At 40.0% G+C, this 576716-nt stretch overlaps 1 pseudogene; it reads left to right on the top strand.

The window, feature by feature from the left end:
• The first annotated feature begins 68826 nt into the window (after positions 1–68826).
• On the top strand, positions 68827–69267 carry LOC149232757 (CLP protease regulatory subunit CLPX1, mitochondrial pseudogene; annotated as a pseudogene).
• The last annotated feature ends 507449 nt before the right edge of the window (positions 69268–576716 follow it).

Raw genomic sequence — 576716 nt, 5'->3', positions numbered from 1 at the left:
AAGACATGGATTTATATTCATAAATAGCTTAGGATCAGATTTAAGCTAAACATACAAATGTAACAAACATCAATGATACACAAGCATGTAGGAGAAACTCAAATAGTTTTATTGATATAACAAGAAGATCCAGGAGGAGTTACAACCGATGTCCTGATCCAGCATCAACCTCCCAGCACAGAAGCCCCTCTTCACCTCCAACAAAGCATAAATCACCCAATACTCTGATATCTATCTCAAAACCAACAACAATTCTCTGCAATGTACAAAATTCCAGCCTCTGGATCTCTGGGATGAGGGATCCATATATAGATGTATGCAAAGAGGATGAGTCAGCTTATGATTTGACTAGTGTCTTCTCTCTGTCAGTTCTTTGTTCCACTTGGAGACTGAGAGCCTCTTACTCATCCTTGGTCGAACTCAGTGAGGCAAGTGTCATTGGGGAAGATTCTGGAAGCTTCCATTGTCTTTCCACCTCGCGGAATGATACTGCCATTTGTCATTTCCCGCTCAACGCACCCTGGTAGTGCATTTAGGTGCGTTGCAACGCACCTAGCTAGTGTATTTGGGTGCTATGCAACGCAGCTAGCCAGTGGAGCAGCTGAAATGATCCTGATTTGACTGATTCTGAGTAGTTTCTGGTGGAGAACTTCTGGGAGAAGCTGTAATTTGTTGACGTTGTTCCTTTAGGGGTCGAAACAATACTTTTAGGGACTTAGGATCCCTTGGTTTATGGACATTTCATGCTTAGAGCTGTAAGGCACAAAAATGTCTATAACAGGCAGCATGTGGGGATTATGACAGAGGTGGTTGATGTTCATGGATTGAGGAGACATTCTGATTCATGGAGACATGAGCCTTTATGGTTTGGGCGATGACGGAGCAGAGGTGGGTAGCATGGAAATTTTGGATGTTAGAGCTAGTGACACTTTGCGATGTCCTATGATGGTGTTGTCGAGGACAACAACAGTTTAGAGTGGGGGAGTATGTCAAGCCCACGAGTTGGTGGTTGGTGTGCGATGAGTTGGGTGGGCGAGCTCTCGGTTATGTGCGACAAGCTGGGTGTGTGACAAGTCAGTGGTGCGACGATTCAGTGAGCAGGCAAGTCGATTGTGACGAAAAGTTGCAATGATGGGACGAGTTGGTGAAGTGCGATGAGTTGGGGCAGTTAGTTAAAGGTGCCTGGGGCATGAGCACGACGAGCCAATAGAGGTCAAAAAACCAAAATTCGGCTAAGTGTGCGAACTTGGCGAAGGTGAACTTATATCGCACATGTGGACCTGGCGGGGCGGTGACATGGGTGAGCCAACATAAGTTGGGGGCACGTTTGGCTGAACTAGGAGGTTGACCTGGGCAGGCGGACCCATGAACTATCCACGACGGGGCATATATATAGGCGGATGTTTGGATGGACAAAACAACAAGTTCTCAAGTTCATAAGTGCGAGCTCAAGAGGAGGGCGAGCCAAGGGTGGACGTAGAGAAGGTGCAGGCAGCTCTTGACCACAGCACCGAATGGAGGAAACAAAGTGTAGAAACGGGAGGCCAAATGGTCAGGCGAATGACCGGTCAAACAATTTTTTTGAACAAAGTTTTCTGAATGGAATTCCTAAATGAATTTCTGAACGAAATTCCTGAATGACTCTCTGAACGACTCCCTGAACGAGTTTTAGAACGACACTTTGAACGAGTTTTCTGAACGACGCTATGAATGAGTTGTCGAACGATGTTTTGAACGGGCGTGGCTAAACAAGCTTCTGAAAAAAGTTCTAAATGGGTGCGGCTAAATGAGCTTTCGAATGATGTTCTGAATGGGTGTGGATGAACGAGCTTCTAGACGATGTTCTGAATGACTGTGTTGAACGACAATCCTGAACGAAGTTATGAACGACTATGTTGAATGATAGTCTCGAACATAGTTATGAATGACTGTACTAAACGATAGTCCTAAACAAAGTTCTGAATGACTGTGTTGAATGAAAATCCTAAACGAAGTTCTGAATGACTGTGTTGAATGACAGTCCTGAACGAAGTTCTAAATGACTGTGTTGAATGACAGTCCTGATTGATGGGTTCTAAATGACTGTGTTGAACGACAGTCCTGAACGAGTTCACGAACAATGGATTTTTGAACGAGTTCGTGAATGGGTTTGTTGAACATGTGACGGGTGGTAGGACCGGTGGGCGTTCTGAATGGTGGTTCGGGCAAGGCTACACAGTGCAGGCCAAGTTGCACATTTTGACAGAAATTGCTGAAGAGAAGTTGGGATTCTCTCACAAATACTATAATTGTATTTTATGAAAGAAAGTTATTATCATACAAGTAAACTCATATTCAGGGAGTTTCCCCTCCCGTTAATTATCCATTGTGCATATGTGTAAATGGTAATAATGATGAAGATGACTAATTGAATGTCTCCGCTGTGTATGTGGATGTTATACTTAGAAAAGCGAAAAATAAAATAAGTATAGAAAGTTAGGTGTAGTCCACACTTGTGAGTATTGCTAAAAGGAAAATGGTTGGTGGTGTCGCACGCCCCTTCGTGTTGCAAAGCCTCTACCTACGCTACAACCCAAAACATAGACTTCTTACTTTAGAGCTATCACTCTCTTACATTTTCTATCTCTAAAACTACTTAGAGCTTAGCTCTTTTTATACAATCCCATGGTCTGTGGACCATGGGTAGATCTCTTATAGCCAACTTTACTTTAAAAAACTAAGGGTAGACAACCCTTTATGACTTATAACACCTATGCACTCCGCGAACACAAAATGCAGAGTCTTTATCATTTTATTACAAAATTTGACTCAAACATGGGCTTTCAGCCCCAAAACTACCCTTTGGGGGATCCCGTTCTAAACAAGCCCCCAACAGAGACATCGTGACTTGCCCTCGAGTCACTCAGTAGGTGCGAAGATCTTTGTGCTAAGTCCTTCCAAATCAACCCATATGACTACAACTCTGGCCGTGTACTGAGCTGCCGTCTGCTTCATGTCTTCCACTATCTTCTTGGTCACTGCTCCTGTGTTGTCAGCCTAAAGCTTTTGTTGCATTGCCTATAGAGTTGAAAGCTTTCCTTCGATATTCCCTGTTACTACATAAGCTCGTGCCAGCCAAGGCTTTAGTCTTTCCTTGAGTGCTACTTCCTTGCGCAGTGTTGTGTCCACCTGTTCCTTCAGCTGCTTGACCGCCTGTAGCTTGGCTAGTCTCTTTGTCAGTGTGACAGTTCGCATTGTGCCCTTAACCTCATCGTAGTGTTGTTGTAGCTCGTGCACTTCCATCTCTAGCCTCCGTACATTGGGGTCCTCCTGCAAGCTAGTCAGGATGTTAAATGACTGTTCTAAAAATTATGTGCAGTCTACTACTACATTGTCCACCGTTGCTACTAGTTCTGTGACAGCGATCACCCATTGTTCCTTCACTTCTGACAAAGTTGAAGGCTGGGCCCTCAACTGTAACTCTATAATCTATAGGTTCAACTCTAACTAAACCCATGCCATCTCAGTCTGAGTGTTGTACATCCCTGTGGCCAACTTGCAGATGCGTACCTCGACTGGATCTTCCTCTAGAATGGCCAACTCTGAGACCATTCTGCATGCATCCTCAACGACCTGCAAAATGTGATTTTTTTGATTGGTCGCCTAGGTCTCAGCAGTGATGGTAGCATTTCTTTGTAGGGCCATCTGCTTGTTATTGATCCGTTGTTTGCTGACCACCTGGAGGACGTGGTGCTCTCAGGCCCTCAGTTCTGCAATTACTCCATCCTACAAAAGGTGGAGTGCTTCATGTGGGAGCACTTCCAGGTTCAACCCTACTCCCTTTAGGGCGCTGACAGTGGGCTTGTCAGCCTCCTTCTCTGTGGTCAGTGCTCCATCTGATAGCACTATTGCACTGGAATTCTTCATGCACAGCATATCGGCAGCCTCTGAAGTGTTGATAGCCAGGCTAGTAGACACCGTACTAGCCTGCGATGCGCATGTCTGCAACTCCTGCAACCCTATCTAGATGGCCCCTAAGATGATCTGTTGTTGTTGTTCAAACTGCTGCAGGGCCTCTGCGGTGACATCCCTCATTGTGTCACTGATATCATGTAAATCACCCTCTATTAATGTAATGGGGTCCAACGAGGTCTTGGTCGCCTTTGATTTCTTCCTGGGCCCTCCTTTCTCCAGCTCTCTTGGGCACTTGATGCGGTCGGATGTCTCCTGAGGGTTTGCACCATGCTATTCATCTATTTCCTCCTCAGTCTCAGGTGAAGGCGACCTCGCACCTTTGTCATAGCCCCACTCTATCTCACCTATTTGCTTTGCGGCCTCACACTCTGCCTGAGCCTTATCAGTGACCTCCTTTTTCCTCTTCTTAGCCAGCTGTGTCATCTTAAGCTTGGCCTCCTCCTTTTTCTTCTGTGCGGTGGACTTGCTTCCGCCCACCGCCAAATCTATTGTAGAGCACCACTTTACTAGCCATTGATTAAGCACTGCATCAATGACATCATCCATTGCCAAATATGGCAAGTCGTGCCATGTCTGTGCAGGGTCCTTTCATGCCCTGATGGATACTTGATGGAAGTTAGCCTTAAATTTGTCTTAGCCCTACAGCTTGGCGTACACCATAGGCAACAATCACAGCTTGTGATTAATCGCCATCTGAATATTCATTTCCATCAAGATCAAAAAGATCTTGTTGTCCCTGACTCGCTGCGCATCCTTGGTCACCCATAGTGAAGTGTACTTCACTTCTTCAGGGAGGTCTGGCACAACTGAAGGGAACTAGCTGTCCTATGGTAGCTCCCATGCTATCAGCACAATTGACAGCAAGATCCACGTGTAGTGGAACATCTTGCTGAGCTCTTGTGCTTTGCAGCAGTTCACAAGGAACTCTCAGTGAAGGTAGTCCAACCAGTTGAACTAGACTCCTTCAGCGCACTATGTTGTAAGCATGACAACAGGCGTTGGCACCTCATCGGTATGACACTTCCTCATTACCTTCCACACTAAGATCTGCATTGCTACCTTCATAGTAGGGTCATAGATACTAGATATAGTGTATTTGCGTAGCTTCTTCACTAGTTTAAATTTCTCCTTCACTGACTCCGTGAGAGCCTTCTCACCACATTTTCTGCCAAAGATCATGGCCGGATTCTCTCCCGTATATGGAAATCATGTGTTCCAGTGAATCAACCTATCTTTGATGTGTATCGGCTCCTCTAGCCATAGACACCCATCATGCACCAAGCATAGTAGTTGCTTGATGCCCAAAACTATTACCGGGGTGCAGTTGTAGTGTGGCACCCAGAGCAGGTTGAGCAACCTTGCTTTCTATACTCCCTTGAGCCACCTCTGTGGCTCCAAAGTGGTCATTCTTGAATTTATGTCAATGATGCAGTGCATCAACTACTCAGTCACCAGATGTGGGAACTTTTCATGGTCTGCCAAGTCCCAGTCTTCAAGTTTCATCAGCGGCACTCGTGCCAAGCGCGGACCATCGAAAAAAATGTCGTTCAGCAATAGAGGGGTTTGCAGGGGAGTCTTACTCTCATCAATGTCCTCGGCACCTTGGATTTAGACTTGCACGAAGGTACATACTCCGACAACCGAGTAATAGGCTCCACGCCCTGGGTCTCAACTTCCTCTACTTAAACTCCCACATCCTCATCATCCATCGGGATGTCTTCAACATCTTCATCCTTTGGTTCTAAGTTTATGGCTTTTCCCTTTTCCTGCGCAGTAGGCTTTGGTGGGTTTCTTCTTGGCGATGCACACACCGGTATGGCAAGCTGCTTGCCCTTCTTATCCTTCACGGTTTTTGTGGTTGGGGTCAGCTTCGGTCTCAGTGTCCTTGGTGATTTAGGGACCTCCGCCAATACTTCGACCACTTCCAAAGCAGCTACTTCTGCTTCTATTTCCATTTCCTGTGCCACCTCCTCTACTACTTGTTCGGTATTTATAATCTCTATGGGTGCTGATATAATGTTGTCTAACAGTGCTCGCATCGTCTTTGGTAAGTTTGCAAATTTGGGAGTTTCTTTGAAAGTCTCGAAGCATTCTTGGTTCATGGGTGCGTGAGAGCTCAACAACTCAATTCTCAAAGTTCCAAGTGTTTTTTGTTGGACAACCACTTGTAATTTATAGGGCATTTTGTATTCAAATCCAACCGCCCCCCTCAAATTTGGTTCATTAATGCCGGATTGGCGATAAATTTTCAAGGATCTAGGCTAGAAGTTTTGTCTTAAATGTCGGCTGCCCACTCCATTTAGCCACATTTAAACTGTCAAATCATGAACAGTGACTTTAACGGTCACTTTCCGATCGACCTACGCGATTTCTCCCTAGGTAGTGCAGCTCCCTCTGCATTGCCGCAGACCCTGTGACACTTCCTTGCTTCGCACCATCCTCCAATCGCGTAGCTCCCCAACCCGAGCAGTGTAGTTTATAGTCACACGCCTCCTTTCAGCTGCTTGGAGTGCTAAGACTATGCTGCCTTCATTTAGTCACATGGTCGGGCCGTCGGTGTATGGCTTCAATCGATTGGCATTCACCTTTCCTAGGAAGGGATCTCCATTCAATTTGACCAGTTGTACCGCTCCTCCATCGGTAATATCCTTAATGATATAAGGCCCTAACCAATGCATCCTAAACTTTCTTGAAAATTTATCAAATTTACTATCATATAACAAAACCAGGTCATTTACCTTAAAGGTGCATAGCTTAATATGTCAAGCATGCCATGCCTTTTCGCGCTGCTTCTAGACCTGTTGGTGAAATCCAGCTAGAAATCTCTCTTCCTCAAGCTCATCTAGCTATGCAAGCCTCTCCTCTAGTGCTCCATGATCTATCATACCTATGAGCACTGCTATGTGTAGACTAGGCACAATATATTCCATAGGCAAGCCTAAAAGGGGTTTGTCTAGTCAACTTCTTGCATGTCATTTGATAAGCCCATAGTACTGCAGGTATGTGTAGGTCCCAATCACTTTGCTGAGCATTGAAAACCTTGGTCAGTGCATTCTCTAACACTTTATTGAATGCTTCCACCTTCCCGTTAGCTTGCGGATGATAAGGCGTGCTCTTCTGGGGATATACATGAAATTCATTTGTTAGCGCGCTGATCGCCTCATTCAGAAAGTGCGTACTGCACTCACTCATCAAGATCTTTGGACAACCAAATAGTGTCAGTACATGATCCTTCGCAGGCTGTGTCTCTACCCAATGAGTCAAATACTCCGTCGCGTTGATAATGTATCATGCTCCTGTCTTTCCTTGGGGCTGAATGGGGCCCACAAAATCTATTTCCCATTTCTCAAAGGCTTGCAATGTCATCTGAGGATTCAAATGCATCTCATCCCTTCGTGTTGGCCTTCCATTACTTTGACATACATCACACACCTTGCAATATGCTTTTGAGTCCTAATGGAGGGTTGGCCACCACAACCCTGCGTGTAGAATCTTGTGTGCAGTCACTATCCCTACATAATGTCCTCCCGTAGTGCCCACATGAGCATCAGCGAGGATGATACTTCTTTCAAACTCAGATACATAACGTTGCAATATCTCATCAGACCCCATTTTGCATAAATGCCCAGCTATGACAAAGAAATCTGCCACGCACACCACTAGTTCCTTCTTCTGCTAGACAGTGTATCCTTCCAGGGAAATTCTTGTCATTAGGAAGTGTATTATATCTTGAAAATGACCATTTGCGATGCACACTACAAATAGTTACACGTCAGGTAATCCTTCCTCCAAATTAGTGGGTTCTTCTCCTGTTTTGATGCGTGACAGATGGTCTGGTCATGCGTTTAGTCATCCAGGCTTCACAATAACTTTGAAATCATACTCCTGGAACAATAACAACCATCTGCAAATCCTCCCCCCCAACACAAGCTTATTGACCACATACTTCAGCACAGAATGATTTGTGTACATCTTAAAATGGCCTCCCAGTAAGTAATGCCTAAAATTCTGGAGCGCATAGACCATAGCTAACCCTTCGCGCTCAGTAGTGGAATAGTTCTTCTCTACTTTAGATAACCTTCTGCTTGCAAACATGATAGGGTGGTCCAGGTCTTCTCCACCAGCCTATACCAGTACTGCTCCCAACGTTATACATGATGCATTGACATGTACGTGAAACTCATTCTTCCAATCCAGGAAGATTAGAATCGACGCAGTGACCATATTTTCTTTCAATACATCCAGGCTCCTCTTACACTCTTCATTCCAACAGAATGTAACATCCTTCTTTAACAATTTCTCCATAGGTGCAGTGATCTAGGCATAGGCTTTGATAAACTTTTTGTAATATCCTGTATGTCCCAAGGTAGTGCGTAGTTGTTTCACAATCCTCGGCGCTTCCAAGTTTAGTATCACCATGATCTTCGCGGGATCTACCATCATTCCCTGTCTGCAATCCACATGACCTAGCAAGGTCCTAAAGGGAACACAAAATAGACACTTCTTCAGATTGAGCACAATCTAGTATCTTCGATAGGTATCTAGCATCAGGCGCAGACTTGCTACATGGTGTTTCACCAGCCCAAATATAGTCCAATCATCAAAGTATACTTCCAGGAACTTATGAATAAACTCTTTAAATGCAGCAATGACTACATGTGAGAAAATTGTAGGCACATTCTTCAATCCAAACGGCATTACAGTGTAATGAAAACAACCCCACTCAGTCACGAAGGTTGTTTTTCTCCTACCTTCCGGCACGATATTGATCTCGTGGTACCTCGAGAACCTGTTAATAAAGGAATATGCTTCCTGGCTACCTACATTGTCCAACACTTCATTAGTGAATGAAGTCGGGAAAGGATCATGTACACAAGCGTCATTCAGCTTTCTGAGATCCAGGCATATCCTTATTTCATCCTTCTGCTTCTTCTCTTGTACCACCATAGGGCTTACCCAATCAAATTCTTCCACAGGCTCAATAATGCCTGCCGCGAGCATCTTATCTAGCTCCAAGCAGACCTTTTCCTTGTACTTTGGAAATAGACGATAAGGCTTATACTTAGCCAGTTTCACGTCGAGCTTCAACGTGATCTTCATCATGCCTAAGTCTCCGATTATCCCCTTCAGATCCGTGAACTTGGTAGGGAATAAATCCTGGTATTCATGGAGAAATTCAATGACCTTATCCACCGTTGTGTCGTCCCAATAATCTCCAATCTTCAAGAATTTGGGCTTTGCCTCCGTACCAATGTTCACTTGTTTCATTTTCAGCGGCGTGGTTATATACAGATTCTCAACCTGTGGCCCTCCAACCTTGTAGTGCCCTTCCATTTCAGGGAGGTTAATTTTTCACGGATCCTTGTCCTCTTATTCAACAGTTATGTTATAACATTCTAGCACGTGACTCAGCTGAGTAGCCCATTCGGGCTTAATCAAGTCTAAAAGATCCTGCGACATCCTAAAGATTGATGCTTTTACCTCTTGTAGCGCTTCATCAATACTGGAAAACCCATATTCGAAACTAAATGTCATCATGAATCCTTTGTGCAGGATATCCCATTCACCTATCCCATGGTGAAGCTCTGTTTCTACATACCATTTCATCAAGACAATATCCAGTGTGTGACAGAACAAGTGCACTCATTCAGGTTGGGGCTTCTCTCCATAAGTTTGGGCGTGGGTCATCTTTCCCATCATAGTTTTTTGTCATTTTCATCTTCAGCTTCCCAAAGCGGGTTCTCATCATTCTCCTACATTCACGCCAATCATCAAAGCTTCCCTTGTGCGTACCCCACCACCTTGTGAGCGTAGTGTGCATTGCCCAGTCCAACGCCTGGAAGCACTTCCTTTCTAGTACCTCCCTCTCAAATGCATCCAAAAAAATATCTATATCATTCAGGCCATCATAAGTAGGCAGATTTCTTACCTTTGACAACACACAATGCAGCGACTAGGTCATCATATTATAGCTCAGTGTAGTTACTTCGTGTAACCAATTCTTCTAGCGCTCTAGTTCTTTGTCAAAGTCCGAAGTGCATGAACTCTTGTGATCCCATGTAATTCGTCCATCTGTTGTCGGATTCACCCAATCTTGGTCTTGCATTGTTATCTTATGGATAGAGTCCATATCGTTGTCACTTTCATAATCACAAACTTGTTCAGTATAACGTGAACCTTCAATAGGATCTAGGGGTACCATTAAATCAAAATCACACTAGAAGATAGGAGAAAAATGACCTTCGAGACTGAGTGGGGTTGTTTTCAGTACACTGTAATGCCATTTGGATTGAAGAATGTGCCTACGATTTTCTCGTGCGTAGTCATTGTTGTGTTTAAGGAGTTTATTCATAAGTTTTTGGAAGTATACTTTGATGATTGGACTGTATTTGGTCTAGTGAAACGCCATGTAGCAAGTCTGCGCCTAATGCTGGATACCTATCAAAGATACCAGATTACGCTCAATCTAAAGAAGTGTCTGCTTTGCGTTCCCTTTGGGAACTTGGTAGGTCATGTGGTTTGCAGACAGGGACTGATGGTAGATCCCATGAAGATTGTGGTGATACTAAACTTGGAAGCAATGAGGAGTGTGAAACAGTTGCGTGCTACCCTGGGACATACAAGATATTACATAAATCTTATCAAATGCTATGCCCAGATCACTGCGCCTATGGAGAAATTTTTAAAGAAGGATGTCACATTCTGCTAGAACGAAGAGTGTAAGAAGAGCCTGGATGTATTAAAAGAAAAGATGGTCACTACGTTGATCCTAGTCTTCCCAGATTGGAAGAAGGAGTTTCACGTACATGTCAATGCATCATGTATAGCGCTGGGAGCAATACTGACACAGGTTGGTGGAGAAGACCTGGACCACCCTATCGAGTTTGCAAACAGAAGGTTATCTAAAGCATAGAAGAATTATTCCACTACCAAGCGTGAAGGGTTAGCTATGGTCTATGCACTCCAGAAGTTTAGGCATTAGTTGTTGGGAGGCCATTTTAATATGTACACATATAATTCCGTGTTGAAGTACCTGGTCAATAAGCTTGTGTTGGGGGGAAGAATTTGCACATGGTTGTTATTGTTCTAGGAGTATGATTTTAAAGTTATTGTGAAGCCTAGACGACTGAATGCAGGACAGGACCATCTGTCGCGCATTGAAATAGGGGAAGTGTTGGGCACAGGATCCCCCAAGGGTAGTTTTGAGGCTTAGAGCCCAGATTTTGGTCCAATTTTTTAATTCCAATGTAAAGACTTCGCATTTTGTGGGTGCGGAGCATGTAATTGTTAGGGAGTCATAAGGTTGTCTGCCTTTATTTTGATAATATAATTTCGGCTGTAAAATATCTACCCATGGTCCGCGGACCATGGGATTGTATAAATAGCATGAAGCTTTAAGTAGTTAAGGCATTAATCGATCAATGAAATCAATGACGAAGAATTGAGTCATATCCTTGGAGTAGAAGTCTAAGTTTTGGGTCGTAGTGTAGGTAGAGGCTCTGCAGCTGAGTGCACAGAGGCCTAATAGTCTGCAACTGAGTGCGTGGACCCTTGCAGCTGAGTGCACATGGCGAGTCAAGTCCATAATCATCTGGAAGTATTAATAAAGAGAATTTTTCTATCATTTCTGCAAATTTTTTTCATATTTATGCATCTGTTATATCGAATATGAATTTCACTTCTAATGCTTATATGATGTGCGAATGAGTATAATTGTGTTGGTTAAGTGAATGCAAGTAAGAAGATCTGTTATGTGAGGCTAACTAAGATCCATTAATAGTATAAGTAAGATACTTACTGTAGTTTGGGGGAATATCACAATTTCACTACCCTAGCGGTGTGAAAGCATCTCAGCCCCTGGTTAGGGTTGCACGAAGGCCAATTGTAACACTTCACGAAGGTACTGAAGGGTGGAACGGAGTGTGAAGAAACTTGTGCGAAGGAAGCTATAGTTGGAATAAACCAACATCACAACCATCTTAAGGGTGCAGAAACTTGGTTCCAGCATTCCCCCATACTGCTTTGGGTGAGACTTCAGTCCGCACTCTGCAGGCTGATACCAAAAGGGCTAGTAGTGTAGGGATTTGTTTGGCTAACTAATTCTGAACCTGGGTTAGGCCCCCATAATCCAACAAATGGTTCTGTTGTCGGGACTGGATTCTGCAAAAGGGATGTGTAAAGAAATTGAAGGGTGGTTGGACAAAATAATTCACAAGTTCGTGGTGCAGGAGAACAAAAACCCGCAACTATCAAAAGAATAGTGGCTAGACAGCTACCTGTATATGGAGATCCACGAAATATTTTTTGCATCCTTCCCTACTGAGCTATATGAGTGGATCGTGAAGCTAGCAGATAGCCAAGGAAGGTGGAAACTTAACGGTCCTATTGTGTGGACTCGAGAGCTAGTGCGAAGGTTGCAAGCATCGGAGGATAAGATCATGCGTGCTATCAATCATTGGCTCGATCATATTATAGGAGGATTTGTTACTGAGTTTGCGGTCGACACCTCAGTTAGCTATAGCGAGGCAGAGCAACACTTTCTCAAAGGAACACAAGGTAAGTACGTAAAATCTTTGAATACTTGGATTAAAATGTTGTTGTCTGAAAAGTGAGTTATGCAATTACCTTGATGTTCAGGGCTATGCAAAGCCGAAAGGTTTACAGGAACGAAGGAAATAAGGGTCCAGAAAATAGCCCCTTGATTTCACCTCCATAAGGGGACGAGGAAGAGCTTGTGAAGGTCTCTTCACGAAGTGTTATTCATCTAATAAGACAAAGAATTCCATGAATCCCACCTCTGCCCACACCACCACCAGCTTCACCTCCATCATCTCCATCTTCACCTGTACCAACTCCACCACCACCGTGATTCAGTATGGCAAACACAGTGAATTTTCTTGTGTTCAAAGGTTTGGGAAATGAGGATCCGGACCAATTCTGGTTCATTGTAAGGACTGTATGGGAAGTTCAAGGTGTTACAGATGACCATATAAAGATAGTGACACTGGTTAGCACTCTGCAGGATCATGCGCTGACTTGGTATATTAAGTACTCCAATGATAACCGGAATGCGAGAGTTGTAGATATCCAAATAGCCCTAAATAGGGAATTTAGCAGGCCTAAATCCAAAGCATAGTCTATTGTGGGATTCAAAGAAATCATGATGCTACCAGGCGAGATGCCTTGGGAACTAGATCAGAGGCTAAAATGTATGATCCGTGAAGCCAATATGAATCTGATAGATGGACAGCATCGCGAGTGGTTTGTAGCCTCGCTACTACCACACTTAAGGAGTGTGTTGTCGCAGTAGAAGATAACAACTCAGGCAGAGGGTTTAGAGATTATGATGAGGCTTCATAAGACCCCGATGTAGGATCTTAACCTAGGAGTTTAGCATATTCATAGGCAATTGAAGAATCTATGCCTTGAGATGCAGAGTATGAAACAGGACAGGACAGTTCAACCAGGAGTGTGCGAAGAAGTATGGTGCATTAAATGCAAGAGTCAGGTTCATGACAAAGACCACTACCCAGTCTTTAAAAATTACCTTGTAGGAGGAGGACTGGTCCCTTTAAGGCCGGAAGCTTAAGCAGGACCTAGTGTGGTGCCTGCTTTGTGGTACGCTATCTGTCAAATGGCCGGAAAATAGGCCATAGATAACTGCCACTTGTTACAGAAGTATATGCAAAATTCGCAACATTTCTTCTGTAACTTTTGTAGGTCGGTGGGACATGAGGAGAGTACTTGCAGAAGCTATGAATTGATGATGGATATAACTCTCACCTACAGGATTTAGGCTGAAAGACGGCCCCTTGACCAAAATGCAGGGATGGTGGGAACAGGATTTCAGGGGGTGGACGAGGCCGAGGCAGAGGAGGACCTGGTAGAGGTCGTAGACAGTTGATTTGCTATAATTGCAGAGGGCCAGGACACTATTCCCTCGATTCACTAATCCAATGTACCCGTCATGCAAGTATTGCACATTGTTTGATCATGAGATGGAAGATTGTCCTACACTGATAGCTAGGACATGTGACAAAGGAGTGCTACCACCTCCCCTAACTTAGAACCTACTGATGATGAGGTCTGAGCCGCAAGAGGAATATCCAAACATAAACATAGTGCTCCGAAGTGGAATCACGGCAGGAGACGATAAAGGAAAACATATGGATGACAATACATGGGTTCGCAGAGCCTCGACAAAAGAAGTTGAGTTTGATTTGGAGCACGCTCGAGAAAATTCATGGAATCTAAGAAGAGATTTGTTGAGGTCTCCACTTCAGGAAGCAAAGATAAGCCTGAGCTGGAGATGGACCCCTCTATGCTCACGACTTTCCTCCAAACCTGTATGAAGCTACTACGCAACAATAATGCTATTAAAGGATTACAAGAACTTATCAATAGATCTTCTAGGACTGTGCCAAGTGAACCATGCGTAGTACGCAAGATTGGAAAGCATAAGACAAGGATAGGATGAGAAATGAGACTCGCCATGCAAATCAGAGAATACAAAATCGATCAAGTCATTCTAGAATTGGGATCGGATGCAAATGTTCTACCGAAGCAGACATGGGAACGAATGGGGAGACCTGCGTTGCAATGGTCCCTAATTCGGTTGAGGATGGCGAATTAGTACAAAATCATACCCATGGGGTGATTGTAGGGAATAACTGTGGATATTGAAGGAGAAAGCGCGCTAGCAAATTTTGAAGTAATCGAGATTGTTGATGACAACAATCCCTACCCTACGCTCTTGGGAATTGACTGGGCTACTGATATGAACGGGGTAATCAATCTGAAGAAGCGAAAAATGATCTTTGAGAAGAATTCATTGCATGTAATAATACCCCTAGATCCTGCTGTAGGATTGCGCTATACGGAGCCGGTATGCGACTATGAGAGTGATGATGATTTGGATTGCATCTACAAGATAACAACGTGAGACCAAGACTGGGTAAATCCCACCGCAGATGGGCAGATTACATGGGAGCACGAGAGCTCCTGAACTTCGGATTCCAAGGAAGAAATAGAACAATGGCAGAATCCGTTACATGAAGTAACTACACTAAATTGCAATATGATGACCAAGTCGTTGTGCTGAGTATCATCAAAGGTAAGAAATATTCCTATTTATGATGGTCTAAATGAGGTAGATGTCTTTTTGGATGCATTTTAAAGGGAGGTGCCGGAAAAGAAAAGCTTCCAAGCCTTGGACTGGGTACTACGCGCTATGCCCGCGAGATGGTGGGGTACACACAAAGGGAGTTTTGATGATTGGAGCGAATGTAGGAGAATGATGGGAATACAATTTGGGAAGCCTAAGATGCGACTAACAGACAAGTATGATGGATAGGATGACGCACATGCACATCTGGCCAAGTGGACATAGGATTATGGAGAAAAGCCACAACCTAAGTGGGTTCACCTATTCTATCATACCCTGGATTTTATTCCAATGAATTGGTATGTAGAAACAGAGCTTCACCATGGGACAAGAGAATGGGATATCCTACGCAAAGGGTTCATGATGACATTTAGTTTTGAGGACAGGTTTGACAATGTTGAGGAAGTGCTACAATAAGTGAAAGCAGCGATCTTTAGGATCACATAGGATCCTTTAGACCTAATGCAGCCTGAATGGGCTACTCAGCTGAGTTGCACGCTGGAATGTTATAATGTAACTACCGAAGAAGAGGATGAAGATCCACAGAGGATTAACATTCCAAAGACAGAAAGCCACTGCAAGGTTCAAGGACCATAGATAGAGAACCCTGATATAACCGCGCCAGTGAAAACTAGATAGGTGAACATTGGTACAGAGGCAAAGCCCAAATTCGCGAAAATTGGAGACTACTAGGATGACACGATAGTGGATAAGGTCGTTGAATTACTCCACGAATATCAGGACTTATTCCCAACCAAGTTTATGGATTTGAAGGGAATAATCAGAGATTTATGAGTAATGAAGATCACATTAAAACTTGACGCGAAGCCAGTTAAGTAGAGGTTGTACCACTTAAATCTGAAACACAAGGAGAAGGTCTGCGTAGAACTAGACAAAATGCTTGCAGCAAGCATCATTGAGCTTGTGGAAGAATTTGGTTGGGTAATCCCAATGGTGGTGCAAGAGAAGAAGCAGAAGGACAAGATAAGGAGATGCGTAGATCTCAAAAATTGAATGACGCTTGTGTGCATGATCCATTCCAACTTCATTCACGAACGAAGTGTTGGACAATGTAGGTGGTTAGGAAGCATATTCTTTCACTGATGGGTTCTCGGGGTACCACCAGATCAAAATCGCACTGGAGGATAGGAGCAAGACAACCTTCATGACTAAGTGGGGTTGCTTTCAATATATTGTCATGCCATTTGGATTGAAGAATGTGTCGACCATCTTTTCATGCGTGGTTGTTGTGGCATTTAAGGAATATATTCATAAGTTCTTGGAGGTCTATTTTGATGATTGGACTGTATTTGGGTTGGTTAAGCACCATGTAGTGAGCTTGTGCTTGATGCTGGATACCTGTCGAAGATACCAAATCACGCTCAACCTCAAGAAGTGTTTGTTTCTCATTCCTTTTGGGAACCTATTGGGGCATGTGGTTTGCAGACAAGGGCTGATGGTAGACCCTGTGAAGATCGTGGTGATTCTAAACTTGGAAGTGCCAAGAAGTGTGAAACAGTTGTGCGCTACTCTGGGACATATGGGGTATTACAGAAATTTTATCAAAGGCTATGCCCAGATCACCACATCGATGGAAATTTTTTTGAAGAAGGATGTCATGTTCTGTTGGAACAATGACTATAAGAAATGCCTGGATATATTGAAAAAAAAGATGGTTACTGCGCTGATTCTTGTCTTCTCGAACTGGAAGAAAGAGTTTCATGTCCATGTTAATGCGTCATGTACAGTGTTGGGGGTAGTACTAACACAGGATGGCGGAGAAGGCTTGGACCATCCTATCGCGTTCACAAGTCACAAATTATCCAAAGCAGAGAAGAACTAGTGCGAGGGGCTAGCTATGGTATATGCACTCCAGAAGTATCAACACTACTTGCTAGGAGACCACTTTAAGATGTATACAGATCACTCTGCACTAAAGTACCTAGTTAATAAGCCTATGTTGGGGGGGAACATTTGTAGATGGCTTTTATTGTTCCAAGAATATGATTTTGAAGTTGTTGTGAAGCTTGGATGATTCAATGCAAGACCAGATCACCTATCGCGCATTGAGACTAGGGAGGACCCTACTAGTTTGGAGGAAGGATTACCTGACATGTAGCTCTTTGTTGTGTGCATAGTGGATGGACATTTTGAAGATATAATACACTTTCCAACAACTAGAACTATGCCAGAAGGATACACTGTCCAGCAAAAGAAGGAATTAGTGGTGCACACAAAATATTTTTCTGTCATTGTTGGGCATCTATACAAGATGGGGAATGATGAAATACTACAAAGATATGTATCTGAATTTGAACGAAGCAGCATCCTCGCAGATGCTCATGGGGGTGCTGTGGGAGGACATTATGTAGGAAGAGAAACTACACAAAAGATTCTACGCACAGGGTTATGGTGGCCAACCCTTCATCAAGATTCAAAAGCATATTGCAAAGCATGTGACGTATGTCAGAGAACAAGTAGGCCATCGCGGAGGGATGAGATACCTTTGAATCCACAAATGGCATTGCAACCTTTCAAAAAATGGGCAATAGATTTTGTAGGACCCATCAAAACTCAAGGGAAGATAGGCGCAAGGTATATTATCACTGTGATGAACTATTTGACTCATTGGGCAGAAGCATAGCCTATGAAGGATTGCATGGGCACGACTGTCGTGAAGTTTCTCTTTGAGCATGTACTAACACGATTTGGATGCGTGAAGATCTTGATGATTGATTGTGGTACGCACTTTCTGAATGAAACGATCATTGTGCTGACGGAAGAGTTTCAGGTGTACCATCAAAAGAGCACACCTTATCACCCACAGGCTAACAAGATAGTAGAGGCATTAAAAAAAGTACTGGAAACTGCATTGACCAAGGTATGCAATGCGTAACAAAGTGACTATGATCTACGCATACCTGCAGTGTTATGGGCTTATCAAACGACATGAAAGAAGCTAACAGGATAAACATCTTTTAGACTTGTCTATGGAGTGGAAGCCATAATACCTATGGAATACATCATGCCTAGTCTACGCATAGCAGCGCTAATAGGTATGACGGATCATGGAGCCTTGGAGGAAAGGCTTGCGCAGTTGGATGAGCTCAAAGAAGAGAGATTTTTGGCTAGATTTCACCACCAAATTCAAAAGCAACGCGAAAAAGTATGGCATGACCGACATATTAAGATGCGCACATTCAAGGTAAACGATCTGGTTTTGTTGTATGATAGTAAGTGTGATAAATTCCTCAAAAAATTCAAGATGCACTGGTTAGGACCATATATTATTAAGGAGAATACCAATGGAGGCAAGGTACAGTTGGTAAAGTTAAATGGAGAACCCTTCCCAGGAAAGGTGAATAGCAGTCACTTGAAGCCATACACTGACGATCCAACGATGTGACTATATGAAATTGGCATAGTCCTAGTGCACCAAGTAGCTGAAAGGAGGCACGGGACTATAAACTACACTGCCCAGGAGTTGCACGCAGTAGTGAAGTGTCACAGGATCAATGACAGCACGAAGATAGCTGTGCTGGCGCGCAGGTCTACCAGAAAGTGACAGTTAAAGTCACTATTCATGATTTGATGGTTGGTTTCAGGCCAAATAGAGCGGGTGGCAGGCATTTAAGGTGAACTTTATGCACTAGATTCTTGAAAATCTGCTGCCAATATAGCATTAATGGACAGAATGTGGGGGGAACAGTCAAATTGAAATTCAATAGGCACTATAAATTACAAGTGGTTGTCCAGCAAACAACACTTGGCAACTTGAGAACTGAGTTGTTGCGTGCTCAAGTATTCACGAACCAAGACTTATTTAAGACTTTGAAAGCGAACTCATTGTTTGAGCAGCTACTAGAGACACTGAAAGAACTATGGAATAGCACTATGTTAGCACCTGAAGAAGCCATGGACATAGGAATAGTGACAGCTGAGGAAGCCGTGTAGGAAATTGCGGAAGTGGAAGCCCCAGAGAGTGTCAGAATAATTATTGAGGTCCCTAAATCACCGGGAACACCGAGACCTAAGAAGGCTAAGTAGGCCATGATATCGGTGCGTGTCTCACCCCGAAACCCATTGAGGACCAAGCTCACATTACAAGGAAAGGAGAAGCTCATTAATCTGGAGGCCGATGAGGAGGAAGAGTTTGAAGAAATCCTGGTGGAGGAGGAGGATGTAGAGATGGACGTTGAAACCCAGGGTGCAGACCCTATTACACGATTACCTGAATATGTTCCTCTATGAAAGGGTAAAGCCAAGGTTCCAAAGGATATAGATGAGAGCAAGAGCTCTCTACAAACCCCACTACTCCCTGACAATATTGTTTTTGAGTGACCGCACTTGGGATGGGTTCCCATGTTGAAATTTGAATATTAGGACCTCGCAGACCATGAGAAATTCCCGCATTTAGTGACTGCGAAGCTAATGCGGCAGAAGATAGATGTGCTAGATGGAATGATTTAATTAGAGCCATACAAATGGCTCAGAAGTGTCGAGAATGCAGGGTTGCTAAACTTGTTGTAGGTGTAGCATTACCATCACACCCCAGTGATTGTTTTCGTCATCAAGCAGCTGCTCTGCTTGGTGCATGATGGGTACTTATGGTTGGAGGAGCCCATCCCCATCACAAACCATCTAATTCACTGGATTACATAGCTACCTTGCTCAAGAGAGGATTCAGGGTAGCAGTTCAACAGCAGCGTCACTAAACAACACGTGGAGGAAGTCCAGCAGGCAGTCGCTCAGTGCGTTACCGAACTTGTAGCGATCCAAACAGAGTTTGGGGGTCTTCACGCTAAGATCTCCGCACCTACAGAGTGACTCGAGGGAAAGTCACGATGTTTTTGTTGGGGGCCTGTTGGGCATGGGATCCCTGACGGGTAGTTTTGGGGCTTAGAGCCCAGATTTTCATCCAATTTTGTAATTCCAATGTAAAGACTCCAGATTTTGTGGGAATGGAGCACGTAGTTATTAAAGAGTCATAGAGTTGTCCGCCCTTATTTTGATAATATAATTTCGGCTGTAAAATATCTACCCATGGTCCATAGACCATGGGATTGTATAAATAGAGAGAAGCTCTAAGTAGTTAAGGCATCAATCGATCAATGAAATTAATGACGAAGAATTGAGTCATATCCTTGGAGTAGAAGTCTAAGTTTTGGGTTGTATCGTAGGTAGAGGCTCTGCAGCTAAGTGCGAAGAGGCCTAGTAGTCTGCAGCTGAGTGCGCGAACCCCTACAGTTGTGTGTGCAGGGCAAGTCAAGTCTGTAATCATTTGGAAGTATTAATAAAGAGAATTTTTCTATCATTTCTACGTATTTATTTCCTATTTATGCATCTGTTATATCGGGCATGAATTTCACTTCTAATGCTTATATGATGCGCGAATGAGTATAATTGTATTGGTTAAGTGAATGCAAGTAAGAACATCTGTTTACATGAAGCTAACTAAGATCCGTTAATAGGATAAGTAAGATACTCAATGTAGTTTTGTGAAATATCACAGTTCACTGCCCTAGTGGCACGAAAGCATCTCAACCCCTAGTTAGGGCTGCGCAAAGGCACTAAAGGGTAGAACAGAGCACGAAGCAACCTACACGAAGGTAGGTATAGTTGGAATAAACCGACATTACAACCATCTCAAGGGTGCGGAAACTTGGTTCCAACATCCCCCCATACTGCTTCGGGTGAGACTTCAGTCCGCACTCCACGGGCTAATGCTGAAAGGGCCAGTAGTGTAGGGATTTTCTTGGATAACTAATTTTGAACCTGGGTCAGGCCTCCATAAGCCAACAGGAAGAACCCACTAATTTGGAGGAAGGATTGCCTGACATGCAGCTATTTGCAGTGCGCGTCGTGGATGGTCATTTTGAAGATATAATACACTTCCTATGGGAAAATAGGGGCACAAAAATAACAATAAGGGATATAATGGCAATAGTAATGGGGGGATCACTAGTATTATATGGACCTAACATGCCCCTCTCCTTCAAAAAAGTGTTGTCCTCAGTGCTTGAGTAGTTCTGGATGCTTCTGTATAAAATTCTCATCCTCCCATGTGGAATCTTCAATGGGTAAGTTCTTCCACTTGATGAGATACTCTGAAATTGATTGATTTCATAGCTGTCGAGTTCTTATTTCTTTGACTACTTTGAGTTCCAATATGATTTTTCCTTCCTCATCAAGTTCTGACAATTTTGTTTGAACTGGGAGCTTGTCACCTATAACCTTCTTTAAGCATGACACATGGAAAACTGGGTGGACTCAGGAAGCTGTGGGAAGCTCCAATTTGTATGCCATAGTACCTATCTTTTACAACACCTTGTATGGACCATAATACTTTGGTGATAATTTATTATCCTTCTTAGCTTGCTTGAGGGACATTTGTTTATATGGTTGTAGCCGTAGGAATACCCAATCACCTACATCAAAACTTATTTTGCTGTGATGTTGATATGCTTGTTGTTTCATTCTATTCTATGCCAAGGTGAGGTTATCCTTTAAGAGTTGGAGAACTTGTTGTTGATGCTTGATGTGATCTTCCACTGCTTGAACCTTAGAATTTTCTCTTAAATATGATGTGATGGATGGTGGATGATATCCATAAAGTGCCTTAAATGGGGTCATTTTTATTGCAGTATGGGAGGAAGTGTTATACCACCATTCAGCCAGAGGCAACCATTTAACCCATTGTGTCTGTTTATCAGATACAAAGCAATGAATATATCCTTCCAAACATTTTTTTACTATCTTCGTTTTCCCATCAGATTAAGGATGATAAGATGAGCTATGAGCTAACTGAGTACCAAGATAAGAAAATAATTTTGTCCAAAAATTTCCAGTGAAAATGGGATCTTTGTCGCTTACAATAATCTTTGGGTTTCCATGTAGCTTTTGAATTGTTTCCATAAATGCAGTAGAAATTGTACTCACTTTAAATGGATGAGATAATGCACAAAAGTGTGCATACTTGGTAAGTTTGTCAACTACCACCATGATAACACTCTTTCCTTCAGAATTGGGTAAACCTGTGATAAAATCCATTGAAACCTCCTCCCAATGTTGGCTTGGAATGGATAAAGATTGTAATATACCTAGGGTCTTAATTGTTTCAACTTTCTTTTTCTGCCAAACCAAACATTCCGCCACAAACTTTTGAATATCCGATTTAAGGCCATCCCAAAAAAATTCCTTCTTAACCCTATGGTAAGTTTTTAGAAATCCTGAATGCCCTCCTAAGGGAGAGGTGTGCAATTCCCTAAGAATCTTTGTTTGATTTGGGAATTCTTACATAGGCATAATCGATATTTGTACCATAACGAATCATTTTTCCAGCTAAATGTATCAGATGTACTAGGATCTTGTTGTATCTTTTGAATGAGTGCCCACACTTCTTCATCATTCTTACATTCATCCCTTGCTTCATTTATCCAATCTGGTTGGATAATAGAAATGGCACAAAGAAATGCTTCCACATCCTCATCCTTTCTTCAGAGTGCATCTGCCACAACATTTTGCTTCCCTTTTTTGTAGATGATTTCAAAGTCATAACCCAACATCTTTGTGACCCATTTTTGTTCCTCTTCTAAAGATAATCTTTGTTCTAAAAATTATTTAAGACTATCATGATTTGTTTTTACCTTGAAGTGTCTTCCCATTAGGTAGGGTCACATTTCTTAAGTGCATGTAGTATTGCCAACATTTCCTTGTCATAAATAGCTTTGTGTAAATACTTTCCTTTGATTGGACAACTTTCAAAAGCAATGGGTCTTTCTTCTTTCATTAAAGCAGCACAAATTTCATTTCTTGAGGCATCACATTCCACAATAAAGGTTTTTGTGAAGTCTGGTGTAGCTAAGACCGGTGCTTGGCACATTGCCTCTTTAAGATGTTCAAAGGCCTTCGTTGCTTTTGGAGTCCATGAAAATGAATCTTTCTTAAATAATGTTGTTAGAGGTGCTACTATTCTCCCATAATTCTTAACAAACTTGTGATAATACCTTGTCAACCCGAAAATTCCTTGTAGGTTCTTTAAGGATGTGGGGATTTTCCATTCCTTAATGGTTTTAATTTTGCTAGGGTCTACCTTAACACCTTCATGAGATACAATATGACCCAAATATTCCACCTCTTGTATTCCAAAGAAACATTTGGAGCTTTTTTCATATAATTGTTTCTCCTCCAATACTTTGAGCACCCTGTCAACATGTTGAACATGATCCTTCCAAGACTTGTTGCAGATTAGTATATCATCAAAAAATACTAACACAAATTTTCTAAGGAACGGTTTGAAAATGGAATTCATCAAACCTTGAAATGCATAAGGTGCATTGGTAATGCCAAAAGGCATGACCAAAAATTCATAATGACCCTCATGAGTTTTAAATGTTGTTTTTGGAATGTCTTTAGTCTTCATTATGATCTGATGATATCCTGAACAGGTCCAACTTGGTGAAGTAAATTGATCCATGCAATTCATCCAATAATTCATCAATGACAAGAATGGGAAATTTATCTTTAATAGTGAGCTTGTTGAGCTCCCTATAATCTTGACACGTGTGCGATGATCCATCCTTCTTGTGAACCAATACTACTAGAGTAGAGAAAGAACTTTAACTGGGTTGAATTATACCAACCTCTAGCATTTCTGCAACCATGCGTTCAATTTCAATCTTTTGGGCTTAGGGATATCTATAAGGCTTGATGTTTGGAGGAACACTTCTAGGAATCAAATGAATAGCATGATCATGATCACGGATAGGTGGGAGGACTTTGGGAGTCTCAAATACCTTAGAATGATTGGCCAAGGCTTTTTGGATATCTAGAGAAATAGATGATTTCGATGTGGGAACCTCTAGTGAACATAATTGTGCAATTATGCCTCATTGTTCTTTCTTTAGAAGTTTTGTCATTCCGTTAGAGATGATTATCCTTCCCGGTTTCCATTAGAGTTGATTATCCTTCCCGATTTCCGTTAAAGCTGATTATCCTTACCATGGGTAGGCGAACATTACATTCAAACCTAGGGTGGATAGCCCTATGACTCTAACATACATTTCGCGCCTGCAATTCGTGGAGATTTACAAAAATATCAACTCAAAACTTGGGCTTTGAGCCCCAAAACATACCATGGGGGGATTCCATGCCCAATAGGCCCCCAACACAAACATCGTGACTCGCCCTCAAGTCACTCTGTCGGCATGGTGATCTTGGTGTGGAGTCCCGCCAACTACTCTCGAATGATACTAATGTCCACAGTGCACTGAACTGCTACTTGCTGAACTTGCTGCATCTGTTCTTCTGAGATCTCTGTGTCCAGTGTGCTTTCCTGTATCTACACATGCATGCGATGTATGTGCGTGAGATTTCCTTTGATATTTTTCATGATTATGAAGGCCTCATCAATCCATGGCTAAATGCGTGCTTTGAGAACTGCTTCCTTATGGCACGTCGCATCCACCTACTCCTTTAATGCCTTGGTTTTCTCCATCCTCGTAAGCTGCTAAGTGAGGACTACTGTCTGCGCAATTCCTCTGACACTATCATACTACTGCTGGAGTTTGCGTACCTCTGTCTCCAGGTGGTGGATGTTGGGGTCCTCCTGCAAAGTCATGAGGACCTCAAGTGAATGTTCCAACATGCCGGTATAGTCAGGCGCTACACCTCCAATTTCTTCCAGCCTTGCTGCAATAGTGCTAGCACGTTTTTCTTTGATTTCTGGGGGAATGGAAGGTTGCACCTTCAACCACAGCTAGGCGATCTAGAGATTTAGCTCCAGCTATACCTTTGTCATCTCTTCCCTAGCCTCACGGACTCCTGTTGCCAAATTTTGGATCTGCACTTCTACCGGTAAATCTGCTGTGATGGCCAGTTCTGGGACGTGTTAGCAAGCGTTATCTATCATCTGCACCAAATGTTGATTTTGCGACACCAATTCATCACACTGCAAGCTGAGTTGTTCTATGTTTATCTTATGCTCGCTAAGAACTTGGATTGCACAACTCCCCCTGGACCTTAGCTCTGTCGTTATCCCAACCTGTAGCAGATACAACATTTCCTGGGGAAGGGCAGCCAGATTAAGGCCAAGGCCTTTCATCATGCTAATCGACAATTGATCCATTGCATTTGGTGACACTAGAGCTCCCTCCAACAACACTATTGTGTTTTCCATCCTTGCGCACAACATCTGCTCTGTTGTTGAAGTTCTTGCTGTGACGTGGGTTGACAGGGTACCTTCCTGAGGGAGGCGCACCTGTAACTCCTACAGCTGCGCTCTGAGGGCTCCCAACACAGTCTTATTCTCCTGCATAAATTCCTAAGTGCTTCATTGGTGACATCGCGGACCGTTTCACTGATTTCATGGAGATCACCTTCAGTTAAGGTGATCGGGTCAATGGCCAACTTCAAGGCCTTGACCTTTTTCCTTGGTCCTGCTCTTTCTGCGATGCGTGGGCACTTTAACTGTGTGGATGTAGCCCCTAGGTCCATGCTCCCTTCTGCTGTTTCTATTTCCTCTGCCTCCTGCCCTTGTGAGGATGTTGGTTGGCCCTCATCTTCCTATGTTATTGCTACCTCTGCTTCCTGTGTTACTGCTGCTGCTTCTGGGGCCTTCTTCTATTCTATGGCTTTCTGTGCCACTTCTTGCGTTGCCCCTACCTCAGCTACTGCTTTTTCCTTTCGCCTTTTCTCTGATAAATGAGTGACGCGCAGCTTAGCATCGTCCTTTTCCTTCTGTGCTACTGCCTTCTCCATTTCTGCTAGATCTAGGGTGCACCATTCGGGAAGCCATGTTTCCAAGATAGTAAAAATTGCATCGTCAGTGGCTACAAATGGTAGTTTCATCCACTGTTTCACTGGATCCTTTCGTGCCTTGATATAAATATTGTGCATATCAGCTTTGAAGTCTACAAAACTCTGTAGACTATTGTACACTATGGGTGATAGGCACGGCTTCTGGTTGATCCACATCCAGATGTTCATGTCCATGAGCACCCAAAATATTTTGGTGTCACAGATCCATTTCACATCCTTGGTCACCCATAGCGAAGCATACTTCGCGACCTCCAGTAATTCTCTGTCAATGTTGGGGAATTGACTATCCTTCGACAGTTCTCCCGCTACGAGAAATATGGATAATAGCAACCACGAATAGTGGAAGGTCTTACCCTGATCCTAGGCTTCACGATAGTTCGTCAAAAATTCTTTGCAGAGGAATTTAGACCAGTTGAACTGGACCCCCTCCGCACACTGCTCGACCAATGTGATCACCGGCGCTAGTACCTCATCAGCGCGGCACTTCCTCATGACTTTGTCGGCCAGGATTTGGGTTGCTATGCAGACCCCTTTGTCCTTGATGTTGGAGATAACGTAGCCCCTTTTCTTCTTCTCCAGCTTATATTTTTTCTTCATGGCTTCTGCAAGGGCCAAATCGCTACCTTTTCCCTCCGCTATGGTCGCGGGGTCCTTTCCTTTGCAGGGGAGCCGAGAGATGCGGTGAATTAGATCAACTGTGATGGGGATAGGCTCATCCAACCATAGGTACCCATCATGCACCAAGAAGAGTAGCTACCTAATGATGAAAATGGTGATTTTTGCATGGTGGAAATGTGGTACCCAAAGTAAGTTCAGTAATCCGGACTTTTCCACGCTGCGTATCCCCTTCTGCGGCTTGAGCATTGTCACCACCCCCGTAGTGTTCTGCTTCATCAGATTCACGGTCTCCAGATGAGGGAACTTCTCGTAGTCAACAAGGTCCCAGTCTTTGAACTTCATGGTTGGCACGTGGCCCAGGTGTGTGCCTTCAAACACGATGCCTTCTAGGAGGAGCGGGTCTGGAGCGGACTCTTGGTTTCATCCAGATCCTTTAGCACTTTAGTCTTCCCTTTTCGCGGAGGAACATACGCGGGTAGTTTTTTTGCAGAGCGTAACGGTTGGATATCCTCCTCCATGTCTTCTTCTTCTTCTTCTACGGTAATCAGGGCCTACAAGTCTTCTTCTTCCTCATCCGTTTTTATTGTGACTACTTTCCCCTTCTCTACCATGGATAGTTTGTTGTGCCACAGATTCCTCGAGAACATGCATACTAGACCCATTGCCTGTTTATCCTTCTTGGGCCTCAGTTTTCGTGTTGATTTGGGGATTTCTGTCACAACCCCGACGCCTTTTGGAACATCCTCCATCATTTGGGTCTGCGCGGCCTCGCTGGCAGTTACCTCTTCAATCCTTAAACCATCCTTAGTGGTTGTCATCATAGCTAGGTTGTATTCTATCACTTGCAAACTTAGGGGCTCAATTATCACTTGACTCTCAATCCTCAGTGATTTGCTCAAGCACTCAATTCTTTAAGGACCAAGTGTTGTTCGCTGGCCAGACCTTTGTGTTTTATAGCACCTTTTGAATTCGAATTCGACCGTTCCCCCCAATTTCAGGCCATTAATGCTTTTTTGGCAGAAAATTTTCCCAAATCTTTCCCATAACTCTCATCTTAAATTCCCGCGACCCACTCCATTTGGCCTCAAATCATACATCCCATCGTGAATAGTGACCAAAATGGTCACTTCCCAGCCAACCCGCACAGTAGCGCAAGCCTCCATGTGCGGTTGCAAGCCTTGTGACACTCTGCTTCTGTGCGCATCCCCAATATCGCGGAGCTTCTGGGTAGAATAGTTTATAGTCCCGCGCTTCCTTTCAACTGCCTAGAGCACTAAGACCGTCCTTCCTACGGCTAGTCAGGTAGTCGCACCACCATGTGGGGCTTCATCCCATCCTCTACCATGGTTCGTGGATAATCCCCACCATCCATAGTTGTCGTCGGCCTCATGCACTCTACTATTTGCAATGTGCTACCTAGTCACTACGTTTGGTGAGACACGGTCTAAGCCAAGGTAACAGACTAAGGAGTTCACGGTGATAGTTCTCCCATTTGTTAGTATGATCGTACGCACCCTGTTTTACCATTCCTGGTTTTTTGATGAGAAATGCTTCCTTTATTTCATCTTCCAGCTTCTTGACCTCTGCATCCATCAAAGCACTTTTCTCTCATATCCATACCTAGTCTTTTTCAAGCTCATGAAGTCTAAGGTTTCCCTGTTAGATTTCTTCCTCAAGTCTTATGTGTTCTGTTTCTCGTAGCTATGTGATTCCTTCGTTCCAGGCATCGCGAACCATCATATCTACGAATGCTACTATGCGCAGACTAGGCTTCACATGCTCCATGGGGATCACAGCCCGTGCTTCATACTTCAGCTTCGGAAGTGCTTGCGCAGTCAGGGTTTTGCACATGGTCCTATAAGCCCATAAAACCATTGGTACGCAGAGGTCCCAGTCAGTGCATCTCACATGGTGGATCGTGTTCAACACTTTGCACACCTTGTCAAAGGCTTCTACCTGGATCATTGTTGGCATGCTTGGTCTTGCCAAACTTCATTGTTCGCGCCCTTGTCTTGCCCGCTCCTACTTGTTGTTCCTGTTTTCTATCGTGAGGACGATGTGCATTCGTGCATGTTGCATACCATACACTTGTACCCATCTAGAGAGGTGGGTGTGCAGGCTGTTTCATCCATCATACCCACCTTCCATCCATAGCTAAGTCTTTCCAAACTATATAAACATCACCGTTTTGCACTCGCGCCAGTTCTCAAAACTTCTCTGATGCGTACCCCACCATCTTGCAGGAATAACGCACAGTGCCCATTTCAAGGAGTCAAAACGCTGTTGTTCTAGCACTTCTCTTTCAAATTTGTTAAGTGATTCATCCACCACTGTCAACCCATCATACATAGGCAGATCCCTTACCTCTATTATCACACAACGTAGTGATCTTATCATCATGTTGCAATTGAGCGTGGTTACCTCGTGTAACCGATTCTGCCATCATTCTATTTCCTCATATGAATCCTATGTGCAATAGCTTTTGTGCTCCCACGAAATCCTGCCATCCACTGTAGGATTTACCTAATCTTGTTTCTGAGCAGTTATCTTGTAGATATAGTCTAGCTTGTCGTCACTCTCATCATCGCGCACTAGCTCTATGTAGCGTGATCCTTCCACAGGGTCTAAAGGTACCACTACATGCAGTGACTTTTTCTCAAAAATTATTTTTCGCTTCTTCAGATTTATCACTCCATTTGTGTTAGTGGCCCCATCTATTCCCAGTAGCACAGGATAGGGATCGCTATCATCGACAATCTCTATCACTTCAAAATCTGCAAGCGCGCTCGCACCCTCGATTTCTACCGTTATTCCCTGCAATCTTCCCATTAGTAGGATCTTCTAGTGGTTCTCCATTTGCAATTGAATAGGAGACCATTGCAACGCAGCCCTACCCATGCACTCCCATGTCTACTTTGGAAGTACGTTCGCGTCTGATCCTAAATCCAAAATCACTTGATCCATTTCATAATCCCCGATTTGCGCAGTCAATCTCATCTCCCTTCATGTTCACGTTGTGTGCTTCTCGAGCCTCTGGACTATGCGTGGTTCTCTTGACCCAGTGCATCTAGTGATGAGTTCTTGTAGTCGCTTCACAACCTTACTATCATGCAACAGCTTCATGCATGTCTCCAGAAAGGTAGTGAGCATTGAAGGATCCATCTTTGGTTCTATTTGATCCTTACTACCTAGAGTGGAGGCCTCTGTGAAGCTCTTCTTAGCTTCCATGAATGTCTCCTTTGCACGCTCCAAATCGAACTCTGGTTCCTTTGTAGGAGCCTTGCGAACCCGAGCACTTTCTTTGGGTTTCTTTCCCTTGTTATCTCCTATATTAATACCACTTCGGAGCATGATGTTTTCATTCGGGTCCTCTTCGCACGGCTCAGATCTCATCATTTATAAGTTCTGAGTCGGGGGAGGCTAGAGTATTCCTTTATCACGCAACCTCGCTATTAGTGTAAGGCAGTCCTCTATCTCATGATCAAATTGGGTAAAATACAAATATGATGCTCTCGTCAGATTTGTACAATCGCGGGCATAATGCCCTGGCCATCCACAATTCTAACAAATTATCTGCTCGCGACCCCTTCTTGGTCCCATTCCACCTCGACCTCATCCGCGCCTCTGAAATCCAATATGCGCCATCCTTGCATTTTGATTTAGGGCTCACGTTTCGGTCTACACCCTGTAGGTAGGGGTCTATCCATCATTAGTTCATAACTTATGCAGATGCACTCATCATGGCCTACTGATCTGTAGAAATTATAGAACAACTGCTAGGACATTTGTGTATACTTCTGCAAGAGATGACAATTATTTGTAGCATGTTTTCCTCCTATCTGACAAATTACGCACCATAATGTAGGCGCCATGCTCGGTCCTTCTTGTGCCTCTGGTCTTAATGGCATTGTCCCTCCTCCCACCAAGTAGTTTGCATAGACTAGACAATGGTCATTTTCATGCCCCTGGCCTTTGCATTTTATTCACCATACCTCCTCGTGTGCCTCTAGCTGAGTTGTCTTGTCCTGTTTCAAACTCTACATTTCTAGACACAAATATTTCAATTGCGTGTGGATTTGTTGGACTCTTAGGCCAAGATATTGTATTTGGGTCTCGTGCAGTCTGATTGCAATCTACAAAGCTTCAGCCTGAATGGATAACTTCTACTGTGACAACGCCATCCTTAAATGCGGCATTAGTGATGCTATAAACCATGTGCGGTGTTGTCCATCCATCAAGGTCATGTTGGCTTCGTGAATCATACTCTTCATTCTCTGATTCAGATCCCATGGGGTCTCACCTAGAAGCATCATGATTTAATTAAACCCGATAATCGATTGTGTCTCCGGTTTTGGCCTGCTAAATTCCCTGTTCAGTGTAGCCTAGATATCTGTGATGCCCGCGTTTGTATGGTCATTAGAATGATTAATGTACCATGTTAGTGCGCGACCCTACAATGTGCTTACCAACATTGCCTTCTTTATATTGTCATCCATGACTCCTTGCGCTTCCCATACAGCTTTTACCACGAACCAAAATTGGTCCGGATCTTCATTCCCTACTCCTCTGAATACCGAAAATTTTATCGCGCTCGCCATATTGAACTGTCGTGGTGGCGGAGGTGGTGTGGGCAGAGAAGGAGGTGAATATGGTGAGACTGGTGGTGGTGTAGGTGGAGGTGGCATGCGTGGAATTCACTGCCTTATCAGATTGATCGCACTTCTTGGTGAAACTTTCACGAGCTCTTCCTCACTTTCTCGCTGAGGCGAAATCAAGGGGCTAGTTTTTGTTTCTGCACTACCTTCGTTTCTATAGAACCTCCCACTTCGCGTAGCCCCGAACATCAATTTATTCACATAACCCACTTTTCACACAATATCGTTTTAATCCAAGTGTTCAAAGATTTAATGTACTTACCTTGTGGTCCTTTAACGAAGCATTTATCCACCTTGATGTAGCTGACAGAAGTATCTACCATGAACTTGGTGATAAACCTTCCTATAATTCGATCGAGCCAATGGTCGATAGTGCACGTGATCTTATCTTCCAATGCTTATAGTCTGCGCACCAATTCTGGAGTCCACACAATCGGTTTGTCGAGCCTATAACTTCCCTCACTGCCTGTTAGCTTCGCGATCCACTCATACAACTCAGAGGGGAAGGATGTAAAGAAAATTTCATGGATTTCCGTATATAAGTATTTCTCTAACCACTGTTCCTTTGATACTCATGAATTCCTGTTTTCCTGCACCGTGAACTCATGAATCTTTCTGTCCAACCACCCTTCAATTTCTTTCTTCGTTGGATTCCAATGACACAACATCAGACATCCCTTATGCAGATCCCAGTCCCGACAACGGAGCCATTTGTTGGCTTGTTGGGGCCTGACCCAGGTTTGAAGGTGATTCATCCAAACAAATCCTGGTACTAATGGCCCTTTCGGCAATAGTCCACGGAGCGCGGACAGAGGTCTCACCCAAAGTAATATGGGAGGGTGCTAGAACTAGGTTTCTGCACCCTAGAGATGTCTGATGGGTTCAAGTGGTTCACGGTACAATCCTAAATGCACGTCACTACGCACACTTACCCATTCCTCACAGCCTAGGGTGTTGCCTTCGTGCAACCCTACTCGGGGGTCGAATAGTGTTACTACCCAAGTCCTTACTTGTATTTCACCATTAGTTGATTAAATTAGCTTACTTGCATGTGTATATTATACTTAGCAATATAAATCATTCATACAAGGGCACACAGTAAATAAATAGTGTAATTGCAATTCATAACAACATAAAATAACTCAAGAACAAATACGTAGAATTGGTAACAAAACCTTTCTTTATTAATCTCTTCTCTGATTACAAACTCGACTCCACCTTGTACACTCAGCTGCAGGGGTCCATGCACTCAGCTGCGGACTCTACTAGGCCTCTGCACACTCAGCTGCAGAGCCTTCTTCCTACTCTACGACTCTAGACACACTTCACACTTAGACTTAATCTCTAAGACCTTTCATGACCATCCTCTATTCGATCCGATCTCTCTTTACAACTTAGAGCCTCGCTAAATTTATACAATTCCATGGTCCGTAGACCATGTGTAGGCCGACATTACATTCAAACCTAGGGCAGACAACCCTATGACTCTAACATACATTTCATGCCCACAATTCACGGAGCTTTACAACAATATCAAATCGAAACTTGGGCTTTGAGCCCCAAAACATGCCGTGGGGGGATTCCATGCCCAAAAATTGGGCTATTCAATACATATTCTCCCATGGATAGCTTGATATTATGGTACTTTCTTGAGAAAGTTATGGTTCCTTCGCTTGCAATGATCACTTGACACTCTAGTGCTAGATATAGGAAGCAATTCAATTCCTTGGCTATCTTACAATGAATAAAATTATGGGTACTGCCCAAACCAATCAACACTATTACCTTTTTATTCCTGATATGCCCCTCTATCTTGGTAGTTTGAGGAGTGGTAATTCAAGCCAATGCATTACAAGATATGGTTGGATTCATTTCTTCTTTCTCTAGGATTTGTTCCTAGTGTATATCCTCTTCTTTTAATGTTTTTTTTCTTGTTCCTTTTCTTCCTCCTCTTCACAATCTATGTAAAATATTTTTTTCTCAGCACACTTATGACCTTTAGTGTATTTTCTATCACAACTATAACAAAGCCCTTTTTGTCTTTTTTCTTCCAATTGTTGTGGCTTCAACCTTGTAGGTTGTGGATGGCTAGGGGTAACAACACTTCCATCTTTATTATTGTGAGTGGTAGGCTTCATTGTTGCTATAATTTTTCTTTCCATTTTTCTTGCCAACCTGAACACCTTCTCCAATGTATCAAGTTCCCAAAGTTGAACCTCATGTTGAATGTTATCCTTTAAAGTCCCTATGAACATGTCAATTCTATGCTCCTCTTGAATATATTTTACCTTATATTCAATTTTTGGAAGTCCTCAATGTGCTCCATCATTGAACCCTTTTGTTTGAGATCTATCAATAGGCTAAAAAAAGTGTTGCTTTTTGTATCCTCATAATGTGCTATCCTTTCATCCATAAAAATATCCCAAGTGACAATTTGTTTACGAAGCAAAGCCATCGATACCATACAAATGGATTTGGTTCCAAATATAAAGTTGCAATGCATACCTTTTGTGTGTTTTGGAAATTATGGAGATCGAAAAATTGCTCCATCTGTAGTATCCATGTTGCAGGATCCTTGCCATCAAATTTCCTCATATCGATCTTTGGAACATGTGGTTCTTCGATCCAATGTTAGAGTCTATGAAATCATGGTTAACATTTATTTTGTTCTCATCATGAGTTTCATTTACTACCCTTTCGCAATTAGTAAGAATTTCTTGTAGAAATTTTGTTAAATATTCCATCTTAGCTTCCACGACTTTCTTTAAGTCATCCATCTTAGATTCCACACCATCCATATTAGCTTCTATGCCTTTCTTTAAACCATCCATCTTAGCTTCCACGCCATACATATTAGCTTCTACAGCTTTCTTTAAACCATCCATCTTAGCTTATGTTACTTTTTGTGCGATTGAAACTTGTTGCACTTGGCCTCATAATTTTGATATATCATGTTGCATTTCTTCCTTTTCTTCATGAATCATGCTAGAGCTTCCAGGTTGCTTACTAGGTGTTTCCATTTTCTTTCTTTGGGGCATAAATTACTGATAATAATGCTTCACTATGCCCTTTGAATTCCTTCAAACTAATTTTTCAAACCAAACTTATGCAAAAATTAAAAAAAAACTACACACCTTTTTTCACTTTATAAGAGCTCAAAATGAAACGACTGTAACTTTGTAATTTTAGATCTCCAAGGTCTAAAATTGTGACCTGAAGTATCCCTCTGTGTCCTCTTTCCAATTCCACTAGTCGAATAGAAATTGGATTCCCCAAGAAAGCATTATGCCCCACCTCCCAAGATGACCTGCTTATATACGTTTTCGGTAAGAGAACTTGTATGAAGTGCCACATGTTAGTGTTTTGACCTGTGGACCTAAAAACAATAAACAGTAAAGTACCTTCCATCTTCTTTCTATAGCTTCTTACGAAATTTAAATCTGATGCTTAGAGAGAAAGTTATGATGAGTTTACCAAGGTCACTTGTTTAGAATGTAATTTGGGAGTTTGCAAAAACCCTAACTTTATCAAATTATATCTCCGAAAATATAGCTCAACAAGATCTGAAATTCGGACCCGAGCTTCACCAAGATTTCTATTCAAATGGGTTTTAATTTTAGAGTATGAACCTTCGTAGAAAAAAAATTATAGCGAAACTTCCATGATGACCTATTTGAGATTAAATTCTAGAGCTTGCAAAAACCCTAACCTCCTCGGATCATAGCTCCGAAAATATAGCAAGATAAGATATTAAATTCGGACCCGAGGTTCAGACCGATTTCTTCTCAAATGGTTCTCTTTTTCAGCTTCTGAAATTTCATAGTGAAAAAATTATAGCGAAAATTCCACGATGACCGGTTTGGAGCAGTGAAACCCTAGAATCCAAAGCTTTGATCCCAAATGTTATGAAACCAACTCACAAAAAGATAGAAAAGATAGATCAATGACTTAGAAATCAGCCTCTTCGAGGGGGGAAACCTCCTTTACATTACATAAATGAACAATGCTTTGATGATACAAATGACAAAACCTCATCTCTATATATAGGAGTTTAAGGGATCACAATATAACCAAAGCCGACCTAACAATAATAATATAAGGGCACAAAAATAACAATAGTGGGCTTCTATGGGGCACAATAATAACACTATGGGGACAATAGGGGCACAAAAATAACAATAAGGGATACAATGGCAATAGTAATGGGGGAATCACTAGTATTATAGGGACCTAACATTGTAACTGTGGAATTCAAACTTCCCTCTTGACAAATCCTTTGTCAAGATGTATCATCTTGTTCCTCTGTCAAAATGTATTGTCACAACATTATCCACCTCTACACTTAGTCCTATAAATAATGATACCAAATGTCTATATGCATTAATTTATCATGAAATATCAGATTCACAAAGATCTTAATGCAACTCTAATTATCAAAATAAATCACAATTGGGTCCATCGTCTAACCAAACAGTCCCACAAGTATCTTTCTCATCCAGATCACCTCACGTGTTGCTTGACTTGCAGCCATGTATTCAGCTTATGTCTAGATGAGTGCCATAAACCTCTGCTTCCTATTGTATGAAGAAACTACTACGGACCCAGCACTGAAAATTCCACCTAAAGGTTATTGTACCAATCCTGATAGTAGTGTACCTTCTATTGTCCCCAAACTCATTATGCATATGCATATATTTCTCCTCTAGGTCACTGAAAAGCTCTCTACACCTTGCCATGTGGAACGAGGCACCTGAGTCCAAGTACCACACACTCCCCATCATAGAGTTGGCCATGCATGCAATAAGGGTGAAGTCTAGCTCAAACTGTGAATCCAATGTTGCACCTGTTGCTCCTCCTGAGTTCTTCTTGCTAGAATTATTGTGTGGACACTTTGTATCATAGTGGCTGAATTCATGACAATATAAGAATTTTATTTTAGACAAGTCTTTCTTCTTACCCCCCTTGGTTGGATTTTGGTTTGGTTTGATATTTCTTCCCTTTTCCCTCCTTTCCCTTTCCAACCAATGTAAAATTTTCTTCATCCTCTCCCTTGGATGAGGTTTTCCATCTCTATTATTCCACTCGAGCTCTCCTTATACCAAATCGGGACATAAGAGTTTCCAATTTGGTAATTTCTCCCTCCTGTTCACTATGTCCTGATATATTTTCCAGCTTTTGGGGAGGCCTAGAAGAGCTAGGGTCACCAGGTCATCTTTTGTAACATTTACACCAACCCATCCAAGATCATCCTAAACTTGTGTAAATATGGTTAGATATTGCATAATAGTATCATTCTTTTGTATCTTAATATTTCGAAGTTTGTCTTTGAGGGCCAGTTTTCTATGGTCATTTTTGTTTTGGAATAGCTCTATCAATTCCTACCATGTTGTGAAAGGAGTTTCGTTCCCATGGATATTTGAGACAATGTGATATTTCTCTCCCTCCAATATTTTTCTCCTCACCTTGGCTACATCTTTCTTCCATTAGGCTAGGTTATGGGCATCAGTTGATCCTATTTTTGGAATGTTTGTCGTAACATAATCCAACAATCCATTGTCATCAAACACTTCCTCCATATGATCCTTCCATGCAATGAAATTTGAATTGCCTTCCAATGCATACTCTAATATCGGTCCACTGAAAGTCATTTTCCCGATCATGAAGAAATCCTACTACATTGAACTACAAATTCGAACCTCCTGAGGGACAACTTCAAAATTCTTGTTCTAATGTGAGTCATACTCCAATACCAAGTATAAATATGGTGATAGAATTGCTATTTCTCAAGAAATTTAATCTGAGATCAAGAGAGTTAATTCTACTCTATCGATCTATGGAATTCAATTCACAATTTAGAAAAACATTCATAAACATGCAATAATAAAAACCACACATGCATAGTATTTTTCCAGGGGAACCCAATTGGGAAAACCCCCTCAAGCCTATTTGCATTAATCAGATGAATAGAGAATGTATTACAATTTCTTACTCACTCTGAGCTCAACCCAAAAGTGAATAACCTATCTCTTTTCTTAATAAGAATATTTGACCCAGACTTAGTCAATTTCTGCCTCTGCTTGATCCCCTATTTCCTTGTGTAAATCTTGAGGAATTAGCCCCTATGTTTTAGGAATTTTCCTCCAATTCATTGTTCAATTCCCAAGGATCAATCATTTGACTGCATGTAGCACTTGTACACTCAAACTAGTTTACAAATACTTGTTACACTACCTTGGAATCTCCACCACAGCTAAGGAACTAGAATTTGTTGCATGAACTAGCTATTTTGAGTTGATTGATAATTTAATTGGATGATCACTGAGTTAACTTGTTGTCCCGCTTCATAGCTGACCTTCCACTAGTTCTATTAGTAGTTGAAACTAGTTTAACTAATACAACTGTAAATAACTTAACTAAATTACTAAAATTTATAAATCACACATGCTTAACTGAACTTGAAGCCCTCTAACTCAAATTTACTGAGCTATTGAGTGACAAGAGCCATGTCACACAAGTTAGCTTCCTCCAAGTTGTCTGCTAATGTGGAAATTTCAGTTTTTCTCAATTTGACGAAGGCAAAGTCAAATTCAGCCTTTCTTGCTACACTTCTTAACAATCATTATAACCACATATCTTGCATTGTTATCTACTTAAACATTTGCAACAAACAAATCAATCAAGCATATGTTTCAACATATCTTTAGATCCTTTAGATTTGAGTCTTCTCCTTGCTCCCTAGTGCACACCTGTTCTAGATCAAATCACATAGGAATAAACCATTTACTTGCACACTTAACTCCTTAATCTCCATCTCCTTATATAGTTTTTGTCTTTGTTAATACCACAAGAAAATACCTTGGTAATGTTGTTAGTATTTTTTGACAGGAACAAATAGATGTTGTTGACACGATACTATGGGAAATTACCATGGTAATGACCCTTGGTATCCAGTTTTACATGGTTCGGATTATGTATGCAACCTTTTTTCACATAACTTGTGTATATACACGACTCCTCCCCACAAGAACCACGCATGCTTCTCAAACTTCATAATTCCCATATTTTCACAATCGAAACCTATACCAAGGCTGCTAACATACTTTCTCATTTTGTAAATACATGTACCAACATTCATGTTATATACAACAATTATATAGTCATCAATTCGACATTAATAAGATATTTATCAAGTAGGTTTCCATTAAGAACAACACATTATCCATGATTCCAACAAAATCTAGGGATACTAATACATCCTCTAATATACCCTTTGGTTTAATAATGGACATGTCTGCTAATTGCAATATAGTAGGAGTATATTGACGATTAGTTAATTTTAATTCATCCATAGTCCTCTTTGTCACGAGATTTATAGTTGCACCTAACTCAATCAAAGTATTCAGGATTTCAACATTATTGATGTGAATCGTTATAATGGGACTTCCTGGATCTAAGTATTTTTCAGATTTCGACTTTCCCATCATAATTTTTGCAATTTTTCCTATGAGTTGCACTTTTTGCATTTCTTTTCTTTTTCTTCCAGGTTTCTTAATACAAAACCCCTTTATTTCTTTTGCAAAAATAGGAATTTCCTTTATTGCAAGAAGGAAAGAGATTTTAATGCAAACATTCTTCAACTCATCTAACATATTATAATCTAGTAAAAAAATTTCTTCTCTACACCTTTATCAATTTCTAATCTCTCCAGGAAAGGAGGATCCATAAGGATATAGAGGTTTTCTCAACTAGAGGAGTGTAAGGAGTTGTTTTTGTTTCTTTTTCATATATTTGTTTAGTAATTTCTTTCTTTTGAGGAGTATCCTCCTTTTCAGGAGTTGTATCCTCTTTATATTCTTGATTGACAACATGAGGTGTTTTCGTTTGTAAAAATATCCCAAACCTAAGATGAACATCATTTAAATATAGAGAAACTATCATGTAAGTTTGAAAATTTTGGACTTCAACATTGTAAATGGCTTGTTGAGGTGCTTTATTATTGGGATTTGTGAGTGGTTGTGCAGGTAACTGGATTGGTATTTTAGGAAATGTAGTAGATGGTAATTGAAGGGGTTGACTTGCAGTCAATTGAGGATGGAATTGAGATTGATGAGGATGTGGAGGTTGAGGTGGAAAATAATATTGAGGTTGATATTGAGGATATTGTTGGAAATATTAATGTTATTGTGGATTTATACCATAGGAATATTTCCATCCTTGTGACCAAGATGAATTCTGAGATTGGAGTGGCCAATTTTTCCAAGATAATGATATCTTCCAATTATTCTGAGGTTGTGCATAAGATTGAAATCGTGCATTAGGATCTTGTGCCACACCTGATTGAAGAGACTAAAAAGGCCTTCTAGGAGCAACATAACAAAGTTGTTATGTAGTTTAACTTATTCCTGCTTCCTCTTAGTAAGTAGCCTTTAAACCTAGTATTGAAGGGAAATCCTTTGTAGCATGAGTGTCTACATAAAAAAACAAATTTCAATATTGTTAAGAGGACATTCTCTTGATGCATGTTTCTTTCTACATCTAGGACAAAATATAGACAAAGCAACGTTTTTAGCTTTTTCCTTGTTTTGCATTCTCAGCATATCAATTTTCTCGCTAATATTACCAAGAATATCATTTTTAAAGCTCTAAAGAAAATTACCAAGTTTTGCTCAGCTTATTATTCCCAATGTAGATTTATTCACCCTTGAGATAAATGGATTTCTATTATTCCTGTCATATTTTTTCTTTCCTCTTGAGATATATTTGCATAGTTCTAAAATTTGTTCAAATGATAGTTGAGATGCATCTCATTTACCCATCAAGTTAAGAAGATCAATCCATCCATCCCTTATTTCTCTAAGAGAGTTTTTAATGTATCAAGCCCTAAATTATGCAATTTGGATATTTTAACATTATATGAAAAACTCTCTACTAAATCCTTAAGGCTTTCATCTTCTTATTTAGTCATTTTAAAAACTTCTTCTCTAAGATCACAACATATATAATAATCCTTATATTTCTAAAAGAATAATCTTTCATGTCATCCCATGACCTTATAGAGTTAGTTCCTAAACCCATGAACTATTTGAGAGCCCCATATTTAAATTTGGTTGGAAATAATTTCAACTTTTGAGCATCAAGAAAATAATCATAAGATCTACATCATACCTCAAACTTAAAGAGAATTGTTTTTAGATCCTTTGTCCTTAGACCATGAAAGTTAGGAAGAACATATGGAGAAATGTTTTTTATAGTACCAGTAGTATTAGTATCTTGAAGAGGAAATCCAAAAGGATCTTCTTCTTCATTGTTGTCTCCATCACCTTTTCCTCCTCTTCCACCTCTTCCACCTCTACCACCATCAAGAGGAGATCTTCTACCTCTTATACCACCATAAAAAGGTATTTTTTCTTCTCCTCCTCCTATGTGTTCATCATGTAACTCTCCTCATTTTTCCGTTGTTGATTCTTCAGAGCTTATATAAGGTTCCTCACTCAATTCTCTTCCTGTGGTTCCTCTACCAATGGTTCTTCAGAAAATTTTTCTTCTTCCTCCTCTTCTTCTCCTTCTTTAGTAGGTACTTCTAACTATTTTCCAATAAGTTGTTCACCTATTGAAGAAAGGAAGATGACTCTGATTGTAGATATATGTTCTTCTACCATTGCTTTTGTAGATGAAGTTGGTTCTTCTCTAGGTATAATTTCTTATCTTTGTACCTCGGGAAGTTATATTCTACCTACAAAAGATGGAATGTGTGATTTGGAAGGTGATGTGGCTCTTACAACACCACTTGATCTATTGGGGGCGGTTGGTGATGACGGAATTGAACTACGTCCTCTAAAAAATATACCCCTAGAATATCATTCCCTATACATGCATCATAAATTATTTATATCATTAATTTTAACTATGCATCTAAAAATGAATGCAACTAAATGAGATAAACAACTTTGGTTAGGAAGAACCCTACAATCGTGATGTGCAGGTTCTTACCTCTCGTCTCACTATGCCTCCTAAACAAAGTTGTGTAAAATAAAAGACATACTAAATTGAAATTAAATAGCTATATATACTTCCCTGACAATGACAACAAAGATGTTGGTTAATTTAATTGTTGGTTAAATTACTTATCATTAAATTATCAATCCATGTGCATATACTTGTGAAGCACACTTGCAAAATATATGTGAGGAAATTAAATTTCAATTTAAAAGGAAAGTTTAATCTATTGAAATAGTATTGGAATACTGAAAGAAAATCACAATCATGAAAATCTAAAATGAGCACGTGCAGTTTTTAGGAAATCAAGAAATAAACTTCGACAATATTTGATCTATAGAAAACAATAAATTCTAAATTAGTAAGAAATAAAATTTTAATGTATTTAAATTGAGAATGTGATTCTATTCTATGAAAAAAAAATGTGATTCTATTCTATGAAGAATGAATGTAATTATATTCTATGAACATGATTTTAGACTATGAAAGCAGTAAAATTCCTATGCTATATTATGATGTTATGAAAGATTTTAAAGTTCCTATCTTAAACTTATATTATGAAAGATTTTATAATATATCTCTTTTTAATTATGTTTTATGAAATCTCTTTAAACACTATTCTAATAAGGATAAATTTATTCTTTGATAGCCCTAAATTCTATTCTATGAAAGTTCAAATTAAAACTCTATTCTAGAAAGCATTGAAATTTTGTTTCTAAAGAAGTAAATGAAGTCTAGGCTAAGAGAAAACAAAGACAACTTATTCTATGAAAACAAATTGATGTTTATTGAATCGAATTCACATCAAACTATGAAACCAAATCAAATATTTGATCCCTCTCTGAGATTCTGGACACTTTGCCAAAAGTTGTCCAAAAGCAAAGATTTGATCCCTCTCAATGCTTAGTAGATCCTTGGTTAAGATGGATATATACTGGTTTCTAAAAATAAATTCAGTGATATGGGTTTGATGTTATTTTTTTTTATTGAACCAAATTCACATCCAACTATGAAACCAAATCAAATATTTGATCCCTCTCGATGCTTAGTAGATACGTGGTTAAGATGGATCTATACTAGTTTCTAATAATAAATTCAATGATCTAGGTTTGATGTGATTTTGTAGCACTTTTAATGTTAAATTTTCATGCATTTAACTTATATATTTGACTAAACAATCATTCTCGTATTATTCTCCTTGCTTTTATATTTCCAGTGAGCCCTCCTATGCCTAATTTGGTGCCCTGGAATTCGAGATATGGCCTCCAGAAGTCGTGACTCAACAATTGTTCATCAAATTCGTGGATGCATCAGGGCAATTGATTTAAATCCTAAAATTGTTATACCACATGCATGAGAGGGAGTTAAACTTGAAGTGCTTATATTATATGTTGACATTATAATTTTTTTGTGTGAGAAAGAGGAAGGTACAGACAAAGGCATGTGTGTTAAATTTTTGAACTTGACCCTGCACGAAATAAGATATAAATAAATAGATTCAAACATAGAATATTGTGAGTGAAATAACACATTTTTGAGGTAAAAATATCGTCCACATCATCGCATCCCCGTCCGTGGAGAGCTAATATAAATTAAAAAAAAAACAAAAAACAATGTATCTCCCTGTTTAAGGATCTACGATCCCCTAATTAAAGGCTTCTGGCCCCCAGCAGCTCCCTTGGCTCAAGATTTTGCAGCCCGAGCCAATGTTAAGAATTTGAAATAAAAATCAAAGAGAACTATGATGATGAGGTATACCCACTGAAGTGGCAATAGTGCTAACGTGTCATCTATGTGGAGGTTCCACGTGGTAGGTAGAAATGGAATTTTAGGGGTGTTTATATGACCAAGACGAAGTGACAAATGGTGGTGGTGTGAAAGTACCATGTAAAAGCCCAGTCATCACGCCATGTAGGCTACCATCTCATCATGCCACCTCAACAAAACAGGAAAAAATGAAAAACTTTGTAGGGCCATAACTTTTGATCTGAGAGTCAAAACGAGACAAATTTTATATCACCAAAAAGGTCTCGACGAGAGGAAGATGATGGGAATATTGAAAATGGAAAATTATGAAACCTAATAATCACTAAAATTAGGAAACCAAATTCAAACCAAGGTGATATTTTCAAAATTTATATGGGGGTCCTTTTATTTTTGAGAAAAAATAAGGGGATTTGTTGAGGCCTCGACATGTCCCAAACATGTGTTGATGTATTTAACCAGAGCATTAATTTGCTTCTTTTCAAAGAAGATGAGATTCTTGATTTCTTGTGCTATTCTTGTTAATTGGTCATATTTATATGGAAGCATTATGGAACTTCCATAATTCATCATGTTAGTGCCTAAATCTACCTCAGGTTGAGAAAGGTAGGATCCAAGGCCAACATCAAACCACGCTTAACCTGGTAGCTAGCCCTACCAGGTCGGGAGAGGGCTCTCTCCTGATAAATCTCAGCAAAATATGATCACTAAAGGCCTCAGATGACTAATATAACTACTGATCTTAGGCTAGGTATATGTGCAAAGAGTTTGATTGAATAAAATGATAATTTGTTGGTTCTAATGGAAAGACAGATCTTGGGTGCAGGGAATGAAGCTCAGTCTTGCAGATATCTCAATGGGGCAAGGTAGGAAACTAATTTTGGCACTTCAAATCAAATGAGATGGAGGGATTAGATAGGTGAGGAGTTGAAGAGGGCAAGAGAAGCCATGGATCCTCTCCAAACAGCTGAAAACATCAAGAAACTAAAGCAAACCTCAAGTAGAGCACTGCAATTTCAATGGATTCTACTTTCACTCTTGTTTGATTTAGTTAGGAAGAAACAAGATAGATAATGTCATACATAACACATAAACAAATACAGAAGAAATCACTATACCACAACAAAATTCCACAAGGATCCCAAAGAGTGCTGCAAACCCTACTCTCAATTCCTTAGTCAAAATGCTGATATGAGTGTACAATGAATCTCCTTGCTTTCTCAAAAGTCCAACCATGCTAATGACTGAAAAAACATAAGATATAGGCAAACAACAACTCCTCCTAGCATCTAGGGGTCGAGTTCACATGTTTAGGAGTTGTTCCAACTAATTCTAAATTGAGAACTAGAAATTAGGCAGTGGAACAACATGCCTCTAGAAACAAGGGAACTGATTCATTCAGTTTCAAACAAATTTTTAATAGATGAATCTACCTCCATAAGTGAAAGTTAGACATAATTACGTTAATATCCATCAATTTACAAAAAATTACATCACAATTTTGACATTGAGAAGTAGAAAAAGTCAAATTGTCAAAATCTAGGCAAAAAACAGAGTATTCTTGGTCAAACTGAGAAAAATTTACCCAATGCGCCGTGCCAAATTCTCTATGCATAGTGCATGTTTGAAGCCACTTTTGGAGGCCTTCCTGGTGTCCAAATTCACTCCAAGTGTGCTTGTTGGAAAGGTCTACCTATCTAGTTTCTAACTGATGAGCCCCAAATTTGGTAACATTTTGGGCTCATTTGGCCTAACTACCCTTGCTCAACCCTTCATTTTCATGACTTATGCATCATTTTTTAGTATATTTATGTCATTTGTGCGAATGAGGGCAGTCACTATTCCTAGGTGGCTAACACGTGCTTATTTCAGGTTTTTTGACATTTAATGGAGCAAAACCACGAAGATGAGGGCTAGGAGACAGCCAAGATGGGATTGAGATTTTGTAGGAAGGTTGTCCACAGCATTGAATGGCCTTCCTCGTGATATTCACCCCCAAATCCGAGCTCCAACAGCCACCACCACCGAGTTAGAAGGCAGCCAAATGGATTTTGAGGAAGCAGCAGATCACTCTTAGTTTGGTCAGCCAAATCCCACTAATTTAGGAGTCCAGCTTGGCCCTCGTAATATATAAATGATGGGGCTATAGCCTTCGAAGAGGACTTTTGAAACCTTGTTGCATATTCTGGATTATGAGCTGTTAGCTCTGTTTTGCTCTTTTGTAAGCCATTTTTGGCATGTTATTGGACTTATGATTATTATTTTTTAATGGAAAGCAGGCAGATTTGAGTTCAGTTTTGAGTTCTTAAAGGAGCCATAGCTCTCGGGGTTGGGCCCAACCTGAGAGCCTAAGGTCTCCTTCCTTTGTATCGTTACCTTTCTTTCAGCATTGTATTTCTTTTCCTTTACATGCATTTGGAAACGCAGTTAGCTGAGTTGAATTTCTTGGTGTGGTTAAGTAGGTTAGTTTTATGAACAGAGTTGCTTCAGTAGTTTAGAATAGAGTAAGGAGATTGGAGTTAATAAGAGTTCCAAAAAGGGTTGACTGCACACTCCTTTTCACCTCTGTTTAGGGGCTGGAATTGCAGATAGTGCCACCCACCAAAAACAGTGTTTTACATGTTCATGCAATCTTTGATACAATGTTTTCGCTGTAATAGTTGTCCATGCGTTCAGATCTTGTGGAATGATTCTTTGCTTCAGTACCATTTTCCTTAGCACTAACGTTGTTGTTCTTTGGTTTTGTGAAACAGTTAGAATAGGATCATGATATTTCGCTTATGTGTAGGACGTGGATGATTTGTTTCATTTACACTGTGCAGTACTACTCCCTCACTCTCTTATCCTTCTAAGCCGTGCCCAGACCAACTACTCATCTCCCAATTAGAACCCTATCTCCCAACCATTCTATCACCCTCGTTATTCTACCTTTTTCGGCCTTCCATTCCCTATACCCTCCTTTAGACCAACCAGCCTTGCACACCCCCTCTTCATCTCCTCTCTCTATCACTGAGTCACTACAAACTCCTTCCCTACCTCCCTATCCACCCATGCAGCCTCTCCCACTCATCCATTACCCAAAAATCCGATTATAGGACATCCTGTAGGAATTACTGAACTTCCTGTAGAAATTCTGAACATCCTGTAGAACCCCTGCAGACTTCTTGTAGAAGCTCACAAACACGGTTGCTTGGCATCCAAACTTTGTGAAACTCTCTGAAAGGATGTTAGGGACTCCTTAGACCCTCTCTGAGCCTTCCTGACCTCTTCCAAACATTTCTCCCCTTGACCTACCCCTGCACAGTAAAGACCCAGTTAGAAGCACATGCATAATAATTTCAACAACTTGAGCAAAAATACAAAAATATGTTCTCTTCAGATGAAAGTAGTCTAGACACATGCATCTCACCTTAATAGAAGTAATGGCATCACTTTCAGTAGTTTTCATTCTCACCGTTGCATCAGTAGGACTAGCTGGTAGAATTAGGGTTTGCTAGGGTTTTCATTTTTTGTTGGCTTTCAGTTCATTTTTGCAAAGTAGGTTAATTTCCTTCGAGTTAGCTTTCGTTCATCGGTTATTCTTCTGAGAGCTCATTGAAGTTGGCTTGAGCCCTAGCGGACTTGTGCCAGCTGACCAAGTGACAGCTGCGACAAGAGCTAGTACTTGTGCATACAGCACTGTCGCTTCCAAGTTTGTTACGAACTACTGGGTTGATAAAATTAGAGAAGGAAGCTCCAGGAGTTGTAGCATTATTGCTACAATACTAGATCCCACCATCTTTTTTGGCACCGTTGCCAGGGAAGCGTTAGAGTATTAGTAATTCTTGCTTTTCTTCTACTTTTCCTACTCTCGCCTTATGCTAAGTAGTTTATTTCATTTCCATTCTGCAAAAGTAGCATAGACATTTCCTGTTTTCATAGATTAACATTTCAATTCCGCAATTTCATTTTTGCAAGCGTAGATTAGCATTTCAATTCTGCAAGCGTAGACTAGCAATTCAATTCCTGCAATTTCATTTGAGCAAAGTAGATTAGTTCTTTCCTGCTTTTATTTCAATTCTGCATTTTCATTTCAGCAAGATAGTTAGTTGTAGATCAATTTGTTTTAGTTTTTGCAGGTACCAGAGGAAAAAACAAAAGCAATCAAAAGTCTTTCCATTTCATGCCTCGTAGGAAACGACATAAAATAGGCAAATTCTTACCCAACACCCCCACCACATCACTGAGTCACCCTTCTCTCTTCTGTGGCGACAGTGATCCAGAAGAACCTATAGGCGAACCTCCCGAGATATACGAAGATCCTATAGCAGAAGAAGAGTTAGAGACCACTCCATCTGAAGCTATGGCTGACCATAGGGGAGAAGATGAGAGAATAAAAGGTGCCTTCCCCATCTGAGAGACCAATGGAGACATGAAAATGAAGAACATTAGCCCCTCCGCTTTACCTCACTTCCATGGGCTAACTACTAAAGATCCTGATACCTTCCTGTTTGAGTTTGCTGTCCTTTGTCGAACCTATGACTATACTGAAGATGAGCAGAAGCTGAAACTCTTCCCCTCAACCCTTAAGGATGCAGCATTACGCTGGTTCATGGGCTTACCTGGGAACAACATCACCACTTGGGCTTAGATGCAGCAAGCTTTCAATACCAAATACCGGGACTACTGTAGGTCCAAGGATACAAAGGGAGAAATCTTTCGGATGACCATGGGAAATGATGAGTCCTTAGAGGATTACGAGGAAAGGTTCCAACTTAGCTATAAACGGGCCAGGTGCACACTTGACCCTGAATCCCTCAAGTTGGTTCTGCTCCGAGGAGTCCCGGAAGACATCTTAGATACCCTTCACATGCTAGCTGGAGGAGATATTTACCAACTACCTTATGAGGACATAAAGACTGTGTTTAGAAACCACTCTAGGGCAGCCCGGAAATGAGGTAGAGGAACCCTCCTCTCAGCTGGTATTCCTTTCTCCAAACATGAGTTTGCAAATCAATTAGAGGATCTCAAGAGTGAGGTGAGACAGACCATTTCCATGCAACTTGATACATTCCGAATCCAACAGAAGAAATAAGAAGCTGAGAGGGCCTTGGCTATCTTCTGCCCTAGGTGTACGAGGAAACATCCCAAGAACGAATGCCCATTACATTCGGTTGAAGTATGTTTTGTTTGTTAGGAGGACCACCCCACAAACCAATGTCCAACCTTACCTGGGCTTAAAGCCATGTACTAAGGGACAGAAGCACCCACTGAACCTCTCTATTTCCTCAACCAAAGGAGGCTACAAGGACCTAGACCTTACTAGCAGGGGATGCATGGGACACCCCAAGCTTATTACAGCCCCAACCAATCTATTCTTATGCCTTCCTGGGTTCCCCCTGCTCATCCTTCCTGGTCTATGCCTCCTCCATGGTCTTACCCACCTCAGTACCATACTCAACCCACTACTCAGTCGTATCACTCACATGCCCAGCCACAGCCTCAGTGGAATGCACCTCAATCGGGGTGGAGGCCCCAGCACAATACTCCTCCCGCCATTTTGCCTCCACCACCAGTTCAACCACAACCATTACCTCCTGCTCCTCCAAGGCAACCTCAAATTCCTACTCAACCGCACCCGAACCCCAACAACGGACAGGCCCAGCAGGTATATACTGGGGAAACATCATGCCCTACCTATGCTGTGGAGATCCAGGAGATCAATCTGCGATCGGGAAAGACTCTTCCGGATCGCCAACCTCCACCCCCAGAGGACGAGGAAGATAAACAGGAAAGTGAACCAAAGGCCATTCCACCCTTTCTTGAGAGACTAACAGCCACCACACAACCCAACCCAGAGGAGGATGAGCTTCTAGGAGAACTCAAACAGTTGTGTGTGAAAATACCACTTCTCCAAGCCATTAAAGATGTACCGATATACAACAAACTGGTTAAGGAAAAGTGTTTCAGACAGCCAGGCAGGCGAAAGAGAGATGCTTCAACCATCAATGTCATAGGAAAACTGTCTGATCTTATGTTGGGACAAGTCATCTGCCCAAAGTATCTAGATCCTGGGAGTCCTGTAGTAGATGTCCACATCAATGGCACCATCATACCTCACACCTTGATTGATCTGGGGGCTGCCATTAATGTGATGACCAGAGATACCATGCTCAAACTCAATCTTCAGGGTTCCTTGAGAAAGACCTCGACAGTCCTACAACTAGCAAATCACTCCACCGTGACTCCCGAAGGGATTGTAGAGGATGTCTTGGTCTCTGTTGACTCTTGGGAATACCCTGCAGATTTCCTGGTTCTGCAACCAAAGGAAAAGCTTACTAGATACCCTCTTATTTTGGGAAGGCCTTGGTTAGCCACTGCAGATGCTTACATAAGCTGCCGTGCAGGAAACATGACCATCAAAAATGGTCCTATGTCCAAGCAGCTAGTCCTATACCCTCCTGCCCAACCCTCATTAGAGCATGACTTACCACTCTGGTTGGAGGAAGGAGAAGAAGACGAGGTGTACTCAGCACCTTTCTGCACCCTAGACACCACTAGGGGAGATCCCCCAGCCGAGGATGATTTGATTGAGACCTTGATCCAGAATCCACCTCCCAGTGCACTGTCCTTAGAGGAATTGGTGGAGGATGCCCAAGACAGCACCTTAGTGGACCTTTGTGCGACCAACCCTGTCACTCCCAGAGTCAAAACTGTGGAGTTCGGCCCTGAGAGAACGTTAAAGATCAGCTCCTCCCTATCTCCTTCCCAGGAAAAGGAGTTGTGTAGTCTGTTGGCCAGTCATCTAGATGCTTTTGCTTGGAGCTATAAGGAGATGAAAGGAGTCCATCCTTCGGTCTGTACCCATCACATCTACATCAAGGAGGACTGTAAACCAGTTAGGCAACCCCAGAGGAGAATGAATCCAGCCCTTAAGGACATCGTCAAGGAAGAATTGCAGAAACTATTGGATGCCGGATTCATTTACCCCATCTCAGATAGTGAATGGGTGTCCCCCCTGGTGTTGGTTCCCAAGAAAAATGGGAAGTGGAGAATCTGTGTGGACTACCGAAAATTGAACAAAGCTACCAAGAAAGACCATTTTCCTCTACCTTTCATAGATCAAGTGTTGGATGGACTGGCAGGAAAGAAGTTTTTCTCTTTCCTGGATGGGTTTAGCGGGTACAACCAGATCCAGATCAGCCCAGAAGACCAAGATAAGACCACCTTCACTTGTCCTTGGGGTACCTTTGCTTACCGAGTTCTTCCCTTTGGACTATGCAATGCTCCTACCACCTTCCAGAGAGCCGTCTTGAGCATCTTTTCTGAGCTGGTCCATGATGCGGTGGAAATCTATATGGATGACTTCATTCCGTATGGGTCCAACTTCCAGGAAGCATTGTCCAATCTGGGAAAAGTCCTAACCAAATGCATTGAGATGAACCTGTCCCTTAGCCCTGAAAAGTGTGAATTCTTGATGACTGAAGGGACCGTGCTAGGCCATACCATTTCTTGCCAAGGGTTACAAGTGGATCCTAACAAAATTTCTCTTATCAAGAAGGTTCCACCTCCTCAAAAGGTAAGAGATGTTCGAAGTTTCTTAGGATTAGCAGGGTATTATCGGAGATTCATTAAAGACTTCAGCAAGCTAGCCTCACCATTGTTTGGCCTCTTGGCAAAAGATGTGGAGTTTAAATGGACTGACGATTGTCAGAGGGCTCTGAATGAATTAAAGGACAAGTTGGTGTCTGCCCCAATCTTGAGAGGCCCAAACTGGTCCCTACCTTTCCACATCCACACTGATGCCTCGAACAAAGCCATAGGGGCAGCCTTAGGACAAGTTGAACAAAAACTTCCATATGCCATTTACTTTGTTAGCAAAAGCTTATCCAAGGCAGAACTGAATTACACTGTGACCGAGAAAGAATTCTTGGCCGTGGTCCATGCACTGAACAAGTTCCGACATTATATCACTGGCTATCAAACATTTGTACATACTGATCATGCTGCAATTAGATATTTAATGAATAAACCAGATGTGAATGCTCGTATTATTAGATGGTTACTTTTGTTGCAGCAGTTTGATTTGACTATCGTTGACAAACCAAGTAAAGAAAATGTTGTTGCTGACTTTTTGTCTAGATTGGATTTATCTACAGATGAGGATGGAACAGTGGATGACCAGATGCCCGATGAACATCTGTTTGCTATTTCAGTACTCTCTCCATGGTTTGCTGATATAGCAAACTACCTTGTTTCAGCACAGTTCCCTCCGCACCTATCCTCAAGAGAGAAGAGCAGAATCGTCAGAAAAAGTGCCTCATTCACTTGGATCGGGGGCAACCTGTTCAAGCTTGGCCCTGATCAGATCTTAAGGCGTTGTGTAAGGGAGGAGGAAGTCTTTGATATCCTCCTCACCTGTCATGATGGGCCTTGTGGAGGAAATTTTGCAGCGAAGAGGACTGCCTTCAAAATCCTGCAGGCAGGCTACTATTGGCCCATGCTTCATCAAGATGTCAGAAGGTATATCAGCCAATGTGACCGATGCCAAAGGATGGGGAAACCGACTCAAAGGGATGAAATTCCTCTCCAACCTCAAGTGACTCTTGAGCCATTTGAGAAGTGGGGTATGGACTTTGTGGGTCCAATCAGTCCTCCTTCGAGGCAAAGATCTTACATCATTGTGTGCACAGACTACCTGACAAAGTGGGCAGAAACCAAGGCAATCAAAGCAGCAACAGAAGAAAAGGTGGCTAAGTTCTTAAGAGAAAACATCTTCCACAAATTTGGCTACCCAAGAGAGCTAGTCACTGATCAAGGAAGCCAGTTCACGTCCAACTTAATTGAAGATCTACTAGCTCATCACAAAATCAAGCATAGGACTTTCACCCCCTATCATCCTCAAGCAAATGGGCAGGTGGAAGTCACCAATAGGGCATTAGAAGGGATCTTGACTAAGGTGGTGAGCAGCAGCAGGAAAGATTGGGCAGATCGCCTGGTTGAGGCCACATGGGCTTACAACACCACTTGGAAGACCACAACCGGCTTCACACCTTATGAGCTGGTCTATGGGAAGAGAGCTTTGCAGTCAATTGAATTCGAGTACAACACTTTGAGGATGGCAGCTCAGCTGGACCTAGATCTCAGCCATGCCCAACGAGAAAGGTTATTGCAGCTGAATGGATTGGACGAGCACCGAATGCAGGCCCTTCTTCACTCAGAAGTGGTTCAACTTCAGAGGAAGGTGTGGCATGACCAACACCTCAATGACAAGCAATTTCAGCCGGGATATTGGGCGCTGTTGTATGATTCCAGGCATAAAGATTTCAAGGGAAAGCTGAGAACCAGATGGCTAGGACCATATGCAGTGGAAAAATGTAATGATAATGGATTTGTACTTATTCGGACCATTGATGAGGAGGCCATCCCTATGCTTGTCAATGGGCATCGGTTGAGGATCTATAGAAAGCCTCTGTCAAGGCAAGAATTCATCAAAACTGTGGAAAAATCAGTGCTGGTCACAGAGAAGGGTACTGCCTCTATTTTGGGCACACCCTAAAGATCTTAATAAAAAAAAAAAAAAAAAAAAAAAAAAAAAAAAAAAGAGAGAGAAAAAGAAAAAAAGAGAAAAAAAAAATAAATAAAAATAAAGATCCTTGGGTGAAAACCTTTCTGAGGCGCCCAAGGCAGATGGTAGGGGTGAAAACCTCATTGAGGCGCCCTTGCTGTCTTTCAAAAAGAAAAAAGGTTTGAAAAAGACCCTTGAGTGAAAACCTCTATAAGGTGCTCAAGGAAGATAGTAAGGGTGAAAACCTCATCGAGGCGCCCCTGCTGTCTTTCAAAAAAAAAAAAAAGAGAAAAAAACAATAAACAAAAAAAACAGGGACAACAAGTTCACAATGTGGCAATGCATGCAGGTTGCAGGTATTCTATGAAGGAAGAGAGGTCCCTCAACTCAAAGACAAGGGTCCTTATTATGCTACCAGGTGACCTCACCAGCACCCCCTCCGAAAACACTCATCTTCTCCAAGGTATGGGCACGATTTGATCACAGTTTAGTCTTCTACAGGAAGCTACAGAATTTCTACAGGAAGTTCTGTATTTCTATAGGAAACTTCCTGTAGGAATTTTGGACGGCCCAGAACTGATTATGTGGGGAAATCTAACGACCGAGGTCCGACATGGAGGCATGCAAGCTACTATTTTCTCCATCACACACTGCTGTCACCTCCTTCTACCACGCCAGTCGCCATGCAATGGAAATACCTGCACAATCAAAACAGATCGTTGAATTATCAGAGGAAGCGCTTCTCAAATGAAAAATACGCAGGGATACCATGCAATACTTATCCAAGGGCCCTGCGAGCGTGATCATGGTGCCACTGCCTTCACTGTTCAGCATGCACCCGAGGACGAAAAACTGCTACAGGACCTCCTACAGGAATCCCGTAGCAGTTCATCCAGCTAGAAGTGTACACCATTAAATCGCCTACAACATGCAATGATAGAGTGGGCACATGCACCACCCGCAGCCAGGTAATAAGCATCGTGACCATCAGCAGCCTGCGAAAAGGAAGGACCTCCGGGCCAGTGCAAATAGCAGCATCAAGCAAATCGAGTCATCATCGTCCTGAAGCCTGGAAAATCATGTCGCGGCCGCACAGGTAAGTGCCTCGCCCTTTCTTTCGTCGAATTACATGAATAATACTTTGAAATGTTTGCAAGTATGAACTGAATGGGTTGAGCAGTTGTATGGCCATTCGACTGGCCACGTCGACCAGTCAGATGGTCTAGTCGGATGTGTAAAATGGTGGTCGTTGCAAGAGGAACGGGTAGTGGACACGTGAGAACCATCCAGTCGGGGAGAAGCGCATTTTAACAGAAATGACGACGGTGGAACTGCGGAGAATGATGCGGCAGTCAGGGAACTTGCAGTAGAATGATTAAGTGACGTCATCCAACGGTCTGGCAGGGACAACTCACCCCCCGCGCCACGAATTCTGCCTGATTCAAATCTATCGGCTAGATCGCCACCCCACGCATTTATCATCAGCCATTTAGAAGTCGAGTGAGAGTCCGAATTTATCTAAAGCTCGTCACTCCAAGTCTTTGGCTTGTTCGAGCGTTTGGTAGCGGCACAGAAGGAGCAGAACCACTGCAGTGCTCTTCAGAACCCGTGCGTTGTTTCTACAGGAAAGCTACGCTACAGGAAGCTCACTGCCACGAGGAAAATTGGGCTCTTCACGTCAAAGGTGGTGAATTGAAAGGTAAGCCTGACCTGTGCCTCCCATGCAATTGGTTTCGAGGGTGGTGGAGTCGACATGCTACAATCTGATCATAAAAATTGCAAATATTGTCGTCCGCTTGCATGAATTGTCGTCGAAGTGTATGTAAGGTTTTCTACAGGAGGTGATTTTTAAGGCTCATCTATAGATAGTCTTCGCGAATTGTGTGCGTGGCTCTGTCCCAAAAGGCTAAGTTTTTGAATACGCACCCGCCACCTCCAGCTAATAGAGCAGGGTTTCACCATGCCGGGTGGCTTCATCAGAAAAGAACCGACCGACTCAAAGAAACTAAGGGAGAATCCTGAAGTGGTAGAGTTGTTCACTCGCGCGCAATGGATGTCGTTCTGCGACAAATTGCAAGGATATGATGATGAGGTGGCAGAGGAGTTCTTGCGAGCTCTGAAGCCAAAATCCAAAACACTGGCCACTGTCAATTTCAGGGGTTTGAGTCTCAGACTCACCCCACTATTCATCAACCGAGTCACTGAGCTCCCAATGGGGGTACCATGGGACAAGGAGGAGAGAAAATTAGGCCAGAAGGCTAAAAAGGAATTCTTTCCACCAGAGGAGCAATTCTCAGAGGATAAGAACGGGGTTCGTAGAACTAGCTTACTGCCACTTTGGAGCGAGGTCAGCCTCCAAATTATGAGATACATCACATGCGAAGGTCGGTTCAACATTGTGTATGGGTACCATTTCCGGCTACTCACTGAATTGAGACATCAGATGGACCTACCTGCAGAAAACAAACTAAGTATTCCCTACTTTCTACTGCAGTCTATGATAGAATGTGCCACCAAGTTGAGAGAAGGCACACCAGACTAGGTAGCCCACCATGGGCTATTTAAGCTCCTCGTGGAGGATGCACTTCACACATACAAATTCCCTCTCTAGTGGGAAGCCTTCCGGAATCTGACGAAGGATGGCGATATAAAAATGTTGACCGAAGAGCTTGGTTCCTCCAGCAGCGAGGAGATGGAGTTAGTACCCACAGAGAAGAAAGAAAAAGGCCAAAGACACACGGCCAAAGTACTGAAGAAAGAGCAAAAGGAGAAACAAGAGAAAAAGGTTGCCAAAGAGAAAGATGACACACCCATATTAACGCCCAGAGAGAAAAAATTACAAAGTAGGGTGGACAGGACTGAGCCAATCCATAAAGGCACCTCGACAGCAGCCTCGGCCAAGTCAAAAAGCAAAACACACTGAGCAAAACAAACTAAAATGGTGCCACCTGTTTCTACAGGAAAACCAAAACCGGCTTCTACAGGAAGACAAAAATCAGCTGATAAAGGGCCTTCTACAGGAAGCCCTGAGAAAGGAAAACCCAAGGAAAAGAAAGCCGAAATTCTTGCAAGGGAGGCAGCAGCCGTGCTGGCCGCCCTCAGTACACCTCCTAAGCTGAAGGAAAAGAGAAAGAGGGAGATCCCTCTGTATTTTAAAGCTCGGAGAAGTGTAAGAATAAAAACAGGTAGGCCACAACCTCCGTCCAGCAGCCCAATTACTATTGAGGATACCCCTACTTCACCCAGGGAGAGGTCCCCCTCAAAGATATCAGTCACCTATGAGAGGGGGAGCCCGAAAACAACTACTTGGAAAGAAAGGTTAGACCAATTGGCTTCAAAAGCCCGGCTACAGGATGCTGAGGCTGCTCTACAGGAAACCTTAACCCAGCTTAAGGAAACAGAGAGGATGGAAGGAGAAGCACCCTCATCACCACCGAGGGAAGATGAAGTAGAGCCACCAAGAGAAGAAGAGAAAGAGCATATTCCGGAGCCGAGTCCTCAGCCAAGTCTGAGCTCATATTATAATTTCTTAGAAGCTGGAAAAATTATACCACAAAAATTCACTGTGCCACTTTTCTTTGCATTGGAGGAAGAGAGAGTACGAACGCACACGTGGATGAAAATAGCTAAGTCAAAAGGCGTGGCAGATATAGGCCCCTTGGAGGAACAACTCAAGGAGGCACGAAAGGAGTTAGATATGGCCAAACACGTGGCAAATTGCTAGCGGGTGTTCCTACAGGAAGAGAACGAAAAACTTAGACTGCAGCTACAGGAGCTGAGGAAAGGAACGGGCACATCCTCAGGGGACACCACAGCAGAACAACAAGGCAGAGAAAGATTGCAAGTCGGTCTTGGGGAGCCAACCACGCATCTACAGGAAGGGGAGCTGCAAGCACAAATTGAGATACAGGCGCTCAAACAGCAGTTACAGCAAAAAGAGGCACAATTGGCCTGCATGGCCAGTTGGGCCATGGATGCTATACAATGCAGACAGCCGGCCAAATCCTATGGGCTGTACCTGAGAGACCAATGGCTACAATTTCAGATTAATACATTAGCACAAAGAGGTATCTCTCAGCTCCAAGACCCGCAGCAGTTCACTGAATTATGCAATACCAGTTCATCGGAGGATAAGGCCAAACTATCGGAGTTCTATCTCCATAATTTGGCCCTTCCTAATGTATCTTCATGGGATCCCAACACGGTCTTAGGGGATATGCAGTTAATGGCATTTGCCTCATGGTTAAACCATGAAGACAAAAGAGCAGTAGAAGTCAAAGCGGTCATGAACCGAGAGCTGAACGAGCCATTACTAATTAGAGCAGAGCCAGGGGATCCAACTGCATTAATATCGGCACACCAACACTTATCCACCGACCCTCAAGCTTCACTGAAATATATGGATCAGCAGGCCCAGGCCATAGCGCATCTCGAGGATATGGAGAGACTGTTAGGGGACAACTGTGTTCAAGCTTGCACTTGCCGATGGAACACATTGGCCCACAGTCTAAAAATCAGAGAATATCACACTCCAACTCGAATGAGGGAAGCTCTAGTATGGGTCCCCCTCTATAAGAAATCCATGCAAAACCTCCAGGCCAGCTGGATTGGCCTCAAGCTAAGCCCACCTCTGCTGTTAGGATTGATGGAAGGCAGCACAGAGAAAGATGAGCATGAATAGTGGGAAGAGGTGGAAAGAAAGGCTGGGTTCCATGTCAGGAAGGAGGACCCTACTGCAGAAGCTTGGGATGTGAGGGTGGCAGTAAAGCCAATGAAGGACGAGGAGCTGAATTAGTTGCTCAAGGATGAGCAATCATTTTAGCTGGGGGGTGATGATGAGCCCCAAATTTGGTAACATTTTGGGCTCATTTGGCCTAACTACCCTTGCTCAACCCTTCATTTTTCATGACTTATGCATCATTTTTTAGTATATTTATGTCATTTGTACGAATGAGGGCAGTCACTATTCCTAGGTGGCTAACACGTGCTTATTTTAGGTTTTTTGACATTTAATGGAGCAAAACCACGAAGATGAGGGCTAGGAGACAGCCAAGATAGGATTGAGATTTTGTAGGAAGGTTGTCCACACCATTGAATGGCCTTCCTCGTGATCTTCACCCCCAACTCCGAGCTCCAACAGCCACCACCACCGAGTTAGAAGGCAGCCAAATGGATTTTGAGGAAGCAGCAGATCACTATTAGTTTGGTCAGCCAAATCCCACTAATTTAGGAGGCCAGCTTGGCCCTCGTAATGTATAAATGATGGGGCTGTAGCCTTCGAAGAGGACTTTTGAAACCTTGTTGCATATTCTGGATTATGAGCTGTTAGCTCTGTTTTGCTCTTTTGTAAGCCATTTTTGGCATGTTATTGGACTTATGATTATTATTTTTTAATGGAAAGCAGGCAGATTTGAGTTCAGTTCTGAGTTCTGAAAGGAGCCATAGCTCTCGGGGTTGGGCCCAACCTGAGAGCCTAAGGTCTCCTGCCTTTGTATCGTTACCTTTCTTTCAGCATTGTATTTCTTTTCCTTTACATGCATTTGGAAACGCAGTTAGCTGAGTTGAATTTCTTGGTGTGGTTAAGTAGGTTAGTTTTATGAACAGAGTTGCTTCAGTAGTTTAGAATAGAGTAAGGAGATTGGAGTTAATAAGAGTTCCAAAAAGGGTTGACTGCACACTCCTTTTCACCTCTGTTTAGGGGCTGGAATTGCAGATAGTGCCACCCACCAAAAAAAGTGTTTTACATGTTCATGCAATCTTTGATACAATGTTTTCGCTGTAATAGTTGTCCATGCATTCAGATCTTGTGGAATGATTCTTTGCTTCAGTACCATTTTCCTTAGCACTAACGTTGTTGTTCTTTGGTTTTGTGAAACAGTTAGAATAGGATCATGATATTTCGGTTATGTGCAGGACGTGGATGATTTGTTTCATTTACACTGTGCAGTACTACTCCCTCACTCTCTTATCCTTCTAAGCCATGCCCAGACCAACTACTCATCTCCCAATTAGACCCCTATCTCCCAACCATTCTATCACCCTCGTTACTCTACCTTTTTCGGCCTTCCATTCCCTATACCTTCCTTTAGACCAACCAGCCTTGCACACCCCCTCTTCATCTCCTCTCTCTGTCACTGAGTCACTACAAACTCCTTCCCTACCTCCCTATCCACCCATGCAGCCTCTCCCACTCATCCATCACCCAAAAATCCGATTATAGGACATCCTGTAGGAATTACTGAACTTCCTGTAGAAATTCTGAACATCCTGTAGAACCCCTGCAGACTTCCTGTAGAAGCTCACAAACATGGTTGCTTGGCATCCAGACTTTGTGAAACTCTCTGAAAGGATGTTAGGGACTCCTTAGACCCTCTCTGAGCCTTCCTGACCTCTTCCAAACATTTCTCCCCTTGACCTACCCCTGCACAGTAAAGACCCAGTTAGAAGCACATGCATAATAATTTCAACAACTTGAGCAAAAATACAAAAATATGTTTTCTTCAGATGAAAGTAGTCTAGACACATGCATCTCACCTTAATAGAAGTAATGGCATCACTTTCAGTAGTTTGCATTCTCACCGTTGCATCAGTAGGACTAGCTGGTAGAATTAGGGTTTGCTAGGGTTTTCATTTTTTGTTGGCTTTCAGTTCATTTTTGCAAAGTAGGTTAATTTCCTTCGAGTTAGCTTTCGTTCATCAGTTAAAATGCTTCTTCTGAGAGCTCATAGAAGTTGGCTTGAGCCCTAGCAGACTTGTGCCAGCTGACCAAGTGACAGCTACGACAAGAGCTAGTACTTGTGCATACAGCATCGTCGCTTCCAAGTTTGTTACAAACTACCGGGTTGATAAAATTAGAGAAGGAAGCTCCAGGAGTTGTAGCATTATTGCTACAATACTGGAGCCCACCATCTTTTTTGGCGCCGTTGCCGGGGAAGCGTCAGAGTATTAGTAATTGTTGCTTTTCTTCTACTTTTCCTACTCTCGCCTTCTGCTAAGTAGTTTATTTCATTTCCATTCTGCAAAAGTAGCATAGACATTTCCTGTTTTCATAGATTAACATTTCAATTCTGCAATTTCATTTTTGCAAGCGTAGATTAGCATTTCAATTCTGCAAGCGTAGACTAGCAATTCAATTCCTGCAATTTCATTTGAGCAAAGTATATTAGTTCTTTCCTGCTTTTATTTCAATTCTACATTTTCATTTCAGTAAGATAGTTAGTTGTAGATCAATATGTTTCAATTTTTGCAGGTACCAGAGGAAAAAAAAAAAAGCAATCAAAAGTCTTTCCATTTCATGCCTCGTAGGAATCGAGATAAAATAGGAAAATTCTTACCCAGCACCCCCACCACATCACTGAGTCACCCTTCTCTCTTCTGTGGCGACAGTGATCCAGAAGAACCTATAGGCGAACCTCCCGAGATATACGAAGATCCTATAGCAGAAGAAGAGTTAGAGACCACTCCATCTGAAGCTATGGCTGACCATAGGGGAGAAGATGAGAGAATAGAAGGTGCCTTCCCCATCCGAGAGACCAATGGAGACATGAAAATGAAGAACATTAGCCCTTCCGCTTTACCTCACTTCCATGGGCTGACTACCGAAGATCCTGATACCTTCCTGTTTGAGTTTACTGTCCTTTGTCGAACCTATGACTATACTGAAGATGAGCAGAAGCTGAAACTCTTCCCCTCAACCCTTAAGGATGCAGCATTACGCTGGTTCATGGGCTTACCTGGGAACAACATCACCACTTAGGCTCAGATGCAGCAAGCTTTCAATACCAAATTCCGGGACTACTGTAGGTCCAAGGAGACCAAGGGAGAAATCTTTCGGATGACCATGGGAAATGATGAGTCCTTAGAGGATTATGAGGAAAGGTTCCAACTTAGCTATAAACGGGCCAGGTGCACACTTGACCCTGAATCCCTCAAGTTGGTTCTGCTCCGAGGAGTCCCAGAAGACATCTTAGATACCCTTCACATGCTAGCTGGAGGAGATATTTACCAACTACCTTATGAGGACATAAAGACTATGTTTAGAAACTACTCTAGGGCAGCCCAGAAACGAGATAGAGGAACCCTCCTCTCAGCTGGTATTCCTTTCTCCAAACATGAGTTTGCAAATCAATTAGAGGATCTCAAGAGTGAGGTGAGACAGACCATTGCCATGCAACTTGATACATTCCGAATCCAGCAGAAGAAAGAAGAAGCTGAGAGGGCCTTGGCTATCTTCTGCCCTAGGTGTACGAGGAAACATCCCAAGAACGAATGCCCATTACATTCGGTTGAAGTATGTTTTGTTTGTGAGGAGGACCACCCCACAAACCAATGTCCAACCTTACCTGGGCTTAAAGCCATGTACCAAGGGACAGAAGCACCCACTGAACCTCTCTATTTCCTCAACCAAAGGAGGCCACAAGGACCTAGACCTTACCAGCAGGGGATACAAGGGACACCCCAAGCTTATTACAGCCCCAACCAATCTACTCCTATGCCTTCCTGGGGTCCCCCTGCTCATCCTTCCTGGTCTATGCCTCCTCCATGATCTTACCCACCTCAGTACCATACTCAACCCACTACTCAGTCGTATCACTCACATGCCCAACCACAGCCTCAGTGGAATGCACCTCAATCGGGGTGGAGGCCCCAGTACAATACTCCTCCCACCATTTTGCCTCCACCACCAGTTCAACCACAACCATATTCTCCTGCTCCTCCAAGGCAACCTCAAATGCCTGCTCAACCTCACCCGAACCCCAACAACAGACAGGCCCAGCAGGTATATACTGGGGAAACATCATGCCCTACCTATGCTGTGGAGATCCAGGAGATCAATCTGCGATCGGGAAAGACTCTTTCGGATCGCCAACCTCCTCCCCCAGAGGACAAGGAAGATAAACAGGAAAGTGAACCAAAGGCCATTCCACCCTTTCTTGAGAGACTAACAGCCACCACACAACCCAACCCAGAGGAGGATGAGCTTCTGGGAGAACTCAAACAGTTGTGTGTGAAAATAACACTTCTCCAAGCCATCAAAGATGTACCGATATACAACAAACTGGTTAAGGAAAAGTGTTTTAGACACCCAGGCAGGCGAAAGAGAGATGCTTCAACCATCAATGTCATAGGACAACTGTCTGATCTTATGTTGGGACAAGTCATCTGCCCATAGTATCTAGATCCTGGGAGTCCTGTAGTAGATGTCCACATCAATGGCACCAACATACCTCACACCTTGATTGATCTGGGGGCTGCCATTAATGTGATGACCAGAGATACCATGCTCAAACTCAATCTTTAGGGTTCCTTGAGAAAGACCTCGACAGTCCTACAACTAGCAGATCGCTCCACCGTGACTCCCGAAGGGATTGTAGAGGATGTCTTGGTCTCTGTTGACTCTTGGGAATACCCTACAGATTTCTTGGTTCTACAGCCAAAGGCAAAGCTTACTAGATACCCTCTTATTTTGGGAAGGCCTTGGTTAGCCACTGCAGATGCTTACATAAGCTGTCGTTCAGGAAACATGACCATCAAAAATGGTCCTATGTCCAAGCAGCTAGTCCTATACCCTCCTGCCCAACCCTCATTAGAGCATGACTTACCACTCTGGTTGGAGGAAGGAGAAGAAGACGAGGTGTACTCAGCACCTTTGTGCACCCTAGACACCACTAGGGGAGATCCCCCAACCGAGGATGATTTGATTGAGACCTTGATCCAGAATCCACCTCCCAGTGCACTGTCCTTAGAGGAAATGGTGGAGGATGCCCAAGCCAGCACCTTAGTGGACCTTTGAGCGACCAACCCTGTCACTCCCAGAGTCAAAACTATGGAGTTCGGCCCTGAGAGAACGTTAAAGATCAGCTCCTCCCTATCTCCTTCCTAGGAAAAGGAGTTGTGTAGTCTGTTGGCCAGTCATGTAGATGCTTTTGCTTGGAGCTATAAGGAGATGAAAGGTGTCCATCCTTCGGTCTGTACCCATCACATCTACATCAAGGAGGACTGTAAACCAGTTAGGCAACCCCAGAGGAGAATGAACCCAACCCTTAAGGACATTGTCAAGGAAGAATTGCAGAAACTATTGGATGCCAGATTCATTTACCCCATCTCAGATAGTGAATGGGTGTCCCCCCTGGTGTTGGTTCCCAAGAAAAATGGGAAGTGGATAATCTGTGTGGACTACCGACAACTGAACAAAGCTACCAAGAAAGACCATTTTCCTCTACCTTTCATAGATCAAGTGTTGGATGAACTGGCAGGAAAGAAGTTTTTCTCTTTCCTGGATGGGTTTAGCGGGTACAACCAGATCCAGATCAGCCCGGAAGACGAAGATAAGACCACCTTCACTTGTCCTTGGGGTACCTTTGCTTACCGAGTTCTTCCCTTTGGACTATGCAATGCTCCTGCCACCTTCCAGAGAGCCGTCTTGAGCATCTTTTCTGAGCTGGTCCATGATGCAGTGGAAATCTATATGGATGACTTCACTCCTTATGGGTCCAACTTCCAGGAAGCATTGTCCAATCTGGGAAAAGTCCTAACCAAATGCATTGAGATGAACCTGTCCCTTAGCCCTGGAAAGTGTGAATTCTTGATGACTGTGTTATCACTCAAGAAAAAATAGTTTAAATTCTGAACATCAATTTTTTAAACTTGTCAAAGGGTTGGTGTCAGTTTTGGGCCTAGTCTTTTCATCTTGTTTTAGAGTCTTGTTAAGAGTCTTGCTAGTGTGTCAAATGGGGTCAATTCTTTTTTTTAGTCCATCAATGGTCTCACAACACACCTAAGCTCCATATGTCAATCCTATTTCAAAGTTCACAGCGCAGAAACCTCCGTCTAGGTGATTTCGTAGCGCAAAACACCGATTTTGCACTAACTGCGCTATGAAATCGGGAATTCGTGCTGATCCATAGCAAATCTCACCCCAGCTGTCATATTTTCTGCAAGAAGTTTACGGGGATAGCATGTGCAAGGTCTTACATGTTAGTCTTGACGCGTGTTCTGTAACCTTCAAATTTGATTCTTGCCTGTACCATTCAAATCAGGACTTCCATCCAAAACCAAATCTGAAAATTCTCTATTAAGACTGAAACTTCTGATTCTGGTTTCGATTTGTGATCAATTTGGCAGTATCACTTTTGAGAAGAATGGGCTCTTGCCACCTTCCTTTGTTTCTAATTTACAAAATGTCTTGAAAAACAAAAAGATAGAAAAACCCCCAGAAGAAGATAATTCCAAATCCGAAGGAAGTAAATGCGGTAAAGGTGCTTCAGCTTGAAATGGGTGCAGGTGTTGCTATAAGTTTTTGATCGTGCAATTGGTGTCAATGTTCCAAGATCATGCTTTCTCCCAGTAAAGGAAACTTCAGATTTACTACTTGTGCAGTCTATTTTGTATAAACTACTCATGGTCGTTGATTTAATGTTAAAGTTGTTCAACAGGCATTACTTAAATTGCTAGAAGGAACAGTTGTACATGTTCCAGAAAAGGGATCTCGCAAACATCCTCATGGTGATCATATTCAGATCGATACAAAGGATATTCCCTTTATATGTGGCAGGGTTTTCGTGGATCTAGAGAAAACGATTTCTGAGAGACGGCAAGATTCTTCTATTTGCTTTGGAACGCCTATACGAGCTAATATGAGGACTGGTGGCCTGACAAATGCTGCGGTGACATCATCCTTGCTAGAGTCGGTTGAGAGTAGTGATCTTATTGTATATGGTTTAATACCAGAGTCCACTGGACGATTTCCTGTTCTTGTTAGCCTCTCAACGTTGACTGAAGACCAACTTGTTCAGGTGCTCATGGAGCCTAAAACTGCACTTAAAACTCTCAGAATGTGAACCGCACGGATCCCTTCTTGGTCGTCTGCAGATGCTTCAGCGTCGTTACCATCCTCAGCGCGCTCCTCTGCGTTGTTATAAACGTGCTCTCAGCCATTCATTCAAAAATGGTGAAGATGTCTTTGATGGCATCCTCCGGGGTTATACAGTGCTTATTGCGTTATTTGTGGTGGTCGCAGAGACTGAATGGAAGTGGATTCAGAAGTTTTGGCGAATTCTGGAGTATTGGGTGGAAAGAGGAATGCTTCAAATATTTGTTGCTGTCAAGACGAGCTCTGTCTGAAGGAACAGTGAGTAAAAAATATATCATTCTTTTGCGTAAGATTGCAAGCTACATGTTGCTTGCATGTGGTGTCATATATGTCATTGCGGGATTACTCTGCTGCGGCTGGCTAAAGCGCTCTCGTTTTAGCAAATGTTTGGCAATGATGTGAAACAAAGATCAGGCCACCATGGCTCTACTGGTTCAGATGTAAAGGGAGAAGCATCAGGTGGTGACACACTTTTGGTAGATACAATGTTGTCTACAGAAAGAAAATCATTGGAACCCTCGACTGCAGCTTATTCATCTCAGCCTTCCACTGGCATTGATTTGAGAAATCTAAATGAGGTGAGGCCTGCACAAAATTGCAATGAAAGTTTTCCTGGTGATCAAACTCCAATACAAGAGGGTGAAAAGGATTGTTCTAAAAATGGAGGGCACAGCATGTTATTAAACACATGTTTTTCACCTGTTAGGTCTCCAGCAAAAGACGGAAAGAGAGCAAAGGGGCAGAGTGAAGACCAGAAGTGTGAACGTAAGGCCAATGTGGATAATTTAGTGCTTCGTTCAGGTGTCAAGACAGTAAAGCGGCGTGTTAAGAGGGTAAAGTGGGGATTGAAAGATGAAATTTGTATTGCTTCTGCTGTACAAGATGGTATAAATCGTGGTGCACATGGTGTGACATCTTTAAAAGATGCAATGTCTTTTTCCAAGCATCAAGCGTTTTGGACTGAAGTGATTAGAAAATTTAAAGAGCAGATTGGGCACTATCTATCAACAGATAAGCTGTTTCAAAAGTTTAGGAGCATGAAGTACAGGTACTTGAGTATTAAGCAGAGTGATATCCAAGAATTCAACAAGCATGATAAGGACCTTTTCAATCTACTTGAATAGGTTTTTGGCAATGGTAGCTGTGTCACTTCTGATTCAGATATTAAAAGACAAGACAAATCTGGTGCTCCTTTTTCAGGCAATGAAATTGAAGATAAGGTATACAAACAGAGTAGAGTCTAAGATTGTGTTTTTGAAATTACACAGCAGTTTCGTAGCGCGCTATGAAACTGCTGTAGCTGCATGTTACAATTGAGTTGATCAATTATGATTGACAAAGCAGCAAATTTTTTTGAAACGTTTTGTCATCACACAGGTACATGGGAAAGGCTTAAAGCACATCAAGGACGTGGCAGTCTGCTCCATTTTGGGGCATTGGAAAACATGCGATATTGAAGAGCAACATGAAGCATTAAAGGTCCATCACAGCCACCGCCAGAAGGGAACCAGATGTCAGAAACGAAAATGATTGTAGACCAGGGTTGTTATGGAATTAGAGTCCCATTTGATTTAGATGTCTAGAAGATATAGTAGAATTAGAATCCTAATTGTTTTAGGATTCCAGAGCTGTCAATTAGTAGTCAGTTGTATTTATTAGTTAGTTAAAGGGTTAATAGGTGTCATTAGAAGTAGTTTTCGAGTTCCCTTAATGTTTAAGGAGGAATAAGAGCTCTATATATAGCTGAAACAACAATGTAATCAGGGTTGGAAATTTTATGAAAAGCTTGTATTCGGCCTATGTAAAGACTCATTTTCAGTAATACATGCTTGACTTTACTTCTCAGGATTCATGAAGGATTTGTTATGTTCAGAATATGTGATGTTGTCCTTTTCTTAATTCTTACAGTGGTATGGATGTATAATCACTCAGAATTCACTGAATGTGCTCTGACTTCCTGTATACATTTATAAACTGTGTGGTCCCATATGAGTTTATATTCTGAATGTTTAAATGCTGAATGCCCTGACTTCCATGTAAGGTTGAGTTCATTGTTATTTTGAGGTGTTGTTGACTCCATAAGCCCAATGGATAGTTTTGTTTAATGTGTTTCCACCATTCATATTTTTCATAGTTGTTCTATAAGAGTTAGCCATCTTATCTTTAATCAAAATCATTAATCCATCAAGAGAGAGCCCTCTCAGGTTGAGGAGGCTAAGCCTCAGCCTAAAGTAGGTTGAAATAGTTACTTAGAGTCAACCTGACCAGCAGCCTATCAGGATCTGATTTTGAGATAACATTTTGGTGCGTCTGCCGGGAGTCTGAAGATTATTCATTCCCGAAATCAAGAGACTGAACTTCTGAAGGTAGCAGGAGCTCAGAAGAATTTTCGAGGCTGCAATCTACCTTGGCGACTCCATTGTTGAAGAATTCGAAATTCATAGATTCATGGTGATTCCACTAGAGTTATGAAGGACCCAGATGCTACCATTCTTATTTCAAGGTATGCATGCATAAATGTTTCAAGAATTCATGGTTTCCCAAATCATTTTCCCAAGGATGCATATTTTCTAAGGAATGGTCCAAAATTCAATGGAGAAGATTTGAGTTTAACTTTGAAGCATATATCAGATTTTTGTGATTTTACAGAACTTCTTAGAGTTAAACATGAGGATGTTTGCATTATGTTGTTCTATGATTCATTTCAAGGGAAATGTAAACAGTGGATTGAAAGCTTTCTAGCCAAATCCATTAAGTCATTTGAAGACTTTTGGCTTATGTTTTTGGAGGAATGGATAGATAGATCAGATGTGGTGGCAAACTCTCCTTCAATTCAAGGTTTCAAACAATGGAATAATGATCATAGTAATGGAGAAACAAATGAAAATTTTTCTTTGTCCTTGTCCTCGTATCTAAAATCATTTGAGTGTAAGGCAGAGGATAAGATGAAATTTTTGGATGAAGTTGCTAAAGACATTGAGAAAGACATTGAAGGTTTAGAAGGTCAAATTCAGGCATATAGTTTTCATAATCATGATCATTATTTTCAGAAGCTTTCTATGGCAGAACACAAGGAGAGAGTGTTGCTTCCTTTCTCTTTCACGATTGAGGAATTGTACACTGTTGTTGAAGATCAGTTTGCACAACCAGAAAGTTACGAGAATCATCAAGCTAATCATGTATTCTGGGATCCTATAGCTAAATACATGGAAGAGTTTTACTCTCCAGTGTTTCAGTTTTTCTATGAAGATCAGAAGAAATTTCAGTGGCAGTGGTCATCACAATATCATTGTGGCTCTGAACTCCGATGCAGTCAAAAAACTCAAATATCAGATAAGACAAATGATTGGCTACATTGGAAATTTCACATTGATTGAGCTGAAAGAAGTTTGAATTGTTAGGGTAGGTAGGTAGGAAAATGCAAATAAGCTCAAGGTTGACTGAGCATTTTTTCAGTAGATGTAGATTTCTTTCTCCTACAGTGATCATCAAGCTTAAGCCCGAGGTGAAGGCCCAAGAAGCTTGAAGGGGACACTTGACAAGCAAATCTATATTTGTTATAAAGAATACAAAGCACTGGACCTGCATGTTCTTAGTGTACCACAGGGGCACACTATCCCAAGTGGAGCCACCTGTTATCACTCAAGAAAAAATAGTTTAAATTCTAAACATCAATTTTTTAAACTTGTCAAAGGGTTGGTGTCAGTTTTGGGCCTAGTCTTTTCATCTTGTTTTAGAGTCTTGTTAAGAGTCTTGCTAGTGTGTCAAATGGGGTCAATTCTCTGTTTTAGTCCATCAATGGTCGCACAACACACCTAATCTCCATATGTCAATCCTATTTCAAAGTTCACAGCGTAGAAACCTCCGTCTAGGTGATTTCGTAGCGCAAAACACCAATTTTGCACTAACTGCGCTATGAAATCGGGAATTCGTGCTGATCCATAGCAAATCTCACCCCAGCTGTCATATTTTCTGCAAGAAGTTTACGGGGATAGCATGTGCAAGGTCTTACATGTTATTCTTGACGCGTGTTATGTAACCTTCAAATTTGATTCTTGCCTGTACCATTCAAATCAGGACTTCCATCCAAAACCAAATCTGAAAATTCTCTATTCAGACCGAAACTTCTGATTCTGGTTTCGATTTGTGATCAATCTGGCAGTATCACTTTTGAGAAGAACGTGCTCTTGCCACCTTCCTTTGTTTCTAATTTACAAAATGTCTTGAAAAACAAAAAGATAGAAAAACCCCCAGAAGAAGATAATTCCAAATCCGAAGGAAGTAAATGCGGTAAAGGTGCTTCAGCTTGAAATGGATGCAGGTGTTGCTATAAGTTTTTGATCATGCAATTGGTGTCAATGTTCCAAGATCATGCTTTCTCCTAGTAAAGGAAACTTCAGATTTACTACTTGTGCAGTCTATTTTGTATAAACTACTCATGGTCACTGATTTCAATGTTAAAGTTGTTCAACAAGCATTACTTAAATTGCTAGAAGGAACAGTTGTACATGTTCCAGAAAAGGGAGCTCGCAAACATCCTCGTGGCGATCATATTCAGATCGATACAAAGGATATTCCCTTTATATGTGGCAGGGTTTTCGTGGATCTAGAGAAAACGATTTCTGAGAGATGGCAAGATTCTTCTATTTGCTTTGGAACGCCTATACGAGCTAATATGAGGACTGGTGGCTTGAAAAATGCTGCGGTGACATCATCCTTGCTAGAGTCTTTTGAGAGTAGTGATCTTATTGTATATGGTTTAATACCAGAGTCCACTGGACGATTTCCTGTTCTTGTTAGCCTCTCAACGTTGACTGAAGACCAACTTGTTCAGGTGCTCATGGAGCCTAAAACTACACTTGAAACTCTCAGAATGTGAACCGCACGGATCCCTTCTTGGTCGTCTGCAGATGCTTCAGCGTCGTTACCATCCTTAGCGTGCTCCTCTGCGTTGTTATAAACGTGCTCTCAGCCATTCATTCAAAAATGGTGAAGATGTCTTTGATGGCATCCTCCGGGGTTATATAGTGCTTATTGCATTATTTGTGGTGGTCGCAGAGACTGAATGGAAGTGGATTCAGAAGTTTTGGTGAATTCTGGAGTATTGGGTGGAAAGAGGAATGCTTCAAACATTTGTTGCTATCAAGACAAGAGCTCTGTCTGAAGGAACAGTGAGTAGAAAATATATCATTCTTTTGCGTGAGATTGCAAGCTACATGTTGCTTGCATGTGGTGTCATATATGTCATTGCGGGATTACTCTGCTGCGGCTGGCTAAAGCGCTCTCGTTTGAGCAAATGTTTGGCAATGATGTGAAACAAAGATCAGGCCACCATGGCTCTACTGGTTCAGATGTAAAGGGAGAAGCATCAGGTGGTGACACACTTTTGGTAGATACAATGTTGTCTACAGAAAGAAAATCATTGGAACCCTCGACTGCAGCTTATTCATCTCAGCCTTCCACTGGCACTGATTTGAGAAATCTAAATGAGGTGAGGCCTACACAAAATTGCAATGAAAGGTTTCCTGGTGATCAAACTCCAATACAAGAGGGTGAAAAGGATTGTTCTAAAAATGGAGGGCACAACATGTTATTGAACACATGTTCTTCACCTGTTAGGTCTCCAGCAAAAGACGGAAAGAGAGCAAAGGGGCAGAGTGAAGACCAGAAGTGTGAGCGTAAGGCCAATGTGGATAATTTAGTGCTTCGTTCAGGTGTCAAGACAGTAAAGCGGCGTGTTAAGAGGGTAAAGTGGGGATTGAAAGATGAAATTTGTATTGCTTCTGCTGTACAAGATGGTATAAATCGTGGTGCACATGGTGTGACATCTTTAAAAGATGCAATGTCTTTTTCCAAGCATCAAGCGTTTTGGACTGAAGTGATTAGAAAATTTAAAGAGCAGATTGGGCACTATCTATCAACAGATAAGCTGTTTCAAAAGTTTAGGAGCATGAAGTACAGGTACTTGAGTATTAAGCAGAGTGATATCCAAGAATTCAACAAGCATGATAAGGACCTTTTCAATCTACTTGAACAGGTTTTTGGCAATGGTAGTTGTGTCACTTCTGATTCAGATATTAAAAGACAAGACAAATCTGGTGCTCCTTTTTCAGGCAATGAAATTGAAGATAAGGTATACAAACAGAGTAGAGTCTAAGACTGTGTTTTTGAAATTACACAGCAGTTTCGTAGCGCGCTACGAAACTGCTGTAGCTGCATGTTACAATTGAGTTAATCAATTATGATTGACAAAGCAACAAATCTTTTTGAAAGGTTTTGTCATCACACAGGTACATGGGAAAGGCTTAAAGCACATCAAGGACGTGGCAGTCTGCTCCATTTTGGGGCATTGGAAAACATGCGATATTGAAGAGCAACATGAAGCATTAAAGGTCCATCATAGCCACCGCCAGAAGGGAACCAGATGTCAGAAACAAAAATGATTGTAGACCAGGGTTGTTATGGAATTAGAGTCCCATTTGATTTAGATGTCTAGAAGATATAGTAGAATTAGAATCCTAATTGTTTTAGGATTCCAGAGCTGTCAATTAGTAGTCAGTTGTATTTATTAGTTAGTTAAAGGGTTAATAGGTGTCATTAGAAGTAGTTTTCGAGTTCCCTTAATGTTTAAGGAGGAATAAGAGCTCTATATATAGCTGAAACAACAATGTAATCAGGGTTGGAAATTTTATGAAAAGCTGTATTCGGCCTATGTAAAGACTCATTTTCAGTAATACATGCTTGACTTTACTTCTCAGGATTCATGAAGGATTTGTTATGTTCAGAATATGTGATGTTGTCCTTTTCTTAATTCTTACAGTGGTATGGATGTATAATCACTCAGAATTCACTGAATGTGCTCTGACTTCATGTATACATTTATAAACTGTGTGGTCCCATATGAGTTTATATTCTGAATGTTTAAATGCTGAATGCCCTGACTTCCATGTAAGGTTGAGTTCATTGTTATTTTGAGGTGTTGTTGACTCCATAAGCCCAATGGATAGTTTTGTTTAATGTGCTTCCACCATTCATATTTTTCATAGTTGTTCTATAAGAGTTAGCCATTTTATCTTTAATCAAAATCATTAATCCATCAAGAGAGAGCCCTCTCAGGTTGAGGAGGCTAAGCCTCAGCCTAAAGTAGGTTGAAATAGTTACTTAGAGTCAACCTGACCAGCAGCCTATCAGGATCTGATTTTGAGATAACAGACTGAAGGGACCGTGCTAGGCCATACCATTTCTTGCCAAGGGTTACAAGTGGATCCTAACAAAATTTCTCTTATCAAGAAGGTTCCACCTCCTCAGAAGGTAAGAGATGTTCGAAGTTTCTTAGGATTAGCAGGGTATTATCGGAGATTCATTAAATACTTCAGCAAGCTAGCCTCACCATTGTTTGGCCTCTTGGCAAAAGATGTGGAGTTTAAATGGACTGACGATTGTCAGAGGGCTCTGAATGAATTAAAGGACAAGTTGGTGTCTGCCCCAATCTTGAGAGGCCCAAACTGGGCCCTACCTTTCCACATCCACACTGATGCCTCAAACAAAGCCATAGGGGTAGCCTTAGGACAAGTTGAACAAAAACTTCCATATGCCATTTACTTTGTTAGCAAAAACTTATCCAAGGCAGAACTGAATTACACTGTGACCGAGAAAGAATTCTTGGCCGTGGTCCATGCACTGAACAAGTTCTGACATTATATCATTGGCTATCAAACATTTGTACATACTGGTCATGCTGCAATTAGATATTTAATGAATAAACTAGATGTGAATGCTCGTATTATTAGATGGTTACTTTTGTTGCAGCAGTTTGATTTGACTATCGTTGACAAACAAGGTAAAGAAAATGTTGTTGCTGACTTTTTGTCTAGATTGGATTTATCTGCAGATGAGGATGGAACAGTGGATGACCAGATGCCCGATGAACATCTGTTTGCTATTTCAGTACTCTCTCCATGGTTTGCTGATATAGCAAACTACCTTGTTTCAACACAGTTCCCTCCGCACCTATCCTCAAGAGAGAAGAGCAGAATCGTCAGAAAAAGTGCCTCATTCACTTGGATCGGGGGCAACCTGTTCAAGCTTGGCCCTGATCAGATCTTAAGGCATTGTGTAAGGGAGGAGGAAGTCTTTGATATCCTCCTCACCTGTCATGATGGGCCTTGTGGAGGACATTTTGCAGTGAAGAGGACTGCCTTCAAAATCCTGCAGGCAGGCTACTATTGGCCCACGCTTCATCAAGATGTCAGAAGGTATATCAGCCAATGTGACCGATGCCAAAGGATGGGGAAACCGACTCAAAGGGATGAAATGCCTCTCCAAACTCAAGTGACTCTTGAGCCATTTGAGAAGTGGGGTATGGACTTTGTGGGTCCAATCAATCCTCCTTCGAGGCAAAGATCTTACATCATTGTGTGCACAGACTACCTGACAAAGTGGGCAGAAACCAAGGCAATCAAAGCAACAACAGAAGAAAAGTGGCTGAGTTCTTAAGAGAAAACATCTTCTACAAATTTGGCTACCCAAGAGAGCTAGTCACTGATCAAGGAAGCCAGTTCACCTCCAACTTAATTGAAGATCTACTAGCTCATCACAAAATCAAGCATAGGACTTCCATCCCCTATCATCCTCAAGCAAATGGGCAGGTGGAAGTCACCAATAGGGCATTGGAAGGGATCTTGACTAAGGTGGTGAGCAGCAGCAGGAAAGATTGGGAAGATCGCCTGGTTGAGGCCACATGGGTTTACAACACCACTTGGAAGACCACAACCAACTTCACACCTTATGAGCTGGTCTATGGGAAGAGAGCTTTGCTGTCAATTGAATTCGAGTACAACACTTTGAGGATGGTAGCTCAGCTGGACCTAGATCTCAGCCATGCCCAACGAGAAAGGTTATTGCAGCTGAATGGATTGGACGAGCACCGAATGCAGGCCCTTCTTCACTCAGAAGTGGTTCAACTTCAGAGGAAGGTGTGGCATGACCAACACCTCAATGACAAGCAATTTCAGCCGGGAGATTGGGCGCTGTTGTATGATTCCAGGCATAAAGATTTCAAGGGAAAGCTGAGAACCAGATGGCTAGGACCATATGCAGTGGAAAAATGTAATGACAATGGATCTGTACTTATTCAGACCATTGATGAGGAGGCCATCCCTATGCTTGTCAATGGGCATCGGTTGAAGATCTACATAAAGCCTCTGTCAAGGCAAGAATTCATCAAAACTGTGGAAAAATCAGTGCTGGTCATAGAGAAGGGTACTGCCTCTGTTTTGGGCACACCCTAAAGATCTTAAAAAAAAAAAAAAAAAAAAAGAGAGAAAAAGAAAAAAAGAGAAAAAATAAATAAATAAAAATAAAGATCCTTGGGTGAAAACCTTTCTGAGGCACCCAAGGCAGATGGTAGGGGTGAAAACCTCATTGAGGCGCCCCTGCTGTCTTTCAAAAAAAAAAGAAGGTTTGAAAAAGACCCTTGAGTGAAAACCTCTCTGAGGCGCTCAAGGCAGATAGTAAGGGTGAAAACCTCATCGAGGCGCCCCTGCTGTCTTTCAAAAAAAAAAAAGAGAAAAAAACAATAAACAAAAAAAACAGGGACAGCAAGTTCACAATGTGGCAATGCATGCAGGTTGCAGGTATTCTATGAAGGAAGAGAGGTCCCTCAACTCAAAGACAAGGGTCCTTATTATGCTACCAGGTGACCTCACTAGCACCCCCTCCGAAAACACTCATCTTCTCCAAGGTATGGGCACGATTTGATCACAGTTTAGTCTTCTACAGGAAGCTACAGAATTTCTACAGGAAGTTCTGTATTTCTACAGGAAACTTCCTGTAGGAGTTTTGGACGGCCCAGAACTGATTATGTGGGGAAATCTAACGACCGAGGTCCGGCATGGAGGCATGCAAGCTACTATTTTCTCCATCACACACTGCTGTCACCTCCTTCTACCACCCCAGTCGCCATGCAATGGAAATACCTGCACAATCAAAACAGATCGTTGAATTATCAGAGGAAGCACTTCTCAAATGAAAAAGACGCAGGGATACCATGCAATACTTATCCAAGGGCCCTGCGAGCGTGATCGTGGTGCCACTGCCTTCACTGTTCAGCATGCACCCGAGGAGGAAAAACTGCTACAGGACCTCCTACAGGAATCCCGTAGCAGTTCATCCAGCTAGAAGTGTACACCATTAAATCGCCTACAACATGAAATGATAGAGCGGGCACATGCACCACCCGCAGCCAGGTAATAAGCATCGTGACCATCAACAGCCTGCAAAAAGGAAGGACCTCCGGGCCTATGCAAATAGCAGTAGCAAGCAAATCGAGTCATCATCGTCCTGAAGCCTGGAAAATCATGTCGCGGCCGCACAGGTAAGTGCCTCACCCTTTCTTTCGTCGAATTACATGAATAATACTTTGAAATGTTTGCAAGTATGAAATGAATGGGTTGAGCAGTCGTATGGCCATTCGATTGACCACGTCGACCAGTCAAATGGTCTAGTCGGATGTGTAAAATGGTGGGGGTGGCAAGAGGAACGGGTAGTGGACACGTGAGAACCATCCAGTCGGGGAGAAGCGCATTTTAACAGAAATGACGGCGGCGGAACTATGGAGAATGATGTGGCAGTCAGGGAACTTGCAGTAGAATGATTAAGTTACGCTATCCAACGGTCCGGCAGGGACAGCTCACCCCCCACGCCACGAATTCCGCCGGATTCAAATCTATCGGCTAGATCGCCACCCAACGCATTTATCATCAGCCGTTTAGAAGTCGTGTGAGAGTCCGAATTTATCTGAAGCTCGTCACTCCAAGTCTTTGGCTTGTTCGAGCATCTGGTAGCGGCACAGAAGGAGCAGAACCACTGCAGTTCTCTTCAGAACCTGTGCAATGTTTCTACAGGAAAGCTACGCTACAGGAAGCTCACTGCCACGAGGAAAATTGGGCTCTTCACGTCAAAGGTGGCGAATTGAAAGGTAAGCCTGACTTGTGCCTCCCATGCAATTGGTTTCGAGGGTGGTGGAGTCGACGTGCTACAGTCTGATCATAAAAATTGCAAATATTGTCGTCCGCTTGCATGAATTGTCGTCGAAGTGTATGTAAGGTTTTCTACAGGAGGTGATTTTTAAGGCTCATCTATAGATAGTCTTCGCGAATTGTGTGCGTGGCTCTGTCCCAAAAGGCTAAGTTTTTGAATACGCACCCGCCACCTCCAGCTAATAGAGCAGGGTTTCACCATGCCGGGTGGCTTCATCAGAAAAGAACTGACCGACTCAAAGAAACTAAGGGAGAATCCTGAAGTGGTAGAGTTGTTCACTCGCGCGCAATGGATGTCGTTCTGCGACAAATTGCAAGGATATGATGATGAGGTGGCAGAGGAGTTCTTGCGAGCTCTGAAGCCAAAATCCAAAACACTGGCCACTGTCAATTTTAGTGGTTTGAGTCTTAGACTCACCCCACTATTCATCAGCCGAGTCACTGAGCTCCCAATGGGGGTATCGTGGGACAAGGAGGAGAGGAAATTAGGCCAGAAGGCTAAAAATGAATTATTTCCACCAGAGGAGCAATTTTTAGAGGATAAGAACGGGGTTCGCAGAACTAGCTTACTGCCACTTTGGAGTGAGGTCAACCTCCAAATTATGAAATACATCACATGCGAAGGTCGGTTCAGCATTGTGTATGGGTACCATTTCCGGCTACTCACTGAATTGAGACATCAGATGGACCTACCTGTAGAAAGCAAACTAAGTATTCCCTACTTTCTACTGCAGTCTATGACAGAATGTGCCACCAAGTTGAGAGAAGGCACACCAGACCAGGTAGCCCACCATGGGCTCATTAAGCTTCTCGTGGAGGATGCACTTCACACATACAAAGTCCCTCTCTCGTGGGAAGCCTTCCGGAATCTGACGAAGGATGGCAATATAAAAATGTTGACCGAAGAGCTTGGTTCCTCCAGTAGCAAGGAGATGGAGTCAGTACCCACAGAGAAGAAAGAAAAAGGCCAAAGACCCACGGCCAAAGTACCGAAGAAAGAGCAAAAGGAGAAACAAGAGAAAAAGGTTGCCAAAGAGAAGGATGACACACCCATATTAACGCCCAGAGAGAAAAGATTACAAAGTAGGGTGGATAGGACTGAACCAGTCCATAAAGGCACCTCGACAGCAGCCTCGGCCAAGTCAAAAAGCAAAACACACTCAGCAAAACAAACTAAAACAGTGCCACCTGTTTCTACAGGAAAACCAAAACCGGCTTCTACAGGAAGCCAGAAATCAGCTGATAAAGGGCCTTCTACAGGAAGCCCTGAGAAAGGAAAACCCAAGGAAAAGAAAGCCGACATTCTTGCAAGGGAGGCAGCAGCTGTGCTGGCCGCCCTCAGTACACCTCCTAAGCCGAAGGAAAAGAGAAAGAGGGAGATCCCTCTGTATTTTAAAGCCCGGAGAAGTGTAAGAATAAAAACAGGTAGGCCACAACCTACGTCCAGCAGCCCAATTACTATTGAGGATACCCCTACTTCACCCAGGGAGAGGTCCCCCTCAAAGATATCAGTCACCTATGAGAGGGGGAGCCTGAAAACAACTACTTGGAAAGAAAGGTTAGACCAATTGGCTTCAAAAGCCCGGCTACAGGATGCTGAGGCTGCTCTACAGGAAACCTTAGCCCGGCTTAAGGAAACAGAGAGGATGGAAGGAGAAGCACCCTCATCACCACCGAGGGAAGATGAAGTAGAGCCACCAAGAGAAGAAGAGAAGGAGCATATTCCGGAGCCGAGTCCTCAGCCAAGTCTGAGCTCATATTATAATTTCTAAGAAGCTGGAAAAATTATACCACAAAAATTCACTGTGCCACTTTTCTTTGCATTGGAGGAAGAGAGAGTACGAATGCACATGTGGATGAAAATAGCTAAGTCAAAAGGCGTGGCAGATATAGGCCCCTTGGAGGAAAAACTCAAGGAGGCACGAAAGGAGTTAGCTATGGCCAAACACGTGGCAAATTGCCAGCGGGTGTTCCTACAGGAAGAGAACGAAAAACTTAGACTGCAGCTACAGGAGCTGAGGAAAGGAACGGGCACATCCTCAGGGGACACCACAACAGAACAACAAGGCAGAGAAACATTGCAAGTCGGTCTTGGGGAGCCAACCACGCATCTACAGGAAGGGGAGCTGCAAGCACAAATTGAGATACAGGCGCTCAAACAGCAATTACAGCAAAAAGAGGCACAATTGGCTTGCATGGCTAGTTGGGCCATGGATGCTATACAATGCAGACAGCCGACCAAATCTTATGGGCTGTACCTGAGAGACCAATGGCTACAATTTTAGATTAATACATTAGCGCAAAGAGGTATCTCTCAGCTCTAAGACCCGCAGCAGTTCACTGAATTATGCAATACCAGTTCATCAGAGGATAAGGCCAAACTATCGGAGTTCTATCTCCATAATTTGGCCCTTCCTAATGTATCTTCATGGGATCCCAACACGGTCTTAGGGGATATGCAGTTAATGGCATTTGCCTCATGGTTGAACCATGAAGACAAAAGAGCAGCAGAAGTCAAAGCGGTCATGAACCGAGAGCTGAACGAGCCATTACTAATTAGAGCAGAGCCAGGGGATCCAACTGCATTAATATCGGCACACCAACACTTATCCACCGACCCTCAAGCTTCACTGAAATATATGGATCAGTAGGCCCAGGCCATAGCGCATTTCGAGGATATGGAGAGACTGTTAGGGGACAACTGTGTTCAAGCTTGCACCCGCCGATGGAACACATTGGCCCACAGTCTAAAAATCAGAGAATATCACACTCCAACTCGAATGAGGGAAGCTCTAGTACGGGTGCCCCTCTATAAGAAATCCATGCAAAACCTCCAGGCCAGCTGGATTGGCCTCAAGCTAAGCCCACCTCTGCTGTTAGGATTGATGGAAGGTAGCACAGAGAAAGATGAGCATGAACAATGGGAAGAGGTGGAAAGAAAGGCTGGGTTCCATGTCAGGAAGGAGGACATTACTGCAGAAGCTTGGGATGTGAGGGTGGCAGTAAAGGCAATGAAGGACGAGGAGCTGGATTAGTTGCTCAAGGATGAGCAATCATTTTAGCTGGGGGGTGATGATGAGCCCCAAATTTGGTAACATTTTGGGCTCATTTGGCCTAACTACCCTTGCTCAACCCTTCATTTTTCATGACTTATGCATCATTTTTTAGTATATTTATGTCATTTGTACGAATGAGGGCAGTCACTATTCCTAGGTGGCTAACACGTGCTTATTTCAGGTTTTTTAACATTTAATGGAGCAAAACCACGAAGATGAGGGCTAGGAGACAACCAAGATGGGATTGAGATTTTGTAGGAAGGTTGTCCACAGCATTAAATGGCCTTCCTCGTGATCTTCACCCCCAACTCCGAGCTCCAACAGCCACCACCACCGAGTTAGAAGATAGCCAAACGGATTTTGAGGAAGCAGCAGATCACTCTTAGTTTGGTCAGCCAAATCCCACTAATTTAGGAGGCCAGCTTGGCCCTTGTAATGTATAAATGATGGGGCTGTAGCCTTCGAAGAGGCTTTTTGAAACCTTGTTGCATATTCTGGATTATGAGTTGTTAGCTCTGTTTTTCTCTTTTGTAAGCCATTTTTGGCATGTTATTGGACTTATGATTATTATTTTTTAATGGAAAGAAGGCAGATTTGAGTTCAGTTCTGAGTTCTTAAAGGAGCCATAGCTCTCGGGGTTGGGCCCAACTTGAGAGCCTAAGGTCTCCTTCCTTTGTATCGTTACCTTTCTTTCAACATTGTATTTCTTTTCCTTTACATGCATTTGGAAACGCAGTTAGCTGAGTTGAATTTCTTGGTGTGGTTAAGTAGGTTAGTTTTGTGAACAGAGTTTCTTTAGTAGTTTATAGTAGAGTAAGGAGATTTGAGTTAATAAGAGTTCCAAAAAGGGTTGACTGCACACTCCTTTTCACCTCTGTTTAGGGGCTGGAATTGCAGATAGTGCCACCCACCAAAAACAGTGTTTTACATGTTCATGCAATCTTTGATACAATGTTTTCGCTGTAATAGTTGTCCATGTGTTCAAATCTTGTGGAATGATTCTTTGCTTCAGTACCATTTTCCTTAGCACTAACGTTGCTGTTCTTTGGTTTTGTGAAACAGTTAGAATAGGATCATGATATTTCGGTTATGTGTAGGACGTGGATGATTTGTTTCATTTACACTGTGTAGTACTACTCCCTCACTCTCTTATCCTTCTAAGCCGTGCCCAGACCAACTACTCATCTCCCAATTAGACCCCTATCTCCCAACCATTCTATCACCCTCGTTATTCTACCTTTTTCGGCCTTCCATTCCCTATACCCTCCTTTAGACCAACCAGCCTTGCACACCCCCTCTTCATCTCATCTCTCTATCACTGAGTCACTACAAACTCCTTCCCTACCTCCCTATCCATCCATGCAGCCTCTCCCACTCATCCATCACCCAAAAATCCGATTATAGGACATCCTGTAGGAATTACTGAACTTCCTGTAGAAATTCTGAACATCCTGTAGAACCCCTGCAGACTTCTTGTAGAAACTCACAAACACGGTTGCTTGGCATCAAGACTTTGTGAAACTCTCTGAAAGGATGTTAGGGACTCCTTAGACCCTCTCTGAGCCTTCCTGACCTCTTCCAAACATTTCTCCCCTTAACCTACCCCTGCACAGTAAAGACCCAGTTAGAAGCACATGCATAATAATTTCAACAACTTGAGAAAAAATACAAAAATATGTTCTCTTCATATGAAAGTAGTCTAGACACATGCATCTCACCTTAATAGAAGTAATGGCATCACTTTCAGTAGTTTGCATTCTCACCGTTGCATCAGTAGGACTAGCTGGTAGAATTAGGGTTTGCTAGGGTTTTCATTTCTTGTTGGCTTTCAGTTCATTTTTGCAAAGTAGGTTAATTTCCTTCGAGTTAGCTTTCGTTCATCGGTTAAAAAGCTTCTTCTGAGAGCTCATAGAAGTTGGCTTGAGCCCTAGCGGACTTGTGCCAGCTGACCAAGTGACAGCTGCGACAAGAGCTAGTACTTGTGCATACAGCACCATCGCTTCCAAGTTTGTTACGAACTACCAGGTTGATAAAATTAGAGAAGGAAGCTCCAGGAGTTGTAGCATTATTGCTACAATCCTGGAGCCCGCCACTAACCCAAGTGGAATTTTTCAATTTGGCCTCCATTTTCCCCTCCAAAATTTAGTTCTTCCAACACAGCTTCCTGTGTGTCAAAATAGGGGCAGTGAGGTCATTTTTTGAGTGTTTTTGACCTTTTTGAGGGCTCAAAACCTGTCCAAATTTCTTGGCAATTGGTAGGCAGGCATATTTTTTCATGCCAAATCCAAAAATGCTAAGTTTTTTTCATTTGGAGGCTCCCATCAAAAGCGAGCACCAAGTGGCGCAGTGCATAGAGCAGAAATTCCTGTTTTTTGAGCAAAAAATTCCAAAAATGCAAAAATTGCCCCAAATTTTTTGGAATTTGGGCGGAGTCTTCTCCATCAAGCATTGTGTTGGGCCAAGGAAGCTTCAGCCAATATCTGAATTCTATCATTCTCCTTTCACCTCTTTGATGCCCTTTTCAATTTTTCCTTTAGGCTCCTGATTCTTGCCTTGAAGACTTTGTTTCTCGCCATGTAATGATATGCCATACGCCTCAACAATGTCTTCTCCCTGTTGGCCTTCTCTGGAATCCTTTTCCAAGTGCAAGTTTGTCCTCTCAAGCCAAGATTCACACTCAGCTTGAATTTCCCTTTCAAGTGTTGTCAACTTGGTTTTCCTTCTCTTAGTAGCTTGCCGGTTGCTTGCATGTTTTTGAGCTCCATGGATGAGTGGGATTGATAAGGGGAGGATTTGATGCTAGCTGTAGGGTTTTGGGGAATGAAATGGTTTAGGAAATAGTATTTAGGCTTTGGGATAGCAATTAGGGTTTGGGGATATTTGACTAGGGTTTGGGAATAGTGGGATTAGGTATTAGGGTTTTTAGTTTTAGGGATATGGGGGATAGTGAAATGGGTTAACGAAACTAGAAAAGAAGTGAGGGAATAAAAGGTGAGGGATTGATGGCAACAAAAACAAATTTACAAACCCTAAGCAATCATGTTTTGAACAAAAGTTGCAAGGAGGTAGGGTTTTGAAATTTTTTCACTAAATCATCATAAACATCTTAAGACACACTTTCATTGGAATTTGGAGAGTTGTTGACTTACTTTGGACCAGAGGAAACCAAGAAAATTGAGAATATGGATGAATTTGTGGTGAAAATGGCTTGCAGCTCTATGCGCTGCGCCACAAACCCAATGCGCCACGCCCCAAACCCAATGCGCCGCACCACCAAACCCAATGCGTAACACTTTTTTCAAGAGACTTTTGGAGGCCTTCCCAGTGTCCAAATTGGGCATGGGATAGCTCGTTGGAAATATTATTGAGTCTAATTTCCAACCCAATTGGAATTTTCCAATTTGGAATTCATTTTCCCTATCAAAAATCACATCTCCCAAGACTGGTCAAAATGTGCCAAATGAGGCTGCCTAAAGGCAGAGTGCTGTTGCAGTCAACTTTTGAAAGACTTACTCAACTCCAAATTGAGCTCATGATAGCTCATTGGGAATATACTTGTGTCTAGTTATCATTTTACTGATCAATAAGCCAACCAAGCTAGGAGAAAACTTGATTTTCCCAAGGTCACGTCAGAGGTGCATCAATTCTCCTGAGGCAACTATATTTTTTACATTTCTCTAAAACTGTGACACCCGTGTAAAATGTGAAGGATTTTTTATTACTTGGCCTATTTTGGACAAAAAACTCTCTCATTTTTTCCAAATTCATCTTTCCTTGCTCAGAAACATCATTTGAGTAAGACCTACCCCGATGTGTGGAACAGGGGATTTGTCGAAATGAAGTGAAATGAAGGGGATAAAGGGCTTCTAAATTATTGAGAAAATTTTGGGAAGTAGGGAGGGATGTTAAAAAGTAGGGGAAAGTATGATTTCAAAAATTGAGTGAGGGGAAGGGGTCCAAAAGGGCAAAGCAAATGCCTAGTATAGAAAATTGTCAAATTGTAGCAAGAAACTAGGGTTTGTGCAAAAATGAGGAATTTGAGTGATTTCAGTGATGGGAAGTGTTTAATAAGGTACATTAAGGATAGGGGAAGGTGTATGAATGTTAAGATACAAGTTTTACTGATGATTTTACCATCTAAGAGAAATTACCTTCAAAACCCTAGGAGAGGGAAATGAACCTTACCTGGGTGCAACTGAAGCATGAACAAGGTATAAAATGACCTAGTGGAACTTGACATGATGATGAAAACCATCTAAATGATGGTAAACTCATCTGAATGGTGACATGGACCGACATTTGGACAAATTTGAAAGGAGTGAAAGCAAACCCTAGACCTAATACCTAATGACCAAATTTTGCTTGAAGACTCACTGGAATGACAAAATTTGACCTTGACACCTTAAAATCACTTTGTAAGAGCATGTTTGATCACTGGAGGAAGGCTACAAAGATTGACACTAACATTGGCTCCAATGGGGATGGTAGCTTCTTAGAGGTGCCAAGAACTACAGATCTTTGGAAAGTAGACAATGCCTTCATCCATTGGGCAATGGAGTCAAAAACTCAAGCTGAAATGCATGACTGAAAACTGACGACTTGACGACAAAAACTGACTCTCACTCAACTAAAAACTGACTCGATACTTAAAAACAACCGAAAAACTAGAAATGATGCTCAAAGTAGAGCTTATTCATCAAAACCTACTGTAACAGTTTCATTCATCACCTGATCAAGTGAAATGAAACAACCAATGCAACCATGTAAGCATTCTAGCTATTGTTTGAATTCTCCGCAAGTGCTTGCTTATGAACAACAAGAGAGAACTACTGAAAGGCAACTCCCATGAAATCTTGTGAATAGATCCGTTGAATACTATGGATTCTCTATCTGCCTCCAAAAACACTACATAAGGATCTTGAAGTTCATGCACATTGGGACTTAGCTCATCCAATGGATTACTTCTCTTCTCCTCATACCATGAATACAAACTTTGTTTTGAGCTTTGTGATGAGACTCCTGCTAAAAATGACAAAGAAACCAGCTGCCGGATCAAATTTATATCAGCACACGTTTCAAGCTCACATGTAGTCAATGGAGAAGGACTTGGACTGTAGACATCATCCAACACATCAGCTATTGGATCATGAAAAACTTGAAAATACTGCTGCAACCCATTTTCTATTGGTTCCGATGAGATTCCATGATTTCCTACAGGCTGCTTATTTGAAGATATACTATGCAATTTACCCTTCAAAAACTGAAATCATTCAAAACAGAAAGGTATGGAATCATCTTGCACCATCTGATCATATGTGCCATCTTCCAAGTCTTCATCTGCAACTTGACAATCAATGGCATCCAGGGGCTACAAATCTGGATGTGAGAAGTCTTGAACAAGGTTTTCATTGTCCTCAAGATGATCTAGATCAAAACTTGTCGACAATTTATTTCTGATTGCATGAAAGTTGTCTTTGATGAAATGAAATGAAGCAAAACAAAAAGGCAAAGATCCTTCACTTACTTCAAAATTTGCTACACTTTCCTCATCACTATCATAGCTGATATGTGATGGCTGAACATTGTATTCAAGCTGCTGAAAGTGAACTTCCTCCTCCCACAAACTAGCTGTTGATTTGTCTGCAAGATTAGCTTATGTTTGGAGAACATAATCATCATCATACTGATCAAACTGAGGCAAATCATCAGTGTAAAAGACATCATCAAGCATACATGTCATATCAACAGATCTCTCTTCTCCAAGATGATCTACAAAACAATCATAATCAGATCTATGACAATTGGGATAAGAAACAAAATGTTTTGGATCAACAACTTGCTCATTTTCAATCAACGAGCCATGATCTTGAACATCATAATGATTCCGTGTGGTGATCTTTTGCATCATCTCTTCCACTGCGCTTACCAAAATGTCAAGCTTTACCTCTAGAGATTTTGATTCCTCGGGATCTATGTTCTTCACCTCTTCTTCCTTCAAATTTACCCCTTTGATCAGCAAATGAGCCTCTACATCTACTACACTATTTTGCATCTCTTCAAGTGTTGCAAGATTCCTTTCTCTTAGCTGAAACTCCATTTCTGGATCAAAGGCACCCAGGTAGTGCAAGAGAGTAGATCCAAGAGGAGGCCTTATATTAACCAGCATCGAAAAGTAGACTTGATTAAATCTGGCAGAAAAATGTTGTACTGTCTCCTCTGATAGTCTTTTCATCTGGTTATACTCTTCTATAATCAAGAAAGGGTTCTGTCTGACCACCCACCTGTGGAGGAAAACTTTGATGAACTGCTGGAAATTTGAAATGCTCACATCAGTCAGGGTTTTGAACCAACTCTTGACTTTGCCTTGCAAAGAAAGAGCAAAAAGCCTTATACTGACATCTTCTTCATCAACTTCAAAAAGATCAAGAAAAGACTCAAAGTTCAATACATGTCTCTCAGCAGTGATGTTGTCGCATTCACCATCAAATCTTGGTAGATATAGGCCATGATTTTTAGGGAAAGCATGGGATATAGGAGGTAAAATCAGAGGCTTATATCAATCTGGAATTTTACAAGGTATAGGGGTATGTATAGAAGGTATAGAATCAGTCTTGGTCTCTTGGGGCTCATCAATTTGAAGACGGTCATCACAAGATTCAGAAGAAAGGTCTTGATCAAGCTCAAAGGCATGCAAATATTTAGTATTCACAATCTTCAAAGGGAAAGAATCAATTGCAGGCCTGAGATCTTTTCTCAAGCATAGTATACTTTGCAAAGCCTTCTTAACATTCTCGGGAAAAGAGAAGAAATAATTTAGAACAAAGAACAAAATGTCTTGGATGAAATTCCAACTTGAATACCTGATCTTTCCATATTGTCCTTTCATGTTTTTGCTGGTCGGGTTCATCCTCCAGCTAGAGTCTTTGGATCTGATCTCGAAAATGATTTGGAATCGCCAGGGAATGATTTCAGCCTTTCTGGTGTCTGATCATTGTCCACCATCAACAATCAGATATGAACTTGATACATGTTACTGGGGTAATTTGCAAGTCATATGTTCAACTTATAAGACTAGATCAGAGATTGACTGAAGCAGCTTTTATCTACTTATGCACTCGCAAAGAAATGTGCAGTTCGAAGGCTTCCTGGCATAACTTCAGGCTCCATCTATAGTTTATAAAGCAAGAACACTAACAAACAAATAAGATTTCTTCCCCAGTATGGTCGCCACTATGTTAGTGCCTAAATCTACCTCAGGCTGAGAAAGGTAGGATCCAGGGCCAACATCAAACCACACTTAACCTGGTAACTAGCCGTACCAAGTCAAGAGAGGGCTCTCTCCTGATCAATCTCAGAAAAATATGATCAACAAAGGCCTGAGATGACTGATATAACTACTGATCTTAGGCTAGGTATATGTGCAAAGAGTTTGATTGAATAAAATGATGATTTGTTGGTTCTAATGGAAAGACAGATCTTGGGTGCAGGGAATGAGGCTCAGTCTTGCAGAGATCTCAATGGGGCAAGGTAGGCAACTAATTTTGGCACTTCAAATCGAATGAGATGGAGGGATTAGATAGGTGAGGAGTTGAAGAGGGCAAGAGAAGCCATGGATCTTCTCCAAACAACTAAAAACATCAAGAAACTAAAGCAAACCTCAAGTAGAGCACTGCAATTTCAATGGATTCTACTTTCACTCTTGTTTGATTTAGTTAGGAAGAAACAAGATAGATAATGTCATACATAACACATAAAAAAATACAAAAGAAAGCACTGTACCAAAACAAAATGCCACTGGGATCCCAAAGAGTGCTGCAAACCCTGGTCTCAATTCCTTAGTCAAAATGCTGATATGAGTGTACAATGAAGCTCCTTGCTTTCTCAAAAGTCCAACCATGCTAATGACTGAAAAAACGTAATATATAGGCAAAAAACAACTCATCCTAGCCTTTAGGAGTCGAGCTCACATGTTTAGGAGCTATTCCAACTAATTCTAAACTGAGAACTAGAAATTAGGCAGTGGAACAACATGCCTCTAGAAACAAGGGAACTGATTCATTCAGTTTCAAACAACTTTTTAACAGATGAATCTACCTCCATAAGTGAAAATTAGACATAATTACATCAAGATCCATCAATTTACATTAAATTACATCACAAATTTGACATTTAGAAGGAGAAAAGGTCAAACTGTCAAAATCTAGGTGAAAAACAGAGTATTCTTGGTCAAACTGAACAAAATTTACCCAATGCACCACGCCAAATTCTCGATGCATAGCGCCTATTTGAAGCCACTTTTGGAGGCCTTCCTGGTGTCAAAATTCACTCCAAGTGTGCTTTTTGGAAAGGTTTGCTTGTCTACGTTCCAACCCAAGTGGAAATTTTCAATTTGGCCTCCATTGGCCCCTCCAAAATTTAGTTCTCCCAACACTGCTTCCTGTGTGTCAAAATAGGGGCAGTGAGGTCATTTTTTGAGTGTTTTTGACCTTTTTGAGGGCTCAAAACCTGTCCAAATTTCTTGTCCATTGGTAGGAAAGCATATTTTTTCATGCCAAATCCAAAAATGCTAAGTTTTTTTCATTTGGAAGCTCCCATCAAAAGTGAGCGTCAGGTGGCCCGGCACATAGAGTAGAAATTCCTATTTTTTGAGCAAAAAATTCCAAAAATGAAAAAAGTGCCCCAAATTTTTTGGAATTTGAGCTGAGTCTTCTCCATCAAGCATTGTGTTGGGCCAAGGAAGTCTTAGCCAATATCTAAAGTCTATCATGCTCCTTTTGCCTCTTTGATGCCCTTTTCAATTTTGTCTTTAGGCTCCTGATTCTCGCCTTGCAGACTTTGTTTCTCGCCATGTAATGATATTCCATATGCCTCAACAATGTCTTCTCCCTATTAGCCTTCTCTGGCATCCTTGTCCAAGTGCAATTTTGTCCTCTCAAGCCAAGATTCACGCTCAACTTGAATTTCCCTTTCAAGTGTTATCAACTTGGTCTTCCTTCTCTTAGCAGCTTGCCGGTTGCTTGCATGTTTTTGAGCTCCATGGATGAGTGGGACTAATAAGGGCAGGATTTGATGCTAGCTGTAGGTTTTTGGGGAATGAAAGGGTTTAGGAAATAGTATTTAAGCTTTGGGATATCAATTAGGGTTTGGGGATATTTGACTAGGATTTGGGAATAATGGGATTAGGTATTAGGGTTTTTAGTTTTAGGGATATGGGGGATAGTGAAATGGGTTAACGAAACTAGAAAAGAAGTGAGGGAATAAAAGGTGAGGGAGTGATGGCAACAAAAACAAATTTACAAACCCTAAGCAATCATGTTTTGAACAAAAGTTGCAAGGAGGTAGGGTTTTGAAATTTTTTCACTAAATCATCATAAACATCTTAAGACACACTTTCATTGGAATTTGGAGAGTTTTTGACTTACTTTGGACCGGAGGAAACCAAGAAAATTGAGAATATGGATGAATTTGTGGTGAAAATGGCTTGCAGCTCTATGCACCGCGCCACCAAACCCAATGCGTAGCGCTTTTTGCAGGAGACTTTTGGAGGCCTTACCAGTGTCCAAATTGGATACGAGATAGCTCGTTGGAAATATTATTGAGTCTATCTTCCAACCCAATTGGAATTGTTCGATTTGGAATTCATTTTCCTTGTCAAAAATGAAATCTCCCAGGACTGGTCAAAATGTGCCAAATGAGGCTGCCTAAAGGCAGAGTGCTGTTGCAATCAACTTTTGAAAGACTTCCTCAACCCCAAATTGAGCTCATGATAGCTCATTGGAAATTTATTTGTGTCTAGTTATCGTTTGACTCATCCAAAAAGTCATTTTTCCAACCAAGCTAGGAGAAAACTTGATTTTCCCAAGGTCACTTCAGAGGTGCATCAATTCTCCTGAGGCAACTATATATTTGACATTTCTCTAAAACCATGAAACCTGTGTAAAAAGTGAAGGAGGTTTTTCTTCCTTGGCCTATTGTGGATAAAAATGTCTCTCAGGTTTTCCAAATTCAGCTTTCCTTTCTTAGAAACATCATTTGAGTAAAACCTACCCCGATGTGTGGAACAAGGGATTTGTCGAAATGAAGTGAAATGAAGGGGATAAAGGGCTTCTAAAGTCTTGAGAAAATTTTGGGAAGTAGGGAGGGATGTTATAAAGTATGGGAAATTATAATTTCAAATATTGAGTGAGGGGAAGGGGTCCAAAAGGGAAAAACACAGGCCTAGTCTAGAAAATTGTCAAGTTGTAGCAAGAAACTAGGGTTTGTGCAAAAATGAGGAATTTGAGGGATTTCAGTTATGGGAAGTGTTTAATAAGGTACGTTAAGGATAGGGGAAGGTGTATGAACATTAGGATACAAGCTTTGTTGATGATTTTACCATCCAAGAGAAATTACCTTCAAAACCCTAGGAGAGGGAAATGAACCTTACCTAGGCGTAACTGAAGCATGAACAAGGTATAAAATGACCCAGTGGAACTTGACATGGTGATGAAAACCCTCTGAATGATGGTAAAATAAGCTGAATGGTGACATGGACTGACATTTGGACAAATTTGAAAGGAGTGAAAGCAAACCCTAGACCTAATACCTAGTGACCAAATTTTGCTTGAAGACTCACTGGAATGACAAAATTTGACATTAATACCTTAAAATCACTTTGTAAGAGCATGTTTGATCACTGGAGGAAGGCTGCAAAGATTAACACTAACACATCAAATATCCCCCAAGAGGTAAGCTCCATTGCCTCCTTAGAACCAATCCATATGCGACTAGTAGATCAACCACCACTATTGTGAAAACAATTGTGATATGAAGGGATGAATGTATTTTTGCACATAATAAGGTAGCTTCCTCGAGTCAATTGCACATATGCTTTCTCCTATTTCATAATGCTTCACGCAATCCAATCCTATTGCATTCATGATATGAAGTGGCATAATGTTATTAGTAGCACCACTATCAACCATACAATTATACAGCAAAAATTCTGGAGTCTCAAGTGATATCTAAAAAGGAGGAAGATTTCCATCTACCTTGGTTTGGACTAGAGGATTTTCTTGTGGACAATTAGTAACAACAACTTCTATTCTTGTATTAGAGGATTCTTAATTTTTGAGAACTTTAGATGAGAATTATAATTGTTGAGGAATATTAAAAACTTCTGAAAAGGGCACAATAGTCTTAAGTTTATGCATGTCATCCATTATATTGTAATTCATCCTTACAACACCCTAATTTTCTCTGAGATGATTGGGTCTTGTCTTGAGGCACATTCCTTTGAACTATTGTTTCCCTTTTATCTTTAGGAGGGTGGCCCATCGGAGCTTTACCTTTTGCTTTATTTAATTGTGCTCTGGTTTGAACTATGTTCTCTTGTTGCACAAACTCATCATCTTCTTGTGGTAATTCTTCTTCTTCGAAAGAAAATATTGGATTATCTCCCATTTCCATTGATTTGAGAACAAGGGTACTTTCTTGAGAAAGATCTTCAAGTGCCTAAGGAGGATCTACCTCTTCAAATTCTTGATCATCTATGGTTAGGGTGCTTGGATTTTGATATCTTGGGGGTCTAGGTCCCCTTGGTGGCATATTTCTGGCATTTTGATTTATGATACCATAACTAGATGATCTGACATTTTGTTTTTGTTGAGGCTTTTGTTCATCACCTTTACTTAGTCTAAGAATATTTTTCTACCTATGCTTCATCTTTCCTTTCAATTGGGAAATCTCAACACTGACCTTTGAAGTAGACGTTTCTTTAAGAATTGGAACATTTCTTACATTCAGAGAAATGCCATGAAAACTACCTCTTCCAACTGTGGTTTCTTGGGGGTCGTGAGGAGGAAGTGGCCTCATTTATTTTAAAATATTGAGGGAAGACATTTCCCTATGAGCCTTTCGAAAATAATTTCAAGGTCTATATTGCTCTACAACATATCTTCTTCCATTTCTTGGGATTTTCTCATAGCTCCTTCTAGAGTTTCTATATGGGCATATTTTACATCATATTTGACATTTGAAGGCATGGCATTCATATAACTTCCAAAGATCATAGATGGCATTCATATAACTTCCAAAGATCATAGATGGCATTGGGATGAGATTTTTTGGCATTAGCTATAGGGTGTCAAAAAACTTGAGGTTAAAGTCCCTAATATTCTCATCTCTTTGGAGTTGGATTTGTGTGAATTGAGTAAGCAATGTATGAGCTCCTATAGGTCGAGCATATCATCCTATGAAAGAATTTTCTATATGTTAAAATTTGCAACTAGGGACAAATTCAACTTTGGATAGTTCATTTTATGTATATGATGATTTCATTTAATTCCTCTTTTCGTGAGGGCTAAAATCAGCCTAAATATCATCTAATTTGGACAAGGGAAAGTATATTTTTGATTTATGAACCTACATGTGCATATTTGATCAATTCAGCCCTAAAGAAAATTGGACACCCTTGGAAGGCTATAAATACAAGTGACCTCTACCTCATTTGGATATCATCTTGGATCATTCTTCTATTCTCTTTCTTATTTTTGGCTCGCATAATTCTAAGGTAGGTTCGCGAGAAATGGGTTCACTCGAACGTGAAATTGCAGGGTCCGAAGCTCGCACATATTTTTTTAGGGTTTTGTTTCTTAGTCGCGAGCTTATGAAAGGACATATTTGATTGGTCTTTGGCTCAGAAGCTCAAGGGAGTGATTGAAAGCTCCCAGTCACTCAAATGCCCACTTCCTCCCTATGACTAGGACCTAAATTTGCATTTTTCTGTTGACTGAAGTCTTTTCTCATTGATTGTAGTGTTCAACAGTTGACCGCAGATAGTGACAATTCATTATAGGCTTCTGAATCAAGGTTTTGAGTATGAGCATGGTTGGTTTCATCTCATGGTTTTAGTTTATTTTTTATATATATTTGTATGGATGAAGATATGGATCATTGTACTCTCTTTTGTTGAATCATTCAATGACAATATAATAAGAATTCGAAAGAGCTTTCCCCATAGTGGGTTTTTCCCTAGTCTTCGACCAATACCATTTTCTCTATGTGTGAATGATTTTCTTCTATCGTTCCTTTATGTTCAGCTACATTGATGATGATGATATTTTTCTTTCTACATAGTTGCATATGTTGTTGAATAATTATGTAAATCTAAATAATTTTATGATGTTATGGGGTGAATTTAATGTTTTAATGAAGAGATGCAATTATCAAAGCAAATAACATTATGGCCATAAGAAAAATTAACACTATATCATCAAAAGAGGTAATATATCTAATAGGTAAAGATAAGTACCAACCATAAGCGAGTCCAACGAAGTTCTAAAGAAACATTGTTACCATCACGTCTATATATACAATCCCATGGATATCACAAATCACCAAAAATTGGTCCATGTGTTTATCAGGGTCCATGATACCATCTCCACTAAAAATAGTTAACACACTACCTATCAATGTGGTAAGAGGGTTTCATTCCCCTTACAAGGCATGTGGAATTACAATGAGACTTCTCTTATTATTTCTTCCTTTTGGTTTCTCACTTCTTTCTTCTCTTATTTCTTCTATATTTTCTTCAATTACATCGTTGCTAGGGGGAGAGAAAAGAAAAACTCTTTTATATGAGGAAGTATGGGCCTCTTATATAACTTTCTTACTTTGACTTCTTGTTATTAGGCCTTAAGAGGTCCCGGATTGGTCTGGTTTAGCTTTTCTTTATTGGATTTTCCCATCTAGAATTCATGGTACAGGTTCTTCTTGTTAAGCTAGAACATTATAAGATATTTCCAACCCTTATATTGTTCTTGTTTTTTGTAAGATGAGATCATACACCTAATTTAAGATACTTCTTTGGTCATTCAATCTAATGAAAATATGTGGATGAACTAGGTTTGGATGAGTCATGTTAAGGGAAATGAATATTGGATTATTCAAATCCCCAACAAAGTCGCCAAAAATATTGATATTTCCCTTGTCAAGAAAAAATTCAACCTCCTAGGGCTTGGATACATGTCCCTCTTCATTTTAAATAGGTGGTACTCCTATTTCAACACACTCATATTTTCATTATATACCAAGAAATAATATATATTCAAATCTATATATTCAAATCATGCTCCTATGAGTGGACCAAGTGAAGTAACAAGAATAAATAACATAAAATAAATATACAAAATATTAATTAATCATGTCCATTCAATTCATCATTCATGATATAAGCATAATTAAAGCAATATTATAGATAAAGAAAAAAGAATAATGGTCTAGATATTCTAAGAGTTATAGAATAATTTCGTTCATCGGAACCTGTTGCTGCCTCGAAAATTGCTCCATCAACATCGGGGATAACCACCCGGTCCAGACCTTAAAGGCAGCTCCTTTTTCGTTTGGTGTGGTGGCTCCGACTGGATATAATGGGACCAGTTTCCCAATGATTGGTAAATAGGATGGATAAATGATTGATTTTCTGATATCTAATGATAATGGATGAATGATCTAATCTAAAAGTAAAATTATAAACAACTATCCTATCCCGGGAAATTGCTGCTTTTAGTGTAACTTTGGATGGTATTCATTCAGAAACAGGCATATAGATGACTCTTGTTGGTAAGCAAAGATGTTTATTCATATGATAATTACTAAGCCCAAATAGTTGAACAAAGCAATCAAGCAAACATTATTACACTATTCTTCATATATATCATAGACATAGATATGATTGAAAGAATAACAGTCCTCAGACATTCAATAGTGAAAAGTACAAGGATTTTTGTTAAAATACATACATATATTCAATGATAGCAAAATTTAAACGAATGCCGATTCACATAAAAATGACACAAGAGCATAGATAATAGTACCATATGTTATTTGAGTCACTCCTGATATCAATCGCATTCAAATTCCTTTTTCCAACTTAGAAACACTTCCACAAAAGGCAATAGTGCACATATCATTAAAGCTTTCTTCGTCAAAATTCAAAATACTGGCCCAGTCTTTATAAAAAATAGATCAGAAGCACAATAGTGTGACTTCCTGATTTGAGTTTATACAAAAACTGAGGACCCTTTCCAAATGCATGAAAGGGCCTATAAATACTAATTAAGCTAACTAATTACAAAATAAAAGTGCTATTTAATTGGTACAACTATGCTATGAATATCTCCTCAAAATCGGCTTGTCCTCAGTCAGCAGCATGATTCATTGTTTCGAATGATCTCCCTTCGGCTTGAGCTGGCAGATATCTAGCATCGGTTGCAACTCTGGAGGGCGGCTTAGGCGAGAATTCAGTTGAGCTGAATATGTGGCATCTTGGATCTCGGGGATCATGCAACTGATAGCATCAGTTAAACATTTGAGTGCAGCCCTCTGACTGTATGGCTTGATTAAGAAAAACCAAAAGGTATCCCAAGTCAAAATTTGGATGCCAACGATTAGTCTTCCTTTCTTTTCTAATTCCTGATTGCATCTTTGTTCCAAGGCTTTGGCCGATGTCAATTTTCTTGGATTACACCGTGGAATCATATTAGACAGATAAAGGGTGTCATTGACAAATTAAATTAAATTGCTAGTAGATAACCGACATCTTGAGGTTTCTCTTTCTGCCTTCATTAGTTGCGTCTGCCATTCTAGGAACAGGATGTCTTTGTGTGACTCTAGAATTTTGGGCAGATCCGAAGCCTATCCTTCAAGGGAGTCTTGCCAAGCAAGAAAACTAGTTAAGGTCTCATCGGCCCGTTCTAAATCCTGTCTAGCTTCAACTGATTTACAAACTATTGATGTAGTAATCTCACAAAGAGGTTCAGCCAGAGAAATGTTATGACATAACAGTTTTAGCTGTGTAATCAATGCCTTATTGATTTGTAGAGATTCTGTTCTGAACTCTACTACTTGAGGAAGGCTCCTGAACTTTTCTACTTCTTGTGACAGTTGAGCGATTTGCTCATCCTTAGTCTTGCTCATTTGTTCATTCATCACCTTTAATCTGGCCAATGCTTCGGACAATTCCTTATGTTTCTGCACTGCACTCAAATCTATCGTCTGTTTTTCTTTGAGCAATTGCTCATTTAATTGGTTGTTTATTTGTTGCTATGTTGATAGTTGTTGTTCCAATTATTCTATTTTCCACTGTGCTTCAGACACCTGCGGCTGCAATGAATCAATCATTTGATCTTTTTCCTTAAGGAGACTGCTCACTTCCGATGCTTTATCCATGGTGGCTGCCAAATATGCTCCAACATACTGGGAGAGTTTCGTAAGGTCATCAGAAGGGTTCAATCCCTCCTTCCACACAACATTAGCCATCTCTGTTTGATCTAGAAAAAGGGAAGATTGATCAAGTCTCCTCCTTTTCCTCTGTATTTTCACCACAGCCCTGTGTTTAGGACTGTAAAAGACATCTAATGGTGGTATGTCTTCTATCTGTAAAACATTCTGGTCAGATGGATCTTTGGGAATTATTTCCGCATCTCTGCTACTGGGTAGGCCGCTGGTCCCTTCACTTGGAATCGTAGTTGTGGTTGTTTCTTGACTAACTGTCACTTGGGGTGTGCCAAATCCTTGAGAAGTATTGGGATTGTTTATAATAGAGTCAAATTGTTGCCACTCTTGGAGGAGTTTGGGATAAATTTGAGTCTCTAAATCAATAACTTCATTGTCCTGCTTCTTTTCTTTCTCCTGCTCTGTTTCCTTCTCTTTACCTTTTTCTGACTCTTTTCCCTTTTCAGGAATTTTCTCTGTAGCAGGAGGCTCGTCAATACTCTTCTACCAGGCTCGCTTGACTTAGTTGTTGGTGTAGTAGCCAAAAAGTCCAGAGGAAGAGTTTGCAACCTCTATTCTCTGAGCCTATTGAATTCTACTAGCCCTTCATCATTATATTTCATCCTGGCCAATGTTTTAACCTGAGACAATGATTTTGCTGAAGAAAATAAATCATCAAATTCATCTTTTTCATGGTCAAACTTAGTAAGTTTGGCCTGTTCAAGCACATTATAAGCAACCTTCCGAGGATCGAATTGCCTGTTAGGGATGGTCGCAAGATTGAGCATATTTATTTTTCCTGCCTCCTTCTCAGCATGTTTCCAATCAAGTATGGTATAAACACCGCATCTCAAAGGGAATATGGGCCATAGCTGCTTTTTGGAAGTCCTAAGAGTTTTGGATGTTCTAGCGGTTGTGATTTGGTAAGCTAATTCTCGTGCCAACAGTTTATCAGGTACATACAATGGGAGGACATGGGGTCTTGTGGCACTACCAAACACCCGTATATATGTGAATTTATCTTCCTCGAACCAATTTCCCACAGCAGTCAAGTCAACTTCTGCCTCCTCGGAAATCCTTGGGGCAGGCTTATCAAAAGTGGCATAATAGATAGGCAACATGAAACCATTACATATTTGATACAAGTGGTCTTTATAATGTGCCTTCCATGACATTTGATGGTAGATGTGGATTGGCTTAGGGTCCTGTGGCGTCCACCTCCACCCAAGTATCGTGTATTCGGAATTAAAGCAAAGCATATCCATAACATAAGCACTGTAATAGAAGGCGGGAATAGTCCTGGTGGTTTTGCGTGAATTGAATCTAAAATCAAGAATTGCAAAGGCTAATTTTTCAGACAATATATTGGCCCAATCCATGACATAACTACTAGTTGCCGCTTCCATTAAAGGAACCATTTCGATATCAAATTTTGTTGAATCATGCATTCCCCATATCCTACACATCATTGCCCCAATGTAACAGTAAGGAGATGCTAAGGAATCCATGGAGTACTTACCCGATGATTCATGTTTATGCTTTGAGGGATTCTGTCTCCACTGTCTAATCGGGGCTGATTTTGTCTCATTCTCCTCTGCGAATTTCTTCAGAAAAGCTTTGTTGTATTTCTTTTCAGGTTCGGGAAAATGGTACATTTTCCTCAAGTTGTCAGGCAGAAATGAACCAAAACTCTTCCATCAACTGCGCAAAAGGTCTTATTAGAAACAGGAATTTTTTCGACCACCCATCTGACCACATCAATGTAAGGGAGAATTTTCTCCCGAGCTGCTATCCTGTGTAAAAATAAGTCGGCCAAATCTTTCAGCGAGGCTTCTGATTTATTAGTTGAGCCTGCAGTAGCTTCTTCCGACACTTCCTCCTGTTCTTCTGCCTCAATCAAATTATAGATGCTTTTCCAACTTGTATTTCCAAGGTCGAGACATGTAGTGTCCGAAATTAGGCCCTTTTTGCTTGGTCCTGGGTCACTGGTGGGCTGCACTGTTACTGCACGGGCCGCCGCCGCAACGGATCTCTTAGATTTTTTTCCCATTTGCTTAAAACTTGATACTTCGACAGAATTTTTCACAAGGAAGGAAACCAGCGTGATACAAAGAAATAGATAACATGAGCCAATATGAAAGAGTTATATCTATTAGTGAGTAAACAAAGATCGTGGTGAAATTGCTGCAGATAGAATCTAAGTGGAAAATCTTGGCATAACTACTTCATTAATTGACTGCTTCACCTGTCAATCATGATAAGGAATCTTTTAGATATCCATCATAACGTCTATATGGTGAATAATTGATTCAAGCGTGGCTTAGATTTTTGGTGGCTATTCGCATTTGATGATTGGCGATGTGAAAGAGAGGGTTTAAATAATAGTCCAAAATATCGTTCAATCACCAAAGGTGATATAATGCATGCCAATCTTTAATATGCTTAGAAACACGCGCCTTGATTTAATGCATCAAAATCGGGACAGGGCTCGGGTCACTTTATTTACACTATTGCAAAATCGCCGATCGCCGATGGCGATATGCCTTATCGCATCAGGGGAGTTGAAGGTGTCACAGTTGATGCATTGATTACCATAGCCGATTGCCGATAGCGATACCTTTTATCGCATCAGAGGAATGGGGGATACCTTATAAATGATGCGGTTTGCCTTTCCCCGATATTTGATAGCGATTTTCCTTTTCGGATCGGAGTAATTCAATGGGCCTTTATTTATGTTTCTCTTATTATTGTGATATGCAATCGCTTTATCGTAATAATAAAAAGCTTTATGATTTGTTTAAAAGACCTATTTTATCATTATTTAAAATGGATATCATATTTCAGTCGGACCTTTTGATGAGGGTTTTTTCTAATAATAAGTTAATACCAATTTATTCACACATCTATGTTTAAAAGGGACCCATTTCATATTATGATTTTAAAAGAAAAATTTTAAGAAATGGGGGGTTGTTGTATAGCACAATAGAACCATAAAGGGCACAGGAAAAAAATCATGGGATTCATATTGCTTTAAATTAAGTCTAATAATCACAAATGAATTGCTTTCTTGGAAGGAAGCTCTCTACGAGAGTCAAAAATAATTTTTACAAATTCAATGTTTTGGAAAAGTCAGGTGCCTAGATAACTCTTCAAAATCCTAATAATTAAAGTTGTAAAAGTAAATTCATTCGACCCATAAGGGGACTAGGACTGGGCTCTCATGGACTAGTAAATATTAAGATCCAAAAACTATGTGGAATGACCTCTTTTTTTGTTGAAGAATATGCTCCATTATATGTTTTGAAAGATGACATTAGCCTAACTATTTGACAATTATTAAAGATTAATGATATCTTGTAGTGATTTCTTCAGTTGTTCTTCGATATATTCTTTCATCGTAGGAATAGCTAAGTCATATTTGACACAAATGTCAAATATTTCCTCCTCGACATTTTGAGCATCTGATTGCATCTAGGAAGTTGTATCTAAATTGTATTCATTACAATTAACAAATGTAACTAACCATTTTTTAATATTAGCTTCTAAGAAATCAGTTAAGTTGTCTAATTTGGAACCCATTGAAGTCTTAATAATCTCTATCTCTTCTTGTACTACAAATTTAGAAATGAGCATAGAGTCATTAATCAGGTGGGGTCCCTTGAGGTCGTTGAGATCATAAATGGCCTTAAGAAAGGCATTTCTCCTTTTATTATCAATATTTGAACAATTGGAAATAGTCTCCTCTAATAGAAAACCAACCAACTTTGATTTGCTTAGGTATTTTAGGCCTTGGTAGATTTTGTTGTGTCCTCTGAAATTTTCTAAGTAGTTTATTTTGTGCACAAATATTGACAATTCATTATCAATAAATCACTGATAATTTTCAATATCCTTCTTAAGATACTTTGTAAATTTCTTTATGCCAAATTTCTTAAGTACGGAGATATTTCCCATAGTTCCTCAACAATTTCAATTCTCTTATTTATATTAGTTATAGTTTAATACATGATTCCTATTAGTAGGTATGTTACTTTTCTTATTCAATGGGATCTGTTGGGTATATTTTTCATATACTTTAATGGCCAAGGGGATCATGAATAGAGGCATGGGATTGAGAGCTTCTTCAACTTCATTTATTCTCCTTTTCAGTTGCAAATTTTTAGCTTCCTATTCCATAATAGAGTGGGATAGAGTTTCACCAGTAGTTTGGTGTAGCTTTAGGAGTCTAGTTGCTCTTATTTCATAGATGTCCATTTATGTTCTTGAATGATTAATGACCCTTTTATTTTGAACTTTTACTCTTTCTACCCTTAACTTCTTGTTAGTTTGATCATAATGTGCATCTTGCATGGAATATGGAGGATCATCAAATATGATTGGTTCCTCTACTACCTCTTCAATAATTCTCAAGTTTTCAGCCTTGTGGGCTGCAATCTAAATAAGTAGTGTAACACTATCAACTTCCGTATTAGCTAGCTCTTCCACGAGTTGATCCTCTTTATAATTTTTACTCTTGGATTATTCAACAATGTGTGATCATTTTAAAATCACATTGCGAGGTGGCTCCTCTCCATCTCCTCCACTAGAAGACCTATTATTATTTGTTCTTCCAGCCACATTGGAGTCCCTCCTTCCATTACTTTATGAAAAACTCAGGAAACCCTGAGGTGTCGAAACTGGAGGGGTGTTTGTAGGCTTTCTAAATATTTATTTGTTTTTTCCTATTGAAGTAATATTCTTTTCTTCAATAATTTTTTCAATATGGGTAGGTGTTTCTCTTTCCTTTAATGGTTCGATGTGACTTTATCCAATTTCTTCAATAATTCTTGTAAACAAATTGCCATATTTGACTATTGTGAGGTGTCTTAAAAAAATACCCTTTGGGTCAAACCCTTGAATTGCCTCTGCTTCAATTAAATTTGAAGTTTTAATGATTTAGAAAATTATGTTAGGTGAGTCACGTTTTTTATAGTTACTTCTCCCATAGTAAAAGACAAAGAATTAGACTGCTTCTTTGTCTTTCATACAAAAGAATTTAGAAACAAATGATATTTTATGGATACGTTAGTAACAAAGTACATGTACAATAGAAACTTTGGGAGCAACAAGGACTTGTTCTAGAATCCACAAATGTGAACCAGGGTGTTTTCCTTTCTTTTTTCATGTATGCCTTCACATGAGTGGAAATCATGTGCTTCATTTGGAATTCTAGTAGGTTCTTTCCTAGCCAATAGCTAACTAACTTCTTTAACAAAAAAATATCGTACTTGACAAACATTAAATGGGGCCTTACGCTTCCATAACATTGAGTACTAGAATTGTATAAGTTCTATGTTTAGATTCAAATTGTTCTTATTGGGTAGACCATGGAAGGTATGACATGAGACTAGGGCTATGACCAAAAATTCCATCATGAAAAATTTGTGAGTTTTAGATATATTGGTGAGATGGAAGAACAATTCACTATAAATGAGGCATGCCCAGATGAAAAGAACATCTCTTTTTTTTCTTTTTTTTCAACTATGGTCCATGGTCATTGAGTGGCAGCTACATCCATGGGTAATAATCTAGTAAGATCCACCCAAATGGATCTACCTGTCATCTTATCTGGTCAGGCCTAACCCTAAGGGCATCAAGGAGATTTCACCCCGTGGCCTCCCAATTGGCAAGGTACTTAGCAACGGGAACTCGACCAATTAAGTTATCACTTGGGGATAAAATAGCATCTCTTTTAAAAGAATAATATAATGAATAAAGAAAATACTTAGGTACATTTGCAGTAATTTTTCTTCCCATTACTTGGGAAAAAATCCATGACAAATCTCTAAACGTCTCAACAAATTTTGAGATATCTAGAAAAGAAATTTCTGAAGGAACCTGTACAAAAGGTAGTATGAGCTCATGAATAATGTTCATTACGCTAACCTGAGAGTCCAAGAAAGTATCGATTTATGATAACTTGAGAAACTTTGTAGCTTCTTGTAGCTTAAGGATATTTTTGAATGTGTTTGGAGTCAGAGGAACCAAATTCTTCTTGACACCAACCTTGATAGTTCTGGTTTTTTGATTGAAATTCCATGCACACAAGTAAAATGTTTCTTTGAAATAAAAGACTTCAGGAATACATGTATCATTTTCTAGTCTAGTGGTCCAAATCTTGTTATTTCTCTTATTTTCTTGTGACAAGTTCAAATACCATTGATATGCAGTTGACCAATGAAATTTTTTATCTATTTGAGCAAGTGAATTGAACGTGTCAATGAAAATTGGCTTTCTCTTCTTTTTGGTAGTCATGTGTTTGTTGTACTTGGGGAAATATGCCTTGATCAACACAACCCTTTAGTGAGTCTCAGTCGTTAACTCATTATTCTTCAATGAAGTTGGTAATATATCAACTTCTCTCATGCCATTTTGTTGGTCAAGGAAAAATAATAAGTATAAGTTATTGACTCATGATCATTATTTATGAGGGGAAATTAGGAGTATATCCCGAAGTATGATTTCCATCACATCACCTTTACCTGGAGATAAATTTCCTTTATTGATGCTTTAAGTGACCTCAAAACGAGAAAAAAGAGGAATGGGAGAGGTAAGGTGGAGAAGTGATGTTTTGACACATGATATCTGCAATTAATGTTAAGTAATGACATGGAGTGTGGATGAGTGGATTGTGTGGAATATCATGTTGTGTCCGAGATGAATATGTGCAAAGGTATGGTTTTTCTAGGGTAAATGCATGGAATAAAGTGTGCAGAGTGGCAAAGTTTGGAGAAAGAATCTTTAGAGAGAGATATGTGCACAATTTATCCACACATTGGAAAATCAACTAGTTGTTGTATATAGAGGAAACAGTGCAGCAAAAATTTTGTAGAACTTTTTCAACAAAATTTCTCTCCACGTAGGCCTAGATAATTTTTTGGGTCAAAAAAATTTTGTGATGTTATTGTAGGCCAACCATACTTTTGGAAGCATCATGATGTATATGAGTCTAAACCTTCTAGTGTTATTATTACTTTGGGTATACAACTATACAACATACCAGAGGTAGCTCTTCCTACTTCCATTTCTTTGATCTCCACTAAGCAATGTAGGAAGGTCATCTCCCAAACCAAGAAATTTTTATTTTTCGTGATTCATTCTCAAAGTGAGAAATTGGTCATAGCTATATAAATGGCCTCCACACAAGGCATCTCCATGTAGTAGAAGCAAGTGGAATAGGTCATGGAAGAATACAAAGACATCTTCTCCTCGCCCAATGGAGTACCTCTACATTGTTAGGTCAAGCATTCAATCAATCTAACCCTTAGTGCACCTCTACCCAATGGGACAATCTATCACCACTCTCTTTTGTAAAATGAGGAAATAAAGTGTGATATCCAAGAGCTACTCCAAAAATAATGAATTTGATCGAAGACCTCGCCCTGCAGAAGCATAATTGTACTCATGCAGAAGAAAGGTGGGACCTATCAACTTTGCATTGATTACAGGGACCTGAACATAATCAAACTTGGGAATCAATATCTAATTCCATGATTTGAAAACCTTCTTGAATAGGTCAATGGGCCTAAGTACTTCAGTAAGGTTGAGCTGAATTTTAGCTACCACTATTTCCCAATAGGAAAAACTAATGTATGGAAGATTTCTTTCAAGTCCAAAGAATATTTTCTTGAATGGATGGCCATGCCCTTTGGTTTGAGAATGTCCCAAAAACATTATGATTTCGATGGATGATATCTTATAGCCTTTCACCAATTCTTTTATGGTGGTATATACGGACGATATCCTCATCTTCAGCAAGAGTTGGGCAGAACACTTGTAGCATATTCAACATTCACACTCTACAGTAGCACAAGCTATATGCTAACTTAGAAAAATGTTCCTTCAACATGAACAGGGTCCAATACCTATGTTACATTGTTGATGAGAATGGTGTGCATGTGGATTCAACCAAGATTCAGGTCATTCTTACTAGGTAGCCCTGACCACACTAATTGAGCTTTGGAGTTTCTTATCCCTTTCCAACTTCTATTACAATTTCTTGTTGAGATTCTCCCATATTGCATGGACCCTCATCCAAGTGACCAAGGGTAGTGGAAAATAAAAACAATTGTGGGGGAAATCGCAACAAAAAGCTTTCAATGATTTAAAATGCTACCTATGCTCAGCCCCATTTCTCTCCTTACATGATCTGCAATAACCTTTTGAGATTGAAACAGGTGCTTTCGGCTATGATGCGGGCACATTTCTCACTCATCATGGTCATCTAATGGCCTACCATAGTGAGGAATTATTATATGCCATTCATGAGTAGCCCACCAATGACAAATATATGTATTCCATTGTACAAGCTTGTTGTTAATGGAAGTATTACATTCTCAAGAAGGAGACAAACATCCACACTAATTAAAATCCTTTGTAGTTCATGAAGACACAAGGAAAAATTTCATAATGTTCACTATAAAAATTGGTCCACATACTTGTAGTAGTTTCATCTCAATATCAAATATAAGATAGGGATCACCAATCACATAGTTGATTTTTTTAGTCAATCTCTGGTTGTAGCATTAACCATGGTGCTCCACTCCTATGGACATGTTGACAAGTGTTGGAAATTCGTCATCTAAGGGGGTCTCCCCAATGTGAAGTCCCAATTAGACCTCGCACCATTTGGAATAGGATCCCCATCCGGAGTATCGTCCTGGCTCCCATATAGTCTTACAGATGTTCCTTGGCTTTAGCTATCAGCAAGAGCGAGAAGCATGTATATGCCTTTAAAAAAGCAAGTGAGTGTGCCTGGTGAATGTTCGGTTGTAGGTGTACTAAGGTTCTCCTACTGTAGGGGGGAAGAAACGTGAGCCTCTAAAAGAGATGTAATAGTACCAACCTAGTAGATACATACAAAAATAAGAAAGGCTCGTCTAACATCAAGAAGAATATTCCACACAGATGCGACAATTGTTATAACCATTACAGCACATTCTCAATGTGATAAGAACTAAAATAACCAAAATAGTTTGACTACTTTAGTTCAGGTGAAAGAAAACATGAATCATAAACATTTACATAACAGTCTTAAAAATATCCATAATCCATGCATGAAAACTTGATGGCCATTAGGCTTCAAGTATTATGTAAAAGTCCCAAGATACATGAATACAATGAACATCACTAGCTCCGATAGTGGAGCATTAGAGCCACTACTTGGTCTCCAAAAGTACTAACTCTTTCTCATTGATGCCTTAGGTCAAAAGCCAAGGTGAAAATTCCCTTGCTTGTACAATGAGGGTGTATATATAACAAATGGGGTGATCCTTCACCTTCCTTGTGACTCTTTGACTACCCTCGTGATTGTTTGACTTCTTGTAACCTTTCGACTTCCTACATGACTTTTCTTATTCAATACATGTGTCTTGGACTTACACTTTACATTAAATTTCTCCATTATATAGTTTTCATAATCCACAAAATGATGGGGCATATGATGACTCATGACATGACATGACATTGATGACATGGACTACATGATGACATGGCAATATCAAGCTTATTTTTGTTGTTTCTTTCATTGTGCCTTCACAAGAGGTGGAACATGGTCTTATTATTCATAAGAGATATGATATGTTATTTATATCCACCCTCCAAAGAGCTATGAATCAGTATGGAGTCTTCATGTGGTCTTGATCTTTCGTCTTTTTTTGTAATCTAGTGCTCCTTTGTCTTGTTTCCTGATGATCACCTTATCTCCTCAGCTCCTTAGGTTTCTTCTAGCATGGTCTCCTTATCCATCTCCTTCATCATCATCATTTCATGACATAATAGAATACCTGCAACTGCAATCCACTCATGACAAGACAACATCAGTCTAATAAACCCCTAGCCTAAGATGCTTCATGAAATCACTTATTAGGGCTGGAACTAGTGACTAGTTGAGTGACTGACTCGGGGATTGTGTAGTTCCAGAAGAAAAGGGCTAGGACTGAGCCTTGATACTACGAAATGTGCAATTCAAGATTGACAGGGTCAAAGTATTTCACAGTTGAGAGACTCAAGGACTCAAGCTGGAAGCTTGATCCTTGAGACTGTGCAATGCACATTTATATAGGCTTGGGCAGAGGGACTGCATAGTTGAGGGACTCAAGGGATCAATCTGGAGGCTTGAGGCTTGGGACTGCACAATGCACAGTTCTGAAGGCCTAGGATGAGTGATTGTGCAGTTGAGGAACTCAAGAGGTCAATATTGAGGCTTGAATTTGCCCAATGCACAGTTCATATAGAAGAACATGTTAGGAGGTTGTGCAATTGAGGAATTCAAGGACTCAAGCTTGAGGTTTGAGGCTTGAAGTTTCTCAATGCACATTTTTGGAGGGAGAGAGGCCAATTGATTGCATAGTTGCATAGTTCAAGAGATGAAGGTTGAGGTTTGATGCTTGAGATTGCATAGTGCACAGAGAAGGCTGGCTGGAAGCAATGATTACATAGTTATGGAGCTCAAGGACTAGGACTAAGCACTGAGACTACGTAGTGCACAATTTCAAGAGGAAATATCATTGCTTGATAGTTGAGACTATACAGTGTGCAATTTAGGAAGGTTGAGTGAATTCAAGTTGCCCAGGAATGAAATTTTTCGGATAAGGCTAAGTGTGGGATCAGTGAGGCTCAAGTGAGCAGAGACAGAACAAGATCATGATAACACACTCAAAACAGTGAAAAATGCAACATTTATCACTAAAAAACTAAGAACAACATGATTCTCTCAATGTGACAGCAATGCAACATACCTCTCCTAGTGCGACACAAAAGATACACTTTGTGACGAAAGTGATGACACATGTGTGACAGTGCATGAAAGTCTGGGAATGAGTGTAAAACATGTCTACAAGATTAGTAGGACTCTTCAACACCAAATTTAATTCAAAACTCCACTTTACATCATAAGCGAAATTTCCAATGTTAAAATACGGGATTTTCTCTATAAAGAGAAAATTGAAAACGACAGTTGTGATATACGAACGACGGTGAAGGTGACACGCATCAGAGAAAATATAACATGAAAATGACACTCATTAAGGTGAAAGAAAGAAAAAGAGATAGTCGTAAACATGAAAATGACACTTGCAAAGGTTAAAGTGCGCAAAAAGTTACAATTGGAGAAACTCACCAAAGTAGAAGTACGATCACAAACAAAATTGAGAGATATCAATTGATATTGCACATTGATTGTCAACATAGGTTGAAAATTACACAGGCACTATCTTGATGGACTGTTCTTGGTCTATTCAAGCTTGCGTAAAAGGATGTTGTGGAGCGATAAAAAGGTGTCTTGTGAACTCCTAATTACCTCACATTAATTATCAACCCAGGGACGACTTTTTATTTCAAGAGTGTACTCTGTCTGAGGCGGCTATTTACTTAAGAGTAATGTTTTGCAGTACAGTGCTTAAAACCCACAAGTAAATGAATGCTTGAAAAAGAAATCTAATTGAAACAGCAAGAAACTAAAATGTTCTAAACTAAATCATTCATTCAAACAACCATCAATCGAGGATATGGTAGCAATAACTCAGTCCTCTAGAAATTGATGCAAAAGGAATTAGAGTATGGATCATGGTTCTGGGAGCATAATAGCGTCTGCTGTGTCTCACGACAGCCTTGATCCTCCTCTCACACCAAAGCAATAAATGCAAGAAAAAGGAAATGGCAAAAAGCAGCATGAAATGAAATGGTCAGCAGTAAAATGAAACATCAAGAAAGAAACTAAATCTCGCGAGTTCAACACTCTCAATTCTTGGCATCAACTTACATACAAAGAAAGAGCAATCTTTTGTAAATGGAACAGCAAATCATCATCCGTATGTACATGTTCTATACTACTATAGCAATCTGAGAATAACGAATGATATGATTACGTTTCTGAACAAAGTAATATTGTCTTCAAGCCTCGCAAATACTTATTTTATATGAATCCAATGATGATAACATTTATACAAATATCTTGCTATGGAAATAGATGCAATTCAAATAGATTCACTTTGCGTAATACAGAGACATGAGTTAAAGAACTTATTCAGATTCAGATATTAAGTATAAAGCATAGTCTATCATATGAAAGATATATCAGATTGCTGAAACAATAGAAATAAGCAAACCAAACACAATTTACCGTATAACAATACAACGGCAAGTGTCCGTTGGAGCCGGGCCCGTAGCTTCCAATGGCACCGCCGTAACTTACTTCAGATGCAGGGACAAATTGAACATCAAATCCTTTATATTAATTGCATTAACAAAAGTATACAAAATCAGATCTCAACAAGACTCCATGATCAAAGTTGTTCTGAAACTTATAATTACAACAACAGTCGTCCTCTTTCGTCCCCCCTCTCTGATCTTTAGTTTCATTTAAATAGAGAGATCAGAGAGCATAGATAATTACAACATGATTTGTTTTACAAAATTGGATTGATTCTAACCATTTGATCAACAAGAACAAGGCGTATTTGGTTTTGCAGCTAAGATTTGGAGGACGGCCGCAACAGCAAATCTCAGAAAATCGTGCTCAAAGAACCCTGCGTTTCTCCCTGTACAAGCCGAATTTGGGCAAACTGTTTTGAATGAAGATAATTGGGCCCGTTCTGGACAAAACCCATGTTCCGGATTTTCCAAATTCGTCTTCATTTGCTCAAAATCTCAACCGCAAAACTGTCACTCCTTAAACCAGCGAATTTCTGAGTTGGCAGATTTAAAAAATCAAATCTTCAATCTGGAAGTTACCTTGGAGGCTAAAAATGGTGAATAATGTTATAACCAACTTATTAGCACTATCATTGGTAAAATAATGCATAATAATCAATTTATTAGAAATAAAGAAGAATAAATAATATTTATTCATGAGAGCATAAATAATTAATAAAATGGATTTAAATGATAAATTATAATAAATGACATGATGAAGAATGGTAGAAATGGGTGGAATAAGTGTTCAAAAGTGACAATAACAATGGCATATTAACGACTCTACACACCCCCACACTCAATATGTTGCATGTCCTCATGCAACGAAAACTGAATATATTGCATGTCCTCATGCAACCCAAAGACAAAAACCATGTGTTAATCAAGCAATAAAAATTTGAGAATAAATGAATGCTTCCTTAATTAATGAATATTCAAGTTTAGCAATCTCGATGAAGGCATAACAATTTTTACATTGACATTCAACTATATGTATGAAGTTGCAGCAAAATATGACATAGATAACAACAAACTTCATTAACCATTTTCCCAAAAACTACAAACCAGATTTTGTTGAAATGTTGCAAGTAGATTTGTAATATATGAAGGCTTCTATGATCCAAAAATCAGATCGTTTTGATGCATGGATCATGAGATATAAACAAAATGGCTGCAGGTGAGAGTGCATGATTTCCGAAATTTTATGAACCAATATTTCTTGAAATTGTGTGGATTTGTATTAATGATACGTATGTGTTTTCCAAAAATTACAAGGATTGAGTTCATAGTTTTTTTTAAAAAAATATTAGGGAAATCAATTTCTACACTGAAATTGTATGCCTTAAAGGAGAGAAAATAGAAAACATCCATCATGCGTAGCAATTCCTCCCCCTCTTTGAAAAATTAGCATGCCCTCATGCAATGCTAGAAAACAAATAGAGGTGGTAGCTACCGACTGTTGAATTCTATGTTTGGTGTAAAACAACATGGAATAAGGGAGGTGGTGAGAGTGAATAAGAATAGCAATGGAGGATAAAGAATATGAATGGCGTGGTGATAAGAAAGAAATGAATGAAAGGAACACTCCCCCATACTCGAAAATGATATGCTGCTGAAAAAGGGAAAGTGGTAAAGATGTGGAATGAAAGATGACAAATAATGCTCAAAATGGATTTTCATTAGATTCTCCTAAATTTATAATAAATTAGAAAACTATGCAATTTTACCTCAAGTTTTACCTCCAAAAATGTGGAATGACATATAAATACTGGCAGTTGTTGAAGCTGATGTAGGCAGAGTTGGTGCTAAAAGTGATGCAAAAGGTGGAATCCAGGTAAGCACATAATGTCTGAAGAGTTGTTCATGTTCGCAAGTTGCTCGAGCCGCGTCTATTAGTTGCAATAGTGCGGTCATGCTGTGAATAGAATTTTGCCCATACCTGTTGTGCTCCTGTAAACAAAGCACTATTTTGCATACAATGTGCTTGAATCCATAGTGTTAGCTTTGAATATCAACAGATAAGATGCATGCAAAATTGCAATTAGAAAAACTCAAATCAACAAGGTATGGAAAAGTGCAGTAATCATATCGCATGCAATCCCATAATGCATACATTCCCCCCTCCAATTGGAAAATGGGTTCCAGAACCATAAAGCATATGAAAGGGGTGGTGCTGACGGCAAGGCAATGGAATGAACAATATATCAGTAAGGGAGGCAGAGTACACTTATCAATGATAGGACGGTGAAAGTTATGGTTATTTTGAGAGCAAAGTGTGTAAAGATAGTTATGAATAAGAGATAGGACGCTTTGGAGTGATGATAGTTTATGCAAAACGAAAAAGGACAACAATATGCTAAAAAGATGCTTTGCTGACGGTATCTGAAAATGATGTGATTAATCATAAAACAATTTCTCATGCATAAAGGTTCAAACAGGGAAAAAGTTAAGGAAATAACTTCTCTGATAAAAAGAAAATAAGAAAAGGGTATTATAATAATAATTGACGAAAAGATATAACTTCAATACCATAAGCAGAGCCGCTGCTGCCAGCAGGCGTTCATAGTCTCGGCAGGGTTGCTTTTTAACCCATATGAGCCAGGATCTTCAATTTATAAATGGAGAGTTTTAGTGTTGTTCTACAGAAGAGATCAGTGTGCTGGCGTGGTAACCAGATAACCACACTGCCATTCACTAGGAGGTAGCAAAAGTGATCAGGCCGGCTCGTGATGAGACCTCCTGTTCCAAGGATAATTTGGCTATCCAATGGATCATAACCCTGGTGTGGTGGCCATAATGGGAATGTCACTTTGTTACAGCCTTATGAACATGGTAGGCTGGCTCGTAATGAGACCCCCTATCCTCCATCTGCGAACAAAATTTTGTTGTTATTACACATTTTTATGATAAAAAGAGGGAGACTCAGTACTCCTTAAGAGCAGGGATGGCGGAAGAAGTTGAAGATGTCAATAGAAAAAAAATATACCCATAATCTCATTTATTACAGACAAAGAAGATTATAACCAGGGATGATGGAACCAGCATGGTATTAAGATGATCAATCAATATCATGTTCAACAGAAAACAATGCAGTAAAGTAGTATATAAATAATTGTCTCTTTTGAAAAAAAATTTGTCATCAAGGAGCTGTCCTGTTAAAGATCATAACATAAATGATAATACTTGCTTCAAAAGAATCCATAATTCTTGTCCTCATAAAAATAGTGTACTTCATGCCATAAAAGAGAATCAGGAGAATGTGGTTGAGCTGACTATGAATAATCCCACAAGAGAAAGGAAAGGGTTGCCCTCAAAAATATTCCCAAAGTGTTGCTCTTTTGAATGAACAGCAAAAATACTCACAAAGTGGTGTTTCGTGTAAGGAACATCAAAGAAAATGCACACCAAAAAAGCAAAAATACATACAAAAAACGTGAAAATGCAAATGTCGTTCGAAAAATCACAAACGCTGTTTCTTCTGAGAAAGGAACAGCAGAGACACTCAAATGTTGTTCCTTTTCGCAAAGGATGAGCAAAAACACACAAACGCTGTTCCTTTTCGCAAAGGAACAGCAAAAACATGCACGTGTTGTTCCTTTTCGCAAAGGAACAGCAAAAAACACGCAAGTGCTGTTCCTTTTTGGAAAGGAACAACAAAGTCACACAAGTGCTGTTCCGTTTCGAAAAGGAACAGCAAAATCACACAAATGTTGTTCCATTTCGAAAAGGAACAGCAAAAACACACGAATGCTGTTCCATTTCAAAAACACACAAGTGTTGTTCCTTTTTCGCAAAGGAACAGCAAAAACACGCAAGTGCTGTTCCTTTTGAAAAGGAACAGCAAAATCACACAAATGCTGTTCCATTTCGAAAAGGAACAGCAAAAACACACAAATGCTGTTCCATTTCGAAAAGGAACAGCAAAAACACGCAAGTGCTGTTCCATTTCGAAAAGGAACAGCAAAATCACACAAATGCTGTTCCATTTCGAAAAGGAACGGCAAAAACACACAAGTGTTGTTCCTTTTTGAAAAGGAACAGCAAAGTCACACAAGTGCTGTTCCATTTCGAAAAGGAACAGCAAAATCACACAAATGCTGTTCCATTTCGAAAAGGAACAGCAAAAACACACGAATGCTGTTCCATTTCGAAAAGGAACAGCAAAAACACGCAAGTGCTGTTCCTTTTTGAAAAGGAACAGCAAAGTCACACAAGTGCTGTTCCATTTCGAAAAGGAATAGCAAAATCACACAAATGCTGTTCCATTTCGAAAAGGAACAGCAAAAACACACAAATGCTGTTCCATTTCGAAAAGGAACAGCAAAAACACGCAAGTGCTGTTCCTTTTTGAAAAGGAACAACAAAGTCACACAAGTGCTGTTCCATTTCGAAAAGGAACAGCAAAATCACACGAATGTTGTTCCATTTCGAAAAGGAACAACAAAAACAAACGAATGTTGTTCCATTTCGAAAAGGAACAACAAAAACACACAAGTGCTGTTCCTTTTTCGTAAAGGAACAGCAAAAACACGCAAGTGCTGTTCCTTTTTTAAAATGAACAGCAAAGTCACACAAGTGCTGTTCCATTTCGAAAAGGAACAGCAAAATCACACAAATGCTGTTCCATTTCGAAAAGGAACAGCAAAAACACACGAATGCTGTTCCATTTCGAAAAAGAACAGCAAAAACACACAAGTGCTGTTCCTTTTTCGTAAAGGAACAGCGAAAACACGCAAGTGCTGTTCCTTTTCAAAATCACACAAATGTTGTTCCATTTCGAAAAGGAACAACAAAAATAGCAAAAACACGCAAAGAATGAATTAGCTGTTCACTGCATTGATGCTGAGGATGAGTTGCACTTTGAATGAAGCAACACCTGAAACACAAAATATAAAAGAAATTAGAAAAAAACAACATTTTATTTAAAAACAATATGTAAATTAAGTTACAACAGCTATGATATTATGTAAAAAAAATGATCTTTTTGAAAAATGTTTTGGCAGTAGTAACAAGACATGAATCTTGAAATTGAAATCAATTCTTCATTTTTTCTATTATGAATCCGTTGGGTAATGATTTGGATAAAATTCATTTGTTTTATAAAAATTTCTTTGAAAAATCACTCGTCCATAAGTTGACCTTCTTTATTTTCCCAGGACCTGCAAAAAAACGAGTGTCTACCTGCAATAAAACATTCAATCGTGGAGAAAGAGAGGTGTGCGGGCTCCCCTAATCCAAGAATTATGCAAAAAACAACAAGTAGTTACTCTGTATAACAAATCCATTGAGAAAATAACAAAGTAAAATTTATATGTCACTTGCAGGAGAGCAGTGGCCAATCATGCTAGCCCGCAGTGTTTTAATTACAACTTCTTTGTTTTTCGTCAAAATCGAGTGATTCCAAAGCCAAATGAGAAATAATTCAAAGGTTTATCTCCATTAGAAATAGGTTTTAAAGATTCAATGATATGATATGTCAATTTTAGCTAGAACAACCTGCATAACATAGTCATTTTCGATTACCCGGCTTAGACCAACAGTTGATATTTCAAGCGTAACTTTTTCGTTTGATGTCAGATTCGAATGATTCAAATTGGAAATGAAAATAGATTCATTTATTGATCTCCAATAGAAACAGGTTTTGAATACAAGAAGAATTGATAGGTCAAATACTTTAAGGAACAGCTGGAAATACATAGTTTTAAGAGTGCTGATTTACAATAGGCAGTTAGTATTTTGATCATAACTTCCCCATACGATATCGAAAATGAGTGATTCCAATTGCATTGTAAACTAGATTCATAGGGGAATCTACCATAGAAACAGGTTTTAAAAATTCATTCATTTAGGCCTCCAAAAACTGACTGTCCCAACTATGTTCCTGAGCTGCCCGCTAGACATCCGGTCAATGTTTTGGCTCTAACTTTTTCGTTTCAAATCCAAATTGAGTGATTCAAATTGGATTGGAAAGTAGACATCAAGGGCTACTTATTATAGAAATAGGTTTTAAAAATATTTACTTTTGGTCCCTCAAAACATGACTGTCCCGACTGTTTTTCCAGAAAGTTCATCAAGCCCGCAAGCCAAAAAAATGATATTCAAGCATTTTTTCAAATTGGTGATAAAAAATGAAAATGAGTGTTTGTAGAACTTATTATTTCCATTTTAAATCATCTACATACACAAATTATAAAAAAAATTATCACCGATGTTGATTTGCATAGCATGTTGCAAAAAAAAACCCTAGTTTTACATGGAAAAACAAAATGCATTTATTTATTCCCTTATTTATTTTATTTTCTTTTCTCCACTATCCTACTCTTCTTTGAGAATCGAATATGTTTATGTATAAGAGTATTTCCAGTGGAACCATTTTAGAAATAAGGCCTCTAGTATGCACATACCCAAATTTGAAAAATACATGTTGATAAAAATTAGGGTATGAGAAGCCAACTTCCCTTGAAAATATGGAGTCAAAAATTGTTGAAGTGTGGAGCAATGTTGCAAACAAGTGATGGAGTGAAACCAATATTCAATGTATGCGTTACTTCGTTGATTTCTCATATCCATCAGATCATGAAGTCCTTGGTCTTTTAAAATAACTTGTTGATGCATCCTACAAGAAACCTCATTTCCTTCCATAGCTTCTACAATTTTTGCATTTGAAACATTCTGAATCTCATTGTAGGTTTTCTCTAATAACACATGTGAGATAGAATGGGTGGGAAGGGTAGGTAAATTTGCCAGCTCAACATTGTAAGCATGTTGTACTGGTTTATTATGGTGAGGGTGTGGAATTAGTTGAGCAGGAAAATGTGTAAAGAATGGAGCATTGTGATGATGTGGTTGGTTGGGTTGAGTGAATGAATTTGGTATGCAAGCAGGATGTTGTGGAAGAGCTGGTGAAAAATATGGAGAATATGTTTGTGCTACAAGATGAGGGAGAGTAGTCATGCCATCATAATATGAACCATGCCCAACTTGTGAACAAGATAGGTGGTTATATTGAAATTGACATGGCTGCCCTAACACATTAGCATTCCATAATGGATTATGCAAGTATGATAATGGAGAAAAAGTGTTTTGAACCATACTTGTAGGCCATGATTTCTGTGGTTTTGACCTTGTTGCAGCTTCCTTACCTCTTTGATATGCCACTTCCATCGTAGATAAGGAAGAGTGAGTATCTATGAGATGCTCCTTTCGGTCATGAGAACAAAACACTTCATCAAATTCTTCATTTTTATGAACCTGCAAAACATCCAATTTTTCATTTAGAGAGCTAATAAAATCAACTTTAAAATTTTCAAATAACACATTGATTTCAGCTCTTATGTCTCCTGTTCTTGTAGCAGATTTGGAAAACAAAGAAAAAACATCTCTAGGATTCTTACCAGCCTTGGAGATTCCTCTTGAATACCTTATGCACAACTCACAAACATCATCATATGATAACTGAAAAACATCACCTTTTCCTATCAGATTTAAGATTTCTAAACATTCATCTTTGATTCCTTTAAGAAGGAGTGTTTTTAAGATCTCTTTTTCCAAATGCTTATATTTTGATTTTTGAAGGTTGTATTGAAATCGATCTACATAATCCTCCAAGCTTTTATCTTCCCCTTGTATCATACTGAAAATATCTTCATTGGCTTTGCATAGTCTTGGTACTTCTTCAAGAATATGTTCTTCATGTCCTCCCATGATTGGATGCAATTCCCACCTAGGCTCATGAACCATCGGAGAGTTGCTCCTTGTAGAGTAAGAGGAAACACTTTCAATCTTTGATCGTCAGTACAATAATCATATCCTCTACAAAGTATTTCAAACTCAAACATAAATGTATGTGGATCTTCATTTGCTAAACCATGAAAATTTGGTAAAGATGGGGGAATTATGTGCATTTGTGTCACTCCTAGATCTTTGATAGGAAATTCAAAAGTAGAAACGTGAGCCATTTCTTACCATAATAGAAGATGTTCTTCATGTGTTTCTTCAAGGCTCCTTCTTCAAATGTTCCTGTCAATTAGTTAGTGAAATGGGTGGTGCTTACATCACCACTTAAGTGAAATCAAGTGATTCATTTTTTAAAAAAAATTTCTATTTTTCCTAATAATTCACACAAAAATTCAAACATCTATTTCTACTCTAGGTTCTTTAACAGTCCTGCTGGAAAGCGGACGGGGGAGCAGGGCTTTTACATGCTCCGTACGCAGGTTCTTACCTTCCGTTTTTAAGATCCAACTCTTCCCTAGCAGGCAGTCATCAAATTCACACTACTCTTTAGAAATGGCTACACTCTCCCCGGCAACGGCGCCAAAATGTGGAGCGATAAAAAGGTGTCTTGTGAACTCCTAATTACCTCACATTAATTATCAACCCAGGGACGACTTTTTATTTCAAGAGTGTACTCTGTCTGAGGCGGCTATTTACTTAAGAGTAATGTTTTGCAGTACAGTGCTTAAAACCCACAAGTAAATGAATGCTTGAAAAAGAAATCTAATTGAAACAGCAAGAAACTAAAATGTTCTAAACTAAATCATTCATTCAAACAACCATCAATCGAGGATATGGTAGCAATAACTCAGTCCTCTAGAAATTGATGCAAAAGGAATTAGAGTATGGATCATGGTTCTGGGAGCATAATAGCGTCTGTTGTGTCTCACGACAGCCTTGATCCTCCTCTCACACCAAAGCAATAAATGCAAGAAAAAGGAAATGGCAAAAAGCAGCATGAAATGAAATGGTCAGCAGTAAAATGAAACAGCAAGAAAGAAACTAAATCTCGCGAGTTCAACACTCTCAATTCTTGGCATCAACTTACATACAAAGAAAGAGCAATCTTTTGTAAATGGAACAGCAAATCATCATCCGTATGTACATGTTCTATACTACTATAGCAATCTGAGAATAACGAATGATATGATTACGTTTCTGAACAAAGTAATATTGTCTTCAAGCCTCGCAAATACTTATTTTATATGAATCCAATGATGATAACATTTATACAAATATCTTGCTATGGAAATAGATGCAATTCAAATAGATTCACTTTGCGTAATACAGAGACATGAGTTAAAGAACTTATTCAGATTCAGATATTAAGTATAAAGCATAGTCTATCATATGAAAGATATATCAGATTGCTGAAACAATAGAAATAAGCAAACCAAACACAATTTACCGTATAACAATACAACGGCAAGTGTCCGTTGGAGCCGGGCCCGTAGCTTCCAATGGCACCGCCGTAACTTACTTCAGATGCAGGGACAAATTGAACATCAAATCCTTTATATTAATTGCATTAACAAAAGTATACAAAATCAGATCTCAACAAGACTCCATGATCAAAGTTGTTCTGAAACTTATAATTACAACAACAGTCGTCCTCTTCCGTCCCCCCTCTCTGATCTTTAGTTTCATTTAAATAGAGAGATCAGAGAGCATAGATAATTAAAACATGGTTTGTTTTACAAAATTGGATTGATTCTAACCATTTGATCAACAAGAACAAGGCGTATTTGGTTTTGCAGCTAAGATTTGGAGGACGGCCGCAACAACAAATCTCAGAAAATCGTACTCAAAGAACCCTGCGTTTCTCCCTGTACAAGCCGAATTTGGGCAAACTGTTCTATATGAAGATAATTGGGCCTGTTCTGGACAAAACCCATGTTCCGGATTTTCCAAATTCATCTTCATTTGCTCAAAATCTCAACCGCAAAACTGTCACTCCTTAAACCAGCGAATTTCTGAGTTGGCAGATTTAAAAAATCAAATCTTCAATCTGGAAGTTACCTTGGAGGCTAAAAATGGTGAATAATGTTATAACCAGCTTATTAGCACTATCATTGGTAAAATAATGCATAATAATCAATTTATTAGAAATAAAGGAGAATAAATAATATTTATTCATGAGAGCATAAATAATTAATAAAATGGATTTAAATGATAAATTATAATAAATGACATGATGAAGAATGGTAGAAATGGGTGGAATAAGTGTTCAAAAGTGACAATAACAATGGCATATTAACGACTCTACAGATGTGCTCATGAATTTGTTATGGACTAAGCATGTGTGAACAGATAACTTCGACACTTACAATCCAAGAAGGGAGCTTGAATATTTAATAAAGCATCAACCAGCCATGAAGTGACTGTGGAACGACCAATCACAAGATCCACAGGAGGCTCCAATATTCAAGTGTGGAAAAAAAATTGGAGGGTGTTTGTCGCAATGACAACACTTGGTGAGACACTAGTAGAACTCCAGCTTCTCTGCCTTGGTAAATTCTTTATGCAGGGTCTAGTTCTTCAGGGAGTATTGATTCATCATTCAGATCACTCTAGCTTCCCCACTTACTCCATATGTAAACATAGTTCCCTTCAATTCTTCTTGTTTGAATACAAAAATATGACCAACGATATTGCAATGTTTTAAGACAGGAAAAGGGTAATGTAGCACACAAGCTTTGAATTTTCAGAGTATAGGTTTTCATCTCTAGTGTTGCTCTACTACTAGCAAGCCTAGATAGTACCCCAGTGGAGTCACTTTAGGAACACAAACATTGCTCTACTACCAGTGATTCTGGATAGTACCCTAGTGGAGTTTCTTGCTTCACCTCCCTACGCATGAATCCTTTATCTACTTTTACCCTTTATTTATTTATTTTATATAGGAATATGCATCGACGCTTATTTGTTTCCTGAGAAGAAGAGGGATCCCAACTTATTGAGAGAAGAAGAGTTTTTTTCCTTCAGAGAATAATATGTAAGAACTCTGATATTGGTTTTCTCATTTATATTTTCCCATTATCTTCTCTACTTGATTGGATCAACATGGAAAACACTGAAACGTATAGAACTGATCGTAGGGATGAGGTTTATAGAAAGACAAATATAGCATGGTTCAAAACAGAGCTTTCCTCATGCAAGGATCATATTTTCTGTCAAAACATCATCGACCAAAGGATAACCAAGACAGAGAAGAGGGAATGAAGGTTAGCCAAAAGTTGCATTGCCACAAATTCCTTTTCTATTTTTTCACATTGTCTTTCGAGCCCAAATGGGAACATCTTCCATGCGAAGTCTTATTTAAAAAACATGAAAGAAAGGACGAGATATAAAAAGAAAACAAAACCAAAAGGACATATCAAAAGGAGGCTACACTAAAAATAGAGTGTGAGACAAATGTCAGAAAACACAAAGCATACTACAGAAAAAGAGTGCAGGATGAATGTGCAGGTAAACTAATATGTAGCTAGACCTACTCCTAAACTAACTAGCTAGAAGGTCAGGATTACATATAATGAAATTTCCAGTATAACCACCATATCTTGTCCCGACCTACATCCACAAATATACAATAAAATGAATCAAATATAAAACAATGTGCAAAGGAAAAGGTAAGATCTTGAATAACTTGCACAGAAAATTGAAGGTCTTTCCTGTCAGCAAAAAAAATGTGCTATAGTCACTACTTCTACCCAATTCGCATTGTTACATTTTCTATGAAAACCATAATTAAAAGAAACCTTGAATACTTCTTGTGAATGCTTCTTCATGTGCACTGTACTTCTTAGCAAGCATGAGGAAATATGGAAACTTGTTATTTGTGAAGAATATTTTCAAGTAGGATTGGTCTAACCATTAAGTGATTAGATCATAAAATTTGTAACATTCCTCTTGAGAACCCTAAAATTTTTGAAAAGATGAATTTTCAATTAAAGGCACAAATTCGGGATTAGAATCTTATGAGGGAAAATGGATGTGATCATATTCAACAGGCATGCCAGGATAGTGAGGACCTGACATAAGCATCAGAGAAGGCTAAAGTGGCTCAACCGCTTGACAAGTACCTGAAAAGCAAGATGTTAAACCATAAAGATCAAATGATGTAAAACAACTATCATCTAATGTGTTTATGATAAAATGGTAACCTAAGTGATAGTGATCATAGCCATAATCATGATCAGATGGGTTGATTAAAGCATCAGGTTCCTTATTTGTAGTTAACAAGGATATATCAAATTGAACAACTTTGTAAATGCTATGAACAATAGAATCAACTTCCTCACATATTGAATGTGACAAAAAAAAATCATGTAACTGGTGACAAATTTTACAAGCATCACAATCATCGAAATACTTGAAAAGGAATGCTAGTATAACAAACATACAAAAACACTCAGGATGTAATGGATGAAAAAGAGAAACCTAATTCAACAAATAACTCAATAACTTTCTAACACTCAAGAGGACTTTTTGTGTCATCAAGACATTCCCAAGAGAGACCAGGAGATGATTATCCACCATAGCACTTAACAGATATGATTTCTTCAGTCAAAGGTAATATTCAAATTTATTTGCATGGAAATTATGTGCATTCACGAATGGTATACACTTCAAGCCTAAATTCGATATAAGAGATTTTTATGAGGATGAATTCACTATAGTGGTATGATCAGAAAATGGATCTCAATAAATAGGATAATTGTGATGAGAAATCCCAAAGTTCATTAAGAACAAGTTTTCATCCAATGAAACAATACAAATAAAATAATTCTATGAGAAAAACCAGATCTGACACTGTTCAAGAATTTTACTAGGATTGGGAGAACCTAACATAACCATCAACAAGAGTTAAAGTGCCTCAATTTCTTGAAGAGTTCTAGAACTTTGAAAAAACGGATAAGAACATTTTAGAAACTTAGTCACATTGAAAACTTCATGTGGACGGTTGATATTGATTAAGTTAACATGATCACCATTATCTAGGTGGAAGCTATCTACATTACTAGTTTGATCAGATTTTTCAACTTGAACAAAAAAATTACTCAAGTCATAATATTCTTTTGATTACAAGTTTGAGAATGTATGAATCGACAAAATATCATGATCACAATCATTCGAAAAGTTTCCTTCATACAAAACAAGAGATGGTAAGGGATGGAATGGATGCTCTATAATTTCATCGCTTCCTTCTTCATCATGGATATTCTCACTATCCTGTGACATTTCAAGATTCAACTCAATAGATAAAATTCTTGAAGAGAATAGAGAGTCTTCATCGCAAGTTGATGCAATGCAAAAAATAGAGCACAAAGTATGTGGAGGTGAAGAGGAAGAAGTGCACAAGTGTATCTTCTTTGACCGAAACAGATTTAAGATCTAAATCTTTCAAAACATAATCTTTATGAGAAACTGAGAGATTAAATGGTGAAATTGGGAATTCATCATCATATATATCAATGGAGTCATCCTCATTAGAACAATTATTTCCCAAGACTTTAGGTTGATTAAGAGAATTGGTTACATTTGATTTATGACCGATATTACTAGATTCATTATTAGCCAAGAGTGAGGCAACACCATCTTCACACGGAGGGTCACTCTGAAAAAGAGAAGAAAGATCGAAATAATATTAATGTTCTTTCTCCTCTACCTACGAAATGTGAATACCTTGCACCTATTCACTGGTTGGGTTTGGAAGAGACTGATTAGGAGGAGTGGGGAATAAGGTATCATGAGAAGGTGATGGTAGAGGATGACAAGTATCCAAATCAGATTCAAGATTTAAATTATGAGTAACAATATCATCTTAAGGAATGGATAAATTAGTCTTCACCATAGGCTTCATGAACCATTTTTTGGATTTCCTTCATGGAATCTAAATCATGAAAAGAAGAAGGAGGATGAGAAGATGGATTAGGAATTTGATTTGCAGATTTCCCAACTTTATTATCATTGCAAGGGGGCACCTGCATGGGAACTGAAAAAGGAGGAGGACAAGGAATAAAAGGAATAGCAAGTTCCTCCTTTGAAATTAGGGGTGTCTCATGGCTTACAAGAGTTGGGGAAGTAGAAACATCAAGTGGTTTGGGTTCACTATGCAAAGAGATATGAACCAAACACTCAAACTTTTGTTTAAAGAAATCCCAATCTGTGTCTTCTTCAGGAAATTCATAATAGAGGTGAAGGAATTGATTAGATAAATCCTCAATTGATTCATTAGGCTTCATTATTAGTTGATTAATCATTTTATAAACATCTCGGTAATCATACCTATCAAATTCTAAATGAAGCTCCTTGATGAGGTGTTCAAGAGAATGAATGGAAGCATGTGGTAGAGTGTGACACCATTGGCTAACTCGACCTTCAAGGGTGAGGTAGAAGATAATACAAGCCACATATTCACAATCAATTTCATAGTATTCATAGAACTTAAGGAAAATATATGCATGTTCGGTAGCGGATGTATCACCCTCACCATCAAACTTGAATTGAGACAATTCATGGAGAGACTCATCGGGGATTGAAAGCTCACCAAGGGATAGGTTAGAAAAACAACTCAGGAGTATGATTTGAGGATGAGCCATTTCATATAAGAAGTTCAAAACAGACTCAATTGGCACATCTTGTTAGTTGGCCCTCCTTCTAGCACCATTTATTGATGGGCATTGGAAATCCATCAACCAAGGGGGTATCCCTGATGTGAAGTCCCAATTAGACCTCACACCGTTTGGAATAGGAGCCCCATCCAGAGTATCGGCCCAGCTGCCATATATTCTTAAATATTTTCCTTGGCTTTAGTTGGTAACAATAGGGACAGCACATATTTCCTTTGATAAAGCAAGTGAGTGTGCCTAGTGAATGTTCAGTTGCAGGTGTACCAAGGTTCTCCTACTGTAGGGGGGAAGAAAATTGAGCCTCTAAAAGAGAGGTAATAGTACCAACCTAGTAGATGTTAGAAAATTATATATTATGGAGCAATGGAACACATAAAATATTGCAGAAATATAAACACAGAAAGCACATAAAACAAGAGAGACACAAATATACGTGGTTCACCCAGTTTGGGCTACGTCCACCCCGAACAGCCAGTCCTTCCTTTCTATTATCTAGCAAAATGAAGAGACACAACCTACAGCAGATCCGCTGTAATATCCTTTGTTTTCTCTCACAACCTCACCTCTCTATTTCCCGCTCACAGAATACACATCTATCACACAGCCTCAAATACAATGCCCTCATACAAAGAGAGGGGTTGCCTTCTAGGGCAAAAAAACCTAAACTAAACATAAGTTCTACCGTCAGATCATCCGCCTAATGAATGGCCCAGATTGACTAGAAATTGCTAGACTTTTACAAGGCAATTTTACAGCTGTTTTTAGCTTCGGGGGTGCTGCCCCCGAAACCCCCCGCCAGGGGGGGCCTCCCAAAGGTCACAGCCGCCCCCCCTGGACCCCCCCTGCAGCGAATATTTTACGGGCGGCGTTGCTGCCCCCATTTCGAACTGGGGTCCAATGTGGCGATACCTTTGAATATAGAAGATAATCAGGCTCCACACCCAAAAATCTCCCACTTGGAGACTGATTGTAGCAACTCCACCGCTGCTCCATTTGCTGGACAATGACTCCTCTTTGGACATGGCTATTTCTCATCTTCATCCTCATCCTTGAAGACCAATTGAAACTGAGCATATTCTTAGTTTCTCCCTGGTTACAACTTTTGTTAGCATATTTGCAGGATTTTGGCTAGTGTGTATCTTTTCCAGCTTCAAGTCTCCATCTTCCAACACTGATCGTATGAAATGGTACTTGAGTTGTATGTGTTTAGTCCTGGAATGAAATGCTGAGTTCTTTGCAAGATGAATGGAACTTTGGCTATCACTGTATAACGTGCCCATATCATGCTCCTTACCCAATTCACCCATAAACCTTTGTAACCAATTCATTTCTTTACTAGCCTCTGTAGCAGCAACATACTCTGCTTCTGTTGTTGAAAGTGCAAAAACACTTTGGATTTTTGAAACCCAACTGACAGCTGTTCCTCCAATAGTAAATACATATCCTGTAGTGCTCCTCTTGTTATCTCTGTCACCTGCCATATCTGCATCAACATATCCTTGTAGGGAGATGTTTGAACCACCAAAGCATAATGCTTGATTTGTGGTACCTTTCAAATATCTGAGAATCCATTTCACTGCCATCCAATGTTCCTTTCCTGGATTGTTCATGTACCTGCTTACAACTCCCACTGCATGCGCAATATTGGGCCTTGTGCAGACCATTGCATACATTAAGCTTCCAACTGCTGATGAATATGGAACTTTAGACATATAATCCATGTCTTCTTGGGTCTTTGGGCACATTTCCTTGCTAAGTTTGAAATGGCTAGAAAAAGGTGTACTAACTGGTTTTGCATTGTGCATGTTAAATATTTTCAACACCTTTTGTATGTACTCATTCTGAGACAATGTTAATTTACAATTTTTCCTATCTCTAGTTATTCTCATACCAAGGATTTGTTTTGCAGCTCCCAAATCCTTCATTGCAAATGAATTTGCCAATTTTCTTTTGAGCACATTTATTTCCTGCATGTTAGATCCTGCAACAAGCATGTCATCTACATACAATAACAATATAATATAGCTGCCATCATTTTGCTTTTTTAAATAAACACAATGATCAGAGTGACATCTAGTATAACCTTGTTCAGACATAAACTTGTCAAATTTTAGATACCACTGCCTTGGAGCCTGTTTTAAGCCATAGAAGCTCTTCTTCAACCTGCACACTAGTTTCTCCTTCCCTTTCACCTCATATCCTTGTGGCTGCTGCATATATATCTCTTCCTCCAAATCCCCATGGAGAAAGGTTGTCTTTACATCTAACAGTGCAAGATGCAAATCTTCAGCTGCTACAAGACTTAAAATAGTTCTGATTGAAGTCATTTTAACAACAGGAGAAAATATTTCATCAAAATCAATACCTTTCTTCTGTGCAAACCCCTTCACCACAAGTCTAGCTTTATACCTCTGTTTTCCTCCATCTTCTTCCTTCAGCCTGTAAACCCATTTATTCTTCAATGTAGTTTTTCCTACAGGCAACCTGACTAAATCCCAAGTCTGGTTATGCATTAAGGAGTCCATCTCTTCTTCCATGGCTACCTCCCACTTCTTCTTGCTTTCAACCTGCATTGCTTCTTCATAACATTCGGGTTCACCAGAATCAGTCAACAATAAATAATATAATGAAGGAGAGTATCGTTCAGGGGGTCTACTTATCCTGGTAGATCTTCTAAAACCACTTTCAAGTGTTTGGGGTGCCTGTTGTTGTTGTGGTGGTTGCTGTTGTTGTGGTTGTTGATTATTATTATTTTCTGGCACCTTTACTTTTTCAGTGATTTCATCAAGAACTGCATATTCCTTGTTTTCCTTTTCCTGTTTCTTTTCTTGCAACTGATTCTTATACAAGACCTTTTCATTGAATATTACATCTCTGCTCCTAATGATTTTGTGATTTTCGTAATCATATAAGTGATAACCAAAATCATTAACACCATATCCAATAAAGGTACATTTCTTTGACTTTGCCTCAAGCTTTGTTCTATTTTCTTTATCAATATGGACAAAGGCCTCACAACCAAAAGGCTTTAAAATAGAGTAGTTTACCTTTTTAGCTGTCCATGCTTCCTCTGGAACACCACCATCTAAGGAACTTGAAGGCCCTCTGTTTATTAGATAAACAGCAGTATCTACAGCATCTGCCCAAAACTGTAAAGGCAATCCTGCATGCAATATCATGCACCTTGCACGCTCCATGATTGTTCTGTTCATCCTTTTTGACACACCATTTTCTTGTGGTGTTCTTGGAACTGTCTTCTCTCTACGATTTCCATGCTCTGAACAGTACCTATCAAACTCTTTGCTGTAATATTCACCTCCATTGTCTGATCTAAGACACTTCAATTTCTTTCCTGTCTCAATCTCAACCAAAGCTTTCCATTTCTTGAAAGTATCAAATACATCAGATTTATTCTTAATACAATAAATCCAAGTTTTTCTAGTTGCATCATCAATAAAAGTAACATAATAACGAGAGCCACCGAGAGATGATACCTGAGTAGGTCCCCATACATCTGTATGCACAAGCTCTAATTTTTCGTTCTTCTTTTCTTTCGCAACTCTGAGAAATCTAACTCTCTTCTGTTTTCCATAAATGAAATTCTCACAGAAGTCCAAATCAACATTCTTCAAACCCGGCAACAAATTCCTTGAGTGAAGAATCTTCATTCCTTTTTCACTCATGTGTCCGAGCCTATGATGCCATAATGCTACATCTGCTCCTTTGGAAGTTAAAGCATTAACAGAGTTAGAAATACCATTGCATAAATACAATGTACCAACCTTTTCACCTTTTGCTATTACCAAGGCTCCTTTGGTGACCTTCCAAGCTTTATCTGTGAAAGTTGTCACACAACCTTCACCGCCTAACTGCCTTGTTGAAATCAGATTTTTCTTTAGATCTGGAACATGCCTTACCTCCTTTAATAGTCATTGGTTTCCATTCCGCTATTTTACAAGAACCTTCCCCATTCCAACGATTTTACAGGGTTTATCATCACCCAGACGAACTTGTCCAAAATCTCCTTAAACATAGTCATGAAAGTATTTCTTATCAGGTGTGGCATGGAATGAAGCCCCTGAATCTACCACCCAGGAATCAGTAATATTTTCGAAAGAAAGAATCAAAGCATCTTGTAACACCTCACCTGTCACATTTGCTTCATGATTGTTTTCTTGCTGTGCATCTCCTTCTTTTCCCTTCTGAGATCTACAGTCTTTCTTTAGGTGTCCTTTATTTCCACATTTCCAACACACTATCCCTGATCTAGACTTGGATCTGCCTTTCCTTGATTTACTGCGATATCCTGAGCTCTTTCCTCTTTCCATTTTTCTTCCTTGAGACTCTGCACTCAAAGCATTTCCCGATGTCTCACTGGAGCTTTTCCGTCGCATTCCCTCACTAAGGATAGCACCGACAACATCATCAAACTTTAAAGTACTAGATCTAGAAACGGAGTTACTAATGGCCATTACCAAACCATTCCAACTTTCTGGTAATGAGCACAAGAATAACAGAGCTCTAACTTCATCATCAAAGTTTACCCCTACAGAGCTTAATTGACTTGTAACTGTATTAAAATCATTTAAATGGTCTACAACAGATCCACCTTCCGACATCTTCATATTAAATAACCGTTTCATAAGAAATAACTTGTTTGAGGCCGAGGGTTTTTCATATAGTTTCGACAATGTCTGAATCAAACCCTCTGTCATGGTTTCCTTCGAAATGTTGAAGGTGACTGACGTAGCAAGGCACAACCGTATTGTTCTGAGTGCCTTTCTATCGAGAAGGTTCCATTCTTAGTCTGTCATACCCGTTGGCATCTTTGATTTTCCGCCCAATGGTAGGTATAGATCTTTCTGATACAGATAATCTTCCATCTGCATCTTCCACAGCGAGAAGTTTTGGCCGTTAAATTTCTCGACCCTAAACTTACCATCTTCCACCATTGCTCCCACTCGAACCAGGAACCCTTCTTTCCTGCGAGTTTATCAGCCAAATAGACCTTCGGCTCTGATACCAGTTGTTAGAAAATTATATATTATGGAGCAATGGAACACATAAAATATTGCAGAAATATAAACACAAAAAGTGCATAAAACAAGAGAGACACAGATATACATGGTTCACCCAGTTTGGGCTACGTCCACCCCGAACAGCCATTCCTTCCTTTTTATTATCCAGCAAAATGAAGAGACACAACCTACAACAGATCCACTGTAATATCCTTTGTTTTCTCTCACAGTCTCACCTCTCCATTTCCCGCTCACAGAATACACATCTATCACACAGCCTCAAATACAATGCCCTCATACAAAGAGAGGGGTTGCCTTCTAGGGCAAAAAACCCTAAACTAAACATAAGTTCTACCGTCAGATCATCCGCCTAATGAACGACCCAGATTGACTAGAAATTACTATACTTTTACAAGGCAATTTTACAGTTGTTTTTAGCTTCGGGGGCACTGCCTCTGAAACCCCCCGCCAGGGGGGGGCTCCCAAAGGTCACAGCTGCCCCCCCCTGGACCCCCCCTGCAACGAATATTTTATGGGCAGCGTTGCCGCCCCCATTTGAAACTGGGGTCCAATGTGGCGATACCTTTGAATATAGAAGATAATCAGGCTCCACACACAACAGTAGAGACACACATAAACAAGAAATACTCATCTAACATCGAGTGGAATAGTCCACATAGATGTGATGATCATTATAACCATTACAACATATTCTCAATGTGGTAAGTACTAAAATAACTAAAATAGTTCAACTACTTTAGTATAGGTGAAAGAAAACATGAATCATAAACATTTATAGAACAATATTACAAATATCCACAATCCATGCATGAAAACGTGTTGGCCATCAGGCTTCAAATATTAAGTAAAAGTCCCAAGATACATGAATACAACGAACATCACTAGCTCCAATAGTGGAGCATTGGAGCCACTACATTCTCCCCAAAAGCACTAACTATGTCTCTATGATTCCTTAGGGGAGAAGCCAAGGTGAAAAGTCCCCTTCTTGTATAATGAGGGTGTATATATAAAAAATGGAGTGATCCTTCACCTTCCTTATGAATCTTTGACTACCCTCATGATTGTTTGACTTCTTGTGACCTTTCAACTTCCTAAATGACTTTTCACATTCCATACATGTGTCCTGGACTTCCACTTTACATTACATTTCTCCATTATAGAATTTACATAATCCACAAAATGATGTGGCACATGATGACTTGTGACATGACATGACATGAAAGTGATGACATGGAAATGTCAAGCCACTTTTTGTTGCTGCTTTCTTTGTGTCTTCACAAGAGATGGAACATGGTCTTCTTCTTTAAAAGAGATATGCTTTTTTATTTATATACACCTTCCAAAGAGTTGTGAATCCGTATGGAGTCTTCATGCGGTCCTAGTCTTTGGTATTTTGTTGTAATCTAGTGTTCCTTCATCTTCTTTCCTGTTGATCATCTTATATCTTCAGCTCCTTAGGTGTCTTCTATCATGGTCTCCTTCTCCATCTCCTTCATCGTCATTCTGTCATGATATAATATAATACATGTGACTACAATCTACTCATGACAAGATGACATCAGTCTGATAAACCCCTAACCTTAGATGCTTCATGAAATCACTTATTTGGGATGGAATTGGTGATTGGTTGAGTGTCTAACTTAGAGATTGTTCAGCTCCAGAGGTCAAGGTTTGGGATTGAGGCTTCATATTGCACAATGCATAGTTCAAGATGGTCAAGGTCAAAGGATTGTGTAATTGAGGGACTCAAGGACTCGGGCTAGAGGCTTGATCCTTAAGACTACATAATGCACAGTTTTGGAGGCTTTGGAAGAGGGACCATGCAATTGAGGGACTCATGGGCTCAAGCAAGAGGCTTGAGGCTTGAGACTATGCAGTGCATAGTTCTGAAGGCCTGGGCTGAGTGACTATGCAGTTAAGGAACTCAAGAGGTCAAACTGTAGGCTTGAAGTTGCCCAATGCACAGTTCAAACAAGAGAACAGGCTAGGAGATTGGGCAATTGAAGGGTTCAAGGCATCAAGCTTGAGGCTTGAGGCTTAACGTTTCCCAATGTGTAGTTTTTTAGGGAGAGAGACCAAGTGATTGCACGGTTGTGTAGTTCAAGAGCTCAAGGCTGAGGCTTGATGCTTAAGACTGCACCATGCGCGGAGAAGGTTGGAGGCAAGGATTGTGTAGTCCTGAAGCTCAAGGACTGGGACTAGGCACTGATACTACATAGTGTGTAGTTCCAAGAGGCAAGATCAGGACTTGAGGTTTGAGACTATGTAGTGCACAATGAAAGAAGGCTGAGTGAAGTCAAGTTTTCCCGGGAACGAAATTTTTTGGATAAGGCTAAGTGTGGGATCAGTGAGGCTCAAGTGAATAGAGACAAAACTAGATCATGATAACACGCTCGAATTAGTCTATGACACAACGTTGACCGCTCATAAAATAAGAACAACCTGATTCCCTCAATGTGACAACAATGCAACATACCTCTCTAAGTGCGAAACAACAGATACACTTTGCGACGAAAGTGACGAAACTTGTGCGACAATGCATGAAACCCTGGGAATGAATGTAAAATATGTCTATATAAATATTAGGACTTATAAAAACCAAATTTACCCCTTAAAATAAGCCAAAACTCCACTTTACATGATAAGCGACACTTCCCATGCCAAAAGACGACATTTGCTATATGAAGAGAAAAGTGTGAATGACACTTGTGATATTTGAACGATAGTGAAGGAAAAACATGTCAAAGCAAACATAACATGGAAAAGACACTCATTAATGTGAAAGCAAGAAAAGGTGATGATCATAAACATGAAAATGACACTTGCGAAGGTGAAAGTGCGCAAAAAGCGGCAGTTGGAGAAGCTCACTGAAATAGAAGTATGATTGCAAACAAAAGTGATAATGTGTGCATGATCATCCCCATATCATCAATGTACGCATGATGATATTAGTTGTGTGAATGATTATCCATGTCACATTGTTTTAGTGTTTTTGTAGCAATGGGGTACGAAAAGACACCTTCTTAGTAGTTGATTGTTCCCTGAAAAGAAAAACTAGTTTGGTTGTTGTCAGCGGACAAGCATGAAGAAACAAAGAATTTCAAATGGTGAAAGCAATGCATATACAAACATAAACTAAAATGAAGAGATAAACACACAAATAATTCTTAATGAAGCAAACAATTCAACACAATTACGGAAAATGGCTCCCTTTATTAACTACTGGTGGTAGAAGATGAATACAAATAATAGAATACTAAATACTTGAAGAGAATTCTTTGAGATATGGTGCTCAAAAATCCTCAGCAAGGAGGTTCCTTTCTTCACTCTCTTTGCAAGCTTCTCCTCTCTATCCAAGAAGTATCAAGGCTCTCTCAATGGTGAAATCCTCTCCACACTAGAGTGATGGATTGCTAAGAAGCAATTCTGCCAACACAATAGTGCTCTACTTCTTCTACTTCAACAATGAAATGAAGGGTTTCTTTGATAGAAATTTGGCTAGCATAACATTGTCTTCTCTTTGGTTCTCCCATGGCCTATTTATATAGAATTTTTTGAATCTCTCTTCCCTCTCTTGATTCATGAATGAAAATGACTTATGAGTAGGACAAGAGGATTCCTTTAAGGGTTGCCTATCTTCAGGGCGACTCGAATTTGGTTGTCCTTGATGAAATCATGTCAAGGAATAATGATCTGAAAATCACCCTTGAGTGATTTCAGTTAAAGATTTATTAAATGAAGGTATTAGAGACTTATGTGCTGGTGTGCGTCTATGTTATTTTAGGCAATGGATCGATCAGATTGCAAAATACATAGACACTGGACAAAGAAAACAGCAGAGAAACACAGTAAGCAAACACAAGAACACAACAAATTAATAAGGAGTTCACCCTATCATCCAGGGCGTCCGATCCAACTTTTAGTGGTGGCCTTCTTTTATTGTGTCTTTAAAGTAGAGAATTACAATGAGGAGCTCAATCTGAGTCTCCTGAAACAGAATTGCTTGGCAGGGTGGTTCTTGGATTTCCCAAGCCACTGGAGTAAAAAAACTCTCTGCCTTACCAACTTTTGACCTCTCTGGTCTTTAATGGGAGAAGCCCAATGTGGTGTTCAGTTCCCTAACAGAGCCTCTCAGGGATGGCTCGATGCTGCCTTATGTTGCAGGTCAGCTCAACTCTCTATCTCTTCTATTTTTTGCTTCGCTATCTCTTCTTTTCTCTATCTTCATCTTCTTCTTTCTCTGATTCTCCCTCTCAATGTCCTCTCCTCGTGTCCTATTTTCTATGTGTTCATGGCTTAAAGCCACTCTAGCTCATGACTGCTTGTTTCCTCTTACATCCCCTATCGGGTCGCGTGCTGCTGCTCGCTTGGAGTTCCCTGTCTCTGTGTTTGCATCAATCACTCACAAGGAGTGGCCACTTGTTCTCCTATGAACTGCGCCAGCTTTGCCTCGTCAGTTCGGTTCTTCGGTTACGTCGGGAAATGACTTTTCCGCCACCTCAGCGGTCAAATTGGACCTCAAATCCTTATACATCACAGCTCATTCCCCTGTCAAATCCAGTTCTTACATCAGGAGCGATCTCAGCCATTAGATCTGGATTCCCCAGATCCGATGCCATTTTCTCATTTCACGTTGTTGACTTACTCGACCATTAGCACATGATGAGCAGTGGTTTTCTCTCTCCTCTGCTTTCCATGCATTGGGCGCTGAGTGGAATCGTTCATTTTTCTCTAATTCCACTCACCACCCAAGGGTGCCCCCGATAGATACTACAGGTTTTGGAGTGTAGGTCCCGCCTTTAGCCTTTAGCACTTTTCCCCACGGTTTTCCTGGCTCTCATGCAACTGAGTGCTCGGGGCCTCTCCTTCTCGAGGGGTTTTTGCCCAGCGATGTGGGCTTCCCAAATGATAGTTTCTCCTCCTGCGAGGTCTCCATGGGCCTCGGTCAATGCAATTTGACCGAGGTCCTCGTCGTTCCTCACTGGATGCCAATTGCCACTATTTAGAGGGTTTCCTGATCGCTCTGTGCTCATAATTCTTTGAAGTCTGTCATGTTTTGGTACAATCATTATGCTTTGGTTATTCTTCATGGATCCAATTCGGATCACGGCCCTCCCACTGAAAAAGCTTTTGGACCACCAAAAGTTGGTTTTCAAGCATCGACTAAGTGAGGGTACAATTGTCTCACTTGTCCAATCTCAATCCACTTTGCACTGCTTGGCTTTGAACCTTTGATCCCAATTCTGAGGTACTCAACATCTCCTTTGTGTGTTGTCCTCACCTTCCTGTCCAGAATTGTGTCCTCCTACAATTCATTAATATATTCAGGTAGCAAGTCATCAATAGAAGGCAATTGACTCTGCTCTTCAAGATCTTCAATAAGAGAAGCTTCAAACAATCTCAAGCAATTTGCATTTACAACTGAGTAGATGTGCATGTAAGCTGGTAGATCAAGGTGAAAATAATTTTCACCAATCTTCTCAAGTATCCTAAAAGGTCCATACTTGATAGGCTTTATCTTCTTACCTTCACCTTGCATTCTGTCTTTGCTGATATACAGCCAGACTTGGTCACCAACCTGAAAACTATGTTCCATCTGATGCTTGTCATGCCTAGCCTTGTATTTGGTTGGTTCTTTTCCATCTGTTCCTGTACTACCTGGTGGACTCCTGGATTTTTTCAATGAACCGAGTTGCCTTGTCCACATCACTGTGTCCATCAACTATGGTCTCTTTACCAAAGACAAAATCCAAAGAAAACCTTGGTGTGAAACCAAAACAGGTCTCAAAAGGAAATCTCTGGGTAGAAGAATGTTTTGCCCTATTGTAAGAATGTTGCACATAACACAAATGTTCATCCCAAAGCTTAGGATGTTTGCTACAATATCCTCTGAGTAACTGGATCACTGTCCTGTTAACTACTTTTGTCTAGCCATTAATTTGTGGATGAAAAGTTGTGCTTTTCTTTAGTTTTGTGTCCATCAGTTCCCACAGACTTGACCAAAATTTCCCCACAAATCGGGTGTCTCGATCAGATACAATGGAAGTGGGTAATCCAAAATGAACCCATACATGTTCAAAGAACAGTTTTGCAGTTTGTTCAGCTATAAATCTGCTTATTACAAGGTACCAAAATACACATTTTCCTAAACCTATCCACAACAACATATAGATAATCATTACCTTTCCTAGATTTAGGCAGTCCTCCTACAAAATCCATGGAAACACTTTCCCAAGGGTGAGAAGCAACTGGTAATGGAGTGTGCAAGCCTAGTTTTCTATTGCTAGGCTTGCTTTTAGCACACATAGTACACCGTCTTACATATCTAGAAACTGTCTCATTAATTTTTGGCCAATAACAAAATCTTTGCAGCTGTGCAACTATTTTACTTACCCCAAAGTGACCTAATATCAGAGAAGTGTGTGCTTCTCTAATTATCTTTACTCTCTCAGTTTGTGGAATGTAGAGTTTCCCACAATGGTATAGGATTCAGTCCTTTATATGATAATCCAATTCTTCTACTCATATGCCTTGACTCAAAGTTGCATATACATCTTCAAATTCTATATCTTGAGAATATTGTTCAATGTAGCTTTCATGTAGCACATAATTATGCTTAAGTATAATAGATGCATTTATAATGGGTCTAGATAACATGTCTGCAACTTTATTATGTATTTCCTTTTTATATTTGATGACTAAATGAAACTGTTGTAGAAAACCCATCCATCTGTAGTGTCTTGATTGCTACAACTTAGTTTGGGAGTGTAGATATTGAAGTGGTTGATGATCAGTATGTATTATTGTCTCTTTGCCCATTAAGTAAAGTTTCCACTTTTTCACACTCTGAACTAACGCATACAATTCTTTATCATATGTATGATAGTTATCTACTGCAGGATTAAAAGTCTTAGAATGATAACATATGGGTTTACTGTGCTGTGTCAACACTGCTCCCATGGCATAGTCACTAGCATCCGTTTGGATCTCGAATGTTCTTTGCAAATCAGGCAGTGCTAATATAGGTGTTGTACTAATCTTTTCTTTCAAGGTGTTGAAGGCTTTCTGATGTTTGCCTCACCATTGAAACACCTTGTTCAATCCTGTCAAAGCATGTAAGGGAGCTGCAATTGAGGAAAAATAGAAATGAACGTCCTCCAATATTGTGCTGCCCCTAAGAAGCTTATCACTTCTGTAGCAGACTTGGGTTTAGGCCAGTTTACAATCACTGCCACTTTAGAAGGATCTATTTTCAATTCATCACCCCCTACTATATGACCCAAATAATTTAGAGATGTTTTTCCAAATTCACATTTTGAGAGTTTAACATGAAGTTTTTCTCTTTTCAAAACATCTAATGTCTGCTTAACATGCTTTAAGTGTTCTTCCCATGTTTTTCTAAAAATTATAATGTCATCCAGATACACAATAACAAAATCATCAAGAAAAGGCCTAAGTACATCATTCATTAATCTCATGAAAGTACAGGAGCATTAGTTAAGCCAAAAGGCATAACCAGTCATTCATACAATCCCTACTTTGTCTTAAAAGTAGTCTTCCATGCATCTTTTTCTGTAACTCTGACCTAATGGTATCCACTGTGCAAGTCTAGCTTGGAAAAATAAATAGCTTCTTTCAATTGATCCAAAAGATCATCTATGCAAGGAAGGGGATAACGATTTTTTATTGTTATCTTATTCAATGCTCAGTAATCAATGCACATTCTCCATGAGCCATCTTTCTTTCTCACCAAAATGATTGGTCACCCACATGGTGATGTGCTAGGTCTGATGAACCCTTTCTCGAGCAACTCCTGCACCTGCTTCTTGATTTTAGCATTCTCTAAAGCAAACAACCTTTTATACCTGTGGCTGCAATAGTTGTTTCATCTCCTAAGTGTTGTGGGGAAAAATGCCTATGCAGGACGATCCTATCCACCTAAGGTGTGACAGTGCCTTAGCAACAAACAAGGACAGCTATTCTAGTATTCTTCCTTTATGAAATAAGAATGAAGAGAGATGGATAGACTAACCGGTGTCTTCCGTTTGTCCCTCGATCTGGCTTCTCTTCTCCTTGAGAGCTCCCAGCGACTTGCCTTCTCGCTCGCCCAACTTCAACAGGTTCCTGCAAGATCACAAGAAGGGAACACTACACAAAGACATAGATTCATATTCATAACTAGTTCAGGATTAGAAATAAACCAAATACACTAATGCAATCATACATCAAAGACACATCAGCATATAGGAGAAACCAAGATAGCTTTACTGATGAATAACAAGGTTCAGGAGGAGATACAACCAAGAGAGTTCCAATCCAGCATCTCCTTCCCAGCAAATGAAATTCCTATCGTCACCTCCCTTCAAAGCATTAAGCACCCAATGATTCCAATCTCAAACCAACAGCAATTCTTTGCAATAACAAAATTCCAGCCTCTCGATCTCATGGAGAAGAGATCCATATATAGATGTTTGGAGTGAGGATGAGTCAGCTTGTGATCTGAATAGTGTCCTCTCTCTCTGTCAGTTCTTACTTCCACTTGGAGACTAAGAGCCTCTTACTCATCACTTAGTCGAACTCAGCAAGGCAAGTGTCATGGAGGAAGATTCTGGAAGCTTCCACAGTCTTGACACCTCTCACAAGAGAACCTGACATTTGTCATTTCCCGCTCAGCGCACCCTGGTAGTGCTTCCACCTGCGTTGCAATGCAACTAGCCAATGTAGCCTCTGCATTTCAACGCAGGCAGCTAGTGGAGCTTCTGAATTGATCCCGAATTGACTTGTTTTTGAGCAGTTTCTGGTGGAGAACTTCTGTGAATTGCTGTGGTTTGTTAGCCTTGTTCCTCTAGGGGTAGGAACAACATGTTTAGGGACTTTGGATCCCTTGGATTATGGACATTTCATGCTTATAGCTGTAAGGCACAAAAATGTCTATAACAGTTGCCCCCTAAAGTATGAGGCCGTTTATCGGGTGAAATGCTTTATTAGGAGGATCCGAAGTTCTTTCATTGTTGGGAGGAGACCTGTAACACAATACAATACAATACATTATTTTCATACTTTTTTCATGATCTAGCCGAGGCGGGCATTCCCATGCTCAGCTTTATATATTCATTTTCATGTACATATAACAGACAATCGTCTGATGATAGACTGATGATTCTGAAAGAGCCATCATCCTTTTGGTAGGATGATTATCTGTGCTGCAAAGCTGTACATTTCCATGTCTTTATTTTCTGAATATATATCGCAGCCTGGATGGATGAAACTAGATCCGGGGTCTTCAATCTCGTCCGATCTTCACTCTAAGTACAAGTCGATCCATGTGAGAATTGCTCTGAAGTCAAACATGGAAAGACATCGCTTGATTACCAGTCAATGATGTAAACTGTTAACAAGCGCGAGAGGAATCACCGATAATGATGATGACCCTCAAGGTACTGCAGTACAATTCACGTGGTGTGAATAGAGGACTTGGCATCGAACACCACGCAAAATCTTTCGGTCGAAGGTCATTGATGTATACCTGTCGCCGGAAGTGAGAAACTTGCCATTGAGGCATGCAAGCTTCAAAGTACTGAAGGGGGTGTTCCTAGATCAACTTCTTGGATAATGAGCTGATGTCGACAAGAAGCGATCCATCAAAGGAGGGCCTTAATGAATCCCACATCAATGACACGGAACGGAGCTAATGATTTTGATGGAGTTGAAAACGATCTGATGACATATGATTCAGGGTGGCGGTCATGAAAGAGTATAATGTATGGTAGTGGATGGGACACAGGTGACTTCTCTGAACGACTTCTCTTGAACATATGGTGACACTGATGCGATGGATTGGTAGCATTACCCCAAGTATGGATGGTATGGCGAGACCATGGTGATGTGACCAGTGAATGAAACAACCCAACCCGATTGTGGTATGGAGGAAAAGTGTCATGTTCAAGAGCGACTTGCTACCATCAAAGTTTTCTTGAGTTTCTCCCAATTTTTCCCCAGTCATTGCTGACCAGTACCTCTCTATTTTTGTCAAGCTTGAGGAGGATAACATATGCTTGTTCTATAACTTGCCCTTCGGGCAAGCCCATCGCTATGTTTTAATGAGCCTAGTGATAGGGAAACTCGTTCTCGTCTAAAGACAAGTTTGTCGCTATTTAATGCATTTAACGAGTCTAACGACAAGGATAACTCGGTCCTTTTCATTTTTAGAGAGTCTAAAAAGGTACATAAAGTTAACTCCAAAAGTCCTTTTTCGTCATCTAATCCCTTAAGTCCGAAAAATTATAAAACAATACAGAAGGGATGAATTTTCGATAGTTTTGACGAGCCGAATAAAACAAGCACTCGATCTTTTTGTGCAATAATCCCTCGGGTCCAAAAATATTAAAATCTAGAGGAGGGATAGCTCTTCCGGTCACTTTAATGAGCTGGAAGGCCAAAACTCGGCAATCTTTTCATATTTTATGAGTCAGATGAAAAGAGCTTAAAGAAGACTCGTCTTTTGAGGAACGAGTGATAAAAAGGGGTAGCAGCTAATTCCAGGGAAGGATTGGAATTTCCAAATCACGGCAGTGTCACAAGGATGGCTAGTGAAATCACTCTTCGCAGCTGTTCCTCAAAATGGGTAAACAATCATATGGAGGTGAATGATCGGCCAATGGAAAAGTGGAGGTGGTGGGCAAACACGACCAAGGCTTTAATGGCTGATGTCGCTACATTCATGGTGGTTATTTACCGGAATAGTTCATTTTTTAACGAGCTTAAACGCGGGTGGAAACATTTTCTCGATCTTATGTTTATTTTTTAACGAGCATGAACTATGTGCTAAAACTGCTCGGATCTTGCGTTTATTTTTTAACGAGCATGAACTGTGTGCTAAAACTGCTCGATTAATCCAGTCATATGATAAGAATGTCTCATTGAAGATGCTATTTTTTATGGAGCTTAGATCTTACAAAGCTTTGCTCCGGATCCTTTCGTTATGCAAGTTCGGAAACGACTAATCCTACGAGTTTAAAGGGTTAGACCTACAGGTTTAAAGGGAGGACCTAAAAATTTAAAAAATAAATAGCCGCCCTTGCTTGCACTCCAAAAGGTTTGCATGCCCCCAGATATAAAACAGAGTTTCAAGGTTACCTCTACTTCACTTCCGCCAAAACAATTGTTTTACCGAGAGAGGCCTACCTCTTTCAGGCTACCCAAAGATTGTTCCGTTAATCTTTCAAACAAAATACTTCTTCGGCGGTGTCTACCGAGATAGACAAAGGTGAATGACCTCAGTGCCAAACACGTAGCTTAGACAAGAGAATCTTATTCTAGAATAACCCCTCTTCCTAGACGGACGGGGTACAAACTAGTCATATTCTCCCGCGGAAACCTACCCTATACCCAAGGTTTTCCTGCCGAAGCAGACCAGGACGCATGCCCCCTGGGTTCCAGTCATATCCTCCTGGATTACTCGCGCTCATCAGGAGGACGGACCGTGGGTTGAGACATTTCTTGAGTGAAGAGACCATTTAGGGATGGTATATGACTATTTACGATGCGTGATCCGGGGAATGAAAGTTGGTCCACGAGCTTGACCATTCTTCCTTCATGCGGAAAACACATTACTCTAAAGAGTGAGGAGACGATGGCTCCCATGCAATATATATAGTCTCGTCCAAGGAGTAGGTTATAATCCAAGGGTCCTTGAATGACCATCACGTTCATTTGAACGGTCTTCCCTTTCAATGTGATTGGCACATTGGGAAGAATCCCTAAAGGTCGACTAGTTCCTTTATCGAAGCCTGTCAGATTTCTCATTTCAGGCAAAAGCGCTGGCGAACCAAGCGCTTTCCAAGCAATAGAGGAAAGGATACTCACAGATGCCCCCTCATCAATGATGGTGCCAACCATTACCATTCTGTATATTTGAACGATAATTCTGAATGGTATGCTTGCTGGCAACCGGGGTCTACCTAGTTGGTTCCAGTCGAAGGATACAACTAGGTTGCTTGGTGGTGGGACCGAATAGACGGCTGGGTATGACTCTGACGAAGTTCCTTCCTGCGATAAAGGAATGGGCAAATTGCCCCCTTGTTCGTCGGAGTCTGTGTTGATGAAGAGAATTTGGACGGTGTCGTCTTTATTCTCCTCTGTGATGGTATCATTCGAAGATAGAGCCTCTGAAGGCAAAACCGGGTTAACTGCCGCCTCAACCTTTTGACTTTCATCAGGTATGGATTCAGATGGTTCATCCTCAATGATAGGTGCTTCGGCTGACCACCTGAGTGGGCCGGCCGGGTTCTCAACTGGTGAAGGACTTGGCAGGAGTTTTTGATATCCAGGAGGAAGTTGCACTGGTAAAACCGGGTGATCTTCCAAAACTCTTTTAGCCTCATCTAAGAAGGGACAACGGTGGATGGCATGGTTGCCTTCACACAGTTTGCAGGGAAATCTAGCTTTCCCTCTCTGTCCTGTGGCTTCACTTTCACTAGTTGACGGTGTGCTGTCAACATGGCTATCAGAGGTTGACGCCACCGAATTGTGCAAGCGGGGAGACCAGTCCCTTAGTATCTGAGGGATGCAAGGACAATCTCTGTGAAAGTGGTCTCCCTTGCATATGACACATGGTGATTTAGGCCTGGTCAGTGCAGTGTGTGGATTTTCTTTAGACGCCATTCGCTTGCCCCCAGTCGCTTTTGGCTCCTTCTTCTTCTTTTCTTTCTTCTTCTTCTCCTTCTTCTCCTTAGGAGCTTGGCTTTTGGCTTGGCCAGCTCCATCATGCGAAGAGGAAGGAGGAGAGGAAGAATTATAGGAAGTGGAAGGTTGGTGGGCAGCTCTGGACTGGTCTAACTGCTGATTCGATTGTTCAGGAGTAGTGGTGTTTTGAACAACATTAGTTGAGAAGAGCCAGACAGGCAAGCCTATTGTCAGTCTTGGAAGCGACAATGTGGCCATATGGGGTGCTCCAACATCTCCCCAAGAGGAGAAGGGACTAGGATTTCCACCCAGGGGAATTCCTTGGTTGGAGGGCTCCATTTTCTCAACTGAAAGATCAACGCGGGAATAAGGGTGATTTATTATTCCGTTTAAAATAAGTTTTAATGACGCTTTAGACACAACTTGTTTTTTCAATTTTAAAGAGTCGAGAAAAAACAAAAGATGACTCTAGTCGCCTTCGATGTTTTAACGAGCCCGAAGTGACAAATGCTCGGATGGACTTTTTCTGTTATAGAGTCTGAAAAAGGCCAAAAGGGATTGCTCTGGAGATCTAGGTAGAGGGTGTGCCAAACCAATCACAAAACTGCAGAATACGTTTTACGGTATGGCAGTCAATCTTCCCGAATGCTGTGTTCGGTGCATTGCGATCAGTAGGGCGGTCGACACAGCTTCCTAAGGATAAAGGTTTTAAGCCTATAGGGGTCTCCCAATATATACGCGACGGTACGTGGGAGCACAATCCGTACTGTCACTTTTGGTCCCTCAGGAGGAATCACCCAACCATCAGCGAGGCCAACAGATACCAGGTTTTACGACGCCGGAACACGTCTCTAGCCTAGACCTCTATGTTGTGCGTTATGTTACAAAGCGTTATTAAGTTCATTCAGTTTATTTTATGTTGATCTTTCTTAGAAGTTTGCCTTTTGAGGTTCACCACGAGATGTATAGACAACTTCCTAAATGCAATCTAAAAGATGATAAGCAAATTTTATCTCTTTTTCAACAATGAAAATCCTAGCTACAAAGGGAAAAGAAAGACACCATCTTTTCTCAGAGAGCAATCAACACACTCTAAATGCACTTTCCCTAAATCAATCATGCAAACTATCAAGATGCAAATGCACAATGCAAGTGTTTGTTTTCCGCTTTCTTAATATTGATGCCTAAAAAGAAAGCTTTTTGCACAACTTTGAATTTGCTTTTAAATGACAAATACAAACAAGTTTACTTTTTCGAAATCAGAAAGGGTAGAAGAGATTACAACACTTAATGATTTTCGAAATGAATACTTGTTTTGACACTCAAAAGAGACAAACTCAAACCAAAAGAAAAAATGAATGTATAACCAACTGTAAACAGCCAATGAACTCTCTCCTAAGATCACAATCAACAGATCTAAATCAAGGGCTACAGGATGACTATTTCACTCTTGCAAAGGGAAACTGTAAATGATGCCACAAACACATAAAAACACTCACAGTCTTTTGTACAAAAGGAGGTGGAATTTTAAGCAGAGAAAAGGGGCTATCAGACAGGCACCTATGCTGGTTACAGGCTGCAAAAATCAGAGATCAAAACAAGGCAAAACAGAGCAGAGAACCCCAGCTGCACAAGGCCTAACTGGATCAGCGCACCTGTCTAACAGGGAAACTGAATTTCAACGCAGGTAGCCTTCACGGGAACTGCGTTGAAATGCAGAGTCTCTTCACAGAGCCTGCACTGAAGGAGAAACGAGAGTTCCTCACTGGGTTCTGGGTCACGATTTGCTATTTAATCTACAGTTTCAGGCCAAATCAAAGCAACAAGCAAGGTACAATCAAAGGGATGCTTTGAAGGAGGACTAAGATCTATCACAAAGGATCATCAAATCATTTGTGAGTCCATTGTTTAGATCATAGACAAATCCAGTGATTGGATCAAAGCAGCAGCTGTCTACTTTGCATCTGAGAATAGCAGATGCAGTTCGATTGTTGTTGTTGAGTCTATGAAACAAACAATGATAGAAACACAAATAAAATGACTAAACAGATCTCCCCAGCAGAGTCGCCAATTTGTTGTGGGGAAAAATGCCTATGCAGGATGATCCTATCCACCTAAGGTGTGACAGTGCCTTAGCAACAAACAAGGACAGCTATTCTAGTATTCTTTCTTTATGAAATAAGAATGAAGAGAGATGGATAGACTAATCGGTGTCTTCCGTTTGTCCCTCGATCCGGCTTCTCTTCTCTTTGAGAGCTCCCAGCTACTTGCCTTCTCGCTCGCCCAGCTTCAACAGGTTCCTGCAAGATCACAAGAAGGGAACACTACACAAATACATAGATTCATATTCATAACTAGTTCAGGATTAGAAATAAACCAAATACACCAATGCAATCATACATCAAAGACACATCAGCATATAGGAGAAACCAAGATAGCTTTATTGATGAATAACAAGGTTCAGGAGGAGATACAACCAAGAGAGTTCCAATCCAGCATCTCCTTCCCAGCAAATGAAATTCCTATCTTCACCTCCCTTCAAATCATTAAGCACCCAATGATTCCAATCTCAAACCAACAGCAATTCTTTGCAATAACAAAATTCCAGCCTCTCGATCTCATGGAGAAGAGATCCATATATAGATGTTTGGAGTGAGGATGAGTCAGCTTGTGATCTGACTAGTGTCCTCTCTCTCTGCCAGTTCTTACTTCCACTTGGAGACTAAGAGCCTCTTACTCATCACTTAGTCAAACTCAGCAAGGCAAGTGTCATGGAGGAAGATTCTGGAAGCTTCCACAGTCTTGGCACCTCTCACAAGAGACCCTGACATTTGTCATTTCCCACTCAGCGCACCCTAGTAGTGCTTCCACCTGCGTTGCAATGCAACTAGCCAGTGTAGCCTCTGCATTTCAATGCAGGCAGCTAGTGGAGCTTCTGAATTGATCCCGAATTGACTTGTTTTTGAGCAGTTTCTGGTGGAGAACTTCTGTGAATCGCTGTGGTTTGTTAGCCTTGTTCCTCTAGGGGTAGTAAAAACATGTTTAGGGACTTTGGATCCCTTGGATTATGGACATTTCATGCTTATAGTTGTAAGGCACAAAAATGTCTATAACACTAAGTCTAAACCCAAGTCTTTCTTAATGGCTGCAACAGTCTTCTTCTTCTTCCCCTCGAACTTTTTAGGTCTTAGCTCTAGATGTAGAATCCAACAATGCTCATCATCATGCCCATCCTTTTTACAGTGAGTGCATGAAGCTTTGCTCTTTTGTGCAGTGTTAGCCTTCCTTTCTTTCCACTTCTACTTTCTTTTCTCCTTGCTCTTGCTTGTAGTGGGTTACGATGGTCCCTCAACTTCTGGATTTCCATTCTTTGCTCTAGCTTCTAGATGAGTAGCTTGTACAGATACCTCATCTATACTAGTAGGATTAAACATGAGGATGGTATGCCTCATGTAGCTGTGTAGACCACCAATGTACTTCAAAAGAGTTTCTGGTGAGTCTAGTGAGATCCCTAGAATCAATTCTCTCTTTCTGAATTCTTGAGTGTACCCTTACACACTTTGCCCTTTCAACTGTCGAAGAGTTTGCCAGCTCATCATGGCTTGTTGCATGTAGGCCAATGGATAGAACTGCTTTTTGATTGCAAAAACAAATTCACTCTAGACAGAGATGGTCTTACCATGTCTCTTCAGGTCAGCTTGGGTACTGCCTTCCCACCAAACCAAGGCAGTGCCTCTAAGGTGTAAGCTTGCCAACTGAATCTTACTCTTTTTTGAGTTGACGTTCTGTACTCTGCAATAAACATCAATTTGTATGATCCAATTGTCCAAATTTTTTGCATTTAGCTCTCCATCATATATAGGTAGGTCAAACTTAACATCTAGTTCGATCAAAGATTCTTTCTTGTTATGCACAGGGATATTAGGAGGTGTGAGGAAGCTTTCCTCTTTCCCTTTTGCTTTGGAGTGGTCATGGAAGTGAGACTCATCTTCTTCTTTGTCTTGTTTAGAGCCTGATGAGTCTTCATCCTTATGTTTTCTAAAGTCCCTATACATTTCTTCTACCATGGACTTTATGACTAGGAAACCATCTATGAATTGAGGGTCTGGTCCCATAGAACCTTCCTCTAACATTGTCTTCCGAGGATAGACTCTCCCAATTTCAGGATTAGTTTCGACCAACTCTCCTTCTCCTAATTTGAGCTTTGATCTGGTGAGCATTCAACAACTAAACCAACACAAGCTTGTCTAACCTTTACAGCCTAGAGCTCTAGTACCACTTGATCTGAAAATCACCCTTGAGTGGTCTCAGTTAAAGATTTATTAAATGAAGGTATTACAGACTCATGTGCTAGTGTGTGTCTATGTTATTTTAGGCAATGGATCGATCAGATTGCAAAATACACAGACACTGGACATAGAAAATAGCAAAGAAACATAGTAAGCAAACACAAGAGCACAAAAAATTAATAAGGAGTTCACCCTATCCTCCAGGGCTATGTCTCTGGTCCAACTTTCAATGGTGGCCTTCTTTTATTGTGTCTTTAAAGCAGAGAATTACAATGAGGAGCTCAATCTGAGTCTCCTAAAATAGAATTGCTTGGCAGGGTGGTTCTTGGATTTCCCAAGCCACTGGAGTACACATACTCTTTGCCTTACTAGGTCTTGACCTCTCTGGTCTTTAATGGGAGGAGCCCAATGTGGTGCTTAGTTCCCTGACAGATCCTCTCAGGGATGGATTGATGCTGCCTTATGATGCAGGTCATCTCAGCTCTCTGTCTCTTCTGCTTTTTGCTTCACTATCTCTTATTTTCTCTGTCTTCGTCTTCTTCTTTCTCTGATTTTCCCTCTCGATGTCCTCTCCTCGTGTCCTGTTTTCTGTGTGTTCATGGCTTAAAGCCACTCTGGCTCATGGCCGATTGTTTCCTCTTCCGTCCCCCGTCGAGCCGCTTGCTGCTACTCGCATAGAGTTCCCTGTCTCTGCATCTGCATCAGCGGCTCACAAGGAGTGGCCACTTGTCCTCCTATGAACTGCACCAGCTTTGCCTCGTTAGTTTGGTTCTTCAGTTACATCAGGAAATGACTCATCCACCACCTCAGCGATCAAATCGGACCTCAAATCCTTATACATTGCAGCTCATTCCCCTATAAAATTCGGTTCTTGCATCGGGCATGATCTTAGCTGTTAGATCTGGAGCCATCAGATCCGATGCCATTCGCTCATTTCGTGCGGTTGACTTGCTTGACTGTTAGCACACAATGAGTGGCGGTTTTCTCTCTCCTCCACTTGCCATGCATCAGGCGCAGAGTGGAATCAATCATTTTTCTCCAATTTTGCTTACTGCCCAAGGGTGCCCCCAATAGATACTGCTAGTTTTGGATCGCGGGTCCCACTTTTATCCTTTAGCGCTTTTTCCCCACAGTTTTCCCAACCGTCATGCGACTGAGCGCTCGAGGCCTCTCCTTCTCGAGGGGTTTTTGCCCAGTGATGCGGGCTTCCCAGGTGCTAGTTTCACCTCTTGCACATTATCCATGGGCCTCGGTCAGTGTGCTTTGACCGAGGTCCTCATCGTTCCTCGCTGACTGCCAACTGCCACTATTCAAAGGTTTTCCTGATCGCTCTGTGATCATAATTCTTTGAAGTCTGTCTTGTTTTGGTACAATCTTTATGCTTTGGTTATTCTTCATGGATCCAATTCGGATCAAATCATCTTCCAGGTGTGGGAATTGGTCCTGAATTTGCTGAGTTGGTCATTTCTTCGATCGCACATCTCTCGAAGGAAATGTCACGCATTGTGAAAATATCGAAGGGAAAGTCACACAACCATTAATTTTTAATTCAATATACATTGGAAATTAGGAGAAATTAAATTTTTTTAACTTCATAATGTCTTCAGCTGGAAAATATTCACTTGTGCATTATGCTGGACGACTTTGGGCATTTTTTGGATTGTACAAATATGTGTACAATTTTCTGGTGTTAACACATGTGATAGACAAATGTGGGAGGGAGGGGGCCATGCTTTCCCACCTCTATTGAGTGGGGTGATGACGGTGACACCAACCCCTTCCACCATTCATCTTTGTTTCCACCCCATACAGGGGATTATGTTTCAAACCTTCGATGAACAAGACATTCTGTATTTTAATATTTTCATTATCAAGAGTAGGAGTACCTTTTCCATCTATCCTTGTGGTAGTACTATCTCCAAATTTTCCACTAACTCCATTTACTTCCTTCAAAGTAAGAATATTGGTCGTTTCCCCTGTTATGTGACTTGGACATCCATTATCAATGTACCATTGATTCCCCTTATTTTGAGCATGAAGTGCAATTTATACAAGTATAGATTTTTCCTTATTTAGTTCTTCTTTCTCCTACTTTTTTCAAACTTTTGTGAATTCTTTCTTTTGTTTTGGCAAGGTATCCTCTTTCATATTTTGTCTAGCATTTTCTACAATTCCAATTCTACAAAAACATGTTATGTGCCCATGGTTTTTGCACTGATAACATAAAACATTCTAATCAAATAAAGGGGCAAATGAATTATAGTTTCTATTTGAAAACCCATAAAAAAATATTTTTGTTCCACCCATAATCCTTTCTTGCATGTGCTCCGATATCTATTGATTTATGACCAAATAAATTACAAGAAAAACAATAACCAAAGAAGGAGTTTTGGTATGAAGTTGTACGAGGCAACCTTGATGGAAAATATATTTCGAATTCATCCTTGTTGTCCTTGTGAGGAAGGCCAGGGTTATGCAAGACATCATTTTCTTTCATCCTAATGCATTCATTTTTTTTGGAGATTTTAAGAACATCAACATAGATTTTAGGTTTTTCTTCATTCACCTTCTCTAGTGGCTTGGTAGCCTTAGAGGTTTGATTTTATTTTGGATTCTTCTTTTTCTCATCATAGCCAAGACCAATCTTAATGAATGGTGACTTTTGGAAATTGATGATATCATCTAAGATTCCAATCCTCTTTTCAAAATTCAAGCTTCTATTCAACTAATAATTTGACTTCTCTGTTGAAATTATGGATAATGTGTTGTCCTTGATGGAAACCTACTTGATAAAGATGTCAAAATTGTGATAAGAGGATGATTATGCATATTGATACAGATGTTATAGGTTATATCGACAAAAGAATATCAGTTCAGAGACAGATGGATGGTAAAGGTAAAGTTTGAGAAGGTATACACAAGTCTTGTGAAGAAAGCTCTCATACATACATTGGTCCTACAAGGGAAATTCACATACAGAATCTTAACCATGGTTTGTTGGATACTAGGGGTCATTACCATGGTATTGGCCCATAGTAATGGGTGCTGCAATAGTTATTTGATCTTGTCAAAGAATAAAACGACATTACTAAGGGATTGAACTAAGTTATTGGCTAAGGCTAAAGCTATATAAGGAGATGGAGATCAAGGTGTTATGGGTGCAAGTAATGGGTTATACATGTGTGATCTGATTTTGAACAGGTGTGCACCAGGAAGCAAGGAGAAGACTCGGATCTGAAAGATATGAAGTATATTGAAATATATGCTTGTTTGATTTACTTATTGAAAATTTATAAGTAATTAACAATGATAGATATATGGTTATAATGATGTTGTAATATGAATGAAGTATTCAGAGTTCTGTAATTTTGAGAGTGAAATTATGTTTGCAGCAAAAGTTTTCAGATCTATATGCAGGGATGTTTGGGAATAGTCGTGTTCATAAGTGGAGGAGGGTCGCATATATATTTTTTGAAATTTTTTCAGTATGAATTGTAAACGCATACATACGGGGATATGCCTTGTGGAAGTGGTGTATACAACTAGGGTTTGAATTGATGCTTGATGTTTACAGTTTATGATGTCTGGTTTATTTTTTGTTGGCTATCAATGATGTATATATCATTATGATCTGTGTTTAACAGTGTTGATTGGGTTGAATTTATTTTGGAATGGAAAATTGATTGGTAATGATACTACAGTATGATTTGTGATTGGTTCAGTAATTGATTCAGTAATTTGTGATTGATACAGTACATGATTTAGTGGTTGATTCATTGTTACAGTGATTTAGATTCATTATTCATTAAATTGAGATATGTATGCAGGTTTTGTACAGAGGAAATACGTACATATGCAGGAATGCTTCAGAACATGGGTATACATTTTAAAGTATATATGCTAAGGGTTTACATTGACAGCACTTTGTTTCTGTGATGATGAACAATGTATGGTTTGGTATAATGGTTGTGCATTGGTATGATCTAATGGTTTATATCTATTATGGATTGGTTTGATCTTGTTGCAATGGTTGATTGAGATTTAGTGATTGGTTTGATGGTAATACAGTGATTCAGTTGGTTCAGTGTTTGGTTTTAGAATTGTTACTTGGTATTGGGCTTAATGTTGGAAGTGGGTCCAATTTGAAAATATGATGAAAGGTGGCCTATAGGTTTGATGTTTTGATTCAGGTGTATCTAGTATGAAATATTAAGAATGGTGGTCCACAAGAGGTGTTGAGGGTTAGAGCCTTCAGTAAGGGAGTCAAGGCTTCCTTCCAGTGGTAGTTGGTAAATTTTTGCAAGGAGTAGGTTCTCCCTTCCGGTAGGAGCTGGTAAATGAGATCAGGAGGTTGGAGCTCCCTTCCAGTCGGTTTTGGAGAACGAGAGAATGTTGTAGCCTTCTACAGGTGGGTTCCTACGTGCTAGTAACAGTTTGTGCCAATACAAGATTGTAAGATGTTTTCCTTCATAATAAAAGAAGAAGACAGAGACGAAGATAGCGATGGTTTTCTACCACATTGGGTTTCCACCTAAAAGATTTGGTATTCTCATGTGTTGTTGTGTTTCTTATCTGTGATAGTTTATTCTAGTATTATTTCTCATGGTTAATATTTAATTAATGAATAATGAAGTAATGATGCACTGGTTAAAGTTAAACAGATCATGAAATATATTAAAAGTTAGTTATCTAGATATACACTATTTTTCTTTACTTAAGTTGCGTGCATATGTTGGTTGCATGAATGACAACAGCATATGGAAATCAGAATATGAAATGAAAATTTTAAGGTGAGTTTAAAATATTGATTCACCCCCCACCCCTCTCAGTATTTTTCCCAACAATTGGTTTCAGAGCAGGTCACTCCATTTGAAGCTTAACCGCTTAAGAGTGGATCAGAGATGATGGGAAAGAAGCAAAAGAAAAAGGAAACTCAAAGGAAGAAGTCAATCCTAGAGAACAATGATAGTGATCCATATGATTCTATAAAAATATCTGCATTTATGAGTCAAGGACAATCTGTAGCAGAATAACAAGGCAAGTCAAAAATAGTGGACAATAAAGGTATGTTTATGCTAAGTGGTGATAACTATTAGGAATGTAAAGAAAATATGAAGTCTAAGTTAATGAACCTGGGATATGATGTTTTTAATCTAGTATGTAATGGTTGCACTAAAGCTCCTGCATCAAGTGAATAATTACAAAAGAATAATGTAGCATTAAATGAAATTATTGGTAACATACATGATTCAGCATTAGGAAAGGTTATGCTCTATGAAACTGCAAAGGAAGTGTGGGATAATTTGCAGGTCATTCAGGAAGGAAGAACAATGGAAGATTTTTCATCGAGAGAACCATCAAGTAATATTGTTTCTAAAGATGTGTTATAATATGAGTATGATGATAAAATAACCTTTGTTATGTCAGATGGAGTTACTAATTCAGAAGAAGATAGGTTAGAAGAAAATCTTAATCTTAGAAGAAAACTTGATTTTTCCTTAAAAGGGATTAACAATCTTAAGGATAAGTTGTAGGCATATGATAATAGGGATCATGTTAAATCAATAAATGTTATAGTAGAATCTAAACAATATTGTGAAGGACTTGAAGTTGATATCATCTCTCTAAGAGCATATCTTGAAAAGTCAAACAAGTGAAATGAAGAGCTACTTCAAGTATTTGAAGAACAAGAGAATGGGTTGAAGGAAGAGATTATCGAATTAAAGGAGCAATTGGAAGAAGGAAGAAATGTTGAAGAAGGAATGAGGAAGTAGTATCTAGAAAAGGAAGAATAGTACCAAAGAATGGAGGTTGAGGTAAACATTCTAAAAGGTAAATTAGAAGAAAAGGATAAACACTTGAGATTTCAAGATAGTACTAAGATTTTGGATAAAATTCTTAGTAGTCAAAGGTCTCCTTCCATTAAATCTGGTCTTGGTTTTCATGAAACTGTAAAAGGAGAATCTAGTTCATAGGCTTGTGCAAGGATATTGAAGGATAACAATACAAAATCTGAAATTCCTGTTAAAGAGATAAGAAGTCAACCAGATCAACATCCAAGGAAGATGAATTTTCAAAAGAAATCATTTGCTCCTAATAATAGAAACATTAATCGATTCTCTCCTCTGATCAATAATGTTGAATGCTTTATATGTCATAATTATGGACATGTTGCAGCCAATTGCAAAAGTAGATTGTTTTGATCTCAAGCAAATAGCCACTTCACAGGAAGGTCATCAGCTCCCAAGTACTTAGGTTTCTTTAAGGGGTATTTTTTTTTCTTGCAACTTATCCTGTAAGAAAGCTATTGATTGTAATAAAAATAATATGAAACAGACATATCCTGATTCCTTGGCTCCATTTTATGGTCATATAAGATGTTATTCTTGTAACAAGTTTGGGCATGTAGAAAAAGAATGCAGTAACAAATCAATGGATCTTCACAGACAATATTGCAAGCAACCAGATAGGAACATTGTTACCAAAAGACCTAATAAATATCGATCCACCAACACTTCTCATATTAAGCAAAAGGAGGAATAACAAATAAGGTGTGGTCTTTCTCTTTGCTCATTTGAAGATGAATATGAATGGTACATAAACAGTGAATTCTCCCATCACATAACTGGAGATAAAAACAAGTTTGAATCTCTAAAAAAATAAAGATGGTAAATTTATTCTTGGAAATAGTTCTCCAACAAAAGTTCTAGGAAAAGGTGGAGCCAAGATTAATAAGTATAGAAGAGAAACTGATACATTATTAGTTCAAGGGCTAAAGAAAAATATTCTACGTGTAGGTCAAATGGTTGATAAAGGAAATATAATTATGTTTACATCAACCAAATGCAAAGTTGTAGTAGAAGAAACTAGAAAGGTCATAGCAAGAGGATACAGAAATCCAGAAAAATTATATGTGTTTGTAGAGAATAATTCTAATAGAAATAAGAGGAATAATTCCTCTTCTTCATATTCAGAATAAAAGAAGATATTTCCAACTATAGCCTATTTTGTTTAAAGCATACTTCTAACAGTGACTGCAGAAGCAATGTGAGGTACACGACCTCATGAAGAGCATGAGATGATTATCAGGTCCATAGGATCATAGAGGTATGGTCTTAGGGGGAGGTGTTGGCCTGAGGGGACTTGGACCCAAGTTCAGAGTTAGTTGCGCTAACCAACAAAAACCCACACAACTGGCCCTTTCGGAAACAACCTACATAGCGCAGGCTGCAGTCTCACTTAAGGTAGTATTGGGGGATGCTAGAACCAGGTTTCTGCATCCAAAGGACTATGTGATGTGTTTTTGTTAGACTTAGGGCTTTATCCTGACCTTCATGAATCCTAGCCCTTAAAACCCATAAATTACAGTAACTAACAGTTAGCATATCTAAACCCTTTGCCGACTGCACTAAACATTCATAACATCATATAATTAAGCAAATCTACTTCTTCACACATCTAGTAAGTATTTTGCATAATAATTGCATTCAGGCAGATCATAAATACAGTAAATTCATAGATAGACAATAATACACAGATATGTGAATAAATCTTCAAAACAACCTTTATTATGCTTAAATCTTCAATTACATACTCTTCCAACCCTACGCACATAGCTGCAGGGGACTGCGCACTCAACTGTAGGAGCCTTCCCTTTTGCTTAAGTACAGAAAACAGACTTGTATCTCTTACTTAGATCATCTTTCGATTGACTTCTATAACTCTTCTATGATTCCTTTTTATACCTTTCTTCATTACAATACCATGGTCTGCGAACCATGGGTGGGTCACAAAACAACTTGACTCTTAACAAACTAAGGGGCTTTGACCTTCCTAAAGCCCCTTTGACTCCTATCGACCTGTGCTACTTGCACTCTGCTCCTAAAAATGGGGAGACTTTACAATATTAACAATTTTTTTACAAAATTTTACCCCAGTGGACCTTGTCCCAACAGGCTCCCAACACAAAGTTGTGACCCATCCCAAGTCACTCTGTTGTTGTTACCTTGATCTTTGCCTACAGACCGCTGAACTCTATCTTCAAGGCTTGAAGATATGTTGCTCCCTGCACAATGGCCTCATGAAATTCAACCATTTTCTCTGTGGTTGGACCTTCGACTGCAAGGCCCATGATTCTTTGTGACTTCTGCATAGCCTTCAACTTGCTTTACACTGTCTGGGTCAACTGGCTTGCCTCATTAGCCCAGGGTTGCATTCTTGAGGATATGATGGATGCCTTTCGATGCAGCTCATCAATTTGGTTATGGATGAACTTTCCTTTTTGCAGTCTACTCAACCTTTGAACTAGTGCTAAGGTCCATGTTGTAGCCCTGATCTCGTCGAACTGCACCTGTTTTTCTTGGATATTTTCCTCAATTTTTTGCAAGTGTGGATCCTCCTGCAACGAGGTCCACATATCCATGGCCTTCTCTAACAATTGGCTACAATCCTTGATTGCATCCTCTAGAGTATTCATGTCCTCTTTAATAGCAACCTTGTGCTGCTCTTTGACTTCCAAAGGAGTGGTTGACTGCAACTTAAGTTGAATCTCAGATATCTGTAGCGGTAGCTCAAAGTAGACCTTACCAATTTCCTCCTTTGACTCCTTCATTGTAATAGATAACTTCTTCATTTTCTCTGCAGAGGTCACTTCTGCTAGAATTTGTAGCTCAGACAGCTCAATGTAGACATGCATTATCATTGCTTCCAGATGTTGACTACTTACAATGACCTCTTTTCATTCTTTGAGCACCTGTGCCTTTTCCTCGAACATTTTTGGTTTTTAGTTTTAACTTCACTGATAACTAGTAATGATCATTGTTCCCAAACCCTGAGCTCATGTAATACTCATTGACGCATCTCATGCAATGTTTGAATTGGTAGCTCTACAAGGTTAAGGCTCAAAATCATTAGATGCAATAGGCGCTCCATGTCCTTTGAAGTCTCAATGCACAAGGATCCCTCTGGTAACTATACTACGTGGAGGTCTTGCTTGCATCAGGCTCGCTTTCTTCAGGCTCACTTGTCCTACGCTCGCTTGAATTACCCCTATCTGGACCTGCAATTCTCTCAAACCCTTTTGTACCTTGTGCAATGCCTGATGGTACTGGTCCTCAATGTGTCCCCAAATAGTTTCCGTGGAATTGCAGACCAAATCATCGATCTTGTCTAGGTCCCCCTCCATGAGGACCAATGCGGTCATGCTCATAGAATTGTCGAAATTCTGCTTCTTACGAGGTCTCATGGAAATTTTCTTCTGCCTACTTTTAAGTATGAAGAGGGACTCCAAGTTTGCGTCGCCTTCCTCTTCATCCCGAGTCTTGACCTCTACATCAGTGCACTCTATTTATAGCTCATCGAGGTCAATAGTGGCCTATGATATGGTTGCAACTTTCTCCTTTGGTGCTTTCGTCTCTTTTGCAGAGATATTTTCTTTCGGTGCTTATTTCTCCTTTGTAGAGGCCTCTTTCTGTTGCGCAGCATTTTCTTTCTGCATGGCCTTTTTTTTGAAAAAGGCCTTCTGTGCTTCTTTCTTCTTTTCTTTCTCTGTTGTTGTTGTAGTTGCACCTTCTGCAGCCGTACTTGTTCTTGCGCCTACGTTAGATGGGGTGAGTCATTCTCTCAGCCATTTGCTGATGACCCCCATAATGTCATCTTCTGTGACTAAGTATGGAAACTTATGCCATGTGCCCATGGCATCCTTCTTTGTGCGGATAGACAAATTGTGAAAATATGCCTTGAAGTCTATAATGTTAGCATATTGTGCATGTAAACTTGGTGATAATCGCGGTCGTTCGTTGATCACCATCCTTAACTCAGAATTGAACAGGACCCAAAATTTCATTGTTTCCATGACATGTTCAGGATCCTTCATCGCCCACAACGACGTGAATTTCGCATCCTTGCATAAGCTTGGATCACATTGTGGGAACTGGCTCTCCTTAGGCATCCTCCATGCCACTAGCACGATCAAAAAAAGTAGCCATGCGCAGTGGAATTCTTTGTCGTCATTCTGGGCTTCACGGAAATCTTTCAAGAACTCGTGACAAAGATACTTGGCCCAGTTGTATTGGACCCCTTTGCTGCATTGCGCAACCAAAAATACTACTATTTCTCGCACTTCATTGGCATGACACTTTTGCATGATCTTTCCAGCCAAAATTTGTGCAGCAAATTGCACAACACCATCCGATATGGAACTAATCGCATAGTTGCGCAACTTCTTCACCAACCCGAAGTCGATCTTCATCTGATCTATCAACTTCTTCTCCTGCGATTTCCCCACAAAAGAATTGACTTGGTCTACTCCTTGATAAGTAAATAATGTTATTTGGTGGATCAACATGTCAGTAATTGGAATGGACCCTCCCAACCAAAGGCACCCATCGTGAACCAACATCAATAATTGACGCACACAGATAGTGTTAATGGTATTGCAGCTAAAATGTGTCACCCATAACATGTTGAACAATCCCATGTGCTCAAATCGGTTGCCCACTTCATTGGCTCAAGTCATGTAACATATGACTCCCCATAGTAGAATTTCTTCAGATATTTGCTCATTCCAACTACGGGAACTTCATGTGATCATCGAGGTCCCAGTCCTCCATCTTTAAAAACGGTATTCAGGCCAACAAATTTTGCTCAAAAGGTACATTCTCTGGCATCAATTGTGTGGAGACCTATAATTTTTCCAAATCTGGGTCCTTAGTCACCTTGGCTGTGGATTTCCTACGGGGTACATAAGGGGGTAGCCAAGTAATCAACAATGCTTCATCAGAATCAATCTCTTCAAACCCCATATTTAACTCCTCTTCATCTAAGTCCAAGGGTTCTGTTGGCTACTTGCTCTTATCCATCTGACCCTTCTGCCTTATCTCCGTTGGATTCTTGCATGGTGATTTCCGCACCGACGCTTACTGGGGCTTCTTTTGCTTCTTCTCTCTTGTCGTAGAGGTAGTGGGTTTAGGCCTTGGAATTGTTGTAGGTACGGGTTGTGTTGTAGTCATTCTCTACCAGAATATTTCCCTCTACCACCCAGGTAAATTTTCCTCCCACCCAAATCCTTGCTGCGAAAACTTCTCTTGAATCTCTTTCCAATCCCCTCTAGACATGCATCAATTGTCTTGGCACAAACTAAGGCGCAAAAGCTCAAAGCAATTTCTCTGGAAGAAAAGTGTTCGAATGTGGAGCGGGATGTTGTATTTATAGCTCATTTTGAATTCAAATCCATTCATTCCCTCTAGATCTCCGTTGTTAATGCTCTTTTGGCGATAGATTTCCAAAGATATGCTCCTTAAATTCTCTCCCCCCACTCACTTTAACGGAAAAATCTCCATCCAATCATCTACAATGCTTCCAACAGTCACTTTTTGACCAGGCTGTGTGAGATCCACTGTACTAGCGTAGCTCCTTCATCACAGCTCCCCTCTGCGCCTTTCCTCTATTTGTCACGCAACCAGTTCACTTCACCAAACTGTCCTTCTGGCAGCGTAGTTTATAGTCTCGTACTTCCTTGGAACTTATTGAAGTACTAAGATTGTCCTGCATTCATATAGTCATTGCGTAGGGGTGAGATCACCCCTGTACAACTTCAACTAGCTCCCATTGATTTTTCCTGGAAACAATTCCTAGTTCAGCTTCGCGAGCTGAACTGTGCCTCCATCCATAATTTCCTTGATGATATATGGTCCCAGCCAATGCATCTGAAATTTTCCTTGAAACTTCGTAAACTTGTTATCATATAGCAATACTAAATCTCCACTTTTAAAGGTGCACTGCTTAATGTGGAAACCATGCAACACCTTTTCTTGAGCCCTTTGTACCTATTTCTAGAAACCTGCCAACAAGCAATCTTCTTCTAACTCAACTATCTGCATGAGGTGTTCTTCCATGGTATCCCCGTCTGCCATCTCTGTGACTATAACAATCCTCAAACTGGACATGATGTACTCCATCAACATTACTATCTTTTCCATAAACCAACCTAAACGATGTCTGTCCAGTTAATTTCTTATAGGTAGTTTTGTATGCCCAAAGAACAGTTGGTATGCGCACATCCCAATAATTCCTATTTGCATTACAAATCTTCATCAAAGAAATTTCCAGGATTTTATTAAAGGATTCCACTATACCATTCTCTTAAGGATGATATGGCATGCTTTTCTAATGATACATCTGGAATTCTTCAAGTAGAGCAACAATTGTTTCATTCAGGAAGTGCGAACCCCTATCACTCATCAAAATCTTAGGACAACCAAACTGAGACAAAATGTATTCAAATATGAACTTCACAGTTGTATCCACACTACAATCCTTCATAAGTTGTGCCTCATCCCACCTAGTCAAGTATTCGGTTGTTGTGATGATGTATCGTGCTCTTGTCTTCTTTCCTAGTGGCTAAATCAGTCCCACAAAGTCTATTGCCCATTTTTCGAATGCCTGTAATGATACTTATAGGTTCAGAGACAATTCATCCCTTCGCGATGACCTCCCCGTCCTTTGATAGACTTCACATGCCCTATAGTATTCCTTGGAATCATTGTGCATAGTTGGCCACCATAGCCCCACTCATAGGATTTTTTGTGCAATTTCTCTTCACGCATAATGTCCTCCAACCACTCCTCCATGTGCTTCAGCAAGGATACTTTGTCTTTCATAATCTAGTGCATACCTGTGCATAACTCCATCCAATACCATTTTATACAAATGCCTTGCAATGACAGAAAAATTTGCAGCCATGACCACCAATTCTTTCTTCTATTGTGTCGTATACCCTTCAGGAGCTTACCTGTAGACAAGAATTGGATTATATCTACAAAGTTTTCATCTGCAACACACACAGCAAAGAGTTGTGCATCAGGAAATCCTTCATCAATACTTATAGGTTCTTCGCCATTCTCAATTCGTGAAAGGTGATCTATCCAGCATTTCTTGAAACATCAGTAACCATCTACAAATCCCCCCCCCCCCACCCAACACAGGATTGTGACCAGGTACTTCAAAGCGAAATTATCTGTGTACATTTTAAAGTGTGCACCCAACAAATAATTCCTAAACTTCTGGAGCACATGCACCATTTACATCCCTTCACACTCCGTGTTTGAATAATTCTTCTCTGCTTTAGACAACTTTCTGCTAGCAAATGCAATCGAATGGTCGATATCACCTGTGCCTGGTTGAGTTAACACTACTCCTAGCACTATGCAGGATGCATCTACATGTACGTGGAATTCTTTCTTCCAATCGGGGAACACTAGAATAGGTGTTGTAACAATCTTCTCCTTCAGTACATCTAATCTTTTCTGGTAATCATCATCCCCAAAAAAGGTCGCATCCTTCTTCAATAATTTTTCCATGGGTGCAGTGATTTGCACATATGCCTTGATGGATTTCCTGTAGTATCCCATATGGCCCAATGTTGCACGTAGCTATTTTACATTCCTTGGAGGCTCCAAATTGATAATTACTGCAATTTTTGTAGGGCCCACCATCAACCTCTGCTTCAAAACAACGTGGCCCAAGAGTATCCCATATGGTACGCAAAAGATGCACTTTTCAGATTAAGGGATATCTAATACTTCCTAAAGGTAGCCAACATCAAACAAAGACTGGAAAAATTCTTCTTCACTAACCCAAACACCCTCCAATCATCAAATTAAACCTCCAAAAAATTACGAATAAATTCTTTAAAGGTTGTGAATACCACCCTAGAAAATCTCATAGGGGAATTCTTAAGTCCAAAGGGCATAATTGTATATTGAAAACAGCCCCATTCTATGGCAAAGGTAGTCTTACTTTGATCTTTCGGTGGAATATTGATCTGGTGATACCCTGAGAACCCATCTGTAAACGAGTAGTCTCCTTGACCACCAATGTTCTCCAATACATCATTTGTGAATGGTGTAGGGAATGGATAGTGTACACAAGCATCGTTCAATTTCCTGAGATCTATGCAAATTCAAATTTTTCCATTCATCTTCTCCTCTTGAAACACCATAGGACTAACCAAGTTTGATTCTTCTATAGGCTCAATAATTCCTTCTGCAAGCATCTTATCTAGTTCTTCGTACACTTTTTCCTTCTACTTAGGATTCAATCGGTACTGGCGTTGCTTTAACAACTTCGCATCTTGCTTCAAATTAATCTTCATAACACCTAGATCACCTACTATCCCCTTCAAATCAGAAAATTTTGTTGGAAACAATTCCTAATATTCTCGTAATAGCTCTGCAACTTTGTCAACTCTGTCCTCATCCCTGTAATCACCTATATTTGCAAACTTCGGTTGTGCTTTCAACCCAATGTTCACTTGCTTGGTTTTCAATGGTCTTGGGATGTCAGGAACTTCTTCCTTAGGTCCAGAAACTTTGCATTGTCCCTCTTAGTCAGGGATACTGATATTCCTGGTTCTTCCTCACCTTCTTCTATGGTCACATTGTAGAATTCCAACACATGGCGCAACTGCGTACTCCAGTCTGGTTGTACCCATGTGACAGGTTCTTCCAACATCCTGAATATTGCAGCCTTAATTTCCTATAATGCTTCATCAATACATTTGAATCCATCCTCAAAATTGAAAGTTAACAAAAATCTTTCCTTCAAAACATCCCACTCTATGGTTCCATGTCACAGCTCTATTTCTAGATACCAGTTCATCGGAATAGTATCCAAAGTGTGGCAGAATATGTGCACCCATTCAAGTTGTGGTTCCTCTCCCCATGATTTCATCCAGTGAGCCAGATTCTCACGCGGATCATCCTTCCCTATATATTTTTCAGTCATGCGAGTATTGGCATATCCAAATCATAGCTTCATCATCCTACGGTATTCCTTCCAGTCTGCAAAGTTTTTCTTATGTGTACCCCACCATCTAGTAGGTGTAGCTCTCAACGCGATGTCTAGCACATGAAACTGATGTCCCTCTGATACATACCTTTCAAATTTATTTAGAAACAAATTTACATATTAAAAGCCATCATAATACGGTAAATTGCGTACCTTAGTAGATATACACCAGAGTGACTTAGTAATCCTATTTCATCACAGCATTGATACTTCATGCAATCTATTCTTCCAATGATCGAGCTCCTCATCTGAATCTAAGTTGCAGGAGTTTTCTTTTCCCAAGTAATTCACTCATTAGTCATAGGGTTGATCCAATCCTAATCTACACAGTAAGCTTATAGATTTGTTCAATATCATCCTTCTCATAGTAATCTCGGACTGGTTCAGTATATCGTGCACCCTCAGCTAGATCCAATGGAAAAATAACCCTCAGCTCCTTATTCTCAAATGTCATGTTGTGCTTCTTCAGGTTGATGATCTCAATCATGTCAAATGCCCAATAAATTCCAAGCAGCACCAGGTAGGGATTATTGTCATCCACTATTTCAATTACTTCAAAATCAACTATAGCGTGCTCTTCTTCAATATCTACGGTTACTCCATGGAAGAGCCGCATAGGAAGAGTATTCTGTCGGTTCACCATTTGCAGCTGAATTGGGGACCAATGTAGCGTCGACTTTCCCATTCTTTCCCAGGTTTGTTTAGGAAAAACATTCACATCAGATCCTAAATCTAGGATCACCTGGTCCATTTCGAATTCTCTGATCTGTGCAGTCAATCTCATCTCTTGACTAGTCCTTTTCTTAACCTTATCCACTTTGTGCACTATGCATTGTTCAGGAAGTGGCTTACCCTTGCCAGTGCAATTGTCTATCAATTCTTGTATTCCCTCTACTACTTTTTTGTCCCACGGAAGCTTCATGCGAGTTTGTAAGAAATATGCTAACAATGACGAATTTGTTTCCTATGTAGCACGATCTTTGACAGGCTTCTCCATTCATGCACCTTATATTTTTGATGTGGAAGCTCCTAAATCTGCAAACTCTTTTTCACCTCCATAAAAGTTTCCTTTGCCTTATGCAAATAAAATCCAACATCTTTGTCAGCATCCTTACATACCCATATACTTTCTTCTAGTTTTTTTCCTTTAGCCTCTCTGGTAGTTATACCGCTTCATGTAACTATATTAACACTGGGCCCATCTTCGCACTGTTCTGATGTCATCATCTAGATGTTGTAAGTATGTTGTTCGTTCTTCTTCTCTTGCATATTTGAGATGAGCACGGGACAATCTTTTATAGCATGGTCAAATTGTCACCAATATTGACAAGAGGGGTGTGTTGGGATCTAACAATCTCACGCAAAGTGGCTTGGTTCCCCACAATTGTAACAAATGATCTGTCTGCAACCTCTTCCAGCTCCTCCCCCTTGTCCATGGAATCCTCCACACACTACAGGTGTGCCTTGATCTTGCTGAGGACGTGTCTCATCCTGTACTCTATATATCATATTTATGTCCATCATTAACTTGTAGCTTCGGTAATTGCGCTCAGCATGGCCTACAGACTTACAAAAATTGCAGAAAAATTGTTGGGGAGTCTGCACAAACTTATGTAACAAGTGGAAATTATTTTTTGTATGTTTTCCTGTGATTTGGCATATAGCACACCATGGTACCACACCGACACTTGATCCAACAATAATTTCTGGCTTCAAGGGGATAGGACCTCCCCAAATTAAGTAGCTCTGATACACTGGGAAATGATCCTTGTTGTGACCATGGCCTTTTCACTTTAAGCACCATACTTCCACACAAGTCTCATTCTTGACCCCTTTCCCCTTTTTGATATCCCACAACTCCATATGCAGGCTAGCCAACTACGACTGAACCTGTTGTACTCCCAGATTTGTATCCTGAATAGGTGATGCCTCCAACTTCATAGCAATCTCTAGTGCTTCTGCTTGTGTTCCAAGCTTCTATTGTGACAATGGCAATCTCAAGTGAGGTAATAGTGAAGCAATATACCAATCCTTATGCTGCTCATCTGAGATCTATAGATTAGCCTATTGTAGTAGACATTTCAACATTTGATCAAAATCCCATGCAAACCCATTTACCCTTTGCTTGATTTCTTTTACCTCAGTTACAGATTGGGCTTGCGACTTAGGCTTCTTGAATTCATTACTCAGTGCATGTTTTGTGTCTTTCAACGTTGTTAATAAGCCTCATCATTGGGTAATTACATGGGCCTTAATTCACCTCCTAGGTGAATTAAGGCCCATGTAATTACCCAATGATGAGGCTTATTAACAACGTTGAAAGACACAAAACATGCACTGAGTAATGAATTCAAGAAGCCTAAGTCGCAAGCCCAATCTGTAACTGAGGTAAAAGAAATCAAGCAAAGGGTAAATGGGTTTGCATGGGATTTTGATCAAATGTTGAAATGTCTACTACAATAGGCTAATCTATAGATCTCAGATGAGCAGCATAAGGATTGGTATATTGCTTCACTATTACCTCACTTGAGATTGCCATTGTCACAATAGAAGCTTGGAACACAAGCAGAAGCACTAGAGATTGCTATGAAGTTGGAGGCATCACCTATTCAGGATACAAATCTGGGAGTACAACAGGTTCAGTCGTAGTTGGCTAGCCTGCATATGGAGTTGTGGGATATCAAAAAGGGGAAAGGGGTCAAGAATGAGACTTGTGCGGAAGTATGGTGCTTAAAGTGAAAAGGCCATGGTCACAACAAGGATCATTACCCAGTGTATCAGCGCTACTTAATTGGGGGAGGTCCTATCCCCTTGAAGCTAGAAATTATTGTTGGATCAAGTATCGGTGTGGTACCATGGTGTGCTATATGCCAAATCACAGGAAAACATACGAAAAATAATTTCCACTTGTTACATAAGTTTGTGCAGACTCCCCAACTAAGCTAGGAGGTGAATTAAGGCCAGGTGGTTTAATTTCCACTTGTTACATAAGTTTGTGCAGACTCCCGCACAAGTCTCATTCTTGACCCCTTTCCCCTTTTTGATATCCCACAACTCCATATGCAGGCTAGCCAACTACGACTAAACCTGTTGTACTCCCAGATTTGTATCCTGAATAGGTGATGCCTCCAACTTCATAGCAATCTCTAGTGCTTCTGCTTGTGTTCCAAGCTTCTATTGTGACAATGGCAATCTCAAGTGAGGTAATAGTGAAGCAATATACCAATCCTTATGCTGCTCATCTGAGATCTACAAATTAGCCTATTGTAGTAGACATTTCAACCTTTGATCAAAATCCTATGCAAACCCATTTACCCTTTGCTTGATTTCTTTTACCTCAGTTACAGATTGGGCTTGCGACTTAGGCTTCTTGAATTCATTATTCAGTGCATGTTTTGTGTCTTTCAACGTTGTTAATAAGCCTCATCATTGGGTAATTATATGGGCCTTAATTCACCTCCTAGCTTAGTCAAATCAACTCTTCTCACAACTTATTACATGTTTTGATTATATTTTGTTTAATGAGATGAGTTAAAGTGAGATATTATGCATGGTGGACTAATATGCATTAAATGCAGGTTTGGAAGAGAAAATCAAGGAATTTTGGCAAGACTAAGGTTTGAAACTCGAATCGGACAAGGTAGAGAGATTGTAGGAGGTAAATCCTCCTCATTTAGTCCTCCCCCATTCAAATATTCCTCCATTAATCGAATCAGTTCGGAGTGCAATCAACCAAGTCATGAAGATCAAAAGGCAGATGAGAAGGTGATAGACAAAGAGTTAGTTCAAATCGAGTTTAGGAGCCGAGCCTCACTAGATTTAAGAAATTTGTTGGGGACTTCAGTTGTATAAGTAGAGAGGCCTAGAGCCTCATTAGGATTTGAATTTTTGTGGTAAAAACACTAGTTATTTTCAAGCTCCAGACTTGTGGAAGACATTGATGTAATTTTCTGTTTTGATAATGAAAATGAGCTTTTTCTTGATCCAACACTGAGTTAACTCAGAGGGTTGAAGCTCTTGGGTTAGGGCCCAACCCTAGCAGCAAAGGCTCCTCTTCCTGTATCTATATTCTTGGCTTAGTTTCATAGGTTCATGGTTAAATTGTCTCTAGAAGTATTTCATTGCAAGTACTGTGGATTTGATTAGTTGTTTATTAGTTTGATTCCATTTTTTATTTACTTCAGTAGCAGGTTAGAAGGGATAAAAGGAGCACCACAAAGCTATCAATAGGTGTCTTGGCCTCACCTCTTCCATCAGGGATCATGATTTGAGGAAAATACCCTTGTGCAGCCCCAAAAAGACAGATTTACATTTTCTCATAAGATTTAGAGTCTACTGTACTTGAACCAGCATTTGAACAATTTTGCAAGTGTAGGATTTAAATACCATCTCATCCCTCTTCAATATTATAGTAGATGTCATCCATGATTCCATTTTATTCAACAATTTTCCTCATGCATGAAGTAGACAGCTAGTTCATTAAATTACGCTTTTCTAGCTTGTTAGAATTCTTCTTGTTTATGTTGGAAATAATACTGAGAGGGGGGGTGAATCAGTATTATCTAGTCAATTATTTCCTTTTTCAAATCCAGATCATATATGCTACTTCAGTTAGTGAAAACCGTGTATATACGCAACTACGTATAAGGAAACCCATGTATACCATGCAAACTTATAATTTACTTTATCTTACAGATGTTGATTATTAATCTATGTATCAGAATCAAATAAACAGTAACCAGAAACAGTGAAACAGAGCAAAAGACAATCACACAAAAGAACACAAGATATAAGGTGGAAACCCAATGTGGGTGAAAACCACCTGCTGCAATTCATTACTATCTTCTTTTAATTAGAAACTCCTTTTTACAATGATTCTATACTGGTGCAGTCCTTTACCAGTACGTAAGCTGCAACCTGCTGAGAGCTACAACCCTCTCTCGTTCTCCAGCTTCTCCTGGAAGGGAGCTACAACCCCCTTAGCTCTTGCACTAGCCAAGATACTAGTACGTAGGTGCTGACCTACAGAAGGCTACAACCTTCTCTTTCTTCCAGGGACCACGTTTCATAAATTTTCAGACTGGATCCATGAACATCAATCAATCATCAAGAATTTCTACATCAAACAATCTCCTTTTCACCAATTAGAACTGAATCAAGTAGACACTTCTCTGACAGTTGTACCCAAAACACAGTAACAGTAACCACACACCAAATTTTGAACCCATAACACTGCAACAATAAATAGAAGCTGATAGAACATAACTCAAGAGATATACACTACTTCAATAACCAGAAACCTGCATGCATACGCTTCTGTGTGTGGACCAACCTGCATATACGCTGTTTTTACTCACAGAACCAGCGTGTATACGCGCCTTCACTTTACTGAACCTGCGTTCATATCTATAAAGGATAAGTCACTCTTTCAAATATTCAGACATTAATTAACCCATATTACCAGATTTATAGATCAAACATGCGCCACATATAACTATAAAAAGATACTATTATTCAAGCCTTAAGATTATGACCCATCAATAGAACTTATCCTTCTCTTTGTGCTCAGGTTCCTCCTTCATTTAGATACAGATCTGCACCATAACCCAATCACCAATATACCAGATCTAGCACTTTATCAGATATTCAATAATTTAGATGATCCTTTGCCAAATGATTTCCTTCCTCTTTTATAATCTTAGGCCTTTCACAATACCACGGTCCAAAACCATAACAAAACAATACCATGGACCCAATACTTGGGATCAACACTTCTGACAAGATACTATGGCCCAAAACCATAGGTTCAATTACCAAGGACTAAATACCACGGACCAAAAGTAAGTTCTCCAACATATACGCGCTTTTCCTTGCATGAAAGTGCGTGTATACGTATACGTGCTTTTGTAATGTATAACCTGCGTGTATACGTGTCTTCGTCTAGGTGAACCCGTTTATATATCTTTTCCTTCATTCTGAAAGCCTGACCTGAGATCTGTCACCAGAGTGAGTTTCCATCAAGGACAACACTTGTGCCATAGCTCCAAACCTGTGCCATAATGCCAACAATCTCCCCCTTTGAGCTTGATGGCAACCCCAAGATCCTCAAAGTCATTCTCCCCCTTTGTCATCAAGGGCAAAGGGTTGTGCTCCCCCTGAGTACATGCTGAAATCTCTACTCTGCTGTGCTAACCATGCTCCCCTTGACTGTAGGCAATATCTGCAAAAAGATGTTCTTCAAGAACCATGACTTATACATCATAAAATACCTTCCTATCACCAAAAGACTCTATGCATACATCCATCACCCAACCAAGTGGGGGTACATCAGAAATTTACATATGACAACCAAGTACATTACATCATTCATCCCAGGCATAGTGGGGAAACCAAAATAGGCCGTTACATGACCTTGACACGGTAAAAAAAAGATACATGTCATAGAGATGAAATATTTAGAGAAATACTTATGAAAGTCACCAATAACTGATATCAGCAGCATCTGTTAATCACTATTAAGATCAGCAACTATGTTTTCCTTCTGTTCTCCCTCTGCATTTGTTCCACCTAAGATCAACAGTTGTGAACCTGAATCAAGAGCTTCTAATGTAATGCCAACAATGCATTATCAGAAGTTTATCTGCTCCCCCTGAACCTGTGCCAGATGGTCTCTGTCAGACCCATATCAGACTTTCTCCAACCAGAGTTTGTCCCCACTGATTTCTTTCAAACTGCCATATATGTGACTGTCTCTACATAAACTGGCGTATGTACGCGGATCCTCCTCAGGCAACTCGCATACACCCATTTTTCTCTGAAACAGATAAGTTTCAACAGCAAGATGATGCATCAACTACTCCCAGCTTCTGTCTGAGGTATTCAAAATTTTCCCTAGGCAGTGGTTTGGTGAGAATATCAACAACTTGTTCCTTAGAGGGAACATATTCCAATTTGACTTTTTGTTCCAATACTTGTTCCCGGAGAAAATGATACTTGATCGGTATGTGCTTAGTCTTTGAATGCATGACAGGATTCTTTGATAGCACTTGTATTATCACATAAGATGGAGATAGGTGGAGTACAAGTGATTTGAAAATCCTGCAAAGTTTACATCATCCAAAGGAGTTGAGTGCAACAAGATGCGGCAGCCACATATTCTGCTTCAGCTGTAGATAAGGCAATCGAACTCTGTTTCTTGCTGAACCAAGATACTAATATGGAACCCATAAAGAATTCACCGCCACTTGTGCTTTTTCTGTCATCCATGCTTCCAGCCCAATCTACATCTGTATAAGCATGAAGAGTGAGATATGTAGCTCTCGGATACCACATGCCATAGTTTTGAGTTCCTTGAAGATACTTGAAGATTCTCTTTACTGCCTAAAGATGAGTTTCCTTAGGATTTTCCTGAAATCTTCCAACCATTCCCACTGCATGCATGATGTCTGGTCGGGTACCTATTAAATAGAGAAGACTTCCAATCATGGATCTATAAGTTGGTTGATGCACTGCTGCTGATTCATCATTTGCACTGAGGCTACATCCTGTAACCATAGGGGTACATACTGGTTTTGAATCTTTCATGCCATACTTCTTCAAAATCTGCTTGAGGTACTTGGTTTGAGATAAAAAGATACCGTCTTCATTTTGTTGGATTTGTAATCCAAGAAAATATGTCAGTTCTCCAAGCAAGGACATTTCGAATTCTCTTTGCATCACCAAGGCAATGTTTTGACTCATAGCTTCTTCATTGCTGCCAAAGATGATATCATCAACATACACAACAAGTATTAGCAATTTGTTATTTTCAATTTTTATATAGAGATTGCTATCTGCTGATCCTTTTGAGAAACCTTGTTGATGAAGATATTTGTCCAGATGATAATACAAAGCCCTTGGAGGTTGTTTAAGGCCATAGAGGGCCTTCTTAAGTCTGCATACAAGTTTTGGATCATTTCCAAGGATAAATCCATCTGGTTGCTCAATATACACTTCTTCTTCTAAGTCTCCATTCAGAAAAGCAGATTTCATGTCCATTTGAAATACTTTTTACTTCTGAAAGCTTGAGAGAGCAAGGAACATTCGGATGGCCTCAAGTCTAGCAACGGGAGCAAAAGTTTCTTCAAAGTCTATTCCTTCTCGTTGAACATACCCTTTACAAACAAGTCTGGCCTTGTTTCTAATCACTTCCCCATTTTCATTCAACTTATTTTTGAATATCCATTTTGTCCCTATGACATTCTTATCTTTTGGTCTAGGAACCAACTCCCAAGTGTTATTCTTTTCAATCTGCTCAAGTTCTTCATCCATTGCCTTGACCCAGCATTCATCTTTGCATGCCTCTTTTACATTTTGTGGTTCAGTGGAGGAGAGAAATGCCAAATAGCTTGAGGCTTCTACAATTGTTCTTCTTGTTTGTATACCTGCCTCTTTCTGCCCCAAAATTTGAGATTCTGGATGGTTCTTCTGAACGTACCTGGATGGAGTCTTATCTTCTATCCTTATTTGCTCTTCTGGTGCCTCTTGAGCTTCTTCTTCATCATAAGTCTGATTTGATGTTGAAGGATAGTCCTCATCATCTTCGAAATCTTCAGATCTTACCTGCCTAGGAGTGTTTACTTCTTCATCAACTACTACATCAATACTTTCAACAATTTTTCCAAGCCTTTTATTGTAACACTTGTAAGCTTTGTTGTGGGGAGAGTACCCAAGGAGAATGCCTTCATCTACTCTAGGTTCAAACTTGCCAAGATTTTCATCAGTATTTTTGATATAGCATTTGCTTCCAAAAATTTTGAAATATTTTACCGAAAGATTCCCACCATACCAGAGCTCATGAGGAGTTTGAGTGTTGTTCAACCAGACATTTGTCTTCTTGAGAATAGCAATTGTAGCAAATGCGGCTTCACCCCAGAAGGTTGCAGGAGTTCCAGACTCATCAAGCATAGCACGAGCCATTTGTTGAACCATTCTGTTGATCCTTTCCACTACTCCATTTTGCTGAGGAGTCCTCGCTATAGAGAATTCCCTTCTTATTCCATGTTCTTCACAAAAATTGAAAAATTCATTCGAGGTAAATTCTCCCCCTCGATCAGACCTAAGGCATTTGATTCTGTGATCTGATTCGTTCTCCACCAAGGCTTTGAATGATTTGAATTTTTCAAAGGCTTCGTCTTTGTGCTTCATAAGTCCTATCCAACACATCCTGGAAAAATCATCAATGAATAATATAAAGTATTCTTCTCCTCGGGGTGACCTTTTCCTAGATGGACCACATACATCAGTATGGACAAGTTCAAGTGGCCTGCTAGCTGATCCTTCCTTCTCAGGGAAGTTAGCTCTGGTTCAAACTGACACGATTTGCATATTGTATTGTCTGGAATTCTGATGTCTGGAAGACCACAAACTGCCTGGTATTTGCATGCTTTCCTTATCTGTGAGAAGCTAAGATGCCCCAATCTTCCATGCCATAGCCAATGTTCATCATTCTTGCTTAGGTAGCATTGATGTTGTCCTTCTTTGAATATGTATAAATTATTTGGAGTTCTTATGCCTTTGATCACTGTTTTTCTTGTATCAAGGTCATGAACACTACATCCATTTGATCGAAATACTACCTCAGTTCCTTGATCACACATCTGATTTAAACTTAATAGATTATGCTTTAATCCATCAACATACATGACATTTCCAGCTTTGACCCTTTCTTTCAACTAAACAAAACCTTTACCTTTTATGAGAGCAGGGGTGTCATTTCCAAAAGAGACCTTCTTCTCCTTCTCGAAGGCACTATATGACTGAAGTTTTTCTTTATCACTTGTCATATGTTTCGAACATCCACTGTCGATGTACCATTGATTTTCCTTCCCTTACACATATAAGGCTATGCCACATATTTCTGGTTGTGGTTCTTTTATTCTCCATGATTTGGCACTTGAGGCTTGCTCCTTCTGAGTTGTCTGCCAAAACCTGCTCCTGCATTCAGAATCTTCATGACCGAAATTGTTACAAATAGAACATTCTATTTCATTTTCAAGAGCAGAGAAGTTATTGTAGGTCCTTTTCGTGATTCCAGTCATACTCCTCTATTTATGAGCTTCTCTAGTCATGATTGTCTTATAGGCGACACATTGAGCTGCTTTGTGACCAAAGTTATGACAAGAAAAACATTGGCCATTGAAGAAACTCCTGTGATTATCAAATCTAACAGCCAATTGATTGTAGTTCCTATTGACATCCATTCTTGAGGTAGATTGAGAAGGTTTTACCTGTGGCTGGTTGTATCTTCTATTCATTCTAAAAGTAGATTGCCCCTAATTTATCTGATAGTATTTGTTCATTCTTGAGGTGAATTGTCCCTGATTTACCTGGTGATTTCAATTTGGCCTTTGTTCACTTTTCCTTGCAGCATCAAGATAACTTTTTGAGGTAGATGGTTCCTGCGCTTGAGTTGTTTCTTCATTATATCCCAGGCCTGATTAGTGGAGAACGCTGCACTCTGATAATCTCATCTAAAGTGTTAGATCCTTTAACAAATCTTAGATTAAGAGCTTTTGTTTTCTCAATCTCTTTTCTAAGTCCCACAATTTCACATTCTAAGTTTTCATGATGTTTTTCCTTTTCAGCAAGTTGGAATTGTAGAGAATCTATGATCACATTCTTCTCTTCTAAACAAATTTTGATTCTAGAAATCTCTTCATAAATACCTTCTTCATGTATAGCATCCACAAAATCATCATCTTCAAAAGCCATTAAAAGTTTATAATTCTAACCTCGTTCATCTTCATCACTATTTGAAAGTCCATCACTATCTTCATGAGTGTAATAGCTTTTCTTATTTACATTCTGTTTCTTGTTCCATCTAACAGGTTCCTTACTTTTGTCAAGCTTATCTTTATGAGTACACTTGGCAACATAGTGACTGACTCTTCCACAAGCAAAGCATTTGAAAGGTAACTTACCTCTGAATCTTCCAGCACCCCGTTGAAGATTCTTGACAAAATTTAATTCTTCCTCTTCTTCTGACATATGTCCTGACTCATAGTAATCTCCTTTGCCTGAAGCCTTGAATGCAGCTTCTCCCCTGTCTGATGGTCCTCCTTTCCTCATTTCGTAAGCAATAGAAGTCCGTGTAGTTGTGACATGGTAAGGTTCCGTAGATTCTCATTTTCTTCTATTGCAGAAACTTTTGATTCAAACTTAGGAAACAAAGATCTTAGAAGTTTTTCAACCACAACAGCCTCTTTTATTTCTTCACCCAAGTTTTTCATACAATTAACAATCTCATCTACACGAAGGAAATAGTTAGCCAAACTTTCATCATTGTGCATTTTGAGATTTTCATACTAAATTCTAAGGGTTTGAAGTTTTGCTCATTTTACCTGTTCATCTCCTTCATAGCTCAGAACAATCTTGTCCCATATTTCTTTCGCGGATTTATACTGCATAACCTTGACGAATTCTGATTGAGATAGACATCCTAATAGAGTATTGACAACCTTTGCATTTGTTTCATATTGCTTCTTACCAGCCGAATCAGTAGGAGTTGTGGATGGAAAAGTATACCTTGTATCTATGATATCCCAGACTTCTATACCAAGAGATTGAAGATAGGCTGTGACTATTACCTTCTAATAGACGAAGTTGGTCCCATTAAAAATTGGTGACCTGATAGATGCTTCTCTCTCATAGTTGCTCATGATGATGGATCTTCCTTCAAGCAATCAAGCTTCCTCAGAAGGACCTGCTCTGATACCAATTGTTGGAAATAATACTGAGAGGGGGGGTGAATCAGTATTATCTAGTCAATTATTTCCTTTTTCAAATCCAGATCATATACGCTACTTTAGTTAGTGAAAACCGAGTATATACACAACTACATATAAGGGAACCCACGTATACCATGCAAACTTATAATTTACTTTATCTTACAGATGTTGTTTATTAATCTGTGTATCAGAATCAAATAAACAGTAACCAGAAACAGTGAAACAGAGCAAAAGACAATCACACACAAGAACACAAGATATAAGGTGGAAACCCAATGTGGGTGAAAACCAGCTGCTGCAATTCGTCTCTATCTTCTTTTAATTAGAAACTCCTTTTTACAATGATTCTGTACTGTTGCAGTCCTTTACCATTATGCAGGCTGCAACCTGCTGAGAGCTACAACCCTCTCTTGTTCTCCAACTTCTTCTGGAAGGGAGTTACAACCCCTTTAGCTCTTGCACTAGCCAAGATACTAGTACGTAGGTGTTGACCTATAGAAGGCTACAACCTTCTCTTTCTTCCAGGGACCACGTTTCATAAATTTTCAGACTGGATCCATGAACATCAATCAATCATCAAGAATTTCTGCATCAAACAATCTCCTTTTCACCAATTAGAACTGAATCAAGTAGACACTTCTCTGACAGTTGTACCCAAAACACAGTAACAGTAACCACACACCAAATTCTGAACCCAGAACACTGCAACAATAAACAGAAGCTTCTAGAACATAACTCAAGAGATATACGCTACTTCAATAACCAGAAACCTGCGTGCATACGCTTCTGTGTGTGGACCAACCTGCGTATATGTTGTTTTTACTCACAGAACCAGCGTGTATACGCGCCTTCACTTTACTGAACCTGTGTACAGATCTATAAAGGATAATTCACTCTTTCAAATATTTAGACATTAATTAACCCAGATTACCAGATTTATAGATCAAACATGCGCCACATATAACTATACAAAGATACTATTATTCAAGCCTTAAGATTATGACCCATCAATAGAACTTATCCTTCTCTTTGCGCTCAGGTTCCTCCTTCATTCAGATCCAGATCTGCACCATAACCCAATCACCAATATACCAGATCTAGCACTTTATCAGATATTCAATAATTCAGATGATCCTTTGCCAAATGATCTCCTTCCTCTTTTATAGTCTTAAGCCTTTCACAATACCATGGTCCAAAACCATAACAAAACAATACCATGGACCCAATACTTGGGATCAACACTTCTGATGAGATACTATGGCCCAAAACCATAGGTTCAATTACCAAGGACTAAATACCACGGACCAAAAGTAAGTTCTCCAACATATACGCGCTTTTCCTTGCATGAAAGTGCGTGTATACGCATATGCGCTTTTGTAACGTATAACCCGCGTGTATACGCGTCTTCGTCTAAGTGAACCTGCGTATATATCTTTTCCTTCACTCTGAAATCCTGAACTGAGATCTGTCACCAGAGTGAGTTTCCATCGAGGACAACACCTGTGCCATAATGCCAACAATCACCCCCTTTGGGCTTGATGGCAACCCCAAGATCCTCAAAGTCATTCTCCTCCTTTGTCATCAAGGGCAAAGGGTTTTGTTCCCCCGAGTACATGCTGAAATCTCTACTCTCCTGTGCTAACCATGCTCCCCCTGACTGTAGGCAAGATCTGTAAAAAGATGTTCTTCAAGAACCATGACTTATACATCATAAAAGACCTTCCTATGACCAAAAGACTCTATGCATACATCCATCACCCAACCAAGTGGGGATACATCAGAAATTTACATATGACAACCAAGTATATTACATCATTCATCCCAGGCATGGTGGGGAAACCAAAATAGGCCGTTACATGACCTTGACACCATAAAAAAAAGATACATGACATAGAGATGAAATATTTAGAGCAAGACTTATGAAAGTCACTAATAACTGATAACAGCAGCATCTGTTAATCACTATTCAGATCAGCAACTATGTTTTCCTTCTGTTCTCCCTCTGCATTTGTTCCACCTAAGATCAACAGTTGTGAACCTGAATCAAGAGCTTCTAATGTAATGCCAACAATGCATTAATAGAAGTTTATCTGCTCCCCCTGAACCTGTGCCAGATGGTCTTTGTCAGACCCATATCAGACTTTCTTCAACCAGAGTTTGTCCCCACTGATTTCTTTCAAACTGCCATATATGCGACTATCTCTACATAAACTGGCGTATGTACGCGGGTCCTCCTCAGGCAACTCGCATAAACCCATTTTTCCCTGAAATAGACAAGTTTCAATAGCAAGATGATGCATCAACTACTCCCAGCTTCTGTCTGAGGTATTCAAAATTTTCCCTAGGCAGTGGTTTGGTGAGAATATCAGCAACTTTTTCCTTAGAGGGAAAATACTCGCAATTTGACTTTTTGTTCCAATACTTGTTCCCGGAGAAAATGATACTTGATCGGTATGTGCTTAGTCTTTGAATGCATGACAGGATTCTTTGATAGTACTTGTATTATCACATAAAATGGAGATAGGTGGAGTACAAGTGATTCGAAAATCTTGCAAAGTTTGCATCATCCAAAGGAGTTGAGTGGAACAAGATGTGGTAGCCACATATTTTGCTTCAGCTGTAGATAAGGCAATCGAACTCTGTTTCTTGTTGAACCTAGATACTAATCTGGAACCCATAAAGAATGCACCGCCACTTGTTCTTTTTCTGTCATCCACGCTTCCAGCCCAATCCGCATCTGTATAAGCATGAAGAGTGAGATCTGTATCTCTCGGATACCACAGGCCATAGTTTTGAGTTCCTTGAAGATACTTAAAGATTCGCTTTACTGCCTGAAGATGAGTTTCCTTAGGATTTTCCTGAAATCTTCCAACCATTCCCACTGCATGCATGATGTCTGGTCAGGTACCTATTAAATAGAGAAGACTTCCAATCATGGATCTATAAGTTGGTTGATGCACTACTGCTGATTCATCATTTGCACTGAGGCTGCATCCTGTAACCATAGGGGTACATACTGGTTTTGAATCTTCCATGCCATACTTCTTCAAAATCTGTTTGAGGTACTTGGTTTGAGATAAAAAGATACCGCCTTCATTTTGTTGGATTTGTAATCCAAGAAAATATGTCAGTTCTCCAAGCAAGGACATTTCAAATTCCTTTTGCATCACCAAGGCAAAGTTTTGACTCATAGCTTCTTCATTGCTGCCAAAGATGATATCATCAACATACACAACAAGTATTAGCAATTTGTTATTTTCATTTTTTATATAAATATTGCTATCTGCTGATCCTTTTGAGAAACCTTGTTGATGAAGATATTTGTCCAGACGATAATACCAAGCCCTTGGAGCTTGTTTAGGACCATAGAGGGCCTTCTTAATTCTGCATACAAGTTTTGGATCATTTCCAAGGATAAATCCATCTGGTTTCTCAATATACACTTCTTCTAAGTCTCCATTCAGAAAAGCTGATTTCATGTCCATTTGAAATACTTTGAACTTCTGAAAGCTTGAGAGAGCAAGGAACATTCGGATGGCCTCAAGTCTAGAAACGGGAGCAAAAGTTTCTTCAAAGTCTATTCCTTCTTGTTGAGCATACCCTTTACAAACAAGTCTGGCCTTGTTTCTAATCACTTCCCCATTTTCATTCAACTTGTTTTTGAATATCCATTTTGTCCCTGTGACATTCTTATCTTTTGGTCTAGGAACCAACTCCCAAGTGTTGTTCTTTTCAATCTTCTCAAGTTATTCATCCATTGCCTTGACCCAGCATTCATCTTTGCATGCCTCTTTTACATTTTGTGGTTTAGTGGAGGAGAGCAATTCCAAATAGCTTGAGGCTTCTGCAATTGTTCTTCTTGTTTGTATACCTGCCTCTTTCTACCCCAAAATTTGAGATTCTGGATGGTTCTTCTGAACGTACATGGATGGAGTCTTGTCATCTATCCTTATCTGTTCTTCTGGTGCCTCTTGAGCTTCTTCTTCATCATAAGCCTGATTTGATGTTGAAGGATAGTCCTCATCATCTTCAAAATCTTTAGATCTTACCTGCCTAGGAGTGTTTACTTCTTCATCAACTACTACATCAATACTTTCAACAATTTTTCCAAGCCTTTTATTGTAACACTTGTAAGCTTTGTTGTGGGGAGAGTACCCAAGGAGAATGCCTTCATCTGCTCTAGGTTCAAACTTGCCAAGATTTTCATCAGTATTTTTGATATAGCATTTGCTTCCAAAAATTTTGAAATATTTTACTGAAGGAGTCTCACCATACCAGAGCTCATGAGGAGTTTGAGTGTTGTTCACCCGGACATTTGTCTTGTTGAGAATAACAACTGCAGAAAATGCAGCTTCACCCCAGAAGGTTGCGGGAGTTCCAGACTCATCAAGCATAGCACGAGCCATTTGTTGAACCGTTCTGTTGATCCTTTCCACTACTCCATTTTCCTGAGGAGTCCTAGTTGTAGAGAATTCCCTTATTATTCCATGTTCTTCACAAAAATTGAAAAATTCATTCAAGGTAAATTCTCCTCCTCGATCAGACCTGAGGCATTTGATTCTGTGATCTGATTCATTCTCCACCAAGGATTTGAATGATTTGAATTTTTCAAAGGCTTCGTCTTTGTGCTTCATAAGTCCTATCCAACACATCCTGGAAAAATCATCAATGAATAATATAAAGTATTCTTCTCCTCATGGTGACCTTTTCCTAGATGGACCACATACATCAGTATGGACAAGTTCAAGTGGACTGGTAGCTGATCCTTCCTTCTCAGGGAAGTTAGTACTAGTTTTCTTACCAAACTGACACAATTTGCATATTGTATTGTCTGGAATTCTGATGTCTGGAAGACCACGAACTGCCTGGTATTTGCATGCTTTCCTTATCTATGAGAAGCTAAGATGCCCCAATCTTCTGTTCCATAGCCAGTGTTCATCATTCTTGCTTAGAGAGCATTGATGTTGTCCTTCTTTGAATATGTATAAATTATTTGGAGTTCTTACGCCTTTGATCACTATTTTTCATGTATCAAGGTCACGAACACTACATCCATTTGATCGAAATACTACCTCAATTCCTTGATCACACATCTGAATGAAACTTAACAGATTACACTTTAAGCCATCAACATACATGACATTTCCAACTTTGACCCTTTCTTTCAACTGAACAGAACCTTTACCTTTTATGAGAGCAGGGGTGTCATTTCCAAAAGAGACCTTCTTCTCATTCTCTAAAGCACTATATGGCTGAAGTTTTTCTTTATCACCTGTCATATGTTTCAAACATCCACTGTCGATGTACCATTGATTTTCCTGCCCTTCTACATATAAGGCTATACCACATCTTTCTGGTTGTGGTTCTTTTATTCTCCATGATTTGGCACTTGAGGCTTGCTCCTTCTGAGTTGTCTGCCGAAACCTGCTCCTGCATTCAGAATCTCCATGACTGAAATTGTTACAAATAGAACATTCTATTTCATTTTCAAGAGCAGAGAAGTTATTGTGGGTCCTTTTCATGATTCCAGTCATACTCCTCTGTTTATGAGCTTCTCTAGTCATGATTGTCTTATAGGCAACACATTGAGCTGCTTTGTGACCAAAGTTATGACAAGAAAAACATTGGCCATTGAAGAAACTCCTGTGATTATCAAATCTACCAGCCAAATGATTGTAGTTCCTATTAACATCCATTCTTGAGGCAGATTGAGAAGGTTTTACCTGTGGCTGGTTGTATCTTCTATTCATTCTAAAAGTAGATTGCCCCTAATTTATCTGATAGTCTTTGTTCATTCTTGAGGTGAATTGTCCCTGATTTACCTGGTGATTTCCATTTGGCCTTTGTTCACTTTTCCTTGTAGAATCAAGATAACTTTTGGAGCTAGATGGTTCCTACGCTTGAGTTGTTTCTTCATTATATCCCAGGCCTGTCTTGATTAGTGGAGAACGTTGCACTTTGATAATCTCATCAAAGTGTTAGAGCCTTTAAAAAATCTTAGATTAAGAGATTTTGTTTTCTCAATCTCTTTTCTAAGTCCCACAATTTCACATTCTAACTTTTCATAATGTTTTTCCTTTTCAGCAAGTTGGAATTGTAGAGAATCTATGATCACATTCTTCTCTTCTAAACAAATTTTGAGTCTAGAAATCTCTTCATAAATACCTTCTTCATGTATAGCATCCACAAAATCATCATCTTCAAAAGCCATTAAAATTTTATAATTATAACCTCGTTCATCTTCATCACTATTTGAAAGTCCATCACTATCTTCATGAGTGTAATAGCTTTTCTTATTTACATTCTGTTTCTTGTTCCATCTAACAGGTTCCTTACCTTTGTCAAGCTTATCTTTATGAGGACACTTGGCAGCATAGTGACCGACTCTTCCACAAGCAAAGTATTTGAAAGATAACTTACCTCTGAATCTTCCAGCACCCCGTTGAAGATTCTTGACAAAATTTGATTCTTCCTCTTCTTTTGACATATGTCCTGACTCATAGTAACCTCCTTTGCCTGGAGCCTTGAATGCAGCTTCTCTCCTGTCTGATGGTCCTCCTTTCCTTATTTCGTAAGCAGTTAGAATTCCATGTAGTTGTGACATGGTAAGGTTCCGTAGATTCTCCTTTTCTTCTATTGCAGAAACTTTTGATTCAAACTTAGGAGACAAAGATCTTAGAACTTTTTAAACCACAATAGCCTCTTTTATTTCTTCACCCAAGTTTTTCATACAATTAACAATCACATCTACACGAAGGAAATAGTTAGCCACACTTTCATCATTGTGCATTTTGAGATGTTCATACTGAATTCTGAGGGTTTGAAGTTTTTCTCGTTTTACCTGCTCATCTCCTTCATAGCTCAGAACAATCTTGTCCCATATTTCTTTCGCGGATTTATACTGCATAACCTTGACGAATTTTGATTGAGATAGACATCCTAATAGAGTATTGACAGCCTTTGCATTTGTTTCATGTTGCTTCTTACCAGCCGAATCAGTAGGAGTTGTGGATGGAAAAGTATACCCTGTATCTATGATATCCTAGACTTCTGTACCAAGAGATTGAAGATAGGTTGTGACTCTTACCTTCCAATAGACGAAGTTGGTCCCATCAAAAATTGGTGGCCTAATAGATGCTTCTCTCTTGTAGTTGCTCATGATGATGGATCTTCCTTCAAGCGATCAAGCTTCTTCAGAAGGACCTACTTTGATACCAATTGATGGAAATAATACTGAGAGGGGGGGTGAATCAGTATTATCTAGTCAATTATTTCCTTTTTTCAAATCCAGATCATATACGCTACTTCAGTTAGTGAAAACCGCGTATATACGCAACTACGTATAAGGAAACCTGCGTATACCATGCAAACTTATAATTTACTTTATCTTACATATGTTGATTATTAATCTGTGTATCAGAATCAAATAAACAGTAACTAGAAATAGTGAAACAGAGCAGAAGACAATCACACACAAGAACACAAGATATAAGGTGTAAACCCAATGTGGGTGAAAACCAGCTGCTGCAATTCGTCTCTATCTTCTTTTAATTAGAAACTCCTTTTTACAATGATTATGTACTGGTGCAGTCCTTTACCAGTATGCAGGCTGCAACCTACTGAGAGCTACAACCCTCTCTCGTTCTCCAGCTTCTCCTGGAAGGGACCTACAACCCCCTTAGCTCTTGCACTAGCCAAGATACTATTATGTAGGTGTTGACCTACAGAAGGCTACAACCTTCTCTTTCTTCCAGGGACCACGTTTCATAAATTTTCAGACTAGATCCATGAACATCAATCAATCATCAAGAATTTCTGCATCAAACAATCTCCTTTTCACCAATTAGAACTGAATCAAGTAGACACTTCTCTGACAGTTGTACCCAAAACACAGTAATAGTAACCACACACCAAATTCTGAACCCAGAAAACTGCAACAATAAACAGAAGCTTCTAGAACATAACTCAAGAGATATACGCTACTTCAATAACCAGAAACCTGCGTGCATACGCTTCTGTGTGTGGACCAACCTGTGTATATGTTGTTTTTACTCACAGAACCAACGTGTATACGTGCCTTCACTTTACTGAACTTGCGTACAGATCTATAAAGGATAATTCACTCTTTCAAATATTCAGACATTAATTAACCCAGATTACCAGAATTATAGATCAAACATGCGCCACATATAACTATACAAAGATACTATTATTCAAGCCTTAAGATTATGACCCATCAATAGAACTTATCCTTCTCTTTGCGCTCAGGTTCCTCCTTCATTCAGATCGAGATCTGCACCATAACCCAATCACCAATATACCAGATCTAACACTTTATCAGATATTCAATAATGCAGATGATCCTTTGCCAAATGATCTCCTTCCTCTTTTATAGTCTTAGGCCTTTCACAATACGACGGTCCAAGACCATAACAAAACAATACCATGGACCCAATACTTGGGATCAACACTTGGTACGAGATACTATGGCCCAAAACCATAGGTTTAATTACCAAGGACTAAATACCACGGACCAAAAATAAGTTCTCCAACATATACACGCTTTTCCTTGCATGAAAGTGCATGTATATGCATACGCGCTTTTGTAACGTATAACTCGTGTGTATACGTGTCTTTGTCTAGGTGAACTTGCGTATATATATTTTCCTTCATTCTGAAAGCCTGAACTGAGATCTGTCACTAGAGTGAGTTGCCATCAAGGACAACACTTGTGCCATAGCTCCAAACCTGTGCCATAATGCCAACAGTTTACATGACTTTTTGGCAGTTATAAATTCTTGATGCAGAGTAGGTGCTTTAGAAATATAAAGAGATCTCATAGCAGGAAACCACCTTCCGACTTTATCCATCCATAGTCATTCCTTGCTTTCACCAAGATCTTCACCAACCTCATCATTTTGCATAGAAATTCCTCCAAGCATGTTGAGCGAATCCAACCATCTCCTAACCTTGGTTTTGAGTTCTGAGTGATCCTAGGAATTTTCTCACTCCATTCCACCCATCCACCACCTTCCCGAAGCCTTCCATCACCTCCAACAACCATCATTTTTCTCTCGACTATACCTTGTAGAAATACAGGGAATCCTGTAGGTTTCTAGTACATCCTGTAGGTTTTCCTGTAGTGACCTGTTTTGAGGCTTAATTGAGGGAAAACCTCTAAGAAGCCACACCAGGTCACCCAAGGGTCTCCCAAACCTTCCAACCATCTCCTAAACCTCCCAACCATCCACCAGCATCACTAAGCCACCTGCAACATCACCAAAAGAATAAAAAGAACAAAATAGATTTATTTCAGTCATTTACATGCACAATAGTGATGTTTGATGTCTTGAATTTCCATGCTTTAGATAGTAGCATTTCATACATGTTGGCTTCACATTCTTGTAAAGCATATTTTCTTAGCAGTTAGTTAGAGAATGGTGTGTTTTTAGCATGGATTTTAGTCATTTTCCTTATTTGCAGTAGACAATCTTTCTCCTAGAGTATATTTCTCTTTCTTTCATTGACAATCAAGCTTCTTCTGAATCCATAGAATTCTGGCTTGAAAACCCTAGTGGTCTCTTGCCAGCTGAACAATAACAAAAGGCAAAACCATCACTTTTACTTGTGTATACAACACTGTCACCTCCAATTTTGTACGAACCCAGGGTTGATAAAGTAAAGCTGGTAGCTTGAGGAGTTGCATCATTCTTGTTGCAATACTAGTGCTCATCACTTTTTGGCTCTGTTTTCAGGGAGGTGTCTAAGTAATGTGTGATTACTACTTTCTTTATTCTATTTCTTGTTTCTAATATTCTTCCATTAGTTTCATTTGTGTAAAATTAATTTAGTTTTTTTCCTTTTTCATTCTACATTCTTTGATTTCCTTTCGATTTTGCAAGTAAGATTTCAATCTAGCAATTATTTTTCCATTCAGTTCATAGTTTTCATTCAATCTGCAATTTCAATTCTTCAAAGTACTTTCTAAGTTTGAAAAAAATGCAAAACCAAGCAAAAACATTTATTTTCATGTAATCCAGGTGGATATTGGTGGCCACCTGCCAATTCCACCTGGACCCCCACCATTGTCTTTCTCAGCATTTTCAGTTTCCTTAATTGTAGCACAACTTACTATTTTTAGCAGTTTTTCAGGTCCTGAACTTCCGGAGCCGTTTTGAGGCCCTAAACGACGTTTTTTGGGGAATCCAGGGGCAACATGGGTCCATGGAATGGACTGATGTTGCTCGTTCCAACAATGATAGTGCTCAGATAGATCTTTCTAATGAGCTATTGTACGCGTCAAACGGAGATCATATGCCAAAGTTACGACCCCGGGAAGTTGATGTACCAATTTACCCCCAAACGGGGCCCACAGTTTGGCGTTTCATCTCCTAGGGTTAGGTTTTGGAATGTTAAGGGTTTTCCATTCTTTCTCAACAATAAATAGGCCTTCGAGCCTCATTGTAAGACAGTTCAAAGGCATGTAGCCATCACATCTCTTCTCAGAGATAAGCTACCATCGCCCTAGCTGGTTTATTTCCATTTCTGGTTGTAAGCATATTTCAGTATTTTCCATTAATGAAATGAAGTATTATTTCCACTGCATCTTTGTGTATATGGTTATCTCTGTAATTTGTTGCGTTCCTGTTTAAATCCGGATCAGTGGTATCAGAGTGGTCTGCTTTTTCTCTGTTTTTCTTTGCATGTCCCCAACAAGGTCAGGATATAAGGAGTTAGGGCTTGAACTAGGTTGAACCTTTGCAAGACCAGCCTCGCAAATCCCGACGGCCTCCCATGGCGGACGAGAAGAAAGACGAGGGGGCAGGAGATCCCATCAAAATCTTGCTCGAAGAAGCCCTCGAGCGACAACGGAACGCGATGATGGACAACTTTGCCCAGATCCTTCAGCGGCTACCCAGAAGCAATGCATCGGCTTCCAGCAGCTACTCTGGAAACGCCACACCCTTTAAGGTACAAGTTAATTTTGAAATCCCCATATTCGAGGGTCAGATAGACGCAGATGCCGTAGATAAATGGTTAAATCTGCTAGAGGGTTATTTTTCTATTCATGAATTTTCGAGTCGGGAAAAGATTGTTTTTGCTCTTCTCAAAGCAGCCCCCCACGTCAAGGACTGGTGGGAAACCTACTGCGAGCAGAAGGATGAAAGTACTGGCTCACTATTTTCAGCCGCACCCACCTCGGATTCATTCCGGGATGCCATCAAGGAGCAGTAATACCCTGTCGGAAGCTATGAGGATGAATACATAAAGTGGACCACGTTGCGGCAGGGAAGGGACCAAGACGTGCCGGAGTTTGCCAATCTTTTCCATACCCTTCGCACAAAGTTGGGTATCAAGGATTCGGAGCAACATTTGATACTCAAATATCGTGGCTGCCTGCACAAGTACATCCAGGAAGAAATACAATTCCTAAACATCCCCTCGCTCGGCGCAGCATACCGATATGCCGTCAAGGTTGAGCAGAAGTTTAAACAAAAGAAGCGAGACTTTGGATCTGCGAATCCAAAGCAGGGGAAAGGTGCCCCTAAACCATAGAACAAAGGACAAAGCCGCAAGCAAAGAACAGCGCCGCGAAGCCGAGAAAGGACACTGGAAAATGGTGCGAGTTCCATAAGAGCTCCACTCACAACACAAGTGAGTGTCGGGCCAAGCAGTCACTGGTGGCTGAGCTAAAGGTTTCAGAATCAGATGCATGTTCCGACTCTGAGTCAGAACCCGATAAGGGGTATGAAAAAGGGAAGCAGATCATTGATGCGGATCCCAGCGCCACTGTTGCTACCGCAAAGATCCAGAAAAATGAACCCGAAGATCCAGAGGAGGAGGAGCGTCTCTTCCACTCCCAGATGTGGGTAAAGGGCTCCCCGATACAGTTCATTGTTGATAGTGGGAGTCAAAAGAACCTCATTTCAGCAAAGGTCGTGAAGCGGTTGGGCTTACCGACCACAGCACATCCACAACCATACACCATTGGGTGGCTTCACCAAGGACGAGATCTTCGCGTGAGCCAGCAGTGTCGCCTTCCATACAACATCAAGCCCTTCACAGATGAGGTATTGTGTGACATTGCTCCCCTTGAAGTTTGTGATGTATTACTAGGACAACCATACTTGTGGAAGCGACATGCTGTGTATGAATCAAGGCCCCATGCTGTTATTATTACATTGGGAAATAAGTTGTTCAGGATACCAAAGGTAGCACCACCTGCCGCCATCTCTTTGATTACTGCAAAACAATGCAGTAAGATCATTTCCAAAACCAGGAAATTTGTTTTCCTGATGATACTCCCTCAAGGAAAGAAGAAGACAGTGGTCGTAGCCTCCAAACGGGGTCCCTCTGCACGACAACTACAGATGGACAAGGTTGTGGAGGAGTACGAGGACATCTTCACCTCCCCGGCAGGGGTTCCTCTGCACTGTCAAGTCAAGCACTCCATCGATCTGACCCCAGGTGCGCCGCTACCCAATGGACCAATTTATCGGCGCTCCGTTCTGGAGAACAATGAAATCAAGAGGCAGATTCAGGAGCTCCTGCAGAAAGGTCACATCCGTCCAAGTTCGTCACCCTGTGGGAGCCCGATCGTGTTGGTACAGAAGAAGGATGGGACGTGGAGACTCTGTATTGACTATCGGGCGCTGAACAAGATCACTGTCTGTAATAGGTACCCGATCCCGCGGATTGATGACCTCCTAGACCAACTAAAGGGGGCGAAATATTTCAGCAAGATCGATCTGAAGTCAGGATATCACCAGGTACCAATCGAACCCTCCGATGTGTGGAAGACTGCCTTCAAATCCAAGGAGGGCCTCTTCGAATGGTTGGTCATGCCTTTCGGATTGACGAATGCTCCTGCAACCTTTATGAGGCTAATGGATGACATCTTGCGGCCATTCACCAACTCCTTTGTAGTAGTATACTTGGATGACATTCTGATCTTCAGCCAGAGTTGGGAAGAGCACCTCCACCACATCCGACAGGTTCTCCAAACACTGCGGCAACACAAGCTATGTGCCAATTTGGAGAAATGCACTTTTGGCATGACCCAGGTTCAGTATCTGGGATACATCATTGATGAACAGGGGGTGCATGTCGATCTAGCCAAGATCCAAGTCATTCGGGATTGGCCCTCTCCAACCACTCTAACAGAGCTCCGCAGCTTTCTAGGTCTTGCCAACTTCTACCGCAGGTTTGTGTTGGGGTTTTCTCATATTTCTTGGCCCTTGAGTCAAGTCACCAAGGGCGGGGCGAAAGCAAAATTCTTTTGGTCTGAATCTCAACAGAAGGCATTCAGGGAATTGAAGGATCGCCTCTGCACGGCACCAGTGCTCGCGTTACCAGATTTACAACAACCATTTGAGGTCGAGACAGATGCCTCTGACTATGCTATTGGGGCAGTCCTTACTCAACATGGACATCCAGTGGCATATCACAGTGAAACACTTTCAGACACAGTCCGGAAGTACCCCACTTATGATAAAGAGATGTATTCCATTGTACAGGCCTGCCGACAATGGAAGCATTACATTTTGGGGAAGGAAACGGTCATCCACACAGACCACCGACCTCTGCAGTTCATACAACCCAAGGGAAATTGCAGAATGATCGCCATCAGAAGTGGTCTACATACCTGCAACAGTTTCACTTGAATATCAAGTATAAAAAGGGCAGCACCAATAATGTTGCAGATTGCCTCAGTCGGCCACCGATCATGGCGCTAACCACCGTGCTCAACTCTTGTGGGCACGAGACTTCTGATTGGCCACTTCTCTACAAAAGCGACCCAGAATTCGGCCACACATACCAAACACTCTTGGAGGGTCGGCATGTTGCAGATTTTCACCTCTAAGACACCCTATTATGCCACCTCGGTCACCTTGTGTTCCTTCAAGCGAGCGTGCCAAGATGATTTGGGAAGCACACTACAGTCGGGCTGCTGGGCATTTCGGGGTCGAGAAAACAGTGGCAGTACTGCAAAATTATTTCTATTGGCCGAATCTTCGACAGGATGTTGGGAAGTACATCCGATCATGTACTGCCTGTGCCATTGCCAAACCGACCATTAAGAAGCACGGCCTCTATACCCCGTTGCCTACCCCTAGTCGACCTTGGAAATCCATCTCCATGGATTACATGTCAGGCCTTCCTTCCACTAAGCATGGAAATGACTGTGTTTTTGTGGTCGTCGACAGGTTCTCGAAGATGGCCATTATGATGGCCTGCAAGAAGAATATCACAGCAGAAGCCACTGCTAAACTCTTCTTTGAACGAGTGTGGGTGCACTTTGGGATCCCACAGTCTATCATCTCAGATCGGGACAGTCGGTTTCTCAGCACATTTTGGTCCAGTCTCTGGTCAATGCTAGACACCAAACTCACGAAGTCCACAGCCTTCCATCCTCAAACTGATGGCCAGACAGAGGTTGTCAACAGGATGATTGTGCACATTCTGCGCATGTATAACTCAAAGCATCCACGCACATGGGACGAGAGCCTCCCCTATGTTCAGCACAGCTACAACCGAGCTCTTCACAGCTCCACTGGCCATAGCCCTTTTCAGGTGGGTTTGGGATTCCAGCCACTATGCCCCATTGATGTGGCCATGCCCTTGCAGCTACTCACATGAATTCAGCTCATGTCCAGTCCGAAACAGATAAGGACACCAGCTTCATTGAGCGCATCCAACATATTCACCAGCAGGTCCATGACATTCTTGAGAAATCAAATGCCAAGTACAAGCAGCGACATGATCAACACCGAGTGCCACACAAGTTTCAGGTGGGCGACAAAGTCTGGTTGCATTTGCAAAAGGAACGCCTTACTGGAGCCTATCGGAAATTGACCACTCTGATATGGTCCTTACACCATTACTAAGGCTATGGGAGACAATGCATTTGAGCTCAGCATTCCCCCATTCCTTGGCCTGCACGCAGTGTTCAATGTGGACCGCCTTCGGCCATACTTTCCACCATTGCTAGACACGTCGGACATTGCAGAACAACTCAAACCCACAGAATCAAATCCAGATTGCATGGAACAAGCTGCAACTGATCGGATCATGGAAACACAGATCAAGAACACTCGCCAATAGAATATCCAACTGTATCGAGTTGTCAAAGCAGGCCAACTCCTTCAGCAGGGCAAGTGGCTCACCAGGGAACAAGTTCAGCAGAAGTTTCCTCATCTCATGGAGGAGCTCAACGCAATGGGGACCATTGCTTCCTAAGGGGGGAGGAATGATCCAGGTGGATATTGGTGGCCACCTGCCAAGTCCACCTGGACCCCCACCATTGTCTTTCTCAGCATTTTCAGTTTCCTTAATTGTAGCACAACTTACTATTTTTAGCAGTTTTTCGGGTCCTGAACTTCCGAGCCGTTTTGAGGCCCTAAACGACGTTTTTTGGGGAATCTAGGGGCAACATGGGTCCATGGAATGGACTGATGTTGCCCGTTCCAACAATGATAGTGCTCGGATAGATCTTTCTAATGAGCTATTGTACGCATTAAGCGGAGATCATATGCCAAAGTTATGACCCTGGGAAGTTAATGTACCAATTTACCCCCAAACGGGGCCCACAGTTTGGCGTTTCATCTCCTAGGGTTAGGTTTTGGAATGTTAAGGGTTTTCCATTGTTTCTCAACAATAAATAGGCCTTCGCGCCTCATTGTAAGATAGTTCAGAGGCATGTAGCCATCACATCTCTTCTCAGAGATAAGCTACCATCGCCCTAGCTAGTTTATTTCCATTTCTGGTTGTAAGCATATTTCAGTATTTTCCATTAATGAAATGAAGTATTATTTCCGCTGCATCTTTGTGTATATGGTTATCTCTGTAATTTGTTGCGTTCCTGTTTAAATCCGGATCATCATGCCTTGTAGGAATAGAGATAACTTAGGGAAATTTTTGTCAAATACCCCCACTGCTTCAAACAACCAACCTTCCCTCTTCTTCAGTGGTTGTGAATTGGAGGAACCCTTAGGTGAGAAACCAGACATATTTGAAGAACCTACAGGGGAAGAAGAAGAAGGAGAACCCATTCCTATTGAACCTATGGCTGAAAACAGAAATGGCAGAGGAAATAGAGAAAGAGTTGAGGGTGCCTTCCCCATCAGGGAAACCAATGGGGATACTAAGATGAAAAATATAAGCCCTTTTTCCCTTCCTCATTTCCATGGCCTAACCACAGAATACCTAGACACTTTCTTATTTGAGTTTTTTGTCATATGCCGAACCTATGACTATACAAATGATGAGCAGAAGTTGAAACTATTTCCATCCACTCTCAAGGATGTAGCTTTGCACTGGTTCATGGGTTTACCTGGAGATAGCATCACAACTTGGGCTCAGATGCAGCAAGCCTTCAACAACAAGTATCAGGACTACTGTAGGTCTAAAGACACTAAAGAGGAAATTTTTAGGATGACCTTAGGCAATGATGAATCCCTAGAGGATTATGAAGAAAGATTCCAACTTAGCTACAAAAGGGCCAGGTGCACACTTGACCCTGAGTCATTGAAGCTAGTCCTGCTTAGAGGAGTAAGGGAAGACCTTCTGGATACCCTACACCTATTAGCAGGAGGGGATATCTACCAGTTACCCTATGAGGATATCAAGGTTGTCTTTAGAAACCATTCTAGGGCAGCTATGGAAAATGGTACAGGTAGTCAACCTATGGTCGGTCCATCCTCTTCCAATTCATCCATCAAGGGTGAAATTGGAAATATGTTGGAAGATTTCAAAAGTGAGATGCTGCAAACCCTTTCCCTACAAATGGACACTATGCACATTAAAAGAAAGCGGGAGGAAGCAGAGAGAGCCTTAGCCATTTTCTGTCCTAGATGCGCCGGGGGGCACCCTAGGAACGAATTTCCATTCAATTCTATTGAAATTTTCTCAGCCTGTGAAGAAAACCACTCCCAAGAAAAGTGTCCCTCTTTACCTGGACTCAAAGTTGTATATCAAGGAGATGAAGGGGTCACTGAGCAGCTCTGCTACATAAACCAAAGGAGACCTCATGGGCCTAGGCCATACTAGCAGGGCATGCAAGGGTCATCCCATGCATATTACAACCCCAACCAGACCACATCCATACCTTCTTGGGGACCCCTGCTCATCTTCCTGTTTTACACCTCCTCCTTGGTCCTTTGCACCTCTGTATCATTCCCAACTAGCCAACCAGTCATTTCAACTATATGCTCTGCCACAACCTCAGTGGAATGCACCGCCCTAGGGGTGGAGGCCCTAATACAACAATGTTCTAGCTTTATTGCCTTCACCACCTGCCCAACCACATCTTTTACACTCTACTCCACCTAAACAATCCCAGATGCCTGCCCAACCAAATTAGAACTTAAACAATAGACAAGCACAACAAGTATACAATGGAGACCCATCATATCCATCTTATGCTATGGAGATTCAGGAAATCAACCTGAGATTTGGGAGAGTACTCCCAGACAACCAACATATACCTCCACCTAGGCAGGTTGAGGAAGAAAGAGAGGAAAGTGTGCTTAAAGTAAATCCACCACTCTTTCCTAAGAGATTAACCCAACCACTCCAACCTACCCCATAAGAGATTAGACTTCTGGGAGAATTGATAAACCTATGTGTGAAAATTCCACTTCTCCAAGCTATTAAGGATGTACCTATTTACAACAAGTTGATTAAGGAGAAGTGCTTCAATCATCCAGGGAGGCGAAGAAGATATGTCCCCTACCATTAATTTCATTGGACAACTATCCGACTTAATGTTGGGGTAGGTAATCTGTCCAAATTATTTGGACCCTGGAAGCCCTGTAGTAGATGTGCACATCAATGGCACCATTGTCCCACACACTTTGATCATTCTTGGGGCTACCATTAATGTGATGACCAAGGACACCATGCTCAAGATCAACCTCCAAGGTTCATTGAGGAAGACCACAACAGTTTTACAACTTGCAAACCACTCCACTGTGACCCCTGAAGGGATTGTGGATGATGTGAGGATCTCCATTGATTATTGGGAATACCCTGCAGATTCCCTAGTTCTCCAGCAGAAGGCTAAGCTTACTGGTTACCCTCTCATCCTTAGGAGGCCCTGGTTAGCCACTGCCAATGCTTACATTAGCTGCAGAGCTGGAAATATGACCATCAAGAATGGGCATATGTCCAAGCAGTTAGTCCTATACCCTCCTTCTCAGCCATCTCTAGAACATGACTTACCTTTGTGGCTAGAAGAGGAGGAGGAAGATGAAGTTTATTCCACCCAACTCTATACTTTAGAAACAACCATGGGAGGGGGACAATAGGATGAAGATGATTTGATCGAACACATACTCCAAAGTCCAACTCCCAGTACATTGTCCTTAGAAGAAGTAGTAAAGGAAACCCAAAACAACCATCAAATTGATCTATGCTTAGCCAATTCCAACCCTATCCATGTCAAAACCATAGAATTCGGCCCGAGAGAACTTTGAAAATCAATCCATCTCTTTATGTTCTCCAAGAAGAAAAGTTGTGCAACATGCTAAAGGAACATCTGGATGCCTTTGCTTGGAGTTACCAAGAAATGAAGGGAGTGCACCCCTCAGTGTGTACTCACCATATTTATATCAAGGAAGGTTGCAAGCCAGTCCGACAACCCCAAAGGAGGATGAATCCATATCTTAAAGATATAGTCAAAGAAGAACTACAAAAATTGTTAGATGCAGGATTCATTTACCCTATCTCAGATAGTGAGTGGGTCTCTCCTTTGGTGTTGGTTCCAAAGAAAAATGGTAAGTGGAGGATTTGTGCCAATTACAAGGAGTTAAACAAAGTCACAAAGAAGGATCATTTCCCTCTACCTTTCATTGACCAAGTGCTAGATGGCCTGGCAGGGAAAAAGTTTTTCTCTTTCCTAGATGGATTCAGCGGGTACAATCAAATCCATATCAGCTTGGAAGACTAGGATAAAACCACCTTCACTTGTCCTTCGGGTACTTTCACCTATAGGTTCCTTCCATTTGGCCTATGCAATGCGCTTACCACTTTTCAGAGAGCAGTCCTGAGTATCTTTGCCGAGTTAGTCCATGATGCAGTAGAAATATATATGGATGATTTCACACCTTATGGAGGTGATTTCAAGGAGGCTCTAACCAACTTAGGTAAGGTTATGCACTAATGCATTAAAATGAACCTGTCTCTCAGTCTTGAGAAATGTGAATTCTTGATTACTGCAAGGAACGTGCTAGGTCATTCAATATCTCAGCAAGGACTGTAGGTGGACCCAAACAAAATAGCTATCATCCAAAGGGTCCCACCTCCACAAAAGTAGAGAGATGTTAGAATTTCCCTAGGGTTAGCTAGATACTACCAAAGGTTTATAAAAGACTTCATCAAGTTGACTTCTCCTTTATTTGGGTTATTGGCCAAACACTCTAAGTTTGTATGGTCAAAAAGATGTCAAGAGGCCCTAGACACCCTGAAGGCCAAGTTAACCACTACAGCGATTCTCTGAGGCCCAAATTGGGCCCTTCCTTTTCATATTCATGTTGATGCCTCACATAAAGCCATAGGAGTAGCCCTAGGCTAGATAGATGAGAAATTTCCTTATGCCATTCACTTTATCAGTAGGAATCTGGCAAAGGCCGAATTGAACTACACAGTGACTGAAAAGGAGCTCCTGGTTGTTGTGCATTCATTGAACAAATTTAGGCTTTATATTATAGTCTATCAAACATTTGTACATATTGACCATGCTACAATAAAATATTTAATGAATAAACCTGACGTGAATGCCCGATTATTAGATGGTTACTTTTATTACAACAGTTTGATCTAACTATTGCTGATAAGCCTGGCAAAGAAAATGTTGTTGCAGATTTTTTGTCCAGATTAACTTTGCCTGTAGGTGAGGAGGGAATGGTTGATGATTAGTTACTGGATGAGCACTTATTTGCCATTTCAGTTCTCTCTCCATGGTTTGCTGACAGAGCAAACTATTTGGTATCTACACAGTTCCCACCGAATTTGTCCTCCAAAGAGAAGAGCAAGATTGTGAGGAAAATCACCCCCTTCACTTAAATTGGGGGCAACCTCTTCAAACTTGGCCTAGATCAAATTCTGAGAAGGTGTGTTAGGGAGGAGGAAGTATTTGACATCCTTCTGACCTGTCATGATGGGCCTTGTGGAGGTCACTTTGCAGCAAAGAGGACAACATTTAAAGTGCTACAAGCTGGTTATTGTTGGCCCACTCTTCATCAAGATGTGAAAAGGTATTCTATTCAGTGTGATCAGTGCCAAAGGATGGGAAGGCCTACACCAAGAGATGAAATGCCTCTGTAGCCTCAAGTGACTTTTGAGCCATTTTACAAGTGGGGCATGGACTTCATTGGACCTATTGACCCTCCTTCCAAGCAAAAGTTGTACATCATTTTGTGCACTAACTATCTAACTAAGTGGGCTAAAACCAGGGTAATTAAGGCAGCAGAAAAGGAGAAGGTGGCTGAGTTCTTAAGGGAGAATGTATTTTACAAATTTGGGTACCTTAGACAACTGGTCAATGATAAAGGCATCCAGTTTACTTCCAACATGATGGAAGCCTTGCTCATCCAGCACAGGATCAAGCATAGGACCTCCACTGCCTATCACTCACAAGATAAAGGGAAAGTGGAAGTAACCAATAGAGTGTTGGAGGACATCTCGACCAAAGTAGTTAGTAGCAGCTGGAAATATTGGGCGGATAGACCAGTTGAGGCCACCTAAGCCTATAATACCACCTGGAAAACCACCAATGGATTCACACCCTATGGGCTGGTCTATGGGAAAAAGGCCCTGTTGTCTAGTGAATTTGAGTATAACACATTGAGGATAGCAGCCCAACTAGATCTAGATCTCCGTAGTGCATAGAAAGAGAGGTTGCTCCAGTTGAATTGTTTAGATGAGTTCAGAATGTAGGCCCTCCTACACACAGAGGTAACTCAACTTCAGAGGAAGGTCTGGCATGATAAGAACGTCAAGGATAAGAAATTTCAAGAAGGTGATTGGGCTTTGTTATATGATTCCGGATATAAAGACTTTAAGGGCAAGTTAAGGACACGATGTTTAGGGTATTATGTTATAGTCAGATGTCATGATAATGGTTCAGTGTACAACAAAACCCTAGATGCAGAGATCATTCCTTTACTTGTTAATGGACACAGATTGAAAGTTTACAAAATACCATTATCAAAGCAAGATTTCATTGATGGTATCAATAAAACAATGATGGTAGAGGAGCAAGTCTCAGCTCCTACCTCATCAAATCACTAAGAAAAGAAAAGAAGAAAAAAAATAAGGCAAATAAGGAGACTCGGGTGAAAACCTCCATGAGGCACTTGAGTCCCACTATTGTATTGAAAATCTCTTGGGGCGGCCCAATGGTGTCAAAAAAAGGAAAAAACAAGAAAAGAAAAAAAAATGAAATAAAAAGATCTCTGGGTGAAAACCGCTCTTGAGGCGCCCAAGGCAAACAACTAGGATGAAACCTCTTAGAGGCAGACTAGTTGTTTTCAAAAATAAAAAAATTAATAATAAATAACTAAAAATCATGAAAAAAATCTGGTTGCAAGTCAGCAAGAGGACGATTAGAGAACAAAGGAGAATAAGAAAGGGACCTATTTCACTCACATTTTTATTTTTCCACCCATCATCATTCATCACTCCACCATTAATTTCATTTTTTTTCGCTCAATTGCTTCAGTTTTCAAGTGGACTGTGTTTTCTACAGGATCCCTTGTAAACCTACAGGATCCCCTGAAAACCTACAGGATGATCCTGTAGGAATTACAGTGGCTCGGGAATCCTATAGGAAGTAACCCTAAGGCAAGAAAATGACCTACCATGTCAAAAAAATAACATCCCTACTTCACAACTTCATTACCATACCTCTCTACACCTTGATCACCCCTGCATTGATCATTAAAAAAATTAGTTTTCAAAAAACAATTCACAGTCTTCAAGAGGAAGCACAAAGGAAAATGAACCAGGGAGCAGAAGGGAACAACACCTAAGTGTACTTCTTATTATTCACAATCCTAGACCTCCTCTCTATCCATGTCATCATCCTCAAAGTCCTAGCAGAAGAAATGATTAAAAATTATTAGGGAGAAGTAGCTACAAGACATCCTGTAGGAAATCCTATAGCAGCCTATCCCACAGAATAAAAATCATGAGTAGCAACAAGCTTCCAGCATGAATATCCAAGGGCAGAAGAAGCTCTAGAGTAGCAGCAGCACCATCATCTTCAACACCAGGTACCTACACATCAAGGGAATCATCAGAGGGCAATAAAAAAATGAAGGAAAAATAACATGCAGCCAACACACAGCAAGCACCTCATGTCTTCAACAAACTGCAGCAAGGTATTAGCACCACATGTAAGTATCTTGCTTCACTCTCTCATTTGCATTATGTAGTCAAAATATGTAAAGGTTGTGAGTGAGTTGGTTTATAAGCGAAAGTTGGCTAGTTAACTTCGCCACCTTCATTCTGTCAACAAAGACAAAACAGTTGGTCCTCCCACACGTGGCAACAGTCAAGTCAAAAAAAAAGAGAGGAGAAGGAAAAAAGAAGTTAAGGCTACGAATGCATGAAGTGGGAGTTGATTACGAGGAGAGGGGAATGATGAGGTGGTACTGGGGATCAATTGTCCAAAAATAGAAAACGTACCTCAGCTACTAGCACACCACCTCACTCATTTTAAGATATTCCAACACATAGGAAATAGTTAAGTATAACTTGGTCTAGTGTAGAGTTAGGTAAAGTGTGTTTCTTTACTATGTACTTTTGTAACTTATAATCTGACAATCACGATATGTAGTGATCCAACTGTTGGCTTGTTGGGGCCTGTCCCAAGTTCGGAGGTGATTTAGCCAAATAAATCCTGGTACTACTGGCCCTTTTGGAAATAGTCCATAGAGCACAAACTGAAGTCTCACCCGAAGTAGTATGGGAGGGTGCTAGAACCAAGTTTCTGCACCCTGGGGATGTTTGATGGGTTCAAGTAGTCCGTGGTTTCACGCTACACGCATGTCGCTATGCGCACTTATCAGTACCTCGCAGTCTGTGATGTTGTCTTAACACAACCCTACTCGGGGACTGAACAGTGTTATTACCCAAGTCCTTACTAATAGCCCGATATTAGTTGATTAATTTAGCTCATTTGTATGCTTCTAGTTATACTTAACAATATTCATAATTCATACAAGTGTGTGCAGTGAATAAACAATATAATTGCAAATGAGATCAAACATGTAATAACTCAATACAGATGCACAGAATTGGTAAAAAAACCTTTCTTTATTAATCTTTTCTTCGGTTACAGACTCGACTCCGCCCTGTGCACTCAATTGCAGGGGTCCGTGCACTCATCTGTGGACTCTACTAGGCCTCTACACACTTAGCTGCAGAGCCTCTTCCTACTACTATGACCCAAGATACACTTAGACCCTTGCTTTATACTTCTATTTCATACTTCGCTCTAACTTCCTCACTTCTTGACTATCTTTTACACTTGATCTTCACTCTATTTATACAGTCCCATGGTCTGCAGACCATGGGTAAGCCGACATTACATTCCAACTTAGGGCGGAAAACCCTATGACTCTAACATACATTTCGCGCTCGCAATTCATGGATTTTTACAATAATATCACTCAAAACTTGTGCTTTGAGCCCCAAAACATGTTGTGGGGGGGATTCCTACCCAGCAGGCCCCCAACACAAACATCGTGACTTGCCCTTGAGTCATTCTATTGGCACAGAAATCTTGGCATAGAGGCCATCCAAATGTTCTCAAATGGTGCTGATGTTTGCAGCACACTAAGCTGCTACTTGTTGAACCTGCTATATCCTTTGTTCTGAGACCTCTATGTTTGAATTATGTCCTTACATCTGTACCAGCATCTGTTGCGTATGTTTATAGTCCCACGACCTTGTCCAGCTCCTTGGGTCACGAAGACTGTGCTTCGGTCGGTTAGTCAGATAGTCAGCCCACCCATGTAGTGCTTCAAGCAGCGACCATTTACTTTGCCTGGGAAGGGTTCTCCATTTAGTTTGACCAGCTGGATTGTGCCTCCGTCTGTGACCTCCTTAACCACGTATGGTCCCAGCCAGTGCATTTTGAATTTTCTTGGAAATTTTTCAAACTTACTGTCATACAACAGCACTGATTCGTTGACCTTGAAGGTGCGCAACTTGATATGGTGGTCGTGCCAGGATTTTTCATGCTGCTTTTGTACATGCTGATGAAATCTAGCCAAAAACTGTTCTTCCTCAAGTTCTTCTAATTGCGTGAGCCTTTCCTCTAGAGCTTCGTGGTCCGTCATCCCTGTGAGTGTTTCGAGGAAAACTAGTGTTGATTCGAACTGCTAGTCCCACTAAGATGGGTAGCTATCTTAGAAACAAACAATCAAAGCAATTCAAGATTTCCTTTAGGTGTAATAGATAAGAGGGAAGAAAAGAGGACCAACTTGGATCTTCCACTTTGATCTTTGCTTGATTTCTCTTTCCCTTGATAGAGTTTGCCACTCCACTCCTACCTGTCCCGCTTTAAAGAGTACCTATAGAGTCAAAGTAACAGAAAACCATCAAAGCAGCTCTATCTAAAACATCATAAACAATGTAGAATCAGAAACGCATTGATCATACAATTGCATTCATAAACAATAAGATTCACAAATACATGATTATATGGAGGAAAACTCAAAGAAATTTATTAATAGTAGAAGAGAGGATTACAACCCAGCTGTCTGATCCAGCATCATCCTCCCAGCATAGAAGCCCTCTTCACCTCATGAAAAGCAAGATCACCCAACAATACAATGTCTTTTCTCACAGATAAACCAACAACACTTCCTTACAAATTACAAAATTCCAACCTCTAGATCTCTCAGATGGGGGATCCATTTATAGATGTCTTGCAAGGGTGTGAGTCAGCTCTGGGTTTTTTATTAGTGTCATTCCACTGATAGTTCTTGGTTCCACTTGGATATTTCATTGATCTCTTACTCATCCCTTGGCGAATTCAAAGAGGCAAGTGTCATGGGAGAAGTTTCTGGAAGTTTCCATGAGATTCCACTTAGAAAATTGTCTCTGCCATTTGTCTATTCTCACTCATTGCACCCTATAGAAAGCCATTTCAGTATGCATCGCACCTGGCTAGTGTGGAAGCTAGTATGCATCACACCTTGACCATCGAGCAGTCAGTATGGTCCAGTTTTGGCCAGTTCAGAGTGGTTTTTCAGGTGGAACTTCTGGGAAATGATGTAATCAGTTGACCATGATCCTTTAGGGTATGAAACAACACTTTTAGGGACTAAAGAACCCTTGGTTTATGGACATATGAGTTTGCGGTTGCAGTGCCCAAATATGTCTATAACAATTTTCCCCTAAAGAATGAGGTCGTAAATCTTCTAATGTCGGGTGAAATGCTTTATCATCATCATATTATTTTCATGATCTAGCTGAGGCAGGCATTCCCATGCTCAGCTTCATAAATTCATTTTCATGTACATAGGACAGAGTGATTCTTCATATGAAGAGTCATCTTCTTTTGCTTAGATGACTATCTGTGTAGATTCTATGTACATTTGATGTCTTTATGTTTCCTGAATATATCACAGCCCGGATGGATGAAACTAGATCCAAGGTCTTCAAGCTCGTTCAATCTTCACCCAATTATACATGTCGATCCATGTGAAAAGATGTTCTGAAGTCGAACATGGAAAGACATCACCTGATTACCAGCCAATAATGTAAGTTGTTAACAGGCGCGAGAGGAATCATCGATAATGATAATGAACCTCAAGGTACTATAGTACAATTCACGTGGTGTGAATATATGAGCCGATGTCGAAAACCACATAAAATATTTCGATTGAAGGTCATTGATGTAAACCTGTCGCTGGAAGTGAGAAACTTGCCATTAAGGCATGCAAGCTTTAAAGTACTGAAAGGGTTGTTTCTAAGTCAACTTCTTGGATAATGAGCTGATGTCGACAAGAAGTGACCTGTCGTAGGAGGGCCTTAATGTATCCCACCTCTACGACTTGAAACAAAGCAAATGATTTTTCTAAAGGTGAAAACGATCTGATGGTATAAGGTTCAGGAATGGCAGTCATGAAAAAATAAGGGTGAAGCTATTGCATCGGATGAGGCATTTGCTGGATGGTGAATTCTCTAAATGAATTCTCTTGAACATATCAGTGACACTAATATGGATTGGTAGTGTTAACACCAAGGGTGGTATGGAGGACCAATGGTGATATGGTGAATGGAATAACCCAACCTGACTCAATCATGGTGAAGTGTCATGTTCAAGAGCGACCTGCTCCCAATAAAATTCTTCAAGTTTTATTCCCTTTTTCCCCACTCATTGTTGACCAGTACCTCTTTATTTTTGTAAAGTTTGAGGAGGATAACATATGCTTGGTCTATAATTTTCCCTTCAGGAAAACCTGTCGCTATGTTTTAGCGAGCTTAGCATTCTTGTCTTGGTGGGCAAGTTTGTCGCTATTGTTTTAACGAGTTTAACAACAAAGATAACTCGGTCCTTTTCATGTTTAGAGAGTTTGAAAAGGGATGAAAAGGAAAATCTAACAGTCCTTTTTTGTAGCATAATCCCTTTAAGTCCGAAAAAGTATAAAATAATACGAAAGGGATGACTTTTCAATTGCTTTAACGAGCCAAAAAAGATAAGCGCTTGATCTTTTTGTTTGATAATCCCTCAGGTCCAAAAATATTAAAATGTATAGGAGGGATGGAATTTCCTTTTACTTTAACGAGCTAGAAAGGCCAATGGATCAATAATCTTTTTATATTTAACGAGTCTAAAAAGAGTTTAAAAGTGACTCGTTTTTTGAGGAAGGAGTGGTATTTTCAGGTAGCAACTTGTTCTAGGTAAGTTTGGAACTTCCCAAAACATGGCAGTGTGAAGAGGGTGGCTAACAGAATCACTCATCGCAGTTGTTCCTCAAAATGGTAAACAATCAAGTGGAAGCGTATGATCGGCCAAAATAATGGAGGTGATGGTAGGAACACAACCAAGGTTCAAAAAGGCTGATAGCAGGGCAATCACAAAGGTTATTACCAAAGGTGGATTCATTTTTTAATGAGCTTGAATCGGAAGAAACTATGCTCAGTGGCAGGTTTATTTTTTAACGAGCTTGAACCTTGCAGGAACATTTCTCTATGGTAGGTTTATTTTTTAACGAGCTTGAACCTTGTGGAAACATTGCTCTTACCAGTCGTTTGAAGATGTCTCGTATTGGTAGGTTTATTTTTTAATGAGTTTGAACTCTCTTATAACATGTGCTCATTTCCTTTTTATGTAGGCTAGAAATGACCAAGCTACAAAGCTAGGAAAACTAAAAAGCTAAAGGGTTGAGAATGCTAAAAAGCTAAAAAAATCAAAGGTCATTTTTCACTTGCATACAAAGGTTTGCATGCCCCCAGGTCTTTCAGAAAAGGAGAGTTTCCAGGTTACCATATGGAAGTTCCTACGGTTAGGCAAGATTTTTTCTGTCAGTAGACAAAAACTCTTCCTTGGCTTTGTCCATCGAAATAGACGAAGGTGAATGGTGAGCTTCCAATCACATAACATACAAGGAAATACCTATTTCAGATTGATCACATATCCAACAAGGAAATTATTTTTCAATCCAATCATATAACCTTTCAAGGAAATATTTGTTTCAGACTGATCACATAACCTACAAGGGAATGTTTTTTTAGTCCAATCATATGATCTTCAAGAAAATCTCTCTTTTCCTCTGGGTTTGCCTACTGAAGTAGACCAGGGTGCATGCCCCCTAAACTCCATTACATTCACTGAACTACTCCTGGTAATTAAGTGGATGGAATGAAGGTTGAAGAGACATTGTTGACGCAAAGAGACCATTTAGGGATGATGGTTGATTCATAGTTGTGTTTGAACCAGGAAATGAAAGTTGGTCGACTAATTGCACTAGTTTTCCTTCATGCAAAAAACACATCACTCGAAAGAGTGTGGAAACAATCGCTTCCATGCTATATATATAGTCACGTCCAAGGAGTAGATTGTAATCTAAAGGCCCTTGAACTACCATCACGTTCAAATGAATGGTTTTCTTTCTCAAATTTATCGGTAACTTTGGAAGGATCCCTAATGGTCGACTGGTTCCTTTGTTGAAGCCTGAAAAATTTTATTTTTCAAGCAAAAGCGATGGCGAACCAAGCACTTTCCAAGCAGTTGAGGAAAGGATACTCACTGAAGCCCCTTCATCTATGATAGTGCTAGACATGATCATTTTGTAAACTTATACTATGATCTAGAATGGTACATTAGATGGAAGGCAGGGTTATGCTAGTTGATTCCAATCAAAGACAATGACTAGACTGCTCAGAGGAGGTACTGGATAAAAAGCCGGATAAATCTCATGAATTGGGGGGGTTTCTTACTGTTGTAAAGGAATGGGTGGATTGCCCCCAAGTTCATTAGACTCTCTATCGACAAAAAGAATTTCAACGGTGTCATTCTCATTCTCTTTGGTAATAGTATCATCTGAAGGTGGACCTTTTGAAGGCAAGACTAGGTCGACTGCCATCTCAACCTGTTGACTTTGGTCCGGTATGGAATCAGAAGGTTTACTTTAAATGATAGGCTATTCAATCGCTAATTGAGTTATGTCAATTAGGTTTTCAACTAGTGAAGGACTTGGCAAGAGTTTCTTGTATCCAGGGGGAAGTCACTGCGGTGAAGAAGGACGGTTATCCAAGATACTTTTGGCTTCATCCAGGAAAGGAAAATGGGGAAGAGTATGATTACCTTCACATAACCCACAGGGAAATTTGACATTTCTATTCTGTCCATTAACTTCGTTTTCACTAGTCGATGGTGTGCTATCAACCTGACTGCTAGAGGTTGATGACACCGAATGGTGCAAACGGGGAGACCATTCTCTCAAGATCTGCGGAATGCAAGGACAATCTCGATGAAAGTGGTCTCCTTTGCAAATTATGCATGGAGATTTTGGTTTAGAAAGTTTAGTGTGTGGATTTTCCCTGGATGATGCATGGTTGTCCCCTTGTTTAGCTAGCTTCTTCTTCTTCTTCTTCTCCTCTACTTGGTTTCTAGTGTCACTAGTTTCACCAAGCGAAGAGGAAGAAGGGGAGGGAGAAACAAGTGAAGTAGAAGGTGAAGGGAAAACTTCAGTATCATCTGGTTGCTGATTAGATTGTTGAGGAATTACAGTGTTTTGAACAACAAAGGTCAAGAAAAGCCATATTGGCAGGCCGATTGTGACAATGTAGCCATCTATGGAGCACCATTATCCCCTCAAGAGGAGAAAGGACTAGGATTTCCCCCAAGAGGGATTCCTTGATTGGTAGACTCCATTAACTTGACCTAAGATCAATGAAGGAATGGGGATGTTATTCTAATTTAAATAAATTTTAAGACACTTTGATGCAACTTTGCTTTTTCAATTTTTAAGAGTCGAGAAAAAGCTAAAGGTGACTCTAGTCGCCTTCGATTATTAATGAGCCTAAAGTGACAAGTGCTCAGATGGACCTTTTCTTTTAAGGAGTCGAAAAGGAACGAAAGTGACTACTCTGGAAATCTAGATAGAGGGATTACCAAAGCAATCGCAAAACTACAAAATACACCTTGGTGATAAATGATAGAGAAATTACCAAGGACTTATGTAGGACAATCAATCTTCCCAAATGCTATGTTCAGTGCATTGTGATCGATAGGGCGGCAGACACAGCTTCCTAAGGATAAAGTATATCAACCTATTGTGGTCTCCCAATATATACTCGACGATACGGGGAGCACAACTCCATACTGGCACTTGTCGTATCAAAGAGGAGGAATCACCCAACCTTCGATGAAAATGATAGTTACCAGGTTTTACAATGCCGGAACACGTCTCTAGCCTAGACTTATAGATGTGTTGCGTTAGGTTCCAACACATTTTTATGTTCATTGAGATTTATTTTAGAGTTGATCTTGCTTAGAAGTTTGTCTTTCAAGGTTCACCGCGTGATGTAGATGGAAAAATTCCTAAATATGCAATCTAAAATGATAAATAATTGTTTATTTTGTTTTAGCAATGAAAATCCTAGCTACTAAGGAAAGAAGAGTACAATTCTTTCAACATAGAGCAAAGAGCACACACTAAATGAACTTTTCCTAAATCATCTTTCGCACACAGTCTAAATGCAAATGCAAATGCATGTATTGTTTTTCGTTTCCTTAATGCGGGAATGCTCAAAAGGAAAACTAAGTACAGATCTGAACTATTTTCTTCAAAGCGACATTTCGACAATTTCTTTTCAAAATGAAAGGAAGACTAAAATAACACTTTCAATTTCGAATGGAAAACTGCTTTCGGCACTTCAAGTATTAACAATTCAAATCAAATACAATCACGAAAGTACAATCGACTATCTAGAGGAGGAAGACTTTATGACACTCTTCTTTTTTACTCAAAATGACAGTTACGACACTTTTTGCATCAAAAAATGACAGTTTGATTAAGCTACTTTTGACAAAGGAGGACTGTAAATGATTGACAAATACATAAAAACATTTACGAATCCTAATCAATGGAGGTTGAATAATGTAAAGGAAGGAGGCTTCAGTAATGAGATACTGATCATGAGCAGCAAAACTACTGAATAGAGCTGAAAACAAGGAGGAAAAACCAAATTTCAAAGAGAGAAATAGTATCACTCAATCATCACACCTATCCTTAAGGGAAACAGGGATGCATCTCACCTGCAACACATGGGAGGTGCGATGCATATAGGCTGCCAGTTACAGACAGTGCGATGGACAAGGGAGTGAAACTAAGCTTGGTTTTTGCTCAAAATTTGCAGCTAAGTTCAGTGATTTAGGCTGAGTTATGATGGACAGTAAAAACAAAGTATAGGGGTATGATCTTATGAGGTTATGAGCTACCACAAGGGCGCTTAGAATGCTTGTAAGTTAGATGTTCATTACATAAACCAACCTGGAGATTGACTAAAGCAACATTCATCTACTTCGCAATTGCATAGCAAAGGCGTTTCGAAGGCTAGATGGCTAACTTCAGGCTCCGTCTATAGTTTATAAAGCAAACAATAAAAAAACAAAACAACTATTCGATCCCCAGTGGAGTCGCCATTTTGTTTCCGGGAAAACTAGTGTTGATTCGAACTGCTAGTCCCACTAAGATGGGTAGCTATCTTAGAAACAAACAATCAAAGCAATTCGAGATTTCCTTTAGGTGTAATAGATAAGAGGGAAGAAAAGAGGACCAACCTGGATCTTCCGCTTTGATCCTTGCTTGATTTCTCTTTCCCTTGATAGAGCTTTCCACTCCTCTCCTACTTGTCCCGCTTTAAAGAGTACGTGTAGAGTCAAAGTAACAGAAAACCACCAAAGCATCTCTATCTAAAACATCATAAACAATGCAAAATTAGAAACACATTAACCATACAATTGCATTCATAAACAATAAGATTCACAAATACATGATTATATGGAGGAAAACTCAAAGAACTTTATTAAAAGTAAAAGAGAGGATTACAACCCAGCTATCTCATCTAGCATCATCCTCCCAGCATAGAAGCCATCTTCACCTCATGAAAAGCAAGATCACCCAACAATACAATGTCTTTTCTCACAGATAAACCAATAGCACTTCCTTACAAATTACAAAATTCCAGCCTCTAGATCTATCAGATGGGGGATCCATTTATAGATGTCTTGCAAGGGTGTGAGTCAGCTCTGGGTTTTTGATTAGTGTCATTTCTCTAATAGTTCTTGGTTCCACTTGGAGATTTCATTGATCTCTTACTCATCCTTGGGCGAACTCAGAGAGGCAAGTGTCTTGGGATAAGTTTCTGGAAGATTCCATGAGCTTCCACTTAGCAAACTATCTCTGCCATTTGTCTATTCTCGCTCATCACACCCTACAGAAAGCCATTTCAGTATGCATCGCACCTGGCTAGTGTGGCAGCTAGTATGCATCGCACCTTGACCATGGAGCAGTCAGTATGGTCCAGTTTTGGCTAGTTCTGAGTGGTTTTTCAAGTGGAACTTCTGGGAGATGATGTAATCAGGTGACCATGATCCTTTAGGGTATTAAACAACACTTTTAGGGACTAAAGAGACCTTGGCTTATGGACATATAAGTTTGGGATTGCAGTGCCCAAATATGTCATAACAGTGAGCGCCGCTATTCACAGACTAGGTATGATATATTCCATTGGCATGATAGCTTCCATGCCATAAACTAATGGGAAAGGTGTCTGTCCCATCAATTTCTTGCGCGTTGTCTTGTAAGCCCATAGCATGGCAGGTACACGTAGGTCCCAATCATTTCGTTGTGCGTTGCACACTTTGGTCAGCGCAGTCTCCAGTATTTTGTTGAAAGCTTCTATAGTCCCATTGGCTTATGGGTGGTACAGTGTACTTTTCTGATGATACACCTCGAATTCTTTTGTGAGAACACTGATAGTTTCATTCAGGAAATGTGTTCTGTGATCACTTACTAAGATTTTCAGACAGCCAAATTGGGTCAACACATTTTCAAACAAAAACTTCGCAGTCGTAGCGACCATGCAGTCTTTGAACGGTTACGCTTCCACCCATCGTGTTAGATATTTCGTCGCGGTGATGATGTAGAGTGCACCCGTCTTTCCCTGAGGTTTGATCGGTCCCACAAAGTCGATAGCCCATTTTTTGAATGACTGCAATTTCATTTGTGGATTTAATGGCATCTCATCGCTCCGCGATGGCTTTCCAGTCCTTTGACATATATCTTAGGCCTTATTGTGCATTTTCGAATCCTAGTGTAGGGTTGGCCACCACAACCCTATGTAGAGAATTTTTTGTGCAGTTGCTCGTCCTGCATAGTGTCCTCCTGTAGCGCCCCCATTGTTGGGCCATACAATGGGTATAAGTTTACTCTTGATTACACTGTCTTTTTCCTTCTTTCTTTATGCATTTGTGCCCTAATATAGTAAGATGTTGATAAAACTTCGATGAGAAATGAATAAAATCACTTTTGATATGGTTTGACTAAGCAAAGCTAACTTTTGTTGTTTTTATGCAGAAATTGGCAAAGGGAACAGTTGTTGTTCAGAAGGTTGAACAACAAATGCTAAATAGAGGAAAAGGAGTGCGTCTTATGTAGAGGAATCAAGGAATAGATCAAGAGGATCAATGCAAGTTGAAATGTTTTCTGATAATAGCATTTAGTTGTGAATCCTTTAGGATCTCCTGATCCTGAGGGACCGCGTTTATATCTTTTACTTGTTGATTATAAAAGGGAACTTCTCGCCCTCTCGAGGGAGAGTAATTTCATATATACGAAGTGTAATTTTGAAGAAGATAGCGCGTTGTAATGACATTTGAATTCGATGATTAATACATGAATTGAGTTGTTGTTCCCTCGTGATATTCTGAAGTAGTTAAGCAGTATTTGCTAGCGGCTTGGGCCCGGTCACTGGTGGATTCCACTGTTGTTCCCTGTGTTTTTACTTTTCCTTTACTGCAAGTTTAATTACTCTGCTTTACAGTTTTATAGACGATTTACTTTCATTGGTGTGGAATTCATGTATGTGTTTCATTGCTTCTTAATTTTGCCAATCAATTTCATTTACTTATGTTGTGGATTGAATTAATAATTAGGAGAGAGTTATTTCTAGTTCATTAACATTTAGAAGCGTTATTTATTGAATTGAATGCTTTATTCCTCCGCAGTAGTTTAGAATTAGCTAGAAGAGCTCTGTTATTGCTACAGGCACTCAGTTGATGCGATTGCAATTAGAATCTCTTGATTAAGATTGAGTCTTGTTTCTGATTAAGGTTGAGTTTTGATGCTTAGATAGATTATTTTTCCTGAAGTTACAAGCTTGAGATTTATGATTTAATCTGTTTACTCTTGTATTGAATTTAATAAATTATCTCAATTCATTACTCTCCATAGATATAACATTTATACATATTGTGTACACTCTTGGAACAGAAATATGTGCCCAGGTTGATCATTAATGTGAGGAAATTAGGAGTTTTTAAAGACACCTTATAGCACCCAACATTTTGGCGCTGTTGTCGGGGAGAGTGTTTTCATTTCACAGAAGAGTGATGTATGTTTGATAGTTGCTGCTGGGAAATAATTGGGTATTAAAAATGGAAGGTAAGAACCTGCGTACGGGTAAGTAAAGTGCTTGCTCCCTTGCCTGCTTTTCAGCAAAATTAGGTAGGAATTGAGAGTAGAAATATAAATTTGATGTTTATTGTTGTGAAAGAATTGGGTATTAAACACGGAAGGTAAGAACCTGTACGAGTAAGTAAAGTTCTTGCTCCCTTGCTCTCTTTTCAACAAAAATTGCTTAGGAATTCAAGTAGAAATGAATGTTTTTATTTTTGTATGAATGACTAAGAAGAAAAGAACAAAAAAAGTTATAATTCCTCCATCCAAATCAGAAAAATCCAAGGGACCGGTGACCCTTGGATGATCAGCCTTCGTTGACGAAATCATAAGAAAAGTTGAGTCTCAGTCATCAATAGGACCCCGAATCGTTTCCACAAGAAATCCTACTATAACCCTTCAGGCCACAGAATCACCATCTGTAGCTAATGCTAAGATTCACAGCAGAACTAAAGGGTCTGAATAGAGTTTTCAGAATACTGAAAATTTGCAGTTTAGCCCTTTACAAGAAGGGAATTCTTGCAACCTCCATGAAGGAGGAGGAGAAACAGGTAGTACTGAATTATCAAAACTCAAATCTCCTCAAACATTGGTTGAACAGAGGACCCCTAGTATTCTAGACCAAGGAAGTGCTGTTAAAATCATTTTACAAGTCTCTTCTAGCCCTCCCAGGAACAAATCTCTAGCTCCAGAAATCCCTGAAGAGTATTGGCATATTTTTGACCAAATGGCCAATAATCAATAACAACCTCAAACCTCTACATTACAATATCCTATTGTTGACACAGCTGTCAATTCTCCCATGAAAGCCATCCTGTTACAGAATATTCCTACCTTTCATGGGCTAACTTCAGAGGATCTCGATGTATTTCTTTTTGAATTCAATGTTTTATGTAGGGGTTATGATTACACTACTGATCCCCAGAAACTGAAGTTGTTTCCTTCTACTCTGAAGGGAGTAGATCTACGTTGGTTTATGGGGCTTGGTGGAGGTACTAGTTGTTGGAAATAATACTGAGAGGGGGGGGGGTGAATCAGTATTATCAAGTTCTTTTAACAAATCTTCCTTATTTATACTTTGAATTATTTTTGCATATCAGTACCATAAAATAATGAGCATGAACAAGAAAAACAGATAGCCACACCAAAGAACACCAGATATAAGGTGGAAACCCAATGTGGGTGAAAACCACCTGCTGCAATATGTCTCTATCTTCTTTCAAATTAGAAGCTCTTTTTACAATGGTTTTGTACTGGTGCAGTCCTTTACCAGTACGCAGGCTGCAACCTGTAGAGAGCTACAACTCTCTCTCGTTTTCCAGTCTCTCCTGGAAGGGAGCTACAACCCCCTACTTCTTTTTCTTACAAGGACCACTTTTCAAACTGGATCCATAAACATCAAATGATCATCAAGTATAAGAAAATCACCCAGTCAACTGTAGTAACCAGATCAACAATAATAGAACTAAACCCAGAACACCTTATCAATAGAAAAATATAGCCAAACAAAATGTCTTAAGACAGATACGCAGTTTTTCTTTCTCTAGTCTGCGTGCGTACGCACTTCACCTTCTGCTCCCCTGCGTATACCCGCAGAGACCCTTCTGCCGCACTATGTGTCCACGCACTGTTTCTTCAACCGCGCTGCGTACTGTTACTGCAGGTACGCATCCAGAGACACTATCGCGCCGCGTATTGTTACTGTAGGTATGCACCCAGAGACACTATCGCACCGCGTACTGTTACTGCAGGTACGCACCCAGAGACACTATCGCGCCGCGTACTGCCACTGTAGCCACGCACTCATAGATACTATCGCGCCGCGTACTTTTACTGTGCGTACGCACCTGAACCTTTGTCGCGCTGCATACCCACGCAGTTCTCCTTCTTCTGCTCTGCGTACCCATGCAGATCTCCTGTTTCTGCTCTGCGTACCCATGCACCTGTACCGTTAAACACCTGCGTACTTCTGATTGGGGCCGAATTGGCAGTCCACCAGTGTGGCACAGTTAGTCAGATGCTCAGATCTGATCATGCGCTCGAGAGATCACCCTTCACAGATTCGCTTTCAACTTCTTTTACATATAGATCAAGCTTTTAAGACCATAACCCAATATTTTAGATCTTAAGATATTCAATTGCAAAAGATGCTTAGCCAAGTGATCTCCTTTGCTTTATATAGGCAAGCCCCTCCTAAAATCATGGATCAATACCACAAGCCAAAACCATAATAACACAAATACCGTCGGCTAAATACCAAGAGTTAAACATAAGAAACCCCACGTGTGCTTGTCTCTGCCTTGAAGTGAGTGGACTAGGGGTACGCACCTCTTGAACGGCTGACCTGCGTGTCTGGCCGCGGTCCCTTCACGGTGTACCTGCGGGTACGCATCTTCTGAACTGTTCTCCTGCGTACTTCTTAATTTTCAACATATTGAGAGCCTTGCCACGGGTGTTGCCATCAAGTACAACTTCTGTAACATATAGCCATACTAGAAACATAATGCCAACAATCTCCCCCTTTGGACTTGATGGCAACCTCAAAAACTTCAGCTTCATTCTCCCCCTTTGACATCAAGGGCAAAGGGTTATGCTCCCCCTGAATATGAACCAGATCTTTAAAGAAGAACCATAATCCACCAGAAAGAGATAGAGACATATTGCAGCTATATTCAGACCAGCTTCCATGATCTCCTTCTATACATCCTCCATAATGCCAACAATGCATTATATGCTCCCCCTGAACCTGTGCCACAACCCAGCACATGTACGCATATACCCCAGATGAACCATGCGTATAACCATCAATCAGAAGAGTTTCATCAATAAGATGATGCATCAACAACCCCCAGCTTTTGCCTGTATCTATGATATCCCAAACTTCTGTACCAAGAGATTGAAGATAGGCAGTAACTCTTACCTTCCAATAATTGAAGTTTGTCCCATCAAAAATTGGTGGCCTGATTGATGCTTCCCTCTCATAGTTGCTCATGATGAATGATCTTCCTTCAAGCGATCAAGCTTCTCCGAAGGACCTACTTTGATACCAATTGTTGGAAATAATACTGAGAGGGGGGGGGGGGGGGGGGGGGGGGGGTGAATCAGTATTATCAAGTTCTTTTAACAAATCTTCCTTATTTATACTTTGAATTATTTTTGCATATCAGTACCATAAAATAATGAGCATGAACAAGAAAAACAGATAGCCACACCAAAGAACACCAGATATAAGGTGGAAACCCAATGTGGGTGAAAACCACCTGCTGCAATATGTCTCTATCTTCTTTCAAATTAGAAGCTCCTTTTACAATGGTTTTGTGCTGGTGCAGTCCTTTACCAGTACGCAGGCTGCAACCTGCAGAGAGCTACAACTCTCTCTCGTTTTCCAGTCTCTCCTGGAAGGGAGCTACAACCCCCTACTTCTTTTTCTTACAAGGACCACTTTTCAAACTGGATCCATAAACATCAAATGATCATCAAGTATAAGAAAATCACCCAGTCAACTATAGTAACCAGATCAACAATAATAGAACTAAACCCAGAACACCTTATCAACAGAAAAATACAGCCAAACAAAATGTCTTAAGACAGATACGCAGTTTTTCTTTCTCTGGTCTGCATGCGTACGCACTTCACCTTCTGCTCCCCTGCATATACCCGCAGAGACCCTTCTGCCGCACTGCGTGTCCACGCACTGTTTCTTCAACCGCGCTGCGTACTGTTACTGCAGGTACGCACCCAGAGACACTATCGCGCCGCGTACTGTTACTGTAGGTACGCACCCAGAGACACTATCGCGCCGCGTACTGTTACTGCAGGTACGCACCCAGAGACACTATCGCGCCGCGTACTGCCACTGTAGCCACGCACTCATAGATACTATCGCGCCGCGTACTTTTACTGTGCGTACGCACCTGAACCTTTGTCGCGCTGCGTACCCACGCAGTTCTCCTTCTTCTGCTCTGCGTACCCACGGAGATCTCCTGTTTCTGCTCTGCATACCCACGCACCTGTACCGTTAAACACCTGCGTACTTCTGATTAGGGCCGAATTGGCAGTCCACCAGTGTGGCACAGTTAGTCAGATGCTCAGATCTGATCATGCGCTCGAGAGATCACCCTTCACATATTCGCTTTCAACTTCTTTTACATATAGATCAAGCTTTTAAGACCATAACCAAATATTTCAAATCTTAAGATATTCAATTGCAAAAGATGCTTAGCCAAGTGATTTCCTTTGCTTTATATAGGAAAGCCCCTCCTAAAATCATGGATCAATACCACGAGCCAAAACCATAATAACACAAATACCGTCGTCTAAATACCAAGAGTTAAACATAAGAAACCCCACGTGTGCTTGTCTCTACCTTGAAGTGAGTGCACTGGGGGTACGCACCTCCTAAACGGCTGACCTGCGTGTCTGGCCGCGGTCCCTTCACGGTGTACCTGCGGGTACGCATCTTCTGAACTGTTCTCCTGCGTACTTCTTAATTTTCAACATATTGAGAGCCTTGCCACGGGTGTTGCCATCAAGTACAACTTTTGTAACATATAGCCATACTAGAAACATAATGCCAACAATCTCCCCCTTTGGACTTGATGGCAACCTCAAAAACTTCAGCTTCATTCTCCCCCTTTGACATCAAGGGCAAAGGGTTATGCTCCCCCTTAGAACATGCTCCCCTTGAATATGAACCAGATCTGTAAAGAAGAACCATAATCCACCAGAAAGAGATAGAGACATATTGCAGCTATATTCAGACCAGCTTCCATGATCTCCTTCTGTACATCCTCCATAATGCCAACAATGCATTATATGCTCCCCCTGAACCTGTGCCGCAACCCAGCACATGTACGCATATACCCCAGATGAACCATGCGTATAACCATCAATCAGAAGAGTTTCATCAATAATATGATGCATCAACAACCCCCAGCTTTTGCCTGTATCTATGATATCCCAAACTTCTGTACCAAGAGATTGAAGATAGGCAGTAACTCTTACCTTCCAATAATTGAAGTTTGTCCCATCAAAAATTGGTGGCCTGATTGATGCTTCCCTCTCGTAGTTGCTCATGATGAATGATCTTCCTTCAAGCGATCAAGCTTCTCCGAAGGACCTGCTCTGATACCAATTGTTGGAAATAATACTGAGAGGGGGGGGGGGTGAATCAGTATTATCAAGTTCTTTTAACAAATCTTCCTTATTTATACTTTGAATTATTTTTGCATATCAGTACCATAAAATAATGAGCATGAACAAGAAAAACAGATAGCCACACCAAAGAACACCAGATATAAGGTGGAAACCCAATGTGGGTGAAAACCACTTGCTGCAATATGTCTCTATCTTCTTTCAAATTAGAAGCTCCTTTTACAATGGTTTTGTACTGGTGCAGTCCTTTACCAGTACGCAGGCTGCAACCTACAGAGAGCTACAACTCTCTCTCGTTTTCCAGTCTCTCCTGGAAGGGAGCTACAACCCCCTACTTCTTTTTCTTACAAGGACCACTTTTCAAACTGGATCCATAAAAATCAAATGATCATCAAGTATAAGAAAATCACCCAGTCAACTGTAGTAACCAGATCAACAATAATAGAACTAAACCCAGAACACCTTATCAACAGAAAAATACAGCCAAACAAAATGTCTTAAGACAGATACACAGTTTTTCTTTTCTCTGGTCTGCGTGCGTATGCACTTCACCTTCTGCTCCCCTGCATATACCCGCAGAGACCCTTCTGCCGCACTGCGTGTCCACGCACTGTTTCTTCAACCGCACTGCGTACTGTTACTGCAGGTACGCATCCAGAGACACTATCGCGCCGTGTACTGTTACTGCAGGTACGCACCCAGAGACACTATCGCGCCGCGTACTGTTACTGTAGGTACGCACCCAGAGACACTATCGCACTGCGTACTGCCACTGTAGCCACGCACTCATAGATACTATCGCGCCGCGTACTTTTACTGTGCGTACGCACCTGAACCTTTGTCGCGCTGCGTACCCACGCAGTTCTCCTTCTTCTGCTCTGCGTACCCACGCAGATCTCCTGTTTCTGCTCTGCGTACCCACGCACCTGTACCGTTAAACACCTGCGTACTTCTGATTAGGGCCGAATTGGTAGTCCACCAGTGTGGCACAGTTAGTCAGATGCTCAGATCTGATCATGCGCTCGAGAGATCACCCTTCACAGATTCGCTTTCAACTTCTCTTACATATAGATCAAGCTTTTAAGACCATAACCCAATATTTCAGATCTTAAGATATTCAATTGCAAAAGATGCTTAGCCAAGTGATCTCCTTTGCTTTATATAGGCAAGCCCCTCCTAAAATCATGGATCAATACCACGAGCGAAAACCATAATAACACAAATACCGTCGGCTAAATACCAAGAGTTAAACATAAGAAACCCCACGTGTGCTTGTCTCTGCCTTGAAGTGAGTGCACTGGGGGTACGCACCTCCTGAACGGCTGACCTGCGTGTCTGGCCGCGGTCCCTTCACGGTGTACCTGCAGGTACGCATCTTCTGAACTGTTCTCCTGCGTACTTCATAATTTTCAACATATTGAGAGCCTTGCCACGTGTGTTGCCATCAAGTACAACTTCTGTAACATATAGCCATACCAGAAACATAATGCCAACAATCTCCTCCTTTGGACTTGATGGCAACCTCAAAAACTTCAGCTTCATTCTCCCCCTTTGACATCAAGGGCAAAGGGTTATGCTCCCCCTTAGAACATGCTCCCCCTGAATATGAACCAGATCTATAAAGAAGAACCATAATCCACCAGAAAGAGATAAAGACATATTGGAGCTATATTCAGACCAGCTTCCATGATCTCCTTCTGTACATCCTCCATAATGCCAACAATGCATCATATGCTCCCCCTGAACCTGTGCCGCAACCCAGCACATGTACGCATATACCCCAGATGAACCATGCGTATAACCATCAATCAGAAGAGTTTCATCAATAATATGATGCATCAACAACCCCCAGCTTTTGCCTGTATCTATGATATCGCAAACTTCTGTACCAAGAGATTGAAGATAGGCAGTAACTCTTACCTTCCAATAATTGAAGTTTGTCCCATCAAAAATTGGTGGCCTGATTGATGCTTCCCTCTCGTAGTTGCTCATGATGAATGATCTTCCTTCAAGCGATCAAGCTTCTCCGAAGGACCTGCTCTGATACCAATTGTTGGAAATAATACTGAGAGGGGGGGGGGGGGTGAATCAGTATTATCAAGTTCTTTTAACAAATCTTCCTTATTTATACTTTGAATTATTTTTGCATATCAGTACCATAAAATAATGAGCATGAACAAGAAAAACAGATAGCCACACCAAAGAACACCAGATATAAGGTGGAAACCCAATGTGGGTGAAAACCACCTGCTGCAATATGTCTCTATCTTCTTTCAAATTAGAAGCTCCTTTTACAATGGTTTTGTACTGGTGCAGTCCTTTACCAGTACGCAGGCTGCAACCTACAGAGAGCTACAACTCTCTCTCGTTTTCCAGTCTCTCCTGGAAGGGAGCTACAACCCCCTACTTCTTTTTCTTACAAGGACCACTTTTCAAACTGGATCCATAAACATCAAATGATCATCAAGTATAAGAAAATCACCCAGTCAACTGTAGTAACCAGATCAACAATAATAGAACTAAACCCAGAACACCTTATCAACAGAAAAATACAGCCAAACAAAATGTCTTAAGACAGATACACAGTTTTTCTTTCTCTGGTCTGCGTGCGTATGCACTTCACCTTCTGCTCCCCTGCATATACCCGCAGAGACCCTTCTGCCGCACTGCGTGTCCACGCACTGTTTCTTCAACCGCACTGCGTACTGTTACTGCAGGTACGCATCCAGAGACACTATCGCGCCGTGTACTGTTACTGCAGGTACGCACCCAGAGACACTATCGCGCCGCGTACTGTTACTGTAGGTACGCACCCAGAGACACTATCGCACTGCGTACTGCCACTGTAGCCACGCACTCATAGATACTATCGCGCCGCGTACTTTTACTGTGCGTACACACCTGAACCTTTGTCACGCTGCGTACCCACGCAGTTCTCCTTCTTCTGCTCTGCGTACCCACGCAGATCTCCTGTTTCTGCTCTGCGTACCCACGCACCTATACCGTTAAACACCTGCGTACTTCTGATTAGGGCCGAATTGGCAGTCCACCAGTGTGGCACAGTTAGTCAGATGCTCAGATCTGATCATGCACTCGAGAGATCACCCTTCACAGATTCGCTTTCAACTTCTTTTACATATAGATCAAGCTTTTAAGACCATAACCCAATATTTCAGATCTTAAGATATTCAATTGCAAAAGATGCTTAGCCAAGTGATCTCCTTTGCTTTATATAGGCAAGCCCCTCCTAAAATCATGGATCAATACCACGAGCCAAAACGATAATAACACAAATACCATCAGCTAAATACCAAGAGTTAAACATAAGAAACCCCACGTGTGCTTGTCTCTGCCTTGAAGTGAGTGCACTGGGGGTACGCACCTCCTGAACGGCTAACCTGCTTGTCTGGCCGCGGTCCCTTCATGGTGTACCTGCGGGTACGCATCTTCTGAACTGTTCTCCTGCGTACTTCTTAATTTTCAACATATTGAGAGCCTTGCCACGGGTGTTGCCATCAAGTACAACTTTTGTAACATATAGCCATACCAGAAGCATAATGCCAACACTAGTAATGACTAGGAACAAATGAAAACAACCTTTCTAAAAAAATATGAAGATTTTTGCTGAAGTATAGAACTGAAGGATGAAATCTTTCAAATAGTAGCTAAGACTACCAAGACTCTTGAAGAATATGTAGAATGTTTTTAATATAATCTGAAAAGATGTCCTTATGAAAATATAACCCCTAAAGTTCTTAAAACCACAACGATTAAAGGTATGAAAGACCAATGGGTAGAAACATTAAACTTAATGGGGAAAGGGGATATTTATCAAGAGGATTTTGACAATATTGTACAATTGTGTCAGGTGTTCCAGAGGTAGTACAAGGCTGGGAACCAACCAGGTGCGATGCGATCACTAGAGATAATAGAACCTCAAAAGGGAGCATTACACGAGTTGAAATTGGTAATTTGCTCGAAGATTTCAAGACTAATATCTTGGGGACCTTGACAACACAATTGGATATCATGCAAGCCAAATAGAAACAGGCCAAAGCAGAATAGAACCTGGCTATTTTTTGTCCACGATGTAGGAAGAAACACCATCATAGAGAATGTCCACTAGATATGATATAGACATGTGCCATTTGCACTAAGGATCATACTATGGAAAGTTGTCCATCGCTTCCTGGGTTAAAAGTGGTCTTCAAGGAAGCTGAGGAGGAAGTGGAACCAGTATATCTAATGAACCAGTGCCATCAATGGCAAGCACGACCGATAGGTATACCTACTGCTAGGGCCTAAATCTACCTCAAGCTGAAGAAAGGCAGGTCTAGGGTAACATCAAACCACGCTTAACCTGGTAGCTAGTCCTACCAGGTCGGGAGAGGGGTCTCTCCTTGTCAATCTCAATTAAGATATGTGCAACTAGGGCTTGAGATGACTAAAACGAAATGTTGATTTTAGGCTAGGTATATTAGGTCAGAGGATTTTGTTTGATTTTTATGGTTGTTTGCTGGATCAGATGAGGAAGACAGTTTTGGGTCCGGGGAATGAACACAGATTTGCAGAGGTTTCTGTGGGGCGAGGTAGGCAATTATTTTAGTACTTTAAACTAGGTGTAATGGTGAGTCTAAAGACTAGTGAGGAGTTGGAGAGGGCATGAAAATATCATGAGTCCTCTTCAAACAGTAGAAAACATGTAAAACTAAATAAACCCTAAGGCAGAGCACTGAAACATCAATGAATTCCACCTTTACACTTGATTCATTTAGTTATGCAGAAAAAGAGAGAGATAATGGCACACATAAACATATGATAAACTAAATCATAGAGGAGAAAACAATACTAATTCACCTTTCCACAAGAATCCCACAAAATGCTGCAAAACCCTGGTCTATTTCCTTGCCAAACTGCAGAAGTGATGTACAATAGTGCTCAAAGCATCCACAAGAGTCCAACCTTGACAAATGACTAAGAAAGTACAAGATATAGGCATCAAACCACCTATGCTAGCCATCAGGGGTCGAATCCATGAGTCAAGGAGCTGTTTCAACAAGATCTAAACTAGGAACTGAAAAATAGGCAGTGGAACAGCTTGCCTCTAAAATTATGGAAACTGATTCATTCATCCTTAAACCAACTCTAACTGATGTATCTACCTCCTCAAATAACTTTTCATCATATTTACATCATAGTACATCATATTACATCTCTAATTTACCAAAGAGAGAAGAAAAAGTCAACTGACAGCTAAATTGGATGAAATTCTGAACAAACAGGCAAAACTGGCAAAATTTCTCCTATGTGTAGTGCCACTGATCCTATGCGTAGTGCTTTTTCAAGGCCACTTTTGGAAGGCTTCCTGAAGTCCAAATCAGGCGCAGGATAGCTCGTTGGAAAGCTTGGTGAGTCTACTCTATGGAAAAGCTTGAATTTTTGGATTTGGAGTTCATTTTCCCCTCCAAAAAAGGAATCTCCCACTTTATATGCATAGCACCTGAACAAAACTCAGTGCAAAACCTGCACCAGGTGCGTAGTGCCAATTCTATGTGTAGCGCTAGCTGATAGGTGCATAGCTCTTTTTGCAGGACACTTTTGGAGGCCTTCTTGGTGTCCAAATTGGGTGTGTGATAGCTCGTTGGAATGATTATTGAGTCTATTTTCCAACACAACTTGAATTTTTAAATTTGGAGTTCATTTTCCCTGTCAAAAGTCAAATTTTCCAAGACTGTTCAAAATGTGTAAAATGAGGCTGCCTAAATGCAGAGTGCTGTTGCAGTCAACTTTTGAAGGTCTTCCTCAACTCCAAATTGAGCCCATGATGGCTCATTGGAAATCTCTCTCTATCTAGATATCATTTGATTCATCAAGAAAGTCATTTGGCCAACCAAGCTGGGAGAAATCTTGATTTTCCCAAGGTTACTCCAGAAGTGCATCAATCCTCCTGAGGCCAATGATGTTTTTGACATTTCTCTAAAACCATGAAAGATGTATAAAAAGTGAAGGAATTTTTTCTTCCTTGGCCTGTTATGGAAAAAAACCTCTCACTTTTTCCAAATTCATTTTTTCGTGCTTTTAAACATCATTTGAGTAAAACTTATCCTGATGTGTGGAACAGGGGATTTGTCTAAATGAAGTGAAATGAAGGGGATAAGGGGCTTCTAAATTCTTGAGAAAATTTTGGGAAGTAGGGAGGGCTGTTAGGAAATAGGGGTAAGTGTAATTTCAAATATTTAGTGAGGGCAAGGGGTTTGAAAGGGGAAAACACAAGCCTAGCCTAGAAAATTGTCAAATTGTAGCAAGAAACTAGGGTTTGTGGGAAAATGAGGAATTTGAGGGATATCAGTGATGGGAAGTGTTTAATAAGGTACATTAAGGATAGGGGAAGGTGTATGAACATAAGGACACTAGTTTTGTTGATGATTTGACCATCTAAGATAAATTACCTTCAAAACCCTAGGAGAGGGAAATGTGCCTTACCCAAGTACAACTGAATCACGAACAAGGTGTAAAATGATACATGGGAACCTGAAATGATGATGAAAACTTTTTGAATGATGGTACACTTAGATGAATGGTGACATGGACCGACATTTGGAGAACTTTGAAAGGAGTGAAAACAAACCCTAGACCTAATACCTAATGACCAAATTTTACTTGAAGACTCACTAAAATAACAAAATTTGACTTTGACATCCTAAAACCACTTTGTAGAGCATGTTCGATCGCTGGTGGAAGGCTTTCAAGGATTGAAACTAACATTGGCTCTAATGGGGATGGTAGCTCCTTGGAGGTGCCAAGAACACCAGATCTTTGGGAGAGCAGACCAGTGCCTTATCCATTGGGCTTGGAGTCAAAAAATCAAGCTGAAATTACATGACTAAATACTGATGACTCAAAGACACAAACTGACTTGAAACTGACTCAATACTAAAACACAACTGACAAGCTGGAAAAGATGCTCAAAATGGAGCTTATTCAATAAAACCTAGTCTAACTATTCCATTCATCACCTGATCAAGTGAAATGAAACAACCAATGCAACCAAGTAAGTATTCCGACTGCTATTTGAATTCTCCACAAGTGCTTTCTTATGAACAACAAGAGAGAACTACTAAAAGGAAACTCCCATGAAAACTTATAAACAGATCCGTTGAATAATATGGATTCTCTATCCGACTCCAAAAACACTGCATAAGGATCTTGAAATTCATGCACACTGGGACTTAGCTCATCCATTGGATTACTTTTCTTCTCCTCATACCATGAATACAAACTTTGATCTGAGCTTTTTGACTAGACTCCTGCTGATAATGACAAAGAAACCGACTACCAGATCAAGTTTGTATCAATACACGTTTCAAGCTCACAGCTAGCTAATGGATAAGGACTTTGACTGCAGACATCATCCAACATGTCAGCTATTGGATCTTGAAAAACTTGAAAAGACTGCTGCAACCCATTTTCTATTGTTTCCAATGAGATTGCATGATTTTCTACAGTCTACCCATTTGAAGATATACTACGCAATTTTCCCTTCAAAAACTGAAATGATTCAAAACAAAATGGTATGGAATCATCTGGCATCATTTGATCATATGGTCCAGCTTCTAAGTCTTCATTTGCAACTTGAAAATCAATGGCATTCAGAGGCTTCAACTCTGGATATGAAGAGTCTTGAACAAGGTTTTCATTGCCCTCAAGATGGTCTAGATCAAGACTTGTCAATAGTGGATTTCTGATTGCATGAAAGTTGTCTCTGATGAAATGAAATGAAGCAAATAAAAAAGGCAAAGATACTTCACTTACTTCAAAATCTGTTGCACTTTCCTCCTCACTGTCATAGCTGATATGCATCGGTTGATCACTATATTCAAGCTGCTAAAAGTGAACTTCTTCCTCCCACAAACCAGCTGCTGATTTGTCTGCAAGACTAGCTTCTATTTGGAGAACATAATCATCATCATCATGATATTGATTAAACTTAGGCAAATCATCGGTGTAAAACAAATCATCAAGCATACATGTCATATAAACAGATCTCTCTTCTCCAGGATGATCTATAACACAATCATTATCAAATCTATGACAACTGTGATAAGAAACAAAATGTTGTGGATCGGCAACTTGTTCCTCTTCAATCAGCGAGCCATGGTCTTGAACATCATACTCATTCCTTGCAGTGATATTCTGCATCATCTCTTCCACTGCACTTACCAAAATGTCAAGCTTTACCTCTAAAGATGTCGATTCCTCTGGATCTGTGTTCTTCACCTCTTCTTCCTTCAACTTTGCCCTTCTGATCAGCAAATTAGCCTCTACATCTACTGCACTATTCTGCATTTCTTCAAGTGTTGCAAGATTTCTTTCTCTCAGTTGAAACTCCATTTCTGGATCAAAGGCTTCCGAGTAGTGCAAGAGATCAGATCCAGGAAGAGGTCTTATATTAACTGGCATCGAATAATAAACTTGGTTAAATCTGGCAGAAAATTGTTGTACTGTCTTGCCTGGTAGTCTTTTCAGCTGGTTATACTCTTCTATAATCAAGAAAGGGTTTTGTCTAACCATCCACTTGTCAAGGAAAACTTTGACGAACTGCTATAAATCTGAGATGCTTGCATCAGGCAGGGTTTTGAACCAACTCTTGAATTTGCCTTGCAAAGAAAGAGAAAAAAGCCTAATACTGACATCTTCTTCTTCAACTTCAAAAAGGTCAAGGAAAGACTCAAAATTAAATACATGTCTCTGAGCAGTGATGTTGTCGTTTTCACCATCAAATCTTGGTAGATATAGGTCATGATTTTTAGGGAAAGGATGAGATATAGGAGGTAAAATCAGAGATTTTTATGGATCTGGAATTTTACAAGGTATAGGGGTATGTACAGAAGGTATAGAATCAGTCTTGGTCTGTTGAGGCTCATCAGTTTGAAGACAATCATCACAAGATTCAGAAGAAGTGTCTTGATCAAGATCAAAGGCGTGCGAATATTTGGTATTTGCAATCTTCAAAGGGAAAGAATCAAATGCAGGTCGAGAATCTTTTCTCAAATACAATATACTTTGCAAAGCCTTCTTGACATTCTCGGGAAAAGAGAAGAAATAATTTATAACAAAGAACATAATGTCTTGGATGAAATTCCAACTTGAATACCTGGTCTTTCCATATTGTCCTTTCATGTTTCTACTGGTCGGGTTCATCCTTTAGTGGAGTCCTTGGATCTGATCTTAAAACTGATTTGGAGTCAACAAGTGAATGATTTCAGCATTGTTGTGTTTGATCATTGTCCAACATCAACAATTAGATCTGAACTTGATTACATTTTTCTGAGGAACATAAAACTACATTCCCCAGTACGGTCGCCACTATGTTAGGGCCTAAATCTACCTCAGGCTGATGAAAGGCAGGTCTAGGGTAACATCAAACCACACTTAACTTGGTAGCTAGCCCTACCAGGTCGAGAGAGGGCTCTCTCCTTGTCAATCTCAATTAAGATATGTGCAACTAGGGCTTGAGATAACTGAAATGAAATGTTGATTTTAGGCTAGGTATATTAGGTCAGAGGATTTTGTTTGATTTTTATGGTTGTTTGCTGGATCAGATGAGGAAGGCAGTTTTGGGTCCGGGGAATGAACTCAGATTTGCAGAGGTTTCTATGGGGCGAGGTAGGCAAGTGTTTTAGTACTTTAAATTAGGTGTAATGGTGAGTCTAAAGACTGGTGAGGAGTTGGAGAGGGCATGCAAATATCATGAGTCCTCTTCAAACAGTAGAAAACATGTAAAACTAAATAAACCCTAAGGCAGAGCACTGAAACAACAACGAATTCCACCTTTACACTTGATTCATTTAGTTATGCAGAAAAAGAGAGAGATAATGGCACACATAAACATATGATAAACTGAATCACAGAGGATAAAACAATACTAATTCACCTTTCCACAAGAATCCCACAAAATGCTACAAAACCCTGGTCTATTTCCTTGCCAAATTGTAGTAGTGATGTACAATAGTGCTCAAAGCATCCACAAGAGTCCAACCTTGACAAATGACTAAGAAAGTACAAGATATATGCATCAAACCACCTATGCTAGCCATCAGGGGTCAAATCCATGAGTCAAGGAGCTGTTTCAACAAGATCTAAACTAGGAACTGAAAAATAGGCAGTGGAACAACTTACCTCTAAAACTATGGAAACTGATTCATTCATCCTTAAGCCAACTCTAATTGATGTATCTACCTCCTCAAGTCACTTTTCATCATATTTACATCATAGTACATCATATTACATCATATTACATCATTAATTTACCAAAGAGAGAAGAAAAAGTCAACTGACAGCTAAACTGGGCGAAATTCGGAACAAACAGGCAAAACTCACAAAATTTCTCCTATGCATAGCGTCACTAATCCTATGTATAGTACTTTTTCAAGGACACTTTTGGAAGGCTTCCTGAAGTCCAAATTAGGTGTAGGATAGCTCGTTGGAAATCTTGGTGAGTCTTATTTCTAGAAAAACTTGAATTTTTGGATTTTGAGTTCATTTGCCCCTCCAAAAATGGAATCTCCCAAGACTGCTTCCTGTGTGGCAAAAAAGTGGCAGAGAGGGCACTTTTTGAGTGTTTTTTGCCCTTTTAGAGGTCTAGAACTTGTCAAAATTTCTCAGCCATTTCTAAGCATGCATAACTTTTCTTGCTGATTCCAAAAATTTAAACTTTTTTGCAAATGGAGGTTTCCATCAAAAGCATAGTGCCGGTGGTGCTAAGCACCTGCTAAAAAAACCTGTTTTTTGCATTAAAAATTTCAAAAATGACAAAAAATGCTCCAAATTTATTGAAATTTGTCATGAGTGATCCTTGTTAGGTGCATTTCTGGGCCAATGATTCTTCAACCAAGATCTTGGGCTTATCTTGCTCTTTTTTTCTCCTCAATTCTCTTTTTAGCTTGGCTTTTAGCCTCTTTGTCCTTGCATTACAAATCTTGTTCTGGGTTAGGTAGTGATAGGCTAAGTGACAAAGCATTTTATTCTCTTTGTTTTCCTTCTCAAGCAACCTCCAGATGAATGTTTTCCCTCTCTAACCAGGATTTGTGGTTAGCCTCAATTTCTTGTTCAAGAGATGTCATCTTGGTTTTTCTTCTTTTTTCCACTTCCCTGTTTTCTCTAATTGTTTGCAGCTCCATAATAGTTTTTTTTTCCTCCAGTGGGTCTCCTAGACTTGCATATAGTGTGTGCTCTCTGCTCTATGTTGAAAGAAAATCATCTCTCTTTCCTTAGTAGCTATAATTTTCATTGCAAAAAGAAGATTAAACAATTATTTATCATCTTAGATTGCATTTTAGGAATTGTACATCTACATCACGCGGTGAACCTGAAAGGCAAATTTATTAAACAAGATCAACTATAAAATAAATTTAATGAATCTAAAAATGCTTTGGAACCTAACGCACAACATTTAGAAGTCTAGGCTAGAGACATATTCCGGGTCGTAAAGCCTGGTAACTGTTGTTTTCACTGTTGGTTGGGTGATTCCTCCACTTTGAGACGATAAGTGCCAGTACGGACTTGTGCTCCCACGTACCATCGAGTATATATTGGGAGAACACAATAGGCTTTATCCTTTATCCATAGGAAGCCGTGTCTGCCACCCTATCAATCGCAATGCACTGAACACAGCATTCAGAAAGATTGACTGCCGTACCATAAAAAGTATTCTGCAGTTTTGTGATTGGTTTGGTAATCCCTTTGTCTAGATTTCCAGAGTAGTCCCTTTAATTCCTTTCAGACTCCTTAAAGGAAAAGGTCCATCTAAGCACTTGTCACTTCAGGCTCATTAAAAATCGAAGGTGACTAGATTCATCTTTTGTTTTTTCTCGACTCTTAAAAATTGAAAAAACAAGTTGTGTCGAAGCATCTAAAATTTATTTTAATCAGAATAACGTCACTGTTCCCTCGTTGGTCTTAGAAGTTAGTCTCCATTCATCGCAAGTTCTTGTAGAATCGCTAGGAAATCTTTTGGATAGACTAGATATGTCTGAACAACCGTCAACATCCAGGACTGTGTCATCTGACGTAGCAGCGGCAGAGCCTCCTGCTGCTACTCCAACGATGTTCGCCGGTATACCATCTGTCTCGGCAAGTTATCAACAACAAGCCGGAGTCCAATCAGGGACTGTTTCGACGACATGGTCAGTTCCTATTTCTTCATTCGAATTATCATCTGGTATTTCTTATGTTGAAACTCAACAAATTGATCCAATGTGTCTTCAAAGGACATTCTACCCTTTAACTTCTCCTAGACTTCTCTACTACCTTTTCATCATTGATCTTCATCAACAAGTCTCCACCATCAAAGGATCCAAAGGATCTCCCTCTCTGTGGGATCAAGGATCATTATTGAAGAAAATTATCTTCATCAAAGAGAAGTTTTCTATTCTCTATATCATCATAAACATCAAGGAAGCAACAAGGAGAAGTAGAATCCTATCAAGTAGGTATGTTTATTTCCACATATGAATCTATCAAAATGTCTTTTTGCAAGGAAAGCAACAAATTGGTTGGGGCTTCAAACTATCTTGCATGGAAGAAAAGGACAGATCTGAATCTCATTGAAAATGAGGTTATGGAACAAGTCAAAGGATCTATCACTAAACCAAGAAGGGAATATTCTCAATCTCTTGCCAATTATATAAAAGGGGAATTTATGGTGCAAAGGATTCTCATAGAATCTATCAAGGATCTCCTCATCCCATATGTATTCAAACTCGAAACTTCAAAATAAATCTATGACAAACTAGTAGAGTTGTATTCCGTAAGAACTGTTGGAGAAGTCAACTCATTAAGGAAATAACTCTACAAGTTAAAGATGTCAAGTAAATATGGAATATCCTCATACTTTATGAGGATATCTGAAATCTAGGATCAACTACAAGATTTGGGAGAAGTCATGTCTGATATGGAAATGACTACAGTTGTATTAAATGCACTACCAGAGGAGTGAGGTAACTGTACTTCAAGTATTTATGGGAAGAAAGAATTTACTTCATTCCAAGATCTATGGTCATTGTGCAAAATTTAAGAATCCAGGCTAAAGGCCAAATCTGATGTGGGAGCAGGTGAGCCAAATCAAGCTTATGCCACAATGACAAGGAGAAAGGGTGGAAAGTATAGTTCTTGGAAAAATAAAAGGAACATGGATAAGGTTCAATGTTATGGGTGTCAAGAATATGGACACTACAAAAGAGATTGTCATAAGATCAAAAGGGACAATAACAAAAGAGGAAGAGAAGAATACCATATCACCAAAGAAGTGGAGGAAGTTGAAAAGAATAAGTCCAAGAAAGAGGAAGTAAGAGATCTCTACTATCACTGAGATACTCTTCCTCACTTAAGTTCTTTTCATAGTTTCTAATTCTTCTATTGTAATATATGGCTATCATAATTCACTAAGAAAAATGATGGGATGCTTCAAAGCATCATAGAAGCATTGAAAGAAAGAGCTTGTGGCATCATAATAGAGAAGCATGAAAGATGGTTGAGATTAAATGACATGTCAACTATGAAGGATATAGCTCTTGGGAACCTCATTGAAAACATAAGTGACGCTTACAAAGAAAAAAAAAGGTCATCCAGGTCAAATCTCATCATACAACAGTAAAAAAGGAAACTTTTGCTAGATGGGGATACTCTAGAACCTCAAAATTATTTGATGGAATACTCATCAAAAGGTTCACCGATCAAGAGAGGAAGCAAGTGTTTCATCAGTAATTCCAAAATTGTGAAATTCATGGGATGATGGTATGATTACATAAAAGAAGCAGAGCAAGGGATTGAAGTTTTTTCAATCAAGGGAGATGCTGCAGGAAGTCTAGATGACCTAAAGGAAATATGAGGTATGTATACTTACATTGTAGAGTCATGTCATATGGTTGTAGGTAACATGGATCAATGCTCTATCTTGAGATCATAATCAAAAGGAAGGATCTCTTCCCTCGAAGGAATGCAGGAATGCATGGATCACGCATTCACTAGATGAAATCAACACAATATGTCATCATATGAAGTATGAGGTCGTTGATATTAATTGGAGGAACTCTGATTGGAAGTTCTTGAGAAGGAAATGTGTGAAGAATGGCAGGAAGATATCTTGGGATATGCAACCATGGAAAAAGGAAATCAACATCCATATACCAAGAATATTTGACTAGGATATCTCCATGAACGATAACAAGATTCTAATGGAATCTGGAAAAAGAAAGAGACCCTTGAAAATATATATATATATATATAGATATATAGATATATATATATATATATATATATATATATATATGGGATATGTGTCGATATGTATGCAGGATGCTAATGCAAACTAGAATATTCCATGATGAAAGACCATCACAAAGGTAATTTAGATTTATATGTTCAGGTCTTACTTTTGAACAAATATTTGGATATATATATATATATATATATATATATATATATATATATATATATATATATATATAGATATAGATATAGATATATATATATATTTGGGATATGTGTCGATATGTATGCAGGATGCTAATGCAAACTAGAATATGCCATGATGAAAGACCATCATAATGGTAATTTAGATTTATATGTTCAGGTCTTATTTTTGAACAAATATTTGGATGGGATTATGCAGGGATGCCAAGGGAATACATATGGATATATTCCACCATCAATGCCCATGTAGTAGGATGAAATATCCTTATGGAACAATGGCATGAAGAAGGAAGCATGGCATGATGGAAGGTCAGATATGAACAAATGGATCACTTTCTGATGATGACATGACTGTCTCATGGATGAAAGTGATGGATGGTCTATTCCCCATGAAGAAGTCCCAAACATGAATACTTCTAGATAACAAAAAGAAGTTCATGACATCATGAGGAGGAGTTCTTCAAATAGCTAGTTGTCCCATCATCTCCACCTAAAGAGCTAATGTAGGTCCCTTATTAAGAGGGAGCCTAGAAACAAGTTTCTTACTTGGTAGAAACTTGGAAGAAAAATTCCTAAGCCAAGAGGGAGCTTAGGTACATTCCTTTCGTAGGAATGAGTACATTACTTTATTGGAATAGATATGTCCTCCCTAATTAAGAAGGGGAGATAGAAACATCATTCTTGTCTTCACTTAGGAAGACAAAATGGAGGATTGGGTAAACACTTAGCATCTGATGCTCTTTGAGGATGTGTTAGGGCATCCAAGATAAGAGTAGTTGTAGAGGACTGATATTCTTTGAGGACTAGGAATCCAAGATAAGAATAGTCCTGGTGGAACACACCCTAAGAACCCAGGTGGGGTATGTTTTGAGAGAGACAATGATGAGGGTGTCTATACATCATTGGTATCGCCAACATTGAGCTTAGATCTCGTGGAGAGATAGTTAATCAAGGCCTTGCTATGTTACAATGTTGGTTGATATGATGTTATGCAGATAGGGTTACCAATCCAACTCTTCTTATGAGAAATTCTTTCGATTTAGAATGACAAAGTACCATTATAAATACCTCCCTAGTTAAGTGGGAGTGTTGAAAAGTGTAACTAGGTTCGGTCTTCCTAATGACATGTGTAATTGTGTTTTTATGTAATTAATGAAATATATATATATATATATATCTATATATATATATATATATATATATATAGATATAGATATAGATATAGATATAGATATAGATATATGTATATATATATATAGATATATATATATATATATATATATATATATATATATATATATATATATATATATATATATATATATATATATATATATATATATATATATATATATATATATGATTATTATTATTATTTTAATGCTTGCCTTATGGGTTTCATGAGCAAGAATTTTTTTTAGTGATGGCTCCCATTGTGAGCCTTTAGGATTTGTCAACTAGTCATAAAAGTCAATTTGATTCTATGTCATGTATGAAGGACCCTTCTTGGGCATGTTACATGTGTATAAGAGTCAATAAAAGTGTCAAATAGCCATCCAAGACAAGCACAAGAATATCGCTTCAAGTTGGTTTCAAGAAGAATAACAATACCTCTCCAAATGACACATTGACCCAACTTGTTGTCAAGTCAGATTATTTTTATGTGGAAACAACTATTGATAGGACAGTTGGACATCATTTTAGGTAGAGAATTTTGGTGGTAATTAAGTCTAAAGTAAGAGATGTGAAGTGCAATGAGGAAGCTCATTATCAAGTGAAGGAAGGAATAGTATAATCCGAGCTCTTTTCTGGTCTATTTTTGGGATGATATCCTCCACACGTGTGAGCTAGAAAGATAACAGTTGCAGCAGAAGGAGATGAAAATAATAGCAGTCCCCATTGGGTAGCCAAGTTGGAAGAAGGTCAAGACAAGACGAAAGTCGAGTCAAGCTAGAAGAAGACCCTATCCAAAGCAAAGAAAGTGAAAGCATAAGATAAGGTCTTGGGCATAAGATAGGGTTTCTGAATTAGAATTGTAGACCTAATTCAAGGAGGCCGAAGTTTTGAAGTAGAAGGAGGTTGAAGTGGAAGAGGAGCCGAGAAAAAGGGAAGTAGCAGAAAGTTGGCTATCATTGTCTAAGGATCTCATCAAGGGAACTTGTGTCTTTGTCTTGGTGTGGCAAATAGGTCAAGGGTCTTGGTCTTGGTATTCGTCAATTGGAATCTCTATAAGAAGAAGAATTTGTTGAATTTTTCCTCTCAAGTAGAGCTTTTGGACCTAGCTGATAGCCTATATTCTGTATCTCTTGTCTCTTTATGGTTTATGCATTGGTACTTGTTTGATGAAGAAGAAAACTAATAACCTCAGTAAAAGAAGATCCTAATCTAAAGAAGTAAAAAGAACTCACAAACAGTTACTAATAGAAGAGAAATCACTTAATTTCTATGCCCTAGATTTCTCAACTCATGTAATATTCTAAAATTTGTAAGGTATTGCAAATTATTTCCACTATGGTGGGGTCCCCTAGAGAAAAAAATCAACTAAATTTCATTTATGTTTTGTGGTGTTCTTTACATATCATTTATGTGTCTATGTTCATAATGGAGTTTTGTGGAGTGAATGGTTCAATATGATTACACTTCTTCATACTATTTTCTTGTATCATATTGATGTTACGTTGAACAATTATATGTTGATATAGGTCAATTTTAATGTATTTGATAGATTACAATCTATTTATTGTTTTCAATATGATACTTCCTATTATTGACATTTTGGTTTGGATTCTACATGATCTTTTTCACCAAGAATAACAGAGGAAACTAAGGGGTAAGGGGGAGAAGGCCCAAAGTATTTTGGAAAAAAGGTTAGAATAAACAAATTCAATTTTCCATACACTTTGACACAAATTATATTGAATTAAATTAGGCTTTATAGATTTATTAGATTAGCCTCGGTGGTCAAGCTGCACTATCTCCTCCAAAATTTAACATATTGACTTCCTACAACCTCATCCTAGCATTTTTTACATTCGCAAGTCTCTTAAATGACCTACCAATGATGGATGGAACACTAAACCTATACAAAATCCCTCTGGAATTGCACGTTGGCCTGCCATGCATGTGCATGTTTTAGTTGCACCTACTCTTAACCATGTGATTCCTTCTACCCCAATTTTTCTAGATCTCTTCACGAGCAACCAATTACAGTAATCTAGGAAGATAAAGGAAACAAATCCTTAGAAAAGCCTGATTCAATTCCATTGATTCTAATTATAATCATAAACCATGTATATTCAAGTTCAAGGAGGAAGGAAAAGGAGAAATGTATATTCCTGATTTGCATCTAGAGATTTGGTGAACTTTGTTTACTGCTCTTTTCTTTGACATTTGGAACATTATATTTGGGACATATTTGACATATTTTATTGATGTCATGGCTATTACACATTGTGGTTTTTTTGGGAGGCACAAGGTATATATGATGATATGATCGTGATTTCATGACTTCATATATGATAATATTATATTGTTGTTTTAAGATCACTTGTTGATTTTAAATAGAAATTACAAGGGAAAATATGAATATTCGATAAGTATTAAAGCAATCTAACAACACCCCATCTACTTATAGTTTTTTTTAGTTAAATAAATCCATAACTTATTCCTCCCCTTAAAGATATTTACCTATTATTTTGAAATCAATAAATAAGTATTAGCTAAGAGGTAGTTTAACTATCATACTAATTCCCTTTGGAATAAAAAGGAAGGGAAAGTATGAATTGAAAAAGAGAGAATTACGTGTGAAACTACAATAAAGCTTGAAAGTTTATTAACATTATATTGTTTTCTCCTTTTTTAGTCTTCTAGGATTAAGATTGTCTTTCTGATAGTGACAAATTGAAAGGTAGAAAATAAATAAACTTTGGCTTTCTTTGAATTATTCTTCAAGGTTGATTTGTCTTATTTAAATTTTTATTCATTCTATTCAGTAGTTTTGAGTAGTTCAGTGTTGATTAGTTTGATTTTTGCATAATTTAATGACTTGAAATGGTCTTGATTTGTTTTATTTAAATTTTTATTCATTCTATAGAGTAGTTTTGAGTAGTTTGGTGCTTATTAGTTTGATCTTTTCATAATTTAATGACTAGAAGTGATCTAGTGAAGACTTCTATTTATTGTTTTCTACGGTCACCCAATTTCCATTGTATGATTCTTTTACATCTTGACACCTAAATATATCCTTTGAATTTGACTCTCATAGGGGTCTTAAGTATTGCATTTAAATTTGCAAGGAATTTTTGCTCTATGATCTCATGTCCAAATTAGATCACCAAACAAAGAAAAACAAGACCAATAGAACAATAGAGAAGCCATGATCCCAAATTTTCAGCCATGCAACAAATAGTTGAATCTATGCCATAGAGAAAGGAGATCACACCTGGTATCCTCGCAGATCAGAGAAGGGTTTTGAGTTCGATGTAGATATCGCGCTCCACTCGAGCGATCCAACACATTTGCGCCATATCCTTATTCCTATGCACAATCACAACCAAATAAAGACAACAGGTGATCTTCCTCGGAAGATCTTAGATCCAAAGCAATAGAAACAACCATACAAAATGTTGAACATAAATTTATGTAAGGAAAGGAACATATGTTTTCATTAATCGTGAAAAACCAATACAATGTTATAACTTCACCTCCAAGCCTCCTCTCCGCGATCTGGTAGAGTTCCCCCACTATATCCAAGAAATGATTATGAAGAGTAGCATACAAATAGCAAAAGGACCTCACAAGCTCACTCTAATAGTAGAATGATAGCATAGGCTCAAGATCATGCTCTCAAAAATAACTCTTTGAAAACTGACTCTCCTAAAACTCCTCTGACCCTCTTGAATGATCCAGTATAATTAGGAAGAAGAGAGGTCCCAGGATGATGTATCTGGATGCTCAGAACAAAGAGAAGTCATAGAAATTTCTAACTGATAAGCCCTGGCTAGCTCAAATAGGTGACAAATCGAATTGATCTCCTAGGGACTAAGGCACTCTAGAAGTCATCCCTGGACGCTGGCACCGAAAGAGGGAAAAAGTCCCTAGACGCTCTCATAAAGCAGGGTTGAGAGCGTATGGGAGGCTCTGGATGCTCCCATAGGCTGCTATGCCAGTGTTTAGGGGCCAGACTAGATAAAAATGAGTCTTTGGTATGGAAAAATTCAATCATACTCAAGGACTAAGGATCACTGATCCATAGGGGTAAAATAGGATGATAATAGATGCCCCTAATGTATGAGGTCGGGAGAGAATTTGATGGCTAAAATACATTATGATAAAACTCAAAGGTCAAAATGGGAGTGGGGAAACAAAGCCAAGGATGTGGATCGGAAAAATATGGAGATGAAATTTCATATGTGTTGATAACATCCTAGAGGCAGGCATACCCATGTTCGGTCATAAGAAGATACTGAACATGGCCACCAAAACATACACTATGGATCCATGACATTAAATGCTAGAATATGGCCACAAAGACATATAAAGTGGATCCATGTGACTCAATAGATAGATCATAGCCACTAACAAATACACTTGTGGATATATGTCACAGTATACATCAGTAGGACTATGGACACATGATAGATAGAGAAGTGTCCCAGATAGCCCTCAAAGTACATAAAAGATACATAACTTCAATGCAACCTATTGTTATTGGGAAAACTAGTGTCTATGCAAAGCTGCTAGTCCCACTAAGGCTGGTAGCTACCTTAGAAACAAACAAACTAAAAACTACTTTTGTTTTCCTTTATGAGAAATAGATAAGAGAGGAATAAGGAGACCAACCTCTGTCTTGCGCTTGGTTCCTCTCCCTTTTGATAGGTCTTCACCACTCGCTTCCTTATCTACGCAGCTTCGAAGAGCACCTGTAGAATCAAAGCAGCATAACACTATCCAAGAACATAGATCTATTATCATAAACAATATAGGACCAGATATATATTGACCACACAAATGCGTATAACATCAATCATACAATAATGTGGAGGAAAACTTGAATAGCTTTATTGATAATCAAGAAAGAGCAAAGAGGATTACAACCAATTGTTCTGACCCAGCATCATCCTCTCAGCAAGAAAGCCCTTCTTCACCTCATGACAAGCTTAGATCACCCAACACTATGATATTACACCAAGAAACCAACAGCACTTCCTTACAAGATAAAAAATTCCAGCCTCTGGATCTCTGGCATGAGGGATCCATATATAGATGTTTGCAAGGGAGGTGAGTCAGCTTCTGAGATTTGATTAGTGTCCTCTCTCTAATAGTTCTTGATTCCACTTGGAGATTGATGATCTCTTACTCATCCCTGGGCGAATGCAGAGAGGCAAGTGTCACAGGAGATGTTTCTGGAAGATTCCATGCTCTTCCACCTTGCGGATTGACCTTGCTATTTGTCCACTCTCGCCCATCGCACCCCATAGAAGGTATTTTCAACATGCATCGCACCTACTGTGTGTATTTAGGTGGGATGCAATGCACTTTGACCATGGAGCAAGTGAAATGGTCCAGTTTTGACCAGTTCTGAGTAGTTTTTCATGGAGAACTTCTGGGAGATGTCGTAATCAGTTGACCTTGTTCTTTTAGGGGTTGGAACAACACCTTTAGGGACTTAGGAGACCTTGGTTTACAGACATTTATGATTGGGGTTGCAGTGCCCAAAAATGTCTATAACAGTTGCCCCCTAAAGCATGAGGTCGCTAATCTTTTGATGTCGGGTGAAATGCTTTATCATGAGGATCCGAAGTTTTCTCAAGCTGGAAGGTGACCTGTAATAAGATACAATAAAATACATTATCTTCATAATATTTTCATGATCTAGCTGAGGCGGGAATTTCCCATGCTCAGCTTTATAAATTCATTTTCATGTACATAGGACAGACAATCGTCTCAGTGTAGACTGATGATTCTGGTAGATCCATCATCCCTTAAATTTGATGATTATCTGTGCAGAAATGATGTACATTAGATGTCTTTATTTTCCTGAATATATATCGCAGCCCAAATGGATGAAACTAGATCCAGGGTCTTCAATCTCGTTCGATATTCACTAAAAGTACAAGTCAATCCATGTGAAAGATGTTCTGGAGTCGAACATGGAAAGACATCGCTTGATTACTAGCCAATGATGTAAGTTGTTAACAGGCACGAGAGGAATCACCGATAATGATGATGACCCTCAAGGTACTACAGTACAATTCACGTGGTGTGAATAAGGGACTTGGCGTCGAACACCACGCAAAATCTTTCGGTCGAAGGCCATTGATGTAAACCTGTCGCCGGAAGTGAGAAACTTGCCATTGAGGCATGCAAGCTTCAAAGTACTGAAAGGGTTGTTCCTAGATCGACTTCTTGGATAATGAGCTAATGTCGACAAGAAGCGATCCATCATAGGAGGGCCTTAGTGAATCCCACATCAATGACATGGAATGGAGCAAATGATTTTAATGGAGGTGAAAATGATCTGGTGATATAAGGTTCAGGGTGGTGGTCATGAAAGAATGGAGCGTAAATGTATTGTAGTGGGTGAGACACAGGTGAATTCTCTGAGTGACTTCTCTTGAACATATCGGCGACACTGACATGATGGATTGGTAGCATTAACCCCAAATATGGATGGTGTGACAGAACCATGGTGATGTGACCAGTGAATGGAACAACCCAACCTGACTCGGATGCGGAGTGAAAGTGTCATGTTCAAGAGCGACTTGCTACCAACAAAGTTTCTTCAAGTTTTTCTTCCCAATTTTTCCCCAGTCATTGTTGATCAGTACCTCTTTATTTTTGTCAAGCTTGAGGAGGATAACATATGCTTGTTCTATAATTTTCCCTTCGGGCAAACCCATCGCTATGTTTTAATGAGCCTAGCGATAGTGAAACTCGTTCTTGTCTGTTATGGACAAGTTTGTCACTATTTGGTTTTAACGAGTTTAACGACAAAGATAACTTGGTCCTTTTCAATTTTAGAGAGTTTTAAAAGGGACGTAAAGGAAACTCCAAAATCCTTTTTCGTCATCTAATCCCTTAAGTCCGAAAAAGTATAAAATAATACAAAAGGGATGAATTTTTGGTAATTTTAACGAGCCGAACAAAACAAGCGCTCGATCTTTTTGTGTAATAATCCCTCAGGTCCAAAAAGATTAAAATCTAAAGGAGGGATAGCACTTCCGGTCACTTTAACGAGTTGGAGAGGCCAATGGCTCAGCAATATTTTCATATTTTTCGAGTCAGTTGAAAAGAGCTTAAAGGAGACTCGTTTTTGAGGAACGAGTGATAGATTCGGGTAGCAGCTGATTCCAGGTAAGGTTTGGAATTTTCCAATCACGGCAGTGTCACAAGGATGGCTAACAGGATCACTCTTCGCAGTTGTTCCTCAAAAGAGTAAACAATCAAATGGAGGTGAATGATCGGCCAATACAGAGTGGAGGTGATGATGAGAACATGACCAAGGCTTCAAAGTCTGATGATAATGCATTCACGATGGTTATTTACCAGAAATTGGTTCATTTTTTAATGAATGAGCTTAAACTTTGGGGGAAACATTTGCTCATTGCTTATGTTTATTTTTTAAAGAGCTTGAACTCCACATAAAAACTGCTCGATGCGGGTTTATTTTTTAATGAGCTTGAACCCTGCGGTAACACTACTCATGGCAGGTTTATTTTTTAATGAGCTTGAACCTTGCGGTAACACTGCTCATGATAAGTTTGCATGCCCCCAGCATAATAATGTAAATCGAGGTGCATGCCCCCCAAGCTTTATTGCATTCATCTCGGTGGTTGGAATGAAGGTTTACCTTCGAGATCTTCAAAAGATTCGACTTTGATTTTACGAGATCGTAATCAAAGACTCGATTTGGAAAGGGAGTTGTTTCATTTTTTAATGAGGTTGAAACAGTAAAAGAACTATCCTCATGACTCCTTGTTTCATTTTTTAACGAGGTCAACACAAGATAAGAACCATCCTCGAAAATCCACCGTATTTACAGTATTTGATAGCAAATCAAATACTAAAGGATGATTAAGGTTGCTGGAATAATCTTCGTGATAATCCGGAAGATGGGAGTGATGCTGGTAATCTTCCCATGGTGCCTCTCCTATCATCATTGATTGAATGATTCCTTCGTCTGTAGAATGTATAGGCGACCAAGGATCTGAAGAGGTGCCATATTCCTTATACCTATCTATCCAAACACTCGATGAGCGTTGATTTGGGTTTGCCCTCTAGGCCAAGAAAATTGATTGCTACAATATTTCTAAAATGGTGATGATCCATGCTAACAAAATGTTTAGGAATCTTTCGAATCCATTAGATATAGAAGATTTCATATTGCAGGTTTCCACTGTGGCCACTTCCGCCAGATTACTCGGAGGCAGTAGGGAAAAAGTACCCATTAAGGTAGGGTCTTTTAGGAGGCCTACTCCAATATTTTGAAGTGAATGATTGCTTCCATGGATCATTGGAATGCTTCCCGTAACTTGTGAACTGTTGGGGAGAAATGTTTGTTGGTCGACGATTGTAATTCCTCCTTGGAAGGGAAATGCAATCTTCCTGAAGTAGGTTGACACAACTATGGCCATGTCATATATCCAGGGCCTTCCCAGTAGGATATTGTAATCAAGGCTTCCGTCGATTACTTCAACATCAATTTCTACTGTTTTGCCCCCCAGTTCAACTTGCAAGTTACTTAAAATCCCATATGGAGTGTATGATCATCCATCAAATGCTTTTAACATCATTGACGATCATGACAAGGGTGGTGAGCCTAAATTTTTCCAGCAACTCATCGACATAATACATGTAAATGCCCCCTCATCAATAATCGTTCGATGAACAGTTTTGTTGAGGGCTTTCACTTGAATAAGGAAAGCTAGTTGAGCTGGTAACTGAGGGTCATATCCTTTGTGATTAAAGGATACAAGATTGGAATCCATTGGGTCAATCCCACCTATTACTGATAATAGATCCTGCTTTTGAGAGGGGCAATTTTGCGGCACCTCAAGTGTCGACATAGCGGACGGCGATTGGGCTAGGTCCTCTACTATATTATAATTCTGTGCTACTTTGGCATGAGGATTAAATGTCGATTTGTGTACTACTCCCTTTGGCGGCTTTATCATTGGCTCAGGAATGATGGGTGGCACAACTTCAATCAAAGTTGTTGTCGAACTACTAGGTTGTTCATTAGCCTTGTTATTCGACAGCTGTGGATTCCCATAATCTTTATTCCTTGTCAAAGCATCATTTTGCTGCCTTGAGATAGACAACATAAGCACTTAGGATCGGGAAGAATTTTGATTAGCAACCAGCTTGGTTCCCAGGTTTGGAAATGGATCAGTCAATAATGTTGAGGTTTTTGAACTCTTAAAGAGTTTCTTAACTTCAGCTTTATGTGGACAATCTCTCGTCCGATGATCCTCATCGCATATCTGACACCCCACAGGGGGTTTCCTTTGCCCAGAAGGGTTTGCAGAAGGTTTTTCAGGAGATGACTCATCCTGCTTCTTTTTTCTCCCTTTCTTTTTCTTCTTGCCCCCTAGTTGCTTCAGTTGTTTGCCCTTTTTGGTCGACATGACATTTACCTCTGAGGTGAGAAGTTCTTCATTTGAATTTTGATCAGAAATATTACGGGCTTTCTTAGATGTAGCCTTTGTCAATTTCGTGCTTGTCGTACTTATCACGCCATTGCCGGCATGAGAGTCTTTGTTTGATTTAGGAGGGGGAGGAACGGAAAATTCCGGTCTAGGAGCATCAGGTATTTTATCGTAGAGCATGCCAGACTGAGTATGGATCAAGTCTATATATTGTGCACGAGCGATAACTTGCTCTTCAGTGACGACTCCTCCCTTTGCCACATCTTCTGTGATAGAAGGTAATAATGAATTAATAAACCATTCAGCTAAAAGCTGATCAAGAACGTACGTTTTTACCATTCTACGATGACGTCGCCACTCATGAATATGATCAGATATGTGAGTGGCCGTTGTCTGTTTGAAATTGGTAAGAAGCTCTGTTCCCGTTTCGTACCTTTTTTTTAAGCTGTGGTTCACGGTCACTGAGTGGCCGCTACATCCACGAGAAAATATCGGGGCAGATCCACCCAAAGGGATCTGCCCGTCGGCCAATCTTAACAGGCCTAACCCCAAGGGCGTCGAGGAGATTTGACCCCGTGACCTCCCAAACTGGAAAAGTGCTTTAGCAACGAGAAATCGACCATTTGAGCTATCCCTTGGGGCTATTCCCGTTTCATACCTTATGAGTAACTGAAAATGGGTTAAAAAGGTTGTGGCTAGGGCACTGAAGTTATCAAATGAAGCTCTAGGTAATTCGATATACCATTTTACTGTCGGACCAGTTAACGTTCGCTGAAAAAGGCGAAGCCTAATCGAATCATCATTTAGAGTGTTAAATGAACACCATATATGAAAGATCATCACATGATTCGATGGGTCTTCACCCGGATTTCCATTAAATATAGGAATATCTGACGGAAGTTTATGCGGAATCGCCGGCCACCAAGGGGCATAAGCAATTGCATCATTCGTCAGCCGGTTTAGATCTGATAATTCTATAGTTGCTACAAAGGGCAACTGTTGATTCAGGTTAGGCGAAGCATACCTAGGATAAGATGGAATCGCCTGAGCAGTGGGTCTTTGCATACCAGCATAATGTATTTGATGCTGGTAACTTTGATAAGGTTGATGGGCATAACCATTATAATATGGTTGTTGATAACCGCTTTGGAAATGCGGTTGCCCATTACTTACAAAGACTTGTTGCTCAGGTCCTCGATATGATTGATGGAATGGCGGTTGTTGAGATTGAACCAGCCATGGTTGTTGGACCATTTGTTGTTGCCCAATACTGGATGATTGACCAGGATGAGGAGTCATAGTACTTGTTTGAGCCTGAGTCGCTCCAGATAAGGAGGCACTAACCTGAGGTTTTGATTGAGTCGTTGAGACAAGAGGCTATTGTATTGAAACCTGAGAAACTTGGGGTTGACATACAACAGGTAGCACTTGTACTTGCGACGCAGTCACCATAGCAGGTATAGTGGGAATATTCGACACAAGGTGGACTGGTTGCATTGAATATACAACCCTTCGTTGCTGAGGCAGTATTGGTACCCAACCGCTGGATGTAATTCCAGTTTGACCTGAACTTTGTTGTAAACTCTCATATGGTTGTTCTCTGGGAGGGAACAATGAAAAGGCATACTGCCCTCCATGTGGTGGCAATCCAGTACTTAAAGGGTAGATTGGCCTTTGAAGACACATTGGATCAATTTGTTGAGTTTCAACATAAGAAATACCAGATGATAATCCAGATGAAGAAATAGGAACTGACCATGTCGTCAAAACAGTCCCTGATTGGACTCCGGCTTGTTGTTGATAACTTTCCGGGACAGATGGTATACCGGCGAACATCGTTGGAGTAGCAGCAGGAGGCTCTGTTGCTGCTACGTCAAATGACACAGTCCTGGATGTCGATGATTGTTCAAACATATCTAGTCTATCCAAAAGATTTCCTAGCGATTCTACAAGAACTTACGATGAAGGGAGACTAACTTCTAAGACCAACGAGGGAACAGTGACATTATTCTGATTAAAATAAATTTTAGACGCTTTGACACAACTTGTTTTTTCAATTTTTAAGAGTCGAGAAAAAATAAAAGATGACTCTAGTCGCCTTCGATTTTTAATGAGCCTGAAGTGACAAGTTCTTAGATGGACCTTTTCCTTTAAGGAGTCTGAAAAGGAATGAGAGGGACTGCTCTGGAAATCTAGATAGAGGGATTACCAAACCAATCCCAAAACTGCAGAATAATTTTTACGGTACGGCAGTCAATCTTCCTAAATGTTGTGTTCAGTGCATTGCGATCGATAGAGCGGCAGACACGACTTCCTATGGATAAAGGATAAATCCTATTGTGGTCTCCCAATATACTTGACGGTACCTGGGAGCACAAGTCCGTACTGGAACTTATCGTCTCAAAGTGGAGGAATCACCCAACCAACAGTGAAAACAACAGTTACCAGGCTTTACGACCCAGAATACGTCTCTAGCCTAGACTTCTAAATGTTGTGCGTTAGGTTCCAAAGCATTTTTAGATTCATTAAATTTATTTTATAGTTGATCTTGCTTAAGAAATCTTCCTTTCAGGTTCACCACGTGATGTAGATGTACAATTCCTAAAATGCAATCTAAGATGATAAACAATCATTTAATCTTCTTTTTGCAATGAAAATCCTAGCTACTAAGGAAAGAGAGATGATTTTCTTTCAACATAGAGCAGAGAGCACACACTATATGCACTTTCCTAAATCAAACCAACAAACAGTCTAAATGAAAATGCACATGCATGTATTTGTTTTCAGCCTTCTTAATGTGTGAATGATAAAAAGAAAGCTAAGCGCAAATCTGAATTATTTTTCAAAGCGACAATTACTAAAAAGTTTCTTTTCAAAACAAAAATGAAGACAATGACGACACTTTGTTATTTGGAATTGGAAACTTGCTTTCGACACCTGAAAAACTACTAATTCAAATCAAATACAAGAGTAACAGTGTAATCAACTATCAAGAACAATCGGATTCTCTTCTATGACTGAAAATGACACTTGCGACACTTTCAAATCAAGAAACGATAGTTCAATTACGCTACTTCTTTGTAAAGGAGAACTGAAAATGACTCAAAAATACATAAAAACATTTACAGTTCTTTGCACAATGGAGGCAAAATAACAGCAAGGAAAGGGGTTTCAAACAGAGGTGTACTGACTACAGACAGTAAAACTCCTGAAAAGAGCTAAAAAGAGTGAACACAGAAGCCAAAATCTAAGATCAGAAGAGGTCTGATCAGTGCACCTGTAGCACAGAGAAATTGAAATGCAACGCACCTACTACACTCGGGAAGTGCGATGCATTCAGGTTTCAAAGAAGACACAGTGCAATGGACCAGGGACGAGACTTTAGCTGGGTTCTAGGTCACAGTTTGCAGCTCAGTTCAGGGATTTAGGCCGAGTGAGTGGTAATCAGTAAGTCAATTATAGGGGTAGATCTAAAGAGGTTACTAGAGCCACCACAAGGGCAATTAGAGAGCATGTAACTCAATCATTTAATTCATAAACAAAACCCGGAGATAGACTGAAGTAGCATTGATCTACTTTGCACTTACATAGCAAATGCAGTTCGAAGGCTAGCTGGCTTGACTTCAGGCTCCATCTTTAAGTTTATAAAGTAAACAAATGTAGATAAACAAACAATCTATTTTCTCCCCAGCGGAGTCGCCATTTTGTTATCGGGAAAACTAGTGTCTATGCAGAGCTGCTAGTCCCACTAAGGCTGGTAGCTACCTTAGAAACAAACAAACTAAAAACTACTTTCGTTTTCCTTTATGAGAAATAGATAAGAGAGGAATAAGGAGACCAACCTCTGTCTTGCACTTGGTTCCTCTCCCTTCTGATAGGTCTTTGCCACTCGCTTCCTTGTCTACTTAGCTTCGAAGAGCACCTGTAGAATCAAAGCAGCATAACACTATCCAAGAACATAGATCTATTATCATAAACAATATAGGACCAGATATATATTGACCACACAAATGCGTATAACATCAATCATACAATAATGTGGAGGAAAACTTGAATAGATTTATTGATAATCAAGAAAGAGCAAAGAGGATTACAACCAATTGTTCTGACCCAGCATCATCCTCTCAGTAAGAAAGCCCTTCTTCACCTCATGAAAAGCTTAGATCACCCAACACTATGATATTAGACCAAGAAACCAACATCACTTCCTTACAAGATACAAAATTCCAGCCTCTGGATCTCTGGGATGAGGGATCCATATATAGATGTTTGCAAGGGAGGTGAGTCAGCTTCTGAGATTTGATTAGTGTCCTCTCTCTAATAGTTCTTGATTCCACTTGGAGATTGATGATCTCTTACTCATCCCTAGGCGAATGTAGAGAGGCAAGTGTCACAGGAGAAGTTTCTGGAAGATTCCACGCTTCTCCACCTTGCGGATTGACCCTGCCATTTTTCCACTCTCACCCATCGCACCCCATAGAAGGGCTTTTCAACATGCATCACACCTACTGTGTGTATTCAGGTGGGATGCAACGCACTTTGACCATGGAGCAGGTGAAATGGTCCAGTTTTGACCAGTTCTTGAGTAGTTTTTCATGGAGAACTTTTGGGAGATGCTGCAATCCGTTGACCTTGTTCTTTTAGGGGTTGGAACAACACCTTTAGGGACTTAGGAGCCCTTGGTTTACGGACATTTATGATTGGGGTTGTAGTGCCAAAAAATGTCTATAACACCTATGAAGGATGCCATATAAGAGTGAGATGTCCCTAACCCAAGGTCATCGACATAACCCTAATGGTATGAATCTACATCATGAAAATATATGAGTTGATGTCGAGCATGGTAGAAACCACCAGATTACCAGCCAATGAGGTAAACCTGTAACAGATGCGAGGGAATACACCAGTGAGGAAAATGTACCCCAAGGTACATATTATAGTCCATTAAGTGCGAACATATGAGCTTATTTCGAACACCAATGAACTCGATCAATCAGGATCCAATGATGTAAACCTATTGTCAATCATGAGGAAGCCTACCACTAAGGTATGCAAGCTCCAAGGTACTACTGGTTCCTAGATCAAGCTCCTGGATAATGAGTTGAAGTCAACAGGAGAAGATCCGTCGAAGGAGGTCCTTAATGTATCCCCCATCAATCGACACGGAACAAACCAGGATGATGTGATGAATGGATGAAGTCATGAAGTGATGAAGTACAACTGACACAAGGATGGTCGACTCAAAAATGTCAACTGGCTATTGCAAATGGCCGACACAGGCTAAGACTTCCCTTGAACACATAGCGGCATGACACAAGAGTGACTTGACAACATGACTAATGAGCACCATGTGATATCATGCAACGACGCAGGAGGCATCGAAGCATGCTCCATATGACTGGAAGAGTAACCAGCCAGAGGAGTAAAGAGACTCATATGGATGGTACGACTCCTAGGCAAGCTAAAACCCAACTGTGAGATAATGAAACAAACAGGTGCCATGTTCAAGGGTGACACAAAGGATGCTTCCATTTCATGACTAATGGAAATAAATGTTCCCTCCCTTCTCTTTTTATAAGTTCATTTTTCGTAAAGTTTTCCCCCAAGCTCGAAAAATAGATAAAAGTATACAAGGGGAACCTCCTAGCCACAATAGACTAGGGTATTCCTTTTTCGTAACTAGTCTATCCCAGTCCGGAAAAGGGTTAAACTTATACTGGGTAGACGAAACTTCAGGTACTTTAATGAGCATGAAGTAGACAAGTTCACTCAACAATATTTTCTAAATTAAGGAGTCTGAAAAGAGCTTAAATAAAACTCCTCTTGGAGGAACGAGTGGTATAGAGGGTAGCAATTGGTTCTGGTAATGTTGGAATTGCTCATGACATAAAGAGGACAAGAGGTTGGCTAATAGGACCACTCATCATAGCGGTTCCTCCAAGAAAGGGTAAAACACCAAGTGAAAGTGGATGGTAGGCCAAGCAGATGATGACGATGGAAGAGAGAAACCAAGGCTCATCATGCAAAAGTAGGCTGATAAAAGTGGCAATCACAAGGGATAAAGTGGTGGAATCCTAGGGCGAATTTTATACCAAGGGCGAAATTTAAGGGGTTTTTCATTTTAGAAGGGCGAAATTTTTATAACACACTCATTTCATATATTTATCCCAACTTTTGTTTAAAAAATAATTATTTTTTTCATTTTAGCCCAAAAAAGGGGCGGATAAACTATGAAAAGACTCATTTGACCTTCGCCTAGTTTGGGAGGTTATATTCCATTACACTTGCCTGATTTTCTGCTTTGCAGTGTTAAATTCGTTTGCAAATGCCCATTTTCTAGTTTGGGAGGTGGTTTGGGAGGTTGTATTTGGTCCCAATAAATAAAAATATAAATAAAGTGGAGGTATGGTAAATAAATAAAACTTATTTTTATACTTACTCCAAAAGTATGGTAAATAAATAAAAATATAAATAAACTAGAGGTATGGTAAATAAATAAAACCTCTTTTTATATTTAGTCCATAACCCTCATTCTATTTAAGAAGGCTCAAAAAAGAGGTTTTATTTAAGTGAATCCTATGGGCCAAATACCATATTTATAAAAGGGGCATGGTAAATTAATAAAAATATAATTAAACAAGAGGTATGGTAAATAAATAAAACATTTTTTTTATATTTACTCCATAAGTCACCTTCACACAATGGTGTAAATAAATAAAAATATAAAGAAATTGGAGGTATGGTAAATAAATAAAACCTATTTTTATACTTACTCCAAAGGTATGGTAAATAAATAAAATAGATGTATGGTAAATAAATAAAACCTATTTTTATATTTAGTCCATAGCCCTCTTTCTATTTAAGAAGGCTCAAAACAGAGGTTTTATTTAAGTGAATCCTATGGGCCAAATACCATATTTATAAAAGAGTTATGGTAAATTAATAAAAATATAAATAAATCAGAGATATGGTAAATAATAAAACATTTTTTATATTTTCTCCATAAGTCACCTTATATTTACGAACACTCAAAAAATGCGTTATATTTAGGTGAAGCCTATGGGCCAAATACTATGGGCCAAATTATTAATACCATGCAAAAAAACATTATTAACCCTAATATTATTATTAATAAAAATAAAGATGGCACATGGTATAGACCCATGGTATTCACGTGGAATGTGGCCTTTTAAAGGGGAATTAAACCAACATAGATCCATCTTTACTCTGGATCTACTAAGCATCGTGATATGCAAACTAGCAGAGAGTGAAAAAATATTTGATCCCTCTCGGGGCTTGGTAGATCAAGAGTAAAAATGGATCTTGTAATTTAATGTCACTTAAACATTTTAACTTGGTTAAAATAAAAATCAATTATTAATTTTATTAATTTTTATAAATTACTAATAGTAGTTTTCAAGCTCCAGGTTTATGATAACCCATGGTATTGACCCATGGTAATACCATGGTATTCATGTGAACATAGACTATTTAAAGGGGAAATTCTATCAGCTTAGATCCATCTTAATTTCGGGTCTACCAAGTGCTGAGAGGGATAAATAGATTGCATCCCTCTATGAGTGGTAGATGTGGAGTTAATATGGCTATAGGTTGGTTTTTATAATAATGAAGATATTAAATAGACTTAGGAAATTATATTGTAGAAAAAAAATCTTAAGGTGAATGGTTAAAGCTACATTTAGTCACTTCACAAAATTTAGTAAAAAATATCAATATCTCCATTAATATTTGTTTTTCCAATTTAACAACAACAACAAAATTCAAAAGAGTGAAATATTATCACTCTTTCCTCATCACCCTCGCACTAGAGAGAGAGTCGCTGCCAATATTTCCCACCATTTTTCAAACGTTTTCAATATGATATCTTCATGAAAAAGAGGATTAGCTGTTTGAGAAATATGTCGGTTTGTACAACCATTCATCTTCTCTGTTATTCTTAGTTTGTCATAATGATCTGTAGGGGTTGGACCACTGCACCATATTGTCATAAAAGGTGGAGATTGTGCACCAAAAAGGAAATTAATCCACATGTTACAACGTTGTTAAAAATGCAAGACGTACGAAGGTAGTGAATTATGCTAATAAGAAATTTAGATTGGGAGAGACGTAATTAAATTTTATTATTTAATTGAAGATTTCCAATTAAAATAATAATAAATATACATTTATATATTTATATATTGATTGGAAGGCTTCTGACAACAGTCACTTCTTTCCATGATATCCCCTTTAGGGCTTTGGGATACCTACTACTTTCTTATATTAGATAGTTGGGGCTTGCTACTTATTGGTGTGTTGGGGTAAACAAACTTGATGTGTTTTTTTTATCTCGCAGTTGGAGTCTATGGAATAAGAAAGAAATTTGATATCTTGACAAAAGTGGTAGAGAAAAGATTAATCTCTCCTACCTTGATAGAACTGGTGGTCAAGATCAACACCTACAAGAACTTTGTTGCGGAATATTATCAAAACTAATAGATGGATATGAAAGAGTGTACAGTAAGAACCTTGAGTAACACGGCCACTAAAACTTGCAACATTGTTTGTAGGAAGAGAAAATTATGTTTCTTTTTTCCAAACATGTATGTTAGTATATTACAGTTTAATGAATATGTTTTCCTATTATCATATATGGTTTCATACTTAACAAAACATTCGCCAAGACTTCACAATGTTTTATTATTCAGTGAAAGATTTTCCAAGATCTTACAATATTTTATAATTCAGTGAAAGATTCGCCATGACTTTACAAGATAATATAATCTGGTGAGAGATTCACCAAAAAAATTATATATACATATTATATTATTGATAAAATTGCCTCCCATTTTTCCTATGTATCATGGGGATTCATCCATTTATTATATATATAAATTTAGGGTGGTTCTTAAATTTTTCACTACCCCCGAGTATAGCCAGAAAAGAGACAAAGAAGAAGACATTAGGCTCAGATTCTAAGTCATGGCGAGTCAAAAGGAAGGATTCCGAAAAGGAGTAAAAAATGATTGCATGGACACCAACTCAGAAAAAAGGTTCTAACTAGGGTTTCCATGAGCGGGTAAGCTCTATTGCCAAGCTATGACATGCATAAAGGAAGTGGTGAAAGTCACAACTTGACGGGGTCGGACCTAAGGCATAAATATGGCACTAATAATAAAAAATGCATTGGTCATAGTGATAGATGACCTAACCCTATATGCCAAATTCAAGGGAAACGTACTTAAGGTCCATTGGATTTCGCAATAAAAACGACACCCTATCCTATAAAACCATCCAGAAATACTAGACCCATGGTTAAATCGCATAATGAAAGAAATAAACACGGATGAGGTAAAAAAAGGACCATATCTTTTATTTTTGGATTTTATAATATTTTTTATTTTTTTTTCCATAAATAAGGCATGACAAAAACTCGCATCACACACCAAACCAAAAAGGGAAAAAACATCACACTCCTATGTACAATATGTAAAAGCGCAACTTAGTCTAGTAGGTCATGTTAATGTTTTCCCACAATCGAGCATAAGCCAAGGGTTTCTATACGTGAACTCATGGAGGATAAGGGAACCATATGGCTCGCCAATGTGGGGCCATGCCAAAGGAAGTCAAATTTCCCAATATGGAAGGGTTGACCATGCCAAGGACATTCTAACATAGTCACATTTTCAATACTAACCTGAGGACATAAGGGAGGAACTGGACATAAAGGAGGTACAAGGCACTCATCGACAGGTGGTGAGGGAAATTCGTTGGTAAGTTCAGTTGTAGAAACCCAAGACTTTACTCAATCCATGGGTGGAACTTCCAAGGAAGGTCGAGGAGATTCCCCTTGGGTCAATTCAATATTTTGGATGCCAAGCTCTACCATTTCCCATTCAGGAAGAATAGAGGCATGAAGAAGAATAATCTTCATAGTATTATCGGTGGATATATCCATGCCCTCCAAGTTGACTAGCCGGGGAGGCTTTTCATCAAGGGAGTTGTTAGTGCCTAAATCTACCTCAGGCTGAGAAAGGTAGGATCTAGGGTAACATCAAACCAAGCTTAACCTGGTAGCTAGCCCTACCAATTCGGGAGAGGGCTCTCTCCTTGTCAATCTCAGCAAAATATGATAAATGAGGGCTTGAGATGACTGATATGAATACTAATATTAGGCTAGGTATGTGTGCAAAAGAGTTTGATTGAATTTAAAGATGTTTTATTGGCTCATGGAAAGGCAGTTTTTGGGTCTTGGGAATGAGGCTCAGTTTTGCAGAGGTCTCAATGGGGCAAGGTAGGCAAGTGATTTGATACTTCAAATTGACTAAAATGGAGAGATTTAGACAAGTGAGAAGTTGAAGAGGGCAAGAAAACCTCAAGAATCCTCTTCAAACAGCTGAAAACATCAATAAGTAAGCAAACCCTAGGTAGAGCACTGCAATTTCTTTGGATTCTACCTTTATCCTTGTTTGTTTTAGTTAAGAAGAAGCAAGAGAGATAATGGCATACATAAAACACATATAAACTTACATTTATAGAAGGAAACACAATATTAAAGCAACATGCCACATGAATGCCATAGAGTGTTGCAATCCCTAGTCTATTCCTTAGCCAAAACTGCAGAGAAAATGTATACAGTGAAGATCCAAGCTTTCTCAAAAGTCCAACCATGCTAATGACTGAAAAACATAATATATAGGTAAACAAAAACTCATCCTAGCCTCTAGGGGTCGATCTAATGAGTTTAGGAGCTTTTCCAACTAATTATAAACTGAGAACTACAAATTAGGCAGTGGAACAACTTGCCTCTAGAAACTAGGGAACTGATTCATTCAGTTGCAAACTATGTTTTGATAGATGAATCTACCTCCATGGGTGAAAATTTGACATAATTACATCAAGATCCATCAATTTACATTAAATTACATCATAAGTTTGGCATTAAGAAAGACAAAAGTCAAACTGTTAAGGAACTAGGCGAAAAACAAAGTATACTTGGTCAAACTGAGCAAAATTTCCCCTATGTGCCGCGCTGATTTCTCTATGCATAGCGCCTGTTTGCAGTAAATTTTGGAGGCCTTCCCAATGTCCAAATTTTCTCCAAGTATGCTTGTTGGAAAGTTCTGCCTGTCTCGTTTCTAGATCAAGTTTAATTTTTGAATTTGGCCTCCATTTTCCCCTCCAAAACGGAGTTCTCCCAACACTGCTTCCGGTGTGTCAAAATAGGGGCCATAAGGTCATTTTTTGGGTGTTTTTGACCTTTTTGGGGCCTCAAAACCTGTCAAAATTTCTTGGCCATTGGTAGGCATGCATATTTTTCCAAGAAAAATCCAAAAATGCTGAGTTTTTGTCATTTGGAGGCCTCTATCAAAAGCAAGCGTCAGGTGGCGCGACGCATTGGGCAAAAAATTCTGTGTTTTAGCCCAAAAATTTCAAAAATGCAAAAAGTGTCCCAAATTTTTTGAAATTTGGGCTGAGTTTTCTCCATCAAGTGCTGTGTTGGGCCAAGGAAGCCTCAGCCAAGATCTAAAGTTTATCTTGCACTTGTTTCCTCCTCGATCTCTTCTTCAACTTGGCCTTCAAGCTCTTGATTCTAGCTTGGCACACCATATTCCTTGACAAATAACGATATGCCATGTTTCTCAACATATTCTTCTCATTGATGGCTTTCTCCAACATCCTCTCCAAGTTGATATTGGTCCTCTCCAACCAAGACTCACGATCAGCATTGATTTCTTGCTCAAGTGTTGCGAACTTGACTCTCCTCCATTTAGCAGCTTGTCGGTTTTCTCATATGTTTCTAAGCTCCATTACGGTTTGTTGATCCTCTAGTTGCTTGTTTCTTTGCTCTAGGTACTTTATTATCCACTCGGCTCTTTCCAAGTTGAGGGACAAAGCATTTATGTCCGCCTGTTACTCTTGGGTGACTTCCTTGAGCTTTGAGCTTTGTGGGCCCAAATCCGTGTCATCATCCTGAATGAGAATGAAATCAGTCTCCTGCTCACCTGAAGGCCCCTCATCATGTAATGGCCTCTTTCCCTTGTCTTGAACCTGTTGTGCTGATGAAGGAAGTGAGACCCCTTCCACCCCGGGTGGAGATAATACTCGCTTTGCTGCTACAAACAACCATCTAGTGCCCTTTTGATATGTGACAAATACTGGCACACTAGCGGTCTATGTCTCATGACCCTCCTGCTGATGAGAAGGTCCACCTGTCTCATGAAAAGTCTCTGGAGGTACCTGAGGAGCTGTGAAGAACTCATGAGAAATGAAATCCTCCCATGAGATGCCCTGCAAACCAAGCTAATGCATGACCACAATTTTGATGAGTGCAAAATGGTATATACTGTTAAACTGCTGCTAAGGAGTCTTCTGTTGTACTAGTGTGGTCATCTTCTCAATATTTCGGCACATGAAGTAGGGGAGATTCATCATTCTCACCCTGGTAAAGTGCATCAACAATCTGATATGATAAGCATATAGGCGAGAAAATTGGCCCTCACAGCTGAAATATTTCATTATGAGTTTCATCAAGGGAGCATATGAGTCTACTGAGTTGTCTCAAATAACCGAGCTTGATGTATGGTTCATAGTGTTCCCTGTCAATCTGCTACCTTTTATTCCACTGCTCTCCGACATTAGGAATGCCGGTTGCTAGAGAAATAGACTCCGGTGTCAAGGTGAATGTCACACCAGCTAGAGTGGTTTGGCCATTATGTAGATGAAGCACAAACAACCGGCTAACTCATGATGATACTGGACTCTAGCAACCATCTCACAGAACTGATAACAGGATTGGTGTTGGAAGCATGTGATAGCAAGAGGGCAGGCCTGTAGCTCAGCAAGTGAAGTAGGCTCCTCTCTTATATGTTTGCCACCCTTGTGAGGTCTCCTTGGTGCATGCACTTCTATAGGAGAGTCACTGTGTGTCTCTTCTTCTCAGTCATATGAAGGATCAGATTCCATGCTTGCTAATGTGTGAGTTTTCTTGATGAGTATGAAGAGATTTATGGTGATTTTGATGTTTTCTGCCACCAAGGGTAAGAATATGTGAGGGACTGTGGAGGGAGAGGATATGAGGGGTTTTGGGACTATTATGATAGGGTTTTGTGGGAAATAGGGGATTAGGGAATAATATGGAAGCTTTAGGGACAACAATTAGGGTTTGGGGATTTGTAATTAAGATTTGGGAAAATGGGATTTGGGGATAGGGGTAAATGATTTTTAGGAATATGGGAGTTTAGGGAATGGGTAGATAAGCTGGGAAAATAAATGGAGGAATGAAAAAGTGAGGGAGTGGTAGAATGAACTTGGCAGCAAAATGACAAATGCAAACCCTAGGCAATGATTTTTGAGAAATTGCAAGGAAATAGGGTTTGAGTTTCTTCACACAACCACCATAAATTTTTAAGAAAAACTCCTTCACTAGCAAGGAAAAGATCTTGACTTACTTGCACACTAGAAGACTTGAGTGATTTTGGCAATGTGAGAAAGTTTTTGAGGAAATCGGGCTTGGCAGCTCTATGTGCTGCGCCTCCTGTGTGCGTCGTGCCAGTACAAATTTTACACTGAGGAGGACTACCCTATGCGCCGCGCCTCTCACCCAGTGTGCCACGCCTCCAAAACTGAGTGCTTTTGCTGCGATTTTCTTCCCTTTTCCAACACGGCTTTTACCTTGGTCAATTTTTCTTCTTGGAATGCTAATGAGATTTTGAATTGTAAAAAATGATTTATACACAAGAGATTTTTAATTTTTGATTCATAAAACCCATTTTTATAATGTTTGCCATGTGAATTTGCTTTTCACCTCTGTCTTTTGTGCAGTTTACTTTATTTGAGCCTTTTGATGAACTGAATGACTTGATTTTTGTTTGCCTTGCAGGGGATGGAGCTACCGAGGCTTGGCAAGGTGACCAGGGTTGCCACTGAAGTGATTTACATACAAGAGAACTGAAAATACATGAATTTATACAATAAAAAGCCTAAAATACTCTGTTTTTCCTCAAAATAGAGTTTTGAGGAAAAATACGTTTCAGAGCAATTGATTAAGAAATTTCTTGGTACTGGAACTTTATTCAACCTCCTCAAGTGCCTACTAACTATTATTGGACATTTTGAAGACCTCTTTGATGAAACCCTAGACCTAATGAAACTGAAACCTTAGAAATGACTTTTGAAAATATAAAGACAAAAAGTGACTGCAGATGATTTTGATGAATGGAAATGGGCCAGCAGGTAAAGGACATGAGGGAAAATGTATAATAAACCACTACTGTCAGATGATCCATGATCCTAATGGAATGCAGCTGACCGAGCGAGACACCTAAAATGAAATGCAACAAGAGAATTTGATCATTGACGGAGGGATGAAGATACCGATACTAACATTGGCTCCAATGGGGATGGTAGCTCCTTGGATGTGCCAAGAACTATAGATCTCTAGGAAAGCAGATAGTGCCTCTTCCATTGGGCTATGGATTCAATAACTTCGACAAACCAAAAACCAATTACTATGAAACTTTGACTCAAGACTCATAGTTGAACTGACTAATTCAAAACTAAAACAAGACTCTCAAAAGCTAAAACTAGACACTCAGCTGAAACTATCTTTAAACTGAACTGACTAAAACAAAAAATGACTGAAGACTGACTTAACTGAAACAAGTACTTACAAAGATTTCAAAGGGTAGCAGTCCATTGAGATTTGAGGGCTTTAAATCATGACGACAACTACCTGCTTACAGATGAAATATGTACAATCATGTGAAGTGGGCCTTCCAATGTAACCAATCCAAAAAATGGCTACTCAATGAAATTTGCTCTCTCTTTCCTCGATCAGGTAGAATGATGTACATGTAGGCAACTCACAATAACAATTGAAACCAAGGCTTATGCTAACAAACCAGCCAACATTCTTCTTCTCTGGTGCTTGCAAAAGAATGCCGAAAGGATCTTGAAAATCCTGAAGCACTAGCTTGTCTTTAGATCCAGTAGCAAAAATATAATTACTCCCTTCATTCTGATCTAAAAGAACAACTAGTTGCTAAGTGATAGGAAGGCACAGATAGGTATAAGCTTCTGCCATCTAAGTGTTAGCTGTAAATTCCTTGACCATGAGAAATTTTGGCATATTGTCTCTCTCAAGCTCATATCCCTCAACTTCATGATCTAGGTCATTCTTAAACAAAAAACAATCTTCAAGATTATCAAACATGACAGTCTTATCATTTTCATGAAGGAAAACATTATCTTTTCACTGATCAATAAAGCTAATTTCAAGACTATCATTATTTTCAAAAGTGGAAGAAGTTTCACCAACACTTTCTTGACCATGTACACACCGCAGGCCTACATTAGTTTGGGCTGTAACCTGACCTTTCAGGAGTTGATCTATCTCATCTTCAAATAGAGGAGATACTACTTTTTGTTTTCTTTTGCTCAAGTGATTATTTTCTTCGTGAAATAACATTTCAAAACATGAAAAACCTGAATGACAATCCTCATTTCCCTAATATTCTGAAATTTGAAAACATTGTTGATCATCTTCATATGACATGGAAATCAAATTATCATTTACCACTGAGTTATCGAAAGAGGATTTTTCACTTACTTGAACAAAGATCTCATCTTGTTTTTCATAAAATGACTGGATTACCTCCTCATGAAGGCTTGGTTCTAATGAAATGAGAACACTTGGGTCAGTAACTCTATCTTCTTCATTCTATATGATCTCAACAGCAGAGCTCTCCTTCATGTGATTCAGACCAAGGTACTCTTGATCATCATGATCTGAATCTAGATCTGAAATAGTCGACTTGACTTTATCACATTCTGAAATTGAAACTTGACTTTCCTACATACTATCTTCTTCTATGGACAGATCTGAAATAAAACCTTCTCTTTCATAATTTTCCACGGTAGTAAGATCTTGATCCAACTGTAAATTTTCCTGCACATCTTGATAAATATCCTCTTTATGCTGCTGAAATGGATTTTCATGCAGGGCTTCCATGATCTCATCATCCATGAAGTCATCATCTTCATAAACTTTTTCAAGATTTTCAATAAAAATATAAACATGTTTACAACAGTCCTAAACTAAGGTTAAGGATGGATAAGATTCTTTATACCTCTCAAAGAACATGGTATGAAAATCCTTCAAACAGTAAATACAAGCAGGCGGCAAACTTTCATACCAAGATTGGGCTTCACCTTCCAGAGTGGCCATGAATATCTTTATCAAACAATCTTCAGGAAAATCAACCTTCAACTTGTGAATATGTATGTGAAATCTAACCAGATGTAAAGCAACATCCTTCCTATCATCATCTTTAAACATAGGAAAATTCCTTTGCCAATCTACCTTAGGAATTTTATTTGGGAAACCTGGAATGTGATCTCGGCTCATGGGAGCATACCTTTGATCCAGCGAAACCATTTTGATAACAATGAATTCACCAAGAGATTCTTCAGGCTACTGGTTCTTGAAGAGTAGAGTCGCCATAAAAAGTCTAAACCTTGGGATTTTCGACACTAGAGCTGCCAGGTGAATGATTTCAGCCTTTCGGTGTCTGATCATTTTCCACCATCAATAATCAGATCTAACTTGATACATGTACTGGGGCAATTTGCAAGTCAGATGTTCAGTTTATAAGACTAGACCGGAGATTGACTGAATCAGCTTTTATCTACTTATGCACTCGCAAACCAATGTGCAGTTCGAAGGCTACCTGGCTAACTTCAGGCTCCGTCTGTAGTTTATAAAATGAAGAACACTAACAAACAAACAATTTCTTCCCCGATATGGTCGCCACTATGTTAGTGCCTAAATCTACCTCAGGCTGAGAAAGGTAGGATCTAGGGTAACATAAAACCAAGCTTAACCTGGTAGCTATCCCTACTAGGTCGGGAGAGGGCTCTCTCCTTGTTAATATCAGCAAAATATGATAAATGAGGGCTTGAGATGATTGATATGAATACTGATCTTAGGCTAGGTATGTGTGCAAAAGAGTTTGATTGAATTTAAAGATGTTTTGTTGGCTCAAGTGGAAAGGCAGTTTTTGGGTCTCGGGAAAGAGGCTCAGTTTTGCAAAGGTCTCAATGGGGCAAGGTAAGCAAGTGATTTGATACTTAAAATTGAATGAAATGGAGAGATTTAGACAGGTGATAAGTTGAAGAGGGCAAGAAAACCTCAAGTATCCTCTTCAAACAGCTGAAAACATCAATAACTAAGCAAACCCTAGGTAGAGCACTACAATTTCAATGGATTCTACCGTTATCCTTGTTTGTTTTAGTTAAGAAGAAGCAAGAGAGATAATGGCATACATAAAATACATATAAACTTACATTTACAAAAGGAAACACAATATCAAAGCAACATGCCACATGAATCCCATAGAGTGCTGCAATCCCTGGTCTACTCCTTAGCCAAAACTGCTGAGAAAATGTATACAATGAAGCTCCAAGCTTTCTCAAAATTCCAACCATGCTAATAACTGAAAAAACATAAGATATAGGCAAAAAAAAACTCATCCTAGCCTCTAGGGGTCGAGCTCATGAGTTTAGGAGTTGTTCCAACTAATTCTAAACTAAGAACTACAAATTAGGCAATGGAACAGCTTGCCTCTAGAAACTAGGGAACTGATTCATTCAGTTGCAAACTACTTTTTGGTAGATGAATCTACCTCCATGGGTGAAAATTTGACATAATTATATCAAGATCCATCAATTTACATTAAATTACATCATAATTTTGGCATTAAGAAAGAGAAAAGTCAAACTATCAAGGAACTAGGCGAAAAACAGAGTATACTTGGTCAAACTGAGCAAAATTTCCCCTATGCACCCCGTTGATTTCTCTATGTGTAGCGCCTGTTTGCAGCCACGTTTGGAGGTCTTCCTGTTGTCCAAATTTTCTCCAAATGTGCATGTTGGAAAGGTATACCTATCTACTTTCCAGATCAAGTGGAATTTTTGAATTTGGCCTCGACCTTCATCTCCAAAACTGATTTCTCCCAACATTGCTTCCTGTGTGTCAAAATAGGGGCAGTAAGGTCATGTTTTGGGTGTTTTTGACCTTTTTGGGCCTCAAAACCTATAAAAATTTCTTGGCCATTGGTAGGCATGCATATTTCTCCAAAACAAATCCAAAAATGCTGAGTTTTTGTCATTTGGAGGCCTCTATCAAAAGCGAGCACCAGGTGGCACAGTGCATTGGGCAGAAAATTCTGTGTTTTAGCCCAAAAATGAAAAAAGTGTCCCAAATTTTTTGAAATTTGGGCTGAGTGTTCTCCATCAAGTGTTGTGTTGGGCCAAGGAAGCCTTAGCCAAGATCTGAAGTTTATCTTGCACTTTTTTCCTCCTCGATCTCTTCTTCAACTTGGCCTTCAAGCTCCTGATTCTAGCTTGGCACACCATATTCCTTGACAAATAATGATATGCCATGTTTCTCAACATATTCTTCTCATTGATGGCTTTCTCCAACATCCTCTCCAAGTGGATATTAGTCCTCTCCAACCAAGACTCACGATCAGCATTGATTTCTTGCTCAAGTGTTGTGAACTTGACTCTCCTCCGTTTGGCAGCTTGCCGGTTTTCTTGTATGTTTCTAAGCTCCATTATGGTTTGTTGATCCTCTAGTTGCTTGTTTCTTTGCTCCAGGTACTTTATTATCCACTTGGCTCTTTCCAACTTTGGAGACAAAGCATTTATGTCCGCCTATTGCTCTTAGATGACTTCCTTGAGCTTTGAGCTTTGTGGGCCCAAATCTGTGTCATCATCCTGAATGAGAATGAAATCGGTCTCCTACTCACCTGAAGGCCCCTCATCATGTAATGACCTCTTTCCCTTGTATTGAACCTACTGTGCTGATGAAGGAAGCGAGACCCCTTCCACCCTGGGCAGAAATAATACTCTCTTTGTTGCTGCAAACAACCGTCTAGTGCCCTTTTGATATGTGACAAATACTGGCACACTAGCAGTCTGTGTCTCATGATCCTCCTACTGATGAGAAGGTCCACCGATCTCATGAAAAGTCTCTGGAGGTACCTGAGGATCTATGAAGAACTCATGAGAAATGAAATCCTCCCATGAGATGCCCTACAAACCAAGCTGATGCATGACCACACTTTTGATGTGTGAAAAATGGTATATACTGTTATGCTACTGCTGAGGAGTCTTTTGTTGTACTAGTGTGGTCATCTTCTCAATATTTTGGCACATGAAGTAGGGGAGATTCATCATTCTCACCTTGGTAAAGTGCATCAACAATCTGATATGATAAGCATATAGGCGAGAAAACCGGCCCTCACAGCTGAAATATTTCATTATGAGTTTCATCAAGGGAGCATATGAGTCTTTCAGGTACCGAAAGGGAAAAACTCTGCTGAGTTGTCTCAAATAACCGAGCTTGATGTATGGTTCATAGTGTTCCCTGTCAATCTGTTGCCTTTTATTCCACTACTCTCCGACATTAGGAATGCCGGTTTCTAGAGAAATAGACTCCGGTGTCAAGGTGAATGTCACACCAGCTAGAGTGGTTTGGCCTTTATGTAGATGAAGCACAAACAACCGGGCTAACTCATGACGATACTGGACTCTAGCAACCTTCTCACAGAACTGATAACAAGATTGGTGTTGGAAGCATGTGATAGCAAGAGGGCAGGACTGCAGCTCAGCAAGTGAAGTAGGCTCCTCTCTTATATGTTTTCCACCCTTGTGAGGTCTCCTTGGTACATGCACTTCTATAGGAGAGTCACTGTGTGTCTCTTCTTCTCAGTCATATGAAGGGTCAGATTCCATGCTTGCTAATGTGTGCGTTTTCTTGATGAGTATGAAGAGATTTATGGTGATTTTGATGTTTTCTGCCGCCAAGGGTAAGAATTTGTGATGGACTGTGGAGGGAGAGGATATGAGGGGTTTTGGGACTATTATGACAGGGTTTTGTGGGAAATAGGAGATTACGGAATAATATGGAGGCTTTAGGGACAACAATTATGATTTGGAGATTTGTAATTAGGATTTTGGAAAATGAGATTTGGGGATAAGGGTAAATGATTTTTAGGAATATAGGAGTTTACGAAATGGGTAGATAAGCTGGGAAAATAAATGGAGGAATGAAAAAGTGAGGGAGTGGTAGAATGAACTTGGCAGCAAAATGACAAATGCAAACCCTAAGCAATGGTTTTTGACAAATTGCAAGTAAATAGGGTTTGAGTTTCTTCACACAACCACCATAAATTTTTAAGAAAAACTCCTTCACTAGCAAGGAAAAGATCTTGACTTACTTGCACACTAGAAGACTTGAGTGATTTTGGCAATGTGAGAAAGTTTTTGAGGAAATCGGGCTTGGCAACTCTATGCATCACGCCTCAAACCCAACGCGCCATGCCTCCTTTGTGTGCCATGCCAGTACAAATTTTACACTGAGGAGGACTACCCTATGCGTCACGCCTCTTATATGCGCCGCGCCTCCAAAACTGAGTGCTTTTGCTGCGATTTGCTTCCCTTTTCCAACACGGCTTTCACCTTGGTCAATTTTTCTTCTTGGAATGCCAATGAGCTTTTGAATTGTAAAAAATGATTTATACACAAGAGCTTTTTAATTTTTGATTCATAAAACCCATTTTTATAATGTTTGCCATGTGACTTTACTTTTCACCTCTGTTTTTTGAGCAGTTTACTTTATTTGAGCCTTTTGATGAACTGAATGACTTGATTTTTGTTTGCCTTGCAGGGGATGGAGCTACTGAGGCTTGGCAAGGTGATCATGGTTGCCACTAAACTGATTTACATACAAGAGAACTGAAAATACATGAATTTATACAATAAAAAGCCTAAAATACTCTGTTTTTCCTCAAAACAGAATTTTGAGGAAAAATACATCTCTAAGCAATTGATTATGAAATTTCTTGGTACTGGAACTTTATTCAACCTCCTCAAGTGCTTGCTGGATGTTATTGGACATTTTAAAGACCTCTTTGATGAAATCCTAGACCTAATGAAATTGAAACCCTAGAAATGACTTTTGTAAATTTAAAGACAAAAAGTGACTGCAGATGAACTTGATGAATGGAAATGGGCCAACAGGTAAAGGACATGAGGGAAAATGTATAATGAGCCACTACCATCAAATGATCCATGATCATAATGGAATGCAGCTGACTGAGTGAGACACCTAAAATGCAATGCAACAAGAGAATTTGATCACTGACGGAGGGATGAAGATACCGACACTAACAGAAGTCATGTGGAAAAGACGGAGGGGTGGCCCATGTGGGCAAAGGAACCTGGTCATATTCCATAGTGGGATGGAGTTTCTGACCGACACCGGGAGGGACTGATGAGACTGTCAGAAAGAAAATCTCTTCCATAATAGGTGGCAAAGGATTCTCACTATCTTGATCCACTTCCATAGGTTGAGGTGACACCACACAAGTATTAGGAGGTATACGGGGTCCACAAGTATCGAAAGAGATCATATGCATAGGAGCTTTGGAAGAAGATGAAGGAATGTTGGGTTGTAGGAGTTGAGGAAAGACCCAAATAAGAGATGAGTTTTTGAACAAGCTCATTCCAACACTTTGGAATTGACCAGGGTGATTTCCGACCCAAATAAGAGATGAGTTTTTGAACAAGCCCATGCCAAAACTCTAGAATTGACCAGGGTGATTTCCGACAAGTGGGACTGAGGTCCCCATAGTGGAAATTTGGGTCGATAGCACGCAATAGTCAAGATGGTCAATAGTGACAATCTTTCCTTCATGAGGAAAGCAAAGTCATGGAACACAGATGAGACAACTACGGTCATGGCATGGAACTAGCTACATCCAAGGAGAAGGTTATAGTCCAAATGGGCATCGGTGACTTCAACATTGACATAAATAGTTTTTCCCCCTAACACAATGGAAAATTTTGGAAGAACCCCTTTAGGTACAAAGTTGTGACCTTCAAAGACTTGGAGAGCAGTGTTGGACATGGCGATCACTAGAGAGCAAAGAGCCTTCCAGCATGATACTAACACAACACACGTGGAAGAGCCTTTATCCACCAAAGTGCGATGAATATTCTTGTGGAAAATCTGCACAATGATTTGAAAATCAATCTGATGGGAAAGGCGAGGAGAGGATTCCGCAACATTAGAGGCGATGAGATTAGAGTCAGACAAATCAACTCCACAAATGGAAAAAAACAAGGCATTTCACTGCTGAGGACATCTTTGCAAGACCTCCAAGGCAGACATGGCACAAGGAGCTTGGGTAAGATCTTCAATAATACTGTAATGTTGAGCAGCCCTAGCAGAAGGATTATGTGTCGTTTTACGAAGTGATGGCATTACGATAAATGTGTTGTCCTTGATGGAAACTCACTCACAGGTCAGTTCAGATTTAATAAAGGGAAACTCTCATTGTAACAGGTCAATTCAGAGGTAACAGGGCATTGGTATAGAAGAACAGGAAGTTGGAACAAAGGTCTACTGATCATAATCAAGAAGTTGAAGGAAAATGATGTTGTAAGGTAGCTTAAGTTGTATACGTAGGTTCACCTCGCCAAAGGAGCATATATATGCTGGTTCACAAAACAAAAAAATAGCATATACATATGCACGCACTTTCACAAGAGGAAAAGTGCGTATGGGTTGGGAAAACAAGAAAATTCAAGATTAAAGAATACCAAAGGTCAATACCATGGTATTATCCCACAATATTGAGCGAAGTAACAACTATTTGATCCCATCCAAGAATACCACTGGTTCTAAGTGTTGTTTTGATCTAAGGTATTGAGAAAGGCCAAAAACTATATAAGGAGGAGAAGATCAAAGGGCTTGGTGTGCAAGTGAAAGGGTTTCTCAGGAATACTTCTATCTGAATTATATTTTATGTTGCGGGGGCTATGATTATGATATAATCTGAAATATTGTGTGCACCTTGAATTCAATGTTGGATCAGGATCATGAGACCTGAAATGAATTATCATTCAATGATCTAATATTGGTTGGGCTAGATCTGATTGCTTACACATGTTTCATTCTTTAAATGTCATGATCTAGGTATGTCTGAAATATGGAATAGCAACGAAGTTGTGAGTTAATATTTGTAGATATATACATTGGTTCGCTTTGGTGAAGGTGCATATACACACTGGTTCGAAGCTTCCAAGTAGCTTATACAAAATAAAATCTTGTTATTCTGAAATGACTGATCTATCTTATCAGTGTTGTTGGTTTACTGTTGTCTGTCAATGATGTCTTCTTAGATCTGAAAGTAGAAATGAATACATAAGGATATTGTGTTTGATTGATCGATTGATTGATTAAGTGAGAAGCGTGATCTTTTTTGTTGACTGTCTAGATCTCTATAATTTGGTAGTAGATGTTTAGAATATTACTGGTTGGTACATATTTGATTCAGAAGTCTTTATGTTTCAGTAGTTTTGGAGGTATATGTGAATTTGGTTAAAGAAAGTAGCGTAGACACGCAGGTTGGGTTCATTAAAGTAGCGTATGCATTCTGATGTATGATTCTTGATGTTGCAACTAGTTTTGAATGATGATGCAGGTTTCTGGGTTCAGCATAGTGTTCTGGTGATAGTGATCTAACTGTTCAGATTGACTGATTATTGGTTGATGCAATTATTAGTATAGAGTTTGAGCTTCAAAATTTATAATAGGTCCAGTGTGAAAATTTGATGAAACGAGACCTTCATATTGTGTTGTTGTGTACTAGGAACATCCAGTCTGAAAATTTATGAAGCGTGGTCCCTGGAGGAAGAGAGAAGGTCGTAGCCTTCTATAGGTCGACGCCTATGTACTAGTAAACATATCGGGCAGTACGAGAGATAGAGATTTGTAGCTCCCTTCCAGTAGAATCTGGAGAACGAGAGAAGGTTGTAGCCTTCTGCAGGTGGGTGCCTACGTACTGGTATGAGTTTGCACCAGTACAAGATTGTAAACATATTTTCTTTATATTGAAAGGAAGACAGAGACGACAGTAGCAGGTGGTTTTTCTCCCGCATTGGGTTTCCACCTTAAATCTTGGTGTTCATGTGTGTTGCAAAAGTGTGATGGTTTATTATGTTATTACTGCACATAGTTACTGTATAATAAAGTATTGATGCACTGATTAAAGATCAACACATGATGAATTAACTAAATCATAAGTTCTTTGGGTATACGTTGGTTTCTTTAATCATAGTTGTGTGCACACGCAAGTTCACTTCACTGAAGTAGCATATATAAATATGATTGGGAAATGAAAATTTATTGAATTGTAAATATTGATTCACCCCCCCCCCCCCCCCCCTCAGTATTATTTCCAACAATTGGTTTCAGAGCAGGTCCTTCATAAGAAGCTTGATTGTTTGAAGGGATATCTTTCAAGATGAACAAACATGAAGGCATGGGATCTATCAGACCACCAATCTTCAATGGAAACAACTTGGTATATTGGAAAATATGAACCAGAGCCTATCTTCAGTCGCTTGGAGCTGGTGTTTGGGAAATTGTGGAAGGAGGATACCAATTTCCAACAGCGATACCTACAGATACAACAAGTAAGAAGTTATACAAAACCAATGCCAAAGCAGTCAATACTTTATTGAAAAATCTGTCAAAATCAGAATTTGTCAAATTCATGCAGCTCAAGACATCCAAAGAGATATGGGACAAAATCATTCAAGGCTATGAAGGAGACTCCCAGGTAAAACGTGGGTTGTGGAAAAACACAACCCCCCCATTTTTTTTTGTTCACTTCAAATAATGGGGACCCTTTCTATAAAATTTTTGGCTAAAACACCTTCTACGATTTCTATTAAGTTAATTATCTTGCAATTTTGTTATTTTTTCATTTTTGTCAGATTTCCATTTTGATTGTTTCATTAAATCCGATTTTTCACAAGCTTTCCAACGATACTTGTTTCGCCTCATTTGGTCAACCGGGTTGTAAATGGCACTCCTTTGAAGTTTGATCGTTTTCTCGCCTGAACTAAAAATGTAAATAACTGTAAAAAATTTCAACTTTCATAGCTAACTAGTCATTCATTGTAAATATTGACTTTTAGTTAAATTTTATTGATTTTCCATTTTTCACTAACAGTCCTACAAAATGACCCATCTAAATCATACAACAGATGGAATCATGTTTCGAGATCTTCATAATTTATTCCAATTCATTATTTTAAGACAAATTACTAAGAACGGGTTCTCAAAAATGAAAAATAGCTATAGTTCAATTTGTGAGATTAATAAATCATGTGGGCCCCACTCATCTTCATTAATTTAATAGCCCCCGAGACCCAGAACACAAAAAACTTATAAAAAAACATTTCTCGCAGAAAATAAATTTCTCGCAAAGTCTTATTGCAAATTTTTAAAAGCCTTAAAATTTTTATAAATCAAAATGCGATACGCGATGAGGCCAAATGCAATGGGTACAAAAATTTAGTATAAAGATTTTTTTGTTTTACTCCTTATGCCTCTCGTACCTCCACCTCACTCACCCTCACGTCACACTCACCTCACACTCCACTCACCATATCCCTCCATAAACTCACGTGGATGAATAAATAAGGAATGATTGATTCTAATGGTTTATTTATATAATAGATTGATTCTAATGGTTTGTTAAAATATTATATTTACATTATAATATTATTATATCATAATTATAATTTATATTATAATACTAATATAATTTAAATTATAATATAAATATAATATGAGAATATTTTAATTAATTTTAAAATTTTATTTAATTCTATTAATAATTATTTTGTAAATAATTTAGATTAATATCGAATTAGCATTAACTAAACTTAATTGTAACTTAATTAATTTTTAATTAAATGAGCATTAATTAAAACTAATTATTAGTTAGTTAATAATTAATTTAGAATTAATTACTAAATAATCAAAATCTAATTTAGGACTAGAATTTAATTAACAAATCCTCATTTTTGGCCTAGGCAACAGAATTTCTAGAATTCTAGCAGTTTTGACTCATCAACTTTGGAAATTCATAGATTAAGTTTTACTTGGCCAAATGAGCCCCAGGATGGCTCATTGGAAAGATAAAATCATGGAGAACATTTTTGAAGAGATTTCATTAATAGATTTGATTATTAATTAAGTCTAAAATCCAGCAGAAAATCAAGCTCCGAATTTTGAATAAAACTAATTTTCTTGGGCTTTATTTTCTGCATTTTCATTTGCCCAAGCCTCTTCTGAATGCAAATCCATTCGTCAATGATATCCTTGGCCAATTAAATCATCACAAGAATCAATAGAAAGCTTGGATTTCCTTTCAATTATTTATTTAATTAAATTTGATTAGATTTGTTTTAATTCCAGATTTGGCATTTTGATTTTATTTTTACATTTTAATTTTGTTTTGATTTGTTTTTGCAGGAAAACAGTTGAAAAGATGAGGAGAACAAGATCTCAATCAATGAGAATGCTCCAGCAATTAAAGAATAGAATTTTCAGCAGATGAAAATTGATTGAGAAAATCTCTTCTTCAACAAACTTTCTTGTAAAGAATTCCTTTGCAAATATTATAAATAGCATATTGCAAAATGTAATAAGGGCTTCTCTCCTCTGCAATTTTGGAATTCTAAAAGCACTTCTGTAATAGGGATTTAGAGTTGTAGGTGGGAGAGGAATCTCAGATCTGGAGCTTATTGAGGTTTTTCTTTTACATTCCGAGTTATGTATAATGAACAGAGTTTTCACTATTGTAGCTTTGTTTTTGAAAGCAGAAGCTCGGGCATCATAAAGGACTATTAGAGATCGGAGCTAGAGAAATGGATTCAATAAATTGGTATTTCGAATACTATTATTTTAATGTTGGTTTCATTTTATGATGACAGGAATGTCTCAATTTACTTTCATATTTGTACACTTTTGTCGATATGGGTAATTTGTCTCAATTTTATGTTATTATTTATCTCTACTCTTATGGATTAAATTCTAATTTTTGAGTAACTATTTACTCAAAAATCTGTCTTATAAAATTGATTTGTTGAATAGTGATATGTTGAGAACTTATTCCACATATTATTGTTTAACAATTCAAGTTATTGATTAAATGATCAAAATCTTTCTGCGAACTTTTTCGTGAGTGTTGTTGATTGATTATCTTAGTTAAGAGGTCTCAATAGGATGTGTTTTGGTATCCATAATGTCAGTTAATTGAACTATTTCATTAACTGGATATTCATTATAAAGAAGACATATTTAAATCCCAATACTTTAAATATCTTGCTCTTGGTGGGGTTAGATCTATATCTGCCTAATTGAGATAGGATTAAGATAGTTCCTTTTGCTTGCATTTTAGAATAAATTCACATTTATATTAATTTCTACATTCTTTTAAGTCCTCTTCCTAAATAGAAAAACTTTAGTAGTGGATTGGCTGAGCCCCAAATCAGCTTAAGGATCACTTTCTTGCCTGATCAGCAAGAGGGTTGATCTGATGTCTCTTCTCCATTGGTGAATGAAAGTCATATTTTAAAGCCATTGAAGATTGAGAGAAGGTAACTGGGCCTAATTGAACTAGTTGGAACCACCATTCCAAACGGAAAAGAAGCTTCTTTAAAGTCTGGACCAGGTGGTCATCCCCCATGTTGTTGCAGCGATTTTCAAGGCTTCAACATTTCGGCGCTAAAAGGAGGGCCTGAAACTTGTTGTCTGTTAGAGTCTTTTTAATTTTAACATTTTATTTAATCACGATGGCTCCTCTTAAACTTCCAATTTGGAGTTGTATCCATGGACGTGCATCTTCCAATACTCCACCCGAAGTGGTAAGACTCTTGTCTCAGGTAAAGTTTAATGGTAAGAGAAATTCTTCTGCTTTTAATCATGTCTTTCAATTTATTCAAAAAGTTTCAAATTATGATTTTCAAGGAATTGATGAAGGCATTTTATGTAGAATTTTTACTCTCACATTCACAGAAAAAGCCAAAAACTGGTGTAGAACTCTTCCAGTTGCCTCAATTCATAACTGGGATCAATTTGTTACAATTTTCATTTACAAATTTGACGGCTATGATTATGAACAAGTATGTGATGAAATTGAATATCTACGAAGGTTTCAAAATGAGTTTGTTATTGATTTTAATATTCGATTTCATTTGAATTGTTTAAAATTTAAAGTCGAAGATAAACCTACGGAAGAAGAATCACTAGATTGGTTTGAATATATTTGTTCTCTTCCTCCCATTCCCAATCCATATGAAATTAGTTCAAGCTTTGTTCCATCCCCTTCCAACATAAATGAGAATTCCAATATGGATGTGCAAATAAATTATGATGAAGTGGTCTCACAAAGCTTGGAAAATATTTCTATCCAAATGCAAGAAGACAACAACAGCAATTTTGGAGAAAGAGCTGCCTTGAAATCTGAAAATTACTCTGCATTAAATTCAGAAAATCAGATTGCAAATCATCAAGTACAAGCAACAATCAAAGTAAATAATAACATGCAAACTGCTGTACAAATTTCTGAATTTTTCCATGATGAGAAAATGCTGAAATCAGAGCAGCAAAGCAACCTTCTTCAAGAAAGCATGAGTACACAAAGGAATGATCTAGAATCTGAAATTTATAGTGAACAAAACGCACAAGAGTTCTCAAACAGAGACATTTTTAAATGCATTATTTCAGATTCACATTTTTCCCTTTATCCTGATATTTTTAATGATGGTAATTTTTTCCCTCTTGGTATAAATGATATTTCAGAAAATAAAGAGGATGATCTAAATGAATTACCAATAAGTTTTTATCAAGATAGAGAAATAATTATTGATCATTCTTTTGCCATTAATGAACATGAAATTTTTATTCCTCGTTTTGATATATTAGATGAGATCGAAGAGAATTCTAGAGAATATTGTGAAGTCGTTTATGATAATTACTCTGACATTGAGGATGTTGATCTCTATTCTTTTCAAGAGAATCCTCATGTTAAAATTCAAATAACATCTGAGAATGAGGAACGTTTCAATTTAGAAATTATTCCAACCAATCCTCATTCTAAAGCAACAAATTATCTTCATAATTTCACCATTCGAGAAAACATTCCAATTTATGATTCATATCATGATCAAGCTCTCATTCCTACTCATAATCATAATTCTCTTTCTAATTCACAAGTTGGAATTGGCAATTATTCAAATTCCATTATTCTGGTCAATCCTTGTGAAAAAAAGAAATTATTTCAAAACAATCCCAATTATGTTGTAACATTAGTTGTACCATTAGTGATTTTATTTTATTTTTGTTTCCTCACTTATTTTGTTTAAAATTAGATTTTATTTCTGATTTTATTTTCAAATTTTTCACACTTTATGCTGGCATATTGAACACTTTAATAGTGAACACTCAATTGATGCATTGCCCTATTGGGAAATTAAAGTTTCATATTATAACCATGAACATCAAAAGCTATTAATATTTCAATTTCAATCGATGTTCATCTCTTATCAATTGCATCTTCCTTCTCCAAGGCAGTGTTAACAAGAGAGTGCATTCTCACAACCTAACTAGCAATCTAATCCAATTAATGATTTTCCATTTTATTTGACAGATTTCCATCCATTTTTCATTAGCCTATTTGAAAATTGTTTGGAAATTTTTCCTTCAAGGAAGATTGTTAATAGCTTAACATTTGTACATAACACTAACAATTTTTTCCAGGCCTTTGAATTTAAAAGCTCATATCCCCAATCTGGCCTATCATCTCCTCTTTTGAACATTTCCCAATCCTTAATGGAAACCCATCCAGATTTTTATGATCCAATTGGAATTCAGTTGGAAAAGACATTTCAAAAGAAGGTGATTGTAAATAAGTTGCTAAAAATAACTGTACATTTTAATTACAAATTTAATTTTCTTAGTTTAATTAGATTTGTATTTCTATTACTAATGTTTGAATTGTACATACATGCAAGAATTAAAATGAGAGAATGGTTACATTGGAAATATGATTATACCTAGCCATTTTCCTGCATATGGTTAGAATAGGAGTAGAATTAATGTAGTTAATTTATTTTCAATAGTTCTGAAAATATAAATAAAGCAAACAATCAGTGCTTCTCATATCATATACATGTTTAGGGAAATATTTTCCTCTCATCGGAAAATTTTTAATTCTTGCTTCCCATTTTTAAATCACAAAATTTCTTGCAGCAATACCTCTACTCATGAATACATCTCTACCTATTTCGAATAATGTCTTGATAGAATTTAATTGAGTATGCACTTGGCACACATCACTTCAAAGCCACTTTTCTCTGTTTCGACATTTCTTTCTAAAAATTTTCTTCTTAGATTGTTATGTTGAAAATTTCGATGATGCAAAAACTTCATAATATCATTGTCTAAGATCGCAAGCTTCATGCCAACTTGATTATTATGAATCAGTCTTACTTTTTGCTATAATCACATGAAGTTCATGTTATCTTCCTCGGAATTTGTTAAAATGACCTTAAAGGTGTCTATGCTGCTATATGCACACATTTAAATCTGTGTTGATATTCTTTCATAATGAGTGGCTTTATCATATTCTAATCTTTAGTTTATTATCTGATGCTGCAATATGCATCATATTTATTTACTAAAGGCATTATTGAATAGTCACTATAACAATACAGATTTTTCTCAAGTTAATTCAGAATGAGTAGAGGTAATAAATTGTTGTTGCAATTCAAAAGGGAGCATATTCTCATTTTCGTTTCTGATGGATTCTATGAATTTCAAATTTTCTGAACATGAATAATTGATTTCCTTCAGCTTGATTGCCCACTCTAATTTAGAATAAATAATGAGATGATTTTGAACAAAGTCAGAATTTTGATAAATCGAAGGAAGAATTTGAAGATTCATGAGGTAAAATCTATAGAGAATTTCCTTCCAAGTACGCATTTACAAGTTCATTTTCATCTATTATTAGTTTCTCTTTTCCTTAGTTTTTTTTTATTCTTGTTCTATTTTATTTGCAGATTTTCATTTGTTTTCAAAAACTTGAATTAAGCAGCAAACTAATTTCAAATTTGCAACAGGTACAAGGAAATTTTATTTGTGATTCATTAGAATTTGAGCATTTTTTAATTTTGCTTTCATTCATTAAAAACTCAGTAGGCCTTTAAAACAATGTCGGAAGATTCATATTGGAACATTTCATATCGCTGATACTACAAATTCCATACATCTTTGCTGTTCCTTTTCACTTATTCTTTGATAAAATGACTTTACCAATATTGTGATGTTCACACAATTCTCGACCCGATATGAAATTTAAATCAAGTTTATAAAAATATCGCGTCCATTCAATCAAAATAATGGTAGGGGCATAATTTTAAAAGTCTCGATGTTCCAGATCCAATACGATATTAAAATTCACATAATAAATTTATCGGGTCCATTCTTCGTCGCACATAGGCATATCAACAATGTTACATCATGTACTTAAATTTTCCGGTCGTCGATTTCTTTTGAGATCCAAATCCAGTCCCACCTAAGAGCCTCGTCATCCATCGCGTTCTCGCTATCGCAAGAATCATATTGGCATTTCCGACATAACTATTTTCTAATATTCCGATATGCTGATATCGCAATCGCTTCATCGTATTTTTATTGATGCTCATATCACAATTCCGAATTTGCAATGTGTGATGTGCAATGTACGATGTGTGATATGCGAAGTACAAAGCACGACATGAATATCCCCCAATCCTCGATATAACATTTCTTTAATATTGTGATCGCTCCATCTCATCGCATGTTCTCATATCGCAAATTTGCCATTGCAACTTACGATGTGATAGACTCCAATGCATGCCTCCATGTCATTAACATTTAATCGATATATGGCATATCAGCAAAGGTGAAATTTTGCATATTGAACTTTAAGCATAGTGAAGAAACATGTAATGCGAATCATCCAATAAGGCGTTGCGCTGTATGAAATATTTTAAAGCAATATTGGGTAACCACTATGGTACTAAAGCAATTGATAACATATTTGCAGCATATTTAAATCATTTCGATTTCTCATATATTTCAGTTTTAAATATATAATTCCATAATTAAATATGAAATTCAAGACCTCTCTATCTTCACATTTAAATTTCATCATTTTGGATTTGGTCTTAATTCTGGACAATTTATAAAATTCATGGAGTTTATATGAAACTTATAACATTTTGAGAACATTCATCGCTACATATTCTCATTCTTATTTTTGATGCATTTGTTTTAATTTCTATTCCCTTGAACACAAAGCATTCCATCTTTTACATTTTATTGCTTGCTTTACTTAAATAAAATAAAAAATGATTTTGAGTTATACGATTTTGGCTGGTTTGAATTCTTCATGTTTTTAATGTTAACTAAAAAAAGAAGTCAGCTAGTATTGGAGAAATTGATACCTCTCAAGTAAGATTAAATGCAATTCTCCAATGGTAAGTTTCATATACCCACTTTCATTTATTTTCATTACTTTAATTTAATTTCCTTTTGTTTTTTTCTACTAATATAAAATATGTTTTGCAACTCTTCATAAAAGCTTTCAATCCTCCACCATATCAGATTTTGAAGCCCTATACTCTTGTCCTGGTTTTCTTTCAAGAAGCAGCAATAATCTTTGTTGAAACAGCTACACTAAGAAGTTTCTCAACCTTTAGTTTCTTTTTTTAAGCATTCCTTTTATTCGAAAATGATTAAGATGATGCTTTGAAACAAGAAGATTGAAACCAGATAGAAACTTTTCATTATGGCTGAATTTTATCATCACTGCTATCTAAAGCCTAAAACACTTACAACCCTGCAAGGAAAAATTTATCTAAATCTCGACATAAGAAGGAATGGCTACATGATTATTTTCTTTTGCTTCATTTTGTTGAGACATTGGTATAAACATTCTTGTTGGAGTTTATCTTTCAAAACTTGGATTTTCCTTTTTGCTCTTACTTTTTTATTTTTAGTTTTGTTTATTGATTTCTTTTCTCACTTTAGCTTAAGAATTATTTTCCTTTTGTTTTCAGTTTTAATTTTGGTGACTTTGACATGATTTATATGGAAGGCCTTCTTGTTACCTAACAATGGTCGACATACATAGGGAAAAATTGTTAATAGTCTACTATTAGCTTTTTCTTAAAATATCTTAATAAAGTTTGTTTTTCTTATTATGAAGGTAGACATACTTAGGGAAGAGATTACAAAACAAGAGAAGTTGATAAAGTATCATAACATCTGAGAAATTTCTTTGTCATCAAAATTGTAATTATTTTGAGATTTCAATATTTTATTAAGATTTTTCAAAATTCTATTATCAGTCAAGAAAAGTTATTTTTAACCAAGTAAAAACACTTTACAGCAAAGTACCTTTAACTCTGAAATTGTCATTCTTAACTCTTAAGGAGTCAATGATTCTCCATGTCCAAAAAAGTCTTATTTTTCTAGAGTGTAATTCAAAAATATATTTAAACTTAAAAGATAAGAGGTCTCATCATGAGCCTACTTACCATGATCATAGGGGGGAAATAAGCTGACATTACCAACACTTTTAAACAAATTAGGGTAATGGCTTATGATTGCAAACAATTATAAGACAAGGGGTCTCATCATGATCGAGCTTGTTCAGTCCAATTTTAACCAGTGAATAGCATTGTCAACTATCTGGCTACCAAACTAAGACAATGGCTTTTAAGAACTAAAAAAATAAAAACAAATTCAAAGTTAATAAACATATATAAATGGATCTATCTCTAGGTCGATACTTCTTAATAGATGGGATTCTAAATCATTGGTGATTAAAAGGTAACCCTGTCAAGACTATAAATGTTTGCTGGCTGCAGTGGCTCTACCTGTGACAAATGAGTATATTTTAAAAGCTAAGCTGTAAAGTGCCCCTGCTTTATCTCTAAAACTAATTAAATACTAATATGGAGTCATGAGATATTTTGATTTATGAGGAATTTTAAGAAAAATTACAATTAGATGATTCTTGTTTTTATTCAGACTAATGAAACTAGTCAAACATTTCAAAAATATTTTTCTCTTTTTTAATTATTTTTACTTTAATTTTAGGAAAATCTCATTCATATCAAACAGAGATAACTGGTTCTTCTCCCATGTATTGCCATTGTTGTGGTAAAACACAACCCCCCCATTTTTGTCTTGTTCACTTCAAATAATGGGGACCCTTTCTATAAAATTTTTGGCTAAAACACCTTCTACGATTTCTATTAAGTTAATTATCTTGCAATTTTGTTATTTTTTTTTATTTTTGTTAGATTTCCATTTTGATTATTTCATTAAATCCTATTTTTCACAATCTTTCCAACGATACTTGTTTCACCTCATTTGGTCAACTGGGTTGTAAATGGCACTCCTTTGAAGTTTGATCGTTTTCTCGCCTGGACTAAAAATGTAAATAACTGTAAAAAAATTCAACTTTCATAGCTAAATAGTCATTCATTGTAAATATTGACTTTTAGTTAACTTTTATTAATTTTTCATTTTTCACTAACGGTCCTACAAAATGACCCATCTAAATCATACAATGGATGAAATCATGTTTCGGGATCTTCGTAATTTATTCCAATTTATTATTTTAAGACAAATTGCTAAGACCGGGTTCTCAAAAATGCAAAATAGCTATAGTTCAATTTGTGAGATTAATAAATCATGCGGGCCCCACTCATCTTCATTAATTTAATAGCCTCCGAGACCTAGAACACAAAAAACTTATAAAAAAACATTTCTCACAGAAAATAAATTTCTCACAATGTATTATCGCAAATTTTTAAAATCCTTAACATTTTTACAAATCAAAATGCGATGGGTGAAAAAATTTAGTATAAAGTTTTTTTTTTGTTTCTCCTTATGCCTCCCTTACCTCCACCTAACTCACCCTCACGTCACACTCACCTCACACTCCACTCACCATATCCCTCCATAAACTCACATGGATGAATAAATAAGGAATGATTGATTCTAATGGTTTGTTAAAATATTATATTTACATTAAAATATTATTATATCATAATTATAATTTATATTATAATACTGATATAATTTAAATTATATTATAAATATAATATGAGAATATTTTAATTAATTTTTAAATTTTATTTAATTCTTTTAATAATTACTCTCTAAATAATTTAGATTAATATCAGATTAGCATTAACTAAACTTAATTGTAACTTAATTAATTTTTAATTAAATGAACATTAATTAAAATTAAATATTAGTTAGTTAAGAATTAATTTAAAATTAATTATGAAATAATTAAAATATAATTTACGACTAGAATTTAATTAATAAATCTTGATTTTTGGCCTAGGCAACAAAATTTCCAGAATTTTGACAGTTTTGACTCATCAACTTTGGAGACTCATAGATTAAGTTTTACTTGGCCAAATGAGCCCCAGGAAGGCTCATTGGAAAGATAAAATCATGGAGAACATTTCTGAGGAGGTTTTATTAATAGATTTGATTATTAATTAGGTCTAAAATCCAGCAGAAGATCAAACTTCGAATTTTGAATAAAACTAATTTTTCTTAGCTTTATTTTCTGCATTTTCATTTGCCTAAGCCTCTTCTGAATGCAAATCTATTCATCAATGATATCCTTGACCAATTAAATCATCACAGGTATCAATAGAAATCTTGGATTTCCTTTCAAGTATTTATTTAATTAAATTTGATTAGATTTGTTTTAATTCCAGATTTGGCATTTTGATTTTATTTTTACATTTTAATTTTGTTTTGATTTGTTTTTGCAGGAAAATAGTTGAAAAGATGAAGAGAACAAGATCTCAATCAATGAGAATGCTCCAACAATTAAAGAATGGAATTTTCAGCAGATGAAAATTGATTGAGAAAATCTCTTCTTCAACAAACTTTCTTGTAAAGAATTCCTTTGCAAATATTATAAATAGCAGATTGCAAAATGTAATAAGGGCTTCTCTCCTTTGCAATTTTGGAATTCTAAAAGCACTTCTGTAATAGGGATTTAGAGTTGTAGGTGGGAGGAGAGGAATCTCAGATCTGGAGATTATTGAGGTTTTTCTTTTACATTCTGAGTTATGTATAATGAACAGAGTTTGCACTATTTGAAAGCAGAAGCTCAGGCATTGTAAAGGACTATTAAAGACCAGAGCTGGAGAAATGGACTCAATAAATTAGTATTTTGAATACTATTATTTTAATGTTGATTTCATTTTATGATGACAGGAATGTCTCAATTTACTTTCATATTTGTGCACTTTTGTCGATATGGGTAATTTGTCTCAATTTTATGTTATTATTTATCTCTACTCTTATAGATTAAATTCTTATTTCTGAGTAACTATTTACTTAGAAATCTGTCTTATAAAACTGATTTGTTGAATAGTGATATGTTGAGAACTTCTTCTGCATATCATTGTTTAATAATTCAAATTACTGATTAAATAATCAAAATCATCTGCGAACTTTTTCCTGAGTGTTGTTGATTGATTATTTCAGTTAAGAGGTCTCAATAGGATTTGTTTTGGTATCCATAATATCAATTAATTGAACTACTTCATTAAATTGATATTTATTATAAACAAGACATATTTAAATCCCAATACTTTAAATATCTTGCTCCTGGTTGGGTTATATCTATATCTGCCTAATTGAGATAAGATTGCGATAGTTCCTTTTGCTTGCATCTTAGAATAAGTTCGCATTTAGATTAATTTCTACATTATTTTAAGTCCTCTTCCCAAAGAGGCAAACTTTAGTAGTGGATTGGTTGAGCCCCAAATAAGCTTAAGGATCACTTTCTTGCCTGATCAGCAAGAGAGTCGATCTGATGTCTCTTCTCCATTGGTGAATGAAAGTCATATTTTAAAGCCATTGGAGATTGAGAGAAGTAACTGGATCTAGTTGAACCAGTCAGAACCACCATTCCAAACGGAAAAGGAATTGCTTTAAGATCCAGACCGGGTGGTCATCCCTGTTATAGACATTTTTGGGCACTACAACCCCAAGCATGAAATGTCCATAAACCAAGGGCTCCTAAGTCCCTAAAAGTGTTGTTCTAACCCCTAAAGGAACAAGGTCAACTGATTACAGCTTCTCCCAGAAGTTCTCCATGAAAAACTGCTCAGAATTGGTCAAAACAGGATCATTTCAGCTGCTCCACAGGCCAAGTGTGTTGCATCTCACCTAAATACACTATGTGGGTGCGTTGCATTAAAAAAATCCCTTCTATGGGGTGCGATGGGCGAGAAATGACAAATGGTAGTGTCATTCCGCGAGGTGGAGAGGCAATGGAAGCTTCTAGAAACTTCTCCTGTGACACTTGCCTCTCTGAATTCGACCAAGGATGAGTAGGAGATCATCAATCTCCAAGTGGAAGCAAGAACTATCAGAGGGAAGACACTAATAAAATCACAAGCTGACTCATCTCCCTTACAGATATCTATATATGGATCCCTCATCCCAGAGATCCAGAGGTTGGAATTTTGCATATTGTAAGGAATTGCTGTTGGTTTCTTGAGATAAAACATCAGATTGTTGGGTGATCTAAGCTTTGTATGAGGTGAAGAGGGGCTTCCTTGCTGAGAGGATGATGCTGGGTCAGAACAACTGGTTGTAACTCCCCTTGGCTCTTTCTTGTTTATCAATAAAAGCTATTCAAGTTTTCCTCCATACTCTTGTGTAATTTATGTTTGTTGCATTTGTATGGTCAATTTACATCTGATCCTAGATTGTTTATGATTATAGATCCATGTTCTTGTATAGTGCTATGCTACTATGATCTTACAGGTACTTTGTGAAGCTGGGCGTGCAAGGGAACAAGTAGCGAAGGACTATCAAGAAAGAGAGGAATCGAACCAAGAGATTAGTGCAAGACAGAGGTTGGTCTTTTTTGTTCTTCTCTATCTATAATTCATAAAGGAAAAACGAAAGTAGCTTTACTTTGTTTGTTTGTAAGGCAGTTATCACACCTTAGTGGGATAAGCAGTTCTGAGTAGACACTTTTCCCTGTAACAAAATGGTGACTCCACTGGGGACGAATTAGTTTGTTTGTTTATCTTCCTTGTTGTCTATTTCATAAACTTATAGGCGGAGTTTGAAGTCGTGTCAGGTAGCTTTCGAACTGCATTTGCTATCCAAATGCAAAGTAGATAAATGATCCTTCAGTCAATCTCCGGGATCTGTTTATGATTTAAACAACTGATTCACAAACTCTCTGATTGCCCCTTGTGGTAGCTCTTAGATCCTCCTTAGATCTACCCCTGATTGTTGCATTACTGATTACAATTTGCTCGGCCAAAACCCATGAACTGAACTGCAAACTGTGACCCAGAACCCAAGCAAAGTCTCGTCTCTGGCCCAACGCAGGTACTATTCTGAGAATCTGAAATTCAACGCACTTCCCGAGTGTAGTAGGTGCGCTGCATTTCAAATTCCCTGTGTTATAGGTGTGCTGATCAGACTAGGCATTGTGTAGTTTTGGTTTCTGTGATTCATTCTTTCCAGTTCTATTCATGAATTTTGCTGCCTGTGATCAGTATATCTCTGTTTGAAACCCCTTTTCCTTGCTGTTATTCCGCCTCCTTTGTACAAAAGAACTGTAAATGTTTTTGTGTGTTTGTTGAATCATTTTCAGTTCTCCTTTGCGAAAATTAACATAATCGCACTGTCATCCTTTGATTTGAAAGTGTCGCAAGTGTCGTTTTCAATCATAGGAAAGAGTTTGATTGTTGTAGATAGTCGATTATCCTGTTACTATTGTTTTTGGTCTGAATTTGTAATTTTTCTAGTGTCGAAAACAAGTATTCATTTCCAAATCGTAAGGTGTTGCGATTGTCTCCATTTTTTTATTTCGAAAAGAAACTTGTTGATAACTGTCGCTTGAAAAGTAATTCAGATTTGTGCATCAACTTTCTTTTTATCATTTACATACTAAGAAAGTTGAAAACAAATACATGCATGTGCATTTGCATTTAGACAGTCTGATTGGTTTGATTTAGGAAAGTGCATTTAGAGTGTGCTCTTTGCTCTTTGTGAAAGAATTCTGTCTTTATTTCCTTAGTAGCTAGGATTTTCATTGCACAAAGAAGATAAAAAGATTGTTTATCATCTTAGATTGCATTTTAGGAATTATACTACATCTCGTGGTGAACCTGAAAGGCAAACTTCATAAACAAGATCGACTATAAAATAAATTCAATGAATCTAACAACGCTTTGGAACCTAACGCACAACATTTAGAAGTCTAGGCTGGAGACATATTCCGGCATCGTAAAGCTTGGTAACTGTTGTTCTCACTGATGGTTGGGTGATTCCTCCACTTTGAGACGATAAGTGCCAGTATGGACTTGTGCTCCCACGTACCGTCGAGTATATTTTGGGAGACCACAATAGGCTTAATCCTTTATCCATAGGAAGCCGTGTCTGCTGCCCTATCGATCGCAATGCACTGAACACAACATTCGGGAAGATTGACTGTTGTACCATAAAAAGTACTCTGCAGTTTTGCGATTGGTTTGGTAATCCCTCTACCTAGATTTCCAGAGCAATCCCTTTTATTCCTTTTCAGACTCTTTAACAGAAAAGGTCCATTTGAGCACTTGTCACTTCAGGCTCATTAAAAATCGAAGGCGACTAGAGTCATCTTTTGTTTTTTCTCAACTCTTAAAAATTGAAAAAACAAGTTGTGTCAAAGCGTCTAAAATTAATTTTAAACGGAATAATCATCACCCCTTCCTACGTTGATCTTAGGTTGAAGAAAATGGAGTCCACCAACCAAGGAGTTCCCCTTGGAGGAAATCCTAGTCCCTTCTCCTCTTGGGGAGATGTTGGTGCACCCCATATGGCCACATTGTCGCTTCCAGGATTGACAATCGGCTTGCCCGTATGGCTCTTCTCAACCTCTGTCGTTCAGAACACCGCAATTCCTGAACAATCGAGTCAGAAACTAGACGAGTCCAGAGTTACCCACCAACCTTCTACTTCCTCCAATTCTTCCTCTCCTCCTTCCTCTTCGCTTGATGGGGCTGGTAAAGCCAAAAATCAAGTACCTGAGAAGAAGAAGGAAAAGAAGAAGAAAGAGAAGAAGAAGAAGGAGCCAAAAGCGAAAGGGGGCAACCAAGCATCGTCTAGCGAAAATCCACACACTGCACCGACCAAGCCTAAATCGCCATGTGTCATTTGCAAAGGAGACCACTATCATAGAGATTTTCCTTGCATCCCTCGGATCTTAAGGGACTGGTCTCCTCGTTTGCACAACCCGGTGTCGTCAACCTCTGATGATCATGTTGAAAACACACCGTCGACTAGTGAAAGTGAAGCCCCAGGACAAAAAGGAAAATATAGATTTCCTTGTAAACTGTGCGAAGGCGACCATGCCGTCCACCGTTGTCCCTTCTTAGACGACGTGAAAAGAGTTTTGGACGATCGTCCGGTTTCACCGTTACGATTTCCTCCTGGATATAAAAAACTCTTGCTGAATCTGTCACTAGTTGAAAAATCGGTTGACCCGCCCAGATGGTCGGCTAAAGCATCTATCATTGAAGACAAACCATCTGAACCCATACCAGACGAAATTCAAAAGGTCGAGGCGGCAGTTGACCCGGTCTTGCCTTCAGAGGTTCCGTCTTCAAATGATACAATCACAGAAGAGAATAAGGATGACACCGTCCAAATTCTTTTCGTAAGCACAGACTCCGATGAATATAGGGGCAATTTACCCGTTCCTTTACCGCAGGAAGGAAATTCATCAGATTCATACCCAGCCGTCTATTCGGTCCCACCTCTAAGCAACCTAGTTGTCTCCTTCGATTGGAACCAACTAGGCAGACCCCGTTTACCGGCTAGTGTACCATTCCGCATCATTGTTCAAATATATAGGATGGTTATGGCCAGTACCATCATAGATGAAGGGGCTTCTATGAGTATCCTTTCCTCGACTGCTTGGAAAGCGCTTGGTTCACCATCGCTTTTGCTTGAGATGAGAAATCTAACAGGCTTTGACAAAGGAACCAGTCGACCGTTAGGGATCCTTCCCAATGTGCCCATAACATTGAGAGGGAAAACCGTTCAAATGAACGTAATGGTAGTTCAAGGACCCCTAGATTATAATCTACTCCTTGGACGAGACTATATTTATTGCATGGGAGCGATTGTCTCCTCACTCTTTAGAGTAATGTGTTTTCCGCACGAAGGAAGAGTGGTCAAGCTCGTGGACCAGCTTTCATTTCTCGGATCACACTGAGCAAATAGTCATATACCATCCCTGAATGGTCTTTTCACACAAGGAATGTCTCAGCAATCTCCAATCCGTCCGCCAGATGAGCGCGAGTGATTTGGGAGACATGACTGAAACCCAGGGGGCATGCACCCTGGTCTACTTCGGCAAGAAAAACTTCGGGTATAGGGTAGGTTTCCGCGAGAGAATATGACTAGTCTGTACTCCCATCCATGATTGGAAGAGGGGGTTATTCTGGAATAAGATTCTCTTGTCAAAGTTATGTGGGTTGGCAGGCATCACCACTCACCTTTGTTTATTTCAATAAACATCGCCGAAGAAGTGTTTTTTTTTACGCCGTGAATAGAGCAATCTTTGGTAACCTGTAAGAGGTAGACCTCTCTCGGTAAAACAAATGTTTTAATGGAAAGAAGAAGGGGTAACCTTGAAATTCTGTTTTATACCTGGGGGCATGCAAACCTTTTGGCGTGCAAGCGAAGAGCAACTATTTATTTTTTTAAATTTGTAGGTCCTCTAACCCTTTAAACTTGTAGGATTGGTCGTTTCCTAACTTGCATAAAGGAAGGAGGTGGGGAAAAACTCTAAAAATTTCCGTTTTTTATATATGAGACATTCTTATTATACGACTGGATTAATCGAGCAGTTTTAGGACATAGTTCAAGCTCGTTAAAAAATAAACATAAGTCATGAGCAAATGTTTCCCCCCAGTGTTTAAGCTCAATAAAAAAAAAATGAACCGATTTCCCGGTAAATAACCATCGTGAATGTAGTATTTCAGCCTTTAAAAGCCTTGGTCGTGTTCTCATCATCACCTCCACTCTGTATTGGCTGATCATTCACCTCCATTTGATTGTTTACCCCTTTTTGAGGAACAACTGCGAAGAGTGATCTCACTAGCCATCCTTGTAACACTGCCGTGATTGGAAAATTCCAAACCTTACCTGGAATCAGCTGCTACCCTTTTTTATCACTCGTTCCTCAAAAGACGAGTCTCCTTTAAGCTCTTTTCAAATTGACTCGTAAAATATGAAAAGATTGCCGAGCCATTCGCCTCTCTAGCTCATTAAAGAGACCGGAAGTGCTATCCCTCCTCTAAATTTTAACCTTTTTGGAACTGAGGGATTACTACACAAAAATATCGAGCGCTTGTTTTGTTCAGCTCGTTAAAAGTATCGAAAATTCATCCTTTCTGTATTGTTTTATACTTTTTCGGACTTAAGGGATTAGATGACGAAAAAGGAATTTTGGAGTTTTCTTTACGTTCCTTTTCAGACTCTCTAAAATTGAAAAGGACCGAGTTATCTTTGTCATTAAACTCATTAAAATTTTAATAGCAACAAACTTGTCTATAGACGAGAACGAGTTTCACTATCGCTAGGCTCGTTAAAACATAGCGATGGGTTTGCCCGAAGGGCAAATTATAGAACAAGAATATGTTATCCTCCTCAAGCTTGACAAAAATAAAGAGGTACTGGTCAGCAATGACTGGGGAAAATTGGGAAGAAAACTTGAAGAAACTTTGTTGGTAGCAAGTCACTCTTGAACATGACACTTTCACTCCGCATCCAAGTCGGGTTGGGTTGTTTCATTCACCAGTCACATCACCATGGTCCCATCACACCATCCACATTTGGGGTTAATGCTACCAATCCATAATGTCAGTGTCGCCAATATGTTCAAGAGAAGTCATTCAGAGATTTCACCTGTGTCTCACCCGCTACAATACATTCATACTCCATTCTTTCATGACCGCCACCCTGAACCTTATATCACCAGATCGTTTTCACCTCCATTAAAATCATTTGCTCCGTTCTGTGTCATTGATGTGGGATTCATTAAGGCCCTCCTATGATAGATCGCTTCTTGTCGACATCAGCTCATTATCCAAGAAGTTGATCTAGGAACACCCCATTCAGTACTTTGAAGCTTGCATGCCTCAATGGCAAGTTTCTCACTTCCGGCGACGGGTTTACATCAATGACCTTCGACCGAAAGATTTTGCGTGGTGTTCGACGCCAAGTCCTTTATTCACACCACGTGAATTGTACTGCAGTACCTTGAGGGTCATTATCATTATCGGTGATTCCTCTCGCGCTTGTTAATAGCTTACATCATTGGCTGGTAATCAAGCGATGTCTTTCCATGTTCGACTCCAGAACATCTTTCACATGTTTAGACTTGTACTTCGAGTGAAGATCGAACGAGATTGAAGACCCCGGATCTAGTTTCATCCATCCGGGCTGCGATATATATTCAGGGAAATAAAGACATCAAATGTACATCATTGCTGCACAGATAATCATCCAATCAAAGGGATGATGGCTCTACCAGAATCATCAGTCTACACTCAGATGATTGTCTGTCCTATGTACATGAAAATGAATTTATAAATCTGACCAAGGGAATGCCCGCCTCAGCTGGATCATGAAAATATTATGAAGATAATGTATTGTATTGTATCTTATTACAGGTCTCCTCCCAGCTTGAAAGAACTTCGGATCCTCATAATAAAGCATTTCACCTGACATCAAAAGATTAACGACCTCATGCTTTAGGGGGCAACTATTATAGGCATTTTTGGGCACTACAACCCCAAGCATGAAATGTCGATAAACCAAGGGCTCCTAAGTCCCTAAAAGTGTTGTTCTAACCCCTAAAGGAACAAGGTCAACTGATGACAACTTCTCCCAGAAGTTCTCCATGAAAAACTACTCAGAATTGGTCAAAACAGGATCATTTCAGCTGCTCCACAGGCCAAGTGCGTTGCATCTCACCTAAATACACTGTGTGGGTGCGTTGCATTTCAAAAAGCCCTTCTATGGAGTGCAATGGGCGAGAAATGACAAATGGCAGTGTCATTCCGCAAGGTGGAGAGGCAATGGAAGCTTCTAGAAACTTCTCCTGTGACACTTGCCTCTATGAATTCGACCAAGGATGAGTAAGAGATCATCAATCTCCAAGTGGAAGCAAGAACTATAAGAGGGAAGACACTAATCAAATCACAAGCTGACTCATCCCCCTTACAGATATCTATATATGGATCCCTCATCCCAGAGATCCAGAGGCTGGAATTTTGCATATTGTAAGGAATTGTTGTTGGTTTCTTGAGATAAAACATCAGATTGTTGGGTGATCTAAGCTTTGTATGAGGTGAAGAGGGGCTTCCTTGCTGAGAGGATGATGCTGGGTCAGAACAACTGGTTGTAACTCCCCTTGGCTCTTTCTTGTTTATCAATAAAATCTATTCAAGTTTTCCTCCATACTCTTGTTTAATTTATGTTTGTTGCATTTGTATGGTCAATTTACATCTGATCCTAGATTATTTATGATTATATATCCATGTTCTTGTATAGTGCTATGCTACTGTGATCTTACAGGTACTTTGTGAAGCTGGGCGTGCAAGGGAACAAGTAGCGCAGGACTATCAAGTAAGAGAGGAATCGAACCAGGAGATTAGTGCAAGACAGAGGTTGGTCTTCTTTGTTCTTCTCTATCTATACTTCCTAAAGGAAAAACGAAAGTAGCTTTACTTTGTTTGTTTCTAAGGCAGCTATCACACCTTAGTGGGATAAGCAGTTCTGAGTAGACACTTTTCCCTGTAACAATCCCCCATGTTGTTGCAACGATTTTCGAGGCTTCAACAACTTGTTAAGCTCCAAACTCTCAAAATTCAGTATGAAACTCTTAAGATGCATAGTGATGAAAGTATTGCTAGTTACTTTTACGTGTAGATGAGATTGTTAATTGTATGAAGAATCTGGGTGAAGAGAGAAAGGAGTCTACTTTAGTAGAGAAAATTTTGAGATCTTTGTCTTCTAAATTTGAGTCAAAAGTATCTACCACGGAATAAAAGTAGGATCTTCAATCTATTATTGTTGTTCAACTTCAAGGAATTCTAACTGCCTTTGAAATGAGGAAAAGAGGTCCATCAGATATGAGAGAAGCCGCTTTCAAAGCTTCAATAAAGGGAAAGAAAAAGAAGAGCATAATGAATCAAGATATATTTCAGAAGAAGAAGATGACATAAACTTTGTCAAGAAGCTTCAACGGGGTTCCGGAAGATTCAAAGGTAATCTACCATTCAAATGCTTTGCTTGTGGTAGATTTGGCCATTATGCTCCAAAATTTCATCATAAAGATAATCATGAAAAGGAAAGGAGTCTGCAAAATGCAATAGGAAACAAGTTGTTAATAGAAGAAGTTATTATACTCATGAAGATAGTGATGGATTATCTAATAGTGATGAAGATGAAACTGAAAAAGATTATAAACTACTCATGGCTTATGACAATGATGACTTTTTGGATGCCTTAGAAGAGGAAGACTTTCTTGAAAAAATCACTAAACTCAAAATCTGTGTGGAGGAAAAGAATATGATCATAGACACTTTAACACATCAACTCACTGAAAGAGAAAAGCAAAATGAAAAACTAGAATGTGAAGTTGTGGGTCTAAGAAAAGAACTTGGGAAGACAAAATCTCTTAATCTTAAATTTGCTAAAGGATCAGAAAATTTAAATGAAATCATTAAGGTTCAATGCTCTCCTCTTATAAAGATCGGTCTTGGATATACTGAAGAATCATCCCAATCACAAAAGCTGCCAGCCTCCACCAGAAGCTATCTTGATGCAACAAAGACCAATGAATAGTATGTCAATCATCAGCGAAATCCTAAAAGTACTCATCAGGTAAATCATGCTCAATTTACTCCAAGGATGAACATCAATAGAAGCATCAACCAAAAGGTAAACAATACCAAAAGATTCTATGATCACAAAAACTTCTTTAATGGACAATGTTTTTCATGCCATAAATTTGGGCATAAGGTTGCTCAATGTGTTGCTTACAAAACTATCATGACTAGAGAAGCACGAAATCAAAGGAGCGTAACAGGAATCAAGAAAAGTTCTTATAATAACTTTTCTCCTCTTGAATATGAAATTGAATGTTCGTTTTGTAATAACTTTGGTCATGAAGAATCTGAATGTAGGAGAAAATTTCGGCCAACACTTCAAAAGGAGCAAACATCATCAAATTCCAAGGTATGGAGAAAGAAGGAATTTCAATCAGAAAGATGTGGCATAGCTCTGTTTGCAGAAGGACAAGAAAATTAGTGGTACATTGACAGCGAATGCTCTAAACACATGATAGGTGATAAAGAGAAACTTCATTCATATAATGATTTAGAAAAGGAAAAGAATGTCTCCTTTGGAAATGACACACCAACTGTCATTAAAGGTAAAGGTTATGTTTATTTGATAAAAAAAGTTAAAGCTAGAAATGTCATGTATGTTGATGATTTAAACCATAACCTATTGAGTGTCAGTCAAACGTGTGATCAAGGAAATGAATTTGTGTTTCGATAAAATGAATGTGTGGTTCATGAGCTTGATACAGGAAAGACTGTAATCAAAGTTAAAAGAACTCCAAGTAATCTATACATACTGAAAGGAGGACAAAAACAATGCTATATAATCAAAATAGATGAAAACTAGTTATGGCACAGAAGATTGGGGCATCTAAGTTTTTCTCAAATAAGAAAAGCATGCAAACTCAAGGCAGTTCATGATCTTCCAGATATTAGCATCCCAGAAAATATCATTTGCAAACCATGTCAAGTCAGTAAGTGGTGAGCTCCAGTATTGCAGCAATAATTCTACAACTCCTGGGGCTTCCTTCTTTACTTTTATCAACCTGGTAGTTCGTAACAAACTTGGAAGCGATGGTGTTGTATGCACAAGTACTAGCTCTTACTGCAGGCTGTCACTTGATCAGTTGGCACAAGTTTGCTAGGAGCTTAAGACAACTTCTATGAATTCTCAAAAGAAGCTTTTAACTGTGATGAAAGAAAGCTAACTTGAAAGAGGCTATTCTACTTGCAGAAAAAGAATGAAAACTGAAATGAAACGCAAACCCTAGCAAACCCTACTTTTGCAAGAAAAGAGATGGAAACTACCAAAATGGGTGCCATTAACTATTGAAAAGGTAAATTGCATTTATTCAATATAATTCTGAAGAGAAATGAGAATAAATCATCTTTTTGTACTTTTGTGTATTTTTATGTGGAATTATTATGCTTGTGTTTTGACTAGTTGTGGTTGTGCAGAGGTTTGGTGGCAAAGGAAGATGGAGTTGGCTTTTGAAGAAGGTGAGGAAGGTGTAGATGGGTCCTAAGAATCCCCTAGTACCCTTCTGAAGACTTCCATTGCGATCATACTTTGAAAAATCACTCACAAGAAATTCTACAGGAGGTTGCAAGGGATCTACAGGAGGTTCTATAGGAGGAGGCCAAAAGTGGTTTTTGGAGGTTTGAAGGTGGAAAAATAATGGGAGAGGGGAAAAAATGCTGGATGAAGGTGTTGTGAGGTCTAGAACTTGTCAAGGAAGAGCAAGAATGAAAGATATGGTTGGATTTGTTCAAAGGGCAAAGAAGCAATTATGTGAAAAACTGCAGAAATTAGGGCAAATTGGCGAAATGTGGTGAATGAGTGGGGAAATCTTGGAGAAGTGAGTTGGCGTTGGCTATTTTATGGAGGGATAGTGGGTTTAAATGTTCTACAAGACAGCTACATGCTTACTTCTCAAAACTGACCAAAGCAAGAACCGAAAAACAGAGTTTTGCCTATTTTAACCTAATTTCTGACCTAAAACCAGAAAAATGTTGAACAGTATTTTATGAATAGAAATCATGCGATAAAACCATGGTAAATGAACATAAAATGATATAATCATGTGAATTCAAACTAATATCAGCTTCTCCAACTCGAAATATCACACTAGCAATAGCATTGGAAAAGCAAAAACAGTGTTTTTGGTGGCAGCAGTAGTGCCTTGATCTTAAATCATGGTTCCAAGGAGGGAGAAAGGAGATCAAGACCTGCTTTTGACCTTTTTGGATATTTTTCTGTCACTGCAGCAAACTATTTAAGCAACTTGAAGTAAAAACAACTATTCTAATCATCAAAAGCAACCTAATTTAACAAAGTAAGATTAACCTAAACAACAAAAATTAGCTCATGAATGAAAGAAAAAGCATATAGATACACAAAGGAGGTGTTGCGAAACTTGGGTTGGGCCCTAACCTAAGAGCTTCAGCCCTCTTAGAAAAGATCAATGCTGGTTCAAAGCTTGGTTCATCTTCATCTATCAAAAAATAGCAGTTACATCACAAAATTGTCTTCAAAAATGAGCTAAGTACAAAGCTACACAAAAGTGTGAAAATATACTATGAAATGGCTAACCTACTAAGGCTTGAAGCCTTCTTATTTATACAAGTGGGGACTCCCAACAGTCCTCCTAAACTTAAGGAACTCGGCTGTCTAGAACTGAAGATAACAGCAGCCCTACTTGACTTGCTCAGCTGCCCCTTGGAATAATCAATGTGGGCCTGTGTACTCCGAGCTGCTGATGGAGAATTCAAGGAAGGGGTCATTAATGAAGGATTCACCCCTCCTACAAGTCCTCATCCCTATTTCCTCAAGTTTGGCTGCCTTCTTGCTCATAAATTCCTGGTCCTTGTCCAAAATTGTCCAAAAAATCTGCAATAAATACGCATTATACTACATGGCAAAGTGACTATCCCCATTCACTCTATTGACATATGTTGGCATTATGAGACAAGTGTTGTCCTTGATGGCAAATCATACAGATGACAGATCATAGTGCAGCATGTCAGCAGCAAGGATTTGATGATCAGACTACAAGAATGGAGAGAAAATATATATACGCAGGTTCAGTGAAGCAAAGCCGCGTATACACGCGGGTTATACGTTACAAAGGCGCGTATGCGTATGCACGCACTTTCATGCAAGAAAAAGCGCGTATATGTTGGAGAACTTACTCTTGGTCCGTGGTAGTTAGTCCTTGGAATTTGAACCTATGGTTTTGGACCATAGTATCTCGTCAGATGTGTTGATCCCAAGTATTGGGTCCATGGTATTGGTTTGTTATGGTTTTGGAACATGGTATTGAGCAAGGCCTAAGACTATAAAAGGAGAAGAAGATCATTAGGCAAGGGTATCCGAAAAGTCTTAAATATCTGAGGAAGTATGAAATCCAATATGCAGGTTATGGGTTGATGATGCATTGCTTGATCTGAGCTAAGGAGGGATATCACCAGTGGATGGAGAACAAGATCTAAGGATAGATCGGGATCAAATGGTTTGAAATGAACTATCTCTATATGATTGATTATGTTTATTCTAGATCTGTATACTGACACATGTAATGATATGAACTGGGTATAACTTAAGTTTGAAATCACTGCAAGTCATGATTGAATATTTATAGATTTGTACGCGGGTTGGCTTTTGTGTAAGTGCGTATGTACGCAGGTTGAGTTCATTGTAGTAGCGTATACCTTTTGAGCTATGATATTTGAAGTTATAGGTGGTTCTAGTTGTTGAAGGGTTTTGATGACAGTTTAAAGGTGTCAGTATTCTTCATATCTTGTTTGGTTGATTGATAAGAACTAATATTGGATCAGGATCATAATGACTCATATTTATGAGATCTGATGGACTAGATCTAGGTGCTAACACATATATTATCCTTGTATATGTAATGATCTGGTTATGTCTGAAGTCAGGAAGTGCAGCGAAGTTATGAAGAAGTAATTAATGACATATACGATGGTTCACCTTGATGAAGTTGCATATACACGCAGGTTCGGCACTTCCAAGTAGTGTATGCACTTTGATGCATAATTTTGATGGTACAGTTGGTTCTGATTGTTGTTGCAGAGTTCTGTTGTCTGCTCTGTGTTCTGGTGACTGTGTTGTTGATAGGGTTTCAGTGTTTCAGAGATTCAGAGATTGATGATGCTAGTATTGATTGTTTTGTGCTTCAATGATATTTATGGGTCCAGTATGAAAATTTGATGAAACGTGGCCTTCAGATTATAGTGTTGTTCTTCAAGAGTATCCAGTCTGAAAATGTATGAAACGTGGTCCCTGAAAGAAAGAGAAGGTTGTAGCCTTCTGTAGGCTAGCACCTACGTGCTAGTATCTTGGCTAGTGCAAGAGCTAAGGGGGTTGTAGCTCCCATCCAGGAGAGTCTGGAAAACGAGAGAGGGTTGTAGCCCTCTACAGGTAGAAGCCTGCGTACTGGTAAAGGACTGCACCAGTACAAAATATTGTAAAATGAAGTATCTTATTGAAATAAGATAGAGATGACTTGCAGCAGGTGGTTCTCACCCACATTGGGTTTCCACCTTATATCATGGTGTTCATGTGTGCTTCTTGTGTGTGATGATCTTTTCTGTTTTATTGCACCTGCTTACAGTTCATATGGTTAATGAAGTTCTGATGCACTAACTAAAGATAAACATTTAATGGATTAACTGAATCATAAGTATTTTGGATATACACTAGTTGCTTTAGACACAGTTGCGTATACGCACGGGTTACTTTGAATGAAGTAGCTATACATATGTAAGTATGGAAATGAAAAAGTTTTATTGATCTGATAATACTGATTCACCCCCCCCCCCCCCCCCTCTCAGTATTATTCCCAACAATTGGTATCAGAGGAGGTCCTTTGATAGAAGCTTGATCGCTTGAAGGAGATCCATGGAACAATGGGAAAGAAGCTTAAGAAGAAAGCACCTAAGTAGAAGAAGACATCTCAGAAGAACTATGACAGTGGGAGAATCAATTGGGGATTAGGTGTAAGAAGCAATTCAGATTCGGAATCAGATTCAGAATCATTTCAGAATGAAGATGAACTATCAGGTATGAATTTGTTATCCTCTGATGTTCCAGCCATCTATCCATTTGGAAAAGATGAAAGTGATAATGAAACAACTGAATTTTCTTTTATGGGTGAGCAAGAAAGATATCAAATAGAGGCAGAGTTTAAAAGGCTTACAGACAAAATTAGAGATCAACAAGATCTATTGAAAAAAAGGGAATGTGTCTTCAAAGAAGAAGCTGCCAAACTAAAAGCTCAACTAGTGGAAGGAAACAAGGTAAGGAAGTTATTCAAGGACAAATATCAAAAGTTGCAGGATGAAGTAACATCACTAAGAGATGAAATCTGTTAGTGTCAGTCTTTACAGCCTTCCTCCAGTGATCAAATATGCTCTTACAAAGTGGTCTCAGAGTGTCAAGGTCAAAATTTTGTCATTTCAGTGAGTCTTCAAGCAAAATTTGGTCACTAGGCATTAGGTCTAGGGTTTGCTTTCACTCCTTCAAAAGTTGTCCAAATGTCGGTCCATGTCATCATTCAGCTGAGTCTATCATCATTCAGATGGTTTTCATCATCATGTCAGGTTCCATTGGGTCATTTTACACCTTGTTCATGCTTCAGTTGCGCCTAGGCAAGGTTCATTTCCCTCTCCTAGGGTTTGGAAGGCAATATCTCTTGAATGGTAAAATCATTAGCAAAACTTGTATCCAGATGTTCATACACCTTCCCCTATCCTTAAAGTACCTTATCAAACACTTCCCATCACTGAGATCCCCCAAATTCCTCATTTTCACACAAACCCTAGTTTCTTGCTACAACCTGGAAATTTTCTAGGTTGCGCCAAACTCTCATTCTCCATCTCATTGAAAGCCAAACAGACTTTGAAAAACCGTGAAGGCAGACAGGCAGTAACTTTACAACTGAAACTGCATGCATCAGGAGGACACTGGAACGGCGTAAAAGGCAAGATCGGCTCCGAATCTTGGCTGAAGCTTATTTGGTTGAGCATGGCACTTGATGAGGCATCTTCAGCCCAAATTTCAAGGAATTTGGAGAAAATTTTGTCAATTTTGAATTTTTGCATTTAAAAAACAGGTTTTTTGGCTCAACGCGTAGCGCGCTGCACGCGACCCATAAGATTGGGAGGTCCAAATCACAAATGGCTTGTAGTGTTGGATTTGTCATGACGAAATATACATGCTAAGCTATGGCCAAAGCATTTCATCAAGTTTTGGGTGACCAAAAGGCTCAAAAACACCATGAAAATCACCTTTCTGCCACCTTTTGCACCAGCAGGAAGTACTTCCGGGAGAATGCACTTTTAGAGGGGCAAATGGACACCAAATTGGAACATTCCACTTGGGTTGGAAACTACACATCCAAGGCTTTCCAACAAGCCAACCTGAGCTCAATTTGGATGCCAGGAAGTGCCCCAAAAATAGGTGGAAAGGCGCGCAGCGCATAGGGCTCAGGCGCGCGGCGCACAGGGTTTTTTGGCACAATTTTCATCTTCAGCTCAGGAAACGAAGCCAGTTTGACCAGTTTTGACTTGTGATGTGATTTTTTCACTCCTCTTGATGTAATTAATGAAACATGATGTAATTTTGGCACTTTATTACTTGTTCTAGAAGATTCATTCACTAAAAAGTGAAAATTAAATGAATGAATCAGTTTCCTACCTTATAGAGGCAAGTTGTTTTGACTGCCTAGATTGTAGTGCTTTGTTTAGAATTGGTTGAAACAGCTCTTAGGATGATGAGCTCGACCCCTAGAGGCAAGGGAATGGGTTGGCTTGCCTATATTATGTATTTTCTTAGTCATTTTCATGGTTGGACTCTTGGGGAAAAGGTTTTGAGACTCTATTGTACATTTTACTTCAGCGTTTTGGCAAAGGAAAGACCAGGGTTTTGCAGCACTGTTTGGAATTCATGTGGCTTTATGTCTTGACGGTGTGCTTCTTTCAGTACTTGTAAGTTGTTATGTGTATCATTTTCCTTCTCTCATCTTCTGCAATTGAACAAATGAAGTGTTAAGGTAGAATTCATAATCTGTAATGCTCTGCCTTTAAGTTTGTTTGATCTCCTATGTTTTCATTTGTTTAAGGAGAATTCTTGAGGTTTCCTTGCTCTCCTTAGCTCCCTATCTGATCTACTCACCTCATTAGCTTTTAAGGCATCAAACAATTGCCTATCTTGCTCCAATCAGACCTCTGCAGAAACTGTGTCTCATCCCCGCAACCAAAATTGCCTTTCCCTTTGATTCAACAAAAACCCCAAAAAATCACCTTTAAACCTCTGCACTTAATACCTAGCCTAAGATTAGTTACAATTTCAGTCATCTCGAGCCTCATTGATTATATTTTTCCGAGATTGACCCGGAGAGTGCCCTCTCCTGTCCTCGTAGGGCTAGCTACGAGGCTGAGCATGGTTTGATGTTGCCTTGAGTTTTGCCTTCCTCAGCCTGGGGAAAATTCGAGCGTTAACAAAGTCAATGAAAGAAGCACAACCATCAAGAAACTCAAAGATAGATCCAGTTACTATGAAAGTCTTGAAGCCACGATCCGCTCGCTAAAGGAAGATCTTGAAGAATCAAAGAAGCAGAATAAAGATCTACTCCAAGCTATTGAGAAATAGGAAAATGAAGTCATCAGCTTAAAATCTCAGCTGGAATGTGCCTTCAGAATTTGTCAAATGCAGCAGGATCTGAATGAAGAACAAGAAAAGGAGATTCTCAAACTAAGGCAACAAATGGAAGAAGGAAGAAAGTCTGAAGAAATTTTGAAGAAGCAATGTCTGGAAAAGGAAGAACAACTTCAGGTTGAGGTAAATATCTTGAAAGGTAAATTAGAAGAAAAGGATAAGCTTTTACGATTTCAAGATAGTACTAAAGTCTTGGATGATATTCTTAATAGTCAAAGGTCTCCTGCTATCAAAACTGGTCTTGGTTTTCATAAATCTGTTGAAGGTGAATCTAGTTCACAAGGTGAGGCAAGGAACTCTAAAGAGAAATCTAAAATGATCAACAAGGAGATGAGAGGTCAACCCCATCAACAATCAAGGAAAGAGATTCTTCAAAGAAAATCTTTTACTCCTAACTATGGAAGTAATAGTCGTCCATTTACTCAGATGAATAATATTGAATGTTATGAATGTCATAATCTTGGACATGTTGTAGCTAGATGCAGAAGAAGAATGGTTCAAGATCATCACACCGAAAGATCATCTCATTCCAGGTACTTTAATGGATATTGCTTTGCTTGCAATATGTTTGGTCACAAAGCTGCTGATTGCTACAGAAGGAATATGAAACATGTAAGATGTTATGCATGTAACAAGCTTGGACATATAGCAAAGGAATGCAGGAACAAAGTATGGACATCACACCAAAAGGAGAAAACATCATCACACTTGAAGATATGGAAGAAGAAGGAAGTACAGTCAGAAAGATCTGGCACAACACAATGTACTTAGATACAGCACAGCACAGACATAACAGAATCAGAGGGAGCTGAAAGTATAAAACTTCAGTGTCCTGAATTTCATACACAAGTTTCATAAAGGGAAGTCACGTATATACATGAGTTAGACACTGCAAAGTCACGTATATGTCAGTCTGAGGAAAGCAGTGGGGACAGGCTCAGAAAAAGGATCTGATATGATTCAGTCCATTATTTTCTCTATTGGTTAATAGTTACAGTCTGTTGAGGATGTGTGGAAATGTTTTGATACTTGTAAGATGTTTAGAAGTGTTTTGATCCTAACTTGATGATGATGATGTCTTGATGATTATTGATGATTTATGCATGATCAGATCTAACAGTAAATAGATGGCACAGGTTGAGGGGGAGCATATGCCTTTAATAATGCATTGTTGGCATTATGGTTAATAGTCCTTGGTGATGATGATTATATGGCTAAATGATATATCTTGCTATGAGGTGGTTATGAGTTGTCCATAATAAAATCTCATATGATTCTTGGGGTTACATAGTATATGTTTAGATATGGTGCATAAGGATAAGGAGAAGTACAAAGCTTGAATACACAACTTCATTACTTGATGATGAGTCTCTCATATGCTATTGTTGTCATATGCATAAAGATAATGATGCAGGATTCCTATAGTTCTTGGTGCTCATGTGGATGAGGATTGTTGAAGTTGATGATATAAAGAAGCCTTGACAAAAGATCTTGAAACTCAAGATACATAGTGCTGGATACATGAATGATTTCTCAAGGTGGCATTGTTGGAGACATGATGATGATGAGTTCTTACCTATATGTTGATAGGTTGATACTTACATATGTTGATTGATGCAAATGTTCCCATGTGATGATACTTGGATCATGCAGATCTTGATGAGATGGCTATGGTGTTTTTCACATATGATATAATGTGAATGATTATGAGTTGATATCTATATGCAGACATACCTTGTTACAGGACATTTACAGGTTGCTGATCTGGAAGTGGTTGTACGCGAGTTTCATGAGGAGGATCCACGTATATACGCTTGTTTCTGTGGATACAATCGCGTATATGTCAATGTGAAGGAAATCAGTAGGCCAAAGACCATCTGGCATAGATGGAACAGGTACAGAGGGAGAACGTGATTGCTAGTCTAGATGTTGTTGACAGATGCTTATGGAATAGATCATACATTGTGTATGACTATCATGGTCTTATTTAGATGTTTGGTCTCATGTAAAGGTCATATTAAGACTCAAGATGTAATAGTGTGTCTCTATCTATTGTAGTCATCTCTTCTGGTCACATGATGTAATTTGTAACCCCTCTATGCATAAGAAGGATGATGAAATATTTCAGTCATGGTCATGTAACGGCCTATGTTGATTTCCCCACTATGCCTGGGATGAATGATGTTATGTTATCATATGTAAACTTTTGATGTATCCCCACTTGGTTGGGAAATGGATGTATGTATGAGTCCTTGGTGATAGGAAGGTCACTTATGATGTATAGAGTCATGTTCATTCTTGTAGAACATCTTTTTGCAGACCTTGCTTACAGTCAGGGGAGCAAGAATGGCACACTTCAGCAAGAGCAGAGCCTTCAGCATGTACTCAGAGGGAGCATGGTCAGATAGGTACACCCTGGCATATACAAAGGGAGAGCTCATTCAGAGATTTCAAAAGGTACTCAGGGGGAGTATGGTCCATAGAATATTTATCAAAAGAAAGATAATATCTTGGTCCGCCCTTTGCCCTTGATGTCAAAGGGGGAGAGTGATTTGGTGTTGTTGCCATCAAGTCCAAAGGGGGAGATTGTTGGCATTATGATGCATGTGTTGTACTTGATGGCAACCCACTCATAGAAGAACATCTCACTCAGTTATAACTAGATGAATCTTCAGAAGAGATATCAGATGTGACTGAATGCATGGGATGCAGGACACCTCAAAGGAATCAGATGATAGTTCTAAGTGTGACAAGTTAGCTTTGCCATCAAGTCCAAAGGGGGAGATTGTTGGCATTATGAGACAAGTGTTGTCCTTGATGGCAAATCATGTAGATGACAGATCATAGTGCAGACGGTTAGCAGCAAGGATTTGATGATCAGACTACAAGAATGGAGAGAAAATATATATATACGCAGGTTCAGTGAAGCGAAGCGGCGTATACACGCGGGTTATACGTTGCAAAGGTGCGTATGCATATACATGCACTTTCATGCAAGAAAAAACGCATATATGTTGGAGAACTTACTCTTGGTCCGTGGTAGTTAGTCCTTGGAATTTGAACCTATGGTTTTGGACCATAGTATCTCATCAGATGTGTTGATCCCAAGTATTGGGTCCATGGTATTGGTTTGTTATGGTTTTGGACCATGGTATTGAGCAAGGCCTAAGGCTATAAAAGGAGAAGAAGATCATTAGGCAAGGGTATCCGAAAATTCTTGAATATCTGAGGAAGTATGAAATCCATTATGCAGGTTATGGGTTGATGATGCATTGCTTGATCTGAGCTAAGGAGAGATCTCGTCGGTGGATGGAGAACAAGATCTAAGGATAGATCGGGATCAAATGGTTTGAAATGAACTATCTCTATATGATTGATTATGTTTATTCTAGATCTGTATACTGACGCATGTAATGATCTGAACTGGGTATAACTTAAGTTTGAAATCGCTGCAAGTCATGATTGAATATTTATAGATCTGTACGCGGGTTAGCTTTTGTGTAAGCATGTATGTATGCAGGTTGAGTTCATTGTAGTAGCGTATACCTTTTGAGCTATGATATTTGAAGTTACAGGTGGTTCTGGTTGTTGAAGGGTACTGATGATAGTTTAAAGGTGTCAATATTCTGCATATCTTGTTTGGTTGATTGATAAGAACTAATATTGGATCAGGATCATAATGACTACTATTTATGAGATCTGATGGACTAGATCTGGATTCTAACACATATATTATCCTTGTATATGTAATGATCTGGTTATGTCTGAAGTCAGGAAGTGCAGCGAAGTTATGAAGAAGTAATTAATGACATATACGCTGGTTCACCTTGATGAAGTTGCGTATACACGCAGGTTCGGCACTTCCAAGTAGCGTATGCACTCTGATGCATAATTTTGATGGTATAGTTGGTTCTGATTGTTGTTGCAGAGTTCTGTTGTCTGCTCTGTGTTCTGGTGACTGTGTTGTTGACAGGGTTTCAGTGTTTCAGAGATTCAAAGATTGATGATGCTAGTATTGATTGTTTTGTGCTTCAATGATATTTATGGGTCCAGTATGAAAATTTGATGAAACATGGCCTTCAGATTATAGTGTTGTGCTTCAGGAGTATCCAGTCTGAAAATGTATGAAACGTGGTCCCTGAAAGAGAAAGAAGGTTGTAGCCTTCTGTAGGCCAGCACCTATGTACTAGTATCTTGGCTAGTGCAAGAGCTAAGGGGGTTGTAGCTCCCATCCAGGAGAGTCTGGAAAACGAGAGAGGGTTGTAGCCCTCTGCAGGTAGAAGCCTGCGTACTGGTAAAGGACTGCAGCAGTACAAAATATTGTAAAATGAAGTATCTTATTGAAAGAAGATAGAGATGACTCGCAGCAGGTGGTTTTCACCCACATTGGGTTTCCACCTTATATCATGGTGTTCATGTGTGCTTCTTGTGTGTGATGATCTGTTCTGTTTTACTGCACCTTCTTACTGTTCATATGGTTAATGAAGTTTTGATGCACTAACTAAAGATAAACATTTAATGGATTAACTTAATCATAAGTATTTTGGATATATGCTAGTTGCTTTAGACACAGTTGCATATACACGCGAGTTACTTTGAATGAAGTAGCATATACATATCTAAGTATGGAAATGAAAAAGTTTTATTGATCTGATAATACTGATTCACCCCCCCCCTCTCAGTATTATTCCCAACAACATAAATATATTCAAAAACATGCACAAAACTATTGAGAATGGTGGATTAAATTAAAATAATAGGTAGAATGAGCCCATATAGTTAGCCATTTCTGGGGCTCATCATCACCCCCTTGCTAAATGGGTTGCTCATCCTCTAAGCAACTAATCTATTTCTTCATTTTTAATAGCTCTAATAGATTCCCTGACATCCAAAGCCTCTGATGTGATGTCTTCCTCTCTATCATGGAAACCTGCTTTCCAGCCCACTTCCTCCCATTGTTTCTATTCTTCCTCCTCCTTAACTCCTTCCAAAAGTCTTAGCAGCAATGGAGGAATAAATTTAAGACCAATCCAGTTGAATTTCAAGTTTTTCATTGATTGTTCATAGCTTCCCTCATTCTAATTGGGGAGTGATACTCCCTGATCTTTAAGCCATGTGATAATGTATTCCACCTTCTCATGCAGGCATGAAGGCAGTCATCACCAAACAATCTATCCATATCTTCAAAGTGAGCAATAGCCTGTGCTTGCTTGTCAACATAGTCAGGGGCAACTTGAGGATTGGATACAAGGCACTGGTGGGCATAGATGAGATCCAATGGCTCTGCTGGTTCCGCCCTTATCATCAGGGGCTCACTTAGCTCCTTTGCCATGATTTTCTGAATTTCCACTACCCTCTTTTCTTCATGGTTCAACCAAGAAGCCATAGCCATGAGTTGTAGGTCTCCTAATGTAGCATTTGGATCCCATAAATTCATGTCAGGAAGTGCCATGTTTTGAAGATAAAATTCTGCTAGCTTGGCTTTATCCTCGGCTGAACTATTATCACATAAATTCATAAACTAGCCATAATCTTGAAATGGTGTTATGCCCCTATGGGCCAATGTGTTAATCTGGAATTGGAGCCATTGATCTTTGAGATACAGTGCATATGATCTAGCTGGTTGTCTGCACTATAAAGCCTCCATTGCCTAGCTGGCCATGCAGGCCATTTGGGCTTCCTTCTCCTGCAGCTGCCTTTTCAAAACCAGCACTTCAGTTGCTGCCTGATATTCTTTTTCTTGCTGCAGTTTCTCTACTGCTTCACTATCTGTCTGTAGTTCTTCTTGTTGTTGTTGTTTCTCTGCTACTTCACTATCTGCCTGGGGTCCCTCTTTTTGTTGATTTCCTTCCAAAATTGGTAGCTTATCTCCTCCTTGAGGTCCCCTTTTCTGTAACTACTTTTTCAAAAGTTCATTTTCTTCCTGTAGTTTAGCTCTTCTAATGCTCTCTGTGTGCCTTACCATGCCCAATTCTCTGTTCATCTCTCTCAACTTGTTTTCCATGTGCCCTATATCTTCGACCCCTTTAGATTTGGCAATATGCATCCAGGTGTGGGTACTAACTCGTTCCTTTTCTAGTTCAAAGAAGAGAGGAACTGCGAATTTTTGTGGGATGATCTTCCCACCCTCTAGAAGATTATAATAGGAGCCTAAATTAGGTTGAAGGCTTGGCTCAGGTATTTCTTTGGCCTTACTTCCTCTTGGGACTGTTCTTCTACCTTCTTTTCCAATTTTTCAGTTTCCTTGAGCTTGGCCAGTGTCTCCTGTAGAGAGATTTGTGCCTCCTGTAGGATTACTTTAGAGTCCATAAATTTTATCCTTTCCTTCCAGGTGGAGGTCTTAGAACTCCCTCTCTCATAGGTGATAGAGATTTTGGAGGGAGATTCCTCTCTTGTCATAGTAGGTGCATCCTCAATGATAATGGGTTCTTTTGATGGTGGCTGTGGCTTGCCTACCTTAATTCTGGTGCTCCTCCGGGCTTTGAAATACATAGATGTCTGTCTTTTTCTTTTCCCCTTTTGCTTAGCTGGAGTGCTCAATGCAGCAAGGATAGCTGCTGCTTCCCTTGCTAGTGTCTCAGGAGACACTTCTTCTTGCTATTCTTTCCCTTCATCCTCTGCAGTTTTTCCTGTGTCTATTTTTTTTGTTTCTGTTGTCTCTGGTGGTGTCTTCTCGTTTTCTTGTTGAGTCTCTGCCTTCCCTGTGGCAGTATTTTTCTGAGCCTTCTTGTGCTTTTTCTTCTTAGCTTTTGTCCTCTTCCTCTTCTTTGTTTTTGATGTTGTTTTATTTTCTACCTTAGGTTCAATTGTGGTTTGGTCCAATTTCTCTTCTTCTTTTTGTTTTTCCTCTTTCTCTTCTTCTATTGAATATTTTGTGCTTCCTCATGAATTTCCTTTCCAAGTTCCTTTGTCTGCTCCTCCTCTTCACTGTTATATGGGCTAAGATCATCAATAAGAGTTTTGATGTCATCTTCTCTGGACATGTTCCTGAAAATTTCTTAGGCTATAGGGATGGTGTATGTGTGTAGGGCATACTCTACCAACAATTTGATAAGCCCATGATGGGCCAGTTGGTATAGAACCCCTGTATTCAACTTGGTGCCACACTCTATCAAAGACTAGAGGAGAAAATATGGCAGACTGAATCTAGCTGCAGGTAAGTCCATTCCATATCTTAATTCATGAAATAATCTGAAGTGATAACCATAAACTATATTGAATCTACCTTCACAAGAGATATACTTCATGATCTGGTAGCTGACCTCACCCCATGGATGAGGTAAACTTGTCCTTCTAACCCCATCCTTATCTTCTACAGGTTGTTCATCAGGCTGAAAAAATGTCTTTTTAGCAACCTGTCCTAGTGGTTTTTCCTCTTTGCTCCAAGGGAGCCCAAGTGGAAGATCTGTGACTCTGCTGATAAATTCAGGTGTAATATCTATGGTCAAACCCCTAAAACTGATTGTAGCATGGGCTTTTGAATTCAGCCTTAAGGACATTAAAAATTCTTTTGTCACCTCCTCATCATATCCATGAATTCTCTCGAAGAAAGATATCCAGTTTGCCATGGTGAAAAGGGCCACCACTTCTGGGTGCTCATGCAATTTGTTGGAGTTCAAAGGCTCCTTTCTCATAAAACCTCTTGGCATGGTGTTTAGTGACCTCTGAAAATGCTCAGGTGAGGAAGAAGGCAACAACTTTCAAAACTGGAAACAGAGGAGTAGCTGATGTTTGTCTTTCTGAAACTAGAGAGGGAATTTCTCATGTTCTTCTTTTTTCACAACATCAATTTGCAATTTTTTTCTCCCTTCAAACTGTTTTCACCCTGAATTTACTTCTCAGCTTTTGGAGGAACTCAATATTTTGACAAAGAATATATAAAACAATGTTTTTTTTCTCACAAAGTAAACGAACTTGCAAATTCGTTTTTTTCACGGGCTTGGTTTCTATGGTTGCATCCCTTTTTTACAGGAGAATATGGGAAAGGGAAAAAAATAGAATTTTGAGTGCGGAGAAGAAAAGTGAGAGACTGTATGGAATTCAGGAAAACACAGGCAGACTTTCCTTTCTTTTTTCAACCCAATACTTTGCTTCTAGTCCACCACCTTGTATAAATATATCACATGCGGAGTGGGTTTCTGAGCCTACCTCTTTTCAAGCTCGAATTTGGCAAAAATTCTGAATTTTTCCTCTGTAGAGCTGCTCTATGGCCTTCCTATAGAAAGCCTCATGTAGACGGTGTTTTCCGCTCCTGTAGACTGTGTTTTTCGTTCCTGTAGAACCTGATAAGCAGGAGGGTTTTGAAAAACGGGTAGAAAACAATTGGTTCGTTGTTCTGAAGGTGGTATGTGAGTGCTGCAGTCGAGAACTCATCAATGAAAATGAAACAAAAGGTTGTGAAGGCTTTGACCGCACTGTACTTAAGCTGATGGTGTGATATGCGGTGATGAGGTGAGGTGGCCAGATGGGTACATTATCCCCACCCGGACCGTTGGTCCTACGCCAGTGTCATTATGGTTTTTCATGTCACTTGATTGCCATCACCTCCATTATTCCCGTTATATGCTGCCACCACTACCGGTTCTGAGTTTTTCCTTCCCGAGTTGATGGGCCACACATGCTGACTGTGTATCTGAACTGCGGTTTGAATGGGACGAAGCTTGTTTGAACTCAACGAGGGTGATTTGAACTGAACGAGGGTGGCCAGTTAGCTAGCCACTGATTTCATTTAATCGTGACCATCCCAATAGTGCATGCAATTCCTAAATAATATTCATTCAACAGAGGAATAGGTTTAGCCACTTACCTGTTAGTCGCTGCTGTGCTCTGCAAGCTCGGGCTCTGACACTTCATTTTCTCATCGCTGCTGCTGCTGCTAGTGCTTTGCATGCTCAGACTGTGGCACTTCATTTTCTCATTGTTGTTGTTGTTGGTGCTTTGCATGCTCTGAACAGGTGGCTTACGCTGGTGATTTTCTGATCAGGCTCTGCACCTTACATGTTGCATACATCTTGGCCGCACCGACCCTGTCTCTGGAGCTTGTTTTTAAAGGGATTGGCTGCTACAAAAATCCTGCAGGATTTCCTGTAGCTGCTTCTCCCTCTAAAATTTCAGGCTGATACCTGAGTAGGGGCTGAAGAGACAGCTGAAGAAGGTTCTGAATGAAAGGAATAATAGCTGGAAGGCATTAGGTAAGAACAAGTGAAGAATGTTGTTATTTTATTCATTATTTTTTTCAAAAAAAACAAAAGAAACAGAATTCTGTGTTTTTTTTTTGTGTGTAGGGAAGAAAAAGCAAGTGGAAATGTGGGTGTGCAGGGATGGAATGGAGAATCAGGAGGGTGAATGGTGGCAGGGAGGTCCATAGGCCTTTTGAACAAATTTCTAGCCCTCGGATTCTTTTCTAAACTTGATTTTGAGCTCTCTGTGATTTCTATAGGAGCCTCTTGTAGAATGCACAAAGTTTCCTGTAGGATGCGAAATCTTCAGGACAAGTGAGACCAAGGCCTGGGAAAAGATGATGGTGATGGAGGAATGGATTATGAAGGTTGTATGTATCCTGGCCATGTCCTTTTCTTCTTGTGTGACCATCCTGTAGTCTACAATGCATTCAAAAGAAGTTAGGTTGTTTTCTGTTTTTTTCTTTTTTTATTTTCTAGTTTCTTTTTCTTTTTTTCCTTTTTTTTGAGACAGCTGGGATGCCTCCAGGAGGTTTTCACCCTCATTGCCTACCCTGGGTGCCTCCAAAAGGTTTTCACACAGGGATCTTCTATCCTTTTTCTTCTTCTTCTTCCCTTTTTTCCCTTTTTTTTTTTTAACTTAAAGTGTGGGTGGAGTGGAGGCAGAGACTTGCTCCACTACCAACACTGTTTTCCTCAGATTCTCAATGAATTCATGCTTGGAAAGAGACTTCCTGTAGATCTTTAACCGATGCCCATTGATGGGCATGGGGATGGTTTCTTCATCGATGGTCTGGATTAGGACTGAACCATTGTCATTGCATTTTTCCACTGTGTATGGTCCCAGCCATCTTGTCCTCAATTTTCCCTTGAAATCTTTATATCTTGAATCATACAGCAGCGCCCAATCTCCTTGCTGGAATTGGTTTTCTTTGAGGTGTCTGTCATGCCATATTTTTCTTTGAAGTTGGACTACCTCTGAGTGGAGAAGGGCCTGTAATCTTTATTCATCCAATCCATTTAGCTGAAGCAATATTTCCTTTTGTGCATGGCTGAGATCTAGGTCCAGCTGAGCTGCCATCCTTAAGGTGTTATATTCAAATTCTATGGACAGCAGAGCCTTCTCCCTATAGACCAGCTCATAGGGTGAACCCTGTGGTGGTTTTCCATGTGCTGTGATAGGCCCAGGTGGCCTTAACTGTTGGGTCCCTATAATACTAGTGTTTACCCCATTACTATTGTAGTTGCATCCCTTATTAATATTGTTGTGCCCCTATTATCCCCATATTGTTATTACTGTGCCCCATAGAATCCCTCTATTGTTATTTTTGTGTCTTTATATTATTATTGTTAGGTCGGCTGGGTTATATTATGACTCCTTAGACTCCTATATATAGAAAGAAGGTTTTATCATTTGTATCATCCAAGAATTGTTCATTTATGTAATGTAAAGTAGGTTTCCCCCTCGAAGAGGCTGAATTCTAAGGCGTTGATCTATATTTTCTCTCTTTTCTTGAGCTGGTTTCATAACATTTGGTATCAGGGCTTTTGGATTCTAGGGTTTTGTTGCTCCAAATAGGTCATCGTGGCATTTTCTCTATAACTTTTTTTCTGCAACGTTTCAGAAGCTAAAAAAAAACCCATTTGAGAAGACATTGCGTTGAACCTCGGGTCTGAATTTCATAGCTTTTCGCGCTATATTTGCGGAGATATGATCTGAGGAAGTTGATCTTTTTGTAGACTCCTGAATTACATTCCAAACAGGTGACCTGGGGAAAATCGTCATAACTTTCTCTCTGAGCATCAGATTGAAATTTCGTAAGAAGTTACAGAAAGAGGACGGACTGTAGTTTCTTGTAGATATTTTTCAGAGCCAAAGGTCAAAACAATGACTCGTGGCACATCGTACAAGTTCGCTCTACTGAACTAGTCTATAATCAAGTCACTGTGGGAGATTTCGCATAACTCTTCCTTGGAGAATCCAATTTGGGTCAGACTGGTGGCATTGGAAAGAGGACATAGAGGGCTACTACAGATCGCAATTTTAGAATTGGATAAGCAAAAATTACAGAGATACATCAAAGGCAATATCGAGCTCCTACAAAGTGAAAAAAGGTGTGTAGATTTTTTTAATTTTTGCTTAAGCTTGGTTTGAAAATTTATTTTGAAGGAATTCAAAGGGCATAGTAGAGAATTATTATCAGTAACTGATGCCCCAAGGAAAGAAAATGCAAAAACCTAGTAAACAACCTAAAAGCTCTAGCATGACTCATGAAGAAGAGGAAGAAATGCTACATGATATATCAAAATTACAAGAACAAGTGCAACAAATGTCACTCTCACAAAAGCTAACAGAAGCTAAGATAAAGGGTGTGGAAGCTAAGATGGATGATTTGAAGATAGATTTGAAAACAGGTTTGAAGAGAGACATGGCAGATTTGATGACAGATTTGAAGACAGACATGATATATTTGAAGACGGATTTGACAAATTTTCTACAAGAAATCCTTGCTAATGGTGAAAAGGTAGTAAAGGAAACTCATGATGCGAACAAAAGAAATGTTAATCATGATTTCTTAGACTCTAATGTGGGATCGAAGACCCACCATATTTCAAAAATCGATATGAGGAAGTTTGATGGAAAGGATCCCGCAACATGGATATTACAGATGGAGCAATTTTTCGATCTCAATAATGTGCAAAACACACAAAAGGTACGTATTGCAACTTTATATTTGGAACCAAATCAGTTTGTATGGTATCAATGACTTTGCTCTTGTAAAAAAATTATCACTTGGGCAATTTTTACAGAATAATTGACAGCACATTATGAGGATACAAAAAGCAACACTTTTTTTAGCCAATTGATAAGTCTCAAACAAAAAGGTTCAATAATGGAGCACATTGAGGAGTTCCAAAAATTGAACATAAGGGTAAAAAATATTCCATCGGAGCATAGGATTGATGTGTTCATAGGGACTTTAAAGAATAATATCCAACATGATGTTCACCTTTGGGAACTGAATTCATTAGAGAAGGCATTCAGGTTAGCAAGAAAAATGGAAAGCAAAATTATGGAAACTAGGAAGCATACCACTCACAACTATAAAGATGGAAGTGTTGTTGCCCCTAGTCTTCCACAACCTATAAGGTTGACACCACAACAACTGGAAGAAAAAAGAGCAAAAGGTCTTTGTTACAGTTGTGATAGCAAATACACTAAAGATCATAAGTGTGCTGAGAAGAAATTATTCTACATAGATTGTGAAGAGGAAGAAGAAAAGGAGCAAGAGAGGTCAAAAGAAGAGGATATACTCCAGGAACAAAGCCTAGATAAAGAAGAAATGAATCCGACCATATCTTGTAATGCATTGGCGGGAATTACCACTCCTCAAACCATCAAGATAGAAGGACCAATCAAGAAGAAAAAGGTAATAGTGTTGATTGATTCAGGAAGTACCCACAATTTTATTCATTGTAAGATAGCAAAAGAATTGAATTGCTTCTTATATCCAACACCAGAGTGTCAAGTGATGGTTACAAATGGAGGAACAATAAATTGCTCTGGAAAGTGCCATAATATCAAGTTATCGATGGGAGAATATGTATTGACTAGCCCAATGCTTTCCATTCCAATGGGAGGTGTTGATGTTGTACTAGGAGTCCAATGGCTACAATCCTTGGGTACAATAGCTTTTAATTTTCAAGAACTTTTCATGAAATTTTCTGTGGAAGGAAAGGAAGTTGAATTAAGGGGTATTGCAGGGAAACTAGGAAAGATAATCAGCTCTAACGGTATGACAAAGCTTCTAAAAAAGGAACAAAGGGGTGTAATTGCACAATTATGTTCACTAGATGTTTCCTCATTGCAATCATCTATTTCTCCAAATCTCCAAAAAGTCTTGGACAATCATTCCGAGGTATTTGAGACTCCCAAAGGTCTCCCACCTATTCGTGATCATGATCATGCTATTCATATGATTCCAGGAAGTGTTCCTCCAAACATCAGGCCGTATAGATATCCCTATGCCCAAAAGAGTGAAATTGAACGTATGGTTGTAGAAATGTTAGAGGCTGGTATAATTCAACCAAGTCAAAGTTCTTTCTCTGCTCCAGTAGTATTAGTGCACAAGAAGGATGGATCATGGCTCATGTGTCCAGATTATAGGGAGCTCAACAAGCTCACTATTAAAGATAAGTTTCCCATTCCCGTCATTGATGAATTACTGAATGAATTGCATGGATCAATTTACTTCACCAAGTTGGATCTTGGTTCAAGATATCATCAAATCAGAATGAAGACTGAAGGCATTCCGAAAACAACATTTAGAAATCATGAAGGTCGTTATGAATTTTTGTTCATGCCTTTTGGCTTTACCAATGCACCTTCAACATTTCAAAGTTTGATGAATTCCATTTTCAAACCATTCCTTAGAAAATTTGTGTTAGTATTTTTTGATGATATACTAATCTACAGCAAGTCTTGGAAGGATCATGTTGAACATGTTGACAGGGTGCTACAACTATTGGAGGAGAAACAATTATATGCAAAAAGATCCAAATGTTTCTTTGGAGTACAAGAGGTGGAATATTTGGGTCATATTGTATCTCATGAAGGAGTTAAGGTAGACCCTAGCAAAATTAAAGCCATTAAGGAATGGAAAATCCCCACATCCATAAAGCATCTGCGAGGATTTCTTGGGTTGACAGGGTATTATTGCAAGTTTGTTAAGAATTATGGGAGAATAGCAGCACCTCTAACAACATTATTGAAGAAAGATACATTTTCATGGACTCCAGAAGCAACAAAGGCCTTCGAACATCTTAAAGAGGTAATGTTCCAAGCATCAATCTTAGCTACACCGGACTTCACAAAAACCTTTATCATGGAATGTGATGCTTCAGGAAATCGAATTGGTGATGTTTTAATGCAAGATGAAAGACCCATTACTTTTGAAAGTCATCCAATCAAGGGAAAGTTTTTACACAAAGCTATTTATGAGAAGGAAATGTTGGCAATACTCCATGCACTTAAGAAATGGTGACCCTACCTAATGGGAAGACACTTCAAGGAAAAAATGGATCATGATAGCCTTAAATACTTTTTAGAACAAAGATTATCCTCTGAAGAGAAACAAAAGTGGGTCACAAAGATGTTGGTTTATGACTTTGAAATCATCTACAAAAAAGGGAAGCAAAATGTGGTGGCAGATGCACTCTCAAGAAAGGATGAGCATGTGGAAGCATTGTTGTGCGCCATTTCTATTATCCAACCAGATTGGATAAACGAAGTAAGGGAGGAATGGAAGAATGACGAAGAAGTTTGGGCACTTATTCGAAAGTTACAACAAGATTCCAATACGTCTGATACATTTAGCTGGCAAAATGATTCTTTATGGTACAAAGATCACTTATACCTCTGTAAGAATTCCCAACTAAAACAAAATATTCTTATGGAATTGCACACTTCTCCCTTAGGAGGGCACTCAGGATTTTTAAAAACTTACCACAGGGTTAAGAAGGAATTTTTTTGGGATGGCCTTAAATCGGATATCCAAAAATTTGTGGTGGAATGTTTGGTTTTCCAACAAAATAAAGATGAAACAATTAAGACACCGGGTCTATTACAACCTTTATCCATTCCAAGCCAACGTTGGGAGGAGGTTTCAATGGATTTTATCACAAGGTTACCCAAGTCTGAGGGAAAGAGTGTCATCATGGTGGTAGTTGACAGACTTACCAAGTATGCACACTTTTGTGCATTATCACATCCATTTAAAGCCAGTATAATTTCTACTGCATTTATGGAAACAATTCAAAAGCTACATGGAAACCCAAAGATTATTGTAAGTGACAGAGATCCCATTTTCACTGGAAATTTTTGGACAGAATTATTTTCTTGTCTTGGTACTCAGTTAGCTCATAGTTCATCTTATCATCCTCAATCTGATGGGCAAACTAAGATAGTAAACAAATGTTTGGAAGGATATCTTTGTTGCTTTGTATCTGATAAACAGACACAAGGGGTCAAATGGTTGCCTCTGGCTAAATGGTGGTATAACACTTCCTTCCATACAGCAACAAAAATGACCCCATTTATGGCACTTTATGGATATCAGCCACCATCCATCACATCATATTTAAGAGAAAATTATAAGGTTCAAGCAGTGGAACATCACATCGAACATCAACAACAAGTCCTCCAACTCTTAAAGGATAACCTCGTGTTGGCACAAAATAGAATGAAACAACAGGCAGATCAACATCGCAGCGAAAGAAGTTTTGATGTAGCTGATTGGGTATTCCTATGGCTACAACCATATAAGCAAATGTCCATCAAGCAAGCTAAGAAGGATAATAAATTATCACCAAAGTATTACGGTCCGTACAAGGTGTTACAAAAGATTGGTACTATGGCATACAAATTGGAGCTTCCTGCAGCTTCTCGATTGCACCCAGTTTTCCATGTTTCATGTTTAAAGAAGGTTATAGGTGACAAGCTCCCAGTTCAAACAATATTTCTAGATCTTGATGAGGAAGGAAAAATTATATTGGAACCGGAAGCAGTCACAGAAACAAGAACTCAACAGCTACGAAATCGATCAATTTCGGAGTATCTTATCAAGTGGAAGAACTTATCCACTGAAGATTCCACATGGGAGGATGAGAATTTTATACAGAAGCATCCAAAACTACTCAAGCGTTGAGGACAACACTTTTTTGAAGAACAGGGGCATATTAAATCCTTATAATACTAGTGATTACCCCATTACTATTGTAGTTGCATCCCTTATTAATATTTTTGTGCCCCTATTATCCCCATATTGTTATTACTGTGCCCCATAGAATCCCTCTATTGTTATTTTTGTGGCTTTATATTATTATTGTTAGGTTGGCTGGGTTATATTGTGACTCCTTAGACTCCTATATACAGAAAGGAGGTTTTGTCATTTTTATCATCCAAGAATTGTTCATTTATGTAATGTAAAGGAGGTTTCCCCCTCGAAGAGGTTGAATTCTAAGGCGTTGATCTATTACAAACCCATCCTTGTTAGGCCCCTATACTACTAAAATCCTTAATGAATCTTCGATAATACCCTGTTAAGCCTAGAAAACTCCGAACATCTCTTACCTTTTGAGGAGGTTGGACCCTTTGGATGATAGAAATCTTGTTGGGATCCAATTATAATCCTTGCTGAGAAATTGTATGACCTAGCACGGTCCTTTCAGTCATCAGGAATTCGCATTTTTCAAGACTGAGGGACAGGTTCATTTCAATACACTTGGCTAAAACTTTTCCCAGGTTAGTCAAAGCTTCCTGGAAGTTAGAACCATAAGGGATAAAGTCATCCATATAGATTTCCACTGAGTCATGAACCAGTTTAGCAAATATGCTCAGTACTGCTCTCTGGAAAGTGGCGGGAGCATTGCACAACCCAAAAGGAAGGACCCGATATGCAAAATTACCCCAAGGACAAGTGAAAGTAGTCTTATCTTGGTCTTCTGGGCTGATTTGGATTTGGTTGTACCCACTAAACCCATCTAGGAAGGAGAAGAACTTCTTCCCTGCCAGGCCATCTAACACTTAATCTATGAAAGGCAAAGGGAAATGGTCCTTCTTGGTGGCCTTGTTTAGTTCCCGATAATCTACACAGATTCTCCACTTCTTGTTTTTTTTGGCACTAGCACCAAAGGAGAAACCCATTCGCTGTCAGAGATGGGGTAGATGAATCCTGCATCCAGCAACTTTTGCAGTTCTTCTCTGGCAATGTCCTTAAGGGTTGGATTCATCCTCCTTTGAGGCTGCCTGACTGGTTTACAATCTTCTTTAATGTAAATGTGATGAGTACAGACTGAAGGATGGACTCCCTTCATCTTCTTATAGCTCCAAGCAAAAGCATCCAAGTGATTTTTCAATAAGCTACATAGTTCTTTCTCCTGAGAAGTGGATAGGGATGAGTTGATCTTCAAGGTTCTTTCTGGGCCGAATTCCACATTCTTAACTCGGAGAGGGGTTGAATTAGCTACACAGAGATCAACTGAAGGATGGGCTTAGGTTTCTTCCACTAGCTCTTCTAATGGAAACACACTGGGGGTGGATTCTGAATCAAGTTCTCAATAAGATCATCCTCCGTTTGTGGACCTCCCATGGTAGCTTCCACTGTGCACAATGGTGTGGAATAGACTTCATCATCATCTTCCTCCTCCAACCAGAGAGGTAAATCATGTTCTAGTAGAGGTTGGGCAAGAGGATATAGGACTAGCTCTTTTGGAGGTAAAAGAGCAGGAGGAGAGTTGCACTGGGGCCTCCACCCCTGATGAGGTGCATTCCACTGAGACTGTGGCTAAGCATAAGAGTGAAACGAATGAGCAACTGGCAGAGCCTGATATTGAGGAGGATACAACCAAGGAGCGGGTGTGGACCAGGAAGGATGAGCAAGTGGGCCCCAAGAAGGCATGGAAGTGGCTTGATTGGGGTTGTAATAAGTTTGAGATGTCCCTTGCATTCCCTGCTGGTAAGGTCTGGGTCCATGAGGCCTCCTTTGGTTCATGAAAGAGAGTGGTTCAATGGGTCCTTCAGCTCCCTGATATGCAGCTTTAATTCCGGGCAAGGAAGGGCACTAATTCGTAGGATGGTCTTCTTCACAGACTAAACACACTTCTATAGAGTGCAATAGACATTCATTCCTGGGATGCTTTCTAGTGCACCTGGGACAAAATATGGCCAAAGCCCTCTCAGCTTCCTCTTGTTTCCTTTTGATACGTAAGGTATCCATTTGCATGGCAAGAGTCTGCCTCACCTCACTCTTGAAATCTTCCAGCTGATTCTCAAGTTCATTTATAAGGGATGAACTAGATGAGGATGTACTGGCTAAAGGTCTACTTCCCCTACTTCTCTTTCTAGCTAACCTGGAATGGTTTCTAAACATAGTCTTTATGTCATCATATGGCAGTTGGTAGATGTCTCCCCCAGCCAGAAAATGGAGGGTATCTAGAAGGTCTTCAGGGACTCCTCTGAGCAGGACCAACTTCAAAGATTCAGGGTCAAGTGTGCACCTGGCCCTTTTATAACTGAGTTGAAACCTCTCTTCATAGTCTTCTAAAGATTCATCACTTCCCATGGTCATTCGGAAGATTTCTTCCTTAGTATCCTTTAACCTACAATAATCTTGGTATTTGTTGTTAAAGGCTTGCTGCATCTGAGCCCAAGTTGTGATATTGTTTCCAGGTAACCCCATGAACCAGCACAAGGCTGCATCCTTGAGGGTAGAAGGAAACAGTTTCAACTTCTGCTCGTCTTCTGCATAGTCATAGGTTCGACAGAGAACAGAAAATTCAAACAAGAAGGTATCAGGATCTTTGGTAGTCAATCCATGGAAGTGAGGTAAGGCTGAAGGGCTTATGTTTTTCATTTTTGTGTCCCCATTGGTCTCTCGGATAGGAAAGGCACCTTCTATTCTTTCCCCATTTCCTCTAACATTTCTGTTTTCAGCCATGGTCTCAGGAGGAATGGTTTCTTGCTCTTCTTCTGTTATAGGATCTTCGTATATCTCTGGAGGTTCACCTATAGGTTCTTCTGGATCACTACCACCAAAGAAGAGAGAAGGGTGACTTAGTGATGTGGTGGGGGTGTTGGGTAGGAATTTTCCTGAATTGTCTCTGTTCCTACGAGGCATGAAAGGAAATCTCTTTTGGGTGATTTTTGTTTTTTTCTACTTATACCTACAAAACTAAAATGGATTGAACAACAAATTGCAACTAACTAAAATGAATCTTGCTGAAATGGAAATTTCAGAATTGAAACAAAAGCGGGAAATGACAAATCTACTTTGCTGGAATGGAAATTGCAGAATTGAAATGAAAGCAGGAAATGCCTAATCTACGCTTGCTGAAATGAAATTACAGAATTGAAATGAAAGTAGGAAGTGCCTAATCTACGCTTGTTGAAATGAAATTGTAGAATTGAAATGAAAGCAGGAAATGCCTAATCTAATTTTGCAGAATTGAAATGAAACAACTACTCTACTTTTGTTGAAATAAACTACTTAGCAGAATGTTGCAGTAGAAAATAGAAGAAAAGTAGTAATCACAAAATACTCTGGCGCTTCCCGGCAATGGCGCCAAAAATAGTGGTGAGCTACAGTATTGCAGCGATAATGTTGCAACTCCTGGGGCTTCCTCCTTTACTTTTATCAACCCGGTAGTTCGTAACAAACTTGGAAGCGACGGTGTTGTATGCACCAGTACTAGCTCTTACTGTAGGCTGACACTTGATCAGTTGGCACAAGTTCGCTAGGAGCTTAAGCCAACTTCTATGAATTATTAGAATAAGCTTTTAATTATGATTAAATAAAGCTAACTCGAAAGAGGCTATTCTACTTGCAGAAAGAGAATGAAAACTGAAATGAAACGCAAACCCTAGCAAACCCTAGTTTACCCACTAACCCTACTTTTGCAAGAAAAGAGATGGAAACTACTGAAATGGGTGTCATTGACTACTGAAATGGTAAATTGCATTTATTCAAGCTACTTCTGAAGAGAAATGAGAATAGAACATCTTTTTGTACTTTGTGTATTTTTATGTGGAATTATTATGCTTGTGTTTTGACTAGTTGTGGCTGTGCAGAGGTTCGGTGGAAAAGAAAGGTGGATTTGGCTTTTGCAGAAGGTGAGGAAGGTGTGGAGGGGTCCTAAGAAGCCCCTAGTACCCTTCTGAAGGCTTCCATTGCGATCAGACTTCAAAAAATCACTCACAGGAAATTCTACGGGAAGCTGCAGGGGATCTACAGGAGGTTCTACAAGAGGATATACAAGAGGAGGCCGAAAGTGCTTTTTGGAGGTTTGAGGGTGGAAAAATGATGGGAGAGGGGAGACAAAGGCTGGATGAAGGTATTCTGAGGTCTAGAACTTGTTAAGAAAGATCAGGAATGAAAGAGATGGTTGGATTTGTTCAAAGGGAAAGGAAGCAATTATGTGAAAAACCACAGAAATTAGGGCAGATTGGCGAAATGTGGTGAATGAGTGAGGAAATCTTGGAGAAGTGAGTTGGTGTTGGCTGTTTGATGGAGGGATATTGGGTTGAAATTTTCTACAAGAAATCTGCATGCTTACTTCTCAAAACTAACGAAAGCAAGAACCGAAAAACAGAGTTTTGCCTACTTTAACCTAATTTCCTACCTAAAACAAGAAAAATGTTGAATAGTAATTTATGAATAGAAATCATGCGATAAAACCATGGTAAATGAACATAAAATGATCTAAGCATGTGAATCCAAACTAATATCAGCTTCTCCAACTCGAAATATCACACTAGCAATTGCATTTGAAAAGAAAAAACAATGTTTTTGGTGGCAACAGTAGTGCCTTGATCTTAAATCATGGTCCCAAGGAGGGAGAAAGGAGATCAAGACCTGTTATTGACCTTTTTAGATATTTTTCTGTCACTACAGCAAACTACTTAAGCAACTTGAACCAAAAACAACTATTCTAATCATCAAAAGCAACTTAATTTAACAAAGCAAGATTAACCTAAACAACAAAAATTAGCTCATTAATGAAAGAAAAATTATATAAATACACAAAGGAGGTGATGGGAAACTTGGTTTGGGCCCTAAACCAAGGGCTTCAGCCCTCTTAGAAAATATCAGTGCTGGTTCAAAGCTTGGTTCATCTTCATCTATCAAAAAATAGCAGTTACATCACAAAATTGTCTTAAAAAATGAGCTCGAAAATGAGCTGAGTACAAAGCTGCACAAAGGTGCGAAAATATAATATGAAATGGCTAACCTACTGAGGCTTGAATCCTTCTTATTTATACAAGTGGGGACTCCCAACAGTCCTCCTAAACTTAAGGAAATCGGCTGTCTAGAACTGAAGATAACAGCAACCCCACTTGACTTGCTTGACTGCACCTTGGAATCATCAATGTGGGCCTGTGTACTCCGAGCTGCTACTGGAGAATTTGAGGAAGGGTTAATTAATGAAGGAGAGACCCCTCCTACAGGTCCTCATCCCTGTTTCCTCGAGTTTGGCTGCCATCTTGCTCATAAATTCCTGGTCCTTGTCCAAAATTGTCCAAAAAATTTGTAATAAATACTCATTAGACTACATGGCAAAGTGACTATCCCCATTCACTCTATTGACATAAATATATTCAAAAACATGCTCAAAACTATTGATAATGGTGGATTAAATGAAAAAAAAAGGCAGAATGAGCCCATATAGTTACCCATTTCTAGGGCTCATCGTAAGCAAACTAGAGTTCATTTCAATGAAAAAGAAGGATCAGCAAGTAAGCCTCTTGAACTCATCCATACTGATTTGTGTGGACCAATAAGGAAAATGTCACCTTGTGGAGAAGAATATTTTATTTTATTAAAGTGATGATTTTTCTAGAATGTGTTGGATAGGTTTACTAAATCATAAAGATGAAGCATTTGAAAAGTTTAAAGCCTTCAAATCTTTAGTTGAAAATGAATCAGATCGAAAAATCAAATGTCTAAGATCTGATCGAGGAGGAGAATTCATATCAAATGAATTCTTTGATTTTTGTGAACAACATGGAACAAAAAGGTAGTTCTTTGTTTCCAGAACTCCTTAACAAAATGGTGTAGTGGAAAGAATGAACAGAACAGTTCAACAAATGGCTCGAGCTATGCTTGATGAATCTGGAACTCTTGCCACCTTCTGGGTGAAGCTGTGTTTACTGTCATGACTGTTCTCAACAAAGCTAATGTTTGGATAAATAGTGATCAAACTCCATATGAACTTTGGTATGGTAAGCCTCCTACTATAAAACACTTTAGAGTTTTTGGAAGCAAATGTTTCATCAAAAAGACTGATGAAAAACTTGGTAAGTTTGAACCCAGAGTAGACAAAGGAATTCTTCTTGGTTATTCATCTAGAAGTAAAGGATACAAATGTTATAACAAGAGACTTTGGAAAATTGTTGAATGCATTGATGTAGTAATTGATGAAGCATGTAGAAATCCAGAATAGAAAGTCAACAAAGGATGATGACAATGAGGAAGATGGTGAATGATTTCCCGTATCAAATCAAAATGATATAGAGGAAGAAACCAATGAAGCATCAGAAGAAGATACAACTGACAGGGAAAAGACTCCATCCAGGTATGTTCAAAAGAATCATCCAGAATCTCAAATTCTAGGAGAAAAAGGGTCTGGAGTATAGACAAGAAGAACTCTTGCAGGAACTTCCAGTTATCTAGCATCATCCATAGAACCACAGAATGTTAATGAAGCCAGCAAAGATGAATGTTGGGTTAAGGCAATGAATGAAGAACTTGACCAAATTGAAAATAATGATACTTGGGGACTAGTTCCTAGACCTCTTGATAAAAATCTTATAGGAACAAAATGGATATTCAAGAATGAATTCAATGAAAATGGAGAGGTTATTAGAAACAAAGCAAGACTTTTCTGTAAAGGTATGCTCAACAAGAAGGTATAGACTTTGAAGAAACATTTGCACATGTTGCCAGACTTGAAGCCATAAGAATGATTCTTGCTCTTTCAAGTTTTCAGAAATTCAAGGTGTATCAAATGGATGTAAAATCTACATTTCTTAATGGAGAGTTAGAAAAAGAAGTTTATATTGAACAACCAGAAGGATTCATTCTAGGAAATGATGAAAAGCTTGTATGCAAGCTCAAAAAAGATCTTTATGGACTGAAACAAGCTCCAAGGGGTTGGTATATCACCTTGACAAATATCTACAACAAGGGTTCACAAAAGGATTTGCTAACAACAACTTATACACAAATATAGAGAATGATAAACTACTAATTATTGTTGTTTATGTTAATGATATCATCTTCGTTATGCAGCAAGAATTCGAAATGTCCTTACTTATTGAACTAACTTATTTTCTTAGTCTACAAGTACAGCAAACAAAAGATGGTATTTTTCTTTCACAAACCAAATATCTTAAATAGACTATGAAGAAATACAGAATGGAAGATTCTAAACCAGTATGTACTCCAATGGTAACAGGATATAGTCTCAGCTCTAACAATGAATCACCTACACTAAATCAACCAGCATACAAATCTATGATTGGAAGTTGTCTTTATCTAACAGGTACCAAACCTGATATCGTGCATGCAATAAGAATTGTTTGGAGGTTCCAAGCAAATCCAAAAGAATCACATCTTCAGAATGTACAAAATAAAATTCAAATATCTTCAAGGAACTCAAGACTTTGGTCTATGGTATCCTAAAGATACAGATCTCACTCTTCATGCATATACAAATGTGGATTGGGAAGGAAATGTTGATGATCGAAAAAGATCTAGTGGAGGTGCATTCTATATGGGATCATGGTTAGTTTCTTGGTTTGGCAAGAAACAAATTTCGATTGCCTTATCTACAGCTGAAGCAGGATATGTGTCTGTTGCATCTTGCTCCACACAACTACTCTAGATGATGCAAACATTTCAAGATATTCAAATCACATGTTCTCCACCCATCTCCATTCTATGTGATAATACAAGTGCCATCCGTATTTCAAAACATCTAGTCATGCACTCCAAGACCAAGCACATACCCATTAAGTACCATTTTCTATGAGAACAAATTCTTGAACAATAGGTTAAATTGGAGTATGTTCCCTCCAAAGAACAGGTTGTTGATATATTCACCAAACCACTTCCCAAAGAACCATTTGAATATATCAGACAAAAGTTGGGAGTAGTTTCTGCATCATCCTGCTATTAAATCTAGTTTTCAATACGCAGGTTTCATGAAAGATAGTCGCGTATATATGCGAGTTTCTGTGGTTGCAGGAGCGTATATGTTTTTCTAATAGAAAAATAGTGGGTCAGACTCTGACATGGGTGCTCAGTATGATATTGATGATTACAGTCTTCTAATATGTTTTTTTCATTTATTTTTATTTGAATGATGAAGATGCCTTGATGAATGATTTGTTGACAATGCATAGGTAGCACAGGTTCAGGGGGAGCATTAGCCTTCACAAACATTGTTGGCATTATGATTGTTGATTTCAGTGATGATTTCATATATTCACATCACCTATTGCATAGGTCATGTAAAGATCCAGGGTGTAATATGTCTCCTCCTGTCATAGTCTATTTATGAATGAGTCCTATTGGACATATGATGTAATTTATATCCCCACTATGCATGGGAAGGATGATGTAATAACTGCTATATTTCTGTCATGTATAAACAATTGGTATATCCCCACTTGGTTGGGTGGATAAGTCAAATTTGGTGTATCCCCACTTGGTTGGGTGATTGATGTATTTATGAGTCATTAGTGATAGGAAGGTTATACTCACATAGTTTAGTTATAGATTCATGTTATTCTTTTGAAAAATATCTCCACAGACTTTGCATGTACTCACGGGGAGCATGGATAACATAGTGTATCTCAAAGGGGGAGAATATCTTGGTTTGCCCTTTGCCCTTGATTTCAAAGGGGGAGAGTATTTTGGTGTTGCTTGATATCTCTAACAGGTTCAACAGCTTGAAGTAATCAACACCAATATGGTTGCCATCAAGTCCAAAGGGGGAGATTGTTGGCATTATGATACAGGTGTTGTCCTTGATGGCAACTCACTCACAGGTCAGTTCAGATTTGATAAAGGGAAATTCACATTATAACAGGTCAATTTAGAGGTAACAGTGCACTGGTACAGGAGAACAGGAAGTTGGAACAAAGGTCTACTGATCAGAATTAAGAAGTTAAAGGAAAAGGATGTTCTAAGGGAGCTTAAGTTGTATACATAGGTTCACCTTGTCAAAGGAGCATATACACAGTGGTTCACAGAACAAAAAGACTGTATACATATGCATGCACTTTCACAAGAGGAAAAGCGTGTATGGGTTGGAAAAAAAATAAAATTCAAGATTAAAGAATACCAAGGGTCAATACCATGGTATTAGCCCACAATATTGAGCAGAGTAACGACTATTTGATCTTGTCCAAGAATACCACATGTTCTAAGTGTTGTTTTGATCTGAGGTATTGAGAAAGGCCAAAAACTATATAAGGAGGAGAAGATCAAAGGGCCTGGTGTGAAAGTGAAAGGGTTTCTCAAAAATACTTCTATATGAAGTATATTTTATGTTGCAGGAGCTATGGTTATGATATAATTTGAAATATTATGTGCACCTTGAATTCAATGTTGGATCAGGATCATGAGACCTGAAATGACTTGTTGGCTTATTGAGGCCTGACCCAGGTTCAGAGTTAAGTTAGCCAAATAAATCCCGATACTATTGGCCCTTTCGGCAACAATCCGCGGAGCGCAGACTGAGGTCTCACCCGAAGTAGTATGGGAGGGTGCTAGAACCATGTTTTCTCACCGTGGAGATGTCTGATGAGTTCAAATGGTCCATGGTTCGACCCTGTACGCAAGTTGCTTCGCTCACTTTTTGGTGCCCCGCAGCCTGAGATACTGCTTTCACGCAGCCCTACTCAAGGGCTGAACGCTATGCTTTTGTGTTATTACCCAAGACATCAGTGATATTCCACTGTTAGTTGATTAACTTAGCCTACTTGCATGCTTTAAGTTATACTCAACAATATAAACCATTCATACAAGTGTGCGGAGTAAATAAATAGTATATTTGCAATTTATATCAAACATGCATTAACCCAAGAACAGATACACAAATTGTTAACAAAACTTCTCTTTATTAATTTCTTCCTCGATTACAAACTCATCTCCACCTTGTGCACTCAGCGACAGGGGTCCGCGCACTCAGCTGCAAACTACTAGGCCTCTGCGCACTCAGCTGCAGAGCCTTCTCCTACTCTATGACCCAAAGACACACTTAGTCACTCAGACTCTTTCTCTTCTCACTCTACTAATTTTTCCTCTCTCTTACACTTAAAGCCTCGCTCTATTTATACAACCCTATGACTCTATCATACATTTCATGCTCCACATTCGCAATTCGCGGAGTCTTTACAACAATATCGAGTCAAAACTTGGGCTTTGAGTCCCAAAACATGCCTTGGGGATTCCATGTCCAACAGGCCCCCAACACAAACATCGTGAATCACCCTCAAGTCACTTTGTCGATGTGGCGATCTTTGCATGGAGTCCCTCCAACTGTTCACGAACTATGCTGAGGTTAGCAGCGCACTGAGCTACTGCTTGTTGGATCTGTTGCATCCATTGTTCCAATACCTCTATGTCTGAACTGTTTCCATACATCTGTATCATTATTTTCTACATATGTTTATATTCTTGCGCCTTTGTCCATTTCCTTGGAGCGCGAATACTGTGCTTCTGCCAGCTAGTCAAATAGTCAGCCCACCCGTGTAGGGCTTCAAGCAGCTGCCATTCACCTTGCCTGGGAAAGGTTCTCCATTTAGTTTGACCAGCTGTACTACACCTCCGTCTATGACCTCCTTAACCACATATGGTCCCAGCCAATGCATTCTGAATTTTCCCAGGAATTTTTCAAACTTACTGTCATACAGTAGCACTAAATCATTTACCTTGAAGGTGCGCAACTTAATATGGTGATCGTGCCAGGCCTTTTCACGCTGCTTTTGTACCTGCTGATGAAAACCAACCAAGAACTGTTCCTCCTCAAGTTCTTCCAATTGCGTGAGCCTTTCTTCCAGAGCTTCGTGGTCCATCATACCTGTGAGTGTGGCTATTCATAGACTAGGTACAATATACTCCATTGGCATGACAGCTTCCACGTTGTAAACTAACCGGAAAAGGTGTTTGTCCCGTCAGTTTCTTGCACGTTGTCCTATAAGCCCATAGTACTGCAGGTATGCGCAGGTCCCAATCATGTCGCTACGTGTTACACATTTTGGTTAGTGCAATCTCCAGTATTTTGTTGAATGCTTCTATTGTCCCATTAGCTTTTGGGTGATACGGTGTGCTTTTCTAATGATACACCTAGAACTCTTCTGTGAGCATGCTGATGGTTTCATTCAGGAAATGTGTACCGCGGTCACTCATTAAGATCTTCGGACATCCAAATCGGGTCAACACGTGTTCAAACAAAAACTTCGTAGCCATAATGGTTGTGTAGTCTTTGATCGGCTGAGCTTCCGCCCATCGTGTCAGGTGCTCCGTCGTAGTGATGATCTAGTGCGCACTCGTTTTTCCCTAAGGTTTGATAGGTCCCACAAAGTCGATTGCCCATTTCTCGAACAGCTGCAATTTCATTTTTGGATTCAACGGTATCTCATCCCTCTGCGATGGTTTTCCGATCCTTTGACATATACCGCAGGCCTTACAGTGTGCTTTCGAATCTTGGTGAAGGGTTGGCCACCACAACCCTGCACAAAGAATCCTTTGTGCGATCGCTCTTCCTGCATAGTTTCCTTCTGCAACGCCCCCATGTGCTTCCACGAGGATTTGACTTTGTTCAAATTTAGGTACGTACCTTCGCAATATCTCATCATTTCCCATTTTATATAGGTGCCCCGCAATGACAGAAAAATCCGCCACGCGCACCACCAATTCCTTCTTCTGTTGGATGGAGTATTCCTTTGGTGTGGTCCCTATTGTCAGAAAGTGGATTATATCTTTGAATTTCCTGCCTGTGACGCGCACATCAAATAGTTGTGCGTCAAGTAATCCTTCCTCCAAACTAGTAGGTTCCTCACCTGTCTCAATATGTGACAAGTGATCTGGTCCTGCGTTCAGGCATCTAGGTTTTACCAAGACCTCAAAATCATATTCTTGGAACCATAAGAGCCACCTAAATATGTGCCCCCCCAACACAGGCTTATTGACCAAGTACTTTAGTGCAGAATGGTCTATATACATCTTGAAATGTCCTCCCAGCAAATAGTGCCAGTATTTTTGGAGCGTGTACACCATCGCCAACCCCTCACACTCAGTTGTGGAATAGTTCTTCTCAACTTTGGACAATCTACGACTTGCAAACATGATAGGGTGATCCAAGCCTTCTCTGCCCTATTATGTGAGCACTGCTCGCAGTGTGATACACGATGCATCAACATGGACATGAAACTCCACATCCCATTTTGGGAAGACCAAGATTGGAGCGGAGGCCAATTTCCCCTTTAGGACATCCAGGCTCTTCATGCAATCATCATTCCAGCAAAATGTGACATCCTTTTTCAATAGTTTCTCCATCGGCATGGTGATTTGGCATAGCTTTTAATGAAATTCCTGTAGTACCATATGTGTCCTAAGGTAGTGCACAGTTATTTAACACTTCGCGGTGCTTCCAAATTTAGAATCACTGCAATATTCATGGGTCCACCATCAATCCCTGTTTTCAGACCACATGTCCCAACAGGTTCCCAAAGGGAATGAGGAATGTGCACTTCTTAATGTTTAGCGCAATTTGGTGTCATCGGCAAGTATTTAGCATCAAGCGTAAGCTTGCTATGTGGTGCTTAACCAATCCAATCATCCAGATAGACCTCAGGAACTTGTGGATGTATTCTTTGAATGCGGCAACAACGATGCGCAGAAATATGGCTGCCGCATTTTTCAACCCAAATGGCATAATGATGTATTGAAAGCAACCCCATTCCATTGCGAAGGTTGTCTTACTCTAGTCTTCTGGCGCGATTTCGATCTAGTGGTACCCTGAGAACCCGTCAGTGAAAGAGTATGCTTCTTGTCGGCCAATATTTTCCAATACTTCATCTATGAACGATGTCAGGAATGGGTCGTGTACACAGGCTTCATTCAAATTCCTGAGGTCCACGCATATTCTTATCTCACCCTTCTACTTTTTCTCCTACACTACCATAGGGCTCACCTAGTCGGATTCTTCCACCGACTCAATAATTTTGGCTACAATCATTTTGTCTAGTTCTATGTGGACCTTTTCCTTATACTTCAGATTCAAGTGGTAAGGTCTCCGCTTAACCAACTTCACGCTGGGTTTTAAGGTGATCTTCATCATCCGTAAGTCCCCAACGATCCCTTTTAAGTTCGTAATCTTGGTCGAGAATAAGTCTTAGTACTTGTGGAGTAACTCAGCGACCTTATCCACCATGGCATCATCCCAATAATCACCGAGCGTTGCATATTTTGGTTCAGCCTCCATCCAATGTTTACCTTCTTTGTTTTTAGTGGTGTGGTGATGTCAAGATCTTCAATCAATGGTCCTCGAACCTCGCGACAGCCTTCAATTTCTAGAATGTTAATTTTCCATGGATCCTCATTATCCTCCTCAATATTTACATTGTAACACTCCAGTGCGCAGCTCAGCTGGGTCGCCCATTCCGGCTGAAGCACTTCCATTGGCTCCTAGGGTATTTTGAAGATAGCTGCTTTTACTGCTTGTAGCACATCATCAATAGTATCCCACCAACGATCCTCAAATGTGAAGGTTAACAAGAATCCTTCATGCAAGATATCACATTTGCTCGCGCCATGGTGGAGCTCCATCTTAGTATACCAATTCATGGGTATGATATCTAGGGTATGACAGAACAGATGCACCCACTTAGGTTGTGGCTATTCCCCGTAGACCTTGGTCCATTTCGCGAGGTGTGCATGGGGATCATCCCATCTGTCATACTCGTCTATTAGCCGCATTTGAGGTTTCCCAAATTGTAGGCGTATCATCCTTCTACATTCCCGCCAGTCCTCAAAATTCTACTAGTGCGTACCCCACCACCTTGCAAGCGTAGCGCGTAGTGCCCATTTCAGAGTGTCGAAACATTGTTGTTCCAGTACTTCTTTTTCAAATTTGTTCAAGAAATCATCCACCTCGTTCAACCCGTCATACATAGGCAGATCTCTTGCCTCTATTGCTACACAGTGCAACGATCTTGTCATCATGTTACAGTTGAGGGTGGTTACCTCCTGTAACCGGTTCTGCCATTGTTCTATTTCCTCATCTGAATATGAGGTGCAGGAGCTTTCACGCTCCCATGAAATCCTACCATCTATTGTTGGATTCACCTAGTCCTGCTCCTACGTAGTTATCTTGTAGATACAATCTAGGTTGTCGTCGTTGTCGCAGTCACGCACTAGCTCTGTGTAGCGCGATCCTTCCGCAGGGTCTAAAGGTACCACTACGCGTAGTGACTTTTTCTCAAAAATCATCTTGCACTTCTTTAGATTTATTACTCCATTCATGTCAGTGGCCCAATCTATTCCTAGTAGCATGGGATAGGGATTGTTGTCATCAACAATCTCTATCACTTCGAAATCTACAAGCACGCTTGCACCTTCGATATCCACCATTATTCCTTGTAGTCTCCCCATAGGTAAGATCTTTTGTTGGTTTGCCATTTGCAATTGAATAGGAGACCATTGCAACACGAGCCTACCCATGTGCTCCCACGTCTATTTTGGCAGGATGTTCGCGTTCGATCCTAGATTCAAAATCACTTGATCCATTTCATATTCCCTGATTTGCGTAGCCAATCGCATCTCCCTTCCTGTTCGCATTGTGTGCTTTCCAAGCTTCTGGACTACACGCAGTTTTCCTCGGCCAGCACATCTAGTGATGAGTTCTTGCAGTCCCTTCACCGCTTTACTGTTGCATAACAGCTTCATGCATGTCTCCAAAAAGGTAGTGAGCATTGATGTGTCCATCTCTGGTTATAGTTTTTCTTTACTACCTAAAGTGGAGGCCTCCATGAAGCTCTTCTTAGGTTCCATGAATGTCTCCTTCACACACTCCAAATCAAATTTTGGTTCCTTTGTTGGAGCCTTACGAACCTAGGCACTCTCTTCAGGATGCTTATCTTTGTCATCTCCTATCGTAATACCACTACGAAGCACGATGTTTACATTCGGGTCCTCCTTGTGCGGCTTAGACCTCATCATTTGCGGGTTCTGAGTCGGGAGAGGATGGAGTGTTCCTTTATCGCGCAACCTCGCTATCAGGGTGGGGCAGTCCTCCATCTCATGATCAAACTGAATACAATATAAACATGATGCTCTCGTCGAATTTGCACAATCACGGGCATAATGCCTTGGCCCTCTACAATTGTAACATATTAGATGTCCGTGACCCCTTCCTGGCCCCATTCCACCTCGACCTCATCCGCGCCCCTAAAATCCATTGCACGCCATCCCTACATTTTTATCGAGGGATCGCGTTTCGGTCTGAACTCTATAGGTAGGAGTCTGATCCATCATTAGTTCATAACTTCTACAAGTGTGCTCATCATGGCCTATTGACCTGCAGAAATTACAGAACAACTGTTGGGACATCTACGTATACTTCTGTAATAGATGGCAGTTATCTATAGCATGCTTCCCTCCTATCTGACAAATCATGCACCATAATGTAGGTGCCACGCTCGGTCCTACTTGTGCCTCTGGTCTCAATGGCATTGGCCCTCCTCTTGCCAGGTAGTTCGCGAAGACTGGACAATGGTCCTTGTCATGTCCCTGGCCTTTGCACTTTATGCACCATACCTCCTCGCACGCTTTTGGGCAAGTTGTCCTGTCTTGTTTCAAACTCTGCATCTCAAGACACAATTTTTTCAACTGTGCATGGATCTGTTGGACTCCCAGGTTAGGATCTTGTATCGAGGTCTCGTGCAGTCTCATTGCGATCTCCAAGGCCTCGACCTAAGTGGATAACTTCTATTGTGACAGCGCGATCCTTAGATGCAGCATTAGCAATGCTACAAACCATGCGCAGTGTTGCCCATCCGTCAAGGTCATGTTGGATTCATGAATCATACACTTTAGTCTTTGATCCAGCTCCCAGGGGGTCTCACCTGGAAGCATCGCGATTTCCTTAAATCCAATAATCGACTGTGTCTCTGATTTTGGCCTACTAAATTCCCTGTTTAGCGCAGCTTGGATATCTATGATCCTTGTGTTTGGATTGTCATTGGAATTCTTAATGTACCATGTCAGTGCACGATCCTGCAAGGCGTTGACCAGCGTTGCCTTCTTTATATTGTCATCCATGACTCCTTGTGCTTCCCATACAGCCTTTACCACGAACCAAAATTGGTTCGGATCTTCATTCCCTACTCCTTTGAACACCGGCAATTTTATTGCGCTTGCCATATTGAATTGTGGTGGTGGCGGAGGTGGTGTGGGCGAAGATGGGGGTGAAGATGATTTAACTAGTGGTGGTGTAGGTGGGGGTGGTATGTGTAGAATTTGTTGTCTTATCAAACTAATCGCACTTCTTCGTAAAACTTTCGCGAGCTCCTCCTCACTCTCCCGCGGAGGTGAAATCAAGGGACTAGTCTCTAATTCTTCGCTACCTTCATTTCTGTAGATCCTCCCACTTCGCGTAGCCCCAAACATCAATTTATTCGCATAACCCGCTTTTCACACAGTAGCATTTTAATCCAAGTGTTCAAAGATTTAACGTACTTACCTCACGGTCCTTTGAGGAAGCATCGTTTCGCCTCACTATAGCTGACTGAAGTATCTACCGTGAACTCAATGATAAACCCTCCTATAATTCGATCGAGCCAATGGTCCATAGCGCGCGCGATCTTATCTTCTGATGCTTCTAGTCTACGCACCAACTCTAGAGTCCACACAATAGGTTTTTTGAGCCTACACCTTCCCTAACTATCTACTAGCTTCGTGATCCACTCATACAACTCATAGGGAAAGGATGCAAAGAAAATTTCATGGATTTCCGTATATAAGTAGCGCTCTAACCACTCTTCCTTCGATACTCATGGATTCATGTTTTCTTGCCCCACGAACTCGTGAATCTTTCTATCCAACCACTCTTCAATTTCTTTCTTTTCGGATTCCAGTGACACGACATCAAACATCTCTTATGCAGATCCCGGTCTCGACAACAAAACCATTTGTTGGCTTATTGGGACCTGACCTAGGTTCAAAGTTAAGTTAGCCAAATAAATCCCGGTACTACTGGCCCTTTTGGCAACAATCCACAGAGCACGGACTGAGGTCTCACCCAAAGTAGTATAGGAGGGTGCTAGAACTAGGTTTCTACACCGTAGAGATGTCTGATGAGTTCAAGTGGTCTGCGGTTCGACCCTGTGCACAAGTCACTTCGCGCACTTTCCGGTGCCTTGCATCCTGAGATACTTCTTTCGCATAGCCCTACTCAAGAGTTGAACGTTGTGCTTCTATGATATTATCCAAGACTTCACTGATATTCCACTGTTAATTGATTAACTTAGCCTATTTGAATGCTTTAAGTTATACTTAACAATATAAACCATTCATACAGATGTGCGGAGTAAATAAATAGTATATTTGCAATTTATATCAAACATGCATTAACCCAAGAACAGATACACAAATTGGTAACAAAACTTATCTTTATTAATTTCTTCCTCGGTTACAGACTCGACTCCGCCCTGCGCATTTAGCTGCAGGGGTTCGCGGCCTCAGCTGCGGACTACTAGGCCTCTGTGCACTCAACTGTAGAGTCTTCTCCTACTCTATGACCCAAAGACACACTTAGTCACTCAGACTCTTTCTCTTATCTCTACTACTTTTTCCTCTCCCTTACACTTAGAGCCTCACTCTATTTATACAATCCCATGGTCCGTGGACCATGGGTAGGCCAACATTACATTAAAAAACTAGGGCGAAGAACCATGTGACTCTATCATACATTTCACACTCAGTATCTGCAATTCATGAAGTCTTTACAACAATATCGAGTCTAAACTTGGGCTTTGAGCCCCAAAACATGCCTTGGAGGGGATTCCATGCCCAACATAACTTATCATTGAATGATCTAATATTGGTTGAGCTAGATTTTATTACTTACACATGTTTTATTATTTAAATGTCATGATCTAGGTATGTCTGAAATCTGGAATAGCAATGAAGTTGTAAGTTAGTATTTGCGGATATATACACCGGTTCACCTTGGTGAAGGCGCGTATACACGTTGGTTCGAAGCTTCCAAGTAGCGTATACAAAAGAAAAGCTCGTTATTCTAAAATTAATTTTCTATCTGATTAGTGTTGCTTGTTTACTTCTGTCTGTAAATGATGTCTTCTTAGATCTAAAAGTAGAATTGAATGCATAAGGAGATTGACTATGATTGATTGATTGATTAAGTGAGAAGTGTGATATTTGTTGCCGACTGTCTAGATCTCTGTAATTTGACAGTAGATGTTCAGAATATTATTGGTTGGTATAGATTTGATTCATAAGTCTTTATGTTTCAGTAGTTTTGGAGGTATACGCAGGTTTAGTTAAAGGAAGTAGTGTATACACGTAGGGTGGGTTCATTAAAGTAGCGTATGCATTCTAATGTATGATTCTTGAGGTTGCCACTGGTTCTGAATGATGATGCAGGTTTCTGGGTTCAGCACAATGTTTTGGTGACAGTGATCTCACTGTTTAGATTGACTGATTATTGGTTGATGCAGTTATTGGTATAGAGTTTGAGCTTCAAAAACTTTTATGGGTCCAGTGTGAAAATTTGATGAAACGAGGCCTTCACATCATTTTTTTGTGTACCAGGAGCATCTAGTCTGAAAATTTGTGAAACGTGGTCCCTTGAGGAAGAGAGAAGGTCGTAGCCTTCTGTAGCCTAGCACCTACGTACTAGTAAACATATTGGCTAGTACAAGAGTTATGGGGTTGTAGCTCCCTTCCAGTAGAAGCTGGAGAAGAGAGAAGGTTGTAGCCTTATGTAGGTGGGTTCCTGCGTACTAGTATGAGTGTTCACCAGTACAATATTGTAAACATATTTTCTTTATATTAAAAGGAAGATAGAGACGACATCAGCGGTGGTTTTTCTCTTGCATTGGCTTCCACCTTAAATCTTGGTGTTCATGTGTGTTTCCTATGTGTGATGGTTTATTATGTTATTACTGCACATAGTTATTGTATAATAAAGTACTGATGCACTAATTAAATATCAACACATGATGAATTAACTAAATCATAATTTCTTTGGGTATACACTAGTTTCTGTAATCACAGTTGCGTGCACACACAAGTTCTCTTCACTAAAGTAGTGTATATAAATCTGATTGAGAAATGAAAATTTATCGAATTGTAAATACTGATTCACCCCTCCCCCACTTAGTATTATTTCCAAAATGATGAACACCCTTAGGGGGGGCGATAAATAGGTTCCATAGGCTTATCCAAAGGGAGAGGTCTAGTGGAGGTAGGTGGAGTTGGTGAGTCCTTAGAGAGAGAACTCAACTCGGGAACGTCATAGGATTTGGCTCGCGTAGTCACATTTATATCTTCCTTGCACATAAAGATGGATGAACTATGGGGGGGGATGAGAAGATGACCCCTCATTTCCCCCTTGTAGAGGTAAAGGAGGTTGAGTGACCATATGTTGCTAGGGTTTTGTAGGGAACGGATGAGTCAAAACAATAGGTTTTGAGTAGATGGTGGTGAATGAAGCCTATGGACTTCATCCATTCGATGGCATTCATGAGTAAGGTGGTCAAATTGACAAATTTTACAACGGAACTTCACTTTATGGTCACGTTCACTAGTGCCCCCTCACTGACTCTAAGGGTTGGGTTGGGACTCCTGAGCATTTTTATTGTTTTGTTTATTTCTCTTAGTATTATTTTTATCACCTGATTGTTGGTTGTTCCTTGGGTGAGTGGACTTCACCGTGAGAACATCAATGGACTTCTCAGGAGGAGGTGCTTTAGCAGAGCCATACGCACTTGTTGGGGCTTGAGATATAACTATCAGTTGCCCAAGTTGGGCAGAAAGTTGGATCATGGAATCGAAAATAGACTTAACCGCGTCATCGGCATGTGGGCCAGGAATAGGCTTTGGAGGATCAGTTGAAGGCCTAGGGGCATTAGGTAATACTTCATAAATTGTAACCAACTGTGAATAGATAATATCTAACTATTGGGCTGCTAAAATGGCTTGCTCCTCGGTAACATCCCTAAACATGGACACATCCTTAGCAATTTGAGGTCAGAGAGATCGGATGAACCATTTACATAATATATCATAAGGTAACTGGGTTCTCACCAACCTCTTGTGACGGCGCCACTCATGAATATGCTCAGAAATTAATGCGGCATCGTCTTGTTTAAAATTTGACAAGAGTTCAGAGTCGATGTCATACCGAGTAGGTAACTAGAAGTATCTCAAAAAAAATAGAGCTAGGGAGGAAAAGTCACCGTAGGATGCAGTATCTAACTCAATGTACCACTTTGCAGCATCCCCAGTCAATGTACATTGGAATAAGTGAAGTTTAACATAACCATCCACCAAAGAGCACCACAAATGATAAGTAGTAATGTGAGTGGATGCATTATCCCCAAGGTTTCCTTCAAACTTGGGAATATCTTATGGTAATTTGGCGGGCATGGGTGGCAACCAGGGATCATGATGAATGGGGTCATTAGCCAATTTCGCAAAATCTGGTAAATCGAGAAAAGATAAAAATGGATTGTGAAGTTTACTAAATGGGTCTTAAGTAAGAGAAGCCACTGACCAACTGTGTGGTCCCCCCATATAAGGAGAAGAATGATGCACCTGCTGTTGAGGAAAAGGGTTCGCCCCAACATAAGACTGTTGTGGGATAGCATGACTGGAAAATGGAAGTTTCCCCCCAAGGTAAGTGCCACCGTAGAGAAAAGGACCCCCAAAACCATGGTTGTTTATGGGGTTCTACCCATGGATAGAAGAAGTACCACTCTATGCAGTAGGGCTGACATAAGGGGGGTAACCAATGTGAGAAACGGTACTAGCAGTGCGGTTTCCCCTAGGTAAACTAGCCCCTCTAGAAAAAGTACTGGTAGGTGGCACCCCTCTAAAGATCGAATAGTACCAGGCTTGTGACATATTAGAAGCAGTGCTGCCCCCAGGATGACCAGGAACAACTGGTGATCCCCCCCCACATATTACTATAAGTAACCATGCCTAAGTTAGGAACAGGAATAGTTGGTTAGGCAAAGTGCAGTGTAAAGATTCCTGAACCATTACCGGCTGACTAGGCTGAGGCACCATGGTCAACATAGGAGATAGTGTGTGCATGGAAACATTTGAGAAATTTGTGGGAGTTATTGAAGAAATGGATGGAATGCCCCAAGAATAAGAGGTGTGGAAGGAGGAGTAGGTATAGCCATGTTGAACAGTGGTAATGATGACATGGAAGCTGATCCTATTGATGCAAAAGGTAAGGAAGTCTCAGACTCCTCCATAGGGTAAATCACAGAAAAAGGCACGTCAGTATAGACTGGTGTAGAACTGTCAGGGTTTTGCCGCAATAACTCAGGTTCTAATGGATCGATCAAAGGTGGATTGGCAGGAGCTGTTATAGACATTTTTGTGCCTTACAGCTCTAAGCATGAAATGTCCATAATACAAGGGATCCAAAGTCCCTAAAAGTGTTGTTCCTACCCCTAGAGGAACAAGGTCAACCAATTACAGCTTCTCCCAGAAGTTCTCCACCAGAAACTGCTCAGAATCAGTCAAATCAGGATCATTTCAGCTGCTCCACTAGCTACCTGCATTGCATAGCACCCGAGTACACTAGCTAGGTGCGTTGCAACGCACCTAAATGCACTACCAGGGTGCGCTGAGCGGGAAATGACAAATGGCAGTGTCATTCCGCGATGTGGACAGACAATGGAAGCTTCCAGAATCTTCCCCAATGACACTTGCCTCACTGAGTTCAACCAAGGATGAGTAAGAGGCTCTCAGTCTCCAAGTGGAAACAAGAACTGACAGAGAGAAGCCACAAGTCAAATCATAAGCTAACTCATCCTCTTTGCATACATCTATATATGGATCCCTCATCCCAGAGATCCAGAGGCTGGAATTTTGTACATTGCAGAGAATTGTTGTTGGTTTTGAGATTGAGATTAGTGCATTGGGTGATTTATGCATTGTTGGAGGTGAAGAAGGGATTCCTTTGCTGGGAGGTTGATGCTAGATCGGGACTCACTTGGTTGTATCTCCTCCTGGATCTTCTTGTTATATCAATAAAACTATTTGAGTTTCTCCTACATGCTTGTGTATCAATGATGTTTTTGTTATATTTGCATGTTTAGCTTAAATCTGATCCTAAGCTATTTATGAATATAAATCTATGTCTTTGTGTAGTTTTCCTCTTCTATGATCTTGCAGGAACTTGGTGAAGCTGGGAAAGTAAGGGAGCAGGTAGCTGGAAGCTGTCAAAGAGGAGAGAGATTGGATCAAAGGACTAGCGAAAGACACAGGTTGGTTCATCCTATTCCTCTTCGTTTACAATTCATAAAGAAGAATATGAAAGTAGTTTTCCTTGTTTGTTGCTAAGGCACTATCACACCTTAGTGGGATAGGGGCGTTATGAGTAGACACTTTTCCCAACAACAAAATGGCGACTCCACTGGGGAGCGTGTCTAGTTAGTTTATTTGTGTTTCTCTTGTTGTTTGTTTCATAAACACAGAAGTAGCAATCGAACTGCATTTGCCATTATCAAATGCAAAGTAGCTGCTACTTCAATCCTTTCACTGGATTTGTTTATGATTTGAACAGCTGATTCACAAATGATCTGATTACCCTTTGTGATAGCTCTTAGTCCTCCTTTAAATCATCCCTCTAATTGTACCTTACTGATTGCTTTTACTCGGCCAAAAACCATAGATTAAACTGCAAACCGTGACCCAGAACCCGGATAGAAGTCTCATTTCTGCCCCAGTGCAGGCTCTGTGAAGAGGTTCTACATTTCAACGCAGGTCCCGAGAGGGCTACCTGCGCTGCAATTCAGTTTCTCTGTGCAACAGGTGCGCTGATCAGCCTTTGCCCTGTGCAGCTGAGGTTCTTTGCTTCATTTTGTCCAGTTTTGTCTCTGATTTTTGCAGCCTGTGATCAGTGTGTGTACCTGTCTGAAAACCCCTTTTCTTTGCCTTAATTCCGCCTCCTTTGTACAAAAAGACTGTAGATGTTCTTTGTGTGTTTGTTACATCATTTACAGTTTTCCATTGAAAAAGTAGAATAGTCATACTGTCGTCCTTGGATTTAGATCTGTCGTAAGTGTCGATTTTGATCTTAGGAGAAAGTTTGTTTGTTGTTGACAGTTGATTATACTTTTACTTTTGCCTTTGGTTTGAATTTGTCTCTTTCTAGTGTCGAAACGAGTGTTTATTTCAAAATCATAAAGTGTCGTAATCTTCTCTACCTTTTGATTTCGAAAAGAAGCTTGTTTGTGTTTTTCACTTGAAAGAAAATTCAGATTTGTACATCAACTTTCTTTTTAGGCATCAATATTAAGAAAGTGAAAACAAATACATGCATATGTGCATTTGCATATTGATAGTCTGTTTGGCTTGATTTAGGAAAAGTGCATTTACAGTGTGCTCTTTGCTCTTTGAGAAAAGATTGTGTCTTTCTTTTCCCCTTGTAGCTAGGATTTTCATTGCTGAAAAGAGATAAAAGCTTGCTTATCATCTTTAGATTGCATTTAGGAATTACATCTACATCTCGTGGTGATCCCAAAAGGCAAACTTCTAAGAAAGATCAACTTAAAATAAATTGAATGAATCTAACAACGCATTGGAACTTAACGCACAACATAGAGGTCTAGGCTAGAGACGTGTTCCGGTGTCGTAAAGCCTGGTAACTGTTGTCCTCACTGATGGTTGGGTGATTCCTCCACTGTGAGACGATAAGTGCTAGTACGGACTTGTGCTCCCACGTACCGTCGAGTATATATTGGGAGACCTCTATAGGCTTAAAACCTTTTTTCCATAGGAAGCCATGTCGGCCGCCCTACTAATCGCAATGCACCGAACACAGCATTCGGGAAGATTGACTGCCATACCGTAAAACGTATTCTGCAGTTTTGTGATTGGTTTGGCACACCCTCTACCTAGATCTCCAGAGCATTCCCTTTCATTCCTTTTCAGACTCCTTAACGGAAAAGGTCCATATGAGCACTTGTCACTTCAGGCTCATTAAAAATCGAAGGAGACTAGAGTCATCTTTTGTTTTTTCTCGACTCTTTAAAATTGAAAAAACAAGTTGTGTCCAAGCGTCGTAAAATTTATTTTAAACGGAATATTCATACCATTTTCCTACGTTGATCTTAGGTTGAGAAAATGGAGTCTACCAACCAAGGAATTCCCCTTGGTGGAAATCCTAGTCCCTTCTCCTCTTGGGGAGATGTTGGTGCACCCCATATGGCCACATTGTCACTTCCAGGGCTAACAATTGGCTTGCCAGTCTGGCTCTTCTCAACCAATGTCATTCAGAACACCACTATTCCTGAACAATCGAATCAGCAGTTAGACCAGTCCAGAGTTACCCACCAACCTTCTACTTCCTCTAATTCTTCCTCTCCTCCTTCCTCTTCGTTTGATGGGGCTGGCAAAGCCAAAAGTCAAGTTCCTAAGGAGAAGAAGGAGAAGAAGAAGAAAGAGCCAAAAGCTACTGGGGGAAAACGAGTGTTGTCTAACGAAAATCCACACACTGCACCAACCAGGCCTAAATCACCATGTGTCATTTGCAAGGGAGACCACTTTCACAGAGATTGTCCTTGCATCCCTTGGATACTAAGGGACTGGTCTCCCCGTTTGCACAATCTGGTGTCGTCAACCTCTGATTGCCATGTTGAAAGCACACCATCAACTAGCGAAAGTGAAGCACCAGGACAAAAAGGGAAAGCTAGATCTCCCTGTAAACTGTGCGAAGGCGATCACGCCATCCACCATTGTCCCTTCTTAGACGAAGCTAAAAGAGTTTTGGATGATCGTCCGGTTTCACCGTTACGACTTCCTCCTGGATATAAAAAACTCTTGCCAAGTCCTTCGTTAGTTGAGAATCCAGCTAGCCCGCTCAAGTGGTCAGCTGAAGCGCCTGTCATTGAAGATGAACCAGCTGAATCCATACCCGACGAAAGTCAAAAGGTCGAGGCGGCAGTTGACCCGGTCTTGCCTTCAGAGGTTTTATCTTCGAATGACACAGTCACTGGAGAGAACAAGGATGACACCGTCCAAATTCTCTTCATCAACACAGACTCCGACGAACACGGGGGCAACCTACCCATTCCTTTACCGCAGGAAGGAAGTTCGTCAGAGCCGTACCCGGCCGTCTACTCAGTCCCACCTCCAAGCAACCTAGTTGTCTCCTTCGACTGGAATCAACTAGGCAGACCTCGTTTACCAGCAAGCATACCATTCAGAATTATCATCCAAATATATAGAATGGTCATGGCTGGTACCATCATAGATGAGGGGGCTTCTGTGAGTATCCTTTCCTCTACTGCTTGGAAAGCGCTTGGTTCGCCATCGCTATTGCCTGAGATGAGAAATCTGACAGGCTTTGATAAAGGAACCAGTCGACCTTTAGGGATCCTTCCCAATGTGCCCATAACATTGAGAGGGAAGACAGTTCAAATGAACGTAAGGGTAGTCCAAGGGCCCTTAGATTACAATCTACTCCTTGGGCGAGACTATATTTATTGCATGGGAGCCATCGTCTCCTCACTCTTTAGAGTAATGTGTTTTCCGCACGAAGGAAGAGTGGTCAAGCTCGTAGACCAGCTTTCATTTCCAGAATCACGCATAGCAAATAGTCATATACCATCCCTAAATGGTCTCTTCACACAAGAAATGTCTCAACCCCCAGTCCGTCCTCCCGATGAGCGCGAGTAATTCGGAGGGATATGACTGAAACCCAGGGGGCATGCGTCGTGGTCTGCTTCGGCAAGAAAACTTCGGATATAGGGTAGGTTTCCGCGGGAGAATATGACTAGTCTGTACCCCGTCCGTCAGTGGAAGAGGGGTTATTCTAGAAAAAGATTCTCTTGTCAAAGTTATGTGAGTGGCGCGCGTCTCTGCTCACCTTTGTTTATTTCGGTAGACATCGCCGAGGAAGTGTTTCATTTGTAATGCGAATGAGACAATCTTTGGTAACCTGTAAGAGGTAGGCCTTTCCTGATAGAACAAATGTTTTGTCTGCAAATTGAGGGGTAACCTTGAAACCATATTTTATACCTGGGGGCATGCAAACCTTTTGGAGTGCAAGCAAAGAGCGGTTATTTATCTGTTTTTTGGATTAGTCGTTTCCTAACTTGCATAAAGAAAGGATGTGGGGCAAAAATCTAAATGTTGCCGTTTTATATGAGACATTCTTATCATATGACTGGATTATCGAGCAGTTTTAGCACATAGTTCAAGCTCGTTAAAAAATAAACATAAGACCGAGCAAGTGTTTCAATCCGCGTTTAAGCTCGTTAAAAAATGAACTATCCTCCGGTAAATAACCACCGTGAATGTAGCATTATCAGCCATTAAAGCCTTGGTCGTGTTTGCACCATCACCTCCACTTTTCATTGGCCGATCATTCACCTCCATTTGATTGTTTACCCATTTTGAGGAATAGCTGCGAAGAGTGATTTCACCAGCCATCCTTGTGACACTGTCGTGATTGGAAAATTCCAACCCTTACCTGGAATCAGCTTCTACCCATTTTATCACTCGTTCCTCAAAAGACGAGTATTCTTTAAGCTCTTTTCATCTGACTCGTAAAATATGAAAAGATTGCCGAGTTTTGGCCTTCCAGCTCGTTAAAGTGACCGGAAGTGGTATCCCTCCTCTAGATTTTAATCTTTTTGGACCTGAGGGATTATTGCACAAAAAGATCGAGCGCTTGTGTTGTTCGGCTCGTTAAAACTATCGAAAATTCATCCCTTCTGTATTGTTTTATACTTTTTCGGACTTAAGGGATTAGATGACGAAAAAGGAATTTCGGAGTTAACTTTACGTACCTTTTCAGACTCTCTAAAAATGAAAAGGACTGAGTTATCTTTGTCGTTAAACTCGTTAAAAACATTAATAGCGACAAACTTGTCTTTAGACAAGAACGAGTTTCACTATCGCTAGGCTCGTTAAAACATAGCGATGGGTTTGCCCGAAGGGCAAATTATAGAACAAGAATATGTTATCCTCCTCAAGCTTGACAAAAATAAAGAGGTATTGGTCAGCAGTGACTGGGGAAAAATTGGGAAGAAACTCAAAGAATCTTTATTGGTAGCAAGTCGCTCTTGAACATGACACTTCCACTCCGTGCCTGAGTCGGGTTGGGTTGTTTCATTCACCGGTCACATCACCATGGTCTCGCCATACCATCCACATTTGGGGTAAATGCTACCGATCCATCACATAAGTGTCGCCAACATGTTCAAGAGAAGTCATCCAGAGAAGTCACCCGTGTTCCATCCACTACCATACATTATACTTCATTCCTTCATGACCGCCATCCTGAACCATATATCATCAGATCGTTTTCACCTCTATCAAAATCATTTGCTCCGTTCCGTGTCATTGATGTGGGATTCATCAAGGCCCTCCTTTGACAGATCGCTTCTTGTCGACATCAGCTCATAATCCAAGAAGTTGATCTAGGAACACCCCATTCAGTACTTTGAAGCTTGCATGCCTCAATGGCAAGTTTCTCACTTCCGGCGACAGGTATACATCAATGACCTTCGACCGAAAGATTTTGCATGGTGTTCGACGCCAAGTCCTTTATTCACACCACGTGAATTGTACTGCAGTACCTTGAGGGTCATCATCCTTATCGGTGATTCCTCTCGCGCTTGTTAACAGTTTACATCATTGACTGGTAATCAAGCGATGTCTTTCCATGTTCGACTTCAAAACATTTCTCACATGGATCGACTTGTACTTCGAGTGAAGATTGGATGAGATTGAAGACCCCGGATCTAGTTTCATCCATCCGGGCTGCGATATATATTCAGGAAAAATAAAGACATTGACATGTACAACATTGTAGCACAGATAATCATCCTACCAAAAGGATGATGACTTCATCAAAATCATCAGTCTACCATCAGACGATTGTATGTCCTGTGTACATAAAAATGAATTTATAAAGATGAGCATGGGAATGCCCGCCTCAGCTAGATCATGAAAACAATATGAAGATAATGTATTGTATTGTATCTTATTACAGGTCTCCTCCCAGCATTGAAAGAACTTCGGATCCTCCTAATAAAGCATTTCACCCGATAAACGACCTCATACTTTAGGGGGCAACTGTTATAGACATTTTTGTGCCTTACAGCTCTAAGCGTGAAATGTCCATAATCCAAGGGATCCAAAGTCCCTAAAAGTGTTGTTCCTACCCCTAGAGGAACAAGGTCAACCAATTACAGCTTCTCCCAGAAGTTCTCCACCAGAAACTGCTCAGAATCAGTCAAATCAGGATCATTTCAACTGCTCCACTAGCTACCTGCGTTGCATAGCACCCCAGTACACTAGCTAGATGCGTTGCAACGCACCTAAATGCACTACCAGGGTGCGCTGAGCGGGAAATGACAAATGGCAGTGTCATTCCGCGAGGTGGACAGACAATGGAAGCTTCCAGAATCTTCCCCAATGACACTTGCCTCACTGAGTTCGACCAAGGATGAGTAAGAGGCTCTCAGTCTCCAAGTGGAAGCAAGAACTGACAGAGAGAAGCCACAAGTCAAATCATAAGCTGACTCATCCTCTTTGCATACATCTATATATGGATCCCTCATCCCAGAGATCCAGAGGCTGGAATTTTGTACATTGCAGAGAATTGCTGTTGGTTTTGAGATTGAGATCAGTGCATTGGGTGATTTATGCTTTGTTAGAGGTGAAGAAGGGATTCCTTTGCTGGGAGGTTGATGCTGGATCGGGACTCACTTGGTTGTATCTCCTCCTGGATCTTCTTGTTATATCAATAAAACTATTTGAGTTTCTCCTACATGCTTGTGTATCAATGATGTTTTTGTTATATTTGCATGTTTAGCTTAAATCTGATCCTAAGCTATTTATGAATGTAAATCTATGTCTTTGTGTAGTTTTCCTCTTCTGTGATCTTGCAGGAACTTGGTGAAGTTGGGCAAGTAAGGGAGCAGGTAGCTGGAAGCTGTCAAAGAGGAGAGAGATTGGATCAAAGGACTAGCGAAAGACATAGGTTGGTTCATCCTATTCCTCTTCGTTTACAATTCATAAAGAAGAATACGAAAGTAGTTTTCCTTGTTTGTTGCTAAGGCACTATCACACCTTAGTGGGATAGGGGCGATCTGAGTAGACACTTTTCCCAACAACAGGAGCGTCAGATTCATTTGCCAAAGTCTCGACAGAAATTAGATCACTACCAGAAGGACCAGGTATAGACTCCAAGGAAATGTGTTGGTCTAAGTCTTGAGCACTAATAGGCACTCTTCGTGCAGGAGTAACAAGTCCACCTCGTTCAAGAGGAAAACTGTGAAGATGACATGATCATCGACGAACAAATTTAGCCAGGGTGATAATTTATAATTTAAACATAATTATGTTAGTGCAAACACCCTAAGGCCAAAACTGTTGGCTCAGACCAAACAGCACACAATATAAATGTCTAGAAGATAGCACATGCAAACCAAAATACAAAGAAGCTGGCAGTGGAACAATTATACTAGTGACCTGCTTCCCAACCCTTTTAGCTGCGAACTCGGCACAAGTGCCCTCATAAGATGTGGAAAACCCCTGAGAGGACTAAGAGAGTATGACTAATATTTGTCCCAAGTATAGAGAAGACGACCTTGTTGGTGTCCCAAATTGCCCTATTTTTACCCCATTTCTATAAACATTAACCTCTGTTTTATCTCAACTTAAACCTCTCTTTCCTGCACTAGTCCAAGATAACTACCTATTCCTGCATATGCTTCATATTTTACATTAAGATTTATTAAAGTGCTTTATTAATCATTTTTACATAGATTTCATGCCTATTAAGTACCTCTTGTAACTCATGATAATTTCCTAGAAGTAATTGAGGAACTTAGTGTTAATTATGAGTTAGTATGATCAATGCAGGCACATTCCTGCACTGCCATAATGATTGGTCTGAGATTTCCATGAGCTGAATCTTTCCATGCAGCTGTTTTGATCCATAACTCCGAGTTCAGTTGCTGATCAACTGAGGATGGATATCGGTGACGCACAATCAGGGATGTTTTCCAAGGATGGTCCATGGCCAATGAAGTACATGTTCCATTATAACTGTTAGCCGATTTTGTAACGTTCGGTTATTAGTCTGTTCAGTCAAAAGGCCTAAATAATAAAATGACTGTAATTAGTGGAAGACGGCTAAGGCCTAAGGATGTATAAAATACAGATTGTAGGTAGAAATAGTTAGCAATCCTTAGACTGTAATTTCATTTTTTTTATGTAATCTGGTATCGCCCTCAGCTCTAGGGATGGACTTGCATTACTATGTACATTTGCTGATCAAGTAATATAAGGAATCTGCCATGTTATTCAGGCACTGGGTTTAATTTATCTTTGATGCGTACTTGAGTGTTGAATCTAGTCATTTCTTAAAAGGGAAACGAGCTGGTTGGCTAGGGCCCAGCCAACCCAGCTTGTTTACCCTTATGCTTTCGTCATTCAAAAAGACTATGTGGATATTTCCCTTTGCAGTTGTGTGGTGTGAATAGCTTTATGTTTATTTCAAAAGTTCTGATTTAAATCTATTTTGGAGTTAAGTGTGAAAATGGATCCATGGCTTAGGAGTTAATTGAGTTATTTATTTTCTGTAATTCCTTTCTCGCATTTCTTTACTTGCAGTTCTTATCTCAATTTGCTTCCGCTTGGATTGTGCAGGAAGCCCTTTTCCTATACCAATGCATGTGATTTCCTGCACTCCGATTCAGTCATTTACTTTATAGCAAACATTACATTTCTTTCGAGGATTATAATTTCAATTTTTCTCGCAAACAAATGGGTTGTTAATTACAGTGATTGTCTTCAACATTAAAAGTATATTTCTAAAGGATCTGAGAGAAATTGCATGAATTTATCATAGACACGTTATACTAGCATTTCATGCTTTATGACCAAGGAACAGAAATACTTTAAGTGGATTGCCAAAGTTATATGATACATGCAATATCACTTAGACTACTGCTTTGATTACTTCGAGTTGTTTTCATTTCATGAAGTTTACTTCCTTTGCAAGATTTAATTAATTAAAGCATTTCCTTTCCATAGATAATTTATCTCAGAGTTTCATTTGCAATTGCAATTCTTTTTCAGCACGTCTTTCAATCTTTTCGAAAGTAAATTAGAAACTTGGTGAAGGAAACTCTACCTCAGTGCAAGAGTTGGTCTCTTGTTAGAGAAACAGAGTGCTCCAACCCCTAAGGCTTAGAGCACCTCCACAAAGACATAAATCTTCAGTATGGGAGGTAAAATATACTTTTACACAGAGGCACCCTACCTACACTAGTACAAGCACATTGCAATAGTACAAGAACAGGTTGTTTGTGTAGAAGGAAGATCAAGAGGAAAACAGATCTTTGCAAGGGCCCACTTTTCATACTTTTAGCCATCTATCTGAAGATAAACATAGCATTTCCTTCCAGCATTTAAGATTGCTTCAATTGTGTGGAATCTCCTTTACTTGATTTACTAGCAAATTGTTCTTTTATATTCCAACACTAGAGTTTCTTTGGTGTCAATTGCCTTTAAAGATTGTTTTCTGTCTGATTCTACAAACATTTCCTTTAAGAAGTAGGATTAAGAATAGAAAATTTTCATACCACTTCTAGCATTTCCTGTGCCTCGTCTCTAAGTTTATGAAACCCCCGGTTGCAATTAAGTGTTGAGGAGTTTGATTAAGTGAAATTCTTGCACCCAACATTTTGGCATCGTCGCCAAGGAGGCGATTTGAATTGGTAAGAATTTTCTGCTTTTGCAATAGGGGTAAGTTTGCTATTATTTTTTCCTATAGTGTGCTTCTATTGTTTGAAGGAATTTATAGGTGCTAAGTTATTTTTTGAAGGTTGTAGTTTTTATTTGAACTTCATTTTGTTAATTTTTTTAAATGAATGCCTAAAAGAGGTAGGGGTCCGAAGCCCACTAGGGGCCAACGAAATAATGACAAATCTAAAACCAAATCACATATTGGGCCTTCTTTTGTGGGAAAAAAGTCCAAACAAACTCAGACTCGTCACACAGGAACAATCCATTTGGGCTCTGGTAACAGTAGTCCGGGTGTGACACAACCCACAAAGGGGAAGAAGGAGGCTATTAGAACCCATAGTCAGCCTTCTCAGCCTATTGAGAGTGGTTCGTGTGGAAAAACAACAATGGAAGATTAGGAAGACCATGCAGAAGGAACTAGTGAAAATTAGGTAAATGAGGAACAATCCACTTTTGGATTCCCAATTGTGGATCCTGATACACAAGTACAAATGAAAAATATTCCACCATAAACTCTTCCACATTTTTATGGTAAGGTACATGAAGACCCAGACTCTTTCTTATTCGAGTTTGATATTTTTTGTAGAAGTTATGATTATTCATCTAATGCCCAAAAGTTAAAGTTGTTTCCTGCAACTCTCAAGGATGCAGCACTCCACTGGTTCATGGGACTAGGAGGAAACACTATATCTTCTTGGGAGAAAATGAAGAGAGTGTTCTTGTCAAAATATCAGGAATATTGTAAAACTAGAGATATTCAAGATGAAATCTTTACTATTGTGCAAAATGATGATGAGACTCTAGAGGACTACTTGGAGAGATTCATGTATATCCTTCAAAGGTCAAAGCACAAATTTGATCCATGTACCATTATAACCTTGTTCTTACGTGGGCTTATTGATGATGTTAGGAACAATTTAAATCTGTTAGGACAAGGCGATATTGCTCAAAAATATTTTGATCAAGTCTATGACTTGTGCAGGAAATTCTCAAGGAAACAATATAGATCCGGTAAAGGAATTCAGAATAGAAACAAGAAATCCAAGTATACTGATGCTATGATTATTGGATTAGAAAACAAATTGGACAATATGAAAATTGAAATAATGAATATTGTTAGTAAACAAATAGACTCTTTGAAGTTTCAGCGAAAACTTTTAGAAGAGCAAGAGTCATTGGCTATTTTCTGTCCAAGATGTATAAGAAAGAATCCTTTAAGAGAATGTCCTCTAGACATTAAAGAAACTAAAAAGTGTGCAATTTGTGTAGAGAACCATGCTACAGAAAAATGTCCCTCCATACCTGGGCTGAAAGCTGTACTTGAAGGAGGAAAACCTGAAGTCGAATCACTACATGCTATGGGATCATGAAGAAATGGCCTCAGGTAAGTGCAGGTATGGTTCCTGAACCTCCGCCACATTTTTTTGGTTATAATGCACAGTCGTATTCCTATCCTAACACTGGTCACTCTCAACATTGGTAGCATGGGAACCAATATCAGTATGGACAACCCTCCCAATCTTGGAAACAAGGATGGAGAGGGCCAAGCCATTCACATCATTCACATTATTCCTATCATGCACCTATGCAGTCATACCCTCCTACATATGCACCTTACCCAATGCCACAACCATCATTACCTTAGCTTAGTTAACCTATGCCACCATTACCTTTACCTCCACAGTTTAGACCTTCTCAGCTGCTTACTCAACCTTTACCCAACCCCAATAATAAAGCAGTACAAATGATGCATTGTATGAACCCACTTTCTTCATTCAGATATCAAAATATGCCATTTGGAGTCAATGATCTCCAATTGAGATCAGGGAAGGTAGTAACCTCAGAAAATAAAAAGTAGCCTATGGTAATTATCGATGAGAAAGGAGAGGAGGCAACTCCTAATCATTCTCAAAACCATGACACCATTCAACCTATCCCTGTACATTCTAAGCCCTTGTCATCTTCTTCCAACCCACCTCCCTATCCAGAGAGGTTAGTTGTGGAGAAGAAAGACCCCATTCCTGAGTCTAGCTTGGCTTCTGAGCTTGGGAACCTTTTTATAAAGGTACGTTTGCTCCAAGCTATTAAAGAAATGCCCATTTGTACAAAAATAATTAGGGAACTTTGTCTCAAGAAGCCAGGAAGGAGAAGAATGGAACCTCAAACTATTCAATTTGTTGGTAGAGCGGTGGAGTTAATGACGGGGTGTATGCACATGGAAAAATACACCGACCCCAACAATCATGTTGTCTCTATTCAGATAGGTGATGTCCTTGTCTCCAACGTACTTATAGACCTAGGGGAAACCATTAATGTTATGACCAAGCAAACCATGGGTTAACTTGGATTGGTCCATATTCATCCTACTCCCACTGTGCTTGAACTAGCAGATAGATCTAAAATCAAACCAAAAGGGGCATTGGATGATGTGGTCATTTCCCTAGACTCTTGGGAATATCCGACAGATTTCATTGTGCTTCAGCCAAAGAATCCCGTGGGAGGGCATCCCTTGATCTTGGGATGACCATGGCTTTCTACAGCCGATGCGTATATCGGATGTCATTCTGGTGATATGTATATTTCCCATGGAGATTCCTAAAAAAGGTCACCTTATATCCACCTGCTAGATCCATTCTGGAGCTCCGAGACACTTTATGGTTAGACTATAGTAGTGATGAAGAGACTCACGCTGTTTCCTTGATACATCAGAAGGTTGAGTCCTCGCAAGAGGGTGATATTCAAGACTTCTTGAACAATCTAGACACAATGCCTAATTTGGTGTCATTGAGTCAGATTTTTAGTCCAGATTTTCAGGAAAGATATGACTCTCTACCTCCATCACCACCATCTCTAGCGACACCTTTGTGTATTCTTGAGCCTGATACTACTCTTGTTGATATTAGTCCATGAAAATCCTTATATATCAGTTCAGACTTGGATCCTTCTTAGCAAGAGCAGCTTGTGAATTTGTTGCAAAACCATCTCGATGCCTTTGCATGGGATTATGAAGATATGAAAGGCATCCCTCCTGAAACTTGTACACACCATATCTATATTCAGGATGGAGCCCAACCTGTCCGAAAACCCCAAAGGCAAATGAACCCAGCTCTAAGAGATGTTGTAAAGGAAGAATTGCAAAAAATCTTAGATGTTGATTTTATCTATCCCATTTCTGACAGCCAGTGGGTCTCTCCATTAGTATTAGTCCCAAAGAAAGATGGGAGATGGTACATTTGTATTGACTACAGAGAATTTAATAAATCCACTCTCAAAGATTACTTCCCCCTTCCTTTCATTGATCAGGTACTCGATACCCTTGCTGGTAAGAAGTACTTTTCTTTTCTAGACGGCTTTAGTGGATATAACCAGATACAGATAGCACCCGAGGATCAAGACAAAACCACTTTTACTTCTCCATGGGGTACATTCGCTTACAGAGTGCTGCCTTTTGGGCTATGTAATGCCCCGGCTACCTTTCAGAGGGCAGTCTTTGCTATTTTTGCTGACTTTGAGTGTGTAGAAATATATATGGATGACTTCTCTATGTTTGGTGATTCGTTTCAGGAAGCCCTCAAGAATCTAGAAAAAGTGCTTCTTCGCTACCAAGAAGCTAATCTCGCCTTTAGTGATAAGAAATGCATATTAATGTTCAAGGCAGGAGTGGTTCTTGGCCATCTTATTTCCGACAAAGGTATCCAGGTTGACCCTGCAAAAATAGAAGTCATTTTAAGTCTCCCTATACCCAAAACTCAAAGGGAAGTAAGAGGTTTTCTAGGAAATGTGGGCTACTATAGGAGATTCATTGAGAATTTCTCAAGGATAAATACCCCCTTTTCTGACTTTTGGCTAAATATAGTGATTTTTCTTGGTCCACAACTTGCCAACAGTCCTTTGAGACATTGAAGGAAAAATTAGTCCAGGCACCAGTTTTGAGAGGACCAAACTGGTCCCTGCCATTTCATATTTCCTCTGATGCCTCGGATACTGCTATTGGCGCAGCTTTAGGACAAGAAGAAGACAAACAATCTTATGCTATTTATTTCATTAGTAAAAAAATTTCACTCGCCGAACTCAATTATACGGTTACTGAGAAAGAGTTTTTAGCTGTAATTTTTTCTATTAATAAATTCAGACATTATATTATAGGATATGAAGTCTTTGTACATATTGACCATTCCGCAATAAGATATCTGATGAATAAACCATTAACTAGCGGTAGAGTGACTAGGTGGTTACTATTGTTACAAGAATTTAATATTACTATTGTTGATAGACCAAGAAAATCAAATGTAGTAGTAGATTATCTTTCAAGGTTAAATAATATTGGTGAAGAAATTCCTATTGATGATGATTTTCCTGACGAACATATTTTGCTGTGTCAAAAAAATCCCCATGGTTTGCTGACATAGCTAACTATTTAGTCACTAGAAAATTACCACCTCACTTATCCGCTCGTGAAAAGCGGAATATCATTCAGAAAAGTGTTGCATATTCCTGGATCCAAGGAGACCTCTTTTACACTGGAGCAAATCTCATCATCCGTAGATGTGTAAGAGAGGAAGAAGTGTTTGATATTTTAAAATCTTCCCATGATGAACCTTGTGGGGGTCACTTCGTTGATAAGCAGACTGCATACAAAGTGTTATGAGCTGGATATTTTTGGCCTTCCTTATTTAAGGATGCCAAACAATATGTCAAGCGATGTGATAGCTGTCAAAAAATCAGCCAGCCTAATCAAACCAATGAAATGCCTTTATTTCCTTAGGTTATGATTGAGCTTTTTGAAAAATGGGTCGTTGATTTCGTAGGACCAATAAATCCAACATCATCAAATAAAAAGCATATTTTGGTTTGTATAGATTTTTTTATGAAATGGGTAGAGGCTAAAGCTGTTTCTTTTGCTACTGAAAGAGTTGTTGTTGATTTTATTTTTACTGAAATATTTACTAGATTTTATAATCTGGTACAGGGTGTGATGGAGAAGTATAAGATACAGCACAGGAAAACTACACCATATGACCTGCAAGAAAATGGTCAAGTGGAGTCCACGAATAAGGTGATTGAGTCCATCCTCACAAAGATAGTAAATATGCACATAAGGAAGCATTGTGGGCATATAAAACCACTTGGAGAAATAGCACAGGACACACACCATATGAGCTGGTGTACGGAAAAGAAGTCCTCTTACCGATAGAATTCTAGATCAAAACTTTCAGAACTGCAGTCCAATTGGGGTTAGGTCTCTCTGAAGCACAGCAACAGTGTCTTCTACAGTTAAATGAGTTAGATGAATTCCAAAGGGATGTTTTTCAGCAGAACATCTTGGCTCAACAGCAGCGCAAGAAGTGGCATGACAAGTCTATTCAGAAGAAGCAGTTTCAAGCAGGTGATTGGGTACTCCTTTACGATTCGAGATTCAAATATTTTAAAGGAAAATTCCATACACGTTGGATGGGACCCTATGAGGTGGTCAAAGTATTCGAAAATGGAGTGGTAGAAATCAAAACTATTGATGGATGGAATTCTGTGTTCCTAGTAAACGGCATAGATTGAAGGTATATTTTCAACCACTTACTAAAGGAGAATTTATGCAGCAAATCCAATAGCCATTTGAAAAGGAGTTGGCAGATGGTAACACCAACCTGTTGAAGATTTGATTCCTTCTTGTCCTTATTGAAAAAATAATAAAAGGAAAAAAATGACAAAAATAAAATTATAAAGAGAAAAAAATTCCTGTAATTATGAAAATCAGTTGACTGACATGATTGCAGAAGGACCAAACTGAAAACCAACATGCTGGTAGGAAGATAAAAATTTTAAATAAAAAGGGAATGTTACTTGATCTTTAGATATGTTGGCTGCCACCAAGAAGAAGCAGGTTCACGAAACTGAGCACTTAACCAAGTTTGGGGTAACTAGCATGGACATTTTTATGCAAATAAACGCTTACTTCCCACTGTAGTTATTTTTTTCCTGCACCAGTGCAAGCAAAATTCAAGGTAAAAACTTTTCCTTTCTTCTATTTCCCATTTCAAAAATTTCCACTAGTTTCTTTTCTAAAATCCCCAATGAATTACCTTCCTCTTTCTTCTAAGAAACTACCCTTGCTTGATTTCGTAAAATCCCTCTTTTCCTTTGATTTTTTTTCCACATCCCATTTCATCTATCCCTCTTGGTGATATTGTTTCAGGAATCCCTACTGTATTGTCCTTCCCATTCTAAAAAATTTTACCCCCTTTCCCACTTCTTTATTCCCTCATAAATTGATTGCAGAATTTGATGCAGTTAATCCACAAGGCATGCTCGTGAAGCACCAAAGGATGGCAAATAATTTTTTCTTGTATAATGAGAAAAAAAATTAAGTCTAGCTACAGAATTATGTTCTATCAGATTGTCTTCTTTGGTAAAAGTCCCTACTGCAAGATGCCAAGTGCAAGATGCGTAGGGCAAGCACAGCACAGTGCAAGCAGGTTTAGTGCAGGAACGCAGCTAATTGTGAAAGCAAGTAAAATTCACACAGTCCAAGAGTGTTTTATCAAGGATATTTATGGATCTTTACTTTCCTGCACATGAGTACTGATATATCATAGCATTGCATGTTTCAATTAATACTATGTTTCATCATTTATTGACTTAGGAAAAATATTTAAAGTGCAAGGTGTATAGGGTTTTGAAATCTAATTTTTAATAAGTGTTGAAGTATGTCTTGATTAAATTACGAGGCGGACTGTGGGATAGTACTGTTTTCCGATAGCCTGTATTCACCTTCCTTGAAATAATTTCACATTTCTTGTCCATTATTACCTTACCCCGTAACCCGATCATTGTAACCATTGTGCCACCACCGCATAAACCTCCACTCCACCCAATCATTATGACTTACCTGCAGTGGGTTGATATGAATCTATGCCTAGTATGAAGAGTTGTTTTCATTATGACCAAGTGAGTGGGACTGAAAAGACGGAGGGTGACGAACCTTCGGCATAAAGCTCTCAGCAAAGTGTTGGTGTCACTCGTTGGAATTCCTCCGAGAGTGTGATCCAAAAGAACGAAGTGCAGTTTGAAATGGCACCCATAAGAAATGAGTCGTTGTCTCTGTAGGAGATGGAGAAAACCGCAGAGTACCGAAATAGTCTTGCACTATTGCAAGAATCCGGTTTCCTGCCATTTTTATAGAAGTTTTATGGGTTCGACATGGTTGTGGTACTAGAGTTTGCACAAACATTTAAGGAAGGCTTAGCCAGGGTCAGATTGTTGAAGTTCAAAGTTACAGAGGAGTCTATCTCGCAAGCTACAGGCTTGCCACTTACAGGAGAGCATTAGTTTAAAAAGGAGCGGCTCAGGAAGAAACAATGGCACCAGTTCATGGCCGATAAAAAGCTTAAGGTTGACTAGAGGAAGGGACTTCCATAGAGCGCCATGATCGAGAAGTGGCAAGACCTCCTGTTCATGCTGTTATCACTCAGGTTGTTCCCAAAAGTTATAAGAAAGGGAATACGGTCGAGGTAACCGCAGACCAATCTTTTAGATACATAATCTAGCCAATCTGTATCCAGAGAGGGCTCTCTCTTTTTTATTTAGCTTTGTTTTTTAAATGTGTTAGGCTAGTTATGAAGTTCAAGGGTTTTTTTTTGAGTTTGGGTGGTGAGATTCAATAGAATAGTGAGGTAAAATAGAACAGTTCAGTCCATTGGGCATGATGGAGTCAAAGAAGGATGGCTTTCTGGATTTGGTTTCTAACAGAGGATGGCACCACAGAGAAAGGTAGTCAAACAGGGAACAAATGAAGACTTGAAGCAAATGGAATGGGCTCAAATGGGTGAAGGGTAGTTAAGAATCCTTCAACATATTGAAAGAGGGAAAATGAATGATTACTGATAAGGAGCAGTTAAGAATTCTTTACCAAATAATCAACATGAGAGAATCAGGAAACAGGAGCAATTAAGAATTCATTGTTTATACTAATTCTGAAGAAAATACAGAGAATAATAAAGATTGAAAACACAGTGCAGTTAAGAAAATTCTGAATTAATCTTTCTCTTTATCATTCAGATCATGAAACACAGATGACATAATAAAGATTGAAAACAGAGTGCAGTCAAGCAAATTCTGAATAACCATTTTCTTTATCATTCAGATTATGAAACACAGATGATATAGTAAACAAGAAAACTGTAAAACATTAGATATAGGGGACTTATTGATCCAGAGTTTGATTCAAGAATTCTGTGACAAGTTGTCTGCTTCATTTCTTCATCCAGTAGGCTAGACAAGAGTTTAATTCCAACATCTTTTTATTCCAAAGTTCAATATTACAACAGAGTCTAAGAAATCCGCACACACCCAACCTCTTCAAAACTCTAATGAAGAGGGTATTTATACAACAAAATATGTACAACAGATATCTAATAAAATCTATGAGATAATATATAGATCTTAACCTAAAGTAATTTACAAGTAACATAGAAGCGGCTCGAGAAAGATAACTGATGTTGAGCTGGAGGCATGCCTTTAGGGTTTGGCCTGTAGCTATCTTGTAGTAGCTCTACGCCGATTGTCTGTCTTAAATGGGCTTTTTAATTCTAACTGCTACTCCTCAACTCTTATCTGCTGCTTTTAAGTCTGCTCTGACACTCTTCAATGCTCGTCTGATACACTTTAATGCTTGAACTGATACTCTTTGACTTGTTTTGATGCTCTTCAATGTTGAGATGACCCTTGTTCACCATTTTTCCTTTGGCCATTCATGTTTCTGAAGGTCCGCTGGCTAGGGTAACAAAATATCCCTGTATATCTCTATTTCTTTCTTTCTGTGAGCTCGGAAGTCCCTCGGTTTGATTTCAACTGTGTTTGAAGGAAGGAAATTGTAACTGGCAGCTTGGCTGAGGCCGCGAGCTCATTGATGGAGCCTTTGTGGTCCGGAGGTAGTCTAAAACTAGAACTATGAACTTCAACCGATCTTATGCCTAGAGCGCGTGTGGCGCTATATGTAGAAAAACATAACAAAATGACCCCTTTTTCCTTTTTATTGGACAAAAATGAAGCTTGGCGGGATTTTTTGGATTTAATGGGTGAATGATGTCAGCAGGGGTACGGATGATGTCAGCAAAGGGTGACGTGGAGGTGACATCAGCAGAGGGCGGGCGATAAGCGGTTTTGCCTGCACCGCTTTTGGAGCTGGGCGGTATCAGGCAGGGAGGGAGCGAGCACAACAATTGAGTGATGCGTGGCAATGGTATGGGGGTAATACCGCCGGTTCCCCAAGAGTTAAAGTTCGGCAGTGGAGGGGGGTGCGATACAGTCGTAGACCGTTGTATGTGGAGTTGTTTATCGGATGGTGGGTGCTCAGTGGAGATGGCGGGGAGTTAATTATGCGAGCCCGGCTTATAAACCAATATTTTTAATGGTTTCGAGGATCATTTCATTGGTTCGCAGGGTTAGGTTATTAATTAACGTGGGATTAATTAATCCCTGCTTTATACAGTGTTATGGTCGTACTTTGACCAGGGGCAGGAATATTAATTATTTGGGATTTTTTATTGTATTTACATAATACGGGATCAGGTTATATTTACATGGGATTTATATATAATAATAAAAGTTAAAAATTAATATGATTCATGAAATGGGAAGCGCTAAGTGATAAACTTAGGCTTAGGGTAAAAGAGAGGGTTTTTACAGGGAGTTTTTTCCCATTTCCTAAGTAAAAAGGGTTTTACTTAGGTGATGTTTATGAAATGAGATGAGATGGAGTGGGTTTTTAGGGATATTAAGAACAGATCCTTAATATTGGAGGGGGGGATTAGTAAGTGATTGGGGAAGAAGATGAAGGGAAGTTAGTTATGAATCTGCCTCGCTTGAACTGTATCAGGTGTAATGCCTTTCTTAGTACAATGTTTGCTTTTGCACCAATGATAGAGATGAAAGTTAACACTTTTTGAGACATAGTCGATCAATGGTATCATTCTGCAACATCAATCTACCTACCTAGCCTACTTTGCCTAGCATTTTTTCCTTCTTTTCTTTGGGTGCACTTAGACTGGCAAACCCTTTCCAATTTTTCTTTTTCTTTGCATTGTAAGCCTACCTAAGTCTACCCTTATTACATCCAAGGGCTCAGATTAAACTGTTGAGCTCCTTTGTTTCTCTACCTATCTACTTATCTGCCAAGATTAAACAGTTTGGACATATTTTATTCTCTATCTATAAAACATGAAATTGAAACATGAACTGGCCAAGATTAAGTTGTTTGGCCATTCATCAATTGTGGCATGAATTGAACAAGTTGCACACAATGCTTTATTTACAGAAAATGAAATAGTAGTGGCATTTGGACTTGCACACTTTCCTGGTATTTGTTTATTTGGGGTTCATTTCTTTCACTTTTTATTTTTGACCAAATTATTCTTTTTACCCTTTGATTTTTATTTTAGGGTATACCCTCTTTACATTTTTTGAATTTTTTGATTTTTTTGATAATATGGAAACCTTTACAGCAAGGAATGGATGAACATATTACAGAGCTCAACCAGTCAATCATGAAATATGACACCTATTACTATAGGAGTATAATGCATACTGCAAAAATGCGTGACTGGAGAGGGACATTATACATTGGCGTTCGTGTATCACCTTCGGTTGTTGCTTCACTTTGAGTCGAGAAATTGATTAACTTCCCTTACTACCTACTCAGGAGTCTTGAGAAAATGGCAAAGGGTGTGCAGAGTGGAAACGCAAGCCAAGTTGCAAACAATCTCTACCATCATGGGCTTATCACGATTCTGGTTAAGAAGAGGCTGGAAGAAAAAGGAGTAACTTGGGAACTATTCTTGAAGGAGTTTCGAGAAAGGAGTGCAGAGAAGTTTTCCGGCACAAGTACAAGTAATAAAATGAAAGTAGAGACATTGTCTCCTACCGAGCAGAAAGATGAAGGCACACCAGTGCAAGCAGGGAAGAAGACTGTTGAAAATACTTCACCCTCGACTAAGAAGAGAAAGACCAGAACCTCGATGAGGAGGAAGATTGTCTCCCAAGGGACGAACCAGTCGAGCTCTCCAATTATAATCGACGAATCACCCCAAGTTTCCCCTAAAGTCCATAATCTCTCTGTTCTTGCAGATGTAGCAGCACACACTGTGGAAAATGAAGAGAATGCAGAAGACAACATATTGTTGTCAACTTTTGCTTGCAAATTAAGGAAGAAGAATATGACACCGAGCAATGGTGAAGTCCAAAAAGATGGTCATGATTACGAAGAAGAACAGCATATAGAAACCGTCAATAATTTCAGTGAACCGGACATTGAAACCCTCGGTACTTTCGAGGAACGGGGCACTGAAACCCCCGTTGTTTTAGAGGAACAGGGTACTGAAGCCCCTACTGTTTTAGAAGGACAGGGTATTTAGACCCTTGCTGGTCTAGATGGGTAGGGTACTGAGTTCCCTGAGAAACTAGAAGAACAGGGCGTCAAAAACCCTTAGGAGTTGAGTGCACAAGGTATTGAAACCCTTGGCACGAAGATTGTGGAGGGCATCTAAACCCTCGGTGATAAGGAAACCCTGAGTGTAGAAACCCTCCGAGACGTCATAATGCAAACATTTGACGACCTTGACCTTGATGATGATGGGACTTGTTTCGAGTCCATTACAGAGAAGACATTTACACCTGAAGATCTTAGCACAACACCCTCTACTCTCTACCTTAATAGTCGAATAGTAGAATTGGAGCAGCAAGTTCATGACCTGGAGGCTTTGAACCAGGTCATGAAGGAAGAGAAGAAAGTTAATGAAATGGATGGAAATATGTTGAAAAAGGTGGATTTTTCAGGTTTTCAAGAAAAAATTAAAAGAGAAAGGAAAAGAACATGAAAAGACATAAGGAAGGAATAAAAACAAATATGGATTAAAATATGGAAGGAATAGAAAAGAATATAGAAGGAATAGAAAAGAATATGAATGATAATAAGGAATAAATACAAAAAACCATTATTTCCATGGGAAATCTTCTCTTGGAGAGGCTTCCTAAAATGGATATGGAGATACAAGGAAATAATGAACATGAGGAGAATTTTGTTGTTGAGAGTCAATCTCATATGGGGAGTATGCTATCACAATTGGAGAGCAAAAATTTTGAATTGAATAACCATAATTATGAACTCTCAATCCAAGATCTACATCATCAAGGCTTCAAGTCAGCACAAAAGAGCTACTACATTCTGAAGATTGATATGAGAAAATTTGATGATAATGATCCTATTACATGGATATTCCAAATGGAGAAATACTTTGATCTACACCAAGTGGCATCATTACAAAAGGTAAATATTGCATCTATGTTTTGAGAACAAAATCAACATGCATGGTATCAATGGATTTGTAAAAGAAAAATGGATTATGGTATATCTTGGTCCATTTTATAGAGGAAATGACAGGACATTATGTGGATTTTAAGAGTAATGCATTCTTTAGTTAATTGGTAAATCTTCTACAAAAAGTTCCAGTTACAAAGCACATTCAACTTTTCCAAAAGTTTACTCTTAGAGTAAAACAAATTCAAAGGATAACTTATGAAACCTATTTATAGGAACTTTAAAGGAAATCATCCAACATGAGGTGTGTCTCTTTGAACCTAAATCTCTAGAGCATGCTTTCATTTTGGTAAGAAAATTTGAAAGTAAAAATATGGCCACTAAAAAAATTGGTCACTAATAACTATAGAGAAAATCATGCTCCTTTTCCTGAACTGACAAGGTTGACTCCTCAGCAAATGGATGAAAGAAGAACAAAGGGACTATGTTTCAACTATGACATCAAGTATAGTAAAGGGCATAAATGCAGTGAGAAGAAATTATTCTACATAGACTATGACGATGAAGAATACCAAGAAGTGGAAACTTCACAAAATCTCATGTTAGAAGAGACTACTCCAACAATCTCTTTCCATGCATTGGTTGGCATTAGTACTCCATAAACCCTCAAGATAGAAGGATATATAAAAATTAAAATGGTAATAGTATCAATCGATTTAGGTAGTAACCATAATCTGATCAACTATAAATTGGAAAATCTTCTTAATTTATTTTTATATCTAGTACCATAATTTCAAGTGATGATTGTAGATGGAGGTACCATAAATTATTCAAGGAAGTGTCATAAGATTAAGTTGAATATGGGGGAGTATTTAATGGTTAGTTCCATGATTGCAATCCAAATGGGTGGAATTGATGTTGTATTAGGGGTCCAATGGTTACAATCATTGTGAACAATGGCCCTAAATTTCCAAGATTTTTTCACAAGATTTTTCTCAAAGGGAAGGGAAATTGATCTTAGAGGTATACAATGGAAACCCAGTAAAGTGATAAGCTCTAATAGCATGACAAAATAAGTGATAAGGAACACCAAGGTGTAGTTGAAAAATTATTTTCATGATATGTATAAACAACTATATCCTCTTCTCCAATGGATCTTCAAAAAGTTATCAAAAATCATGCTAAGGCACTTAGAGAAATGCCTAAAGGTCTTCCATCTGTTTGAGATCATGACAATGTTATTAATTTACAGCCTATAAGTGTACCACCTAACATTAGGCCTTACAAATATCCACATGAAAAGAGTGAGATTGAGCATATGGTTCAAGAAATGTTAGAAGCGAGCATCATTCAGCCTAGGCGAACACTTTATCTTCATCGGTGGTGATGGTTATTAAAAAGGATGGTTCATGGTGTATGTTTCTAGACTATATACAACTCAACAAAATGAAAATCAAAGATAAGTTTCCTATTCCTGTCATTGATGAATTTTCAAATGAATTGCATGGAGAATTTTTTGTTACTAAGTTGGATCTTCATTTTGGATATCATCAAATCAAAATGAGGCAAGAAGAAATTCCAAAAATAGCCTTTAACACACATGAAGGTCATTATTATTTTTTGATTATGCCATTTGGAGTTACAAATGTGCCTTCAACATTTCAAAGTTTGATGAATTCTATTTTCAAACCCTTGCTTAGAAAATGCGTGCTAGTTACAGCAAATCTTAGGAAAAGCATGCACAACATGTTGATAGTGTCTTAACGCAAGTGTAAGAGAAACAACTAAATGTAAATCCTTTCAATTGTACCTTTGGGGTGCAAGGAGTGCAATATTTGGGTCATAGTATATCACATGATGGTGTCAGGGTGGATCCTAATAAAATCAAAGCTATGAGGGAATGTCCAATCCCAAATACCTTGAAGATAATCAAAGGATTCTTAGGATTGACAGGATTTTACCACATGTTTGTTAATAATATTGGTCAAATAGTAGCACATTTAATGAAATTATTGAAAAATGAAGCATTTTCTTGGACTAAAGAAACAACCAAAGCATTTAAAAACTTAAAGTGGTTTTATGTGCAACTCCTGTCTTAGTGACACCTGAATTCACAAAAATATTCATTATGGAGTGTGATGCCTCAGACCATGGCATTGTTGTAGTTTTAATTCAAGAAGGAAGGCCCCTTTCCTTTGAAAGTAGCAAACTTAAAGGAAATAACTTACTACAACCCATCTATGAAAAAAGATGTTGGCCATACTACATGCAGTTAATAAATGACATCCATACCTAATAGGAAGTAACTTCAAATTAAAAATGGATCATTGTAGTCTTAAGTACTCTTGGAGAAAAGACTATCTTCAGAAGAGCAACAAAAATGTGTCATAAAAATGTTGGGTTATGCAATTGAAATTATCAACAAAAATGGAAAACAAAATATTGTAGTAAATGCACTCTCAAGGAAAGAGGAAGACATAAATGGTTTACTATGTGTTATTTCCATTCCATTATCTGACTGTGTGGAAGAAGCAAGGATAGAATGGAAACAAGATGAGAATATATATAATATCATTCAACAACTACAGAAGAACCCCAATGTAGTAGAAAAATTTACATGGAAAAGAAATTTGCTATGGTATGAAGATTGCTTATACTTATGTAAGAATTATCAACTCAAAAAGAAGGTCTTATTAGAATTACACACTTCTCCTATAGGAGGACATTTAAGGTTCTTGAAGACATGCCATAGGATCAAGAAATATTTTTTTGGGAAGGTATGAAAGCAAATGTACAAAAAATTGTGGCAAAATGTGTGGTATGCCAACAAAATAAAGGAGAGACTACCAAGACCCCGGGGAAACTTTATCCATTGGCCATACCAAGCCAATGTCTGGAAGAAGTTTCAATTTATATTAATATAATTTTACCCCAATATAAAGGAAATAATAGCATTATGGTAATGGTAGATCAAATGAAAAATCATACCCACTTTTGTTCTCTATCTCATCCTTTTAAAGCAAGTACTATGGTAGAAGCATGCATCGAAACAGTCCAAAATATACATGGAATACCAAAGATTATTGTAAGTGACAGAGATCCAATTTTCACTGGAAACTTTTGGACTAAATTATTTTCTTTTTGGGTACTCAATTAGTTCACAGTTCATCTTACCATCTTGAATCTCATGGGAAAATTGAGACTGTAAATAAATGTTTAGAATAATATCTACTTTGTTTTACATATAATAGACAAACACAATGGGTCAAATGGTTTCCCTCATTAGAATGGTGGTATAACACATGCTTCATACTTCATCAAAAATGTCACCATTTATGAAACATTATGGATATCATACTATATCCATCATATCACCATTGAAAAGGACTACAAAGTATCAAGTAGTAGAGGACCACATACAACACCAATAATAGGTTCTCAAACTATTGAAGGGTGACTTGGTTATAGCACAAAATAGGATGTAACAACAAGAATATCAACATCATGATGAAAGGGAATTTGAAGGGGGAGATTGGGTATCTGTGAGACTACAACCATATAAACAAATGTCCCTTAAGCAACAAAATAAGGAAAATAAATTAGCTCTAAGGTAAGGTGTTGCAGAGAATTGGAAGTATGGCTTACAAATTGGAGTTTCCTCCATCTTCACATGTACATCCATTCATTCATGTTTCTTGCTTAAACATGGAAATAAATGATATGATCCCAGTCCAAACTATTCTACAAGTAATTAATGAAGAAAGGAAAATAATACTAGAACCATAAACAATTTTGGAAACAATGACTAAGAAGTTGAGAAATCAAGCAATTATTGAGTATCTTATCAAATGGAAGAAACGACTAGTCGAAGAAGCAAAATGGGAAGATGATTTTTTCAGGTAGAAACACCCATAGATATTCAAGTGTTGAGGAAAACGCTTCTTACAAGGGAAGGGGCATCTTAAGCCCTATATAAGCCCCATGCTAACCCAAAAACCCCTTATTAAGCCCTAGATATTGAGTGATTATATTTCTATTATTATATTCTTATGTAGGATAGAACCCATCATGGTACCATTTTATTATAATTGTATCTTTTGTCTCCTATATATATCTATATACTAAGGAGACCTCATCTTAGGATCATCAATGATTGTCTTGTTCATTGTATTTATTATAAAAGGATGTTTCCCCCTCAAGGATGACATTAATTATTAGTTTCTTGTCATTTTTAGGCATAAGGACCATAACACTTCCTTTAGGAGTTATAGTACTATTGCTACTTCTAAAACCTTTTCTTATACCTTAATTGTAAGAATGTACAATATTTTTAATCATGTTTAGTCAATGACAAATTGGGAAAGGTAATAAAAGAATATAGCTTATTCAAATTTGAGGAAGATGTGAATGCCACCCCATGGCACATACGTTATCCTATTAATTTATCCCCAACAACAAACCCTCTCCCTAAATTTAAGGATCATTTGCCAAAAAATTTTAACAATGGAACTATTTCAGTAAATGAACATTTGATAGCCTTTTCAAATGTTTATCATAATATTAAAGCAGATGATAACAATACTTGCGTGAAACTCTCTATTAGTTCATTGGAAGGGAAATTTGTTGTTGATTTTTTTGAGTTGTCGTCTAAAGTCTTCTTGACTCAGGCTGAATTATGTTATTGATTCAAATAAAATTATGGGAAAGCTCAAAACTCGACCAATTTGTAATGTGATTATAACAATATGGTTTATAATAAAAGTGAGACAATCAAATCTTTCAAATCACGTTTCACCAAATCATATAGTCAAATTCTTGAGATAATCAGACCTTATAATTAAGTTGCCCTAATGCATTACTATAATAAATTACCCTCTTCCTATCATCATAGGTTAGAAGAAAAGAACACTAACAATCCTAGTCTAGCCTTGAAAACTTGTTTGGAATTTGAAGACTAGTTGAATAGAACTAGCCTTCCTATTGATGATGTAAATAAAAAAACAAGCATGCCTATGGTATTATAGCTTGTTAAAGATATACTCAATTCTATGATTTCTTTCGAAGGAAAAGGTATTGATTCCACTTTTATCGATACATCCACACAAGCACCTTAAAGAAATCAGATTTCAAAATTCCAACCTAAAACTATATTGTCAAGATCATGGGGTAATTTATGTGAAGATAACCATGACGAGAATTCTTGTGACGTAAGAAGTTCTAGAGAAAGGATCTTCGGGAAAATATATTATTCAACGAATGTCGCATTATGTTGGGATAATGGATATGACATCTTATTAGTAGATGTGAGAAATAAGTCTTATTAGAATAGGCATAAGGGTGGTCCTCAAAAAACTACTTTTTCCCAAAGCACATATTCACAGTGATTTGATTCTCGTAATGTTTTGAATGATTAAGGCTCCAAAGTCTCATAAAAACTTTAAATAAATCCCACTCCCCCTTCTTGTTCCTTTTCAATATATTAAATAGAATGGCTAATATTATGTTGACGCTTCATTGCTTGATAATGGCCATTGTTCACAAGCAACAAAAATATATTAACAAATTTATGAAAGGTAAAGCCTATATTGCTGCTATCCTAAGTGAAATACAAGAAGAAGAAGAAATGTATATAAATAAGTTAGGTGTACATAATCCTGACAATATAGTTAAGAATCCTCCATTTTATATATCAATGAAAATTATGGATAAAATTGCACATTGTTGTTTAATCGATGGTGGTTATGGCCCAAATGTCATTGTTCTAACCAATTTTGGTTCATCAGTTTGAGATGTTAATTTCTAGTTATATCTCTTTATTGATGCCTAACTGCAAAGAATAAAAAAAATTATACGTTTAAGGCACGTGTTGTCGCTTTTAACAACACCTGCAGCACGAGTGCTTTAGGGGACATAGAAAGCTTCCTAGAGACAACCTCTGGGTTGATTGTAGACTAGTGCATAGGACATCTTAAATAGAGGAGTGCATGGAAGATTATGAGTGGGATTTATGTTGCACTCCAATTGTCACGTAGTTAAAAAGATTATAAAGGGGGATTTTGGTTCAATAGTCTGTCATGCAGGTAAACTCAAGCCGATACATGGACCCAAATGCTCAAGGGGTAAATCGGACCAACCTCAAAGAGAAATGTCTGGTTCTAGTGACCGACACACAACAACAGGTAGCTTTATATTGAAGTTGTAGTAAAGTGAAGAGGGGGGAAGGAAGGATGGAATTCGATGCAGAGGGCTGTAAACATGACAGAATCCTAAGCAGCAATGTTCCTGCCGAAGGGTGGAATTCGATACATAGGGTTGTAAACAACACAGAATCCTAAGCAATGATGTTCGAGCAGAAAATGGAAGAGAGAGAATGTGGAAAGGTATAAATAGCGAAGTTCTTATTGATGTTTCATACTAGGTATAACATGGGTACCTCTATCACCAAACAGTGTGAGTAAATCTGTGCTCATACAGGTACTGCGGGTTAATCTAATAACATAAGTAAATATGTAATTACTACAGGTACTGTAGGCTATTGAATAACACAAGTAAATCTGTAATATACACAGGTATTTTTCTCTATTTAGTAGCCCGGATAAATCCATGAATCGGGGAGAAACCGATAGTCTCATTACATTATTTCAGAGAAGGAAAAACATATATGAAATGAGATTACAGAAGGGAAAACATACTGCGCATTGATCTTCTTGGAATCACCATAATAGTTTCATTAATACTTGAAGGGTCCCAATAACCAGTTACATTCAGCAATCTACCACTTGAATCCCTCATGAACAAGCCTTTAGAACCAAAGTGGAATCATAGAATTTGGATGCCTCGGGTGCAGAATTCTTGAACCCCCGTTAAGTCTTTCTTCCCCCTATTTATAAGGAGAGGGGAGCTGGAATTAATAGTTACAAAAATATCTTCGCCAGAGTATCCAGTTGTATACTAGACTAGATGTCTTGGCGTGCAAAGCTCTGCTGCCCAAAATGATTATAGTCGATATTTGATCCCTTTCTTGAAAAGGGACAGAAATTAAAAAATAATGAAAAGAAAAATAAAATGGAATATGATGGAGGAAATCTACCTCTGTTGTTCTTGTGAAGGCCCCCTGATCGCACCTCATCACTGTTGCAATGTGTCCTTCTAGTTGTTTGGCTGGTTTCTATCACTTTCGCCTTAATTGCCCGACTTCTCCACTCTCTGTAACTTATAGCAATCAACTGTGTTTGTGTGTCACTAAGCATAAATAGAGTTAGTTCAAATAGTGCTTCATTTCGTATCTAAGTGGAGCTCTATGCTGAGCCATTAATCCTCCTGAGCCACCCATACTGATTTAATGTTGCACCATACTTCATTCAACGCTTCAATTTCCGACCCATCCACCTTCAAAACCATGTACCATACTATCGGGACTTTACGACAGCAGGACTTTTACTCTTAAAGGCACTGCAAAACGGCGGGTTTCAATGCTCCTTAGCCCCCTATGGTTTAGCCCCTTCCTATATTTTTTCTCATATAATTGAGGGCCTGTGACCAGGTGCTTAGTTCTCAAGTGCTAGGGCCTTTGGCAAGAGAGAGTGCGAGGATAAGTGGTTTTCAGAGAAATGATATGAGAGGGACATGTAGTGGGGAGGCCTGGTAGGGAAACCTCTTTTTCGGACCCCCGCCCCCCCTCGTCAATAAAGGGAAGCATGGCGGGGGGGCCAAAAAGGCATGGGAGCCATTGATCTGGGCAGATTCAATCTGAGCCATCTAAAGATGGGGGTTGTTTAATAGATATGCGGCCTTTGAAAAGGGATGGACCTGACAGCCCTTTAAATCTATTGTATAAAGTACCACATATGGACTGGGGTTACCACATATTGTAATTGCAAGCTGGGAGGGACTACGGTGGAGGAGTAAATTTGACTTGTGTGATCCCCGATCTAAGGGATTTATGACATCATCAATTCCATGTGGCACTTCCTGAGTGGTGACATGTGTCACCCGAATATTCCCCCAAAGGACCCCTAAAAATGCCAAATCAGCATGCCACGTCTCCTTTCATACTGCCATGTCATGTTGACATCAGCTGCCATGTGTCTTTATCAAGACCAATCCTGTGCTGCCATGCATCCTATTGGAAGAGAGATAAAAGGCCCGCCCTTCTTTGGTTTTGCAATTGATTTCCTTTGTAAAATGCTTTTCGGCCCTCCCAGCACTTTAACGTTGAAGGCACAAATCTTGGCGGCTTTAGCATTATCAGCCTTTCGCAGTTTCACGACGCCATATTTTGTTGTTCCCTTTGGTCTATGATACACTTTGGGCTAAGGACCCCCGATCGTCGATTGTGATTTACGATATAGGTGATCGCATGATTGCTGATTTCACTAACCCTTTGTACTGTGCTTTGAAATCCCATTGATATGTCGCGCCTTAGACCTTTGACTTTTGCAATCGCTGATGTCGGAAATTGTTGATCACATGTTTGATTGCCTCTCCCATGTTGTTGCTTTTCCAAGACTCCGATTGCAATTGTGATGAGCCTCCCTTGGCCTTTTCTCGTTGTTTTCTAGATTTCAAAGGAGCAACTTCAATCTGCTTTAATTTCTGATCCAAGAGTCCATTTTTGGACTTCCGCCTATCGTTGGAAAGCTTGTTCTAAGCACTATCCAATGGAGAGGGTCCAATTAGTCTTTGAGAGATTCTGTGGCTTGGGAAATGGATTCAAACTTCACTTCTCTTTTTCACTCTGGGAAACTGATAACTCATAACGCAGTGAGTGATAACATTGGCTCTAACTGGGGACAGTGCCTTGCTGGCAAGGTGTTGAGAACCTACAGACCACTAACCTTCACCATTAGGCATGGAGTCAAAAATATAATGAATCAATACAAACAGAAAATCTCCATGGGACTTTATTTGTTGGGGGTACTTTCTTCATCAAACTAAAATGCAGAAAAATAAATTCTATCAACTGGAAAGTAAACACTTAGCTAGTGATCATATTTAAATACATTCCTACTTATGCAAAGGGCTAAATTCACCTAAGTGAGCTCAACCATCCAATGGAGCTAAGCCATCATTTGGGTGCTGGACTTAGTGCCCTCATGCTGTTGAAAAATAAAAATTAAAACAAGCATGCACCATGAAAAGTCTTGAAAGAAAGAACCTGAGACATGCTCTTGAAATAACCTCTATTGTTGGCTTAATAATGTCATCATGTACAGGGTCATATAACTGACAAGGAAAGTTTTCAATTGCCTCTTTTTCACAAACAGTCTGCTGACCAATATCTTCTTGGTTAGGGTAGCCACAAACACTATTTAGCTCCTCAGCCATAGATTTTTCAAGAAAAACTTGTCGTTGATCTTTTGCTACCCATTTGTTAGTGGGCCAACCCTCTTGGGAATATGCAATGGAATCTTCAACTTCTAAACTGTAAGAGTAATAGACTAGAGGTCCTATTGAGAATTCTCAGGAAGGACCTTTCTACAATAGGTAATCACAGACGCCACTTGGTCCTTCAGCTTTAGGCTCTTCTTGAAAAATTTGTTGCTAGAAGCCTGCTCCCTACTTGTCGATAAAAAACTCTATTTGAACCTCTACAACTGTCTCATCCTCCTCTGAATAATATGAATTATAAATTGGAGGAGGTTCTCGATCAGGTTCTCTAGGTTAAGGATGTGCATCGCGAACTAGAGCCTCTTTGTTGACCTCCTGGTGGGCTTCCTAGGGCCATAACGGGGAGCATTGTGGCTCTATATCAATTGACTCTCCACCAGAGTCATATTCATCATAGGAAGGAAAAACATCAAATTCGATTGAATCAGACCTCTGAGGGTTTATTTGCAACTTGATGATGTTTCCTTCATCTCTTTCTTGCTCATTGGGTGATGCTTCTTGATGCGAATAAATATTTTCGTGGAGCAAAGCTCCATCAACATCTTCAGTGGCTTCGTCAACCTCAAGAATGTATTCATCATTAAAATGTGCACAACAATCTTCAAATAGAGAATTCAGTGGACATAGTCCTTTGCAATAGTGATTGAATGCTATATGAAAATGTTTTATGGAATATATGTTGCCACAAGGTATTGTTCTGTACCAAACTCTGGCATCCTCGTTTAAAGAATACATGAACAATTTCATTTGTACATCTTCAGGAAAAATACCCCGTTGTTCCATGCATTCATGAAAATCTATGAGGTGTTGGTCAAACCTTCTCTTTGCGTTCCCACTAAATCTAGGAAAATAGGTAATCCATTCATGAAACGAAGGGACCTTATTTGGATAACCAGTAGTAGAAGAAAAATCCAGTGGGGCAAATTTGTTGGCTAGGAATTCAGGAATGGCCATTTCGAAAACCTTCCTAGATGAGTGATTTTAGGTTCAAAGGTAGGTGATCATATGCTCAAAATTATGCTCAAAAATAAGTGTCAAAATCTTGTCCAACTTAGCTTCATATTAAATATCTCATCATTTTGGATCCAACGGTGTGAACAACACTCAAATATGAGTTCATATGCAGATTATAGAGCAAGTCAAAGTTCAAGTTTGACTTGCTCTATGTGGCAGGATTAGATGACATGGCAAGGGTCCCAGCGAATGGGGAAGCACTTGAAGGTTGCCACTAGGTCCCGCTGATGAGCCTCATCATTAGGTAATTATATGGGCCTTAATTCACCTCCTGGCTTAGTCAAACCAACTTTTCTCACAACTTATTGCATGTTTTTTATTATATTTTGTTTATGAGATAAGTAGAGTTGGATATTATGCCTAGTGGACTAATATGCATTAAATGCAGGATTGAAGGAGAAAATCAAGGAATTTTGGCAAATACTAAGGTTAAAACTCGAAGGGGACAAAGGAGAGGGATTGTAGGAGGTAAATCCTCCTCATTTATTTCTCCCCTATTTGAATATTCCTCCATCCATCACACCAGCTCTGAGTGCAAGTAAGCCAATCCATGAGGATTAGAAGGTTGTCGAGCAAGTTAGAGACAAAGAACTAGTTTATCTCGAGTTCAAGATCCAAGCCTCCCTAATTTTAAGGAAGTCGTTGGGGACTTCAATTGTATAACTAGAGATGCCTAGAGCCTTATTGGGATTCGATTTTTTGTTGCAAAACTCTAAGCTATTTTCGATATTGATGTAATTTTATGTTTTGTAATAAGAATGAGTTTTGTTTTGAGCCAGCACTGAGTTAACTCAGAGGGTTGAAGCTCTTAGGTTAGGGCCCAACCCTAGCAACCAAGGCTCCTCTTTCTTGTATCTGTATGTTTAGATTAGTCTCATAGCTTCATTGTTAATTTTCTTTTAGATGTATTTTCATTACAAGTAGTGTTGATTGGATTGGTTGTTTATTAGTTTGCTTCCATTTGTGCCTTACTTCAGAAGCCGGTTAGTAGGGTTAAAGGGAGTACCACAAGGCTATCAGTGGGTGTCTTGGCCTCATTTCCTCTCTTTGGGATCATGATTTGAGGAAGGGACCCTTATGCAGCCCCAAAAACACAGATTTATATTTCTTGCATAAGCTTTAGACATTACTATATTTAAGTTAGCATTTGATCAGTTTTGAAAAGTAGGATTTCCTTGCCATCTCTTCTATCTTAATTCTTGTAGTAGATCTCATCCATGCTTTCATTCCTTTCAGCAACTTTCCTCATGCATAATGTAGGCAGTTAGTTCATTAATTCTGCTTTTCTAGCTTATGAGAATGCTTCTTGTTTACATAGATTTTTGGGAATTATACATGTTTTATGCAGAGTAGGTGCTTCAAGAGGAGACAAATACTTCATAGCCAGCAACCACCTTCCACTCCATCCACCATAGTCATTCCTTGTTTTCACCATCACCTTCACTAGTTTTCATCATTTTTCATAGAAATTCTTCCAAGCACATTGAGCGAATCCAACCATCCTCTATCTTTGTTGTTGACTTTTGAGTGATCCTAGACCTTTCCTCACTTCATTCCACCCATATACCACCTTCTCTAAGCCTTCCATCACCTCCAACGCTTTCCATTTGGCTCTCGGCTGTATCTTGTAGGTTTACAGGGAATCCTGTAGGTTTCTAGTACATCCTGTAGGTTTTCCTGAAATGGCCTGTTTTGAGGCCGAATTGAGGGAAAACCTCTAGGAAGTCACCAAAAGCCTCCCAAGGGTCTCCCACACCATCCAACCATCTCTTAACCTTTCCATCCATCCTCCAAGATCCTTAATTCACCTACCACATCACCAAAAGAAATTAGTTTGCATACTTGATTTTGCATGAAAAGACAAAATGACAAAAACAGATTTATTTAAGTCCCTTTACTTGCACATTAGTGATGTTTGATGCTTCTTACTTCCATGCTTATATAGTAGCATTTGGTTCATGATAATTTAGCATTATTGCAAAGCATAGTTTCTTGGCAGTTAATTAGGAAATGAAGTGATTTAGCATTGAATTTTGGTCTTTTCCATTATTGCAGTAGAGTAGCTCTCCCTTAGAACAGATTTCCCTTTCTTCCATCAAGAAACCAAGCTTCTTCTGACTCCACAGAATTCTGGCTTGAAAACCCTAGTGGTCTCTCACCAGTTGAACCGTGACAAAAGGAAAAACCACCATTGTTACTTGTGTACACAACACTATCACCTCCAAGTTTGTACGAACCCTGGGTTCACAGAGTAAAGCTGGTAGCCTAGGAGTTGCAACATTCTTGCTGCAATACTGGCACTCATCAATTTTTGGCACCATTGTCGGGAAGGTGTCTGAGTAATATGTGAATAATGCTTCTTTCTTCTATTTTCTTGTCTCTAATATTCTGCCATTAGTTTATTTCTGCAATAGTAATCTATTTGCTTCCTTTTTCATTCTACATTTTCTTCTTTCCTTTCCATTTTGCAAGCAAGATTTCAATTCAGCAAGTATTTTTTCACTCAGATAGTAGTTTTCATTTAATCAGCAATTTCAATTCTGCAAAGTACTTTCCAATTTTGAAAAAAACACAAAACCAACCCAAAAGCATTTCCTTTCATGCCTCGTAGGAATAGGTATAACTTAGGGAAATTTTTGCCAAATACCCCCACTGCATCAAACACCCAACCTTCCCTCTTCTTCGGTGACTATGAACTGAAGGAACCCTCAGGTGAGCAACCTGACATATTTGAAGAACCTACAGGGGAAGAAGAAGAATAAGAAACCTTTCCTACTAAACTAATGGCTGAAAAGAGAAATGACAGAGGGAATAGAGAGAGAGTTGAGGGTGTCTTCCCCATTAGGGAAACCAATGGGGACACTAAGATGAAAAATATAAGCCCCTCTGCCCTACCTCATTTCCATGGCTTGACCACAGAAGACCCCGACACTTTCCTATTTGAGTTTGTTGTTATATGCCGAACCTATGACTATACAGATGATGAGCAAAAGTTAAAACTATTTCCATCTACCCTTAAGGATGCAGCATTGCACTGGTTCATTGGTTTACCTAAGGATACCATCACAACGTAGGCTTAGATGCATTAAGCCTTTAACAACAAGTATTGAGACTATTGTCGGTCAAAGGATACTAAAGAGGAAATTTTTAGGATGACCATAGGCAATGATGAATCCCTAGAGGATTACGAAGAAAGATTCCAGCTTAGTTACAAAAGGGCCAGGTGCACACTTGACCCTGAGTCACTAAAGTTGGTCTTGTTAGGGTAGTAAGGGAATATCTTCTAGATACCCTACCCTTGTTAGCACGAGGAGATATCTACCAATTACCCTATGAGGATATCAAGACTATCTTTAAAAACCATTCTAGGGCAGCTAGGAAAAAGGGTAGGGGTATTCAACCTATGGTCAGTACATCCTCTTCCAACTCATCCATCAAGGGTGAAATTGGAAACATGCTAGAAGATTTCAAAATTGAGATGTTGCAAACCCTTGCCTTGCAAATGGACATTGTGCACATTAAGAGAAAGCAGGAGGAAGGAGAGAGGGCCTTGGCCATTTTTTGTCCTAGATGCACTAGGAGGCATCCTAGGAATGAATGTCCATTGAATTCTATTGAAATTTGCTCAGTCTGTGAAGAAAACCACTCCACAGATAAGTGCCCTTCTTTTCCTGGACTCAAAGTTGTATATCAAGGAGCTGAAGGGGTCTCTGAGCAGCTCTGCTACATAAACCAAATAATACCTCATCGACCTAGACCATACCAGTAGGGCATGCAAGGGTCATCCCATGCATATTACAACCCCAACCTGACCAAAGCCATACCTTCTTGGGGACCCCTTGCTCATCCTTCCTGGTCTACACCTCCTCCTTGCTCCTTTACATCTAAGTATCACTCCCAGCCTGCCAGCTAGTCATTTCAACCATATGCTCTGCCACAACCTCAGTGGAATGCACCGCCCCATGGGTGGAAGCCCCAATACTACAATTGTTGGCTTGTTGGGGCCTGACCCAAGTTCAGAGATGATTTAGCCAAACAAATCCCAGTACTACTGGCCCTTTCGGCAACAATCCATGGAGCGCAGACTGAGGTCTCACCCGAAGTTGTATGGGAGGGTGCTAGAACCAGGTTTCCACACCCTGGGGATGTATGATGGGTTCCAAGTGGTCCGCAGTTCGACCCTATGTGCACGTCGCTACGCGCACTTATCAGTACCTTGCAGCCAGTGATGCTACCTTCGCACAACCCTACTCGAGGGCCGAATAGTGTTATTATCCCAATCCTTACTAGGAACCTGATATTAGTTGATTAACTTAACTTATTTGTATGCTTTCATTTATACATAACAACATTCACCATTCATTCAAAAGCGTACAATAAATAAATGGTATAATTGTGAATAATATCAAACAGGAAATAACACAAGAACAGAGACACAAAATTCAGATAAAACTTCTCTTTATTATTCTTCTTCCTTGGTTACAGACTCGACTCTGCCTACGCACTTAGCTGCAAGGGTCCACTGTTATAGACATATTTGGGCACTGCAACCCCAATCACATATGTCCATAAACCAAGGGCTTCTAAGTCCCTAAAATTGTTGTTTCATATCCTAAAGGAGCAAGGTCAGCTGATTACATCACCTCCCAGAAGTTTTCCATGAAAATCTACTCAGAATTGGTCAAAGCAAGACCATATAGACTGCCCAGTGCTAAAGGTGCGATGCATCTCACCTGCCACATGCAAAAAGTGCGATGCATATTGGAAATCCCTTTCATAGGGTGCGATGAGCGAGAGCATACAAATGGCACAAGCAGTTTGCTAGGTGGAAACCCAGAGAATCTTCTAGAAACTTCTCATTTGACACTTGCCTCTCTGAGTTCGCCCAGGGATGAGTAAGAGATCTAAAATCTCCATGTGGAACCAGGAACTATCAGAGAGATGACACTAATCAAAATCCTAGAAGCTGACTCACCCCCCTGCAAATATCTATAAATGGATCCCTCATCCAAGAGATCCAAAGGTTGGAATTGGGTAATTTGCAAAGAGGTGCTGTTGGTTTCTCTTTGAAGACATTGTTGGGTGATCTTGCTTTGTGTGAGGTGAAAATGGCTTTCAAGCTGGGAGGATGACACTGGGTCAGACCAAGTGGTTGTAATCCTCTCTTCTATGATTTTTTACTAATAAAGCTATTTGAGTTTTCCTCCATATTCTTGTGTATCTCTGAATATTGTGTTTGTTATATGCATTTGTATGGTCAATATATATCTGATCCTATATTGTTTACAGTGAAAGATCTCTATGCTTTGATGGTATTATGCTGCCGTGAATCTACAGGTGCTCTGTGAAGCTGGACAAGTAAGGAAGCAGTGGCGAGATTCTGTCAAAGGGGAAAGGAAACAAGCAAGGAGCCAAGCGAAAGATTGAGGTTGGTACTCTCTGATTATTTCCCATCTCTCTCTCGTAAAGGAAAAACAAGTGACTTTAATCTATTTGTTTCTAAGATAGCTACCCGTCTTAGTGGGACTAGCAGCTCTGAATAGACACTATATTTCCCGATAGAAAAATGGCGACTCCACTGGGGAGCGATTAGTTTCATTGCTTGTCTCTATTTGTTTGATTCATAAACCGCAGATGGAGCCTGAAGTTAAGCCAGCTAGCCTTCGAACTGCATTTGCTATGCAAGTGCAAAGTAGATCAACACTGCTTCAGTCAATCTCCGGGTTTGTTTATGAACTAAACAATTGACTTGCAAACATCCTAAGTACCCTAGAGGTAGCTTTAGTAACCTCATTAGATCAACCCTATACTTTGTAGTTATTGACTATCATTTGCTCGGCCTAAATCCCTAAACTAAACTACAAACTGTGACCAAAAACCAAGTTAAAGTCTCGTTCCTTGACCATTGCACCCTCTCCTTTAGGAAATCTGGATACATCGCACCTCCTGTGTGCAGTAGGTGGGATGCATCCCTGTTTCCCTGTGTTACAAGTGCGATGATCAGACAAGACTAGATCTACCTTTAGATTTTGGTTTTCTCTTCACTCTCTTCAGTTTTATTCAGGAGTTTTGTTGTCTGTGATCTATAGACCATTGTTGAAACCCCCTTCTTTGCATCATCCAACCTCTATTATACAAAGAATTGTGAATGTTTTTATGTATTGTGCGACATTTACAGTTCTCTTTTACAAAGAAGTAGCTTAATCGAACTGTCGTCTTTTGATTTGGAAGTGTCAAAAGTGTCATTTTCAGTCAAAGAAAAGAATCCCATTGTTCTTGATAGTAGATTATACTGTTACTCTTGTATTTGATCTGAATTAGTAGTATTTCAAGTGTCGAAAGTAGTTTTCAATTCAAAATCGTAAGTGTCGTCTTGTCTCCTTTTCATTTTTTGAAAAGAAAATCGTTAGTACTTTCATTTGTGCTTAGCATTCCTTTTGTCATTCATACATTAAGAAAGCGGAAAACAAATACATGCACATGCATTTGCATTAAGACTGCTTGTTGATTTTGATTTAGGACAGTGCATCTAGTGTGTGCTCCCTACTCTATGTTGAAAGGATTTCATTTCTCTTTCCTTAGTAGCTAGGATTTTCATTGCAAAAAGAAGATTAAACGACTGTTTATCATCTTAGATTGCATTTTAGGAATTGTATATCTACATCACGCGGTGAACCTGAAAGGCAAATTTCTTAAGAAAGATCAACTTTAAAATAAATTTAATGAACATAAAAACGCTTTGGAACCTAACGCACAACATCTAGAAGTCTAGGCTAGAGACGTATTTCTGTGTCATAAAGCCTGGTAGTTGTTGTTTTCATCATAGGTTGGGTGATTCCTCCTCTTTGACACGATAAGTGCCAGTACGAACGTGTGCTCCCATGTACCATCAAGTATATATTGGGAGACCATAATAGGCTATATCATTTATCCTTAGGAAGCCGTGTCTGCCGCCCTATCGATCGCAACACACTGAACACAACATTCGGGAAGATTGACTGCCGTACCATAAAAAGTATTATGCAGTTTTGCGATTGGTTTGGTAATCCCTCTGTCTAGATTTCCAGAGCAGTCTCTTCCATTCCTTTTCAGACTCCTTAAAGGAAAAGGTCCATCTAAGGACTTGTCACTTCAGGCTCATTAAAAATCGAAGGCGACTAGAGTCATCTTTAGCTTTTTCTCGACTCTTAAAAATTGAAAAAGAAAGTTGTGTCAAAGCGTCTAAAATTCATTTAATACGGAATAAAATTTCCCCTCTTATTTTGAGTTGATTGAATAAATCCGCAATCGTGGAAGAAAGTCAATCAAAACCCCATCATTCGCGGAGACTGACGAGTCAACCGTCTTTGACTCCAGAAACCAAACCATTCCGGGTCAAGCAAACTCGTTTAACTGGGTCAAAGTCTCCTGGTTTGCTTGAAGCTTGTGTTTCAACATCCTCTGAAACTCTAGTTACTCCGACCATTTCTAGTATCCCTGCCTCTATAGAAGTTCTGTAGTTACAAGAGGACATTAGAACTGATCCTAGTGTAACAGTAAACACTTCTATTCCTTAAACAGTTCCATCCAGGGTTGATTCAGAAGGTGTTACCCCTCCAACATCTGTCGCTGCAGAATCTATACCTTCTTCGGCACCAGAAATATTTTACGGACCTAACGGTCTGACTCTTCCACCTGGATTGATTGCTATATAAGAGATTACGAAGGATCTTCCATCCAGTACTCCATCGCATTTTGGGACTGAGATCCACCTATATCCTTCTACTTCAGAAGTTAATACCCCTTCATCGCAAGTTCCTTTAGAAGCACTCGGAAGTCTTTTGGATAGACTCGATATGTCTGGACAACCATCAACATCTAGGACTGTCTCATCCGACACAGCGATAGTAGAACCTCCTGCCACCACTCCGACGATGTTCGCTGGTATACCATCTGTCCCAACTAGCTCTCAACCGCTAGAAGGAGTCCACCCAGGGACTATTTCGACAGTATGGTCTGTTCCCATTTGTTCATCCGGAATAGTATCTGGAATCTCTTATGTTGAATCTCAACAAATTGATCCTTCACAACATCAATTTGGGCAGTCTAGTCTCCAAAGGATAATCATTCCCTTGAGCACTGGATTGTCACCATATGAGAGTTCACAACCGAGTTTAGGTCAAATTGGAATCACATCCAGCGGTTGGGTGCCAATACTACCTCAACAACCAAGAGTTGTATACTCAATGCAACCGAGTCTCCCTGTGTCGAACATCCCCACTACGCCAACTATTGTGATGGTGTCGCAAGTACAAGCATTGCCTATTATATGCCGACCTCAAGTTTCTCAAGTCGTTGTACAACAACCTCTTGTCTTCGTGACACAACCACAATCGCCAGTTAGTGGCTCCTTAACTAGAGTGACTCAGGCTCGAATGGGTACTATTACCCCTCATCTTGGTCAAATGTCTAGTATTGGGCAACAGCTAATGGTTTCACAACCATGGCTGGTGCAATATCAACAACCACAATTCCAAAAAGCTTACCAAGGACCTGAGCAGCAAAACTTTGCAGGTAATGGGCAGCCGTATATTCAAAATGGTTATAAACAATGGTCTCAAATTGGTTATGCCCAACCACCTTATCAAAGTTATCAGCATCAAATGCATTATGCTGGTATGTAAAGACCCACTTCTCAGGCGATCCCATCTTATCCTGGGTACGCTTTATCGAACCTGAATCAACAGTTGCCCTTCATGGTGACTCTAGAGTTACCAGATCTAAATCGGCTAATGAACGATCCAATCGCTTATGCCCCTTGGTGGCCAGTGATTCCTCATAAACTTCCGTCAGATATTCCTAAATTTAATGGAAATTCAGGTGAAGACCCGTCGAATCATGTGATGACCTTTCATCTATGGTGTTCATCCAACACTCTCAATGATGATTCAATTCAGCTTCGCCTTTTTCAGCGAACGTTAACTGGTCCGGCAGCAAAATGGTATATCAAGTTGCCTAAAGCTTCATTCGATAACTTCAGCGCCCTCGCCACAACCTTTTTAACCCATTTTCAATTACCAATAAGGTATGAAACAGGAAAAAAGCTTCTTACCAATTTCAAGAAAACGACGGCCACTCACATATCCGATCATATTCATGAATGGCGACGTCGTTGTAGAATGGTGAAAACATATGTTCCTGATTAGCTGCTAGCTGAATGGTTTATTAAGTCATTGTTACCTTCTATTACAGAAGATGTGGCAAAGGGAGGGGTCGTCACTAAAGAGCAGGTTATTGCTCGTGCGCAATATCTAGACTTGATCTATACTTAGTCTGGAACGCTCTATGACAAAATCCCCGATGCTCCCAGACCAGAGTTTTCTATTCCTCCTCCTCCTAAATCAAACAAAGACTCTCACGCCGGTGATGGCGTGATAGGTACGACGAGCACGAAATCGAAAAAGGCTACATCTAAGAAAGCCCGTAAGATTTCTGATCAAAATGCAAATGAAGAAATTCTAGCCTTGGAGGTTAATGTCGTGTCGACTGACAAAGGCAAAGAACCAAAGCAACCAGGGGGCAAGAAGAAAGGGAAGAGAAAAAAGAAGAAACAGGATGATTCGTCTCCTGAAAAATCTTCTGCAAACCCTTCTGGGCAAAAGAAACCTACTCAGCCATGCCTCATATGCGATGAGGATCATTGGATGAGAGATTGTCCATATAAAGCCGAAGTTAAGAAATTATTTAAGAATTCAAAAACCTCAGCAGTATTGACTGATCCGTTTCCAAACCCAGGAACCAATCTGGTTGCTAGTGACAATGCTTCCCCATCCCAAGTCCTTATGCTGTCCATTTCAAAACAGCAAAATGATGCTTTGATATCGACAAGGAATAAAGATTACGGGAATCCACAGCTATCGAACAACAAGGCTACTGATCAACCTAGTAGTTCGACAACAACTTCAACCGAAGTTGTGCCACCCATCATTCCTGAGCTAACGATAAAGCCGCCAAAGGGAGTAGTACACAAATCAACATTTAATCCTCATTCCAGAGTGGCACAAAATTATAATATAGTAGAGGACCTAGCCCAATCGCCATCAACTATGTCGACAATTGAAGTACTGCAAAATTGCCCCTCCCAAAAGCAGGCTCTATTATCAGCAATAGGTGGGATTGACCCAGTAGATTCCAATCTTGTGGCCTTTAATCATAAAGGATATGAACCTCAGTTACTATCTCAACTCGCTTTCCTCATTCAAGTGAAAGCCCTCAACAAAACTGTTCATCGAACAATTATTGATGAGGGGGCATCTACATGTATAATGTCAATCAGTTGCTGGAAAACTTTAGGCTCACCACCCTTGTTGCGATTGTCAACGAAGTTAAAAGCATTCGATGGATGAACATACACTCCATACCGGATTTTGAGTAACTTACAAGTTGAACTGGGGGGCAAAACAGTAGAAATTGATGTTGAAGTTATCAATGGAAATCTCGATTATAACATCCTACTGGGAAGGCCTTGGATTTACGTTATGGCTGCTGTTGTGTCAACATACTTCAGAAAGATTGCATTTCCTTTTCAAGGAGGAATTACAATCATTGATTAGCAAACATTTTTCCCCAATAGTTCACAAGTTACAGGAAGCATCCCGATGATCCATGGAAGCTCTCATTCGCTTCAAAATATCGGATTAGGCCTGCTAAAAGACCCTACATTGATGGGTACTTTTGCCCTACCGCCTCAGAGTAATCTGGCGGAAGTGGCCACGGTGAAAACCTGCAATATGATATCTTCTATATCTAAAAGATTCAAAAGATTTCCGAACATTTTGTTAGCATGGATCATCGCCATTTTAGAAAAATTGTAGCAATCAATTTTCTTGTCCTGGGGGGAAAACCCAAATCAACTCTCATCGAGTGTTTGGATAGATAGGTCTAAGGAATATGGCACCTCTTCAGATCCTTTGTCGCATGTACATTCTATGGACGAAGGAATCATTCAGTCAATGATGATAGGAAAGGCACCATGGGAAGATTACCACCATCGTTCCCATCTTCCGAATTACCGTGAAGATTATTCCAGCAACCTTAATCATCCTTCAGTTTTTGATTTTATATCAAATATTGTAAATACGGTGGATTATGAGGATAGTTCTTTTACTGTGTCAACCTCATTAAAAAATGAAACAACTCCCTTTCCAAATCGAGTCCTTGATTACGATCTCGTAAAATCCAAGTCGAGTCTTTCAAAGATTTCGAAGGTAAACCTTCATTCCAACCACTGCGATGAATGCAATGAAGCTTGGGGGGCATGCACCTCGATTTGCGTCATTATGTTGGGGGCATGCGAACTTATAACAAGCATAGTTTCTCGTTTCAAGCTTGTGTAAACATGAAACCGAATCTGAGCATATGTTGTCACATGGTTCAAGCTCATTAAAAAATGAACCAGGCCATGAGCAGTTTTACGCGAAGTTCAAGCTTGTTAAAAAATAAACCTAGCAATGAGCAGTTTTACGCGAAGTTCAAGCTCATTAAAAAATAAACCTAGCAACGAGCAGTTTTATGCGAAGTTCAAGCTCGCTAAAAATTAAACCTAGCAATGAGCATATGTTCTACCAGAGTTTAAGCTCATTAAAAATGAACCCACCTCTGGTAAATAACCATTGTGAATGATTGTCATTAGCTTTTAAGCCTTGGTTGTGTTCTTACCATCACCTCCACTCTGTTTTAGTCGATCATTTGCCTCCATTTGATTGTTTACCCCTTTTGAGGAACAACTGCGACGAGTGATCCTATTAGCCACCTTCTTTACACTGCCGTGATTGAAAAGTTCCAAACATTACCTAGAACCAGCTGCGTTCCTCCTCCTCCTAAATCAAACAAAGACTCTCACGCTGGCAACGGCATGATAGGTACGACGAGCACAAAATCTACAAAGGCTACATCTAAGAAAGCTCGTAAGATTTCTGATCAAAATACAAATGAAGAAATTCTAACCTTCGAGGTTAATGCCATGTCGATTGACAAAGGCAAAGAACCGAAGCAACCAGGGGGCAAGAAGAAAGGGAAGAGCAAAAAGAAGAAACAGGATGATTCGTCTCCTGAAAAATCTTCTGCAAACCCTTCTGGGCAAAAGAAACCTACTCAGCCATGCCTCATATGCGATGAGGATCATTGGACGAGAGATTTTCCATATAAAGCCGAAGTTAAGAAATTCTTTAAGAATTCAAAAACCTCAGCAGTATTGACTGATCCGTTTCCAAACCCAGGAACCAATCTGGTTGCTAGTGACAATGCTTCCCCATCCCAAGTCCTTATGTTGTCCATTTCAAAACAGCAAAATGATGCTTTGATATCGACAAGGAATAAAGATTACGGGAATCCACAGCTGTCGAACAACAAGGCTACTGATCAACCTAGTAGTTCAACAACAACTTCGACCGAAGTTGTGCCACCCATCATTCCTGAGCTAACGATAAAGCTTCCAAAGGGAGTAGTACACAAATCGACATTTAATCCTCATGCCAAAGCAGCACAGAATTATAATATAGTAGAGGACCTGGCCCAATCGTCGTCCGCTATGTCGACACTTGAAGTACTGAAAAATTGCCCCTCCAAAAAGTAGGCTCTATTATCAGCAATAGGTGGGATTGACCCAGCGGATTCCAATCTTGTGGCCTTTAATCATAAAGGATATGAACCTCAGTTACCAGCTCAACTCTCTTTCCTCATTCAAGTGAAAGCTCTCAACAAAACTGTTCATCGAACAATTATTGATGAGGGGGCATCTACATGTATTATGTCAATGAGTTGCTGGAAAACTTTAGGCTCACCACCCTTGTCGCGATCGTCAATGATGTTAAAAGCATTCGATGGATGAACATACACTCCATACGGGATTTTGAGTAACTTACAAGTTGAACTGGGGGGAAAAACAGTAGAAATTGATGTTGAAGTTATCAATGGAAATCTCGATTATAACATCCTACTAGGAAGGCCTTGGATTTATGCTATGGCCGTTGTTGTGTCAACATACTTCAGAAAGATTTCATTTCCTTTTCAAGGAGGAATTACAATCGTTGACCAGCAAACCTTTCTCCCCAACAGTTCACAAGTTACGGGAAGCATCCCGATGATCCATGGAAGCTCTCATTCACTTCAAAATATCGGAGTAGGCTTACTAAAAGACCCTACATTGATGGGCACTTTTTCCCTACCACCTCGGAGTAATCTGGCGAAAGTGGCCACGATGGAAACTTGCAATATGATATCTTCTATATCTAAGAGATTCAGAAGATTTCCAAACATTTTATCAGCATGGATCATCAAAATTTTAGAAACATTGTAGCAATAAATTTTCATGGCCTAGGGGGCAAACCCAAATCAAAGCTCATCAAGTGTTTGGATAGATAGGTCTAAGGAATATGGCACCTCTTCAGATCCTTGGTCACATTTACATTCTACAGACGAAGGAATCATTCAGTCAATGATGATAGGAGAGGCACCATGGGAAGATTACCACCATCGTTCCCATCTTCTGGATTACCGCGAAGATTATTCCAGCAACCTTAATCATCCTTCAGTTTTTGATTTTCTATCAAATACTTTAAATAAGTTCTTTTACTGTGTCAACCTCATTAAAAAATGAAACAACTCCCTTTCCAAATCGAGTCTTTGATTACGATCTCATAAAATCCAAGTCGAGTCTTTCAAAGATTTCGAAGGTAAACCTTCATTCCAACCACCGCGATGAATGCAATGAAGCTTGGGGGACATGCACCTCGATTTGCATCATTATGTTAGGGGCATGCGAACTTATAACAAGCATAGTTTCTCGTTTCAAGATTGTGTAAACATGAAACCGAATCTGAGCATATGTTGTCACATGGTTCAAGCTCATTAAAAAATGAACCAGGCCATGATGAGTTTTACATGAAATCCAAGCTTGTTAAAAATTAAACCTAGCAATGAGTAGTTTTACGCGAAGTTCAAGCTCGTTAAAAAATAAACCTAGCAACGAGCAGTTTTACGCAAAGTTCAAGCTCGTTAAAAATTAAACCTAGCAATTTGCATATGTTCTACCAGAGTTTAAGCTCATTAAAAAATGAGCCCACCTCTGGTAAATAACCATTTTGAATGATTATCATTAGCTTTTGAGCCTTGGTCGTGTTCTTACCATCACCTCCACTCTGTTTTATCCGATCATTCGCCTCCGTTTGATTGTTTACCCCTTTTGAGGAACAACTGCGACGAGTGATCCTATTAGCCACCTTCTTTACACTGCCATGATTGAAAAGTTCCAAACATTACCTAGAACCAGCTGCTATCTGAAAACATCACTCGTTCCTCAAAAAACGAGTCTCCTTTAAGCTCTTTTCATCTAACTCGTAAAATATGAAAAGATTGTCGAGCGATTGGCCTCTCCAGCTCATTAAATTGATTGGGAGTGCCATCCCTCCTCTAGATTTTAATCTTTTTGGACCTGAGGGATTATTAAACAAAAAGATCGAGTGTTTGTCTTGTTCAGCTCATTAAAACTATCGAAAAGTCATCCCTTTCGCATTGTTTTATACTTTTTCGGACTTGAGGGATTATATTACGAAAAAGCAATATTGGAGTCTTCCTTTCCGTCTCTTTTCAGACTCTATAAAATTGAAAAGGACCGAGTTATCCTTGTCATTAAACTCGTTAAAATATTAGCGACAAACTTGTCCATTCAAACAAGAACGAGTTTCACTATCGCTAAGCTCGTTAAAACATAGCGACGGGTTTTCCCGAAGGGAAAATTATAGAACAAGCATATGTTATCCTCCTCAAGCTTGACAAAAATAAAGAGGTACTGGTCAGAAATGACTGGGGAAAATTGGGAAGAAAACTTAAAGAAGCTTTATTGGTAGCAGGTCGCTCTTGAACATGACACTTTCACTCCATCGCCATGATTGAGTCGAGTTGGTTTATTCCGTTCACCGGTCGTATCACCATTGGTCCACCGTACCATCCACTTTTGGGGTTAACGCTACCAATCCATTTTAGTGTCGCCGATATGTTCAAGAGAAGTCGCTCAGAGAATTCACCTAACCAGCTTGTGTCTCATCCGTTGCAATACCTTCATGCTTCATTCTTTCATGACCGCCACCCTGAACCTTGTATCATCAGATCATTTTCACCTCTACAAAATCATTTGCTCCGTTCCATGTCGTAGATGTGGGATCCATTAATGCCCTCCTATGATGGGTCACTTCTTGTTGACATCATCTCATTATCCAAGAAGCTGACCTGGGAACAACCCTTTCAGTACTTTGAAGCTTACATGCCTCAATGGCAAGTTTCTCACTTCTGATGACAGGTTTACATTAATGGCCTTCAACCGAGAGATTTTGTGTGGTGTTCGACATCGACTCATGTATTCACACCACGTGAAATGTACTGCAGTACCTTGAGGATCATCATCATCATCGGTGATTCCTCTCACGCCTGTTAACAGCTTACATCATTGGCTGGTAATTAGGCGATGTCTTTCCATGTTCGACATTAGAACATCTTTTCACATGGACTGACTTGTACTTTCGAGTGAATATTGAACGAATTTTGAAGACCCCGGATCTAGTTTCATCCATCTGGGCTGCAATATATTCAAGAAAATAAAGACATCAAATGTACATCATTGCTGCACAGATAATCATCCAAACTAAGGGATGATGGCCCTACCGGAATCATCAGACTACACATAGACAGTTGTCTGTCCTATGTACATGAAAATGGATTTATCAAGATGATCATGGGAATTCCCGCCTTAGCTAGATCATGAAAATATTATGAATATAATGTATTGTATTGTATCTTATTACAAGTCACCTTCCAGTTCAAAAAACCTCGGATCCTCATTATAAAGCTTTTCACCCGACATCAAAGGATTTACGACCTCATGCTTTAGGGGGCAATTGTTATAGACATATTTGGGCACTGCAACCCCAATCACATATGTCCATAAACCAAGGGATTCTAAGTCCCTAAAAGTGTTGTTTCACACCCTAAAGGAGCAAGGTCAGCTGATTACATCACCTCCCAGAAGCTTTCCATGAAAATCTACTCAGAATTGGTCAAAGTAGGACCATACAGACTGCCCAGTGCTAAAGTTGTGATGCATCTCACCTGCCACATGCAAAAAGTGCGATGCATACTAGAAATCCCTTTCATAGGGTGCGATGAGCGAGAGCAGACAAATGGCACAAGCAGTTTGCTAGGTGGAAACCCAGAGAATCTTCTAAAAACTGCTCATTTGACACTTGCCTCTCTGATTTCGCCCAGGGATGAGTAAGAGATCTAAAATCTCCATGTGGAACCAGGAACTATCAGATAGATGACACTAATTAAAATCCCAGAAGCTGACTCACACCCCTGCAAATATCTATAAATGGATCCCTCATCCAAGAGATCCAAAGGTTGGAAATGGGTAATTTTCAAAGATGTGCTGTTAGTTTCTCTTTGAATACATTGTTGGGTGATCTTGCATTGTGTGAGGTGAAAAGGGCTTTCAAGCTGGGAGGATGACACTGGGTTAGACCAAGTGGTTGTAATCCTCTCTTCTATGATTTTTTACTAATAAAAGCTATTTGAGTTTTCCTCCATATTCTTGTGTATCTCTGAATACTGTGTTTTTTATATGCATTTGTATGGTCAATATATGTCTGATCCTATATTGTTTACAGTGAAATATCTCTATGCTTTGATGGTATTATGCTGTTGTGAATCTACAGGCGCTCTGTGAAGCTGGACAAATAAGGAAGCAGTGGCGAGATTCTGTCAAAGGGGAAAGGAAACAAGCAAGGATCTCTGCTTCTTTCCCATATTTCTCTCGTAAAGGAAAAACAAGTGACTTTAATCTGTTTTTTATTGGGAAATCTAGTGTCTATTCAGAGCTTCTAGTCCCACTAAGATGAGTAGCTATCTTAGAAACAAACATATGGACTCTACTAGGCCTTTGGGCACTCAGTTGCAGAGCCTCTTCCTACTACTACAACCCAAGATACTAGAATCTTGCTCTATGCTCGCTATCTTTCAAACTCCATCCGTTGGTCCTCTAACTTAGTTGACTACTTTACAACTTAGAGCCTCGCTCTATTTATACAATCCCATGGTCTACGGACCATGGGTAGGCCGACACTACATTCAAAACTTAGGGCGGATAGCCCTATGACTCTAACATACAATTCACTCTTCGTGCGTGCAATTTGTGGAGTTTTTACAACAATATTACTCAAAACTTGGGCTTTGAACCCCAAACCATGATGTGGGGGGATTCCATGCCCAACAGGCCCCCAAAACAAACATCATGACTCGCCCTCGAGTCACTCTATCACCACAATGATCTTGGTGTGGAGTCCCTCCAACTGTTCCCGTACGGCACTGATGTCTGCCACGCACTAAGTTGTTGCTTGTTGAACCTGCTGCATTCATTCCTCCGTGTTTGAATTGTGTCCTTACATCTGTACCAGCATCCGCTGAGTATGTTTATATTCCCGCACCCTTTCCTGGCTCCTCAAGTCACGAAGATAGTGCTTCAGCCAGTTAGTCAAGTATCCAGCCCACTTGTGTAGGGCTTCAAGCGACTGTCATTTACTTTGCCTAGGAAGGGTTCTCCATTTAGTTTGACTAGCTAGACCGCACCGCCGTCTGTGACCTCCTTAACCATGTATGGTCTCAGCTAGTGCATTCTGAATTTTCCCGTAAATTTTTCAAACTTACTGTCATACTGCAACACTAAGTCATTTACCTTGAAGGTGCGTAGCTTGATATGGTGGTCGTGCCAGGCTTTTTCATGCTGCTTTTGTACCTGCTGGTGAAATCCAACCAAACGATCTTCAAACGTGAAAGTTAATAGAAATCCCTCACGCAATATATCCCATTCATTCGTACCATGGCAGAGCTCTGTCTCAGTATACCAATTCATGGGTATGGCATCCAGGGTATGATAGATCAAATGTACCCATTCAGGTTGTGACTCTTCCCCGTAGACCTTGGTCCATTTCGCGAGATGTGTATGTGGATCATCCCATCTGTCATACTTGTCTTATAGCCACATTTATGGTTTCCCAAATCGTAGGTGCATCATCCTTCTACATCTGCGCCAGTCCTCAAAGCTTCTCTAATGCGTACCCCACCACCTTGTGGGTGTCACGTGCAGTGCCCATTTCAGAGCATCAAACCGCTGTTGTTCCGGCACTGCGCTTTCAAATTTATTCAGGAATTCATCCACCGCTGTCAACCTGTCATACATAGGCAGATCCCTTACCTCTGTTGTCACACAACGCAGTGATCTAACCATCATGACATTACAATTGAGCGTGGTTACCTCGTGTAATCGATTCTGCCATCGTTCTGATTCCTCATCCAAATCTGAGGTGCAGGAGCTTTCACGGTCCCACAAAATCTGGCCATCCGTTGTATGATTCACCCAATCCTATTCCTAAGATATTATCTTGTAGATACAGTCTAGCTCATCGTCGCGCACTGGCTCTATGTAGCGCATTCCTTCCGTAGGGTCTAAAGGAACCACTACGCGTAGACTTTTTCTCAAAAATCATTTTGCGCTTCTTTAGATTTATTACACCATTCATATCAATGGCCCAGTCTATTCCCAAGTGCGGGATAGGGATTACTTCCATCAATAATCTCTATCACTTTGAAATCGGCCAGCGCACTCGCACCTTCAATATCCACCGTTACTCCTTGCAATCTTCCCATGGGTAAGATCTTCTATTGGTTCGCCATTCGCAATTGAATAGGAGACCATTGTAGCGCGGGTCTGCCCATGTGTTCCCATGTTTGTTTTGGCAGTACATTCACGTCCGATCCTAGATCCAGAATTACTTGATCCATTTCATACTCCCTGATTTGCGCAGTCAATCTCATTTCCCTTCCTGTGCACAATGTGTGCTTTCTGAGTTTCCGGACTACGCGTGGTTCTCCTGACCCAGCGCACCTAGTGATAAGTTCCTGCAGCCCTTTCACAACCTTGTTGTCGTGCAGTAGTTTCATACATGTCTCCAGAAAGGTAGTGATCATTGAAGGATCCATCTCTAGCTTTATTTGATCCTTACTACCTGAAGTGGAGGCCTCTTTGAAGCTCTTATTAGCTTCCATGAATGTCTCCTTTGTGCACTCTAAAGCAAATTCATGTTTCTTTGTAGGAGCCTTACGAACCCACACACTTTCTTCAGGCTTCTTACTTTGTCATCTCCTATCATGATACCGCTTCTAAGCACTATTTTTACATTCGGGTCCTCTTCGCATGGCTTAAACCTCATCATTTGAAATTTCTGAGTTGGGGGAGGCTGGAGTACCCCTTTCTCGCGCAACCTCGCTATCAGTGTAGGGCAGTCCTCTGCCTCATGATCAAACTGAGTACAGTATAAACATGATGTTCTCGTCGGATTCGTACAATTGTGGGCATAGTGCCCTGGCCCTCCGCAATTGTAACAAATTAGTTGTCTGCGACCCCTTCTTGGTCCCATTCCACCTCGACCTCATCTGCGCCCCTAGAATCTACCGCGCACCATTCCCGTATTTGGGTCGAGGGCTCGTGTTTCAGCCTGCACCCTGTAGGTAGGAGTCTGATCCATCATTAGTTCATAGCTTCTGCAAGTATGCTCATCATGGCCTACCAACCTGCAGAAATTATAGAATAATTGTTGGGACGTCTGCGTATACTTCTGCAATAGATGACAATTATCTGTAGTGTGTTTTCCTCCTATCTGATAGATCGTGCACCATAATGTGGGCACCGCACTCAGTCCTACTTATTTCTCTGGTCTTAACGACATCAACCCTCCTCCCACCAAGTAATTCGTGAAAACTGGACAATGGTCCTTGTCATGCCCCTGGCCCTTGCATTTTATGCACCATACCTCCTCGCGCGCTTTTGGGCGAGTTGTCTTGTCTTATTTCAAACTTTGCATTTCCAGACACAAATTTTGCAATTTCACGTGGATTTGTTGGACTCCCATGTCAAGATCTTATATTGGGGTCTCGTGCAGCCTCATTTCAATCTCCAAAGCTTCGACCTAGGTGTATAACTTCTGCTGTGACAGCGCTATTCTTAGATGCTGTGTTAGTGACGCTACAAACCATGCAAGGTGTTGCCCATATGTCAAGGTCATGTTGGCTTCATGAATCATACTCTTCAGTCTCTGGTCCAAATCCCATGGGGTCTTGCCTGGAAGCATTTTGATCTCCTTAAACCCAATAATCGATTGTGTCTCTGACATTGGCCTGCTAAATTCCCTGTTCAACGCAGCCTAGATATCTACGATCGTCGCGTTCGGATGGTCATTATAATGCTTAATGTACCATGTCAATGTGGGATCCTACAACGCGCTCACCAACATTTCCTTCTTTATATTGTCATCCACGACTCCTTGTGATTCACATACGGCCCTTACCACGAACCAAAATTGGTTCAGATCTTCATTCACTACTCCCCTTAATACCGATAATTTTATCGCACTCACCATATTGAACTGTGGTGGTGGCGGAGGTGGTGTGGGTGGAGATGGAGGTGAAGATGGTGAGACTGGTGGTGGTGTAGGTGGAGGTGGTAGGTGCGGAATCCTCTGCCTTATCAAACTAACTGCGCTTCTTAGAGAAACTTTCGTGAGCTCTTCCTTGCTTTCCCGCCAAGGCGAAATCAAGGGGCTATTCTCTATCTATGTGCTACCTTCGTTTCTATACATCCTCCCACTTCGCGTAGCCCCAAACATCAATTTATTCACATAACCCGCTTTTCACACAATATCATCTTAATCCAAGTGTTCAGAGATTTAATGTACTTACCTCGTAGTCCTTTGAGGAAGCGTCGTTTCACCTCATTGTAGCTGACTGTTGTTTCTACTGTGAACTCGGTGATAAACCCTCCTATAATTCGATCGAGCCAATGGTCCACAGCGCGCGCGATCTTACCTTCCGATGCTTCTAGTCTCCACATTAATTCTGGAGTCCACACAATTGGTTTGTTGAGCCTACACCTTCCCTGTCTGTCTACTAGCTTTGCGACCCACTCATGCAACTCAGGGGGAAAGGATGCAAAGAAAATTTCGTGGATTTCCATATATAAGTAGCGCTCCAACCATTGTTCCTTTGATACTCACGGATTCCTATTTTCCAGCATCGCGAACTCATGAATATTTCTGTCTAACCACCCTTTAATTTCTTTCTTCGTTGGATTCCAGTGACACAACATCAGACATCCCTTATGCAGATCCCAATCCCGGCAATGGAACCATTTGTTGGCTTGTTGGGGCCTAACCTAGGTTCAAAGATGATTTAGCCAAACAAATCCCGATACTATTGGCCCTTTCGGCAACAGTCCACGGTGCGCGGACTGAGGTCTCACCCAAAGTAGTATGGGAGGGTGCTAGAACCAGGTTTCCACACCCTAGGGATGTCTGATGGGTTCCAAGTGGTTCGTGGTTTGACCCTATGCGCACGTCACTATGCACACTTATCAGTACTTTGCAGCCAATGATGCTGCCTTTGCACAGCCCTACTCGGGGGCCAAAAAGTGTTATTATCCCAATCCTTACTAGGAACCCAATTTTAGTAGATTAACTTAGCTTATCTGTATGCTTTCATTTATAAATAACAACATTCATCATTCATTCAAAAGTGCATGGCAAATAAATGGTATAATTGTGAATGATATCAAACAGGAAATAACACAAGAACAGATACACATAATTCAAATAAAACTTCTGTTTATTATTCTTCTTCCTTGGTTACAGACTCGAATCCGCCCTGTGCACTCAACTGCAGGGATCTGCGCACTCTACTAGGCCTCTATGCACTCAGTTGCAGAGTCTCTTCCTACTACTACGACCCAAGATACTAGACTCTTACTCTATGCTCACTATCTTTCAAACTCCATCCGTTGGTCCTCTAACTTACTTGACTACTGTACAACTTAGAGCCTTGCTCTATTTATACAATCCCATGGTCCACGAACCATGGGTAGGCTGACACTACATTCAAAACTTAGGGCATACAGCCCTATGACTCTAACTTACAATTCGTGCTCCGCACCGCAATTCGCAGAGTTTTTACAACAATATTACTCAAAACTTGAGCTTTGAACCCCAAACCATGTTGTGGGGGGATTCCATGCCCAACAACAATGCTCCAACTTTATTGCCTCCACCACCTGCCCAACCACAGATGCTACACTTTGCTCCACCCAAGAAACCCCATATGCCTACCCAACCAAATCCGAACCCGAACAATAGATAGGCTCAAAAGGTATACAGTGGAGAGACATCATATCCAGCTTATGATGTGGAAATCCAAGAGATTAACCTAAGATCTAGGAGATTTCTCCCAAATAACCAACCCCCACCTCCACCTATGGAGGTTGAGAAAGAAAGAGAGGAAAGCATTCTTAAAGTGAATCCACCCTTTCCTGAGACATTAACCCAACCACTGCAGCCTACCCCAGAAGAGACTGAACTTCTGGGAGAATTGAAAAACCTATGTGTAAAGATTCCACTTTTCTAAGCAATAAAAGATGTTCCTATTTACAATAAGTTGATTAAGGAGAAGTGCTTCAAGCATCCAAGGATGCAAAGAAAGGATGCCCCTACCATTAATGTCATTGGACAGATGTCCAAATTAATCATGGGGCAGGTAATTTGTCTTAAGTACTTGGACCCTGAAAGCCCTATAGTAGATGTGCACATCAATGGCACCATTGTCCCACACACTTTGATCAATCTTGGGGCTGCCAATAATGTTATGACCAAGGGCACATTGCTCAAGCTCAACCTCCAAGGTTCATTGAGGAAGACCACAACATTTTTGCAACTTGCAAATCGCTCCACAGTGACCCCTAAGGGGATTGTGGAGGATTTAATAATCTCCATTGACTTGAGTACCCTGCAGATTTCCTAGTTCTCTAGCCTAAGGCTAAGCTTACTGGTTACCCTTTCATCCTTGGGAGACCCTGGTTGGCCACTACAGATTCTTACATTAGCTGCAGAGCTGGGAATATGACCATCAAGAATGGGCATATTTCCATGCAGTTAGTCCTATACCCTCCTTCTCAACCATCTCTAGAGCATGATTTACCTTTATGGTTGGAGGAGGAAGAAGATGAATTTTATTCCACCAAACTTTGTACTTTAAAAACAACCATGGGAGGAGGACAGTAGGATGAAGATGATTTGATTGAACACCTACTCCAAAGTCTAACTCCAAGTACATTGCCCTTAGAAGATGTAGTAAATGAAACCTAGAAAAATCATCTAATTTACCTATGCCTGGTCGATTCCAACCCCCTCCGTGTCAAAACCATAGAATTCGGCCTTGAGAGAACCTTGAAAATCAATCCATCTCTTTCTGCTCTCCAAGAAGAGAAGTTATGCAACATGCTAAAGGAACATCTAGATACCTTTGCTTGGAGTTACAAAGAAATGAAGGGAGTACACCCCTCAGTGTGTACTCACCACCTATACATCAAAGAGGGTTGCAAGCCAGTCCAACAGCCCCAAAGGAGGATGAATCCAACTCTCAAAGATATAGTCAAAGAAGAACTACAAAAACTGCTACCCTATCTACGACAGTGAGTGGGTCTCTCCTTTGGTTTTAGTTCCAAAGAAAAATGGTAAGTGGAGGATTTGCGTCGATTATAGGGAGTTGAACAAAGCCACAAAGAATGACCATTTCCCTCTACCCTTCATTGACCAAGCGCTAGATGGCCTGGCAAGGAAAAAAAATTTCTCTTTCCTAGATGGATTTAGCGGGTACAACCAAATCCAGATCAGCCCGGAAGACCAAGATAAAACCACCTGCACTTGTCCTTGGGGTACTTTTGCCTATAGGGTCCTTCCTTTTGGCCTATGCAATGCTCCTGCCACTTTCCAGAGAGCAGTGCTGAGTATTTTCGCCGAGTTATTCCATGATGCGGTGGAAATTTATATGGATAATTTTACACCTTATGGCTGTGATTTTCAGGAGGCTCTATCCAACCTAGGAGGTGCATGCATTGAAATGAACCTATATCTCAGTCCTGAAAAATGTGAATTCTTGATGACTTCAGGGACCATACTAGGTCATTCAATATCTCAGCAAGGACTGCAAGTGGATCCAAACAAAATAGCTATTATCCAAAGGGTCCCACCTCCTCAAAAGTAGAGAGATGTCATAGGTTTCCTAGTGTTAGTTGGATACTACCGAAGGTTCATAAAGGACTTCAGCAAGTTGGCCTCTCCTTTATTTGGTTTGTTGGCCAAGGACTCTGAGTTTATATGGTCAAAAAGTTGTCAAGAGGCCTTAGACACCCTAAAGAGAAAGTTAACCACTGCACCGATTCTCTGAGGCCCAAATTGTGCCCTTCCTTTTCAAATTCATGCTAATGCCTCAGACAAAGCCATAGGAGTAGCCCTAGGTCAGATAGATGAAAAGTTGCCTTATGTTATCCACTTTATCAGTAAGAATTTTTCAAAGGCTAAACTAAATTACACAGTGACCGAAAAGGAACTCCTGGATGTTGTGCATTCATTGAACAAATTTAGGCATTATATTATAGGCTATCAAAGATTTGTGCATACTGACCATGCTGCAATCAAATATTTAATGAATAAACCATGTGTGAATTCTTGGATTATAAGATGTTTAATTTTATTACAATAGTTTGATCTAACTATTGTTGATAAGCCTCATAAGGAAAATGTTGTTGCATACTTTTTATCCAGATTAAATTTTCCTGTAGGTGAAGAAACAATGGTTGATGACCAATTACCGGATGAGCACTTATTTGCTGTTTCAGTTCTCTCTCCATGGTTTGTTGATATAGCAAACTATTTGGTATCTACACAGTTCACATCGAACTTGTCCTCCAAAGAGAAAAGAAAGATAGTAAGGGAGAGCACCCCCTTCACTTGGATTGGGGGCAATCTCTTCAAACTTGGCCCAGATCAAATCTTGAGAAGGTGTGTCAGGAAGGAGGAAGTCTTTTACATCCTTCTGACCTGTCATGATGGGCCTTGTGGAGGTCGCTTTGTAGCAAAGAGGACAGCATTCAAAGTGTTACAAGCAGGTTATTATTGGCCCACTCTTCATCAGGATGTGAAAATATACACTAGTCACTGTGATCGATACCAAAGGATGGGAAGGCCTACTCCAAGAGATGAAATTCCTCTGCATGCCTTAGGTGACTTTCGAGCCATTTGACAAGTGGGGCATGGACTTCATTGGACCTATTGACCCTCCTTCCAAACAAAAGTAGTACATCATTGTGTGAACTGATTATCTGACTAAGTGGGCTAAAACAAAGGCAATTAAGGCAGCTGTTAGGTTCCTATACCAATAGGTTTCATATTTCATGATTGACTGGTGAAGTGCCAAATATGATCATCCTTTCCATGTTGCAAAGGTTCCATATTTTCAAAAAATCAAAAAATTAAAAAATGAAAAGAGGGTATGCCCTAAAAGAAAAATCAAAGGGCAAAAAGAATGAATTGGTCAAAAAGAAAGAAAATGAACCCCAAAGAAAAGACCAGGAAAGTGTGCTAGTCCAAAATGCCACTACTATCCTATTTTTGCAAAGAAGTTCAATATGTGCAATCAGTGACTTCTGTCACACTTGATGGATGGCCCAACAGCTCAATCTTAGCCAGTCCATGTTTAAATTTCTTGTTTTAGAAATAGTGAATGAAATCTATCCAAATAGTTTAAACTTGGCATATCAGTAGTTAGGTAGAGAAGCAAGGGAGCTCAACAGCTAAATCTAAGCCCCTGGAAGAGATAAGGGCAGACTTAGATAGGAGGGCAGTTAAAAGAAAACAAGAGAGAAAGGGTTTGCTAGTTCAACTGCACCCAAGCAAAAAGGAAGAAAAAATGTTAGGTTAAATAGGCTGGGTAGGCAGTTTTGATGTTGCTGAAGCAGGTTGTGAGCAATTTTGTCCTTTCAAAATGATTTATCTCATGGATATCATAAAGTTCTATGGCAAGGTGGTTACAAAAAAAATGGAGCATGACTAATTTCCCTTCCCATTTTTCCAAGAACACTTACTAAAATACCCTCAAGGACATTGAGATCTGCTCAATACTCCTAGTTCACTTCATTTCATGAAAAAGACTAAGTGAAATTCTAGTTTTTCTTAAGAGAACTAAGCCACATTTCTTGTGTAAAAAGGTTGTTCTTTTATTATGCTAAGTTTTCCAGGTTCATGACTTGGATCCCTTTTATTCCCTAAGCCTAAGTTTTACTCTTTTAACTTAGTGTCTTGATCAAACCTACCATTTCATATTAACATCCTAACTCTATTATACAACTCCTATATAAAGTTTTCCCTGCCCATACTATGTAAAATACATAAAAAAAACCCCAAAGTTTTTAATATCCTGCCCCGAGCTTATGTATAGCCATATGTTAACATTTTAAGGGGGTCCAAGGTTTATCCGAAACCTTGTGAACAACCCTCCCCGTGTGCCCATATAAATATTGGGTTTCATTTAACATTCGATTAAATGAGTAACCAACCCGCCCAAACCCAAAGTTGAAATACATTGCAAAATCCCACAAAAACATTACAAAACGTTAAATATTATCGCGCGGGTCCCATACTCTAACCCTCCACCTATTCTGTTTGTCGCCATCCGTTGGATCATAACATGTAGATCCAACGACCCATATCAATATCAGAAACCCTCCGAAGACCGAACGTTAGCCTCCGGGAAAACGGCGGTTTTACCATCGTACAGGATCCATGTGTCGCCACTTGTTTTTATCGCGTTCCCTCCAACCAAAACAGCCTTTGTCGAAAAGCGGTGCGATAATACCATATACCGTCACCCAGCTAATTCAGTCCACAACTCAGCCCCTCAGTTCTGTCTGCCACCTACATTTTGCACAGGGCGCCCATTGAAGCAGGTATTTACCCGAACTTTGCTCCTAAACCCCGTTTTTCTAGTTTTCTCTATAAATTCGCCAAAAAATGCCCAAATTTGAGTCAGAAACGTTGTGATGCCTTCAAACCCGCACACTATAACCTTTGTTTTACCCATCTTTTCCAAGAAATCCCGTGAACTCTGTCTTCCTCTGCAAGTTCGCCCACCAAGCTAAATTCAAACCGGTCTTGGCCTGTAAAATTCTCTGAGAGACCTCCCAAAACTATTATTTTACCTGCTGTTGCTGCATCAAGCCCAAATTTCAAATTGAAAAATCATAGAAGATTGAATAATGGAGGCTCCAGTGGCCCTCAATGTTGCCCCCCTTAATGCACCACACAAAGAATTGGAATGGTTGCCCCTTGCTGACAGAGATTTCCAAATTAATGATATGATTGGTGACAAGCCTCACCTCCAAGCAGTTTGTGAAATTAGAAATAGCTATCACAGAAATACTGATGTCTATGGAATTTGGGAGTCCAACAAGCCCATCTACTACCTCCCTTAAGTAAATGTGCTCCCTGATATCATCCACTTATGCTGTGCCAATTATGACCCCACTCAAAGAGCAGTTTTGGCTCCATCTGGGACTGTCTTATTTCACATTACCCCTCAATCCATAAATGAGATGCTGCACTTTAAGCCAACACAGCCTTTGGCTCCTCTCTCCATGGGATTCTTGCTTGACCAAGGTGCCAAACTGCCCAGTTCAGAGATAACCAGAATAGCTCAATTATTCATGAAACCAAATTGCCAGCCCCAGCAACCTCCTCCTTATCTGCATTCTTGGTTCACTGAAGCAGGGAGATTCATTGTAGACATGATATCCTACATCTTAGGATTTAAAACCAGTGAGTATATTGATGAGACTACCTTAGTTTTGATGTCCATATTTACTCCAGGATAGCCCCCTGCTATCAAATATGATTTTGCCACCTTCATAGCTAATAAAATCCATGAGCAATTCATGAGCCTAGACAGAGAAAGAGTGTTCAAATACACATCATACATATATCATTTGCTACTGTACAATCAACCAGATAGTTTTCAAATTCCCCTCAGAAAATTGGATCTCAAGGGAGAGAGAAGGTCTGTAATTTTCTGGACCTCAGTATTCCATGAAGTCCATAACTCCCCTTATACATATTGTGAGTTCATTGACCTGTTCATACATCCAGCCTCTTCTTTATTGATGACAACTCCTCCTGCCAGACTCTAGTGGAATGCAAAAAATTTTACATCTCTTAAAGGGCTATAGCATAGGTGACTGGAACTTGATCAGAATTTATGGCTGTGAGTTGTGCCCCTATAAGCTGCCAAAATATGTACCTATGAGACTGTTTGCCCTGGAATACTTCAAGCAATTTATTAGTTCAGATTTGACTCATTTCTATGGTGCTAGGAAAAAGGCACAGCTCAAAATAAGAAATCAATTGGGCCCTCTTATCTTCAATAAAAGGGAAGCCTGGGAGGAGGCTGATAAGATTTTAGGGGAGAAACTTAAGCTGAAACAAAGTTTTTATTGGGCACCCTATGACCCTGAGCACTTCATAAGTTATAGAAAAGTGAAAAATAAGCTAACAGCATATGTTCGCCACAAAATCCATAAAATTCAACAATATGCTAACCAACAAGAATGGGTAGAAGGCACATTAGTTGAAGAAATTACTGAAGAAGAAAAATTGGAAAAATCCATGAAAGGGCTTGAAAAAACGCTTGACCTGGACTCTTTTGGACAGGTATCCTTCAAATTGCCCCAGCACACAGGAGGTGATACATCTTTTGCCTGGACTTCTCAGCAGCCCACACAAAAAGCCAGCACAGGATCAGCAAAGGGCAAAGAGGTAATAGGTTAAGAACGGGACATAATGACAGACCAGCCAACTACATCAAAGGAACAAGGCCAAGGGCAGGTTCCTCCAGCACAAACAAAAGCACCAGAAATCCCTATACTACAAAATCCTCTAAATGAGGAGAGAGGCAAGAAAAGGGACAGGCAAGAAGACACACCAATCAGTGGTCCTGAAGAGCAACCAGGGGAGAAAAGGCAGAGATTGAACTCCCTATCAGAGGAGGAATTTATTTAGGAGACCATAGACAGTTTAAGGGAAGAAAGAGCAGTCAGTCAGGATACATCTCTGGTCACAGAAACATCGGCCAGTTCACACAGGCAGGAGATTGGAAGACAACATAGAGTGGAATTCTCTTCTGCCAGGCAGCAAAGCAAGCAAGGCTCTGACATTAAGAGGAAATTTACTGAAATAAAGGCAAAGAATGAGCCAATAAGAATTCAACTCTATGATCACTTACTGAAGATGGCCCCCACAAATCAACAAAAGTTAATGTCAGCATATGACATTCAAGAAGGAAAGATGATCCTGAGTCACTTCAAGCCCAAAATGCAGCAACCACAGTCAACTGCTGACTACATCAGGACCAATCTGGAAGTATTAGCCAAAGACATCCAGCCGATAGACCAGATTGAATTACATAAGCAAACCAAAGAAATGGTATACTCCACATTGGAAAATAAGGCATTGTTGGCCCACAAATTTGCAGAATTCTTTAAATAATACCTCTACCCAATTGGAATTGGAAAAGGCTTCCTCTTTAGCTAAGGATAATAGAATTAAGTCCTTAGAAGAGATTATCATAGAGCTGGGACATGATCCCAAGGATCCCAAAGGAATCCAAGCATTAATAAAAAAGAAGGAAGAAGACATTGCAGCTCTCAGGAAGTAGCTCAAGCTGCCCATTACCATGCATCCCAAAACTACAGAGATTGTTGAACAAAAATCCCAGGAAGATACAATGGACCTGCTGATGAAAATGAATGAGAGATTGGCAGAAACAGGAAGGCATTGGAGGAAGCACTACAAGGAAAACAGGGAGAGTTGGCCTCTCAACCATCATAAACAGCTCCAATAATTACAACTGAACTGCTCCTTCTACAGTCACAACAGTAGTCCCTCCTACTGTCCCGGCATCAACAGCACCAAGCACTTCAACGACAACAGCAGCAAGCAGCAGCACTACCATGACTACTGAGGAACTAATAAAGGCTATGGAGGATCTAAGACTACAAGTATCAGAATTAAAAGATGCCAAAGAGCAATTGGCAAAATTGGAAGTGAGTTATGATAAATCCAAGATGACTGTAGCAGAAAAAACAATGGAGGTAAAAGCATTGGAAAATAAAGTAAAGGCATTAGAAAAGGACCTCTTATTAGACAAGCCTCTGAGAGAAATCAGGAGCATTCTGTGGGCAAACATTGGCCAATCCATCACTAATATGTGGACATCAATACAGATCATTCATGAGCAGATTGATTTGGTGACAGTAGATTTACAGTTTTGCAGGAAAAGGGTCTGCCCAGTCTATTAACTAATGACTATAGATTGATGACAAATGAAGACTATATTCACAGGTTGAATACATATGTTGATAGCCAAGCAACATCATCATCAAGTTCTGTAGGAGAAAAGGCACTCCCATCTGGACAGAGCCTATATGACAATTTGGAAAATTTGTTTTTTATTGAACATGAAGTGAGGCATCTTTTCACAGTCCAACCCACTTTTTTCAGGTACACGGATGCAGATGAAACTCTGATAAAAATGCGCAGGCACCAATTACCAAATGATCAGTGGTGGCATAGTATGCTTGAAATTTTGTAGGCAAATTTCAAAGTTTTGTTTATTTTTCCAGAACATAACAGATGCCATAAAGTGCAGAAAAGAGCAGATGAAAAATCGCGCTGGGCAGCAGTCAATTAAAGTGCAGGGAAAAGCAGCCGAAAAAGCAACGCCAGCAGCGTGGAATTTCACTAAAGTATCTATCATCCGACTTGCTGAGCAAGTAATCAATGCATCTTACCAACAAAACGGCCAGCACAGCATTTCTTACTTCTACATTCATTTCTCTCTGTTCCCAAGAGCATTTACTCCTTCTATAGAGTAGATGAAAGAAGTTATTGCAAGATATTATCTTCTTTGAGAAATTTTCTAAGAAATTTTGTACAAATACCTCCCCAAGCAAAGTATTAGGGGTTGGTGATATCATTCTAGAACTGCACTATAAATTTGAGAACTCTTCTGAATAAAAGGTTGTTGGAATGCTTTGCTGATGAACTCTCTGGTTATGGAATTGATGGCAGAAGCCCATGTTGTAGAATTCTTGAATTATTTCATGGATCAATAAGTCTTTTCTAACTCATGGTTTACTGTTTCTGTGCTTTATATACCATTTACATATCATACTCTAAATTGCAAGGAAAAAGAATAGCTCAGAACTTACTTAACTGTACTCTGTGTTCAATTCCTGTTATTTTTATGTTTTCTTCAGGATTAGCATAAGCAGGAAATTTTAACTGCTCCTGTTTCCCTGGTTCTTACACCCTGAATATAATTAAGGAATTCTTAACTGCTCCTTGGTAATATTTACCCACTTTCCCTCTGTTAGCATGATGAAGGATTCTTAGTTGCCCTTCACCCCCTGACTCCATTTCACCTGATTCCAGCTTGAAAATTGTTCCATGGTTAATTACCTTGCTCTGTAGTACCCCCTTCTGTCAAAGAAACCATACCCAGAAGTTTATTTTCATTGACTCCATTAACCCAATGGTCTGAACTTCTCATACTTTGCACCCCTGTTCTATTGAAATGTCACCATCCAAAAATCAAACAAATACTTGTACTTCATAACTAGCCTAACATATAGCAAAACAAAGCTAAATCATAAAGAGAGAGCCCTCTCTGGCTGCAGATTGGCTAGAATCTGCATCTAAAAGATTGGTTAGTGGTTACCTCGGCCGTATTCCCTTTTCTCACAGCTTTTGGGGAACAACCTGAGTGATAACATCATTGGCGACTCCACTGGGGATTGAATGACTGTGTTTGTTACTGTTGTCTATTTTCTAAAGCTACAGATGGAGCCTGAAGTTAGCCAGGTAGCCTTTGAAACTATTTTTGCTATGCAATTACAAGAGTAAATAAACGCTACTTCAGTCTATCTCCAGTCTAGTTTTTAGGCTTTAAACAGCTGTCTCAAAAAATTTGATCAGTTTCCTTTGATTTCAAAGAATCTTCAGGAAAATTCAAAACTCTCACAACTCATAATTTCCTAGAAAGATATCTTCAAAACTTGTATTCTTCAAAAACTTCTAGAAAAAACCCAAAAACAGATTTAGAAGCTGGCTCCAAAGAAGAAAACCCGTTACACCAGATCAAATCCAGATCTGAATCCTCCACCTATCTTTCAAAATCCTAACTTGATCTCTAAGAACCTTAGAAGACAAGAAAGTCTAGAAGATTCTGCTGATTTAAACCTTGATACACTTCAACAAAACCTTACCCAATCTGAGCTTGCCCCCGGAAAAGCAGTAGTCCTTTCTACTGTTGTTGCAGCTTCTTCTAGTTCACCATCATCACTTCAAAGTAGTTTTTCCACTCCCCCATCCACAGCACTTATCTCAGTTGTTATCCCTGTGCTTCCAGCTGTCCCATTTATCCCTGTTAATATGGCAAACTGATATGCTCCCCTACAGTTGCCTGCAAATCCAGGGGCTATGCCTCAAGATTATCAAAGCAAAATCACCTATTTTGATGGTACTGGCACCTACACAGCACAACAACATACTAAGAAAATGATGGATTATTTTGAGAACTATGAAATTGATGATAATGATGTCAGAATGAAAATTTTTGTCCAAAGCCTAACAGGTGATGTAAGGACCTGGTTTAGGGCACTTGCTGTAAACACAATTGCTGATCCAGATGCCCTTTATCAAACCTTTTTGAACAGATGGGAAAAGAAGAAGGACCCATTACATATCCTATCAGAATATGAAAGCTTGAAAAGAGGCCCACAAGAAACTGTCCAAGACTACTGTGCTAGATTCAATAATGTGTACAATGCTATTCCTCAGAACCTTAGACCTCCACCTGACTTAGCCTTGATCAAATTCCCTGATGGATTTGATTCTGACATGGCATATCAGCTAAGGGAAAGAGCTCCTCCAAGCTTAGAAGACATGCAGAGCATAGTTGTTAGTGTAGAGGCCAATATGATCTCTAAAATAGCTCGAGCTAGAGCTGAAAGTAGAACTCCCTTCAAAGAAGGGCCTTCTGCATTTGAGCAGAAACTAGATGCAATCATCAAAGGAATGGATAGATTGGGTGACAGAGTAGAAACTATTGAAAGGAAATCTTCTTGGGAAACTCAACCAAGTAACACCGCAAGAAATCCAAACTTCAGAAAAAATCAAAATCCTAATGCTGGAAAGGTTGGTCCTGACCAGAACATCAGACCTCCATTCCAAGAAAACTATGCTGAAGCTTCAACCTCTAGTGAGCCAACAGAGGATACTCAGATTAATTTGATGGGTCTGAATAGTGAACAACAAATCTTTTTAACTCAGGATGACCAAGAAGCTCATACTTTCAATCAATTTCAAACCAAATCCGGAGAATCATTTGATTTCAGAGAAGGATATGATGCAGTTGTCTATGAGGTTCATAAACAATACAAATTGAGAAGTAGAACAATAGATGTCCTTGAACCCAACAAGCAGAAAGATACCAAGCAGCCTAAAAAAGCAAAGGATAAAACTTCCCCTATAGAACTCCCTACTAAAAATGACCTCGACCCAAAAGAGCCCATAGTTGAGGACATATCAGACTTACGGCCATCAAACAATCAGCCATCTACCTCCTTTCCTCCCAAAGAAAATGCAAAGGGATCCCCTGAAATTAATTTTAAAGCAGATTTAGTTCATAACAGCACTTCTGATAGAGAAAAAACCATTGAAAACACAACAGAAAAAGAAAATCTTGCTGCCCAGAATGCAAAAATTCAAGTGGAAAAACCTTTCAACCTAGAAACCGAAATAGGCAAGTTAAAAATAGCCATCCCATTGTCCGAATTGGATAAACATGAGGTTTATAGAGAACAAATCAGCATATCACTTCAAATACTAGACAATAGAGATGCAGTGAATGTCCTAGATGACCAACCAGAATTGATTTTTGGCCCTGAAGTAAATGGTAAAACAATAGATGGAGGAGTTCCTCCCTTTTATGTAAGCTTAAACATTCGTGACAAAGTACTCCACTATGCAATGTTTGATTCGGGAGCTTCCCATAATCTTATGGCTAAGTCTGTGATGGAAAAATTGGACCTAGATATCACCAGGCCATTAGTGAGCCCCAGTATTGCAGCAATAACGCTGCAACTCCTGGAACTCCCTTCTTTAATTTTATCAACCCGGTAGTTCGTAACAAACTTGGAAGCGACGGTGCTGTATGCACAAGTACTAGCTCTTGTCGTGGCTGTCACTTGGTCAGCTGTCACAATCCGCTAGGAGCTTAAGCCAACTTCTATGAACTCCTAGAAGAAGCTTTTTAACTGATGGATGAAAGCTAACTCAAAGGGGGCTAATCTACTTGCAGAAAGAAACTGAAAGCAGAAAGGAAATGCAAACCCTAGCAGACCCTAATTTACCAGCTAGCCCTACTGATGCAAGAAAGAGGATACAAGCTACTAAAAGAGATGCCATTGACTTCTAGGAAAGTGAAATGCATGTGTCTAAACTACTACAGTAACATATGAAAAAAAAAAAAAACATCTTTTTGTATTTTTGAATAAGTTGTCAGAATTATCATGCATGCGATTTAACTATTTTTTACTATGCAGAGGTGGATTGGCGAGAGGAAATTATTTGAGGAGGTCGGGAAGGTTCAGAGAGGGCCTAATGGGTCCCTAACACCATTCCAAAGAGTTTCACAGAGTTTGGCTATCACAAAACCTCATTCGTGAGCTTCTACAGGAAGTCTGTAGGGGTTCTACAGGATGTTCTGGGATTTCTATAGGATGTCTGTAATTTTCTACAGGATGTTCATAAATGGGATTTTGGAGGATGGATGGAGGAAGAACGATGAAGGAGTGGGTATGGAGGTGAGATAGGGGTATGAGGAGGTCCAGGACTTGGGGAATGGAGCTGAGGAGCGGCAAGGATGGTTGGATTTGTTCAAGGAGGAGTGGAGCAATGTTGCACAAAAATATGGGAATTAGGGCAAAGTGAGCAAATGGAAAACGTGAGGCAAGAATCCAAGTTGGAGGGTGGAGCAGATGGGATTGATGGAGTACAGGTAGATGGAGAGGTATTACAGGCGCTCTGCAAGTTATCCTTCGAATTAGATAAATGAAGACTTGGAAAATCAAGAAGCTAATTACTTTGACCTAATCTGACCTAGATAACAGCAAAGAAATGGAACAGAAGTCTATTTGCAATGAAACCATGTGAAATAACTATGCAACGAAGCAATCAAGAATCTGAACATGTAACCAACTTCTGCAAATAAAAATCGAACACTAATGATTGCATGGCGAAGCAAAGACTGTGTTTTTGTTGGCAGCAAGGTCACCTTGATCCCAGCTCTTGATCCCACTGAGGGAGAGGTGAAATCAGAGGTGCTTGATGGCCTTTTTCTGAAGCTCTTCCCTGTTAATAACCTATCAACTCAATCTGAACATAAAAATCCTTTTTAATCATCAAAAGCAATCTAAATAACAAAGCAAGATTTAAATCTAAATAGAAGATTTTATTCTAAGAATGCAGCAAAAACACATAAAGATAAACAAAGGAGGTACTGGGCACTTGAGATGGGCCCAACCCCAAGAGCTACAGCCTCCTAAGATAGATTTAGAGCTGGTGTAAAGCTGGATTCATCTTTATTGATCAAAAGAATAGTTACATTCCAAAAACTGTCCACAAGGAAAACTTGAAAATGTGCTGAAATGCAGAGCTAACCTACTGCCTAAAAAATGACTAAAAGAATGACTAAAATCGAACTACAAACTAGCTAACTTCTGCCTACAAAGTGAATAACTGAAATGAAGCCCTAAGCCCTCTTATTTATACAAATTGAGGACCCCAACAGCCCTCCTAAATTTTAGGAACTCGGCTGCCAAAACTTGTAGTTAATAGCACTTTTACTAACACTTGCTCAGCTGCCCTTGTGATGATCGATTTGGTGGCCCTTGAACTCCGAGCTGATGGTGGAGAATTCGAGGTAAAGGCCCATAAATGAAGGGGACACCTTCCTACAAATCCTCTCCCTTGTTCTCCCACGAATTTGGCTGTCAAGTGCTCATTAAAACCTTTGATTTTGTCTCAAAATGGACCAAAAACTGCACAAAGCACCCATTAGACTTGTTGGCATAATGACTAACCCAATTCACTCTATTAGCATAAATATAATCAGAAACATGCAATAAACTAATGAGAATGGTGGATTAAGTCGAATTAGGATGTTGAATTAGCCCATATAATTATCCATTTTTGGGGCTCAGCATCACCCCCCTACTGAAAGTGTTGCTCATCCTCTGAGCAACTAATTTATCTCTTCATCTTTGATGGCCCTGGTGGCCTCCCTGTCATGCCAAGCTTCTGAAGTGATGTCCTCTTCTCGGTCATGAAACCATGCTTTTCTCTCTGCTTCTTCCCACTGCCTATGCTCCTTTTCTTGTAGCAGTTTTGTTAGCGCCTGAACCTCAGCCTGCAGTTTGTCCTCTCTTTGTTGTTCATCAGATGTTTCCTTTTCTTTCCTTCTTCCTGTGATTTTTTGGATGCCTTTTCCTCGAATTTCTCGGTCTCTCTTAGCTTAGCCAGTGTTTCTTATAGAACAGTCTCAGCATCCTGTAGAGAGGCTGTTGTGTCCAACATTTTCATTCTTTCTCTCCAGGTGGATGTCTTCGGGCTTCCCCGTTCATAGGCGATGGATGCCTTTGAGGGAGACTTTCCCTTTTATGTAGTTGGGGTGTCTACAATTGTAATTGGCTCTTTTGACTGTGGTTGGGGTCTGCCAGTCTTTATCCTCATGCTCCTTCTTGCCTTAAAATACATGGGAGGCTCCCTCTTTCGCTTCCCTTTCTGCTTTGGAGATGTGCTTAGGGTGGCCAGCACAGCTGCTGCCTCCCTGGCTAAAATCTCAGGTGATTTTTCCTTCTGTTGCCCTGTTTCTAGACTTCCTGTAGAAAGTCCTGTGCTCACTGTTTTCTGGCTTCCTATAGAAACAGTTTTCTGGCTTCCTGTAGAAACGATCTTCTGGCTTCTTGTAGAAACGGTTTTCACTGTTTTGGCCTGCTTGGCTGGGGGTGCCTTCTCTTTTAATTTTGTTGTGGTTGCCTTGGGTGTGCCCTCACTTGCTTGGACTTTTCCAGTCCTCTCTGCCCTGATTTGCAACCGTTTCTTCCTTGGCGTTTGTGCCTTTATTCCACCCACAATTTTGGGCTCAGCGACTTGGCCTTTCTCTTGTTTCTCTTCTTGCACTTTCTGTGGTGGTCTGTCCTGGGTTTCCTTACCCTTGGCTTTCTCTTCTGCCTCAATGTGCTCCCTTTCCTCACTATTGGATGAAGTGAGTTCCTCAGCCAAAATTCGGATATCATCATCCTTGGACATATTGCAGAAAATCTCCCAGGAGAGAGGGATAGTATAGGTATGGAGGGCATCTTCTACTAATAATTTGATGAGCCCATGATGGGCCAACTGGTCTGGAATCCCTTCATTCATTTTTGTGGCACATTCACTTAATGACTGCAGAAGAAAATAGGGAATGCTTAACTTCTTTTCTGGAGGTGAATCAATTCCATGTCTAAGTTCACACAGCAACCTAAAATGATAACCATGGATAATGCTGAATTATGAATTCCCCTGGCATGGTGATAGTGCTTTCTTTTTCTTATGCTTTGGTTAGAATAGGAAATGTTGTTTATGGTTTCCCCCTGGACTCAAGGAAGAATTCCTCGGCTGTTTGATATCAATGAACAACAATTCCCTGGTTTCAAGACTTTTGCTGCCCAAATACTCAGCTGTCCGTGTATAAAAGGAAGACTTAGGTTTCCATAGACAGGGCACAGAGCTCAATTTTCATCCCCAGCACACATACAACCATGTAAATTTGAATTCTTCATGCACAGGTTAGCCCTCACAGTGCTTTAACTTTTCTATAGGAGAAATTTTTTTACCGGGAACCGTGGAGGATGACACAAAACCGACTGAGAAATTTCGTGCTATACACAGGCAACTGCGGTTTTCGACTCACAGGCAGACTTGTCTCTATTCAAAATAGTTTAATTCACCACCTTTCAAATGTATTATGCATGGGAGAGTGTGTTTCGAGCCTACCTTTCTCAGAACTCCAATCTTGATGAAGAAAAGTTCAGGCTCCCTGCTTCAGATGGATATGTCGTACTTCCTGTAGAAGACCCCCCCGTTTCCTGTAGAGCGCCACTGTGCCTTCGAACGAGCCCGGTACGCAGGAGAATTTTGAACCAGGCCGAAAAGCTCGTGGAGGACGACGGGTTAACAGATTGTGGAAGCGGAGGATGCATACTTCAGTTGAGGACGTTGCAAGTGCCAATTAACAGCAAGTGGTGTTTCAGCCGAGAATTTTTAATTGCGGCATGATTTGCAGTGAGGGAGTGAAGTGGCCAGGTGTACGTGGCCACATGCAGACGACAGTGTTGTTGATGAACTGTATGTTTTCTACCTGTAATCACTGCCATCAATTGCACTGAGGTTTAAACGGTCACCACTGTCTGTTTTTTTTTTAATTTCCTGTGAATGACTACACACGTGCACTGGTGATCCCTGGATGAGTGCAATCGAACTGGCTAGCTTTCTGGCTGAATCCCACCATCTCATTCGTTCATGCAGTTCTTAAATTAGATTCATGAAACAGAGGAACGAGGTTAGTCACATACCTGGAAGTCGAGAGTGGTTGCTATGAGGTGCTGTGGCCTTTCATTTGTTGCATGCATTGGTTTCTGTGGTTGCATGATGGCTTGGTTGCTGATTCATGGTTTTTTTCCTTGTGCAGGTGTCCTCTAGCTGGATCTCAGTTGTAGGAATTTGTTTCCACGTTCAGATCTGCACCCTCAAGCTGCTGATGTTGAATTTCCACAGAACAGAAACTTGTTTTCGCCATTGCTCCCGAACGATAGACCAAATCGATCTGAAACTTTTTGAGTATGTATCTATCATCATTATGCATCTCCCATAGCAAAATTGTGATCAATGGATGCACATATTTCGAGAAAAATGGAGAATGGCTGAAGATTACACAGATCAATTTCTCAGAATCCGTGCATCGGAATTGGCTGAAACTGCTTGGGTAGGTTACTATCACCCATATGCATCTCCCCATGAAACAGGTTTTGAAACGAATGCACGGATATGGAGAAAATGCAAAAATGGCTGAAGGTGATGGAGGCCAATTTCTTGGAAACCGTGCACCGAAATTGGCTGAGATTTCTCGGGCATGTTTCCATCGTCCTTATACAACTCCCCCTATAACAATTTTTCAAATGGATGCATGGTTTTCAAGCTAGGGAAAAAACAAATTATGTTCTATGTATTCTTTCTTCAAAGCATTCTGCAAGTTTTTGCATGGTAAAAAAATGAGCTTGGGCTGTGATGCAAGCATGGAGATGATGGAGGAGGAGTTTGAAGATTGCAGGAGGACTTCTAAACCCTTGAGGAAGCTATCATGTTCGCCAAACTACCTTTTTGAAATCCATTTCTAACTTCTTGTAGAAATCTTGTAATTTCTACAGGAGCTTCCTATAGAATACGCAGTTTTGAGGAAAGAAGCACAATGAGATGGAAAAAATGATGGAGAAGGGTGAGGGATGGAAACATGGATGCTTGCAGGCCTCATGGACATATTCCTAGCCTTCTGGTCCTCTTCGGAGATCGATTTTGGCTTGTTTGTAGGCTTCCTGTAGAGGACACAAAACTTCCTGTAGAAAACACAGAACTTCCTGTAGAAGGCACAGAACTTCCTCTGTCTTTGTTTTGAGCGATCCTCCTGACCTGCAATGTCCTTGCTACAACTTGCAATTATTCAATGGAAATTAGGTTTATTTTTCTTTTTCTTTTTCTCTTTTTTTGAAAAACAACTAGGGCGCCTCATAGAGGTCTTCACCCGAATTGCCTGCCCTGGGCGCCTCCAAGGGAGGTTTTCACCCAGGGATCTTATTCCCTTTTTATTTTCTCTTCTTTCCAACCCATTGACCGCCTCATGGAGGTTTTCAATCAATGAGCCAATCTAAGGCACCTCCGAGGAGGTTTTCCCCTTAGATTTTTATTTTCTTCTTATTTTCATTTTTTTCTCTTTTTTCTCTTTTTTTCTACCCTACCCTACTTGAAAAACAAAATCATTTTCAAGTGTAAGAATACTTCCAATGGAGCCATGTTCACATTGAGATTAGAGACAAAATGATGTGGAGGCTTGAAATGCATGCTTTGATAGCTATCCGGATTTTAGAGACCAAATGATCTGACTTTGAAGGGATCAAACATAGCTGAGGAAGAGAGTACCGCTGCAACTTAGTGACTGTCTGAAACCATATCTCAATATAGCTATGATATCCTTGGTCCTTTTACTGATCTGGATCATGTTTCATGTCACCTTCTACCATGACTTTCTCATCTTCCTCTTTTTGTTGATCTTTCTCTTGAATACATGGAAGATTTGATGGTAACCATGAGGGAACTCTCTCGATCTCTGATTTTGATGCCTTCTCTTCATCAAGTGCAGCCCATGGTTCTTTGATATTTTCTTTTGAATCTTCTTTTGCCTTTGGTCCTTCAATGTTGTCAATATAATCTCTGTTTTGCAATACTCTTCCTGAGCTATGGTGAAGATCATCGAGCTCAAGAGGAGTCATTTGGACATGTTGTGCCTTAGCTTTGCAATTGGGTTGAGCTAGTCTAATGTGCGGGTTTGGAAATAGTGGTATGGGTAGTTGAGTGGGGGTGTATATTTGAGATGGATGTGGATGGGGTTGTGGTTGGGTAGGTGGTGGAGGCAAATGAGCGAGATGAGAGTTGTACTGGGGCCTCCACCCCTGATGAGGTGCATTCCACTAAGGTTGTGGCTGAGCATAAGAGTGAAACGAATGAGCAGCTGGTTGGGCATAATATGGAGATGGATATAACCAAGGAGGAGGTGTGGACTAGGAAGAATGAGCAGGGGGACCCCAAGAAGGCATGGAAGTGGCTTGATAGGGGTCGTAATAGGTTTGGGATGTCTCTTACATTCCCTCCTGGTAAGTTCTAGGTCCATGTGGCCTCCTTTGATTCATGAAATAGGGTGGTTGAGTGGCTCCTTTGGCTCTCTGATATGTAGCTTTAAGTCCAGGCAAGGAAGGGCACTGATTCGTGGGATGGTATTCTTCACAGACAAAACACACTTCTAGGGAGTGCATTGGACATTCGTTCCTAGGATTCTTTCTAGTGCACCTAAGACAAAAGATGACCAAAGCCCTCTTGGCTTCCTCTTGCTTCCTTTGGATCTGTAAGGTATCCAGTTGCATGGCAAGAAACTGCCTCATATCACTCTTGAAATCTTCCATATGATTTGCAAATTTGTTTTTGGATAAGGTACTGCTCCCAACATTTCTGCTTGTAGCCATTTTCTCCAGAGGAATTTTTTATTCTTCTTCTCCCCTAGAGGTTCTTCAAATATGTCTTGCTGTCCACCTAAGGGTTCTTTAATCACAGCCATCGAAGAAGAGAGAAGGATGGCTATGTGAAGCAGTGGGGGCGTTGTGCAATCATTTTTCTGAATTATCTTTACTCCTATAAGGCATGAAAGGAAATATTTTTGGTTGATTTTTGTTTTTTCTGCTTGTACCTGCAAAACTAAAATAGATTGAATTGCAACTAACTATCTTGCTGAAATGAAAATGCGGAATTGAAATGAAAGCAGGAAAGGACTAATCTATTTTGCTCAAATGAAATTGCAGGAATGAAATGCTAGTCTACGCTTGCAGAATTGAAATGCAAATCTACGCTTGCAAAATTGAAATTGCGGAATTGAAATGCTAATCTATGAAAGCAGGAAATATCTACTCTACCTTTGCGAAAATGAAATGAAATAAAATACTCAGCAGAAGGTTATAGTGGAAAATAGAAGAAAAGCAGCAATCACCAATACTCTGACACTTCCCCAGCAACGGCGCCAAAAAGAGTGGTGAGCCCCAGTATTGCAGCAATAATGCTGCAACTCCTGGAACTCCCTTCTCTAATTTTATCAACCCGGTAGTTCGTAACAAACTTGGAAGCGACGGTGCTGTATGCACAAGTACTAGCTCTTGCCGCGACTGTCACTTGGTCAGCTGGCACAAGTCGCTAGGAGCTTAATCCAACTTCTATGAGCTCTTAGAAGAAGCTTTTTAACTGATGGATGAAAGCTAACTCAAAGGGGGCTAATCTACTTGCAGAAAGAAACTAAAAGCGGAAAGGAAATGCAAACCCTAGCAGACCCTAATTTACAAGCTAGCCCTACTGATGCAAGAAAGAGGATGCAAGCTACTGAAAGAGATGCCATTGACTTCTAGGAAGGTGAAATGCATGTGTCTAAACTACTTCTACAGTAACATCTGAAAAAACATCTTTTTGTATTTTTGAATAAGTTGTCAGAATTATCATGCATGCGATTTAATTGTTTTTGACTGTGCAGAGGTGGATCGGCGAGAGGAAATGCTTGGAGGAGGTCGGGAAGGTTCGGAGAGGGCCTAAGGGGTCCCTAACACCCTTCCAGAGAGTCTCACAGATTTTGGCTATCACGAACCTCATTCATGAGCTTCTACAGCATGTTCTGGGATTTCTACAGGATGTCTGTAATTTTCTACAGGATGGAGGGAGGAGGAACGATTAAGGAGTGGGTATGGAGGTGAGATAGGGGTGTGAGGAGGTCCAAGACTTGGGGAATGGAGCTGAGGAGTGGCAAGGATGGTTGGATTTGTTCAAGGAGGAGTGGAGCAATGTTGCACAAAAATATGGGAATTAGGGAAAAGTGAGCAAATGGCAAACGTGAGGCAAGAATCCAAGTTGGAGGGTGGAGCAGATGGGATTGATGGAGTACAGGTAGATGGAGAGGTATTACAGGCACTCTGCAAGTTATCCTTCAAATTAGATAAATGAAGACTCAGAAAATCAAGAAGCTAATTACTTTGATCTAATCTGACCTAGATAACAGCAAAGAAATGGAACAAAAGTCTATTTGCAATGAAACCATGTGAAATAAATATGCAACGAAGCAATCAAGAATCTGAACATGTAACCAACTTCTGCAAATAAAAATCGAACACTAATGATTGCATGGCGAAGCAAAGACTGTGTTTTTGTTGGCAGCAAGGTCACCTTGATCCCAGCTCCTGATCCCACTGAGGGAGAGGTGAAATCAGAGGTGCTTGATGGCCTTTTTCTGAAGCTCTTCCCTGTTAATAACCTATCAACTCAATCTAAACATAAAAATCCTTTTTAATCATCAAAAGCAATCTAAATAACAAAGCAAGATTTAAATCTAAATAGCAGATTTTATTCTAAGAATGCAGCCAAAACACATAAAGATAAACAAAGGAGGTACTGGGCACTTGAGATGGGCCCAAACCCAAGAGCTATAGCCTCCTAAGAGAGATTTAGAGTTGGTGCAAAGCTGGATTCATCTTTATTGATCAAAAGAATAGTTACATTCCAAAAACTGTCCACAAGGAAAACTTGAAAATGTGCTGAAACGCAGAGCTAACCTACTGCCTAAAAAATGACTAAAAGAATGACTAAAATCGAACTACAAACTAGCTAACTTCTGCCTACAAAGTGACTAACTAAAATGAAGCCCTAAGCCCTCTTATTTATACAAATTGAGGACCCCAATATCCCTCCTAAATTTTAGGAACTCGGCTGCCAAAACTTGTAGTTAACAGCACTTTTACTAACACTTGCCCGGCTGCCCTTGTGATGATCGATTTGGTGGCCCTTGAACTCCGAGCTGATGGTGGAGAATTTGAGGTAAAGGCCCATAAATGAAGGGGACACCTTCCTACAAATCCTCTCCCTTGTTCTCCCACGAATTTAGCTGCCAAGTGCTCAATAAAACCTTTGATTTTGTCTCAAAATTGACCAAAAACTAAAGCACCCATTAGACTTGTTGGCATAATGACTAACCCAATTCACTCTATTAGCATAAATATAATCAAAAACATGCAATAAACTAATGAGAATGGTGGATTAAGTCGAATTAGGATGTTGAATGAGCCCATATAATTATCCATTTTTGGGGCTCATCAGCCATATAACGACATGTTTTCATTTGATTCTAGCCAAGTCAGGTGTCTAGGCTTAATCAAAGATTTATGTGTATCTCTAGTACAATACCCTGCCAAGACAATTTTAATAGATGTGGTGGTAGCTGATATTCCACCTAAATATGGAATGCTTTTGTCCAGATCTTGGGGGGCAAAGCTCCAGGGATCTTTACAATTAGATATGTCATATGCCACCATTTCAGTCTTTGGCCGGCCAAAGAGACTGTATCAGGAAACTTTGATGAAATATGTGGTCGTCAGTCAAGAGAAACCCCAAAATTTCCCCATTTATTCCATGAATTCTGATATGGATTCTTTCATCTTATACAATGCTGAAATGTGTCCCAAAACTGATGACAAGCTTCTAGAATCAGCACAAGGAAGAAGCATAAATGAAGAATCCACTGCTCAAGATCTAGAAATTGTTGAAGTGATTGATGTAACAGACACACAAGGAAAACCATATGGGTTACAAAATCCAAATATCCCACTAAGACAGTTTCCAAAACTCCTGCTGCTGGTGGTAGTCAAGAAATCCTATGGTATTTAGAATTTGATGGATCAGTGAATAAACTAGGAGCAGGGGCAGGGATTTGGATACATAACATGCAAAATGATCATGCTGAAGGACATGCATATAGGCTGAATTTTAGATGTACAAACAACATGGCTGAATATGAAGCCCTCTTGCTAGGTCTCAAATTGATTAAGAGCCTAGGGGCAGCTAGGATATCAATCTTGGGAGACTCTGATTTGATTATCCAACAGATGAAAGGAAACTTTGTCACAAACAATCCCAGGCTAAGAGCTTATAGAGGGGCAACAATTGAAATACTCAATACCTTTCTGGAATCACAGCTCACCAAAATCTCAAGGAACCACAATTCACATGCTCACAGTTTGGCAACATTTGCCAGCACTTGTAAGCTGCCATTTGAACCTAAATATCATTTTTCTGCTGAAATTAAACACGAACCTGTTGTTCCAAACAATGTTAAAAATTGGCAAGTATTTGAAAATGACACTCAAATCAATAATTTCCTGACTTTAAAAGAAGAATTCTCAAGCACAAATATAGACACAAGCACCATTTATGAAGAACAACAAACAGACAGAATTGAAACTAATATATCAGGTGAAACAACAGATCAAATTTTACACCCAACAATCTTTACTAGCAAAAATATACAAGAGCTAAAACAAATAAACTTTGATGAAACTGCTGAAGGAGAGTCGGAAGTAATTGAGTTAAAGGATAATTTTTTACCCACAGGCTTGACCCCTCTGGAAGATATTTTTGATTCAAATGATATTCCAAGAAAGAAAAAAATGCAGCCATTAAACGCAAAAATTGAGGACTGTAATATGGGAACTCCAGAAGATCCTAAGATGGTAAACCTGTCCAAAGCCTTGCCTCCCGACCAAAAACTCAAATACATTGAACTGTTTAAAGAATTTCAAGATGTTTTTGCATGGAGCTATGAAGACCTTAAGTCCTATGATACTTCTGTGATCCAGCATACAATACCCTTAAAAGAAAATCAAAAGCCTTTTAAACAAAAACTCAGAAGGGTTAATCCTGTCCTCCTTCCTCTCATTGAAAAGGAAGTCAAAAGAATGTATGAAGCTGGAATAATTGCACCCATTAGATTTTCAGAATGGATCTCAAATTTAGTGCCCACAAGGAAGAAAACAGGAGAAATAAGACTATGTGTTGACTTAAGAAATCTGAATAAAGTTTCTCTCAAAGACCACTACCCCTTAACCAAGATGGATCAAATTTTACAAAGGGTAGTGAGAGCTTCTATAATTTCACTGTTGGATGGATTCTCAGGCTTTAATCAGATCCTAGTTCACCCTGATGATCAAAATAAAACTGCTTTTACAACACCTTGGGGAACCTTCAAGTATGTAAAAATGCCTTTTGGACTTAAAAATGCAGGGGCAACATTTCAATGAGCAATGGACATAGCCTTTGCAAAAGAGATTCATGATTTTCTAGTCATATATCTTGATGATCTCACTGCTTTTTCCAAATCAGACCAAGAACATTTAGAGCATTTAAGACAAGTGTTTTTAATTTGCAGAAAATATGGCATATCATTCAACCCAAAGAAATCATTGTTTGGCCTAGAAGAGGGCAAACTGTTAGGTCACATAATCTCAAATATGGCATCAGAATTGACCCGAACATAATACAAGCTATTCTCCAAGTTCCTCACCCAAGAAATATCAAAGAACTACAAGCTTTCCTAGGAAAGATCAATTTTCTAAGAAGATTCATACCCAACTTGGCTGAACTAATAAGATTGTTGAATAACATGCTGAAGAAAGATTCCAAAGTAAAGTGGACAGTAGAAGCCAAGCAAGCCTTTCAGGAAATCAAAATAGCTTTAACCAAAACACCGGTCCTCACAAGCCCGAAATTTGATAGAGACTTCATAATCTTTTCCTTTGCATCTGAACATACTATTGCTGTTGTCCTATTGCAAAAGGATGATCAAGGATGTGAGAAGCCCATTGCTTTTTTCAGCAAAGCACTTAGAGATGCACCTTTAAAATATCAGATCATGGAAAAACAAGCTTATGCCCTTGTAAAAGCTATTAAGGATTTCAGAATTTACATTTTATACTCTCATGTAATAGCTTATGTGCCAAATACTGTGGTCAAGGATATTCTAACTCAAGAAGAAATTGAAGGTAAAAGAGGCAAATGGATAGCTAACATTTTGGAATATGAAATTGAAATTAAACCAACAAAGCTGATAAAAGGTCAAGGATTAGCTGAATTGATGACTGAAACCAACTTTCAAGCCCTTGACATCAATGAACTGGATAACGAGTAGGAGATGGCGACTCCATAGATCAATCAAGCCTTTTTACAATCACCTTGGTATGCTGATATAGCCTATGTATTATTAAACCTGCAGGCTCCTCCAGGGTTATCCAAAACTAAAAAGAGATTCCTGAAAATGAAAGCTTCAAGGTTTTGTATTATAGATAATGTTTTATTTTGGAAAAATCATGAAGGCATTTTGTTGAATTGCTTAACAAAGGATGAAACTGACAAAGTGCTCAAAGAATTTCATGCAGGGGACTGTGGTGGACATTTGTATTGGAAGTCAACTACCGATAAGATCCTAAGGGCAAGATTTTATTGGCCTACCCTGTTTGCTGATGTAAAGAAAATTGTAGTTTCTTGCCATAAATGTCAAATCTTTGAACGAAAGAGAAAGTTGTTGCCTTTACCCCTAAAGCCAATTTCCACTGAAAGACCTTTTCAACAATGGGGTTTAGATTTCATTGGGGAGATTCACCCTCCCTCTTCTGGCTAGCATAAGTGGATTTTAACTGCCACAAACTACTTCACCAAGTGGATAGAGGCCATCCCTTGGAGGCAAGCCAATGACTCAGCCATCATGCAATTCCTAGAAACCAATATCCTGGCTAGATTTGGCTGTCCGGAAAGGATAATAATTGACAATGTTGCTTCCTTTAAATCCAAAAGAATGATCAATTTTTGCCACAAATACCACATTACCTTAGGCCATTCCACAGCCTATTACCCTCAGGGTAATGGTCTAGTTGAATCATCCAACAAAAGCTTGATCAACATCATAAAGAAAGTATTGGAGGAAAACAAGAAGAATTGGCACAAAAAACTTGTCAATGCACTTTGGGCAGATAGGTTGACTACGAAGAGATCTATTGGAACAAGTCCCTATGAATTTGTTTATGTCATGGAGGTAGTATTCCCTTCATATTTAGGAATCCCTGTGATAAAATTGCTACAAGAAACATAGGCAAAACCTAATGACATTCAGAGGAGAATCAATCAAACCATTCATTTACAGCAGACTAGAGAAGAAGTGTATCAAAGGTCTCAAATTCTACAAGAGAAACTTAAGAATATTTTTGACAAAAGGACAAAGGCAGAATATTTTTTCATAGGAGACAAAGTGTTGAAATGGGATTCCAGAAGGGAAGATAAAGGAAAACATGGGAAGTTTGACTTCCTATGGAGAGGACCTTTTGCTATACAGGCTATACAAGGAAACAACACCTACTTTTTGAGAAGCCTGGATGGTACAGAAGCAGAAGATGGGCCAGCCAATGGTCGGATGCTCAAGCATTATTTTGATCCACTTTGTTGAGATGACAGGACTGTAATTTGTACATAATAGTGTCTATTTTCTGCATTTTATTACAGCAATAAAATAGCAGGGATATGTAGCAAATCTTAAGGAAAAGGCAGGGAATTGTGCCACCTTTTGGTATTACATTTTGAATTTATTAGAAGAATTGAAGAAGAATACTTGGGAGCCATAAAAATTATGGCAAATATTTAGACAAACTATCAAAACATAGAGCTGTAATTGTTCAAACCAGCTTATGAGAAATGTATATATGTTACAGTGATGCAGTTTGGTTATTTACAGCAAAGGGAAAAATTTCAAGTTGGAGCAAGAGTTGAGCATAAGGCTATCTGACCTGTTGTTCTTGGCTTTTCACCTAGAAAAGCCATCCCCCAGTGGAGCCAGTGTTAGGTTCCTATACCAATAGGTGTCATATTTCATGATTGACTGGTGAAGTGCCAAATATGATCATCCTTTCCATGCTGCAAAGGTTCCATATTTTCAAAAAATCAAAAGATTAAAAAATGAAAAGAGGGTATGCCCTAAAAGAAAAATCAAAGGGAAAAAAGAATGAATTGGTCAAAAAGAAAGAAAAGACCAGGAAAGTGTGCTAGTCCAAAATGCCACTGCTATCCTATTTTTGCAAAGAAGTTCAATATGTGCAATCAGTGACTTCTGTCACACTTGATGGATGGCCCAACAGCTCAATCTTGGCCAGTCCATGTTTAAATTTCTTGTTTTAGAAATAGTGAATGAAATCTATCCAAATAGTTTAAACTTGGCAGATCAGTAGTTAGGTAGAGAAGCAAGGGAGCTCAACAGCTAAATATGAGCCCCTAGAAGAGATAAGGGCAGACTTAGATAGGAGGGCAGTTAAAAGAAAACAAGAGAGAAAGGGTTTGCTAGTTCAAATGCACCCAAGCAAAAAGGAAGAAAAAATGTTAGGTTAAATAGGCTGGGTAGGCAGTTTTGATGTTGTTGAAGCAGGTTGTGAGCAATTTTGTCCTTTCAAAATGATTTATCTCATGGATATCATAAAGTGCTATGGCAAGGTGGTTACAAAACAAATGGAGCATGACTAATTTCCCTTCCCATTTTTCCAAGAACACTTACTAACATCCCCTCAAGGACATTGAGATCTGCTCAATACTCCTAGTTCACTTCATTTCATGAAAAAGACTAAGTGAAATTCTGGTTTTTCTTAAGAGAACTAAGCCACATTTCTTGTGTAAAAAGGTTGTTCTTCTATTATGCTTAGTTTTCTAGGTTCATGACTTGGATCCCTTTTATTCCCTAAGCCTAAGTTTTACTCTTTTAACTTAGTGTCTTGATCAAACCTACCATTTCATATTAACATCCTAACTCTATTATATAACTCCTATATAAAGTTTTCCCCACCCATACTATGTAAAATACATAAAAAAACCCAAAGTTTTTAATATCCCGCCCCGGGCTTATGTATAGCCATATGTTAACGTTTTAAGGGGGTCCAAGGTTTATCTGAAACCTTGTGGACAACCCTCCCCACGCGCCCATATAAATATTGGGTTTCATTTAACATTCGGTTAAATGAATAACCAACCCACCCAAACCCAAAGTTGAAATACATTACAAAACCCCGCAAAAACATTACAAAACGTTAAATATTATCGCGCGGGTCCCATACTCTAGCCCTCCGCCTATTGTGTTTGCCGCCATCCGTTGGATCATAACACGTAGATCCAACGACCCATATCAATATCGGAACCCCTCCAATGACCGAACGTTAGCCTCCGGGAAAACGGCGGTTTTACCATCGTACAGGATCCACGTGTTGCTGCCTAGTTTTATCACATTCCCTCCGCCCAAAATAGCCTTTGTCGAAAAGCAGTGTGATAATACCATATACCGCCACCCAGCTAATTCAGTCCACAGCTCGGCCCCTCAGTTCGGTCTACCACCTACATTTTGCACAGGGCGCCCATTGAAGCAGGTATTTACCCGAACTTTTCTCCTAAACCCCGTTTTTCTAGTTTACTCTATAAATTTGCCAAAAAACGCCCAAATTTGAGTCAGAAACATTGTGCTGCCTTCAAACCCGCGCACTGTAACCTCTGTTTTACCCATTTTTTCCAAGAAATCCCATGAACTCTGTCTCCCTCTGCAAGTTCGCCCACCAAGCTAAATTCAAACTGATCTCGACCTTTAAAATTCTCTGAGAGACCTCCCAAAACTATTATTTTACCTACTGTTGCTGCATCAAGCCCAAATTTCAAATTGAAAAATCACATAATATTGAATAATGGAGGCTCCAGTGGCCCTCAATGTTGCCCCACTTAATGCACCACACAAATAATTGGAATGGTTGCCCCTTGCTGACAGAGATTTCCAAATTAATAATATGATTGGTGACAAGCCTCACCTCCAAGAAGTTTGTGAAATTAGAAATAGCTATTGCAGCAATACTGATGTCTATGGAATTTGGGAGTCCAACATGGCCATCTACTACCTCCCTTCAGTAAATGTGCTCCCTGATATCATCCACTTATGCTGTGCCAATTATGACCCCACTCAAAGAGCAGTTTCGGCTCCATCTGGGACTGTCTTGTTTCACATTACCCCTCAATCCATAAATGAGATGCTACACTTAAGCCAACACGGCCTCTGGCTCCTCTCTCCATGGGATTCTTGCTTGACCAAGGTGACAAATTGCCCAGTTCAGAGATAACCAAAATAGCTCAATTATTCATGAAACCAAATTGCCAGCCCCAGCAATCTCCTCCTTATCTGCATTCTTGGTTCACTGAAGCAAGTTGATTCATTGTATACATGATATCCTACATCTTAGGATTTAAAATAGTGAGTATATTGATGAGAGTACCTTAGTTTTGACAGACCAACCAGCTACATCAAAGGAACAAGGCCAAGGGTAGGTTCCTCCAGCACAAACAAAAGCACCAAAAATCCCTATACTACAAACTCCTCTAAATGAGGAGAGAGGCAAGAAAAGGGACAGGCAAGAAGACACACCGATCAGCAGTCCTGAAGAGAAACCAGAGGAGAAAAGGCAGAGATTGAACTCCCTATCAGAGGAGGAATTTATTCAGGAGACCACAGACAGTTTAAGGGAAGAAAGAGCAATCAGTCAGGATACATCTTCGGTCACAGAAACATCGGCCAGTTCACACAGGCAGGAGATTGGAAGACAACATAGTGTGGAATTCTCTTCTGCCAAGCAGCAAAGCAAGCAAGGCTCTGACATTAAGAGGACATTTACTGAAATAAAGGCAAAGAATGAGCCAATAAGAATTCAACTCTATAATCACTAGCTGAAGATGGCCCCCACAAATCAACAAAGGTTAATGTCAGCATATGATATTCAAGAAGGAAAGATGATCCTGAGTCACTTCAAGCCCAAAATGTAGCAACCATAGTCAGCTGTTGACTACATCAAGACCAATCTGGAAGTATTAGCCAAAGACATCCAGCCAATTGACCAGATTGAATTACATAAGCAGACCGGAGAAATGGTATACTCCACATTGGAAAATAAGGCATTGCTGGCCCACAAATTGCATAATTCTAATACCTCTGCCCAATTGGAATTGGAAAAGGCTTCCTCTTTAGCTAAGGATAACAGAATTAAGTCCTTAAAAGAGATTATCATAGAGCTGGGACATGATCCCAAGGATCCCAAAGGCATCCAAGCATTAATAAAAAAGAAGGAAGAAGACATTGCAGCTCTCAGGAAGCAGCTCAAGCTGCCCATTACCATGCATCCCAAAACTACAGAGATTGTTGAACAAAAATCACAGGAAGATACAATAGACCTGATGATGAAAATGAATGAGAGGTTGGCAAAAACAGAGAAGGCATTGGAGGAAGCACTACAAGGAAAACAGGGAGAGTTGGCCTCTCAGCCATCACAAATAGCTCCAATAGTTACAACTACTCCTTCTACAGTCACAACAGCAGTCCCTCCTACTGTCCCAGCATCAACAGCACCAAGCACTTCAACGACAACAATAGAAAGCAGCAGCACTACCATGACTACTGAGGAACTGATAAAGGCTATGGAGGATCTAAGACTGCAAGTATCAGAATTAAAAGATGCCAAAGAGCAATTGGCAAAATTGGAAGTGAGTTATGATAAATCCAAGATGACTGTAGCAGAAAAAACAAGGGAGGTAAAAGCATTGGAAAATAAAGTAAAGGCATTAGAAAAGGACCTCTTATTAGACAAGCCTCTGAGAGAAATCAGGAGCATTCTGTGGGCCAACATTGGCCAATCCATCACTGATATGTGGACATCAATACAGATAATTCATGAGCAGATTGATTTGGTGACAATAGCTCAAGAAGAAATTCAAAAGGCCAGGGATTCATTGGGACACATGCCCGAGCAGGCCAATAGGCTAATACAGTTTTTGAACACCCACACCAAGGAACAACTGGCAGAACTGGATATCAGGGACAGGACCAGCAGCATCCTAACAATTAAAAGAGTACTGACTATGAGGAACTTCATACAAAATCTGGAAAGGAAGTGCCAGGAAATGCAAGTGGAGATAAATGCTTTCACACAGAAATTTACAGTTTTGCAGGAAAAGGGTCTACCCAGTTTATTAACTAATGACTATACACTGATGACAAATGAAGACTATATTCATAGGTTGAATACATATGTGGATAGCCAAGCCATAGCATCATCAAGTTCTGCAGGAGAAAAGTCACTCCCATCTAGACAGAGCCTGTATGACAATTTGAAAAATTTGTTTCCTATTGAACATGAAGTGAGGCATCTTTTCACAGTCCAGCCCACTTTTTTCAAGTACACAGATGCAGATGAAACTCTGATAAAAATGTGCAGGCACCAATTACCAAATGATCAGTGGTGGCAGAGTATGCTCGAAATTTTGTAGGCAAATTCCAAAGTTTTGTTTATTTTTCTGGAACATAATAGATGCCATAAAGTGCAGAAAAGAGCAGATGAAAAATCGCATTGGGCAGCAGTCAATTAAATCGCAGGGAAAAGCACCCGAAAAAGCAACACTAGCAGCGTGGAAGTTCACTAAAGTATCTATCAGTCGACTTGCTAAGCAAGTAATCAATGCATCTCACCAACAAAACGGCCAGCACAGCATCTCTTACTTCTGCATTCATTTCTCTCTGTTCCCAAGAGCATTTACTCCTTCTGTAGAGTAGGTGAAAGAAGTTATTGCAAGATATTATCTCCTTTGAGATATTTTGTAAGCATTTTTGTACAAATACCTCCCCAAGAAAAGTATTAGGGTTTGGTGATATCATTCTGGAACTGCGCTGTAAATTTGAGAACTCTTCTGAATAAAAGGTTGCTGGAATACTTTGCTGATGAACTCTCTGGTTATGGAATTGATGGTAGAAGCCCATGTTGTAGAATTCTTGAATTATTTCATGGATCAATAAGTCTTTTCTAACTCATGTTTTACTGTTTCTGTGCTTTATATATCGTTTACATATCATACTCTAAATCGCAGGGAAAAAGAATAGCTTAGAAATTACTTAACTGTACTCTGTGTTCAATTCCTGTTATTTTTATGTTTTCTTCAGGATTAGCATAAGCAGGAATTCTTAACTACTCCTGTTTCCCTGGTTCTTGCACCCTGAATATAATTAAGAAATTCTTAACTGCTCCTTGGTAATATTTACCCATTTTCCCTATGTTAGCATGATGAAGGATTCTTAGTTTTCCTTCACCCCCTGACTCCATTTCACCTAATTCCAGCTTGAAAATTGTTCCATGGTTAATTACCTTGCTCTGTAGTACCCCCTTTTGTCAAAGAAACCATACCCAGAAGTTTATTTTCATTGACTCCATTAACCCACTGGTCTGAACTTCTCATACTTTGCACCCCTATTCTATTGAAATGTCATCATCCAAAAATCAAACAAATACTTGTACTTCATAACTAGCCTAACATATAGCAAAACAAAGCTAAATCATAAAGAGATAGCCCTCTCTGGCTGCAGATTGGCTAGAATCTGCATCTAAAAGATTGGTTAGTGGTTACCTCGGTCGTATTCCCTTTTCTCACAGCTTTTGGGGAACAACCTAAGTGATAACAACAGCAACAAAAGAGAAGGTAGCTGAGTTCCTAAGGGAGAATGTATTTTACATATTTAGGTACCCTAGAGAGCTGGTCATAGACCAAGGCATCCAGTTTACCTCCAACATGATTGAAGACTTGCTCAGCCAGCACAATATCAAGCATAGAACCTCCACTATGTATCATCCACAAGCGAATGGACAAGTAGAGGTGACCAATAGAGCGTTGGAGGGCATCTTGACCAAAGTGGTAAGCAGTAGCAATAAATATTGGGTAGATAGACTAGTTGAGGCCACCTGGGCCTATAATACCACCTGTAAGACCACCACTGGATTCACACCCTATGAGTTGTTCTATGGGTAAAAGGCCTTGTTGTCCATTGAATTTGAGTATAACACATTAAGGATGGCAGCACAACTAGATCTAGATCTCAGTAGTGCAAAAAAAGAGAAATTGTTCTAGTTGAATGGTTTGGATGAGTTCAGAATGCAGGCCCTCCTACATACAGAGGTAATTCAACTTTAGAGGAAGATCTAGCATGATAAGGACATCAATGAAAATCAATTTCAAGAAGGTGATTGGGCTTTGTTATATGATTCTAGGTATAAAGACTTCAAGGGAAAGTTAAGGACAAGATGGCTAGGACCTTATGTTGTAGAAATATGTCATGATAATGGTTCAGTACAGATCAGAACAATAGATGAAGAGGCCATTCCTTTACTTGTTAATGGACACCAACTGAAAATGTACAAGAGACCATTGTCAAAACAATAATTCATTGATGATATCAATAAAACAATGATGGTAGTGGATAAAGTTTCAGTTCCTACTTCATCAAATCACTGAGAGAAAAAAAAAAAGGAATAAGGACTCAAGTGAAAACCTCCATGGGGCACCTAAGTCCCACTATCGGGTTGAAAACCTCTCAGGGCGGCCCAATGGTGTCAATAAAAGATTAAAAAAGAAGAAGAAGAAGAAGAAGAACAGAGAGAGAGAGAGAGGGAGAAATGAGAATAAAAAGATCCCTGGGTGAAAAACTCTCATGAGGTGCCCAGGGAAAACATCTAGGATGAAAACCTCTCAGAGGCAGCCTAGTTGTTTTCAAAAAAAAAAGAGAGTGAGAAAAATCATGAAAAATTCTATTTTGCAGGTTAGCAAGAAGGAAAATCAGAGAGAAAAGGAGGATCACCAAGTGACCTATTTCACTCACATTTTATTTTTCCACTCATTTTCATTCATCACTCTACCATTTCTCTCATTTTTTCCACTCCTTTCCTTCAGTTTACAAGGGGATTGTGTTTTCTACAAGATCCCCTAAAAACCTACAGGATGATCCTATAGGAATCACAGTGACCCAGAAATCCTACAGGAAGTGACCCTAAAGGAAAAAATGACCTGCTATGTCAATAAAATAGCACCCCTACATCATCATTCCATGACCATACCTATGTCCACCTTCAGCACCCCTGCATTCACCCTTAAAAACAAAATATCAGTTTCAAAAAATTTCACAGTCTTCAAAAAAGAAGGAAACATAGAGAAATAGGGAGAATCACCTGATTATTCCTCGTCATCCACACTCCTAGTCTCCCTCTCCATCCATGTCACCATCCTCAAACTCCCAGCAGAATGTATGATTAAGAGTTCTGAGGGAGAAGCAGCTACAGGACATCCTGTAGGAAATCCTGTAGCAACCTATCCCACATAATACAAATCATAAGAACAACAAGCTTCCAACATGATGATCCAAGAGCAGAAGGGACTCCAAAGCAATAGCAGCACCATCATCTTCAACACCAGGTACCTGCACCACAAAAAATCATCATAGAACAACAACAAAAAAAGGGAAGAAGACTAGCATGCAGCTAATACACACAGCAAGCACCTCCAGTCTTCAACCATTGCAGCAAGGTATTAAGCACCACAGGTAAGTATCCTGCTCACTCTCTCATGTGCATAATGTAGTCAAAAGATGTAAAGGTTACGAGTAAGTTGGTTTATAAGTGAAAGGTGGCCAGTTAACTTAGCCACCTTCAATCAGTCAACAAAGATAAAACAATTTGTCCTCTCACATGTTGTTATAGACATTTTTGTGCCTTACAACTCCAAGCATGAAATGTCCATAAACCAAGGTCTCCTAAGTCCCTAAAAGTGTTGTTCTAACCCCTAAAGGAACAAGGTCAACAAATTACAGCTTCTCCCAGAAGTTCTCCACCAGAAACTGCTCAGAATAAGTCAAAACAGGATCATTTCAGCTGCTCCACTGGCTAGGTGGGTTGCATTGCACCTAAATACACTGGCTAGGTGCGTTGCAACGCACCTAAATGCACTATGAGGGTGCATTGGGCGAGAAATGACAAATGGCAGTGTCATTCCGTGAGGTGGAGAGACAATGGAAGCTTCCAGAATCTTCTCCTGTGACACTTGCCTCACTGAATTCGACCAAGGATGAGTAAGAGGCCTTCAGTCTCCAAGTGGAAGCAAGAACTGACAGAGAGAAGACACTAATCAAATCAAAAGCTGACTCATCCTCCTTACACATATCTATATATATATCCCTCATCCTAGAGATCCAAAGGCTGGAATTTTTCACATTGTAAGGAATTGCTGTTGGTTTTGAGACAAACATCAGAGTATTGGGTGATCTATGCTTTGTTGGAGGTGAAGAGGGGCTTCTTTGCTGGGAGGTTGATGCTGGGTCAGGAACCATCGGTTGTAACTTCTCCTAGATCTTTTCTTGTTTATCAATAAAAACTATTTGAGTTTTTCCTCCATGCTTGTATATCATTGATGCTTGTTACATTTGTATGGTTAACTTAAATCTAATCCTAAGTTGTTTATGAATATAGATCCATTTCTTTGTATAGTGTTCTTCTTCTGTGATCTTACAGGTACTTGGTGAAGCTGGGCAAGTAAGGGAGCAAGTAGCTGGAAGTTGTCAAAGAAGAGAGGGATTGGATCAAAGGATTAGCGCAAGACACAGGTTGGTTCTTTCTATTCCTCTCTATCTATAGTTCATAAAGGAAATACAAAAGTAGTTTTTCTCTGTTTGTTTCTAAGGCAACTGTCACACCTTAATGGGATAGAGCAGTTCTAAATAGACACTTTTCCCGGTAACAAAATGGCGACTCCGCTGGGGACAATGTCTAATTAGTTTGTTTGTGTATCTCTTTGTTGTTTGTTTCATAAACTTATAAGTAGCATTCAAACTGCATTTTCCATAACAAATGAAAAGTAGACATCTGCTGCTTCAATCCATTCACTGGATTTGTTTATGATTTGAACAGCTGATTCACAAACGATCTGATTGCCCTTGTGATATCTCTTAGACCCTCCTTAGATCTACCCCTGATTGTGCATTACTGATTGCTTTTACTCGGCCAAAAACCAAAGACTGAACTGCAAACTGTGACCCAGAACCCGGACAAATTCTCGTTTCTGGCCCAGCGCAGGTACTGTTAATAGATCCTACATTTCAACGCACTTCCCGAAAGGGCAACCTGCACTGCATTGCAGTTTCTCTGTGTTACAGGTGCGCTGATCAGACTAGCCCTGTGCAGCTGTGGTTCTTGTGCTTCATTCTTTCCAGTTCTGTATCTGAATTTGGCTGCCTGTGATCAGTATATGTCTGTTTAAAACCCCTTTTCCTTGTTGTTATTCCGCCTCCTTTGTACAAAAGAACTGTAGATGTTTTTGTGTGTTTGTTGAGTCGTTTACAGTTTTCCATTGCAAAAGTAAAATAGTTGTACTGTCGTCCTTTGATTTAGATCTGTCGCAAGTGTCGATTTCGATCATAGGAGAAAGTTTGATTGCTGTTGATGGTCGATTATACTTTTACTATTGCCTTTGGTCTGAATTTGTGACTTTCTAGTGTAAAAAACGAGTATTCATTTCAAAATCATAAAGTGTCGTAATCGTCTCTATCTTTTGATTTCGAAAAGAAGCTTGTTTGTGTTTGTCGCTTGAAAGCAAATTCAGATTTGTACATCAACTTTCTTTTTAGCATCAATACTAAGAAAGTCGAAAACAAATACATGCATGTGCATTTGCATATTGACAGTCTGTTTGGCTTGATTTAGGAAAGTGCATTTACAGTGTGCTCTTTGCTCTTTGTGAAAAGATTGTGTCTTTCTTTTCCTCTAGTAGCTAGGATTTTCATTGCACAAAAGAGATAAAAGTTTGTTTATCATCTTTAGATTGCATTTTAGGAATTACATCTACATCTCGTGGTGAACCCAAAAGGAAAACTTCATAAGCAAGATCAACTTAAAATAAATTCAATGAATCTAACAACGCTTTGGAACTTAACGCACAACATTTAAGAGGTCTAGGCTAGAGACGTATTCTGGCGTCGTAAAGCCTGGTAACTGTTGTCCTCACTGATGGTTGGGTGATTCCTCCACTTTGAGATGATAAGTGCCAGTACGGACTTGTGCTCCCACGTACCATCGAGTATATTTTGGGAGACCCCTCTAGGCTTAAATCCTTTATCCATAGGAAGCCGTGTCTGCCGCCCTATCGATCGCAATGCACTGAACACAGCATTCGGGAAGATTGACTGCCGTACCGTAAAAAGTATTCTGCAGTTTTGTGATTGGTTTGGTACTCCCTCTACCTAGATCTCCAGAGCAGTCCCTTTCGTTCCTTTTCAGACTCCTTAACGGAAAAGGTCCATCTGAGCACTTGTCACTTCAGGCTCATTAAAAATCGAAGGAGACTAGAGTCACCTTTTGTTTTTTCTCGACTCTTAAAAACTGAAAAAAAACAAGTTGTGTCAAAGCGTCTAAAATTCATTTAATTCGGAAACATACCTTCCCTTTATTTTAGTTGATCGAGTAATCTGCAATCGTGGAAGAAAGTCAATTGAAACCCCGTCGTTCGCAGAGGCTTACGAGTCAACCGTCTTTGTCTCCGGAATCGAAACCAGTACGGACAAAGCGAACTCATTTAACCGATTCCAAATCTCCTATTAAAGTTAGAACAAGTGTTCCAACGACATCAGAGACTTCGGTTACTCCAAACATTTCTGGAATCCCTGCCTCTACAGAAGAAGTTCAACAGCCACGGAAGGACAGTGATACTGATCCTAGTTTGAGAGTAAACACTTGTGTTACCGAACCAGTTCCATCTACAACCGGTTCGGAGAGTCTTACTCTTCAAACATCTGTCGCTGCCGATCTCACACCTTCTTCGGCACCAGAAATATTTTACGGACCTGACGGTCTTCCCCTTCCACCTGGTCTGATTGCAATAGAAGAAATTGTAGAAGATCCTCAAACAAGTACTCCAACGCACTTTGGAGTCGGGATCACTCTATATCCTTCTTCATCAGAAGTTAGTCTACCACCAGCGGAAGCTCCTGTAGAATAGCTAGGTAATCTTTTGGATAGACTACAAATGTCTGAACAACCGTCAACATCTAGGACTGTGTCATCTGACACAGTGACGGCAGAACTCCCTGCTATCACTCCGAAAATGTTCGTCGGTATACCATCTATCCTGACTAGCTCTCAACCGCTAGAAGAAGCCCACTCAGGGGCTATTTCGACAGTATGGTCCATTCCTGTTTGTTCATCCGGAATAATATCCGGAAACTCTTATGTTGAGTCTCGACAAATTGATCCATTTGGAGGTCAATTTTGGCATTCTGGTCCCCAAGGGCAAACAATTCCCTTGAGTTCTGGATTACCACCGTATGGGGGGCAGTATGCCCTTTCATTATCCCCTCCGGGAGGATATCCATACGGGAGTTCACAACAACATTCAGGTTACACTGGAATTACCTCAAGTGGTTGGGTACCTATACTACCTCAACAACCAAGAGTTGTGTATTCAATGCAACAATGCGTACCTATGTCAAATATCCCGACTATGCCAGCTATTGTGACGATGTCGCAAGTTCAAACATTGCCTGTTGTATGCCAATCTCAGGTTTCTCAGGTTGTAATGCAACAGCCCCTTGACCCTGCGACTCAACCACAATCGCCGACTAGTGGGGCGACGTAGGTCCAGACGGGTACAATTACCCCTCACCTTGGTCAAACGGTTAGTATCGCGCAACAGCACATGGCTTCACAACCATGGCTGGTGCAATACCAACAACCGCAATTCCAACAAGTATACCAAGGTTCTGAGCAGCAAATATTTGCGAACAGTGGACAGCCGTACATTCAAAACGGTCAAAATCAACCATTTTACAATGTTCATGTCCACCAACCTTACCAAACATACCAGCATCAAATGCATTATGATGGTATGCAAAGACCAACTGCTCAGGCAATCCCATCTTACCCTGGGTATGCTTCACCTAACCTGCATCAATAGTTACCCTTTGTGGCAACCTTAGAGTTACCTGATTTAAACCGGTTAACAAACGATCCAATTGCTTACGCCCCTTGGTGGCCAGCGATTCCGCATAAACTTCCATCAGATATTCCTAAATTTAATGGAAATCCGGGTGAAGATCCATCGAATCACGTGATGAACTTTCATCTATGGTGTTCATCAAACACCCTAAATGATGATTCGATAAGACTTCGCCTCTTTCAGAGGACGTTAACGGGTCCGGCGTCAAAATGGTACATTGAATTGCCTAGAGCTTCGTTTGACAACTTCAGTACCTTAGCCACAACCTTTTTAACCCATTTTCAATTACCAATAAGGTACGAAACGGGAACAGAACTTCTTACCAACTTCAAACAGACAACGGCCACTCACATATCTGATCATATACATGAGTGGCGACGTCGTCATAGGATGGTAAAAACGTACGTCCCCAATCAGCTCCTAGCTGAATGGTTTATCAAGTCATTACTGCCTTCCATCATGGAAGATGTGGCAAAAGGGGGAGTCGTAACAGAAGAGCAAGTTATCGCTCGTGCACAATATCTGGACTTGATTTACACTCAGTCCGACACGCTCTACGACAAAATACCTGACGCCCCTAGACCGGAATTCTCAATTCCTCCTCCTCCTAAATCAAATAATGACTCTCATGCCGGCGATGGCGTGATTGGCACGACAAACACGAAATCGACAAAGGCTACATCCAAAAAGGCCCGTAAGATTTCAAGTCAAAATGCAAGAGACGAGCTTCTTGCTTCGGAAGTAAATGCCGTAGCGACAGACAAAGGCAAAGAAACCAAACAACCAGGAAGCAAGAAGAAAGGCAAAGGGAAGAAGAAGAAACAGGAGGAATCATCACCTGAAAAATTTTCTTCAAACCCTCCTGGAAATAGGAAACCAAAAACTCCTTGCTTTATATGCGATGAGGATCATTGGACCTCAGATTGTCCACACAGAGCTGAGGTTAAAAAATTCTCCAAGAATTCAAAAACCTCTGCAGTGTTAACTGATCCGTTTCCAAATCCAAGAATAAATCTAGTTGAAAGTGGAAATGCTTCCCCGTCTCAAGTGCTAATGTTGTCGGTTTCAAAACAGAAAAATGATGCTTTGATATCGACAAGGAATAAAGATTATGGGAATCCACAGCTATCGAACAACAAGGATAAAGATCAACCAAGTAGTTCGACAACGACTTCGACAGAAGTTGTGCCACCCACCATTCCTGAATTGACGATAAAACTGCCAAAGGGAGTAGTACATAAGTCGACATTTAATCCCCGCACTAGAGCGGCACAGCATTATAACATAGTGGAAGATTTGGCCCAATCGCCATCCGCTATGTCGACTCTTGAAGTACTACAAAATTTCCCATCCCAAAGGCAGGCTTTATTATCGGCCATTGGTGGGATTGACCCAAAGGATTCCAATATTGTATCCTTCGATCATAAAGGATACGATCCTCAATTACCAGCTCAACTAGCTTTCCTTGTTCAAGTGAAAGCCCTCAACAAAATTGTTCATCGAACAATTATTGATGAGGGGGCATCTACATGCATTATGTCGATGAGTTGCTGGAAGACTTTAGGATCTCCAACCTTGTCGCGATCTTCGACGACATTAAAAGCATTCGACGGAAGGACATATACCCCATATGGTATCCTAAATAACTTGAAAGTTGAACTAGGAGGGAAAACGGTAGAAATAGATGTTGAAGTCATCGATGGGAATCTTGATTACAACATCCTACTAGGAAGACCGTGGATATATGCCATGGCAGCTGTTGTGTCGACCTATTTTAGAAAGATTGCATTTCCCTTTCAAGGAGGAATTACAATCGTCGATCAACAAAACTTCCTCCCCAATGGTTCTCAAGTTACAGGAAGCATTCCCATGATCCATGGAAGCCCCCATTCGCTTCAGAATATTGGAGTAGGCCTACTAAAAGATCCTATACTAATGGGGACTTTCACTCTTCCACCTCCAATCAATCTGGCGGAAGTAGCGTCGATAGGAACCTGCAACATGATATCTTTTATAAAGATCTCAGAAAACGATATCGACATGGGTCATGCAGTTGTTTTGCCCCCAAGCCCAACGGAAATATTATAGCAATCAATGTTCCTAGCATGGGAGGCAAACCCAAATCAACGCTCATCAAGCGTTTGGATAGATAGGTCTAGAGAATATGGTACTCCTTCAGATCCTTGGTTGCGAGTGCATGTCACCGACGAAGGAATTTTCCAATCTATGGTAATTGAAGGAGCACCATGGAATGATTCCCACCACCGTTCTCTTCTTCTAGATTGTGGAGAAGATACTCAAAATGACCTTTATCATCCTTCAGTCTTTGATTTTCTGTCAAATACTGTAAATACGGTGGATTCCGAGCGAAACTTGTCCAACATTGAAGAGACTATAGCCATAAATATCTCGACCAAAACAGATGTTGTAGAGAATATTTATGTTGGCAAATGTTGTTCTCCTTCAGAACTGGAAATATATAACTCTCTTTTTCGTGAATTCAGAGATGTCTTTGCTTGGTCATACAGTGAAATGCCAGGCATTGACTCGAGTATCGTTGAACACGAAATTAAGATGTATCCAGATGTCAAACCAGTACGACAACGGCTAAGACAGGTGCACCCCAAGAAAGCCGCTGCCATTAAGGCAGAAGTCGAAAAACTTCTCCATGCTGGTTTCATCTACCCGGTTCCTCTAACCGATTAGGTATCGAATATTTTCCCTGTTATGAAAAAACAGGGGACAATTAGAGTGTGCGTCGATTATAGGGATGTAAATCAAGCTTGTCCAAAAGACAACTACCCTACACCTTTCATTGACCAGATAATTAATGAATGCGCCGGATGCGAAATCTTTTCATTCATGGATGGATTCTCCGGGTATAATCAAATAAATATCCGCCCACAGGACCAGTCAAAGACTGCATTTATTTGTCCGTGGGGCACATTCGCATATCGAAAATTACCCTTTGGTTTAAAGAACGCGGGGGCGACATTTCAAAGGGCAATGAATTATGCCTTCCATGACATCAAAAACATCGTTCAACCATACCTTGACGACCTTCTGGCTCATTCGCGAAAGCAGACTGATCATCCGCAGCATTTAAGAGCGATATTTCTACGTTGCCGACACTACAAGATACGACTCAATCCACACAAATGTGTATTTTGCGTCAGTTCCGGTCGTTTACTTGGCTTTGTAGTCTCCAAGGATGGGATTCGTCTCGACCCCTGTAAGGTCCAGGCAATCATAAATTTGCCTCCACCTTCAAATTTGCTTCAGATTCAGAAACTCCAAGGGAAAGCAAACTTTCTGAGGAGGTTCATTCCAAATTACGCCAAACTTGCTAAAGGTTATACGCATCTTTTGAAAAAGGAGGTACCCTTTGTCTGGGATCAGGTTACGCAAGCTTCCTTTGATGCTTTAAAAGATTCCCTAATGAAAGCATCATTAATGTACGCCCCTGATTATCAAAGGGATTTTAACCTGTATCTGGCTGCAGCAGATACGACCATCACAATGGTTTTAGTTCAAGAAGTCGATGGAATTGAGCATCCTATATATTATTTAAGTAAAAACTTAAATGATACAGAAAGCAAATATTCTTACGTTGAAAAGCTAGCGCTTGCAGCTGTTCAAGCGATACAAAGATTTCGACACTATGTCCTCTTTCGAAAAACTACCATTCTATCAGATTGCAACCCCATGACTTATATATTGTCGCGACAGTTACTGGGGGGCAAATACTCAAAATGGATAGCAATCCTACAAGAGTTTGATCTGGAATTTGTAAAATCCAAGTCAAAGAAAGCTCTAGTTTTCGCAGAATTATTGTGCGATCTCCCATCGTCGTCCAATGACGAAACATCCGAAGAATCAATCGTGGATGAGAGTTTGTTTCTGATATCTACAAGCAATGAGTGGTATGGAGATATAATCATTTATCTCCAAACCCAAAAATTGAGGCCAAACACCTCCCACTCTGAACAAAAACGTATTCGATACCAAGCAAAAGACTACATGATCGTTGGTGATACACTTTACCGTCGTGGTATTGATACAGTTCTGAGAAGGTGCCTCACCCATGAGGAGGCCGAAAAAGTCCTAAATGAGTGTCATTCAGGCGCGTGTGGGGGGCATCAATCTGGATATGCTACAGCACAAAAATTTTTACGGGCAGGATACTTCTGGCCAACAATTTTCAAAGATTGCATAACCGCAGTCAGAAGTTGCCATGCTTGTCAAATTTTTGATAGCAAAACCAGAAGACCACCCGCACCTCTACAGCCAATAGTTGTTGTTGGGCCATTCGCCAAATGGGGCATCGATTTCATGACATGTAACCCCACCTCGATCGGGGGGCATGGGTATATCATAGTCGCAGTTGACTATTTTACCAAATGGGCCGAGGCGATGCCTACATTAGATAATACTGGTGAAACAGCTGCCCTCTTCTTTTTCAATCATGTAGTTGCCAAATTCGGCGTACCACAGGCTATAGTCATAGATCATGGATCACATTTTCGCAATCACATGATGGTCGAATTAGCTGCCAAACTAGGGTTGTCTCACGACAGCTCTACTCCATATTATCTGCAAGCCAACGGACAAGTTGAAGCAATCAACAAGGTCCTGAAACGCATGCTGCAAAGGATGATCGGAGTTCACAAAAGAAGATGGCACCTAATCCTGTACTCAGCTTTGTGGGCTTACCGAACATCGGTGAGGAATGCAACCGGGTTCACACCCTTCCAACTAGTATATGGCCTGGAAGCAGTCTTACCAATCCAGTGAGAAATCTCGTCTCTCAAACTCGCAATTGATCTCCTCCCCGGAACTTTTGAAGAAGAGGCTCATTTCTTGGAATTAATCCAATTGGATGAAACCCGTCGTGACGCCGCCTTGGCTAACGAAACCCATAAGAAACGAGTCAAGGCGTAGTTCGACAAAAATGTCAAACCCCGTGTCTTCTCAGAAGGTGACTTGGTCTTGCTTTATGACCAAGAATCCGATAAATTGGGAGCAGGTAAATTTAAGTCTTTATGGATGGGCCCCTATATTGTTAAACGAGTGTTAGCAAAAGGAGCCTACGAGTTAATGGATTATGACGGAATTCCACTGGCGCAACCCCGTAATGGGTTGTACCTCAAGCGCTACTATGCGTAATGGTAACCAGTATGCTTTTGTTATGTTTTTTGTTTTCGCTAAAGTGTTTGTTTTGGTCAAGTAATCCACTTTTTACATTTATTGCAGATGTCAAACCTATTGGAGCCATGTGTTGGATATGCCGACGGAGCGAGTCGTAGTTCGCGGAACCTGTCCTCCGCAGCCTGGGCCATTTTTGATCCAAGCGGCGAGTTAGTATATTTCAGAGGTGTATGTATTGGTCGATCAACGAATAACATCGCTGAGTATAGCGCGTTGATAGAGCTTCTCTCTGATGCCATCACTCATGGTATACGTCGACTAATTGTCAGGCTAGACTCACAACTCGTAATACTACGACTCAATGGTATATATTCCGTCCGAAACCCAACTATTTATCGCATGTTCCTAAGGGTTAAGATTTTGGAAAGACAATTTGATCTTATTCAATATCAACATATTTCCAGAAACTTAAACACGTTAACTGACTCATTAGCAAACTATGTGTTAGATAGACATTTGCAACATTTATAAAAAGAAACACATCATCAATGTTTTCCATGTGGATCATGTAGCTCAACCAAAATAAAACTCCGAAAATCAAAAATATATATAACTGTTTATGGTTTACACATAATGTTCTGTAACCAAGACAAAATCGGTCAAACGACCCAAAAACTCAAAATTCTACGGGGCACCCTAGTCTAATGATGCTCGTGATAGCAAGTCACAGCTTGTGCGATCATGCGTAGGAGACGAGTCCATCGTCTGGGCACACCAGTAGTATGCCGCTGTAACCGCAAAGGTAGCTCGTCGGTCCTCACATCTGGAATACCGAGAGTGAGGCCCTCAACCTGCTCCTGCAAAGCTGTGAGAGTCTCGGCCACATCGAGGTCACGAAGAATAGCCCTTCCGACGGCCTCTCCTGCTGGGGCAGCAGCTGGTACTCTCAGGCGAACTACTGGACGAACGGGACCAACATCTGCATGTACACATGAGTTTGATTAAAGTCTTGATAGAATAAAGCACAAGGACATTATAAACAAAAAACGATAAACAGCAATATGGTCAAAGATTTTACCAATGGCGCCCCACTGCTCGCCATCCGGCAGTACTAAATCTGGATCACCCCGGAAGTCCATGCCAGCGTATGGATACTCAGAATAAACCATCTCCTGACGATAAAACCACCTGAAGAAGGTGAAATCTGAGACTGGCCAGCATGCCTAGACATATGGTCAACCCATCTCTGCATACGTGGTTCAGTAGGAGAAGGTAAATCAAGTGCAATGTACTGCGGCTGCATCAGTGGTATCTTCTCCAAGGCAAAGGCAGTCAAAATAGAACCATACCCAAAGTTCTTCAACCTCCCGCTCTTTATCTTGGTCAGTTGTTCTTTCATCACAAGAAGTACTGCGTCGCACCAGTTACTTTTACGTAGTTCAAAGTAAAATATTAGCGTTTTAACTCGTTTTCAAGCAAATATTGTTCATTTCTGACTAGTTTGATGAAGCAGTTGAAAATACAGTACGATCTTTGAAAGGACAAAGCTATTTATGGTAAAATCAAAACAAGACCATTTAATCGAGCAGTGTTACCGCAAGGTTCAAGCTCGTTAAAAAATAAACCCGCATCGAGCAAATATTTCCACCCGCGTTTAAGCTCATTAAAAATGAACTATTCCCTGGTAAATAACCACCGTGAATGAAGTACTTCAGCCATTAAAGTCTTGGTCGTGTTTGCACAATCACCTCCACTTTTCCATTGGCCGATCATTCACCTCCATTTGATTGTTTACCTGTTTTGAGGAACAGCTGCAAAGAGTGATTTCACTAGCCATCCTTGTGACACTGCCGTGATTGGAAAATTCCAAACCTTACCTAGAATCAGCTGCTACCCGTTTTATCACTCGTTCCTCAAAAGACGAGTCTCCTTTAAGCTCTTTTCAACTGACTCGTAAAATATGAAAAGATTGTCGAGTCCTTGGCCTTCCAGCTCGTTAAAGGGACAGGAAGTGCTATCCCTCCTCTAGATTTTAATCTTTTTGGACCTGAGGGATTATTGCACAAAAAGATCGAGCGCTTGTTTTGTTCGGCTCGTTAAAACTATCGAAAATTCATCCCTTCTGTATTGTTTTATACTTTTTCAGACTTAAGGGATTAGATGACGAAAAAGGAATTTTGGAGTTACCTTTACGTACCTTTTCAGACTCTCTAAAATTGAAAAGGACCGAGTTATCTTTGTCGTTAAACTCGTTAAAAAGATTAATAGCGACAAACTTGTCTTTAGACGAGAACGAGTTTCACTATCGCTAGGCTCGTTAAAACATAGCGATGGGTTTGCCCGAAGGGCAAATTATAGAACAAGCATATGTTATCCTCCTCAAGCTTGACAAAAATAAAGAGGTACTGGTCAGCAATGACTGGGGAAAAATTGGGAAGAAAACTCAAAGAATCTTTATTGGTAGCAAGTCGCTCTTGAACATGACACTTCCACTCCATGTCCGACTCGGGTTGGGTTGTTTCATTCACCGATCACATCGCCATGGTCACACCATACCATCCAAATTTGGGGTTAATGCTACCAATCCATCACATCAGTGTCGCCGACATGTTCAAGAGAAGTCATCCAGAGAAGTCACCTGTGTCCCACCCACTACCATACATTATACTCCATTTTTTCATGACCGCCACCCTGAACCGTATATCATCAGATCGTTTTCACCTCCATCAAAATCATTTGCTCCGTTCCGTGTCATTGATGTGGGATTCATTAAGGCCCTCCTGTGACGGATCACTTCTTGTCGACATCAGCTCATTATCCAAGAAGTTGGTCTAGGAACACCCCATTCAGTACTTTGAAGCTTGCATGCCTCAATGGCAAGTTTCTCACTTCCGGCGACAGGTTTACATCAATGACCTTCGACCGAAAGATTTTGCGTGGTGTTCGATGCCAAGTCCTTTATTCACACCACGTGAATTGTACTGCAGTACCTTGAGGATCATTATCATTATCGATGATTCCTCTCGCGCTTGTTAACGGTTTACATCATTGACTGGTAATCAAGCGATGTATTTCCATGTTCGACTTCAGAACATTTCTCACACGGATCGACTTGTACTTCGAGTGAAGATCGGACGAGATTGAAGACCCCGGATCTAGTTTCATCCATCCGGGCTGCGATATATATTCAGGGAAATAAAGACATTAAATTTACAGCATTGCATCACAGATAATCATCCTACCAAAAGGATGATGGCTCTATCAGAATCATCAGTCTACAATCAGACGATTGCCTGTCCTATGTACATGAAAATGAATTTATAAAGCTGAGCATGGGAATGCCCGCCTCAGCTAGATCATGAAAAACAGTATGAAGATAATGTATTGTATTGTATCCTATTACAGGTCTCCTCCCAGCATTGAAAGAACTTCGGATCCTCATAATAAAGCATTTCACCCGACACCAAAAGGTTAACGGCCTCATACTTTAGGGGGCAACTGTTACAGACATTTTTGTGCCTTACAACTCCAAGCATGAAATGTCCATAAACCAAGGGCTCCTAAGTCCCTAAAAGTGTTGTTCTAACCCCTAAAGGAACAAGGTCAACAAATTACAGCTTCTCCCAGAAGTTCTCCACCAGAAACTGCTCAGAATAAGTCAAAACAGGATCATTTCAGCTGCTCCACTGGCTAGGTGCGTTGCATTGCACCTAAATACACTGGCTAGGTGCGTTGCAATGCACTTAAATGCACTATGAGGGTGCGTTGGGTGAGAAATGACAAATGGCAGTGTCATTCCGTGAGGTGGAGAGACAATGGAAGCTTCCAGAATCTTCTCCTGTGACACTTGCCTCACTGAATTCGACCAAGGATGAGTAAGAGGCCTTCAGTCTCCAAGTGGAAGCAAGAACTGACAGAGAGAAGACACTAATCAAATCACAAGCTGACTCATCCTCCTTACACATAGCTATATATGGATCCCTCATCCCAGAGATCCAGAGGCTGGAATTTTGCACATTGTAAGGAATTTCTGTTGGTTTTGAGACAAACATCAGAGTATTGGGTGATCTATGCTTTGTTGGAGGTGAAGAGGGGCTTCTTTTCTGGGAGGTTGATGTTGGGTCAGGAACCATCGGTTGTAACTTCTCCTGGATCTTTTCTTGTTTATCAATAAAAACTATTTGAGTTTTTCCTCCATGTTTGTATATCATTGATGCTTGTTACATTTGTATGGTTAACTTAAATCTGATCCTAAGTTGTTTATGAATATAGATCCATGTCTTTGTATAGTGTTCTTCTTCTGTGATCTTACAGGTACTTGGTGAAGCTGGGCAAGTAAAGGAGCAGGTAGCTGGAAGCTGTCAAAGAAGAGAGGGATTGGATCAAAGGATTAGCGCAAGACACAGGTTGGTTCTTTCTATTCCTCTCTATCTATAGTTCATAAAGGAAATACAAAGGTAGTTTTTCTCTGTTTGTTTCTAAGGCAGCTGTCACACCTTAGTGGGATAGAGCAGTTCTAAATAGACACTTTTCCCGGTAACACATGTGGTAGCAGTCAACTCAAAAAAAGAAAGGAGAAGGATAGAAGCAGTTAAGGCTACAAAAGCATGAAGTGGGATTTGATTACGAGGAAGTGGGGAATGATGAGGTTGTAGTGGGGACCAATGGTCCAAAACTGGAAACCGTACTTCGGCTGCCAGCACACCACCTCAACCCAAATGACCATAAGTGGAAATAATCGTCGTCCCCATGCATTCATGCATTCACTTCCTCAAGGCTGGCTCTCACAAGTCGCTCTCATACCCAGGCAACCTACAGCAAGGAAGACACCATCGTTTTTCTGCATAGGAATTCCTACAGGATTGTACAAGAAATCCTACAGGATTGCACACATGATTCCTACAAGATACATAGAGACAGTCTACAGGATAGGCTGAGAGGAGTTTCAGGGGGGAAAACACAGGGTTGACCACATCAAACACTATGAATAGGTAGGCTCTGTAATTACATCCCTCTTTCCAATTAAATTGAATGAAAATCCTCTAGTTTGAGTGAATTTTGCAGTTGTGCAAGAGAATTGTCCACACAGTCATCTCAGTCTTTTATTTCTGCATTTGAAAATTGTATCAACCATCTCATATCCTCAAACCTCACCAACCAAGATGACAGGAGGGTTTAATAAGAGTGAGCCCACTAACATTGTGAGAATCCAAAAAACCCTCAAGTACTAGAAATCTTCACAAGGCATAATTGGATGGAGTTTTTCGAAAAATTAAGGGGGTATGGTGATGAAGTGGCCCATATTTTTCTCTCTCCCTCATTTCATGCACCAAAGTCCATGCCACTATTTTGGTAATAGGCTTCTCCATAGAACTCACCCCTAAACTCATCAGCAGACTTACCACACTTCCCCTAGGAGTACCATGGAGGAAGGAAGATAAAGGAGATATCCAAGTTGCCAAAAGGAAATTCTTTTTAGAAGGTGAGGCACCCACTGAGGACAAAAAAGGAGTAAGGAGAGCAAGTCTACCATATCCCTAGAATGAGGTAAGCTACCAACTTATCAAATACATTTCATGTGAGGGTAGGTATAGTGTGGTCTATGGCTATCATTTTAGGCTTCTTGAAGAATTGAGATTTGGAGCAGAAACACCCCCTCACCACAGGCTCAGCATACCATACTTCCTGCTGCAATCACTGATAGACTCAAGCATCAAAGTGCAAGAGGGAAATTCCCAACAGTTAGCTCACCATGGGTTAATTAGAATCCTTATAGAAGATGCCCTCCAAAACCTCAGAATTCCTATACAATGGTCAGTTTTCAGAGACATGCAGGCAGAGGAAGACATCAAAGCTCTCACATATGATGTTAGTCCTACTGTCAGTGAAGAGGAAGATAAAGAAGAAGTAGAGCAGGAAGAAGAAGAAACAGAAGGAGATGAAGATGAGATGGATGAAGAAGAAGATGAAATAGAAGAAAATGAGGAAGATGAAGAAGAAGAGGAGAAAGAGAAGGAGGATGATGAAGAAACAAAGGAGGATGTTAAGGAGGAAACTGATAAAGATGATGAGGATGTACAAGAGGAAGCAGAAAGGAAATACATAGGTGTTATAGCTCCAAATCTCACTCTTATGGTTTGTGATGGTGCACTCATGGCCTAGGGAAACCCCTCCTTCCAGACCTGGTCCTAAAATTTAAAAAATAGTGTTTTATCCCTTATACGCGACATTGCCCTGAGTTAAACACATGTATACATGGGTCTGTGTATACCCAACCCGCGTATATGTATTAAAACACTTAAAAAAATAAAAAAACTCCTTAATTTCGGGCAGAGATCGCGGGTTTTACCTGCTGATCACTTGTTAGTGCCCGTGGCCCAACTATTCCCAACCAACTCCCAACTAAAAAACTACTTTGGGAGAGGTATAAAAATACCTCAATGGGAAGGCCTAAGAGAGGAGAGAAGAGAGAGAAAGATTATTCTGCTGAGATTTTTTTTTCCCTGACCAGGTTTGAAGATCCTTGTGCCTTCTGCACTTCCCCCATTTGTACAGGAAACCCTTGTTTCCTTGTGTGTTGATGTTCATCCACTACTTATGACATCATGGAGTAAGTCATGGAAGGAGTCTGTTAAAGGCTTGAGGCTGAACGGACCTGGAAGGAAGCTTTGCTTGGAGCCTACGAAAGGTGACTCAGGTGAAATTATTCCTTTTCTATACTTTATTTTTCTATAATAAAAGAAACACATGTCTTGGTTCCCGATATAAATCTTCTTTATGTTTATGATATTCATGTTAGAATACATATGTGAATGGTTGTTTATATTTCATAACTAACTACCTTTCTTTATAACATGAAGATGGTTTCTTTATAAGGTTTTGTCCATATACTGCTGTGTTCTTTGGAATTTGTGGTTTTGCAGGTCAAAGGAGCAAAAAGGGAACTCCAAGAAGGGTTTGCACCCTAAAGGGCCTTCTCAAACGTAGGACCTAAGGTATGCCCTCTTATCATAGAATTTGCTTACAATCGCATAATGGCTGTGTGAATGTGTGTTTCTCTGTATAGACAACTTTCAGTCTGCTAGGGTTTCAACCCAAAAGCCCTAGGGGAACATTTCCCTCAACAGAATTGGCGACTCCACTGGGGACAACACTCTTGTTGTTCCTAGTTTGGGTGTTTTCAAGCCAATCAGGGCTCAGCTGCCTGTTTTCTTGTTGTTGCTGTCTGGTCTATTTTTGAACTTTAAGTTTTGCCAGTTTCTTCAGTTTTTTTTTTATTTTTCTTGAAACCTTTTATATACGTTGTTTTTCTTAGTTACAGAGGCGTATATACACATGTTTCTTTAAGTGAACCCGCGTATACGCAAGTTTCCTTAGTTACAGTCGCATATACATGCAATCCGTACACCAGTACAGTCGCGTATATCTTGCAATTTTCAAGATTTTTAAATCTTTTTAGCTCTGAAGGTCTGTCTAGTGGTTTGATTTAGTTTGAAACAGTCATTTTCCAATATCAGTTGTTTGTTTTACAGCAAGCATCTTGTTCCAATTTCTCTCTAATTATAAGGGGTCCTGGTCTTGTTTTTGTTGTTGCAAGCGTCATCGTTTTTTGCTTTAGCACGCAAGATTTCTTGCTGGAATCTTGGTTGCTCTGATTCATCAGGGCAGAAAGATTGATCTCAATCTTTGTGTTAAATCTTGCTTTTGGTGACTTTTTGTTTGCTTGACAAAACCGCTTTTGTGACCATCCACTTCTTTGTTTCATGAAAGTTGTTGATTGATACTTTCTTGAAATTTGTCCTTTTGATCTTTTTGGTTTTTCGTTGCCAAAGCTTTCATTGATGCTTTTGATTGTTAAGAGCATCCTTAAACACATTTCTTTTTGTTGAGTTTTCGTCCATTGTGTGGTGTCAAATTGCAAAGGTGTTTGTTGCCTATTCTTCAATCACAAAGTTTCAGTCTTGTTGAGAGCATTTTTGAAAAGACTCTTTTGTTGTTGCTTTGAAGAAAACTTTTTGAAAAACTTCGTTTTGCTTTCCTGAACTTTGTTTTCATTTGGTTTCCTTTTAGTGAATGAAAGTGTTTTATGTTTGTCTTGAAACTTTTTTTAGTGTTTAGACGAAATGAATGGTAGCATCTCATATTCCATCTAGACATTTTAAGTGGCAAAATAAAAAGTGATAAGCAAGCAACTTTCATTTCTTGTTTTTAGAGTAGTTTTGAATCTTGCATCAGCATATATTTGTTGCATGAGGATAGATTTGCATATCTTTTTAGGCATAAATAGCTTTGTTAACTTTTGTGAGTGTGAAGCATGAATTAACGAAAAGAAAAGAAAATTTTGTTTTATTAGAAGTTCCTTTGAACCCTGTAGAAATTGCTTTTCATCGAAAAATGAAAACAAGTGCATGCAATTAGGTTTTTATTAATTTCTTTTGCGTCAAAAACACCACTAATTTCACTTCCGTTATCCCGTGACTTAAAGAACAGCCTATTTTAAAATCAAGCGCTAATTAAAATTCACTAAAACTTTTTTTTAAGTCAGATATACCAACAAGTTTTAGGATTTTAGGGCCTTGGATTAGGCGAGTGGAGGGTTAACTATCCAAGGCCATTTAAACGTCAAACGTAGGAGTCTGAATAGCGAGTGAAAATACAATAGCGTTAGGAAGACCAGGAAAGCTCCGAATCTTGGAGTTAAGCACGAGGGTCTGTGAAGACAGGGAAGAGAGATACCCCCTCTCCTACTTGTCCGAACTTACCTCACGACTGTTCCGCCTGGCTTCTGCGATGAGTTGGTATCCATAGTTGCTACTCCTAGGGATCTACACAAGTGGCTACGGAGGGGAATCCCGTGGCACCTGAGGTCGACGTTACATCACTCTCGACAGTACTATTGGAGGGCACCCTTGCGAAGCTTGGGGGCTTGCACCGGCGCAGGCTGTTGTTATGAGGTCAGCGTAACTTCCTCTGATACCTTCACTAATAGGACTGGGCCCTCATTATCCCAGACTATCTTCGGAAGGCCCCTTAATTCACTTTCTTGTATTTTGGTGTCCGGTCCTAATCACCCGGAGCGGAAATACTTGGAATTTGTTTGACTGGCTGTTATCTTTAGGGACTTTATAGTGTGTGCTCTGTGCTCTTAGTTGGCCTAGCTTTCAATTTTTTGAGTCTTTAGTTAGATTATAACAAAAAATTCAAAGTGGCTGACCGATCTCCTAGACGGTCTCGAAGACTTCGTGGTCTTTCACCACCAAGTTTAGAGCCTTCTCCTAGAAGGTGCAAAGGTAATACTGCTGGTGGGTTTCGTCCCACGGCAGTTGACGCATCGGGGATTGATCCTCCACCCGGGGGCATTAGTGTTCAAGCAAGGCCTGGCACTTCCGCAGAACAAGAGAGGAACACTCCAGTTCTTTCTCGAGTTCTCTTTCAAGCAGAGAATAACATAGAGGTAGAAGAACTCTCAGAGTCGTTAGCGGCTCCGAATTCTCCCCTACCATCTAGTCATCTAGACGTATTACAATACGTTGGGACTCCGACGCATAGACTGTCAAGTCCAGGTTACGCTACGTGCTTACCATCGATGACCACTACTGGAAGCATGGCTTCTACTACAAGTGCTACAACTATGCACACTCCAACATCGGTACAGGGGGGAGGAACGATTTCCATCTCCTCTGCTTCTTTGTTTGGATCTTTTGCTAGCACATCTTTAGTTGGCTCTACCTCCATTACGTCCACGAGTGGAAATGCCCAAACCAATGCTTTTGGTTCTGGATTCTTCCCATTTGGCACCCACTCACGGGGTATTCCATCAGTTCCGTTTAGTGTCGATACGTCCATGATGGGAAGATCGGCTTCATTCCAGGGTTTTCCTTTCGGAAGTGGTCATATACCACATTCCAACCCGACAATAGGATCCATGCCTTTTTCTTCTATAGGAAAAAGCAACAATCCTTTCCAAGTGTTGTGGGGAAAAATGCCTATGCAGGACGATCCTATCCACCTAAGGTGTGACAGTGCCTTAGCAACAAACAAAGACAGCTATTCTAGTATTCTTTCCTTTATGAATTAAGAATGAAGAGAGGGATAGATGGACCAACCGGTGTCTTCCGTTTGTCCCTCGATCCAGCTTCTCTTCCCTTGGAGAGTTCCCAGCTACTTGCCTTCTCGCTCGCCCAGCTTCAAGAGGTTTCTGCAAGATCACAAGAAGAGAACACTACACAAGACATGGATTCATATTCATAACTAGTCCAGGATTAGAAATAAACTAAACATACTAATGCAATCATACATCAAGAATACATCAGCATATAGGAGAAACCAAGATAGCTTTATTGATGAATAACAAGGTTCAGGAAGAGATACAACCCAGAGGGCTTCAATCCAGCATCTCCTTCCCAGCAAATGGAATTCCTATCTTCACCCCCTTCAAAGCAATAAGCACCCAATAGTTCCAGTCTCAAACCAACATCAATTCTTTGCAATAACAAAATTCCAGCCTCCAGATCTCATGGAGGAGAGATCCATATATAGATGTTTGGAGAGAGGATGAGTCAGCTTGAGATGTGACTAGTGTCCTCTCCCTCTGTCAGTTCTTGATTCCACTTGGAGGTTCTTGCTTCCACTTGGAGATTTGGAACCTCTTACTCATCACCAGTCGAATTCCCTGAGGCAAGTGTCATTTTGGAAGCTTCCTGGGTTTTGACACCTTGAGAAATGAGCTTGCCACTTGTCCATTCTCGTTCAGCGCAGGTAGCCAGTGTTCCAGTTGACATTCAACGCAGGTAGCCAGTGTTGGCTTTGACATTCAGCGCAAACAGCTAGTGCAGCCACTGAAATGATCCTGAATTGACTTGTTTTTGAGCAGTTTTCAGGTGGAGAACTTCTGTGAATTGCTGTGGTTTGTTAGCCTTGTTCCTCTAGGGGTAGGAACAACATGTTTAGGGACTTTGGATCCCTTAGATTATGGACATTTCATGCTCAATGCTGTAAGGCACAAAAATGTCTATAACAGTTGCCCCCTAAAGTATGAGGCTGTTTATCGGGCGAAATGCTTTATCAGGGGGATCCAAAGTTCATCCAATGCTGGGAGGAGACCTGTAATACAATACAATACAATAAATTATTTTTCATACTGCTTTCATGATCTAGCTGAGGCGGGCATTCCCATGCTCAGCTTTATAAATTCATTTTTCTGTACATAGAACAGACAATCGTCTGATGGTAGACTGATAATTTTGATGAAATTATCATCCTTTGAGCAAGATGATTATCTGTTGCAATGATGTACATGTCAATGTCTTTATATTTCCTGAATATATATCGCAGCCCGGATGGATGAAACTAGATCCGGGGTCTTCAAACTCGTTCGATCTTCACTCTAAGTACAAGTCGATCCATGTGAGAATTGTTCTAAAGTCGAACATGGAAAGACATCGTTTGATTACCGGTCAATGATGTAAACCGTTAACAAGCGCGAGAGGAATCACCGATAATGATAATGACCCTCAAGGTACTGCAGTACAATTCACGTGGTGTGAATAAAGGACTTGGCGTCGAACACCACGCAAAATCTTTCGGTCGAAGGTCATTGATGTATACCTGTCGCCGGAAGTGAGAAACTTGCCATTGAGGCATGCAAGCTTCAAAGTACTGAAGGGGTTGTTCCTAGATCAACTTCTTGGATAATGAGCTGATGTCGACAAGAAGCGATCCGTCAAAGGAGGGCCTTAATGAATCCCACATCAGTGACACGAAATGGAGCTAATGATTTTAATGGAGGTGAAAACAATCTGTGACATATGATTCAGGGTGGCAGTCATGAAAGGATGAAGGATAATGTATGGTAGTGGATGGGACACGGTTGACTTTTCTGAACGACTTCTATTGAACATGTGGCGACACTGATGCGATGGATTGGTAGCATTACCCCAAATATGGATGGTATGGCGAGACCATGGACGTGACCAGTGAATGAAACAACCCAACCCGATTGTGGTACGGAGGAAAAGTGTCATGTTCAAGAGCGACTTGCTACCATCAAAGTTTTCTTTAGTTTCTCCCAATTTTTCACCAGTCATTGCTGACCAGTACCTCTTTATTTTTGTCAAGCTTGAGGAGGATAACATATGCTTGTTCTATAACCTGCCCTTCAGGCAAGCCCATCGCTATGTTTTAACGAGCCTAGCGATAGTGAAACTCGTTCTCGTCTAAAGACAAGTTTGTCGCTATTTAATGATTTTAACGAGTCTAACGACAAGGATAACTCGGTCCTTTTCATTTTTAGAGAGTCTGAAAAGGTACATAAAGTTAACTCCAAAAGTCCTTTTTCGTCATCTAATCCCTTAAGTCCGAAAAAGTATAAAACAATACAGAAGGGATGAGTTTTCGATAGTTTTAACGAGCCGAATAAAACAAGCGCTCGATCTTTTTGTGCAATAATCCCTCAGGTCCAAAAAGATTAAAATCTAGAGGAGGGATAGCTCTTCCGGTCGCTTTAACGAGCTGGAAGGCCAAAACTTGGCAATCTTTTCATATTTTACGAGTCAGATGAAAAGAGCTTAAAGAAGACTCGTCTCTTGAGGAACGAGTGATAAACAGGGTTAGCAGCTGATTCCAGGTACAGGTTGGAATTTTCCAATCACGGCAGTGTCACAAGGATGGCTAGGTGAAATCACTCTTCGCAGCTGTTCCTCAAAATGGGTAAACAATCATATGGAGGTGAACGATCGGCCAATGGAAAAGTGGAGGTGACGGTGCAAACACGACCAAGGATTTAATGGCTGATGATATAACATTCACAGTGGTTATTTACCGGGATAGTTCATTTTTTAACGAGCTTAAACGCGGGTGGAAACATTTGCTCGGTCTTATGTTTATTTTTTAACGAGCATGAACTATGCGCTAAAACTACTCGGATCTTGCGTTTATTTTTTAACGAGCATGAACTTTGTGCTAAAACTGCTCGATCTTATGTTTGCATGCCCCCAGCATAATAACGCAATTTGAGGTGCATGCATATTGGTCACTATTTAAGCATAGTAACGCTTGAGGTACAACCCATTACGAGGTTGCACCAGTGGAATTCCATCATAATCCATTAACTCGTAGGTTCCTTTTGCTAACACTCATTTAACAATATAGGGGCCCATCCATAAAGAATTGAATTTACCTGCTCCCAATTTATCGGATTCTTGGTCATAAAGCAAGACCAAGTCACCTTCTGAGAAGACACGGGGTTTGACATTTTTGTCGAACTGCGCCTTGACTCATTTCTTATGGGCTTTGTTAGCCAAAGCGACATCACGACGGGTTTCATCCAATTGGATTAATTCCAAGAAACGAGCCTCTTCTTCCGAAGTTCCAGGGAGGAGATCGATTGCGAGTTTAAGAGACGAGATTTCACACTGGATTGGCAAGACTGCTTCCAGGCCATACACCAGTTGGAAAGGTGTGAACCCGGTCGCGTTCTTTACCGATGTTCGGTAAGCCCACAAGGCTGAGTACAGGATTAGGTGCCACCTTCTTTTGTGAACCCCGATCATCCTTTGCAACATACGCTTCAGGACCTTGTTGATTGCTTCAACTTTTCCGTTAGCTTGCGGATAATACGGGGTAGAGCTGTCGTGAGATAGCCCTAGCTTGGCAGCTAATTCAACCATCATGTGATTGCGAAAATGCGACCCATGATCTGTAACTATAGCCTATGGTACGCCAAACCTGGCGACTACATGATTGAAAAAGAAAAGGGCAGTTGTTTCACCAGTGTTATCTAATGTAGGCATCGCCTCGGCCCATTTGGTAAAATAGTCAACGGCGACTATAATATACCCATGCCCCCCGGTCGAGGTGGGGTTACATTGCATGAAATCGATGCCCCATTTGGCGAAAGGCCCAACAGCAACTATTGGCTGTAAAGGTGCGGGCGGTCTTCTGGTTTTGCTATCAAAAATTTGACAAGCATGGCAACTTCTGACTGCGGTTATGCAATCTTTAAACATGGTTGGCCAGAAGTATCCTGCTCGTAAGATTTTTTGTGCTGTAGCATATCCAGATTGATGCCCCCCACACGCGCCTGAATGACATTCATTCAGGGCTTTTTCGGCCTCTTCATGGGTGAGGCACCTCCTCAGAACTGTATCGATACCACGGCGGTAAAGCGTATCACCGACGATCATGTAGTCTTTTGCTTGGTATCGTATACGTTTCTGTTCTGAGTGAGAGGTGTCAGGCCTGAACTTTTGGGTTTGGAGGTAAATTATTATATCTCCATACCACTCATTGCTTGCAGATATCAAAAACAAACTTTCTTCCATGATTGACTCTTCTAATGTTTCATCGTTGGACGACGATGGGAGATCGCACAATAATTCTGCGAAAACTAAAGCTTTCTTCGATTTGGATTTTACAAATTCCAGATCAAACTCTTGAAGGATCGCTATCCATTTTGAATACTTGCCCCCCAGCAACTGTCGCGACAATATATAAGTCATGGGGTTGCAATCTGATAGAATGGTAGTTTTCCGAAAGAGGACATAATGTCGAAATCTTTGTATCGCTTGAACAGCAGTGAGTGCTAGCTTTTCAACATAAGAATATTTGCTTTCTGTATCATTCAAGTTTTTACTTAAATAATATATAGGATGTTCAATTCCATCGACTTCTTGAACTAAAACCATCGCAATGGTCGTATCTGTTGCAGCCAGATACAGGTTAAAATCTCTTTGATAGTCCGGGGCATACATTAATGATGCTCTTACTAGAGAATCTTTCAGAGCATCAAAGGAGGCTTGCGCCACTTGATCCCAGACAAAAGGTACATCCTTTTTCAAAAGACGAGTATAACCTTTAGCAAGTTCTGCGTAATTTGGAATGAACCTCCTCAGAAAGTTTGCTTTCCCTTGGAGTTTCTGAATCTGAAGCAAATTTGAAGGTGGAGGCAAATTAATGATTGCCTGAACCTTGCAAGGGTCGAGACGAATCCCATCCTTAGAGACTACAAAGCCAAGTAAACGACCAGAACCGACGCAAAATACACATTTGTGCGGATTGAGTCTTATCTTGTAGTGTCGACAACGTATAAATATCGCTCTTAAATGCTGCGGATGATCAGTCCGCTTTCGCGAATGAGCCGGAAGGTCGTCGAGATATGGTTGAACGATGTTCTTGATGTCATGGAAGGAATAATTCATTGCCCTCTGAAACGTCGCCCCTGCGTTCTTTAAACCAAAGGGTAATTTTCGATAGGCGAATGTGCCCCACGGACAAATGAATGCAGTCTTTGACTGGTCCTGTGGGCAGATATTTATTTGATTATACCCGGAAAATCCATCCATAAATGAAAAGATTTCACATCCGGCGCATTCATCAATTATCTGGTCGATGAAGGGTGTAGGGTAGTTGTCCTTCAGACAAGCTTGGTTTACATCCCTATAATCGACACACACTCTAATTGTCCCTTATTTCTTCATAACCGGGACAATATTCGATACCCAATCGGTTAGAGGAACCGGGTAGATGAAACCAGCATGGAGGAGCTTTTCAACTTCTGCTTTAATGTCAGCGGCTTTCTTGGGGTGCACCTGCCGAAGCCGTTGTCTTACTGGTTTGACATCAGGATACATCTTGATTTCATGTTCAACGATACTCGAGTCAATGCCTGGCATTTCATCATATGACCAATCAAAGACATCTCTGAACTCGTGAAAAAGAGCGTTATATATTTCCAGTTTTGAAGGGGAACAACCTTTTCCGACATAAATATTCTCTACAATATTTGTCTTAGTCGAGATATTTATGGCTATAGTCTCTTCAATATTGGATAAGTTTCTCTCGGAATCCACCGTATTTACAGTATTTGATAGGAATTCAAAAACTGAAGGGTGATAAAGGTCATGCTGAGTATCTTCTTCATATTCCGGAAGAAGGGAACGATGGTGGCAATCATTCCATGGTGCCCCCTCAATCAACATTGATTGTAGGATTCCTTCGTCAGTCCCATGCACTTTCGACCAAGGATCTAATGGGGTACCATATTCTCTAGACCTATCTACCCAAACGCTTGATGAGCGTTGATTTGGGTTCGCCTCCCATGCTCGGAACATTGATTGCTACAATATTTCTATAGGGCTTGGGGGCAAAACCATTGCATGATCCATGTCGATATCGTCGTCTGAGATCTTCATGGAAGATATCATATTGCAGGCTCTTACCAATGCTACTTCCCCTATATAGAATGGAGGTGGAAGTGCGAAAGTTCCCATTAATGTGGGGTCTTTCAGTAGGCCTACTCCGATGTCTTGAAGCGAATGGTTGCTTCCATGGATCATGGGAATGCTTCCTGTAACTTGTGAACCATTAGGGAGGAAGTCTTGTTGGTCAACGATCGTAATCCCTCCTTCAAATGGGAATGAGATCTTCCTAAAATAAGTCGACACAACAGCTGCCATGGCATAAATCCATGGTCTTCCCAGTAGGATGTTGTAGTCAAGATTTCCATCGATGACTTCAACATCTATTTCTACTGTTTTTCCTCCTAGTTCAACTTTCAAGTTATTAAGGATACCACACGGTGTATAGGTCCTTCCGTCAAATGCTTTCAATGTTGTCGAAGATCGCGACAAGGTCGGAGATCCTAAAGTTTTCCAGCAACTCATCGACATAATACATGTAGATGCCCCCTCATCAATAATTGTTCGGTGAACAGTTTTGTTGAGGGCTTTCACTTGAATAAGGAAAGCTATTTGAGCTGGTAACTGAGGATCGTATCCTTTGTGATCAAAGGATACAAGATTGGAATCCTTCGGATCGACCCCAACAATAGCAGATAACAAAGCCTACCTTTGGGATGGGCAATTTTGTAGTACCTCAAGAGTCGACATAGCGGATGGCGATTAGGCCAAATCGTCCACTATGTTATAATGCTGCGCCGCTCTGGCGCGAGGATTAAATGTCGACTTGTGTACTACTCCCTTTGGCGGTTTTATTGCTAATTCAGGAATGATGGGCGGTACAACTTCTGTCGAAGTTGTTGTTGAACTACTTGGTTGATCTTTATCTTTGTCGTTCGACAGCTGTGGATTCCTGTAATCTTTGTTCCTTGTCGAAATCAAAGAATCATTCTGCTGTTTTGAAACCGACAACATGAGCACTTGCGACGGGGAAGAATTTCCACTATCAACCAGATTTTGGCCTGGATTGGGAAACGGATCAGTTAACACAGCTGAGGTTTGCGAACTTTTGAAGAACCTTTTTAGCTCAGCTTTGTATGGACAATCCCTTGTCCAGTGATCCTCATCGCATATTTGACATGGATATTTTCTATTTCCAGGAGGGTTCGAAGAAGTTTTTCCAGGGGATGATTCACCCTGTTTCTTCTTCTTCCCTTTGTTTTGCTTCTTCTTGCTTCCTGGTTGATTGGTTTCTTTGCCTTTATCTGCTGATACGACATTTACTTCCAAAGCAAGAATTTCTTCTTTTGCATTTTGATCTGAATTCTTACGGGCTTTCTTAGACGAAGCCTTTGTCGATTTCATGTTTTCCGTGCCAATCACACCATCGTCGGCATGAGAGTCACTATTTGATTTAGGAGGAGGAAGAATTGAGAATTCCGGTCTAGGGGCGTCAGGTATCTTGTCATAGAGCGTGCCAGACTGAGTATAGACTAAGTCTAGATATTGCGCACGAGCAATAACTTGCTCCTCCGTTACGACCCCCCCTTTGGCCACATCTTCTGTTATAGCAGGAAGTAACGACTTTATAAACCATTCAGCTAACAACTGATCGGGAACGTACGTTTTCACCATCCTGCGACGACGATGCCACTCATGTATATGATCAGATATATGAGTGGCCATTGTCTACTTGAAGTTGGTTAATATTTCCGTTCCCATTTCATACCTTATCGGTAATTGAAAATGGGTTAAGAAAGTCGTGGCTAGGGAGCTGAAATTGTCGAACGAGGCTCTAGGTAATTCAATATACCATTTAGCCGCCGGACCCGTTAACGTCCTCTGAAAAAGGCGAAGCCTTATCGAATCATCGTTCAGGGTGTTTTATGAACACCACAGATGAAAAGTCATCACATGATTCGATGGGTCTTCACCTGGATTTCCATTGAATTTAGGAATGTCAGATGGAAGTTTGTGAGGAATCGCTAGCCACCAAGGGGCGTAAGCAATCGGATCGTTGGTTAATCGGTGTAAATCGGGTAACTCTAAAGTTGCCATGAATGGTAATTGTTGATTCAGGTTAGGTGAAGCATACCCAGGATACGATGGAATCGCCTGAGCAGTGGGCCTTTGCATACCAGCATAATGTAATTGATGTTGGTATGACTGGTACGGTTGGTGGACTTGACCACTGTAAAGCGGTTAGTTTTGACCGTTTTGAATATACGGTTGTCCACTGTTCGCAAAGATCTGCTGCTCAGAACCTTGGTACACTTGTTGGAATTGTGGTTGTTGGTATTGCACCAGCCACGGTTGTGAAGCCATGTTCTGTTGTGCTATACTAACCGTTGGACCAAGGTGTGGGGTAATTGTACCCGTTTGGACCTGTGTCGCCCCACCAGTTGGCGATTGTGGTTGTGTCCCAGGGTCAAGGGGCTGTTGCATTACAACCTGAGAAATCTGAGGTTGACATACGACAGGCAACGTTTGAACTTGTGACACAGTTACAATAGCTGGTGTGGTTTGGATGTTCGACATAGGTACACATTGTTGCATAGAATACACAACCCTTGGTTGTTGAGGTAGCATAGGTACCCAACCACTTGATGTAATTCCAGTATAACCTGAATACTGTTGTGAACTCCCGTATGGATATCCTCCCGGAGGGGGCAATGAAAGGGCATACTGCCCCCCATACGGTAGCAATCCGGAACTCAAGGGGATTGTTTGTCCTTGGGGACTGGATTGCCCAAATTGACCTCCAAATGGATCAATCTGGCGAGTTTCAACATAAGAGTTGCCGGATATTATTCCGGATGAACAAACTGGAACAGACCACACTGTCGAAATAGTCCCTTGGTGGACTCCTTCTAGCGGTTGCGAGCTAGTCGGGACAGATGGTATGCCGGCAAACATTGTCGGAGTGACGGCAAGGGCTTCTGCTGTCGTTGTGTCATTCGACACAGTCCTAGACGTTGACGGTTGTTCAGACATTTTGAGTCTATCCAATAGATTGCCTAGAGATTCTACAGGAACTTCCACTTGTGGTAGGCTAACTTCTGATGAAGGAAATAGAGTGATCCCGACTCCAAACTGTGTTGGAGTACTTGCTTGCGGATCCTCTACAATTTCCTCTATCGCAATCAAACCAGGTGGAAGAGGAAGACCGTCAGGTCCGTAAAATATTTCTGGTGCCGAAGAAGGGGTTGAATTGACAGCGACAGTTGTTTGAGGAGCAAGACTCTCTGAACCGGTCACAGATGGAACTGGTTCAGTAACGCAAATATTTGCCCCCAGACTAGGATCAGTGTTACTGTCCTTCTGCGGCTGTTGAACTTCTTCTGTAAAGGCAGGGGTTCCAAAAATGTTTGGAGTAACCGGAATCTCAGATGTTGTTGGAGCACTTGTTCTAACTTTGATAGGAGATTTCGAACCGGTTAAACGAGTTCGCTTTGTCCGTACTGTTTTCGATTCCGGAGACAAAGACGGTTGACTCGTAAGCCTTCGCGAACGACGGGGTTTCAATTGACTTTCTTCCACGATTGCGGATTACTCGATCAACCAAAATACAAAAAGGGGAAAGTGTGTTTCCGAATTAAATGAATTTTTTAGACGCTTTTAGACACAACTTGCTTTTTCACTTTTAAAGAGTCGAGAAAAATCTAAAGATGACTCTAGTCTCCTTCGATGTTTTAATGAGCCCGAAGTGAAAAATGCTCGGATGGAATTTTTCTGTTATAGAGTCTGAAAAAGGCCAAAAGGAACTGCTCTGGAGTTCTAGGCAGAGGGTGTGCCAAACTTTTCGCAAAACCGCAGAATACTTTTTAAGGTACGGGCGGTCGATCTTCCTGAATGTTGTGTTCAGTGCATTGCGATCAGTAGGGCGGCCGACACGGCTTCCTAAGGATAAAGGTTTTATGCCTATAGGGGTCTCCCAATATATACGCGACGGTACGTGGGAGCACAATTCGTACTGGCGCTATCGTCCCTCAGGAGGAATCACCCACCATCCACGAGATCGACAGTCACCAGGCTTAACGACGCCGGAACACGTCTCTAGCCTAGACCTCTATGTTGTGTGTTATGTTACAAAGCGTTGTTAAGTTCATTCAATTTATTTTAGGTTGATCTTTTTAAAGTTTGCCTTTCAAGGTTCACCGCGAGATGTATGATACAAATTCCTAAATGCAGTCTAAAGATGATAAGCAAGCTTTATATCTTTTCAACTTTGAAAATCCTAGCTACTAAGGGAAAAGAAAGACACCATCTTTTCTCAAAGAGCAATCAGCACACTCTAATGCACTTTTCCTAAATCAAGTATGCAAACTATCAAAATGCAAATGCAAAATGCAGGTGTTTGTTTTCCGCTTTCTTAGTGTTGATGCCTACAAAAGAAAGCTTTTTGCACAACTTTGAATTTGCTTTTAAATGACAAATACAAACAAGTTTACTTTTTCGAAATCAGAAAGGGTAGAAGAGATTACAACACTTAACGATTTTCGAAATAAACTTTTGTTTTGACACTTTAAAAGAGACAAACTCAAACCAATAAGCAAAAGCAAATGTATAATCAACTGTAAACAGCCAATGAACTCTCTCCTAAGATCACAATCAACAGATCTGAATCAAGGGCTACAGGATGATTACTTCACTCATGCAAAGGAAGACTGTAAATTACGCCACAAACACATAAAAACACTCACAGTCGTTTTGTACAAAAGGAGGCGGAATCTAAGCAGAGAAAAGGAGTTATCAGACTGGTACCTATGCTGGTTACAGGCTGCAAAAATCAGATATCAAAACAAGGCAAAACAGAGCAGAGAACCCCAGCTGTACTAGGACAAACTGGTTCAGCGCAACCTCAACACAGGGGTTTTGACATTCAGCACAGGTAGCCTTCACGGGACCTGCGTTGAAATGCAGAATCCCTTCACTGGGTCTGCGCTGAAGGAGAAACTCTCGTTTCCCACAGGTTCTGGGTCACATATTGCTATCTGTTTCAGGCCAAATAAAAGCAACAAGCAAGGTACAACTAAAGAGATGTTTTGAGAGGGTACTAAGATCTATCACAAAGGATCATCAAATCATTTGTGAGTCCATAGTTCAGATCATAGACAAGTCCAGTGATTGGATCAAAGCAGCAACTGTCTACTTTGCATTCGGGAAAAGCAGATGCAGTTCGATTGTTGCTGTCAAGTCTATGAAGTAAACAATGATAGAAACACAAATAAAATGATTAAACAGATCTCCCCAGCGGAGTCGCCAATTTGTTGTGGGGAAAAATGCCTATGCAGGACGATCCTATCCACCTAAGGTGTGACAGTGCCTTAGCAACAAACAGAGACAGCTATTCTAGTATTCTTTCCTTTATGAATTAAGAATGAAGAGAGGGATAGATGGACCAACCGGTGTCTTCCGTTTGTCCCTCGATCCAGCTTCTCTTCCCTTGGAGAGTTCCCAACTACTTGCCTTCTCTCTCGCCCAGCTTCAAGAGGTTTCTGCAAGATCACAAGAAGAGAACACTACACAAGACATGGATTCATATTCATAACTAGTTCAGGATTAGAAATAAACTAAACATACTAATGCAATCATACATCAAGAATACATCAGCATATAGGAGAAACCAAGATAGATTTATTGATGAATAACAAGGTTCAGGAAGAGATACAACCCAGAGGGCTCTAATCCAGCATCTCCTTCCCAGCAAATGGAATTCCTATCTTCACCCCCTTCAAATCAATAAGCACCCAATAGTTCCAGTCTCAAACCAACAGCAATTCTTTGCAATAACAAAATTCTAGCCTCCAGATCTCATGGAGGAGAGATCCATATATAGATGTTTGGAGAGAGGATGAGTCAGCTTGAGATGTGACTAGTGTCCTCTCCCTCTGTCAGTTCTTGATTCCACTTGGAGGTTCTTGCTTCCACTTGGATATTTGGAACCTCTTACTCATCACCAGTCGAATTCCCTGAGGCAAGTGTCATTTTGGAAGCTTCCTGGGTTTTGACACCTTGAGAAATGAGCTTGCCACTTGTCCATTCTCGTTCAGCGCAGGTAGCCAGTGTTCCAGTTGAAATTCAACGCAAGTAGCCAGTGTTGGCTTTGACATTCAGCGCAAACAGCTAGTGCAGCCACTGAAATGATCCTGAATTGACTTGTTTTTTAGCAGTTTTCAGGTGGAGAACTTCTGTGAATTGCTGTGGTTTGTTAGCCTTGTTCCTCTAGGGGTAGGAACAACATGTTTAGGGACTTTGGATCCCTTATATTATGGACATTTCATGCTCAATGCTGTAAGGCACAAAAATGTCTATAACACCAAGGTTGGACTAACCCTGGGATTAGTGGCGCGGGAACTGGGAATCTGTGTTTCGGCCAACAAGGGAATAGGTCGTACTCCACAGTTAGTTCGTTTCAAAGTATTCCTCCCTTAGCTTCGGCTTGGAATCCGTATCAGGGGTTATCAACTCCTTATAATCCTTTAGGAGTAAACTTTGCTGGTTATGGAGGCTTTGCGGCCGGAGTTGATCAAACTCTGAATTTTGCTGGATCACAAGGCTTGCCTTTTGGTTCAACCGGTTCTACTGGTTACTTCGGGCAGCCTGGTGCCTTCCAAAATCTAGGCCAATCTTTTCAGAACTTTGGGAGCTCCGCCCAGTCTGGGTGGAATCCCCAAGGTCCTCCTAGGCTTCCGTTTCTAGCAACTTTGAACTTGCTAGACCTCACTAAGTTAACAAACGCTCCAATCAAATACAATTCAGCCTGGCCTCCGGTCCCACCCAAACTCCCTTCGGACATTCCAAAATTCGAAGGAAAGAGCGGTGAAGACCTAGGCGACCATGTAACCACATTCCATTTGTGGTGCTCATCTAACTCCCTTATCGATGACTCAATTAGGTTGATACTTTTTCAACGCACCTTGACTGGTAATGCGGCCAAATGGTATATAGAGTTGCCAGGGGGCAACTTTACATCTTTCACTGACTTAGCCAATATTTTCTTAAATCATTTCCAGTTGCCTGTCCGTTATGATGTCGAAACTGAACTTCTGGCCACTTTTCGTCAGGATAAGGCAACTCACATTTCTGACCATATTCAGGAATGGAGACGGAGAAAGAGGCTCATTAAAGCCGAAATACCTCCGGAGTACCGTCTTGAGTGGTTTTTGAAATCTTTACAACCCGAGATCTCCAAGGATGTCTCCATGTTTGGAGTCTATTTTGAGGAGCAAGCCATTTTTAGGGCCCAGCAATTAGAATTGATCTACTCTCAGTCTGGGATCCTACAAAAATACTTGCCAGATGCTCCTGGGTCTAAGGTTGACATAGCTAAGTCGAAGCGAGGCCCCCACGCGGATGGTATCATTGGGTCAGTAGACACGAATGCGGTGATCTTGTTGAACCAAATGCAACAGTTGTCTTTACAAACTGCTTCTAACAACCAAGTCACATCCTCTAACCCTCTAGCTTCCCAAACCTCTTCGATTAATGTCATCCAATCTGATAAGCCCAAAGGAAATCAAAATTCCAATGGGAAAAAGAAAGGACGAGGTAAGAAAAAGAACCAGGATGGGAAGACTGATGCAAATAAATCTGGCAATAATGCTGGTGGTGGTAAAAATGAGTCTAGAAAGAAAGTCAAGTTTCCATGCAAGTTGTGCAGTGGAGACCATTTAACTCATCTCTACCCTAAGATTGAAGACGCTCAGCGCTTGTTAGGACAGCAAGGGACTTCTAGTTCTCAGGCTGTGTTAACCAACCCTTTTCCCCAAGGGCAGCAACTTCTTGCTGGTGCGAGTTCAAACCCTGGAACCTCCGCAAGGGGCAACCAGGAAGGGGAAAAATCATCAAATGTTTTCATGATGGGTTCTAATGTCCATGTGGCTACTCGGTCACGTGATTACGGTGAAGCCAAAACTTCCAAGGACAAGACTACTCCCGAAAATACCGACCTTCATATTGAGCGACCCCCTGTTGAGACTATACCACAGATACCGAAATGTTCCGCTAAATGCGCGACTATTAATCCTAATGTTAGGGCAGCCCAAAATTACTCCATTGTTCAGGATCTGGCTGAGAGTTCATGTGCTATGTCCGCTTTAGAGGTTCTCCAGTCATGTCCTGCTCAAAGAAGTGCCTTGCTATCGGCAATGGGGGTAGTGGATCCAAGTAACTCCTTAGCTCTCACTTTTGATATGAATAATGTCAAAAAGAGACTTCCTCATCACATGGCTTTCCAGATAAAGTCTACCTACCAGAAAACGAATATTTTTCAGACGGTGAAACATTAATTAAAAATCTTAAAACCATTCACAATCAATTGCAAGCTAAGTATAAGAGTTACCTGGAGGTTTTTGAAGAATTTGAACGGTTGAATCTGGCTATGGGAAGTTTGCTCCTTTTGCTCCAAATCCTTTTCTCTCAAACTCAAATGGTGAAAATGGTGAGTCCAAAATCCTTTTTATAAGTTTTGAAAATGCAAATTTTTTTCAAAATTTTATTTTGTTTGACCTCATGTGACTTTTAACTTGGGAGCTTGGAATGTCAAGAATGGTTTGTTTTTTAGGACATTTTGGACGTTTTTTCGACAGTTTCGAGACGGTTCCATGACTGCTGACCCGTCATGGCAGGTATCGTTTTCTCACTGGCATATAGGTTAGGGACACCATTTTTCCATTGCATTATGCATACTAGCCTCCATTTGCCGATACATCTACCATAGGGTCGACCCCATCGTGTTATGGTTCGTAAGCCATCTTCACTTGCCGATTCTTTAAATCATGACACGATGGTAGAGCCATCCTTTACATGGGCATCGTAGTTAGCACCTCACTGACATTTGTTGCCCATGCTACTCCGATTTGAGTAGGCTCGGGAGTCCTCTGTAGTCCCGCCATGACTTATGCGTTGAAGACTCATTCCTCTTAGCTTCTTCGCTTTGTTCTGGCCTTATACCCTAGAGGCTCCTTTGTGTTGAGTTGTACTACTACATTGCATGTTGACCACTTGCACCTTTTGGCCTAGAGCCAGCTTCACTTGGACTCGTGTTTAAGCCAACTTTTGACCATGATGATTGCAAAATCAACTTTGCATACCTTTGACTTCTGCAACTTGACACACCTTGACCCGTGGAAGGAACACACCTTTGAGTGTCACTGACCAGTTTTCACCTCCCTGCATTGAGCATAGGAACGTTCCATTCCCAGGAACTAGATCATCTGTTTCACCGACACTCGTTCTTTCCACTATACCATAGCATTTTTTTATTCTTTTTCAAGCTTAACAAAAAAAGACAAAAAAATGAAATATTCCAAAAAAGAGTGGGAACGGGACAGTATTTCCATTTATTGTTGGCAGCTAGAGTCAGTCGTGTCGCCCTTGAACAAAGCACTCAAAATAAAGTCTCCTCCATTTGGGCGGGATTAGGTTTGACTTAGGTAAGCCTTATCCTTGTTATTGAGTCAGTTATCCCCCAATTGGTTATCTCTTCCAATCATATGGAGGGTTCGTTCGTGCCTCCTGCATGACGAACTTATATGGAGTCATCATATGCTGCCACATAGTCACATTGAGTCATGCTTTTGTTCAAGGGAAGTTAGCCTGCGTCGGCCTCTCTACGGTGTCTCTTGACTCATTTTTCAGTCATCCATCCCTAGTTTTCAGTGTCATGTCTATCACCACGTCAGCTATATTGGTCCTTTACTCGTGCCGGTTTGAGAAGGTCCCCATTGACTTCTTGCTGGCGGGTCTTGTCCTTATTGACGACGACATCTTGCTCTAAGGACAAGCCTAGAGCTACACCCTGGCCCTATTTTCATTATTGATAGGTCATCTTGTGCTCAGCATCGATCAGTATCATGGCTCTTTGACTGAGTGGTTTCCCTTGTGTTCGACATCAGCTTACATTATCACACATTGGGATTCGTGCAGTACCTTGGTTTCCATTTGACCCTATTGGTGGATACCTCGCCTCTGTGTCAGCTTCCATTATTGGTTGGTTCAGAGGGTTTCTATCGTGTGCTAGCCACATCTTTTGTACGCCGGAAACGAACTTCGGTTCGGTTACTACATCTCTTTCGTCTGATTCCTTCCACATTATTGCCCTACGGGTTACACTCACGCTAGATTGATGAAGGATGCCTTAATGCCTTCCTTCTAGCGGATCTTTCCCTATTGACTCCGACTCATTGCTCTGGGGCAAAGATCTAGAGTCCATTTGGCAGTACCTTGGGGTTTGTAGTCATTAGTGGCAGATCCTTCGCTATCGACAGTGGGAAACCATCATTGTCTCCTAATCGATAGATTCTTACAGGTGTTCGACTCCAGATCATCTATTCACACTTGTTAGATTGTACTCGGTACCTTGACGCTCATTATCATTATCGGTGAGTAGTCTCGCGTTTGTTAACGGTATACATCAATGACTGGCAATCAAACGATTTCTCACATGGTCGACTTCAGATCATTTATTCCCATGGTGTAGAAATGTACCACGGCGGTCGGTGAAGACCTCAGGTTGTGTTAGCATTCATTGATTCACTTGACAGTTTCTCTTGTTGCTGCTAGTTGATACCACTCCAACTTATATGTTGCAGTCAATCCTGGCGACATTCTATATGCTGGCACCTGAGTTTGCAGTGTAGTACCATCCTATTCCATCATGTTCAGTTGGTACCTTTTGGGATCAGTCTTTGATATCAGTGATCCGTTACATCTTTCAGCATCATTGACAGTCTTATATGTGATATTCAGACATGTACTTGTTCATCATGATCAGATGATCCATTATGTATTTTCCAGTCATTTATACTTGTATACTTAGTGGATCCGCTTGTACTTGATATGCGGACATGCTTTACTTTTTCTGAGCATGGGTATGCCCGCCTCAGACAGTGTTTCTTTCTGATCTCCTTTTGTGGCTTGGCAGGCTGAATTCTGGTGAAGTTCTCCTCAGTTTTTGACAGATTTCCTTTCCATGTACTTGCATAATACATTTCGGCCATCATGTACCCCTTCTGACCTCATATATTAGGGGGCATATGTTATAGCTCCAAATCTCACTCTTATGGTTTGTGATGCTGCACTCATGGCCTAGGGCAACCCCTCCTTCCAGACCTGGTCCTAAAATTTAAAAAACAGTGTTTTATCCCTTATACGCGACATTGCCCTAAGTTAAACGTGTGTATACGCAGGTCTGTGTATACCCAACCCGCGTATATGTATTAAAACACTTAAAAAAATAAAGAACTCCTTAATTTAGGGCGGAGTTCGTGGGTTTTACCTTCTGATCACCTGTTAGTGCCCGTGGCCCAACTGTTCCCAACCAACTCCCAACTAAAAAACTACTTTGGGATAGGTATAAAAAGACCTCAATGGGAAGGCCTAAGAGAGGAGAGAAGAGAGAGAAAGGTTATTATGCTGAGATTTTTTTTCCCTGACCAGGTCTGAAGATCCTTGTGCCTTCTGCACTTCCCCCATTTGTACAGGAAACCCTTGTTTCCTTGTGTGTTGATGTTCATCCACTACTTATGACATCATGGAGTAAGTCATGGAAGGAGTTTGTTAAAGGCTTGAGGCTAGATGGACCCGGAAGGAAGCTTTGCTTGGAGCCTGCGAAAGGTGACTCAGGTGAAATTATTCCTTTTTTGTACTTTATTTATCTATAATAAAAGAAACACATGTCTTGGTCCCGATATAAATCTTCTTTGTGTTTATGATATTCATGTTAGAATACATATGTGTTTATATTTCATAACTAACTACCTTTCTTTATAACATGAAGATGGTTTCTTTATAAGGTTTTGTCTATATACTGTTGTGTTCTTTGGAATTTGTGGTTTTGCAGGTCAAAGGAGCAAAAAGGGAACTCCAAGAAGGGTTTGCACCCTAAAGGGCCATCTCAAACGTAGGACCTAAGATACGCCCTCTTATCATAGAATTTGCTTACAATCGCCTAATGGCTGTGTGAATGTGTGTTTCTCTGTATAGACAACTTTCAGTCTGCTAGGGTTTCAACCCAAAAGCCCTAGGGGAACATTTCCCTCAACAATAGGTGAAGAAAGCAATGGGAAAGAGGGGGAAGAAGACAAGGAGGATTCACCTAGGGTGTCTCCAAAACCCACTGAGAGAGAGGCAGCAACTTCCCTCACTACTCTTAGCACCCCCATCAAGAAAAAAGGCAAAAGACAGAGACAAACCCCCTTATATTTCAGGACAAGGAAAAGTACAAGAATAATGCAGGGGAAACCCCAAACACCAACTAAAATTCCCATTGTGATTGAAGACTCACCTAAACAAAAGGAGAAAATGCCTTCCCCTAAGTCTCCTATCACCTATGTGAGAAGGCCTATGACTAGATCAACCTCCTCCAAGGGAAAAGAAATCCTACAGGATACACAACAGAATCTACAAGAAGCAAAACCGGTCCTACAGGATACTCCATTGAACCTACAGGAGACCACAAAATTAGAAAAGGAGGTAGGCCAACAACAAGGAACTAAATAAGAGGACCCAGAGTCAAAAGAACCTATCCCCCAACCTAACCTTGACTCCTACTATAGGTTTATTGAAGGAGGCAGGGTCATACCTCAAAAATTTTCTATTCCACTATTCTTCAAGCTTGAGAAGGAGAGAGCTAGAACTCACTGATGGATGCAGATCACCAAACCCAATGGGGTGGAAGACATTGGGCACATGGAGAAGAAGCTCAAGGAGATGGGCAGAGAGCTAAGTAGCTTGAGAGACAGATAGGCCATAATGAAAAATCAACTAGAAACATAAAATGCATGGTTGAGAGGACAGCTGCAAGAAAGAGAGAATCAATTGGCATGTATGGCCAGTCTCTCTTTGGAGGCAATCCAGTGTAGGATGCTAGCTAAATATTATGCCCTATACCTCAAGGAATAGTGGCTACAATTCCAGATCAAGACCCTAGCACAGAGAGGCACCATGCCATTTCAAGACTACAGGCAATTCATTGATCTTTGTGATCATAGCACACTAGAAGATAGGGCCAAGATGTTTGAGTTTTATTTGCACAACATGGCCTTAACATAAATGAATGTATGGTCCCCTAATGCCAAGCTAGGAGATTTATAGTTGATGGATTTGGCATCATGGATGAATCATGAGGAACCAAGGGCTGTAGAAATGAAGAAGACATTGGCAAGAGATCAAACTGAACCTCTTATGATCAGAGCTAAACAGTTAGATCCCTTGGCCTTCATCAGTACCCATAATTTGATTGCAAATGATCCTCAGCTTGCACCTAGATATCTTGCTGCCCAAGAGCAAGAAATTTCAAATTTTGAGGACATGTTTAAGCTGTTAGGGGATGATAGCATACATGCTTGCCTAAGGAGATGGAACACATTGCCATATAGCTTAAAGATAAGAGAGTACCACTCTCCTCAAAGATTGAGAGAAGCACTAAACAGGACACCCATGTACAAGAAATCTATGCAAATGTTGAAAGTTAATTGGATTGGCCTAAAACTCAATCCACCACTACTCTTAGGAATGCTATAAGGAAGGAAGGAAGAAGAAGAAAAGAGGCAGTGGGAGGAGGTAGAAAGGAAAGCAAGCCTCTATGAACAAGAAGATGAAACCATAGCAGAGGCATGGGATGTCAGGAAGGCCACTAGAGCTATGAACGATATGGATATTGATTGAGTTACTCAAAGGATGAGCAACACTTTCAATGGGGGGTGACGATGAGCCTCATCATTGCATAATTATATGGGCCTTATTTCACCTCCTAGCTTAGTCAAACCAACTTTTCTCACAACTTATTACATGTTTTTTATTATATTTTATTTATGAGATGAGTAGAGTTGGATATTATGCCTAGTGGACTAATATGCATTGAATGCAGGACTGAAGGAGAAAATCAAGGAATTTTGGAAAATACTAAGGTTAAAACTTGAATGGGACAAGGAAGAGGGATTGTAGGAGTTAAATCCTCCTCATTTTCTTCTCCTCCATTTGAATATTCCTCCATCCATCACACCAGTTCAGAGTGCAAGCAGCCAAGCCATGATGATTAGAAGGCAGCCGAGCAAGTGAGAGAAAAAGAGCTAGTTTATCTCGAGTTTGGGAGCCGAGCCTCCCTAATTTTAAGGAAGTCATTGGGGACTTTAGTTGTATAAGTAGAGAGGCCTAGAGCCTCATTAGGATTCGAATTTTTGTTGCAAAACTCTAAGCTATTTTCGAGCTCTAGACTTGTGAAAATTTTATTGATGTAATTTTATGTTTTGGTAATAAGAATGAGTTTTGTTTTGAGCCAGCACTGAGTTAACTCAGAGGGCTAAATCTCTTGGGTTAGGGCCCAACCATAGTAGCCAAGGATCCTCTTTCTTGTATTTGTATGTTTAGATTAGTCTCATAGCTTCATTGTTAATTTGCTTTAGATGTGTTTTCATTGCAAGTAGTGTCAATTGGATTGGTTGTTTCTTAGTTTTCTTCCATTTGTGCCTTACTTCAGTAGAAAGTTAGCAGGGATAAAAGGAGTACCACAAGGTTTTCAGTGGGTGTCTTGGCCTCATTTCCTCCCTTTGGGATCATGGTTTGAGGAAGGGACCCTTATGCAGCCCCAAAAACACATATTTATATTTCTTGCATAAGATTTAGAGGTTACTATATTTAAGTTAGCATTTGGTCAGTTTTTCAAAGTAGGATTTCCTTTTCATCTCTTCTATCTTCACTCTTGCAGTAGATCTCATCCATGCTTGCATTCCTTTCAGCAACTTTCCTCATGCATAATGTACGCAGTTAGTTCATTAATTCTGCTTTTCTAACTTATGAGAATGCTTCTTGTTTACATAGATTTTTGGGAATTATACACGTTTTATGTAGAGCAGGTGCTTCATGAGGAGACAAATACTTCATAGCCAGCAACCACCTTCCACTTCATCCACCATGGTCGTTCCTTGTTTTCACAATCACCTTCCCTAGTTTTCATCATTTTTCATAGAAATTCTTCCAAGCACATTGAGTGAATCCAACCATCCTCTATCTTTGTTGTTGACTTCTGAGTGATCCTAGACCTTTCCTCACTTCATTCCACCCATCTACCACCTTCCCTAAGCCTTCCATCACCTCCAACACCTTCCATTTTGCTCTCGGCTGTATCCTGTAGGTTTATAAGGAATCCTGTAGGTTTTCCTGAAATGGCCTGTTTTGAGGCCAAATTGAGGGAAAACCTCTAGGAAGTCACTAAAAGACTCCCAAGGGTCTCCCACACCATCCAACCATCTCCTAACCCTTCCATCCATCCTCCAACATCCTTAATTCACCTGCCACATCACCAAAAGAAATTAGTTTGCATACTTGATTTTGCATGAAAAGACAAAAACAGATTTATTTCAATCCCTTTACTTGCACATTAGTGATGTTTGATGCTTCTTACTTCCATGCTTAGATAGTAGCATTTGGTTCATGATAATTTAGCATTATTACAAAGCATAGTTTCTTGGCAGTTAATTAGGAAATGGTGTGATTTAGCATTGAATTTCGGTATTTTCCATTATTGCAGTAGAGTAGCTCTCCCTTAGAGAAGATTTCCCTTTCTTCCATCAAGAAACCAAGCTTCTTCTGACTCCATAGAAGTATGGCTTGAAAACCCCAGTGGTCTCTCGCCAGCTGAACCGTGACAAAAGGCAGAACCATCATTGTTACTTGTGTATACAACACTGTCACCTCCAAGTTTGTACGAACCCCGGGTTGACAAAGTAAAGCTGGTAGCCCAGGAGTTGCAGCATTCTTGCTGCAATACTAGCACTCATCACCTGCATATCACATATCGAGAAAAAAAAAAGGTGCAGGTTAATAATCATCCCCCAAAAATCTCATGAAACCCCATTGTTATTATTTGTTACCATTGTTAAAGTGTCGATTGCGATAGACTGCCAGATATGGGATTTTATTTGTTGTAGTTTAGTGTCCCGGCGGGTCTGTCATATCGTACTAGTTATGTCCCTGCAACCGATTTCTGATTAAGATGAGCACCCCAGATGCAGGACTTTTATATGTTGCAGTTAATTATCCCATCGAGTCTGCAACACTTTCCGTTTGTGATTGCAATAAGGCCGACATAATATAGCCCACCGAACGGTGAATTCCTCGCTCTATTAGCGGATTTTGGAGCAGAAATGGAGTTTTTGGTCGGTTTTAGGGAATTTTGTGGAACAAATAGTGGAAGAACTGGGAGAAGTCATAACTTCTTCAGTTCTTATCCAAATTTGATGCAAAAGGAAGCTAGATAACCATTTTTGAGTATTTTGAACTCATTGAGATAGGTTTCAGAGGCATTTGAGCATTGAAAACACACTTTTGTTGTAATTTGAGCATAATAGAGAGGCCCAAGCCATTGGAAGTTGGACCAAGGAGACGTAGCCCAAGAGGGGTGAAATCCTTTATCAGGTGCTTGTTGTGTGTTGTATTTTGATGTTATTTTTTGTTATTTTGCTATTGTTCATCACATATTTTTATGTTAAATTTTTTATAACATTTACATAAGAAAATCTCATGGGAATCAGTTAATTAAGCAAAAGTATTGAATCCTTAAGCACTTGATAAGAAAATGATAAGCATATTGGGTTTTATTCTGAATGGGGAATTAGCACAACATTACTAATCTATTCCATTTCAGATCAAGTTGGTATCAGAGCACTGGTTTTTGCTTACTAGATTTGCTTTGTGAAAGAAGGGTTTAATTGTTTGCAAGTTTATGTCATGCTTACAAGGTTAAAACTCAAAGGAGGAGAAGGAAAATCGGTTGAAAACCCTATAGTTGGCTCAAGGGGAAGAAAAGAAAGGTTGCCACAGTCTTCTACACGAGTACATCCTCAAGTTGCAGAAGTTGTAATTGAGTCTCTAGGGATCATGTCTCATGAAGGATAACCTATCATGACAGAAGATGAGAAGACCTTCATAAAGGCTTTCTTTGATATGACAAAGACAGTTAAGGTCCTCTATGAAGAGAGGAATAGCAAGTTGTAAGGAGAAAGTTCCAAGCCTCCCAATGGATAAGGCTCTTCAGGAGGAGGTAATGGAAAAGAAGATAAAGGAAAAGGAGGTAATGGGAATGGAGGAAAACCTCCACCATCTCCACCATCTTCTTCATCTTCTTCTTCGAAAGCATCTTCACCCTCTTCCACTAATACCACCGCTACTCATACTCATCATCATTCTTCGAAAGGAACTGGTAAATCACATTTTCTAAAGCTTGATGTTAAATTCGAGTTGCCTATGTACAATGGTGAAGTGAATGTAGAGAAGTTGGATAACTGGATTTGTCAGTTGGAGGTGTATTGTAGAATTCATAACCTTCAAGAGGATGATATCAAAATTCAGTTGGCTTCATTGAGAATGGAGGGTGCAGCACTTGTATGGTGGGAATCAAGGACTCAAGACGAGATCAAAAAACATGGTAAGATCTCTATTTCTTGGAATGATTTCATTGTTGCTATAAAAATATAGTTCTACCCTTTAGCTCATATGCAAAAATCTATCATGAATTGGAAAAATTTTAGACAGTTAAAAGGTCAAAATGTGCAAGAGTATACTCAAGAGTTTAGGAAAAGAGCTCTTATGCTAGGAGTAGACTTACAGTCACAAGATACTTTGTTGAAATACATAGGAGGATTGCATAGCTATCTTCGACATACCATTATTATGTTTAGTCCCATGAATCTTGATGAGGTTTGTGTTCAAGCTACACACCTCGAAGCAAGAGGGAAAAATGTACAAGAAGAAGGTAAGAAGAATTCATTTCAGAGTGGAGAAAAAGAGAATAAATTTAAAGGAAAGTAGAAGAAAAATGCTTATGTTAGGAAAGAAGGGGAGAAACCCATGTGCAAGAATTGTTTCAAGGAGGGTCATGATGAAGCGCATTGCTGGAAGCTTCATCCAGAATTAAGACCAAATAAATTTAACAATAAAGGGAAACAGAGGACAAATGTTGTTGCATAACAAGACTTGGGTTCCGACTCAGGAGATGAAACCAAGGTTGTAGCCACAGTCACTAAGGAAAAGTCGTGGAAAAAGAAAGAAAAGAGGAAGTTGTGGTAAGCACTAGTGCAGCAAATAACTCCAATAACACTTCAAATGAGGAAAACAGAATTGAGTTGTTCCATATCAGAGTTATTTCCAAACACACCAAGATTGATATGATGTTTGAAAATGACCTCAGGAAAATTTAAATTATGAGGATTTAGTCAAGAAATTGAATCTGGAAATTGTGCCTCATCATAAATCGTACCCATTGGATTGGATAACCAAGGATGCCAATTTTCAAGTCACACGGAAATGCATTTTCAAGTTTGCAATCACTTCCAATTTCATTGATGAAGTCAAATTAGACGTTGTGTCATTGGATATTTCTGGGATTGTGTTGGGAAGCCCATATATGTATGATAGGTAAGTCATTTTCCATGGATTTGAGAAAAAATATCATTTGTTCAAAGATTGCATGGAGTATATTATGAGAGCCCATCGCAGAAATCTTACTCTGCCTTTAGCAAGCACAGGGGAAATGAAGCAGCTCGTCAATTCCGGCGACAGTCTCATGCTCCAGGTTTATGATCAAGCAGAAGAATGACTCAGAGCAGGAATCCTTTGCAGGTTGTGACGTGAAGCTGGAAGTTGAATTGGTTGATGTGGTCAATCAATATGGAGGCATGTTTCAAGAACCAAAATGATTGCCACCAAAAAGAGGAATTCAACACAAAATTCATCTATAGCAGGATTGTCCACTCCTAAACATCGGTATGTATCGAATTTAAATTCTGGATACTTCAGAAATTAAGAAAAAAGTCCAGGAATTGTTGGATAAAGGTGTAATTCATCCCTTGACTTCGCCATGTGGTTCACCAATTGTATTGGTACCAAGAAAATATGGAAATTGGTGCATGTGTGTAGATTATCAAGCTTTGAATAAGATTACAATCAAGAATCGGTACCCACTGCCCAGAATAGCTGATTTACTAGATCAGTTGAAAAATGAAAAATATTTCACTAAATTAGACTTGAGAAGTGGATATCATCAAGTAAGAATAGCTGAGGAGGATATTTGGAAGACTGCTTTTAAAACCAAACAGGGATTGTTTGATTGGTTGGTTATGTCTTTCGGTCTTTGCAATGCTCCAACTACATCCATGAGAGTTACGAATGATGTTTTAAGATCATTTCTTTATGAGTTTGTAATTGTCTATTTAGATGATATTTTGATATTCAACAAATCACGAGAAGAGCATGTCAAGCATGTGAAGAAAGTTTTGGATATCATGAGAAAAGAATAGTTATTTTTTTTTTTTCTCCATAAAACTACGCTAGGGTATTATATTATATACATGAATAAATTACAAGCAGAGAAACAAGTTTTCCATGGCCAACTATGGCTCTGTGGTAAGCAGCTGAGAATTTCAAGCTCTAAGCATTGGCTGCCCCAAAACTACCTCAAAAACAGAGTTTAACTTTGACAGTGCCCACGCAGGGGCCGAGACTGAAGCAGAACAACCCACGCAGGGGTGACATTGAGAATTGGCGAACTCCTAGACACAACTGAAAACCTTAGTAACAAATAGAGCATGACCTGTATAAAGATTACTAGACCCACGCTCAAGACTCGAACCAGACAGAGAATTATAGGACATGACCATATGACGGAGACCCAAAATCATCAAAATGAACCTGGCATGTGAATGACTAGAGAAATTAGTCTGTTGGTTCCGTTTCTTCCGGCTCCATCTCCACAATCGGGTATCCCCAGCCCACCAGCTCCTCTTCCGAGTCCTCTCCAGCTTTAGACGTCGACGCATCCTGTGCTTTTGCTTGAATTGGCTCCTTTCCCTTTGCTTCCCCCAGTTGTTCCCCTGCCATATTCTCCATATTTGCAGAAGTAGGAACTCTGCTGTCATCGTGTTCCTCTTCTGCTCTTCTAATAAAGAGAATTGAAATGTGGACATTGAGATTGCCCAGCCTGAAGATGGCTGAGCCATAAGCCGGAAGCACCAGCGGCCTTGGCAATTGCTCAGGCGGGGCATCAGAGTCCAGGAACGAGAATGCCTGCAGATGGGGAATTCCGGCTCTGCGGAAACAATATTGACAACAACAATGGTGATGCGCTTCTGCAGCTGCAGGAGGGCGACCTGGTGCTCCACGACCCCTTCCTCTTCGGCATGGTTGCCTCTCTCTGGTTCTGGCCATGAGGAAGTAGAAAACCGGAGTTTCCGCGGCCCCAAGCCAATTCCTAAACTCCAAAATCGCCAGAGGCCAGAGAGTGTTCCTACACTTAGCTTGCTGAGAATGTCGCTCCCCATACCAGTCCGCCTCCTTAAGTTCCATGGCTTGCTCTTGAACCCCGAGCGCCATGAATGCTCCTTACAGTCACCGTCTACTCGCATTAATGCGAATGAACTCAGGCGTGAAGGCTTCAACATTAAACTCGCCAACCTGCCAGACCTCCTCCCGCGTTCGGTTGACTCGTGGCAGCTAGCGTTGGCCATGTGGCCTTCTCGTGCTAGCTGTACCCTCCTGCGATTCGGATTAGACACCCGCATCCGGGGAGAAAAGAATAGTTATTTATGAATATGTCTAAATGTAAATTCAGGAAAACTTCCTTAGTGTATTTGGGCCACATAGTTGGAGGAGGCGAGCTGAAGATTGACCCCTCTAAAGTTTTGGTCATTGTGAATTGGCCAATACCCAAAACAGTCACAGAAGTAAGGAGTTTTCCGGGAGAAACACAGTACTGGAGGAATTTTATTACTAACTTCTCCTCCATAGCAGCTCCACTACATGCTTTGACCAGCGTATAGGTTGTCTCCTAGTGGGGAGGAAAACAAAAAAAAGCATTTGATGCTTTAAAACAAAAGATCAATTCAACCCCTGTTTTAGCATTGCTGTATTTGAAACAACCATTTGAAATACAAACATATGCAAGTGACTACGCGATGGGTGCAGTTATTTTATAGCATGGTAAGCCCATTTCATTTCATTCTGAGATTTTTAATGGTGTTGTTATTAACTATCATACATATGATAAAGAGCTTTATGCATTGATACAAAGTGTGAAGAAATGGAATCATTACTTGATGGGAAAAGAAACCATTATTCACACCGATCATCAGCCTCTGCAATATCTGCAATCTCAAACTAAATTGCAGTAGTCAAGGCACTTTCATTGGATGGGATTTTTACAGAAATTCCACTTGGTAATTAGGTACAAGAAAGGTATTTATAACAGAGTTGTTGATATGCTTTCTAGACCAGCTATTAATGTAGCCATTTTACTCAAGAATCATTTTTTTATGCCTAAAAGTTATGTTGAACAATATGCACAGGATGTTGACTTTCAAGAGGTATATTTAAACTTGATTCAAGGCCACCAAGTTGAGGAATTAGACTACCATGTACATGATAATATGTTGTATCATTTGGGAAAACTTTGTGTTCCACAGGGAGAGAGAGTAAATGTCACAAGGGAAGCACACACTTCTCTTATTGTTGGACATTTTGGTGTAAGTAAAACAGTGGCAAATATTCAGAGGTATTTTTATTGGCCTCATATGCTTGAAAGTGTGTCACGTTTTATCATAGGTTGTTCATTGTGTGCAGTCAGTAAGCCTAGTAATAGGAAACTAGGATTGTACACACCACTTCCAGTGCCTTCACAACCATGGGAAAGTGTTTCTATGGATTTTGTAGGAGGTATTCCTTTATCAAGGAAAAGTCATGATTATTTGTATGTAGTTGTGGATAGGTTCAGTAAGATGTGCATATTAATGCCTTGTAAAAATCAAATTATAGCTGAACAAATAGCTCAACTTTTCTTTCAAAATGTATGGGTTCATTTTGGATTGCCTACTTCTATTGTAAGTGATCGTGATTCTCGATTTGTTGGGAATTTTTGGTCAAGTTTATGGAACTTGATGGAAACCAAGTTGAAGAAAAGTACAGCCTTTCATCCACAAACAGATGGTCAAATTGAAGTGGTTAATAGGACAGTTATTCATTTTCTAAGAGGATATTGCAGCAAACATCCTAAGTTGTGGGATGAACAGTTGCATTATATTCAGCATGCTTACAACCGAGAAAAACACTCTTCTACTCTAACTTCGCCTTTTGAGGCATGTCTTGGTTATTTGCCTAAAATGTCTTTGGATTTCATCTTTGAGAAAGATGTAGCTGTAGATGGACATAGTGACATAGACAGAGCAAAGAAATTCATTGAACAAATTCAGTTGATTCACCAAATAGTTCAAGAACAACTAGAAAAGAGTCAAGGCAAGTATAAGGCAAGGCATGATAAGCATCATGTGGATCATCAGTTTCAAGTAGGTGATGAAGTTTGGCTATACATTAGCAAGGAAAGGCTTCAAGGTGAAGGTAAAAAGCTAAAACCAATTTGTTATGGTCCATTTAAAATTCTAGAAAAGATTGGTAATAATGCTTTCAAGCTTGATTTTCCTTCATATATGCAAATCTATTCCGTTGTTAATGTTGAAAATTTGAGATTGTATGAACCTCCTTTGATTGAAGATCAAGGAGAGAATGTTCAAATTCCATCTATTGAAGACTTTTCTCCAGAATTCCTTGATGTGCTTCAGCAAGACACTATACTTGACAGAAGGACAAGGACAACTAAAAGGGGAAGTATTGATTATCTTCGGGTGGGTCTCAAAGGTACACATCCATCAAAGGAAAAATGGATTGAAGTGGGGAATGTGAGGAAATAGTACCCTCATCTGTTAAGTAACTGAATATAAATCTTTTGGGGTCCAAAAGGATTCTAGTGGTGAGGAGTGATCAGGTGCTCATAATTATGCTCAAAAATCAAAGTGTCAAAATCTTATCAAACTCAGCTGCAGATTGAAGAGCTCATCATTCTGAATCCAACGTGTGAAATGCACTCGAATCTGAGCTCGTATGCAGAAGATAGAGAAAGTCAAAGTTCAATTTTGACTTGTCTATGTGGCAGGATTGGATGACATGGAAAGGGTCCCAGGGAATGGGGAAGTGCCAAGTGGTAGGTTACCAAGTGGGTCTCGCATATCACATATCGTGAAAAAAAAGAGGTGCAGGTTAAGAATCGTCCCTCGCAAATCGCACGGAAACACCGTTGTTATTATTTGTTACCACTGTTAAAGTTTCGATTGCGATAGATTGTCAGACGCATTATTTTATGTGTTGCAATTTGGTGTCTCGGTGGGTCTGTCATATTGCACTAGTTATGTCCCCGCAGAAAATTTCTGATTGCGTTGAGCACCCCAGATGCGGGAATTTTATATGTTGCAGTTACTTATCCCGTCGGGTCCACAATACTGCATCACAATGTTTTATTGTGTTAAGAGCCCACAACACTTGCCGATTGCGATTGCGATAAGGCCGACAGAATATAGCCCACCGAACAGAGAATTCCTCGCTCCATTAGCGTATTTTGGAGCAGAAATGGGGTTTTTGGTCGGTTTTAGAGCATTTTTTGGAACAAATAGTGGAAGAACTAGGAGAAGTCATAACTTCTTCAGTTCTTATCCAAATTGGATGCAAAAAGAGGCTAGATAGCCATTTTTTAGTATTCTAAATTCATTGAGACAGGTTTTAGAGGCATTTGAGCATTGAAAACACACTTTTGTTGTAATTTGAGCATAATAGAGAGGCCTAAGCCATTGGAAGCTGGACCAAGGAGATGTAGCCCAGGAGGGGTGAACTCCTTTATCATGTGCTTGTTGTGTGATGTATTTTGATGTTCTTTGTTGTTATTTTGTTGTTGTTCAGCATATATTTTTATGTTAAATTGTTTATAACATTTACATAAGAAACTCTCATGGGAATTAGTTAATTAAGCAAAAGTATTGAATCCTTAAGCACTTGATAAGCAAATGATAAGAATCTTGGGTTTTATTCTAAATGGGGAATTAGCACAACATTACTAATCTACTCCATTCTAGAGATCAGTAGGGAAATTTTTTGGCTACTCTAGCATCAGAGTGAGTATGAGGCTGCTTGAAAGCCATGGTGATCAAATAGATAAATGAACAATGGAGTTTCCAAGATGTTTACCATAAAGTTGAGACAGTGGAGTCGCCAAGGTGAGAGATATTCAACCCACACTTCCCTTGCTCACCTAACAAAGGAAATGTAAGAATTTTTCATATCCCAGGGGAAAAATCCTTCAATAAGTTCCCCGACAATGGTGCCAAAAAGATGTTGTCGCTTTTAACGACACCTGCAGCACTAGTGCTTCAGGGGACGTAGAAAGCTTCATAGAGAGAGCCTCTGGGTAGATTATAGGCCAGTGCCTACGACATATTAAATAGAGGAGTGCATGGAATATTATGAGTGGGATTTCTATTGCACTCCAATTGTCACGTAGTAAAAAATATTATCAAGGGGGGTTTGGTTCAATAGTATGTCATGCAGGGAAACTCAAGCCAATACATGGACCCAAACACTCAAGGGGTAAATCGGGCCAACCTCAAAGAGAAATGTCTAGTTTTGGTGGCCGACACACAACAACAGGCATATTTATATTGAAGTTGTAGTAAAGTGAAGAGGAGGAAAGGAAGGAGGGAATTCGATGCAGAGGGCTATAAACAAGACAGAATCCTAAGCAGCAATGTTCCGGTCGAAGGGTGGAATTTGATACATAGGGCTGTAAACAACACAGAATCCTAAGAAATGATGCTCCAGTGGAAATATGGAAGAGAGAGAAGGTGGAAAGGTAGAAACAGCGGAGGGCTTATTGATGTTTCATACCAGGTATAACATGGGTACCTCTATAACCAAACAATGTGAGTAAATCTGTGCTCATACAGGTACTGTGGGTTAATCTAATAACATGAGTAAATCTGTAATTTCTGGAGGTACTGTAGGCTATTGAATAACACAAGTAAATCTGTAATATAATAATAATAATAATAATAATATCCATTTTTAAGGTCACAGCCAAGCCAGACACCAAATTGGTGTATGAGACCCCCTTGTTTGTGGGACAAGGGACCCACCTCCGCGCAGCGATTTGACTGCTAAGTCTACGAAGGCATACATACTCTACCCCCTCTGGTTTTGAACCTGTGACCTCTTAGGAGGAAACACAGGCTCTTAACCATTAGGCCCACTTACACAGGTATTGTTCTCTATGTAGCAGCCCAGATAAATCCATGAATCAGGGAGAAACCAACAATCTAATTACACTATTTCAGAGAAGGAAAAACATATATGAAATGAGATTACAGAAGGTAAAACATATTGTGCATTGGTCTTCTTGGAATCACTAGAATAGTTTCATTAATACTTGAAGGGTCCCAATAACTAGTCCATTACATTCAGCAATCTACCACTCAAGTCCCTCATGAACAAGCCTTTAGAACCAAAGTGGAATCATAGAATTTGGACCCCTCAAATGCGGAATTCCTAAACCCCCATTAAGTCTTTCTTCCCCATATTTATAAGAAGAGGGAGAGATGGAATTAACAGTTACAAAAATATCTTCGCCAAAGTATCCAACTGTCTGCTAGACTAGCTGTCTCGGTGTGCAAAGCTTTGCTGCCTAAAATGATTACAAACGGGATTTGATCCCTTTCTTGAAAACAGATAGAAATTAAAGAATAATGAAAAGAAAAGTAAAATAGAAGATGATGGAGGAAATATCCCTCTGTTGTTCCTATGAAGGCCCCCTAATTAGGCCTCGTCACTACCACGATGTGTCCTTCTAGCTACTTGGCTAGTTTCTGTCGCTTTTGCCTTAACTTCCCGACTTCTCCACTCTTTGTAGTTGATAGCGATCAACTGTGTTTGTGTGTCACTGAGCATAAACAAAGTTAGTCTGGACAGTGTTTCGTTAGTCTGGACAGTTCTTCGTTTCATATTTGAGTGGAGCTCCATATTAAGCCATTAATCCTCCTGAGCCACCCATACTGATTTAATGTTGCACCATACGTCATTCAATGCTTCAGCTGCCGACCCATCCACCTTCAAAAACCTATACCATACTATCATAACTTTACAGTAGCGGGACTTTTACTCCTAAAGGCATTATAGAATGGTGGGTTATGATGCTCCTTAGCCCCCTTTGGTTTAGCCCCTGCCTAGATTTCCTCTCGTATAACCAAGGGGTTGTGTCCAAGTGCTTAGTTCTCGGGTGCTAGGGCCTTTAGTGAGGGAGAGTGTGAGGATGAGTTGTTTTCAGAGGGGGAAATGAGCAGTAAGTGGCAAGTGAGGGGGGGTGTGAATTGATATGAGAGGGACACGTAGTGGCGGGGAAACCTCTTTCTCGAACCCCCCCCCCCCCCCCCCCCCCGCTTATAAAGGGAAACATGGCGGGGGGGCCAAAAAGGCCTAGGATCCATTTATCTAAGCGGAGTCAATCTGGGTCATCTAGAGATGGCGGTTGTTTAATAGATATGCATCCTTTGAAAAGGGACAGACCTAACATTCCTTTAAATATATTGTATAAAGTATCGCATCCAGATTGGGGTTCCCGCATATTGCAATCGCAAGTTGGGAGGCACTACAAAAGAGGAAGAACTTTGGCCTATGCGATCGTTGATCTACGTGATTGATTACATCATCAGTGCCACATGGCACTTCCTGAGTGGTGACACATGTCACCAGGATATGACCCCAAAGGACCCCTGAAAACGCCAAATCAGCATGTCTCATGTCCTTCCATACTGCCACATCATGTTGATGTCAGCTGCTATGTGTCTTTATCAAGACCAATCCTGTGTTGCCACACGTCATGTTGGAAGAGAGAGAAAAGGCCCACCCTTCTTTGGTTTTTCATCTGATTTCCTTTGTAAAAATATTTTTGGCCCTCCCAACGCTTTAACATTGAAGGCACAAATCTCGGTGGTTTTAGCATTAACAGCCTTCGATGGTTTCATGATGTCGTATTTGGTCATTCCCTCCAGTAGTTGCGATCGTCGATTGTAACCGGTCTCGCTCTAGACCACCGACGGGTGGTACCTATGATCTGTGATACTCTATGGGCTAAGGACCCCTGATCCCGACTACGATTCGCGATATCGGTGATCGCATGATCGCTAATTTTACTAACCCTTTGTATTGCGCTTTGAAATCCCGATGATCGTCGATATGTCGTGCCTTGGACCTTTGACTTTTGTGATGGCCAATATCAGTGATCGTTGATCACACATTTGATCGGATCTCCCCTGTTGTTGCTTTTCCAAGACTCTGATTGTGATTGCGATGAGCCTCCCTTGGTCTTTTCTCTTTGTTTTCTAGCTTTCAAAGGGGCAGCTTCAATCTACTCTAATTTCTGATCCAAGAGTCCATTTTTGGACTTCCGCCTACCATTGGAAATCTTGTTCCGAGCACTATCCAATGGAGAGGGTCTGATTAAGCTTTGAGAGCTTTTGTGGCTTGGGAAATGGCTTCAAAATTCACTTCTCTTTTTCACTCTAGGCAACTGATAACTCATAATGCAGTGAGTGACAACAGTACGCACATTAAAAAACATAAAATCAAATCTTAATATTTTAACAGATTGATAAAAAGAAACAAGTTTACTAAATCACATGTCAAAGAAATGTCCTAAAAAATTTTAAATCGCATCAATGGTTCAAATCACATATCGAATGGTAAACTACATGCTACATAAAGGGTGATTTTATGTGTAATAGGTCTGATGATTACAAACAATATCAATCAAAAATTGACAATCGACATCAGGCAGAAATTAACATAGAAATTTAAATTGTTCAAGTTGTCGAATGGATTGAAAAATCCCCAGTTGCCACAACGGATGATGCATAATCATGTCAAGTAAAAATTTGCATATTGTTTAATGTGGTCATAAACTCCCACTGGATCTGACAATCATGGTTGTTTGAAATTAATGGTTGCAGTTGATATTAGGCTGTGAAAAGTAGAACAATTTAACATGATTCATTCACCCGATGTATCCAATAGATATTGATTATATGATCCAACAATATGTATTTATTTGTACAACACTGCACTATGAGCACAATAAAGGTAGGACCTACTATGATTGCATAAACTCATAATCATAAATTTCAATAAATGCAAGGTACCATTTATAATTACCATAAGGACATAGCTAATTAAGAATTCTTTTCAAATATCTACCCTTACATATAACCTTTTGATTCATTTTACTAACATTTTACATAGATTAATCAATAAACATCATCCTCGACCAAGGGAAGAAATAATTGTACTACTTTTACCATCGCAATTTTCACCGATAAATCATATACATCTTTTGTTGAGATTGATTACTTTAAAAATGGTCGCTATCAGAGGTAGTTTAGTAATGGTTTTTGTTGAAAAGCAGGAAGAGCCATTGATAAATAATTTGCTTGGAATCTGTGATACCCATCTGAAAAATGTTAACATACATGAACTTAAAGTTAAAAATGAAGTTGATTTCCATCCAAGGACCATTGGATCCTACTATGTAGTTATGGGCTAATTAAAGCCATTCTTCCCCCAATGCATCCTGACCCTGACATAGTCATGTATTTAGTTGATCATGATGAGCCAATAAATAGAAACATAGCTTCTCCTATTAGCTGTCAGACATTACTCCAAATATCGCCCAAAATATTAGACAAAATGTTGGAGTTACTAGTCACAGGAAAAATCATTAAAGAAGTAGAATTGCAGTAGGAATTTGCTAATTAGGTTGAAATTAATAAAATGTAGATTTTAAAAGATATTTTAGAAACCTCAAATAAGATTTCAAAGGAAAAATTTCCACTCAGCATATGAATATTGAAATTTTAGACTCAATTTATGGCTTCCCTACTCACTGTAGAATTTTTCTACAAATCAGCTAGCTATGATACCATGTAGAAATTCGCACCTGTAGATCACCTAGTAATGCAATGTACTAAAGGAAAACACTTGATCTACTTCTACAAACAATTTAGCGGAAGCTTAATCGAACATGAGAAACATCAATAAGAACACATATAACTGATATGGAGAAATCAATCACACATAACACAAAAGATATAACCCAGAGAAAGCCTCAGCCTAAAACCCCAACTCTGTATTATCATACAAGTGGAAATATAGCCAGTATTATAAAAAGAATTAGCTCAAAAGCTATCCTGCTCTCTCTGCAATACCTCTGCTGCTCATAGATAGTCAAAGGCCTCTATCTAACCTCTGGTCTGCCCTCCAAGCCTCCTAATTCTTTGTGCAATTCTAATTGGGGTCTAATGCAGCCACTTGTGTGAATTGGCCTCTTCACACACTCACCAACCTCTGATCCAACTGCGCAGTCCTGAAGGAGATAAATCCTCATCATGGATGAGCTTCCTTTATAGTAAAAATATTCATCCAACTGATAGTACACTATCCCTTCTCTGATCTCAACTGGGTCTCTATCTGAACTAACATGCATGAGTTATTCATGAGTGAATACACAGTTATTTGAAATGCAGTAGTTACATGCATGCAAGCATTAACTAACTAAACTCTCATTAATTTAACAAATAGTTAAATTAATCTAACTGGACTTGACTCAATTAACTGATCCAACTAATTACAACTCATCCTTATCCCTTTAATTGATGGATAAATTCCTCAATTAATAGATAAACTATTGCATGTCCTCACATAGATTTCAAGTTTGTCTTTCCTTAACTAATTAACTCAAGATGAATTAATTAATTAATTTACAAACTGTTGTTAATATCAAATTCAAATTTTACTTCCCATTTTAGTCTAGGGACTGACTAAAATAGGAATCCATCCTGAACTGCTAAAAATAGAATGCTATTTTTAGAACTTCCATTTTTCATTCCCTGTTGCCCAATCCAGCACTAGTACCCAAACTACTATTTTTAGCAGTGTTATTTTTAGCACTTCTATTTTTAACATTTCTTGTTGCCATTTTCAACACTCCCTCTCAATAAGAAAGGCTTCCTCTCGAACCCGGTCATGTACCTTCGGAATGTTCTGCATGTAACACTTCTACCAAGTGTGGTTGCTCCAGCAACTCTCGGAACAAAAAAAACTTCCAACTGACCTCTCTGTTGGGTCAGAAACATACTCTGATGTTGAAGCTCTACCTGCTACTGACAAGTGCTCCCTCTCTGACCTCTGCACTACTGCAAAATCTCCATGAATCTCACACTGTTTCACACCTCTCTGTTCCATCCTACACTTGTGCCTCTCGCATTGTTGCAGCCTACTAGCTCTGTGTTGTCTTGGGATTCCTGCATTGTAGCTCTCTCTGTCGCTCCATCCGCATTTGTCTCTACCCAATTAGTCAGTCCTGCTACTCCTCATTGGGGATCCTGTAGCAAAGTCGAATCAAAGAGTTTTGGTACCTCAAGGATCCTGCCCCTCCTCCTTGGGACGATCACTCCACATCACCCCACCTCCTACCTGGAGGTATGGCTGCATGTGATCCCTCTGCCCACCTGGCTCGAAGTTCCCCCCTACTGGAGGCCTCTGCATGAGTGGATGTCTCCACTTGTCTCCTCTCGGCTTCTCCTGTTGTGGTTGCTCCACAACCTCATGAAGCTGCTTCTCCAATTGTGGCTCCCCCACAATTGTCTAAGACTTCTTCTAGCGTTGCATGTTGAGAGGTAATTTACTCTCCCTCTCAACCACCAAGTATCTAAACTTTGCCTTGCTCCTCAAGGCTTTGCATGCATCTTGTACCTCAAGTGCATACAGGTTCTTGGCTAGCACACCAATCTGTTTCCACTTTCCCGCCGTCATGAAATTTTCTGGAAAAAGATTTGATTTTAAATCAGCGATAAATCCCTCGTCCGAACTCTGATTCAGCCGATTTTTTTTTTGAATTTGGGTATTTTCCACAAGGAATCCAAATCTACTATTTGTTTCTAAAAATTTTGTACAGAAATTTTCAGATCTGCTCTGCAAACTCTCGGCCCAAAACTCAAAACTTTGAAATCTCCTCTCAGTATATTGTTCTCTCCTTTGATCACCTTTGCTTGGATACCATGTAGAACTTTTCCTACAGAACCTCACTCTGATACCATGTATAATTTTTCTACAAATGAGCTAGCTCTGATACCATGTAGAAATTCCCACCTGTAGATCACCTGGTAATGCAATGTACTAAAGAAAAACACTTGATCTACTTCTACAAACAATTTAGCAGAAGCTTAATCGAACATGAGCAACATCAATAAGAACACATATAACTAATATGGAGAAATCAATCACACATAACACAAAAGATATAACCTGAGGAAAGCCTCACCCTAAAACCCCAACTCTGTATTATCATACAAGTGGAAATATAGCCAGTATTACAAAAAGAAGCAGCTCAAAAGCTATCCTGCTCTCTCTGCAATACCTCTGCTGCTCATAGACAGTCAAAGGCCTCTATCTAACATCTGGTCTGCCATCCAAGCCTCCTATTTCTTTACGCAATTCTGATTAGGGTCCAGTGCAGCCACTTGTGTGAATTGACCTCTTCACACACTCACCAACCTCTGATCCAACTGCGCAGTCGTGAAGGAGATAAATCCTCATCATGGATGAGCTTCCTTTATAGGAAAAATATTCATCCAACTGATAGTACATTTTCCCTTCTCTGATCTCAACTGGGTCTCTATCTGAACTGACATGCATGAGTTATTCATGAGTGAATACTCAGTTATCTAAAATACAGTAGTTACATGCATGCAAGCATTAACTAACTGAACTCTCATTAATTTAACAAACTGTTAAATTAATCTAACTAGACTTGACTCAGTTAACTGAGCCAACTAATTACAACTCAATATTACAACTCATCCTTATCTCTTTAACTGATGGATAAATTCCTCAATTAATAGATAAACTGTTGCATGTCCTCACATAGACTTCAAGTTTGTTTTTCCTTAACTAATTAACTCAAGATGAATTAATTAATTAATTTACAAACTGTTGTTAATATCAAATTCGAATTTTACTTCCTATTTTAGTCTAGGGACTGACTAAAATAGGAATCCATCCTGAACTACTAAAAATAGAATGCTATTTTTAGCACTTCCATTTTTCATTCCCTATTGCCCAATCCAATACTAGTACCCAAACTACTATTTTTAACACTTCTATTTTTAGAATTTCTTTTTGCCATTTTCAACATTCACTCTCATATTAGGTTACTCTGATGAAAGTGAAATAAACAAGGTTGTACTAATCTTCCTAAAGGAAGTGTTGACAAATCCCCTTGATGTTTGTTAGGTCCCTATAATACTAGTGTATTCCCCTTATTGTTATTGTCAGTGTAGACCCTATTGTTATTTTTGTTCCCATGTATCCCCTGTGTTGTTATAGTTGTGCCCCATAGAAGCCCACTATCGTTATTTTTGTGCCCCATAGAAGCCCACTATTTTTATTGTTGTGCCCTTACATTAGTATTGTTATGTAGGATTTGAATATAATGTGACCCCTTAGACTCCTATATATACCAAGGTGGTATTATCATTTGTATCATCCAAGAATTGTTCATTTATGTAATGTAAAGGAGGTTTACCCCTTGAAGAGGCTAATTTTTAAGTCGTTGATCTATCTTTTCTTCTATTTTGTGAGTTGGTTACATAACATTTGGTATTAGAGCTTTGGATTCTAAGGTTTCACTTCTTCAAACAGGTCATACTGGAATTTTCGCTATAAATTTTTTTCTACGAGGCATTAGAAGTTGAAATTGAAATCACATGGAGCCAAAGTATTGGTGAACCGTGTTTATGAATTTCAGATCTTGGTTCATTATATTTCAAATATATGATGCGAGGAAGTAAGGGTTTTTGCAAGCTCCATAATTCAATCTCAAACAGGTGACCTAGGAAAAATCGTTATAACTTTCTCTCCAAGCATCAGATTTGAATTTCATAAAACATGACTGAAATCACATAGAATGTAGTTTTTCATGTATCCTTTTCAAGTTTTAAGGTTGAAAAACTGACATGTGGAACTCCGTACAAGATCGCTCTATTGAACCAGTCAATAATCAATTCATTGTGGGAGATTGGGCATAAATCTTTCTTGAAGGATCCAATCTTAGTTTAAATTATGGGGTTGAAAATAATACTCAGAGGGATACCAAAGGATGAAATTTTAGACCTTGGAGATCTGATATTATAGAGATACAATAGCTTCAATATCAAGCTCCTAAAAAGCAAGAAAAAGGTGAGTATTTTTTTTTAATTTTGCATAACTTTTGTTTGAAAAATAAGTTTTTAAGTGATTCAACTGGAATATTGAAGCATATATATCAATATTTGGTTCTAAAATTCCTCCCAAACAAAATAATTCTACACCCATTATTCCCTTAGAAAGCTGTACGATGACTCAGAAAGAGGAAAAATTGCAACATGATATATCAAAATTATGGGACCAAGTGCAACAAATTTTGCTCTCACAAAGAGAAACCAAAGATAAACTAAAAGGGGACATGGATGGTTTAAAAGCAAAAATAAAATGTGACATGAATGGTTTAAAAGCATAAATAAAAGCAGACATGGAAGGTTTGAAGGAAGGTTTGACAAAGTTACTACAAGAAATGCTTCCTAATGGCGAAAGGTATTCCATGAAACTCATGAGGAGAACAAAAGGAATATGAATTATGATTTTAGAGACTCCAATGTTGGGTTTAAGACCCACCACATTCCAAAGATCGATATGAGGAAGTTTGATGGCAAGGATCTGGTAACATGGATACTACAGATGGAGCAATATTTTTATCTCCATGATGTGAAACACACACAAAAGGTACACATTGCATCTTTATATTTAGAACCCAGTCAGTTTTAATTTTATCAATGTCTTTGTTCTTGTAAACCACTTGTCACTTTCTCAATTTTTATGAAGGAAATGATAGCACATTATGAGGATACAAAGAGCAACACCTTCTTTATCCAATTGATAAATCTCAAACAAAAGGGTTCAATGGTAGAGTACATTGACAACTTCCAAAAATTGAATATCATGGTAATTGATATTCCAGAGGAGCATAGGATTGATGTCTTCATAGGGACTTTGAAGGATAAAATCCAACATGAGGTTTGCATTTGGGAACCTGATTCATTGGAGAAGGCATTCAGGTGGCAAGAAAAGTTGAAAGAAAAATTATTGCAACAAGTAAGTCTACCATTCACAACTATAAAGATGGAAGTGTTGTTTCTCCTAGCCTTCCACAACATACAAGGTTGATGCCACAACAATTGGAAGAAAAAAGAGAAAACGCGCTTTGTTACAGTTGTGATAGAAAATACACTAAATGTCATAAGTGTGCTAACAATAAAGTATTCTACATAAATTGTGAAGAGGAGGAAGAAAAGGAACAAGAAACATCAAAAGAGGAGGATATACACTGGGAACCAACCCCAGAGAAAGAAGAAATGAATCTGATCATATATTTTAATGCATTGGAAGGGATTACCACTCCTAAAACTCTCAAGGTAGAAGGATATATCAATAAGAAAAAAGTAATAGTGTTGATTGATTTCGGTAGTACCCATAATTTTATTCATTGTAAGATAGCCAAGGAATCGAATTGCCTCCTATATCCAGCACTAGAGTTTCAAGTGATGGTTGCAAATGCAGGAACTATAAATTTCTTTGGAAAGTGACATAATATCAAGCTAACCATGGGGGAACATGTATTAAATAGGCCAATTCTTTCCATTCCAATGGGTGGTGTTGATGTTGTACTAGGAGTCTAATGGTTACAATCTTTGAAGATGATATCTTTTAATTTTCAAGAACTTTTCTTGAAAAAAAATTGGGAAGGAAAGGAAGTTTAATTGAGGGGTATGGTAAGGAAACAAAGAAAGATAATCAACTCTAATGGCATTATAAATCTTCTAAAGAAAGAACGGGGCATAATTGTACAATTATTCTCACTAGAGGTTCAAACATTGAAATAATCTATTTCTCCAGATCTCCATAAAGTCTTGTACAATCATTCCAAGGTATTTGAGACTCCCACGGCTCTCCCACCTATTTGTGATCATGATTTTCTATTCATTTTATTCCAGGGAGTGTTCCTCCAAACATTAGACCTTATCGATATCCCTATGCCCAAAAGAGTGAAATTGAATGTATCGTTGTAGAAATGCTAGAGGCTGGTATAATTCAACCTAGTCAAAGTTATTTCTCTACTCCAGTAGTATTGGTGCACAAGAAGGATGGATCATGGCATATGTGTCTAGATTATAGGGATCTCAACAAGCTCACTATTAAAGATAAATTTCCCATTCTTTCCATTGATGAGTTGTTGGATGAATTACATGGAGTAATGTACTTCACCAAGTTGGATCTTTGTTCAGGATATCATCAAATTAGAATGAAGACTGAAGACATTCTTAAAAAAGCATTCAAAACTCATGAGGTTCATTATGTATTTTTGGTCATGCCTTTTGGCCTTACTAATGCACCTTCCACATTTCAAGGTTAGATGAATTCCATTTTCAAATCCTTTCTTAGAAAATTTGTGTTACTATTTTTTGATGATATACTAATATACGGCAAGTCTTGGGAGGATCATGTTCAACATGTTGATAGGGTGCTCAAACTATTTGAGGAGAAAAAATTATATGCAAAAACCTCCAAATGTTTCTTTGGAGTATAGGAGGTGGAATATTTGGGTCATATTGTATCTCACGAGGGTGTTAATGTAAACCCTAAAAAAATTAAAGTCGTTAAGGAATGGAAAATGCCCTCAACCATAAAGCATCTTTGAGGATTTCTCGAGTTGACAAGGTATTATTGCAAGTTTGCTAAGAATTATGGGAGAATAGTAGCACCTCTAACAACATTACTGAAGAAAGATGCATTTTTGGGGACTCCAAAAGAAACTAAGGCCTTTGAACATCTTAAAGAGGCAATGTGCCAAGCACCAGTCTTAGCTATGCCAAACTTAACAAAAACCTTTATTGTGGAATGTGATGCCTCCAGAAATGGAATTGGTGTTTTTTTAATGCAAGAAGGAAGAACCATTACTTTTGATATCATCCAATCAAAGAAAAGTATCTACACAAACCTATTTATGAGAAGGAAATGTTGACAATACTACATGCACTAAAGTAATGGCGACCTTACCTAATGGGAAGACACTTCAAGGTAAAAATAGATCATGATAGTCTTAAATACTTTTTGGAACAAAGATTATCTTCAGAAGAGCAGCAAAAATGGGTCACAAAGATGTTGGGTTATGACTTTGAAATCATCTACAAAAAAGGGAAGCAAAATGTTGTTGCAGATTCACTCTCAAGAAATGATGAGGATGTGGAAGAATTGCTATGTGCCATTTATATTATCCAACTTGATTGGATAACCGAAGTAAGGGATGAATGGAAGAATGATAAAGAGGTGTGGACACTCATTCAAAATTTGCAGCAAGATCCCAATACATCTGATACATTTAGCTGGAAAAATGATTCATTATGGTATAAAGATCACTTATATCTTTGTAAGAATTCCCAACTCAAGCAAAATATTCTTTTGGAATTGCACACCTCCCCCTTAGGAGGGCACTTAGGATTTTTAAAAACTTACCACAGGGTCAAGAAGGATTTTTTTGGGATGGCCTTAAATTTGATATTTAGAAGTTTGTGGCTGAATGTTTGGTTTTCCAGCAAAATAAAGTCGAGACAATGAATACCCCATTCTGTTAAAACCTTTATCCATTCACATTCAGCGTTGGGAGGAGGTCTCAGTGGATTTTATCACAGGTTTACTCAAGTCTGAAGGAAAGAGTGTCAACATGGTGGTAGTTAATAGACTTACCAAGTATGCACACTTTTTTGCATTCTCTCATCCTAAATCTAGTATCGTTGCTACTGCATTTATGGAAACAATTCAAAAGCCACATGGAAACCCAAACATTATTTTAAGTGACAGAGATCCCATTTTCACTGGAAATTTTTGGACTGAAATATTTTCTTGTCTTGGTACTCAATTAGCTCATAGACCATCCTATCATCCTCAATCTGACAAGCAAACTGAGATAGTGAACAAATGTTTGGAAGGATTTATTTGTTGCTTTCTATCTTATAAACAAATGCAATGGATCAAGTGGTTACCTCTAGTTTAATGGTTCTATAACGCTTCCTTCCATACTGCAGCAAAAATGACCCCATTTATGGCACTTTACGGATATCATGCACCATCTATCACACCATATTTAAGAGAAAATTCTAAGGTTCAAGCAGTGGAAGATCACATCGAGCATCAACAACAAGTTCTCCAACTCTTAAAGGATAACCTCACTCTAGCGTAAAATCGAATGAAACAACAGACAGATCAGCATCACAGTGAAAGAAGTTTTGATATAGGGAATTGGGTATTTTTAAGGCTATAATCATACAAACAAATGTCCCTCAAGCAAGCTAAAAAGGATAATAAATTATCACCCAAGTAGTATGGTATTTACAAGGTGTTGCAAAATATTGGTACTATGGCATACAAATTGGAGTTTCCTGCATCTTCCCAAGTACACCCAGTTTTCCATCTTTTATGCTTAAAGAAGGTTATTGGTGACAAGCTCTCAGTTCAAACAATGTTGCCAGAACTTGACAAAGAAGGAAAAATCATATTTGAGCTTGAAGCAGTCACGGAAAGAAGAAATCGATAGCTACAAAATCAATTAATTTCAGAGTATCTCATTAAGTGGAAGAACTTACCCGTTGAATATTCCACATGGGAAGATGATAATTTTACACCGAAGCATTTGGGACTACTCAAGCATTGAGGACAACACTTTTTTGAAGGAGAGGGGCATGTTAGGCCCCTATAATACTAGTGCATTCCCCTTAATGTTATTGTTAGTGTATACCCCTATTGTTATTGTTGTGCCCATGTATCCCCATGTTGTTATTGGTGTGCCCCATAAAATCCCACTATTGTTATTGTTGTACCCTTACATTATTATTGTTATGTAGGCTCTGATTATATTGTGACCCCTTAGACTCCTATATATAAAAAGGAGGTCTTTTCATTTGTATCATCCAAGAATTGTTAATTTATGTAATGTAAAGGATGTTTCCCCGTCGAAGAGGCTAATTTTTAAGTCATTGATCTACCTTTTCTTCTATTTTGTGAGTTGGTTGCATAACAAATTCACTCTCAAATTTCCCATTTACCTATCAGAAGATATCCATTTCTATTTGAGTACCATCCATTCATTTTACCCATTTAGATATCCAATGTTCCTAATTCACTTAATCCTCTTCAGTGATCTGGAATTTTTCATGAAACATGGATTGAGACTGAATACCTTGGATATGCGTGGATAGGAGAGATGGCTAGTATTGTGGATTGACATAATATACCCAAGAAGACCTGGAGGATATTATGTAGAGTATGTGAATCTCTTTCTTACCTAACTTCATTTCATCACAAATAAAACCCCTAAAAGGGTACTAGAAGAATATAAAAATATTTTTCATTTGAGTAAAGAAGTGAGAAGACGATATTGGTACCTATTCAAGAATTACACTATGATACAAGTTTATGGATTCGAAGGCCAATCTTATTGTATACCTGCTTTAATTACTCCCCGGACTTTTGTAGTAGATGTTTCTAGATAGATATTAATAGTAGATGAAACTCATTTTCTCTCAAAGAATTAAAAACTATGATGTTTGTGCCTTATGGAATCCTTTCTTTGATAATTAAAAATAGAAGCATAATAGCATAGAAACCTACAAATGGTAGAGACAATTATAAGAATGTCTTCCATTAGTAAGTGGGAAGAGGTTTCCCCTCTGAAGCATGATGGCGATGAGTGGGTAATTTATTTTTTATAGTCTAATATATTTTCAATAATTGGTTTACCTATTGAATTAATCTCAGATAATGGACCAACATCCACATCTAGTAAGTTAACACAATTTTGCAATAAATATGGAGCTAAGCATTTTACTTCATCAACTTACTACCCTCAGGGGAATGGATAGGCTAAGTGCATAGACAAAAATATAATTAATATTTTAAATACATTTGTTAATTATAAACCCTATAAGTGGCACACTTTGTTGAATAGATCACATAACCACAAAATCTAGCACTAGTTTAGCTCCTTTTCGATTGGTATATGGACAAGAAGTTGTTATGCCTATTAAGCTTAAGCTCACTTCTCTGAGATTATAATTACAAATAGAAGAACAAAATTTCGCTAATGTATCTTAAATATTTCATGCCTTGTTGGCCCTAGAAGAGTAAAGGAATTTATATTCGAACAATTTAAAGTGCGGGTAGAAAAATGTTAAAAAATATTTTAATAAAAAAAATCAAACACGAATATTTTTTACGCTGGCTAGAAATTGTTTTTATGGGATTTTTGTCATGTAGATAGGAGTAAAAATTCTAAATTTCAAAAATTGTGGTTAGGTCAATACATAGTCACATCTATCTTTGGAAACAATTCTTATTTACTTGAGGATAGGGATGAAAATTTGTTTTCATATGCCAAGAATGGTTCCCATCCAAAGCATTATGTTGAACCCACATATTGACTGAAAATATTTCATTTTAAACTTTTTAGTATATATTTTACTAGTTGCAAATGGTTTCTTTTTTCCTTTTCAATGCATATATTTTCAATTTCCTTTCTCTCTTGATTTGTTATTCACTCTTTTTTAGTTTTGTTAATTTTGCTTGATGAAAAGGACTAGATTAATCAAGTACAACTAGTTTACATGCATTCAATAATAATTTACTACTAATATGTTCTTGTGGATAGTGAATTTTGAACAACGGATTGCCAAATAATCTCCTAAATGTGCTTTCCAAGGTACATTATCTGGAAATTGTTGTCAAAATAGAGAATATCTTGTTTACAGCTTGATTGGTTGAGTCCTTCGCTATCATTATCCTTTCCTTTGCTTCTCGAGTATCATTTTTTCATTACTATGTTCTAGAATTTCTTTAATAAAACTTCTTTGAAATATTTAAGATAAAAAACCATTGAAAAGAAAAGAAAAATCTAAACCATGCATCTTCTACAAACCCTTGATTTTAAGTTCTAGTCTATGACGAGTAGACTACCCCATGGAGTCACCATGTGCTGACACCTACACCCCTGTGAATTTTAAAAAAATCGAAGTATTGCAAATTCTTTCCATTGTTGTGCAAATCTAATAATTAACATAAGTAGGTGGGGTCCCCTAGAGAAGAAAATCAGCTAAATTTTAGTTGTGTTATGTGATGTTCTTTACATCTCACTTGTGTGTCTTTATTCATGATCGAGTTTTGTTGTGTGAATGGTTCAATATGGTTACATTTCTTCATAATATTTTCTTATATCATATCCCTATTATTATTGAACAATTATATGTAGATCCAAACCATAATTAATGTATCTGGCAAAATTTGCATTTTTTTTAATGTTTTGAATATGATACTTTTATTATTGATGTTTTGATTTGGATTCTAGATCAGATTTTTTAGTAGGAATAATAGAGAAAACATAGGGGGAAGGGGAAAAAGGCCCAATGTATTTTGGTATGAAAGTTGGAATAAATGAATTTAAAATTCCAATTGATTCAATCATATTTTACAGACCGATCATATTAACCTTGGTGGTCAAGTTTCCATGCCTCCTCCACCATCTCAACCTAATGACTTCTTGCAACCTATTCCTAACATTGTTGACATTCATGAGTCTCCCAAACAACCTACCAATGATGAATGAAACCATGAACAATTACAACCTCCCTTTGGTGTTGTGCATTGGCTTGCAATGCATGTGAATGTTCTAGTTGCACCTTCTCCTAACCATATGGTCCCTTCTATTGCCTCTTTTGCCAAATCTCTTCACATGAAACCCATCTAATTCATCTAATAAGAAAGAGGAAAGAAAGCCTCGGATAAGCTTGATTCAGACTCCATTAATTCTACTTTTACTTTTAAACCATATACAATTAAGGTCAAAGAGGAATGCAAAAGAGAAATGTGTTTCCATGATTTACATCCCGGGGTTTGGTGAACTTTGTTTATTGTTCTTTTCTTTGACATTTGACACATTATATTTGGGACATATGTGACATTTTTGGATGATGACATGGATATTACACATTATGATTTTTGGGATGCAGAAGGTGTAGATGATGATATAATTGTGATTTCATGACATTGCATATAATATATTTATGTTGTTGTCTTATTATTACTTGTTGATTTTAAATGGGAGTTACAAGGAAAATTAAGAAAATTCGATAAGTATTAAAGGATTCTAGTGGGACCCACCCTGCTGGTTGTTATTAATAATTAAATAAATTTGTAACTTATTCCTTCCCCTAAAAATATTTTAAAAACAATAAATAAGTATTAGTTATGAGGGAGTTCAACTACCAAATTGATTTTTATTGGAATAAAGAGGAAGGTAAATTACAAATTAAAAGTGAGATAATTTTGTGTGAAGGTATGCTAAAGCTTGAAAGTTTTTTATCATTATATTATTTTCTCCTTTTTGAGTTTTCTAGGAATCTTATTGTATTGTTGATAGCAAGGCACATATTGAAAGGTAGCGAAGAAAGTTTGGTTTTCTCTTAATTGTTCTTCAAGGATAATTTGTTTGATTTAAATTTTTGTTCATTATATTGAGAAGTTCTTAGTAGTTCAGTTTTGATTAGTTTTTTTTGTGGAATTTAACAATTTATTGCTATTATTTGAAGTGATCCAGTGAATACTTGTATTTATTGCTTTATTTGGGTACCTAGTTGCCATTGTATAATTCTTTTACATCTTGGCATCTAAATATCTCCTCTTATCCTCACTCTCATAGGGGTAACGTTTATAAGGATAGATTGTAAGTTGAAACTCAAATTGGCTTTTATATATATTTTCTAATTTCTTTTAGACTTGGCTTATTAAGCATTTGAGTTATTGATAATTCATCTAATTTATGATTTCAGAACAACTAGTATCCTATTTTCCAGTCATTTTATTCTTTAGTTGTCTTCTGTTGATATATATTTATAAAAGTTAAAAATATTATAAAGTAAAAGAAATGTCCATATTTGAAGATCTAGATCTTAAAACTGGTTGTAAATTATTAAGGCTACAAACCTAGGTTTACAATCCTAACTATCTCGCTTAGTCTTATGAGATTTGAAAATTTTACATGAGAAGCATTAGGAATTTTCAACATAAACATATACATGCTTCGAATGACCACACATGGGAATTTGGAGCCCCTCCTTGGTTGATGTATCTTATATAGATGTGATGATGACATGAGACTCGGGTCTTGGTAGAAGATGTTGGTGAGTCTTCTTCCACACTTGATTGAGGTTGTTGCATATTCTTTTTAGGATGTTGAGGCTTATGATTATTTGGAACCCATGTTGAAATAATTGATAAGAACCAGTAGCTTTTTCTTCTTTTGTAGTGTCTATGGATCCTCTTGTACCAAGTGTTCACTTGTTAAGCCTTCTAAATTACCCTAGATTCTCATCCATTCAAATCTCAAAGTTGCATTGAATAACAACCTTGACCTTACTTTGATTATTATATTTTAGTGGTGGAAAATTAAGTAGCTACATAGGTGTCCCTAGACTTGATTGTGTATTTTCTCATGAACCCTATAGGCTACTAGGGAAACCTCCCTTGTGTAGGATCCATCCTTCACTAAAATAAGGAAATTGTTGCATAGATGAAAATGGTAATGATTCCATGTTCCATCGATTTTGGCACCTTGTGAAGGCTTTTCACTAAGGTACAAAATGTGTGATAACAAGGATCAAATGAAGAAATGTTGTAAACCTTCTTGTCTTCATAAACAACCCCTACATATATCAACAAGTTGGTCAACTTAGAGTGTATCTAAGGTTAATGAAATGTTAGGGATATAAAGAGATGATTTTATAGAGATTGTTCTCAATATGGAAGACAATATGAAGAATGTGCAAAATATACAAGAAGCAACTATGGTGGAAGAGGTGACAATGAATATTCCAAGAATTTGTGTTGCTTTGGAAAATGAAAAAATACATTATTAGTCAAACATGATTGAAGTTGAACGTAACATTGCCAAGAAACATATTTCAATTTTAATTGATTTAGGGGCAATTCATAGTTATATTGCTCATAATTTGGTAGAAATGTTTCTTATGGAGAGAAGTAAACATGATAAATCTATGAATTTATAGTTAGTTACTGGGACTAAAAGGGAAGTTAATTAGATTGTAAAGCGCATCCCAATGGAGCCAATATTGTTGCAAACCTGAACATATTGCCATCTCGTTCATATGATGTTTTTATAGGAATGGATTGGTTGCATGTACGTCATGTTGTTCTATATTGGCATAACAAGACTCTTATCTTGATGAAGAAGGAAAATAGATGATAGTGAAAGGCATTCTGAGACCTATTTCTATCAGGGATATTTCATCTTTGCTAATTCGTAAATTGTCGTGGAGATTCCATTGGACAGTTCTTCATAATATATCTAATAAGGATTTACTAAATTATCAAAATCTATACTTATAAGGGTTTATTTTCCTTGGACTTTCTGGATTTATTAAATTTGTGTTTATGCTTATGCATGCCATATTTTAAATGAAAAAAGTAGAGAACAAATAGAACAATCACTCCCAAAACCACAATAATACAAGGTATGACCTTGGAAACCCTTCGGAAGAAAACCTGGATAGAAGGTGAGGTTGCTTTTCTCTCTCTTTATATGAATTAAAATGATCCAAATATAATGGAGTGAGACCTATGGATCATAGGATGCTATGAAACATAAACCCCATCTATTCTACCCTCTCTCTATCCACTCTCAGCTACTCTACTCATCGAGTGGTTACATTTGACCCATTCATCCCTCAATATGAGTTACAACTTGACTCTTCTAGCATCTTCTTGTGGTGAAGTAAAATTATAAGTGCAGACACAAACGAATTCCTCTAGCCCGATAATGGGTCTAGCCACAACAGATACATTCTATGGAATATTTCCTTAGGTTAGAACCAATTAAGAGGGCCTACCTCTTAGTCCGCTTATCCTGTTTGTTGATGTCCTTGCTTGCTCACTCTAGCTATATCTCGCTTCCTTCTTCAAGTACCTGAAACAAGTAAACAACAGCAGACAACAAATGTCATAATAGACAAATTGTAATTCAACCTTTTTAACAAGTCAAGAAACATTAAGCCATGAATATGTAAGATGACAAGTCATGTAGGAAATCAATTGATAGTTTCATATATTAATATCAAAGAGAGATTACAACCATTCATCTTGATGTTGTAGTCCTCGTCTGACAAGACCAGGTTCCCACACACTTATGCTAGCATTCATGACGGCCTCAATCAACAATGGTTTTAAGGCTCTTCCCTTTAGGCTTCACTCCAAACCAAATCACACTTCTCCCTCACACAACTAGATAGATACAACTAGTAATAGCTTGTTGTCTACTCCAAACCAAAATAGAATTAGCACACCAATATCAACACTCAGCCAAAAACTAGCTTGTGCTTGGGAAGAAGGGAATTTTATATAGCATGAATGGATGGGAGATGGATCCTCTTCTCATGGGAGAAGGTCTTATCCTTTGAGGTAGTTCCATCATTATAGGGAAAAGGAGCCCAAACTGACATCCTCGACCCCATATGGCCAAACCATTTACCAAACTTCAGTTACGAAGCTTCTAGAGTTGGAAGCTTCGACTCCTAATCTAAAAACTTTCCATAACAAGACAGATGCGACTGGAACACAACTCAATCGCTCTGGTCGGCACGAGGGATAGTGCTAATCTCTGCACATCGGTGTGGGGGAGACAAAGGTCATTAGCGTCAGTCTTGTAAACTGGGCAAAACAGAAGTTTCAAGGGAAATGGTACGAAAGGGAATTAATCTGCTCATGAAGAGGGACACAATGGGAGTTTCTTCCTGAAGGAAAATCATGCGAGGTTCACTGTAGAGGTCCTCTAGGATCAAGGAACGGGGATTATAGGGACATTGACAAAATTCTGTGTAACAGATGCCCCCTAAAGCGTGAAGGCCGAGCTAGAGTGAGGGATGAAATGCTTTATAAATCAGTGCAGGGAACCATAGTCTGTCGTTGGAAAACCTGCAAGCAAGTACAGATACATATACATAGACTGAGATCTCTATCAAATGATACATGAATCATGGCATGGACGCAACGATCCAGAGAATGATCATGTAAATGGATCCAGGTATTGGCGCAGCCATCCATCAAAGAGGATCATAATGAAACCAAGGTATGGTCATAGTCATCCAATAATGAGAAGGATCACATATGATAACTCATGGTCTGGTCGCAGCTAGCCATCCCAGAGAGACATTTATATCAACATAACCATGTCACATCACTTCGCAACCTGGACTTTTTGTGATCTGAGTCCAAGGTCTTGCGCTCCAACACGACCCAATCAAAGTACAAATTATAACATGTGAATAGATGTGTTGACGTCGAACATGCTAGAAAGTTGCTTGATTACCAATCAACGATGTAAATTGTTAACAAGCGTGAGAGAAACCACCAATAATGACAATGGTCCTCAAGGTACTATCAACGCAATCCACGGAATGTGAATAGAGGAAATAAAGTCGAACACCCATGAAATCACTCAATCGAAAGCCAATGATGTGAACTTGTCATCAAGTGTGAAGAACTTGCAAGCTCTAAGGTACTGGAAAGGAGTCTCTCAGTCAACTTCCCGGATAATGAGCTGAAGTCGACGGAAAGCGACCGTGTCAAAGGAGGGACATAATGAATCCCACATCATCGACATGATATGAGAGGATGTAAAATGATTTTGGATGACACAAAGAATCAGAGGTAAGTGTAACTACAGAAGGAAAACTCTTGAACATGTCAGCGACACAAATGGAAGTTTGGCAGCTTTTGGATCCATGTGATCGGTGGTCATGATGATGTGGCAGAGATCAAATGGAAAGCAAAAATAAACAGCCCAAACCTGGGAAGGTCAAAAATACAAAGGAGGATGTCCCAACCTGACACGAAGCAAAGAGTGTCATGTTCAAGAGTGAATTTCCGACACCACTGATAGATTTCCAAATTTTCCCCCACCATTTCTAGCAGGTACCCCAATTATTTTTTAATCGCAAGCTTGAAGGGGATAGCATGTGCTTGCACTGTAAGTTCATCCTTTGGATGAATCCAACCTAGTAAGTTTAACGAGCCCTAGGAAGGAGAAGCTCATGTTTGTCATGGTGACGAATTCGATGTCGTTTAATAGTTTAATGAGTCCGACAACGGTGTAACTCAATATCTTTTTCATGTTTAGAGAGTTTTAAAAATACACGTAAAAGAAAACTCCACATGGTCCCTTTTCGTATGTTTGTGTCTCTCGAGCCAGTTTCCGGGAAATCTAGTGTCTTTACGATCTGCTAGTCCCACTAAGATGGGTAGCTATCTTAGAAACAAACAATCAAAGCAATTTGTGATTTCCTTTACGTATGATAGATAAGAGAGAAGCAAAGGGGACCAACCTGGATCTTCCGCTTGGCTCCTTGCTTGATTTCTCTCTCCCTTGATAGAGTTTGCCACTCCTCTCCTACTTGTCCTGCTTTAGAGAATACTTGTAGAGTCAAAGTAACAAAACACCATCAAAGCATCTTGATCTATAATATCATAAACAATGCAGAATCAGAAATACATTGACCATACAATTGCATTCATAAATAACAAGATTCACAAATACACGATTATATGGAGGAAAACTCAAATAACTTTATTAATAGTAGAAGAGAGGATTACAACCCAGCTGTCTAATCCAACATCATCCTCCCAGCATCAAAGCCCTCTTCACCTCATGAAAAGCAAGATCACCCAACAATACAATGTCTCTTCTCAAAGATAAACCAACAGCACTTCCTTACAAATTACAAAATTCCAACCTCCAGATCTCTCAGATGAGGGATCCATTTATAGATGTCTTGCAAGGGTGTGAGTCAGCTTTGGGTTTCTGATTAGTGTCATTCCACTGATAGTTCTTGGTTCCACTTGGAGATTTCATTGATCTCTTACTCATCCCTAGGCGAATTTAGAGAGGCAAGTGTCATGGGAGAAGTTTCTAGAAGATTCCATGAGCTTCCACTTAGAAAATTGTCTCTGCCATTTGTCCATTCTCGCTCATCGCACCCTACAGAAGGCCTCTTTAGTATGCATCACACCTGGCTAGTGTAGCAGCCAGTATGCATCGTACCTTGACCATGGAGCAGTCAGTATGGTCCAGTTTTGGCCAGTTCTGAGTGGTTTTTCAAGTGGAACTTCTGGGAAATGATGTAATCAGTTGACCATGATCCTTTAGGGTATGAAACAACACTTTTAGGGGTTAAAGAGCCCTTGGTTTATGGACATATAATTTTGGGGTTGCAATGCCCAAATATGTCTATAACAAAGCCCGAAAAGGTATAAAACGATACTTGAGAGAACTGCTTGACCATTTCAGTCAAGGAGTACCTTTTTCGTAAATAGTGCCTCCCAGCCCGAAAAATGGGTAAACATATATTGGGCACATGATGTTTCACATCCGTTATCAAGTTTGAAACAACAAGGGCTCAGCCATCTTTTAACTTTTAAAGGGTCTGAAAAGAGCTTAAAAGCGGACCCCCCATTTTATTCTTTTTTACAAGTCAAAAGGGAAAAATATTCGGCAATCTTTTCATTTTAGTTTTATGAGTCGAGAAAAGAGCTTAAAAGTGACTTGTCCTGGAGGAACGAGTGGTATAAATGGTAGAAATTGGTTCCAGTAATGGTGGAAATGCTCAAAACATGTAATGGTCAAGAGGCTGGCTAACAAAACCACTCATCTTTGTGGTCCTTCAAGAAAGGAAAAACAACCAAGTGAAAGCATATGATCGGCCAAAGAGATGGTGGTGATGGAATGAAACAACCAAGGCTCAGCTAGCAGAAATTAGCTGATAAAAAGGCAATCATGAGATGTAAATTAAGCATGGGTTCATTTTTACACAAGCTTGAACCATGGAGAACTCTGCTTGAATTTGGTTTCATGTTTACACAAGCTCGAAATGAAAAACTATGTTTGAATAAGTTCGCATTCCCCCAGCATAATGACTCAATTGAGGCACATGCTCCCCAAGCTTCATTTCAATCAACTAGATGGATGGAATGAAGGTTCACTTTTGAGATCTTGGAAAGACTCGATTGGGATTTTACAAGATCTTAATCAAAGACTCAATTTAGAAAAAAGGAGTCGCTTCATTTTTTAATGAGGTTGACAAAGTAAAAGAACTATCCTCAAGACCCTTGTTTCATTTTTTAACGAGCTTGACGCAAGACAAAAAACTATGCTCATGACTCTATTCATGAACCATACGAGAACATGGCTCCCAAGAGGTCTTCACTAGATGGAAGAACCACGCTTTGGGAAGAATACATGTCATTTGGTACCAAAGACAGATCGGGTTCCAATGCCCCCAGTACATAATATACTATACCATCTGCGTGATCATCAGCAAAAGCGAAGATGGAACAAGTAGACACATAATTGACCTGTGGCGGGGAAGGTACTACTTGCAAACAAGGACCAATAGGGGAAGATGGTTGCAAAGGAGGCGCTTGGTGACCAATGAACGAGAGTCGATAAATAGTCACAATTCTCCCTTCCTACGGAAAACAAACCACACGAAAAAGTGAAGAAACAAGAGCTCCCATGACATAAACATATTTGCATCGAATGAGAAGATTGAAATCTAGCGGACCTTGGACTACCATCACGTCTATATAGATTATCTTTCCCCCCAAAGTAATAGGGAACTTTGGAAGGACCCCTAAGGGCTGGCTGGTTCCTCCATTGAAAGTCAACAGATTCTAGGTGACAAGCACAAGTTGTGGGGAACCCAAAATCTAACAGATGCACCTTCATCTAATATAGTGCCAGGTACTACCATATTATAGGCTTGTATTGTGATCTAGAAAGGCACATAAGATGGGAGGTGGAAAGAAGTCAATGGACCCCAATCGAAAGAGACGACAAAACTACTTGGTGGGGGTATCATATGATTTCCCCCATGTTGTACAGGACTAGGAGAAGGAATCTCCTAAAAAACTGGGACGGGAGGGTCACTCTTCGATTCATGAGAATCTGAGGAGATGAGAATAACATGTGCAGTATGATCACCACTCTCTTCAGGAACCAAATCGACACTCTTTTCGACCAATGGTTGGTCAGGAACAGACACAAGAGAGTCTCGCTCAGGAAGAGCGGGACAGGCAAGAGATGAATCCAAGTCAATCTCTTTACCAAATTGGAGAGGGTTAGAAGAAAGCCTATAATAACCAATAGGAAGTTGTAGTTGAGGAGTTGTAAGGTTTTCCAAAACTTTGGAAGCTTTATCCATAAGAGGACAAAGGTGAAGAAGATTTTCTCCTTCACATAACCTATAGGGGAATTTAATTTTTCCCTTATTCTTACCATCACTAGCCGAGGGTGTAGCATCGACATGATCTCCAGAGGGCGATGGGGATAGTCAATTCAGGTCTCGAGACCACACCTCTAAGACTTTGGGAATACCAGGATAGTCCCGAAGGAGATGGTCACCCTTACACAACTTGCAAGGGAATCTGACCTTCTGTGGAGGATCAGAAGGTTTATCTACAGGAGGTGTGTTTGGAGTAATAATTGCACAGTTGGCCTCTTGGTTAAATGACCTCTTCTTCTTCGTCTTCTTCTTCTTCTTCTTCTTCTTAGCTTCTTGGCTACTAGATTTCAAACTTTCACCAGACAAAGTAGAAAGGAAGAGAAAGAAACAGGGGAAGAAGGAGAGAGGTCAACCTTACAATCAACATGATGTGATTCAAATGAAGGAGACAGCGGGGCAGGAGTTGGGACACTCGGGACCTCCAAGGTTGAAAATAACCAGACAGGTAAACCAATGGTTAACCTAGGGAGGGACAACATCACCATATAAGGAGCACCAGTGTTTCCAAAAGAAGGAAAAGGACCAGGATTCCCGCCCAAGGGGAACACTTGACTGGTGGACTCTTGAAATGTTTCCATTGGAATCGACCCTAAAGAATTACTAAGGAAGATAACTTTTACCAGGAATATTCATGGGAAGTTAATTTTAGAACACTGAAACAAAACTTTGCCTTTTCATGTTTTAAGAGTCAAGAAAAGGGTAAAAGGTGACTCTAGTCTCTTTCGAAGTTAATGAGCTCGAAAGGACAAGTGCTAGATGATCTTTTAAATTTAACAAGTCAAAAAGATCAAATGACTACTCAGGGTACTCTAGGCATAAGGATTACTAGGTAACCGTGAACTGCAGAATACCTCTCGGTGAACCGAGAAGTACGGGCAGGAAATCTCCCCGAATGTTGTGTTCGGTGTGTCACGTTTACAAGGTGGCAGACTCGGCTTCCTACAAATAAAGGATTGTAGCCTAGGAGGGTCTCCTGTTATATACTCGACTATACAAGGAGCACAAATCCATACTAGAGTTGTCTAGTGCCGAAGCGAACGACAACTGCTAGGTTTAAAGACGTCGGAACATGTCTCTAGCCTAGACCACTAAATGTGAGCGTTAAGTTTCAATGCTTCCTTAGGTTAATTCAATAAATTTTAACAGTTGATCTTGAATTAGGTTTCAATTACAAGGCCCTACCATTGTCATCTGAAAACTCCTATATGCAGCTATATGAGAAAAGAGATCTTTGTCTTCGATGAAAGTTATCACTAATTGAGAGATAGAGAACAAAAAATTAATGCAACAATCGAAGAATGAAATCTTTCACTACTATATGTCCTAAATGCACTTAATCTTCCCTTAGCAACAAAAGAAGTTTCATTTCATTTCCAATGCTTATGATGATGCAATTCTAGCTTCTCAATAACGCTACTAATGCAATATTTTTGCTTAAGTAAAATAGAATGATGTTCTTCTTTTCATAAGATGAAAAATGAATCTTTCACATAAAGCACTTTAATGAACATTTTCACAATTCCGAACAAACAAGCATGAATCAAAACCAAAGCATGATAAATGAAACTAAAAGCAACTTCTTCCCTGAATCGAACAAACCAAACACATAAATGCTTCAATCGAGAAACCAAGCAATATATGCTTGGAAAGAGAAAAGAGACACTCGAAATAAGAGAACAAACGAGACTCTTTCATTCATTCAATTGGAAACAAAGCATCCTAGTGAATTATGGCAGAAGAAGAGAGTCTGAGGGTCAAGAGACATTAGCACTGGAATGGGAGAAATTATGGTTTTTTCTACCCCTGAGATCGGAGCGACTGAACAGTACTACAACTAGCATTGATCGAGGGATTCAAAGAAAAAATAAAAACTAACTTCACACAGGACCAAATTTAAAACATCAGAGGGTGGGCTAAACTAAGCAAACACTGGTTTTCACATTTCTCCTACCTAATATTACATCATGTTCACAATGATGAAGACATGTCTACTTTAAAATTTTGACCCAACGATTAGGGTTGCCTCTGGAGCACGTTTAGCCATCGTTGTTCCTGCAGAGCTCTCTCGGCAGCCTCCTGCTACTAAGACCAACCAGCAAGAGTGGGATAGCTCTGCGCGGTGAGACTCTTCATAAAAAACTTGAGTCCAACCAGTATGGATGTAGGAGGGGGCCCCGTCCCCTCCCTCCTGAGATTGCTGCCTTCAAACGATTGGTAGCCTCCTGTGGCAAGAGGAAAGCAAACTCGAACCAGCATAAATTTGTTAAGAAAGTTGAAGCCATCCCCTCAGTAGAACTGCCTACAGAACACCCGTGCCGGACTGCGCTGAACCTAGCAGAACGAGGGCTCATTGGACAATTCACGGGCCTCTGGCCCTCTCCCAAAGCTATTGATGGATGGATCCAGCGAAACTGGAGGCCCCTTATCTCTGAAGGAATACGAAGCCACATGGTAGGCAGAGGTTATTATGTTTTTGTTTTCGAATCAGCAAAATATCGAGATCTCATTTTCTGAAACGGTCCATATTTCATGGGCCCCTAAGGGCTCTATCTGAATAAATGGACGTCAAACTTTGACCCTTCCCAGGACACTCCTTCAGCTGTCCCTATCTAGGTAAGTTTACCCCATCTTCCTCTTCATTACTAGAACTCGGAATCTATGGAAACAATCGGGAACAAATTAGGAAAATACATTGATAGGGATGAAAGGAGAGAACAATATTCGTGTGCTAGAATATGTGTTGAAGTTGATATGGAGATAGGATTGTCTGAGGCGATCAAGTTGACCATAGATGGCTGGTCTCACATCCAGGAACTAGATTATGAACAACTCCCCTTCAAGTGCCGACACTGTCACGGCTATGGTCATTTTTCTCGAAACTGCAAGAAGAAAACTGAGGAAGAATCTGAAAAAGAAAAGGGCGAACAATGGACACAAGCCAGAAAAACAGGCACAACCAAACAGACCAACAGAGTGAAAAGGAAAGGAGGGAATCCAGAGACTGGAGGACCCTCTACTGGGAAGAGTTTAACTGAAGATCAAGCAGTGGCAAATGCCACCATCTCAACAAATCCTTTTGTTTCTCTAAACCCTCCTAAAGACCAACCAAAACTTGAAGAGGGAGAGGTGCAACAAAATATGGAATAGATAGCAGACATAGAAGTAAACTCAGGATCTCAGGAACAAAATTCAGAATCAATTGTAGAAACCCCTTGTCTAGATGCAATCCAACAGGAAAATTAGGGCCCTCTAGTAGGCGCCACTTCCCCACCCTCTTATGCAAAAATGACCAAAAAGAAAAAGCTGATAGACAGTCCTGGTTCTTCCAAAGATGAACCTCTTGTGCAATCCAACAAAAAGGCAGGAAGGAAGTCTTGCAAGGAGATCAGAGAAAAAGAGGTGGAGCAGCTAAAGATGCAGGGTAGTTAGTCCACTATCGAAATGTCACTAGGAAGATTCACAAGGACCAAACCCCTAAAGGGTGGGTCTGCACCGCCCCTCTCTAGTAAATAATGCAGATTGTCTCTTGGAATTGCAGGGGTCTGGGAAATCCTCTGAAAGCTGAAGCAGTAAAAGATCTATTAAGAATGGAAACCTCAGATATTCTCCTGCTCCAAGAGACAAAGATAGAAGAAGATGCTCTTCTATCTTTAAGTCAAACCAAATGGAAAAAGAACTCAGGAAAAGCGGTCAGCGCCCAAGGTACTTTAGGGGACCTTGCAACCTTATGGTCGAAGGATATGTTCCAGCTCAAAAGCTCCTTTGCAACCCAACACTAGATATATACAGATCTTCTACACCTCCCAAGTAAGATTTCTTTAGCTCTCTTCAATCTTTATGTTCCTGTTAACTTCCTAGAAAAGAAGGACTACTGGAATTCTCTCTCAGACTTCCTAGAAATCTATGCCCCCCAAACATCATTCTGGCGGGGGATCTCAACATCACTCTAGACCCAAACGAGAAAAAAGGTGGAGTATGGGGTAAAGATCCCTTCCATGCCTCGGTGGAGTCATTGATTCTCGCATGGGACCTTCTGGATCTCAAACCTAAGAAAGGTCGTTATACTTGGACCAACAATAGAGTTGGTAATGCCAACATTGTTGCCCGTTTAGACCGGTTCCTAGTTCAAAGTACTCTGCTAGAGGGGAAGCATTTAATCTCTTCAAAAATTCTGCCCAAAATAACATATGATCATAACCCTATCTCACTGCTGATAGAGAAAGAGGAGGACTTGGGCCCTATTCCCTTTAGATTCAACCCTCTTTGGGTATCGAGAGAGGGCTTTATGGACATAGTGGCTCACGTTTGGTCGCAACCAGTTGAAGGATCCCCCAGCTTTGTGTGGGAACAAAAACTCAAATACACTAAGTCTACATTAAAATCCTGGGCAAAAAAAAAAACCTTTCCACTCCAATGAGCCATAGACAAAAGATAGTTCAGGCTTTAGCTGAGATTCAGTTAGGCATGGAAGGATCTGAAATCACCAAAGCTCAGCTGCTCATCGAACAGAATGCCCAGTTCAACTCCTTTCTTTCCTTTCGACAAGAAGAGGAATATTGGCGCCTTAAGTCCTGCAGCCTCTGGCTCCAAGCTGGAGACAGAAACACAGCTTTCTTTCACAGACAATGCAAAGCCTGTCTCTCTCGAAATCACATTTCTGAAATATCCAACAGGGAGGGGGAAGTTATCAAAGGAAAATCTCTCATAAAACAGGCAGCCACAAACCATTTTCAGTGCCTGTTCTAGAAAGATGGTTCTTCCGATGACGACCTGGCTGCCAAATTTTTGTCAAACATCCCCTCTCTTGTCACTGCAGATGTAAACACTGGGTTAATGTTGCCTTTTTCTGAAAAAGAGATAGTTGAAGTCATTTGGTCAATGCAGCTGGACAAATCACCTAGTCCGGATGGCTTCACCATTCATTTCTACACAGCTTGCTGGAATGTAATAAAACTCGATCTTCTCATAATGGTAAAATCCTTCCAAAAGAAAGCCAAAGTAGGAGGGTGCACCAACTCCACCTTCCTTTCCCTTATCCCGAAAGAAAATAACCCTGAATCTTTCGACAAGTTTCGGCCAATCTCTCTCTACAATGCCTCCTATAAGATCCTTGCCAAACTCTTAGCCAATAGACTCAAGCCTCTATTAGGAAACTTGATCTCCCCTATGCAGGGAAGTTTCGTCAAAGGAAGGCACCTCAAAGACAATGTGATCCAAGTGCAAGAATCCCTCCATTGTAGCCACTCTCGGAAGGAAAAAGGCATGCACATCAAGTTGGATATGTCAAATTCTTTTTACCGAGTTAAACTTTCATTTCTCTATAAAATCCTCCTCTCCTTCGATTTTAGTGTTGAATTTGTCAACTTGATAAAAGCCTGTACACTCAGACCTTGGATAGCCCCCCTGGTCAATGGCAGACCTTCTGACTTCTTCCAAGCTTCTAGAGGGCTCCACCAAGGATGCCCATTGTCACCCTTTCTTTACATCTTGTTGGCAAAATCCTTAAGTAGAAAGCTAACAGCAGAAATGGAAGTTGGCCCTATTCCAAGTATCAAGGCAGCAAGAGGGGTGGATCCTATAAACCACGCACTCTTTACAGATGACTCTCTCCTTTTGGGAGGGACCTCGATAAAGATAGCAAAGGCATTCAAAGAAATCCTTCAACACTTTTGTCTAATCATAGGAGCCTTGATCAATAAAATAAAAAGTGTGGTTTATGGCTGGAATGTAGATCACCCAACTATTCTTCAAATTCCCTGCATATTTGGATTCCCTGGGTATGAGAAGTGGGAAAAGATCAAATATCTAGGCCTTCCCTTAACCTTGGGACCAAGCCCTCCCTCCCTATGGACTGAAGTAATTAGCAAGATAAAAGCAAAAATAGCTTATTGGGGAGTCCAATGGCTAACAAAGGCTGGAAAGTTAGTTTTGATAAAGGTAGTCCTCTCTGCCCTTCCCATCTTCCAGTCTTCCCTCCTGCTAGCTCCTAAGTCTACCACGGAACAGATTTCCAAACTCCTCTGGGACTTCCTATGGAACAGGGGCAAGGGCAATCAAAGCAAGTTACATCTGGTAAGATGGGATATCCTGAATAGACCACTCCAGCAAGGTGGGTTACAGATACGGGACCTAGGCTTATCAAACCTGGATCTCAGTGGAAAAATCATATGGCAATTGTATGCAGATAAAAATCATCCTGTCATCAAGATCCTTTGGAAGAAATACCTAAAGGGAGGCTCCCTAAGAAACCTCACAACTGCTTCTACTCCAACAAGAACAGCAATATGGAATTTAGTCAGAAGAAGTATCGACCATATTCAGCAGCATTTATACAGAATAACGGGTAATGGACAGAGAACATTACTATGGGAGGACACCATTCAAGGGAATGCCCCATTGGCCACCCTAAATTCTTGTAACGATTTAAAGATCTGGCTAGTGAACAAAGGACTCCTCCGGCTTGCAGACATATGTTCTTGGGACAGCAAAGGGAATTGGGCAGGATGGACTTTTCCAGGGATTCCTGACCCTCTGAAAGCACAAAAAAACTTGCTCTGTGCAGCACTCTCTGGCCTCGCCCCTGTCCATCGTACAACCAAAGATAAATGGGGGTGGGGAAAAACCAGAATTTATACAGCAGCTCAAGGATTCTCCTCTCTACAAGTCACACATGCATCTTTGCTGACACCGAAGCTCTGGAAATCCGTTTGGTCTCCCTTTTGCCTACCAAAGGTGAACTTCTTCACTTGGTTACTCATGCATAAAAAGGCACTAACAGGAGAAAATCTGAACAAAAGAGGCTTCCACGGCCCCTTTAGATGTTGCCTATGCACTTCTACTATCGAAACCTCTAACCATTTATTGGTTGACTGTGTTTTCACTCAAGAAGTCTGGAAGATGGTCCTCCATGGACTTAGCGTTCCCACCCCCTCCCAGATTTCAATCGTTTCTCTATACACCTCCTAGGCAGATCAAAACCTAGAGAAAAAACTAAAAACATAGGCTGGAAAAACATTTGGCAAGCTATTCCAAAATGCCTTTGGTGGAAAGTGTGGTTGGCTCGAAATGAGTGTGTTTTCAACAACAGGCTCCCGAAATCGGTGGAAGTGGTTGCGAAAGTAAAATCTCTCTTATTGGAAATAATAGACAAATCATATTTTGCCTTTATTTTATCTACAGAAGTCTCTACGTGGATAGGACCCTGCGTGACAGGAGAAAGGAAAGATTCAATCAACAAACCGATGAAAGCTCATACTTGGCGCCTGTGTCTCTTTGAAGGTGATTTTCTTACGTGGTGGCAGGGAACCCCAAAAGCCACTATCTTCTTTGATGGAGTGTCCAAGGTTAATCTAGGCACTGTAGGTGTAGGGGGATTAATTCTTTCCCCAGATAGATCAAATAAAATCAGTTATAGCTGGGGCCTAGGCATAAGTTCGAACAATCAAGAAGAGAGTTACAACCTCCTAAAAGCTTTCTAGATTGCGAAGGAGTTAGGATATAAAATAATCCAAATATTCGGAGACTCGGAGCTTCTGATTAAGCTCTTAAACTCTGAAGATTATTTTACTAACCCAGTTTTAAACAAAACCTTGCAGGGAATTTGAAACACATTGAAAGACTTCGACACAGTTGACTTATATCATATTCTGCGGAATTTAAACAAGCAAGCAGACTCGCTGGCAAATAAAGGTTGCCTGTTGTCTCAAGGTAATCTTAGCCTTAATGGAGGACCCTGCTCGATTCATCATTTGCCTTAGACAATCTATAGAAGGCAGATATGCACTCACTGGCCCCAATATTCAAAGTAGAGTGGTAATTGGAACCTTGAAAGTCACATTCAGGATCGCCAAGTAGCAAGCAGATGGAACAACAAGCACAAGGATTATCAAGCAGAAGGAACAGCACCAGAATGTATAGCAGCAGATGGCGGAAGGAACATCTGTAGAAGGAACAATAACCAGAAGGAACAGCACTAGAAGGAACAACATGCAAAAAGAATAGGAGAAGAAGGAACAACATCGGAAGGAACAACAGGCCGAAGGAACAACAATAGCAGAAGGAACAGTAAGCATATTAAGGAACAGCAGCAAAAAGAATAGAAACCAGAAGGAACAACACCAGAAGGAACAGCAAGTAGAAGGAACAGTAGTAGAAGGAATAGCATCCGAAGGAACAACAAGTCGAAGGAACAACAATAGAAGAAACAGCAAGCAGAAGGAACAGCAGCAGAAGGAATAGCATCTGAAGGAACATCAGGCATAAGGAACAGAAACAGAAGGAACATCATCTGAAGGAACAGCATCCGAAGGAACAGTAGGCCAAAGGAACAACACCCGAAGGAACAGCAAGCCAAATGAACAGCAAGAAAAATGAATAATAATAGAAGGAATGGTAATTTAAGGAACAAAAAAAAGAAAAACACAAGGAAAAGGTTGCAGAAATTGCTCTTCCAGAGATAATATGTAAGACAGGAAATAAGAATAGCCAAAGAAATCACTGAATTTTTGAATATAAGCATAGGAGAAGGGACTACATCATCAGCTCTTTCTCATTGCTCAGTTTCTAAAAGCTATTGTCAATTGTAATAGGAACATGTTTTGCTTTTGGCAATAAATACATTAACCGTTCTTGTTAAAAAAACCAAGAAAACACACAAACCAAGCTAAATGCAGCTTTCTAGGTAGGGAGAAACACAGTGAAAATAGGTTACAAGGCAAACATCAAAGAGAAAGACACACTGGTCAAGATTCGGGGCAAACCCTAATCTTCATCTACAAGCATCGGCGCGACTGCCTAACTAACAACAAGTTCCAGAAGAGGGTCAGCGTGACTATTTTTAAACAGAACATGCTGGTCGATGCGACTGTCAGATAAAAAACCGCGTTGAGCAAGAAAACCAAGGAAAAAATAAAAATTTCCAAGAACAGAGACCAGACTTGCTACTGTGAAATTTAAACCCAGAGCAGTAAGCAAAGAAAAACAAACAGATCTAAAGGGAAATGGTGGAACTAGCAAAGTTCACACAAAATCATGAAAAAGCAATTAAACAGAAAGATGGATTGTCCCCAGTGGAGTCGCCAATTTGTGGTGAAGTAAAATTATAAGTGCAGACACAAACGAATTCCTCTAGCCCGATAATGGGTCTAGCCACAACAGATACATTCTATGGAAGATTTCCTTAGGTTAGAACCAATTAAGAGGGCCTACATCTTAGTCTGCTTATCATTTTTGATGATGTCCTTGACTGCTCACTCCAACTATCTCTTGCTTCCTTCTTCAAGTACCTGAAACAAGTAAACAACAGCAGACAACAAATGTGATAAAAGACAAATTGTAATTCAACCTACTTAAAAAGTCAAGAAACATTAAGCCATGAATATGTAAGATGACAAATCATGTAGGAAATCAATCGATAGTTGCATATATTAATATCAAAGCGAGATTAAAACCATTCATCTTGACGATGCAATCCTCCTCTAACAAGACCAGGTTCCCACACACTTCTGCTAGCATTCCATGATGGCCTCAATCAAAAATAGTTTTAAGGCTCTTCCCTTTAGGCTTCACTCCAAACCAAGTCACACTTCCCCCTCACACAACTAGATAGCTACAACTAGGAATAGCTTGTTGTCTACTCCAAACCAAAGTAGCATTAGCACACCAATATCAACATTCAGCCAAAAACTAGCTTATGCTTGGGAAGAAGGGAGGTTTATATAGGATGAGTGGATGGGAGATGGATCCTCTTCTCATGGGAGAAGGTCTTATCCCTTGAGGTAGTTCCATCATTATAAGGGAAAGGAGTCCAAACTGACATCCTCGACCCCATCCGGCCAAACCATTTACCAGACTTCCGTTACGAAGTTTCTAGAGCTGGAAGCTTTGGCTCCTAATTTAGAAACTTTCCATAACAAGACCGGCGCGACTAGAACACAGCTCAATCGCTCTGGTTAGTGCGAGGGATAGTGCTAATATCTACACATTAGTGCGGGGGAGACAAAGGCCATTAGCGCCGATCTTGTAAACTAGGAAAAACAAAAGTTTCAAGGGAAATGGTGCGAAAGGGTATTGATATGCTCATGAAGAGGGACACAATGTGAGTTCTTCATGAAGGTAAAGCATGTGGGGTTCACTATAGAGGTCCTCCAGGATCAAGGAATGGGGAGTACAGGGACAGTGATAAAATGTTTTTTAACATATGCCCCCAAAGCGTGAAGGCCGAGCTAGAGTGAGGGATGAAATGCTTTATAAATCAGTGAGGGGAACCATAGTCTGTCATCGGAAAGCCTGCAAGAAAGTACAGATACATATACATAAACTAAGATCTCTGTCAAATGATACATGAATTGTGGCATGGACGCAACCATCCAGAGAATGAACATGTAAATGGATCTAGGTATGGGCACAGCCATCCATCAAACAGGATCATAACAAAACCAAGGTATGGTCGCAGCCATCCAATAATGATACGGATCACCTATGATAATTCATGGTCTGGTCGCAACCAGCCATCTGAGAGAGACATGTATATCAACATTACCATGTCACATCACTTCGCAACCTGGACTTTTTGTGATCTGAATCCAGGGTCTTGTGCTCCAACACGACGCAATCAAAGTACAAATTCTAACATGTGAATAGATGTGTTGACGTTGAACATGCTAGAGAGTCGCTTGATTACCAGTCAGTGATGTAAATTGTTAACAAGCACGCGAGAAACCACCAATAATGACAATGGTCCTCAAGGTACTATCAGCACAATCCACGACATGTGAATAGAGGAACTAAAGTCGAACACCCGTGAAATCACTCGATCGAAAGCCAATGATGTGAACTTGTTGTCGAGTGCGAATAACTTGCAAGCTCTAAGGTTCCGGAAAGGAGTCTCTCGATCAACTTCCCAGATAATGAGTTGAAGTCAATGGAAAGCGACCGTGTCGAATGAGGACCATAATTAATCCCACATCATCGACACAAGACGAGAGGATGCAAAATGAATTTGGATGAGACAGAGAATTAGAGGTAAGTGTAATTGTAGAAGGACAACTCTTGAACATATCAGCGACACAACTGGAATTTTGGAAGCTTTTGGATCCATGGGATCGGTGGTCATGATGACATGGTAGAGATTTAATGGAAGGCAAAAATAAATGGAACAAACCCATGAAGATCAACGATGCAGAGGAGGATGTCCCAACCTGACACGAAGCAAAGAGTGTCATGTTCAAGAGTGAGTTGCCGACACGACTGATAGATTTCCAAATTTTCCCCCACCATTTTTGGCAGGTACCCCAATTATTTTTTAATCGCAAGCTTGAAGGGGATAGCATGTGCTTGCACTGTAAGTTCATCCTTTGGATGAATCCAACCTAGTAAGTTTAAGAAGCCCTAGGAAGGAGAAGCTCATGTTTGTCATGGTGACAAATTCGATGTCGTTTAATAGTTTAATGAGTCCGACAACGGTGTAACTCAATATCTTTTTCATGTTTAGAGAGTTTGAAAAATACACGTAAAAGAAAACTCCACATGGTCCCTTTTCGTATGTTTGTGTCTCTCGAGCCTGAAAAGGTAGAAAACGATACTTGAGAGAATCGCTTGACCATTTCAGTCAAGGAGTACCTTTTTCGTAAATAGTGCCTCCCAGCTCGAAAAAGGGGTAAACTTATACTGGGCACATGATGTTTCGCATCCGTTAACGAGTTCGAAACGACAAGGGCTCGACCATCTTTTCGCTTTTAAAGGGTTGGAAAAGAGCTTGAAAGAGGACCCCCCATTTTATTCTCTTTTACGAGTCAAAAGGGAAAAATATTTGGCAATCTTTTCATTTGAGTTTTACGAGTCAAGAAAAGGGCTTAAAAATGACTCGTCCTGGAGGAACGTGTGGTATAAAGAGTAGCAACTAGTTCCAGTTTTGCTGGAACTGCTCAAAACATGTAATGGTAAAGAGGCTGGCTAACAAAACCACTCATCTTTGCAGCGCTTCATGAAAGGACAAACAACCAAGTGAAAGCATATGATCGGCCAAATAGATGGTGGCGATAGAATGAAACAACCAAGGCTCATCTAGCAGAAATTAGCTGATAAAAATGGTAATCACGAGATGTAAATCGAGGATGGGTTCATTTTTACACAAGCTTGAACCATGGAGAAATCTATTTGAATTCGGTTTCATGTTTACACAAGCTCGAAACAAAAAACTATGCTTGAATAAGTTCGCATGCCCCCAGCATAATGACTCACTCGAGGTACATGCCCCCCAAGTTTCATTTCAATCAACTAGATTGATGGAATGAAGGTTCACTTTCGAGATCTTGGAAAGAAAGACTCCGTTGGGTCCTTATAATACTAGTGATTACCCCATTACTATTGTAGTTGTACCCATTATTAATATTGTTGTGCCCCTATTATCCCCATAGAATCCCTCTATTGTTATTTTTGTGGATTTATATTATTATTGTTAGGTCGGCTGGGTTATATTGTGACTCCTTATACTCCTATATACAGAAAGGAGGTTTTCTCATTTGAATCATCCAAGAATTGTTAATTTATGTAATGTAAAGGAGGTTGCCCCCTCGAAGAGGCTGAATTCTAAGGCATTGATCTATCTTTTCTATCTTTTTCTTGAGTTGGTTTCATAACATTTGGTATCAAAGCTTTGGATTCTAGGGTTTCGCTGCTCCAAACAGGTCATCGTGGCATTTTCACTAGACTAAAAAAAAACCCATTTGAGAAGATGTCGTTCTGAATCTCAGATCCAAATTTCAGAGATTTTCACACTATATTTGCGGAGATATGATCTGAGGAAGTTGGTCTTTTTGCAGACTCCTGAATTACATTCTAAACAGGTGACCTGGGGAAAATCGTCATAACTTTCTCTCTGAGCATCAAATTGAAATTTCATAAAAAAACTATAGAAATAGGACGGACTTTAGTTTCTTGTATATCTTTTTCATAGCCAAAGGTCGAAACAGGGACACGTGGCACGTCGTACAAGTTCACTCTACTGAACTAGTCTATAATCAGGTCACTGTGGGAGATTTGACGTAACTCTTCCTTGGAGAATCCAATTGGGATCAGACTAGTGGCATTGGAAAGAGGACATAAAGGGCTACTATAGATCGCAATTTCAAAACTGGATGATCAGAAATTACAAAGATACATCAGAGGCAATATTAAGCTCCTACAAAGTGAAAAAAGGTGTGTAGATTTTTTTAAATTTTTGCTTAAGCTTGGTTTGAAAAATTATTTTGAAGGAATTCAAAGGGCATAGTAGAGCATTGTTATCAGTAACTGATGCCCATAGGAAATAAAATGCAAACACCTAGTAAGCAACCTGAAAGAAGTAGCATGACTCATGAAAAAGAGGAAGAAATTCTACATGATATATCAAAATTACAAGACCAAGTGCAACAAATGTCAGTCTCACAAAAGCTAACAGAAGCTAAGATAAATGGCATGGAATCTAAGATAAAGGGCGTGGAAGCTAAGATGAATGGCATGGAAGCTAAGATGGATGATTGGAAGACAGATTTGAAGACAGACATGGAAGAATTGAAGATAAATATGAATAAGTTGCTACAAGAAATGGTCACTAATGGTGAAAGGGTAGTAAAGGAAACTCATGATGAGAAAAAAAGAAATGTAATCATGATTCAATAGACCCTAATGTTGGATCGAAGACCCACCATATTCCAAAAATTGATATGAGGAAGTTTGATGGCAAGGATCCCACAACATGGATATTACAGATGGAGCAATTTTTTGATCTCAATAATGTGCAAAACACACAAAAGGTATGTATTACAACTTTATATTTGGAACCAAATCAGTTTGTATGGTATCAATGGCTTTGCTCTCGTAAACAAATTATCACTTGGGCAATTTTTACGGAAGAATTGATAGCACATTATGAGGATACAAAAAGCAACACTTTTTTTCGCCAATTGATAAGTCTCAAACAAAAGGGTTCAATAATGGAGCACATTGAGGAGTTCCAAAAATTGAACATAAGGATAAAAAATATTCCAGAGGAGCATAGGATTGATGTGTTCATAGGTACTTTAAAGGATAATATCCAACATGATGTTCGCCTTTGGGAACCTGATTCATTAGAGAAGGCATTCAGGTTAGCAAGAAAAATGGAAAGCAAAATTATGGCAACCAAGAAGCACACCACTCACAACTATAAAGATGGAAGTGTTGTTGCCCCTAGTCTTCCACAACCTATAAGTTTGACACCACAACAATTGGAAGAAAAAAGAGCAAAAGGGCTTTGTTACAGTTGTGATAGCAAATACACTAAAGGTCATAAGTGTGCTGAGAAGAAATTATTCTACATAGATTGTGAAGAGGAAGAAGAAAAGGAGCAAGAAAGGTCAAAAGAACAGGATATACTCCAGGAACAAAGCCTAGATAAAGAAGAAATGAATCCGACCATATCTTGTAATGCATTGGCGGGAATTACCACTCCTCAAACCATCAAGATAGAAGGACAAATCAAGAAGAAAAAGGTAATAGTGTTGATTGATTCAGGAAGTACCCACAATTTTATTCATTGTAAGGTAGCAAAAGAATTGAATTGCTTCTTATATCCAACACCAGAGTGTCAAGTGATGGTTGCAAATGGAGGAACAATAAATTGCTCGGGAAAGTGCCATAATAACAAGCTATCCATGAGAGAATATGTATTGACTAGCCCAATGCTTTCCATTCCAATGGGAGGTGCTGATGTTGTACTAGGAGTCCAATGGCTACAATCCTTGGGTACAATAGCTTTTAATTTTCAAGAACTTTTCATGAAATTTTCTGTGGAAGGAAAGGAAGTTGAATTAAGGGGTATTGTAGGGAAACCATGAAAGATAATCAGCTCTAACAGTATGACAAAGCTTCTAAAAAAGGAACAAAGAGGTGTAATTGCACAATTATGTTCGATAGATGTTTCCACATTGGAATCATCTATTTCTCCAGATCTCCAAAAAGTCTTGGACAATCATTCCAAGGTATTTGAGACTCCCAAAGGTCTCCCACCTATTCGTGATCATGATCATGTTATTCATTTGATTCCAGGAAGTGTTCCTCCAAACATCAGGCCGTACAGATATTCCTATGCCCAAAAGAGTGAAATTGAACGTATGGTTGCAGAAATGCTAGAGGCTGGTATAATTCAACCGAGTCAAAGTTCTTTCTCTGGTCCAGTAGTATTGGTGCACAAGCATGGATCATGGCACATGTGTCCGGATAATAGGGAGCTCAACAAGCTCACTATTAAAGATAAGATTCCCATTCCTGTCATTGATGAATTACTGGATGAATTGCATGGATCAATTTACTTCACCAAGTTGGATCTTCGTTCAGGATATCAACAAATCAGAATGAAGAGGAAGACATTCTGAAAATAGCATTTAGAACTCATGAGGGTCATTATGAATTTTTGGTCATGCCTTTTGGCCTTACCAATGCACCTTCAACATTTCAAGGTTTGATGAATTCAATTTTCAAACCATTACTTAGAAAATTTGTGTTAGTATTTTTTGATGATATACTAATCTACAGCAAGTCTTGGAAGGATCATGTTGAAGATGTGGATAGGGTGCTACTGATCTGAATTTGAAACTACTTGAAATTTGTTTGCAAGGTATTCAATTCAGAATTAAACATGTTTAAAAGATTTTCATGTCTTGCAGAAAGAAAACATGTGAAATTTTCAGCTGTTCATGACCCATTTAAGCATAGCAGAGTTATTTCCTTTTTCTATTTAACACATTAAAATGAATTTGATCTGCAAAATAAATCAACCACAAATGCAAAAGAAGTTGATAAAGCAGTTCACCCCCTCCAGGGCTACGTCTGCTGGGTCCAAAGCTCCCAACCGGGCTTGTCCTTATTTTTATTAAATGCTCAAATTGAAAATATAGCTGAATATAAGCATCTACAGGAGAAATAGATGGTAAAAATGGATTCATAACACTTGAATCCTTCAGGATTGACTATTGGATCACCTCCAATGGATACCTGCAACCCTATAGAGTCTTCACAAAACTGGGCCCTGGTGGCTCCTAGAACTTTCATGGCTCCAAAACCTCTGCAAATGACCTCAGATGGCTGTAATACCTACACCAATGGCTTTAAAAGGTCGAAAATACCCAAAATCAAAAAAAAAATTGTCCAAAACCGACTTTCCTAGCCAAAGTTATGGCCATTTAAAGTTTCTCCAGTTTGCCCCTAGAAAAACTCCAGCTAACTTTAGTTAACTCTAGTTAGCTCCGCCAATTATGGCAGGTCTGCCAAATTTGGCGCTCCTGCCAAAATTCTGCCAACTTAACTGCAGTTACATTTAATGTTTGGTGGTTGCCTCGGATTTCGTGCCAGGCGGAATATTCCTTTTTTAATTGTTTTTTTTGAAAAATTAAAATTTCTAATGTTATGGACAAATTCTTCTTTTTGCCATAACTTCCTCATACGGCGACCGTTTTTTGAACCGTTTGCGGCACCGAAATCGGGAAGACGAGCACTTTCCAGTCATTCAACTTTGAACTAGTTCTAAGCACTTTAAATTTTGAGCATTTTACGACACTTAGGACATGAGCACCTGATCACGCCTCCCCATTGGGAAGCTTTTGGACCCCAAAAGCCTTCAACTACCTGTTAAAGAGGTGAGGGTACAGCTCCCTCACTCTGTCCACCTCCATCCACTTTGCCTTGTTCGGTTTGCTGCCTTTGAAACCAACCTGAACATAATCTACACTGCCCCTCCTTGAAGTGCGTGTCCTTCTGTCAAGGATTGTATCTTCTTTCAGCTCATCTAAGAATTCTGGCGAGAAATCTTCTATAGATGGCAGCTGAACAGCATTTTCATGATCAGCAATCAAAGGAGGTTCATACAAACGTAAGTTCTCCACATTGACAACAGAATACATTTGCATGTAGGAAGGTAAATCTAATTGAAAACCATTATTTCCAACCTTCTTGAGGATTTTGAATGGACCATAACGAATAGGCTTCAGCTTTTTACCTTCTCCTTGCATCCTTTCCTTACTAATGTACAGCCATACCTTATCTCCTTCTTGAAACTTGTGATCGACTCTATGCTTGTCGTGTCTTTCCTTGTACTTGCCTTGACTCTTCTCAAGCTGTTCTTGAATTTGCTGATGTATTTGCTGAATTCTTTCAATGAATGAACGAACTTTGTCAATGTCACTATGTCCCTCAATGGCAACATCTTTCTCAAGAATGAAATCAAGAGGTGATTTTGGCAAGTAACCAAAACAAGCTTCAAACGGTGAGGTGTTTGTGGAAGAGTGCTTGGCACGATTGTAAGCATGTTGTATGTAGTGTAAATGTTCATCCCAAAGCTTGGGATGCTTGCTGCAATAACCTCTCAAGAGGTGCACAATGGTTCTGTTCACAACTTCGGTTTATCCATCTGTTTGCGGATGGAAAGCAGTACTTTTATTCAACTTTGTGTCCATCATCTCCCATAGGTTGGACCAAAAATTCCCCACAAATCTGGAATCCCTGTCACTAATAATGGAAGTAGGCAAACCAAAGTGAATCCATACATGATGAAAAAATAATTCAGCAGTTTGTTCAGCAGTTATAGTTTTCTTACAAGGCATAAGTATACACATTTTGCTGAAACGATCAACTACTACATATAAATAATCATGCTTCTTTCTAGATTTTGGCAAACCTCCTACAAAATCCATAGAGATGCTCTCCCATGGTCTAGAAGGTACCGGCAAAGGAGTATACAAACCAAGCTTCATGTTGCTAGGCTTGCTTGTAGCACATAATGAACAACCTCTTATGAACCTTGAAACAGAATCTACCATGCGAGGCCAATAGCAATACCTCTGTAGATGTGCAACTGTTTTTCTCACACCAAAATCGCCAGCAATAAGAGAAGAATGAGCTTCTCTTATGACATTTATCCTCTCCCCCTGTGGTATACACAACTTGCCCAAATGAAACAGCAAATTTTTATGCATGTGATAGTCATTTTCCTCTACATGATTTCCTTTACTCAAGTTAGCATACACATCTTTAAAGTCATCATCAGATGCATATTGTTCTATGTAACTATCATGTACAATGGAATCATTCTTAAGTAAAGTAACAGCACCAATAATAGGCCTTGAAAGCATATCAGCAACCTTATTCAAAGTACCTTTCTTATACCTTATTACCAAATGGAACTGTTGCAAGAATCCCATCCATCTGAAGTGTCATGACTGTTGTAACTTGCTTTGTGATTGCAAGTACTGTAAGGGTTGATGATCGGTATGTATAACAGTTTCTTTGCCCATCAAGTAGTGTTTCCACTTTTTGATGCTTTGTACCAATGCATACAACTCCTTATCATATGTAGGATAATTTACAACAGCACCATTAAAAGTTTCAGAATGAAAAGCAATAGGCTTACCATGCTGTAGAAGAACTACACCCATAGCATAATCACTAGCATCAGTTTGTATCTCAAATGGTTGTCTCAAATCCGGTAATGCAAGGACTGGAGCTGAACTAATCTTCTCTTTCAAAGATTCGAAAGCTTTTTGCTGCTTGCCTCCCCATTGGAAAGCATGCTTCACACTTGTCACTGCATGCATAGGAGTTGCTATAGAAGAGAAGTTAGAGATAAACTTCCTCCAATATTGAGCTGCACCCAAAAAACTTCTTACCTTTGTTATGGATTTGGGAGTAGGCCACTTCACAATAGCCTCAATCTTAGCAGGATCAATTTTCAAAGCACCTCCTCCTACTATGTGTCTCAAATAAACCAAAGAAGTCTTTCCAAATTCACACTTTGACATTTTAAGAAATAACTGATTCTTCTTCAAAACATCAAGTACTTTTCTAACATGCATGACATGATCTTCTCTAGACTTGCTGAAAATTAAGATGTCATCTAAGTAGACAATAACGAAATCATCAAGAAAAGGACGCAAGACATCATCCATTACCCGCATGAAAGTTGCAGGTGCATTGCACAAACCAAACGGCATCACAAGCCACTCAAAGAGTCCTTGTTTGGTTTTAAAGGCTGTCTTCCAAATGTCACTTTCTTCAATTCTTACTTGATGATATCCACTACGCAAGTCTAGCTTAGTGAAATATCGAGCATCTTTCAGCTGGTCTAGCAAATCATCTATCCTTGGGAGTGGGTAACGATTCTTTACCGTTATCTTGTTCAAGGCCCTGAAATCAACACACATACGCCAAGTGCCATCTTTCTTTGGAATCAATACAATCGGTGACCCACATGGCGAAGTACTTGGCCTTATGAAACCCTTGTCCAACAAGTCCTTGATTTGCTTCTTTATTTCAGCATTCTCCATAATAGACATGCGGTACATGCCTATGTTTGGAAGAGGACAATCTGGATGCAAATGGATTTCATGTTGAATCTCCCTCTTAGGAGGCAAACCTGTAGGCTCCTGAAACATCTCATGATATGCATCAACTACATCATACAAATCTGATTTAAGTTTTGGATCACAATTGTCAAATGACTCATGATTCACATCAACCTTGGGCTTAATCATAAGAAGAACAAAATTCTTACTTGAATTGACCAGCCTTTTTACCTGTCCTGCATTCACCATCGCTATATTTGTCTTCTTGCGATGAGCTCTAACAATGAACTCCTTGCCATCTTTGAAAAGATGATACTTGTTTTCATGGCGATGAAAGATAGCTTTCCTGTCAAACAAGTAAGGACTTCCCAAAACAATTCCTGCTATATCAAAAGGTACCACATCAAGTTCAACTGTGTCAATAAAATGTGCAGTAATCGCAAAACGCAATGTGCACTTTCTTGAAACTTGCAAATTTTCATCCTTGCAAATCCATCCAAGTGGATATGGCTTCGGATGTGGAACGGTCTCAAGTTTAAGCTGCTTGACCAAGTCCTCTGATATAAGGTTTGCTTGTGACCCACTATCAAAAAGTGTGTCAATTTTAGTATGTTTTGAAATCACCCTCACATGAAATAGTTCAATTCTTTCTTCCTCATTAGGAGCTTGTACATGGCAGTTTGAGGTACTAATGCTGGCTTGAGTTTCAATTTCTTTTCCCTTCAAGTTTTTCAAACCCATGGCTGCAATTTTGGTTTCATCACCTGAATCTTCCCCTAAATCTTGTGGTGTAGATGTAGTAGCAGCAGTTTTCTGTTTCCCTTTGGATTTGTTAAATTGAGGTATTTTTTCAGGATATAATTTCCAACAGTTTTTCTCCTCATGGCCTGGTTTAGAACAGTGTTTATAGATCACTTTCTCACTCTCCTGTTTGACAGATGCATTCTTTTTTCCCTTTCCCTTGGAGGTTTTCTCTTTGTTTTTCCCCTTGGGGGGGCTTGTTTCTACCCTCTTCAAATGTGTTTTTTCCCCTTGCCTCTAAATGGGTAGCTTGGACACAAACCTCGTCCAGGCTAGTAGGGTTAAACATCAAGATGGTGTGTCTAAGGTAGCTATGCAAGCCACCAATGTATTTCAGCAAGGTTTCCTGGGTCTGCAAATCTACCCCTAACAAGAGAGCTCTTCTCCTGAATTCTTGGGTGTAGTCTTGGACACTCTGACCCTTGAGTTGTCTGAAATTTTGCCAATTCATAATGGCTTTCTGCATGTGAGCAAGAGGATAAAACTGTTTTCTAATGGCTAACAGAAATTCAGGCCATGTTAAGGTAACCTTACCAAATTTCTTGATCTCCTCTTTAGTCTTGGCCTCCCACCAGACCAATGTTGCTCCATCCATTCTCAAAGAAGCCAACTGAATCTTTGTGGCATCATCATGCATATTTTGGATCCTCAAGTAAACTTCCAACTGTCTAATCCAGTTGTCAAGCTTTTCTGCATTCACTTCACCATTAAACATAGGTAATTCGAATTTTACATCAAGCTTCAAAAAAGGACTTTTTCCATAGGATCTATGCTTATGAACAGAAGAAGACAAGGATGAAGAGGAAGAAGGTGAAGATGGGGGTGGTGGATCACCATTTCCTCCATGTCCTTTCTTGGAATGATCATCATCCTTCTTACCTCCTGAAGAGCCCTCTCCTTCATGTGGATGTTTGGACCCTTCTCCAGCCAATTTCTCATTTCTTTCTTGGTACAATATCCTCACCATTTCAGTGAGGTCCAAGAAAGCCTTTCTGAAGACTCTTTCTTCTTTTCTTGGATCTGTCTCTATAGGAATTTCTCCTTCATGTTCAGACATCCTTGAAGCTTCTGCTGAGACTCTTGAGGGTGAAATTGAAGGTGGAGGTGATGGCTCTCTGGCCTTCCTTGACTAAGGATTCTCTCGTTCTCTAGTCAACTGTCCTTCCCCTCTTTTAAGTTTCAACCTGGTAAGCATCAATACTTTGCAAGACAGTTAGAAGATCTTTGCACAAAAACCCTGTGCTCTGATACCAACTTGATCTAAATTTGAAACTACTTGAAATTTGTTTGCAAGGTATTCAATTCAGAATTAAACATGTTTAAAATATTTCCATGTCTTGCAGAAAGAAAACACATGAAATTTTCAGCTGTTCATGACCCATTTAAGCATAGCAGAGTTATTTCCTTTTGTTGTTTAACACATTAAAATGAATTTGATCTACAAAATAAATCAACCACAAATGCAAAAGAAGTTGATAAAGCAGTTCACCCCCTCCAGGGCTACGTCTGCTGGGTCCAAAGCTCCCAACCGGGCTTGTCCTTGTTTTTATTAAATGCTCAAATTGAAAATACAGCTGAATAGAAGCATATACAGGATAAATAGATGGTAAAAATAGATTCAGAACACTTGAATCCTTCAGGATTGACTATTGGATCACCTCCAATGGATACCTGCAACCCTATACAGTCTTCACAAAACTGGGCCCTAGTGGCTCCTAGAACTTTCACGGCTCCAAAACCTCTACAAATGACCTTAGATGGCTGTAAGACCTACACCAATGGCTTCAGAAGGTCGAAAATACCCAAAATCAAAAAAAAAAATCGTCCAAAACTGACTTTCCTAGCCAAAGTTATGGCCATTTAAAGTTTCTCCAGTTTGCCCCTAGAAAAACTCCAGCTAACTTTAGTTAACTCCAGTTAGCTCCGCCAATTATGGCGGGTCCGCCAAATTTGGCGCTCCTGCCAAAATTCCGCCAACTTAACTGCAGTTACATTTAATGTTTGGTGGTTGCCTCAGATTTCGTGCCAGGCGGAATATTCCTTTTTTAATTTTTTTTTTGAAAAATTAAAATTTCTAATGTTATGGACAAATTCTTCTTTTTGCCATAACTTCCTCATACGGCGACCGTTTTTCAAACCGTTTGCGGCGCCGGAATCGGGAAGACGAGAAATTTCCAGTAATTCAACTTTGAACCAGTTCTAAGCACTTTAAATTTTGAGCATTTTACGACACTTGGGACATGAGCACCTGATCAGCTACAACTATTAGAGGAGAAACAATTATATGCAAAAAGATCCAAATGTTTCTTTGGAGTACAAGAGGTGGAATATCTGGGTCATATTGTATCTCATGAAGGAGTTAAGGTAGACCCTAGCAAAATTAAAGCCATTAAGGAATGGAAAATTCCCACATCCATAAAGCATCTGCGAGGATTTCTTGGGTTGACAGGGTATTATCACAAGTTTGTTAAGAATTATGGGAGAATAGTAGCACCTTTAATAACACTATTGAAGAAAGATGCATTTTCATGGACTCCGTAAGCAACAAAGGCATTCGAACATCTTAAAGAGGCAATGTGCCAAGCACCGGTCTTAGCTACACCAGACTTCACAAAAACCTTTATTGTGGAATGTGATGCTTCAGGAAATGGAATTGGTGTTGTTTTAATGCAAGATGAAAGACACATTGCTTTTGAAAGTCGTCCAATGAAGGGAAAGTTTTTACACAAAGCTATTTATGAGAAGGAAATGTTGGCAATACTCCATGCACTTAAGAAATGGCCCGACCTAATGGGAAGACACTTCAAGGTAAAAAAGGATCATGATAGCCTTAAATACTTTTTAGAACAAAGATTATCCTCTGAAGATCAACAAAAGTGGGTCACAAAGATGTTGGGTTATGACTTTGAAATCATCTACAAAAAAGGGAAGTAAAATGTGGTGGCATATGCACTCTCAAGAAAGGATGAGGATGTGGAAGCATTGTTGTGCACCATTTCTATTATCCAACCAGATTGGATAAACGAAGCAAGGGAGGAATGGAAGAATGATGAAGAAGTGTGGGCACTTATTCGAAAGTTACAACAAGATTCCAGTATGTCTGATACATTTAGCTGGCAAAATGATTCGTTATGGTACAAAGATCGCTTATACCTATGTAAGAATTCCCAGCTAAAACAAAAGATTCTTATGGAATTGCACACTTCTCCCTTAGGAGGGCACTCAGGATTTTTAAAAACTTACCACAGGGTTAAGAAGGAATTTTTTTGGGATGGTCTTAAATCAGATATTCAAAAGTTTGTGGTGGAATGTTTGGTTTGCCAACAAAATAAAGTTGAAACAATTAAGACACCGGGTCTATTACAACCTTTATCCATTCCAAGCCAACGTTGGGAGGAGGTTTCAATGGATTTTATCACAGGTTTACCCAAGTCTGAGGGAAAGAGTGTCATCATGGTGGTAGTTGACAGACTTACCAAGTATGCACACTTTTGTGCATTATCACATACATTTAAAGCCAGTACAATTTCTACTGCATTTATGGAAACAATTCAAAAGCCACATGGAAACCCAGAGATTATTGTAAGTGACAGAGATCCCATTTTCACTGGAAATTTTTGGACAGAATTATTTTCTTGTCTACTCAGTTAGCTCATAGCTCATCTTATCATCCTCAATCTGATGGGCAAACTGAGATAGTAAACAAATGTTTGGAAGGATATATTTGTTGCTTTGTATCTAATAAACAGACACAATGGGTCAAATGGTTGCCTCTGGCTGAATGGTGGTATAACACTTCCTTCCATACAGCAACAAAAATGACCCCATTTATGGCACTTTATAGGTATCAGCCACCATCCATCACATCATATTTAAGAGAAAATTCTAATGTTCAAGCAGTGGAACATCACATCGAACATCAACAACAAGTCCTCCAACTCTTAAAGGATAACCTCGTGTTGGTACAGAATAGAATGAAACAACAGGCAAATCAACATCGTAGCGAAAGAAGTTTTGATGTAGGTGATTGGGTATTCCTACGGCTACAACCATATAAGCAAATGTCCCTCAAGCAAGCTAAGAAGGATAATAAATTATCACCAAAGTATTATGGTCCATACAAGGTGCTGCAGAAGATTGGTACTATGGCATACAAATTGGAGCTTCCTGCAGCTTCTCGATTGCACCCAGTTTCCCATGTTTCATGTTTAAAGAAGGTTATAGGTGACAAGCTCCCATTTCAAACAATATTGCCAGAACTTGATGAGGAAGGAAAAATTATATTGGAACCAGACGCAGTCACAGAAACAAGAACTCAAAAGCTACGAAATCAATCAATTTCGGAGTATCTTATCAAGTGGAAGAACTTATCCGCCGAAGATTCCACATAGGAGGATGAGAATTTTATACAGAAGCATCCAAAACTTCTCAAGCGTTGAGGACAAAAAAAATTTTGAAGGAGAGGGGCATGATGGATCCCTATAATACTAGTGATTACCCCATTACTATTGTAGTTGTACCCCTTATTAATATTGTTGTGCCCCTATTATCCCCATATTGTTATTACTGTGCCCCATAGAATCCCTCTATTGTTATTTTTGTGGCTTTATATTATTATTTTTAGGTCAGCTGGGTTATATTGTGACTCCTTATACTCTTATATATAGAAAGGAGGTTTTTTCATTTGAATCATCCAAGAATTGTTCATTTATGTAATGTAAAGGAGGTTGCCCCCTCAAAGAGGCTGAATTCTAAGGCGTTGATCTATCTTTTCTATCTTTTTCTTGAGCTGGTTTCATAACAGACTCGACTGGGATTCTACGAGATCTTAATCAAAGACTCGATTTAGAAAAAAGGAGTGCTTCATTTTTTAATGAGGTTGACAAAGTAAAAGAACTATCCTCAAGACCCTTGTTTCATTTTTTAACGAGCTTGACACAAGACAAAGAACTATGCTCATGACCCTGTTCATGAACCATATGATAACATGGCTCCCAAGAGGTCTTCACTAGATGGAAGAACCATGCTCTGGGAAGAATACATGTTATTTGGTACCAAAGACAGATCGGGTTCCAATACCCCTGTTAGGTCCTTATAATACTATTGATTACCCCATTACTATTGTAGTTGTATTCCTTATTAATATTGTTGTGCCCCTATTGTCCCCATATTGTTATTACTGTGCCCCATAGAATCCCTCTATTGTATTTTTGTGCCTTAATATTATTATTGTTAGGTCGGCTTGGTTATATTGTGACCCCTTAGACTCCTATATATAGAAAGGAGGTTTTGTCATTTGAATAATGGAAGAATCATTCATTTGTGTAATGTAAAGGAGGTTTCCCCCTCGAAGAGGCTAAATTCTAAGGCGTTGATCTATCTTTTCTATCTTTTTGTGAGCTGGTTTCATAACATTTGGTATAAGAGCTTTGAATTCTAAGGTTTCGCTACTCCAAACAAGTCATCGTGGAATTTGCGCTATAACTTTTTTTCTGCGACGTTTCAGACACTAAAAAAAGACCCATTTGGACCGAAATCTTTGTGAACCATAGATCTAAATTTCAGAGCTTTTCGCGCTAAATTTGTGGAGATATGATCTGAGGAAGATGGCATTTTTGCAGACTCCCGAATTACATTCCAAACAGGTGACCTAGGGAAAATAGTCATAACTTTTGTTTTGAGCATCAAATTGAAATTTCGTAAGAAGTTATAGAAAGAGGACGGACTGTAGTTTCCTGTGTATATTTTTCATATCCTAAGGTCAAAATAGTGACACTTGGCATTTCATACAAGTTTGCTCTTCTGAAAAGGCATATAATCAGGTCATCTTGGGAGGTTGTGCATAACTCTTTCTTGGAGAATCTAAATTCGATCAGACTAGTGGCATTAGAAAGAGGACACAGAGGGCTACCACAGATCACAATTTCAGAACTGGAAGATCCAAAATTATATAGATACATCAGATGCAATATCGAGCTCCTACAAAGTGAAAAAAGGCGTGTAGATTTTTTTAAATTTTTGCTTAAGCTTGGTTTGAAAAATTATTTTGAAGGAATTCAAAGGGCATAGTAAAGCATTATTATTGGTAACTGATGCCCTGAGGAAAGAAAATGCAAAAAACTAGTAAGAAACCTAAAAGCTCTAGCATGACTCATGAAGAAGAGGAAGAAATGCAACATGATATATCAAAATTACAAGACAAAGTGCAACAAATGTCACTCGCACAAAAAAGTAACAGAATCTAAGATGGATGGTTTAAAGAAAGTTGTAGAAGCTAAGATATATGGCATGGAAGCTAATATGAATGATGTGGAAGCTAATATGGACGATTTGAAGATAGATTTGAAGACAAATTTGAAGACGGGCATGGAAGATTTGAAGATAGGCATGGATGATTTGAAGACAAATTTAACAAATTTTCTACAAGAAATACTTACTAATGGTGAAAGGGTAGTAAAGGAAACTCGTGATGAGAAAAAAATAAATGTTAATCATGATTTCACAGACTCTAACGTTGGATCTAAGAACCACCATATTCCAAAAATTGATATGAGGAATTTTGATGGCAAGGATCCCGCAACATGGATACTACAGATGGAGCAATTCTTCGATCTCAATAATGTCCAAAACACACAAAAGGTACGTATTGCCACTTTATATTTGGAACCAAATCAGTTTGTATGGTATCAATGGCTTTGCTCTCGTAAACAAATTATCACCTGGGCAATTTTTACGGAAGAAATGACAGCACATTATGAGGATACAAAAAGCAACACTTTTTTTAGCCAATTGATAAGTCTCAAACAAAAGGGTTCAATGATGGATCACATTAAGGACTTCCAAAAATTGAACATAAGGGTAAAAGATATTCCAGAGGAGCATAGGATTGATGTGTTCATAGGGACTTTAAAGGATAATATCCAACATGAGGTTCGCCTTTGGGAACCTGATTCATTGGAGAAGGCATTCAGGTTAGCAAGAAAAATGGAAAGCAAAATTATGGCAACCAAGAAGCCTACCACTCACAACTATAAATATGGAAGTGTTGTTGCCCCTAGCCTTCAACAACCTATAAGGTTGACACCACAACAATTGGAAGAAAAAATATCAAAAGGGCTTTGTTACATTTGTGATAGCAAATACACTAAAGGTCATAAGTGTGCTGAGAAGAAATTATTCTACATAGATTGTGAAGAGGAGGAAGAAAAGGAACAAGAAATGTCAAAAGAAGAGGATATAGTCCAGGAACAAACCCTAGATAAAGAACTAATGAATCCAACCATATCTTGTAATGCATTGGTTGGAATTACCACTCCTCAAACTATCAAGACAGAAGGACATATCAAGAAGAAAAAGGTAATAGTGTTGATTAATTCAGGGAGTACCCACAATTTTATTCATTGTAAGATAGCAAAAGAATTGAATTGCTTCCCATATCTAGCACCAGAGTGTCAAGTGATGGTTGCAAGTGGAGGAATGATAAACTACTCTAGAAAGTGCCATAATATCAAGCTATCCATGGGAGAATATGTATTGAATAGCCCAATGCTCTCCATTCCAATGGGAGGTGTTGATGTTGTACTAGGAGTCCAATGGCTACAATCCTTAAGTACAATAGCTTTTAATTTTCAAGAACTTTTCATGAAATTTTCTGTGGAAGGAAAGGAAGTTGAATTAAGGGGTATTGTAGGGAAACCAGGAAAGATAATCAACTCTAACGGTATGACAAAGCTTCTAAAAAAGGAACAACGAGGTGTAATTGCACAATTACGTTCGCTAGATGTTTCCACATTGAAATCATCTATTTCTCCAGATCTCCAAAAAGTCTTGGACAATCATTCCAAGGTATTTGAGACTCCCAAAGGTCTCCCACCTATTTGTGATCATGATCATGATCATGCTATTCATTTGATTCCAGGAAGTGTTCCTCCAAACATTAGGCCGTACAGATATCCCTATGCCCAAAAGAGTGAAATTGACGTATGGTTGCATAAATGCTAGAGGTTGGTATAATTCAACCTAGTCAAAGTTCTTTCTCTGCTCCAGTAGTATTGGTGCACAAGAAGGATGGATCATGGCACATGTGTTTGGATTATAGGGAGCTCAACAAGCTCACTATTAAAGATAAGTTTCCCATTCTTGTCATTGATGAATTACTGGATGAATTGCATGGATCAATTTACTTCACCAAGTTGGATCTTCGTTCAGGATATCATCAAATCAGAATGAAGACTGAAGACATGTAGAAATTTTGAATAATTAATCACTTATTCATAGAGATTATCCCGATTATACACTATTGCGGAATACATGCACAATACATAATCTCCTCTACGTTGATCATCAATTTAGCAGCATCAAAAACAATGAAACATCAATCGCATGCACACATTAACACAGTATGTAACCTGGGGAAAGCGTACAGCTGAAAACCCCACACTATCTATATATTATAATGATAGAGAACATGTAACAATACATAGTAAAATACTCCTCACAAGTACTCAGTACTATCTCCACCTGTTACACACAAAACTAGCTCAGATCTGATCAATCACAACTCAAATATCCTCCACTGCTTTACCTGCCTCCACTGTGCAATCCTGCAAGAGAATTAATCACTCTGTGAAATCGAATTCCTTTGGTTATACTACGCAAGCCTCATGGACAATCTTCATCCATTGCATGTGCAAATCTCATGCACAACTATAGTCACAATTGGTAGCAATCTCAACCTCTAACACCTGTCTCCACTGAACTGTACATGCACTAAGTTAACTTATGTATTCTTCAGTTGCTTTATGAGTTAATAATTAGTGAATTAATTAATAATTAATTCACACAACTCATCGCTAGTGTATTCTTTAGTTAGACTATAAATACAACTAGTTTAACCAAGTCAAACTGAACACAACTCCATCAACTCCACAATCAACTCCACCAAACTCAACCACATGAGTTCTAACTGAAGTCCTGCATGCAATAGCTCAACTGACCCACAAGAAAAGCGTATTTCCTTCTGACAGCTGCATGTGCCACATATGTAGCTCAAACTGAAGTGCTCCAAGAGGATAAGATAATGTTTATAATCCAAATATTATTATGAGACAATAATATTCGACTGTTCTATTTTTAGCCTGGCGGTCTAAAAATAGAAACCACCCATATGTCAAAAAATAGAAGTCCATCTATTTTTACCAACATGACCAATCATCCACAAATAGCATATTTCAACTCATAGACCATGATCCATATGTCTAAAAATAGACATAGTCTAAAAATAGGCTTTGCGCCAAAAATAGCCTACGGGCCCACTTAGTGAAGGCGACTTCTTTTCACTAAGCTCCATCATCTTGTTGCATTCTCAACATTCCCTCTCAACAAGATATGGATTATCAGCAACCCCTATCCTGCCTCAGTGGTATTCGAATTTGCTCCTGGTGAGCGCCTTCGTCAAGATATCGGCATCCTGATCCTCGGTTGGAATGTATGAAAGTAACAAGACTCTCCGCTACACACAATCTTTGATATGATGGTACCTGATGTCAATGTGCTTAGATCTATCATGAAATACTGGATTAGGCGAGAGTTTAATGCAACTCTGGTTATCACAGTAAATCACAGTAGGCTCCAAGTATGAACCGAACAACCCGACCAGGATCTTCCTCATCCATATAGCCTCTCATGTAGCCAAACTTGCTGCCATATACTCGTCCTCTGCTAAACTGAGTGCCACAAATCTCTGCTTCCTACTGTACCAAGAAACTGCTGTCAACCCGATACTGAAAATCCCTCCATATTTTCTCTTTCTATCCATTGGGCTCCCTACCCAATCTGCATCCGTGAAGCCACATAGCTTCACCTCATCCTCCTATCTGTACCACAATCCATATCCCGATGTGCCTCTAAGATAACGCAATACATGCTTGCCTGCCTTCCAGAAGAGCTTGGTTGGCTTAACCATAGCTTGTGAAAGCTGGTTAATAGCATAGCATATATCGGGTCGTGTATTGACCAGATACATAAGCAACCACACCAATTGTCGATAAACAGTGGCATCCACTACTTCCGCTGAAGTAGCATCCTCCTTCCTCCAACCTCTAGGAAGAGGAGTATCATCAGGCTTGCAGCCATGCATGTTGAACTTCTCCAGTATCTCTCGAGCATACTTACCCTGAGAAACAAATAGTCCATCACTGTGCTGCCAAATTTCCAATCCCAGGAAATAATGAAGGAGGCCCAAGTCCTTCATATCAAACTCCTTAGCAATATCATCCTTGCATGAAAGTATCAACAGCTCATCACCTGTTAGAATCAAATCATTTACATAAAGTACAATGATAAGCAACTTACCCTCCACCACAATCTGGTATAGGTTAGGATCCGCCTCACTCTTGGAGAATCCAAGTCCGGTGAAATAACTGTCTATCCGTGTGTACCAAGCACGTGGTGCTTGTTTCAACCCATACAATGCTCTCTTGAGCCTGCACACATGCAACTCGTTGTTGAAGATCTCAAAACCTTTGGGCTGCTCAATGTACACCTCCTCCTCAATGACTCCATTAAGGAACGTAGTCTTCACATCCATCTGATGAATGTGCCACCCCATTTGCGCTGAGAGAGCAAGAATCATCCGTATGGAATAATACCTTGCGACAGGTGCAAAGGTCTCCTCATAATCGATCCCCTCTATCTGCGAAAAGCCTCGGGCAACAAATCTTACCTTGTACTTCTCCACACTCCCGTCAGCTACCTGCTTAACTTTGTAGATCCATCTCGAACCCACCACTAATTTCCCTTCCGGTCTTGGGACAATCTCCCATGCACTGTTTCTGACAATCGAATCATACTCTTCCACCATGGAATCTACCCATGCGGGATCCTCCACAGCTTCCTCAAAAGAGGATGCCTCAGTCACAACACATTTGCTCACAAGAGCCATGTATCCAGTGTACTGATCAGGTGACTGTCTCTGTCTACGTTGAGCTGTAGGTGGTCCTATAACCTTCTCTGCATCTTGAGCCAGTCGCTCAGCTCCTGTCAAGCGCTTTCGCCCTCTGATGGTTGGTGCTACATGAGTGGTCTCTTCCACTCCATGAACTTCTTCCTGTGGCTGATCCATGTCCTGAAGCTCATCTTTAGGAACTAATAGCTCCTCATCTGCATGCAAGTGTGGCTCCCTATCAAGCGAACACTTCATGGCTTTCTCCTCCTGAAATTTTATATCCCGTCGCACAACAGTCTTACCACTGTCTGGCAAATACACACGATAGTTGTGGGGCGTATCAGTGTACCCCACAAATATCCCAACCTCTGCAGTCGGCTCCAACTTCTTCCTGGCATCCTTCATCACATGCATGTAAACATTAGCACCAAAAATCCTCAAATGAGAAAGATCAGGCTTCTTACCAGAATAAGCCTCCTCGGGTGTACTCATGCCAAGTATCCTGTGAGGACAACGATTCTGCACATATACTACAGTATTGCATGCTTTCACCCACAAGTGAAGGGGTAGGCCCTGATCATGCAACATCGCCCGTGCAGCACCCATGATCGTTATGTTCTTCCGCTCAACAACCCCGTTTTGTTGTGGGTTATGGGGAGCTATGAGCTCTCTTCAAATCCCTTCTGCGCTGCAGAAATCCTTGAACTCACCAGAGATGTATTCACCACCATTGTCGCTCCTAAGAGCCTTCACCTTCTTCCCCAACTCCTTCTCGACCAGTGCTTTGAACTCACAGAACTTTGAGTATGTCTCGCTCTTCTTCTGCATGAAAAAGATCCAGCACTTTCGAGAGAAATCTTCAAAAAAGATCACATAATACCTGTGTTTTTCTGTCGAAGCTACTGAGAAAGGTCCACACACATCTGTGTGAATTCTCTCAAGGATCATCGTGGCACAATTATCCTTCTCATGAAAGATGGCTTTCACAAAATTTCCCGAAGTACACCCCTTGCATTGATCTGACTGTGCAAGAGTGCCTTTAGGAAGCCCTGTAGTGATCTGCTGCAGTATCTTCAAGGCTCCATGGTGAAGGTGACCCAATCTCCTGTGCCACAGCTTGCCATCATCCTGGCTCACCAATCCTTCTGCCTTGCATGCCATTGCTACGCAGTCATCTACATGCAACTGATAAAGGTTCCTTACTCAAACCCCTATCTTCTGGGTTTCTCCAGTTGTCTTGCTGCGTAGGAAGGCCTTTCCCTTGCTGAAAACAACATCATATCCCTTGTCTTCTAACATCGCCACAGAGATAAGATTCTTCTTCAATCCTGGAACATGCATCACTTCCTTCAATACGAAGGGTTTACCAAACTCCCTCTCAAAGGAAATGGTACTGATACCGGTCACACTGTACCTACCATCATCGCTGATCTTGATGTGCACTCCAAGATCTTTCTCCTCCAGATCAAAAACAAATCTCGATCTCCTGTCATGTGAAAAGACGCACCACTATCCAAGAGCCATACCGATCCCATCACACTTGATACCAAGCATGTGATCAATGAAAAATCAAGCTCAAACTGTGAGGCTAGAGCCTCTCCTGCTGCAGATCCAGCAGCTTGCTTGTTCTTCTTCTTCTGTGGACAATTAGTGGCATAGTGTCCGTGCTGGTGACAGTGAAAGCACTTCACCTTGGACATGTCCTGCTTCTTTCCTTTCGCACCGGAATGAGAATCTTTCTTGTTCTTCCCCTTCTTTGCTTTGGCAACCAAAGCGCAATTTTCTTCATCAAGTCCCTTTGATGAAGATCCGTCCCTGGTATTCCCCCTAATCTCCTCCTGCACAAGATCTGACCAAAGTCTCTCCAATCCTGGAAATTTCTCTTGACCATTGACAGAGTCCTGATAGGAATGCCAACTCTTCGAAAGACCAAGGAGAACCAAGCTCACCAAGTCCTCATCATCGACAGTCACCCCCACACTTCCCAGCTCATCCCTAAACTGAGTGAACTTCGTGAGATACTTGGGCATACTATCTCCCTTCTCGCATTTAATGTTTCTGAGTTTATCCTTGAGCGCCAGCTTCCTCTGATTGCTCATGCTTTGGAATAGATCTGTCAACGCTTTCCACATCAAGTATGGAGAAGTCTTTCCATGCAGGCTGGACACAATGTGATCCTTCATGCCCTCCAACAGAATCCTTCGACACTTTGATGTCTTCTTTTGCCAAACCTCAGCTTCGGCAGCATCAGTAGGCTTTGGGACCTCAACCTCTATGAACTCATTCAGCCCATTATCATCTAACACCGCCTCCATCCTGTCCTTCCATGCAATATAGTTCGAGCTGCCCTCAAGAGCATACTCCAATCACAATCCGTTGAAAGACATTGCCACGTTGACACCAAGAAAACACTGCTGCAAATTTGAATTCCACCAGCTCAAAAACCAACCGCCTCTGGTCTAAAATTCGTGAGAACAAAGTATTTCTCGTACAGAGATTGACTGTATGGGATTTTACCAGATATCTCACCTTCCAAAGGAAGGATGAATCCAGAGGCTACCTGGCCTGATTACAGACTCTGCCTGAAGAAATAAAATGTCAACACTTTCTGAATAGTAGATCTGATGATCAACAGCTCTGATACCATGTAGAAATTTTGAATAATTAATCACTTATTCAAAGAGATTATCCTGATTATACACTATTGCAGAATACATGCAAATACATAATCTCCTCTACGTTGATCATCAATTTAGCAGCATCAAAAACAATGAAACATCAATCGCATGCACACATTAACACAGTATGTAACCCGGGGAAAGCATATAGCTGAAAACCCCACACTATCTGTATATTATAATGATAGAGAACATGTAAGAATACATAGTACAATACTCCACACAAGTACTCAGTACTATCTCCACCTGTTACACACAAAACTAGCTCAGATCTGATCAATCACAGCTCAAATCTCCTCCACTGCTTTGCCTGCCTCCACTACGTAATCCTGTAAGAGAATCAATCACTATGTGAAATTGAATTCCTTTGGTTATACTACGCAAGCCTCATTGGCAATCTTCATCCATTGCATGTGCAAATATCATGCACAACTATAGTCACAACTGATAGCAATCTCAACCTCTAACACCTGTCTCCACTGAACTGTACATGCACTGAGTTAACTGATGTATTCTTCAGTTGCTTTATGAGTTAATAATTAGTGAATTAATTAATAATTAATTCACACAACTCATCACTAGTGTATTCTTTAGTTAGACTAAAAATACAAGTAGTTTAACCAAGTCAAACTGAACACAACTCCATCAACTCCACCAAACTCAACCACATGAGTTCTAACTGAAGTCCTGCATGCAATAGCTCAACTGACCCACAAGAAAAGCATATTTCCTTCTGACAGTTGCATGTGCCACATTTGTAGCTCAAACTGAAGTGCTCCAAGAGGATAAGATAATGTTTATAGTCCAAATATTATTATGAGACAATAATATTCGACTGTTCTATTTTTAGCCTGGCAGTCTAAAAATAGAAACCGCCCATATGTCTAAAAATAGAAGTCCATCTATTTTTACCAACATGACCAATCATCCACAAATAGCATACTACAACTCATAGACCATGATCCATATGTCTAAAAATAGACATAGTCTAAAAATAGACTTTGCGCCAAAAATAGCCTGTGGGCCCACTTAGTGAAGGCGACTTCTTTTCACTAAGCTCCATCATCTTGTTGCATTCTCAACAAGACATTCTGAAAACAACATTTAGAACTCATGAGGGTCATTATGAATTTTTGGTCATGCCTTTTGGCCTTACCAATGCACCTTCTACATTTCAATGTTTGATGAATTCCATTTTCAAACCCTTCCTTAGAAAATTTGTGTTAGTATTTTTTGAGGATATACTAATCTACAGCAAGTCTTGGAAGGATCTTGTTGAACATGTTGACAGGGTGCTACAACTATTGGAGGAGAAACAATTATATGCAAAAAGATCCAAATATTTCTTTGGAGTACAAGAGGTGGAATATCTGGGTCATATTGTATCTCATGAAGGAGTTAAGGTAGACCCTAGCAAAATTAAAGCCATTAAGAAATGGAAAATCCCCACATCCATAAAGCATCTGCGAGGATTTCTTGGGTTGACAGGGTATTATCGCAAGTTTGTTAAGAATTATGGGAGAATAGCAGCACCTCTAACAACACTGTTGAAGAAAGATGCATTTTCATGGACTCCAGAAGCAACAAAGGCCTTCGAACATCTTAAGGAGGCAATGTGCCAAGCACCGGTCTTAGTTACACCGGTCTTCACAAAAACCTTTATTGTGGAATGTGATGCTTCAGGAAATGGAATTGGTGTTGTTTTAATGCAAGATGAAAGACCCATTTCTTTTGAAAGTCGTCCAACCAAGGGAAAGCTTTTACACAAAGCTATTTATGAGAAGGAAATGTTGGCAATACTACATGCACTTAAGAAATGGAGACCCTACCTAATGGGAAGACACTTCAAGGTAAAAACAGACCATGATAGCCTTAAATAATTTTTAGAACAAATATTATCCTCTGAAGAGCAACAAAAGTGGGTCACAAAGATGTTGGGTTATGACTTTGAAATCATCTACAAAAAATGGAATCAAAATGTGGTGGCAGATGCACTCTCAAGACAAGATGAGGATGTGGAAGCATTGTTGCGCCATTTCTATTATCCAACCAGATTGGATAAACGAAGCAAGGGAGGAATGGAAGAATGAAGAAGAAGTGTGGGCACTTATTCGAAAGTTACAACAAGATTCCAGTACATCTGATACATTTAGCTGGAAAAATGATTCATTATGGTGCAAAGATCGCTTATACCTCTGTAAGAATTCCCAACTCAAAAAAAATATTCTTATGGAATTGCACACTTCTAACTTAGGAGGGCACTCAGGATTTTTAAGAACTTACCACAGGGTTAAGAAGGAATTTTTTGGGATGACCTTAAATCGGATATTCAAAAGTTTGCGATGGAATGTTTGGTTTGCCAACAAAATAAAGTTGAAACAATTAAGACTCCAGGTCTATTACAACCTTTATCCATTCCAAGCCAACGTTGGGAAGAGGTTTCAATGGATTTTATCACATGTTTACCCAAGTCTGAGGGAAAGAGTGTCATCATGGTGGTAGTTGACAGACTTACCAAGTATGCACACTTTTGTGCATTATCACATCCATTTAAAGCCAGTACAATTTCTATTGCATTTATGGAAACAATTCAAAAGCTATATGGAAACCCAAAGATTATTGTAAGTGACAGAGATCCCATTTTCACTGGAAATTTTTGGACAGAATTATTTTCTTGTCTACTCAGTTAGCTCATAGCTCATCTTATCATCCTCAATCTGATGGGCAAACTGAGATAGTAAACAAATGTTTGGAAGGATATCTTCATTGCCTTGTATCTGATAAATAGACACAATGGGTCAAATGGTTGCCTCTGGTTGAATGGTGTTATAACACTTCCTTCCATACAGCAACAAAAATGACCCCATTTATGGCACTTTATGGATATCAGCCACCATCCATCACATCATATTTAAGAGAAAATTCTAAGGTTCAAGCAGTGGAACATCACATCGAGCATCAACAACAAGTCCTCCAACTCTTAAAGGATAACCTCATGTTGGCGCAGAATAGAATGAAACAACAGGCAGATCAACATCGCAGCAAAAGAAGTTTTGATGTAGGTGATTGGGTATTCCTACAGCTACAACCATATAAGCAAATGTCCCTCAAGCAAGCTAAGAAGGATAATAAATTATCACCAAAGTATTATGGTCCGTACATGGTGTTGCAAAAGATTGGTACTATGGCATACAAATTGGAGCTTCCTGCAACTTCTCGAGTGCACCCAGTTTTCCATGTTTCATGTTTAAAGAAGGTTATGGGCAACAAGCTCCCAGTTCAAACAATATTGCTAGAACTTGATGAGGAAGGAAAAATTATATTGGAACAGGAAGCAGTCACAGAAAAAAGAACTCGACCGCTATGAAATCGATCAATTTCGGAGTATCTCATCAAGCGGAAGAACTTATCCACTGAAGATTCCACATGGGAGAATGAAAATTTTATACATAAGATTCCAGAACTACTCAAGTGTTGAGGACAACACTTTGTTAAAGGAGAGGGGCATGTTAGGTCCCTATAATACTAGTGATTACCCCATTACTATTGTAGTTGTATCCCTTATTAATATTGTTGTGGCCCTATTGTCCCTATATTGTTATTATTGTGCCCCATAGAATCCCTCTATTGTTATTTTTGTGCCTTTATATTATTATTGTTAGGTCGGCTTGGTTATACTGTGACCCCTTAAACTCCTTTATATAGAAAGGAGGTTTTGTCATTTGAATAATGGAAGAATCATTCATTTGTGTAATGTAAAGGAGGTTTCCCCCTCGAAGAGGCTGAATTCTAAGGCGTTGATCTATCTTTTCTATCTTTTTGTGAGCTGGTTTCATAACAGCCCCCAGTATATAATGTACTATACCATCTATGTGATCATCAACAGACGTGGAGATGGAACGGGTAGACACATAATTGACTTGTGGCGGGGAAGGTACTACTTGCAAACAAGGACCAATAGGGGAAGATGGTTGCAAAGGAGGCATTTGGTGACCAATGAACAAGAGTTGATCAATAATCACAATTCTCCCTTCGTGCGGAAAACAAACCACATGAAAAAGTGAAGAAACAAGAGCTCCCATGACATAAACATATTCGCGTCCCAAGACAAGATTGAAATCTAATGGACCTTGGACTACCATCATGTCTATATAGACGGTCTTTCCCCCCAAAGTAATAGGGAACTTCCGAAGGATCCCTAAGGGCTAACTGGTTCCTCCATTGAAAGCCAACAGATTCTGGGTGACAAGCACAGGCTTTGGGGAACCCAAAGCTTGACAAGTAGTAGAAGACATGATGCTGACAGATTCACCTTCATCTAATATAGGGCTAGGTACTACCATATTATAGGCTTGTACTGTGATCTAGCAAGGCGCATAAGATGGGAGGCGGAAAGCAGTCAATGGACCCCAATCGAAAGAGACGACAGAACTACTTGGTAGGGGTATCATATGATTGCCCCCATGTTGTACAAGAATAGGAGAAGGAATCTCTTGAACAACTGAGATGGGAGGGTCACTCTTCGATTCATGATAATCTGAGGAGATGAGAAGAACATGAGCAGTATGATCACTACTTTCTTCGGGAACCAAGTCGACACCCTTTTTGACAAATGGTTGGTCAGGAACAGACACAAGAGAGTCTCGCTCAGGAAGAGCAAGATGGTCAAGAGATGAATCCAAGTCCATCTCTTTACCAACTAGGAGAGGGTTAGAAGAAAGCCTTTGATAACCAACAAGAAGTTGGGTTTGAGGAGTTGTAAGGTTTTCCAAAACTTTGGAAGCTTTATCCATAAGAGCACAAAGGTGAAGAAGATGCTCTCCTTCACATAACCTACAGGCGAATTTAATTTTTCCCTTCTTCTACCATCACTAGCCGAGGGTGTAGCATCGACATGATCTCCAGAGGGCGATGGAGATAGTCGATTCAGGTCTAGAGACCACACCTCTAAGACTTTGGGAATAGCAGGACAGTCCTGGAGGAGATGGTCACCCTTACACAACTTGCAACGGAATCTGACCTTCTATGGAGGATCAGAAGGTTTATCTACAGGAGGTGCATTTGGAGTAATAGCTGCACAGTTAGCCTCTTGCTTAACTGACCTCTTCTTCTTCGTCTTCTTCTTTTTCTTCTTAGCTTCCTAGTTACTCAATTTAAAACTTTCACCAGGTGAAGTAGAAGAGGAATAGGAAGAAACAGGGGGAGAAGGGGAGAGGTCAACCTTAGAATCAATGTGATGTGATTCAAATGAACAAGACAGCGGGGCAGGAATTGGGACACTCAGGACCACTAAGGTCGAAAATAATTAGACAGGTAGACCAATAGTTAACCCAGGGAGGGACAGCATCGCCATATAAGGAGCACCAGTGTTACCAAAAGAAGGAAAAGGACCAGGTTTCCCACCCGAGTGGAACCCTTGACTGGTGGACTCTTGGAATGTTGCCATTGGAATCGACCCTAAAGAATTACTAAGGAAGATAACTTTTACCAGGAATATTTTGTGGGAAGTTAATTTTAGAACACTGAAACAAAACTTTGCCTTTTCATGTTTTAAGAGTCAAGAAAAGGGAAAAAGGTGACTCTAGTCGCTTTCGAAGTTAACGAGCTCAAAAGGACAAGTTCTTGATGATATTTTAAATTTAACGAGTCAAAAAGATCAAATGACTACTCAGGGTACTCTAGGCATAAGGATTACTAGGTAACCATGAATTGCAAAATACCTCCCAGTGAACTGAGAAGTACGGGCAGGCGATCTCCTCGAATGTTGTGTTTGGTGTATCATGTTTACAAGGTGGCAGACTCAGCTTCCTACATATAAAGGATTGCAGCCTAGAGGGGTCTCCCATTGTATACTCGACGATACAGGGAGCACAAATCCGTACTAGCTGTCTAGTGCTGAAGCGAATGACAGCTACTAGGTTTAAAGACGTCGGAACACGTCTCTAGCCTAGACCACTAAATGTGAGTGTTAAGTTTTGATGCTTCCTTAGGTTAATTCAATAAATTTTAACGGTTGATCTTGAATTAGGTTTCAATTACAAGGCCCTACCACTGTCATCTAAAAACTCCTATATGCAGCTATATGAGAAAAGAGATCTTTGTCTTCGATGAAATTTATCACTAATTGAGAGATAGAGAACACAAAATTAATGTAACAATTGAAGAATGAAATCTTTCACTATTGTATGTCCTAAACGCACTTAATATTCCCTTAACAACAAAAGAAGTTTCATTTCATTTCCAATGCTTATGATGATGCAATTCTAGCTTCTCAATAATGCTACTAATGTAATATTTTTGCTTAAGTAAACTAGAATGATGTTCTTCTTTTCATAAGATGCAAAATGAATCTTTCACATAAAGCACTTTAATGAACATTTTCACAATTCTAAACAAACAAGCATCAGTCAAAACCAAAGCATGATAAATGAAACTAAAAGCAACTTCTTCCCTGAATCAAACAAACAAAACACGTAAATGCTTCAATCGAGAAACCAAGCAATGTAATCTATGCTTGGAAAGAGAAAAGAGACACTCAAAATAAGAGAACAAACGAGACCCTTTCACTCATTCAATTGAAAACAAAGCATCCTAGTGACTTATGGCATAAGAAGAGAGTCTGAGGGTCAAGACACACTGGCACTGGAATGGGAGAAATTATGGTTTTTTCTTAACCCTGAGACCGGAGCGACTGAACAGTACTACAACTAGCACTGATCGAAGGATTAAAAGAAAAAATAAAAACTAACTTCACATAGGGCTAGACTTAAAACATCAGAGGGTGGGCTAAACCAAGCAAGCACACAAACCAAGCTAAATGTAGCATTCTAGGCAGGGAGAAACACAGTGAAAATAGGCTACAAGGCAAACATCAAAGAGCAAGACACACTAGTCAAGATTCAGGGAAAACCCTAATCTTCATCTACAGGGATCGGCACAATTGCCTAACTGACAACGAGTGCCAGAAGAGGGTTGGTGCAACTGTTTTTAAACAGAACGCACTGGTCGACGCGACTATCAGATAAAAAACCGTGCTGAGTGAGCAAACCAAGGAAAAAATAAAAAATTCCAAGAACAAAGACCAAACTTGCTACTGTGAAATTTAAACCTAGAGTAATAAGCAAAGAAAAACAAATATATCTAAAGGGAAATGGTGGAACTAGCAAAGTTCACACAAAATCATGAAAAATCAATCAAATAAAAAGATGGATTGTCCCCAGTGGAGTCGCGAATTTTTGGTGAAGTAAAATTATAAGTGTGGACACAAACGAATTCCTTTGGCCCAATAATGGGTCTAGCCACAACAGATACATTCTATGGAATCTTTACTTAGGTTAGAACCAATTAAGAGGGCTTACCTCTTAGTCTTCTTATCATGTTTGATGATGTCCTTGATTCCTCACTCCAGCTATCTCTCGCTTCCTTCTTCAAGTACCTGAAACAAGTAAACAACAACAGACAACAAACGTGATAAAAGACAAATTGTAATTCAACCTACTTAAAAAGTCAAGAAACATTAATCCATGAATACGTAAGATGACAAATCATGTAGGAAATCAATCGATAGTTGCATATATTAATATCAAAGAGAGATTACAACCACTTGTCTTGACGTTGCAACCCTCCTCTGACAAGACCAGGTTCCCCACACTTCTACTAGCATTCCATGATGGCCTCAATCAACAATAGTTTTAAGGCTCTTCCCTTTAGGCTTCACTCAAAACCAAATCACACTTCTCCCTCACACAACTAGATAGCTACAACTAGTAATAGCTTGTTGTCTACTCAAAACCAAAATAGCATTAGCACACCAATATCAACACTCAGCCAAAAAATAGCTTGTTCTTGGGAAGAAGGGAGGTTTATATAGGATGAATGGATGGGAGATGGATCCTCTTCTCATGGGAGAAGGTCTTACCCCTTGAGATAGTTCCATCATTATAGGGGAAAGGAGCCCAAACTAACATCATCAACCCCATCTGGCCAAACCATTTACCAGACTTCTGTTACGAAACTTCCGGAGCCGGAAGATTTGGCTCCTAATTTAAAAACTTTCCATAACAGGACCGGCGGGACTGGAACACATCTCAGTCGCTCCGATCGGTGCAAGGGATAGTGCTAATCTCTGCACATCAGCGCGGGAGAGACAAAGGCCATTAGCGTCGGTCTTGTAAACTGGGAAAAACAGAAGTTTCAGGGGAAATGGTGTGAAAGGGAATTGATCTACTCATGAAGAGGGACACAATGGTAGTTTCTTCATGAAGTCAAAGCATGCGAGGTTCACTGTAGAGGTCCTCCAGAATTAAGGAACGAGGAGTATAGGGACAGTGACAAAATGTTGTGTAACACTTCTTCATCATGGTCATGTGGTGAGCCCCATTTCCATGATAAATGAAGCTAGCATGGCATCCTTTTGAATCATGGTGGACAAAACAAGAAGTTCAAGTTATGGGTAGCATAACTTTTTGCATATGGACTTTGTTTGATGTCTTTCTTATGTTAATGGAAAGGTATCTAAATGTAGAATAGAACCAAGGGGTATAGCACAAGCAGGATTTTTTGGACCCAAAAAAGCCTCATTAAATTCCTCGAAGTACCTTCAAAAGGTTTTAAACTCCAATTTTCCAAAATTGGCACCCGCTAATAAAAATGGTCCTATGAGTTGATTCCTCCAATTTTTCCACTCTAAAAGCATAAAGATGGATGAAAATAATATAATAATCCAATATCAACCAGTTGCAGCTAAAGATATTCTTTAGAAAAGGGTGCCAACTATATGCAACCAATGTGGAAGAACCAACAAAGGAAAAAGGCCCAAGTCTTATGGACTTTTTAGTATTACAAAAATTTGCACATGTGCTTAAGGAAATACTAGCATTTACACTAAATATACAATTGATTTCTCTATAGATTTGATGTCTTAAGCTACTCTAGTCTCTAAGACTCCATACACAATGAGAACCCGAAAATTGAAGGAGATACAAATACAATTAGAATAATTGATGAATGAAGGGTGCACATGCCCAAGTGCATCTCCTTGGGTAGCACTAGTTCTCTTTGTAAAGAAGAAATATGGAAATTTGAGGTTATGCATTGATTTTAGGCATTTGAAAAAACATATTGTGAAGAAAAAACATCCTCTACCTATAATCAATGGGTTATTTGACCAGCTTGTTGAAAATGAAACAAGATGATGGATCTTAGTGAAAAGAAGTCGCCTTCACTAAGTGGGCCCGCAGGCTATTTTTGGCGCAAAGTCTATTTTTAGACTATGTCTATTTTTAGACATATGGATCATGGTCTATGAGTTGCAGGATGCTATTTGTGGATGATTGGTCATGTTGGTAAAAATAGATGGACTTCTATTTTTAGACATATGGGCGGTTTCTATTTTTAGACTGCCAGGCTAAAAATAGAACAGTCGAATATTATTAGCTCATAATAATATTTGGACTATAAACATTATCTTATCCTCTTGGAGCACTTCAGTTTGAGCTACAGATGTGGCACATGCAGCTGTCAGAAGGAAATACGCTTTTCTTATGAGTCAGTTGAGCTATTGCATGGTGGACTTCAGTTAGAACTCATGTGGTTGAGTTTGGTGGAGTTGATTGAGGAGTTGATGGAGTTGTGTTCAGTTTGACTTGGTTGAACTAGTTGTATTTAGTTTAACTGCAAATACACTAGTGATGAGCGATGTGAATTAATTGTTAATTAATTCACTAATTATTAACTCGTAAAGCAACTAAAGAATACATCAGTTAACTCAGTGCATGGACAGTTCAGTGGAGACAGGTGTTAGAGGTTGAGATTGCTATCGGTTGTGACTATAGTTGTGCATGAGATCTTGCACAATCAATGGATTGAGTAATGCCAATGAGGATTGCGTGGTTCAGCCAAGGAAATACGAGTTTGCTTCAGCCATTCTCATTATTCTCATGCAGGATTGCGCAGTGGAGGTAGGCAAGCAGTGGAGGAGATTTGAACCTGTGATTGATTCAGATCTGAGCTAGTTTTGTGTGTAACAGGTGGAGATAGTACTGAGTACTTGTGAGGATTATTGTACTATGTATTGTTACATGTTCTCAATCATTATAATATACAGATATTGTGGGGTTTTCAGTTGTATTCTTTCCCCGGGTTACATACTGTGTTAATGTGCGCATGCGATTGATGTTTCATTGTTTTTAATTCCGAAAAATTGATGATCAATGTAGAGGATGTTATGTATTATGCATGTATTCCGCAATAGTGTATAATCGGGATAATCTTTGTGAATAAGTGTTATATTATTCAAAATTTCTACGTGGTATCAAAGCAGAGTTGATCATAAGATCTATTATTCAGAAAGTGATTACATTTTATTTCTTCAGGCAGAGTCTGTAATCAGGCCAGGTAGCCTCTCGATTCATCCTTCTTTTGGAAGGTGAGATATCTGGTAAAAGCCCATACAGTCAATCTCTGTATGAGAAATACTTTGTTCTCACGAATTTTAGATCAAAATCGGTTAAGTTTTGAGCAGGTGGAATTCGAATTTGCAGCAGTGTTTTCTTGGTGTCAACGTGGCAATGTCTTTCAACGGATTGCGATTGGAGTATGCTCTTGAAGGTAGCTCGAATTATATTGCATGGAAAGACAGGATGGAGGTGGTGTTAGATGACAATGGGCTGAAGGAGTTCATAGAGGCTGAGGTCCCAAAGCCTACTGACGCTGCTCACGTTGAGGCTTTGCAAAAGAAGACAGAAAAGTGTCAAAGGATTCTGTTGGAGGGCATGAAGGATCACATTGTGTCCAGCCTGCATGGAAAGGCTTCTCCATACTTGATGTGGAAATCGTTGACAGATCTATTCCAAAGCAAGAGCGACCAAAGGAATTTGGTGCTCAAGGATAAACTCAGAAACATTAAGTGTGAGAATGGAGACAGTATGCCCGAGTATCTCACGAAGTTCACCCAATGCAAGGATGAGCAGGGATGAGTGTGGGGGTGATTGTCGATGATGAGGAATTGGTGAGCTTGGCTCTCCTTGGTCTTCTAAAGAGTTGGCATTCCTATCACGACACTGTCAATGGTCGGGAGAAATTGCCAGGATGGGAGAGACTTTGGTCGGATCTTGTGCAAGAGGAGATCAGGTGGAATATCAGTGACGGATCTTCATCAAAGGCATCTGATGAAGAAAATTGCGCTTTGGCTGCCAAAGCAAAGAAGGGGAAGGAGAAGGGTTCTCTTTCTAAATCCATTTCTTCCAATGATGGGAAGAAGGTTGACAAATCGAAAGTGCGATGCTTTCGTTGTCATGAGGTGGGCCATTATGCTGCAAATTGTCCACGGAGGAAATCCAAGAAGGGATCCGGGGAAGGATCTGAAGGTGAGGCACTTGCTTCACAGTTTGAGTTGGATTTCACACTCTTCACATGCCTGGTTTCATCCATGGTGGGAAGTGGTTGGTTTCTTGACAGTGGAGCTTCTTTCCACATGACCGGTGACAAAAGTTTGTTCAGTACTTTGGAGGAGAAAGATCTCCAGATACTCATAGCGATGGGTAATAGTGAGAAGTATAGTGTCTCTGGTGTAGGCGCGGTTATTTTTCAGAGGGATCATGGAGTTCACCTTACCTTAACCGATGTCAATTATGTACCAGGACTGGAGAGAAACTTGGTGTCGATCGTGATGCTGGAAGACAAGGGATATGATGTTGTCTTCAGTAAGGGAAAGGTTTTCCTTAGACACATCATCACTAGACAGGTGAAGCAGATTGGTTCACGGGTCAAGAACCTGTATGCTCTTGAGGTTCAAGATGCATGCAAAGCCTTGAGAAGCGAGGCAACTGATGGAGACTTGGTGGTTGAGAGGGAGCATATATTACCTCTCAACATGCAGAGCCAGAAGAAGTCTCTGACGATTGTGGAGGAGCCACGATTGGTGCAACAGCTTTAGGAGGTTGTGGAACAGCCACAACAAGGGAAGCTGAGAGGAGATCGAGTAGAGACATCTACTCATGCAGAGACCTCCAGTAGTGGGAAACTTCAAGCCAGGTGGGCTGAGGTATCACATGCAGCCATACCTCCAGGTAGGAGGTGGGGCGATATAGAGTGATCGTCCCAAGGAGGAGGGGCAGGATCCTTGAGGTACCCAACCTCTTGGATGAGACCTTGCTACGGGAGCCCCGATGTGGAGTAGCAGGAACTGACTGATTGGGTAGAGACAGATGCGGATGGAGTAGCAAAGAGAGCAACATTGTAGGGAATCCCAGGACAGCGCATAGCTAGTAGGCTGCAGCAATGCGAGAGGCACAAGTGTTTTGCATGGTGCTAGGTGGCACAGAGAGGTGTGAAATGGTGTGAGATGCATGGAGATGTTGCAGTAGCACAAATGTCAGAGAGGGAGCACTTGTCAGCAGCAGGTAGAGCTTCAGCATCAGAGTATGTTCCTAGCCCAACAGAGTGGTCAGTTGGGAGTGTTTTTGTTCCAAGTGTTGTTGGAGCAAGTGGACCGAGCAAATGTGTTTCATGCAGAATACCACCAAGGCAGGATAGGGGTTGCTGATAATCCATATCTTGTTGAGAGGGAGTGTTGAAAATGCAACAAGATGATGGATCTTAGTGAAAAGAAGTCGCCTTCACTAAGTGGGCCCACAGGCTATTTTTGGCGCAAAGTCTATTTTTAGACTATGTCTATTTTTAGACATATGGATCATGGTCTATGAGTTGCAGGATGCTATTTGTGGATGATTGGTCATGTTGGTAAAAATAGATGGATTTCTATTTTTAGACATATGGGCGGTTTCTATTTTTAGACTGCCAGGCTAAAAATAGAACAATCGAATATTATTAGCTCATAATAATATTTGGACTATAAACATTACCTTATCCTCTTGGAGCACTTCAATTTGAGCTACATATGTGGCACATGCAGCTGTCAGAAGGAAATACACTTTTCTTATGAGTCAGTTGAGCTATTGCATGGTGGACTTCAGTTAGAACTCATGTGGTTGAGTTTGATGGAGTTGATTGAGGAGTTGATGGAGTTGTGTTGAGTTTGACTTGGTTGAACTAGTTATATTTAGTTTAACTGCAAATACACTAGTGATGAGTGATGTGAATTAATTGTTAATTAATTCACTAATTATTAACTCATAAAGCAACTAAAGAATACATCAGTTAACTCAGTGCATGGACAGTTCAGTGGAGACAGGTGTTATAGGTTGAGATTGCTATCAGTTGTGACTATAGTTATGCATGAGATCTTGCACAATCAATGGATTGAGTAATGCCAATGAGGATTGCGTGGTTCTGCCAAGGAAACACGAGTTTGCTTCAGCCATTCTCATTATTTTCATGCAGGATTGCGCAGTGGAGGCAGGCAAGCAGTGGAGGAGATTTGAACCTGTGATTGATTCAGATTTGAGCTAGTTTTGTGTGTAACAGGTGGAGATAGTACTGAGTACTTGTGAGGAGTATTGTACTATGTATTGTTACATGTTCTCAATCATTATAATATACAGATAGTGTGGGGTTTTCAGCTGTATGCTTTCCCCAGGTTACATACTATGTTAATGTGCGCATGTGATTGATGTTTCATTGGTTTTAATTCCGCAAAATTGATGATCAACGTAGAGGAGGTTATGTATTATGCATGTATTCCACAATAGTGTATAATCGGGATAATATATGTGAATAAGTGTTATATTATTCAAAATTTCTACATTGTTGAGAATGCAACAAGATGATGGATCTTAGTGGAAAGAAGTCGCCTTCACTAAGTGGGCCCGCAGGCTATTTTTGGTGCAAAGTCTATTTTTAGACTATGTCTATTTTTAGACATATGGATCATGGTCTATGAGTTGCAGGATGCTATTTGTGGATGATTGGTCATGTTGGTAAAAATAGATGGACTTCTATTTTTAGACATATGGGCGGAGTCTATTTTTAGACTGCCAGGCTAAAAATAGAACAGTTGAATATTATTAGCTCATAATAATATCTGGACTATAAACATTACCTTATCCTCTTGGAGCACTTCAGTTCGAGCTGCAAATGTGGCACATGCAACTGTCAGAAGGAAATACACTTTTCTTATGGGTCAGTTGAGCTATTGCATGATGGACTTCAGTTAGAACTCAAGTGGTTGAGTTTTGTGGAGTTGATTAAGGAGTTGATGGAGTTGTGTTCAGTTTGACTTTGTTGAACTAGTTGTATTTAGTCTAACTGCAGAATACACTAGTGATGAGTGATGTGAATTAATTTTTAATTAATTCACTAATTATTAACTCATAAAGCAACTAAAGTATACATCAGTTAACTCAGTGCATGGACAGTTCAGTGGAGACAGGTGTTAGAGGTTGAGATAGCTATCAATTGTGACTATAGTTGTGCATGAGATTTGCACAATCAATGGATTGAGTATTGCCAATGAGGATTGCGTGGTTCAGCCAAGGAAGTAAGAGTTTGGATCAGCCATTCTTATCTATTCTCATGCAGGATTGCGCAGTGGAGGCAGGCAAGCAGCGGAGGAGATTTGAACCTGTGATTGATTCAGATCTGAGCTAGTTTGTGTGTAGCAGGTGGAGATAGTACTGAGTACTTGTGGGGAGTATTGTACTATGTATTTTTACATGTTCTCAATCATTATAATATACAGATAGTGTGGGGTTTTCAGCTGTATGCTTTCCCCGGGTTACATACTGTGTTAATGTGCGCATGCGATTGATGTTTCATTGTTTTTAATTCCGCAAAATTGATGATCAACGTAGAGGAGGTTATGTATTATGCATGCATTCCGCAATAGTGTATAATCGGGATAATCTCTATGAATAAGTGTCATTTATGCATTGATTTTAGGCATTTGAAAAAACATATTGTGAAGAAAAAATATCCTCTACCTATAATCAATGGGTTATTTGACGAGCTAAGAGAAGCAAATATATTTTTGAAGATAGGCTTGACCTCTACCTACTAACGAATGAGGATAAAGGATGAAGACATGAATAAGACAAATTTTAGAATTATATATTGGAATTATGAGTTTGTAGTGGTGGAATTTTTGGTGTACTAGCCACCTATCTATTATCATTTCCTTTAGATGCCTCCTTAAGTACTCCATATTACACCCCCTAGTTACACTAGACATTTGGTTTGACAAATGCACCTACTAATTTTACGTGCTTGATGAATGGATTTTTTAGAAAGTATTTAAACAATTTTGTTATTGTTTTTCTTGATGGAATTCTTATTTACTCAAACACTAGAGGAGGAGCATGAAGAACACTCTAGGTTAGTTTTAAAAGTGCTTAAAAAACATCACCTTTATTCTAAGTTAAGCAAGTGTTCTTTCTTTTCGAGGAAAATTTTGTATGAGGAACACATCATTTATGAGAAAGATATAATAAGTCTAGATAAAATTGAAGTTGTTGTGGGATTGCTTACACCTAAGATTTAATGCTCCCTCCCACCCCCTTGGGCTTCTCAAGCTATGTAAGTTGTTGTTTTTAACTAACCTAACCTCCACGGTCTCACTATGAAGATAGGGATAAAAAAATCCTCCTTCTCCAAAGCTTGCAAAATTAACTTTGGACAACACCATCACATTCATCTCATCAAGAGCTTTTCGGTGATATAAATTTTATCCCAATCTAACTTCTGGATTTAGAGTTATGTCATTTTCAAAGATTGACCAATTAACTCTTGCCATATCAACAAAATGTTGCCATGTGGAATCCACGTGTGACCCACAAGGCCCTGCCATGTCACTGGAAAGATCAGTGTGGCATCCACGCAACCATGGCCATGTATTCATGACACTTTTCACCTCATCCTATATTATGCGTCCCATAGAGTCTGACCCCTTCATATTTTGCAACATTTCTTTGTTATCTCCAAGTTTAGGAAAAATCTAGTGCACATGAAATTTTCACATGAAATTTTCAAAGCGTCACCTTTCCCCTACCTCCAGAAACAATTTATATTCGCAAGTTAATCCAACCCTAGCCCACATACAAAACTTGTTTTATTTTCTCCTGGCCCCCATCACCAGATTCCATGGATATTAGATACATCCTCCCTTCCAACACTCAAGTGGGGCCTTCCCTGGGCACAAATCCACATTCTATGAGATTCAGCTCCATTCTAATCTAAGCCCGTGCAAACATTTCTCCAAACTAGACCCCACCCCTGATACATCCACGAAAAGTTATATCCAAATCAATGCAAATATGACTCACACTTATTTTTTCATTGTGTGCAGCCTCCTAGATTGCCTGAATCCTAGATTTTATTTCCCAATAATATAACATCTAGCTCTTCCAACGCTAAGCCTTCATCGAATGTTGCCTCTTACTCTCTCTCTTCATGAGATATTAGATCATTTTGAATCATGTGCACTCCCAAAATCCACGTGTAAACAAATTGGATGCATGGATTCCCGAATACATCCCCTAAGGCTAAAACACATATGGCCCAGACACAAATCCCTATCAATGACTTATCCAGCCCCAGATACAAGTTTTATCTTTACAATACATAGAATTAGAAATTATAAGAACTCCAAGGGCTCAACTAGAGATTTTCTTGAAGCCTAGTGTGTCTCAGAACACGAACTTCCACATGAATGAAAACCCAAATTCAGACTCTAGAAATCCAAATAATATACATATCCATAATATTATTCAATGGATATATCAACATGCCTACCATCAGGCATTGAAGCAAGCTAATCCATAGTTAACACTACTTTGTAAATTCAAATATATCAACATCAAATCTTATCGCATAATGGATCCCAAAAAATACTATCATATCCATTGATATATCACATATTTTGTCATTCATAATCCCTTTCTCAAGAAAGACAAATATAATCTTTAAACAAACAAATGATCATGTTATTTACAACTCATTAGATAACAAAAATCACAATCTATAGCATTTTAGTCAGGCACTTCCAGTAGTCATACATGACCATATAAATAGCTTTGTGCCTCAAGAACATATCAGCAAACAAAAAGGCTTCAAGCCCCTCATAACTATGGGAACATACACATAAGGTATCTCGTCGTAAACAAATAGGAATATCACATTCATCCAATGTTGACACATGTGTTGCTACAACATATATCAAAAAATACTCATCATTCATAGTGCAACACATATATACGCAACTAAATACACTTATATGATTAACTTGAATGGTTGACAACTGAGGGAGGGACTACAACTCTCCACCCAGCCTCATGCCAGCAACACTACAACCTTTCTTGCAATTGATTACCCCCAAGCCAGATACAGAGCTGAGGATTTAAGTGCTCAAGGGAATTCACACTAATATAATTCAAACAGATAATCAAGGAGAGGAGTCCACTATCCAAGTGATTTATCAACTACCCCCAGCAATAAGCACCACAACGACCCTCTACCCCAACAAAACTAAAGCATGAGAATTCACCCAAAGAACTCTGAAGTACAAATCAATTCCTTCAGAATGAATACATTATATGGGTGGTTTATCAACTAGACTTTTCAGGCAAACACTGCAAGAGTCAAGAACCCACTATCCAAGTGTTTTATCATCATACTGAGCAAGCACATAAGTGGTTTATCAGCACCAAGGAAAGCACATCACAGTTTATTATCTCCTTTTAAGAAAGCACCTGGGTGTCTCATCCTATTAAGAAATTTATTAGCCTTCCAGCAAGCACCCCAGTGGTTTATCAGCTCAATGAGAAAGCACTAAGTGATTCAACTCTCCACTAAACTTTCAATGGCCAACCAATCACAGGAACATGCCATTGGCCTCAAAAAATAGTCAGGAACATTGTCCCTATTACAAATCATTGGCTAGAAAATGTCATTTATCCCTTGCAAATTCTCATCCACTACCATTCCTACGCTCTAAATTCCTTTTTTTCGTGTTTTGCATTTGTCTCTCTTTCTTTTGCGAACTCTCTCACGTTCTTTTTCTACGTAATTGAGCATGTCATTATCAACCCCATATTCTTGTATGTTCATGCATACCACTCTACATATAGTCTCCTTCTCCTCCTTGTCGGTCTCTTACTCTTGCATGTTGACTTTCCCAACACATCTCGCGAGACAGGGACGCCACATGGGATTTTTTATAGGTGGTATAATAAATATAGTGGCTTGGGTTTACACTCAGAACAAGAAACTCCTCCTCCTCAAACCTCTAAATTTGTGTCCACTCCTCCTACCCAATCATTATTTACATTTCCACATTATTTACATGAATTACAATTCATGGTGACATTTACAAGAGGGGTAACAAAAGGGTTGTCATTAACCCCGCCAACTTAGAGGAACACCATCCTCGGTGTTATGTACACATAACACAAAACTCAACAACAAGCTTTATATACACACAACTCTTTTTACATTTACTTGCACAGTAAAGAAAAATAGGTAAGTTTCCCTCTTTTGATCATTCATTTCCCAAATGGTTTCATCTAGTCTAAAGTGCTTCCACTGCACCTTGGCCTACGTGATTACTCAATTCTAGAGTGTAATCTGCCTCTGATCCAAAATGCATTGTGGCACTGGTTGGAATTCTCCCTTGGATTCCACCTGTATCACAGACAAATTAATGACATGATTAGCATCATGCACACCCTTTTTAAGAAAAGATAGATGGAAAACATGATGTGCTTTCACTGTGGGTGGCAAGGCTAGTATATAAGCCACTAACCCCACTCTTTCTAAGATCTGAAATGGTTCATAAAATCTTGGTACCAACTTAGCACAATGCCCAATTCTTAGTGAATTTTTCCTTGGTCTGATGCAAAGATAAATGTTACGAGAAAATTTAATTTACAGCGATAAGCTGCTTTATTCCTAGTAGACTTGGCCCAGAGTCTACCCAGAAGGTGTGTGTGTGAGAGTAACTGATGCAAAGGCAAACAAGAAATCCCAAACATGCACTATAAACACTAAATAGAGAGTGAAAGGTCACCTCCTATCATGAGAAGTGGACTTTGTTGTTGCAACCAACTTGGGGAAGATCTCCCAAAGATATTAGCTCTTATTTCTTCCCTATAACCTGCACACAAAGAGAACAACCAAATCCTATTCTCCTACGATAACAATATCAATGCACATATTTGAAATCCAAATCAAAACATACGAAATAAAGAGGGACATGCGAATGAAATGAAATGGGGGGGAACTTTTACTACTTTTGCATCAATCTAGAATGAAGTACATAGATGAACTCTTATAGCTCCTGCCTTTGGCATCCCTCTGATCCAGACTTATATGAGAACATAATAGAATATAGATATAAATATAAGCACCGAGGTGCAGTAGAAATAAAACTTCATTTCATTAATATCAAAGAACTGAAATATGCTTACATACAGAATGGAAATAAACTAGCTCGGTTGATGGTAGCTTATCTTTGAGTAGAGATGTGGCGGCTACATGCCTTTGAACTATTTTACAATGAGGCTCAAAGGACTATTTATTATTGAGAAACAATGGAAAACCCTAAACATCCAAAAACCTAACCCTATGAGATGAAGTGCCAAAACTATGGGCCCCTTTGGAGTAAGTTGGTACATCAAATTCTCGGGGTCGTAACTTTGGCATATGATCTTCATTTGGTGTGCACGATACCTCATTAGAAATATATATCCGAGGAATAAAAATTTCAACTAAAAACATAAATTTAATTCTCGTGTTTTCCCATTTTCCAAAAAAACATCGTTTATGGCCTCAAAACGGCTCTGAAAATTCAGGACCCGAAAAACTGCCAAAAATAGTAAATTGTGCTACAATTAAGGAAATTGAAAAATTGAAAGAAATAATGGTGGGGGTCCAAGTGGAATAGGAGGGTCACTATTAATAACCACCTGGATAAGTCTTCCCCCCTTAGGAAGCAATGGTCCCCATTGCATTGAGTGCCACCATGAGATGGGGAAACTTCTGTTGAACTTGGTCCCTGGTGAGCCACTTGCCTTGGTGCACGAGTTGGCCAGATTTGACAACCTGATATAGTTGAATCTTCAGCTGGTGATTATTCTTGATCTATGTGTCCATGATCCTATCAGTCGTGGCATATTCGATGCAGCTTGGGTTGAGCTCTGTTGGTGTCAAATGCTTAGAAATGTCTGATGTGTCCAGCAATGGGGGAAAGTATGGCCACAATCGATCCACATTAAATATTGTTTGCAGGGCAAGGAATGGTGGAATGTTGAGCTCCAAAGAATTGACCCCTACAACCTTAGTGATGGTTTAAGGCCCATATTGGAGTGAGAAAACCTTGCGGTAGGCCCCAACAACGCACTCCTTCTGCAATTGTAACCAAACTTTATCGCCCACCTGAAACTTGTGTGGCACCCGATGTTAGTCATGGAATTATTTTTACTTTTCATTTGCTCTATCTAATATGTCATGGACCTACTAGTAGATTTGTTGAATGCGCTCAATGAAGTTGTTAGCTCTATCGGCTTTGAACTAGATATGAGCTAAATCTGCCTGAGTAGCTGCAAGTGATATAGCAACATCAATGGAATATAGTGGTTGGAAGCCTAGTACCACCTGAAAGGGGTTGTGGTCAATTGAGTTGTGGAGAGTTTTGTTGTAGTTGTGCTGGACATAGGGGAGGATTTTGTCCCATGTGCATGGATTCTTCGAGTTCTACATGTGTAGGATATGCATGAACATCCTATTGAAGACCTTTGTCTAACCATCAATTTGGGGGTGGAAGGTCATGGACTTAGTGAGCTTGGTATCTAAAAACAACCAAAGGCTTGACCAAAATGCACCTAAGAAGCTGTTGTCCCTATCTGAAATAATGGATTATGGGATCCAAAAGTGTACCCACACTCGTTCAAAGAAGAGTTTGGCAGTGGATTCTGCTTTGATACGCTTCTTGCAAGCCTCCAAAATGTCCATCTTGGAGAATCTGTCGGCGACCACAAAAACACAATCATTGTCATGCTTGGCAGAAGGAAGGCCTGACATGTAATCCATCGAGATAGATTCCCAAGGCTGACTAGGAGTAGGCATAGGAGTATACAGGCTTTGCTTCTTGAATGTAAGTTTGGTAATGATGCAGACAGTGCAGGACTTGATGTACTTCCCAACATCTTGTCAAAGGTTTGGCCAATAAAAATACTTTTGTAGCACTGCCACTATCCCAAAATGTCCAACGACTCGATTTTAGTGCGCCTCCCAAATCATCTTGGCACGCTCGCTTGAAGGAACACAGAGGTGTCCCAGGTGGCACAATAGCATGTCCTGGAGTTTAAATTCTGGAATTTTCTGACCTTCCAGGAGCATCTGATATGTGGTGTTGAATTCTTGATCACTCTTGTAAATATGTGGCCATTCCAAAGTCTTGTGTCCACAAGAGTCAAGCACAATGCGCAGCGCCATGACTAGTGGTCGGTTGAGGTAGTCTGCAACATTATTGGTGCTTCCCTTCTTATACTTAATGTTCAAATGGAATTATTGCAAGTATGTGGACCATTTTTTATGGTGATCGTTCTACAACTTTCCTTGTGTTTGTATGAACTGTAGGGGTCAGTGGTCTGTGTGGATGATAGTTTCCTTCCCTAAAAAGTAATGCTTCCATTATCGGTAGACCTACACAATGGAATACATGTCTTTTCATAGGTGGAATACTTCTGAACTATGTTTAAAAGTGTCTCACTGTGACATGCCACTGGATGCCCCTATTGAGTAAGAACTGCACCAATAGCATAGTCGAAGGCATCTGTCTCAATCTCAAATGGTTGTTATAGGTCTAGTAATGTGAGAACTGGTGCCTAGTAGAGGCAATGCTTCAACTCGGAAAATGCCTTTTGTTGGCATTCAAACCAAAAAAACTTCACTTTCATGTTATGAATAAATATTCATAATTAAATATTAATTAAATAAAAATATTAAATTCATAAACATTAATAATTAATAAATGTGTTAAATTAATTGCCCATTAATTATGAAAGGGCACATATGTCAAAGGATATGATCTTTGCCCGGATGCGGGTGACACCAGGCATGAAGTGTTAAAGCCACTTGGCACGGTCGATAGGACACGCGACGGACAGAGAGCATTAAGGCTCCTCGCCGCCACCTCCCATCAACCTGCAAGGCAGCATTCGAGCCTTAATGAAGGCGCAGGGTTCACAGCGAAGGCGGATGGCCGCATTCAATGCGGGGACATTCCGACGGAATGCAGAGGTCGTTAAATTTGCAGAGTTGGCCGGGGATGAAACCCACAGTGATGGTGCTCCTGCTCTGTGTCCTGAAAATTCTGGAGTTTTGGTGGAATTGGGGGAGACTGGTCGACTCCTGGTCCTCCCTGGTTCATGCCTACAGTCTTTTGTTTGCCATAGTGAGACGAATTGGGAGGAAGCTTGGTTGGAGGAAGTGGAGCTTGGGAAAATGGTGCGTGATAGAATGCCATGCCATCGGGGCAGAGGCTCAGGGAGAGCCAGATCCGCTCGCGGGCCTGCAACTAACCAACACCACCATTGTTGTTGCATTTACTGCCACCGACGAGAAGGAGCACCTCAGGTGCAGGCAAGGCAAGTCACGGAGGTCGGAGGGTCCAACAATGGAGAGCAAACTCTACCAGCATTCGGCTCTGTCATCTTCTCGCTGTGCAATCCCAGAGAAAATCTGGGCATCAATGCGCACATTTCAGTCTTGTTTACCAGAATTCCGGAGGACCTGGAAGAAGGCTTGCCTCAACCTTCTGCAATGGAGCACCCCGCGGTCAATGAAGAGCGACTCCACTCGGAAAATCTGCCTCAGGCTCTGGAGGCAGAGTGCAGGCTCGTGGACAAAGGCAAAAGGCCAGTGGGGGAGGCCTCTAGCTCGAGGGAGGCAGAATTGCAGAAGAACGAACCTGTACTGCCGGCTTTCTTGGACGGTCTGCCGGAAGGACAAGGCTGGGCGTGGATACGGGAAGCTAACCCAGGGGAGTGCGAGCCCGAGGATGACGAGACAGAGGGCTAAGCCCAGATGGCTCTCATGCATGAAGACTGGACGCGTGTTGGGCTCGTGGTTGGTTCTCTCTCCTGCGGTCTTTAGTGATTCTAGTATGTTTTTTCTGTTCAATGTCGGTCATTCTCGGTCATATAAATCGTCTGCTGTTTCTGTGTCACTCTTCCGTCATGGAATTGAGTTTTGTCTGGCCTGGGCTATATCCACAAGCTCTGGTCAATCTCTGCCCCTGCGAGGGCTTTACAGAGATGGTTTTTTGTCTTTCTGCTGAAGGTTTTGGGATCAATTCAGGTATCTTCAGAGGGGTTTCTCAGAAATGTAATGGGTTGGGGGACTTTGCTACAGCTGCCATTAGGCAGCATGATACACTGCATGTAATTTTCCGTTGTACATATTAATACATAGTAGATAATGTTGCTTAGAAAAAAAAAAAAAGGATATGATCTTTAGTACTTATGGACAGTCAACGCCTATAAAGACAAACTGCCCAAGGAATTCTAAATCATCATCTAAGTATTTTAATAATAAAATATATTATTTGTGCACCTAAGTGTGTCTACAATTGGAAATTCCCAGTGAACAAAGATTCTCTTGTTCCTGTGGTATCATAGCCTTATGTCTTCCAGAGATTTTTTTCGTTTCCTCCTAGTTCTCTCGATCTCGTGTCGTCCGCTATGGAAACAGTGGTATATGGTTTTGATTTCTTTCTCTAAGCAAAAACCTTCTCACCACGGTCTCGTGCCCCCTGTTGCCACCTCTCATCCGACCACAGTAGACAATCAATTGTCAGTCGTGCCCGCCCCTGCCATAAACCCTCAACTTGCCCCATTCACCTAAAAATCATTGTCCATTTACCTTCGGCCCTCAACACCCGCCTTTCACTTTTCCAATAGGCCTGATACCCTTCCGATAGTCGAATTCCACTCTGTCATTTTTCTTGACTGCAGGTCAATTGGTGCAACCCCTCGGTCACGCGCAATTCATTAATACATAATAACTATCTATGATATATAGTTAAATAATACTATATATTATAAAATAATTCTATTATATAATTTAATTATTTAAAAATAATAATAATTATTATTATATATATATTATTTAATTAAAAAAAAAAATTGGGTCTACCAAGAAAAGGAAGAACAAAATGGGGAGTAGCAATGATGACACAAATTCAAGGAAATTTCAGGAGGAACTCGATAAAATGCATCAGTGCATTGATAATGTCGAAAAGAAGCAGGAAGAATTCGGAAAGGGCCATGACAAGATAATTATTTCTCAAGACAAAATGGCAAATGATCTAAAAAAAATAGAGAATGTTGAGTCAGTTAATGGGAGGAGTCATCCCACCTTTTAATCCCTTAATTAGGCAAGAATCATCACAAAGTCCCAAGGCTCTAAAAGGAAAAGTTTTTTCAAATCATAAATTTCCACCCATGCATGAAATCCAACAAATGTTGCATATACAGTTCCAAGGAAGTCTATACTATAAAAAGTTTCCCGAAAGAGACTACCAAAGAATTAAAAGGGAATTACCTAAGTATTATGGTAAGGACCATAGGGGCGCCATTGTGTGGGTAAATAAAATGGAGGTTATTTTTGAAGCAAACCTGCCAATAGGTGAGCATGAAAAGATCACGACCGCATCTAAAAACCTGGAAGTTGAAGTGTATGATTGCTTCCTATGATGATCCAAAAAATGTGAGGCGCGTTTGTCATTTGCAAAAAAATTGTGGATTCCATGCTAAAAAAGTTCCATGACGAAGAAGGAGATGACGTCTACGAAAAAATTGTTCATCTCAACAAAAAGGTCTGTAAGCGAATACACCGATGAGTGGGAAGTATTAGCTATAAGACAAACGGGATTTTCTGACGAAGAATTGCTAAAAATGTATAGATGTGGGCTTAAAGAGTATATTCGAGTAGAATTAAAACTATATAAACCCAAAACCATTGCAGAAGCTAGACATGTGGCAATAATTATTGAGTGAAAATATAAGTTCCATAAAACACCAATGCCAGTAATGAAAAATTGAGCAACTACTCAAAATGAAATTCAAGTCTTCTTTATAAAACACTAGTACATACATTCCACCCCTGTTGCGAGAAGGAAGAAAAAAAATGTCAAATTTTGTAAAAAAAAGGTTTGGCAAATGTTGGACATGCGGAGATAAATATTCCCCAGGACACAAATGCACTACACAAAAACTCTACAAATGTGAAGCAGAACATGAAGGGGAATCTTCAGATAGTGACTCTGACGAAGAAGCTAACAAAGAAAACAAGACCCCTAATCCAAATCCAGACAAAGAAAAAATGTCGAGAATTTCCCTAGCAGTGATCACAGGGATAGCCCAACTGCAAACATTAAAGCTAAAGGGTCATATTAAGAAACAAAATGTTATTGTATTAATAGATTTAGGGAGCACACACAATTTTATAGATGTCAATGTCGCAAAAAGGCTAAACATTTTTTCATATCCCATAGTAGATTTAAAGGTTATGGTGGCAGATGGGAAAAGAATAGATGGAGTAGGAAAGTGCCATAAAGTCAAAATGCAACTAAACAATTACGAAATGGAGTCCAATTTTTATACAGTTCCCTTAGGAGGTGTAGATGTTGTCTTGGGAGTACAATGGTAACAAACGTTAGGGACGTACTCTGCAAATCACCAAACAGAATTCATTAAGTTCAAAATGGATGGAAAATTGTATAAGGACTGTTTGGATTCCAAGCCCCTCCTAGCCAAATCATTTATGCTAAGCAAATGAAGAAACTTATTCACAAAGGAGCAACAATATTCATTGCACAAAGCCAACACTTAGAATTTGTATCTATGGAAGGGACTCACGAACAATCTGAAGTTACATCCCTAACCCAGAAATGCGACAAGGTGTTTCAAGAATTACTCATGAAGCTACATCCCGAAAGGAAAATCAAACATATCATTGAAGTCAATCCAGATGCAACATTGGTAAATTTCAAACCATATCGCTACCCCCATCATCATAAAATAGAAATAGAAAGGTTGATACAAGATCTGTTAAAGTGTGGAGTCATTACGAAAAGCAGAAGTCCATATGCAGCTCCAGTAGTGTTGGTTCGAAAGAAAGATGGGTCTTTCCGATTATGTATAGATTATCGAGGACTAAACAAGATTACTATTAAACACAAATTTCCCATTCCATTTATTGATGAGATGTTGGATGAACTCCATGGTGCAGAATATTTTTCAAAGCTAGATTTGAGATCAGGTTATTATCAAATCTGAGTAAGACCAGAAGACATTGAAAAGACTGCGTTTAGAACTCATGAAGGACATTATGGGTTTAAAGTAATGCCATTTGGGCTGACAAATGCACTAGCAACCTTCCAACCAACCATGAATGAGCTCTTTCATCCATACTTATGAAATTTCGTATTGGTTTTATTTGACGATATAATTATCTACAGTTAAACTTGGAAGGAACATATCAAACATCTAGAATAAGTACCTTTTGTATTAGAAAGGAATCAATTTTATGCAAAATTATCGAAGTGTACCTTTAGACAGAAGGAAGTCGAATATATGGGTCACATCATATCCAAGGAAGGATTTAAATTCGACCCCAGCAAGATCAAGGTGATTAAAGAATGGTCAAAACACAAGAACATATCAAAATTGAGAGGATTTCTAGGGTTAACTGGATATTACAGAAGGTTCATAAATAACTACGCACATTTGACTGCGCCACTAAAAAAATTGTTAAAAAAGAACACTTTCCAATGGACTAAACAAGTAGACAAATACTTCGAGAATCTAAAAAGGTTAATGTCAACCACACCGGTACTAACAACTCTAGATTTCTCTAAAGCATTCGTAATCGAATGCGATGCTTCAAGATTTGGAATTGGTGCAATATTAATGTAAGACAACCATCCTATAGCCTTTGAAAGCAGGAATCTTAACAAATGGGAAAGCTTGAAATCAACATACCAAAAGGAGATGCTTTCCATCATACATGCATTAACTAAATGGTGACAGTACCTACTCGAAAGTAAGTTCTCAATGTGAACCGACCACAATAGTCTCCAATTCCTACTTCAACAAAAAATATTATCAACAGAACAACAAAAATGGATGGAGAATATTTTTGCATTTGACCTGGAAATACTACATAAAAAGGGAAATGAAAATGCCATCGTTAATGCACTCTCACGGAAATATGATGACAATGCAACATGCACCACCTTGGTTGTTGTTCCTGACTGGCTAGAAGAAATATGAGCTAAGTATGCCAAGGATTTGGATTATTGTCATATAATTGAAAATATCAGTCAATATTCCAACTTTGAATGGAAAAATGACATATTGTGGTACAAAGGTAGAATTTATCTAACTCCATCATCCAAATTTAGAATGAAAATTCTAAAAGAATCTCATATTTCTCTTGTAATTGGACATGTTGGATTCTTCAAACCTACTACAACATCCGGCAATCATTCTACTGGAAAGTTATGGGTAAGGAAATCTAAAAGTTTGTCATTGAATGTGATATTTGTCAGAGAAATAAGAGTGAAGATATTCCAACTCCTGTGTTACTACATCTGTTACATCTTCCAAATTAAAACTGGGATGAAATTTTGATGGATTTCATTGAAGGACTAGCTATGTCTGATGATGAGGACAAGATATTTGTGGTAGTAGATAGACGCACCAAATATGCCCACTTCATGGCAATCAGAAAAAACTGACACAACCAAGCACGTTGCATAAGTTTTTTGTAAAAGCATTTACAAACTACATGGTTTTCCCAAGGTTATTGTCAGTGATATAGATGCAAAATTCAAAGGCAATTTTTAGAAGGATTTCTGCCACTAAGCAGATCCCTCAACACGATTTCGGCTTATCATCCCCAGATAGATGGTCAAATTGAAGTTGTAAATAAATGTTTGGAAACATATCTCTATTTTTTTCATCACCGACAAACAAAACAAATGGACTCAGTGGCTACACCTAGCAAAATGGTGGTACAATACCACCTATCATACTTCAACAAAAATGACTCCCTTCCAAGCCCTATATGGCTATGAACCACCCAAGTGGAAGAATTTTGCGTTACATAATTCCAAGGTTCAAGCAATAAAGAACCACTTAGACGAAACCCAAAGAATTATTAACTTGTTAAAAGAAAATTTAACAATGGCATGCAATAGAATGAAGCAACAAGCTGACCAACACCGCAAAGAAAGATAATTCGAAGAAGGAGATTAGGTTTTTGTCAGACTTGAACCCTATAAGCAGTTATCATTAAAACAACAAGGGAAAAATAAGTTAGCTCCTAAGTATTATCGGCCATACCAAATAATAATAATAATAATAAGTAGTGTAGCTTATGGATTGAAGCCACCCAACAATTTTCGAATCCACAACACATTTCATGTCTCAAGTCTCAAAAAAGTATTGGGACAAAATCAAACGGATATACCTAAGACCGACGAAGAAGGAAGGATAATATTAGAACCTGAGGGCATACTTGCTACCAGAGAGAAAGTACTACGATCCAAGACTATTAAAGAATACCTTATCAAATGGAAGAGACTACCAGAAGAAGATTCATCATGGGAGATAGAATGTTTTCATCAACATCACCCAACATTACCCATGCTTTGAGGACAAAACATTTGAAGGGAGAGACAATGCTATGAATAAATATTCATAATTAAATATTAATTAAATAAAAATATTAAATTCATAAATATCAATAATTAATAAATTTGTTAAATTAATTGCCCATTAATTATGAAAGGGCACATATGTCAAAGGACATGATCTTTAGTATGTGTGGTGAGTCAATGTCTATAAAGGCGAACTACCCAAAGAATTGTAAATCATCATCTAAGTATTTGAATAATAAAATATATTATTTGTGCACCTAAGTGTGTGTGTAATTGGAAATTCCTAGCAAACAAATATTCTCTTATTCCATTTCACTCCACCCTTAGTGACTTGACTCAAAGGCCAAGTGGTATGAGAGAACCCCAACATGAACATGCGATAGAAATTGGCAAGACGCAAAAAGATGCGGAACTCTGTTACAGTAGTTGGGGCTGGCCAATCCCGAATAATTTGTATCTTTGTTGGGTCCACATGCACACCCTGCTCATAAAGGATGTACCCAGATATTGAACCTAGGTCATACAAAAAGTGCATTTCTCCAAATTGGCACAAAATTTGTGTTGTCGCAGGGATTGGAGTACCTGTCAAATATGGTCAAGGTGCTCTTCCCAACTCTGGTTGAAGATCAGGATATCGACCAAATACACTACCGTGAATGAATCGGTGAAGGGCCACAAGATGTCATCCATCAGCCTCATGAGGTTGTGGGGGCATTTGTCAACCTAAAAGGCATGACCATGCATTCAAAAAGGCCCTCCTTGGATTTGAAGGCAGTGTTCCACACATCGAAGGGTTCAATTGGTACCTGTTGATAACTGAACTTCAAGTCAATATTGTTGAAATATTTGGCCCCCTTGAGTTGGTCCAGAAGGTAATCAATCTGTGGGATTGGAAACCTATTCCAAAAATTGATCTTATTCAGCGCCTGATAGTCAATACGGAGTCTCTAGGACCTGTCCTTCTTTTGTACCAACACGATCGGGCTCCCACAGGGTGATGAACTTGGCTTGATGTTCCATTTCTGCAACAGCTTCTGAATTTGCCTCTTGATTTCATCGTTCTCTATAACAAAGAGTCAATAGATCAACCCGTTGGGTAGCGGCGCCCCTAGGATAAGATCGATGGAGTGCTTGACCTGATAGTGTAGGGGTACCCCTGTGGGTGGGTGAAGATGTCCTTGTACTCCTCCACAATCTTGTCCATCCGCTATTGTCATGTAGAGGAGCCTTGTCTAGAGGCCGTGGATGTGGCCATAATCTTCTTCTTTCCCTGAGGGTGAATCATAAGGAAGATAAATTTCCCTGTCTGGGAAATGATCTTACTGCATTTCTTTGCATAGATCAAAGAGATGGCGGTAGGAGGCGCTAACTCTGGTATCCTATATAACTTATTTTCTAAATAAATAATAACAATGTGAGTCCTAGACTCATACACAGCATGATGCTTCCATAAGTATGGTTGGCATAATAATACATCACAAACTTCAAGAGAATAAACAACACACAATACATCATCTATGAAGGGCTTGATGTTGTAGGGAAGGCGACATTATTGGCTGACGCGGAGATCTCGTCCTTGGTGAAGCCACCCGATGGTGTACAGCTACGAGTGGTCTGGTCACTAGGCCTAGTTGCTTCACGATCTTTCTTTATATGAGGTTCTTTTGGCTTCCATTGTCAACAATGAACTGAAGTGGAGAACCCTTCACCCACATTTGTCAGTGGAAGAGTCGCTCCCCCTCATCTAGATCTTAAAGCATAATCTTCTGGATCTTGGTGGTGACAATAGTGGCACTAGGCTCTACATCAATAATCTGCTTCCCTTTGTCATTCCCCTTGTTGGGTTCCAAGTCAAAGTCGGAACATACATCTGATTTAGAAGCTTTTAACTCGGCCACCAGTGATTGCTTGGCTCAACACTCACTTATGTTGTGAGTGGGGCTCTTATCGAACTCACACCATTTCCATATATCCTTCTTCATATTCATGGTGTTGTTCTTTTCTTGCAGCTTCGGCGAGTTGTCTTGGGATGCCCCGCCTTGGCTTTTTCCTTTATTCTATGGTTTGGGGTCACCTTTCCCTTGCTTTAGATTTGTAAATCCAAAATCTCGCTTCTTATGTTTAAATTTATGCTCAATATCAACAATGTATCGATAAGCAGCGTTAAGCGAGGAGATATCCAAGAACTCCATCTCGTCTTAGATGTACTTGTGTAGACAGTCGTAGTACTTGAGTACCAAATGTCTCTCAGAATCCTCGATACCGAACTTCATGCGAAGGGTATGAAAAATATTTGTGAACTTCGGCACGTCTTGGTCCCTTCCCTACCGCAACGTGGTCCACTTTATGTATTTATATTCATAAATCCTGAAAGGGTAATAGTGTTCCTTGATAGCATCTCGGAAAGAATTCCAAGTGGGTGCGGCTGAAAAAAGTGAGGATTCACTCTCATCCTTATGTTCATAGTAGGTTTCCCATCATTCCTTGACATAGGGGCGGCTTTGAGGAGTGCAAAAGTAATCTTTTCTCGATTGAAAAAGTCATGAACTGAAAAAATATCCTTCCAACAGATTTAACCATCTATCTATGGTGTTTGCATCTATCTGGCCTTTAAATATGGGAATGTCAAAGTTGACTTGTACCTTAAAGGGAGTGGTGCCACCAGAGTGGCTATTGGATGAAGATGCATCGCTTATGGGTGATCGTTGAAGGATCTAGAAAAAATTTTCCATCATCACCTTCCTCTGTCACTCGAGGGCTTCCTCGAGAAATATTTTGAAAGGATCTCCTACTTCCTCGTCTTCTTTTCTTCCGCCATGGGAGTTCGTTGGGGTTTGCGAGGTTGGTCTTGTAAAGGTTCAACTAGTTCGAGCCCTAGCTCCTTATACCTTGACCTCATTAGAGACATGCAAAGAAAAATAGAGAGAGAGCAAACCACTTTGATACCACTGTTGGCTTGTTCGGGCCTGACCCAGGTTTAGAGTTGATTTAGCTAAAAAAATCCCAGTACTACTGATCCTTTTGGCAATAGTCTGTAGAGCGCGGACTGAGGTCTCACCCGAAGTAGTATGGGAGGGTGCTAGAACTAGGTTTCCGTACCCTGGAGATGTCTGATGAATTCAAGTGGTCCGCGATTCAACCCTGCGTCCAAGTCATTTCGCGCACTTTCCTGTACCTCGCAGCCTAATATACTGCCTTCACGCAGCCCTACTCAAGGGCTGAACGTTGCGCTCTGTGTTATTACCCACGACTTTACTAATATTCCAATGTTAGTTGATAATATTAGCCTACTTGCATGCTTTAAGTTATACTTAACAATATAAACCATCCATACAGGTGTGCGTAGTATATAAACAGTATATTCGCAAATTATATCAAACATGCATTAACCCAAGAACAGAAACACATAATTATGATAAAACTTCTCTTTATTAATTCCTTCCTCGGTTACAGACTCAACTCCGCCCTACGCACTCAGCTACAGGGGTCCGCGCACTCAGCTGCGGACTACTAGGCCTCTGCGCACTCATCTGCAGGACCTTCTCCTACCCTACGACCCAAAGACACAATTTTCACTTGCAACTCGATCACTTAGACTTGTTATTCTTCTCTTTTACACTTAGAGCCTCGCTCTATTTATACAATCACATGGTCCGCGGACCATGGGTAGGCCGACATTACATTACAAAACTAGGGCGAACAACCTTGTGACTCTAACATACTTCCATGCCCCACGCCCGCAATTCGCAGAGCTTTACAACAAAATTTGGTCAAAACTTTGGGTTTGAGCCCCAAAACATGCCTTGGGGGGATTCCATGCCCAACAGGACCCCAACACAAACATCGTGACTCGCCCTCGAGTCACTTTGCCAGCATGGCAATCTTGGTGAGGAGTCCCTCCAACTGTTCTCAAACTGCGCGGAGCTTAACGCGTATTGAGCTGCTACTTACTGGATCTACTGCATGCGTTGTTTCGAGACCTCTGTGTCTAGGTTGCTCCTCTGCATCAATGTGTGCATCCCCTGTATGTTCACGAGTTTTCCTTCGATGTCTGTCGTGATGGTGAAGGCCTCATCGACCCAAGGCTGGACATGCACTTTGAGAACTGCCTCCTTGTGTCGTGTCGCATCTAACTGTTCCTTCAGTGCTTTAGCCTACTGCATCCTCGCAAGCCGCTGGGTGAGGACCACTACCTGTGCAGTTCCTCGGACACTATCATATTGTTGTTGGATTTCTTGTGCCTCTGTCTCTAAACATTGGATGTTGGGGTCCTCTGGCAGAGTTGTGAGGACCTCAAGTGATTCTTCCAACATGCTGGTGCAGTCTCACACTGCACCTCCAATCTCTTCCAATCCCGTTGTGATAGTGCTAGCGCACTATTATCTGACTTCTGGGGGAGTGGATCACTACGCCTGTAATCATAGCTCGGCGATCCGAATATTCAGCTCCAATTGAACCTTTGTCATTTCTTCCCTGGCCTCGCGGACTCCTTCTGCTAACCTGTGGATCCGCACCTCCACTGGTATATCTGTTGGGATGGCCAGCTCCGGGACGCTTTGGCAACCGTCACCTATCACCTGCACCAGCTGTTGATTTTGCGACACCACTTCGTTGCACTGCAAGCTAAGTTGTACCATTTTTATCTTCTTCTCACTAAGAACTTGGAGCGTGCGGCTCTCCCTAGCGTGTAGCTCTGCCGTTATCCCATCCTGCAATAGATATAATGTCTCACGCGGAAGGGCGGCTAGATTAACCCCGAGACCTTTCATCGTGTTAACCGACAGCCTGTCGTCCTCATTTGGTGTCACTAAAGCCCCTTCTGGCAACATGATTGTGTTCATCATCCACGCGCATAACATCTACTCTGTTGGCGTGGATTCGACGGTGAGGTTGGTTGAAAGGTTACCAATCTGAGGGGGTGCACCTATAAGTCCTGCAACTATGATCTGAGGGCCCTAACACAGTTTGGTGCTCCTGCATGAAATCTTGAAGAGCCTCACTTGTGACATCGTGCACCGTCTCGCCAATGTCATGCAAATCACCCTCGGTTAGGGTGATCAGATCAATGGATAATTTTGAGGCCTTGAACTTCTTCCTCGGTCCTGCTCGCTCTGCTGGGTGTTGGCGCTTCAACTGTGTGGACACGGTCCGTGGGTCCATGCCTCCTTCTTTTGTTTCTGCTTCCTCTACTGCTTGCCCTTGCGAAGGTGTTGCTTGGTCCTTACCCATCTTCACGGCTACTGCCTGTGCTGCTACTGCTGTTGCAACCTTTTCCTGTTTGGCTACCTTCTGTGCCGCTTCCCGCATTTCCCGCACCTCAACTGTTGTTGTTTCCTTCCACCTTTTCTCAGCCAACTATGTGATGTGTAGCTTGGCATCGTCTTTCTTCTTTTGTGCTGCCAACCTCTCAAGTTCTGCAATGTCTGGGGTGCGCCATTCTAGAGGCCATGCCTCCAAGACAGTGAAAATGGCGTCATCAGTGGCTACAAGGGGTAGCTTTGTCCACTACTTTGTCGAATCCTTGCGCGCCCTGATGTTGTGCATGTCTGCCTTAAATTCTGCGAAACTCTGTAGACTATTGTAAACCATGGGCAACAATCATGGCTTACGGTTGATCCACATTCGGATGGTCATCTCCATGAGCACCCAGAATATCTTGGTGTCACGTATCCTTGTCATATCCTTCGCGGCCCAGAGCGAAGCGTACTTCGCGGTCTCCGGTAAATCTCTGTCAATTGTGGGGAATTAACTATCCTCCGGCAATTCCCCAACCACGAGCACTATGGATTGCAATTTCCATGCATAGTGGAATGTTTTACCCTGCTCCTGGGCTTCACGACAATTCTCTAAGAATTACATGCAAAGGAATTTCGACCAGTTAAATTGGACCCCCTCCGCACACTGCTTGGCCAATACGACCACCGGCGCAGGTACCTCGTCTGCGCGGCACTTCCGCATAACTTTGCTTGCCAGAATTTGGGTTGCCATGCGTACCGCTTTGTCCTTGATGTTGGAGATGGTGTAACCCCTCTTCTTCTTTTCCAGCTTGTACTTCGTCTTCATGGCCTCTGCAAGGGCCAAATCACTACCCTTTCCTTCCGATATGGTCACGAGGTCCTTTCCTTTGTATGGAAGTCAGGAAATGCAATGAATCGGGTCTGTCATGATGGGGATGGGCTCCTCCAACTGTAAATACCCAACATGCACCAAGCAGAGCAGTTGCCTGATGACGAAAATGGTTATTGGGGGGCGGTGGAAATGTGGCACCCAAAGTAGGTTCAGCAACCCGGCCTTTTCCACACCACGCAACCACTTCTGCATCTCTAATGTTGTTACCACCCTTGCAGTGTGTTGCTTCATGAGGCTTCCAGTCTCAAGGTGAGGGAACTTCTCATGGTTAGCGAGGTCCCAATCTTCAAATTTCATAGTCGGCACGCGGCCCAAGTGTGTGCCTTCAAACGTAACGCCATCTGGCAGGAGCAGGGTCTGGAGCAAACTCTTGGTCTCATCCAGGTCCTTGGCTACTTTGACCTTCCCTTTCCGCGGGGGGACATAGGCGGGCAGTTTTGTCGCAAAGTGCGTAGGTTGAGTATCCATCTCCATGCCTTCGTCTTCTTCCTCTGCGATGATAAGGGCCTGCAGATCTTCGTCTTCTTCGTTTGTTTCTATAGTGACATCTTTCCCTTTCTCCTCCATCGACAGTTTGCTACACAGCGGGTTCCGCAGGGACACGTGTACGGGAGCCATTGCTTATTTATCCTTGTTGGGTCTCGGTGTACACAGTGATTTCAAGATCTCCGCCACAATCCTGGCACCTTCTGGAACATCCTCCACAGTTAGGGCATGTGCGGCCTCACCGGTGGTCACCTCTTCTATCCCAAGACCATCCTTAGTTGCTGTGATTGTATTTGTGCTGCAATCTGTCACTCGCGAATTCAGGGGCTTAATCAACACTCAGCTCACAATACTCAAGGCTCTGCTCAATCGCTCAATTCGCAAATGACCAAGTGTTGTTTGTTAGGCAGCCCTTTGTATTTTATAGTGCTTTTTTAGTTCGAATTCCACTGTTCCCCCCAATTCCAGTTCATTAATGCTTTCTTAGCGGCAGATTCTCCCAAATATTTCCCATAAATCGCATCTTAAATGCCTTGTCGCCTACTCCATTTAGCCTCAAGTCGAGCATCCCATCATGAATAGTGACTTTAACGGTCACTTTCTGGCCAACCCGCGCAGCAGCGCAGTCGCACGTGCACGGTCGTGGACCTTGTGACTCTCTACTTCTGCGCGCATCTCCCCCATCACGCAGCTCTCGGGTAGGATAGTTTATATTCTCGTGCTCCCTTCCAGCTGCTTGCAGCGCTACTGTCCTTCCCCTGGCTAGTCAGGTGGCTGCACCACCCGTGTGGAGTTCCATCCTGTTCTCCATCATGGTTCCTGGAGAATCCCCACCTTTTATTGTTATGGTCAGCATCGCATGCTTCATCATTTGCAATGCGCTACCCTGATCACTATGCTTGCAATATACGTTCCAAGCCAAGGCATCAGAATAATCAATTCACGTCAATAGTTCTCAAACTTGTCAGTAGGATCGTATGCACCTTGCCTTACCATCCTAGTTTTTTCGGTGAGAAAGTCTTCCTTTATCTCGTCCTCCAGCTTCTTGACTTCCGTGTCCACCAGCGCGCTTTTCTTTCGTAACTGTATCCTATCTTCTTCAAGTTCTTGGAGTCTAAGGTTTCCCTGTTGGATTTCTTCCTCAAGTCCCATGCATTCTGTTTCTTGCGGCTGTGTGATCTCTTGTTTATGGGCTTCGCGAACCATCGTATCTATGGGTGCTACTATGCGCGGACTAGACTTTGCATGCTCCATAGGAATTACAGCATCTGCTTCATACTTCAGCTTTGGAAGTGTCTGCGTAGTCAGGGTTTTGCACATGGTCCTATAAGCCCATAGAACCATTGGTACGCGCAGGTCCCATTCAGTGCATTTCACATGGTGGACCGCATTCAGTACTCCGCATACTTTGTCAAAGGCTTCCACGTAGAGAATCTTCGGTGTAGTTGGTCTTATCATACTTCCTGGTCGTCATTCGCACCATCATCCTGCCTGTTCCTGCTTTTCGGTCATGTTTCCTATCACGAGGATGGTGTGCACTCATGCAGGTTGCGCACCATACATCTGTACCCATCTAGAAAGGTGGGCACACAGGTTATTTCGTCCATCATACCCAGGTTTCATTCGTATCTCAGGCTTCCCAAATTGCATGAGCATCATCCTTCTGCATTCACGCCAGTCCTCAAAATTCTGCTGGTGTGTACCCCACCACCTTGCGGGCATAACGCATAGTACCCATTTCAGAGCATCGAACTGTTGTTGTTCCAGCACCTCTCTTTCAAATTTGTTCAGGAAATCATTCACTTCACTCAACCCGTCATACATAGGCAGATCTCTTGTTTCCGTTGCTACACAGTGCAGTGACTTCATCATCATGTTGCAGTTGAGCGTGGTTACCTCATGTAACCGGTTTTGCCATCGTTCTATCCCCTCGTCCGAATCTGAGGTGCAGGAGCTTTCACACTCCCACGAAATCCTACCATCTGTTGTTGGATTCACCCAATCCTGCTCCCGCGCGGTTATCTTATAGATACAGTCTATATCGTCGTCGCTCTTGTAGTCGCGCACTGGATCTGTGTAGCATGATCCTTCCGCAAGGTCTAAAGGTACCACTACCGCAATGACTTTTTCTCAAAAATTATCTTACACTTCTTTAGATTTATCACTCCATTCATGTCAGTGGCCCCATCTATTTCCCAGTAGTGTGGGATAGGGATTTTTGTCATCAACAATCTCTATCCCTTCGAAATCTGCAAGCGTGCTCGCACCTTCGATACCTACTGTTATTCCCTACAATCTCCCCATAGGTAGGATCTTTTGTTGGTTTGTCATTCGCAATTGAATAGGAGACCATTGCAACGTGGGCCTGCCCATACGTTCCCATGTCTGCTTTGGCAGGACATTCACGTCCAATCCTAGATCCAACATCACTTGATCCATTTCATATTCCCCGATCTGCACAGTCAATCTCATCTCTTCCTATTCGTGTTGTGTGCTTTCTAAGCTTCCAAACTACGCGCAGTTCTCCTGGTCCAACACACCTAGTGATGAGTTCTTGCAGCCCCTTCACCGCTTTGCTATCGCACAACAGCTTCATGCATGTCTCCAGAAAGTTAGTGAGCATTGATAGGTCCATTTCCGGTTCCAGTTTGTCTTTACTACCTAAAGTGGAGGCCTCCATGAAGCTCTTCTTAGCTTCCATGAATTTTGCCTTAGTGCGCTCCAAATCAAATTATGGTTCCTTTGTTGGAGCCTTGTGAACCCAGGCACTCTCTTCGGGTTGCTTGCTTTTGTCATCCCCTGTCGTAATGCCACTTCGTAGTACGATATTTACATTTGGTTCTTCCTCACGCAGCTCAGACCTCATCATTTGTAGGTTCTGAGTGGGGGAAGGTTGGAGTGTTCCTTTATCGTGCAACCTTGCTATTAGTGTGGGGCAGTCCTCCGTCTCATGATCAAACTAGGTAAAATATAAACATGATGCTCTCATCGGATTTGTACAATTGCGGGCATAATGCCCTAACACTCCACAACTGTAACATATCAGTGGTCCGCGACCTCTTCTTGGTCCCATTCCACCTCGACCTCGTCCACGCCCCTGAAATCCAGTGCTCGCCATCCCTGCATTTTGATCAAGGGCTCGTGTTTTGGTCTGAACTTTGTAGGTAGGAGTCTGATCCATCATCAGTTCATAACTTCTATAGGTACGCTCATCATGGCCTACTAACCTGCAGAAATTATAGAACAACTGTTGGGACATCTGTGTATACTTCTGTAATAGATGGCAGTGATCTGTAGCATGCTTCCCTCATATCTGACAAATTGCGCACCATAATGCAGGCACCACGCTCGGTCCTGCATGTGCCTCTGGTCTCAATGGCATTGGTCCTCCTCTCACCAAGTAGTTTTCGAAGACTGGATAATGGTCCTTGTCATGTCCCTGACCTTTGCACTTTACGCACCATACCTCCTCGCGTGCTTCTGGGCGAGCTATCCTGTCTTGTTTCAAACTCTACATCTCAAGACACAAGGTTTTCAACTGCACATGGATCTGTTGGACTCCGAGGATAGGATCTTATATCAGGGTCTCGTGCAGTCTCATTGTGATCTCCAAGGCCTCGGCCTGAGTGGATAGCTTCTGTTGTGACAGTGTGTTCCTTAGATGTGGCGTTAGCGATGCTATGAACCATGCGTGGTGTTGCCCATCTGTCAAGGTCATGTTGGCTTCATGAATCATACCCTTCAGTCTCTGATCCAACTCCCAGGGGGTCTCACTTGGAAGCATCGCAATTTCCTTAAATCCAATAATCGACTGTGTCTCTAATTTAGGCCTACTAAATTCCCTGTTTAGCACAGCTTGGATATTCACGATCCTTGCATTTGGATTGTCATTGGAATTCTTAATTTACCACGTCAGTGCGCAATCCTGCAAAGCACTGACCAGCGTTGATTTCTTTATATTGTCATCAGTGACTCCCTGTGCTTCCCATACAGCCTTTACCATGAACCAAAATTGGTCCAGCTCTTCATTCCCTACTCCTTTGAACATCGGCAACTTTATTGTTCTTTCCATAATGAACTGTGGTGGTGGCGGAGGTGGTGTGGGCGAAGATTGGGATGAAGATGGTGAAACTGGTGGTGGTGTCGGTGGAAGTGGTATGCACGGAATTCACTACCTTATCAAACTGATCACACTCCTCGGTGAGACCTTCGAGAGCTCTTCCTCGCTTTCTCGCGGAGGTGAAATCAAGGGGCTAGTTTCTAGTTCTGTGCTACCTTTGTTTTTATAGATCCTCCCACTTCGTGTAGCCCTAAACATCAATTTATTCACATAACCTATTTTTCACACAGTAGCATCTTAATCCAAGTGTTCAAAGGTTTAACGTACTTACCTCGCGGTCCTTTGAGGAAGCGTCGTTCTACCTCGCTATAGCTAACTAAAGTATCTATTGTGAACTTGGTGATAAATCCTCCTATGATTCGATCGAGCTAGTGATCCACAGTGCGCGCGATCTTATCTTCCGATGCTTCTAGTCTGTGCACCAACTCTGGAGTCCACACAATAGGTTTGTCGAGCCTACACCTTCCTTGACTGTCTGCTAGCTTCGTGATCCACTCGTACAACTCAAAGGGAAACGATGCAAAAGAAAATTTCGTGGATTTCTGTATATAAGTAGCAATCTAACCACTCTTCCTTTGATAATCGTAGATTCCTGTTTTCCTGCACTGCAAACTCGTGAATGTTTCTGTCCAACCACTCTTTAATTCCTTTCTTTATCAGATTCCAGTGATACAACATCAGACATCTCTTATGCATATCCCAGTGCTGGTAACGGAACCATTTGTTGGCTTATTGGGGCCTAACCCAGGTTCAGAGTTGATTTAGCCAAAAAAATCTCGGTACTACTGGCCCTTTCAGCAACAGTCTGTGGAGAATGGACTGAGGTCTCACCCAAAGTAGTATGGGAGGGTGCTAGAACTAGGTTTCTGCACCCTGGAGATGTCTGATGAGTTCAAGTGGTCCGCAGTTCGACCCTGCGCACAAGTCGCTTCGCACACTTTCCCGTACCTCGTAGTCCGAGATACTGCCTTCGCGCAGCCCTACCCAAGGGCTGAACACTGTGCTCTGTGTTATTACCCATGACTTTACTGATATTCCAATGTTAGTTGATTATCTTAGCCTACTTGCATGCTTTAAGTTATACTTAACAATATAAACCATTCATACAGGTGTGCACAGTAAATAAACAGTATATTCACAAATTATATCAAACATGTATTAACCCAAGAACAGATACACATAATTATGATAAAACTTCTCTTTATTAATTCCTTCCTCGGTTACAGAATCAACTCCACCCTGTGCACTCAGCTGCAGGGGTCCGCGCACTCAGCTGCAAGGGTCCGCGCACTCAGTTGCGGACTACTAGGCCTCTACGCACTCAGTTACATGGCCTTCTCCTACCCAATTGTTGTGGGGAAAAATGCCTATGCAGGACGATCCTATCCACCTAAGGTGTGACAGTGCCTTAGCAACAAACAGAAACAGTTATTCTAGTATTCTTCCTTTATGAATTAAGAATGAAGAGAGATGGACGGACTAACCGGTGTCTTCCGTTTGTCCCTCGATCCGGTTTCTCTTCTCTTTGAGAGTTCCCAGCTACTTGCCCTCTCGCTCGCCCAGCTTCAACAGGTTCCTGCAAGATCACAAGAAGGGAACACTACACAAAGACATAGATTCATATTCATAACTAGTTCAGGATTAGAAATAAACTAAATACACTAATGCAATCATACATCAAAGACACATCAGCATATAGGAGAAACCAAGATAGCTTTATTGATGAATAACAAGGTTCAGGAGGAGACACAACCAAGAGAGTTCCAATCCAGCATCTCCTTCCCAGCAAATGAAATTCCTATCTTCACCTCCCTTCAAAGCATTAAGCACCCAATGATTCCAATCTCAAACCAACAGCAATTCTTTGCAATAACAAAATTCCAGCCTCTAGATCTCATGGAGAAGAGATCCATATATAGATGTTTGGAGTGAGGATGAGTCAGCTTGTGATCTGACTAGTGTCCTCTCTCTCTGTCAGTTCTTACTTCCACTTGGAGACTAAGAGCCTCTTACTCATCACTTAGTCGAACTCAGCAAGGCAAGTGTCATGGAGGAAGATTCTGGAAGCTTCCACAGTCTTGACACCTCTCACAAGAGACCCTGACATTTGTCATTTCCCGCTCAGTGCACCCTGGTAGTGCTTCCACCTGCGTTGCAATGCAACTAGCCAGTGTAGCCTCTGCATTTCAACGCAGGCAGCTAGTGGAGCTTCTGAATTGATCCTGAATTGACTTGATTTTGAGCAGTTTCTGGTGGAGAACTTCTGTGAATTGCTGTGGTTTGTTAGCCTTGTTCCTCTAGGGGTAGGAACAACATGTTTAGGGACTTTGGATCCCTTGGATTATGGACATTTCATGCTTATAGCTGTAAGGCACAAAAATGTCTATAACAGTTGCCCCCTAAAGTATGAGGCCGTTTATTGGGTGAAATGCTTTATTAGGAGGATCTGAAGTTCTTTCATTGCTCGGAGGAGACCTGTAATACAATACAATACAATACATTATTTTCATACTTTTTTCATGATCTAGCTGAGGCGGGCATTCCCATGCTCAGCTTTATAAATTCATTTTCATGTACATATAACAGACAATCGTCTGATGATAGACTGATGATTCTGAAAGAGCCATCATCCTTTTGGTAGGATGATTATCTGTGCTACAAAGTTGTACATTTCCATGTCTTTATTTTCTAAATATATATCACAGCCCGAATGGATGAAACTAGATCCGGGGTCTTCAATCTCGTCCGATCTTCACTCTAAGTACAAGTCGATCCATGTGAGAATTGCTCTGAAGTCGAACATGGAAAGACATCGCTTGATTACCAGTCAATGATGTAAACCGTTAACAAGCACAAGAGGAATCACCGATAATGATGATGACCCTCAAGGTACTGCAGTACAATTCATGTGGTGTGAATAGAGGACTTGGCGTCGAACACCATGCAAAATCTTTCGGTCGAAGGTCATTGATGTATACCTGTCGCCGGAAGTGAGAAACTTGCCATTGAGGCATGCAAGCTTCAAAGTAATCAAGGGGGTGTTCCTAGATCAACTTCTTGGATAATGAGCTGATGTCGACAAGAAGCGATCCGTCAAAGGAGGTCCTTAATGAATCCCACATCGATGACACGGAACGGAGCTAATGATTTTGATGGAGGTGAAAACGATCTGATGACATATGATTCAGGGTGGCGGTCATGAAAGAGTATAATGTATGGTAGTGGATGGGACACAGGTGACTTCTCTGAACGACTTCTCTTGAACATATGGCGACACTGATGTGATGGATTGGTAGCATTACCCCAAGTATGGATGGTATGGCGAGACCATGGTGATGTGACCGGTGAATGAAACAACCCAACCCGATTGTGGTACGGAGGAAAAGTGTCATGTTCAAGAGCGACTTGCTACCATCAAAGTTTTCTTGAGTTTCTCCCAATTTTTCCCCAGTCATTGCTGACCAGTACCTCTTTATTTTTGTCAAGCTTGAGGAGGATAACATATGCTTGTTCTATAACTTGCCCTTCGGGCAAGCCCATCGCTATGTTTTAACGAGCCTAGCGATAGGGAAACTCGTTCTCGTCTAAAGACAAGTTTGTCGCTATTTAATGCATTTAACGAGTCTAACGACAAGGATAACTCGGTCCTTTTCATTTTTAGAGAGTCTAAAAAGGTACATAAAGTTAACTCCAAAAGTCCTTTTTCGTCATCTAATCCCTTAAGTCCGAAAAAGTATAAAACAATACAGAAGGGATGAATTTTCGATAGTTTTAACGAGCCTAATAAAACAAGCGCTCGATCTTTTTGTGCAATAATCCCTCAGGTCCAAAAAGATTAAAATCTAGAGGAGGGATAGCTCTTCCGGTCACTTTAACGAGATGGAAGGCCAAAACTCGGCAATCTTTTCATATTTTACGAGTCAGATGAAAAGAGCTTAAAGAAGACTCGTCTTTTGAGGAACGAGTGATAAAAAGGGGTAGCAGCTGATTCCAGGGAAGGATTGGAATTTCCAAATCACGGCAGTGTCACAAGGATGGCTAGTGAAATCACTCTTCGCAGCTGTTCCTCAAAATGGGTAAACAATCATATGGAGGTGAATGATCGGCCAATGGAAAAGTGGAGGTGGTGGGCAAACACGACCAAGGCTTTAATGGCTGATGATATTACATTCACGGTGGTTATTTACCGGAATAGTTCATTTTTTAACGAGCTTAAACGCGGGTGGAAACATTTGCTCGATCTTATGTTTATTTTTTAACGAGCATGAACTATGTGCTAAAACTGCTTGGATCTTGCGTTTATTTTTTAACGAGCATGAACTGTGTGCTAAAACTACTCGATCTTAAGTTTGCATGCCCCCAGCATAATAACGCAAATCGAGGTGCACGCCCCCCAAGCTTCATTGCATTCAACTCGGTGGTTGGAATGAAGGTTTACCTTTGAGATTTGGAAAGGGGATTTGTTTCATTTTTTTTTTTAAATGAGGTTGACACAGTAAAAGAACTATCCTCATGACTCCTTGTTTCATTTTTTAACGAGGTTGACACGAGATAAGAACCATCCTCGGAGCCCATTGTATTTACAGCATTTGATAGAAAATCGAAAACTGAAGGATGATAAACGTCATCTTGAGGATCTTCTCCACAATCCGGGAGAAGGGAACGATGGTGGGAATCATTCCATGGTGCTCCGTCAATTACCATTGATTGGACAATTCCTTCATCGGTGACATGCACTTGCGACCAAGGATCTGAAGGGGTACCATATTCTTTAGATCTATCTATCCAAACGCTTGATGAGCGTTGATTTGGGGTTGCCCCCCAGGCCAAGAAAATTGATTGCTACAATATTTCTATTAGGGCGATGATCCATGCTGACAAAATGTTTAGGAATCTTCTGAATCCATTAGATATAGAAGATTTCATATTGTAGGTTTCCACTGTGGCCACTTCTCCCAGATTACTCGGAGGCGGTAGGGCAAAAGTACCCATTAAGGCAGGGTCTTTTAGGAGACCTACTCCAATATTTTGAAGCGAATGATTGCTTCCATGGATCATTAGAATGCTTCCCGTAACTTGTGAACTGTCGGGGAGGAAAGTTTGTTGGTCGATGATTGTAATTCCTCCTTGAAAGGGAAATGCAATCTTCCTAAAGTAGGTCGACACAACTGCGGCCATGGCATATATCCAGGGCCTTCCCAGTAGGATGTTGTAATCGAGGTTTCCATCAATTACTTCAACATCAATTCCTACTGTTTTGCCCCCTAGTTCAACTTGCAAGTTACTTAAAATCTCGTATGGATTGTATGATCGTCCATCAAATGCTTTTAACGTCGTTGACGATCTCGACAAGGGTGGTGAGCCTAAATTTTTGTAGCAACTCATCGACATAATACACGTAGATGTCCCCTCATCAATAATTGTTCGATGAACAGTTTTGTTGAGGGCTTTCACTTGAATAAGGAAAGCTAGTTGAGCTGGTAACTGAGGGTCATATCCTTTATGATCAAAGGCCACAAGATTGGAATCCATTGGGCCAATCCCACCTATTGCTGATAATAAAGCTTGCTCTTGGGAGGGGCAATTTTGCGGTACCTCAAGTGTCGACATAGCGGACGGCGATTGGGCCAGGTCCTCTACTATATTATAATTCTGTGCTACTTTGGCACGAGGATTAAATGTCGATTTGTGTACTACTCCCTTTGGCGACTTTATCATTGGTTTAGGAATGATGGGTGGCACAACTTCGGTCAAAGTTGTCGTCGAACTACTAGGTTGTTCATTAGCCTTGTTATTCGACAGCTGTGGATTCCCGTAATCTTTATTCCTTGTCAAAGCATCATTTTGCTACTTTGAGGCAGACAACATAAGCACTTGGGATCGGGAAGTATTTTGATTAGCAACCAGTTTGGTTCCCGGGTTCAGAAACGGATCAGTCAATACTGCTGAGGGTTTTGAACTCTTAAAGAGTTTCTTAACTTCAGCTATCTATGGACAATCTCTTGTCCAATGATCCTCATCGCATATATGACACCCCGCAGGGGGTTTCCTTTTTCTCCCTTTCTTTTTCTTCTTGCCCCCCGGTTGCTTCAGTTGTTTGCCCTTGTCGGTCGACATGGCATTTACTTCCAAGGCAAGAAGTTCCTCATTTGCATTTTGACTGGAAATCTTACGGGCTTTTTTAGATGTAGCCTTTGTCGATTTCGTGTCTGTCGCGCCAATCACGCCATCGCCGGCGTGAGAGTCATTGTTTGATTTATGAGGAGGAGGAATTGAGAATTCCGGTCTAGGGGCGTCAGGTATTTTGTCGTAGAGCGTGCCAGACTGAGTATAGACCTGTTGTTGGGAAAAGTATCCAATACGGAATGACCCTATCCCACTCTAAGGGTGATAGTACCTCAGCAACAATCAAAGCAAAGCTATCTAAGATTTCTTCTTTATGAAAGTAAAATAGGGGAGAAAGAGATCCACTAACCGATGTCTTTCACTAATGGTTGATCCAATCTTCTCTCCTTGCTGCTTGCTCCCAGCTCCTTGCTCTTTCACTGGCCCAGCTACACCAAGATCCTGCAAAATGGCAAGAGAGGGAAACTACAAGAAGCATACATTCATAATTGATTCAAGGATTAGAATAAATCAAATACACAAGTATAACAATACACCATTGAAACACATGCATATAGAAGAACCTCAAATGCTTTATTAATGGAAGAAGTAAAGTTCAGGAAGTGATACAACCATAAGAGGCCCAATCCAGCATCACCTTCCCAGCAGAAAGAAATCTCCTCTTCACCTCCTTCAAAGCAAATCACCCAATAGTTCTAAACTCAAACCAACAGCACTTCCTTACATTCACAAGATTCGAGCCTCCCTAGACCTCATGAGAGAGATCTATATATAGGAGTTTTGGAGAAAGGATGAGTCAGCTTGAGGCTGGCATGAAGCTGACTAGTGTCCTCTCTCACTTCAGTTATTCTTCAGTTCTTGAGTCCACTTGGAGGTTCTTGCTTCCACTTGGAGATCTAGACCCTCTTACTCATCACCAGTCGAATTCCCTGATCCAAGTGTCATTTTGGAAGCTTCCTGGGCATTGACACCTTGAGGAATGACTGTGCCACATGTCCAAACTCACCCAGCGCAGGTAGCCTTCTTTGCAGTTGACATTCAGCGCAGGTAGACAGTGGAGCACTTGACATTCAGCGCAGATGCTCAGTGGAGTAGTTGACATGATCCAGAATTGCCTTGTTTTTGAGTGTTTTCAGGTGGAGAAATTTTATTCAGTGCTGTGGTTTGCTGACCTTGTTCCTCTAGGGGTAGGAACAACATGTTTAGGGACTTTGGATCCCTTAGATTATGGACATTTCATGCTTCATGCTGTAAGGCACAAAAATGTCTATAACAGTTGCCCCCTAAAGTATGAGGTCGTTTATCGGGTGAAATGCTTTATCAGGAGGATCCGAAGTTCATTCAATCGCTGAGAGGTGACCTGTAATAAAATACAATACAATACATTATTTTTCATTCTGCTTTCATGATCTAGCTGAGGCAGGCATTCCCATGCTCAGCTTTATAAATTCATTTTGGTACATAGAACAGACGATCGTCTGATGGTAGACTGATAATTCTCTGCTGAAATTATCATCCTTTGAGTAGGATGATCATCTGCTGAAATGATGTACATGTCAAATGTCTTTATATTTCCTGAATATTTATCGCAGCCCGGATGGATGAAACTAGATCCGGGGTCTTCAAACTCGTTCGATCTTTACTCTAAGTACAAGTCGATCCATGTGAGAATTGCGCTGAAGTCGAACATGGAAAGACATCGCTTGATTACCGGTCAATGATGTAAACCGTTAACAAGCGCGAGAGGAATCACCGATAATGATAATGACCCTCAAGGTACTGCAGTACAGTTTACGTGGTGTGAATAAAGGACTTGGCGTCGAACACCACGCAAAATCTTTCGGTCGAAGGTCATTGATGTATACCTGTCGCCGAAAGTGAGAAACTTTCCATTGAGGCATGCAAGCTTCAAAGTACTGAGGGGGTTGTTCCTAGATCAACTCCTTGGATAATGAGCTGATGTCGACAAGGAGCGATCCGTCAAAGGAGGGCCTTAATGAATCCCACATCAGTGACACGGAACGGAGCTAATGATTTTAATGGAGGTGAAAACAATCTGTGAAATATGATTCAGGGTGGCGGTCATGAATGGATGAAGGATAATGTATGGCATTGGATGGGACACGGTTGACTCTTTCTAAACAACATCTCTTGAACATATAACGACACTGATGCGATGGATCGGTAGCATTACCCCAAATGTGGATGGTTTGGCGAGACCATGGTGATGAGACCGGTGAATGAAACAACCCAACCCGATGTGATACGGAGGAAAAGTGTCATGTTCAAGAGCGACTTGCTACCATTACAGCTTTGAGGTTCTCCCAATTTTTCCCCAGTCATTTCTGACCAGTACCCCTTTATTTTTGTCAAGCTTGAGGAGGATAACATATGCTTGTTCTATAACCTGCCCTTCGGGCAAGCCCATCGCTATGTTTTAACGAGCCTAGTGATAGGGAAACTCGTTCTCGTCTAAAGACAAGTTTGTCGCTATTTAATCATTTTAACGAGTCTAACGACAAGGAAAACTCGGTCCTTTTCATTTTTAGAGAGTCTGAAAAGGTACAGAAAGTTAACTCCAAAATTCCTTTTTCATCATCTAATCCCTTAAGTCCGAAAAAGTATAAAACAATACAGAAGGGATGAATTTTCGATAACTTTAACGAGCCGAATAAAACAAGCGCTCGACCTTTTTGTGCAATAATCCCTCAGGTCCAAAAAGATTAAAATCTAGAGGAGGGATAGCTCTTCCGGTCCTTTTAACAAGCTGGAAGGCCAAAACTCGGCAATCTTTTCATATTTTATGAGTCAGTTGAAAAGAGCTCAAAGAAGACTCGTCTTTTGAGGAACGAGTGATAAACAGGGATAGCAACTGATTCCAGGTACAGGTTGGAATTTTCCAATCACGGCAGTGTCACAAGGATGGCTAGGTGAAATCACTCTTCGCAGCTGTTCCTCAAAATGGGTAAACAATCATATGGAGGTGAACGATCGGCCAAATGAAGGTGGAGGTGGCGGGTGCAAACACGACCATGGGCTTTTTATGGCTGATAAATTTACGATCACAACGGTTATTTACCGGGATAGGTTCATTTTTTAGATAAAAATGAGCTTAAACTCTGGAGGAAACATTGCTCACTGCTTTTATTTATTTTTTAACGAGCATGAAGACCGCGTTAAAACTGCTCGGATCTTGCGTTTATTTTTTAACGAGCATGAACTTTATGCTAAAACTGCTCGTTTTATAGTCAAATTTTGATTTTTACCATAAATAGCTTTTCTCTTTTCAAGGATAGTACTGCATTTCTCAATTGCTGCAACAAACTTTGTTAGAAATACATAAACATGAGATGAAAACCCTAATATTTCACTTTGAACTACGTAAAAAGCCATTAAAAAGTGTTTTTACCTCTCATTTTACCATTTCATTTGCATTTGGTTTGTTGGAGCTCTGGAGGTGCCTCTTCCCCCTTGATTTTCATCAGCTGATGCCGGGAGATTCTGCGGACGATTTTCACCGCCGTCTGGACCAGGTAGGAGCTAAACCCTAGCTCTTTCTTTTCATGGATTCCTTTTTCAGTTTTGTGCCTGTTTCCCAACTTTTCTGAGCCTCAGGGGTTTTGCTAGGGCGCCCTAACTTCAGCGCAGGTTTCCCATTCAAAACCTGCGTTGAATGTCAAGCTGCCTTAAGGCAGCCTGACCTTCAACGCAGGTGGGACACTCTCTGCCTGCGTTGGGCTCAGAAAACTAAGTTTTCAGCTCATTTTTTGATGAATTTTCGCCAGTTTTTCATCAAACTCAGGAACTTACTCCTTCTCTTGTTTGTTTTGCAGGGAACTTTGAACAAAATGTCCCTTACATGGCGAGAACGAGAACATGAAGAGGAGGACATGATTGCTCTCCATGACCCTGTCACGGTGAACGCGCTGCAGAACTGTGGCCTGCTGAAGTTTTTCCGTATCTCTAGCATGAGAGCACAGATCACTTTGCTGCAGTATATGCTTGATGCTTGGGATCCCATTAACCAAGTATTCCAGATTAGGGGAAAATCCATCCCCTTGACCATAGAGGACATTTACTTCTTGACTGGATTGTCAAGGCGAGGTGCCCCCATTTCTTTGTCAGGTACGGCCCGGGGGACCGACTCCGTGAGAGATTATGTCCGCCAGTATTGCAGGGAAGGTTCCCAGCCTAGCAGAGATGGCAAGGTTGTTATCCGTGAGATTACTGACAGGTCTCTCAGGTCCATTCTGTATACCATTGGTAGGATGGCCGGTAGCGCAGCTCTACATGTTGCCAACAGATCTTATGTGCAGCACGCCTTGGAGTGTCTCCAACCGAAAGTATTCAACTGGTGTGATGCAGTACTTGTTCAGATGAAAAGTCAATTGACCAAGGTAAAGGACGGGAAGCTGAAGAACTTTGGATTTGGTTCTATTCTGACTGCCTTTGCCTTGGAGAAAATCCCACTAATGCAGCCTCAGTAAATTATACTTGACTTGCCTTCTCCGACCGAGCCACGCATGCAGAGGTGGGTAGATCACATGTCTAGGCATGCTGGTCAACCTCAGATTACTTTCACTGATGCCTTCTTCAGGTGGTTCGAGCGCCAGGAGATGGTCTTTTCCGAGTATCCATATGTGGGTATGGATTTCCGAGGTGATCCGGATTTGGTGCTACCGGATGGTGAACAGTGGGGCGCTATTGGTAAACTCTTTGACCATATCACTGTTTACTGTTTTTATTCATAATGTTTCTGTGCTTTATTCTATCAAGACTTTTAATCATACTCTTGGGTGCGTGCAGATGTTGGTCCTGTTCATCCAGCAGTTCGTCCGAGACCGCCAGTTGCTGCCCCGGCAGTGGAGCCTGCTAGGAGAGTTATTCTCCGCGACCTTGACGATACTGAGACCCTTACAGTTGTGCAGGAGCAGGTTGAGAGCCTTACTCTCGGCATTCCCGATGTGAGGATTGATGAGTTACCTTTACAGTTGCAGCGACACACTACCGGTGTGCCTAGACGATGGACTCGTCTCTTGCGCATGATTGCACAGGCCGTGACGTGCTATCATGAGCACCACTAGGCTAGGGTGCCCCCTAGCATCTTTTTGAGTTTTAGGTCATATGACCAATTTTGTCTTGGTTACAGAACATTATGTATGAACTATAAACATCTTATATATATTTTGATTTTCGAGTTTTATTCTGGTTGAGTTATATGATCCATATGTACAATCATTGATGATGTGTCTCTTCTATAAATGTCGCAAATATCTATCTAACACATAATTTGCTAATGAGTCGGTTAATGTGTTTAAGTTTCTGGAAATATGTTGATATTGAATTGAATCAAATTGTCTTTCCAAAATCTTAACCCTTAGGAACATGCGATAAATAGCTGGATTGCGAACGGTATATATACCATTGAGTTGTAGTATTACGAGCTGTGAGTCTAGCCTGACAATTAGTCGGCATATGCCACGTGTGATGGCATCAAAGAGTAGTTCTATCAACGCGCTATACTCAGCGATGTTATTCGTTGATTGCCCAATACACACACCTCTGAAACTTACTAGCTCTTTAAGTATGGGGGACTTACGCAGTGCATTATATTAGATATCATTTTTTTGGGATTCAACTGCGTTAAGTAAGTCATTCAAACGTATGACCATTTCCATGAGAGGTAGTCGTAACTGACTAATTTCTCATGATTTTTGAATAGTTCACTTAGCACTCATTGCATCGGGTGATGAAGGGAATTTCAGATACTACCCCCTATTGGCTGACACGCGCTGGCTGAGAGGCGGGTCGAGGTAAACCTAATTATTAATGGTACTACTGCAACTACTGCAATAAAAATGGGGGGGCATTCAAAAGTGTAGCTACCCCTTGATTGAGATAATATACTCGGTAGGCATACCCCCCTCGACCTCACCCCTGATGTTGACGGAATTACGTATACAATCAAACTGAATATGGTTGCTGGCGAGGAATCTGTTGGACACTCACATCAGTGCGTTAAGTAAGTCATTCAAACGTATGACCATTTCCATGAGAGGTAGTCGTAACTGACTAATTTCTCATGATTTTTGAATAGTTCACTTAGCACTCATTGCATCGGGTGATGCTCACAGGGGTGAAGAAGTGGGATTGAAACTAGTGAAATGTGGAGAACGAATCACACAGCATCAATCATCACTTCCGGGACTTGCACCCGGTAACCAGGACTTCCCAGGAGGTCACCCATCCCAGAACTCCTCTGGCTCAAGCGCGCTTAACTGTGGAGTTTTCCCCACAATCAAGCCCACTTAGCTTGCTACCCCATTTGCAAAACCTTAGCAAGTATTGTGCCTCATGAACCATTCAAGTAGAGATCCCTTGACTTACTAGCTCGCCGCCTGGATCAAAAATGGCCCAGGCTGCGGAGGATAGGTTCCGCAAACTACGACTCGCTCCGTCAGCATATCCAACGCATGTCTCCAGAAGGTTTGACATCTGCAACAAATGAAAAAGGTGGGTCACTCGACCAGAACAAATACTTTAGCAAAAACAAAATACAACAAAAGCATGCAGGTTACTATTTAAGCATAGTAACGCTTGAGGTACAGCCCGTTACGGGGCTGCGCCAGTGGAATTCCGTCATAGTCCATTAACTCGTAGGCTCCTTTTGCTAACACCCTTTTAACAATATAGGGGCCCATCCACAAGGAATTAAATTTACCTTCTCCCAATTTATCGGATTCTTGGTCATAAAGCAAGACCAAATCACCTTCTGAGAAGACACGAGGTTTGACATTTTTGTCGAACTGAGCCTTGACTTGTTTCTTATGGGCTTCGTTAGCCAAAGCGGCATCACGACGGGTTTCATCCAACTGGATTAATTCCAAGAAACGAGCCTCTTCCTCTGAAGTTCCGGGGAGGAGATCAATTGCGAGTTTAAGCGACGAAATTTCGCACTGGATTGGCAAGACTGCTTCCAGGCCATACACCAGTTGAAAAGGTGTGAACCCGGTTGCGTTCTTTACCGACGTTCGGTAAGCCCACAAGGCTGAGTACAGGATTAGGTGCCACCTTCTTTTATGAACCCCGATCATCCTTTGCAACATACGCTTCAGGACCTTATTGATTGCTTCAACTTGTCCGTTGGCTTGCGGATAATACGGAGTAGAGCTGTCGTGAGACAGCCGTAGCTTGGCAGCTAATTCGACCATCATGTGATTGCGAAAATGCGACCCATGATCTGTCACTATAGCCTGCGGTACGCCGAACCTGGCGACTACATGATTGAAAAAGAAAAGGGCAGCTGTTTCACCAGTGTTATCCAATGTAGGCATCGCCTCGGCCCATTTGGTAAAATAGTCAACAGCGACTATAATATACCCATGCCCCCCGGTCAAGGTGGGGTTACATTGCATGAAATCGATGCCCCACTTGGCGAAGGGCCCAACAGCAACTATCGGCTGTAAAGGTGTGGGTGGTCTTCTGG

The sequence above is a fragment of the Pinus tabuliformis genome, chromosome J (genome assembly GCF_031772625.1).
Source record: "Pinus tabuliformis cultivar Carrire ecotype Pingquan chromosome J, CPIR1, whole genome shotgun sequence".
Classification (NCBI taxonomy): domain Eukaryota; kingdom Viridiplantae; phylum Streptophyta; class Pinopsida; order Pinales; family Pinaceae; genus Pinus; species Pinus tabuliformis.
This window is presented reverse-complemented; position numbering and strand designations above follow the sequence as displayed.